This window comes from Canis lupus, chromosome 1 (genome assembly GCF_048164855.1).
Source record: "Canis lupus baileyi chromosome 1, mCanLup2.hap1, whole genome shotgun sequence".
Taxonomy (NCBI): domain Eukaryota; kingdom Metazoa; phylum Chordata; class Mammalia; order Carnivora; family Canidae; genus Canis; species Canis lupus.
The window spans coordinates 58,852,857-59,384,472 of NC_132838.1; the positions used below are offsets into that span (position 1 = coordinate 58,852,857).

At 39.2% G+C, this 531,616-nt stretch overlaps 1 protein-coding gene, 1 long non-coding RNA gene and 1 pseudogene across 8 annotated transcripts; 1 reads left to right on the forward strand and 2 right to left on the reverse strand.

The window, feature by feature from the left end:
• Nucleotides 1-27,957: 27,957 nt before the first annotated feature.
• LOC140605074 (protein LSM12 pseudogene) lies at nt 27,958-52,011 on the reverse strand (annotated as a pseudogene).
• Nucleotides 52,012-54,602: 2,591 nt separating this feature from the next.
• SLC35F1 (solute carrier family 35 member F1) lies at nt 54,603-445,454 on the forward strand. Of its 6 annotated transcripts, XM_072831675.1 has the most exons (9): nt 139,709-139,819; nt 204,728-204,846; nt 299,280-299,455; nt 370,810-370,937; nt 401,995-402,154; nt 407,211-407,367; nt 409,253-409,305; nt 417,602-417,756; nt 442,036-445,454. In XM_072831675.1, the coding sequence occupies exons 2-9, from the start codon at nt 204,842-204,844 to the stop codon at nt 442,258-442,260; spliced, it is 1,059 nt and encodes a 352-aa protein (XP_072687776.1). In that variant the 5' UTR covers nt 139,709-139,819; nt 204,728-204,841; the 3' UTR covers nt 442,261-445,454. The 6 variants fall into 6 exon arrangements, with proteins under 6 accessions (XP_072687767.1, XP_072687776.1, XP_072687783.1 ...); XM_072831666.1 differs by lacking the exons at nt 139,709-139,819; nt 204,728-204,846 and adding an exon at nt 54,603-54,796; XM_072831682.1 differs by lacking the exon at nt 204,728-204,846 and having other exon boundaries at nt 139,716-139,819.
• A 9,651-nt stretch (nt 445,455-455,105) lies between these two features.
• Nucleotides 455,106-463,371, reverse strand: LOC140636483 (uncharacterized). Of its 2 annotated transcripts, none has more exons than XR_012033667.1 (2): nt 462,964-463,371; nt 455,106-456,655 (listed from the first exon to the last, which is right to left on the reverse strand). It is a non-coding gene; the product is annotated as an uncharacterized lncRNA (long non-coding RNA). The 2 variants fall into 2 exon arrangements; XR_012033668.1 differs by lacking the exon at nt 455,106-456,655 and adding an exon at nt 456,845-457,610.
• Nucleotides 463,372-531,616: the final 68,245 nt, after the last annotated feature.

Below are 531,616 nucleotides of genomic sequence, written 5' to 3' on the forward strand. Positions count from 1 at the left end.
GCTTTTGAGAGTTTATTTCTTAAATCCAACATCTGGATAATATTGGGGTCTGTAGTTGTTACCTGACTATTTTTTTTTAATTATGGATCGCATTTTCCTGCCCCTTCCCTTGCATGTCTAGTATTATTTTATTTTATTTTTATTTTATTTATTTTATTTTATGCTGGATATCATTTTGGATGATAAATTGTGAGGAGTCAGGACTATTCTGAGTTTTGTTCTGGCAAGCAAATCAAATTAATGGTAAATCCTCTTGACAGTGTCTGGATTGGTTTTAGGCTTTACTGAGTCATATATTTTGGTTTTGTCATCATTCTAGGTCATGACTGCTATTCTTGGGATGGCTACTTACTCTGAGACATGGCCGTTCTGGGTTATCTTTGAATTCACAGTAATCAGCAAGGTCTTTCAACTCTGGCATTGCTGTGACACCAACTCCTCCCAGGACAGCCTGACTTGAGCATCTTTCTTCAGCTCTTTGCCACCCAGGAGCTGCTCTCTGCTATACCCTTGTAGTCTTGTGTTGCTTATGTTTAGTCCAGCACTCAGACCAGTACCCCAGGGTAACCACCACACAGATCTGGGGACCCATCTGCATTGTTTTCTCTTAGCTATACCGTGATATGTGAGTTTCAGTCACTTCAGTAGCCCCAACTTTCTCTGCCCCCTCAGATCACTAAGATCATTGCTCTTCTCCTGGGTTCCATATCCCTGAGTCGCCAGGAAAGTGTTCCAAGGAAGAGAATGGCAGTGTATGTGTAGCTCACTTTGTATTCTTTTAATCATCAGAGCCAGTGCTCTCAGTTGTTCAATGCCTGACAAAATTTTTCATTTATTGTCTGTCCAGTTTCATAGCTGTTTTTTTAGTGAAAGAATAAATCCAATACCACTTACTGCATCATGGCCCAAAGTGGAAGTCCAATTTTCAATACATTTTTATGCATAAATGTTTGCATTGAGTTCATGTTTCTCGTGTTAAATATAAAACCTGGCACAGTTGGGGTATAATAAATGTTTGTTGGATAAACTTCTAAGATTTCAAAGAAATCCTGCCTTCATATTTCATTATAAAAGTGGAAGATAGGAAAGTAGGAGTAGAGGAAAGTATTAGATTTTAATATGACACTTTTTTCTTATTTCAGTTATCTTTTATTTCATGCAAATAGAAATGTTTCCATATCCAGAACTGTTTTATTGATAAACTCTATAGAGGAGATCAAGGCACATAGGCACAATGATTACTTTCTAGCTAGAGAGAAAATTGACATGTATAGCAGACTTGGCTGGGAAGAAATAACCATGTTGTTGAGACCAAAAGAAGTACACATGACCTTCTGTAAGGTGAAAGAAAAAGGTGTCTTGTGAAGAGATTCATATTTTATTTGATTGTGGATGTCATGATCAGCTTTTCAAGGAGCTATGTAAAGGACAAACTTCTCCCCTTTTCAGTAATTTTCACCTTGTTTTCTGAGGGATTTTTTTGTGGTTTCACACCAGGCCCAGGTGGGTCTAAGCAAAATCAGCTAGGGGATCCTGCTTTGGGGTCTTCAAGTTCACTCCACATCACCCACTAGGGTGGGAGTTGTCGGTGTCAAGCTTAATCCTCAGTGCAGCGACTGCCACCACCCACAGCATGTGATGCCTCACCTTTATGCTAACAGAATAGAATGTTAATGCTTCAAGTTTTCATAATGACAGTGCTTTCGCTTCTTTTCAAACTGGGACTCCCTCTAGAATAACTGTTAGGGGAACCAGCTGGGATTCACTGTCATAGCTTGATGCCCACTCTTTTTCTTTAACCCTTTTACTCCAGTTCTCTGCACATTATATGTAGATACAAATCTCTGTTCTTGTTTCCTACAGAAACAAAGAGGCAGCAGAGTTAAAATTTGCTAGTAAATCATGTGACCATCTGTAGTACAAATTTTATTGAAAAACGGACTAGAATCATGCAGATCTCCCTAGCTGCCTGAGTCCTGACATTTCTTCCTTCAGAGAATTAATTTGATTCAAGACTCTGGAAGGCAAGAAGATGAATAAGATATTAATAAGATTGATTTATGCAAAGGAAGCCACAACAATGAATATATTGTGCATTATGCAAACCGGAGGCAATGCACTTCAGAACCAGAGTCACTTGAAATCTTAATTACAATGGCTATATATTGAGGTGCACAGCAATGACAATGGCCCACATTAAACATTTAACCTCAGAGCTATCAAATAGAAAACGTGGATTTGAAAGAAAATTTTTAAAAAGCAATTAAAAATCACAGCACCTAAACTGTTATGCATTTATATGTATCTGTTGACTTAACAAGTATGACAAGATGACAAGTGATAAGACACATCTGACGTGTGACTTTCTGCTCCACAACACACCTTATATGCCTAATGAGGCTATAACCTTTTCTGTTATAATACGGCTCACATCCCACTGGGGAGTGAGATGGCCATTAATGTGCAGCTGTTAGCTTCTGTGTGTAATAGATGGATATGGAAGGAAACAACCTCTATTTAGCTGTTGCCTTTTTGTGAAGCAGCAGCGAAATTTCCTACAATAATAGTAATAATAATCCCTTACGTTTATGCAGTGACTTACAGCTTACTAAGTGTTTGAAGAGAAAGGATAACAATGGCTATCATTTATTCAGGGTCGTGTGTCTATGGTTCAGGCACTTTCTTAAGTGCATTGCATGTACTTTGTTGGTTTAACTCTTACAATAACTGTCCGGTAGCCGTTGTTTTTCACATTTTCCAGATGAGGAACCGAGCTTTGAGAGATTAGGTGACTTCACTGAAATCATGTAACTAGGGAGAGGTCAGAGCTGAGATCCGCGTGACCAGAGCCAATTGTCAAAAATGCTGCTAAACTGCCTCGTTCGGTGTCACAGCAAATACATTCTTGGGTTAAATAATTATAGCCGCTCCCTACCATGCTTCCAAAGTGTTGCATACTGGTATGATTTGAAAAATAATGTATTTACATAAAAGGAAAAAAATGGAAAAAGCTGTTGCCTGGCTAAATTTTTTCCCTTCATTTGCATAATTATCCTCCATATTTTCTACAGCTTCATATATTAACACCTCAGACACAGCTTGCCATTCTTTAGCCTGTCGCCTGCTGTCCCCTATCCTGGAAATCCTCCTGGCTCCCCGGTCATGAGACAAGCTGCGTTCAATAGGGGACTCTGTTCTTCCATTACAAATACTCCCCTGTGTGTGTGTGTGTGTGTGTGTGTGTGAGAGAGAGAGAGAGAGAGAGAGAGAGAGAAAGAGAGAGAGAGAGAGAGGAGAAAGACATACAAAGGAAGCAATGGGATTTTCTGTGGCAAAGGTGGTAGCTCCCATGCACTACTTCTGAGGTTTTCCTGAGTCATGCCTGGATATTATTCACATTCACTCACTCACTCACTCACTCACTCATTCATTCATTCAATGAATAATATTTGAGCATTAGCTCTACACCAGGCTTTGTGCTAGACGCTGTGCAGTTACATGTACAGTAACAGATGTATTCCTTGCCCTCAGGGAGCTTATCGTCCAGCTAGGAAAATAGCTATTACCCATTTCAATATATATGAAGGGGGTTTTGCAAATGGTAACAAGGCCTAAGTCAGAGGCCAGCAAAAAACCAAAGTAGCTTTTGGGAATGAAGGAGCGCTGCCTCTGAACTCCTGATGTTTCCCTCTTGACTGGGGGCCATGAATTAGTACAACATCCAGCATTTTTCAGTTTGTATTTCATCCTCTGGATGTCACTCTTCTTTGTCTTCACTTTTGCTGGTCACCCTTTTCCATTCAATCGCACCTGCTTGGTGAATTTGGGAGGAGGACTCAGACACATAGAGCTCCACCCCTTCCATTCCCCTTCTCTTTGGAGCTCCATGCCTTTGCTCCTCCAAGCTCCAGCTCTGCCTTCTGGGAAGGCTTCTGGATTTCAGCCCAGTCTGACTGATGGTGAGTCTGTCTCGTTCCGTGGTGCAGCACTAGAAACACACTGCTGCTGAACATTGAAGCCACATTCTCCCATAACAACTTAAAGAATAATAATGGTGATATTTTCACCCCAGTGCATCTTACTCTCTGGTGTTATTTCTCAAATGGCTCAAGAAACACTTGAGCAGGGAGAGACGGATGTAAATTAAGTTCTGTACAGATCATAGCAAGTATCTTCTAAGACGTCTCTACTTTAGAGGAAGACTAAGAAACATGGAATTATTCTTCTAACCCGACTGTCAAAATGATTACTGCCTGTTATTTTATTTCCTTCAGCAATGTCATTCCTACAGCAATTTTTGAATAAAAGTAGTGCTGGAGTGAAAAGTCAAAAAATTGTCCTGTGTTCAATTATTGATCTCTGATTCCTTTTTGACCTTTACTACTTATATAATTATTCATGGTAAATTTAACTTGTGACTTCTTAAGAATGAGTTTTCCTTATTCTGTAATATGAAACCATGAGATTCATTTCATTTTTTATCATTATATAACATTTTTACAGAAAAGTTTACAAAATATAAATGCCTACCAGCCCATGAGTTGAATTATTGAATTCTTTCAGTTATTGCTGGGCATCCACTGTTCAAAGTGCAAATTCTAATGGGGAAAATGATATGACAGTTTTGTTTTTAAATTTTTTGATTTCTTCACTTGTCAATGAATCCAGGAAGGTCTGACATCAACTAACGTTCTGGTTCTTTATTCTCATCTGAGCAGCGCAGCGCTCAGCAGGCGGTCGGTGACCAGGACTCGGCCTCCCAATGTGTGAATTGCCTCTCACTGACCATGTGGGTGCTGTGAAAACTGCTATTTCCTCTTACCTTATCAGCATCTGTCATCATGATGTGTAAGTGTAGAAGGTTCATAGAAAGAAGCTGTCAAACAGGTAATATTACTACATTTCCTTAGGGACTTAGGAAGGTTAGAGGGAAAAAAAAGGGAAAATTTAATCATCTTTTCTTTTTTTTTTTCATTTTAAGTGATAGGAGTTATATTTTCATAGATGAATCCTCCAGTTCATTTAACTGAGAGCTGCTGCTTTGCTTGATTAACTCTAGTCCAAATACAATCAACTCTTCCTCTAAACCATATGCATGTGCGATTTTGACCATACAAATTTGCATTTGCTGGCTGTCGTTCTTGTGTTCATTCAATCATTTATTTAATGCTTGGTAAAGCCTTTGCTAGGTTGGGAGGGCAAAAATAAATAGGAAACAGAATTATCACAAAGGAACAAGCTGTAGAGAAAATTTAGGGAATAGATGTGGGAGGGAGCATGGAGGAGAAAGTGCCTAATACTAGATTGGAGTCAAGAGAGAGGACTTCACTATAAAGAGAGTAGGAAAAAACACTCTGGAAGGAGAAGTTCATATAGAGGATTTGGGGGTTCAGAGGGCACAATGGAACAGGCAGAGGTAAAATTCAGAGGTAAGGAGATATGACCATGGAAGTTTGGCTAGGAGAAATGAGGGTAGGGAAAAAGATGGATGATCTCAAAGGTTTGCATTTTGGAGGACCATGCAGAGTGATGTGAGGAAAATTAACTGGCTTCAAGGTTCCAAAATGAGCTATGTTGGAGATGCCTGGACTTCAGCTATTTTTTAAAAATACTCCTATTTTAAAAATATACTCCAGCTATTGGGGTCAATACTGCTTGCTGTCAATTAGAAAGGAGAAATACTGGAGGGCAAGGATGGCAAGAAAGAGTCTATAGTTCAGAAAATGCTTTTCTGAAATACCTGGGTTGTGATAATGAGAACTATCCTCTTACAGTATATGAATGTGACCTTAAATTCTTTCACATGCTTGTGTCCCTGTGATCTTTTTTTTTTCTAAGTAATATGGAAGCTGTCACATTTCAGGAATCATACCTCTAATTTCTGAATCTACTTCCCCATCCCTCACTACATAGTACAGAATTTTATATATTTTGTTGTACGTCTTAGGTACATGACATAATTTCTTTTGGTTATAAACTTCTTCAAAGCTGGAATTTTAATCATTCTTAGTTATTAGCTTATATTTAGTGATCACTTACTAAATGTTTCTTGAGCTATAAAAACAGAGATTTATTTATTTATTTATTTATTTATTTATTTATTTATTTTCAGAGCTCAATTTAATGGTGGAAGCTGAGAGATTGCTGTCTTCCATGAGCCTAAGGAAGGCCAAGGAACAATGCATTATTTCCTGGCATGGAAACCAAACAAGTCTGCATGACTGTTACTCTTATTACCTTGACCTGTAGACATCCAACATAGATGCTCAACATCTACTTCCACCCCAGGGAGAATATTCTCTGTGAAATAACAGAATATGCCAAGAACTATCAAAGCTAAGAGCCTTAAATATTAATAATTTTTCTCCCCCTTTTCCACCTAGTAATCCTAACTTAGACTTGAAGATAGAAATGAGAGAAGTTTTTCCTTTTCTTGTCTTATTGATGTGGAGGAGGAAAATTGAAACTAAGTATTTAAAAACTAAGTATTTTATGTTTTTTTTGTTAGGACACTTGCCTCTAGGATATTTCAATTTCTGCGAAAACTCTGTATTGATCTCCACATCCCAGAGGGATATTTTTAATGAACAGAGAAGGAAGCAATATGATGGTGAGTGCCAATTACCTGACAGTGATTTTCAGTTCTTTTCTGATTTTTCAAATATGCATTTAAATTTTAAAATAGTTATAGGTTGACAGAAAAATTGCACAGATAGTACAGAGTTCCCATATCCTTCTCACCCAGTACCTCTTATTATAATCTTAACATGGTACATTTGTCAGAGTTAAGGAACCACTATAGAGGTATTATAATTAATTAAAGTACATACTTTATTTGGAATTCCTTAGTTTTCCTCCACTGTCCTTTTCCTTTCCAGAATGTCATTCTTAAAGGTAATGACACTACCTTACATTTAATCATCATGTCTCCTTAGGCTACTTTTAAAAGTTGGACATGTGGTATCAAATAATAGAAGCTACTGTGAGTAAGCCTGTAGTGGGTGGATTTATGTTAATTGGGCTGGAAGTTGGACTATATTAGTGTCTGCTGTTTCTACAGGTGTCAGAGCCTTAAAATTCCTCTAATGGTCTTGGTTTTGTCTCCTTTCTTGACTTGAGACTTCCCTAAGTACTCCCTGCCCCCCTAGAAAGGGCCTGAAGTTTTCAGCCACAAGCCGTTGTTATTATACGGGAGTCCCGTTGGTATTGTGATAAAGTGTGGAAGTGAAATAGCATTCTATCATCTTATGATTAAATCTCAGGCTTTTTTTTTTTTAAGATTTTATTTATTTATTTGAGAGAGAAAGAGAGCCAGAGAGAACGCATGAGCAGAGTGAAGGGGCAGAGGCAGAGACAAATGATTCCCCACTAAACAGGAAGCCTGACATGGGGCTTGAACCCAGGACCCTGGGATCATGACCTGAGTTGCAGGCAGACGCTTCCCACAGAGCCACCCAGGCATCCCTAGTCTCAATCTTTTAGTGGGCCCATGTCTTGGGGTTGTGACCTTCCTAAATATTTCTCCAGTGGTTTAACTTTCCCCTCTTGCTCCCTACTCCTTCCTCTCCCTGCTCTATTGCCAATCTATACTTTTGAAGCCTTAATTTCCAGTGACTATACATTTCCCCCTTCGGTGTGTACATTCAACAAATATTTCTTTAGAATCTACTATGTTTCAGGTACTGCTCTGGCACTGGGCAATACTTTTAGTATTGAGAAAAAAAAAGATGTTGCAGGGGAAATTGAGGATGATTTCTGGAATGATGTCCTTGATTAGGAGCTAAAGGATGTGATTCAGTTTACAAGTGGAGAGACTGGCTTTAGATAGTAGCTCATATAGTTGATCATGAGAGCTGGTAACAGGAAAGAAGACAATAATTTGACCCAGATGCAAATAGCTTGGTTGATTTGTCTTCAGGAGGGACCGAAGCCAGGAAAGTCATCAGAAACAGACAGCTATTCATTGTCTCTCTTTCTCTCTGTCATTTTTTAACTTCATGGTTTCTTGTAACTCTGCCTGTTTGCTTCATTCTTTATTGTCTAAAGGCTGACATCCAGTGCTTAAGCAGGGCTGTGATAAGAAATGGCTCCACCAAAATTCTCTCAGGTCATTGCCTTCAGAGCGTAGAGCTGCTGTGTCTCAATTTGAAACTTCTGGAAGAGAGAACTACATGATTTTCCCATCTGAGGTTGGGTGTCTATCACTTTTTCAGTTATCAATAGCCAGTAATTTGCCCCACTGCTCACTTTGCAAGGATTGAAGAACAGATATGAGCAGTTCCGTAAGAGTATGAGGAGTTGAGGAAATGATTTCAATTTCTAGCTGTGTGTGTGTGTGTGTGTGTGTGTGTGTGTGTGCACGCAGGCTAGGTATATTTCATTTCACATCCTTAAAAATATATCTCTGCTCAAGTGAATTTAAGATTTTATTTTGGAACTCAAGAATAGGGCAGCCCAGGTGGCTCAGCAATTTAGCGCTGCCTTCGACCCAGGGTGTGATCCTGGAGACCCGGGATCAAGTCCCACATTGGGCCCCTGCATGGAGCCTGCTTCTCCCTCTGCCTGTGTCTCTGACTCTCTCTGTGTCTCTCATGAATAAATTAATAAAATCTTTAAAAAAAAAAGAACTCGAGAATAGGGAAATTACAGTTTAAATTGTTGGTATATATTTTCTTACTATGTTTGGGTCCCTTACTCAAAAATATAATTAAATACACATTGCCAGGTGGATTCTACAGTATGGAGATGAACGGTGGCCCTGTAGGTACAAACGTGATTAGTCCTCTATTTCCCATCCTTTTACCCCAAAATGTCTTTTTAAAGCTAGTCTTTCAGCCCAGACGGAATCCGCTGTTATGCTGAATGAGCACTTATGATAAAAACGAACATTTCTTTGTTGTAACACTTTCAAACACCAGCTGAATTATTTAGACAGTCAAACAATATCGGGACTATTTCTGAAAAAACAGGGCTTTGTCCCTTTGGCAAACAGCAAAATTGCTAAAGCAGTAAAATGCCATAGGAAAAAATTATTTTGGGGTTTTATGAATATTAATATTTCTTTAATTATTAAGTATTATAATTGCACAGTCCATCCAGAAAACAATGAGTCTTAAACTTAGAAAACTGCTTTCATTTGGAAAGAGCCCTAAATGAGAACAGAAGTGAGGAAATAGGTATCTTTCTTTCTGTCAGTATGGTTTGTTTGTTTGTTTTTTAAAGATTTTATTTATTCATTCATGAGAGACACACATAGAGAGAGAGGCAGAGACACAGGCAGAGGGAGAAGCAGGCTCCCTGCGGGGAGCCTGATCCGGGACTGATCCCGGGACTCCAAGATCATGCCCTGGGCCAAAGGAGATGGTGCTAAACCCCTGAGCCACCCAGGCATCCCTGTTTAGGTTTTTTTTTTTTTTTTTTTTTTAAGATTTTATTTATTTATTTGAGAGAGAAAGCATGAGCAGGGGAACAGGTAGCAGGAGAGAGAGAAGCAGACTCCCTGCTGAGCAATGTGGGGCTCGATCCCCGAACCCCAAGATCAAGACCTGAGCCAAAGGCAGACACCTAACCGACTGAGCCAACCTCTGTCATTATGTTTTACTGGCACATGAGGCTTACCAGTTGTCCCTCAGAATCTAGCCTCCCCTTCTTCCTTACTGACAGAACCCTTTGTTTTTATCGAGGCACAGGCAATAGAAAGACTACATTTTTTATTCTTATTCCTTATAGTTGGATGTGTCTATAACTTACAGGTTTCCTTAAAAAAGAGCATTTGTCTCTTTTTTCACCCTTGTTGGTTTCCCACTGGCTGAGATGTGTGCATTTGGATGTGATGGTTCAGCAGCACTATTAGATGATAAAATAGAAGTCACAAATTGAGGATCAAACCTACAGAATACAAGGAACTTGGGTCTCTAATACTTCTGAGCTTTCACGCTTGCGCAGACTGCTTTGTTCCTATATTGGTTCTCTATTGCCACAATAATGCTAAAGAAGAAATGTTCACAAAACTTCAGCAGTCTACAAAAATACTTATTTCTTGCACAGCTGTGGAGTTGAGCTCATCAGGGCTCTCTCCTGCTTCTAGAGGTCAACTGAGATTTGATGGGTCTAGGCTGGGTTCAAATGGGTCCACTGGTATGACCCAGCTCTGCTCCATGTGTCTTTCATCCTCCAGCAGAGCGGTTGAGCACATCCCTCTCTTGTAACGACAGAGGCACAAAAGAACAAGTGGACACATGAAGACCCCTTAGGTTTTTTTTTAATAATAAATTTATTTTTTTATTGGTGTTCAATTTGCCAACATACAGAATAACACCCAGTGCTCATCCCGTCAAGTGCCCCCCTCAGTGCCCGTCACCCCCACCCCCCACCCTCCTCCCCTTCCACCACCCCTAGTTCGTTTCCCAGAGTTAGGAGTCTTTATGTTCTGTCTCCCTTTCTGATATTTCCTACCCATTTCTTCCCCCTTCCCTTCTATTCCCTTTCACTATTATTTATATTCTCCAAATAAATAAGAACATATAATGTTTGTCCTTCTCCGATTGACTTACTTCACTCAGCATAATACCCTCCAGTTCCATCCACGTCGAAGCAAATGGTGGGTATTTGTCATTTCTAATGGCTGAGGAATATTCCATTGTATACAGAGACCACATCTTCTTTATCCATTCATCTTTCGTTGGACACCGAGGCTCCTTCCACAGTTTGGCTATCGTGGACATTGCTGCTAGAAACATCGGGGTGCAGGTGTCCCGGCGTTTCATTGTATCTGTATCTTTGGAGTAAATCCCCAGCAGTGCAATTGCTGGGTCGTAGGGCAGGTCTATTTTTAACCCTTTGAGGAACCTCCACACAGCTTTCCAGAGTGGCTGCACCAGTTCACATTCCCACCAACAGTGCAAGAGGGTTCCCTTTTCCCCGCATCCTCTCCAACATTTGTGGTTTCCTGCCTTGTTAATTTTCCCCATTCTCACTGGTGTGAGGTGGTATCTCATCGTGGTTTTGATTTGTATTTCCCTGATGGCAAGTGATGCGGAACATTTTCTCATGTGCGTGTTGGCCAAGTCTATGTCTTCCTCTGTGAGATTTCTCTTCATGTCTTTTGCCCATTTCATGATTGGATTGTTTGTTTCTTTGCTGTTGAGTTTAATAACTTCTTTATAGATCTTGGGAACTAGCCCTTTATCTGATATGTCATTTGCAAATATCTTCTCCCATTCTGTAGGTTGTCTTTTAGTTTTGTTGACTGTATCCTTTGCCGTGCAAAAGCTTCTTATCTTGATGAAGTCAGGGTTTAAGGTTGGAACTGGAACACCAGCACTTCTGTCCCATTCTATTGGCCAAGGCAAGTCACAAGGCCAGCTCAGATTCAAGATATGGATTCCACCTCTTCAGTGAGAGGAACTACCGGTTACATAACAAAGGGGATGATATAGAAAAGGGGGAAGAATAAGGCTATTTTTGCAATCTTTCTCTTTTTTGGACTTGTTTTACGTAAGAGACAAACTTCTGTCTTGTTGAGGCTACTGAAATGCAGTTTAGCTCAGTTTTGTTTTGTTATGTGTAGCTGACCCTAATCCTAATTGACTTACTGAGCTCCCGTTGGAATATAATTCCATGAGGACAAGGATTTTTGCCTTTTTAAATTCACAGCTGTATGTGCAGAATGGAGCAGTGCTTGTTCCATAGTAGGCTTTCCGTGTTTATTAATAGAATAAATAAATGATATGGCAATTAAGTTTAATATTTTAAAAAAGAACCCGTCTGTAGAAAGAATACAAACATGAAGAAGAGCAACACCCCCAAACAGACAAACAGGATGATGAATAGCTTTAGAGCCAAATTAGACTGCTCTAAAATAAATATTTTTTCAACTGCGGATATGTCTTAAAATAATTTGGTGACTGCAGCAAATACTATAATTTGGCTCAGGTCCCATTCCAATCACTTTTATCTTGACGTCTAGAACCATGAAGACTATAAAACTAAAACCTACATTTCTACATTCCCTAGCAACTATGGTGTTTCAAGAAATCTGGTTTTCTCCAAGTCGACCCACCTAGAGTTGGTTTAGAGGTAGCAGTGTGCAACACGGAGTGGATGGTAGAGGTGCCTGGTCCTTCCATGTTACCACAATGAGGTGTCTGGCTTGGGGTCACAAGTATCGAGTAATGGGGGCAGTACAGTTGTGTTTTGTTTTTCAAAAGTAGTGTCTTTCAGCTTTTCCCCGTCTGCTCTCTTTTGGCTGTGTGGTAGTCAAACCCAGGACTTGAATGGTTTAAGATAATCTCTAAACTACATACTCTTTCTAAAAGAACTTTTTATTGGCAACCAGCTAGAGGGAGTTCTGTTGTCTGCAATTACTTCCAGAAACAACCAAAGAGTTCATCATGTATGTTACTACCATACTTGCTAGAGTGGCAGTTTTTGGATCTTCAGTTAAAATGTTGTGGAAACTTAATTTTGCTTAAGGATAGAGGTGGGGAAACATCATAAATAGATACATATTGAAGATACATCTTTGACTTTCTGTTTATTTAAAAAATATTTCTTTGGCCAGCAAAAAGAATGTGACATTACCAAATGGAATATAGAATTAAAACATCAAGAAGTGGAAATTATTAATACTCCAAATGGGTTTTACGAAATTGTTTTCTATATCCATGAAGTATAAAGATCAACCTTTATTTTAATTCTTGTTCTGGGGATCCCTGGGGGCTCAGTGGTTTAGCACCTGCCTTTGACCCAGGGTGTGATCCTGGAATCCTGGGATCCAGTCCCACATCAGGCTCCCTGCATGGAGCCTGCTTCTCCCTCTGCCTGTGTCTCTGCCTTTCTCTCTGTGTGTGTCTCTCATGAATAAATAAATAAAATCTTAAAAAAAAATTCTTGTTCCTTTTTTCTATGTGCCCTTTCTTATATCCTTGAACAGATTTTTAATCGCATGCAGAACACTGATAAACATGAAAATGTTAGAAATAATGCATTTACTTTCAACGATCTTTTTGGTATGGTAAGTGCTTCTAGACAAAGTAAACTGATTTTTTTTAAAGATTTTTGTTTATTTTGAAGAAGTGGACATAAATCTACAGGTAATGCAGAGTTAGAGAAACAAATACAAATTTACACGTGTAAACTTACACCTGGCTCTCTTAACCTCATCATTAATGATGTTTTGCTCTGGGCAATCCTCTGCTATGGGAGGCTGTTGGGGGAATTGTAAGATGTTTAGCAGCATCCCTGGCCCCTACACCCTAGCTGCCAATAGCACACATCTTCCCAAGCTGTGACCATCAACAATTTCTCTGGGCATTGCCAAATGTTGTCCACAGGGCAAAATTACATCCCTCCCCACACACAACCTGTTGAGAACCACTGACTTACACAGATACATAAAACACAGAAGCAGTTTCTAATGGAGCATTTAACAATATTTTTCACAATTTGAAGAACAACATCTTAACGCATGAAATATGCACCCCACATAGCATCTTAGTATCATATTAAGGCTCGTAATGAAATCGATGCATCTTTCCACTTTTTCAACTTTATTGCACTAAAGATACAAAATGGTGTTCTGCACCTCAGATCTAAATGAGCAAACTGTCAACTTGATAAAGACAAAAAAGCCAGACATGTATACAATGGAAAAAGAAAACACAAAGCTAGAGGCACCTAGTAATTACCTGTGATTCATTTTTGAGTCTGTGGTATTTTTATTTTAATTCCTGGGAATAGTCTTAACAGTTGGAATCTGGTCCTGGGGGTGGAATGAAAAATTATATTCTTCTTTTTCCAGCAGCTGAAAAGAAAAATGACTATTTATCTGAGTTCTGTTCTCAAACATGTCGGGTGGCCCTTGGGCTGTCTTGTCACCATTGTTTGTTTACGTGTTCTATGATCCCGGTCTGGGGGTGCTTCAGGGCTGCTGGAGCAGTTCTGAGACCTCAGAAATAATAATTAATTTTTAAACACCCTGTCAAAATAAAAATTTTCTTTGTGGCTCAACGAACATTTGTTTCAAACTCAACATCAAGGATTTTCTATGAGAATGAAAGTTTCAATATTTAAGACTCACAGGGAAAGATTTTTTAAGTATTATGCCAGAATGACAAACAAATGAAAGATGTGGTTATAAACATAGACCTTTGGCTTGGTTGGGTAAATTAGATAAACGACCTTACTTTTAAAAGTACATGTGATTTAACAGAAATTTAGGAGATCCAAATTTTCATCCTGCTTCTGAAACAAGCTAGATCTATGATTTTGAGAAGCGGAAGAGGAGAGGAATCTTTTTAAAAATGACTCTGTGGGCCAGGGGCTCAACATATGTTCTCTGAGATACCTTACTCCTCTACGTCTGAATCCCTCGCCTCCAAATTAGGTTGCTGGTTCTGGCCAGGTTTCTTTTTTTAAAAAATTAAATTAAGTTTTTAAATATTATTATTTTTTCATTTGAGTATAGTTTACATACAATGTTACATCATTTCAGGTGTACAATATAGTGATTGAACAAGTTTATACATCATGCTGGGCTCACTCCAAGTGGAGCTACTGTCTGTCACCATAATCACTATTAGGATCACTATTAGGATATCACTGCCTATATTCCTTATGCTGTGCCTTCTATTCCTGATTTATTCATTACATGATTGGAAGCCTATATCTCTTGCTCTCCTTTACCCCTTTTGTCCAAACCCTACCTTTCTCCCCCTGGCAACCATCAGTTTGTTGTCTATATTTATAGGTCTGATTCTGCTTTTTGTTTGCTTAGTTTAGATTCCACAGATGAGTGAAATCGTGTGGTATTTGTCTTTCTCAGTCTGACTTATTTCACCTAGCAAAATACCCTCTAGGTCCATCCACGTTGTTACACATGCTGGCCAGGGTTTCTAAGGTAAGAATCCATGCACGGGATTCAGGGCAGTCTGTGAATTCCCTAGAATTGCCTGAAGAGTTTTGGGTATGCATGTTCGTGCGATATTCTGTGGGAGATGGTTCAGGGTGCCCATCGGTTTCTCAAGGGATTCAGATCCTAAAAAATCATCAATTCACTTAAAACAAGCTAGGATTGCCCGTGGGAGTAGGCAAATCCAGGAGATATGCTGACATGGAAAGCTCTAAGTACATCTATTTGTGTTCCTTAACTTTTTTTGTATATTATGTGCCAAAATGGATCTGCCTGAGAGAATATGAGTATGAAAGCCCATGTGAGGGCGGCTGGTTCTTCTATCCTATCTCCTCCTTCATAACCTCTGTTTTTCATTTCATAGAGGAAAGGTTTCCTTCCAGTATGGTGCATTGCCACCATGGTGTTAAAAATCCCCACCATGCCAAACATGGATATTTCAAAGTATTAGTGTTGGGGTTAAGGAATTAAATGACTTAAATGTTTGGATAGTAATTCCTTTGCTTCTTCCAAGGTTTTCATTCAACCAAATTGAAAGAGGACTTAAAATATGAGCTGATAGGGATGGCTAGGTGACTCAGTGGTTGAGCATCTGCCTTCGGCTCAGGGCGTGGTCCTGGGGTCCTGGGATCGAGTCCCACATCAGACTTCTCATGGGGAGCCTGCTTCTCCCTCTGCCTGTGTCTCTGCCTCTCATGAATAAATAAATAAAATATTTTTAAAAAAATACAAGCTGATAAATCATTACATTTTTTGATGATTTGTTCCAGGAATTTTCTCTACACTGTATGTGTATCTTTCTCGATTTCATTCATTTCTGCTCTTATCTCTATTATTTCTCTCCTATTTCCTTTGGATTTACTATGCCATTTTTCCCCTTGTTTCTTGGGGTAACTATTTCAATAATTGATTTTTTTAGTCTTTTTAAATCTGATAAATATACCAAGGCTGCAAATTTCCTTCTAAGCTTCAATTGATGTCCACGAATTTTGAGGGGCACTATTTCATTATCATTCAATTGTGAAGTTTTTCTTATTTCCAATATGATGTTTTTTGAGCATGAATTATTCAGAAGTGCATTGCTTAATTTCCAAACCTTGGTTTGGGAGATTATTTTGGTTATCAACTTCTAGATTATTTACACCATGTCTATAAAACATATCATGAATGATTTCAATTATTTAACATGTTTTATGACAATCTTTTTTTTAAAGATTTTATTTATTTATTCATGAGAAACACACAGAGAGAGGCAGAGACATAGGCAGAGGGAGAAGCAGGCTCCCTGCAGGGAGCCCAATGTGGGACTCGATCCCAGAACCCCAGGATCACACCCTGAGCCAAAGGCAGATGCTCAACTGCTGAGCCACCCATTTTATGACAATCTTAACAAATGTCCCATGAAACCTTATAAAGGACATGGAACTTACAGTTTGAACTGACAGCAATTTTTGTCTTCCCCACTTCCCTCCCTGCTTTCCCTTATGGGCCTCAACCATATAATTATTTTGTGTGGTTAATCTAGTCTTGGTATCTGCTTCTTAGAGGACCTGGACTAAGAGCCCATTTACCCCCTACTGCCTTTTGTGCTGTTGTTGCAATATATTTACTTGCACATATACTTTAAATCTCAGAAGATGTTGTCTTTTATAAGTAAATATTTATTTGAATTTATCCACATAACTTTTTTCTTAGTCTTAGTCTTAGTCTTTAACTCTTCCTACATTTTCATGGTCCTGTTCTCATAAAACCGGGATCACATTTTTATTCTGTGTTCAGAATTTCCTTGATATTTTCTTTAGTGCTGGTTTCCTGCTGATGAATTTTTTTCCTGTTTTGTTCACCTAAACACAGTTTTATCTTGCCTTTATTTCTTAAAGATATCTTTGCTGGATATAAAATTTTAGGTCTTCTTTCTCCATTGAAACTGTGGCAAGCTAATTTGTTAGCTTGCAAGTAGGATACGATGTCAGATCCTTCACAGTTCTTAACAATTATTACCTGAAATTGTATTTTTATTTACTGGCTTGTATGTCATCTGTCTTCTCTAGAATTTAAGTTCTTTGAGGGGAAGGACTTTGTCTCTTTCTACCCTACATCTCCAACACATAAAACAGTTCTTGGCACATAGCAGATACTCAATAAATATTTGCTGACTGAATAAATGAATAAATAAAGATCTTTTCTAGCATAACTTTTTGGAAATCGATAGAGTCATCCCTCATTATATCCTAATACCAAACAGAATCTGTTTTCTCAAAGTTTCTGCTGCCTTGGTAATTTTTCTCCCCGATGGGACTATTACTTCTAGTCTTTTCTCAGGCTACTCATGTTATTTACCATTTCCTCCAAATCACATTACATTTGTTCCTACTGTAGGAGTTTAGCAATGTGGGGAATACAGAAGAGTATGGAGGGTGTAGACTTTAGAGTAAAATTGCTTCTTGGCTTAGTGCTGGCTTCACTCCTATCTAGCAGTGTATTCTTGAGTAGTTAAACTTGTTAGACCTTAGTTTATTCATCTTTAAAATAGGGATAACAATGATGCCTAATTCATATTGTTGACTATAAGCAGAGTACTTGACATAGTCAGTGAGCTGAGTTGTCCATGGAATGTGGATATGGTTATTCCTCCCTGTGATGCTGCTAGTGCCAACTCTATGTATATGCTGTTTGGTGCCTGCTGAGGGAAATTACCCAGCCAGGGAACGATTGGCTCATAACTGTAGAGCTCTTGGATGTACTACTAAATTTTCACTGTTTTTTATTGGCTGTGGATGATCTGAGAACCTGTCTCCAGAGCAAAAGAGGAGCAGAACAACTGGGCAAATCTTGTAAACATTCCAGAAAGTCAGAAGTGATGCATTTTGGTTTCGATCTGCATTTCTTTATTTATGGCAGTTGAAATTTTAATGCGTTTCCTTTCACAGAATTTCCTGATAGTCTCAGGGCTCTGCTTTATTAAAATCAGAGAATAACAATGTAGTTCAAGTCTCATTTTATAAGAGAGGCAACCTGAGATGTGGCGAAATGACAAAAACCTAATAATGGAGATGCAGAGTCTGGCTGGATTGATATTCGTGAATCTACAGCCCAACTTTAGGTATAAAGACCTGAGTTGAGTATGTGGGATTATTGTGTAAAATAGCAGATTATCATTGTGCTGCTAGGTAAGAGAGTCACCATGTAATTCTGATATTATTATTATTATTATTTTGACTGCAAAGACTATCTGAGAAAAGTTTCTGACCAAGCAGAAACTTTGAAGATGGCAAATGCTTCTTTTGTGAGGTGGCACAGAGACTCAGCAAAGACTTGGATTCATCTTTCCCCAAGGCTGGCAGCCAGCAGTCATGGGCAACTTCCAGCTCACACAAAGTCACGGTTCCTCATGAACTCCATGTCAACACCGGTGCAAGCAGTTGCTAACAAATAGACTGAAGAGTTAGTGGTTATGGGTGGATTTCTTGAAATAGATGAACTTCAACAAACAGAAACAGAAAAGGCTTGACATTCTCAGATGGTGTTATATTTACGAGTAGCTCTAGCAAATGAAATTGAACGCTGGTGACAAAGCATTCACCACCAGAAAATAAATAAGTAACAGGAACAGTGCCCCAGGCCTGTGACTGAGGATGGCATTTTGCTGCATCAGGCAGAAATAGGTAAGGCTAAACCTAAACAGTGTGAGACACAATGAATATAAACAGCAGCTTCACAGACACAGAGTTTGTGACAGATGCCAAACGCAGAAACCCATCACCTTTTCCTCAAAGAACATTTTTATGGTCCTCGTTACTATCAGAACCCCGTGTGGGCACTAGGTTGACCATACACCCTACATTCTGGTTTGTCTGGGCAATACTGGTTTATACCTGTTGTTGTTGTGACCCTGCCTGCTAGGATTCCCTTTCACTCTCACAAATGTCCTGGTTTGGGCAATACATTATATGGTCACTCTGTGCATGGCACACTTTTAGGCATTTGGAGGTTAACCAAGAAAAGCTGAGGCACCTGGACTTACTGGTCTTTCTTTTTCTCCTTTGTGGGCATGAAGCGTGTCTCTTGCAGAAGATCAGGGGGTAGGGGGCAAGGGCATGTAGCCTCTGGGCTCCTATAAGACTTAATAGTTGGGTAGGTTGGTTGAATTAACAACTTAACTACTCCAGAGTTTCTTGGGTTTGGGTGAATAATTCATCAGTGCTGAAGTTTCCGTGGCATTTAAAGAATTCTGTAGTCCAGTCAAAGAGAAGTTGTGTTCAGCTTTACCTATTGGAAAACAACCACGCCACAGTTTTTTGGCTGGAAGGCTGACTCTTCCAGCATCAGCAGACCAGCCCTTCTCTTTATGCCAAGAAGTGAGTAGAGGGAGCTAATCCTTTCTATTGTCTGGATGAAAACGTCCCAGGCATGTGCTTTCCAGGGTTAATGAACTTGCAAAGCTACTACTTAAACCTGTGTGTGGACTGAGCATCCATTTGCTACTTATCAGGGAAAGTAATCAATCACCTGGGTCTTGAATTGAATTTATTGTTCGGAGATTTTTAAAAAGATTTTTAAAAGATTTTATTTGTTTATTTATTTTAGAGAGAGAACATGGGATGAGGGGGACAGAGGAAGAAAGAATCTCAAGCAGATTTTGAATTATGAGCCTGACACAGGGCTTGATCCCACAACCCTGAGATCACAACCTGAATGGAAACCAAGAATGCATCACTTAACTGACTGTGCCAGCCAGGCATCCCTGTTTGGGGATGTTTAAGTTCCCAAAGTATCACTCCAGAAATAGAGTTGAGACTACCTTTTTAAATGAGTAATCTATTCCTTGTAGGCATTAATAATAAAATAAAATAATATTTAAGGTTTAAGCAGCATCTTAGATTTTTAAATAGCACCTGACTCCAAGACACTCAAAGAAGAAGATTTCTCAAAATGAATTCTCACATTTCGATGAAGAAAGAAATAGATATGAATATCTCCGATCTCTGTAAAGAACAGGCATTACTACCTGTTTAGTTGAGAGGGGGAAGCAAAACATGTTTCAAATATGCATATATCAGTGGTGAAATAATGACATTTCGTTGAGTTTTACATTAAGGAAAATGAATAAAAATGATTAAATCTTTATCTTGTTATGATGATAAGGATGTACATTGAGATCAGGGGCTCAGAGCCCATGCTGTAAAGAAAGATTAAAGAATTTTCTGGCAAATTTATTCCAAACCTTACTCTTAGTTGAATTATCCTGGGTTATCTGTCAGCTGAAAATAATTAATCAGAGTCATTTATCATTCGGAATCAGTTATTGCTCATCTAAACACATACATCAGTTCTAAAGAATGCATTCATTCGTTCAACGTAGATTTATTTACCACCTGTTATGTGCCCGTCAGTTTTCTGAGGGCCGAGGTGAACAAGACCGATGAGACTTTGCTGAACTTTTGTGATTGATGAAAGACAGATGTAAATCTCAAGAAACGGGATGACTCCAGACAGGGTTAAGTACTAATGCACGATGAACTAGAGGCTGGTATAAGCTTTTGGGATTTAGACTAAAAATTTCAGCATGGTGAAATTTAAGCAAATGCAAGGCCAGGGACAGAAAATGTGGCGTAAGAAATATCACTGGAAGAAAATCAGGTATTAGGAGTAATTTCTCTTTTGCTCGCTGCCTTCCTTCAGTGGCAGATGCCTCTCAGTTTTCCTGCAGTTAGGCTGTTTGCTGCTCCCTGCCCAGCTCTTACATTGAGCTCCTCTGTGACCCAAGGACTCTGTGAATCCTCCACCTCACCCAGAATCAGTTTGCAATCCGAATGTGCTCTTCTCGCACATATTTTCTTTGATGCGGTCAACTTTGGCAGATGTGCCCCCAGTTCAGTCCTCTAAGCCTGGCGATGTTATTGTTGGCCTGGTTCCTTTCTGGGAATTGGCCAGGTGCACAGAGGAGAAGGCGGCCCTAGCACCTTGCTCTCCTGGGGCCCGGGACAGCCGATCATCATTACTGGTGAGTGCTGCGGTTGCTGTTTGGTTTTTATTTAGGTTGTTGTTGATGTTGTTATTCTATTTTATTCTACTTTTCAAAACAGATTTTATATATTTATTTGAGAGAGGGAGAGAAAGACAGCATGAGTAGAGGGAAGGCGCAGAGGGAGAGGGAGAAGCAGGCTCTTCGGTGAGCAGGGAGCCTGATGCTGGACCCGATCCTAGGACCCCAGGGTCATGACCTGAGTGGAAGGCAGATGCTTAACTGACTAAGCCACCCACCCAGGCTCCCTGTTCCTTATTATTTTAATAGCTCCCTGTCTAAGTTGTCTGCTCCAGTGAATCCTCCACAGTTACCCAGAGATTGTTTTTGTTCCTCCCTTTTCAGGAACAAAATCTAATAGTTGTCCAGGTTGTGCTCCTGTACTCCCTGCTAAAAATTTCGTGTGGACACACTTAGACCTGGCTTGTTAATTGGCTCTCTTATAGTCACTGTATGGACATAGGACATTTTGTTTGTCTATTCTCTTATTACTGGCCTTTTAGCTTATTTCAACATTGTTTCTAATATTGCAAAGGACATTTATGCAGATCTTCTTCAGGACCAATGAAAGAGAAACTGGTACCAAAATAATTTTGGAATGTTTGAAGTGCATATTTTCAGTAACAGAAATTGCTAAATACACAAAGTGGTAATACAAATTTATCCTCTCTTTGGTGCTTTATGAGCATTCCCATATTCCCATATCATCTCAATACTCCGGTAAAATTTTTGCCAATTTGATCGGGGCGGGAGAGGTAGCATTGAATTGTTTTAATTTACATCTCCCTGATTATAATAAAGTCAAGCATTTGAAATGTTTATCATAATAGGAATTCCCTTTCATATCCTCTACCCATTTTCATTTTGGTTTGTTTTTTTTCTTCTGTTGATTTTTAAGAATCTTGTGTATACTTAATAAATCTTTATGTGTTTTATTGCGTGAGTGCATTGCAAAAATTTCTCCATTCTGAGACTTGCCTTGAAGTCTTGAATTTTGACATAATTAAGAATATTAGTCATTTTTCTTTATTATTTATGACTTCAGCACTTTTTGAAGAAATCCTTCTCTAAGGTCATGAAGACATTCACCCATAATTTTTTCTAAAATATTTTAAGTTTTATTTTCATTTAGGTCTTTAATTCATCTGGGTTTCATTTTTCTAAATGGTATAAGAAGATCTAAGATACTTTTTTCTTTCAGATGGATAACTTTCATCCAAACACTCCTTACTTGGTAGATAAGCCCATATTTTCCTTGTGAACTCATAATGTGACATCTGTCAAATAAGATCTTAGGTATGCATGCATGTATTCTGGGCTCTCTAGTCTGCTCCACTGACCTATTTGAGTCTATCTGTGCCAACACTATGGAGTTTTAATGGGTATTACTTCATGTTAAATCTTGATAACTGACAAAGCAATTCCCCTTTTTATGTACCTCAAAATTATTTTAGCAATTCTTGGCTATTCCACTGGAACAAGTTTATAGAAGTCTGACAAACTTTTTTGGACTTTGACTGGAATTGTATTTAATATAGACTAAATCCGACAGTACTCAGTTCTTTTAAATACTGATTTTTCCTTCCACAAATATGCTATATCTTTCCATTTATTCAGATCTTCTTTTATATCCCTCAGTAAAATTTTATAAATTTTTTGACAATAACCCTGTGTATCTTTTATTAAGTTCGTTTTTTCATAGTTTATCATTTTTCTTATTATTCTATCAAGGACCTTTAATACAATATTGAATTTCAGTGGTGATAGTGGGAATTCTTGTTTTGTTTTTGATTTTAAAAGAATGCTTTTTAAAAAATAAAAAAAAAGTTGAAAGAATGCTTTTAAATTTTCACTGTTAAGTATAAGATTTACTCCGTGGTAGATACCCTTTACTGAGTTAACAAAGAATCATTCTTTTCTTCATTTTATTTAAGTCATGAATGTGTGTTGAATTTTGCCAAGTGCTTTTTTTTTTTTGTATCAATTAATATCACCAAATGTTTTCTCCTTTAATTTTTTGTTGCGGTAAATAATTCTAATATCTAGGTCAAAACGTGATAGATGTGTCTTGTCTCTTATAAATAGAATGTAATGGGATTTTTAAAAATTCATATATGGCTACTTCCTTACCTTCTAGCACTTTAAGATGCCCTAGACTCATATGTTCCCTACTCCTAGAAGTAGCCATTTCTTCAAGGACTCTGTTTCTTTTTATTGGAGAATGGCCTTTAGAAAGTAGGACTGGACATGAGGTGTGCTCATTGCTGTTGGCGTATTCTAGCCCCCTCAGTGGACAGAAGGAGGAAGTATGTAACTATATATCTATGCTGATACTGAGTTTTAATTTCTAAATTTGTGGTTTTAACTTCATGCAGGTGGTGAAAAATTGAGCTTAATATCCAGACATGACTTTTAGTTTCAGTTTCTTGAGGGAAGCTCTTTTTCCATTCATCATTCAATGCTGCCAACATGCTTGCCATGATGTGTTCTTGGGCCAGTGAGCATAAATCTTTCCCTCCTTTTCACAAACCGGACTCTTCTTTCTGGCTCCTATATTTAAGCAGTTCCAATGTTCCATGAAACACAGAGTTTGCAGCCTTAGTCATAATCTTCTCAGGCATAAGATTTTTACCGCCTTTCTTCCCGTCTCCTGACACTCCTATTTAGCTTTTGATATGGCTTCAATTTTAGGTTTCTTCATGGTTTCTGGTACCTATGGGTATCTTTTTCTTATTTGGAACTCTAGTAAGGATGAGAAGAGATATTTGATATATTGTATCTAGTATTTTCTTGTGGGATGTGTATGTGTGTGTGTGTGTCTTCTCATTGGCTTCGCATGCTGTGTTGAATAGAAATTATGTCTATGTACAGCTAAGGAAACAAACACTAGAAAATTTCTGTGACCCAAAATCAGATAGAAACTTAGTGCCAGACTATCTGCCCTCTCATCTCTGGTCTTCCCACATTACACTGTTGTCCCTGTGGTAACTACAATAGTTTCACAGAGTTTTAAAACTTTTCATATATGACTCTTACTTTCCCCAAACTAATTCATTTCTAAAAAACTTCCAAAGGGGACACCTGGGTGGCTCAGCAGTTGAGCATCTGTCTTTGGCTCAGGGCATGATTCTGGGGTCCTAGGATTGAGTCTCACATCAGGCTCCCTGCATGGAGCCTGCTTCTCCCTCTGCCTGTGTCTCTGCCTCTCTCTCTGTGTCTCTCATGAATAAATAAATAAAATCTTAAAAAAAATTTTTTTTTAAATAAAAAACTTCCAGAGTTCTCTACCAACTTCACTTGAAATGTTACCATAGAGCTGATGGGGGGGCGGGGCAGAAAAACACAATAGATGGAGAATGGATTCCTCTTCATTCTAGGACAATCTGAAATATATTTAATTTGTCAGCCTAATTATAGAATGCAACAGTGCTTGGGAAACACAAATACCCCCCAAATTGCAGAATTCATCTAGAATCTAGAACTCGAATATTAGTCATGTGTAAAGTCATTGATTTGTTGGAATTTATATAGACAATATTTATGGCCCCTTATTTTAAAAGTATTTTAAATGATTAGATGTAGTGTCTAGATTTAGAGGTAAAATTCTGGACTTTCTCTTGGTAAGGAGGATGCTGATATGGGGTATATAAAAATGGGAGTAAATGTTTGCATTATGGTTAAAAAGCTCTCCCTTCATTGTGCTTCATCGATTTTTCCTTATTGCATACATTGTAACTGTTGATTGCCTATTTATGACTGTCTCATTGTTTAAAAAGTACTAATACTAAGAAAACATTTACATAATCAAATGCTTTCAAAATTAAAAGTCTTTATTGATAGGATAAATTATATAAAATAATATGTTAAGCGTAAGCTTATAATTTTTGTGGAGAAACAAGCAAAGGCAAAACAAACTAACAGAATAACCTCCTCCTGACTTCTAACTAAACTCCTCTATTGATACCAGATGGATATCAGATATAAAACATGACTGATACTTCATTACTCATATTATTTTTAAACAGAAGAAATGACCCTATCAAATGCATTCTAAATAATTCACTGCTGGGATGTGAGAATCACTTAACTAGATTTCTTTCCTTAATCTGACACTGACATAAATGATGTATAATGCTAATTAAAATTCAAGAGTCAGTTATGCTTGGGTAAACCACAGAAGTGGCTTTTTAAGCCTAAATTCTCCAATTTTTTTTTATAGCAAATATCACGTATGGCATCTACTTGTGGGCTTCTCAAAAGTAAATCTTGGGGTACCTGAGTGATTCAGTTGGCTGAGCTTCTGACTCATGATTTTGGCTCAGGTCCCAATCTCATGGGTGATGAGATCAAGACCTGTGTTGGTCTCCACACTCAGTGGGGAGTCTGCTTGAGAGTCTCTCTCCCCCCTTCTCTCTGCTCCTCCCCTAACTCATGTGTGTGCACTTTCTCTCTAAAATCAAAGTCTTAAAAAAAGTAAATAGTAAGTTAAAAGTGTATTTGTTTGTTTTGTGGAAAATTATTAAGTCTTTCAAAATATATTTATTAAGATATAGCCACTGGAGCTATATTTCAGTTGATTCATCCTAAGACCCAAAATGCAATGTACAACCAGAGGATTTTTATTCACCATCATTTGTTATGACTGAATATCAAAGTCTGATTAATGTTAGCTGGAGATGACCGAGTCCATTGAGTGTCAATATTTATACAATTAAAAAATTTTTACTCATCCACATAACCTGGCAAATGTTAATGGAAGTTGCTATTAGGCATGATGTTCTCCTTCTGGAAAAAAACTTAAGTAACCTAAGTGGAAGAGAGAGAATCCCAATCACAATTGTGGAAGAGAGAGAGAGCCCAAATCCAAGACTATTAGCTGTCATTGACTACGAGCTCTTTTATCTTTCATATGAAAAGAGAATGAGATATAAATTAAATAAATTAAATAAATTAAATTAAATAAATTAAATAAAGTATTAATCTGTGGTAGTTGTTCCAAAGATACTTACGCAATAATCAATGAGAGACAGTTTGGAGGTCCAAGAACCGTGTGCACAACTGATGAACTAATGTCTCAAATGACATCATGGGCGTGATGAAATCCCAGTAGTTCAGATTATCTCCTCTACTTTGGGATTCAGGCAGTTTAAGGCCAGGGACCTAAATTCACAAAGAGAGAGCCATCACCTCTGGAATGAAAATTCCTGCTAGAACTTACTTGTTATTTATGCTCACATCTTTACTGGACAGATCAAAGCCTTGTGCTGTGCAACCATCGTCTGTTCTAACAGTACACTCTTTTACATTCCCCCCCCTCCTGCTTTCAGAAACTTTGACAGCAATTTATTAGAAAATAGCATCCATTCCCATAGCAGCCACCATTGTGAACAGATGACTTCCAGGGTGCTTTCCCTACAGGGGTGGGTGGCCTGTACCTGCAGTCAGGCCGGCAGCAGCATTGTGTGCACAGGGTGGCGTGTGTGCCCTATCCAGAGCTCTGCTCAGGCACCTGTATTCATGGCCTTCTGCAGACGCAAACCGTAATGTTCTTGAAAAGAAAGGAGTAAAGTATTTTCATTGTTCTTTTTTACCCTTTGCCTTCTTCTGGTTCTGTCATGAACATGTGTTTTCTCTAAGGAAAGAGGTCACCATCTGACCCTTTGATTTATCCTATAATTCCCAATTGTGCTTCACAGAACAAAAAGCCTTTTCAGGAGGACAGTGGGAACATTTTTCATTACTCTTTCTAAGAAAAAGAAAACTAGCGTAACATAATAGAGTGGTGGTTCTATAGCATTAGAGGTCTACCTGTCTCTTTTACTCATTTCTTTCTGGAAGTTCTAAAAGCAGAGCTTTCTACTTGCTTCTGGTGGGGGGGGGAAAGGATGGGGGGGAGGGTAAATGTGCACACACGTGTGTGTGTGTGTGGTGTTAAATAAGATGAAACAGTTAAATAATTGGAGAAAAAATAAGCCACTTTTTATCCTCCCCACTCCCCTTTGACTAAACATGTCCACGCTAACCAGCTTTGCTAAACATCCCAGCACGTGTCCTTACTGACCTCATCAGACAGCAAGGCCAACACCTAATAATACTCTTTGGTCAACAAACAGGTATTTAGTATTTGGGAAAAAAATCCCTTTGAAAAGATTTGACTTTTCCCTCTTAAAAAACAACCGAGTTATTTAAAAAATAGTGGCACATTAGCAATTGCAATTGTCCCCACCCCCCATGGGATCCCTCCTGCCTGCTTTTGAGGAAGAGTAGCTTCCTCTACACTGAACTTGGTGTTCTCGCTGGAGCGGTGCCCCCACTGCTGCTTAGTTAGGTGACCTGTCTTCAGTTTATTTATGTTTTCTAGATGCTCTTGACGAGTAAACCATGGTGATGTGGGAAGAGGCTTGCCACTTTGACAAGATGATAGCACCCTTTGATGCTGGTGAGACCCCACAGGGAAGAACGGATATTTTGTAGAAGTCTTTTGTGAAGTAAGTGGTAGCCATGTGTGAGATATTGGAAATTGATTGATGTCCAGTTATCAGTACTTAGTGGGCAGTAGCAAGGATGCTGAACACCCTGCAGAGCATGGGATAGCCTTATAAAAGGAAGAAATGTCCCATCAAAATGTTAGAAATGCCCCTGGAGAAAAACCCTGGGTCTAATGTGTTTTGAGAAGGGAAGAGGGGCGCCTGGGTGGCTCAATTAGTGAAGGATCTGCCTTTGGCCCAGGTCATGATCTCAGGGTCCTGAGATCGAGTCCTGCGCTGGGCTCTCTGCTCAGTTAGGACTCTGCTTCTCCCTCTCCTTCTGTGCTCTCACTGTCTCAAATAAATAAAATCTGAGAGAGAGGGGGAGAGAGAGAGAGAGGAAGAGAGAGAGAGAGAGGGACGGAGGGAGGGAGGTAGAAGGGAAGAATGTTGTCTTAAGTTCTTCTTAAACTCTCCATCTGACAGTTCCTCCTTTGTGTCATACGCACCCTTGTTGCTTCCCATTCCACGATGGGCCACTAGTCACCCTGCTTCTAGTCACTTTCTGACATTCCTTTCAGAACCTGTTGCTCCCCGTCCAGGACAACCAACATCGGGACCAGCTCCACTGTGCCTGTACTCTTCCCAATTCCTCTGTGTTTTGTATTTGATCCAACTGAGATTTTGGCATAAGCAAAGGGAATGACCTTGTAACCTGGAAAATATTTAGAATTTTATATTAAGAATGCTTTTTTCCAGAGTTCAAGGGTGATCTCTCAAGGGAGATCAAAGCACTGACGTTTGTGATCTTGTTAACCATTCTTAAATCTGAGATGCAAGTCTGAGATGCTTCAGTAGAACATTCTCTTCTTTTCATCTCTGACATGTGAACCTATCTTCCAGAAACTTCGTGCCATACCCATCAAATTATCTACCAGCTTTCTCAGCAGCACATTTCCTGAGGTCTTGGGTAAGTCTATCTAGAAACACAAACACACGCGCGCACACACACACACATGCATGCACGCACGCACACACACATACACACATGGTAATGGTATATTACAGCCTCTGGCACTAGTAGGGATTCAATCAAGACTTGTTGAATGAATGAATAAATGGATGAATGAATGAAAAAGCCCCTCTCTCCTCCCTTTGTATTTCTTTTCCTCCTCCTTTTTCTTTTTGCTAGGGTAGTTAGATTTGGTTTCCATTGCTTGAAGTTAATAATCCTGATGGATATTGAATTGAATTGCTTTTTTTTTTTTTAATTTATCTTCTGAGAGGCAAAATTTAATCCAAACCCAGTATTTGCCAACGGATAGAGTTTATCAGTTACCCTCTGTTCAACTCTGCCCTTGGGCATTAGATAAAAGTCCTTCTCAGAAATACAGTTGGATAATACCTGATTCATGACCCCATTTCAAATGTTTAGCGGTTTCTTCTGGTGCAGCTCTGTTGAACTGAAATGAGGTCTCCTAGCCTTGCTTTCTGGCTTTCTAGCACTCTGAGTAAATCACATGCACCAGAATTTCCATCCCCATGAATGCTGTCATTAGCTCTTCCTGACACCCTCACCTGAACCTTTCTGAGGACCAAGCCTTCACATATATCACCCCTTCTCTCTTTGTGCCCAGTTGCTTTCTGCGGGTAGCCATCTCTGTGACAAGAGAAAGAGATTCTGAGGGAGAGGGAGAAGGGGGTAGGGGAAGGGACTCTGACTTCTCAAAAAGCATCACTCATATGGTAAGTTGCCCACTTTTTGGATTGCAATTTTTCTGACCCAGTGATTAAACAGTGAGGAGTGGTAAAGTGGTCTTGCTCCTCATTTTCATGTGGGTATCACACAGCTGCTCTGTCTGCTTTGTCTTAGCTGTTAGAGGAAATTCCTCTCAAATTCTACAGATCAACTGAGTATCATTTTTAAGTGGCAGCCTTGGAAATGTATACATCCTTTTTTGGATTTGTTACAAACATTTTAGTAGAAGTTTGGAGAGATCATGTTAGAGCTTAACCTAGAGGCCTCGTGTTTATTTATGTACAAATGATTTTTTAAGTATTTTTTAGTTTGTCCAAATATGACACATACACTCATGGATGATCAAACTAGGACTTGCATTCACACACTTCATGTTTCACTAATGTGATTCTCCAACTGGGAGGTATAATTTCAAGCTCTGAGCTTTCACCATTGCCAGTGTTGAGACTCTGGTCCCTTGATCTTTATTATAAACCCTTCTAGCCATCAAAAAGGTATGAAAAGGCTCAGCAGTTAAGTTGTCGAAATATGCCTCCTACTTTGAGGCCCTCTATTCACTGTTGGACCATTGTTTCCGATGATTCTGGTAACCCTGACATGACTTTCAAAGTTTATCTGAAGCCTTATCGAAGGCAGGCACAACTTTCATTTTCCTCACTAATGAATGCTCTTGAAGTTCTTCTAATTCATTAAAATTAAATGCTTTGAATGTGGGAGTCATGCCTATAATTTGTAAGCATCCCGGAGACCACTTATACACTCTGTGTCTTGCACAGAGGTGATACTTAGTGGCTATTGGTTGATTTGATTACCATCAAGGCTGTGGTTGTTAGGTGTCAAGTGGTAGGCTCACAGATGGGGATATTGAATCTCAGGTCTACCAGTCTTTAGAAAACCATTATGTGAATGGAAGCATTACAATACATATTACATGTATTTATTGGCATTTTCTGTTTGTAGTAAGCACTTCCTATGTGCTGTCTCATCTAATTCACTCATTTATTTATTTAAAAATGTATTATTGAAGTACAGTTGACACACAACATTATATTAGTTTCAGGTTATAGCACGGTGATTCAATATCCAAATGCCTTACAAAGTGATGACTACAATAAGCGTAGCAACCATCTGTCACTATAGAATGTTATGGCAATACCGTTGATCGTGTTCCCTAGGCCGTACTTTCACCTCCATGGCTTATTTATTTTATAACTGGAAGTTTGTTCCTTTTAATCCTCTTCAGCTATTTTGCCCATCCCCTCACCCTCCTTCCTTCTGCAAACCACCAGTTTATTCTCAGTATTTATGACTCTGTTTCTGTTTTTTTTTGTTCATTTGTTTTATTTTTTAGACTCCACACATAAGTGAAATCATATGGTAATTCTCCTTCTCTATCTGACTTATTTCACTTAGCAAAAACCCCTCTAATTCCATCCAAGTTGTCACAAACAGCAAGATCTAATTCTTTTTTGATGGCTGAGTAATATTTCATTGGGTGTATATACCACATCTTCTCTATCCATTCATCTACTAGCGGATACTTGGGTTGTTTCCACACCTTGGTTATTTTAAATAGTGCACCAATAGACATAGGGATGCCTGTATCTTTTCAAATCAGTGTTTTCATCATTTAATTTACTCTTTGCTGCAGATATTTATTCCATTTGTACCAACAGGAAAGTGCAGGCTCAGAAGAAGTGATTACATGGTCATAGTAACTAGAACAATAGCACCTACGTAAAATTACATGCTGGGAGCTAAAAAGGAAAAATCAGAAGATGATATATTTGGGAGAAATTTTTAAAGTGTGACGAAGCGTAAGCAAATATATCTGCTAGGGAGATAGCCTGGCTCAGAGACATAGCTGGCACTCAGTGGAGACTTGGGGTTCTAGAAGCATAGACTTCAGTAGCTGGAACTTTCACTTATGGGCATTGTCAAGTTTTCTTTTTCCTTTTTGTAATTTATATTCTGAAGAGCTACAGCAGAGAATTTGAGTGATAGCATAAAGGAATTTGGAATTTCTTTGAATGCTTAGCATTTTACGTTATTAATCGTGCTTAAGTTAGGCATCCAAAGGTCCTATCAGACCAGTAGCCCATTCCTGATTAGGGAAAGCCATGTTTCCCCTATTACTGGAGGCCTTGTCCTCTAACTGTCCTTAGGAGGGAAATGTTTCCCGTTCTGTATTTTCAGCTTAACAATCTTCCCCTTGAGGCACTGTAGTTTGATAGCGTAAGACCCAGCCAGTAGATGGATATTTGTCTAGTGCAGCACAGTCCAATGAAATTTTCTGTAACGATGGATATGTCCTCTATCTGTTCGACTACTGTAAGACCCAAGCCACACGAGGCTATTGAGCATTTGAAATGTGGCTAGCATGACTAAGGCATTGAAAATTTTATTTTATTTAATTTTAATTAACTTACAGTTAAATTTAAATGACCACATGTAACTAGCATTTGCCATGTTGGATGACACAGCTTAGCGTCTGGGAAAAAAAAAAGAAATGAATCAGTAATCAGTTTCAGGTTGCCCTCAGTCTGCTCTTCCTACCGAATTCTTGCCTCCACAGAGCTTTTTCCTGTATATGATCGTGTGATTCCTTCCTGTTCTCACCTCACTCAACTAACTTTCTCTCTAATCACTTGTTTCTCAGCATTTTAAAACAATTATCTGCTTGCTTCCAGCAGGAATTTCAAGATTGCTTTATTGGACAATCTTTTCATAGAAGCATTGTTTTCCTCATTTCTCCCAATATTTGGAAAATAAAACTAATAGTTTGCCAAAGCTGTTCCTTTTCATATTACTTATTAATGCAGCGAGGTATTTCCCAAAGTGCGGAGCATGTGCCCCCAGTGGCATGAAAGACAATTTTAGGTGATACGATACTACACATTTATATGACTTTATTACTTATTTTTATTCTAACGACTATTGGGGAAATGTGATTAGTACCTCAAATGTGTAATTTCATGGATATTATTGCTTAACATGAAGCTAAAGTAGACGTTTATATTTTACAAAGAGAGTCATTTACAACAATATTAAGTAAATAGTAGTACAGGTGGTATGCAGATATGGCAAAACTCATTAATTTATTTAAAAAATGTGAACTCTGAGAAATGCAGTTGTTAAATAAACTTTCTGTATTGACTCCATTCCCTGCTGTTCCCTGCACGTTCTCTGAGCTCCAGCCCAGTGCCCAATCACCTGCGAACACATTGAGCATTTCTCCATCAGGCCTTTGTTGATTTGGTTACCCTTCCAAGGCTGCCCTTCTGTCCTGGACCTCTCATTCTTCACTAGGTGAAATTCTGCACAGCCATCGAGGCCAGATCAAATCTTTGTAGAAACCGTCCATGCCACCCTCTTCTTCCTTGACTCCTCCATAAAGTAAAACTCACCTACCTTCTTAACCTCATGGCATGTTATTCATTCTTCCAGCGTAGCGCTTACTTTTGATGGTTGAGTTGGCTTATGTGTGGATCTGTTTTACTCCCTGGGATTGAGAATTCCTTGAAAGGAGAGACATTGTCATAATCATCTTTAAACCTTAGTGCAATCACAGTGCCTGGCACATAGCCAGTGTTTGTAAAATATTTATTAGGGGACAAACTGTGTTTTTAAATCAAACTGAGTTATGTGAAGCCAATTATAAGCACCCTTGCCCCTTTCTGCTTATAGTCAATACATTTGCAGGCAGCCGTTGGCTACACTAGGCTAGTCGATGCTCAGAATGGCAGGTTACATGTAGTATTAGCCGAAAGGAAACACATAAGGATTTAAATCTGAGAGGAAAATGGCAAAGCTTTGCAAAACTAAAACAAATGACTTTGTAAAAATAACTCACACTGCTGCTACCAAAGAGATTTTAGACTGAGAATTTAATTTATTCAAATAATGCAGGCTAACATGCTCTGCTTTATTTCGAGGAAAAAAAAAAACATCTTTTTGGTTTCAATTTCAATTATGCACCTTGTCTATGCTGATTTCTGTCATCATTGCTTAATGCTTCTTTTCACTTTGTTTAGCAAGCTGTATTGCAAATATAACATTACATAGCTCTTTGCTATTGAGGTCAGATAAGATATATACAGAGAATATCTGAATACAGTACATTTTCTGCAAACGTCCTTATGTGAATGAGTCATTTACTTATGTCTAGGACAAAGTATTCAAGAGAGCCAGTATTTATAGAAACCATTTCTGTTTGAATAAAAAGTTTACTACACTACTTTCTAGAAAGCTCTTGGACTTTTCTTAAAGTGTTTTTTTTTTTTTTGGTTTAAATATGCAATATATTTGTTTAGAAAATATTTCCTTTCATATGAGCTTTCCTCCAACTTTAAATAAAGTCTAGTAGCTAAGAGCTTATTCCATCTATATATTTTGTTAACAGAATCTGATTTTTGACAATGTGTGGGACAGATTCCTAAGTCTATTTCTTCATTGTCAGTTAATCATTTGACAAATACTATTATTTGCTGGACTCTGTACCAAGTAGTGGCATAGAAGCTGAATAAGACATGAAGCTTTTAGTCTCCAGAGAACCATATAGGAAGATGATGCTGTGTTTGGTGCACACAAAGAGTGCTGTGATTGTATGAGGACATCTAACTGGATGATGGGGTCAGGAAAGCTTCTCGGAGGAGGCGACTCCTGAGGTAGTTTTTAAACAGTAAGTAGGTCAGCTGGTCCAGGAAAGAAGGGAAGAACAGTCAGATCGAGTGGTATGTGGGAAGGCCCCTAGGCATGAAACAATCCCTGACAGTAGGGAAACAGAGCATTCTTTGTGGCTGTGCAAAGGGTGCTCTCACTGGGGAAAAGAAGGAAATGAGGCCAAAGGGGGTTGACATATGGTCAGAATATGAATGGACCTTCCACTAAGCTAATGAATTTGAATTTTGTCCTGATTGCTGGTGGAGCCCTTGATGGGTTCATAGCAGGGAAGTGACGAGTTAGATTTGTATTTTGGATAAGGGCACTCTGGCAGCTTGATGAAGTGTGTACTGAAGTAGGGCCAGACTGGGATAAAACACCCAATTAAAAGTGGGTGTTTTATCACATCCACTGATGTGATCCCAGTCACTGTAGTGACTGTACTAAGATGAAAAAAAGCCTGGGCAAGGCTTAGTGATACGAGTGAATGGGGAAGGGCAGGAGGGGATTTTAGGAGATGACACTGTAAGACTTTGTGCCTGTAGGGTGAGTGGGAGTTGCAGTGTTGATGATACCTCCCAGGCTTTGCTTGAGCACCTGGGTCTGATATAATGTTATTCATGGAGCCAGGTGTCATAGCCGGAGGAGGAGGTGGGTCAGTGGGGTTTGAAACACAGTGTTTATAATGCACCTCTGAGACATCAAGTGTCGGGATTCAAGATTATCTGAAAGTTCTGAGGAAGAAAGAGAGGTCAGAGAACAATTGAAAGTACCAAGAGATAGCCAAAGCCAAATATGTGGCTAAGATTATCCAGGGATCATGTTCTGAATAAGAAAAGCAAAGAGCCAAGGTTGAGGCTCTGGACAAAACCAACAGTTAAGAGGCAATTGGTAATGGATGTTATATGTGGTAATTGGTGTTCATTAGGCTTATTGTGGTGACCATTTTATAATATATACAAATACTGAATCATTATGTAGTGCACCTAAATTAACATAATGTTTTATGTTTATTATATCTCAGTAAAATTTAACAAACAAAATAAAAAATAATAAAAGAGAAAGGAATAATAAAAAAATTGAGTCTGTAACTTCAGAAAACTAGATGAAATAACAAATTTAGGCAAAAGCCTGACATTTTCCTGCTATGAGTCCAAATGTGTTAAAAAAAAGAACAATAGTCCAGAAACCAGTCACAAAAGGACAAATATTGTTATAATTTTACTTATAAGAAGTACCTAGAGTAGTTGAATTTATAAAAACAGAAATTAGAATGATGGTTTCCAAGGGCTAAAGGGAGGGGTGAAAGGAATGGGGAAATTTCTGTTTAATTGGAGGAGAGTTTCTGTTTGAGAGAATGAAAAAGTTCTAGAGATGGATAGTGGTGATGGTTGCATAACACTGTGAATATACTTAATGCCATGGAAGTGTACACATGGCTTGTTTGATTTTATGCTGTGTATTTTACCACAAGAAGAAAGAGTGAATAAGTTTTGTATTTATAGAAGATATTTAGAGAAATGGTATGTTTCTCAAATTTCACCAGTTAAAAGAATAAAAAAAAGTAAAATAAAAAGAGAAAGGAAGGAAGGAAGAGAAAGAAGAAAGAAAGAAAGAAAGAAAGAAAGAAAGAAAGAAAGAAAGAAGAAAGAAAGAAAGAAAGAAAGAAAGAAAGAAAGAAAGAAAGAAAGAAGAAAAGAAAAAAAAAAAAGAACAGACAATTGGTGGAGAAAGAAGCCTATAGCATAAATGGAGAACCAGAGGTGGGCAACAACAAAAGAAGCATTCTTCTAGAAGCAGGAAGAGTAGAAAGTCAACAGTGTCAAATGCCACAGAGTGTGCAGGTAAAATAAGAACAGAGTGAAGTCCATGGGCTCTGGAAAATGCAGGAGATATGGAAGTTTTTGTTGACCTTAGTAAATGTTGTTTCAGTGGCAGGGTGGGACAGAAACCATGTTTGAGCAAATTAAAGAGTGAATATAGAGCAGAATGGAATTATAGACAAGAATTCAAAGCTCTTCTATATTGAGTGTTTAGAAGACTACTTGGGACGAGAGACATCTTAGTTTTGTTTTGCTTTTAAAGATGAAGGTTCTTCAAACATGTTTGTATGCAGAAAGATAATAAGTGGGATGGAATCCAAGCATGGGAAGAGAAATCAGCCTTAGGTGAGAATGAGGGAGATACATGTACTAGGCAGAAAAGGAGGAAAAAATGTTTTTAAAGAAAGATATTTGTAGGGCAGAAAGAAAGTTGAGGAAATTTTCACTGGATAATGTTCATTGACTCATTGAGGAATGAGAAAAGAGAAGGTGACAGGGGGTTTGAAGAGAGGCAAAGTTCTGTGCATCTTTTTCAGGCTTATGGTGACCGGAGGGAAGGAACAGAGAATTTGAAGGATTGAGCTGATTAGGCCAGGAATTTTGTCGGATACTGTAATTGGAGAACAAAGGAGAGCAAGGAATAATTTAAAAGAATGATTGAAATGATAGTCTAATGGACAGAAGCTATTTAGGGAATTTCAAAATGTTGCAATAAATGGGAAGAAATATGACAATTTACCAAGATTTGTTTATTTTTAAAAAATTTTATTTAAATTCAATTTGCCGACATATAGTAGAACATGCCGTGCTTATCTCATCATTTAAAAGGTAAGCAGGGATCCCTGGGTGGCACAGCGGTTTGGCGCCTGCCTTTGGCCCAGGGCGCGATCCTGGAGACCCAGGATCGAATCCCACATCAGGCTCCCGGTGCATGGAGCCAGCTTCTCCCTCTGCCTATGTCTCTGCCTCTCTCTCTCTCTCTCTCTCTCTCTCTCTGTGACTATCATAAATAAATAAAAATTAAAAAAAATAAAAAAAAATTAAAAGGTAAGCAACATCTAGGGAGAGGGGGGTATGAGCAAGTTTCCATGAAGAGAGTACTATGTAAGAATCCTGGAAGTGAAGGAGAACGTGTGTTGGGTTCCATTCAGGGGCCTCATCCCTTTGAAGACAGCAGGCTGTAGTAGGGAGGAGGCAGTGGGAGTGGAGTGAATGGATTCAGGAGACATTCTGGTGCTTGAATGAGATGTTGAAGGTGGGAGAGAAATGTTGCCATTAAAATGATTCCTGGGCCCACTTCTAACATATGTGCGGAGGGGCGCTTCCCCAATCACCATCGAGCAATTTCAGACAACAGTAAGATGTCTGAGAATTCAACTAAATTCTGACAGAGGTTAAGGGTTCAGTCCTATAAGAACCCTCCCAGCACCCCTAACACCCACACAACTTCAAAAGCCAGTCATAAATCCCAGGCTGTTACTGTGCTTCTGATGGACAGACTCAGATTGGAGGTTACCACGACCCTCTCTTTAGACTTTAGATGTAAGTCACAAGTCCATATTGTTCTTTATACTTCTGACTGGCTGTAAATCAGAGGTTCCCACAACCGCCTTCTCCTTATGTTTGTTTAATTTGCTAGAGCAGCTCTCAGAACGCAGAGAAACATTTTACTTACTAGATTACTGGTTTGTGATGAAAGGGTATAACTTAGAAACAGCCAGATGGAAGGGATGCATAGGGCAAGGATGGGGAAAGGGCACAGAACTTCCATGCCCTCTAGCTACGCTACTCTCTAGCACTTCCACTTACTTGTTCACTCACCCAGAAGCTCTTCAAACCCAGTCCTTTTGGGTTTTAATGGGGGATTCATTACATAATCATGATTAATCATTAGTGATCATTAATGATTGAACTCAATCTCCAGCCCATCTTCTCCCCATAGATTAGGAGGGTGGGGCTGAAGGTTCTAACTCTCTAATTACAGGGTTGTTTCTTCTGGGAACCAGTCTCCATCTTTAGGTATGGTTCAAAAGTCACCTCATATATACACCAAAAGGCATCTTTAGTGGTCTCATTACTTAGGAAATTCCAAGGGGTTTAGGAGCTGGGAGTCAGGAACCATGGACAAAGATGAAATATATGAGAAATATATTTCTTATGTTAACCTTAAAAATACAATATTTTACTAGCAAAAAATGGGTTTATTTGGGAATAGCAGAGAATTGCAATTCAGGACATGCAAGCTATGGAAGAACCATAGGGAAGACTGGAGAGTCAGTTTTAGGAGGAAACTCAAAGGATTGTTTTGAACAAAAGATCACTGAATAAGAGTCTCGGATTGTGGCAGTTTCTTACTCGCTGTAGGCCATGCTGATTAGTGTATTGTTGCTGGGACAGGGAGGGATCTTCCTTCTTTCTTTCAGGAGATGAATTTCTGTGTGAAAAATGTCCTCCTGTGTCAAGATAAAAACTATTTTCCTCCTCCCTGCTGGTTATGCAGGCTGCAACGAATCGAATGTTCATGAGAGCTCCTCCTTCAAGGGCTTCCATACTCTATTTATAAATCATAATATCGCAGCCATTCATTGGATTAGTGAAGAAGTCATTTCAGGAGAAGAATACTGAGTTCAGTTTTAGCATCTGGGGTTTGAGATGTTCGTGGGATACATAAGTGGAGATGTTCAGTAGGGAGTAATTTATACTAGTCAGAAGCTCTGGAAAAAGACTTTGACCTACATAGAAATTTTAAAATCATGAGCTTATAAATAACAACTTAAGCCATAGAAATAGATGAGATTGCCTACAGAGAACTTGTGGAGCAAAAGAGGATCACAACTAAGGGACACATGGAGAAAAAGGTTCTTGCAAAAGAAATAGAGAAGGAACAGTCAGAGTAAAAAATCCAAGAGTACTGAAACTGAAGAAAGTTTCAGGACAGTCATCTGGGTTATATGTTGTATACATTAAAAATATGAGTCAATAAATAAAGACCGAGAGAAGCGTCTGTAGGATTTAGCAACTAGGAGGTCCTTGGTAACTTTGGAAAAAGCAATTTCTGTGAAGTGGTGAGTGGGAGCAGTGTGGGCAGAAACCTCGCTGCATAAAATTGATGAGTGGGTGGAGGTTAGGAGAAAGAGACAGCAAGTGTAGACAACATTGTCAGAAGCTTCACTGAAAAGGAGAGAAAATGCCTTTAACTAGAAGGTATTCATTTCCTCTGACATAAACTCAGAGGTAGCATTATTATTTTTTCTCTTTTCAGAAGAGAAAGGTTTGAACATGTCTGAATGCTTACAATAAGGAGACAGAAGAAGGGAGAGGATAAAATACAGGAGAGGCAGCAGTACTTCCTTGATCAGGTTCCTTCAAAAAGCAAGAGGCCACAGGATCCAGCACATAGGTGAAGAGCATAGCCTTAGGAAGGGTGGAGGATACCTCCTTTATGAAAGGTGAGAAGGAACAAAAGAGGTAAATTTGTACCATCGGTTGTGGGAAACTGAAGGTGTTCTCAATGGCTTCTATTTTCTCTGGGAAGTAGGCAGATAATGAAAGAAGAGGTGGTGGAGATGGTACAGGTGATGGTGATGATATATACTTTGATATACATATTTTAGAAGGCACTCAGCTTTTTGTGATGATAAGGATCATGGGAGTGAAGAGTTAAAGAAAAGATCCTTTTCTTTACGCCTGGGTGGCTCAGTCGTTGAGCGTCTGCCTTTGGCTCAGGTCATGATCCCAGGTCCTGGGATTGAGTCCTGCATTGGGCTCCCCGCAGGGAGCCTGCTTCTCCCTCTGTGTGTCCACCTCAATCTCTGCGTCTCTCATAAATAAATAAATAAAATATTGAAAAGATCCTTGAAACTAAGGAACAGAGCTCTTGAGGCATTTGGTGGCTCGTTTATTCGAATATTTAAATGAAAGTAGTCATGGGAATAGAAAGAAGGAGAAACAGTGAGTCAGACACTAAAATGATCAGTTAATGAGAGGGATTGGCAGCAGATCTGTAGATGACAGCAATAAGAAGGGGTAGCAGGTCGTCAAGTGTGATGTCCTTTAAAGAAAAGATGTCATTTTTTTAGAAGTGGGAGGAGAAATGTTGTGAAAGCAGCAACAGGAAGCAGGTGGTGCCTACCCTACTTCTGGGACCAAAGGTGAGCAGGATGTAAGGGAAAAGGCAGCATTCACTTGAAAGAGCTGCAAGGAAAGAGATGTCATAAGGGGATATTCAAATTTCAATTAGGCCAAAAACGTGAAGATGCTGAGGATGAAAAGAGTAGTTTTCTGCTAACATATCACAAGTTCTAGAAGACGTAGAGAAAAAGTGAAGGGTGTGGGAAAGGTGGAAGATGATCTCAGAATAAAGGTTATACAGATATCATTGTACCTGGGTGATGGTTGATGATTTAGGAAGCTTGGGGTTTTGAAGGTAACAAATAATCAGATGTGAGACTTGATGGCATACAGATGATAAGTAAAATCATGGGCATGGTGAGCTTATCTTGGACATATAGAGTTACAAGGAAGGGCTCTAGAGACTGAGACTTGAGATATTCTGACACTTGATGGCTGGGTATAGAAATATAGGAGAAGGAGCTTAGAGAGAAGGCCAGGAAGGAATCACAAGGTTAGAGGACAATCAGGAATACGTGGGTCATGATGAGATTCACTGGGAAAATATGTTTTCCAAAGAAAGGATTAGTTAATATTGGCAAAGGTTCAAAGGAGGAATAAATACCCCATTATAACACAGAGATCATTGATAATCTCAGTGAGTTTTGTGTAAAGTCACTGCACAAAAGCCAGATTGATCGAGGAGAAGTGAGAAAACCAGAATAATGAATTAGCAAGTTCAACATTTGGCTTTAAGGGGATGATGAGAAATGAGGGGGGCGGCTCCGGAGCTAGAGAAGGCATGTGTTTTTATGATAGGAGAAACTTGAGTATGTTTGAAAATCTATAAGACAAGGAAGAAGTTTTATGTACAGGAGAAAGAATAGTGATGAGGAAAGTTTCCAAGAAATGGAGAAGCATGATACAATTGGTTTTTGTTGTTGTTGTTTGTTTGTTTTCCCCTCAGAGAACACACTGGGAAATTGGGTTGGGAGGTCAAAGAGTAGAATAACAGAAGAAAGAGTCTGGGAGATAGTTAGTGGTCTTTGTGTGACTCCTTGAACCTTTAATCTCAGATGTTTAGTTTTAGCCAATCATGGTAATGTCACTCCCTTGCCTCAATAGTCCAGGACTGGTATTTGACCCAATCATGGCCAATGGGTAAGAGAGAAGTCTGCTCATGGGTTTCTGGAAAGGAAGACATGGCTCCTTTCTTCTCCTGGATGATGGTGTATTTGGATATGACACCCCAAAATGCAATATACTGGCAGCCCTGAGGGGAACCGAGCTGAGGGCATAACCAATTCATTGAGGCTCCATAGAGAAAGATGGAAAGAAGCTAGGTTTATGATCATATCTTTAAGACACTGTTAACTCTTCTTTTTAAAAAATATTTTATTTATTTATTCATGAGAGACCAAGAGAGGCAGAGACACAGGCAGAGGGAGAAGCAGGCTCCATGCAGGGAGCCCAACATGGGACTTGATCCCGGGTCTCCAGGATCACACCCTGGTCTGAAGGCAGTGGTAAACCGCTGAGCCACCTGGGCTGCCCACTAATTCTGACTCCTACCCAATCCCTGGACTTCTTTTTATACAAAGCAATAAATTTCCTATTGTGTGAGCCAATTTGAGTTAGAGTTTTCAGCTACTAGCAGTTGGATATATCCGGACAAATGCAGTAGGATTAGTCGTTCTCAAGACTTAGTACTGATGCAAGTGTGCTGGCTGACTTATAAGGCTAGGTAATATTCATATTTTGAGATCCCATCAGAAATATGTGGCCTTTATACTGGTTCTAAATAGAACTTTGATGCTATTTATTGTTTCTGGATTGTATAAACCTCAGTGCAGGGTGACAGAGACATTATTTTAGGACTGAATCAATACATAAATAGCTAATGCTCACAGGGTCTTATGATCTTGCAAAGTTCAGCTCTAACTGAATTTACCATGGAAAAAATTGGCCTTCTGTAAGGTTTTTGGCCTTTATGAAACTTATTAATAAGCAAACAATATGGCATGTTCAAGTCTGAGTCACAAAACAAGAAACTGGCATTAGGTACAAAATTAGGAGCTCACTTGGGTTTCCAGGTAAACAAAAATATCACATCCCTATTTTCATATATTTTTAAGGAAGTATAAGTAGAAAGGCTTTAAAAATAGAGTTTAGAAATAGAAGAAAAGTTGTTACTGGGGCTGGAGGTAGACTATTTGCCTTTTCAATATTTGACAATTCGATGTTGAAAGATAGCCAATGTGAGATAACTTACTCTCATTGACTTTAAACAACTATTGACTTGTACAACTACTGCAGGGAAAAGGAAAATGTAGTGCATCCAATTGGATGAAAAACTCAAATATGTTCAACTTTTGATTTGAAAAGTGAGAAAAAAAGCATATTTACTATCTTCCTTCCCTCCCAACTTTGATGCCAAAGTATGTTGACTAGAAAATGATGTCTCACTGCTTATTAATTTTCTACTTCTTTATGTCAACGTAAGACAAGAAAATGTTGAATTGTGGCTGAATTCATCTGTTGGGAAATTGAAGGTTTATCAATGAGGAAATGATAGATATCTCGAGAGAATGGAAGCACAGTTATCAAATTAAAGAATCTGCCTGTAGTTTTACTAGTTATTTGTTAGTTTAAGTAAGAAACTGTTGCAGCTCTTGGTGGCCTCTAGTCTTCCGCCTTAGCTGCAATCTGCTCAGGAAGATGTCTTGACAACACCAAGAACTCAGTTGAGAAAAAAAATGTGTCAGGGTTACACTTCTATATTTTCCTTTCTTTTTGAAACAAAATATTTTTTGATCAAATTTATACCTGCACATGGTTTAAAGAGTCATATCTATAAGGTTTTGTTAAGTAAAACAGTAGTGCTCCTCCTCCCTCTCCACAATTTTTCCCTTCACCATAGGCAATCACTTTCCATTCTTTTTTTTTAAGATTTTTAAAAATTTATCCATTTACGAAAGAGAGAGAGAGAGAGAGAGAGAGAGAGAATGGCAGAGACACAGGCAGAGAGAGAAGTAGGCTTCATGCTGGAAGCCCGATGTGGGACTCGATCTCGGGTCTCCAGGATCACACCCTGGGCCAAAGGCAGGCACTAAACTGAGGAGCCACCCCGGGATCCCCCTCACTTTCCATTTTTTTAGTTGATTCTTATATTGATTTCTCACCATGGAAACAGCAGTTTTAGCTTTCTTTTTTCCTGTCCCCATATATATGTGTATCATTTCATTCTCTCATCAATCAAATGTAGTTATAAATACATTTAGATAAAAATTCAGTGTCTATATGGTTATGGCTCAGAAATACTGTTCAGATCAGTTAGAGAGCTATAATTACTTTTCATCTCCTGCCTCAACAACTATTGGTTATTGCTGAAGTTAATAATTGCCATTTTCTTAAAATTCCTTTTTACTCATTAAATTCAGTTACAACTTCTCTACCAGTTGTCTAAATTTACACTCAAGAGGTTAAGATGCATTAGGGTTTTTTTTTTTTATGCATTAGGTTTTGCTTGTTGGTTTCTTTGTTTGTTTTATCAATTTCATCTTGAAAAGACACTCTCTCTTGGCATTTTCCAATGTGGACTATTTGTCCTCAATGACTTGCGCACACCTATAGTTTTGAGATCTCCTATCATCATCATCACAGGTATTCCCTTTGCTTCTCTCCTGTGTTGGATCTCTTTATTCCTATTTCTCCTTCTTCATGGAATACCTCAACATGGAACACATGCTGGAATACATGTATTTGGTGGAATTCATCAACAAGTACCTTCCTGATAAAAGGTGCATGGGAGGTAAATACTGTGAGTCCTTCTATGTCTGAATGGATTTTTACCTATACTCAAGAAGATTGATAATTTGGCTGGATATAAAATCCAAGAATGAAAATAATTTTCCTCCAGAATTCTGAAGACGGTTGAACTGTCTTCTAATTTCCATTGTTATTACTAAGGAGACCCAAACCACTCTGGATTTTATTTCTCCTCCAGAAGCTAAAATTCTTTATCCCCAAATTATTTGATTTTCATGATAACATACTTGGTATACTCTATTGTGTTTGGCCTTTTTAGACTATTAACTCATGTTTTTGCAGTTTTAAGAAATTATTGCATTATTTCACTGAAATTTCCTCCCAATTTCTCTGTTCTCTTACAAGGAACACCTATTTTTCAAATGCTGACCCCCCTTAACTGACTTTCTGATTTTCTTAACATTTTTATCTTTTTCCACTTTTTTTTTAAATTTCAAAGTGAATTCATTAGATTTATCTTGCATGCCATCTGTTGGGTTTTTCATTCCTCCTTCAAATATTTTAATTTCTAAAAGTTGATTTTGTTTTTTGTATGTGTGTCATTCTGTTTCTACTTGAAGTTTTCAAAATCTTCTCTTACTTTTTGAGGATATAGGTGATGTTTTTTAACTTTATTAAGGCATATTTTGCATATCATAAAATTCACCCATATCGTGCTTACAAATCAATGATTTTTAGTAAATTTATCTAATTGTTCAATAATCATCATAAATAAGTTTTATTTTATTATGTATTGTTTATTTATTATTTGCCGTTTTTTCCCCCAACTTTAAAATTTTTCTCTTGCTCTTTTTTGTTGGGTGCTTTGTTTGTTCAAGTCTGAGATTTGGAAATGTTGATTCTTCGTTAACAAGAGCCAGCAGGAAATATAGGATTCCTTCTCTCCCCTGGCCTGTCTCCGCTGAAGCCACCACCATACCTTGTTGGCTGGGCACTAGAAGAATCTTCCATGTGTGTGGATACTGGATGACAAGGGCAACCTCCTTCTGTGGTTGCAGGGCTTATGAACGCTACAGTATCTTTCGGCTTTACACATCTCTAAAGTATTTTTAAACTATTTTGTGTACATGGCTCAGTGCACTCCTCCCTTTGCTTGCTTTTATAGTTTTCCACCTGATGTGAGGGGTGTATAAACAACATCTTCCATGACTATGATTTTTTCTTGTCATTTACAGTCTCTAAAGTTCTTGTGTATGGTCTGGAAGAGCTGCAGGCTCTTTAGGGAGACACCAGCACTGGGCCTAGCTCAGCTTCTTTTCTTTTCCTGTCTGTGCTTGCTGGCAAGCTTATTAACATTGAGTGCAGTTAGGTTTCTTGTTCCATTATTAATTATCTCCACTTCTAAAACATACTGTAAATTTATGAGCAAGAAGATGTCTGCATGGTTGGGCTTTCCACTGGAAGAGAAACGTTTTAAAGCTAGCATTTCAGACTAGTAGTGGAAGGTTACCATTCACCAAGCAGCTGAGGCTCCTGTCACCTCCCTCAGGATGCCTGGCTCCCAGTGCTTCAGTACTCCACCCAGAGCAGCCACCATCTTGGGAGAGCAGCCTACTATTTGCTATTAATCCTCCCTTCCCAAACTTGTCCCAGGCAACCACTACTTTACATTCTATCTCCATAGATTTGCCTGTTCTGAACATTTGATATAAGTAGAATCAAATGTTCTGTGCTCCTTGTGTCTGCCTTCCTTCACTTAGGAGAATATTTGAGGTTCATCCATCTCAGCATGTGTGTATCAGTCGGTGATTCCTTTTTACTGGTGAGTAATATTTTTCTTATAGCACATTTTTGTCTATCCATTGATCAGTTGATTGACTTTTAGGTTTTTTCCAATTTGGGGCTATTATGAATAATGATTCTAGAAACATTTATATGCAAGTTTCTGTGTGGGTATATAACATATGCATTTCTCTTGGGTAGATACCTGGAAGTGGAATATCTAGGTCAAGTGGTAACTTTATGTTTAACTTTTTAAGAAACTTCCAAACTGTTTTCCAAAGTGGTTCACCATTTTATATTCCTAGTAACAATGTATCAGTGTTTCTGTTCTTCACATCTTGCCAACATTAGTGATTGTCTTTTTTATTATAGCCATCCTAGTGGGTGTGAAATGATATCTCATTGTGGTTTTAATTTACAGTTTCCTACTGACTAATGATGTTTACATGCTTATTAGCTATTCATACATCTTCTTTGGTGAAATGTTTATTCAAATCTTTTGCTTATTTTTGAATGGTTTGCTTGCTTCCTATTGAGTTGTAACAATCCTTTATATACTCTGCAACTGTTTATCTGTATATCCTTCATCAGATGTGTGTTTTACAAATATTTTCCTCCTGATCTGTTGCTTGTATTTCCATTTCTTTTTTTAAAGATTTTATTTATTTATTTATTTGTTTGTTTATTTATTTATTTATTTATTTATTTATTTATTTTAGAAAGAGGGAATGGGAATGGGAGGAGCAGCAGAAGGGGAGGAAGAGAGAGGGAGAAAGAATCTCAGGAAGATTCTGTGTCAAGCACAGAGCCTGTTATGGGACTCAGTCCTGTGATCCTGAGATCATGACCTGAGCTGAAATCAAGAGTCTGACCCTTAATCAATTGAGCCAGTCAGGCACCTCCATATTCTCATGTCTTAATGATATATTTTAAAGCAGTTTTGAATTTTGATGAGGTTTACTTCAACTTTTTTGTTTATGGACCATGCTTTTAGTGTCATATCAAAAACTGCTTAATTCAAAGTCTCAAAGATTTTATCCTATGTGTTCATATAAAAGTTGTATTGTTTTTGATTATGCATTTAATTAATTAATTAATTAATATTTTATTTATTTATTTGAGAGAGAGGGAGAGAGACCACAAGCAGGGAGAGCGTCAGAGGGAGAAGGAAAAGCAAGCTCCCCGAGGAGCAGGACGTGAGGGGCAGGAAGCCCGACGTGGGGCTCTATCCCAGGACCCTAGGATCATGACCCAATCTGAAGGCAGGCACTTAACTGACTGAGCCACCCGGGTGCCCTTAGATTGCCCATTTAAATATGTCATCCAGGTCTGGATGCCTGGATGCACAGTCAATTGGGCACCTGTCTCTTGATTTTGACTTAGATCATGATTTCAGGATCATGAGATGGAGCTCTGCATCTAGCTCTGCACTCATGAGGAGTCTGCTGAGGATTCTTTTTCCCTCTGCCCCTCTCCCAGCTCAAGTTCTCTGTCTCTCAAATAAATAATAAATAAATAAAATATTTTAAAAAAATGTCATCCACCTTGAGTTAATTTTTGTGTATGGTGTGAGGCAAAAGTCTACGTTCATCTTTTGCAAATGGATATCCAATTGTCCCAGCACCATTTACAGGAAAGATTCTCCTCAATGAGTTTTTTGGGCAAATCACTCAATTGATCATAAATATAAGGACTTATTTCTGGACTCTCAGTTCTGTTTCATTGATTTCTGTGTCTTTCCTTAAGCCAGTATCATACTGTCTTGATAACTGTAGTTTGATAGTAAATTTGAAAGTGGGAAGTGAAAATCCTCCAAGTTCATTCTTCAAAACTGTTTAGAGTATAAAAGTGAGATATTTTGCATTTCCATAATAAATTTGTAGATCAGCTTGTCAGCTCTTGTAAAAAAAAAAAGCCTGGATGGATTTTTATAGGGATTATATTAAATCTGTAGATAAATTTGAGGAGTATTGCTGTCTTAACCATATTATGTCTCCTGATTCATGAACATGGGATGGCTTTCCAGTTCCTTAGATCTTCAATTTATTTCAATAATCTTTTTACCACTTTTCAGGTATACATCTTGTACTACTTTTGTTGGATCTATTCCCTAAGTATTTTATTTATTTTTGATCTATTTTAATGGAATTGTTTAATTTCATTTTCAGACTGTTCATGACTAGTGTATAGAAATACAATTAATTTGTGTATAGCGATCTGATATTCTGCAACCTTGCTATATTTGTGTGTCATTTGTGTGTTAGTTGTAATAGTGATTTTTAATAGATTCCTTAAGATATTCTACATATAAAATTATGCCATCTGTGAATAGAGATAGATTTATTTTTTTATTTCCTATCTGGATGCCTTTAAATACCTTTTCTTGCTGATTGAATTGGCTAGATCCTCTAATACAACATTGAGTAAAAATGGTGAGAACAGATATTCTTGGCTTATTCCTGAACTTGGGGGCATTTGGTCTTTAAATACTAAATACGGTTTTTACTGTAGTTATTTTTAGGTGTTCTTTCAGATTCAGGAAATTCCCTTCTATAACTCATTTTAAAAATATTTTTATTGTGCATGGGTATTGGATTTTGTCAAATGCTCATGAAAATGTGTTCTTTATTTGATTCATACGGTCTATGACATGAATTGATTTTCAGATGTGAAGCCAGCCTTGTGTTCCTAGGATAAATCCTACTTGGTCATGGCATATAATCTTTTTTTTTTTTTTGTATGTTGTTGGAGTTGCTTTTCTAATATTCTGTTGAGGATTTTTGCATCTATGTTTATGACTAATATTTGTCTCTTTTTATACAGCCCCGAGCCTAGAATAGGTCTTACATTTTTAATTGGATAAAAAAAGGAATATTTCTTGACATGTGAAAATTATATGAAACTTAAATTTCAGTGCTTAGGTATAAAGTTTTATAGAAACACAGCCATATTCATTCATTTACCTATTGTCAGTGGCTGCGTTCACACTGCGACAGCAGAGTAGTTGCAAAAGAGACCATATGGCCTACAAAGCCTACAATATTTATTGCTTCCTCTTTTAGCAGAGAACATTTCTAACCCCTGCTATGGATTATTAGTAACTTTTTTTTCCTGCTCCTTTGTATATGTAGTAATTTTTAGTTACTTGTCGAATGTTGTGAGTATAGGCAATACAGATCTTGGATGATGGTATTTTTCTCAACAGAACATTAAATTTTAATCAGGAAGGCAAACATTGCCTCTATCATGTTGAGGTTTGATTTTTGGCTCTCTTAGGGAAGGTCTATCATTGTCCTTAGTCGTAGGGCATAGCTCTTACTGCTATGACATGGTCCTTATACTTAGGGTATGGCCTTTGAGTCTTCACCCGAAGCCTTGGGAGTTCACCAAATACTCTCTGTAATCACTGGGCATAAATCCCAACCTCTGCCCTCCCAACAGTGCTCCATCTAAAATCTCTGTCCTGCTCTACCGCTTTCTTTGCTGGGCCTCCCAGAACTGTGCTGTGCACACGTATTTTTCAAGAGTTGGCTCTGAGTGCAATTTTCACACGACATTTTTAGGCTCCTTCTCCCAGGTCCCTCCTTTCTAAAACCCTCCCCAGAAAATCCCAGTGGTATTTGCAGTTCTAAACTCTAGGATCTGTCTCCTCTACCACTCTCTGATTGGGTACTATTTCTCTGAACATGGACATGCCCTCAAGGTGAAGCTGAGATGAATATGGGGCTCATCTAATGTGTTAATATGTTTCATTTTTTTATGTTTCTTTTCTCTAGAGGATCATGATCTTACATTGGTTACTGTCTAATATTTAATACAGCTTTTAGAATTATTCATGGGGACAGTTAATTCTAATGCCATCCACCCCATCATATTCAAATCCAGATCAATTGTTTTTTTGAATACCTTTTATGCCAGATTCTTTATATGCATTATTGCTAGTCTATGTGCGTCCTGCAAAGTATACATTATTATCCTCATTTTTATTGATTAGAAAACTGATGCTTAGAAAGTTTTAAGAACTAAAATTAACCCAGCTAAGTCAGTGGAGCTGGATTTGGAACCGAGATTTCTTTGGCTTCAATTTCTACTCTAACATAGTTTCTTCCCAGGTAGTCACTGGCAAGTCAGTATATAAATTCCACACGAATCACTACAATTTTATCAAAACTTTGCATTAATATTTTTGTGAATTAAAATGTTTAGAGGGAGAGGTTATTGGTGTCATCAGTTAAAAATGATAAATGAGGTTTATACAAGGATTTTGCTGCCCTATTCAGAGAGAATTGATATCTATATTTAAAATAGTGTTTGTAACTGATCATTTTAAAATATTTTACATGTTTGAATAAACCTTGTACTTCCTCTAAGAAATATTATTTCTTTTCATAATTCCTACGCAAATTTTGAATTTATAATGCTACTAAATGCCTAGATAAGAGATTACTGAAGTCACATAAAATCCTCTTGCAAATGGTAAACTTAAGAATTTTCTTTGTTCTTTTTTCTCCGTGTCTTATATGATAGAGAATGCACTTAGAATCCAATTCATATCTTAACAGTTAAGAATATTTTCTGTGTTTTTTTTACATCAGCCTTCTAAAGAAATTATTGTTGAGGGGGGGTGTCATTAGCTCTGTCTCTTCTTAATGTGGAATTTAAAGTTGCAATGAAACTTCTCTATAATATTTTCTTAAAACCACATATAAATTTTACGTAGTAGGGATGCCTGGGTGGCTCAGTGTTTGCGCGTCTGCCTTCAGCCCAGGGCCTGATCCCGGACTCCCGGGATCGAATCCCACATCGGGCTGCCTGCATGGAGCCTGCTTCTCCCTCGGCCTCTCTCTCTCTCTCTCTCTCTGTCTCTCATGAATAAATAAATAAAATCTTTAAAATATTTTATGTAGTAATACTCCAACAAACCAAAATAATAAATTATCCTATATATTGCCAAAAAAGTTAAAACAGTGAATGTTTCTGGGGCATTCCTATGAAATGAATGTCTTTGTCCCCTCCTCCCTCTCCACCAATTTATATGTTGAAACCCCAATCCCCAGTGTGATAGTATTCAAGGGTGGGTCTTTGGGAGGTAATTAGATAATGAGGGTAAAGCCCCCATGAATGGTATTAGTACCCTTATAAGAGACATGAGAGAGATGATCTTTCTCCACCATGTGAGAATACAGCAAGAAGGTGGCCATTTGCAAACCAGGAAGTAGGCTCTCACCAGACACTGAATCTGTTGGTGCCTTGATTTTGGACTTCCTGGCCTCCAGAACTAAGAAATACATGTGTGTTGAGTCTGTGGCATTTTGTTATAGCAGCCTAACCTGACTAAGACAGAAATCATTTACATATTTTTTTGGCTAATGTCCTGAGATATCAGGATGACCATGAGGAAACTGGTACTACTGGATCATGCCATTGCCAAATATGGCAAGATTTTTGTTGTCGGGCACTTATCATGTCACTATGAGAGATAGGCCATTTTATGCCTTCAGAAATGGAATACTTGGCAAATAATACTTAGAAATTTTTTTTTTTTACTTAGAAATTTTTAACCTATCATAATGTAATCTGACCCTGGAAAATTAGCCCTTATTCCCAACTAATAACACCAATCTCCTTCTCTGAGCACTCCATGTCTCTTATCAGGAAAGGTTATTTATAAACCTGCAAACAGTGTTCAGAGTTTCCCCCCAAAGAACTGTTTCCCAAACACAAAAGAAAGAGTCAGTGTGAACAGTCTTTGAAGCCTGTAGCTCATTGTCTGTTTCCTTGCTCTGTGCATCTTTCTTATATCCACCAATACCCTCTACAGACTGTCTTTAACAATGAGGAGCCTTGCTGAAGTTCTGCCAGTTTGATCTCCCAATTATTTTATCCGTTGCTTGGATCTAAATGTAAAGACCTACCCATTCTACTTCTTTCCCTTTCCTTCTGTAAGTTTCCAACCAGCTTTGTTTTCTTCTCTCCTGTGTGAATTCAATCATGTGAATCAAAACTCTGATGCTCTATCATTCTAGCTGCCATGTGTTTATTAGCGTGTTTTGAGTAGATTCAGCAAGATTTAAGAGAGAAAGAAAAAGAGTAAGAGAATGGTACAGATGGGCCACTGGGCACTTGGAGCAACACAAGCAATTCCAGGCGACTATTCAGCAATTTGGAGAGAATAATCAGTCACTTCAGGAGCATGACTGTGAACCTGTTATCCAATACAACACACCAGTACAGTCTATGTGAAACAGAGGAGTCAAAATGCCTGGTGACTCTGAGGACTGAAACACAGGCTAGATCCTACTCTTCCCTACATGAGTGGAAATGTCTTCAAAATGAGCACCATTAAAGAAGGTGGAGCTGAGAGTTAACTGCTACCTCCTAAAGGAATCCAACAAAGCTAGCACTGGGTTAAGTGAAAATCAGATGATGTAATAGTGAGAGTGGAATGGAAATTTTGCCATGGTGTGGCATCATTAACTACACCTGGTCAAAGAGGGGTGAACTGAGCAATGTGATCTTGGAATCCACATGCTTCGGCTATGAAAATATATACAGATCCACAGTCTATTGCCTTTAATCCCCTTTTCTTTTTTCCCAAGCTCATGGAAGATAGATTTTGAGGCCAAAGAGGCAGAGAGAAGGGAAATAGGCCTTCCCCACATCTCTTTTGTTTCATTCCATGTCAGACTCACCATGTGACACATGTGCACTTTTAACACCTGTTTTCTTATCTCTCAAATGCTATTTTGCAGCTTCTTAGGAGATGAGCATGAAGCATGGAATTGGAGGGTAAGAATGGATAGGGCTATATAAATCCGATGCTCCCCTTTACTGGGAAGAATAATGAAAACATAAGGCTTGCGACTGCATTAGGTCTTTTCTTAACAGCAGGACAGAAATTTTACATCTCTCATCTTGTTCCTCTCCCATCCCGGGCTTCTTCCTTCCCGACTCAGGGGAGATTTAGATAATTTGGGTTCAGTGGTCCATCCGGAGAAATGACCAGACACAAACGCAGACCCTGTAGTGCAGACACAGCCCTGAGTCTGAGTTGTGATGTGCCAAAAAAACGTTCAAAAGGAAACAAGCCAAATGTGAAGGAAGAGGACCCTTCCAGTCATTACAAGGAAGACACATGAAATGACCACAAATGTTTTAACAGAGAGATTCCCACTATGATTTACTGCCAGGTTGAGATGAAGTGCATTTTGTTAATATCTCCTACATTTTGTGGGTCCCCCAAGGGTAGACTCATTGTGATCTATTAGAATTTTAATGCCCACGAGGTGACAAGCTTTGGTCCTGTTTGCAACAATTCTTCAGGGTGTCTTGTACAAATCTGAGGCGGAAAAATCTCAGAGCAAAAGGTTCTTGAGAAAGCACAGAACAGCATATTAATTATAAATGGGAAAATGTTCTAATTTGGGTTAAGTTTTGTAGAAAAAAAAAGACCTCAGGGCTATTTCAGGCACTAACCGGGTTTTCCATAAATTGAAATATAGATGGAGGATTTCTTTGGACAGCTGTTTCTTCAAATTTTTAATAGTCAAAGAAAGGGTGCCCCAATATTGTTAAAGGGATGGCATCTTCTTAACCAAACAATGAATCTCATCTTGTCATCCTCTCCTCTCCCTTTTGTTAATCACACATAGCACATTCCTTTCTGGAATGTCATTTTTTTTCCCCCAACCCCATTCTCCTTGGCAAATCACCAGTATTTTTTTATTTGTGCATTTGGCCTCAGTGGCGGTCTTAGCAGGCCTTCCTGTAAGCACGCTTATTTATTTTATTTATTTATTTATTTATTTATTTATTTATTTATTTAGCATGCTTACGTTTTAACCACGTTCAGGGCAAGTAATTCTACACGCTGCACCAACATGGAGAAAAAGAAATAAATAAAAAATGCCTGTCATTTTTCACAGTCGGATCCCTATCCAGGCAATCTAGATAAAAGAAAATGTGAAAAAAAACACAACTCTCTTAAGAGTCAGTTATTTAACTGGAATCTGGAGCAATTGGCGTCGGAGATGCCCGAGCCGGGAAATCAGTTTCCTTCGAGAGAAATACGGTCTTGTGTTAGGTCTAAGTTTTTTGTGCCAGATTCTCAGGGGTTTGTCTCCCTTTGGGGAGTGGAGCTGCTCTGGTCGGAGCCCCAGTGAAGAAGCCATCAGGGCCCCCTGCTGGGTGGTTTGCCTCCTTTAACTCTTACACCACCACGGGCGAGAAAGGCGCGCGTGGCCTCCGTGCACAAAGGAGACTGTGTCTCAGCGCGTTAAGCGCCAGGTCGCCGCGGGAGGGTCCGCCGGCAAGTTTCCGAGGCGCAGCTGGAAGGCGCATCTGCCTACGTTCCCTGCAGGGCGCTGCAAACACCGAGCCGAGCGATGCGTCGGCCTGGCGTGCTTTCTCTCCAGTTTCTAGAATGAATTCTTCGTGCGAAGTTGTTTCTCCTCCCACTTCCCCCGGGCCCGTTACGGTGAGCGACGGGGCAGTAAGTTAGGGTACTCGAGCCCGGGGGTTTAATTCGGGGCGGGCGGGGCCCTGGCGCTGTCCCGGGAAGGGGGTGCTAAGGTTCCGCGGGGCGGCGGGAGCGCGGAGCCCCCGCAAACCAGAGAGGGAGGGTCTCCCCCCAAGCCTCACGGCAGCAATGAATGAATGAATGAATGAATGAATGAAAGAACGGACGAACGAACGAAGCAATCGCCGCAACCGCGCGCTAGGGCCTCGGGCGGACCTGCGGGGAGGGTCGCGGCCAGGAGGCGCCTCGGGAGCGCCCTCTGGCGAGGACGGAGCGCGCGTGTCCCCGCCCCGGCCCCCCTTCCCGCCGCCGCGGCGCCCCCGCCCGGCTCTCCGGGTTCACTCTCGGTCTCTCACTCCGGGAGACACAGACGGCAGCCGCCCGGGCGTGCGGGGACCGGGGCGCCGAGGGAGCGACGCGAAGCCCGGAGCCCCAGCCGCGGTCTCCGCGCGGGTGGGCTGAGCCGACCCCCTCCCCGGCCACTTGGCGGGCGCGCCAGGACTTGGGGACGCGGCTCGGGAGGAGCCGGGGCGGCGGCGGCCGAGACAGGGGCGCGCACCCGGACGGGAGCGGAGTGAGCGGCGGGCTGGGCGGCGGCGGCCGCAGCGGCGGGTCCCCGGTGCCCCCCCGCGCCCCCCGCGCCCCCCAGCCTCCCCGCCGCGCGGGCAGCGCCGCCTCCCCGGGCCGCGGCCGCCCGGCCGGCTCCCCTGCGCGTTCCCGGGCTCCGAGCCGGCGCACGATGCGCCCGGCCGCGTTCTGATCGCCGCCGCCGCCGCCGCCGCCTCCGCCGCGATGATCCCCGCCGAGCCGCCGCCGCAGCCGCTGCAGCCGCCGCCGCCGGCCCCGCCGAACCATGTGGTGAGCACCATCGAGAACCTGCCGGCCGAGGGCGGCGGCGGCGGCGGCGGCGGCAGCCTGTCCGCCTCCTCCCGCGCCGGCGTCCGCCAGAGGATCCGCAAAGTGCTGAACAGGTGAGCGGGGGCGCGGGGCGCGGGGCGCGGGGCGCGGGGCGCGGGCTGCGGCTCCCCCTCCCCGGCCCCGAGGCCCCTCGGGACGGGGTCGCAGGGCACGCGGCGACGGTGCGCGCGGAGCCCGCGGGGAGGCCGTGGCAGCTCGTCCCGGAGCGGAGCGCGGCGGGTCCGGGGCGGGAGTTCGCCGAGAGGCGGGTCCGCACTCGCGCCGCGTCCCCGCGCGTGCACATCGCGTTACCCGCTCGACCCCGGCTCTGCGCCCCCGGGACCGCGGGGCGAGGGATGGACGGACCCCCCAGGGGCCCGGGCGCAGGCGGGAAGGCGCGGTCTCCCGCCTCCACGCGGGGCACGGGGTCGCGGCGGCGGCCGGGCGGGGGCCCCGCTGCGCGCCGTCCGACGCTCCGGTGGCCGCTCGCCCGCGCGCACGCGGGGACCCGGGAGCGCGGAGCTGGAGGCCGGGGGGACCCAGGCGGGGCGCGAGGAGCCTGCGAGGAAGGTGCGCGCGGGGGCGGCCCGGAGCCCGGGGAGGCGAGCGCAGACCGCGCTGGGACCTGCGCAGTGGCCGCACCAAGGACGAGGCGTTCTAGGAGGGGAACCCGGGTTGGCGCGTAGACGCGGGCCCTGGCGCAACTGTTGGGTGAAAGGCACTTTTTCTACTTAAGTAACTTGAAATGGTCGGAGAGCTGACGCTTAAAAAAAAAAAGAAAAAAGAAAAATCGGGTAATTGGTTTTGCGTGTTTTTATTCGAGTGCGTGTGTGCCTTCTGGATGCATCCGTGCGGGGGACTCCTAAGGTCGCCCTGGTCGTCCAGGTTTCTGCGCGGCGGTGCTCTGCGTAGGACTCCGCGGGGCTGCAAGCTGTAGTGGGAGCAAAAAATATGTACAGAAGTGGAAGCTTGGAGCATGGTTTAAATCAGGTATAACAAATCCCAAACCGTTCGAGTCGCCTAGTGAAGACTTGACGTGTATGCGAGCTTTCAGTAGGTTTCCATGTACTAGCACACCACAAGAAATTCACGTTGGAGGAGATTATGAGCTGGTAATAGGAAGTCAAGCCTCTACTTTCCTCCAAGTTGTAGCTTAGGACAACACCTTCCAGAATATTACATTTTAAAAGCGACCAGAGTAAATCAAGAAGATGCTGGCTTGGTACATAGTATGTGGGTTTCCTAGTCCTCATGAACACCTCTGGGTTTTTTTTTTTTTTTTTTTTGAATTGTAAATATCTTGGCATTGGATGTTTTAGATTTTTAAGCAGAGTATGTTAAATATCACTGTCCGTCATCAAACTGGAAGGAAAAAAAAAACCTGGTGCAAGCGTTCATTTTTCTTTCCTTGAGTATAAGTTATTCTTGATTCCGTGCAGATTGTTTCTTGGTATTTAATGAGTCTTAGAGTCCGGAATAAAAAGATCACCGAGGAGACTTGGTTGTCATCATTTCTCAGCAGCCAGTAACTAGCCACGTGGTTCCCGGGCAGAGCTGCGCATCTCCCTGGGTCTCAGTTTCTGCATTTGTAAAATGTGTTTTATAATACCTGTCTTCCTGCTCTTGTCATGAGATAATACTAAAGAAAATACTTGGGCGAGTATAAAGCTCTGCATGAATTCATGCATTCAGTGGATTTTTGTTGCCTGAGGTGGGTCTGTGGGAGCATCGCAAGCAAATGAAGTCCTAAGTACATCAAGAGTAGAACTTTGTGTTTTACTAAGCCTTCAGTGATCTGCGTGACATGAGCTGTACTAGTCCCAATTTTTAGAGGAAGACTTTAGATGGAAAGATTGGGTCAATGACATGTCATCACAGGCGCGTCTGTGAATGGGAACCTACCTAGGGTAGTAGCCTTCCCACTTCAACTAAAACGTTTAGTTGTCTTTCAGAATTCTTGAGAATTTTCAGCATAGTATTTTGTATTGAGTTAATGGTCTTTCCTTATCCTTCAAGGGAGAGAAGAAAAGATTTCTTTTGAGAAGGAGCATCTTTGGTACGGAGACTGAAAAAAAGATTAAATATAGAAATCTCAATGGAATAATTTCATTAGCATGCTGATGAGGTTGGCTTCTGCGCCTTGATTATGTCAACAGGAGGCCATTGGTAGTGGCTGCTGAGTGACTGGGCTCTACAAGCAACAGCGTGGGAGGAAACTGGAATTTTGGAGATCTTGTGCCAGCATTTAGCTGTGGCTCCCCTCTAGTTTGAACCCTCCAAGTATGATGGATCTAGCCAGTAATAGTTATCAGGCTGGGCCACTGGGGCCAAATCATAAGCATTGTCCATTTTCTCAAAACTTATGATCATTTTATCACCCTTCTTTTTCTTCTTCTTTTACTCTTCATTTTTCCTTAATATTTCTGTAGCCTTTACCTGCACTGCCCTATCAACTTACTGTCCTCTGGGTTTCAGTTGCTTTTTTTCATTTGCTTCTGGCATGCAGCAAGTTAGCTGTTAGCAGAAAGTGAGGTTGCAAATCTGGAAGTTTAGAGCCAATATAAAAAAATATCCCTCCAACTTTTGGCATGCAGATTTATGGTTGGCAGCATTCTATTGCTGTGAGCTGGCCAGTAGTCTCTTCAGTGACAGAATGGGACATTGCACCACTGTGAGTTAGCTCTTAGCATCCCATTGGGCCAAAGGGGCAGTGCTGACAGTCTGAGGATGGTGCAGTGAGATGGAGAGCATTAGACAGACTATGAGCAACGTAAGCCCCACGATTTGCTTGCCACTGGTGGCAGTCTGTAACAATAGCTACCTGCCAACTCAGAGGAAGAAATGCAAACACATATGCTATCTATATCTACCCAGCGATAGGTAAAAAGAAAAGTACTGATTAATAATTAATTGTAGGAACTTATTCTCAAGAAGCGTAGAATGAAAATGTAGTGTTACCTTAGTGAAATCTGCCTGACGTTGTCCTGCATCATTTTACTTTCCTCAGTATAGCTCCTTAGCATCCCCCCCCAATTTTTATAAGCTTGTAGAATTGGATTGCTGCATTTTGTACATGACAATTGGGTATCTCATTGATAACTCACTTTCTGTAAAGCAATTAGATTAGGATCTAATAGTATCCAAGATTTTGATGAAAAAGGAGGTGCCAGGTAATTTTTAAAAATCAGTTAATGGGATGTGTCACATTCTTCTCCCTGTGGTATTCAAAATTGTTTTGGCAGTAGGACACAGGAAATCCAAGATGATTCCAATGCTGAGATAATTGTTATTTCTTTCATTCTCAAGGGTTTAGAATAATGTATCAGTTCAAGCAAGGAAAACATATGGCAAATTCTTCCTCATTTATTTCTTAGCAGGGAATAATATTTATTACCCTGTCATGGGCAAGCAGTATATGACAAAAAAAGAAAACATCTCAAGGGCAACAGTTGACACTTTCACAAGAACTGCTGAATCCTGGTAGATTTCTTAGAAAGAGAGAGGAGTAGACACTAGTCTATAGAGTAGCCAGAGATTTACTCTTCTAAAATGATCACTTAATGAAATGTTTGTGAAAAACAAGTAGTTGCTTGTTTTGTGTTTTGCATGTGTATGGTTTTATTTATCTTTTCCCAGTTGAATATTATTTTCAGATCTTAACAAAAATGACTGTGAATTTCTAGTTTTGACCCACTTTCTTCCCCACAAGACATTCATTGTGTTGTCTCAAGTTACAAAGGGGTTTCTGCCTTTTCGAGTCTTGTAGTAGGGATATCTAATCACTAAAATGGATCCACTAGTGTGACGCTGGGTCATCCATTCGTTTGATTTGGAACCGATTTCCAATTTACGTTTTGATTCATTTTATTAATTTTAAAACGTCTGAAGAATTTTTGAATTGAAAACCAAGAAACATTAAGGAGGATACATAGAGAGTTGGTAGCAAGCCTAAATAAAATCAACATGGGAAGTTACCTGTGTAAGATAGGACAATATGTGCATATCACATATATCATGAGTCATTAAATAAGGTGGACAGAATATGGTAAACTAACAGAATGGCTGCCAAGGAACAGGATGATGCTTGAACTAAGTAATAGGTACAGTTGATGAAGACATAATTTAGATGATCCTTTATCAAGTCAGAAAGCTCTTGTTGAAAAATTGATAGTGAGGCTCTTTCTTAAGCTGCTGCTTCTAACAGATGTCAAAACAAAAGGGAAGACCAACTAGTAATGAGTATAACTGATATACAATATTACAAATGGAACCGGGTGGTGTGATCAAAAACAGACATTTCTAAGATCAGTAGTAAACAAAAGATGTCGAAGGATGCATTTATTTTTAACCAGAGGACAAAATTATGAAAATAAAAGATCATCCCGTATGCTTATTTTTTATACAGAGGGCTTGGAGAAATGAGCATTTATATTAAAGGAATATTTGGTTTATGTGGGATAGAGATGATACATTTCCAAGTAATGTGTAAGAAAATGGACGTCTCTTTGCATAATTTTCCTTTCAAGATCTTCAACGTCTCAGGGTCATCATAATAGAAGTCTATTTTTACCAAACACTGCTGTACATGCAGATGATATAGGAAATTGAGTTGGCTGCTCATATAGTTCTAAGGTTATCTAATGCAAGAGCTGATTTATTATTTAATTGCCATTTCTCATAAAAGTAGAATGCAGAATGTGAGAATACCACCACCAGGTTTTAGCTTAGCTTTCTCATTTGTTTGAGTTCAGGCCAGTGAGCATTCACTGTACAGTTTTCAAGCACATTAATTCTTGATTATGTTTCTAAAAAAAGTATTCTTAGGAAGTTAAACTCCAGTAGCCACGTGGAGAAATACCTCACAAATATTTTGCCTATTTCTTGACTGAGGCGCAAACACATACAAGTATACATTCGTTTATTCTTATCTTTAATGGCCAAACCACATGACATGAAATTTACCATCTTAACCTTTTTTTTAAAATTTTTATTTATTTATGATAGTCACAGAGAGAGAGAGAGAGAGAGAGAGAGAGAGAGGCAGAGACACAGGCAGAGGGAGAAGCAGGCTCCACGCACCGGGAGCCCAATGTGGGATTTGATCCCGGGTCTCCAGGATCGCGCCCCGGGCCAAAGGCAGGCGCCAAACCGCTGCGCCACCCAGGGATCCCCATCTTAACCATTTTTATGTGTACAGTAGTGTTATTTGTATACACATTGTCATGCAGCACACATCTAGAATTTTATCATCTTGAAACTGAAACTGAATCCATTAAACACCCCTTTTTCCCTTCCCACACTGACCCTGGCAACCACCTTTATACTTTTTGTTTCTAAGAGTTTGACTGTTTTGGATGCCTCATATAAATGGAATCATGTAGTATTTGTCTTTTTATGACAGGCTTGATTCACTTAACATAATGTCTTCAAGGTTCATCCACGTTGTACCACCGTGTGAGAAGATTTCTTACCTTTTTTAGTCTGAATAATATTCCACCGTATGTATATACCACATTTACTTTATCCATGTATCCGTTGATGGACATTTAGCTTGCTTCCATCCCATGGCAGTTGTGAATAAAGCTGCAATGAACATGAGTGTGAAAATGTATCTTCAAGATCCTCTTTTCAATTTTTTGGGATATGTACCCAGAAGTGGGATTGCTGGATCCTATGGTGATTCTATTTTTATTTCTTGGAGTTTTTCATAGCAGTGGCACCATTTCATAGCAGTGGCACCACTTTACATTCTCACAGTGTATAAGAGTTCCAATTTCTCCACGTACTTGCCAATACTTGTTACTTTGTGTGTGTGTGTGTGTTTTGATATTGGCCATCCTAATGGATGTGAAATAATGTCTCATCGTGGTTCTGATTTGTGTTTCCCTAATGATTAATGATATTGAGCAGCTTTTCTTATGCTTTTTGGCCATTTGTATGTCTTCTTTGGAGAAATGTTGATTTAAGTCCTTTGCTCATTTTTAAATTGGATTATTTGGTTTTTTTGTTTGTTTGTTTGTTTTAGTTGTTGAGTTGTAGGAGTTCTTTATATATTCTGGGTATTAACCCCTTATTAGATATATGATTTACCAATATTTTCTTCCATTCCATTGACTGCTTTTATACCCAGTTGATGTTTCTGTGCTTATTTGTTCTTAATCTCTTACTGAGTGTTGAGCCCTCTTCTGGAGGACACATACATGACAAAATATTATTCTTGGCCTGAGGGACCTCAGAATCTAACTGGGTAACATGACACGTGTTCTGCTACTGAGAGTTAATCATTATAATCTATAACCTGAATTTTTATGAGTAATGTCTAATTATATGTTTCCAGATGCCTAGATACTAAAGTCCTATAAATAAATTGTTCACTCTGCAATCCATGCTGAACTTCTCATTCTATCGTTTTGACCTTATACAGGGACTACTTGAATGCACAATAGTTAGGAAGAAATTTCATAGGAAATGCCAAGGAAAACAATAAAAATAAATATGTTTTAGAAGATATTTTCTTAGAAAAATGTCATGCTCCAGTCAATGGCAATAATGTAATTTGTTTAAGAATACTCATTAAAATTTTTTAAATATTGTTTTCTACTGGATTTAAATTCTAAACTTTCTCTAATGATAATTTATGTATATGACTCTGTGATGCTTGAAAAAGTACCATTTTGCAAGTTCTGATATTATATACCAAAAATTCTTGCCATTTAAACAAATTAATTAGGGAAACCTACGATGAACTGAATAAACATGGGATTTTACAAAAACCACATCAATCTAATTATGTCCATATTTAGAATTACAGGGCTACAATTCCTAAATCATCCCTGATTTTGAGCTAGTGAAAGTACTGATCTATTGTATAAGACAAATACTTTACTGATTTCTCATTCATTCATTCATTTATTCAATGAATATTTATTGAGTTCTTCCTATAAGTTGGGCACTGCAGGATCAAGGTAGTGAACCAGATAGGTATGGGCTGAAGAGGACTCTTGGGTACCATTGGTAGAGTTTCTAACTGTTATTACCCTTTCAAGATAATTTATCAAGGGAACAATTTAAGTAAAGTAGAAATAACAGTAACATACATCACCTATCAAAAATGATTAGATTTTCAAGCTGATCTAACAGAGGTGTACAAAAACCCCCCCATAATTTAGCTGTTTCACCTCTAGGCAGACTACTCAAGAGGAAGACTGAACCCATAATAAAATTACTTGAAGTGTACACAGAGTCCAGAGGTCGATCTTTCTTGATGAATACAATACAATTTGTTTCATCTAAGACTTTAAAAAAATCAGGAATAGCCATTAATGTTTATCAACCTTAAGAATGTTAGGGGAAAAAGGAGAATAGATTTGAATTTCATTCTGCCATTACAGGATGAGCCTATCAAAGGTCAATACCATATAAATCAGGAAAATAGAATTTCCTAAAAATAAGCAAACAAACAAAAAAAGAAAAGAGAGTTTCCTGACAATATTAACATTCTGACAGATGCATACGCAGGTTTGAGGGACCTTGGATACATGTTCATGTGTTGCAGGTAAGAGAGATTTAAAATATGACAACAGCATGAGGATGAGTTAGTGGAAGGACTGCATGCTTTCTTATATAATTTGATACAATCTATTGAGAGTATTTGAGTTAAAATCAGCATGTAGACAGTGGATCAAATTCTTAAATTTTACATTATAAAGTATATATTTTTATATTATAAAATTTATATCACATTATTCTTATAATAATAAAAGTAGTTATATTATCATCCTGTTAGAGAGAGAGAGAAAAACCAATATTTGTGGTCATATAGTTTAGTGCTTTTATAGGACTACAGAGGACGGAGAGCCCACACTAGACTGGTAACAGGGTGGGAAGGTTCAGGGATGGCATTTGCCTTTGGCATTGAGAGATAATGTCTTCTGGGGCTGCTATAACAAGATACCATAGATTAGGTGGCTTAAACAATAGTCTTTTATGCCTCACAGTTCTGGAGGCTGGGAAGTCTGAGATCAGAGTGTCAGCCGATTTAGTGTCTGGGGGTGGCCTTCTTGACCTGCAGACAGCCATCTTCTCATATCTTTGATTTGTAGAGCAAGAGAGCAATCCCTCTCCTGTGTCTTTTTATAAGGGCACTAATTCCATCATGGGGGCTCCACCTTTGTGACTTCATCTAAATCCAATTACCTTCTGAAGGTCCCACCTCCAAATACCATCACATTGGGAATTTGGGCTTCAATTCATGAACTTTGAGGGGACATAAACTTTCAATACACATAACAGATGGATAGGAAAGAACCATGTGGAAGAAGAGGGATAGTAGAAGGGATGAAACCAAATATCGGGTGAGATAGTAAGTGTCCAGTTTGACAATATTATGTGGGGGTAAAGAAGGTCTAGAGTGAAGTAAGGTTGGAATGGTAGGATGGAGTCAGACAATGGGCACCCTTAGGTGCTCCGATAAGGAGTTAGACTTCACTCTGTGGATTATTACCATTGCAGGTTATTGAGTAGAGAAAGGACATGATCAGAGATGTGCCTAAACATGATATTCTGAACCCAGTCTGTAGGACTGATGAAGAGGGGAGGGGTTGGGTGTGGGGGACAAGTTATGAGCTACCATAGCCATTTAGGGGCGAGGAGAAAAGAGTCTAAATGGGATGGAGGCAGGGAGAAGGAAGTTCTGTGGTTTGGACAGAATCTGGTCCAAGAACAGGAAGAGGAAGGTTAGATTATTTTGGAGAAAGTACCCAACAGTGTCTGCAACATTGTGGTTATTTAGTATTTGTTTTATGAAAGGTTATTTAAAAGTTGCCTCAAGGAAGGGATCTGCTCATCAGGGCAGAAGAGACACAAGGTGTTGTGTGAACTAGACACACAGCCAGGAGGACAGCAGCCAGCTACTCAGACTGTGGTCCCAGGACCTGCGCTGATTCAGAAACTGTGTAACCAGAATGCAGACATGAACATGAAATCGAGAGTGAGCATTTAGAAATATTCATAGCTATGTGATGGAACTTTTATGTCTTTCCTTGTAATATTAAAAATGGGGTCATGTATTCTGATAAGTTTTTGGTTTTTGTCATTTTATTTTTCCAGCAGTTGGTTTTTAAAATTGCATTTTTCAAAAGTATTACCTGCAAGGAATTGAAAGAAGCAACTGGTACCTTATGGTAGAAAGTTTGAGAGGCACTGGTCCCAGCCCAATATCCAAGAGGGGACAACAGTGAGTCTGGATTCAACAGTGAGTCTGGAAGTATATCTGATCATGGAGAAGGGGTTCCTCATAGTGGTGGCATGAGGCTGGTGCTGGTCGTGGCCTTGGAAATCTGGTGATGTGGAGACACTGATGAGAGCTACATTAGGTATCAAGGGCTTAACCCAAAAAGCCTGGGTTGAGGCTCCCACCTTAAATGCTGGGCAGGATAACTTTTTAAAGTGAGGGGTGGTACAGCACAGCATCCCGGAATGGGGTATGAGTGGAGATGCTACTTTTCAGGGATCACAAAGTGAAAAAGAGCATATTCTAGGTCTAAGTAACAGAAGGGAGGGTAACTATCCTGAGTGGCAGAGCCACTGGTAGGGCTTCCCTTCAAGCTCTGAGGAGCACAGACTAGGAGCTGTGCCACCATTCAACAAATAATTATCGAGCCAGGTAAGAGGCATCATGTGGATAATGGGGATACTGCAGGGAGCAAGGCATAAGAGATCTTCACTCTTCTGGTGACAACATTGGAGTTGGGGCAGGCAATGAACAAATACTAAGAAAGATATCCAGTTGTGCTAGATACCACACAGAGGATTAAAGTGGAGGGAGGTGACAGAGAGCCGGTGGGTGGTGCTTTAACTTGAGGGATCAGAAGAGGCCTCTCTCTCTCTCTCTGGTGACATTGAAGCTAAGATCGGAATGGCCAGGAGGAACTGGCCACACGAAGGTCACTCCAGGCAGAGATGCTAAGATGAGACAAGCAGGAATAGTGTGCTGAAAGAGAGGAAGACAGGAGTGCAGGATGGCAGTGAGCAGAGGAGGGGAAGAGCTTCTGGGGAACGGACTCATAAGATCTTTTAGGGCCTCAGGGGTCAGGAGATGAGCTTGGGCTGTATTCTAAGTGGGATGGGGGAGCAACTGGAAGGTATTCAGTGAAAGAGTAGTCTGGTTAATGTTTTAAAGACCAGCTAGAATGGATTGTGGGAGAGGTGAGTGGTTCCTGGAGGAAAGGGATGTTGGAGGCTGGACCAGAGGGTAGCAATGGTGGTAGAGAGAAACAATTGTGTCTTGGAGTGACCTGCGTTGGGAGATGGAGTCCATGGGACTAGATGAGTGACTTGATGAGGCTGCACAGGGAAAAACAAAGAAAAATTATAGCTTGGGGAGCTTGAGAAACCAGGTGAGTGAAGGTGCTACTGCCATGGTCTAAGATGGGAAAGACAGGGGGAGTAACAAATATGGGAGAAAGTCAGGAATTGACTTCCAGCAAGTTCAGTTAGAAACGTTTAGCGGAAATGTGCAGTGACAGCTGGAGTCTAGGATTCTGGGGAGAACGCAGGGGCTGGGGATTTGCATTTGGGAGTCACGAGGGTGGTCCTGGATGAGATCATCTGGAGACAAAGTGTAGAGAGAGGACAAGAGGCAGCCCACGGTCAAACTGGGCAGTGCATCAGCCTCTGAGTCAGAGGAGGAGGACCCAGCAAAGGAACTGGAGGAGGAGTGGTCTGAAGTAGGTGAGAAAACAGGAGGGTGTAGTGTTCGGAAGCCTAAGGGAAGGAAGGAGGGAGGGAGGAAATAAGTGGTGCCCTGTGCTGAGGTAATTAAGGGAAGGACAGAGAAATGGGCAGCGAGTGGCTCAGCAATGTGGAAACCTTGGGGGCCCTGAAAGGCAGAGGTTCAGAGTGGAGGTGCACAGGGAAGCCTGGATGGAATGGCTGGCGAGGGAAAGTGAGGTGAGGGCTACAGAACATAATTTTTGGGAAGTTTTGCCCTAATGAGGGGCAAAGGGAGAGTCTCTTAATAGAGGAGATAACACAAAAGGTCTGTGCGCTGACGGGAAAGATATGCTGTTAAGGGAAAATTGCATATGAGGGAAGGAGGGAACACCTTGAGAAGGTAAGATGGCGGGATCCAAGGGGGAGAGGTTGGCCTTGGAGAGGACCAGGACACTGTCCATGATACGAGAGCGGAGCTGCACCTGTGGGCATGAAGGAAGGAGATTTGGTAGGTTTGGTGATGGGAATAGAAGTCAGTTCCTGGCTGGCTGCTTCGCTTTCTCTGAGAGCTCTGAGGCAAGGATGTCCATTGGGAACGGAGGAGCTGGGTGGGGGGAGGCCTGCAGGGCATTTGTGCAGAGGGAAACGGGCAGCAGTCATTCTGAAGAGTCAGAAGGGGAATATACGAAAGGAGGATAGTAGGATTGAGGGGCAGCGCTGTGTGCCTGATGTTTGTAGAAGGGATGAGGTGGGGGGTGTGATGGGCAGAAAGAAGTCTGCCTTGGGTAGGGTGGACTCAGCGACGGATCTGGGCCCGAGTGACGCGGCCGGCAACAACCATCTGTGAGTTCAGCTTTGAAGAAGTCAGGATATTGGTACGGGACATATTTGGGGGAGCTCAGTAGGATTTGGGTCCTGATTACATTGGGTAATAAGGTGGGAGAGACAGAAGAGGGGATTAAAAGTCACTCAGAGATTTTTGTGTCTGGGCCACTGGCGTGATGGTGTCCCCTTCAGAATGTGACTGATACATGCTCCGTCTGAGGCAACTGACGTAAGTTTGGGGCCTCAACTTCCTCACTTGGAAACTAGTTAAAATAATCCTAGGCCTTCGTTTCCCATTGCATTTTGTGGGGGGGGGGGGCGGATTTTTAAATGAAGTAACATCCGGGCTGCGGGCTGGGAATGCTGGCCAGGCGCCACGCCGTGGTCTATCCCGGTCACAAAATCCAAAGGCGAGCAGGCTCTCCAGGGCTCGGCCGGCGTCAGGCCGGTGATAGATGCTGCCCGCCGCCTCCCGCGTGTGAGGACCGGAGTGCAGGCCGCGCGGGCCCTGCTGGATTTCCTCCTGAGCCTTGTCAGTCAGAATCTGAAGGGGAAGCCACCCGTCTGTGAACAAAGCACAAGTCTGTTTACTTCAATGGGTACTCTTTGTTGAAAGCTAGATATAATTAAAAATATATATATATTTTGTTCTGTTTTAAGAAAGCCTCTTCTTGTAAGACCGACTTGGCAGGCGGCGTCTGTCCCGCTGTCTGGCCGCGCCTCTCAGAGTGAGACTGCTCCGGAGGTACCTGTGGTTTGTGAAGGGGCTTGACAGGCTCCGGGAAGGGGTTAGTGCCTCTTGAACTGGGGAGGTTTCTAAATGAGCGTGGGCCTAAAAGGCTCCATAGAGGCCGTCAGTGGGACAGACAGAGCGGCTCTGAGGGAAGGGACAGAGCAGCTTTAATGTGCTAATGAGGGGAAGCCCAGATGCCAGCGGGATCAGAGGAGCTCTTTGTGACACTGGGTTCCCGGGGATGGCTGGAGTCTCTGTCCCTATCTGTATCCCGCTGTAGGCAGGAGAAACACTGCGCTCTCAGAGAGGGCCCTTTCCTCAACAGATAGCCTCACAGGCGGCTCTGAAGGCCGCTGGGTGGTGAGGGGCTTCGGAAGATCCCAGGGTCAGGTGACTGCTTGCAAACAGGGAGGCTGTGAGGTGGGGGCAGGTGTGTGTGGGAGGACAGAGGAAGGGGGGTGGGGGGTGGGGGGGAGGCGGATCTGTTCTGGGCCGTGTGTGTCCTCACAGAGAGCTAGGAGGGATCCTTGCAGCTCCACAAAATTAACTGTTGCCCCTCCAGGGCTGCCAGGCTTGGCCGGTGGGATTCAAGCCGGTCTGATAGGAGGGGATCCGTCTTTGAAAATAGCGCAAGGCGGTTTTGAGCTAGTTATGGAGCAAACCAACCAAACACAAGCTACCACCAGCACCCAGTGAGCGCTGGAGTGACATTCGTGGTCTGGTGACTTCATTCAGTGGTTGCTCTGGAATTGCTGGTGGAGAGGGTTGGGAGGCAGGGTCAGGGGACTCGTCTTGAAGCTGACTTTGCAGAGCAAGAACACAATAATTATTAAGATTGAGTGTTTATCGGTAGAGACCCCAGCTATTGATGGAGGGATTGGGTAACCAAAGCTCCCCCAGTCACCTCTTAAGGCTGCTTCTAGATCTCAGCATAATGTCTAGGGTGGTTAATGTCTGGCAAAATGAGTTCCCAGATAAGACAAACAAATGAAATGAAGATGGGATCAATCCATGGTATCCTGACCCTATCTTGGTCTCCTACTTTTCCTTTCTGAATCTTTCTGGGGTATATAAATATCGAACATAATATACTATGTATCTTGCTCTGCAGGTAATGTATATTAGATATTATTTGCAATCAGTCATTGTCTATCCATCTGTCTGTCTCTTTCTGTCTTGCTCTGCTGTTTTTTTTTTTTATGATAACACACATACAAACCAATTGGTAGATGATCGTTTTCTATTAGGATAGTTTAAAAACAGTCCTCAGATATCCTTACCATGCCCCCCCCCCTTTTTTTTTGGCTGAGAGTTGGTTGAAGAAGATTTTGGAGCCATACTGAATTGATATCATCTAAGAAAATAAAAATATTCAGTGTGGAATTACCTATGAGCTAGCTGTATATGAAAAGGGTGAATGTGCCTATAGAACAGCCACCCCATAAGAATTCTTCCCCACGCATCCCACATTTCCCCTAGCCATGGATAGTTTTATTACCACACTCCGTGCTCCGGGTGATAATGAGTTGGGTGACTTTAAAAATTTACCTTTATCTCCCTACTGTGATTCTAATAGTTTGTGTGATTTGTGTCTTTCAGGTGAAATTCTTCTCCTCCTCCTCCTGCCCTCTTCCTCCTCCTTGTCCTTCCTTTTGAAAACAATCCTTTTTACCTTGATGCTTCCCATTATTTCCTGGGCCTGATGGGATACATGCATTTTGGATTGACTTCCCTACTGAAAGCTGGGTGCTCTTGATCCTAAAGGAGTATATAGGCAGTGAGGTGCTTGCTTGCGCTGCTTTTAGAAGATTGATCATTTGTAACTCTAATGCTGATAAATGGACTCATTTATGTCCAATGCAAAGAGACCATAATTATTACCTCCCTAGCCTCAAAGTTAATTGCAACCTGAGAGTATGCCTTTGACTATGACAGAAGAAAAGCACCATTTAAAGCATTTATAGCAATGGGTATCAGATCACTCATTTTGGATATCAATTTGTCAAAAGTGGTGATTATATAAAGTATGCAAAAGGGAATGGATGCAGCACGGGCTGCTGTGCCAGGACTGCAGTTTGTTGGGCTATGGGTTGGTGAATTGAGATACAAGACAAAACTCTTCTTCTTTTTTAAAGATTTCGTTTATTATTTAAGAGAGAAAGAGATGGTGAGAGAGAGCACAAGCAGAGGGGAGAGGGAGCCTAACCGACTGAGCCACCTAGGCACCCCACAAAAACCTTTTCTTACCAGATTGTTATCTCCTGTTTCCCTTTGTCACAACCAGACAACAGTTCATTGGGTTTAACAGTTCATTGGGTTTAATGGAGGAGAACCTGAGGGTTCTCCTCCATTTTGGTTGCAACTGGGGAAGCAGATAAAGGGCCAGAGTCTACAGGGCACTCTTGCTAAAAAAGGAATTTCTTCAGGCTGATGCATTCTACCACAAACTCTTCCAAAAGGTGGTTGGGGAAGAAAGACATATACAAAGAACAAAAGATTTTTACAGTGAAATACATAAGGAAATAGAATGCTGGTGGTGGAGTGGAGGGTGAAGGGAAGGCTTGCAGAGAATTAGCCTTGCATTTCTAATACTGCTGTGCTATCTTAACCATTAAAGTAATTGGCTTCATGAGGCATAGAACGTTGATTCTGGCCTCTCTTAAGGAAATGCTAGCAAGTGAACAAGGGAAAAAAGGCACAGAAGACATGTGATGTATTAATGAATCAAAGACACCCTCATTCCATGTCAAATTCCTCATTTTGGTGAATCACTAACTTTCTCTGTGAAACTGTTTTGATCTTAGGAAATGAATAAAGCAAAGCAATGAATGATAGTGCCTGGCACAGAATAGGTACTCAATGGATTTTAGTTTTAGTTTTTTTTTTTTTAATTGACCTGTGGGATGGTAGGGGATATAGAAAAGGATAGAAAGATAATTTGAGTGATGCCAGAGTTAGGAAAGTACCGAGGTGCGCTGCTTCTCATAATTTAAAATTCAACACATGTCTATCAGTGCTTTTCTCCTAAAATTTTTAATTCTGTCTGCCAAGAAATATCCTGTGTGGTAATCAGTTGTAAAATTAAAACGTAAGTCACTTAAAGGTTGTTTTAAGCAACAGAGGTTAAGAAGAGGGCTAGTCAAAACAAAACAAAACAAAACAAAACAAAACAAAAAACAAAAAAAGGGCTAGTCTACTTCCTTTAGCATCTTAGTGTTCTGATCTTGAGGACCTTAGTTTCTTATCTGCTCACAAGTTCTGTTGAGGACTAAAAGAAATATATACATATATATATATATTATATATATATATTTATATAGACTCAGGGTAATTTGACAAGTTATCTGCACTAGAATAGAATGGGAATTAGCATAATATTTTTCCTAAAAGTGTCAGCTTAGTTGGCTTTTAAATTTCTGCTGTAGACACATAGATGTGACCCATTGAGGAGCAGGACAATGCCAGAGGGTTACTAACTGTAACAGCCTTTCCCCACCCCCTCTAGCCTTTGTTGCATCACTTTTTTGCATCACGTATATATAATACTAATATATAATATATATTATTATAATTATTATATATAATAAATATATATAAATATATTATTATATAACTATATAATTATATATTATATATAATATGTTATATATAATATATACTAGTATTATATATAAGACGTATATATATGAAGCACTTAGAACAGCATTTGACATATAGAAAGTCCTACTCAAAGTTATTATTATTATCATCATCATCATCATACTGGCAGGTATAAAGCCTGGGGGAAAAAAATAGCAAAGAACAAGACCGATTGCCAAGGAAACTGCATGAGAGTAGAGCCCATGCCTGGCTGGTTTACTGCTTTCTGCCCAGTGCTCTGCAGAGCCCTTGAACATAATGGATGTTGGTAATACTTGTTTGATGAATTAATGGTGTACTTATAGTGGTCTGGGAAGGAACAGTAAGAAGGATATATGGTAGTTGGAAGTCCTAGCTCAAAGTAGGCTAGGAGAAAGGAGAACAACATTTTTTATTCCCATCCCCAAATATTTTCCTAAATAATTTCTACCAGTCAGAAATTAATTTGAAATAGATTTCTTCTTCAGATACATCACCCTGGGATAATTAAACAGGATTAGATTTATATCCTTTGGATGTCTGCTGTGGGGAAAGCATAGTCCTAAGTGTGGTTAGGAGATGCAAACATGTAAGATTAGGTCTCTAATCTCAAGTATACTTTAATCTAGTTAATCAGTTATTATTTCAGTCAATCAATTAAGCTGCTTTCCTCTTAAGAGCTGAAGTCAGTCAGAAGGAAGGATAGGATCATTACTTGAAGGTATCTTTGGAACGTGGGACATTGGGCATGCAAGAAGGTCTGGTTGGATTTTTATAGTGTGGGAAGTTGTGCAACTAGAGGGCTATAAGCATTTTTGGTTGGAGGAGAAGAACCCACAAGCATGGGAGAGCACCAGCGATCAACTTTGCTGTTTTTGGAGTTTGTCCAGGGCTCTCCACCAGTATGGTCAAGCATCACCTCCCAGGTTTTCAAAGGCATACTGGTGAATAAATGTTGGAGAATGTATCTGTGCACCAGCTCTAAGAATGTTGACATGTCATTTGAAATCCGTGGTCACTAAATCCCTGTACAGCTCTTATGGTGTATGATGATACTTGACAGTAAAACCCAAAGACCTTCTGACAAATCAAACGAAATTTATTTTTAAAGCATATATGTAGTCTTTCTTCTTTGTGTGCTGGTACCTCCAAATAAAATGACAGGCCAGCCATTTTAAGAGTGGTTCATGTGTGCTTGTGTCCTGGGGGCAAAGAGCCCATATAGACAGTTAAGTTGAATTAGAGAATGATTTGTTACCTCAGCATATTTAGATAAACCCTGCCTGCAAAGGTGGACTCAGGATAATTTGACAAGTTATCTGCACTTGAATAGAATGGAAATTAGCATAATATTTTTCCTAAAAGTGTCAGCTTAGTTGGCTTTTAAATTTCTGCTGTAGAACACACAGATGTGACCCATCGAGGAGCAGGACAGTGCCAGAGGGTTACTAACTGTAACAGCCTTTTTTCCCTCCTCTCTCCAGCCTTTGTTGCATCACTAAGGCGGGACGTTTTATTCACCGTGGAGTGATGAGACTTCTGCTTTATGACATTATCAAAGATCTGCGTACATAAAAAAGAGTAATGAAGTCATTTGGCTTGCATTCTTGCTGTCATTTGTATTGCCTCTGCGCAGGGTTGAGTGAAGCAGTTTCTGTCGCTGCTGTAAGCAATAAGCCTCGAAATGTTAAATGCTGACTCAACATAAGCATGTCTGCAGAAGAAGATGATTAACTTGGAGAGAAGCTAGTGTCAGCAAGAAGAAATACAACCACACATTCAAAAGGGATATGGAGTATTTACATGTGACATCTTCGGGAGCCGTTGCAAATAGAAAGAGAAAAATATAGTGGTGTTAGATGCAAAGAAGTGTACTCCTTTGCTTCTATCCTTGGCAACAGAGACTTTTTCCTCCAAAGTGTCTTGTTGGTTCCATCACTAGTGCATCCATTTTGCCCCAGATGGTTCTTATAAGCCAATTAGTTTTTGGTATTCATCTAGATTCTGGGGCTGGAAGATTGTTGTTTGTCTTGGGGCAGGCACAGGCCCAATCAGATTGAAGGGAAGCACTTACATTTGATGGTGGGGGAAGAGATTTTTCTTTCTCTGTTGGATGTGATCAGGAAATATCCGTCTTGCTACTGGCTCTTACGGTCAGCCACCTTATGACCGCGAAGGAAACCAGCCTTAGGATGTCACCAACACTGAGGACAGCAGAGTGGAGACAGGGAAGGTGCCTGTATCCTTGAAAACAGTGTGGAGCAACTAACTGAAGTGCCACCTGCTTAGAGATTATTGCTCTATCGCTGGACTTCCATTATGTGGCATAATAAATATCTTAATGGTTTAGGCCAGCCTAAGTTGAAATTTGTTTTACTTGCAGTTGAGAACTTTTTTGACTGATACACACCTCTCTCACTCTGCCCTGAAACCAACGACTTTCTATCAATACTAGCCAAGGCCTTTTCATCTCTTTCAGTATGGACGCCTGTGCCAAAGAAGAGCAGAGGCCATCTGCTCCAGTGTGTAGTACGGAGGGTTAATCTTCTAGGATACAGTTGTACAGAGTAGAAGGAAGGGGCTCCTGTGACTGGTGGAGGTCATGGACATCCATACCAGTCTGTGGCACCTTTGGTAGTCCTGAGCTGGCTCAGATTAGACAAATACATTGAGGAGATTGGAGTGTTGGATGATAGACTCCCCATCACATCAGCCATTTATTCATTTGTTTGATAAGCATTTATTTTGAGCCTGCTTTGTGCCAGGCTGGTGCGAGGCACCACGTGTAGGAAAGATCTCACAGGGTATAGTGGAGAAGCATGGAGTGCCTGATATGAGGGATTAGGGAAGGCATCTGAGCATGTGACAGTTAAACTGGTAACTGGAGGATGAGGAAGACTTAGCCAGAAGAGAGAGGAATGTGTGTGTGTGTGTGTGTGTGTGTGTGTGTGTCAGGGTTTTATAGGGAATGGTGTTTTAGAGTAAACGACACCTCAGAAGAGTGTGCGGGTGAAAGCATGGTGCATTCTGGGGGATGGAAGCAGTTCAGATGGCTGAGGCTCCACATGTTGGGGAGAACGATGGTGGAGTAGGTAGGGGCCAGATCATGGGGGGCTTGGGAAGTTTGTTCAGTTGGGTGTGTTTTACCTTAAGAGCACTGAGCACTATTGAGGCTCCAAGCAGAAGAATGACATGACCAATTTGCATTTTCATAGGCTCTGGCTGCCAGCAGTATACACTGGATTTGAACACAGCAAGATTATTGCACCCTGGGAGGTGACAGTTCCAGAGGAGAAATGACGAGTTATGATGCACTCCTCATCTCTCCCTCTTTCTCTCTCTCTCTTTAAAGATTTTTATCTGTTTGAGAGAGAGAGAGAGAGAGAGAGAGAGCACACAAGCAGTGGAGAGGGGCAAAGGGGGAGGAAAAAGCAGATTCCTCGCTGAGCAGGGAGTCCAGATGCAGGACTTGATCCCAGGACCCTGAGATCATGACCTTCACCTGAAGGCAGACGCTTAACCGTCTGAGCCACCTGGGTGCCCTCTAACTGCTCTTTTCTGAAGCCATGGGTCTTGATTGTAATTGCTACTTAGGTGAATTGGGCTTATGGGGTGTTTGATTTTATTTGGCATAATAATGGCATGACCTCGGGCAAGTCACCTATATTCTCTGAATTTTGGTTTCATCATCTGTGAAATTACAACAAAAACACCTACCTCATAGGGTCATTGGGAAGAGTTAAGATAATGTATTTATAGCTCTTGGCACCATGCCTGGAACATGTTAGCCATTATAATTATCAATACTTGAGCTAATAAATATGTAAGGAAGGGGCACAAGAATGAAGGCAGAAAAGTTTTCTGAGTTCCTTTGTAGTCTGGGAGTTGAGAGTCACACGAACATCTTATTTTCTTTGGGAGCAGGACTGGTATTTATTGTATGGGCAGTTTCCAATAGTACTTGCTCCTAGAAGGTAAAGAAATAGAAATCAAGACAAAAAATGATAATGGAAGGCATGCTGAGTTTTGGGTAAGAAAAAGAGGAGAGAAGGGATGTTGAACTCACAGGGCAGGGAGAGGAGGCCCAGACCCAAGAGATGCTGGGAGCAAGGGCTTCCAAAAACCTGTGGCTTCTCTGTAGTGACAGCATTCTTCCCAGACACACCTTGAAGCTCCAGATGAAGGGAAGGAACAGGTGTATTTGTTTTATGGCAGGGGCTTTTGTTTGTTTTTTTAAATCCTGTAGAACAGCTGTCATGTAGTAGATAATCATATTCAACAAATATTTGTTGAATAAATGACTACCGAGAGATGCACGGGCTTCCTCCGAGCTTTGAGTTCTGGGGGCAGAATTTTTGCCTGAGGCATAGGCACATGCTGGGTTGGGTTCCCTTCTTTTGCCACCTACAAAGCAGCCTTGTATTTCTCTTGCAATTAATAGAGAAGCTAATGAGAGAGATTAATCAATGGCTGATGAACTGATTCGTGGAGAGAGATTTCTCAAGCCAGAGTTTGAAAGAGAAGAATGGATTCTTCCCTTGGGCTACGGAGGCGGCTGTGTTTAGTCAGCAGGTGTGGCAGCTTTTAAGAGGCCTTTGGCAGGGTTTCCTTCTGCTTCCATTGCATCCCAGATATGTAACTTTCATTCTTTTCATCCAGGAACATGCTGCTTTATGGGTGTTTGCTGAGTAGAAAAGGGGATTGTGGGAAAGAATAATCAAGAGAAAAATAGATGAAGTGCCTTGCACGGCCTCATCGTAAGTGGGCAGTAAAGAAGAGAGAAGATGGAAATGCCATCCACGGAGTGTGGGTGGAGGAAGGAGATGGCAGGTGGATGCTGCTCCCTGCTGAACGTGGAGGAGATTTCTCTGCATCACTGGAGATGATGCGTTGCTTTCAGCTTCCTTAGTCTGAATCCATTTCTGTACCCAGAGCCTTGGATTATAATTCAAGATGTCCATACTTATGAGTCAGGAAAGAGCCAATCAGTTTTCTTTGTGCATTGCTTAAAAACAAACAAATCCCCTCCAAATGAATTGGGAAAAACACCATGACTTAAAGCTTTACACAGTTCTGAGATGAGAACCGGGCCTCTGGAGCAGTTATTTCCCATGGTAAATTTCTAATCACACCTTAGATCCATGCCAGAGACTGAGGAAGTGGGAGCCACCAATAGCAGTTTGCTCTTTGTTCACACGTCCCACTGTGAGATACCATACTTAGGTCTTGGATGAAGACAGCCTAGAAATTTCTTGCTTCTTGGAGAACAGTAGTGGAAGTCAATCAAATATACCAGTGGCTTACTTCAGTGAGCTGTACATTGCCTGCCATTCTGGATCACTTCTGACCACTACCACCAAGGGGTTGGGGAGCACCTAGACAAGTCATGATTATATAAATCAGGAGAGATGTGTGTGTGTGTTTGTGTGTGTATAAATATATATGTCTATATATGAAATAAAAGTATTTTAATACACTATATATTAAATGTATTTTTATGTATCATACATATAAATATCTTATATGTATATATGTTATGTATATGCATATATATGTATATTTATATATGTATAAATATATGTGTATGTGTGTATATATATATATATATAGAGAGAGAGAGAGAGAGAGAGGAAGAGAGAGAAGGAATGAGAAAGAGAGAGAGGGAGAGAGAATTTATTTTAATGAGTCAGCTCACGCAGTCATGGGATCAGGCAAGTCCAAAATCTCTAGGGCAGTACAACAGGCTGGAAATTCAGACAGATTTCTGTTACAGTCTTGAGGCAAAATTATTTTTCCAAGAAACCTCAGTGTTTACTCTGAAAGCCGTCAGTTGATTGGATGAGACCCACCCTCATTATCCAGGGTAATCAGCTTTACTTAAAGTCAACTGATTGTAAATGCCAATCACCTCTATAAATACGCTGGTAGCAACCTTCAGACTAGTGCCTGACCCGATAACTGGGCGTGATAACCTCGCTGAGCTGACACATCAAATTGACTGTCACAGTGATGGTGATGATGATGGCGATAGAGATGTTGGCAGCACTGAGGTGCCCCGGCATCCCTACGTTATCAGTCACTGTGCCAAGTGCCTCACATAGATGATCATGTTCAATCCTCTGAAACCTTCATCTCCATTTTAAAGATGAAGCTATTGAGTCGGAAAGGTGGCTCCCTTGCTCAAAGTCACACAGACCTGGAGTGACATTGCTAGAGCTTGGTCTTGAAGCCTACGCTCTTCTGTGGCATCTGTACAGCGGAGAGAAGTAGATGCCACTCTGTTTCCTCCCAGGGACAGAAACCTAACTCAAGCTGGGCTGTAGCTTATTGTCCCATGTTTTTAAAAAATTTTTTATTTATTTTTAGTTTTGTTTAAATTCAATTTATTGTCCCATGTTTTGGGGAAGTCTGAGGTGACTAGCTTTAGGCACAGCTGGATCCAGGGGGTAAAAGGATGTCATCAGGACTCTGCCTTTTGCTCCACCACATGGGCCTACTTATTTCCTTTAAGTTTTACTCTGTAGACAGGCTTTCTCCATGAGGAAGGCAGCATTTACATCCTCCAACTCAGCGAGCACAGTGGAAAGGGACTTTGCTTTTCTGCGGCCTTAGAGCAATTCCAGAAAATGACTTGGGCCTGGCATGGGTGATATGCTTATTCCTGGTCTAATTCCTAGATCCAAAACCTTCACCTCTGTGTTTGGTACTGCCTGGTTTAACCCTGGGTAGGAAGGCATCATGATGAAAAGTTACACTAGAACAAGCAGGATGAGGGAGGGCACCGCCACCCTCAGGCCTCCTGCCACTGACAGCTCCCTGCAAAGGAGACTACCCAGTGGAAACCTCCTGGGATGGACTGTGTGTGACAGTTTCATGTTCCCCAGGGGTGGAAGTTCATTGAAGCCATTTTTGTGTTTTAAGTGTCTTGGCCTGTTTGAAGGGAAAGTCAGCCCTAAACTATATAGAATTTAAATATAGAAATCTACATTTTTTTCTCTGATTGGAAGCATAGGACCTAAGCAAACTTCTTTTCTAAGCTTTAATCCTAAATTAGCCTCCCAGTAGGTACCCAAACATCAAAGGCTCTCTTTGGGAAGGTAATGGTGCAACCTAATGCTCGTATCCCTTCATCCTTTCTAATTGCAGATCACAGACCCCCTTGAAATATGGTTGTTTGTATTCTAATCTGATCTTTCTTCAATTGTGAGCAATTAGGGGGCAGGGCCCAATCTTTTTTCTTTTAGTAACTCTGGGGTTCGTGGCACAGATTTCTGTCGCAGTGGGCGCTCAGAAAGTGCTTCTGAGAAAGTGAATGGATCTAAATCATTATGGAGTAAAATAATCCCTTGTGCGCTGCACTCAGAGTTCTTCAGGGTACATTTTTAAAGGGGCATAGCACAGAACAGGAGCTAGGGGCACTGATCTGGGTCAGAATGCTTGGGTTTGAATAATTTACCCTGGCTTTTTGTAAACCTCCATACTCCACCTATCAAAAATAGATTATGTTAGGGGCACCTGGGTGGCTCAGTGGTTGAGCATCTGCCTTTGGCTCAGGACGTGATCCCAGGGTCCTGGGATTGAGTCCTGCATTGGGCTCCCCACAGGGAGCCTGCTTCTCCTTCTGCTTTTGTCTCTGCCTCTCTCTCTGTGTCTCTCATGAATAAATTTTAAAAAATGAGAGAGATTATGATAGTATTGGCCATACAGAGATCTTATGAGATCTAATGTAAGCACTTGCACCATGGTTAGTATTTAGTAAGCATTAGCCAACAGAACTATCATTGTTATTTGGTTGTTTTTGATGCCAGAAGGTCACCGGGCCCTGTTTGAACGCAGCAAGCATTTGATTTGTTAACGCTTGTAATTGCACCTCTATCAAGGGTCCGAATTTAAGTCTATTCTAGTCTGCATTGCAAAAAAAAGAAGTATCTTCCAAGACACAGCTTCCCTTTCTCTTTTATTAAAAAATACTACTAGTGTATGACCCGATCAAGCTGTAACAAAACACACACACACAAACAAGACACAAACAGGTGTACAGGTGGTTGTTCTTGGAGGCTCTGGGCCTCAGGACTTTAGTATGGAAAAGCTGTGGCTGATTCACTTGGTCAGGCCCCGAGATACTCTTCTTCCAGGTGCCATATCTGTTTACACGGTGAACGTGGCCCATTTGTAAGTGAGTGGTCGACTAGTGGCTTTAACTCCATCATGTTTACTTTTGTATGATTCAGTCATAGCCTGGAGCATCATTTGATAATATTTTCATCCCAAACGTGTCCAAGTCACCCTGAAGGTGTTTTCACCTTGCCTGGAGATTCAGTGAATGGTGGGAGTGAGGGAAGGTAGGGTGGAGTGTGCCCAGGTCTTCTTGGAATCCTCTCTGGATTTCCACAGTGGGGAGACTGAGACCTACCTGCAGAGATCTTCCCCCTTGCTACATACAGTCCAGACAAAGAAACTACAGGGGCACTTATCTCCTTCATTGTTGCCATTGGTTTCTGAGAAACTGTGGATAAAGAGATGCCCCTAGATGGAGGTGGAAAAAATACTTGTGTTGCTTTTACTATTGTTGCCTAAAACAGTTTCAGTTTTTTTTCAACTGTTGCTATCGCTGTCTCTTAGGAAAGGAAACCAAGGCATAAAAAGTTTAAGAAGAACAGAGCAAGTAGCCAAGCTGAGATTTGAATTTTGAAGTTGGCTTTGGAGTCTGTTATCTTAACCACCACACTACCTACAAATTTGTCAGAAAAGAACACCTTGAAAAGCCTCTCGTGGTCTCTACCCAGATAAATTCACAATCCAAGATGAAAAATGCTAAATGAACCAAATCTCAGGCAGATTGAGGATTGTCTTTTCGAAAGACCAAGACAATTCAAACCCTCCATTTCTAAAAATTCACTTTGTTGTATAACTTACTGCTGTGTGAGCTGTGTCTTTTTAAGGATTATATGAAATGTTGCGGACATGAACATCATTGGGACTTTCAGAAATTGGAGTAGATATTCAGTCCACATTTTCCACAGGAGGCAGTTGGAAAATGAGAACGTGGGGAGGCTCTTCTGAATGTATGTGATTCGGATTCCTGGGCCGGGCAAGCCAGCAGTGTGCCCGTGGTCCTTCCTCTGCACTTACTGTCCTTCCTGCTGGGCTTCTCAGAAGGTGCTGCGCAGAAAGCCAGTGGTAGCAAAACCAATTTCTTATGTTGATTTAGCCTAAGGACAAGCGTAGAACCTGTTTGATTTCTGCCTTTTGTGCTTCATAACTAAGAATTGCACAGACTTCTCCTGATCCTTGTGAAATGAATATGATGCATTATTAAGATATGTCGCAGATGGGGATACGGCACTCATAATGATAGTCAATCCTTCTCTTCCACTTTCCCACTCCTCCTAATGCCCTTGCACCTGATACACTGTTAGTACTTATAAACCTTGTATATTTATATCTGAAGTTATTTCTCCATGCATAAATGGAGTCAGTATTTAGACTCCTATTCCTCGTTTTTCTCCCTTCCAACAAAAGCAAGCGCTATGAAACACTCCAAGTTGTATTGTTTAGAGTAGCAAATTATCTTTAAAACATCATACTTCAAGGCCTCCCATCTTCTTTTAAGCATGTATTTTTTTTTTTAAAGAAGGTATATCACACTCACAATATTTCTGAGGAAGCATAGATGTCTTGTGATATAGTGGTTGCCATGGTAATTAATCACCTCCCAAAAAGAATAGTAGAGAATATAAATCTATGTAAATTACCCAGAACACTAGTTAGAACAGCCCCCTGGGCACCTCAGTTTATGAGGAATTTCAGAAAAAAAAAGAAAAAAAGAAAGAAAGGATGTTTTCCTCTTTTTTCTTTCATGGAAAGAGGGCTAGAGAAAGCTGCTTTTGTACTCTGATGCCCGACCCTCTCCCTTCCCATTGGTGAGTGCCAGAAGGTTACAAAGCAAGGAGGCAGTCACTCTAGCTGACAGAGAGGGCTCTTGTGATAACAAATTGCAAAATACACTTGGGCATGGCAGGGTCCGTGACTTTATGAATATTCTGCATTCAGATTCTACATCATCTGTGCACTTTCTGGGACCCTGTGAGAACTCAGAGCTCAGTGCTCACTCCTTTGGCTCGTGTTCTGCTGCTTGTCTTGACCTAGGTCTTTCCAATCGAAATGGAATTTGCCATGGACTTCTATTCAATATGAATAACAGAAGTGGAAATTATTTTAGAAGTTGAGTGTTGAACAGAGGTCTTCTGAGACAGAAACTGCCTGCAGCCTCCAGGAACGCTGCTAGATCTGGGAGACTGGGAGACTATGCAGCTTGGAAAACCACGTGTTTTTTCAACTGGTTTTAAAACAGGCTAATAGATTAGGTACCTCTGCAATAGGTAGCAGAGCTTTTTGACTAATCTCAAATGAGAATAGTAGTTTTTATGACCTAATGTAAATGTACACAACATGGGGAAACTAGGCTCCACAGAGTGCAGGAATTTAATTTTTTAACATGTTTCTTATCTGGTGAATGGCTTTACTCTGTGTTTCTTTTCTCAGCTTGACCTATTTTGTGCCATCTAATCCTTCATTGAGCTATACCAGCTCTCTAATTCAGTTCAACACAGGATCATAACTGATTCGGTGTTAGCTACACTGAAGTTAAGAGAGATGAGGTGAGTTGAACACAAAATTGGCAGTCAGGAATTCCAAATGGTGTTCCTAATTGCTGCTCTGACTTTGGAAAAATCACTTATTTAAGATTATTATTTTTAGCCAAATGGGATAATACAGTTTCCCTCTTTAAAGCTCTTTTGCTTTTTGTTTTTTTTTCTCTTTCCAGCCTCCTCCTTGAACTGTTAAGTCCTGGGACTTCAAAGTGCTCTCTTCCAGAGGAGGGCAATATTTATTTCCCAGAGGTGACACCGGCCAGTACGTTCCATGAATCACTATAGGACTTTTGTTTTTTCTTTGGTCTTTTTCTGTTTCTCTGACATTACCTGCCCCTTCCTCATTGGGCCTGTAATGCTTTTGCAGTCACCACTTAAAAAAAATACATAAGTGGTGATCAGAGAAGTCTGTAAAAATTAGATGTATGTCTAGATAATTATTTGGAGGACATTACTTAATAATGATCAAGCTGTGTCCCATGTCTTTCACATGTATTTATTGTCATATTTTTTGTATTTAATTTTTTGTCTTTATTTTTTATCATATATCTATGACTGTAAGTTCTTTTGGAGTGGATATATGAGTGGTAAACTTTCAAAGTCCTTGCATTAAAAAATGTCCTTTTGTCCCCTTGAATGCTAGTTTGACTGAGTCTAGGTTTTATGCTCAAATTTATTTTCCATAAGAACTTTGATGATACTGTTCCATTTTCTTTTAGCATCTATTGTTGCTCTTGAGAATTCTGAAGTTAAAATGAAGTGTCCATTTTGCTATTCAGTATACTTATTCACTTTTAATTTCTACAATCATACATTTCCTTCTAAGAATCTCAGATTATTTCTTATACAATGTAATATTAGTCTTGAATGCAGTAGCCTGTCTTATTCACATGAGGATATCTATTGTACAATCTGTTTTCATTATTCACAGTAGTTATGCTCTATAAATTCAGCATGAATTAGTAAATTAGCAAATACTGAATTAGGGAATATTGAACCATTGTTCATAGGGGAAATACAGGACCAGGTGCCTGTGAGTTTCTGGTCATATTTTCATCAACTGATCAATAAATAACTTTCTTTTCTGTATGTTTTTGTTGAAGACCCCTTATTTAATAGGTATTATTGACTCATAAACATTGAACTTCTAGCCAACAGCACTATGACTCATATCTTAATGAAGTTTATTGAACACATGCGTTTCATGTGCATGTCACAGCCTTCTGGTGCTTAGGAACACTAGACAGCACTCCAGTGCTGCACTATGGGGGCCATTTTTAAACAGAGGAATCACCAACAAAAAGCACAAAACTGTGAAAAACGTGGCACTCAATACACAACAAAAAAGACACTTGTTTACAGTATGAAAGCTGAAACAAGAACGTAGAGCTTGCCTTGCTTTCACCTAGCTGGAATGTGTACATCAGGTGACTCAGAAATTTCACCACTCTCTATATATGTCTGTCAGTGACTTTGAAAGTGCCACCAGTATTGATTTGGGGATTACAAATAAATTTTATACAACAGGCAAATTCACAGATATGGGATCCATACGTGTGAGGATCAACTATACTTTTTTCAAAGTCACCTTCTCTTTGTTCTATTAAGTTGTTTCTTTAGATATTTGTGGTTCTTTATCCAGTTTGGTATCTTCTCTCATGGGGTTGGTTTTCTTAAAGTATTTGGTAATTCTTGTGTGTGTTCATTTTTATATTTGAGATTGCTTGCTTCCTTATCTGTAAGTAATGTTTCTCTTACCAGAATTTTCCTCCCTTGCTAGAGAGAGAGAGCTGGGATATGCTGCCAGACGTGGTGTTCAAATGCTCCTCATCTGGATATGGAGACTCTGTATTCTTTTTGGGCATTGGCAATCCAAGTCCCTTTCCACTCTGCTCTCTTCACAAGCCTAGGGATAGGTACTAATGTTTGTTGAAAGATAGGAGAGTTAGATATGCTGAAGCATCACTAGCCAATTACTGAGGCACTTTCCTCAGGATTCCTTCCTGACACCTTGTTTGTCATCTCTGAGTTGTGAGTGTCCCACCATTGCTCTTACCTTTGCAGCTGATTGCTTGTCCATACCATCTGGGTTGTAGTTTTTCCTATCCGTAAGATCGTCAGTCTTTCATTTCTGAAAATGTCTGTTCATCAATTCTATTCGTTATTTTCCAGCACTGTTGTGAATTTACTCTTTTTAAAAACAGATTTTTTTTTCTGGTATTTTTAGGAAATTGAGGTGGGAGTAGATAGGCATAAAGGCTTAGTCTGTCATTTTGATCTAAATCCATACTACTTTAATTAGAAAAAAAATGACAGTTATTTTTAAAAGAAAATTTATATTTTTCAAGTGTTCCAGATGAAGATGTTTCAATTCTGGGTTTCAAGCCATGATTGTATAGAATTCTTTGTTGATGGCTTATGTGGGGATCTATAAGGGCATGCCAGTAGATTCTAATTTATAATAGTTACCATTGTATTTATTATTGTATGGATTATTTTTATCTTCATAATTATTTAAAGATACTTTACTAATTACATTTTTATATGGGTACCTTCTGTACTCCAATATATTTGTATCATAACAGTAATGCCAGGCACTTTATGGCTCATTATCTCACTAAATTTTCACAGAACTCCTATATGGTAGTGGTTATCATTTTCATTTTTGAGATGAGGAAGCAGGTTCACTGACTTGGATTTCCCAATGGGCCCCAAATATGTAGTGAGTCTGCATCTGACCCATTAGCTTTCTGGCTCTAAGTTCATCAACGTATCACACTCTTATGGAAGATTGGCACTTGTTCCAGAATGCTAATTATTAGCTCACTGTGTATGTGCTCATGCTCAGAAAAATCAGGAAGATGCATAATGCATTATGAGAAATTGGATCTTCATTGGAGGAACTGTGTGGCAAACATTTAGACATATGCTACAGCCTTCTGTTATTGGATGCTTCTTCATGTTAGAATGAATAACTGTTTAAAAGTTCATCTTTCTAAAAGCAAATTAATGATCAGTTTAGTGTCATTATTGACCATTAAAAAATTCCTTTCCAATTTAAGGCATAACAATCAATCATTTAATTAAGGAAAATAATTTTCCTCTCCCCAGGATTTTTTCCTTGGAATAAACAGAGAATAAATCAAGAAATACTATCCATAGCAAGTCTTCAGCTCAGAACAGCTCAGAAATTCTTCAATACAAATGTATTGCAAAAACTTAGAGGGGTTACCTAATTTTAAGTTGGAAAAGTCCTGCAGCTTTCATCTATAGAGATAGTGAGTACATTGGGTAAAAGCAAGAATGCCTCAATTTCTAACTTTTCCACTTTGAGCTGTTCAGACTCGAGAGTAAACTCAAATTTAGGAATGTTCCCTGAAAACATGGACTGAACATTCCTCATGCTCCAGCCTGTCCTTTCCTCTCACTCTAGCTTCCGATGGCCCTGATTCAAAGAGTTAGATCTTACACACATGCTTTGGAGACATAATTTCCTCTCTGTGGGTCACTAAACCATTCTTAGAGACTAGTCCAATTATCTATCACATAAAGAGACATAAAAATGAAATATAAGCCTATAGAAATCAGGCTTTGGGCAACAGGCCTAAAAACAAACCTGTGTTCCCTGACTCCCTTATCTCTTTAACCCCCCCCCCCCTTTTTTTTTGGTGGAGTTAGGGAGAGGATGATTTGTTGAAATTTAAAGGTTTATATCTGTGCCAAATATTAGCTGCTAATCCGTTAGTTTAAATCCTCTGAGATACATTACACAGAAATAAATCTCACTGGAATCAAGTTGGATAAATTTGTTTCACAGGACCAGAAAAAGTTGTCAATGCTCATGATTTTGGTGAATAATACTCCATTACATCATGTTTACATTAATAACTAAATCCCACTCTTCTAAGTCTCAGTGTGTTCCAACAGAAGTTCCAGGCTTTTCCAATAAGCCCTGGAGAGTTGCCTCGCATGCCTCAGCATCAGTCAGGACTTCCCCGCCGGCCTCTTTGTCCATTCTGCACAGGGCATCATGCCCCCCTCTGCCGGCCTTACTTCCCCCACTGACATCCACCCAGCTGGAGGAGCAGATTCCTGCTGAGTCCTTGAGGCTTCTGACAAGCTTCAACTTGCTCCGACAGCTCGGTCAACTCTTGGGAAGCAGGAGGGAAGATGTTTCCTCTCCTTGAAGGTCCCAGAACAAACCATAGCTGAGTTTAGTGCAATGGCTTTGCCAGGTCACACATAAATTCTTTTCTAGCCTGGGATTTGTGCATATTACCAGGTAGCTTTGTCTGAATGGATTTAAGTGCCATCTTACTGAGTGCTGCACTCATACTTGCCTCTTCTCCCAACCTTCAGATGCTTTGGCTTCTTGTTAGATAACTTTTGCCCTTAATATGGATTTTCTTCTGTGGATAGTCCCCCCTGTCCTCTCTGCACCCTAGCCTCCATTCTTTTTACTTCCAAAATTCTGTCAGAAGTACTTATATTGGCCTGGATGTTATTTTTTATTTTATTTTATTTTATTTTATTTTATTTTATTTTATTTTATTTATTTTATTTTATTTTATTTTTTTGGCCTGGACTTTAAATGGAGACAGTACCCTCAAGGCCCCTCAGCCCTAATGTAAATCAGTGGATGCAAATAGGTACTTTTAAGAACAAGTGTCACTTAGCTCTACTTCCTAGACAGATCCGAGTCTCACTTGAGCCCAGCCAAGTACTGCATGTAATTTACTGCATTTATATTTTGTCCCCATGAGCTCTTCTGCTTGTATTTTTATGTTTAAATAGCACGTTACCGCATGCTAAGATCCTGTGAGCATTCTGGACCTTGATCTTCTACAGCGATGAATGTTGCTTCATGGGTCCCCCAGCCCATGGTCCAGTCCAGCATGAAAGGGAGAATGAGCTAAGAGGAACGAACATGCACCATCTCAGTTGTCTTCAGGCCAGGCCAGGAGCTCACAGTGGGCTCTCTTTTAAGTCTACTTTTCCTTGCTCTCTACTGATTAAAGAGCCCTTCTGGTAATTAGCCATGGCAATTTAACCAAGTATGATGGTGGGCATTGGCATGGAGGAAGTATACAGGGAAATCAGTTTTCATTTGAAAATGAGCACAGTAGGGGGAGAGAAATACATAAGGGTAAATAGCTGTTTCCTAGGCTCATTGCTTTTGATCTCTTATAAATCGATTTGCTGAATACCCAGTGAGACAAAAAAGAAGTAATACCGTCTTTATTAACCATCAGAAGAAGCACTAGTCACTTTCTGTTGATGTGTTAGTGGAGGATAGAGTTTTCTTTTATCTCTCAGGGTCATCTGGGACATTTCATCTATACTAAGACTGTCTCTGTGTATTGTCTTTGTGTTTTTTTTAAGATTATGTCTCAGCATCTGAAACTCTTCTTAGAAATACAGTAATGGCAACTGCATTTGTGCCCATATGGTGCTCACTGACCTGAAGGCATCGCATCAAATTTGATCCCTGGTCACAATTTCCTACCTTCAATATTTTAAGACCTAGTAGCCACATGCTGGCTATGCTGTTTATATTTGGTTCTAAGAATTGAGACATGTCTTTCTGATTTATAAATTCCATATTTAAAGAAAGTGTTTCCTAAAACAAAACAAAAGCTCCAGTACCTCTTGAGAAAATCAGTACTTAGAATCAATTATTTTTAGGTTTTTATGCTTCAAATGAGAAAACATATTGGAAAGATTTTCTGCTATTTTAAAATGTTTAGAAGCAAATTAGTCTTACCACATTGTTTACATTCAAGGTAAAGATCTAAATGTCTCATTCTTCTGTTTCCATGATCAAGGCAAGAAGGTTTATAGAATAAAAACAACATCCTTGATGAAACCCTGAAGTCAAAACCAAACAATAACATTAGCAAAACCAGTAACAACTACCATAATAATGACTTTTCAAGTAAATCAAGAATCATGAAGATGTCAAGGGCAGCTCATCTGGTTGTGAAACGCCCACTTACCTTTACGCCAGTGACCTTTTCTTTTCTTTTCTTTTCTTTTCTTTTCTTTTCTTTTCTTTTCTTTTCTTTCTTTCTTTCTTTCTTTCTTTCTTTCTTCTTTCTTTCTTTCTTTCTTCTTTCTTTTTCTTTCTTTCTTTCTTTTCTTTTCTCTTTCTTTCTTTCTTTTTTTCTTTCTTTCTCTTTTTTTCTTCTTTCTTTCTTTCTTTCTTTCTTTCTTTCTTTCTTTCTTTCTTTCTTCTTTCTTTCTTTCTGATTTTATTTATTTATTCATGAGAGACACACAGAGAGAGAGAGCAAAGACAGGCAGAGGGAAAAGCAGGCTCCATGCAGGGAGCCCAATGTGGGACTCGATCTCAGGACTCCAGGACCACTCCCTGAGCCGAAGGCAGACACTTAACCACTGAGCCACCCAGGCGTCCCTATGGCAATGACTTTCATTCTTTTCTTTCATACAGTAGTCTATTTGCCCTTGGAAATTATTGATTCTATCACCCATAATGCAATAGATTAGCTTTCAATTCAGAAACAAACTTATTCTATGGAGTGAGTTATTCAGATACCATTGAAGATTTGAGGCTGTCTTTAAGCAGCCTGTTTCTTGTTTATTAGAGGCTTTTCTGAATGAAAACAGCCTTTTTTTTTTCATTGGGATCTCTCATTTGTATCTGGCAAACGCTCATAAAATGAGCGCGACTCAGTAGTTATTATCGATCCCCCAGGAGTTAGCTTAGCACATTTTCTTCTTCGTCATCATATCATCATTTGCATAATAGTTACCTTTCATTTGAATACCTACTGTGTACCAGACACACCTCTTTCTCAAGATCATAAACATTATCATCAAGGAGAAGAATAAAGTGGTATAAGTGCCAATATGTGTGTTTTATATGATTATCATTTAATCCTGTCAACAGCACTTTGAAGTATCATTTCTTTTTGTAGATGTTGGTACTTGCCAAAGTGCCTGACTCATTTAGGATTACATGAATGCTGTGGTGAGGGCTTTGAACTCAAGTCTCATTGACAACAAAGCCCTTGCTCTCATTATGGGATTTGGACCTAGTTCTATTGTTGTTGCAGAATATGAATATGCAGTATGAATTATGTAAATACTATGAGCTTACATATTGTTAATGTCCAGGAAGAAGGAAGAGGAAGAACAATTTTTTTTATATTTGTAGTCAAGAGATCAAAACTAGTTGGATACAGAATGTTTTGATGCTGAGTATGTTTATGACTCATGTTTAAATTAAAATTTTTAATATCACCAGTCAATTTTAGTCTTTTTTAGAAGTAGCCTCCATTCTACACAGAACAGCCCATTACATTTTTAGTCTATTTTTATTTTATTGAAATTAATTTAATTGTATCACTTATATTTTGTATAATTTTTTTATTTTGTATAGTTTTTAAGACAATGACAATATATGTTCAGCTTTCTGTCATATATTAACATGTAAATGATTTTAGCCTTTGTCATTGAAGTTTTCCTTTTATGAAGTCCAAATTTCTTGGTCTAATATTGGCATGATTGAAATTTTATCAGGAAGATTTAATTCTTTCCTTAATGATAGGCCATTGCCAGTTTGTGTTGGTTACATCTACTAAGTCTGATTTTCCAAGATCAGTTTAGTAGTTGTCATTGTCATTAGCCAGAGGACGTGTGTAGTTTTAGCTATTGTAAATTTTCTTGTATGTTGGTTATTTTTACCAGTATTACATTAATTTAGAAACAAATAAAATCCTAATAGTTTCCATTTCTTTCTTAGCCAATCCATGAGAAAATTTTGATAGGTTTCTTTTAGTCCACAATTTACGGTCTGTCAAAATACCTTGCCAGTCTCAAGTTCTTTTAATTCTCACATAATCAATAGTCAAGTGCCTCTGAGACAACTTTTCTGTCAAATGCACTAATCTTGTTATTGATCCATTTGGATTGAGTCTTATAGATCTTGTTAATGGATTTCTAAAATACACTATACTGTATTTCAAATTCCATTTGATTTTGATATATGTATCTGAAACCAAATTGTTTGGTAGATCATTACAGCTAAATGATATTTTATGTTGGGACTAGATCTGTGGAGGTAACCAAAAACACGTTTTCTGAACCAATTTAAAAGTAGGGTTTTTTTTTTTAAGATTTTATTTATTTATTTTAGAGAGAGACAAAGCGAGAGCATGATGGAGAGGAGGGACAGAGGGAGAGGAAAAAGCAGGCTCCTTGCTGATATGAGGCTCCACTCCAGGACCCTGGTATCATGACCTGACCTGAAGGCAGACGCTTAATCAACTAAGCCACCTAGGCACCCCTAAAAGTGGTTTTATGTTGTACACTGAAACTAATATAATGTTCTATGTCAATTATACCTCAATAAAAAGTGGTGTAGTTTTTCTAACATACTAATTTACTAAGGTCTCCAGTGAAGCCCTAGTGTATAAATTGGAATCTAGGCAAATGACACAATTATCTCCTCTGCATGAGCAAAATACATGTTATCAGATGCACCGTTAACACTCCCTGCTCTAACTTTCACTGGATTAAAAAAAAAAAAAAGGAGAAATTTAATGTCAGGGAAAATTGAACAGATTGAATTAATGCCACTTGTTAAGACTGTGGACATTGATGTCAGTGTGAAATTCTGTGAAAGTTCTTTATGGGTTTAAGCATACATCAGTAGTAGATCAGAGATAATAGAAATCATCTTATAATGAAAATTACCTAAATCTTTGCCAAAAGAGTTGGCTGTATTTTTAAATGTCCCATCAAGGAGAAATCTTTTCATCCCATTGTTACAATGAACGTGAAGACTAGTAGTTTGACCAAACACAATAAAAGCTTCCCATATTTGTAGATCTAAACACTTTCTTGAACCTCAGTTTGTGTCGAATCATTGATTTTATGGGTACTAGAAGTCCCTTTAGCGCTGCATCCCTTCTTGGCATCCAATTTGCTTTTAGCTGTTTTCCTTTCACCTCTTTCTCATATCGTCTGCTGCACACAAATGCGAAATGACAACGGTGTTTCAAACTTCATAAGCATCAGTAATGGGAGCACAAACAGGCGACAGCGCCTCCATGATATGGTTTCTCACCATCCACAGATCCAGTCCCTTCATGGAGATGTGAAGTCTAGCTTTGCAGGTGCAAGCGATGCAAAAAAAAGAGGAAGCTTTCATTGTTGTTTATTTTTGAAGAGGAGAATAAATGGCCATCACAAGATAATTTTCTGCAATTATATTTGATAGTCTGTTGTTCTGTATTTGTGCTTGCTATTCAAAAACAAAACATGAACAATTATGGAGAATTATTTCTATGATTGAACTTCGTCCAGTTCTCTTATTTGTTGTCACTTTGCTTACTATGTGCTCTCTATGCACATTATTGACAGTTCAAAAGCCATTAGTAAAAAAGGTAAAGGACCTGGGTGAGGGAAGGCACAAATCATCTCGGAGGTCAAAGTTGTCAAAGATATCCTACCTCATTGCCAAACTTAACATAAATCCTGTTGTTGGGCTCAGAAATTGAGTCATGCTGCAATTGGAAAATGCTATGAACAGCTGAAAAGTTCAAAATGTAGTGAAAAAATACTGAGTAAATTTAATATACTAACAGACTAATTATTATTTTTATTTTATTTTCTGAAAAGAGTTTTTGACTTTGTTTTGTGAGCTCCACCTCCCCCAACATATCCACACATAAACACACACGCTGCAGAAATATATTCTAAAATGTAAGCACATGATAAGTATTTGTTGATTTGTTTTGACTTACTTTACTGCCATCTTTATGGATGCATCTGTTCTAGGGAAAGAACGCCTGCATATAAACAAGGCACATTTAACTAAACTTTACAGGATTCCAGTTTTAAAGAGTCATTTGTAAGCAGTTTTTGAGATGTGATTCTTATTTCTGTATGAAATCATTCTTACTCTTCGTTTCAGTTATGCTGTGGAATCTGAGTGCTTTTACTCTACTCCTCAATGGCCTGGATTCCTACAAAAATGTGGCTGGATCTGCCTTTGACTAAGTATAGCAGGTTTGCAGGTTGGAAGGCAGAGTTGGGAAATCCCTTCTTGCAGGGCACTTGGAAGAGCTGTTGGAGTTCTGAGGGCCTGTGCTGTTCCCTTCCGTAGGTCATAGGTCGTTTGGCACTTGCCCTGTCTCTCCTTAACGCTGTCCCTCCCACTCGGAGTATACGATCTCTTTACCTTATGTTTCATACAGACAGGGTGGCCCCACAGGGAAGGATCTGCTACAACAGAGGGTATGTTTCTTTTTCATTAGAATTTTTTTTTTCACACATAGCACAAATTTACTCCTGTTTATTTAGTACTTGCTGTATTCGTTATATCGCTTAATCCTCATAATATCCTGCAAGGGAAGCAGTATTGATTACCCCATTTTATGAGGTAGACTTATTTATGAGGAGATGTGGGGAGACTCATTTAGGGAAAGTAACTCATTTTATATGTCTGTGTACATATATATTTGTGTATAGATGGACACACACAGTTTAAAATATTTTTTCTGAAATATAAAAGTTAATTGCTAATGATGACTGTTTTAGATGAGATTGGGCACATTCAGGGTGGTATAGCCATAGACAATGATGACTATTTTAGAGAGTATTGGAAAAAGTGTAAGTTGTCCAATACTATGGTTCTTCAGGCTATAACTTTAGAGATAGACCTCAGAAGAGCTAAGGACAGAAACATGACAAGGAGAAAGACCAAGGTCCTAAGAGAAAGTGATAGTCGCTAAAATGAGCCTTTTCTATGAGTTGCAAAAAGTTTTGAAATGAATTGCAGTTTGTGTTGTTAGTGTAGAATTGAAGGAAAAAAAAAGTCTTACTCTTGCTTTGTGCTCCATCATTCTGACCAGACTTTCCTGGAAATAAATAAATATATAAATAAATAAAAGGAAAATGAACTGGATGGTTTTCTCAGTAACACTTCCCTCCATTCTCCTCACACCTAACTTCCAAGTCCCAACTCTTTTCCAGACCTTTTTGGGACAAGGTTGAGGATAGAATAGGAGGAGAAAATAGTCAAAGTGGGTTGGCACCGAATCCTAAAGTGTATTTATTTATTTGAGAAAAAGAGAGCATGAGTGAGGTTGGAAGGAGAAGGAGAGAGGGAATCTCTCAAGCCAACTCCACACTGAACTCAGAGCCTGATGCAGGGACCCTGAGGTCATGACCTGAGCAGAAACAAAGAGATGTATGGTCAACTGACTGAGCCACCCAAGCACCTTTAAAATTATTACTTTAATGAGATGGCATACTTACAAATAAAATGATGACTATGTAAGCAATCTGCAAATTGCCATTCAAATATAATCCTCACAACAGGTCTAAGATAGTAGAAGGGCTGATATTGTGCTTCTTAATTCAACTATAGGTCAACTGAGATTTCGAGAGATTGATGCCTTTCCTCACAGAGCTCCTAAGGTGTAGAGCTTGGATAAGATCGCAGGCAACATGACATCCCATTCTGTCTTCTTCAGTTCGCTCTTACTTTCCCATTTCAAGCTAAGTTTTCTGTTATTGGTATGAAAGACCATAGAATATATCCCTTTTAAGGTGCCTGTAGCATGGTCCTTTCCAACCTTTGTGTAAGCTCTTATAAGTGATTTGACCTAGAGTAAAAACATTTGTACCTAAATGGAAATATTGTGCTTTGTAACATTACAGAGAAGTAAGGACAAATATCCTTAGAAAAATATTGACCTTTTTTGTGCACTAAGTTTATTTAGGTTACATGATATTGAATTTCAACCATTGCAGACATTTTAAAGCAGTTATAGAATAGTACCATTTGCTTTTATTTTTAAAAACCTGGTCTGGAAGTAGGAAAGCTGGCTACCAACTTGGTTCATTCATTCATTTAAGTATTTATTTATCTTTATTTATTTTTATTATTTTTAAAATTTTTAAAAAAATTTTTTATTTATGATAGTCACAGAGAGAGAGAGAGAGAGAGAGAGGCAGAGACATAGGCAGAGGGAGAAGCAGGCTCCATGCACCGGGAGCCCGATGTGGGATTCGATCCCGGGTCTCCAGGATCGTGCCCTGGGCCAAAGGCAGGTGCCAAACCACTGTGCCACCCAGGGATCCCTCATTTAAGTATTTATTGAGTGCCTCCTCTGTGCCAAGCACATTTTTAGGTTTTGGAGAAACAACAGTGGACAGAGTAGACAGCAATCTGCTTTTATAGAGTTTGAGAAAACCTGAAAGTAGAGAGGTGATGTGAAGTATGGTTGACATTTTAGATAAGGTGGTCAGGGAAGACCTGTCCGAGAAGATGACTTTTGAGGAACTATCTGGCAGAGATGAGGGAAGAGCTATTTGGATGTCTGGAGAAGAGCTTTCCAGACAGAGAGAATCATCAAGTACAAATGCTGAGACTATTGGTGCCTGGGGCTGCTTAATAAATAGCAAGAGGCCAAGGAGGCTGGAGAGGTTGGGCAAGAGTAGAATTAGGAAGACCATTTAGGAGGTGACATCAGCAATCCAGATGCAAGATAATGGCAGCAATATCGATTATAAAAGGTCGCAGGATTCTGGATATATTTTGAATGTAGAGCAATTGGGATTTCTAGACTGATTGGATGTGGCGTGTGAGAGAAAAGAGAGGGGTTAAAGATGACATCAAGGCCCTTGCGCCTGAGAAGCTGGGAAGATGGAATTGCAGTCGACTATGATAGGGAGGCTGTAGTGAGTGAGCAGGGGTGAGGCAAAGATCAGAGGTCCAGTGTTGTATTTAGAATGTTTGTTATGTATTAATGTCAGTTGTTGAGTGGGCATTTGGGTCTAGGAATCTGGAACAAGGGAAACGTCTGGCTGGGCAAATACATTTGAGAGTCATTACATAATTGATATTTAAAACTGTGAAACTGGATGGGATCCCTAAAGAAGTGATATAGATGAAGGACAGAAAAGGACCAAAGACTGAGCCCTGGGGCACTCTTACATTATGAGCTCAAGGGGAAGGAGGAGCCAACAAAAAGAGCTAAGGAGCAGTAATTATTCATGAGGCATAAGTAAACACCATGTCTTAGTAGCTTTATTTGTTTCAGTATTTCTTATAATTGTGAAATCAATGGCAGTAACAGAATCTGAGAAAAAGTGTCCAGCGATGTGGGGAAAAAAACAGGAGGATGTTCATAAATGACAGGGCCTTACCCAAGACAAATCCTAACTGGGTTAAGTAGCAGAACTAAGTCTGCATGGAGGTTGAGGATGAAGAATCAGTAACATTCTTTTTTTTTTTTTTTTTTCTCAGCCGTTGCTTGGGAGACGTACCAGTTATAATTAATTTGGGTTTGATCTGGTACTGAAAGATAATTTAGGCTTTAATATCCTGGATACTAGGTAAACAGCACCCACTCCTTTACATTATTTGGAACTTGGGTCCATTGCCCTCTAAATTGTTTTCGTATACTTCTTAAAAGGATTGGTTAAATTTTCTCTCTGATTTGATTCTCAATTACATACTTTTCTTCTGCTGCTCGAGTTTAAGAGCATCCTGGGTTCTGCTGGAGGGTCTAGACTTGTCTTCGTGACCTATATTCCTTTATTTAGCAAACACTTTTCAGAATCTATTGCATAGCAAACTTTGCACTTGACATTGGGGATACCCCTATCGCCCACATAAATTAGTTCTCCCTCCTGGAAGAGTTCCCATTCTAGCGTGAATGGGCAATTATAGTGTAGTGTGATATGTGATAGTGGAGATGAGTGTTGAGGAGAGATTTGTTGAAAGAACTTAAAGGAGAGAGCAATGAACTTCCTGGCAAGAGTTGAAGAGCGCTTCTTGGAAGAGGTAATACACACACTTAGTTCTGAGAGATCAGTGAGTTCTCCAGCAGACAAGAAGGGAAAGGAGAGTCTAAGCAGAGAAGCAGTATACTGTGAGCAGAATAGTAAAAGAAGAGGTGCGGAGTTGAGAAGGCATATGGGGGTAAAGGCAGAAGGGTTCGCAGGAGCTGGGTTTTATTTTGTCCTGTGCTAGACACCATTCTTACTACTTTTTGTGTATTCACCCCCTGAATTCTTACAACTTTGTGTGGTGATGCAGTATTAACACCCTTTTTGCAGATGTGTGTCATAAGGCACAGAGGGATTGAATGTTTTTTCAAGGTCATGCAAGCTATTAAGTAGTGCTGTTAAATATGAGCATCTGATGCTAAAAGTGCTGGTTGGTCAATTCTAACACTTTTCCTCATCGTTTTCTTCTTGGAATTGTTAGGAACCTCTGCCGTTACGGTTTTGTTTGTTCTTCTCCATGGCACACCTGCTGTCCTCCATCATACTAGATTTGACATCATACCAGATTTCTGATTATTTCTTTCTCCTCTTTCCCCAAATTTGAATTTAAAATCTCTTTATTAGATTGGCAAGCCTCCTGTCAGGCTTGGTGTATGGGAGATGCTGTCAGATCCCCACCCGGAGCCCGTGATCCCAGCATTGGGAACCACAGCTCAGAAAAAAAACTTTCTTTCTTTAACACAATCCATGGAACCTATTGTTCTCACCTCATATCCTCATTTCCCTCATGTAATTATCACCATCAGGTTGGACAAGGTTTGAAAATATCATCTGTTCACTTGTGTCCCTGAGGTTTGCAGTTTCTTAACCTGTCACTGTACATTTCTACTGAGTGAGTTGTGAAAGGTAACGTGGGTGGCATGTGTCTGGGAAAGTGGTGCATCTCCTCATTAGCCATGGATTTACAGTGTTTACTTTTAGTAATGTATTTCTCTCTCTGGAGGATAATTGAGGTCCTTGCACTTGAGAATGCATCCTCTTTACCGTTCTGCAGAATGAAGTGCTTCTCCTTCAGTAGATCTGGGTCCCCCTTCTTGGTTGGGCAGTATCTCACATTTTTGAGTAATTGTCTTGCCATGGCTTTTTCTTCTGTATTTCAGCCTCCTATTCACAGCTCTTCAACTAAGTCTTGATTTCGTGTGACCCATTTTCTTCTTTTTTTCCTCTGAGTGTTGTTTCTGCCTGGGATTATTCATCCTTTCTAGTGATCTAGTAGAGAGGTATTCTTCAAACTGTCTCGCATTCCTTCCTGGCAAAGAGGAATATTGCAATATAGCTTGCAATACTGAGATTAGGGGCCACACATCTGCCAGAGGCATGACTGGATGCTTTCTGAGGTTGTCTGATTGCAGAGCTCATACTGCCTTGCAAGAGGCTTGAACCTTCATCAGTTAGACTCTACAGCAGAGCTCTTGGTTACCATTTTGCTGTCTCTCCAGTGCTTCACATTACGGACTATTGGTTTTGCTAGTTTTGTCCAAGAAACATTTACCAAGCACCACATATTGAGTGTTCTGTGCCAGATACCATGTAAGATCCTTGGCATATAAAGGTCTCTTCTTTCAAGGGTGCTGGTTCGCTCTATAGTCCAAAGACTAATATGCATGACTCTGGTCACTGATTATTTCAAACATTCCTGGCACATATAGGTGTAAATTCAAGTGAAACAGAGCACTTCCATTACAAAACGAAGATTGTGGATATAGGGAATTCATCAGATATAATTTAAAAAATTTAAATGAATATTAAACATTAGCAATGAACATGTTTAAGGCCTTTGATTTGAAAACATTCAGTATTGGAATTATAATTCCCTAAATTACAATGAAGGCACAGAAGGAAGCAGGTGTTGAGACATCAATGTTGATAAATAAGGAACTTTTAAATAGTCTAAGTCATTCCTCAGAAAGGGAAAGGATTTTTTAAAATTCTCTAACATATAGTCAAAGAATACATTCTTAAATATGTCTAAACTAAAATAAAAATCACAGACAGGCACCGCTGAATGAATTATTTTTTATTCACTTATGTCTGGATGTTCTATTCTTAGACCTGAACAAGAACATTTCTCTTCATAAGGAATTTATTTCAGTAGCATGAATGTGATCTATGAAAAAGATGTTTTGTAGAGTTAGTGCAGAGCCCAGAATCTTTACAGAAGGAACCGAGGGAGCTTTAGAGTAAGGCTGGAAAAGTTTAAAGATTTAGGGATGAAATGCAGTTCCCAGAAGGAAGGATTTAATCAGTCTGCTCTTTTTCGAGGAGAAAAACAACAGAAAAAGAGAGTCATAGTAGAATGAGTGAAGAGTTCTCTGCTGCGTTTGAGGTTGAAAGTCTTCATTATACGTCCTGATAACAATCTAGCCATAAAACAGTTCTCGAGATGGAAAAACAGGCCTCATTTACTAGAAATTTAGCAACGTGGTTTTATTTTACAAAGGAAAATGAGCAAAGTGGAATTTAGTGAATCCAGTGGAATTAAATGACCTGGGGCAAATTTGGAATGTGTGTAAGACACAATATCAAATAACAAAGGGAACCGAAAAAACGACAAAAGAAGAAAAAGGAAAAGGAAGCATTTCAGCAAGTGGAAGGCATGATCTAATTTCTCTTTTGAAAAAAAAAAAATTCTGGCTTCTTTGAAAGAATAGTTAACAAGTTTGCTTCTTTGTGCTGTGTAGGTCAAGGAATACGCTAGCAATAGGACTGGGAAGAGACCCCCGTTCAAACCCAGGGCCGCGCTCAGGGACCCCACACTGATGCGCTTTTTGCCGGGCACCTGCCCCTTGCCAGGCAGTGACGGTGGTGCGGGGAAGGGGGTGGAAGGCCAGGCCGCCGGGGTATGGCAAGGGATTCCGTCCTGATTGCCGATGGGCTGTGCCTGAAGTTGTCCATTAAGTCCAAGGGATTCCCTGCAAAGCGTCTGCCGGTGCAATGCAGAGCTTCTGAAAGGAACCTTGAAGTGCAGCTGGGAGTGAACATTGCGGTGCCGGCGGCTGCCAGCCGGTGGCCCGCCCCACGCTGCGCCCTTCTGCAGAGCAGCCATCTGCTGCAGCTTTAATGAATGAATCTCTCTCGGGCCTTTTTTTTTCTTTTTCTTTTTTTTTAAGAGAACAATAGCTTCTCTGGTGTGATCTGCATTCCGATGGAGGGATTGAGTCCTTTGCTCACGCTTCTGTGTGAGTGTTGTGGGGGGTGTGCGTTGGGGCAGAGAGGCAGGGTGTGTCTGAGGCCTCTAGGTGGGGAGATGGGGAATGCCTTCGAGAAGGTAATGCTTCAGGTTTGCTTCGAATTGCAATGTTCAATGGACTCTTCCCTGGGAGACTTGGACAATTGGGCTGCTACTCTTTGCCGCTACATGTCCTTCCTCCTGCTTGTTTTGTCCCCTGAATGCGGATGGATGGATTCTCGCCTTTCAGAAATGCTAACAAAGTACAAGCCTATGGGAGAAAATATTTAGCTAGACTTTTTTTCCATTTAAAAATAAAAATAACCCTGTCATTCACTTGGGTTGATGAGTCTCCGTCCCTCTTGCTTGGCTGGTGTCTGTGAGTCTGTGTGGCTGTCCTCTGTGGGGTACACTGGAGGAGACCCGCAGCCCCCATCAATAACTCTTTTCCCTGTGGTGCTCATCAGCCCAGAGGCTGGTTCTTCTTAATTACAAAGGAGAGGAAGAAAACACCCCAAAAGACAAATCAAAAACTTTACTGGGAGAGGATTGATTTGGTCTTGGGTTTAAACAGTAAAAAAATCTTATTTTGCCTGTCAATAATGGTCCTGTGGTTATAATCATTAGCTTACCAGAACTGAAGGGAAAGCTGATTTGGAGAAAACCTTTTGGAGATTGGCTCTTTTTCTTATGGAGTTTATTGAGTTTCAGGTTTTCAGGAAAAATCATACTCAGAACCTTCACACATGAACCAGGTGCGTTTGTAGCTGCTCTGGGTGAACAGGGGAGGAGTGGGCATGATGGAGACACAGCTGTACACACCTGTACGCAGGTGGCCCATGGTCACAGGACTCTGTTGGAGTGTGTAAAGCTACTCATCAAGGATATTTATTTGTTTTGGGGTAGAGTTCCACCAAATCATAGTTTGGAGTAGTTTTTATTATTTATTTGTATTTTTGTTGCTATCCTGTCTTTATTAGCAGAAGTGCTATTTTATATCCTTTATTGGTATCCATCCTCTCATCAGTTTGGGCTCCATAAGGCAGAGGATGGAAGTAAAAATCTCACCCGGTCTAAAATTCAAAGGCAAATGGAAAATTTTCACTTTTACTTTTTTGTTGATATATGCTGAAATTGTTTTTCATAGCTGTCACATGACCTCCTTGCCATTTAGTATTTTATTACTGTAAAAACTATGCTTTAATTTTTATTGAACTTATTTTATCTAGGTAGCTATTTATATGCATACATGCCATGCCCATCTATGTATTTATTTATATACACGTACATATACACAGAAGACATATGAGCATAATTCTTACACAGTTCACTCTGATAGACACACCTGTCTCCAGTGGTACAGCATCCTTGAAATTCCTTTTTACAAACCTATTTACCAGACCCTAGGAAAATATATATAGGCATCAAGAAAGTCTCCTCAAACATATAAGTTGTTGCTGCTGCTTATTTAAGGGTCAGCCAGGAGCTAGACTAAGGAAGCCAGCAATTATGGTCGTTGGCTTTATATGTGAATATTTGAGTTTATATGTGGTCCTGGGACCCCAGTCAGTGTGTGTGGGGGGTAGAGATTCACATCTCTGCTGGGCCCTATATGAAGACCCAGTGAGTGGGTAACTTGCCTTTCTCTGGTGGCATAAAGCAGATAATTTATTTATTCATTTTTAAATTATCTTGCATTTTTTATTCAGATAATTTATTTATTCATTTTTAAATTATCTTGCATTTTTTAAAGCTGATAATTTATTGTTAAAATTGGGTCATTTTGAGAATGAAAGCGAACACTGATTGGGACACTGGAACAGCAGGTTTCAACCAGGGTATGTGGTCACCCTACTAGATCTTGATATCTGCTAGGCTTCTGTGGATGCAGAGGATCTGTAGCCTTCAGTCATATAAGCAATTATGAAGAAGTTCTCAACAACTCAAGACAAGAAAAATTACAAATTAACAAAATTGAATTTTGTTAAAGCAGATTTTGATGCTCTACAGTAATCTTCATAGGTCACAGTGGCTTTAACTTGGTCACAGATTATGACCATGGTGCAGTAAGTGAGCCAGTTGAACAACCATCGGTAATAACCGTGGTGACCAAGAAGGCTTTTTTTAGGGAGGCACCAAAATAATGTTGCTCAAGCTAGAGAGGCAGAGTCAGGAGATCTCAAGTGACGAGTAGGTGTGGAGATGGCAGGTAGGAATGGTTTTCTCGGCTGGCTGTATGTTCTGTTGCACCCCAACATCTGAGTATACATGATACAGACTTTGTCTTCAGCTGGCCTGGTAGCGAGCGCCTTGCCACAGGCTGTCTGTCTGTCCGTGCCTCAGTTTTCTCATCTATGCAAGTGGTTAAATATGCAAGAAATATAGCGATGACTGTAAGGTTTTCTTATTCGTTGAATATTAATGGATATTCAGTATAAAATTTGGAATGTTAAGCATATTTTATCATATTGTAATTCTTTGAAAATATTAACTCATTTATAATTTATTTTGAACTGTCCATTAGCCTTAATATTAAATTAAGCTTCACAATCCATTCTTTGACTATTCCCAATACCTAGGAGCTCATACTTCATTTTAAAAATTTATCATGAGAAAGTTCTGTCTTATGGATAATACGTTTTTTAGCATTAAGTTGACTAACATCTGAACATGACATTTATGCCACTTAATCTATTGTAGAATCCCTGTGCTGTCTCCTATATCTGGTCCCATATCTCCTGGTTTTTAAGTGATTTTTAAATTGCTATTGCCAGAAGAAGCACCTTTTAGGAATAGCAAGCAAAATTACTACTTGAACTACATTTTGTAATACTCATTCCTTCCCGAAGCTAGAGGCTTGGAACTTGTTGCACAGTGTAACAAGTGGTGGGAGAAATGGACTACATTTTGGAGTCAGGACTGTCCCAACTACTGATTACCACACACAGAGGCTGACATCTGGCAAGAGCTTTGCACTCGGTGGTCACCCTCTGCAACTTTTGGAGTGCAGGATTGTATTGTATTTGGCTTCAAGATTTTTATTGCTTCTTTGGATCTTGAGGGGAATCTTGATGCTCCATGGGCAACGATTATGAACAAGACTTCTCCACTGCCAGAGCTGTTCCAAGAGCTTTCCTCACCTCTCCACTTCACCAGAGACCCAAGGAAAGGAAAGGGATTAGTCAGGAATAGAGAGGATGAGAGAACAGGTGAGATGGTGAGGATTCAGCAAGGTGGAACCCCGATCTAGAGTTAACCACGTTGTCATTCATGCCTGTGTTGACTCAGTTACTACCTTTGTTACCTTGCTCAGTTGAAAGTTGCATACCTGAAGTCAAGTGCAGGCACCCCACCCTGCTTGGGAGTAACAAACAGCAGATATGATAGCATAGAGCTAAGGATGGGGAGCCATATGTGCAGGCATTTTATAACCATGGAAGTTCATCTGCCAGTGCCAACCATAGTCATTCAGAGAAATGGGGTGAAGGATCAAAACTGTGCTGGCTTAAGCTACGAGCTGTACTCTGGCCTGCGGGGGGAGAGCAGTGCTGGGACACTTGGGAGGAGCCTCCAGCCAGAGCTGAATACAGTCTCTGCTTCCAAGGCCCACCAGTACGTGTCCCTCCTGCATCTGCGTGGATGCCTCTGGGTAGTTCACAGACCCCTGTTCTTCCATTCACAACCTGGGCGTCTCCCTGGCTGACAGAATGGAGCACTTCAAGCTCTTTGTCTCCAGTGGGTGACTGGCATGAGTGTACTGTCCCTCCAAACAGGAGTGGGGTGGAGCACTGTGGGCACCAGGCTTTTCCAGAAGATGATGAGGCACTGGCCCGTTTGCCTTGCCCAGCCAGAGAGAACAGCAGGGTGATGGTACTATCTTTTGATGTGCTGTTGGGCTGCCTTGTGCAGTGAAAGATTCTGGCCCCTTCCATTGTGGATGGCAAACTGTGATTAAACCTTCAATGAGCGCTCCTTCACTAGGCAACGGAGGGACAGTGCCTGGAATCTAGTCAGTTCATTGATAAAACTCGAGGTTGAAAGCATGACTATTTCTTTGTGTGAGTGCATCCAGGCCTCATTAGCGGGCTACTGTCCAACTCTGCCGTCTGAACCAGCTGCTGAGTAATCGGAGGCCTTGCAGAGCCCATTTTAAAGCACCCACAAGTGAAGCTTTTAATTTCTCATTGGAAAATTTTGGGACTTGCCAACTGTCACTAACGACCCCGGGTGACAGGTTAGGATTCGAGCAGAGGCCATGGAAGGTTAAGATTGCAGCAGATCTCGAGCAGACAGGGAAACCTCATTCTTTTTAGTGCACATATTTGCTTTTTTCTTTTCTTTCTTTTTTTCTATAAGCAAACATCTGACTTCAAAGCCAGGCATTTGTTAGAACTCTTACCATCCATATGAAAGCTGAAAAAGGAAGGAAGATGAATGAGGAATCTACCCACTGTTGTCCATGGAACAATATTCTAAGCTCGCAGAAATGACTTTCTTCTTGGCCCTGGTGAGGGAGGTTTTTCTCTTGAGATATGTTTCGTGAGCAGCCCTCCTCGTGACTCAGATACCCTACATGATTTATGACTTTGCCTCTGCATTGTGTTCATTGCTTTCCCTTCCATCTTCTCCAGACATGTTTCTGGGTAAAAATGAACATTTATCAAAAGAAAGAACGACCCCAGTTGCCCTTGTGAATATTGGAATGTTTCTTGAATCTAACTTCTTTTATGGTCATTCTGCATCTCTGGTAGAAATACCTTTGTCACCATTCAGTTTTCGTAGGCTACAAGCCTAGAACTGTACAACCCTGGGCCCCTGCTTTGAAGAAAGCCATAAGAATTATAGTAAAAAAAGAGAGCATCAAAGTGTAAAGCATGGTCATAGTACTTAGTATGGATTAGAATTTTTAATTAGGTTCTACCAGCAGTATCTGAAGTGGCTTGAATTTTGGATGGGAGCTTTGATAAGAGCACCTGAAAAATTGTTTTGTTGTATCATCCATTACTGTTTTAGATTAACATTTTTATTCTCATCTTTTGGACACCTTTTAGTAACAAAGAGTGCATAGGTGAAAGATGATGGTAAAATATCCGTTTATTTGGTAGAACTTGACATTTTTAGAATTTCTGTTCCCTGACTAACTTGTCACTCCTACTTTGGCAACAAAGTTTAGTGGAATTAGAGCATGGACTTCAGAAGCAGGTGACTTGGTTCAGATCATGACTTCTCTACTTGCTTGTTGTATGATCCTAGGTAAATCATTTAAGTTTTATGTGTTTGTTCCTTCATCCACAAAATGGGGATATTCATAGGGCTTTTCTGAGATTTTTTGAGCTGATCTAAATAATGTAGTAGAACAGTGTGGCACATGATGAACACTGTTGATGTTCACTATTTCTTTTGACATCCTAAGTCCTGGAGATGGGTATAGTAAGGTACTCTGAGTGGGATAAGGAATTGCAAGCTTCGCGGGGGGCAGGAGACTAAGGCAGCCTCATAGCTCTTTGATAGGGCTGTGTTTGAGAGTTGAGTACCCTGCTCTTTTGAGCACCCTGTACCAAAGCTGTCCTCCAGGTCCACGACTTATAAATGAGACTTCCCTGTAACAAGGACCTCTTGACATGTCAGTAACTAAACCTGTCTGTGGGGTGGAGGCAAATTCCCCCCAATGCTCAGGATGGTTCTACAGCAAATGATTTTCCATCTAAAGCTGTGTCATATCTGAGGGGAGAAAATAATTCTAGCATCTGGAAATAGATATACTTTGCCATACCTGAGGAAATATAAATAAAACATGTTTCTACATAAATTCATAGATATAAAAATAGGACTCAGTAAACAAACTTTGTGGCTAAATAATACATGGAATAAGAATGAACTAGTATGATAGCATTTGAAATTCTCTCTTCTGTGTATAGTTGAAAGAGTTTGCTGAACTAAGAGGTTCGTAAGAGCTATTATTAGGATAGATTCAAAGTCCATATAATACCTGACATATATAATTGAATAAATAATCATAAATTGAAACAATTTTTTGATCACCTATGTGCTAAACACTTTGGCAAAGCTGCCTCAGTTAATATGCCGACAGATGTAGGAGTCACCCATTATCATTTTTATTTTCGAAGCATAAAACTGAAGTTGTGAGTGATTTACTTGAGGTTATATATAGCTAATAATTGACAAGGCAGCATTCAAATCCAGGTATTTCTGACTCTGAATCCACATGCTTTCCATTACAGTCTTACTGTCTTTCAAGGATAATTTGGAGGAAAAGTAACTGAGCCCCCATTGTGTGCAAAGCACCAAGGAGGGTACTGGGGACCCAAGGCAAACCAGACAGGCATGTTTCCTGCCTTTGAGAAACTGACAGTGTAGATGGAATGACAATTAGCAACCACTTGCTTCTCTCCTTCTTTTATGCATTCCTAGATGTCTACCTTGAGTAGATATGTCGCTACCTGGAGTACAGCGTAGACAGTTCATAAGGCATTGTGTTCTCTTAAAGATACTATTTTTAAATGTCCTTTTTTGTGCAAACATATACATCCTGAATTATCACCCCTACCTAACATTGCCACCTGACATGCTAGTTTTCAGATAAGATTATGCACAGTGTAAGCTTATCATCACCTTCAAGTGTAGGTTACTTTGAAGGATCAGTGGGAGAAATATAATTTAGCAAGTTATGATGTATCTCATGTTAAAATAAGAAATGTGATCATAACCGATTTCTGTCTGCCCATGTGATACAACTAACACTGACGTAGATTTGTCCTGATGCTGTGGAGCTCACTTCGAAAAGGGAAGCGAGGAGCAGGAAAGCAATCTCTCTGGCATATCTCCAAGGAAAGTGGATGGGTGTGGATGAACCTTTGCAGGAAAGAAAAGTTGTGTGACAGTAGGTGCTTGGTGGAGAAGGGATGGATTATTAGCTCAGGCATTTGGGAGACCAAAGTTAGGTGACCAGAGAAAATAGGGGGAAAATATGAGGACTAATGGGGTGCTTTGGAGCTTATTTTAGGAAAGGTTACATTATTTGTTTCTTACCTCTCCATAACTATATGACATTTTTTGTGTGACAGACTTCACACCTTAGGATCTGCTCTTCACTTTTGCTTTAAGAACTCAGGAAGAGAAAGATGTGTGCCACGTGGCACCCTGCTTCCAGTCAGTCATCTTTGACTAACTTGGCACCACCTAATCCTGATAGATCATTACAACATCTGCTTAAGGTCTACACATGAGAAAAAACAAATGGAAAGAGAATTAAAAGGAGAATTGGAATGTGTTTCATTTCTTTTAGGAACTGTGAATTGCAAATTTCCTTTAGGTTTAGCATGTTTTCTTTTCTTTTCTTTCTTTCTTTATTTCTTTCTTTCTTTCTTTCTTTCTTTCTTTCTTTCTTTCTTTCTTTCTTTCTTTCTTTTTCTAAGTACTTGGGTGGCTGCTCATTTATAATGGGAAATCCTATAAGGAACTTCATGAAAAACTTGGAAATGAGACAACTGAATCTTGATGAATGGATAACTAAAGAATGTCTGGCAGATTCAATTATTCTGACAACGCTTTTACTCTGCTTTATCACTGAAGCTATTCAGAAAGCTGGGACACTTGCAGGCAGGACACCAAGACTGGTCATCTCCACAGGATGAGAACATTTAATAAAACCAAATGGAAAACTTGTGATCTCTTCCTTCCCAGCTGACACTCAGGCCGTCTGGACAAAGGACTGATTAATAGAAGAGAGCCCAGCCTCAAGCCTCAGAGTTTGGTCCTATCCAGAAGGGAAGTGATTTCCAGGGCTTCTCGATCTTTGTGTCAGACCTCTTCATTCCCCGCTGGTTCTCTCTGTTGGGCCTTGTGCTCTGTCAGCATGAGGCACAGATACCGTATTTCCTGAGGGATACCACTGTCACTTTTCTTGATTCCACTACTGGTCTTTAAGAAATTTTTTAATTATTATTTTATTTATTTATTTATTTATTTATTTATTTAATTTATTTATTTTTTATTTTTTTATTATTATTTTAGAAGATTTTATTTATTTATTTGACAGAGAGAAAAAGGGAGGAGGGAGAGAGCATGAGCTAGGGAGAGGGGCAGAGAGAGGGAAAAGCAGGCTTCCCACTGAGCAGGGAGCTGGATGTGGGGCTCGATCCTGGGATCCTGGGATCACAACCTGAGCTGAAAGCAGATGCTTAACCACTGGAGCCACCCAGGTGTCCCACTATTGGTCTTTTTAATTTGAATACTAGTCTAAAATCTCATGTAAGGTATACAAGCACAACATATAGAAATTTAATCTTTCCCACTACATCTACTGTAAAATGAACAATTTCTTTCCAGTACTGAACATCTCATTTGCTGTACTTTTTATTCGACACAACTAAATCCATATCCCTTCTTTACATTTATGTCTCCCTTGTAAGGCCCCGTCTTACAGATTATAGGTAAATTTATGTGAATAAAGGTCTTGGCCAGTGTAAGATAAGGCTGTGATCCAGAATACAATTTGCAAATAAAGTAAATGCCTGTGGTGACCGTTACTCATGTGTGTGAGGACCTGTGTCTGGTGATACTATTGAGGGTGCTGTAGTTGTCTTTCTAACATGTGGATGTTTACTAACACTTGGATTATGGACTGAATCACTCAGTTTCCATTTAGACGTTTGAAAAGGTCCTCGACATATATTTCTTTAGAGTTCAGGATCAATCCACTGCCAGGCCAGCATGTAACCATGGACAGGAGTCCAGGCAGGCAGGGGCCCCACTTTCCCCTCCCATCCACCGATCTCCACTCTTCACTCCTTGGGTAATGGATGAGGAAGCACAGTCATGAAATATTCCCCGCAGTATTTTAATACCAAAAAACAGAGCGCAGGTGTAATGTTTTTGTGAGACAATGAGAATTATTTATTTTTTTCCCTCACTTATTAAAAATCCCCATTGTTTGTGTAGATCTCTCAGCACGTTTATATTTTGAAATGACCCCCCCCCCCCAACACTTGCTTTTTGAAAATGCAAAACCTTGAACACCGGCACACACACACACACAAAAGGTTTTAAGATTCACTCGTCTTTGATATAAAACCATGGGGTATCGTATAATCATCTGCTCCCTGGGAGAGCAGATGCTGCTCTCTTTCTCTGCAAACAAAGCTCACATGAAAAGGGCAACAAAGCAGGGAAGACGTTCACGCCCACCACCCCTCTCCCACCGACAGGCCTGGACTTCTCTGAGGGCCCGCCAGCCCCTGTTAGCTGTTCCACAGAGGGTGTTCCCGAGTGATCAAAGAAGAAAGGGTCTTCAGAGTATAATGTGAGGAAATTTTGAAAAATGCAAATTAGCCAGGGCACTCTTTAACCGTAATGGGCTGCTCTGCCCACTTTTCATCCTGCTGGAAAGCACTGCCTTGAATGTGGGGAGCACAAGTGGGAGAGAGAGAGCCTGAGCTGGGGCCCCCTAGAGACACCTGGGCTCAAAGCTTGGCCTCACCTCTTCTGGCAATGTGATCTGGACCAATGGCTTAAAATCTTAGAGCCTCAGTTTCTTTAACCTCTCCTTCCCCCCCACCTTGTGCTGGTAAACTGCCTCTGGGGTCTGGGTGGAGGGAGCAGTGAGGGAAGAAACCCCTGGCTTTGGCGTGTGCCAATTTCCATGGTACAGCTGCTTCCACCAAGGCTATTTAGTCAAGCTGTCAAGGGTTGTGGCTCAGAGTCTCACAAAACTTCTATTTAATAACCAGCAGTGGCATTATCATTGCTCATCTGTTAAATGGGTGTTCTAGAATTTACCTCGTAGGGTTGTGGTAAAGATTAGGACACAGTGTATGCAAAGCTCTTTGCACGCTAAATTCTGAAAAATGGTAGATACTTAGCAAATACTATTTTCATCATTTCTAGTTGCGTACCACTTTTAGGGAGTCTGTGATTCTAACCCTGGCTTTCGAGTATCAAATGCTGCAAAAATGCTATGGTTTAAGACACACATTCAGAGGATAAAATGAATCTTCATGTATTTTTACATCTTAAAATAATTAAGTGTACTACACAACATTTTAGAGGGAAAAGAAGGATGTTAAAAAACGTGATTCTGATTCAGAACTTCTTCTCCCCTCTCCTCCCCCATGACCTAACAGGCTTGGAAGCAAGGAGGGCTGGACCCTCTTCTCCTGTTTACACCCGCACCCTTCTCTGTTGTAGGTGAGCCCCTCCAGTGTGGAGGGTGGGGAGGGGGTGGGAGAGAGGGTGATGTTTCACCCTGCAGCCCAGTGATTCCAGGTCCCTTTTGCCATTTCTTTGGCTAAAGGGCTTCGGAGCTGTCCCCACCTTTCCCTGACATGGAGGTTTGGGCTCTGGCTTGACCAGCTTCTCCCCACTCACTGCAGTCACCAGCCCACTCACTGCAGTCACCGCAGAGGCTGTGGGGTGCCAGCAAGAGTGCAAGTGCAGCAGCCTCCAGTGAAGTACACACAACCCACGGACGGTTCATGAATTCTTGCTGTGCCAAGTGCCAGGAGCAAACTGTAAGCCCCCCAGCAAGCCTTTTGTCAGCCTTACCATCTCTTTTCAGTTCTCATAAACTCTGCTTGGATAGGCAGAGATAGGCAAGGCTGCTGCCAGCAGAGGTCCAACTGGGGAACCAAATACTGGTTTCCTAGTCTTTATATACTCATCTTTTTGAATACCCATCTCTGCAGGCCCTCCTACTTGTCTTAGGGAGGGAGATATACCCTCCTTCCCTCCCCCCATGGGATCCTCTATCCTGAGCCCTGCTCTCCCCACGCAGCCCCGGCCTCCTATTATTCCCTCCCCACAACTGGGGAGTAGATCATGGTAGATGCAGTGGTTTGCTATGGCTGCCACAAGGAAGTACCATGGATGGGGTGGTTTAAACAACAGAAATTTATTTTCCCCCAGTCTGGAGGCTGGGAGTCTGAGATCAGGAGTCAGCAAGGTTGGTTTCTTCTTCCAGATTCTCTCACCAATCATACTGGATTAAAGCCTACCTTAATGACTTTAGTTTAATGACCTCTTTAAAAGTTCTGTCTTGGGGCATCTAGGTGGCACAGTGGTTGAGCATCTGCCTTCGGCCCAGGGCGTGATCCCGGAGTCCCAGGATTGAGTCCCATGTCAGGCTCCCTACATGGAGCCTGCTTCTTCCTCTGCCTGTGTCTCTGCCTCTCTCTCTCTCTGTCTCTCATGAATAAATAAATAAAATCTTTAAAAATAAATAAATAAAAGTCCTGTATCCAAACACAGTCATGTTGTAAGGTACTAGGAATTAGGACTTCAGCATATGAATTTTGAGGAGACACAGTTCAGCCCATAACAGTAGAGTAGGGTTGTTTCTGTTGGCCCAAGGTGTCACTGATGCTGCTCTTTAGACAATTTGATATTTTCGGTTTGTTTTAGCTTTGAGATGTTTCAGTTTCTGAGATGACAGGAAAAAGCCCACTTATATTCATTGGCAATACAAATAGGTAACACTGACTACTTACTATTTTTGGAACTTTACTTTGTCCACATCATCCAAATAGTTGAAAGTATGAAATGTACAAAATAAGAAGTCACTAGAGTACATGGCAGAAGGAGCTGAAGAAAATGAGAGTTATGAAATATAGGAAAACAACTGGAAAAATGGATGCAAAGTATCAGAAAAAAAGGGAAAAAATCAAAAATCTATTTTAAGACCACAGAAGAAAACCTACAATGTGTTTCTACAAAGTGTTCTTTGGGAATAATTATGCATGTAGTGCAATCAGAAAACTCTACTGAAGAGACTGTTATGAATCTAAGTCATCTCTGGAAATGCTACTGTTATTGCCTGTCAAAAATTTGGAAGTTAGTAAACTATGCTTACTGACACTTGTGTTCTCATCCATTTTTATGATTTAGTTAACTAGTACTTTGGCCTTTTGGGGGGACTCTTAACACCTCAAAATACTGTTTGTTCAATTTGACAAACCGACCCATTATGCTACCGTTTACTCTTGTCTCCAAAACTAATTGATGGCTTTCCAGCAATTTCTGAGTGCTAAGGACTGTTAATGTTCATTTAAATAAACAAGTCACTGAGAGCAGAAAGATCAGCCAGGCAGTCTTACACAGTGAGTGAGTTAATGAAAGTTAGCTCAATAAATCTGCTCCAGGATAGAGGCTGGTACGAAAAATTTAGTTGCCTTAAGCCTGTGCAAAGAAAAGAGCTATGTGTGGTTGAGGGGAGCCCTTTCAACCAGATAGGAACAACATTTAAAAAATAAGTATTTGTATTCCAAAACCTCTTTTATTCTTAGTTCTTTGAATTCTTAGTTATAGCGTCGGAGAAATGGATGCGTGTGTGTGCCTGTGTGTGAGAGAAATAATGAAATATTGTATAGAAGGAAGATGTTAAATATTTTCCCAGAGTTTTTATTTCTATTTTATTTCATTTCTGAAATAACTGGCAGAGAGATTAGCATACTTTTTGGCAGTCATTCAGCATCATGTGTTTGTTTGAATTGTACTTGGGTTCTTCACCCTAGTGGACCTCTCTTGTTTGCTTAGAGTCTGACAGAAATGCACTTACAATGTATGTGTGTGCTTCAGACAGGACCCATTCACTCTTCATCCCTGCTCTGAATCATATTCCCATTTTCCTAAGGAAAATGAGAACCTTATTTTAATTTGTAAAAATAGTTAAGTCTCACCAAATTAGCTGATGTTGGCTTCCTCACTGAGAATAGTCTTACATATTAGTGCTGAATTTTATCCATTCTTTGCCTGAAATGATCTTATTTGGTAGTATCAGGAATCATGAGATGTTAGGTATATGCAAGTGAAAGGCGTGTCATCATTAAGATTACTTTTGGATTAATCCAATCCAGAAGTAGTAGTGAGTGATAGAAAAGAAATTGGAGAGAGGTAAAAGAATGCTAGAAAAATGATTTGGGGAATGCCAAAACGGCCAATATTTCATTTCAACTACCTGAAGGAAAATTATGTACCAGAATAACTAGTGAAGTATATATTGCTTATCTTTGTAAATCTAGTGAGATTTGTATTGACAGTGGTAGACCAGAAATCTAATATTCAACCCTTTGCATATTTTAAAGACTGTTGAAAACTATGGCCCACAGTCTACCTGAATCCGAAACATCTAAGACACCCACTGAGCCTACTAGTCCCGGTCCCTTGAGATTCTGATCTGTATGGTGACATTCAAAGGCCTGAATTTGTACAGGGCTCTCCAGATGGTTCTGATGCACAAAGAGGTTTGAGAACAACTGTTTTGGGAAATAACTCTGTTCACAGACAATTTATTTTGGCAGCACTGATGTCTGCTTGTCTATTAATCTTTTTTCCCTTTCTTTTTGTTGTACAATGGGTCCACCAACTACCCATTTTGCTCCAGAGAGGTATTAGGTGATGAGCCTTTTATATGGGTAAGCCTATATAGTTCAGGAAATGTTTTTTAGCGACTTAAAGTGATTTCATAATTTCTTGCCATGTGTCTCTTAGTGTCATGTCAGATGGATGTGTTTTAGTGACATAAACAAACTGAGAAAGGTGGTCTTTCTGAAGTGAGAAACAAGTACTTTCATTATAAAACATATTCACATTCTCACAAATTTCTCTGTAATATAGTTCAAAATTTTCACCTGTAGGATGAAACAACTTTGTTTAAAAAACATATTCTTTATGTCTTTTAAATTTTATGAAAGGACAAACTGAAACATGAAGATACCCAGAGATTTTGCCCAGTTTGTGATCAAAACTCCAGCGACATGGTTAACCTTGTAAGAAAGAAAACATTTATTTTTTATTTGCTGATCCATAAAAGTAATATATTGCCTTTGTGGAACTTTTGAACTATAAACAGAAAGTATTAGAAATCACCTTTAATTTCTAAACTCAGAGGAAAACATTTTTAACATTTTGGTGTATTTTTCTCTTTTTCAAAATCCATGGAACTGTTGTTAATTGTATATACAAATCTGGTCATTCCTTTAGGATAAATTCCTGGAAATGTAGCTCTTGCCAAAAGAGACATATTTAGGGCTTTGGGTAACTAATTGCTAAATAGCTTCACAGAAAAGTTGAGCTAGTTGTATTCTAACAGTTGAAGGAATAATCAGACTTCTCTGGTTCAGATTGGTGTCTTTTGTTTTTTAACTTGTAAAGACAATACTGTACATTTTTAGCAAGTTCACAAATCTTTTGTGATTTAGTCTGAATTTTGTGACTTTTGCTTTACTCTTTGGAGCTGAAGTTATTGTAATCCGTCGACTGAATGAAGTAGTTATTAGACACCCTCTGTCTTGCCAATGACTCTGTTAACTGCAGTGTCTAAAGTTGAACATCTATAATGCCCTGTCTCTAAAATGCTATTTCTCTCAGGAGCTCTTGTGACTGTAATGATGGCAAGAGCTACTACCATCAATGTAGCAAGTATGACCTTATTGCCCTTCACATTAGCTCATAATGTTCCCAATACCACCCTCTTTTAATATTCTAGAATATAACAGATGTATATGACTTTGGAGTTCTCTCTATATTTTTTCAATAGCATTCTATAGGTTAGTCTTTTTTCCTCTAGCTTTTCCTTGTCAGTGACTTTAGGACAAGAGAGCTTGAGCACAACCTATAATTCTTGTTGATAACCCTTGTAGACCCTCACTGTGGACTTAGGGATACTTCTGGCTTTCTTCTTAGACAAATATCCAGATATCATGATTTACTAAATTTACAAATGTTACAATCGATGCCAAAACTATGGAATTAAAAAAAAGGTGCATAATGTGAGAGAGACAGGCTGATGTACTAGTCTGCCAGGGCTCTCATAACAAAATATCACAGACTGGGTGGCTTAAATAACAGAAATCTATTTTCTCATAGTTCTGGAGGCTGAGAGTTCAAGAAGGAGCTGGTAGGTTTGGTATCTTCTGAGGCTTGTCTCTTTGGTTTGTAAGTGGCAGTCTTCTTGCAATGTCCTCACTTGGTCTTTCCTCTGTGCATGCACAGCCTTGGTGTCTCTTTCTCTTTTTATAAGGTCATACTGGATTGGGGCCCACTTAATATATGGTAATATCGGATTGGGGCCCACCTAATATATGGTCATATCGGATTGGGGCCCTCCTAATATATGGTCATATTGGATTGGGGCCCTCCTAATATATAGTCATATTGGAGTGGGGTCCACCTAATATATGGTCATACTAGATTAGGCCAGCCTAATATATGGTCATATTGGATTAGGCCAACCTAATATATGACTTCATTTAACTTTACTTACCTCTTTAAAAGCCATATCTTCAAATACAGATACATTCTTAGGTAGACAGAGAGTCAGGACTTTAACATGAGAATTTGGGTGTCGGGGGAGATATAATTCAGTCCATACAGGTGATTCATGTATATATGTATATATGTATGTATCTAACAATGGATGTCACTGAATATGCACTGATTATCTTACCCAGACCTGGTTTGCTGGTGGTATATTTTCTGGCCTCTCTCCACATTTCAACGTCAAGACTTATTTTATAGAAACTAGGGATTTAGGATTAATGGTCATATTAGGACTATTTCTTCACAACCTTTATAACCATGAACAAGTTAAGGTGACCAGAATTCCAGTGAGTCTTCTTTTTTAATCCAATCTGCAGAATCTAGGAATAAATGATAAACTTGAAGGGATTTCTTCTAGCTCTAACAAGATAAACTAACTCCAACAAATCTTGACATTGCTTTGGATTTTACTTTGTCATGTGCAGTTAGTTTGTGTATCTACTTCCAAGACCTTGCTGGATGGTGCAGGTTACACTGTAGACATTATTTGCACAGATTCTGCTAGTTTAAATCCTGTCTCTGCTGCTATTAGATCTTTAACATGGACAAACTGCTTAATAGCTCCACACCCCAGTTTCATTTTCTGTAAAAATAAGAATAATAATACTAATACATACATAGAGTCATTATTAGGAACAGACTAGTTATGCTAATAAGCTCTTAAAATTGTGTTTACCACATACATTTACTTAATAAATGTTAGGTCTTAGTGTTTAGAAGCAGCCACATATTTTTTTTTTTTCGGGCTGTTAGGATATCACTGTATTCCCCCAGACTAGCAATTTATCAAACATATTGTATGTGTACATGACACATTGTGATACTGTGATTTATAATATGAAATATTATAAATTAATATCTGGCCCAGAGCTCCTAAATACCCTGGAATTTCCTAAGTGAAGAAAGGGATAAAGAAGCCTTTTGTTATGTTAATGAGGTGACTTTTGACCATACCTATGGTTAAGGACAGGTTGGCAGTGGAGCCAACCCTGTGATCAGAGATTTGAACTTTCAGGCCCACACCCAATGATGGGGAAGGTGAGAGAGACTGGAGGTTGGGTTCAATCCAACTCTGAGTTAATCAAACATGGCCAGTGAGTTAATCAATCATGCCTTTTTTGGAAGTCTCCATGAAAACCTCAAAGGATAGGTTAGGAGAGCTTCCCTTTGGTAAATGCATGGACATTGGGAGAGAGTCACACTCTCGGAGAACATGGAAGCTCTGGATCCTTTCCCCATGTCTTGCCCTATGCAGCTCTTCTATCTGGCTGTTCCTGACTTATGCTTTTATAACAAACCAGTAATCTAGTTAAATTGTTTCTCTGAGTTCTGTGAGCTGCTCTAGCAAATTAAGCACACCCAAGGATGAGGTCATGGAAATCTTTAATTTATAGCAGGTTAGTCAGAAGAAGCACAGATCACCTGAGCTTATGACTGACGTCTCAAGTGTATTCGTATGTGTGGTGGAGGACAGTCTTCTAGCTCTGAGCCTTTAACCTGTGGAATCTGATGCTATCTATCTTCAGGGTAGGTTGGGGTCAGAATGGAGTTGAATCCTTGGATGTCCTATTGATGTTGGAGAATTGCTTAGTTCTTCTATGTGTGGGGAACTCCTCCCGACCCCTGCCACACATCGGAATTGGACTCAGAACACCAAAAAGATAAGCACTCAGTAAATTTTTATTGAATGGCTGCATGCATGATATTTGAAAATTCCTTATTACTTAGGTCTGCACTGAAGTGAAATTTAATTTGGACTCCGAGTAGCATAAAGTCAAACAAAAATGCCTTTCAACTCTGTAGCAAAGCAGAAGCTTGCTGTGATTGTGAAAATTCAGAAGGGTGTTCTGGAACCTCTGAGTTCAACATTAATATAACTTTTTAATGCTGAGGCAAATGTCCGGCTTAACCGAAGACAGATTGATTCACATACCTGCTTCTGCATCGTTCAGTGGCAAGATTTGCAGTGGGTGCTTGTAAGAGAATGAGAGGGAAAAAGGCAAATCACGTTTTAGTGTGATTATGAAAATACCTTTGAATGTGTGGACCTCCTGAAAGGACTGTAGGTACTCCCAAAGGCCCCCAGACCACGCTGTGAGGTTACTTGACAAAACAGAAAATGTGATTAGCGTAACTACATTGTAAGTGCCTTTCTCAAATTTAGAGCCCTCTAGCTGGGAATGTCAGTTAAGCTTTGGCCTGGGGTTGGTAGGAAGCATCCCAGGAAGTCTGGCAGTGTTGTTGAAATAAAGGTAGGTATAGCATCTAGAGTCTTGAGAAATTATTTTCACTTTAATATGATCTTCCCACTAATTGTGTATCTCTAGACACACTAGTTGTGTATCTCAGTCTGTCAGCCAAATGTGATTTTTCTGTAGTAAGGTTGCAATAAGGAATCCCCAAATCAGAGTGATGGGAAGTGTTGTCTTTCCTAGTAGATAGTATCATTTCAATGGAAAGACGAATGCATTCTGTCCCACGTGTGCTTTGTACTGTGCTGAACGTGTCATAGTCTCTGTTCTAAGTGATCTTTAATAATTTGATTCTGTTCCCAGCCTAATAAGTTGGTTTTATCATGTTTCTTTTTAAGGTACTGATTTATCAGTCTTTAAATTAAGAATTTACAGCAGTGACTATCTTCTCTCACTTCAGAAAGGCTTGGCTCCTTTTTGGGACATTTTTCCATGTGAGCACAATTGAGTGTATTTGCCCCCAAGGGAATTCTCATGTGCTCCGCTCTGATAAGCCTCACAAGTCATGGCAGCAGTACAAGAGAACATTCATGTTGCTTCATGCATTTTGAGACAAGGTGACTCTCTATGGAATGTCAAGCACTTTCCTATACAAATGCCTTGCATGTTGAAAGCCTAAAATAATCAGGAATTCTGGGATGATTTTACTTCGAGGAGTATGGTATCTATCTGTCTGGTAGCACAATTGTGTGTTTTCTCCCATGGTAGATAATCCAGTAGAATCTTTTTCAGTTCCAAATGTATTTTTAAAATTTCATCCTGTGCTCACAAGAGGGCGCTAATTCATATTCATGCCTAAAGTGGTAACAATAAATTTACTGAAATCTTTTATGGTCAAACTGGAGAAATCTTGGGCACAAGAAAACTGCTAGTTGGCTTCTTTTTCTTTTAGCAGAATAATTTCAAATTTTACAAATCTTAGGAAAATATTTGCTACATATCAAAAGAAAAAATGCAACATGTCACATACTTGTCAGAAAAATTGCAAACTCAGTTTTGAGGGGAAAATTAATTTAGGGAGTAAAGATTTTGGTTTTTTGTTCAGTTGTAATTCTTGTTCCTTTTTTTATTGTACTGTTGTCATGACAGTAAATAATGGTAGTACTTATGATAATCTATAAATATAAACCTACAAATACAAGTATTTAAATAAATGCTGAGGTGTGTGGGCTTAAGCCTCATGCATATTCTTAGATTAATCCATATTTCTGTTTTCTTTGTTATAGTAAAACAAATCTTTTTAGCTAAAGCTAGTTCTCATTTTTTTCCTGATTGACAAAGAAGTACATATTTATTGTAGAAGCCTCAGAAAATATAAGAAGAAAATTTAAAAGGAAACAACAATTACTCTTAATTTCACATGATTAATCATAGTTGATATTTTGGTTTATTTCCTTCTCTTTTCATATATGATTGTGATAATGCTATATATGGAGATATAAACAGTTTTGTGTGCTACTTTGTAAAGCTTAATGTTGTATCAGTTATTTTCAAGGGCCATTTAAATTGCTTTAGGTGCAGTTTTAATGACCAGTACTCTGAGGCACCCAGGTGGCCCAGTGGTTGAGCATCTGCCTTTGGCTCAGGTCATGATCCTGGGATCCTGGGATCGAGTCCCGCATCAGGGTCCCCTCAGGGAACCTGCTTCTCCCTCTTCCTATGTCTCTGCCTCTCTCTCTGTGTCTCTCATGAATAAATAAATAAAATCTTTTAAAAAATGACCAGTATTCCATTTTAATTATTATCCCATTAATAAACACATATACTCTTTTTTTCTACTATAAATAATAGTATGATATCTTTGTTCATAAATTGTTGAAAATATACTTGATGATTTCCTTAGGATAGATTCCTACCAGTGGGATTCTTAGGTGGAAGAATGTGATCATTTTTAAGGCCTTTGACATATACTGCTGAATAACTTTCTAGAAAGGTTTTCACCAGTTTATACCATAGGAGAGTATCTAATGCTCACAAATCACCATTAATGTTGAACATTTTAATTTAAAAAAATAGCTAATTTGATAGGTGAAAATGTTAGCTAATGGTTAATATAATTAGGATTTCCTTGATTGCTAGAGAACTTAACTATTTTCTGTTATTCACTAGCCATTTTTGTTTCTTTTTCTAGGAGTTATCTTTTCATGACTTTCGTTCATTTTCCTACATGGTGTGTAAGATTTTCCTGTCTTCACCTGCTGTGTTTGGGGTATTTCCTAGTTTATACTTTACCATTTAATTGCTGATACACATACACAGTAGAGCAGTTTTAAGGTTTGATGCGTTTAAATCTTTTGGAGACCCATATGGTTTCTGTCTCTGATTTTCTTTCAATGTGTAGAATATTCAGAGAATTCTATATCAACATATTTTTTTTATGATAGAGAAAAGTTTTCAGAGGCTGTGACTTTTATTTTAGCTTTATTTGTTAAAAGATTTACAGGAGAAACAAGCAGCTAAAGTAGTAAATATTGAGAAGAAAAAAATACGTAATTTATTATTGTGTTAACTTAAGAATAGATTAGAATTTTACTTGAGTTTTAGGAAGATTTTGCTCCATATTACCTCATAGCTTTTCCTGGGAGGCTAATAAAAGCATTCATTATAGTCTTCCTCATTTTTCTTGTATGATAGGAAAATGACTTCACCTCAAGCCCTTTTTTATTTCACAGCTTCTTTTAAAGTGTTGGTTGCGTCATCTAAAGGTGCCAAGTCACCAGTAACTTTAGTGAGTTACTTGTCACTAAGATTTTTGTTGTTTTATGAGGCACAGTGCCTGGAATGTAATAAGTGCTTGGAGGTATTTGTGGAGTGAATGAATAAATGAATGATTTCATATTTCTTATTTTTTCAGAATAAATTCATTGTTTTATCTCTTTAGGTGTACTTACTTAGATTGAACTTGATTTTTTGGTTCCGTTGGGTTTATTTTCTCTTCCCCAAGCATTAAAAGAGGAACCTCATTTTTTCATGCTTTAGACATACCCAATAACAGACATAAAGGCCTAGCTCCTCTTAGGTTCCATTTCTAAGACATGTGCCTATGGAGAATGAGTCCTGTTCTCTCTTGCTCTCTGTCTGCCTGTCTCCCCCTCCAGTTTGCCAACATACCCTACCTTGCCAGATGACCAAATGTTGGGGGCGGGGGCATGTCCCAGAAGCCAGCTCTGCTTTACCCAGCGTTTCTCTTCTGGATGGATTAGCTGCTCCTTTCCATCTGCATCATGATGAGCAATGATGCCTGCAATTTTAGGATTATTTTCTACAGTAGTACATACTTGCTTCTGACAAAGATTTGAACTTCTCCCCTCACAGGATTTTCTTCTCAGGCCCTCTCCTTTGTCTCCCATCTCAGTTCAGACCTTGGTCATCTCACCTTGGATAGAACCTGTGGCATCTTGGCAAGAGAGCTGAACACTATGCTTTTTGTTTGTTTGTTTGTTTGTTTGTTTTAAGATTTTATTTATTTATTCATGAGAGACACACAAAGAGAGGCAGAGACATAGGCAGAGGGAGAAGCAGTCTTCCTACAGGGAGCCTGATATGAAACTTGATCCCAGGACCCTGGGATCATGACCTGAGCCAAAGGCAGACACTCAACCACTGGGCCACCCAGGTGCCCCCCAATACCATGCTTTTAGCAGAATTCTTCTCCTGTGACAACTCACTACTGGACTCTTCTATAAGAAACCTGTCTCGTTGGGGTGTTATGGAACCGGGTCTCCACTGTCACTCTCATCTTAGGCCCTCTTTCTCACTAAGGCTTCATTTCCCTCATTTGAGGTTGCCAGACTTAGCAAATAAAAACACAAGATCCCTATGAAATTTGAATTTCAGATAAACAAAGATTACTTTTTTCCCCGTGTAAGTATGTTCCATGCCATATTTGGGACATACATATACTCCATAAGGTGTAAAAAGGGTGTCCTACGTTTTATCTGGCAGTCCCGCCCTCTTTCTGTCGCTCATTTCATGGCTCCTTTTACCTCTTCCTGGGTCTGGAGGTGGAGCTCTGCCCCATTCACCGTACCTCCTGTTTGTACACCTCTCAACCTGGTCCCCACTCTGGCTTGCCTTGACCTCTTCCCTGCACACCTGGTGTTATTAATTCTTCTACATAAGGTGCATACATTTGTTTCGGTTTACTCTGTGCTTATTGTCCGACTCACTTATATATCAGTTGATGCTCTTGTGGTCAGGCTAGGTGGAAGGCCACCTGAGAGCAGAAGCCCCACTCACTCATGCCCGGGACTCAACTCCTTTCTCAGCATCGTCTCCCTCGTCAACAGGCTCCAACTGTTTCCAATTCCAAAAGCTGGCTGTGGAACCGGGACTCAGGTCACTAAGTTCTACATTGTGCAGGCCATAAAAGTCACAACCTTCCATTACCCTAGGAGAAGATTTCCTTATGAGGCACGTGTTAGTTCCTGGTCCCTTGAAAACTGTTAAGATTTTATTGGGTGTGTAGAGCAGATAGCAGCAGATACAGCTTAAGGATTGGTTCCACCTCACAGTGCTTTTCTTCTTTCTTTTTTTTTTTTTTTTTTTTTTGCTTTTCTTCTTTCTAATAGAACTAGATGTCGGATGCATTCATTTCACCTATCTGCATCTAGAAAGTATTAATAGCTCTCTTTCTTTCACTAACACAGCTTGTTCTCTAGCAATCAGCATGCTGGTGTGTTCCCAATCCTGCTGTGTCCTGCCTTTACACCAAAAAGAGAAAATCTTTTTTAAATTACTCTTTTTGAAGCGCAGAGGCATTAAAATTCTATTATGATTTCTATTCTTTTCTTAGGCTCTTAGCACAAGGTCACATGCGAGGGTCTGTGGTAGAACAGAAGAGAATCCAGCTCTGTCTCCGTGGGCACGTGCTGCGTGATCATCATTTTGTGGTCCTTTAACTTGTAGCCAGTGAATCCAGCTGATGCAGTTTCCAGCATTGGAGTCTTTTGTTTCCCAGCATGATGGGATGATGGAGCTTCTCGTCCATCTCGGCGGGAACGTTTGATTCATGTTTCTCTTAGCTCTGGCAGCAAAAAATTACTGATCAGGATTTTTTTCCCCCTTCACAGTGGTAACAAGTTGCTGTTAGCACAGTTCTGGAACTCTTTCTACCCCTGGGTTGACACTGGGGTTTAAGATCCTTTTTCACTTTCCAGATGGGTTTCTGTTTGTGCATGTGTATGGCAGCTATGGAGCCAATTGCCCTCCATACTTGTCCAAAACCTCACACATGTGTGCGTTTGTAGTGGCAAGGCCGTGTCTCTCTGTGACACACTCTCGCCATCTTTGTTGATTTTAAAACAACGTGTAAGGGAAGCATCAGAAATACCTGCATGACTAAACCTTCCCACCAAGGAAGGGAAGCATCAGAAATACCTGCATGACTAAACCTTCCTACCAAGGTGCGGCTGGTCGGATGGACTGGATGGCCTCCCAGCCCCCTGCTAAGTCTGGGATTCTTCATTAAAGAAATATGGGAGACCGTGGGAGTTGCAGGCACCCTTGATCATTCTAAATATTAGGAGAGTCTATAATGAAGAGTGCCTGCTTATTGCCATGTCATGAGACCCTGATGACCTTGTGGAATTACAAGAACTGGGTTGAGGAGTGCCTGGGTGGCTCAGCCAGTTAAGCATCTGCTATTGGCTCAGATCATGATCCCAGGGTTCTGGGATTGAGCCCCATGCGGGCTCCCTGCTCAAGTGGGAGCCTGCTTCTCCCTCTCCCTCTGCCCTTCCCCCCACTCATATGCTCTCACTCTGCTTTCAAATAAAATCTTTTTTTTTTTTTAATTAAAGAACTGAGTCGAACATCTAGTTCTAATGTTGTGTATGTTGAGGTGTCTAATTCAACAATTGTATACACCTCAGTAGAGGATTTCCATTTTCTAGAAATATCACAAATGGGATTCAGGAAAAAAAGCAAAGGTGGAACAGAGAGAAATTTGTTTCTGTTTTCCTTCCTTTCCTGATCAGACAGTTGTTGAATATACCCTCGGCCTGGTACTATGTTGGTTGTTGTCCCTCTGGCTTTAGGGAGCTCAAGGTTTAAAAAGGTGATACACATGAAAAAAAAAAATCAGAGTACATTGTAGTAAAAGGCTGACTAGAAATATTTACAGAGTGTCAAATGAGTACTGAAGGGTCCATCACTTAATGATGCATGGGGGCCATTTGGTTTTTCAAAGTTGGTGACATTTGAGTTGAACCTTGATGGAAGAGAAAAAGTTCAGCAGGTTGACCTAGAGGATATTCAAGGTTGTAGGAGGGATATGAATGAAGACACAGGGACAGGTGAGGAGTTTAGAGTTATCCCGTGGTAACAGGAAAGCCTAGATGATTGTGGCAAAAGAAAAGCGATAAAGGGACAGCACCACTCCTGAATTCTGGAAACAAAAGAAGATAGAAAGACTAGTTGTGGCTATGCTAAAAGCATAGAGGCCATGGCAGCGAGAAAAGAGAAGAGGTAAATTTGAGACAGCTTTGGTTGAGAGGAAGAGGAGGAGGTGCCCCAGTTCAACGTAGCCAGATGTTTTGAGTTGCCATTAAGTAAGATAGGAAACGGAGGATGAGAAGGTTTGGAAGAAGGGGAAGGAAGTGTATTTGTCCTGTTTGGCTGTGTTGAGTAAACAGTGGAACATCCAGATGGAGATACTGGAAGTACCCACCTGGAGTGCCTGAGAGAGGCGGTGCTGCAGGTAGAGGTATGGTCTTTATAAGAGCACAGGTGATGGCTGGAGCTGCAGCATCAGAGGACAGCTGCCAGAGACCATGAAATGTGTAAAACTGAGAACAGGATCCTTTGAACACTGAAGGCAGGGAAGGGAGTAAGAGAAAGACTACAGGAAAGGCTCCCATCTGGGTGGTGGTAACGTTGCATGAAGAGGGGTGGGGGTGGGGGGCTGAAGTGTGTGGGCTCCCAGCTTGACTTAGCAGTGATGAAAAAGAAAATAGGCTACCTGAAGTGGATGATGGTTAATGGTTATTGATTTATTTTAAGAATCTCACCTTAAGATTTATATTTTCTAAACTTTGCTAAAGAATGTGACAGTGGTTGGATAAACGTTTATATGTTCACACTACCACCGGATACTACTCTCTTATAACTCCAACCCGTAGAGTAGTTGTCAGTATTGGTTTTACTTTGCTTTCTTTTGTTTTTTCTTTTTCTCAAAGAGGTAATTTTTTAGGGCAGGTAGGACTTTCTGGTGTCTGTGCTGCCTGATGGGTGTAAAGGATACTGGCGTGGGTCTGTCAAGTTATGCATTGCATTATCTGCATTTATCAGACTCACAGCTCTGGGTTCATGCTTTTAAAGATATAACAAAATACCAGATTCATATGTAAGCTGTGAACTGTTGCAATCCCTAAGTGTATTTTCCCAATTTTATATTTATAATATATTTATTTGAGGTTTCTGTTTTCTTTGTGAATAGCCTTTTCTGATATCTTTTCATATTAACATCATCTGTCTCTTAAAAGTCAGATACAAGGAAGTTATTCTGATCCTAACTTTACATGGAGAGTTCCCGACATATATTTCTTACGAGCTTTGTCTTCTGAGATGATGAGTATCTTGAAAGTTACTGAAATGCAAAATGTAGGATAGGAGACCAAAAAGTCAATATTTAATGAAGATTTGGATTAGCATTGAAATCTTCATCTTCAAGAAATAAAAACTCCTATGATTTTAGGAAATGACAAGGTCTTTCTTTCTGGTCTTCACTCTCCTACACATAAACATTATAAAAATAAGAAGAGCAGAAACTATTTCAGTTTTTCTTGACCACAGCACCCAAAATATTAGCCATAGTGAATAATGTGAAATAATGATCTGACATTAAATTGGAACAGAATTCACATATGGATGGACAAAGGGAACCTCTGAGGAACTGACCTGAGAATAGGTTTCTCTCTGATTGGAAGGTGTTCTCAGTTGGCAGCATTATATGAATGTTACCAATATGAACTTCTCAGAAGGGAGAGCAATGGGGATGTGGTCTAGTGCTTGGGGGTACTAATGCTCAAAGAGAATGAATATGGAACTGAGACAAAAACTGATTTAAAAAATGAGCAAGGTAAACATCCCAACTCTGGGACATTACCTGGGAGACACTCTACAAATACATTCATTAACTTTTCTGCATCTTCAGGCTCTTCACTACATGATCTTAATTATCCAGCATTACCCCCTTATTGAGGTGGTGGCATTTAAATTTCACCTCTTCTCCATCTACCTACTTTTCTTGATTCCATTCATTAAACTGGAGAAGCCTGGACTGGGATGCTTGGTTTAAAAGAAATGAAACTATAATTTTTCCCCTAGCTGTCCTTCTGTCAGCAGACTTATCATTGGTCTCAGAGGGCAGCCAGCAATGGCGTGGTAAGAAATGAGTCTAAGACCTTGAAAACCAATCCCAAGCACATGTTTTTTGATAAGCGGCTGGTGCTCAGTCCTTTCTAGATGAAGAATTGTCAGTTTTTAATTACAAGTGAACTGCGCTCATCCAACATGGGAAAGCGCCTTTAAAAGTGGATTTCCGGGATCCCTGGGTGGCGCAGCGGTTTGGCGCCTGCCTTCGGCCTAGGGCGCGATCCTGGAGACCCGGGATCGAATCCCACATCGGGCTCCCAGTGCATGGAGCCTGCTTCTCCCTCTGCCTGTTTCTCTGCCTCTCTCTCTCTCTCTCTCTCTATGACTATCATAAATAAATAAAAAAAAATTAAAAAAAAAAAGTGGATTTCCTTAAGTCCCAATTGGTTACTCGGTTCACCTGCTATAGGAAATTCAGAAGCAGTCATAAATCCAGGCCATGCTTTTTAGATAGGCAAGGAACTTTTTTTCTGGTCCATAAAACTTTTAGCATTCTGACCTCCTGAACTAGAACTAGAAAGGTCTTTAAAGATAAAATAGTTAAAGCCCATTTATTGTAGAGATGAAAAGGCAAAGCAGAATGGGTTATTTCTATGTTTAATTAAAATCCATATTGATCCCTTATTTCTGTCCACGACTGGTCTGATTTTTTGAATGTCAGATAGGTAGGTGCGTCTAAACTTGGGAGTCAGGGGTGCCATCTGGAATGGACTAGCCAATGTAGGAGGCTGCGCTGGGAAGATGGGGCTTCTCTGCTCCTTCTTGAACCCTCGAAGCAGGTGTATTCTCTTATCTCATGAGAAACATCCAAAATTCCTGTTCTAATCTGCCCTCCAACTACAATTCCTATCTCAGGAATAAAAAGTAACAAAATTTACTCCAAAAACCACTTCTTTATCTATTTCACAGTAATGCTATCCCTCCCCTGGTTTCAGTTATTGTTATTATTGGCAATACGAATAATGATTTTCCAGGTTTTCTGGGAGGCAGGCTCACTGCCTATTTTTGTACGAGCCACAGGCCAAAAATCATTTTTACATTTTGACATGGTTGAAAAAAATTAAAATAATTATAGCTCGTGATATATGAAAATGACGTCAAGTTCCAATTTTAGTGTCCAGAAGTGAAGTTGTAGAGCATGGCCACGCCCATCTGTTTGCACATTGTCTGAGGACGCTACCGCAGCAGAATCGAGTAGTTGCTGTAAACACTGGCTTACCTGCCAACCTGAAAATGTTTACCATCTGGTCCTGTTCAGAAAAACTTGGCCAACCTCTATAGCACATACTCTACATATGGTAGCTCACTTAATCCGCGTTAACAATGCCACTCAGTATGCACCTTTATTGTTCCCTTTCTACGGATGAGTAAACTGAGGCTCGAAAGGATGTGAGTTGACCAGAGTGACAGAGCTGTGAGAGTGACCCATGCCTGTCTGATGTGGAAGGGTAGCCCTTTGCCCTACACCCAGTTGCCTCCACTGTTGACTAACAACTCAGTCCTTTTTATAACCATGTTGCTGTCTTCACTGCTTCTTGATTCTATCTTCACTAAATTGAAGAGTCAATGAATGCACACTTAACGCTAAGGCACAGTAGAGCCAAGCATAATATAGATCACATTTTTAAAAAAGATTTTATTTACTTATGAGAGACAGAGAGAGCAAGGGGAGGAACCGAGGGAAAGGAACAAGCAGACTCTAGGCTGACTGCAGAGCCCGACGTGGGATGCGATCCCACAACCCTGAGATCATGACTTGAGCCAAAACCAAGAGTGGGACACTTAACTGAATGAGCCCCTATAGATCACAATTTGCTAAATCTTTCCCTTAAGTGAATAAGGAATCCATCAAATTCTGCAGTTGACTGAGCCATTGGAAGAACATATGTCAGAATAAAAATAATGTGTTTTCTCCCCAACCTCTCGGTACGTATTGATGAACTTCCTGAGTAAATGGTGAGCCAACAAACTGATGTGAGTATAGGCTAGAATTCAAAGAGCAGTTGAACCACAGGAAGAGTAGATCATGAGTAAAAGTAGTGCTTTGAATTTTATGCCTGTGTGACTTGAGCTTTTTAAATGAGCCCTGATTGTAATCATTTGGGTTTCTCTATTTTTGATGGTAGTGCTTAGCTAAAAACAAACATGAGACAAATCACAATTCGCTTGTAATGGGCACATGGAGGGAGAAAGTGTTTCAGAAACACTATCTGAATTTATAATTCAACTTGTATGCAGAGATGTTTGTCACGTAGAAAAATGCAACAATTAAAAAGTCATTATATTATACATTTCAAATTGGAATATCTCCGGGTGTTCATTAAACAGTGCAAAAGAACATCTGAGGCCATTGAATACCTGTATTTGAGTAGCATAAATGTCTCTCTCTATATATACTCTTAAGCCATATGTTCCATATGTTAAAATATCTTCAAAGAAACTGAATAGTACCTCTATCCATTGACTCCTTTCCTTTTGACTTTCAAGGCTTTCAATTAGTGAACAAAGAAAATGGTTCATAAAATTACCTCAGTGTTGGAATGCCTGGGTGGCTCAGTAGGTTAAGCATCTGCCTTTGGCTCAGGTCATGATCCCAGGGTGCTGAGATCAAGTCCCACATCAAGCTCCCTGCCCAGCAGGGAGTCTGCTTCTCCCTCTGCTCATGCTCTCTCTGTCTCTCTCTCACTTGCTTACTCTCTCTCTCTCAAATAAATAAGTAAAAATTTTTTAAATTACTTTAATTTTTTTTTTCTTAATGCATCTTTAAATTTGTAGGAAAATTAAAGCCAACGTGCCTGCACTTATATGAGGCATCTGTCTTAAAGTTAGGTTTCCTTTGTTTGGAAGGTGCAGTTGCAGAAATATCACTAGCTTGAATGAAAAGGGAAATTTATTGTAAGCATGGACATGATCCAGGGCTAGCTCATGAAAACCAAAGACAGTGTGGAAGGGCAATACAAAGGACTGGGCAGGGCTAGAAATGTTTGAAGGCAGGTGGCTGTGTTGTGGTCTCATTCTCCCCCTGTCAAGCCACATGGTCTCTTGTATCAGATTCTTTCTAGTGGCCACTTTAGGCTTCTCTTTTTGCAGACCAGTCTTTTCTGCGTCTCCATTCATATTTTGGAATATGGCCTTTCCATAGCCACCAGAGACTAACCAGTGTCCCAGTTCCTATTCCTAGGAGACAAAATCTGTTGGACTTAGCTTGGCTGTGGGACCATTCAGTTGTGGCCAGGGATACAGGTTTCATGGTTTATTTATTTATTTATTTATTTATTTATTTATTTATTTATTAGATTTTATTTATTCATGAGAGACACAGGGAGAAAGAGAAGCAGAGACACAGGCAGAAGGAGAAGCAGGCTCCATGTGGGGAACCTGATGTGGGGTTTGATCCCGGGTCTCCAGGATCACACCCTGGGCTGAAGGCAGGTGCTAAACCGCTGAGCCCCCCAGGGATCCCAGGTATCATAGTTTAAACAGGACCATCAGCATCCATTCTTAGGCTGAGGAGAATTTTCAGGAAACTGGGCTGAGTCTCAGAAATGTATCTACTACTTATCCCAATTGCCCATGTCAGACCAAAAATAATGGACTGCTTATTTATTACCTTTACTATTTCTTGCTTAACTCTGAAGGGCTTGCTGAGATTATATTTGTGTATTTTTTTTTTTGTATGTTCTGTTTATTTTCTACAAGTGCTCGAGTCTGCTGGGATGTTGGGCTGTTTGAAGCTGAATGTTAGAAAAGCTTGCTGATTGCTGTTCCTGGTCACATCTACCACTTGGCTTCGGAGGGCAATCTGCCTCTGTATGGCTGACCCCAACTCTGCATAGCATGTCTGATCTTCCAACTTCACTAGTGGGAAATTGTTAGTGTTTCCCTTCCGCCCTGGAGAGTTTTGAAAGATGAGGAATCTCTATTTTTACCCCATTTTATTTAAAGATGACAAAAAAGGTCAAATATTTCTAAGGTGCCATTGCTCTCCAGAAGCTCTGAAGAGCTTTTGTTCTTCACAACCATGGCGGCTTTTACTATTGGGGATGATTTCCAGCAGCCTGTGTTGGACCTCTTATGCTCAATTTAGGTCCTCACCTACTCTACTACATAGCAGACAATACATCATGTGCTGCGGAGACAGACACACAAAGCATTGATTCTCACAGTTAAGTAGGTATAGAGATTTAAAAAAATATACAGGGTCCCAAGGAGCACCAAGGAAGGGCATTCAGATGAACGTCTGGGTCTGAAGTGAGGTTTCTTGAGAAAGTCCTATTAAAGAGCAAAACTGTGTCCCATGCTTAACTACTTTCTCAGTTTCAGTTTCTTCCTATTCTAGGGAACACAACTTGTACATCGGAGCCATATGTATATGTGGGTCTGTTTCTGGGTCCTATGCATTCATCTGTCTCTGCTTATGTCCATATTGTCTTAAGTATTGCAACTTTTTTTTTAATTTATTTTTTATTGGTGTTCAATTTACTAACATACAGAATAACCCCCGTGCCCGTCACCCATTCACTCCCACCCCCCGCCCTCCTCCCCTTCCACCACCCCTGGTTCGTTTCCCAGAGTTAGCAGTCTTTACGTTCTGTCTCCCTGATATTTCCCACACATTTCTTCCCCCTTCCCTTATATTCCCTTTCACTATTATTTATATTCCCCAAATGAATGAGAACATATAATGTTTGTCCTTCTCCGACTGGCTTACTTCACTCAGCATGATACCCTCCAGTTCCATCCACGTTGAAGCAAATGGTGGGTATTTGTCATTTCTAATAGCTGAGTAATATTCCATTGTATACAGTATTGCAACTTTTAAAAAAGATTTTATTTATTTTATTTGAGAGAGAGAGGGAAAGAGAGAGATAGTATAAGCGAGGGGCAGGGAGAGGGAGAAGCAGGGAGACTGTCGTGGGACTTTATCCCTGGACCCTGGGATCATGATCTGAACCAAAGGCGGATGCTTAACCCACTGAGCCACCCAGGGGCCCCAGTATTGCAACTTTATAGCATGTTTGCTCTCAAGGAATGTCTCAGCTTTCTTGTTCTGAAACAAGAAAGCTCCTTTCTCATGCTCCTCCTCATGCTTTCTCATGCTCCTCCTCCTTCATTTGCATATCAGTTTTAGAATCAGCCTTTCGCTTTCCACCAAGAATTCTAGTGGGATTTTGACTGGGATTGCTTTGAATCTGTAACTCAATTTTGAAGAACCAATGCCTTTACAGTATTGTCTTCCAATTCATTTAGTCTTTTAAAAAGTTTTCAATGAAGTTATGTTATTTTTAGCGGTAGGGTCTTGGATACATTTCATTAGATTTATTCTTAAATATTTAATGGTTTTGATATTATCATAAATGGTATTTTTGTTAAACTTTATTTCCTATCTGCTGCCAGTATAGACATAAAACTCATTATTTTGTATTTCGATCTGTAGTGACCTTGATGCATTCATTCATTAATTCTGTTTCTAAGTAGATTCTTTTGGATTTTCCACATCCACAAGAGATGTCTTCCAGTGCAATTCAAGACATCCAGCCTATCTCTCTGCATGGATTTAGGATTTTATCAGAGCTTTGAATTTGAGCTTATTTCATTTTTCATTTCAGTCTCTCAAGCAAGGCATCACAAAGCCTGCTTAAAAATAGAGTGGGAGTAGGGTAAAAGAGAAAAGGTATGAATCTAAAAAGAACAAAGTCAAATTAATACTCCATTAATTATTGTGCCCTGCAGATATAAGCCCCTTGGATAGTAAAGTACCATTCTCTCCCAGAAATATAGTTTAAGCTTGTGAATCATTTTCTGCCAAAACATTTCTCTAAAACACATCATTTTATGTCTTTTAAGTAACTAAAAATTTTCATTGGCTATACAAATTTTTAAGTTCTGCAGTCCAAGCAGTACACTTTCTAAAGCTGGGGAAAAAAAACACTTTTCTTTCAGGTGACTTGAAGCTCAGGGTGCACAGTCAGAGCCCACTGGTGGCGGGAATTCAGAAAGGAATGGTCAGGCTGTCCATCTCCATAGAGAGGAGAACCCTGCAAGGCTCCATTCCTCCTCTCAGGACAGTCAGGAAGACACACATCATTCCCCCAGAGCTCCCTGAAGCCAGGAATCACGTTGGCTTGATGACTGCGGAGTTCCCAGCCCCTAGCAAAGTACAGGGCACAGCAGGTGCCCCAGCAGTTTATTAAGTGAATGACCAAGGTGAAGGACAATGAGTATCTTGTGTGTGAATCACTCAGAGCTACAATATTATTTTATCCCCAGGTGGGAGGCAAGATGGTGGGTTTTCTATTTGTTGTCATTTCATATCTGACCCAGGGCAGCAAGACAATCTAGGCTGATAGAATATCATAATCCATTCTCTGTTTCTTAATTTAGTACACAGCAGAAGTTTAAGGATAGAACCCTAGAAGACCTCACTTAAGAAAAACCAGTAGGGAAATCTAATTAGAATAAAGTGAAACTCAAATATCCCAGCTCTATTTGTGACTGTGCAGAGTTAAATAACAGAATTCTCAGCCCTAGAGCCTCAACTGGGCTGAGGCTTCTTTCAAGAGAAGCACTGGATGTGAAAATTGTTTCAGTGATATTATTTGGGGATCAGAGATGTATCTATCAACAACAGTCTCCAGTTGGACTGTAGCTCGGATTTCCTTTATGATACAGAGAGATGTGCCAGCGCAAAGGGTTTCCCTTGGAAGAAATAAATACTGTAGCTTTGTAATGCGGAATAAAGTTGGTTTCTTTCTTTTTTTAAAATTTTAATTCCAGTATAATTGACATATGGTGTTAAATTAGTTTCAGGGAAACAAAGTTGGTTTCCTTCTATTTATTATCAAAGTCCTCTTTAAGGCCAAGAGGTGGAGGAAATGAAGAGTTAGTTTTAAATGGCGACAGGTTGAGTGTGGGAAGATGAAAAGTTTCTGGAGATGGGTAGCAGTGATTGTTGTGTGACCATGTGAATATATTTACTGAATTGTAAACTTGAAAATGGTTAAAGGGTGCCTGGATGGCTCAGTTGTTGAGTGTCTGACTCTTGGTTTAGGGTTCTGAGATGGAGCCCCTTGTCAAGCTCCACACTCAGAGGGGAGTCTGCTTGGATTTCTCTCTTTCCCCCTGCCCCTCCCCACCATTTCCATTCTCTCTCTCTCTTTCTCAGTCTCAAATCAATAAATAAATCTTAAAAAAATAAAATAAAATAAATTCTTAAAAATGGTTAAGATGATAAATTTTATGTTGCATATATTTTACCGCAACAAAAATGTCCTATTTTGTGAGTTTCTGGAGGAGATTTCTGGATATTTCGAGGCACTTAATACTATCTCTGTAGCAAGATGGGCAGTAAAAGAGTTCTTACTATACAAGTAGCTGATGTGGACCAAAGTCCTAGGTGATTCATGGTTAGTGACCTCTCATAGGTCATCTCTGGAGGGGTCACTGCATCCAGGGACCCACTCTCTCTACCCCCCTCCCCAACCCCAGCAACTCCAGCGTGGCTTTGTGGTAAATAACCAGCCTCTGTCTCTAGACAGAACAGTTACAGGAACAGCATCCTTGTACCATTTTTAGCTGAACACAGTTTATTCATTTTCCTGTCCCCAAGCGGGAGACCTTCTCTGTACTGTCAAACCATGCACTGTGCTTTCTGAAAGACTGTCAGCAGCGGGGGATGTGCTTTCCACTTGTAGCCTGTCAGATCATTTGGGATTCCTCTGCATGTAGAGTGGCATTTCTGAGGAAAAAAGGCCTCCTATTCAAAATAAGTTTTGGTCTGATTGTCACATGTAGTTTTTATTTTGAGGAGATTTTTATCTCAGGCATTTAATTTGGGGACATTCTGAGGCCTCTTTGCTTTTATTAGAGGGGTTTAAAAAATGGAAATTGGATTGTAATTTCTGACCTTACAAATGACTTGCATTTTTTTTGTTAATTAAAAATTAAAAAGAAAAACTCATAAGTACAGTATTTAAAAACTAGGTATCCTAAACTGGGAACAATTACTAAACTTAATGTTGGGTTTAATTCATTTCCTCGGTGACTATGGATACAGGTTTGTAGTGGTTTATAGGTAGAATGAAGTAAAGCAATAAATATTAAGGGCACTAACAAAGCTTCTGTATGCTTTAAGGAAAGGAAAGGAACAGTGACGATGACTAGAACAAAACTTTTAACTTGATTTTCTTGCAAAGCTTCCATTAGAAACATTGAGTTCATTGGCCTGACAAATGACAGTGGTTTTCCATTTTACAAGCCATTTTGTTCTACTTGTTGTGGCAGTGTTTTTTTTTCTTTTTTTTTTTAAATTTTTCATAGCAGAGTTGAGTCCAATTTAGCATATAATTGTGACAGGGAAGCTCTTGTATTTGGGGTTTTCTTTCTGCCTGAGTATCTGATTCAGAGTGGCAGCTGATAGTTATAATTTCCCTTGGTTAGAAATGGTTAAGTGGATAGCTTCCATTTTTGGGGCACTTGAATTATTTAAGAACATTTTGTTTAAGCCATCAGGTGAGATTCTTTCTCCCAAGTACCTCTACTGATAGATATTTAGTGAAGGACTAGAATTTTGAATCATACAGTTTGGAGTCAGGATTATTTTGTCTAGAAAGTAACAAAATGTACATATTAAAGGTACTTCTGGATTATTCTAGAAGTCACTAGGAAGTATGAATAGTCTTATAAGTGTCTCACGCTTGGGTGAGTTTGTGCCATATGCTTCTTCTCTCCCCTTGGGGTGAAATGTCTTCTTTAGTTTATTCAGCAGTAAATTTCCAGTACAAGTCACTAGGTAACAGAAGAAGTATATTATTTCAATAATTTTAAAATTCAGAAAAGAAATAGGACATTTTGGTGTAGGAAATAGTGCAGCTATGACTTGCTTGGATTTACATCCCATTTGGAGTTTACAGAGGGATTGTGTGTATATCAGCTCACTGGTTCTTCAAATTAATCTGTGAGTAAGTGCCTACTGTGTGCTGAGCTCTGCTGGGCATCAGAGGACATATAAAAGAAGATGAAGAGATAGCTTTTGTCCTTTTAAAACCTGTGTTCTTGCTTTTCACGGAGAGTTAGAAGCTAGTGACATTAATAGAAGAGAGTTACACGAGGGCAGGGTCTGGAAGCCCAGACCAAGCTGGGGTAGCTGTGCCTGTATATTAGCTGAAGTTGGGGTGTCCGTCCCAACCACCCAGTCTGCTGGTGGTTCTGCTCTACGTCTTCAAAAATGACCAGGACTTGGGAGCACTTGGGTGTCTCAGTAGTTGAGTGTCTGCCTTCGGCTCAGATTGGAATCCTGGGATCTTGGGATCCAGTCATGCATCAGGCTCCCTGCAGGGACCCTTCTCCTTCTGCCTATGTCTTTGCCTCTCTCTGTGTCTCTCATGAATAAATAACTAAAATCTTAAAAAAAAATAACTAGGACTTGGTGAGATTTGGTCAACTTGTGGGTGTTATTGATATTGTCCCCCAAATATAAAAAATAGAGTATAAAGTTATCAAGTAAATGGTTTGGTGACTCAATTAATTTTTTTCTGATTATAAAATTAGGTGGACATTCTAATTGTAGACACGATTGAAAATGTAGGAAAATATAAGGAGGAAAATAAAAATCATTTGTAACTAGGACCAGATCAAGACATTCAGGGCAAATCAAGACATTAGCAAAGAAGAGAAGAATAAAGTCCCTTCAATACATGTTTGTATTTCAAAGTGAAAATGCTACTAAACCGTGCAGTAAATATAAGGAAGTCCAACCATGTTCTGATTTTTCTCATAACTAATTCATTGCTTTTTCTTTTTTAATCATGAAGTTCTTTCAGAAAAAAAAAAAAATTGTTGCTTTTGCTTTGCTGGTGCCCTAGTCCTCCTGCTAGCCCTCCCTCCTATAACCCCAAAATAATACCTCTTCTTAGTTTCATGTATATTCTTCTAGAATTTTCTTATATAGATACAAGCAAATTTTATACTTAAGTTTGGGTACTGAACATGTAGTTTTAAAAATTTTGAGTTTTCACTTACTACATCATAAGGCTATTTTCATGCCATTAAGAAATCTCTGAAGACACTTTCAGTGTCTGAGCCATAGCTATATTTAACCAGTCTGTGAATGTTTCTGGTTTTATATGCTTAAATAAAGTTCTATGAACAGCTTGCTACATACATTTTTTAATCCATCTCTGATTTTTATTAGTTGCCTGGATCCGGTTTATGTGTCTGCCAGCAAATCTGTCTTGGTACCCTTAACAATCCAGAGTGGTATTATTTTTAAAAGGAATAATAAACAACTTTTCCCATTTGATAGAAAAAAAATAGTATCTTTTATCTTACACTTATTTGATTAGTAAGCAGAATAAATTTTTGCATGTATTTACAGGCTGTTTTAAAATTTGTCTATGTCTATTGACCATTTTTCTCTCACGACATCAAAAATTTTAGAAGAATTATGTGAAGGATACAAAACTTTGGAAGATATTTGTTGGAAATATTTTATCTCTGTTTTCTTTGCCTTTTAATTTAATGGCATATTTAGTATAGAAAGATTTAAGTTAATTTGGCTAAATATATCATTATGGTCTTCTGAATTTGTTCATTATTTAGAAAACCCTTCCTCGTCCTAAGGACTGATATCCGAGTAGATATTTTTTCTAGGCTTAATGTTTTTTCCCTCTTTTTAACTTCTTGTACATCTTCTGACTAATATTTTGCACAAAGTATTTTTTATTTCTATCAGTGATACGACATCATTGTATTTGAAACGTTAAATTCTTGAGTTTGGGAGTTGAGAGAGAATGATCCAAAATGGCAACCCAATGAGTCATCATTCCTAGTCTTCTTATTAATATTCTGAAATCTTCTTCTGTATATGAAGCAGGTGTGAACAAGGCAACCACACCTTAACTTTTCCTCTTCCTTTCCCCTTTCTTTGCATTTATATCCCTCATTGCCTCTTCTCTTCCCCTAATTATGTGATGAAAACAAAATCTATCTTCTTTCTTCTCTGCTAGAAACCTGTGAAGACCTGGTCACAGAGAAGTCAAAGTTAGAAATCTGATTACTTTGCACATAATATGCCTTTCTGATGGGCAGAAATTACTCACTTTTGTAGCTGAGATATTTGCTATTTAGCTCTACTTATTTTCTGGTGAGAGAGATTTTTTTTCCATGGGCTGGCTTAAAGTTTTGTGGTTTTTTTTTTTTTTTTTTTTTTTTTTTTTTTTAATGCATGCAACCAAGAGGCCATCAGAAGTGAAAGATTTTTAAAGCTAGAATGGTGCAGAGTAAAATTCAATTTCTTATTTTGAGATTAATTGATAGTCTTTCTAGGAGTCATCTGTGTTTCTGAAGAGTATTTTAGTTTCATTAGCTTGATCCCTCTACAATCTATATCAGAAAGATTAGAATTTTTGCAGATGGCAGTGGGCCATGCTTCATTTCTGGTCAAATCACATCATAATGATACCACTTATTCATCCATAAAAGCTTGTGGAAGTGCACTGAACATCTGCACATAATGCAGCCATTCATGCAAAGAAAGCCGAGGACCCTGTTTATCACAAGGGATCTGCGAGCTTTCTCTTCCTGTTCAGTCTGTCTCAGGAGTTTCAACTGTCCTGGGAGAGAAGTGCCAACAGCCCATTAGCCTGATGAGCCAATCCATAGAAACATGCTCTCTGTGCCCTCGCAGATGCCTGGCCAGAGCTGGGACGCAGCCAATATGCATTTCGTTCTGGACCCCATCAGCATCATCTTCCTTCTTTATCCCTTTACTCCCCAAACACTGACTGCTTGGACATATGGCTTCCTATGGTAATGTTTAGTGTTAATCATCCGTTCTGCATAAACTTAGCCAAAACAAATTTGAAATTTTTGAGATTAGCGCAATTCCTTAAACAGATGCTGTTACAGAAGTACTAGTTCAGGGATCCCTGGGTGGCGCAGCGGTTTGGCGCCTGCCTTTGGCCCAGGGCGCGATCCTGGAGACCCGGGATCGAATCCCACATCGGGCTCCCGGTGCATGGAGCCTGCTTCTTCCTCTGCCTGTGTCTCTACCTCTCTCTCTCTCTCTGTGACTATCATAAATAAATAAAAATTAAAAAAAAATTAAAAAAAAGAAGTACTAGTTCAATGCAAAGCATAATAATAGTTCTCTATCTTATTAAATGGATCTGCTTGCTGTAAATATGCTTTCATTTGTCCAGTTAATTGATTTTTATTGAGCAGATACTGTGTACCAGGTAATATGGATATAGCAGTGAATGAGGAAGAAGTTGTTTTATATCCTCCAGTATAATTCAAGTACAAGAAAAGACTCTCGACTAATCCTTTGAGAACTTTTCTTTATTATTTGCTGAGAGAACAGTTCAGCTTTTAAGCTTTCACCTGTTTGTAATTATTGCATAATTTAGATCAGAGCCTTAGGAAAAATCTGGAAATCTGAGAAGTGTCCCTTCTGACAGTGTCTTGAACTCATTCAGTTTTAAATAGCTTTCTTGTTTTCGTAACTGAAATGTATTTTACATTGACCCATAACACACTCCCTAATCCATGTTTGTTGTAAATAATGGTGATGCAGTGGGTAGGTATTTACAGTTCTAGGATAAGTCCAAATGTAAGTGTATTAGTTTTTGTTTAAATCCAAGCATATTTGACACATACCATTATATTAATTTCAAGCATATAATGTATTCATTTTCTATTGCTGCTGTAAGAAATTATCATAAATTTAGTGGCTTAAAAACAACATAAATATGTTCTTTCACACTTCTGTGGGTTAGAAGTCTGAGTAGACTTGTCCAGTTTCTCTGCACTGGGTTTCATGAAGCAAAGATTAAGATGTCAAACGGCCTGACTCTTGTCTGGAGGAGCTATGCTTATTCAGATTTTTGGCAGAATTCCGTGACTGTGGTTGTAGGACTGAGGTCCCAGTTTCTCTTCCTCTCTCAGCTCTCAAAGACCACCTGCCTCCCTTGTCACATTTTTTGCTTCCATCTTCAAACCAGCAATCTTGTATCTTTTGCAACTTTACATTTTTAATCTCTCTGACTTTCCCTTCTGCTGCATCTTTCTCATTCCAGCCAGAGAAAGCTCTCTTAAAGACTCATGTGGTTAGATTGGTTCTACCTGGACAATCCAGGATAATCTCCCAATTTCAAAACCTGTATTAATTTCATCTAGAAAGTCCCTTTTTTCCCATGTAATACAACATTTTGATGGGTTCCAGGGATTAGGATATGAACATATTTGTGGAGCCATTTTGCCTTCTACAGCTTTCGAGGACCTCCTCGGAAGAACTCTTTTTGACTGTTCAGATCCTCACCACAGTGCTCTGAGATGGGTACTATGTAGCCCACTTTTGTAGGTGAGGAAGCTGAAGTTCAGAGAGGGAGGGTACTTGCTTAAAGCCTTGCAACTATTAATGTTGCCATTGGAATTTGAATTCTGTCTCCAAAGCTACTGTGTTTCATCTGTGAAAATAAAGTAGTGTAAAATATTTTTGATTCATCATGTACTTGTCCATTGATATAATTAAATGATTTGGTAAAGGGAAACTTCATTAGAATGTTTTGGACTCTGCAAAAAGCTAAGATGGATGAGAAGACATATGCGTCTTCTTGAATAATTTCTGCATCAGACATTTACATTTCTTGTTTTTTTTTTTTCAATTTTCAGGCAAACCATTAATACAACTTAAAACATTATTATGGAATGAATACTAATGCCTTGCCAGTGGTATATTTGTCTTCTTAGTAGATGGTCTAGTCTGTAAGTCAAATTTGATAACATCAGCACTCTTTGAATTAGTACACTTTGAATGTAGCACCTGTGACATTTTACCTAATGTGGGAGTCGGCTAGGCAGTATTTCCAACTCTCCAGCCTCCTCCAGCCTGAGATTCCTTTCACAACTAGGATATAACAGTGTCACAGAATTTGCTATTTTTTTCAAGGCAGTTGTGTTTACCAGTGGATAGCTTTAATAGTCATTTATTTTTTCATGAAATAAAAATCTTGCTTCTGCCCTTTTCCACCACTGATCTTTATTATGAAGTTTGGGAAAAATTTCTGAGATAGTTCCCATTAGGAAGACAATCAGACAAATATATCCAAATGTTTTGCTAAATACCAGTGATGGCCTTTGGGAATTTCATTCAAATTCAGTTCATTGAGGGTAAGGGTGTTGTCTTGTGTACCCAGTATGTAGGGGTTGACACGTGGAAGTGCTAAATAAATATTTATTAAATGAATGAAGTGACAGAGGGATGATGATTTACATTTTTCACATATACCAAGGGGAAATATATTTAAGTTCTGTTTAAGAAATGAGCAGATACCTTTTATTTGGACATTTTGATAGATTGGGTGGATTGCATTGTATAGAAAGAGTGTATGTAATTTTTATTTTTCACAAAAGGAGACAACTTATTGTTGAATAAATTTTAAAAGAAATAAAACCTCAGTAGGGGGGATTCCTTAATGCCATGTCCTATATGTAGAGAAACAAGTGTCCTCCATGGCTAAGGCAACATTGCAAAGACTAGTGTGGACATTTATAGTGTATGAATAATCGCCTGTTCGACATGATTTTTTCTGAAATCCCCATAGGTAAAAACATGAAAACTCTACACTTATACTTTTTAAATGAAAATTCAAAGAAAACATTGCAGTGTTAAGATTCTACAATGATTTTAGCATGGATTTTTGAAACCCAACGGCATTAGAGTAGTGCAAAAGCAAACATTTGCACGATTGTGCTAAATAAGAAGAATTTCTTTTTTTCCAGTTTAAATAATGGCTTTTCCAGATCTTATTAGACCATGTCTCAGGTGACTATTTGGTATGAGAGACAATGTCTAGACACATGCAGAAACTTAACCTTTTTCATGATGTGAGAATTTTCAAACCGTCTGGAAGAAAAGTCATAAGAGTTAAGAAAAAAGTAATATCAGAAATAAGATACCCAAAATTATTTTTGAGAACTTCAAACAAATTTGGCAGCCGTTCCTACAACTCTAGACATGCTATTATTAGATCAGTTTTATATTTTCCAGTAATGTATGCATTTTGGAGGTTGCTTCATCTCTTTGCACCATAGCTGTGAAGCCAGTCTTAAACATTGTTGACATTTCTGCACACAATATCCAGATTCTGCTAGTAAATCAACTAGCAGACATACTGCAAACGAATTTGCTTAGGACACAGAACCATGGTGAAATGCAATGAGGTTGTCTGCAATTAGGTTTGGTTATAAAATTATCCATGGAATTTCAGTGTAAAATAGAGTAGGATACATGTATGATCTTTCAAGGCTCCACCACATTAAAATTCCCTTTGCTGTGGGATGACTAAGTCCCTGTATGTGTGAGAAGGTTAAGATAGCTCTTCCAATAAACCCAGAATAATGAAGCCCCCCTCCAAAAATAACAAAAAGAAGATTGTTATATGGTCCCAAATTCCGTAGACTTAGTTAATTCTGTAGTTACCATGGTAATGTCATGGAATGCACAGGCCCAGGTGCAGGAAGTTCCTGTTGGTCCTGGACCTTGCTCCTGTGGCAACCTACAGGCTCTGGTGTCTGGATGGGTTTCATCCATGAGGGTGAGTGATTCAGGTGGATTGTCCTTCATGTGGTGCTATCCCACTTAGAGGTCTGGGCCCTGGTGTGCCTCTCTTTATTCTGGGTATGAGCTATGGGCATGCTGTTCAGATGTTGAGACAGAATCATAGAGAGAGAAAATCTAAATAACTCAGTTTTCTCATCTGTAAAATGGAGGTAATCACAGTGCCTATCCCATGAAGATGAAATGAATTAATACATGTAAATCCCTGAAGTTATGCTTCATGCCTAACTTTATATTAATGATTTTACATTTTTTTCTTAAAGAAGGCACTCCAAGTTGTATAAAGCATCAGGTCCCACAGAATCTGGATCTGCCTTGCCTGGTGGGCAGAGGCAAGAAGGACAAAGTCACTGTTCCCATAAAAGAGGAGAGAGCCATGACTTGCTCAGCCTCGGTATCTTCATTCATAAAATGAGGATAATGACACTTGGCTACCTCGCAGGGATATTGTCAGGCTCCAATAAAGAATGTCTGTGAAAGTAACTTAAAAATATAAATTATCAAGCTATTATTATTATTTACAGCTTTTGTATGCAAGTCCTGTATTTTGCAAACAGAGTAAGCAATCTGGATATTTATACAGCAGGTCACCTTCTTTTTGTTATATTTTTGCTAAGCATTCATTTCTTTTTGAAAGACGGTGATTGCACAAGATAATTTAGGTGTCTGGAGAACGTTATTTTGAAGTTATTATTTTGTTCACTAAGAAATCTTGAAATTGAGTGATCCTTCTAAATGCTCTTATGGAGATAATATCAGCAGAAACTTTCAGGGTTCCATTTGGCATCCAGAGTTTCTATTTTATCACAGAGTTTTAGCACTGATTGAAAGTGCTTAGTTCAATTGTGAATATTTTGCTTATCATCTGAGACTTAAATCCTTAGGACACATGCTAAGCATTTGGGACACAAAGTTCTAATCATACTATAGAGTCCTACCATCACCTAAAAGTCCGGTAAACTCAATTCAAAATTCTTTCAACAAATTTTATTGAGTGTGTGCTATGTCTCAGGGATGGGTCTAGTTGGTGAGCATATAAAATGAAAGAACATACAGCCCTTGCTCTCAGGGGGCTCAAAGTCTAGGGTGGAGAAACAGACAAGCACGTAACAATTAAGCAACTTGATGGATGTTGTGGCAGAGGTATTCTCAGGTGTTAGAATATGACAAGAGAAGACTCATCTGACTTAGACTGGTGGGTCTGAGAAGGGTTTCCAAAGAAGGAGACACAGAGAGACATTTGAAGTCTGAGCAGAGGATGGTGAGACAGAGAAGGGGAGGAAATGCCTGGAGGAGTGGAAGGGCCCCCTGTTTTCAGAGGACTTCCGGTAGCATGGTCCCAATATGTACATGCCTGTTCACAAGCACGGTTGTGCAGCAGAGAGAAAATAGGCCTCAAGAAGCCTTCAGTGGGATGCTTAGGAATTTGACTATTACTCTAGAAATCATGGAAGCCACTGAAAGCTGTATTCCCTATCCCTGTTGACAAAACCACTTTTCCCCCCAGTCACATAGATTTGAAACTACTGTGTCTTCTTCTCTGTTCTTCTCCAAGCCATTTAATAACTCTCCTTTTAATCCATCCTTCATGGTATCTCTAGACATTCCCTAGTCTTACTATTTAGCCCTGTTTTGGGCTCATCTTCCCTTGTGTGGGACCACTGCGGGTCCCCCTGAAGGCTCTCCCTGCCTCCCTGTTTTCGTGTCTTCCAGCCTGTTCAGTATACCTATCCACTGACAAATTAGTCTACTTCAACCACTTGGGCTTCTGAAGCCTTTAGCAATTTTCTGTAACTCATGGTATTCCTCCAAATACAATAAGTAAATAATTGACTTGGATTGGAACGAACTAAAAACTTCTTCACTTGGCCCGCCAAGCCCATGATGCAACATCAGCCAGCCATCATCCACCATTGACTCCACTGCCCTTCTCTCCCATTCACACCCTCTGATTCAGCCAGGTTGGCTCCCCATGCTCCTCCCAGCTCTGTCACCACACTGTCCCTGTGCCTCGCTCCCTGAGGATCATTTCTTCCTCTCAGTTTCACTTGCTGCCTCTGCCACACGCAGCCCAACACATCTTGGCTCATACATGCTGCCTAAAAATATTAATTATTACTGTAAGTTACTATTTTATAATTACTTTTGATTTCTTCAAATAAATTTCAAATTCCTTGAGGGGGATGTTTGCAAGGTCATCCATCATGCACTTAGGACATTGCATGGCACATAGAAGACTCAATAAATTGTAATTCTTATCCTTAGTATCATTTTTGGGGTTTGTTTTTTGGGATATTGCTTCTTTGCAACCCTAGAACAACTAGTAAAAGAGGCCCTCAAAGAGATGTGCTGTCCCAACTGAGCAGCTTGCTCGTCATGACTATGAATGTCTGGCAAATTGTCGAGAGTTAAATAATGAAAAGGTTTCCCTCCTGCAGTCTGAACGTTTTTAAAGTGTCTGATTTCAGGCATGGTCTTAGATAGAACATTTTTATTGTTAGAGTGCATCTTTTATTATTAAAAATTTGATACTCATTGCAAAAATTTCCAAAGATGTGAAGTATACACAATAAAAACCAAATATTCTTCTGGATCCACTCCCCTGAATTCACTCCCAGAGGTAACTCCTGAAATGAGCAGTGCTCCAACCATTCTGCTACATGTATGGTACAGAATAGTAACTTTTTTTTTTAAGATTTTAAAATTTACTTTAGAGAGAGAAAGCACGCACATGCATGCACGGGTAGGGGGAGGGGCAGAGGGAGAGAGAATCTCAAGCACACTCCCTGCTGAGCTTGGAGCCCAACGTGGGGCTTAGTCTTGCACCCTGAGATCATGACCTGACCTGAGCCAAAATCAGGGACCCTTAGGGACCCTAAGAGTGGGGCCCTTAACTGCCTGAGCCATGCAGGTGCTTTGGTACACATAAGGCACTGTAGATTTCTGAAGTATATACTCAGTCATCAAATAAATATGTTCACTATTTTTTTAATTCCCATGGGTGTAGTGACTTTATAGTAGCCCCATTCATTATTTGATGGCTGTGTCCCATAGCAAGTATAACTGAGTATTAAAGGACAGTTCAACCATTGTAGCCTGGAACCCATGTGAATTTAACTTCTCCAGCACTCTACTATTCACATGATTTCATAAGTGTGCTCATGATTCTTTCCTCTTTGTATGAGATTGCTACTGGTGAGTAACAAATGACCATGAGATTAGTGACTTAAAACAGCACCCATTTATTATCTTGCATTCCTGTGGGTCAGGAGTCCAGACAGGTTTTAAGTGGGTTCTCTTCTCAGGATCTCACTAGGTCAGGCTGCAATTCTCGATGGGAGCGTATAGTCCTCTTCTCAGATCACATTGGGGAATTCAGTTCCTTGTGGTTTTAGGATTGATGTCCCTGTTTACTCTTGCCAGTTGTTGGCCAGAGGCCCCTTCAGAAACAGGAGACCCACTGCAGCTCCTGTGGTCAACACATGCCTTTTCACCACAGAGATGGTTTCTCTCTTTCAGGGTAGCAGGAGAGCATCTCTCTGACTCCCAGGCCCTTCTGGCCTGCTGACAGTCATAACCATAACCTAGTAGGGTGATGACTGTCCCATCAGATGCATGGGCTCCTCCTGCACTCAAGGGAAGAGGGTCATGTAGTGCCTGCATATCAGGGAGCTAGAATTTGAGGGGGGATTTTGGAATTCCCCGATGTATGACATCGGGATATTGGTGTCAATATTTAAGTTAAGGGATCCCTGGGTCACTCAGTGGTTTAGCGCCTGCCTTCAGCCCAGGACCTGATCCTGGAGACCCAGGATCAAATACCACATCAGGCTCCCTACATGGAGCCTGCTTCTCCCTCTGCCTCTCTCTCTCTCTCTCTGTCTCTCATGAATAAATAAAATCTTAAAAAAAATATTTAAGTTAATTGCAGGTTCGACATTAAAAACAAAGCAGAGGCTGGGCCATGAGGAGGTTTACTACCAGAGGTAGAGTATGTGCCCACCTTCCTTATGTGGCACTCATGGGTGGTGGTTGTGAGCTGGGCCAGCAGCCTGACCTTATGGGAGCACTTTAATGCTTTTGCTGAAATAGTCCAAGGATGAAAACTTAGCTCACAGTTCAGAAAAGGGTAAGAGAACCTTTTCTGGAATTTACTTAAGAGGAGCAGAATTTAAACTTACATTCAATGCTAGCAATAGACCAGATTAGGCCTAAGCAGATGGCCAGTGACAAGTGCAGATGGTAGCAGCCTCCGATTGAAAAGTCTGTCTATTGCTTCGGGGAATAACAATCTTTAATATTTTTCTTCCACTGTCCAAATTCCCTCTGGAGTTGCTTTCTTTGTACCTTTCCTCCGAATCTGGCTCTTCTGCTCATGTTTTCATTTCTGTTAGTAGAAACTAAAGACCTATCTGAAGAATTTCAGATGGCAGTGTCATAGTTACTGAGCATACCACATTGGAGATCTTAAAATACTGATAGCCCTTAAAAATATGTGTTGTCACAGCACTTATGTGCTGCCCCGAGTGCCATTTATCACTTCCTGTGTGTGTAGTCAGTTAACAAACAACAAATCAAGGGATACATACATGGTGTTTGGATTTGATGCACAGAAATATTTCTTTATCCTACAAATATTTTCTGAGTGCCTGTCGTGTGCCAGGCACTGTGCTCATGGTCGGGATGCCTCAGAGAACAGGACAGATCTGGCTCCTACCTTCAAGGGTAAGGGGTAGAGAGATTGGGCAGGCTAATGAGAGCCTAAAGATCCTTGTGTTCTTTTATTCTCTAAAATTAGACATTTTGCTTAAGTGTTACAGATGGTGAAATGAGAGTGTATCAAGGAATCCAGGATACTTGTGGTTAGGTAATGGGCAGAGTCACATGAGTAATGAAATTCCATCTCTCCATTTTTGAATCTAAGGAAAACTCAAAGGAACTATTTTAAGAAAATAAAATAGGTATGAAGACTATTAAAATCACTGATCTGCTCTTCTTTTTCATTCCTGTGCCCTGCACTAATGTAATTAGACAGTTTTGCCCAGGTTCACAGAGCTGATTAGAGGCAAGGCAGCAATTTGACTCCTCCTAGTCCAATCATCTTTTGACTATAGCTCCATTAAATACTTTAACATCCTCCATTCATTCTTCTTTGCCATTTTCTAGAGCTCTTATAATTATTCACTTGGTAAAACCACGTTTAATACAACAACCTCAATTCCTCAGTATAAATTTTATTCTCATTTTCTTTCAAGATTGGTAATCCAAATTGCGCCAGCCATATTTTTGGATGTTTTCTTTTAGATTTATGTTCCATCTTTGTCTACTCAAGGGTAAATCATCCTAGCATCCAGCTGCCAGACAAAGGAATTTTGTTGTTTTATTGAGAAGGAAGTTTGCATGGTGGAGGAGTGAGCATTTGGAAATTTATTGACTGCGTATTTCACAGTTGACCCCTGAAGGTAGAAACTGTTACCAAACTAAACCTAAGATCGGCTCTCTGTTGCTCAAAAGACCAATGTTCAAGAGACAAATGTTGGCAGAAAGGAGTATGAGCTTTACTCAGGAGGCTGGGGAGAAGGTGGACTCTTGTCCAAGGGGCTACTCCAATGTTTCTGCCTGGCCGAGGAGTTTTTAAAGGAATTTAGTCAGTTAAGGGAGTGCAGTGGTCTGTGACATTTCTTGATTACGTGCAGATTGATGATGCCAGCTCTAGATGTGATCTCAGCACTCAGAGGTTGTGGAAGAAGTTCTAGTTCCTTGGTGCCCAGGGGGATTTGCAAGAATGTCTGGTTCCTTGGTACCCATGGGTTGTGCAAGAGTACTCTGTTCTTTTTGCAAAGGAGGGCAAGATCTACAGATGCGCAAAGGGAGGTCAGTAAAGTCATTTGTGTGACCTTAAAAAAGAAAAACATTTTGCTAGAAGATTGCTGGGCTAATCAGAAAGCGGAAGGGTCTTCAAATAGACTTGCCTGGCCCCTGTGGTCTGGGAACATTCTGGTCCTTCATTCCCCAAGGTCAGTGGTCTGCAAATTTCAAAGAAAGTAAATTAGTTCTATTACAGATCAAGGTCCTTAAGTCAGCAAGTGAGGAGTGTGTCAACTGGAAGCAAGTTAACCCTTAGGACCAGCTGGCGTGTTGTTACACAACCATATATGTACGGGATGCTTATGCTCTTATTTGGGATTCTTTTAAAAATAAGATTCACTTTTTATAGGTGGAAATTATCTAAAAAGAAAATCCTTCCTAACTAAAATTAATTTTGATAGGACAGAGAAGAGTGCTAATTCCACAGTTGGACATAGAAAATTTTTCCTCTGTGGTCCAAGAGGGTTTTTGTATCCTGGACCTAGATGTTTTGATATAAATCTTCTATTTAAGTGCTTCTTATTAGTTTGTATTATTTCCAAATAGCAATGCCACTTGTCTGTATCTCTGCCTCCTCAGTAATAGATGACAATGATTTGTTCAGTATTAATGCACTGTAAGGATTAATTAATTTTTTGTGCAATGCTCTTAAACATATTTCTAGAGCTGACTAGTACACACTTGTGGTCAAGACAAGAGAGTATAAAAGTATTTCTAATATTTCAAGAATTAACTCTTACTATTTTTTAAAGATTTTATTTACTTATTCATGAGAAAGACATATAGAGAGAGGCAGAGACACAGGCAGAGGGAGAAGCAGGCTCTCCATGGGGAGCCCGATGTGGGACTCGATCCCAGGACCTCGGACCTTGATCTGAATCAAAGGCAGACGCTCAACTGCTGAGCCACCCAGGCACCCTGAACTCTTATTTAAAATTCTTTTTTTTTTTTTTTTTTTTTTTTTTACCATTTATTAGGCCATATCAATAAGTAAATGCCAAAAAACATTAGCCTGTTAACATCTACAAAAGTTAAAAAATGCCTATGGTTCTGTTAGGTTCAGCCCCCTCCTGTTGTATAAAACATGTTACTCTTCAGTGCTTTTGTTACTGTTTTTTTGGGTTTTATTTCTCCTCCAAGAAACTCAGAATCCTTTAACCAATCTTGTGATGTTCACAGCAATTCTCTCAAGACCAATGTGAGGTGAGCAGACGTTATTAAAGAAAATAATCTCTCACCTCACTGATCCCCAGCTTCAAGAATGACATGTGAAAAACTCAAAATAACTTCCATTTTTCCCCAAGGCACGCAAACACCTGGATGACCAAGCAGTATGTTCTCAGGGAGTTCTTGTTTGGAGCTGATTTGGGCTCCCCATGGGACATTTGGCAGTGTCTGGAGACCTTCCTGGTTATTAGAACCAGGAGAGGGATTGCTATTGGCATCTAGTGGGTAGAGGCCAGCGGTGCAGCAAACATCTTCCAATGCACGGGACAGCCTGCACAACATAGAATGATCTGGCCCACAGTGTCAATAGCACTGTGTTTGAGAAACTTTGATATAGGCAAAAAAGCACTGAGCCAAGAGCCAAGAGATAACGGATATCTCTATTTGGTCTCTGCTTTTTATAAGCCCATCAAAAAAAAAAAAAAAAAAAAAAAAAGAAAGAAAAGAAAAAAGAAAAAAAAGAAAGAACAAATTACTTTGCATTTTTGAAGTGAGCACTTTTTTCATAGCATGAGGTCTTAAAAAATGATGTTCGTATTGTAATGTTAACAACAGTCCACAGCATGCATGGACTTTTAAGAAAAAGTAAGGAATCTGGAAGGAAGGGATTTCCATAATATTATATGTCTCAGTATTATCAGAAGTAATATCCTATTACTTCTAACATCCATGACCAAGATGGGGAGGAAGAAGCAGCAGAGGCCAAAGAAAAGGAGAGGAAAACAAGGAGGAAATGTGTAGTTATTCATTTACATAGTGAGACTTGTGATACTTTTTGCCTCGTACGAAACTTAGCAACTGTCATTTCAAGGATCTTCCTCCTAAATTGGAAGCTCTCACAGGAGACAGCAGGTGGGGACAGGAAAACAACAAGAGAAAAAAAAGTAAATAGAAGAAAAGACCCTCTGGCTCCATGACTGTGAGAGTCTTCATGGCAACTGCAACGGAAGGATTGGCAGGCTGTTGGCCAACCTTTCCCAGTCTTGTCCTAATCTGGCAAACCTTAGCTGAGATGCCATGCTTGGCGTGGGGGCCCAGCGTCACTGGAGGATCCTGCTGCTCCTGTACTTACTTGGACTTGCTAACTTGCTAAGTGGTTCCTGGCAAATCGCTTAACCTCCCTGAAGTGAGATGCAGCTTCACCTCATTAGTTGTCTGTAATTGCACAAGAATGGTGAGATCTGGCAGGAATGCGGAATTTGGAGGTAGCTGCCATTTTACAGGTGTTTTTACTCCATATCATCACTCATTAATAACATGTCCAACTGCCAGAATGGAAGTGAGTGCTGCTGTTCCAAACTGTCAAGCACCCCACTTACGTGTAAAATCTTCTATGTTGTTCACAGTAGAAGCTGCAAGTTTTGTATGTAGCATCTTTAGCCAAAGCCAGCCTCCTCTGGTGGTTACTTAGAATTTGGATAGATGTGATTTTTTTCTTTAAATTTTTTGAGCAGTTAGTTCATTTAGTGCCACGGTAATCATGAAAATAGGCCAGACCCTTCTTGGAGTTGGGTTCTTTTTTTTTTTTTTTTTTTTTTTTTGGGTTCTTAATGTCTCCTCCACCCCCTCATCCAAGAACAGCACTTAAATATTAATAACATCACTGGGAAAGCATGGCAGCTATTTCCCTGTTTTCTGCAGCTCAATGAAGAGCTGTTCAGTGCGGACCCCACTGCTCACCCTTCATGAATGGATGTGATTGTGAAGAAACCATCTCCTACTAAGCCAAGACGTGACAGTGTGAACAAAGGGTGATTTTTTGCCTGATGTGATGAGCTCACCCCAGGGCCCATGTGGGGACTTTGAAGCTCATCCAGGTGCCAGCTTTCTGTGTATATGACATTCTTGGGAGAGCTTTGGAGACTGGGCAGCAGGCCTTGGAACACTGATCTGCAGTGTATGCATTGCAAGGTCAGATGGGGTAAGATGTCATAATTTCTATTTAGGCTGAATTTCCCTGAGAGGAGACATACTTCCTTTATCCTGAGTGGAGGAAAACCACAACATTTTCAGTTCAGTCAAATCAATAAAATGGCAAGATGTTAAATAAATTTGTATAATTATTTTCTGGGGTGGCTATGTCTATAGAGAAGAAAATGCATTTCTCCCTTTCTGTACCTGCTGCATCTTCTGTGAGGTTGTGCTAATGCCTAGAAGAAATGCAACCAAGAAACCAAGTTCGGCATAGCCGCTTGAAGCTCTCATGGAATCAGGTTTGATTCACATGATATCTTAGAACCACTTTGATCACTATGTATAACACACAGGAACAAAGCAGACACTCAGTATACCTTACCCACTATTATGAAGATCTCAAAACATGCACTACAGGGGATCCCTGGGTGGCTCAGCGGTTTAGCGCCTGCCTTTAGCCCAGGGTGCGATCCTGGAGTCCCGGGATCTAGTCCCATGTGGGGCTCCCGACATGGAGCCTGCTTCTCCCTCTTCCTGTATCTCTGCCTCTGTATCTCTCTATGTCTATCATAAATAAATAAATAAATCTTTAAAAAAACAAAACAAAACATGCACTACAGTTGGAGGGCTATCAGGATTCCCAGAAGGGTGTCCTTGTGGGCTAGAGTGTTTTGGGAGGATTTCATTGGTGTACACCTAACATTGAGCTCTTAATGGCCTATGAGAAGTGGTGGGCCCTAAATGTACAATAAATCCACGGGATGCTAATCGTGGTAATGTTTTGAAAACAAGAATTGGGAAACACAGAGATGGTATACTGGGAATAATTGAGACACGCAGATTTTGAAACCCACACTCAACACTTGTCACTTCTCATGTCATCTCCTTAAAACCCAGTTGTCATTAGCTATCTTTTGGGGTGGGTGTCATCAGGACAGGAAGCAGCGTTGGATTTCCCTTGAGGCTGGGGCTGTGGAGGGCTGTGGGAGCAGACGTTGAGGCCAGCTGAGAGCTGCAGGAGCTGCTGTGTCCCTCTCAGGGAGATTCAGAGTGACACAGAATCTGAAGGAAGCAGAAATGGATATGTAGCCACATGTCACAGAGCAACTGTTCAGACCCAGAGAGGTGGTAAAAATGGACTAAGAATCAGTGAGAGGGTATCTTGGTTTCCTCAGGCACCAGCCTCCCTGTGAGGCCCATGCCTATGGGCTGGAGGGTATGGGATAATCAGGGAGATCAGACTGGCTTAAAGACCAAATCGTAGGACAGACACTTGCCTAGAAATTCTGGCACTAAGACTGGAGACTTTCCATGTCCTGGTCGATCCACAGGCTGACTTTCTCTACTTTTAGTTCTCCCTGCTTCTTTTCACCCATTCACACCAGCTGAGCTTGTGTTCTCAGTGTTCTCCAGAAACATGGTTTTCTAATTTCTAGTCTTTTATTTATAGCCAGCATTGAGCTCAAGGGTCCACCCAAATGAAAAGTCCTTGTTTCCCCAGTAGGAAATAATAACACCCCACCTCTGAATTCCTTTAAGACAATCCCCCCACCCCATTCCCACACTTCTCTGTTAGATCAAAAACTCCTTAAGGGCCAGGACTATATACTAGTACATTTTCGCCTATGGCAAGGGTTTTCAGATATAGTCGATGGCTCTCAGAGAGCCCTGAGCACCTAGGAAATCCAGGTACTTGCTAAATAAGTCTGTATGTACTTTTTGGGAAGATGATTTACAAAAACGAATCTAATTCCCTGAAGATGCTTTTATCAAGGAAACCACCACATGCATGGTCACCCCTGCCTTTTGAGATCTATGTGACATCAAAAACATGTACCCACTCTCCTGTTTCCTATTCAGTGAGTTCTACTACTTGAGAATCAAGTTTTCTTTAAGATTTTATTTATTTATTCATGAGAGACAGAGAGAGGTAGAGACATAGGCAGAGGAAGAAGCAGGCTCGCTGTGGGGGTCCCGATGTGGGACTTGATCCCCGGATCCCGGGATCACATCCTGAGCCAAAGGCAGATGCTCAACCACTGAGCCACCCAGGCATCCCGAGATCCCAGTTCTTCCCTGGCACTTTCCCACACCTTACTCTTGGAATCCCTGCATTTTGTAGGAGCCATTCTGTAACCCCAGCCTTCACATTTTCTCCCTAAGTCAGCCTCAGCACATCAGGCCTCCAGGCCCCTGTGTCTGGCTGAGTGTTTTTATAGCTATGACCATCACCATTCCTGCTTCTTTTATGTCATTTCACTGCTTGGAGTCCGGGTGTGCCTAGCGTTTACTGTTCCATGCTGACTACAAGGAAAACAGTCATTCATTATGTAATATTACTTCCCACAGAACTGCTAATGTAAGTAAAGGCTAGGGAATCTGAATTCTGTAAGAAGCCCATTACACATTTAAAAATGTTATTTTGTTCAGTCTGGTTGATCAGAAAAGGTGGGAGGATGAAATAACACAATTTATGTCCTATTCTTTTTAAATGGAATAGAATTCATTTCTTAAATCAACATTTTAGGGTTAAACTGCAAATATTCTTTGTTCAAGAACTTCTGTTTTTATAGAATGACATAGGTTCCAAGCCATTGTGTGACGATGATTGGTGGCGTCAGTGCCTGCACCATGTCTGGTGGTTAATATTTGCTTAGTGCTTGAATTAATCAGCATTGGATTCTTTGCTGGTGTCCTGGGTTCTCATCCCTGAGAGATTTTTTTTTTTTAAGACTTACAATAGTGTTTTCAAGGCTAAAAGGCGTGCCTTCTAATGAATATTTTCAAAAAGAAAAGGCTCCAAACTGTTCCTCCACAATCCCCCACCTCAAAATTTCTACCTTTATCATTATTAACAACAAAGAAATCCCCCAACCCCAGACCACGCTTGTGGTGAAGCTGCAAAGTTGTTTTTAATGTGACGGTGGTTCAAGATACCAGATGGCAGCTGACTTTGTCTCCTCGCCCCCGTGTGAAACCTAGAAGCTCACAGGCTTGCTTAGATGATGGGATTTGTGGAATACCTCCTTCCCTCCCACTGTCTTTCCTTCCTTGGAATATTTCTAGAAAAGTTAAAGTAGCTTCAAGAGCCCATCCAGGAGAGAGAATAGAGACTCGATGTCTTGCTTGGGGATCCTTGGGTGGCGCAGCGGTTTGGCACCTGCCTTTGGCCCAGGGCGCGATCCTGGAGACCGGGGATTGAATCCCACGTCGGGCTCCCGGTGCATGGAGCCTGCTTCTCCCTCTGCCTGTGTCTCTGCCTCTCTGTCTCTCTCTCTGTGTGTGACTATCATAAAAAAAAAAAAAAAAAAAAATTTAAAAAAAGGTTTCTTGCTTTGTTTGACTCACTCTAGAATGAACAGAAACTGTTAGTATTCTTCTGAATGTTGTCTGACGTGGGCGTAGGCTACATCCAATGGCCACTGCAGGAGGAGTCTCCGGGGCCTTTTTCCCTGAGCCTGGAGCCAAACTGCAAGCAGGATGTGATCTAGGGTGTGGACAGAGGGCAGGCAAGTCCATACTTGACTGGGTGCCATTGTCTTGGTGCTCAACTTCCCAAAAAGAAACAATTCTCCTCTTTTCCCCTTTTTCCTTTTTCCTTTTTTTTCTTTTTTTTTTTTGGTGTGTGTTACATTCAACATCAAAAGCAACCCAGGGTAGGGAATGTGGCTTCTCACTGGGGACCTCTCAGCAGCGCTTCCCTGGAATTCGTAGCAGGTTCATCTGTTCTTGGGCTACCATTCTTTAGCTACTGGTGACTGTGGTAGTCAGTGGGTAGCAAAAGCTCAACTTGAAATAGAGAGTGCTCTTCTAAATAATATAGCAACTTGGCAACTGCATGAGCTCGTACTAATTATGTTTCTGTCACTCATCTGTGGTAGATCTTTTGTGGCTCTTGTATAAAATAGCTCCAGGGTATTATTTCTGCACACTTATGTAAGCTCTGCTCATTAAATAAAGTGCTTGAAGTTAAGTTCCCTTTTTATTTTGTTTTCTAAGATCATCATAATAAGAGAGGGACTGGACTGTAGTGAGCCCTTCTTGTTGAGTAGTTAATGGCAACTTGATATAAGATCAATTTTTAAAAATGCATAAAGAAGTCAATGGGGCTTATCATTACACTTTGCTTTTCAAGTCCTCCAGCATTAGCCCAAAGAGCCACAGTGGCAGTTCATACCATGCTTCATAAGTGGTCATTATCAGAATCTGGATTCTTTAAGTGGAAGGAGTATTAGACTTGTAATCAAAGGACAGACTTTATCATTTACTAGCTGTATAAATCCTTCAATTTCTCTGAGCTTCTCTTCATCATTTGAAACTGGGCATAATAGTTTTTACCTTACAGGGTTATTATGAGAATAAATGACTCTTTTGTGTATGTTGATTCCTTTGTGTCTATCCAGAGCACTTTGTAGATTGGCAGATTATACACATCTCTGTTGTTGTTGTTGTTGTTGTTGTTGTTGTTGTTGATGATGATGATGCCAAACTGCTTTGGATAGGGATATTTTAAACATGCCTTTCTATGTAAACTAAGGCTTTCATGTTTTGGGATATAGACATATGGTTTTATAGGAACCTTTGGATGTTCCTCTTAATAAAAATAATGATAATGAGCAACAGTGTAAAGCAAAATCTCCTCCAGAAAGTCTCATGCTCTCTTACTGACCCCATGGAGCTAGCTGGTGATGTGTGGCTAATGGGCCCCGTTGCAGCTGCATGGTGTCCAAATGTGTATTGTTAAGCTATGCTACACACATCCTAGTTTGATTGACCTTTACTGACTCCTTCTCAACTTGGGCAGTTTTGAGGACATTCCAATTCACATGCCACGGCAGAGAATTCCAATTTGCTTTGTAACAATAGCACTTGATGAGGACTGTCACAGCAGACATAAAATCATTTAAAACAATTTCAGTTGAATGTGTCAGGTCAAACAAAACCAATGGAATTGCTGCCTCCACGTATCTTATTTCTTACCATGAAAGACAATGGTTTTCATCTTTTGCATGTATAAATTTATAACATAGCTTCCATAATGTGAAACTGACCAAGGTTTGTTACTCCCCAGTACTGGATTTGAGCAAATACAGTTTGATATTAGAATGGATATATTGAAATATATGGTGCATTTGGTATTTTACATTGTCAGTACATCATTTTATCCATAGGTACATATATTTTTAATATAATAAGTACATAAATCCTTAGCTGATATTTTCAGTGCCAAATAACACAACATGTTTGTAGTGTGACCATTTAAATGCATCTCCTGTATATATGTTAGTAAAGAGTAATAAGATATAAATATAGAAATTGATAGTTGAAGCAAGTTAGATTTCTTTTTACTCTGAAGAGTTGTATTGAATTGGTACCATCAGAAAATAATTAGCACCTATTATGTGTTGAAACATTCTTATACATATATTATGGATTGGAGAAAGGAGAGAAAGTTCTGAAAATTTAATATTACTTTTAGGCACAAATTACTCTTTTATACATCTTTCCAATAGCTCCATAGTTCTTGATTCATATTCTGTAATGCACAGAATAATATATTATCCTAAGTGACTCTAACCTCATCCATTTTAAGTCCCTTATTTCAGATGGAATCCCTTGGGCAACACTAGTGGGGAAAATGTAGGTGTATTTTTATGTAATAGTTGGATGGTGGTGATATTGTCCGATTTGGTTACTATTTGTCTTCCGTGAAGAGTCATTTGAAGAAAACACTCATCCTATTTGTATTGTAACCTTTATCATGATGGATTTAGCTCACTATAATGTATTTTTTTTCCATTGGAGAGTGTTTTTAAAACTGTTAGACAAATATCACAGCATTTGAAACAATATCAGAGACTGGCCTCTGGCACATTTGAAGATTGAATGAAAGCAGACATATTTCTTTGTCTTTTAAACTAGCCCTAATGAGTCCTTATAGTGTCTCAATTTTTGGTCCCTTTCTTGGAGACATCATCTTATTAGGACATATCATGCTATAATTATTATATTGAACTAAAACTCAACACCAATTGCCTCCTATAGGCTGCACAGTCAGTGTGCTATCTGCTTCTAACCACTGGGCTGCAAGTTGGACTCTTCTGACTACTAATTATGTGCCAAGTGTTACAGGGTTACCTGAACAAGATGTGACGTGGTGCCTAACCTCCCAAAATACACCAGATGATTGGAAAGTAAAGGAAAATGACCACATAGGAAACATTGAGAACATAAGTGTTGGACCAGTATAGAGGCGGTCGAGCCCAGGGAAAAGGGGATGGATCTGGATTAGAGTATTGAATTACTGAATTTTCAAATGTGCCAGCTAGAAATTTCAGTCCCCTCTGAGTATAGATGCAGACACTGAAGTCATTCATCTGGCTATAAACAGCTACTTTGGGTAGAGCAAGGATTAGCATCATGTCTCTAATTTAGGGTCAGGAGTTACGGATGTAGAACTTGAGTTGGTTCCAGAAGAAAAGATTAATAGAGAGTAGAGCATAGATGAACTCGTGTCCATAACTGACAGAGGGCAGAGGTAGGGGGAATATGATTGAGCCCTTTCTGTGTAAGCTGAGAATATTGAACTAGTATGGTGAAGAGGCTGTACACAAAGAAATACTACAGGTTTCCACCACTGTTGGAGAGTAGAGCATCACTCTGAAACCTTTCTGAGATGAAATGGCATAACATCATGAAGCAATTACCATTCATTTATATGGCAAAATTCTTTTTTTTTTTTAATTTTTATTTATTTATGATAGTCACACAGAGAGAGAGAGAGAGGCAGAGACACAGGCAGAGGGAGAAGCAGGCTCCATGCACCGGGAGCCCGACGTGGGATTCGATCCCGGGTCTCCAGGATCGCGCCCTGGGCCAAAGGCAGGCGCCAAACCGCTGCGCCACCCAGGGATCCCTATATGGCAAAATTCTTGAGCATTCCCAGACCTCCCCAAAAAAATCTATTTTAGGCTTTTCTGATACCTTTGGACATATCTTGCTAATGAATGCACAAAATAAATCAAGATGAAGCACAGATGCTCACAGACATAGTTCAAAGCTAGGGTAGCTTGATGCTGATACAGAGTGTAGTTCCAGGAGAAGGAGCTTGGCGGTGGCCGCTCTTACTGCTCAAGGTGTGCACTGCCTCTGTATATTGAATGCTGAATGATATTTTCGCCACTCAATTCTTTTCCTAAAAGCAGAAGTCCTCCTTGGATATCTTTTGGTTAGTGAAAATAGGTGCTAGTGTAGTTCTTCCTCAAAGTGAAGTGACATAACTCATGCTTTCAAAAAGTGCCAGATGTCTAGCCTAGGAAATAAATTTGGATAGGCCTGTGAGGAGGAATTGCTGGGAATCCTTGACAGTAAAATAGAAACTATTGACTTCATGAAGTGGAAAATAGATGATTATTACAGACGTGTGTGTGTGTGTGTGTGTGAGAGAGAGAGAGAGAGAGAGAGAGAGAAATAACAGGAGACTCATTAAGAAAATCAGTCTGAGTGCTGTACTTAAAAATATTTGGAGAGCACAAGGATAGGGCCTGGAGACTAGCTGAGGAATTGCTGCTATAATTTAGTTAGAGACCTAGATTCAGGAGAAGTGGTGGCATTGGGGATTGAGGTGAAAGGACAAATCTGAGATTTGTTTTTGAAACAAACAGTTATTGGATTGTAGAGAAATTGAGTATGGAGGATAACGTGGAGGAAAGGATCAAAGATGACTCATAGTGTCGTACTTCAGGATGCTGTGGATGGGATGTCAAAAAGAGAGAACCGTTTTAGAATCTGTGAGCAGCTAAAACCTTCTATCCAGCACATGGAAAGGAATTTCTGCAGCAACCAGCATAGAGAGTCCTGCGTAAATCAGAAACCTGCACCCCCTCCCCCATGACCTCTGGAGGCTGAGTTCAGAGCTCCCACAGTATCATACTTCTGCCACATTCTGTTGGTCAAAGCAAGTCACAAGCCTGGCCCGCAGTTGAGGGGCGGGGGGGAAAGAAGTAGACTCCCCTCTTGAGGGGAGGGGAAGATTGACAAAACCGTATTGCAAAAAAGCATACATATAGGGGTGGGAAGAACCTGTGGCATTTTTGTTTTCCATGTGTTATAGAACATGATCAGATTTTTAAATAAAATCTTTATGACTACAGCATGAAAATGCTTTTGATGATCATGAAGAAAATTTAGACTGGAAACATGGGGACCAATTAGGATGTTATCATGGTAAACTAAGAGCATAGTTATGGGTATATTAATTAAAGCAATGGCAAGAGGAATAAATAAATAATAACAAGCATAAATAAACAAGCATGAAGAGATGCAAATAAATATTAATATTAATAAATATTAAGATGGCAACACCTGAAAATGAAGTTGGTGTGGAGGAAGGTCGAGGACCGTGTTTCTTGTTTGGACAATGAAAGGAAAGTGATGATAGTCACTGAAGCAGGGAATACTGGATGAGCAGCAGGCTTGAACACGAAGGTGAAGACCGCTATTTGGGTAATGTTGAGTCTGAGAAACCTGGAGGACATCTATGAAGAAACAGGCAAGGGTCTCACCTGAGGATGAGAGGGAAGAGTGATAGAATTTTAAGGAAACTGGTGAAACAGCTGTTGTTGAGAAGGGAGGGGGAGAGGACTGGGAAATATGGGATCATGGCCAATATTGGGCAGAAAATGGAAAACAGGAATGTGGGTGGCTCAAAGCTACCAGGTTGGACAATTTTTTCTAATAATACTCAGCCATTTTTATAGAGGCATATTCCTATAGGGAATTTTGTGGATCAGTCATAACATCCAGCAGGCAGTTGGTTAAATGTCTTTACTCAATGTGAGGAATAGAATGAAGTTAGAGATTTCTGAAGATCCAAATGAGAGATGTTGAAAGCAGTGGTCAGAACCAGCAACAAAATATGCTGGACTCAATGCAAAATAAGAATGTGGAACCACTTGTTCAAAAACTATGAAGCTCAGGGATGCCTGGGTGGCTCAGTGGTTGAGGGTCTGCCTTTGGTTCAGGGCATGATCGTGGAGATCTGGGATTGAGTCCCACATCAGGCTCCCTGCATAGAGCCTGCTTCTCCCTCTGCCTGTGTCTCTGCCTCTGTGTGTGTGTGTCTCTCATGAATAAATAAATGAAATCTTAAAAAAAAAAACCTATGAAGTTCAAATGATGACAAGAAAGCTATAAGCTGGGGCACTGGGGTGGCTCAATGGTTGACCATCTGCCTTTGGCTCCGGTTATGATCCTGGGGTTCTGGGATCAAATCCCGCATCAGGCTCCCCATAGAGAGCCTGCTTCTCCCTCTGCCTGTGTCTCTGCCTCTCTGTGTGTCTCTCATGAATAAATAAAACCTTAAAAAAAAAAAAGAAAGCCGTAGCCAACCTGGGTGTCCTTCTGAGTGTGTCACCCTGTATGACTGCACATGTCACATGCTCATGAAGCTGGCCTGGCAATGAGGAGAATCTAGAGACTGAGGAGAACACAGTTCACTGAGTAAAAATTTTTCCTCCTCTTCTTTTGTCACACACATAAATAACTAAGGTAATACAAGTGATGGTTGCTAGGGAGGTGGTGGGCATAGAAGGAATGTGGGGGCATGATATATTTAAGGGCTGACCCTCACTATATGAATATGGACAGGCTGATCTCTGCTGTCTCAAGTCCTGTATCAGAGTATCTGGTCTGTGACAGCCTTGGTGAGTTCTCAGGCAATATTAATATTAAGCTTATTATCTTAAGCATAGTTTTTCTACAATTCTGTTTTCTATCAAACATATTAAGCTTTCCCCCTCATCCTTTTTCCTTCTCTCTGAATCTTTCTGAATTCTGGAGTCGTGCTACGGAGAGGCTGCTCTCTAGTTTTGGAAGACTTTTCCCAGAAAGAAGGGAGTAGGAAAAAAATTTCAAAATCAAAGTTGAGTTAGGAGTGCTGGCCCCAATGAGTCATCTCTTGTGCAGGACAATTTCTGGCTCAGAGATAGGAACTCCCATTCCTATTTCTGTGAATTTCAAAGTCGGCCCTCAATTGAGGGGCTGCGGGGTTACTGGGGAATCACGCTCGCCATACTTATTTGAAAGGCAAATTGTGAAATTAATACTCAGACTTTAGAGTTTTTTATAGCTAGAGTGAGTTTAGAGGTAAGTGATTGTGAATTATAATGTTTTCATTTTATAAATGAGAAATCTGAGGCCCAGAGCTGTGATTTGCTCCAGATCAGTCAGCGAGGAGATGACTTGAGAGGTCCTAGAGGATCACTCGTACAGCAGCTGAGCAGGCTCCACTGTCTTCCTTCCTATAAAACAACCAGCCAAACAGAAAAACAACCCTTCCCCAGTCCTTTTGACTACACTATCTCCAATACAGATATAATTTATTCAAGAAAGCTCATTAATGTAAAAAAATAGCTTACAATTTTAGCAATGGAAAATGCCTAAAACCTTAACAGCATCAAATTTCTTTTCAGTTTATTTTAGAAGGAGAGTGGTGAAAATTAAGAACATAAAGCATTTTTTTTCTAATAGCCCAATATAGTGTCTCTTTATTTGGAATGGGGAAAAATAAAAGAGAAATCAATCATTTCTTCAAGTGAAATTTGTTTTTGATAAAGCTGACTACAGGGTGAATTTCTGTAAATAAAGTCCTACATTTTTCACTGGCTTTCAACATAAAGTTGTATTACCCCTTGATGAACTTAAGGGAAAGGAAATAATATGCAGTAAGTTTAAAATTATGCATTTAAAAACAAGAATCTTAGAGTAAATATTAAAACTACTAACTTTATTTGTATTTGAAAGTTTCATCTGCAACAATTACTCTGAGCTAAAATGTGTCCAGGGATGTGTTTCTCTGTAGGACAAATCTCCTGTGATATCACTTATCTCTTTATTGCCTAGAAATATTTCTTGTTTTCAGGATAACTTTTTAACATTTGAAATTTGTGTATTTAAAAAATAAATAAACTTCTAACTTCAGACAGTTTTAGCTTTCCAGAGAAATTGCAAAGATGGGTTCCCATTTGCTCCACACTCAGATTCCCCTATTGTTGACATCCTACATTAGTATGCTACAGTTAATGAACCAGCAATTGTACATCGTTATGAACTAAACTCTATCCTTTATTCATATTTCCTTGGTTTTCCTTAATGTCCATTTTCTGTTCCAGACTCCTGTCCAAAATGGGATATAATTGTAGTTGTCATGTCTCCTCAGACTCCTCTCAGTTGTGGCAGTTTCTTAGACTTCAGTACTTATTTCTGATGATCTTGACAATTTTAAGGAGCACTGGCCAGGTATTTTGTGGAAGGCTTTTTACTCTGATTTGTCTGATGTTTCTCTCATGTTTAGATTGGGGTTGTGTGTTTTGGAGAGGAAATGTGCCATTCTCATCACATTATATCAAAGGTACATACTATCAATGTGACTGACTTGTCATCCTTGATCTTAATCTTCATCAGTTGGCTGAGGTGGTGTCAGATTTCTTCCTCTCCTGTGTCCATACAGTACTCTTTGGAAGGAAATCACTCTGAACAGGCTACTTTAGGAGTAGGAGTTATGTTCTACCTCCTTGAGGGTGGAGTATCTATATAAATTATTTGGAGTTCCCCTGCATGGGAGTGTCTGTTGTCTTCCATTTATTTACTCAATCATATAATTGTGTCAGTATGGACTCATGGATATGTATTTTATATTTTTGGTTGTAATCTATATTGCTTTATTTATTTTGTTGCTCAGTGTTTTAGCTTTGGCCGTTGGGAATTTCAGTTAAATTTGTGTATAGTTAACCTAATAATTTTCAAACAAGTATGATGCACTTTTAATAGACACCAGAATATATCTTCTAGTTAGAGTGAGTGTATTACCTTGAAATAAAATAGAGGTCAGTAAAATTTTCAAATGGGCCATTTCCTGTGATTGCACCAAATTTTCTATGAGAGCACCAAATGAAGTCTAAATTTAATTTTTCAGTCATTCAACACATGTTTATTGGGTACCTGTTTTTTCAAGGCCCTCTGCATGGTGCTGTGGGAGGTGGTATGACTCACACACAGGCTCCAGCCTCCAGCAGCTTGTAAGGCAGTAGGTGAATTATGTCAGTACCCATTTAAATATAGTAGAGAAATTTAGAAAGTGTAAGAGAGAAGCAGATAAAGGGCAATGGCAGTTTGTGAAATGCAGAGAACACTTTCAGTCCTGAGGATGTTTGAAAGGATCCTGAACTTCCTAGTGTCTGAGATGGACCTTGGAGGGCAGAAAGAATTCTTATTTCAGATGTGATGAGCTGGAGGATGGCAAGACCTGTGCGGAGAGTGCAATGATCAGGACGTGGAGGCGGGAAAAATCACCCTGGGGCCAGGCAAGTGTTCAGTGCAACTGCTAATTTCAGTGTGGATTTATAGATAGTTTTTTAGTTTAAGTGGGCAGTTATACTTCTCTTATAGATGGAGTTCAATTTTAGCTTATGATTTTTTTTTAAAGGAAAGAAGTCTATCCGACTTTAGGAGGTATTATTAGGAATATGGACATCATTCTTGGTGACCTTGCTCAATTTCTTGTTTTGTTAAAAATCTCATTGTGGGTCCTGGGGTTGTTGAAATTTTGTATTGTAAATTTGTACTCCTGTTTTTGCAGCAGGAAACTTTCAGACTCAGTCTTAACCTTGTTTTTATTATTTGCAAGATTTAAAAGTGTGTTATTAAGCCGATACTGAGAAATTATTTTCAGTCTGAAAATGGTTGGGGAGAGAAGTTAACAGAGAAGTTGAGATAAGAAAAATAAAATATTTGCTTTCTCTTTTCTGTGTTTTTTTTTTTAAGTCTTGATTTCTTTAAAGTTAGGTTTGTGAAGGTATAACTTATATGCAAGAAAATTCACCCTTTTTAGGTAAGCTGTTTAATGAGTTTTGACAAATGCATCCAGTTGTGTGACCATCACCATAGTTGGGAGATATAGTACATCTGATCACTCTAGAAAGTTTTCTGGTGCCCTTTTAGTCAATCCCTTTTCCTACCACCAGCCCCTGGCAACTCCTGATTTGATTTCTGTCTTTGCTTTATCTAGAATGAAATAGAGTATACATAGCATCATACAGTATGTAGCCTTCTATGTCTGGCTTGTCTTAGCCTAAAGCTTTGAGATTCATCCTTGTTGACACATGAATCAGCAGGTTCTTTCTTTTTATCACAGAGATTTTTGTTCTGTTGTCCACCCTTTCACCAGGTGATGGACATTTGTGGGTTTCTAGCTTTCAGCAGCTGTGTGAAAGTTGCTCTAAGCATTCATATGTGGGCCTTTGCCTGGACATATTTCCTTTCATCTGTGGTAAATACATAGGAGTGGAATTGCTGTGTCATATGGTAAATGTTTAAGTTGGTAAGAAACTGCCATACTGCTTTTCATGGTGGCTGTACTCTTTTGTGCTCACGAGCATGTATGAGAGTTCTAGTTCCTCTACATCTTACCATGTACTCTTGGTGTGGTCAATCTTTGTAATTTTCACCCTTCTTGTAGGTGTGCCGTGGTATTTCATTGTAGTCTTACTTTGTTGGGGATGCCTGGGTGGCTCAGTTGGTAGTCTTACTTTGCTTTTCCCTAATAAGTTAATGATATTAAACAGCTTTACATTGGCTGATTGACCATCTATATCTCTTTTTTGTCAAGGTGGCTGTCAAATATTTTGCCCTCCTTTTTGTTTTATAATTAAATTTGGGTTATTTGTCTCCTTATTGATTGGACTGTAAGAGTTTTTTATATATTCTAGATACAAGTTCTTTTCCACATATGTGTTCTGCAGTTTTTTTCTTCCCAGTCTGTGGTTTGTCCTTTTAATCTCTTAACAATGATTTCTTTAAAAGAGCAAAAGCTTTTTGATTTGATAAAGTACAATTTATATTTTTTTCTTTTATGGTTCACACTCTGTGCCTTTAAGAATTCTTTGCCCAACCCAAGCACATCACAGATTTTCTCTTATATTTTCTTCTGGAAGTTTTATTTTTAGGTTTAAGATTTATGTTTAGGAGGGGCAAGATGGTGGAAGAGTAGGGTCTCCAAATCACCTGTTCCCACCAAATTACCTAGAAAACCTTCAAATTATCCTGAAAATCTACGAATTCGGCCTGAGGTTTAAAGAGAGAACAGCTGAAACGCTACAATGAGAAGAGTTCACGCTTCTATCGAGGTAGGAAGACGGGGGAAAAGAAATAAAGGAACAAAAGGCCTCCAAGGGGAGGGGCCCCGCGAGGAGCCGGGCTGAGACCGGGGCGAGTGTCCCCAGGACAGGAGAGCCCCGTCCCGGAGGAGCAGGAGCTGCACCGACCTTCCCGGGCGGAAAGGGGCTCGCGGGGAGTTGGAGCAGGACCCAGGAGGGAGGGGATGCCCTCGGGCTCCCGGGGACACTAACAGACACCTGCGCCCCGGGAGAGTGCGCCGAGCTCCCTAAGGGCTGCAGCGCGCACGGCGGGACCCGAGCAGCTCGGAGGGGCTCGGGCGGAGGAAGAGGCTCCGTGCGGAGGGGGCTGCGCGGTTCCAGGAGCAGCTGGGGGGGGCTCGGGCGGCGGCTCCGCGGAGGGGGCTGCGGGGCGGGAGCGCGAATCCAACAGCGCAGGCTCCGGAGCACAGGGCGCCGGGACACAGCCCAGGATCCGGCCTCCCCCGGGACAGGCAGAGGCCGGGAGGGCCCAGGACAGCGAGGACGCTCCTGCCCCGAGCTGAGCAGATCAGCGGCCCCGCCCTGGAGCCTCCAGGCCCTGCAGATGGAGAGCTCCGGAGTTCCTGCGGGGGCTGAATCCAGGTTTCCAGAGCTGGCCCCGCCACTAGGGCTGTTGCTCCTGGGGCCTCACGGGGTAGACAACCCCCACTGAGCCCTGCACCAGGCAGGGGCACAGCAGCTCCCCCAACTGCTAACACCTGAAAATCAGCACAACAGGCCCCTCCCCCAGAAGACCAGCTAGACGGACAAGTTCCAGGGGAAGTCAAGGGACTTAAAGTATACAGAATCAGAAGATACTCCCCCGTGTTCTTTTTTTTTTTTTCTTTTTGATATGTTTCCTTCCCCCACTCTTTTTTTTCCTTTCTTTTTCTTTCTTTTTTTCTTCCCTTTTTTTTCTCTTTTCTTTCCTTCTTTCTCTCCTCTCTTTTTCTCCTTTTCCCAATACAACTTGCTTTTGGCCACTCTGCACTGAGCAAAATGAATAGAAGGAAAACCTCACCTCAAAAGAAAGAATCAGAAACAGTCCTCTCTCCCACAGAGTTACAAAATCTGGATTACAATTCAATGTCAGAAAGCCAATTCAGAAGCACTATTATACAGCTACTGGTGGCTCTAGAAAAAAGCATAAAGGACTCAAGAGACTTCATGACTGCAGAATTTAGATCTAATCAGGCAGAAATTAAAAATCAATTGAATGAGATGCAATCCAAACTAGAAGTCCTAACGACGAGGGTTAACGAGGTGGAAGAACGAGTGAGTGACATAGAAGACAAGTTGATGGCAAAGAGGGAAACTGAGGAAAAAAGAGACAATTAAAAGACCATGAAGATAGATTAAGGGAAATAAACGACAGCCTGAGGAAGAAAAACCTACGTTTAATTGGGGTTCCCGAGGGCACCGAAAGGGCCAGAGGGCCAGAATATGTATTTGAACAAATCCTAGATGAAAACTTTCCTAATCTGGGAAGGGAAACAGGCATTCAGATCCAGGAAATAGAGAAATCCCCCCCTAAAATCAATAAAAACCGTTCAACACCTCGACATTTAATAGTTAAGCTTGCAAATTCCAAAGATAAAGAGAAGATCCTTAAAGCAGCAAGAGACAAGAAATCCCTCCCTTTTATGGGGAGGAGTATTAGGGTAACAGCAGACCTCTCCACAGAGACCTGGCAGGCCAGAAAGGGCAGGCAGGATATATTCAGGGTCCTAAATGAGAAGAACATGCAACCAAGAATACTTTATCCAGCAAGGCTCTCATACAAAATGGAAGGAGAGATAAAGAGCTTCCAAGACAGGCAGGAACTGAAAGAATATGTGACCTCCAAACCAGCTCTGCAAGAAATTTTAAGGGGGACTCTTAAAATCCCCCTTTAAGAAGAAGTTCAGTGGAACAATCCACAAAAACAAGGACTGAATAGATATCATGGTGACACTAAACTCATATCTCTCAATAGTAACTTTGAACGTGAATGGGCTTAATGACCCCATCAAAAGGCGCAGGGTGTCAGACTGGATAAAAAAGCAGGACCCATCTATTTGCTGTCTACAAGAGACCCATTTTAGACAGAAGGACACCTAAGCCTGAAAATAAAAGGTTGGAGAACCATTTACCATTCAAATGGTCCTCAAAAGAAAGCAGGGGTAGCCATCCTTATATCAGATGAACTAAAATTTACCCCAAAGACTGTAGTGAGAGATGAAGAGGGACACTATATCATACTTAAAGGATCTATTCAACAAGAGGACTTAACAATCCTCAATATATATGCCCCGAATGTGGGAGCTGCCAAATATATAAATAAATTAATAACCAAAGTGAAGAAATACTTAGATAATAATACACTTATACTTGGTGACTTCAATCTAGCTCTTTCTATACTCAATAGGTCTTCTAAGCACAACATCTCCAAAGAAACGAGAGCTTTAAATGATACGCTGGACAGGATGGATTTCACAGATATCTACAGAACTTTACATCCAAACTCAACTGAATACACATTCTTCTCAAGTGCACATGGAACTTTCTCCAGAATAGACCACATACTGGGTCACAAATCGGGTCTGAACCGATACCAAAAGATTGGGATCGTCCCCTGCATATTCTCAGACCATAATGCCTTGAAATTAGAACTAAATCACAACAAGAAGTTTGGAAGGACCTCAAACACGTGGAGGTTAAGGACCATCCTGCTAAAACATGAAAGGGTCAACCAGGAAATTAAGGAAGGATTAAAAAGATTCATGGAAACTAATGAGAATGAAGATACAACCGTTCAAAATCTTTGGGATGCAGCAAAAGCAGTCCTAAGGGGGAAATACATTGCAATACAAGCATCCGTTCAAAAACTGGAAAGAACTCAAATACAAAAGCTAACCTTACACATAAAGGAGCTAGAGAAAAAACAGCAAATGGATCCTACACCCAGGAGAAGAAGAGAGTTAATAAAGATTCGAGCAGAACTCAACGAAATCGAGACCAGAACTGTGGAACAGATCAACAGAACCAGGAGTTGGTTCTTTGAAAGAATTAATAAGATAGATAAACCATTAGCCAGCCTTATTAAAAAGAAGAGAGAGAAGACTCAAATTAATAAAATTATGAATGAGAAAGGAGAGATCACTACCAGCACCAAGGAAATACAAACGATTTTAAAAACATATTATGAACAGCTATACGCCAATAAATTAGGCAATCTAGAAGAAATGGACGCATTCCTGGAAAGCCACAAACTACCAAAACTGGAACAGGAAGAAATAGAAAACCTGAACAGTCCAATAACCAGGGAGGAAATTGAAGCAGTCATCAAAAACCTCCCAAGACACAAGAGTCCAGGGCCAGATGGCTTCCCAGGGGAATTCTATCAAACGTTTAAAGAAGAAACCATACCTATTCTCCTAAAGCTGTTTGGAAAGATAGAAAGAGATGGAGTACTTCCAAATTCGTTCTATGAGGCCAGCATCACCTTAATTCCAAAACCAGACAAAGACCCCACCAAAAAGGAGAATTACAGACCAATATCCCTGATGAACATGGATGCAAAAATTCTCAACAAGATACTAGTCAATAGGATCCAACAGTACATTAAGAAAATTATTCACAAAAAAAAAAAAAAAAAAAAAAAAAGAAAATTATTCACCATGACCAAGTAGGATTTATCCCCGGGACACAAGGCTGGTTCAACACCCGTAAAACAATGTGATTCATCATATCAACAAGAGAAAAACCAAGAACCATATGATCCTCTCATTAGATGCAGAGAAAGCATTTGACAAAATACAGCATCCATTCCTGATCAAAACTCTTCAGAGTGTAGGGATAGAGGGAACATTCCTCAACATCTTAAAAGCCATCTACGAAAAGCCCACAGCAAATATCATTCTCAATGGGGAAGCACTGGGAACCTTTCCCCTACGATCAGGAGGAACAAGACAGGGATGTCCACTCTCACCACTGCTCTTCAACATAGTACTGGAAGTCCTAGCCTCAGCAATCAGACAACAAAAAGACATTAAAGGCATTCAAATTGGCAAAGAAGAAGTCAAACTCTCCCTCTTCACCGATGACATGATACTCTACATAGAAAACCCAAAAGTCTCCACCCCAAGATTGCTAGAACTCATACAGCAATTTGGTAGCGTGGCAGGATACAAAATCAATGCCCAGAAATCAATGGCATTTCTATACACTAACAATGAGACTGAAGAAAGAGAAATTAAGGAGTCAATCCCATTTACAATTGCACCCAAAAGCCTAAGATACCTAGGAATAAACCTAACCGAAGAGGTAAAGGATCTACACCCTAAAAACTATAGAATACTTCTGAAAGAAATTGAGGAAGACACAAAGAGATGGAAAAATATTCCATGCTCATGGATTGGCAGAATTAATATTGTGAAAATGTCAATGTTACCCAGGGCAATTTACACGTTTAATGCAATCCCTATCAAAATACCATGGACTTTCTTCAGAGAGTTAGAACAAATTATTTTAAGATTTGTGTGGAATCAGAAAAGACCCTGAATAGCCAGGGGAATTTTAAAAAAGAAAACCATAGCTGGGAGCATCACAATGCCAGATTTCAGGTTGTACTACAAAGACAGTGTGGTACTGGCACAAAAACAGACACATAGATCAATGGAACAGAATAGAGAACCCAGAAGTGGACCCTAAACTTTATGGTCAACTAATATTCGATAAAGGAAGGAAGACTATCCATTGGAAGAAAGACAGTCTCTTCAATAAATGGTGCTGGGAAAATTGGACATCCACATGCAGAAGAATGAAACTAGACCATTCTCTTTCACCATACACAAAGATAAACTCAAAATGGATGAAAGATCTAAATGTGAGACAAGATTCCATCAAAATCCTAGAGGAGAACACAGGCAACACCCTTTTTGAACTCGGCCACAGTAACTTCTTGCAAGATACATCCACGAAGGCAAAAGAAACAAAAGCAAAAATGAACTATTGGGACTTCATCAAGATAAGAAGCTTTTGCACAGCAAAGGATACAGTCAACAAAACTAAAAGACAACCTACAGAATGGGAGAAGATATTTGCAAATGACATACCAGATAAAGGGCTAGTTTCCAAGATCTATAAAGAACTTCTTTAACTCAACACCAAAGAAACAAACAATCCAATCATGAAATGGGCAAAAGACATGAAGAGAAATCTCACAGAGGAAGACCTAGACATGGCCAACATGCACATGAGAAAATGCTCCGCATCACTTGCCATCAGGGAAATACAAATCAAAACCACAATGAGATACCACCTCACACCAGTGAGAATGGGGAAAATTAACAAGGCAGGAAACAACAAATGTTGGAGAGGATGCGGAGAAAAGGGAACCCTCTTACACTGTTGGTGGGAATGTGAACTGGTGCAGCCACTCTGGAAAACTGTGTGGAGGTTCCTCAAAGAGTTAAAAATAGACCTGCCCTACGACCCAGCAATTGCACTGCTGGGGATTTACCCCAAAGGTACAGATGCAATGAAACGCCGGGACACCTGCACCCCAATGTTTCTAGCAGCAATGTTCACAATAGCCAAACTGTGGAAGGAGCCTCGGTGTCCATCGAAAGATGAATGGATAAAGAAGATGTGGTTTATGTATACCATGGAATATTCCTCAGCCATTAGAAATGACAAATACCCACCATTTGCTTCAATGTGGATGGAACTGGAGGGTATTATGCTGAGTGAAATAAGTCAATCAGAGAAGGACAAATATTATATGTTCTCATTCATTTGGGGAATTTAAATAATAGTGAAAGGAAATATAAGGGAGGGGAGAAGAAATGTGTGCTAAATATCAGAAAGGGAGACAGAACATAAAGACTCCTAACTCTGGGAAACGAACTAGGGGTGGTAGAAGGGGAGGAGGGCGGGGGGTGGGAGTGAATGGGTGACAGGCACTGGGGGTTATTCTGTATGTTGGTAAATTGAACACCAATAAAAAATAAATTTAAAAAAAGATTTATGTTTAGCTTTGTGGTACATTTTGAGTTAATTTTGTTTAATGTGTTACAAAGTTAGTTTTATTAAAAATTATTTTAATTCCCAGGTTTTGTTTCAAATGTAAATCCCAAGATATGCCCTGGAACTTTAAATTTTCTTATATACAACAGCTGGCTCTATGGTTTTAATGCATATAGTAGAGTTTGACTGTAATATACCAACTGGGAGACAAAACTCCTTAAAAGATAAATGTTTCTGTTTCCTCTGTGTCCTATATGCTTTTTTTCTTTTTCCTTACTGTAATCAACATCAATGAAACTTTCTCTGTAAAATTGTTTCTATTTTTCATTTTCAGTCTTTTCCAAAAGACTGGGAAGCTCTGGAGAGAGTCTAGTGAGATCAGTGAAAATAAGTCAGTGGAGAGATAGCAGGGGGTGCATGGAAAACTGAAGGAAGTAGAGACGACTCACACAGTAGAATAAGCAGGTAGATGCAGGAATGAAGCATGTATCTTGAGAAGTCTGGCTGGGATACATAGGACAAATGAGGAAGGAGGAATGGTTGGTAGCAGAGTCGCCACACTGAGGCAGGGGGTTGGCTAGTGTTGTTTTTATATTCCACAGGTGGAAGAAAAGAAGAGGGATGGGAAGGGGGCCAAAGAACAAAGTCGCCATCTGAGAGAATGTGCAAAGGATGAGAACAGTGATGAGGGTGAGGGAGGATGTAAAGGGAAAAAAAAACAGCATACATGATGGATAAATTCCAACATTACAAGTCTGGTGGACAGGGAAACGGTATGTCTAGTGGCAGAAGTAAAGGAGTTTGGGATGAAAATACACTTTAAGATGATGAGGATATGGGGTTTTTTTTAAAAGCTATATTCTTTTGCAAAAGGTAGGCACTGACCCTATCTAAGTTTATCTTTGGAAATATAATTTAGGGTTTGAGTTAGAGTCTTGAAGATAATTACAGAAGTAAAACCTGAAAATACAAGATTGGGGCACCTGGGTGGCTTAGTAGGGGATCGAGCCATGTGCTGGGTTCCTTGCTCATGGGGGAGCCTGCTGGAGATTCTCCCTCTGTCTCAGCCCCTCTCCTCACAAAATAAAAGCATAAATAAAAAAAAAAAGAAAATATGAGTCTCTCCAAGGAGAAGAAAAGTGAAAGAAGAAAAATAAGAATTTAACTTCAGGAGGTGCGTACAATTAAAAATTAAAGGACAGATAAGAGAGAACTGAGGGGAAACAGAAGGAGTGTTCAGAGAACTAGCAGAGGCAACAAAGCAGGTGGTAACTAAGTGGATGGAGATGCTTCAGGAAGAACTTAGATATACAGGGTAGAGATCAAGTAAGAATGAGGATGCACAAAAGGCAGTTATATTTGTTTATGACTTTGGTGACCTTGAAGAATCATGAGGATAAAGTAAAAAGAATAAAGGAAAAAGGAACACCATCTTTTAGTGTTTCCCAGTTTGTATGTTTTGACAGCTATTAATAAATGTTACAAGAGTAAATATTATGTTTACAAAAGTTAAAGTCAAAAACACTTCCTTACTGACAAAGTTTAAAATGCCTCTTTTTTATGATACCTGGCAGCCTCCACCTGCTAGTGCCAATCACTGAGCTCTGAAGAAGAGAACTGTAACATGCAGCTTTTCCTGTGTACTGCATACTGGGCTTTGTATCCCTCTCCCTTTTGTCCCTTCTAGTGAGGGAAGAGAGAAAATAAATACGTTTATAGCATACATCAAGTGTGATGTATTACGTATAAAAGTAAAGGAAGGGGATACATGTGTTTAGAGGCCAATTTTAAGGGTATTCAGGGGAAGATGATGTATTAAAAAATTAGAAAGAGGTAAAGAAGCAAAACCAGGCTTCCCTCTGGGGTCTCGCATTCCAAATGCAAAGCTGCAGAGGCTGGAGCAGCCTCACGTGTTTGTAGGACAAGAAGGGCAGTATGGAGAGAAGGGAACAGTCATAGGAGATGGTGTAAAAGGTGTATATCTGGGATTCTTTCTGGCAGTGCTTTGGCAGTGTGCAATAGCTGGGGCTGATGTATTGACTTGAATGATCCAGACTGGGTCTCCTGTCAGTGCCAGCAGATCTTCCACTGCTCCTCCTGATTTCTACCTGTGGTTCATTGCCACAGGAAGAGACTTGGCCAGAATGCTTTCTACTCTGACCCATTCATTTTTGTGGCTTCAGAGAAATAAGTAGAAGCCAAGGAGAGCATACCACAGTTTGGCTAAGGATGTCCAAAACAGGAGAGGGTTGTTGAGGTTCATCCAGGAGTCTGGGAGCAATAAATGAAGAATGTGAAGAGAAGGTGGGTGGAAAAAACAACCATCCCCTATATTGATGAGTTACACATCAAACAGCCTAATTGCCAGAGATGTTTCCCAACTAGGCCTTATAAAATTATATATTCCTGTCATACTTTTGAAGCTTTCTTCCTGTCTGTATTTTAAGAAGCAGTCTGTTATCTTTAATAACAGTGTTACTCCCTGTCTCACTCTTGGAAAATGTTTGTCCTCTAAGTAGGTCTTAACTTTTTCCATGATAGCATGTAAAACATTCAAGTCCTTAGAAGTTATTTATTTATTTGCTTTATTTCTTTCTTACTCTCTCTTTTAGAGCAGTTTTAGATTCACTACAAACCAAGCAGAAACTATAGAGTATTCCCATATATTCCTGGTTGCCCACACACTCACAACTTTTCCCACTATTAACCCAGAGTGGTACATTTGTTACAATCAGTGTGGAATTTATTTTTAAATAGGGTGAAATGAGAAGTGAAAAGTTAGTATGTTTTTGAGACAAGTGTGATACAGAATGCATCTGTTCACACACTTATGATTTTTTTGGAAAAGTCAGGTTTTTTCCCCCTGCATTTAACACTTCGTGGTAATTTTTAAGTAAATATATGTCTTAAATTAGAAGTTATTTTTGCATAAAATATTACTTCTTGGGCCAGGTATGAGGTCTACTATAATGTTAGCTAATTTACAGATTATTACTTTTAGCAGAGGATTCACACAGTTCTGAGGTAGAGGGGATTCCAAGTTCCTGATTGTTTGGATGGACCTGCTGGGAGGTCCTGCTGGAGCAAAAAATTATTATAATAATTGGCTAGTCTAAGGCTGTTTCAAATGGGTACATGATGAATGAATATGTTAAAATCTTATAAAGCATGGTTGGAGTTTTTATCTAAATAGCTATTTGGGAGGAAGTATTTGAGTGTGTGTGTGTGCATGTGTGTGTGTGTGTGTGTGTGTGTGTAAACTGTTTCACAGTCTATTAAAAATGGGTACTTAATTTAACTCAATAAACCAGAGACATTTTGTTTCTTCCATTATTCATCTTTGTAATTCATCTGAGCAAAAGTTTTTATTAATATTTTAAGGTCTGATTTCTATAACATGGGAAAAAAATGAAAGAGGATAGAAGGAAGAGTAACAGCAGGGTCAGTTTACAGCTGTAATGACCAGAGCAAAGAATAGATGTCCATTTTTTGTTAATTTAATCACTCTATTTCAGAAGCCTTGATTAATGATCTCTATATGTCAGACACTGTGCTTGGGGCTGGACACATGAAAGTGTCACAATCTCTGTGCTCAAGAAAGTGGAGTGAGAATAGATGTCTCAGCTTCAAACATCTCTATCCTTTCTGTCCTGCTGTTTTTCTTCTCTTCTCCTCTGACTGGAGAAGTAATAATAGGAATCAGACCTTAAACAGTCTATATACAATATGGGTTGTTTCTCTCCCAGCCTGATTTAACTGTTACAAGTGATCCCAGTGTAATAAAAATGATTGTTAGGAAGGCTGTTGTTGATGTTTTTTAAAAAAGCTATTTGAGATTATTCAGTCTTTTCCCTAGGCTGTAATTTGTCATCCTGTGCTCCTATAACACAGAAGAACTATTGGCTTTAAAGGTCTCTACTTATTAAATACCTTTCATGAGCCAACTCAAGTTTCTCGACTTTGATTCCTTCAATCTGTATTTTAGGCATTTTAAATCCTTTCCCTTCAATTAAGTTCTTGTGTCTTACAACCATTCCTGGTTGGCTTTTCTCACCTTTTTCAAATTTGTCCATTTCCCCCTGGGAACTGGGGTTTGCAGGTAATACACCATTAATCTTCTTTATCTCCTCTCTTTGGTGACATCTCTGCAACTCAAGTCACTGATTATTTTGGTCACCATGTTGTTTATGAACATGATTATATTATTCAGCACTCTCATATACATGTTCCCTCTGTTGGGTCTTCCCTCCACCAATTTTTTTTTATCTGATGAGGTAAATAATAGATTCCAACCACTTTATCTAGAAAATACTCTCGGTTGCATTTTGTTGAGTAACATTGCATTTTTTTTTTACCTGTAATAATGCTGGTCTCCACTCCTTGTGACAATCTTTCTTACACCTTCTGCATTTAGATCCCAAATAATTATCACTGGCTAAGTAAATGTTAGCTAATGCTTTTTTAACACACATTAAGCTGCATATCCTTTGGACTTGGAGATTTTTACATTAACTTGAAAATAGGCAGTTATTTTTGGATGCATTAACAAAACCGCCCAGGCATTATCTTTCCCTAATGTTCAACTGTGTTCGTTTTATTTTAAATATGAGATTTAAGAAGGAGTTTCAATTTGAGAGAAGGATTAACAATTTTGAAACATCCAACTGAGGAAGACAGAAGACTGCAATAAAATCTTACATTTGCATCCTATACATTCACATTAATTTTTTCATTTTTTATCACGAGGTGTGTTATCTTTGATTTAGAATGGTGAGAAATCTCAGGTCCAGAGAAGCATGGAATCCAGTGCAGAGTGCAAAGTAAGCTCTAGCAGCAAAAAGTTGAGGAAGATGTGCTAGGCTGATGTAATCATCATTCCCCACATGGCCTGGATAAAACTATGCTGGAATCATTGAGCCATTCATTGAATAAACATTGAGACCTCTTCTGTAGAACCTATAGGCTCATTGAGGGCTAGGTTGCCTATCCTGTCCATCATTATATTGTAGATATAATGGTAAAGTGACTCACACATTAAGGCTCACCTACATACTTATTGAATAAATGAATGAATCAGATGCTAAGCAAAGGGTAGAGAACAGAAGGACTGGCATGTGTCTGGGTCTCTGAGCATTTTGCATAGCCACTCCTCCCGAGAGTGGAATAATAAAATTGCTTATTGTCATAAACCTGTTAGGCTAACAAGAATAACAGACTTTTTGTGCAAAGGCCAAAGAGTAAATATTTTAGGCTTTGCAGGCCACACATAGATGATGTTAGGTTTTTTTTTTTTTTTTTTAAACAACATTTTTAAAATGTAAAAACTGTTCCTTAGCCTGCAGGCAATACAAAAACAGGCCTGAACTGGATCTGACCTGTGGGCTGTAGTATCTCTTCTTTGGAACAAAATGATTAGAAAATCATCTAGAGAATATGTTGATACTATATGTTTCACCCAAGGCTGTATTATAATCAGGTCCTCCGAGGTCTCTCTGTAGCAAAAATCATTTGTGTATGGTCCAAGATTTTGTCACAAGAGTGTGTAGTTATAGGACTCCACTTTTTTATTTTAATCTTACAAATTCATTAGGATATAATTTATTATCTTCTTTTTCAGATTTTGTAGTGGGGTATACTGGCCTTTTAAAAAGAGTTGATCAATATCTCATACTTTCTTATTTTCTGAGCAAGTTGGTGTAAGATTGGCATTATTTCTTCCCTGAATGTTGCTTAGAATTTGTTGGTAAAACCAGTTGGGCCTGAAGTTCTCTTTGGGGAACAATTTGTGATAAGGAATTCAATTTCTTTAATAGATTCAAGGCTATTCAGTTTCTGTTTCTTCTTGTGTCTGCTTTGCTGAGTTGTAACTTTCAAGAAATCTGTCCATTTCATCTGAGTTGTAAAATTGGTTGGCATAAATTTTCTTAGTATTCTTTCATCATCTTATAATGTCTGTAAGATGTGTGTTGACACATCTTTCCCACTGATGCTTTCTCTTCTCCCTCCTTTTCCTTATTCAGTGCAGCTAGAAATTTGTCAATTTTGTTGATCTTTTCAAAGAGCCAATTCTTGGCTTTGTTGATTTTCTCTATTGTTTCCCTATTTTCTGTTCGATTTATTTCTGCTCTTACCTTTGTTACTTCCTTATTTTGAATTTACTTTACTCTTATTTTTTCTAGCTTCTTAAGGTAGAATCTTAAGTTATTTATTTTAGTTTTTTTTTCTAATATCAGTATGTAAGTTTTCCTTAAAGCGCAACTTTAGCTATATCCCATAAATTTTTTTTTTGTCATTTAGTTAAAAATATCCTATGATTTCCCTTATGATCTCTATCCACCATTTAGAAATGTGGTTTAGGGTACCTGGGTGGCTCAGTGGTTGAGCGTCTGCCTTTGGTTCAGGCAGTGATCCCGGGGTCCTGGGATCAAGTCCCACATCGGGCTCTCTGCATGGAGCCTGCTTCTCCCTCTGCCTCTCTCTCTGTGTCTCTCATGAATAGATAAATAAAATCTTAAAAAAAAAAAAAGAAAGAAAGAAATGTGGTTTAATTTCTAGATATTTGAGGTTTCATAATACTGATTTTGATTAAATTTGATTGTGGTCAGAGAGCATATTTTATATGATTTTTATCTTTTCAAATTCTTAAGAGTTGTTTTAAATCCTAGCCTATGGTCTATCTTGGTAAATGCATATACGCATTTGAAAAAAAGGGTATATTCTGCTATTGTAGGATGTAGTAGTCTATAAACATCAGTTAAGTCAAGTTGATTAGTGTTGTTTAGATCTTTTATGTCTTGATGATTTTTTTTTTTTTTCTGTCTGGTTGTTTTATCACTTGCTGGAAGGAGGTGATAGGCCTCTGTCTATAATTTCCGAATGGCCTGATTATCATTTTAATTGTTAATTTTTGTTTCATGCAGATGAAGCTCTATTATCAAGTACTTACATATTTATAATTGTTTCCTGATGAATTCTGCTTATATCACTATGAAACATCTCTTTTTATGTCTGGTAATATCTTTTGTCTTAAGTCTATTTTATCTGATATTAATATACCACCTTCAGCCTTTGTATAATTAATCTTTAAATATTATATACTTTTCCATCCTTTATCTTTCAGCCTTTATGTATTTTAATATTTAAAGTATGTCTTTTCAGAGTATATATTTGAATTTTGCTCTCCATCCACTCTGTCAATCTCTATCTTTTATTTGGAGAGTTTAGACCATTAGCACTGAACATAATCTTAGACATTTTTGTGGTATTGTTTTACCTTTTATCAGTTTTTTTTTCTGTGTGTTCCCTGCTCTTTGTTCCTTTGTTCTTCCTTTCCTGCCTTCTTTTGGATTATTTCAACATGTTTTAGTGTTTGCTTTTAAATTATTTATTGGCTTTTGGTTATATGTCTTTGATTTTTTTTTTCCAGTCTACTTAGAATTAATATTGTACCACTTTAGGCAAAATAGAGAAATTTGCAGCCAAATAGATTCCATCATCATGCCCCCCTGCTATTTTTTCATATTACGGTTGCTATATGTATTCCATCTACATATATTGAAAGCTTACTCGAAAATGTCACATTTTTTAATTAAAGCAGTTAGACCATTTTAAAGAATTTAAGTGGCTAAGTCTATATAGTCTTTTATATGTTCAAAGATATTTCCCATTTCTTATATTCTTTCTTTATTGTTAAAGACCAGATTTCTCTCTAATATTATTTCTCTTCTGCCTGAATAACTTTCTTTAGTATTTCTTGTAAAGCAAGGCTCAGAGCAAAAATTTCTTTAGTTTTCCTTTATCTGAAAATGTTAAGATTATTTGAATCTATAGGCCAATTTGAAGAGTACTGCATTTAACACTTATTAAGTCTTCCAAAGAGGGTGGGATGTCTTTACATTTATTTAGGTCTTCTTCAATTTCTTTTAAAAATGCTTTATAGTTTTCAGTCTACATGTATTTTCTTTTGATAAATTTGGTCCTAAATATGGTATTCTTTTTGAATCTATTGTAAATGGAACTGTTTTCTTTTTTTCTTTTCTTTTTCTTTTTCTTTTTCTTTTCTTTTCTTCTTCTTCTTTTTTCTTTTTAAGATTTTATTTATTCATGAGAGACACAGAGAGAGAGAGAGGCAGAGAGAGAGGCAGAGACACAGGCAGAGGGAGAAGCAGGCTCCATGCATGGAGCCTGATGTGGAACTCGATCCCAGGACTCCAGGATCACACTCTGAGCCACCCAGGTGTCCCTGGAACTGTTTTCTTAATTTCATTTTTGAATTACTCTTTTTAGTATATAGGAAAAAATTGTTATGCCTTGTTGTATCCTGCAACCTTGCTGAACTAATTAGCTGTAATATATATTTTTTTAGATTCCTTAGGCTGCTCTAGAAAATTATTTTATTTTGCCTTTATTCCTGAATGATATATTTGTTGTGCATGGAATTTTAGCTTGACAGCATTTTATTTCAGCACTTTAAAAATGTTGTTCTACTGTCTTCTGACCTTCATAATATTTTATGGGAATTCCATGATTAATCACATATTTATTCCATGTATGCAATGTGTCACTTTTCTCTAGATCTTTTCAAGATTTCTTTATCTTTAGTTTTTAGCAGCTTTATTATGATGTATCTAAACATAGTATCTTTTAATTTATTGTTTATTCACTGAGTTTCATGAATCCATGTCTGTATCAATACTTAATTTGAGATGTCTTCAGCCATTTTTCCTGCCTCATTATCTTTCCCGTCTATTTCTCCAATTAAAAATAGCTTTGATGTTTTATATTGTCTCAAATGTCTCTGAGATTTTTTTGTCCATGCTTTGGTTTTTTTCATTCCACATTCTCTCTGTTCTTCAGATGGGATCATTTCCATTGATCTATTTTCAAGTTTCTCTGCTTTTTTCTTCTGCTGTTAAGTCTATCAGTAATTTAAGATTTTTTTTTCAGATGTTGTATTTATAAATTAAAAAATATTCAGTTGGTTCTTTTTATAGTTTTTATTTTTCTGTTGTGGGTTTTTTTCATTTTTTTTCAAGTTTATTTTCCTTTTCTTTATGTAGCGGAATTATAGCACCTACTTTAGTATCTTTGATATGATATCTGAGTCATCTTGGGATTGGCTTCAGTTGATTGCTTTTTCTGTTCAGACTCAGTTTCATATTCTTCTTCCTTTGTATGTCAAGTAATTATTGATTGTACTATGTACATTGTGAATGTTACCCTGTAGAGATTGATGGTTCTGTTATCACCCTTTGAAGAATGTTTTGGTTTCAGTGGGCAATCAATTTGATTACTTCTATCTTGCTCCTTCTCTGTCTTTTTACCCTCCGGGATTCCTTCCCCTGTCTCTGATTCCTGGGGCTCCTTTCTCTGTATCTCTAACTAGAAAGGAGGTAGAGTTTCTATTTGAGTTTTAGCTGTCTACATTGAGCAGCTGCTCTGTGGCTGGGGTCTACCCTCAGGGCAAGGTTGCAAAAGAAAAATATACTTGGGAAGCTAATCTCCATGCTAATTGCTCTTCTTTGTCCTCCTTCTCTAGTTTATTTTTCAGAGTTCTCAGGTTGGTTGTTGCAGAGTTTATAGGCATAATCAATGTGGAGGGATTGATTGTACTAAATTACATTGCCATGGCAGATCTGGAAATTATGCAGTATACTTTTATTTTTTTTAATTGTTTTTGTTTAAATTCAGTTTGCCAACATATAGCATAACACCCAGTTCTCATCATATCATATCAAGTGCCCTCCTTAATGCCCTTCACTCAGTTACCCCCGCCACACATCCCCTTCTACAACCTACTTTTATTAATAAAGAAGAAAGTTACTTTTATAAAGAACAAAACAATGATAGGGCAGTATGAGTATCCACCATAGTTCTAGAAGCATTTAAGTATTTTTATCATGACAGTAGACAATGTTTTCATAATCCAAGGCATCAGCACAGGATAAAATCTTAGAAATTTGGGGCTGAAGGACATTAAAGGTTATTAATCTAAGCTCATCATTTTACATATTTTTGCCCCAAAGTGAAATGTATGACCTAAATTAACTCAGTCCACCTTTCAAATTAATCATATGGCTTGCATCTATGTCCTGAGTATGTATGTTACATTTCCATAAGCCCAAAATCTAAAAATTAGACAAAATTATCTGATGGAGGGAATCTAACCCATTATGAGTATACATATTTGTTTTACTAAATTTAACCATCTAAGACTATTTTAAATTCTACTTATTTTGGTTCAGGGGTATAAATACAAGTTGAATTTAGTTGCTATTCTTTTTCTGGTGTTATGAAAATATGAAAGGCCTTAAATAAGTATGCTCTGTGTTTATTTTTTAAAGATTCTATTTTTTAAAGTAATCTCTACACCCAACATGGGCTCACACTCAAAACCCTGAGATCAAGAGTCTCATGCTCCACTGAATGAGCCAACCAGACACCCCTGCTCTGTGCTTTTGTAAGAATAATAGAATACTAACTAAATTTAGAAAAATTAGTGGTAATCTAATTAATCTAGAATCTAGAATCTAGATTAATTTAGAATCTACAAAACTTGGTGATGATTATAGTGGTGGAAGTAACTGAATTAACTTCAGCAAAAATCAAGTAAATTAATAAATACAAGTATCTGAGAGTGGTGACATGTATGAAAGAATAAAGCAGGGTGTTCTAATAAAGAGGATGAGCCTAAAGCCCATCAGAGAGGGGGCCAGCGAAAGGTCTCTTTGAACAGATTGTATTTTATCTTAACATTAACTGCCCTTCAAGGATCTTGCAAGCAAAGGGAACAGTAATGGAAAAAGTCCTCAAGGGAGAAATGAGGTTGGTGTTTCAGAGAGACAACTGAGGCAGACTGGGTAAATTGGAGTCAGGGACTGGGAAATCAGGGAGTTAGAGTAGTCACATATAAGTAATTGGTACCTTATCGGCTATGATAAAATCATTAGATTTTATTCATGGTCCCTTGCTCCAACCAAACAGACCTTCTGCCCTTTTTTTTTTTTTTAATCAGTTTTACTTAAAGTGTGAGCCCTTGGTCACATAGTTATCCCCACATGGATGGATACTCTCTGTCTCATTTCTTCCTCTTATCCAACTTTTATCCCATTTCTGAAAATGAAGTTCAAATCCAATATCATCCATGAGGTCTTTCTTGACTGCTCTGATAAGATGTATTTTTTTCTGTTTTCTATCCGTCATCCACTCATTCTTTTAATTGAGTACTCACTATGTACCAGGCACTGTGCTATGCCCTAGGACTACAAAGAAAAATAAGAAATTGTCTTTCTCTCTCTACACAGCCCACTCTTTGGTGAAGAAAATAGCCATAGGAATAGATAATTATGATTAAGCATGATGAATGGTTTAACCAGTGAAAAGTGAAGCATTTGATTGGGCACACAGAAGAAACAGCTATCTCTACACAAGTAGAATTTCAAAGGATGAGTAGGAGTTTGCTGTGTGGGGGTGTTGAGGAAGGCTAGTTCAGACCTTATGTCTTAATATGCAAAGACATGAAGACATAAGTAAGCATTGTGAGTCTGAGTAATGGTGGAGGGTTTGGCATTACCAAATAACTTGGGTATTAAGTTTCAGGAGCTTATTCACAACCTTCCATGCCTTGCTAAAGAGTTTGGACTTTATAACAAGGAAAAGAAATTTAGAATGTTACTTGGTGGCAGTATAGAGGATGACCTTAGATGGGTGACCCATAGAAGATGGGAGGTCATATTGGTCTGTTGGAATAGTCCAAATGAAATAATAAAGACCCGAATTTAGTCAGTGACAGACTGAATGAACAGCAGAGGCTGGATTTAAGGGATAATTCTGCTTAGAAACTACCAGTGTTGGTGACCAGTTGAGTGGGGAACATATGGGAAAATCATATAGGAAAATCAGAACTTTGGAAGAGCTAGTTTGGGTGAAAGTTGCCACCTTTAACTGAAGTAGTAAGCAGAGGAGAGGAACATGGTTAAAGGAGAGACTATCAGTTCCATTTTGAATAGGTTATCCTGAAAGTTACTTCAGCATACCCAAGATACCTATTTCCCTTATTGAGTTTATAACTGAATTGGCAGCTACTGCTGTGTATCCTGTGTGGCTAGTATTCTATTTTATAAGGATGCCCCATCTCACTAGGTAGAATGTTGGCCATAAAAGAACAGAAACAGCATTTCACTTTTCCAGATGCTTCTTAGTGGTACACACATGCTCTGTTCCTAACAGATGCTCAATAAATATATATTAAAGTATAAATAAATGGAATTGTAGCATTGATGATTCTTGTTTTTTTTACAAGTTGCTTAACTATTCCTTTGAGCCTCTGTGCACTAACAGAATGTTAACTAAGCTCATTGGTTAAGTGCCAGCCTGGCTTTCTGCATGTGTTCACCTTCACCCGTAAGCTAGGATGAGTGGGTAAATCTTAACAACAACTCTCTTACCGAAGAGAGTTTTGAATAGGACTTTACATTTTCCTTAAATGGATTCTTCTCACAGTTTGTATAGCAGAAGGTGATGACACTTTGTGGCATTTAAGTGATACCTCTTTAAGATTTGAAGTAGAAAAAGGAGAATGGAGCTATGTCTATCTTATTTTCAACTGTCTACTGGGTATCTAGAGCTGTGATTAGTACTTAGTAAAATTTCAATAAATACTTAACAGATGAATGAACGAATATAGATTTCCCTGTATTCTTATATTTTATTGGGTATTTCTATACAGATTTGGGATTGAGGGTGTTAGACATAGTCCCTCACATTAAGTCTTTCTGTTCTAAAAGTACTTAAAATGTATTGCACACCTATGTATTTTTAGAAAATTGAACTCTCTGACCCTTGTCAGCTTTATCAGGTGGGCAGTGTGAAGAAGAATCCTAAAGTCCTTTGCTCAAGTCTACAGAAAAAATAATTGTTTTTCCCTCTGCCACTGCTTTAAGAATTGTTTTTACGTCAGGCTTTTTAGGGGAATTTGATTTTCTCTACTGTCTGTCCAGGATATGACCTATTCGCCTCAGCTCTGACAAGTCCGCAGTGATTACTGATGGAAGAGGGCAAAGGGGACTGTCAGGGATCTCTTGATTGACCCAAGTGTGGTGAACTGGCCTCACTGACTGATGCCAGGATGGCCCCCACAGTGTTCTGGCCAGCGCCTGCAGGGAGGTGAAAGGAAAGCACTTGGCAGCCACAAAACAAGTGCCCCCTTCAGTTCAGTCTTGAAGCTTCAAGTGCATGTGGCTCATGTGGGTTCTCACTTTGCTTGTCATTCTTAGCCATGATGGCCTGCTTACCTATTTGTTAGGACCCTCCTCTGCACTAGAGTTTCTGTCAAGGGCATTCTCTCTTCAACCTTATGCCCTTCCCTACCACCTGATCTCTTCTTTTCCTTGTGCTTAAGCAATTTTTTTTTCTCTCTCTTTGTTTTTCTTTCTTTCTCTGAACAACTTACATCCATTAGACTAGTTTGAAATTCTTCTCCAGGACTTTTTCCTTTGGATCTGGGGAGGTGTTATTGGAATCACCAACAGCTGAGTGGCTCCAAGGGGAAATCTGGCAGCATTTCTGTTTCTCTCCATCCCTATCATGTTCAGATGTACCTGGTTCAGCCTCACGAGGCAGTGTCTCCAGTTGTGCAGTTGAATAGCCAAACTAATGACCAGTTAATGGCCAAAAGAATTGAGAATTATCTAGGCCTTTTGAAGTGTTTTGAAGGTGAAAAATACATAGCCCACAGCTGCATTTATAAAATCCCCTTTCTCCTCGTGTCCACTGTCCTCACACCTTAAACTCTTCTCCTCCCTAATCCAGTTACACACCTTTTATTCCTCAGTCTCTCCATTTTCCTTTTTAGGACTTCATCACATAGCAGAGTTGATCTCTCTCCACATGATGTAATCCTTCTAATTTAGGAAGGAGAAGAGATTAGACACTATAGGGAAAAGGAAGTTTGTGAACATTCTTCATGTGATAATTTTTGTACTATTATGTTACATGTACAAAAATCTGTTCTAAATAAACCCTTCAAGATTAACTCTTGCATATAGCAGTAGATATGAAGAGAATTTTTGAAGGAGACAATTTTAAATTATTTTATTATGCCATTTTTTAAGAGCAAAATATGAACTCTCAGGGGATAACTTCAAATTTATTTGAAGTTTATTTAGGCAAATTTATTTTTAAATGATTGATTTTGTGATGTCAGAATTGATGAAATTTCACATTCTAGGATTGTGTTGTACATCAAAGGCTGCATTACTTTTAGTGGAGAGATTTTGAACTAAGACATGCTTTGCTACTAGAAAGGAAAAACATACAAGAAAATGTTCTTAGGCTGCTAGTCATAAACATAACCATTTGTCAGTTGTCTCAGTTAAGAAAGTCTAAGATCAAGTTCACTAGATATATGCCTTTTATGGGGAGGAGTGTCTCAAGGGCACGGCACGGAGCCTGGCTTATAAGAAACTCTTGATGGATATTGCATGAATTGAACTGATATAGAAGCTTTGAAGTCCAGAAATTTACTTTTGGGCATTTACTTCCCACAGCTATTTGTCTTAATTTCTGAAGCTAACTGTTACCTTCCTCCTTCCCTTCTCAATCACACACCCGCCCACCTTACTCCCATATCTTTGGAATTTACTGAGTATTTCCTGCCTGTGACTGTGTAAGATTGTGAGCTTCTAGAAGGAAGGTAGAAGGGACAGTGTCTAAGTGCAGCATAGATACGTGCTTTTAGCTGATGTTAATGGCTTTATTCAGTAAGACTGAATAATGGGTAAATGGAAGAAGGATCCTAGAGTATTCTTACATGACTTTTCTCCTTCTCTTGACATTGTCATAATTTGTTCATTTCTCCAAATATTGGTTATCTCTGGGCTGACTCTGAGACTCTGGGTTGTCTCTGAGGTAGGTAGACAGGCACAGGACCTTTTTCATGAAGTTGTGACTCAACCAGATGGTTATAAACCTGCTATATAATAAACTACTTCAATTAGTTGAAGCCAAATACTTAACACATACAGGCATTTAAAAAAAATCTGTGAATTCTTTCCTTAAGTAATACAGGGATCTACAGACAGTTGTCCTTTTGGAAAGTGAATTGGCTTTGTAAGCAAGGTCTGACATCTTTAACACTAGACTAACTTAACACCTTTTCATATACTGTTCATTACAAAGTAAAATTTGGCTTGTCTCAGATCTGACCCAACTCAAAATTCAGTAATGACCATAGCATATCACCAATAGAGCTATGATAGCTTTATCACCAAAAAGTTCATCACCAAAAGTTCATGGTACCATGAAGCCAATATGCACTCTATTAATGAGGCTCCTTTACTTTCTTGTCTATCCTTACTTTCTGGAAATAAGAAATTAATTAGATGATGTTTCGGATGTGAAGTTCATTATGTTAGTACTTATTACAAAGTGCCTTTTCAAAGCGTAGCGGAGAGATTTGGGCATGGGCTATGAAGTTGAATGGCTTGGGTTTGAATTTCAGGCACAGCATCTCACAGCTGTGTGAATGTAGATGCATAGCTAAGCCTCTCTAGCTTCAGTTTCCTTATCTAAAAAAGAAACACTAAAGACTTCTCCCATTTACCCAGTAGAAGTCTTACTGAATAAAGCCATTAACATCAGCGAAAAGCATGTATCTGTGCTACACTTAGATACTGTCCCTTCTACCTTCCTTCTAGAAGCTCACAGTCTTACACAGTCACAGGCAGGAAATACTCAGTTTCCTTATCTCTCAAATTTGTGAGTGTTAAATAAGAAAATATATTTAAAAATAGATTTTTGAGAGAGGAAAGAAATCATATTTTGTTTTCTAATCTCATTGCAGAGAATTTCTATCCGTGTTCCTTAGTTTCTTCTCCTGTAGGTTCCCAGAGCTTCATCTCATCTCTCACTGCCCTGCCTCAGAGGCTGGCCAGCTGACCCTTCTCCTTTTTTCTGCTCCTAATCAGTGGCATCCTGTCCGGGAATGTAAAGGGCAGAGATGTGTATTTGTGTGCTAAATAGACAACTCCTTGCATGTGTCTTAGCTAACTAATACTCTCTCCCAAGCTTCATCCACTTGAAATCTTAATGAAGAGGAGGACACTGGAATGGATGAAGACAAGAAAATAGGTGGGAGCATCAGCCTACAAGGAAATCCTGTGATGGGGGGCATTTACCCAAGGCGAAATCAGGCATCTTAGAGTACAGGAGTAGGGGCCATAAGTTTTGAACTCTAGCCTAGGTTGAAGTTTGATCTAATTGGGCAAGTTATTGCTTCTGTTTGTGCTGAGTGACCTCCTTCATAAAATTAAGAAGGTTGCTCTGGTTCTTGGATTCAAAGTTCAGAAGTGTGACATTTCATTTGAATGGACACAGTGGGCAAAAGGATAAGTGCTTGTGTAGATGTGCTATGAGTGGTGGGATCTGTGGGGTCTTGGAGAGCTGCATGTATTTAGTTCCAAGCATTGCTGACCCCAGGAGAGGGGCCAAGATTCATCCAAAAGCCAATTCTGAGATAGGAATTTGGGTATAGGCAGTTTATTTGGGAGTGGGTCCCAAGAAGTATGGTGAAGGAAAGGGGAAGTGATGAAAGGCAGTGGTGTATTAACACAAGATTTTTAGGGCAGTAAAACTTCTCTGATGATACTATATTAGTAGATAGATGTTGTTAGACATTTGTCCAAACCCATAGAGTGTACAGCGTTAAGAGTGAACCGTAATGTAAACTCTGGGTGATGATAATGTGTCAGTGTAGATTAATCAATTATTTTTTTAAAGATTTTATTTATTTATTCATGAGATACACAGAGAGAAGGAGGGGGGAGAAAGAGAGAGAAAGAGGCAGAGACACAGGCAGAGGGAGAAGCAGGCTCCACGCAGGGAGCCCGACGTGGGACTCAATCCCGGGTCTCTAGGATCACGCCCTGAACCAAAGGTGGTGCTAAATCACCAAGCCACCCAGGCTGCCCAAATTCATCAACTATGAGTAATGTACTACTGTGGTAGAGGATGTCAATAATAGGGGACCATGGATGTGTGGTAGCAGGGGTTGTGGGAATTGTATGTGCCTTCTGCTCAATTTTGCTTTGAACTTTTTAATATAGTCCTTTTTTTTTTTTTTTTTTTAAAGAAAGACTCATTAATGGGTGTGGGCAACTGATGCCAATCACCTTTGAGAGCCTCCTGAGAGACTTTTTAGAGCATGCCCCAGATCCATGCTTCTGAGGGCCTAGGAAGCTGACAATGGCAGCTAGGTAGCTTTGGGTTCATAAGGTCCTTCCATGCTGTGGGGAGTGCAGTGGGGGATGTGCTTGGACACCAGCTAACTGTATCCACTGCCCAACCTCTTGCTTTTTCAAGAAGTCAGAAATCTCACTTTTTATGGGAACCTTCCCAACTTTTAAATTGGCAACTGAATCAATTTTTTATAGATCTGAAAAGATCAAATAAAAGATGTTTTTGGTCCATTGATCACCTGGGCCAGACACAATGCTAAGTGTTTTACTTGCTATTCATTTCTCAAAGGTACAAGAAAGCCATGAGTGCCATTACGATCCACATTTTATATATAAGGATCCTGAAAGCACATAGAATCTGTGACTTATCCACAGCCAAATACTGGCTAATTGGTTGACCTAGAATCTAAATCTAAGTGGCTGGCTCTGAGCCACTAGCTTATTGCCCTGAGTTTCACTGAGTGTACCCAAACCTAGGTGCACAGGAAAGGACAAACCCAAATCCTACTAGCAGCATGCTTTGCCCCACCTAAAAATTTAACTTTTGGATCACTTAAATTTCTGGCTCTTTATGAAATGGTTGCCAAAATAAAATTTTAGACACTGAACAACACTTTTCCCTGATATCATTTTTATTTTCAAGGGATTTCATTCATGTTAGAGCAATTGGGACCTAGGGAAAAGTAATTTATTAAACTAACTCTGGCGACTTGAAAGTATTTCTCTAGGGAAGCTTTGAAAAAATCCAGGAAAAGATATACTCTCAGAGATTCCAATAATTATTACACACATGTATTTTTTTCAGCTGAACAGAGGAAGATGAGACGCTTTGAAAAAAAAAAGTTCTATTTTAGTTACTGAAAGTCTCTGCTGTTTTGCTATCCCATCAATTCAGACTGATGAGTAGTTCTATTGTAGACATGTCAAGGTGGGATGTGGCAATTTTTCGTCTATTGTTCTTATCTTTACAAATGTTAGGTACAAAGAATTTATAACATCCTCTCCAAATTCAAAGGGGAATTATGTTTGTAGACATAAAATCTAGTGCATTCATCTCACAAATTTGGTGCTCTGTGTATTGGCTTTGAGCCCTTGAAGGATGACTGCAATTACTAAGTATTTCTAGGGTATTAGGTTTTCTTTGAAGCATTTTAGCAATTTTTAGTAGATATGAACTTTTTGTAGTTGGCTTTGTGCTCTCATGGATAAATACTAAAGTTGAGTGAGCAAACTTCATAAAGCATCTCTACAAAGATTGAGCTGTGCCTCTGTGAAAGCAAATGTTTCTTTTTTTCCTAGACTTTATTAATAAATACGCACGATGTCTTCCACTCTAATGTTCATCTTTGCAATGAATGGAGCTTACGTACTTTAATAACCTTATCTGTGGTCAACTCTAATCATCAAAATTTACAACTGGCACTGGAAATAATAGCAACACACAAAATGGTACCTGTCCTCAAGGAATTCATGACTTCGTGGAGGGATTAAGACAAACCAAACCAAACCAAACCAAACCAAACCAAAAACCGATATTTTATTACAGTGCAGTAAGTGCAGCAGAAGTCCAGAGACAATGAGGGCCCCAAAGAGGGGCAGCTAACCACCCTGGCTGTGAGCGGGAGGCACAGGACCTGAGAATACTTGAAGTGATAGCTGTGGAAGAACAGAGATTATCAGGAAAAGGAAGAAAGGGGAGGAAGAGTGTTTCATTTATTTATTTTTAAAGATTTTATTTATTTATTCATGAGAGACACAGAGAGGCAGAGACATAGGCATAAGAGTGTTTTAGACAGAAGGAACAAAACATTTAAAGGGTTGGGGAAAAGTAAGCATAAGGCTTGAGACACTGAAAGAAATTCTCTCTGGAACACTAGGTGGGAGAGGGGTTAGTGTAGCGGAAGCCAAGGAAGAAGGTGGGGACAGACCCGGCCATGTTTTGTGGCCGACTGTTTTGGAGCTTAGCCTTCATCCTAAGAAGAGTAGACAGGCATTAGGGGATATTGTAGACAGTATTGCTGTTATTCCTGGTTGACCTTGACTGAAGAGATGCGAGAGAGAACACAATGAGTAGGGGACTCCTGGCAACTGTAGGGTAGAGACAAGATCTTGAATGGATTAAACCTCTGTGAAATAGATGTCCCTCAGCATATAAGCAACTGTAAAGATGAATATATTGACATCTAGATGATTTTCCCCTTCTACAATCAAATAAAATTATAGAAAAAATGTATGTGTTTCATTAAAGGACTTTTTTATGTTAATTTGTGCATTCTAGGGTAAAAATCTACCCCCGAATCAGTTTCTCGGTTAGCTGGTTTGTCAACTTCTTACCATCTGTAAAGTATTGCCTATTTAAAAATTGTACCTATTTAATTATCATTCTAAGTCAATTTCTCTTAAGAACGTGTTATTTAATTTTCTCAGAAAGAAGCTTTGAGTGTATTTCTCTTTGTTCCTCTCTTCATTGTGCATCAGTTCTTACCAAGTATCAGTTGCAGAACCAGCCCTGTCAACAGCTTGGTACTTGACTGTTGCTCGGTACCTCACTGAATAATTGAGTCAATTTCTAATTATACATGTAATGAGTGTGATGCTTGTGTGTGTGTTTTTTTTTTTTTAAAAAGATAAATAAGAGAAAATTTCAACTGTGGTAGTTAGAAGGAAACTAAGTTATTAAAAAGTAAAAAAAAAAATTTCAGTCATCCACTGTACAGCCATCGCTTTGCATTTCTGGCAGGGGGGTCACAAAAAATATAAAATATATAATTCTTACTCCCTTGCAATTTGCAATATTGGTGAGGAACCAGATCATAAATAAAAAGGAAAGAAGAGCGGGGAATAATGCAAGGCAAATATTGTTAAGAGCTCAGAGTTATGGTTGAAAGGACAAAGTGCAATAGGATTGCAGAGGGGGGATTTCAGTAAGAGCCAGCATAATAAAATTAAATGTACAAGAGAGATGCTAGAGCCTGGCTGGCAAGTGGACTTTGGTTGTTGATGGCTTATCTTGCTGCAGAAGGTTTTATGTGTGAAAATAATTTTGGTGCTTATCATGGTGATAACCAAAAACTGCATGGCCTCAGTGTCCTACTTTTACAGGAACAAGATCTAATGTTACTGCTTTGCCATGATTTAGTTCCAAACTATCTTCCTAGTCTTACTGAGATTCTGTCACTTACCAGGGTTGTCTCCAGTCAGCCATACTTTGGACACCAAGAGATATATCCTGCCTTAACTCATCTCACATCTCCTTAAGCCATTTGTCTAGTAGAGAATGCCCTTTCTACTCTATATATGATGGTCAGAAATGACAGGGACCACTTGCAACCAACTCCCTTCATCATAACTTAAAGCCATTTAGTAACAAAACATTACCTGTAAACCACCCATTACACAAAAAGTAACATTAGCTCCTGTAGATGTTGTTCACACACAGTCTCAAGCCACCAAAAGAATAAAAACAGAATTTAATTAAAAAGATTTAAAACAGAATTCCCTAAATAGTAATAGGAGCCTAAGGAAATTAAGCGAAGTCTCTGATCTGAACTTTTACTACCCCTCTGACTCTGCCTTAAAAGAAAAAAAAAAAAAAAAAACGGAAAAAAGATAGAAAAGAAAAGACTGCTTCACTTCCTGAGGTATACCTAAGTGCAATACCTGGTTACTATTGCATAGGGGTGCTCTGAGACAAAGTAAGTTTTAGATAGGAACTACATGAAAAAGTCAATTTAAAAGAAGCCTCAAAAATATAAAATATAAATGGAAACCAGTAGAGAATTTTAATATGCATTATTAGCTAGCATTATCAGACATTATCACCTTCTTTTCAAATTACTCTCAGACCTGATCAGTGAGGAAAGCAAAAATAAAGTTTATGGAAAAACTTTGGCCTTATCAATAAGATATATTATTTTCTATACATTATTGTTTTAATTTGGTAGAAAAGGTATTTAGTTGTAAAAACAAATAAACAAACAAACCCAGAAACTGAGGACTTAAATTTAAGGTTATTTTCATTTTATGAGAAAATGGTGAATGTTGGATTAATGCAAAATATCAGTGAATGTGTTCTCTGGAAAATGTAGAGATTCCTTCCCTATTACGTATTTGTCATGAAGAGAACATTTAAATAAGGTAATGCTTTCCATAAACTCTCTGTTGAAATCTCTGTTATGTTCAAAGATTCTTTGCCCTTCCCTCAAAGCACCTGTCTAAATCAATGGTGTACAAAGATAATTACCACTAACTTTGCTACAGCATTCTGGATTGATCGGGCAATATAAAGGATTTGTGTCAATATTGTGAAGAAACTTCATTTTGCAAAGGAAATTTATCTGAGAGGAAAACTTACCCAGAGAAAATTTCATTTTAGGACTCCAAACAAGCTGAAATATTGGTAATATTAGATTTTTAAAGAACTAGCAATGCAGTTTATGAAATTCCACTGCTCTCTGGCATTCCTAAGAGAGAATCATTACTTTACTACTTCTTAGACAAGATGAGATTGAAGAGGGGTAAGAAATCTACATTATTGTCTAAAATTGAGGGCATGTAATGATCCTATAGAGAGCTGGGTCAGTGCTCAGAGTGACACAGAGATGAATAAGATATTGCCTTGGGCTTTAAGACCATAACTCAAATGTCTGGGGAGGAGAAAGATATCTTTGTTATCTCCAAAATCCTTACTTTAAGTTATAAAAATAGTATTATGATGATATTTATGCTTAAGGTCATTAAGCAAATCCTCCCTAATCCTATTATCCTAATACATTTATTACACTTAAAAATATTTCTTCTTTTTTTGTCCCTATCCACATGTATATTTCATCAATTATAATCACAATGAGTATATAACAATATTTATTTTCACCCAATAGTGTATGGTTAACATTTTCATGTTGTTTTTATATTGTTCATTTTCATAATGTTTACTGGCTGTATGATATGCTCTTGAACCAAAGCATCAGCATTTACTTAGACACTCCCCTATTTTTGGTGTCTTTATTTTTCATATTATAGGCACTTATATAGTAAGTGTCTTCATGAACATATTATTTTTATACTTGAGAGTTTTTATAGGATAAATTCTAAAATTCCTGGGTCAAAGAGCAAGATCACTTCTGAGATTCTGGATATATATTACTATATTACTTACCAAAAGAGTAGACTCTAGTAAATACATCGGTATTAGCAGTATATTTCTGTCTTATGCCACATCGATAGCATTGAAAATTTTCACTATTTTTCTAATTTAATATATGCCAAATGGTCCTTTATTGTTGTTTTAATGTACATTTCTTCGATAATTAGTAATGCTAATTAGTAATTGGAAAATTATTCCAATGTTTGTTGAATATTTGTCCTTCCTTGTCTTTGGAGATTTGACTTCCTTTCACTGATTTCTCTTTTGGAGTCTTGATTTCTTTCTTGCAGTCATCATAACTCTTTGCAATTGGTTAGCAATGAGCAAGGCTTTTTGGGCAGAAGAAGTACTTTCTAGACAATGAGGCATTCAGAGAGAGGGAGCCCTGGGAACAAAATTTATTTGGCTGGAGTAAGATGGCATGGTAATAGAGTTCTTTCCTATAAATGTCTGTCCATTGTGTGAACGGAGATAAAAAGGATACTGTTTTAGTCACATATCATACTGCAATTTCAGAATCCTTAAAGAATGTGTTTTGACTGTGTGATTGAAATGTTTTACTTAGGGATAACTTATAAAGGTTCTTTTTCTTCTAGGAATATAATTCCCTGCTCCTGGCATAATTACAACCTGAGCTTAGAGAGAGGACATTATTTTTTAGTCTCACATTCTCTGTATGGTATTTTGGTACTAAAGGTGGTGTGAATTTCACAGGAGTTGTTTCCCATGTACCTCTGCTATTTCACATTACTTGTCACCTCATTCCCTCTCTGGAACTAATTCAGCCTATTCTGTTAGAACTGATGGGTGGCAGATTTGACATTCCAGCTAGCTCCATTTTCCCAACTGTGTGAGCGAAGCCTGCTGCTGGGTTGGTTGTATGAATCAATCTCTCATTCTTTTCAATGGATGAATATGTCTGGATATTGAAAGGATGTTTAGATATTGACATCTAGTGTAGACTGTTAGTAGAGGTTACTTTTTCCTTGTTTGGAAATTTATTTGTCCTTAGATACTACTTTAAAATTGAAGAGGTGGAAACATTCTTGAGGATGTCATATTTAAAGAATGAGCCATGAAGCACCTTAATGTAGTTGTGCTTGATTTATCAGTGGCTTCACTGATTAAATATTTACAGTACAAGCATTGTCTTTCATTCTTAGTAACCTTTTTTATGTAGATAGATTTTGATTTAAGGTACCTGGTTTTGGTAGTATAGTGAATATTTAGAAGAAAAGCCTCTTTGAAATTGGATGTCTCTGAAAGTCATTGTCATTGGCCTCCCATGTGTACTCAAAGACAGGAATTTTTCATTTTAGGAAGGAACCTATTATTAAAATGACCAATTATTTTTACTTTTTCAAGTTAATCTGAAAACCACAACATGAATCATAATAATACTTGGCTATCTTGTAAAAGTGCTGGGAGATATCTTAAGTTATTCTTGGAAACATTACTGATAGTTTGGGTGGTAAGGCATCAGATTATTAGATACTGAACCATAACTACGGATTGTGAGGGTATGGTTGAAATGATAAGCACAGGAAGAGTTAGAGGTATATTATGGACAAGGCCTGAGCCAAAAAATATTTGGGTAAGAAGGCCTCTGGAGACAGCAGTTCCTTGGTCATTGGCTGGCACCCATGATCAAACCAGGTAGGCTGAGGAATGATCCCAAGCAAAAGGTCAAGGTTGCCTTTGCATCCATGACAGGCTGGACTTTGGTTCAGAGTCAGAAGTCAGAGGCCATTCTGTAGCTTCTAAAGAAAGAGTTGTGTGGCATTTTCCTCTGTCCTGGCTCTGCTCCTCCCCTTCAGCTTTGTCCCTGGGATTATCCTTGACATTAAAGATCTCAAAGTGAGTCCTAATCCCCTGGGTGTATAGCTGGGTCCTCGGTTATTCTAGGCCTTTTCTTTTCTGTCTGAGGTCTTGTTCCAAATGGGAAGGAGCTTAGACAATGCAAGGAGGGGACATACCTCCCTTATTCCATAAAATCTGCAAAGTGAGGAGATGGGAGATCAGGAAACTACTCCAGGGCAAAGCCCACCGAAAGCCCTAGCTGATATAACTGAAGTGCCAATCTGAAGGGTGGAAACTGGGTGCGGAATTGACAGATTTTGCATCTACCAAACCGGGACAAGAAGAACTAGAACATGCAATGGCAGGCAGACACTGGAGAAAATGCCTAAGGTGTTGACTTAAGAACGCTTTCAAGCATGTCTGGGGTTGATCTTTGGTTGGGCAGCAAGACATTAAGGGTTTTCAGTCAATTCAGACAATGTTAGGTAGTATTGATATTACGTCTTTTGTCTTTAGCGTGTATAATTATCTATAGGGTTATTTTATTATTAAAATGCCCTTGGCTTAAAATACAATTTAAATATATAATTTTAAGTTTGATGTCATTCTTAAAAATAATTTTGTGTTCTTCTAACTATAACATCACTTCCCTATTTTCTTTAAAAATTAATACCATTTCTTCTGAGAAGTAAATCTTGACTCAGTATGGACAGATTAATATACATCTCAAAAGCAAGGCTAGCTTCATAACATCTATTCAGTATTTCAGATTACAGAAACATAAAAAATAGGGCATTTTGATGCTTCAGCTCAATTGATCACAGGTTTCCAGAGGAAAGCAGTCCTCTTTGATATTCTAGATAGTGCTTTGAATCTATGAATATTCAGCCAACACTAAATCAATCTATAAAGGCTTGATAGAGGCTAGTTTTGCAACTCAAATCTGATTGCATTCTCAGGCAGACAAAATAACCACAGTCAACTTTATTATAATAAGTGGTGAAGTTGATATCTTGTATTCTAGATCAATGAAGCTCAGAAGAGTGTGTGTATTCAAGTGTAGAAGAGCAAAACGGTTTGTATTTATATGAAGACTTTTTATGGGAATTTCCTTGAGCTTGATAATCACTATCTTGATAATTAATGCCCTGGGGTAGTGGAGAATCGGTCTTTATCATGTATCACATCGCATTTTGGAAAACTGAAAACAAAAACAAATGATTTGCCCTTGTTTTGCTTATTAGACCATGTTGTTTGACAGCACTGACTATATTCTTTTTACCTTGTCAGTAATCACTGTTTAAAGAGAACAAGCAAACAAAGATAGTAAGAAATTAAGGGTGAAAAGTGTGCTAGTCCTAATTTAGTTCTCCACGTATAGATTTGGTGGTAATGAGTTAATTGCATTTGGGAGTGATTACCTCTGCCTCATGTAAATTTAAACTCCAGAGTCTATGAGAAGGCTGCCTTTAAGGTTGCCACATCACATGAGCCATTTAGCAGGGGCAAATGAAATTAAGCACTGAATTAGTTTGATTAGTGTTTACTGCACTGTTGTACCAATGTCATGCTAGAGACGTTTACAACTTGCTGTTCAAACATTTGCCTTAATATGGGCTTTAATAGTGAAATTATTGCATGGGCCTGAGATGCTACCTGGACAGATACACACTTGGGCCCATCTCAGAGGATACTTCTGAAGGCAGCAGTGACTTTGATGGCCTGGAGCAAGAGGAGGCAGTGCTATGGAATTCTAAGGATAATATTGAACGCTGTATGATTTTTGTGGATGAGTTCTACAGCAGAAATTTAAAGACCTAATATAAGTTAACCATCTAAGAAGGTATAATAAAAAGAAAAACAATTTCTCTTCCTAATTTGATATGAGATTAACCTGCCAAAAAGCTATCACTTTAATCTTTGACTTGTATATTTTGTCAAATAAGGTTTTGGAATGCTGTGAGAAGTTGCTATGGTGGAAGTAAAATACTGGAAAAATTCTGATTTCAAGGGTTCTGGGAAAAGTCAAGAGCAGATGAGGTCTGGTGGTTGTATTTAGTATCTTGTGTTGGTAGAACAAGTTAATGATTCCTCACAGGAAAGTCTTTGAGAAGTGGAGACAGCCAGGTACTAGAGCAGGAAGAGAAATTTGAGGTTTGGGTTTCTGTTGTTTAGAGGGAAGTGACTTGCAAAATACAAAGTATGGAAACGTTTGGGTCAAAGGCAGGCAGTGATGCTTGGGGAGGGAGACGGAAGAGATTCTTCATCAGTAGGCAATGTTAGGAAGACATCATTGTGCTTTCCTATCACATTGAGTGGGAGTGGAATGGGGAAAATGATTCCCTGGGGCACAGGAACAATATAATACACTTTTGATTATTTTATGTTGCCTTTTTCATGTATTTTATATTGTATATAGTACATTGGCATAGATTTATGCATATATAAATCCATGAATAGATACACAGCTGTACTGGGGGTCCATTTCCAATTTTTGGAATGTGGTAAAGAATGTAAGAAGTTTGGAGCTCCAAAGGATCAGGTCCTTTTTCTTGCAATAACAGCCTGGCTTCTCCAAAGATGCTCCGTAAATCAGAGACCCAAGGAATTGATTCGTTTTCATTATATAGGGTCTGTGCACATTGGAAATTGTTGTTTTAACTTAAGGACTGAACTGATCTGTATCTTATTTCCAGACATTTGTATTTCATAGACTGGAGGTCCTCATTTCTTTTTTAAATCCCATTGATCTATACACATTCCTTCAGATCACCTTGAGATTTTTATGGAACAAGGTGGGGAATATAGAAAGAAAAGTGTACTTAGAGAATTAGCTATTAGGACTTTCCAAAGCAACTTCACAGTTACTAAGTGGATATTTCAATTGTGGGATCCCTAAGTAGCTTGAAATAGTCAACTTATTAAAAGTGCTATTTGTCTCAATAATCATATTTTTCTTTCTAATAAATAGTTACTTTGCTCTTTTTCTATTGGCCTCTGACATTACAATAAGCTGGAATTGGAAGAATCGTTCTTAAAATAGAATGCAATTCTTTTTCTATAATAAGATCAGCTTTAATTTAGGTTCAGTGCAATGAAAATATAATGAAAATTTCAACTTCAGAACATAGAATCTGGAGAAATGTGCCGTCAGTACCAAAAGCTATTCATAACCTTTTTGAGATATAACAATATTTCATTTCTCACTGAAATTGTTTGTGGGGGCTTTAAAAATATTCTTCTGGTAATAAAAGATGTCACGACGTTAACCTCAGTGAGATGATTTTATTGCAATTCATAGTTATAAGAATAATTTAATTAGTAATTCAGGTTGTGAGAAGGCATATACCATAATATTAAATCACTGAGCCCAGTAAAAATGCATTCCACACGTTTCAGTTACCTCGGATATTCACTGTGACAGAACAGAGTGCACCTTAGCTAGCTAGTACTCTTGTCAACCCTGGATTCTCTTATAAGAAAAAGTAAATATCAGATCTGTTATTTGGTACACTGAAGCAACTTAGGAGAGTGGCTTCTGTATTGTCAGCTGAAACTTCCCACCCTTACCCAAGTCATGCCTTGGCAGCACAAAAGGGAAAATGGCTGAAGAATACAGTTTAAGGAAGACGAAGTCTAATGGTATGGGCTAGGGTTAGTTATTATCTAGATTCACCCCAAAACATTCAGAAGCCTTAAGTGTCTTTCTCATTAGATGAGATTTGGTAAGTAAAAGATGCTGAATATAAAATCAGACAGTATGAAGTGGATGGATGGGTGAATGAATGAAAAAGACCAACATTTTTTGAAATAAGATACAATTCTGTATCATTTTGCCCCTTGAATTGGAGATATTTATTAAAACAGAGATGATAGATAACATGCATTAACACATTTAACCCTTATAACAAGACAGGTGCTGCTCTTTTCTGCATTTTATAGATGTGGACACTAAATTAAGTAACTTATCCATGATCACACAATCCAGGGTTGAAACCAGACAATGTGGTCCCTAAGCCCAAGCTCAAGCACCATATTTCAGTCATTCATTTGTTCATTTGTTCATTCATTCATTTTCCTTCTCTCTCTCTTTAGTTACATCATTTGCATATCACAATTCCAAATATATTCTGAATCCTCTTGATAAACTTACGGGCGAGTTCAAGCCAAGTAACAGAATGGACAGTCGCTAGTAGTTTTACTGCCTTCCATACTAAGGAAGACATGAAAAGGAGCACGAGGGACCATCTACTCCCCAGAGAGGCTGGAGGCCACCATCGTGGACTTGAAATTGCTTTTTACATGCATCAATTGAAATGGCCTCCGCATAGCAATTAGATTTAATGAAGGGAAGCTGCTGATAAGTAAGACAGGCTGCCAGGCCTTCTGTTGGTTATTTTTAGAGGAAATAGATTATACAACCTGTTTGGCCCCAATTCCTATCCCTCTAAAATTGCTTTTTCTTGATGGGTTTTGCTTCTTTTTCTGAATTCAAATCAAGAATGAACTAAAGATAGATTAGTTGATCGCTTCAAACAAATGCTATCACTAGAAAAATGGACACATGGAGATGCTCATAGACCTATTATATAGAGATATAAAGACTTTACACATTATATACATACAAACATATATATTACATTTATGTATATACAGTTGACCTTTGAACAACATGGATTTGAACTGTGTGGGTCCATTTTAGGTGTGGATTTTTTTTTTTTGATATTACAGTTTTGTAAATGTATTTTGTCTGATGATTTTCTTAACATTTTCTTTTCTCTAGCTTCTTTTATTGTAAGAATACAACATACAGGGGCATCTGGATGGCTCAGTCACTAAGCGTCCAACATCTGACTTCAGCTTAGGTCATGTCATACTCTCAGGGTCCTGGGATTGAGCCCCACATTGTCCCCACTCTTCTTCTCCCTCTACCCCTCTCCTCTCTCTCTCTCTTTCTCTGACTTTCTCAAATAAATAAATAAGTAAATCTTTTTTTTTAAAAAAGGATACAGTATACAATATATACAATGTGCAAAATATGTGTCAATTGACTTTACCTTATTGATAAGATTACTGGTCAACAGTAAGCGATTGGTAGTTAAGTTTTTGGAGAGTCAGAAGTTACACTTAGATTTTCAACTGTGTGGGGTTTGGTGCCTCTAACCCTTATTGCTGTACTAGGGTCAACTGTATATGTGTTTGGTATCTTCTTTGATGTTATTTAACTGTTTGTATAACATGGGACCTTTCTCCATTGTTTAAATCATAGTTAAACTACAGTTTTATGCATTTTCCACTACATTTACACTTAATTTTTTTCTTATTTTTAGAAAAAGTAACTAGAAGTAAAGAATCCATATATCAGCTCAGAGGGGTTTTTTTCATGACTGAGCTTCCTACCAGTGATTTAAGTGTCTGCAGAATCTGTTACGTTAGGAAGGTGCACAAACTTCAGTTAGAAGACCTTTAAAGTTTTAAGAAAGAAAACCTGTTGTTAGTGTTAACAGAGGGCTGATCCGCTATTATTTCCTGAGCTCATATATACTCAGAATGAGATCTAAAAGAGACCAACTTAAATGGGATTGTAAAATGCCTTTTATTTGCATCTATATCATGTTATTGCCCTAGCAGAATATTAAATTGACTGTTCTAAATTGAGCAAAGTGTGTCGTCTTTAAAGTAATGGTGGTAGAGCCCTTGAAATCTTAAGGGAGATATTTTTTATTTGTATTATTATTATTTTTTAAGATTTTATTTATTTATTCATGAGAGACACAGAGAGAGAGAGAGAGGCAGAGACACAGGCAGAGGGAGAAGCAGGCTCCACACAGGGAGCCCGATGTGGAATTGGATCCTGGGACCCCAGGATCAGGCCCTCCACTGAAGGTGGCGCTAAACTGCTGAGTCACCCGGCCTCCCTTATTTTTTTAATAATAAAATCAGAATGAGGTTTTTGAAAAAAAAAAAAAATTTAAACCTGAAAATATATGCTTTTAAAATGAAACACACACACACAAAAGAAATGCAGTCATACCAAATGAAAACACCTTATAAGACACTGAGAGAGAAACCTCACCTTATAAGAAAATCATATAAGAGATGTTCTAGTTTTAATTAAGGAAGATGTTGATTGCTCATGATGTTCAAATAATTGGTAACAAGTGAAAAAGAAAAACCACTAAGTCCTTAAGTTTCACTACATCAATATATTTGGTATTCTCCTTAATTTGTAATTATTTTTAGGGAGCATGAAGGTTTGTTTCTTAAAGATATCTTCTAGTACATGGATTTAGGGGATATGACATATGATTCTTCTGTATCTCGTATTTCTATTATAGAAAAAAAACAGCTAAGTTTTAATGTCGCATCGTCATGTTATTACTAGAAGATTGGAGAGCTACAGTCCATAGTCAGGGGAGAAGGAATCCTCTTTGGGTAAAACCTACCATTTCTTTTGTTTTATACTTTCCCATAAATTTTCATATTTAATTTGTCATCAGATGTCTGTGGAAATATTCTAAGTTTTTTTCACTATAAATTTTCAGTGAAGTAAGATTTATTGCTCCATTGTAGACAATTTTGAAAACAAAGGAGACAAAAATCTTAATTAACAAAAAGATTTCATTTCTTTCCTTTCTGTATATGCTACTCTCCTCACCCAGTCTGATGCCTCTCAAAGACTCCTCTCTGGGTTAAGAACCTGACAATACGGCAAAATGTCCTAAAAGAAATTAGGTAATGTGTATGAATTTTTTTCTCCGTATTTTTGTTGACATATTTTTTAAATTATTCACTGCATAAAAGGCTGATTGTTTCTGAAAATCAGAAATGGGTCAAAAGCCATCCTCCATCACCGTGCCACCTTCCTTCACCCCCCAATCAAAGCTCTGTATACTGCTGGCGCAACATTCCCATACAGTGAAGCCATTCTTCCTTCTCAATAATCACTGAGGACTGACTATTGTGAGTAAATGATGCACGTAACTGTGTACTTTTTAAAACTGCACCCAAGAGAGGGAACTGTGGTCTGGTGCTTCCAGTATTTTTGTCTCTACTCTGAAACCAGATGTTGTTTCAGACAAATGCCTGAAAAGAAACTTGGAATAATCAGGAATAATTTTATTGAAAACTTGGTATCAACTTTTTAAAAGAATTGCATTAAACGTGATAAATACACAGGAGTGACATGATTAAATCATGTAAAGAAAGTGCCTAGACTGAAGAAAGCAAACCTATCAGGCCCTTTGCAGGTTTTAATCATTTTAATTTAATGGCTCTTGCAGAACTGGAGATTCCTTTTGCATCATAGCCTGACACAGATGGCAAATCATAAGTTCAAACCATAACACACCAACCATGGCCATCACACCTTGAAATACTCCTTAGAATTGTTCAGGGTCCCATGTATTTGGTAGCCCTGGTATATTGTGCAGGTGACTAGAGGACATCTGAAAGTCAAATGTGAATAACCAAGCTGGACTTTGGCAGATGAACGAGTGCATAGTTAATGCTTCTCTTAGGAAGTCTTGGATCTTCCTGGACTCTGCCAGCCATCTGCTGTGCCTAGAAATTTCAGACCTTATTTCCTTAGAATAATAAGCAATAGTGTCAAATTCTGAACATGTATTCTGAACTTTGTAACAGCTCTGAGGAATTTTCTACATTATACCACATGCAGATTGGTTATCTGTTGTCATACCTTTTCTCTTTCCAGCTGCTGAGGGCTGCTGTCTTGTACATATTTTCATCCCCCTTAGTGTCTCATCCTTTTTGGCTACTGGAGATAGTGTGTTGAATTGAATTACTCAAAGCACAGGGAACCAATGAAAGGTTATACCACTGATTGATGTATTAGGGAACAATCACTCAGCTAATCTAGATAATTTGGGATGGAAGTGGTGAGGAAGGTCACCGTATTATATGAATTAACTGGATTTACTGTGGGGAAAAATCCTAGAGGTCAATAAAGGAATACAAAAAGAAAGACATAAAATCCTGTGCCTCGAGTTTCTATGCTTACTAGATGTGACCACACAGAGCTTCCCAGGGAGGCAGAGCAAGAATCAATCAATCAATCAATCAATCAATCAATCTTGCTTATGGATGTTTTGGTGCAGGACAGTAAACTAAGAATATGAATTTATATTCCAATAATCTGTAATTTGCTTTCTGTAAAAGCTAAGAGATACTAGAAGATGGACAGGGCTAGATTAATTTTTAACATGATTTTATAGACTTTTTCTCTTTCTGATGTTTGGTGGTTGATAGATTTATATTGCATTGTGTTGCATCACTCAGGCCATGCTCCCATCAAAAATACACTCTGAATATGAAATGGAAAACTGTAGAAATTAAAATATTGCTGTTGAGCAAAGGAAAGATGGAATTTGTTCCTTATTGAATGATTTACATAAAACTGGTTGAAATTTTTCAGCTAATTAAATTTAGTGGAATTCTACTGTAACAATTCAGATTAATTTCATAAATATTAGGGTAATGATCTATCACCATGGAATGTTAGATTTGTAAAATTATACCGTTGATTTGAACTATTCATTATTGCATAATTTTGAAAGTAGATAAATCATCACTAGCGTCATTGAAAGGTTTTTTTCCTCTTGCGTGTAATTTTATAAACTCTGTTCAAAGAGTTGGTTTACAATCTAAAATAAGACACTTTAACCTACATGCATTTATTTTCATTACATCCTATAACATAGTGATTACCAAATCATTATCCTTAGGTTAGGTGCTTGTTAAAAATGAAGATTTACTGAAAAAGAAATCTGGTAATAGAGTTCTAGAATGTGCACTTTAAAACATCTCTTAGAGTCTCATACACAGACTTTGCAAATAATATTTTCTGTAACATTGGGATTTAGCTTTCTCCAATATTTAAATCATTTAACTATCATGAAATTCAGTTGAAATCTAGATTCACACCATCTTCAAAAAGAAAGATCTCCTTTATTTGATATCAGTAGGGCATTTATCTAAAGGAGAAAGACAGAATTTCCTCTTTTTATCAGTGCTTGAAAAGCAAGTAGCAGAGAATTGCAGGACCTCTAAAACCTGAAGGCAAGCTCCAGCCTTTGGTCAGTGAGAAGCCAGTATCCTCGATCATACATCACAAGGAAATGAATCCTGGCAGGAACCTAAAGGAGCTTGGAAGTAGATCTGCCCTAGTTGAGCCTCCACACGAGAACACAGCCCAGCCAACACCTTAACTGCAGCCTTGAGAGACCCTGAGTAGAGAAGCCAGCCCAGCCGTATCTGGGCTTTTGACCCACAGAAAGTCGGGGATCATATATGTATATTGTTTTAAGTCACTAATTTGTTTTGCAGCAGGAGAAAGACTATTATGCAGGCCAAGGAATAGAGTTCAAGTCCACAGTGAAAACCAACCTAGGGCAGTAGTCCTTAAAATTTGGTAGCATAAAAACCACCTAGGTTATTTACTTAAAATGTGAATTCTCAGACCCCTGGCCCCACAACAGTCTAATTCAGGTAAATCTTGATTGGATTCCAGGAATTTTGACAAGTTCCATGGGTGATTCTGGTGATTTTGGTGATTTTGACAAGTACCATACATGATTCCTACTGTTTGAAATTACACTTTGAGAAACACTGAAGTAGAGCTTATAGGCATTGACAGGAAAAAGAGCAAAAGGGATAAAGTTAAAGATATTTTAAAAATAGAAATGATTAGTGAGCACTTGTTTGTGAAACATAAGGGTGAAAGAGGATCAAAGATGACTCAGCCATGCGATGGCTGATCAGGGCATAAGAGGAGATGTGTAAGAGAAGGAGCGGGTTTGTTGGGGTAAAAGTGGGCTGGGACAGGGGTACAGGTTGAATCTCAGGCCCCCCTGGGAACAGCGGTAGATACATAGAAGGCAATTTGGAATTTAGAACTGGAGCACAGGAGAGGCTGGTGCTGGAGGTAGAGACTGGGAGTCATTAGTATTTGTTTGAAGGATGACTTGAGGGTAGGTATAGTGAGTGATGGGGGATGAGTTCAGATTATAGTAGAACGACAAACTGGAGGTGAGGAAGTGGAGGCAGGCAGGTGTGCAGACTTCAGCAGGAGAAGCACCTGGAGGGCTTGCTAAAGCACAGAATGCTGAGCACCACTCCTGGAGCATCTGGTTTAGTATGTCCTGGGTGTGACCCAAACAATTTCATTTCTTACAACTTCTTAATGGTTTTCTTCGTTTATGGTGCAATGGAGTGCTACACACTTGGTGTTTTGAAATGACAGATATTTAGTATTGGACAGCTCTGGAGGCCTTAGGGGAGAATATAGTTCCTTGCCTTTTATCTTCTAGAGACCTCTCACATTCCTTGCCTTGTCCCCGCCCCCCCCCCCCCCCCCCGCCCCCGTCCTCCATCTTTAAAGCCAGCACTTTTGCATCTCTTTGACCATTTTTTCCATTGTCCTGTCTCGTCTCCTTCTCTCTTCACTCTGGGAAGGCTTCTCTGATTTGAAGGATTCATGTGACTAGGTTGGGCTCCCCTGGATAATCCAAGGTATCTCAAGGTCCTTAACCTTAGTTACAAATCTTTCTCCACTTTAATCCTTCTTCAACTTGGCAAACAGAGTCTGATCTTTGCCAGTAAAAAAGCATCTGCTGGCAGTGCATTTGGCACTTCTCAGGAGAAGGAAAGGTGAGGGAAACGATATTTATTCAGAGAAACTTTCTTTTTGTTATCTCCTTCAGGACGATTGGAGAAAATCATATGCAAAGGGAAAATACACCATTGAAAATGATCTTTAGTGAGTAAACACCTGCCATGTGTTAAGTATTCTCTGGATACTATCTTATTCAACCCCCTGCCATCTTACAAGGAAAATATCTTTATTTGTTTTGTATACCTTAGGAAACTGAGACTCAGAAAAACTAACTTGAGTTATGGAACATTGTCGGTAAGTTCTGGGGCTAGCGTTTAAAAACAGGTTGGTTTGGCCTTAATTGCAAACATTACTCTTTTACCATACTTTGTAGAGTTTATAGAGGAGTGATACAAATATCACTAAATAAAAACCAATTTCATTATTTTTCTCATAGAACAAGGCCTCTAGTATTTCAGTTTAAAAGTAAATCAATTAAAAGAAACATATTCAGTTAGCAGTAGATATATAGTATATGGCAAAGTCATAAATGTACTAACGTGACCAAAAGTTGTTAAATATTCAAGAAACAATTTTGACTCCCTAAGTCAAATTGAGACAGATAAGAGGATAAAAAGATGACATGAAATGGATTCATTTGAGAAGGTTAGCCATGATTTCAAGTACATGAACATGAAGCCTTTATATGTGGTTATTTATCATGTATACTAGAGGCCATTTAATATTTGTAGATATTGTACAATATTAATTATATAATTATATATGCATCATTGCATCACATATAACTCTTCCTTTGATTCTACTCATTCTGTTTGTGACAATTTCCCTATCATGTCAAGGTAACATTAAATTCTCCTTGCAGGACAGATCTGATCTAAAGCCTTCACATGAAGTTCAGAACCTATCTTGAGAATGACCAAGGACATCAAGGAAGCTTTTTGCCTCTTTTCATCAGGAAAACAGTTTTTCTTTCAACATGAGGTGGGTGGGGGAAAAGAAAGGAATCAGATGACTTATCAGCTTTTTTTTTTTTTTTTTTTTTCCACAGCCTCCTTCCCCCTGGAATATCTAGGCCCAGAGAGAGAACATGCTTTCCATTAACATTTCCTTCCTACTAAAATCTCCTAGGCTAGTCAGAGTTATTCTCAAAGCTTTAGCTTGCCACTCAGCTTTGTCTGTTATGAGACACATCTAAAAATAAAGCAGAAGATTGTAATAGCAATGATTAGCAGGCCTCATTGTTGATTTCTCTAGCCAATATCTAACCTATTTAACTTTTTATTGCAGCGGGAATAATTATATTTACCAGTTCTGAGCAATTGAGGAAGTATAGTTTACCTAATATAAAGCACTTAAAATGAACTCTGTCCCTTCCGTGTCTGAACAATCATATTCCCAGTACTCAGCTGCTTACTCAAGATGAGATCATTTAGGCAGGAATATTCATTTAATTAAAGATAACTTAATTGGTGCATAATATATTATGCAGTGAAAGCTAAGGAAATCTAAGACCAGGTGAAAAAGGCAAATTGCTTCTCTCTTCTCTCTTCCGATAGAGGTTAGAACTTAAATTTTCAGAGAAACAGCAGCCTGTAATAAATCTTATCAACAGAGTTTTATTTCCAACTGGCATTTATGTTTCTTCTGTGGCACAGTAGGTATGAAAACATAAATCTTGCATCAAGAAGCTGAAGTCTACTTTAAACAATGACAGTAAGCTCTACACTCTTGGATAGGAGTTAAGCACAGTAACTACACAAGTCTCTTAAAAAGAAGTATGCACATACACGTACCTACTTAAACATGTGCCATGTACATATTTTAAAAATGGAATAGTATCAAGATTTTATAATTCCTTCCTATTGCACCATATCCCACCCCACTACCACCCAGTCCCACTTCCCACGTTATCTATTTTAAACTGTTATAGCTGCTTCTTCTGGCGGTTACCTTAGTTTCTCTAAATAATATGCCTTTCCTGCTATTTCCTTTTTAAAAAATTTTTAGACATTTAAAAATTTAAACATCTACTTCCTTCTTGTTATGATAGGTGAGGACTTAGAATTTTTAACACCCGCCTATCTTACATACCAACATAGTAATATTACCCTTTTTAAAAATTGATCATTATGCTTACAAAGTAGCAACAGTGTATTCAAAACAGCAATCTTGTGTATATATGGTCCACACAGTAGTGTACTATGGTAACATTTCCTTTCCTGTATGACCTTTGGCTTTCCTGGAGTTTCTAATTCCTCTTTTTTCTTTCCTGTTCTCTTTTCCCATTATTGTATCCCTACTTTTCCCCAAAGGCTTCATCATATTGGGCATTTTTTAAGTCCTTTTTCCTTTACTGGATCCTACTGTCTTTTAGCCCTGATCAGGGTTACTCCTCTCCAGTCTCTGCTGCACGTCATCCCAGAAATTTTGGATCTTCTATCTTTTTCATCCTCTTCTGTGGTTCACTCTTTCTCAGAAAAAAGGTAAATTTCCAGAGCTCCTCCCATGGCTGAAAAACCTCTTGATTTCACCTTCAAGTTGATAAGTTTGGCTCTGGCTAGTATTACATGGTAAGAGCAATTTTTCATAATTATATCTAAAGGATTCTTCATTGTCTTTTAAGCATCTGCTGTTGTTAAGGATTCTGATGCTACCTGATTCTCATTCCATTTCAGTAACCTCCACCCCTTTCCCCGAGAAAGTGTCTTGTTATTTTATCTTTTGACCAGGATTCTGGAATTTCACAGGGATGCCACTTGCTGTGGATCCTCCCCTCTCTTCACGGGCATTTCAACTTGGAGACTCATACTGTTTAGCTCTGAGATATTTTTCTATATTGTTTCTTTGTGAATTTCTTCCTCTCCATTTTATCTTATACCTATTTCTGGAATTCTATTATCCAGATGCTTGACCTGATTCTTTATATCTCCTATATCATCTCTTGAATTTTTTATGTCTTTATCTTTTTATTTTGGGAGATTTCTTTGATTGTCTCCTTAATTTTTTTAAAATTGGGAATACATAGAGATTTATGTTTAATTCCCAAGACCACTGTCTTTTTCTTTGCCCCCTTTTTGGAGATAATATTTTCTCAAATCTCTCTGAGTGTGGAATTAGAGGTTTTCTTTTTTCTTAACTCCTTTTTAATTCTCTTCCTTAATTATCTTTCCTCAAATAATTTTTCCTTTATTGTGTTCTAATATTGGAGACCTCTTTGAATGTCCAAGTATATTTAGAAAAAGGCATTAGAAAGCTAATTGTGAGCTCTCTTTATGTAGATTGAGTGTGTTAATTGGAGGGTTTTTATTTGAAGTGTTTAAGAGTTGACTATTTCATTAAAAACCCGATATCCTAGATTATAGATTCCTTCCCACTCCCATTTTCAGTTTTTCTTCAGAAGAAATATTGCCTGGGATGGGTAAATGCATAGCTATCAGACATTCTTTATATGGAAGAAGGGGGAAACCAAGGTTCCATATCTTCTGCATGCTAAAAGCCTCCTCTGACCTGCTATCATAGTAGCTACTCCTCCATGTAATTTCTGTCCTCCAGAAATGTGTTCATATTCCCTGTTCACTGAAGGCCCCTCTCCTGCTTGCTCAAGTTATGACTTTATACATTTTAAATTCCTTTACTGTCATTTAAGTGATGTCTCTGGAGGGAGGAAAGATGGATGCTTTTTGTTAAACCTTCACATGTAATTCAAAGTCTTGAACTCTGATTTAAATAAGGTTCTCAGGAGGATTTTTGCTCACTAACATTTGTGAACCACTGACCTAAGGTATGGAGGACACATTGATAAACAGTGGTTCAGGGAAGAGGGAAACACAAAATAGAAGCACTTAATTGCACCTCTGAGTTTTATCCTCTATGGAGAAGACTAAAATATAACCCAGAGTTTAAGAGTTCTGGCTTTGGACTCAGATAAACTAAATTTGAGTCCTTCTCACTGCTGGTCTTAAGTGAATGATCTTTGGAAATTGTTGAAACTCACAAAATTCAATCGCTCATCTTTAAATTTGGCATACATAAAGTAACCACTTCTTAGGATGATAATGAAAATCAAATATAATGCTTGCCAAAGGGCTTAGTATTGTGCTTGGCATATAGTAAGCACTTAATAATTATTCACTGTTTTTAGTTAATATTAAAATAGCCCTTCCCCTTGGAATTGCAAAGAACAATAAACAAAATGCCATTCATAATTTATATATAACATGAGTCCATCAGTTATAAATTCCAACAGGTTTAGTTATATAACCTAAAATCAAAATGAGTCATATGTGAGGTTTTGTCACATAATTGAACAACTGTGTGTCAGTGTTATTTTCAATGTCATTATTTGAAAAGAATTTCCTGCCATTATTATTTAACTAATGAGTAATATATATTTTTACTTATAGCCTCATCTTGTGTTTTAAGAACACCATTTATAGGGCAACCCAAGTGGCTCAGTGGCTTAGCACTGCCTTCAACCAGGGTGTGATCCTGGAGACCTGGGATTGAGTCCCATGTCGGGCTCCCTTCATGGAGCCTGCTTCTCCCTCTACCTGTCTCTCTCTGTGTCCCTCATGAATAAATAAATAAAATCTAAAAAAGAAAAGAACACCATTTATGACCTAATGATTTATCTAACATAAGGCAAATTAGTCTTTTTTTTTTTGTTAAATTGGCCCACACATTTGAAATTGATTTATAATATAAATGACACTAAAATCATTTATCATATTAAAATTTAAGAAAAGAAATATGGCCCATTTAAAAAAAAATTGTTCTGATGTCAGCAAATCCAGAGAAAAAATCCTTGTTAAAATTGAAAAATATTTCCTGCTGATTATATAAATCCAATTACTTTAGCTTTTCCCCATAGAGTATGGTGGGTTTTTTTTTTTTTCATTTATTGTAGCATGTTTTTATAATTATGCCCTACAGTGGAGAAGCAGCATTGTTCTCTAAGTTGGTAAACGTAGGTTCTACTCCAGTCTCTGTTGCAGACTGCAAGTGTGTCCTTTCTGTTCCTTGAAATGTGTATAGCCTTGCGTAAATGCAAGGCAGAGATGCTTTGTTCAGATTCACAACTGGGATACCCAGGTGCTCAGTGGTTGAGTGTCTGCTTTTGGTTCCGGGTGTGGTCCCAGGGTCCTGGGATTGAGTTCCGTGTTGTGCTCCCCACAGGGAGCCTACTTCTCCCTATGCCCATGTCTCTGCCTCTCTCTCTGTATCTTTCATGAATAAATAAATAAAATCTTTTTTAAAAATCACAACAATTGTCCAAAGCTTGCACAGGATCCATTCCTACTGGTTGGAAAGAAGTAGGGTAATATGGATTGTGCAGTGCATTGCTGTTGTGTTCCAGCAAAGAGAATTAACTGAATTTCTCTTATTTAGCCTGTCAGATCTTTTCTGTAAATGTCTCTGTTCTTGGACGCAACCTCCTCAAAAGCACACCATAAGTATGACTTACCTGATATGATTCATTCTCATTGATGATAAGTATCATCCAGCATTCTCTTAGTCTCAGTTCAGGATCTTCAAGATTGAAATGTAAGTTTGAGGTTCTGGAGGTTTGGCATAGTGCAGAGTAGTGATTTGCTAACTATCCAGTTACTCAGAGACATATAGATTTAGGATGGAGATATTTGGAAGGCTGCGGGCTTCAACTCTGCTAAGTACCAAAGCTTTACTTGCCAACACATTGTCCACACAGCCCTTTCTCTATGTGTGCCGTCTCAATGAATGACAATGAAGCCATGTTCTGTGTTAGAACATGGTGCTTGTTTAGTGAGAATTTTGGTTCTTTAAAAGTTTGGTTTAATTAGTCCATTGAATTCTTGAACCTGTGGTCAAGATCTTATTTATGTTGGTCAGAATATAAATGGTCAGAAAATAAAGCCTTGCTACTCATTTCTCACTTCTAATTATAATTTAGGGGATGTTTAGTTTCTTCAGTGGTTTTGCATTAATTGTCACAGTATATTAATAGCAATGCAATAAGAGCTTAAATCTACATGATAAATGGAAACTAGTGTTGTTTCCAAAAGAAAACCTATTATTAATTTTATATTGGCATCTTTTTAGCATTACTAAGTAGTTTATCAGATTTTGTGATCACACATCCAGTTTTTTTTTCTTCTAGAAACATTTTATAACAGCAAACCAAGATGCACTAGCAGCCTAATGCAAAGATTAAGATGACAAATATTGTAATTAGAAGCACAAACAGCGGTAAAGCTCTGACTAATATCATATTTAAAACTGCATTTGTATTTGTGTTTGTACATTAGTCTTCGAGTTATACAAATGCAGTATTTTTGATCTGTTATCACTAATTTTAGTGAGAGTGATTCTTGGAAACCAACTAGTTGGTGTTTGGAACTGATTGTGGCTCTTAATGTATATAGACTTTAAAACATACATTTTCTTTAGATTACTCATAATAAACACAGAAGGTGGTAACCCATATTCAACTTCAACAAAGCAATATATAATCTAAATGCTGGGATAGCAGATTGAGGATAAGGTAGTTTTATTTCAAAGCTTTGTCAGCATATGGGATGCACTGCAGTGTATGGCTGCCCCTGGAGGTTCCTATGACAGACAGATCATGAGACTGAGAAATAAATTAACCACATTTAGTGGTGAGGGAGAGAATTCCCAGAAAACTCTGAAATAGCAAGAAATCACACTCTAAAGACCTTCACATCCAACCATAAATGTATTACTTAGCCCATTTTTCACCTAGTCTGGCTGTGTTTTAATTTTCTAGCTCACTAAGTTTTCTCAGTAGAGGGTTAAACTTGCCATTGGTAGTCAATTTAAGTTCTGCCTTTTGGGAAATTAAAAAAAAAAATGTGAAAAGGCAAGTGTCTCTCTTTAATTGATGTCCTGCACAGACTAAAGCAATGGAACCTATTTTGTTTGTTTGTTTTTAATGGCTTCTCGTTTCACTGATGTTACCTCAAAGGCATGGCATACTTGGTGGGAGTATTTTTAGAATTATTTTTTAAGTTTATGGATGAGAGAAATACTCAAAGCTCATTCTTTCTATATTTCTATTCAGAGTTTATATTAAAAAAATGTAAGGCAAAAACTATGTACCCATGTAGAGATGGCTCAAGCTGAAGGTAGTGAAATCAGAAAGAGATGGAAAATCTTGTAGGCCACTAATAAAAAGAAGAATGAGTAGCATTTCGAGGCAGCAGTTCAGAAACAGGAATGAACTCAACTATTTTGTTTTTGTTGTGTAGGATGGTAAAAATCTTTAAAAGAATATGTGTACTGGAAGCTAAAAGAGAAAGAATTAGTAATACGTACTGTATCACTATGTCACACTGAGGACCAGAGTACTCACACACCAGTTCTGTAGGAGACTGGAGCGTGCATAAAAAAAATAAATAAATAAAGTAAAAAATTTATACAGCTGGCCTCATCCTGACCTGTCTTCACGGTTCATCCATGTTGTAGCATGTGTCAGAATTTCACTGCTTTTTATGACTGAATATTATTCCATTGTATGTATATGTGTTCTGCATTTTATTTATCCACTCCTCTATCCACTCATCTGTCAACAACTTGGGTTGTTTCTACCTTTTCGCTATTATGAATAATGCTGCTATGAATACAGGTGTAAGAGTACCTGAGTCCCTGCTCTCAGTTCCTCTGGGTATATACCTCAGAGTGGAATTGCTGAGAGGGGGTCCACATTTCATCTTAGAGATTTTTTGGTTTCCGTTGGAGATCTGAGACGTTTTGGCTGCTTACTCCATACTTTGCTGAGGTGTATGAGGCTGTCCTCAAGTCTATTTGTCTAGACATTTTTCCTCATTGTTTTTTTATTGTACTGCCCTGGTGCTGGCTGAATGTGGGGACTTAAATGTTGCTGAGCTGTTCCCTGGACAAAGGAACATCTTCCCCTTCTCTCTGATTCCCTCTAACCCCTGTGGTTTGAGGTTTCAGCCCTGAGAGAGGGTGATCCAGGACACTTACATGGGATCACTTGACCTCCACACCCTCTCCTTTGTCTTGTGCACCAGTAACAGGACTTTCTACTTCCCCTTCTTGTCAAGGATTTTCCCCTCACCATAGCCTCTTGCCTTCTACGTTAAGGCTTATAGTTAAGCATGCTCATCTTCTCAATTTGCCTTTTAATATGTAAAGCAATTCTTTTGGAATTTAGAAAGCCTCTTATTTTCAGCAAAGCCAGTCTTTCAAAACTGTTATCTCACTCTGAACATTAAAACATTTAGCTTGAAACTCAAAATTGAGCTCTAGTTTCTTTCTTCCTAGATGGTATCCACCAAGTCCTGAAGTAAGTAATAAGTGCCATCAATTTGAGAAATGGGGGAATGGCAGGGAAGCAAAAAGTACATCAGTGAAATGTATCAAAACGACTATCACCACTACATTAGCAACACCATTTATTCTGTCGGTTTCTGGTCAGCTTCTCTTTTTGTGCTCTGCTCCTACGTCCTTCAACCTCAACTCTGGTTTTGATGAAGCCACACTGCTGTGTGAGGCCAGTTGGGATCACATTTGGCTTGACGAGTTCTGGAAGGAGGCTTTAAATGTCTTATTAGCATATGCATGTAGGATCTGTTTTCAGATATGGTGAGTGTTATCAGATCATAACACACTCTAGTGAAAGCTTTAATTCACGTGTCTTCATATAAAAAGGTGAAGAATGATAAATTGGCATGGTTATAAAAAGAACTGCAGAAGTTCAGACCACTATTTCATATGATTATTGATTTCTAATGGCTTTGCTGTGACCTTAATTGGGCTATTAGGGGCTAAGCCAGGTTTGAGATAAAATGAAAGTGCTCGTAGCATATGCAGGGGCTCTTCTAGATTGATTGAAATAGTGACTGGGAAAACAGTGGGAGTCCTTACTGATGTGCTTGGGCGTCCAGTGGCTACAGAGCTAAAATGCATCATCACCTTGCAGGGAAACAGTGAGCATTTCTATCGCCTTCAGCCTAAGTGTGAGGCAGAAAAAACTGATAACAGTCAATAAAGAGAGAAAGCGCTAATGAAGAAATCAGCAGTGATCCTAATAGCACATCAGTACCATTCTACTTATTTTGCCAGTGTCTACCTGGGAATGGTAACTCCCAGTCTCCTTGACCTTTTTATTGTGTATGCTGTTTTCCTTTCTAAGAACCCTTGACTAAACCTGAGAAACTGAAGAGTCAAGGTCCTCTGCTCTATTTCTTTGTGGCTAATTCAGAAGCTCAGAGCTTCAGACAAAAGCTTCTCTGTAATCCTCTCTTTTACCCTCATTTACTTCCATTTGGTCTAGGGAGTACTCATTGAAGTTTTCAGTAATAGAAGGACAAATTCCTCCTGTAAATAGCACTTTGTATTTAGGACATACCTTATAGAGATGTTGGAGCAATACTTGAACACATTCACAAATGCACAGAGAAAAGACCAGAATGCTGAAACCTATAGTTGTAAACTTTAGTGGCTTTAAGTTCATGTTTTCTTTAAAATGACCTGATCTGTTTTTGTTTTGTGGATGGTATGATTTGGCCCATTCTTTCCACCGAGTCTGTCCATGCTGAACACCTGTCCTTGTGCAAGTAAATGCTGGTCAGTACCAAGCCTTCCAAATTTCATGAATTCTCAGCTTGTGTTTATCCTCCAAAGGCTCTTTGCTCTGTGTCTACAAAATGGCTGTGAACTCAGATTCACTAAGGGTGACTTGGCCCCTCATTAAATCTAGTAGTTCTTAAGTCAAAGTGGCCATCAGAATCATCCGGGGAGCCATTAAAATTTCTAAAAGATCCATTAAATCAAAATACCCAAGAATTTAAGTATCTACGTTTTTAAAGACCTCTCCATGATTTTGCTCATTAAGCAGATTTAGGACCCAGTTGACCTAATCCATTCCTCTTCTTTAAAGAAGGTACCTGCCTAGAATAGTTACATGTGATTGCTAAGCCAGGAATACATATATGAAACATAAAGCTTTTAAAAATACATTTCAGGGTTCCAACCTCTGAAATTTAATAATAGCTCATTGAGATTGGGATCTTAGGCAATTGTAATTTTCTTTAAAATGGAATAGGTAATTCTAATTTATATCCTAATACCAAGTAACACTCACTGATCTAAACTATTCTGTACAGATAAGAACAAAGCTTAGTTTTAAAGATGCCCAAAGGAGATGTACTGATTTAAACTATGTGTATGTCTTTATTATAAGATGCTAGTGGCTAGTGATAGAAGTAATTGAAATTTGAAGGGCTTGGGGAAGAATTTTAGAAAAGAGTAGAAACAAATGACCTGGAGTTTATTCCTGATAGAAAACGAGAATTTAGGAAATTAAGGTAGCAGTGATTGTAAGATGAAACTATCATGCTTCTCCTTTCCTTAAGCAATTGTAATCAGGTCTCTTTTAGTTACACATAACAGAAACTCAATTTTAAAGAGCAAACAAGATTTTTTTTTTTTTCACTTAGCGAGATGAAAAACTGGGATTTCAGGGACCACTGGATCCAGAAACTCAAAAAACAAAATGGAAGAGCTCTGTCTCTTTGTCTTTCAGCTCTGTTTTTCTCTTTATGTTAGTTTTATTCTCAAGCAAGCACTTTCCAAAGGGCAAGAAAAGAAATGGCCACTGGAAGTCCCAAACTTATTCCTTGACATAATCGAAAAGGAAGGAATCCCTTACTCTTATAATGTCCATAGTCCAAATCTCAAGGAAAGCTCTGATTGGCCTTGCCTGAATCACCTGCCTATCCCTGTATCTGTTACAATGGCCTGGGGTAAAGGACTCTGAATAATCAGCCTACGTGACACATATCCTCTTTGAAGCTGGGGATACAAACATATCCCCCAGGATCACTGAAGGCAGAGTAGAGTAACTCCCCCAAAAAGGGAAGGGAAAGAACTGCTGGACAAGAAAAAAGCAACCTGTCTTCTAAAATACCAATTGAATGATTTTGCTTTGTCTGCCCAAAACTCTAGTAGTCATTAAGCTTTGTAATCTGTTGGGAGTTACACATCAGACACTTTTATGGAGTGGAGAATAAGTTTCTTCTCTGGCTGTGTTCAAACTGAATTGATGAAGTAAACAAATGTGCAGACAGATATTCAAACAGGCATTTTATGAACCTTTCCAAGATAAGTGGGCTGACCTAAATGGTAAAGTAATAAGGATTTTGCTTTCCCAATGTATTTTATGCAGGTGTGTTCCTGTATTGAGAATATGGCCTTGAACTCAAGCTGCCCATTTCTAAAACCTGTTTAGTGATGCTTGTAAGAAAAAAATGATGAGGAAATGTTAAGGTAAAATACACATAATTCAAAAATCATTAATATCATCTCTGAGGTACTTTCCTCTCAGATATTAAAAGTAAATAAGGAAATCACTTTTACTAAATCCAGGATTGCTTTTATGTCACTTCTATGAAGTCAAGGTCAAAAAATAATCTTGTACCTGGTTTTCTGCTGTATGATGTGCCCTTAAAAAAATGTTCTGTGGTTGATCTTGATTGGTACTTGGCAGTCTGTTTGGCTTCTGGCTACAGACAAACAATAATTTTCAATTTAGCTATTTTAATTAATTAGTTAATTAGTTAATCAGCATCATTTAAAGGCAGTTGTTTATTGCCGCTTCACATTATGAAAGACACCTTTCTCAGCTTCATAAATACAAGCTCTCTTTGCTGTAGATTTAATTATTTACACTGAGGTCATTTTTAAAATATATATATTTAAATTCAATTAATTAACATATATTGTATTATTAGTTTCAGAGGCAGAGTTTAGTGATTCATTGGTTGCGTATAACATCCAGTGCTCATTACATCACATGCCCTCCTTAATGTTCATTGTCCAGCTTTCCCATCCTCCTACCCACCACCCCTCCAGAAACCCTTAGTTTATTTCCTAGAGTTCAGAGTCTCTTATACTTTGTCTCCCTCTCTGATTTCATCTTATTTTATTTTTCTCTCTCATCCCCTATGATCCTCTTTTGTTTCTTAAATTCCACATATGAGTGAAATCATAGGATAATTGTCTTTCTCAGATTGACTTATTTCACTTAGCATAATACCCTCTAGTTCCATCCATGTTGTTACAAATGGTTAAGATTTCATATTTAATGGCTGAGTAATATTCCATTGTCTATATATAGACATTGGCTATTGTGGACATTGCTGCTCTAAACATGGTGGTGCAGGTGCCCCTTTGGATCACTATGTTTGTTTCCTTTGGGTAAATCCCTAGTAGTGCAATTGGGTCATAGGGTAGCTCTATTTTTAACTTTTTGAGGAACCTCCGTACTGTTTTCCAGAGTAGCTGCACCTGCTTGCATTCCCACCAGCAGTATAAGAGGGCTCCCCTTTCTCCACATTTTGACCAACATCTGTTGTTTCCTGACTTGTTAATTTTAGTCATTCTGACTGGCATGAGGTGGTGTTTCATTGTGGCTTGGTTTGCATTTCCCTGATGCTGAGTGATGTTGAGCATTTTTTCATGTGTCTGTTGGCCATTTGTATGTCTTCTTTGGAGAAATGTCTGTTCATGTCTTCTGCCCATTTCTTGACTGGATTATTTGTTACACTGAGGTCATTTGAATGGAATTTTGAGCCTTGGACATTTGCTATCTCTCCACACATGGACACATCATGATAACATTTTTTGAGCACCAGCTGTGTGATAGATACTATTCTAAATCTTTTATACATCTATTTTGTTTAATTCTCATAACAGCCAGATGTGATGGATTCCTTGATTCCCCACTTTGTCTGTGAAGAAGCTTAGTCTTAGGGAGTTCAGGTAACCTGCCCAGGGTCACACAGCTAAGTTCCAGCATCAGGATTCCAGCCCAGTTTTATCTGGCCTCAAAGCCCAGATCCTTTCCTCTTTTTCTGTTTATGACCCATAACTTAATGGAAAAAGAAGAAGAAGGAAAAAGAAGTGGCAGAGGAGGAGGAAGAGGAAGAGGAGAAGAAGAAGAAAGGAAGAAGAAGCTTAAAGTTCATAAATTAAGTGAAGGAATCCAGTCATATAAATGACATATACTTCCCCAATCTATTTTCTATATGGAGCTGGACTAGATATTTGAAAAGATGTAATAGGTGCTGATTCTTGTTTTAGCTGTAGTTTTACACGTAAATATTCACAGACATTTCTAAAAGGTTCTAAATAATACGAGGCTATTCTCTGAATTTCTCTCATCCCCACTTTGTTTATGTGTCAAAAGAAATACAGAATAGTTTAAACAGTATTTGCTTGTGAATGCATTACTGTCTTATTAGTCAACTTTGGCTGCTATAACAAAATACCGTAAACAACAAAAATTTGTCATAGTTCTAGAGGCTGGAAGGTCCAAGATCAGGATACCAATCTGGTTGGGTTCTGGCAGGAGCCCTCTTCCCAGCTTGTAGACAGCTGCCTTCTTGTTATCCTCACCTGGTGGAGAGAGAGAGAGGTCTGGTGTCGCTTTATCCTCTTAAAAGGCTGCTGCTATCATCTTGGGGCCCCATCCTCATGACCTCATGTAAGTCTAATTACCTTCCAAAGGCCCCATCTCCTAATACTATCACAGTGGGTGCAGCTTCCACATATAAATTAAGGAGGGATACATCGAGTCCATAACAACTTCTAGTGGGGGAGATGAGGTAGACATAAAGATAACTACTAAGAAGTACAGTGTGTTTCAAGTGACATGAAAGTAGTAATACTTATAGAAATATACAGGCTTCTAGGGTAAGTTATCCTGCTTCTGGATCAGGTAATGAGGAAGACCAAATGCAGAAGTCATTTAAAGGATTGACAGATTATTAAAAGATTTAGGGCAGGAGTTAGAGGTGAGCAGTGTGCTGGGGGTGGGAAGTGAAGCAATTTATCCTTCCTCCAGTAGTCACTGAATGATCCCATAGACCCAGGGAACTCAGCAGCCTGCCTTCCAGGGACTTTGAAGTCTCATTGCCACTATCTCTAATTTTATGGATGTCTCTGCCTAATTTTTCTATCTTGTGTGTCATCTTTAATTTCATTTCATAGAACAACAGCCCCACCCTAACCTGGTTATATGTACAGAGGAGGTTAATAAGAATAATCATAAAAAGAAAATGTAAGTTGAAAATACAGTTCTAGGAAAACAAACAAAGAGCCTTTGGAGTTTATGCCTCTCCCTGTCCTCAGCCAGTATTACATTAACTGGGAGCCATTTATTAAGCATCTCTATGCTTTGATTTGTTTAATCAGCCCCTCTTCCAATTGTAGGCATCATGAGAGATGGGGTCCATGTTTGGAGCCGAGACTGGGTTGGTCAGAACATAGGCAGCAAGATTCTCACTGCCATTCTTCCCTGCATGCCCCAGCCTTTCTCCTCAGGAGTCACCAGGACTTTCCTAGAAATTCAAGCCTACATCTAAGATCCCAAGGAATTGGTTCTCCCTTGGAAGAGGCCTCCTCTGATCTAGGAAATTCCTTTACAAGGCTGTTGCTAAAGTGGCCTACTTTCAGGGCTGCCAGCTGGTTCTGACAGATTTAGGGCCAACCTGTTCCAGTTTGAACCAAATTTCTTGAGTTCTTCCCGATGAAATGAAAATTATTATTGTTTAACATGTTTAATATCCTTCTCACAAATCCATGAGTTAATGTTCTCTATGTAAAGGCTATTTCAACTAGTTACAAATTTAACTAAGTGTACAATCATCCAGCCTATAGTTCTCTATCTTATCTTCAAGTTACACCATGCTGAATACTAATACACTGACCTTACAACTTGCCCCAGATGGATTTCTGTGGTTATGTCCAATATGATTATGTAAATGAGCTGCCTTAAAAGGTAATGAGTTTTTGACCATTGGAGGTGTTCAAATGTGAGTTGGATCAGAAACCTGTGAGAATTTAAATAACATTTGGTGGATTTGGAGGCCGAGTTACCTGAAAGACCCCTTTTAATTCTGAAATTCTGCAATTCTTTATTTTTCCCATATATGTCTATACTTCTAATAATCAAATTTCTCCTTCATAAATGTTCATGGTTCTTCCATTGGAGGATTTTCCCCTGAGATTAATTTCCAACTGTCCATTTTGTAGTTTGTAGATGTCTCTTTCTTCCTTTTGGTGCAAACTAGGCCAGCATATGCCCGTCTCCTTGTCTACTTCTTCCATTCTCTGTGCTCTCTCAGAAGTTGGCGTCAGCAATTCTGACACTCATTTGCAAGTTCTGCAGTTACCTTGAGATGTGATTTATTGAGGTCAGGATACTTGAACTCACTAAGAGCAGCCATGTGCTCTTTTATCATCCTTCCCCTCCCTTGCATGTCAATTCCTTCTTACCAAGCCTCATTCCTGTCTCTTCATTCAGAATCTCCTTGCTGACAAAGACTGAAGCAGAAAAAGAATGGAAGGTTCTCCTTGCAGCTATTGTTTGAGAATATTAGAGCATAAGATCAGCCCAGGTCCTGGCCTCCCCTGGTCTTTGGGCATCAGCTCTAATTTAGGAAGCTCTCATTATTTGCCCACTTAATTTTTCAAAGCCTCACTTCACCATGCTCTTTAATCTTCCTGAGGTTTCTGACTTGTTTGTGTCTGTTAGATACTTTCCCTTGATTATATGCCCTTCTCTCTATTTTGTGCATGTCCTAGAAAAGACAGGCTCATCAGGGAGCCTGCCCATGCAACTCCTTTGGCCCCCTTTTCCTTATCAGGCTCACTCAGAATTATATGATCTTGGAATATGTATCATGCCTGCCTCTATTCTGACCTTTCTGCTATGCATAAAACCTATTCATAAAGCCTCATCTCCATGTCCAACTATATTGTCCCTTCTCCATTAATCTGCTCAGGCTGCCATAACAACACCCCACAGACCAAGGGAGGCTTACACAATAGGAATTTAGTTTCTGGAGGCTACAAGTCTGAGATCAAGTTGTCAGCAGGGTTGGTTTCTTCTAAGTCTTCTCTTCTTGGCTTGTAGGTCATCATCTTCTTCTTGTGTCTTCACATGGTCTTTCATCTGTCACACTCTGTGTCCAAATTTCCTCTTCTTATGAGGACACTGATTAGATTGGATTTGCCACTACTCAAATGACCTCATCTTAACTTAATTTCCTCTTTAAAGATCCTACTCCAGATACACATTGTGAAGTACTAGGGGCTAGGACTTTACCATATTAACTTCTGGGGGACACAGTTGAGCCCATAATAGGCCCCCTTTCCACCTCAAGCAGCTGGTACTAACAGGTCAGAGTTAGATCCATAGTAACAGTTGCGGGTTGTTGCTGTTGTGGCCTCTCTATTTTGTAGAGATGCAATGCCAGCAAACAGTCAGGATCATCTTTGCTAATCTGCTCTTGGCTAGGCTCAGCCCAGCATTCTGGGACTGAATTTGCTTGACTCTCCTCTCCCCATCTTCCTAGAAAGCAGAGTGAAAACACATCTTCTGTGCCTTTGCTCCAGATCCTTCTATCAGCACCCTAACCATCCATCAAGCACAGCTCAGATACTACCCCGTTTTCCTGGTCTGTGCTGCCATAGACCTCTGTCTGTATAATAACACTTATAGTTATTTATTGTTTGTATTGTGTTAGTGTTATTTATACATAGCCCTTCTTGCTCCTATATGATAGTGAGCACCTTGTGGAAACTTTCTGTCATCATGTTCATCTTTATTCACCCTAAAGCACCAAGCATTTGGTTTGTACCCAACAACCATTCAACAAATACTTATTGGTTTGAATCTTAGCAGATTTAAGTGGTATTCAAAGCAATAAATATTTAGGAACACCTGGGTGGCTCAGCGGTTGAGAGTCTGCCTTCGACTCAGGGTGTGATCCCGGCATCCGGAATCAAGTTCCACATCGGGCTCCCTGTGAGGAACCTGCTTCTCCCTCTGCCTATGTCTCTGCCTCTCTCTGTCTCTCATGAATAAATAAATAAATCCTTTTTTTAAAAAGCAATAAATATTTAAATTGCACTTTATATTACATATATTCTTAAAGATACTATATGACAAATTATTGATATGGTGAATATAATCATTAGATTATTTTAATAGTTGCTTTTAATGGTTACTTAAAGTATTTAGCCTAATTAAAGTGTGTATCTTTTCATAAATTTTTCATGGTGATCTTGCCTTCTGAACTCCCAAAGCACCATTTGTTCCTAGCACAAATTTTACATTTATTATTTATGATGGAGTACCCTTTAAACATTGTCCAGTCCCTTATATTTAAATGTAGTCCCTTGGTAAAGAGGCAATGGCTTGTAAATGTTTCCATTTCTGACACTCCTGTAGTAAATAGATAATTCAAGGTAAGCCACAGGGTTACTTTCATCAGCTGCATAGGATTGCCATCTGCTTACAGCCACAAAAGTAGTTTCTTGGGAAAGAATCCATTTGAAAGAACTGTTGAGTCCAGCAACCAGGCAGTTTTCCCCTTAGTGTATCTCTCTACCTATTTTTTCCCACTGTGCCTCATCCATGGAGTAAATATTGAACACTCATCCATCATTTTTCCATATTGGAATATTTAATCAGCACTACTTATAATAAATCTGATTTTGGAAATAAAAAGGATGTCTTGACAGAGACTAATGTGGGGACGGGGCAGGGGGACAAAACTACTACATTTGCAGTTATACTCTGAAAAGGGCATCCAGCCAAAGGGGTGAGGGTGCTGAAGCCATTCTGATAAAACCATGTCATGTACCCTGGCATGTGTTAGCTCAGAGAAAGAAGAGAAAGGAAGGCTTTTTTTTTTTTTTTCTAATTAGCATTAAGTTATTATGCACTTACCATGCTTGTTATCTGTAGGATTGTATCCACCCAGAGGGGTCACCATTCTTTATAATTTATATAAAATACCCTGTGGACTAGCAGCAGCCCTGGGGATGAGAGAGATAGACCCACACATACTGCACAGTTTGGAGGCTAGAATGGAAGCAGAGAAATTATTTAACAAGCTATTGTAGAAACCCAGGAAAGAAACGATGATGCAGGCGGTGGAGACAGAACTGATTGACATGTTGATGGACTGATTACAGGGGGTGTGAAAAAGCTGGAAAAGATTGGGAGACTAGAAGAAGACCCCAGAACTCTGGCCTGAGCATTCAGTGATTATCACTACCATTTACTAAGATAGGTAGTAATGACAGAGAACCAGAATGACAGAAAAATGTAATAGCTCTGTTTTGAGGAGTCTCACTGTAGGTGTTGCTTGAGGATTTTCTACTTTATACGTATTTGGAGTCCCCATTTCTCTGTGTGCCCAAAGCCTAAAAGAAACAAAAGAGCCTGGGCTGAGAGTCTAGACAAGTCATTCAACATCTATAGATCCATCTGCCAAAGGAAGTAGATACTCATTACTTCCAAAGTCCTTTCCTGCCATAAAACACTATCATTAATTTCTATTTCCTTCTGCTCATTTTTGTGATATTCTCTGTGCAGGATGCACAGTTCAGGAAGAGAGGGTGGCATTGACACCTAATAGTAAATTAATACAGATTCTCCAAGCTAAAAACAAAATCAACAACACATGTAAGAGGCCACAAGCTGCTCCCTAACTTATTTTTGCAATAGTGCTGGCTCACAGATAGACACTTGGAAGACTTGTGGATCTATTTTCATGCCTGTATTGCTAGTAAAAGACCCCTCTTCTACCATGGATTTGGATCCTAGGGGCATATGTGGATTACAGAGTGTTCTGTTAACAGCTCTCTTCAAAATAACCATTAGCCTGCAATTTGACTTTGCAAAATTGGAAGGAAAGTCCTTTTTCTGTAAGCCAATTTTACAAAAACAAAAAACAATGCTTTGATTCTTGACTTGAAGCCGAAAAAACGGTAATGGTCCCATAAATGATTAAAACAGCAGCTGGTAATGTCTTGAAAACAGATTGATCAGTTGGAATGCCTTAAAATCTGTCTAGATTCTGCATGCCTTTGAGCAGTATGAACTAACTCTGATGTGAGACAAAGAGTGGGTGTTTAGAACTCAAAGATATCAAGATAATTATTAAAGCTCTGGCAGGGACTACATCTCTCTGGGACAACTGCTAGCATATTTTAACCCCAAAGTGGGATATAAATTTTGGAAGCATTTGGAATTATGGAAACTCATGGTGACCTCAGCCAGGATACTCCCAAAGGCCTGTCTTCTGGTATTGTCATTTACTCATAGCAAATGGATTTTGAGTGCCTATGTTGTATCCATCATTGGGATGTAGTGGTGAATGAGACAGAGTTCCTGCCCTCATTGAGCTTATATGATGGTAGAAAGAAACAGACAATAACTTAAGAGATAAAGAACATACATAAATTCACATAGCTATAAGAACTATGCTGCAAATAAAGCTGAAGTGGTGAGATGCTACTTTAAATTGAAATATCAGGAAAGCCTTCTCTGAAGAGGTGACATTTGAGTAGACACTTCAATGATGAGAAGAAAAGAGCCAACAATGTAAATTCCTCCAGAAAATTCTGCATGGACAGAAGAAACAGTACATTTCAATGTACTTGAGGTGAGAATAGACTTGGCATAGTTGAACAGTGAGAACAAGGCAGATGGGACTGGAGTCTGGTGAGTGAGGAGAAGAGTAGTAGGAAATAAGGCAAGAAAGATTGACAGAATCCAGATCAACTGTTGCCCTCTTGATCATAAGGAATTCTTTAGTTCTGTGGAAAAAATCAATGGAGGGTTTTAAATAGAGTTTTGTGCAAGAATAGGATTGATTGAATTAAGATTTCTTTTTTTTTTTTTTTGAATTAAGATTTCTAAAAACATCCTTCTAATTGTTATGTGGTGAATGGGCTGTGAGGAGCTTAAACAGAAGGAGAGAGACTAAACAGAAGGCTATTGCAGTTGTCCAGGCAAAAGAATATGGTGGACTTGGATTAGATGGAAGTGGGAAGCTAGTCAGAAGTGGTTAGACGTAGAATAGAATTTGAAGGAGGATATGATATAACTAGGGATTGGATTTGGAGGATGAGGAAAAGAGAAAGAGATAATAGATGATGGGATGAGACAAGTTTTTGCTCTAAGCAGCTGGGTGAATTAATGTTAGCTGGATGAATGTAGTGAGTGTTAAGTGAAATGAAGAGTAGGTTTGGTGAAGGTGGAGGAGGGGTCTAGAATTTAGATTTGGACTTGTTAATGTGAGATGTCTATTGGACATCTAAGGGGCAGTATATAGTGGGTTGTTCAGATTCACTGAATGAGTTACCACGATAGTAAAATAAGCACAGGCGTAGGACCAAATCCTAAAACCTTTCAACATTTAGTGAGAACACAAGAAGAACAAGGTAGGAGAAAGCCAGGATAATGTGAAGGCTGGAAAAGAATACTAAGAGGAAAAATAAGAAGAGGACTGGTAATTGACCATGATATTTGACAAGACAGAGGTCATGGCTGTACTTAACAATAGCAGTTTCAGGAGAGAGCGTGGAAAAGAGCCACAAAAGTCTGAAGTAGATGCAGGGTGGATAGACAAGTCTTTGAAATCTTCCTGTAGAGGAGTTGAAGGAAATCAGGTCATAGCACGGAGGGGATGACCCTCTTTCACACTTCTGTTTTCCAGGTGGCAGTTATAGCATGATTTTATGCTGTTGAGAATGATCAAGAGAAAAAATAGAGATGCAAAAAAAGAGAGCAGGGATATTATCAAGAACAAAATCCTATAGTAACTAAGAGAAGTTGGTGTCCATGGAAGGCTGGATATTGATCACAACAGGGAATGGTGTTCCAGTGACATATTAGGGAAGACAGAGTGTATATAGGATCATATAAACTAGGTTTGTAAAATATGCAATAAGTAGATGATGTATATCTTTTCATTTTATTCATTTTATTCAGTGAAATATTAAGCAGATTATCAGCTGAGAGTGAGGAAGGCAAAGGAAATGGTGTTGAAAGTTTAAGGAAAGAGAGAAGGCAAATTTTCCAGGGAAATAGGGTCAGAATACTGGGTAGTACTTAATGCTCTCAAGAGGTCTGTGGTCATTAATCTGAGTTTATGCTCTTCTTCTCAGTAAGGGTCAGCATTGAATATCTCAGTGAAAAGAGTAAAGGACAGGAGGGCGCAGAGAGGTAGAGGTTAGCTGTATAACCTTGAGCACTTTATTACATTTCCAGAGCCTCATGTTCTTTATGTGTAAAATGGAGATGCTAGTTCCTACCCAAAGGGAGAACTGTGCATATCAAATTAGACAACACATTGGATGAGTTTTTTGCTTCAAAAAACTTGCTTTTAGTCTTCTTTAGCCAGTTTATCACTGGGTGAAGAGCTGTGGAGATCAGTGACCAGTATGTTCTGTGCAGGTTGTGGATGTTGCCTTCAGTGAGCCCTGAAATGTTATCATATGTGGGAAAGGAACCTCAGGGGGAGTCTCTGACCAAACTGGGCATAACTATCAGGGCACTCTGGGGCTCAAGATGAAGTGGAGCTGCTAAATGGCTAAGATGGTGTGCAGATGGAGTTGCAGTTAGAAAGAAGGAACCAAGAGGGAAAAGAGAAAGAGAGTAGCAAGGCCGGAGTGGTGGGATGTGGTTGTGGGCCAGAGGAAGGTCATGCACATATTTCAGTGTTTCCTTTTAGGATTGAGATGGCTCTTTTTAGTCTTAGCCTCATTATTACCAATTGAGTACCAAACCCTAGACCTGTATCTCCAATTTACATATTTTACTCTGACAAAGAAGTATTGTGAGAATTTGGGCCTCGGGAGAAGCATGGTCTTGAGTGGCTCCGTACTCTCTTAGAAGTAGGGAAAAAGAAGGAAGTAAATCAATAAAAGATTGGAATATTGCTGCTGAGTCCTGCTCCTCTGAACTTTCTCTGTCCCAGTCTCAACCTTTTCTTTCCTTTAATCAAGCAAGTTGCAGATTCAGGACTTAGCTTGCATTTGGCAAATGTTGAAGAAATAAAAATAATGAAATACTAAGATATGTGAGGAATATGGTCACAGATATTTTTAGGTAAGCCTTGGTGAAACTTGGCCTAAAAAATGTGCACCCTATGGCTGAATCCACATGGTTCCTTTAGTTAAGGCATAGCAGAAGGCAGTGAATGTGAGTTGTAAAGAATAAAACCTCTAGTGAAACAAATCTTTGTAGACATACTGCCTCTTTTAACTACCTCAGATCTTTTTTGGAAAAGGCTAGGCTATAAATAAATAATCAGTTCTCTGACTTTCCAAAGTGATTGGGCATTCAGTTTTGACTAGCTACATACTGAGCAGCCCCTGGTCACTTGGGCGTTGTAAAATCTCCTTTAAATGCACAATAGGTGTGCCTTCATTATTTTTCAAAATCCTAAGGGTTGACTGTTGGGGATCACACTTCATCTCTTCTTGTTCTCATTCTACGACTTTCCTACTGAGAAACTTTCAATGAGCTAAGGAAGATACACCACTCTCCTTCCCTCTTTGCATGTTTGTTCATTCAATGTCTAACTGTAGACATGAGGTAACACTACTGGAAAATGCAGAACCATGAAAGGAAACATATTCTATTATTCATGGTATCCCTCTCTCCTACTACAAATCTGCTCTTTTTTCACAATGCCTTGGCTCAAGTGGAATTCTCCTTTTACTTTTATTCCACACGCAGTATTGATCCTGAATGTTACCAGTTTTGCCTCCTTAGCGTCTGGAGGATCTATTCCCTCTTCTTCATCTTGTCTACCTCAGTTTAGGATCTCAGAAATCTCTCACTCTCAGCTATTACTGGCCTCTTTCCCTTTCTTTAATCTTCTTTTGGCGTTTTCTCATTGCAGCCCAGAGGATCTTTCCCAAAGTCAAAACTATGACCCCTCTCTTAAAAATGCACATAGCTGCTTCCAGGTACCTCCAGATAAGGCCACACTCTGAAGATAACTCACACCATCTCCCTCATGGACCCCTGCATCCCTTTTTGGCTTCATACCTTTCCACCTTTCTTTTGTTCTATGCCCAGGCCACACTCTGGTTCTATACCACTATGTCACTGAAGGAAGGAAGGAAAGCCTGCTTCTGAGGGGAAGAGAAGGAGGTCCTAGGCGAAGAGGATTTGCCTCTTCCTTTTATTTTTTATTTTTTTTTATTAATTAATTTATTTATGATAGTCACAGAGAGAGAGAGAGAGGCAGAGACACAGGCAGAGGGAGAAACAGGCTCCATGCACCGGGAGCCCGATGTAGGATTTGATCCCGGGTCTCCAGGATCACGCCCTGGGCCAAAGGCAGGCACCAAACCGCTGTGCCACCCAGGGATCCCTGCCTCTTCCTTTTAAACAACTTCAGCCCCATTTCGAATTTCTTGAGCCAGAGCATTAAAGACCTTGTTTTTCTTCTCTTGTGGGAGGTTTCTAGTCACTTAGGTCTTGGGGGGTGTACATTTATCTCTGTCTCTTTTCTTGTTGGACCCAGAGGGCAATGGAAGCCATTTTGGTCTAAAAGTCAGCTGTCACAACGGGATGTTTGAGTGCACAGCCAGAGCTGACTCTGACAGACTGATATTTTTCTGTGAAGATTGCTTTATACGGGAGAGTGTATTCAAATCACAGATCTCATTTAGAGAATTATTTTGCTGCCAACACCAGCCGCAACAGCTGATAATGCCACAGTGCTCATTCTTCGTACCAATAAAACAAAGTACACTAATCTATTAAAAACAGCATTGAGCTTAAATCTGTAATAATCATCCAAGACAATTACCAGTTACCTGGTAATTATTATAGAATGAAGTTTTCAGTCTTGCTAAGTGAGTAGGTATGGTTTAGGTATTCCTTAACCATCTCATATCTATTTCTAAATAGATTTATTTCCAAGTATCATGTGTCTCTTTTCTAAAAATAAGACAACTATGTCTATATATCTCCTGTGTGCTGGGCTCTAACACAATGTGAATAGAAAATTAACACTGATGCCAGTACTCTTAAATAATAACAAGAGTACTTTGGTTCGTTCCAATAAATGTTTGAATGTCTATTATGTGCCAGCACAGTTCTAGGTGCTGGGAATACAACAAACAAATCAAAAATCTCCATGTTCATGAGCTTTATGTTATTACTTCAGAATTATGCTATTACTTACTTCACAATTGTATAAGACGTCGATTACAAAGCATTTTCATATTCATGCCTACCTTTGATCCTCATAATAACCTTTTGAGATAGATAAGTCTATTATCCTCCTCCTGAATTAAGAAAACCTAAGTTCAGAATGTCTTGATGACTTCAACAAGAGCATATAATCACTAAGTCATAAAGCTAGGATCAGAATCAAAGTCATCTGAGGCTAGTACTAGTGTGATTTTTCAGTTTCATCTTTCCCATGACATTCCAATTCCTTGAGCCAGTAAGCCCTGTGCATTGTACACTGGGATTGAAGATAGCTAAAGTACCCCACTGCAAGGAGAACCACTGTTTTTCTCTTAGCTTCCCTTTCTTTATACCTCTGATGACTTTTTACTTCTTTGTCTGACTCCTGTTTTGTGTCTTCCTCTACATTCTTCTCTGTATCCAGATAGCATTCTCCACTGGCTTTCAGCTCAAGGTTGGTTTTCCTCATTGCCTCTATTCTCTCCAATATATTCCTTATTGGATGACTAATGTATTCAATAATACACCCTTGAATAAAATGACTAGAGATAAAATTTTACTTGTACTAATCAAGTCAAAGGGTATTATTGATGTAGAGAAATAAGACTGTGTTTATTCTTATATTTTATTCATAACACATATGAAGAGTAGAAGGGAAAGATTCCTTGTCTGTATTCAGTGTGACCCTTCATGGTTCCCTCCATTTTCTCACCACTGGGTTTGGCTTCTTCTATAGGGTTCCTGCCTCATGCAGCCTCTAAGTCTGTCTGTGGATGTTGAGTGATGGCTTGAAATGGACCATGAATCAAGGGAGAAAACAGCATCAGGAAATGTACCTCTGGTAGGGAAGTTGGACAGAGGAAAGTTCAGAGGGAAGTATGTTCATGGTGTGAGGGACAGAACTGTGTACCCTAGAGTTTAGAGAAGATTTCAGCAGATTGGTGGTGAGGGTGGCAGTGCCACAAAGACAAAGATTTTCTGATCTGAGGGCAACTCCACATATTATGACAAAATCATTTAGAAAAGGGACTCTCAAACTTGAGCATCAGAATCGCTGGGAAATATTGTTAAAGTAGGTGGTTGGAGGGGCACCTGGGTGAATCCATCAGTTAAGTATCCAACTTTTAGTTTTGGCTTAGGTCATGATCTCAGGGTTGTGAGATCAAGCCCCACACTGGGCTCTGGTATTGGAATCTGCTTGGGATTCTCTCCCTCTTCCTCTTCCTTGCTCTCTGCCTCTCCCCCTACTTGCTCTCTCTCTCTCTCTCTCTCTCTCTCTCTCATTCAAATAAATAAATAAAATCTTTAAAAAAATAGATTGTTGGATTTCACCCCTAGAGTTTCTGATTCAGTAGGTCTGATACTGCTAGTTGGGGACCTTTGCTTTGAGAAGTACTGATTTAGATGCTATACATGTCAAATAGGGAGTGTATATAATAACCAAGGAGAGTACATGCACTTCCTTCTCTCTCTCCCCTTACTTCCCAACAGAATCCCTTTACTTAGTGGTTATAGATGACCCTTGGAGCCTGAAATGCTCAGTCATGCAGTTTCTCATTTAGATAGAACTGGCTGCCAAGGGGCTGACAGGAGTGACCCCCAAGGCTGAAAATAACCCAGTGTCCATGGGCACATCCAAGGTCAGCCATGAATTAAGACTGCTAGTGTCATCTGTACCTGCACATTCCCACCCTGTTACAGCTTGCATTGGAAAAAGATACTCTGTGAGTGGCTATGGTTCACAGTCACACATGAGTGGATTAGAGAGGAATTCACACATATTCCTCTAGCAAGCAATAAAATAGCTTTTGGTTAAATGGTTAGAATCTATAATTTGATACCTTAGTAAATAAAAGACAAAATACATTGGTATTACTTGCTTCTTGGTTAATGTTAATAGGAAAAAAATAATGTATTCGTTTGCATATAAAAAGTAACATTTATGAGCACTTATGAGAATTATACATGTATAACATATTTATCCTCACAACAACCCAGTGTGGTAGGTATTGCTATTATTATGCTCTCTCTCTCTTTTTTTTTTTTTTTAAGTAAATGAAGAAACTGAAGCACAGAGAGCTTTAATAACTTGCCCAAAGTCATTCACACTGTAAGTAAAGGCAGAATTTGGACCAAAGCTGTCATATGTCAAAATCTGGACTTGCTTTTAACTTATATCAGACAATTTTGTGTTTATCACCTGAGCACGGGCCTTTCATACACCTTAACAAAATGGTTTCTAAGTTTTAAACCAAGTAGATCACTGAGAAAGCTACTTAGAGTTAGCCAAACTCAAGGTCAGGGGCACAGCCCTCCATAAGACTACTCTAACTTCAGATACCAGCCAGGACCAGTTAAGGAGTCTCCAGAGCCCCCGTCACTTCAGACTAGCTGACTAGTCTGGGAGTCTTTATGAAATCCCTTAGTTTCAATAATTCAGTAGAATGATTCACAGAACTCAAGAAAATACTCCACTTAACAATTAGTTTTATTATAACAAAAGCATACAGATTAGAACCAGCTGAAAGAAGAGGCAATGAGGGAGAAGTCTAGGAGGGTTTCAGATGTAAAGCTTTCATCATCTTCAGGGATGTGCAATCCTCTCCATATCAAAATAGAAAATTCTCAAGAGTTTTGCCCAACCAGGCCAGTTCACTCAAACTTTGGTGTCCAGAGTTTTCATTGGTGTTTCTTTATTTGGGTATGATGGATCAAATCATTGGCCAGATGATTAGATTCAATCTCTAGTCCTCCTCCCTTCCCTGGAGGTAGGGCTAATATCATGTTACTCAAATCCTCAACCCTCTCTAATCTCCTACTTGGTCTTTCTGATGTGGCCACCACCCTGTCTGAGCCACCTCATTAGCATAAAATATCAGGTGTGGTCCAGGGACCCACCATGAATAACAAAGACACTCCATTCACTCTGGAAATTTCAAGGGTTTAGAGGTTACCTCCCAGGAACTGGGGACAAAGGCCTGCTAAATTCTTTATTACACAAAAGCACAGCAGAGGGTGTTAGAATAAGGATGCCTGCTCAGAAGTGAATTTTATGACATCTTTTAGGTCAGCGCCACTATTTCTGTGCCAGGCTGACTTTGCAGTGTCACAGAAAGGGAAATAATTCTATACTGGAATTTCTTCAAATCCTCAAGCACTAAATCAGGAAAGGTGACACTGGAGAGAGCCTCTAAATTAGGAGAAAGCTAGAGAGCTCTAAGTGGTGGAGGCTGCTGGTGAGCACAACACAGCAATTTGCAATGAACTCACTGGCAGACAAACCAAACACAAACTCCATAGCAAGGGAGTGAGTATCTGCTGTGCGAATTGAAGGCCACAGGACTCTGCAGTTGAGAAGCTTTTATGTACCCAACATGTAAATTACAGTGCTTGTGAATTGGGGTTGGTTCACATGTAAATGAGAAAATGCTTGAGTTAACCAAGTCTGCCTTTGAAAAGAATGGATATCTAGGAACTAAAGACTGTACTGAAGAACTTACAAATAATAGAGAGGGAGAGAGCTGTTGTAATTCCAAGGGACTTCTAGAATGAAAAATAATGAGGGGCGGCTGGGGGAGGGGAGAGCAAAACATCAGAAGAAGCAATCTTCCATAAAATCTGCTTGTATGTCATTAATGTGTGTCTCTCCAAATAAGAGCAAGCAAATGAGAAAATAGCAAGGAGGTATAAAGGCTGGGATGAGCTCTGAAGGAAGCATGTTATGCATGGATGGAGACCTTTATTTTAAAGGGCTGGCTGTTCTTAAAAAAAAAAAAAAAAAAAGGAACATTGCACACTTGTGTTTACAATTCACTCAAAACATGGGATATGTTTATTATGTTTGAGTCCTCTTTTCTCTGAAATTGAAGCCCCTCAAATCTGAATGAAATCAGGATTTGCAGTAGGAAGGAGAAGGTGAAGGAATGCTTAATTTTGCTTGCCCATATGCATCTGAGTATCTTGGAGGTCTGTCGGATTGATTGGGTTTGCTCTTGCTGGCATACACCCTTTACTTTTCACTCACTACCTGGAAGTCTGAGAGGAAGGGGATTTTATGATCACTCTGACAGCTTTTAAACTGCTACGCTCCTCCCTTTAGGTCCAGTGCTACTGTTGAGGAGGAAGAATTTATACTGCCCTTCAAGGTCCTTCTAGCTGGACTAAGAATCAAATTGACATGAGACAGATTAACAGGAGAAAATCAAATTTAATTTTGTAGGTACAGGGAATTCACACAGACATGGAAATTCCAAAGACAGCTAGGCAAAATGAAATATATCAAAATCTGGACTTCCTTTTAACTTATATCAGACAATTTTGTGTTTATCACCTGAGCACGGGCTCAGTATGATACGTATCATACTGAACTAAGGAGAACAGGTTAGTTGGTCTGGGGCTTCAAGAGAAAGGAATGAAACTCACAGGATATGAAAAAGTAAACTTTGGCACACAAATGTTTGCTGGCCACACAGAAACAATAGGACATAGAGGGCTTTGATCAAACAGGCCTTGCTAGGCTCCTCCCTGTCTCCCATACTTAGTCCACAGTATAATGTAGTTGTCTATGGTGAGAGCCCTCTTCCTGGAGTAGGTTCTTTATCTAAGTTATTTTGTCAGGCAGTTGAGGGGGAGGTAAAGAGTTTTTCTTGAATCTGCTGGGTTTTGATTGCTTTTTAACTCAAAATACTCTTCATGCCAAAGTGGCCCATCTTGGGGTGGCCTGCCCTTGGCCCCTACACTGCTGGTTTAAGCAACATAAACTGGTCCACAATAACAATTTATACACACACACACACACACACACACACAAATATATAAATTTTTATTTATTTATTTGAGAAAGGATTTAGGAGATGGACAAGCAGACTTTGCACTGAGTGTGGAGCCCTATACAGGGCTCCATTTCATGACTCTGAGATCATGACCTGAGCTAAAGTCAAGAGTTAGATGCCTAACTAAATGAGCTACCTGGACACCTTGGCACGATAACAATTTAAAGAAAGGGCTTTTTCCTTTTTTTTTTTTTTTTTTTTTTTTAAGAATAAAAAAAAAAAAGGAATGGGTTGATATTCAGATGCAACAACAGCTTTGTTTAGAAGGCGACAGTTCTGGGTGATGAAGAATTCAAGATGTCCATGGATGCTGAGTGACACTTTTATATCATGGCACAGCACACAGCAGTCTTTGCTGTGAAATCAGTTGCTTCAGATGTAGAGAAAGCAGCCACTGCTGTGCCTCAAGAGCTCATCCTCCTGTTCTCTTTGAATTCTCCTTTTGAAAATCTGTCCCCATCAGCCAGATGCAAATCCAGTGTTTGGCAGGAAGGACAATATTTCCCTAGGGGGCAAGGGTCTTAATCCAGAAGGAAAGCTGTAAAGGAAGCTCTTATTTAACACAATGAGGTAGCAACAGGAATGGAAAGAAAATGGACTTTTGTATCTGCCCAGACCTACGCTTGTACTTAATACTTTCGCTTTGTACTTAGGAGTCTGGGACAAGTGTTTGTTGTTTTTGTTGTTGTTTACTTTTCTGAACCTTCATTTACCCAGTTGTAAAATTGGGGTGATCACTAGATCTATTAAGGTTGTTTTGGATTAAATAAGTGAACATACCTGTGGTTCCTGAAACCCAGTACAGGCTCCTCCCAAGAATATGTTGACTATCAAGTAAATATATTTCTAGTGCAAAATTGAAGCATGCAAATAATTTTCACTGACTTTAAGAGTTGTTGACTGTCTTGGAAAAACACTCCGTATTTTCCTTTACTCACATACTACTACCACACTTCTGGTATCCAATGGAATGGTTTTCCACACATCAAGAAATTCTGTGATACCAACTGGGTGTCCTGCAATTCGGCTCAGTGCTGACACTACCTGGATTTAGCATCAGATGTCGTAAGTTAAGAGCTCAGTTCCACAACACCATCTCCACATTAGATGCCAGATTGTCACCTACACGTCTTGCTTACCTGCCATAAATCGGGGTTCCCACAATCCGCTTCTTAGGTTCAATTACTTGCTATAATGGCTCACAGGACTCAAGAAAACACTAATGTTTACAGGTTTATGATAAAAAGATACCATAGAAAGCTACAGATGAACATACAGAAAGAAGTATGGAGTAAGATAGAGGGGAAGGGGCTCACAGATTCCATGCTTTTCTGAGTGCATCGTCCTCCCAGCACCTCCATATGCTTTAGCAACCCTAAAGCTCTCCAAACTCTATTTTTGGGGGGTTTTATGGAAGTTTCAGTACATAAGCATGACTGGTCAAACTGTTGGCAACTAGTGATCGATCAACTTCCAGAGCCTCTCCCTTTCTCAGGTGTTGAGGAAGTGGGGAGAGGGTGACACTGAAAGTTAGCCTTCTAAACCCATGGTTGGCTCCCTTAAGTACCCTCCTTTATCCACAGGGCCTCTTCAGTAGTCATTCATTAATAGTGCACCCAGGTATGGTTGAAGGGGACTAGTCATACATAACAACAACAAAAAAAATACTCATTTTATCTTTATTGCTCTGGAGCTATTTCAGGAGCTGGGAACAAAAGCTGACCCTGTAGCTCTTGTCACTTAGAAAATTACAAAGGTTTTAGGTATTACAAAAGTTTTAGGAGTATATACTGGAACCATGGATGAAGACCAGATCTATTTCTTATTATAAATCACACTATTCTAATGCCTAATTTATCTTATGACCTGTCAAATTAGTGACCTGCTGCTTTCGGGAGCATAAGGTCCAGCTGAGTACACTCGTTTATTACTGTTCATTTATTATTACTAGTGCCATTTGGCTGTCCTGCCTTGACACCTGCCTCAATGGAAGGCCAGTTCTGTCAGGGTGGGGAGTGGGTGGCTGTGCCCGCCCAAGCCACTGCCCCATCGCCTGTGCCCAGCCTTGGAAGCCCGAGGGAGCACATTCCATCTACTTGTTGAACCTGCTGTTCCAGAAATGGCGGGGGGGAGGGGGGGGGCACCACATGGTGCTGAATGAACCCAAACGTGTGTTTGCTCATCTGTGAAAATGCCAGCCGTCTTTGCAAGGGTTGGCAGCTTGTCTGGAGCTGTAAGTGGCCACCTCTCTACCGTTTCCTGTCTCTTTGTGGGAGAGAGTGGACCTTTGAAGGTACAGGTCATAGCCCAATGGGTATGCACTTGCTTTGTTTAGGAGTGCAACTTGTCCAAACTCAGAGGATTGTTTCGGCAGCCTTGAAATGGTTTGGATTTAACATTTCCATTTGCCATGATTCAATTCTGCCAGCAGTTATTTTTAATCAGTAATGCCACATAAAAAAAAAAAAAAGCCTCTGATTACTATGTTTTATCAGCAGATGCCTCCTTTTGAACTTACACTGAAAAAGTAAACATACTGAAATCTTGCGTGTTATGTCACAGAGCTGGGGATGGAGCATTTAAATAGCATGTGTACCAGTTCAGAGTCATGTTAGGTTTTTCTCCTTCCTTCCTTCCTTCCTTCCTTCCTTCCTTCCTTCCTTCCTTCCTTCCTTCCTTCCTTCCTTTCTCATGTGGGAGCTGGTTAAGCTAAGGTGGTAACAAGTCTTTTCCTTTCCAAATTCAGATTAATAGAAGAAAGACTTCACATTTCTTTAAGTTCTACACAACATAAGAGCTTTTGGAAGGAAATGAAAAAACAGTTAAATCAGTATTTTATACTAAGTTTGATGAAAATTGGACTGTTAGGGAGGAATATGCTAGGGCAAAGAGTATGAGGTAAGCAGAGTAAATCAGAGGAAATTTGGTGAGACCTCTTTGTTTGGATTCTTCCCAGAGCCCCTTTGTCTTCAGAGATATGGCTGCTCCTTTTCTCTGGGTGTAAGGAGGGTACCTCTCACTTAATTTTTTTTTTCTTGTTTCAGTGGATCAGGGGAGGGGGAGATCAGAGTGACCTTCCTGCTTCTGCTGTTTTCTCAAACTCCTTCAGCTTAAAATATTGAGTATGTCAAGGTGCCATAATCTGGGATATCCTGAACCTCATCACTTCCTTCCTTCCTTTTTTTTTTTTTTTTTATACTTTTAAAGTATTTGAATACTCCAGTGATAGGTTTAGAAATTAAAGTGTGTTTAGCTTCGTTCAATGGCTGTCTGGCTTTGCACTCTAGAATATGATTGACCAGAGATAAATTTACTATTTATTGGCTATAAGGCCCTGGGCAAACTGTTGAACCTCCTTAAGTCTTAGTTACAGCGTCCATGAAATGTAAATAATAATGTTGGGGTCATAGGATTCTTGTGAGCTTTAGATAATCCGTGAAACACAGTGCTACATAAATGTTAGTTACTTTTCTTGATTTACTTGTGGAGAAGTTTGTACAGTTTAGTAATAGTATTTGTGATGGTTGTGATTCATTTCTCAGATTCAGCCACTATGGAAGTTGTATCATAACCAAAAAGTATAAAGGGAGACATAATGTAACCCCTAGTAGTATTTTTTAAATAAATAACTGAAAGTAAGAAGAATATAATTTATAAAAACTCTTCAGTATAGCTACTGAAGGCAGGAGCTTCAAAGCTTTGAACCAATGTCACCCAGCTCCTAGTGATCTTTAGTTACTATTTGGCCTAGTGCCCTTTCAAGTTAAAAGGATCCTTCAGGCTGTTCCTTCTCTGTCTAGAGCCTACAGAGTAACTCCTCCCCTCCAAGTCCAGACCTCCTAGTCTCTACCATAGCCATGATGTTCTAAGTATTTTTGTCCTAGACATGGACCTCCTTGCTCCTCCTCCTCTTGATTCCTTCTGTTGTGTCCCTCAGGTCCTTTCTTATCTTTCTTTCCATAGCTTATTCTCAAAGCCTTCCTATATTCCACTTGGCTTTCTCCTCAGGACACTACTTTTCTTATAGTCTTCTCAAAGAGTAGCTGAGTATTATTTCACATCTGTGGCACCTCAGGGTGACACCATAGATCTGTTCCTTTGTTGGTTTCACTGCATCCAACTATAACCCAACCCTTCTTTTGTGGACATGCCATTAATGAATACTGCCCCTTTCCCATCTTCTGGCTATTGTCTCCTCCATAGCCTTGCTCATTCATTAATGATTTTGGTAATCTGTTCAGTCTCCATCCTCATCTCAGTGTCCACATGAGTGACCCATTCAGCATCCTGGACCTCAGTTCCTTCGCCCGTTTATCTCCTCTTCTTTGACTCTTCTATACTCCTGTGTTTGCCCCCTGGAACTTGTCATCACCATTTCCAAAGTAAATAATTTAATTGTTTTACATTCTATGTGAAACCTTCTCTTTTCTACTTTCTTGCTCCATCACTCGCACTATAACCGTTCTTTGGCCTTCTTTCTTCTTCATTAGTCCCTCTAATTCATTGTCCAAGCATCTTATAACAGCATCTTTATCTTATCTTAGAGTCCAATACCCCTAATTTCCTTCCTTCTCATATTTTCATCACACCCATCAGATAAAACTCTAGAGGAACACAACCTTATGCTTAATATGTGCCTATTTCTGACCAGTGGAGTACTGATAAAGAAAAATCATACTAACCTTGAAGATATACTCAACACTACCTGACTACCCTCTTACTTTTTTCTATTCAGCTCACTCTCTGAAACTATAATCTCACATCCCCGTCATCTATCTATCTCTGCTTCCTTGTACTTCACAGACAAAATAATAGCCCATCAGAATATCAGGACTGCAACTAAGTGTTGATAGTACTAATGTTATTAAGCCTGAAAACCTGTAATTTAATACCCATTCTCTCCCTCCCTCTCCCTGTACAATAGAAGAGCAGACTATCCTAAAACTAAGAATGACCCCTGTATACAAGGTTTGTATACTATCTATCTGCTTTCTCTAGAACCTTAAACTATCAGCTTTCCTTCCTCTCTCATTACAGACAATGCTTTCTTTCAACAGAACCTCATAAATTGCTTGATTCCTCTCTCTACACTAAGCCAAAGGTCTCATTCTCCTAATGACACTACCATCCACCCAGTTGCTCATGACAAAGTCCTCAGACATCCTTGTATCTTTTCTTTCACAGCCATACAATCTGTCAGTGAATCCTGTTGGCTGTACATCAAGTGTGATCACTCCTCACCATTTCACTGCTATATCTCTCTTACATGTACTATATACTAGTAGTTATCTAACTGGTTTTACTTTGTTGTTGTTGTTTGATCTCCTATAATCCATCTCCACACAACAGAAAGGCTAATTGTTTTAAAGTATGAATAAAATCATTCCACTCACCACTCTGTTGAAAACTCTATAATACATTCCTATTGTGATTAGAATAAAATTCAAAGTCCTTTTTATGGCTGTTGGGCTATTCCCAACTCTTAGATTTTATTTTCTACCACTTCCCCTCATTTATTACATTCACTGGCTATCATTTAGCCCTATAGACACATCCAAGTTATGTGTCCCTACCTTAGCGATCCCTCTGCTTTGTATGCTCTTGCCTCATATTGTTTCATGACTATATTTTCTCATCATTTCAGACTCTACTGAAATGTCACCTCCCCACAGAGGCCTTTCATAACTACTCTGTATAAATAACACCACACCCCTCAGCATCACTTTGTACCATCTTCTTCACAGCATTTATCACCAACTAATACTAATGTTATTTGCTTGTTGTTTATTGGTTTTCCACAAATAGATGGCAAGCTTAGTAAGGATGGGAATCTAGCCTGTCTTCTTTGTTAGTCTTCTATAATGCTTTGAACAATTCTGGTATACTCAAGAAATGTTTGTTAAATGAGAGAATGGATGGACCAAAAACATTAGATTTTTCCTATTAATATTTAAAGTTGCTTAAGTGGGATCCCTGGGTGGCGCAGCGGTTTAGCGCCTGCTTTGGCCCAGGGCGCGATCCTGGAGACCTGGGATCGAATCCCACATCGGGCTCCCGGTGCATGGAGCCTGCTTCTCCCTCTGCCTATGTCTCTGCCTCTCTCTCTCTCTCTCTCTCTCTCTCTCTGATGACTATCATAAATAAATTAATTAATTAATTAAAAAAAATTTAAAGTTGCTTAAGTTTGTGCCTTCTCAAAGGAAAACAAACAAGCAAGCAAAAAACTTCACTGCCTGCTTTCTAATAATTCCCTCCATTACTGCTCTATTCTCTGTTCCTTGTTCTAAATCCTGCATTTTCAACTTCCAAACCCTTTCCTCCCATTGTCATATGGCTGAATATATACTCAGTACTGCCTAGGGAGAGAATTGGAAAGCATGTATAAATATTTTTTTCCTTAACTATTTGTCCCTCAAGTGGAATCCTTTATCAGGAAAGTTTTTTCATTATCCAAGAAAGTTAGAAAAATGAACACATAGCCTGTCAATGTTGGATTCTGTCTTTTTCCTTGGGGCAACATTTTAGAAGGATCCTAGTTCTAAGAAGAATGGAATAGAGACCAAACCAATTTTTCTTCATATAAAATTTTCAAAATAATATTGGGCACTTTTTGACTCACAGAGACATGTAGACATACACATATATGCATGGGCAAAGTGTGTGTGTGTGTTTGTGTATGTGATGTGTGTGTGTGTGATCAGAATTGTCAGTTTTGGTCAATGGAGATAGTAATATGGATGGTGTGGGGATCAGGGAAAAATTATAGATATTTTCAGAGTCCAACAAATCTCTAAGCATTCCCTCAAATTACAGCAAATTCTACCCTGCCTAAAGTTTTATCAGTAGAAGGTCTTCATATGCCCCCAGTTCTCACACTGTTCTGGCACAGTGAGAGCTTCAGATCTTACCCTGAGGGCTGTGATGGGTTAAAATGCTTTCTGAATCATTCGAGAAAGAATGAGCAGTGTAAAATTTTAGTGTACAATCTACATAATTATTTGGAGATTGTTAGCCTGTGTTTGGTATACATTGTATGCAGCTCAGATATTTGATTCATTAAAAAATGCTGCTGCTGCCAAGTAGCAAAGAATTCATTGTTTTGCCAGGCCAGTCCAATATCCCTCTGTAGTTTGATATTTAACTGTACCAGTGTACTGGTTCCATAGTTCTTCTATAATTAAAGTATGATTATCAGGACTTGTTTGTCACAATCATCCTGCTAATGCCAGTGCCTAAGCTACTTCTTGGTAAATTGCTTTAAGAATCTGAAGGAGTCACTGTGGACTTTTTAAACGATGATTTATCACTATCTGAGGCCTTGGGTCAGTCTGCCTGTATATCTGTAGTCTCCTGTGGTGAGAGAAGTCAGAAAACTCTTTAAGAAGTGGAGGACCCTCCAAAATGCTAAAAGTGCTAGGAGGTCCTTGTTTGCAGATACTTTTTTGTTTATTTATAGATACTTTTTAGTGTACATGTGTAAAAATATCTTTGATATCTGATTAAAAGAAAGAAAATTACTTGAAGTTTTTTTTTCTCAAGAATAGTCTTTTCCTAAAATATCTTGTCTGTTCCTGCACTGTTATTACTAGAGCATGGGTTGAGGAATTGTTTTGGAGCCCATTTATACTGTGTTTTTCCCATGCTGAAAATGATCAGTCAACTACTATCCATTAAATTCTTTTTCTTATCAAGCTATAGATGGAGAAATGAGTTTAGCTTCTTATGTTTCAGTGACATTTTATGGGTATATTGTTTTCTCGCACTGGAAAAATTAAACTTCTTGTAAGATTAAATTGCAATACTTATTGCTTTTCTTTGTTTTGAATCATTCTAAAGTCCTCTATGACTATCCTTCTTTGAAGTCGTTCCTGCTGGATAAATTATAACAGTTTCAAGTCAAAGAAACTTAGAAAACATAGTAAAAGTTAATGAAGAAGAGTATCAAAGGAGCAGATTAATTTAAAATGCAACTTCACATGTAGGAACAACTTCCTCATTACTGGGAATCATAGTAGAGGGAAGATGAGATTCAGATAAGAAACAGTAAGGCAAAGCTTTATGATAATATCTCAATGTTTGAAGTAAATGGATTTAAGGAATTCATCTACTTATAATAGAAATGGATGATACAAACGTATATGGAGCATATGAAAAAACGTAGATGTCCAAAGGTTTGTAATGGTGCCAGGTCACTGACCATAGTCATGGAAGCTGGGAGTGGAAAGACTACAGAATACTAGCTCTCAAAATCCCAAAGGCATTGACTGGTACCTCTGTGGGGTTTTCCTTGTGTTTATTCTTTCCAATGCCAGAGGTACAATAGCCTTCTGTTTGAGGCTCATACATCAACTTTCCCCTCAGTACCTAAAAAAGAAAGTGCCATAATCTGAGTAAACAATGCTCAGGATTAAGCCCTCAGTTGGATATGAAGCCTTTATTAGAGTTTCAACACCTAGCAATTAGAATGTAAGAACTTTGGAGAACATATAAATCTTTACTGGTTGGGGGCAGGTGAGAAGTTGTGGTAGAAAGAGGGGTTATTCTGAGTTAACTTGTCTTACAGTAAGAATTAATCATGTAAATTAGAAAGACCTGTAATACATTAGCAAACAGAACACCAGCAACCCACACATAGGTGATAATTCACCAAATATTTATTGAATGAATGAAGACAATAATTGTAAGGGATAAAAAACTAAACTTCTGTTGAGATGTAAGAATTAAGTTTTTCTTAGTCCATATGAGGAAGTGAACTGATTGTCAGGATGTCCTAAGGGAAATGCACAAAAATCAGAGAGGAATCTGTGAGGAACACTGAGAAACTAGTAGATCTGTGCTTTCACTTCCTGACAGGAGAACCCAGAAACCATGCTAAACATACTAAAATCTGGGCCGCTTTTAAAAACCTATGGGAAAGGAGATTTCACAACCTGGCTTAGTGATCCAATCCAGGCCATTAATAACCTTCAGAAAACTTTTCTTTATACCTAACATTACCCTTATCTTTAGTCTTTCATTCAACATATAATTATTAAGGGCCTTCTCTCTGTGGGGAACTATGTTAGCCACTGGGGATATACTAGAGAACACACCAATAGGGCTCCTATATAATAACAGAGGATTAAAGCCAAAAGAGCTGCACATCTCAAACCTTCTTTATGGAATTTCTAGAGACACCCAAAGACAATAGAGGAGATAAAAGTAAGGACATTGGAGGAAATTTTAGCCTCTGACACTATAGCAAGGGCCAACGGTAAACACATCTAACTCCTAGCCAGATAAACATCTAAATCTAAAGTCTCTCTACTTCAGATATTTTTTTTCTGTTACATCATGTCTAGCTTTCAACAAAAAATTTTCAGGATGTGAAAAACTAAACAGCAACAACAAAACACCATATGCAGAAAGAAAGTAAGCATTATGACCAGATTTAAACAAGGCAGAGATTTGGGAATTAACAGACTGGGAATTTTAAATAACTATGATTCACATGCTAAGGACTGTAATGGAAAAAGTGGACAATATGTAAGAATAAGTTGGTAATATAAGCAGAGAAATGGAAACTCTAAGGAGGGATTGAAAGGAAGTACTAGAAAGCAAAAGCCCCAGAATATACATGAAGAATACCTTCAGTGGATTCATTAATGGTCTGGAAATGACCAGGAAGAAAATCTGTGAGCTTGAAGATACATCAATAGAAACTTCCAAAACTGAAATGCAAAGAGATTTAAAAAAGAGTGAAAAAGATGGAACAGAATATCCAAGAACTGTAGAGTAATTGTAAGAGGTGTAACATACATGTAATGTGAATACTGGAAGGAAAAGAAAAGGCACAAAATAAATCCTTGAAATAATAATGGCTGATAATTTTCCAAAATTAATGGCAGACACTAAACCACAGATCAAGTAAGTTTGGAGATTTGAGAACACCAAGCAGAAAAAAATACAAAAAAAAAAAGAAAGAAAGAAAGGAAGGAAGGAAGAAAGAAAGAAAGAAAGAAAGAAAGAAAGGAAGAAAGGAAGAAAGGAAGAAAGAAAGGAATCTACACCTAGGCATATCATATTCAAACTACAGAAAAACAAAGACAGAGAGAAAATCTGGAGAGAAGCCAGAAGAGAAGGGGGAGACACCTTATCTATAAAGGAGCAAATATAAGATTCACATTAGACTTCTTTTCAGAAACTATGACTGCAAGAAGAAAGGGGAGGGAGATGTTAAAAGTGTTGAAAGAAAAAATAAACCCCGGGATACTAGAATTCATATCCAGTGAAATTATCCTTCAACAGTGAAGGATTAATAAAAACTTTATCAAGCAAAACCTGAGGGAATTGGAATGCCTGGGTGGCTCGGCAGTTGAGCATCTGCTGGCTCAGGGTGATCCCAGTCCAGGGATTGATTCCAACATCAGGCTCCCTGTGAGGAGCCTGCTTCTCCCTCTTTCCTTGTCTTTGCCTCTATCTCTGTGTCTCTCATGAATAGATAAATAAAATCTTTAAAAACAAAAACAAAAAAATACCTGAGGGAATTTGTTGCCGGTAGACTTGCCATATATGAAATGTTAAACGGAGTTCTACAGAGACACAGAAAATAATATAGGTCAGAAACTTGGATCCACTTAAAGGAAGAGCACTAGGGAAGGAATACATGAAAGCAAAGTAGCATATTTTATTTTTCTCGCTCTTAATTTATCTAACAGATAACAGTTTGTTCAAAATAATAACCATATATTTGGCGATTAGAGGTTATGAATTAGTGAAATGAATAACAGCAATGTTGTAAGGTAGAAGAGGAAGGAATTGGGAATACTCTGTTATAAGGTACCTGTATGACCAAGAAGCAGGACAGTGTTATTAGACAGTGAACTTGGATTAGTCATAAATGCATATTGCAAACTACAGAGAAACCAAAAAGTGTTTTAAAAAAATGTAATCAATATGCTAAGACAAAAGAAAAAATAGAATCATATAAAAAGCTCAATTAGATCCAGAGAATGCAAAAAAAAAAAAAAAGTGGAAGACAAAAAAGGAAGCAAAGAACAAAGGCAACAAATAGAAAACAGTTACAAATATGATTGATATTAATCCAGCTATATCAATGATCACTTTAAATGTGAATGTTATAAATACAGCAATTAAAAGAAGAGACTTTCAGAATGAATAGGAAAATAAGACCCAAATATACAATCTACAAGAAACCTGTTTTAAATTAAAAGACACAGGGCCACCTGGGTGGCTCAGCGGTTAAGCATTTGCCTTTGGCTCAGGTCATGATCCGGGGTCCGGAGATCAAGTCCCACATTGGGCTCCCTGTAGGGAGCCTGCTTCTCCCTCTGTCTATGTCTCTGAATCTTTCTCTGTGTCTTTCATGAATAGTGCTCTGTCCCTTCTCTATAAAGTATTATTCCATTCAGTATTTGACTGTGTCATGTTTTCCATGGTGATTCCATTGCATCTTTGTATTGGAATCACCATGGAAAACATGACGCAAATACTGAATGGAATAGTACTTTATAGAGAAGGAACAGAGCAAGATCCTCTTCAGTAGTGGATATCAGCCCACTGTGGCCAGTGCATCTTTCCCTGTGGCCAACAGAGGGCAGTTGACCTACATACTCTCTTTTAGTTTCACAATGAAAGAAACCCTATCCTCTCCTTGTGGAGGACAGGTGTAACAATATGATGCCATGTGATGCACATGCTTTATCAGTGACAGGAGTGACCATTGAGCCTGAAATAAGTAAAGATATTCCCATACAAGGTGATAAACCAAGCACAGGCTGTGTGGACTCTTTATGTCTTGGTAAGAAAGTGTTCCAGGCCCAAGGCCCATTGTTTGTTTTAAGATTTTATTTATTTATTCATGAGAGACACACAGAGAGAGGCAGAGAAAGAACTAAGCTCCCCGAAGGGAGCCCGATGTGGGACTCAATCCTGGGACCATGGGATTACACCCTGAGCTGAAGGCAGATGCTCAACCACTGAGACACCCAGGCATTCTTAAGGCCCATTCTTATGTGGGCCAGTGGAGGTTGAAAGACTGGACCCAGGAGACTGCCTTTCCCATGAGATAATTAACTATGTTTCTCACTCTCCTTCCTAAATCCTTCATATTTTAGAGCCCAGAATTATAAATTAGTTGTCCAATACCATTTTATAATGCTGTACAATTTTCCTTATTTAAAAAGCATATTGTCTCTCTTCTATGCTATAGCTCTTAAGATACTATAGTGTCAGTGTCATCTGTTAAATGATGTGTCAGCAGTGTTCAGTGACTTGTATACTTGTCTTTACTCAGCATAGTCTAATACATAATGCTACAAACAATGAAGCAAAAATACTTTTAAGTATTAGCTAACTTAAACCAAGCCTTTCTATCTGTAGTATATCATTTAGTCATCATAAGAGATAGGTACTGGTTTTATTTCCAGTTGTACCAATGGGGAAACCAAGCTTCAGAGAGGAACCGTAAAACTCAGGCAAGGTTGTTAAGTGGCAAAGATGGGGCTTGAACTTGGCAATGTTGAACCCTAGAGCCCAAATACTTAACCACTACCGTTTTACTTCTTTCCTTATAAACACTATTTTATCAAGATAATGTTTCCATTTACTTCATGCATTTAGTCCATGTTCTTGGAATAGTTCAGCCCCCAAGCGAATTATTGTTTTCTCTACCCTGGTTTCTTATCTCTCACATTGACTGTAGTTGTGTTCTTTAGCTTCACCCCAAAGATGTTTGGTCTCCTCAGTTTCTTCCAATGTTTCAAGCTCTCATTCCTTCCACTATACCAATCAGTTGAAGTCTTTTTCTTATAGCCTTTTACTGTGATTCAGTCTCACATGATTTAGGTTTGGAAAGGGTAATCTTGTTATTTTGAATTGGAATCATGAACAAATAAGGGAAGAGAGTTTAACATATCCATTGCCTTCATTAAATGTAAGCAAACCTCTACATTTTTAAAAGTAGAGTAGCTTAAAAGACACATAATCTGCTGCACTTAATAACCATGCAAATCTAATACAGAGTATATGTAGAAGCCACTTGGCACAGAAGGCGTTTGTTTTAGATATTTCTAATTTGATATCCAGACTGCTGTTCCCAAACAGTTGCACTGAGTTATTGGTTGACTTTTAAGTCACTGTTCTGTTTTAGGAACTCTCCCAGTTCTTGCCTCAGATAATACTGAGCATCAATCAACTGATTTTACTACCAGCACACCTCTGAATTGATATGATAGGAACTAATAGTATTTACAGTGTGCTACTTTTTCTGGCAGGTGCTTTGCTGATGTCTTCTAATCAAGCAATGGATTATAACTGGAAGTGCATTTCTATATAATTGCAGCACACTGTGGGTGCCATTATAAGAAATTACATTTTTAACCACAAAAGAGTAAAATGACTGTTTAGAGAAGCAGCATCTAGGATATCATTGCTTTTGTGAAATAGAATTACAGTGTATGTGCAATTAAAGAAGCTAGCCTTGACCTTCAGCGTCTCCATCAAGGTTATTATCTGTTGTGTTCAGAGACACAGCTTTGTTTCAAACCTTGTAGCTGTTCCAGCTGAGTCTGTCAGGTGCAACTGTGTCCATAATTCCACATTGATGTGCTTGTCACAGCGACCCAGGAAGAATGATTCATGCTTGGTGTGTCAAAGCTAGCCATCAACTATCAGCAGAGACAGGAGATAAAGAGAAGATTTGTAGAGGTGAAGAGGGTCCTAAAGCTGCTAGAAAGGAGGAAGGTGCACTGACCAGATAGCGGGTGTGTACTGAGCACTTGTTGGTTGACAAAAGGAAGTAGAAGAAAACCAACAGTACCAACCAAGAGAAAAGATGAGGTGATAAGAGAAAGCAAGGATGAAGTGTTTTTGTTGATTATACCATATTCTCTTCTATTTCTTCTAGAATAAAAATACTTGTATTCATAGTATTTTACAGTTCATACAACATGTAACATTAGTTGTTTCTTTGAGGCTTCACCAGCAGAATTTTAAAGTGGGTGGTACATTTTACAGACACTGAAACTGGCCAGCAGGACGTGCTCTTGGCACCACACCAGGTGTTGCTTTTCTTCAAAGTGGTCATTGTGTATGATTGCTGAGACCAATCATGCAGTTTGATTTTACCTCTGAAATTTTTTTCTCACACTTTACCCCACTACAACATAACTCTGCTAAGCTTAGTATAAGTCTTTTAGATAAGAAGAAATAAATGAGCAAAGAATTGGTTGACAAAATGACAGCAAGCCAACTTCTACCCAGGTAGAAAATGAATATGGATTTCCTACACCCAGTAAATATCTGGCTAAGGTTAATAAAACTGTTAATATTAAAAATATTAGAAAGTTAGTAAACTGTTTCTTATTCAGGTCTGTAAAAAGAAAACATGAAACATCAATTTATCTCTAATAGTTTTGTTTTGTTTTGTTTTGTTTTTTGGAGAGCTAATGTTGAATGGCTAGAAGTAAACATGAAAATTTCCCCTTCCTCCTTGAGATAATCCAGATATGCAGCTGAGAGACAGATGTGGTGCCTTGATAAAGGAACACTTGGGAAACACAATATTTCAAACTGTCCCTTTTTGTATTGTCCTCAAGTACTCTTTATACCCCAAGGCTCTCTCTGCCACCATACTGAAATGTGGAATGGGTGAGAGGCATGCACATCTTCTGTGAAGTGGAAGAGAGGACATGACTAAACAGAGGAGAAAGGACTGTGACATGACCATCAACTATCGATTCTCAGGCAGATCCAGTTAGGAAAGCATATATAGGGAAAGCTGTTGGTCTTCAGTTGATGTCTTCAAACTGGCCTTGCTTACAAACATTTATAGAGTTTCTGTGGGTACACATAGCCCAGTTTGATGACCATTGAATTATAAAATGAATACAGGAGTGGTCAACATTTTACAACTTTGCAGTAAGTAATAATCTTGAAAGTATTTCTAGGAATAAAATCCATTTTCTGGGGGAATTAAAGATGTACTGCTTAAATATACTGCCTATAACTATATTATATTATATATTATATTAAGTAGTGCTTTAATATCTATCTCATATTAAATGAAAAAGATAAATATATTATTATATTAATCCTTTCTAAATTGTTACTTTAATATAAATTATGGCTCTGAAGACTTTCTTTTTTTAAAAGAGAGAGCATGAGCCAGGGGAAGGGGCAGAGGGAGAATCTCAAGTAGACCCCACACACAGCATGGGCCTCTATCTCTAGACCCCAAGATCATTACCTGAATCTAAATCAAGAGTTGACGCTCAACCAACTGAGCCACCCAGGCGCCCTGCTCTGAAGACTATTTTAAAAACAAAAAGAGACTCCTAACTCTGGGAAACAAACTAGGGGTGGTGGAAGAGGAGGAGGGCGGGGGGTGGGGGTGAATGGGTGACGGGCACTGAGGGGGGCACTTGATGGGATGAGCACTGGGCGTTATTCTGTATGTTGGCAAATTGAACACCAATAAAAAATAAATTTATTATTAAAAAAAAGAGAAAAGAGAAATTTCAAGATGTGTCAAACAGTACAACAAAAAATGCAATAAAAAGATTGAAGAAAGTGGAGGTCAAAAACCTGTGATGGTTTATATATTATAAAGGAACAGTGACTTAGGATAGTTAATTCATTTACATTCCTGTGGTTTTTCACAGAACAGTTTTCCTTATTGGGCTTGTGGTAGCTCTCAGTTTTGTTTTGTTTTGTTTTGTTTTCCCTCTCAGGTCACCTCTGATTGTATTTACTGAGTCCCTGCTTTATGCTTGTTAATACTGCTGGGTGCAGACCACATGGTGGGGAACATGACCATCTTGTGAGAAGCTCACTGCTCTGTCTCCCGCTCTGTCCCCTACATCAGGCTCTACACACAGAAGAGCCAGAGTTCAAAAGAAGAGAGGATGGTTTGGTAATAGAAGACCTCGTTCACATCCCAGTATCACCATAGGAGCCTTGTAACCAAGTCTTTCATTGTACCTAAGCCTCAGTTTCCTAATCTTAAATTAGGAGATAATGATGCTCTGCAGAATTGTTGCAGCAATTAAATAAAACCGTGTCTATAAAAAGCCTTCATAAAATGCCATCAAATGTTGGTTGCTGTTGACATTATTTCCATTCTTCTTTATAAGACATCTTGGTAAAGCTGTCTTGCTTTACCACATCACTAAACCTTTCTAGTTTCACGAGTCTTCAGAGTTTACTATGTTAATGCCGCTTTTTTCTACTGCTGGAATTCTCTCTTCTTTGATTGTTAGCTGAGAATGTACTAAACCTTACTCTTAACCCTGGAGCACCTACTGTCTGCCCTTTTTGTATCTGAGCTGCCAGGGGAGACATAAAACATGTGAGTAACCCATCTAAGATGTTTAATTTTATGTTGACACTTACGTGTGCTCAAAGATCCTCTCATTCATCCACTCTCCACTGTATGTTTCTCTATACCTTTTCTCCTCTCTTCCTCCTTTTCAAAAGACCTTGCCTCCTACTTTACTGAAAAAGTAGAAATCATTTAGTGACTTTACTTTATGTACAGGAACCTACACTGTATCTTCTCATTTCCTTTCTCTCTGTCACTTCAGTGCTCACTTTTCAACTTGCTTCTTTCCTGTTATCTTTGAAACCCATGTTCTTAAAAGGGAGGTGCTCCTTAGACCCTGCTGAGACCTTATGAAATGCACCACTGTTTTCTTATTTTCTTCCTCCTCTTTGTGGCCAACTTCTCGAACTGGCTCAAGGAAGCAGTCTTTGATCACTAGCTCAGTCCCTGTGCAATCTAGCTTTTTAACCCATAACTTTGGTGAAACTGCAGATAAGAAGGTCATTAATGGTTTAATTGAGTAATAGAATCTCAGCGTCAAGTGAGACCTAGAGGTCACACTGTCTCACCTCATACCTGATGCTGGGATAACATCTATAACATTTGCACAAATGTTTATTCAACCTCTGCTTTATTATCTGTAGCGAGGGGAGCTCACTATTTCACAAGGCAGCCCATTCGAATTTCAAACAGTCGTAGATTTGAGGTTTATTTTTGTGTATATACAAGCGGTATAACTTCCAAAAATGACCCCAGTTCTGCTATCTGAGGCCTCATGTAGGTCTCACTCTTCTTTTTTTACTGGAAAGAGATGGTCATTCTCAGACCTGCCGCAGGTGAGAGGTTAGTAATTTACACCTTGCTGTACCAACAGCCCTATTTGCATATACTTGATTCTAATCAAGTTATCAATGCAAACATTTTCAAAACAGAGTCTTGTTAGGAAGTTTTACTATATTTTCCAAAGTCAAGGGAATATTCATTTTTGTGTTTACTTTCCTGGTGGTACTATAGTTATTGCTTATGACATAGAACAATACATGGACATTTGCAGCAACTGCATTCTGAAAACAAAAGTAGAAAGAAAGGGAATGGCTTGTTTTGTGGGAGCAGTCATGGAATGAGAAGGCTTCTGAGATTATCAGCGTTGATTTTCTAGGTAGCAAGGGTCAATAATTTGGAGTAAGTTTTATCACTTTATCACAAACAGGAATCCAGAAAAAAATTTTCATTGACTTTTTTTCACAGATGTTAAGTATACAGTTTGATAAATTTTGGTAACTATATATAATTGTGCAACTATCACCAAACTAAAGATACAGAGTATTTCCATCACCCTAAAGATTCCTCATGCCCTTTGAAGAAAATCCCCTCCTCAAATTCCCCAAGCTGAAGCAACCATTGACTGCCTTCTGTCAGTATGGTTTTGTCTTATCTAGAATTTTCTATAAATGTAGTCCCACAGTGCATTCTGCTTTGTGTTTGGCTTCTTTCACAAGGTGTAACGTTTAAGATTCATCCATGTTATTGCATGTATTCATATCTCATAATTTTTTATTGCTGAATATTGTTCTGTGGTATGGATATAGCACAATTTGTTTATTTATTCGCCAATAGAGAGAGCTTAAAGTTGCTTCCAGTTTCTTGCTGTTATGAATAATGCTGCTCCAAACATTCGCATATACATTTTTGTGCAACATATGTTTTCATTTCCTATTGGATAAATATCTAGCAATGCAAATTGCTGATTCACTCAGGAAATGTATGTTTATGACATTTTCCAAACTGGCTATACCATTTTGAATTTCCATCAGCAGCATATTAGAATTCCAGTTGCTCTGAATCCTCATCAACACTTGGTGTCATCAGTCATTTTAACTTTAGCCATTCTAATGGAGTTGTGGTGGTATTTCATTATGGTTTTAATTTGCATTTCTCTGAGGACTAGTGCAGTACAGCGTCTTTTCATATGCTTCTTAACCATTCACGTATCTTGATTGGTTAATGTATCTTGACGAGGAGTCTCCTCAAATTTTTTTGTTCACTTTTAAATTGTGTTGTCCTCAAAACAGATTTTTGAAAGAATCCAGGAGGCTTTGAGTTCTCATGAATGCCTTCTTATGTGAAGGAAGTAACAAATCTGGTAGGTAAACAGAGCGGAATTCATTTCAGGAAGGGGCAGCCCTGGGAGCTAATGAGCCTCTTTCCCAGTATAGCTGAATGGTGTGCTGCTGTGGACTGCACACCAGTGATTTATTGATACCCATGGCAAGATGCAAATGAAAGACTCTGTGATGAAAATGGCAGCTTCTAGGGATAGATATGCTTTGCATTTTTGCTACAGGGTTCGGGCATGGATTCTTCTTGAGCTAAGAAATAATAAACCATTCTTTTTTTTAACAGAACTTCCTCTAAAATAGCATAAGGTAACTTTCAGACTATACTGGAGTAAGAGATGTTGACAAAGCTGTATGGCAACAGATCCCAAAGCACAGAGGGTTTAAAATAAGATAAGTATTTCTCAATGGTCATTAAATCTTATGTTCAAAGACAAGAAATGTAGCATAAGTATTCTGTTTTTTAAAAGATTTTGTAAAAGAATGCTTACATACAAGATGATGTAAAGTAATTCAACAGTAACAATATTTTCTTATTTAAAAATCAAAAAGATTTATACCTCATTGGCTCATCTACAATAATGCTGTCTCGTACACATTTTTAGTCATTATCACATAATGTTTGTTCAGCACCATTGTGTATATTGTAAGGTACCCTTTAGAATTACCCAGTATAAGCTCAGTAATCCTGGAAGCTTATCTTAAAATGTGTAGGAAATATATAATATTATGCTCCTTTTTACAGGATGAAATGATAGGCATGCAGTTTTTTGAGGGACATTCAGACCACTGTAGCTTATCTTTTGTAGATACTCAATTGAAATGAAATAAGTAACTTACATTTTTTCACTACTGAGCTTAATAAGTTGAGCATACAACAGATAAAACAAGAGATAAAATGAATTAGGAGTCAAACATGATGAGAGTCTTTGTGAAAATAGTAAGGTTACATATTGAAAGGGATAATCTTGGAAATGGAAACCTGAAAGACAAATAGCATAAAAAAAGAGGAACTTCCGAACACAATACCAACAAAAACTTACTCCAGCCTCTAGGTTTAAGTTGGGTCAGATGAACCTCAATTCAAAGGTATGTTCTCATTTCTTCTGGGTTAATTTGACACCTATAATACACATACAGATGGTTTCCCACAGTGCTTGGCATGGAATAGGCAATTGGTACAATTTGATGAGCTATTTAGAAATTCTCAAGAATCTAAGGAACTATATACACAACAAAACTTTTCTTAAATCTTTTATGTCTGGTTTCAAGCAATGATGCTACAAAATAACCTTAGCTGAGACCAGGCTAATACAGCCTGCACCATCTGAGTAATTCCCGATCATCTGCTTGGCTTTTGTAGATTTTGCAAATATCACCTCTTTAAGAGTCACTGCAGCTAGCCACCAACTCATCACTCAGAATCAAATTTCCCTAATTCACAGATGAAGCAAGAACTTATTTTATATTATTAGGGATAGCCCCATCATTCCCTTACAGCTGCATACTGATGCTTAAAATACTCTCAGAGTTAGGAGTTCCCTTTATATCTAAAGGGGTAAACGTAGGAGGGAACAATTTGGCCATTTGATCCTTAACAGTTTACCAACCCTTTCTCTACATAGTTCTTATGAACATAAGTTTGTTGGATTGTGTCTTTCCTATTTTCTCAAGATAATTCAGAATAATGAGAACCGAAGGCTCAAACTCTTAATTCATTATACATTGTAGGAGTACATTAAAATTAATGATGGAGGGTGATGAGTGAGTTGAAGCCTCATGAAAGCCCCATGAAAGCAACCACCCCTTGCAGGGTTCTACACTACAGCGACACTGACCCAATTCCATTAAGGTTCTACGTATGTAATGATAAAAACAGCTCTCTGCCTTGGCTGCCAGAACTCTCCATATAAAGCTTAAGCCTCAATTGTAGTAAACTCAATGGTTATTACTAATTCCTAGCCTGCTGATCTTTTCCTTTAACTGCTGCCATTTAAACTCTTTTGAGTTTAAATGTTTTTTTTTTTGTTTGTTTGTTTGTTTTTTTTTTTTGAGTTTAAATGTTTAACAGTTTGGGGTACCGTGGCTCAGTAGGTTAAGCCTTCCACTCAGGTCATGACCTCAGGGTAGTGAGATCCTGAGCTCTTCACCCTATGGGGGACTGCTTCTCTCCTTCTCCCTTGTCTTCTGCCCCTCCCCCTCATTGCTTTCTCTCTCTGTAAGATAAATAAATCTTTAAATATTTAACAGTTCTACCAGAAATATGTAATATATAGCTTTTTGCTTAATTTTTACTTTAAGTGATCTCAAAGGTTTCTTGAAAGTAAATAGGGGAGCAGTTAAAAGTAGATTAAAATAATAACAAATCAAAAGAGGTTTAGCATTGTGAGCTATCAAAAAGCCAAGAATTAGGAAAAAATTGATTTGCTTTAGCAGCTGTTTCTTGTGTTTATTTTCTGATTTAGCATCATAAGCATCAGTGTGGAGATTCACTGCTTTATCTTATTAGGCATTCAAGAGTTGCTCTTTAGAGGTATAAATTAGAATCTGTGGTACTACTCTATTTTCAGAAAGTTGAAAGGGACCTTAATAAAAATAACTTACTTTCTGAAAATATATTATGATATAGCTACCATGGTAAGGATTTTTTTTTAAATATAGATCTAATTTAACCTTCACAAAATTGTACATTTTCATGATCATCATTTTAAAGTTGAGAAAATTGAAGCCCATGAACATTATGTATGTTGCTCAAGGTGACAGCAGTAGAGTGTTGCAGGACAGGGATTTAAATCCAGTGCTATCTGGATATATTCTTCTGCACTGTACAAATAAACCACCTCCTTAAGGATCATTTCAGCCAACCACCCTCCCATCTCACAGAATCAGATTTTAAATTATCCATGTAAATGAGAAATTATTTTGTCTTCAAAGACAGCCCTACCATTCCCTTAGAGATGCATTCTGATGCTTTACATTCCCCTCAGAGGTATGAAATTCTTCGTATCTAAATTTATCTTTTATATGGTCTCTCACGTTCTTTCTCTTTTGTCTTTCTCAGTTGAAGGGAAGACCCTCAGACACTGACACACTCTGGTAGACACAAGGGAAAATAATAATTCTCAGATCTTTAAGATACTAATAAAGTAAAAATTACTTGATGACTTAATAACAGTGCATTTGGGGATTTCATAATAAGTTCTTCATGCACCCTGTTTGAATAGCTGTCCTAATCTTTCAGAATCAAATGTTGCCATTAAGTCCTGTAAGAAATCTCCCCATTTCAAAGTTGCATTTTCTCAAAAAAGTGAAATTACCTTCAGAAAAAGGAAAGTTGATAAAATGAACTCTCCCTTTACTTGTAAAATGCAATTCAGGACCCAGTGATACCTTATTTTTATATCCTAATTGATGTAAAATTTTTCTTTCTTTCATTTTATTAAGAAAAAAATGAAGTACAACAAAAACATAAATTCCATTGTTAACTAGAACCATTGCATCTTGGCTGTCCTGAGCTTTCAACAATGTGGTAGCTTGATTTCCAATGGCTGATTGCCCTGTGCTTGCTGATCTGAAAGGACTCAGTACCAAGCAAAACTGCTCATTAAACAAGCTTTTGCCAAGTTAGAGAAACTTTATTTTTTCCTGCCATAATATAAGGTACCAAGTGCAATTCTGGCAGCTTCCAATTTAACACCAGCAAAGGGAATCTGGGAGAGCTTGGATAAATGAGATATACATGATAAAGAAAGTTTACTATTATTGTGTGCTTTTAATACACTGCCTTGCCAAACTTTTAACCAGAGCTGCCAACAAATAACAAAATGAACTGATGTGAGTCTCCAGGCTTTTATCCCTACCCTACTCCTGCCCCTCATTCCCTCATGAAGGAACTAACAAGCTGTGCTGTGGCCAAAAGGCAGGCAGCAGAAAAGAAACAGAGAGAGAGCAGAGTCAAGTTAATTCCAGACCCTGGCTAATTGGCATCCAAATAATTAAGAGCTGGCTTTAAAATAAAATACTCAACACTTAACAGAGGCTTAGCAATGAATAGGGCACAGGGAAGAGCATTGAAAATTTTGGAACATTTGTCAACTAGTAGGAGTCCAGGCTATGGGCTAAAGCAGGAAGTTAGATAGAAAATAGACCCCAATAGGAGAGAGGAAATTAGACAGCTAGCTGGCAGCAGAAAACTCATCTAATAGCTAGGAAAAAGATCATTTTTCACTTTCAGTGATGAGATGATGGGTAATTGGTAGTTTGAGTAGGATTTATTCTCAAAAGGCCTTTTTTTAAAAAAAGAAAAAGCTTGCTTTATGTTCCATTTATGTTGTGTAATAAATACCTATCTACAAACTAAAGATAAAATCCTGAGAGAAACACTTCTCTGGCTATGTCTCCAGGTTCAATTAAAATGGAGGGTTAAGGCAATTGCCCAGAAGATTTAAAGTAAAACAATTTCACTTTTGCCTGAATTAATAGGCAAATTCAACCCAAAGCTTATGCTTTGCTTTAACTCCAACACTTGACTGTTGGGTAGAATTGATGATCAAAGGTAAAATATTTGGTAGGTATTATAAGGCCATTCTTAGAAATTCAATAACATATGACAGTTTTTTTTTTACTGTTACCATGGAGATGGGTTCTAAATAAACAGATAAGGTATTTAATAAATGACAAGGAAAGAAATTGCCTATGTGCACTTTGAGGTGACTCCCTTCTGTGCCTTGCTGTTCTACATGTTAATGCTTTGGAAGTGCCATTTTTGGAGTCATTGAATCTCTGCAACCCCCAGTCTTCCCTCAAAAGAATAAGACTCCCAGGCTTAAAATAGAAACATTTCTGAATTGACATCTTACAGACTCCAGTGAGTGCCTATCAGTGTCAAGACATCCCACCATACTCTGAAATAGAACTGAAGTCCACTTTTACTACCATAGTGAGAGGCTTTGGAAACTCTGGATCAAAATGGTGGTTCTGGAAGCCTTCACTTTTAAGTGAGGTAGTCATTCTCTTTTTCTGAACTGCACTTTCACAGCTGAGAGCTCAAGAGTCTCTTCTATGTTATCAGACATACATATCCCTATCCCTCGTTAGAGAAGAAAGAAATAAAATATTAACAACCTATACCCATACTGGAAGGAAGGAGATAACCTCCACTGTCTTCCCCCAGTTGAGGCCTCAGGTCTCTGTATTCTTACTGAGCCCCAATCCAGGCTGACTTATCCTTCTTTCAGTGGCATCCCAAGGTCACCTGTCATGACGACTTGCAGGTTCTAAACACCTAATGAAAGCCCCTTTTACTTTTTCTACAAATCCTTTGCTCCCTTCCTCTTGGTTAGGACCCAAGTAAGTGCATGTGATCAAATCTAGTCTCAGGAATACATAAAAAAATTCTATATATTCTCAAGGTATCACTTAAAACCTAAACTAAAAATGACTGACAGTTACAATTATAAATGCTACTCTTTATGGCGTCTGACCTATTTCTACAACTCAATATTCTTTACAATGTGCAAAATAGATGACAGCAGGATGAATGAACAGTAAATTATAATGAAGCAAAACTTGATCAACCAGGGACTGTGGACAAAAGAAATGCTGGAACAGGGTATCATGCAGCTCAGCTTCTCATATTTATTCTCACATTCTAGAATCTTGACTGGATAAGCAATAATTTGCACAAGTTTATGGGTCTTTAGATATATAGACCTAGAAGTAGGTACTTGCAGATATATGTGTTAAGAGAAAAATCAACAACACATTCATTTACAGGAAAAAAAGAAGAAAATGGTATTCTCAGAATTAAGTTAAAACTAAAACTTAGTTTTTATTTCTGGTCCCTAATTTAAAACTACTAGCTAAAGTCTATTGTTATGGGGAGTAATATGTCACTCTTACCACTATGCTATCTTAATTTTACACCATTATTTGGGAAGAGATAGCAATTACATACATCTATATATAAATTTGGACCACATTTTAAAAAATAAATTTACGTTTTGATCACATTCTTACCATAGATGTAGTACATTTACATAGGATTTATAGTTATTCATTGGCATTTTTCTAAAAGGTGAGAATGAGCAAATTTTGACCTTGAGAAGCTTTAGGGGGGAGCAGGAATCAGACTCTGACTGAGTTTCTTTATTTCTGAGTATTGGTGAACTTACCTGGGCAGTATGAGTTAAGCCTCAGAACCTGTTCCTCCAGAGCTACTGGAGCTACTCCCTTTTATTAGCATTCATAGAATATGAGGACTTTCCCAGATATCTAGTGGGTGGACAGTCTCATAGCTAGAACCTCAAGCTGATTCTGCTTTTTCATGTTTCTAAGATGAGGGGGTTGCCAATGCACCAGAGATGGAGCAAGCCGGGCCACAGGACATCTGTGACTTTGATGAGATTTTGGGGGGAAAAGGTATGTTTATTACATGACCTTGTTAATATCATTACATCCACTCTCAGCCAGCCACACCAGTGATGAGAAGGGTTGGCAAGTCCATGGCCTGGAGAGGCTTTGGGGCTACTGCCTGTGGATAATCTCTATTCTTTTTTCCCACTTGTTTGGCTTAATTCCTAGAGCAGTAGACATTTCTGTTAGCATTTGGCCATGGAAATACTGCTGACTTAAAAATGATACTGGATCAGAAAATTTAAAATAAGTGTAGGATATGTACAGTCAGAATTTTACCATGAGAAGCAGAATAGTTAGTGGTTAAGGCTTCAAAGATGACAGCCCCAATGCACCCCTCACTAACAAGCTACTACTGACATTTCTGTGCTTGGTGTCTCATCTGTAAAAGGATACAAATAGCCTCTCCTGAGAGGTCTGTTGTTAGGATTAGATGAATTAATCCATGTAAAATATTTAGAAAAGAGCCTGCCACATAATATGTACTGCATTAGACTGTATATTCCCTCCCCTCACCGCAGAATGTCAGTGCAAAACTTAGGGTATTGCATGCATATAAATGATTAAGTAATGTGCACTCAACACATTCATTGCTCCCTTTCTAATATTTCACAAGATCGTTATTGATTCATTCATCAACTATTTATTAAGAGTCTTCCATGTGAGAGGCAAGGTGCCTGGGAGGCAAGATACAAAGTACACAGGGGATACCCAACCCCTTCCCTCAGGGAGCTGACAGTCTAATGGGGAAGATACATGATAAGTAAGCAAATGAATCGATCAAATAATTGTAAATTATGATTAGTGCTTTAGAGGAGTGCATTAGGAACAGTGATGAAGAATAATAATAGCAAGGTCTTCAGTTAGGTGGGGAGATGAGAGGAAGCTTCTCTGAGGAAATGCTACTTGGGCTGATGTCCAAAGATTGAGAAGAGCTGAGGGAAGAGCATAATGAGCAGTGGAAATAAGAAAAAGGCATTGCCTAGAAGAAGAGTGCGGAGGGAAGAAATAAGTCGGAACATCAAAGGCCTTTTTGCTTTTTTTTTAAGATTTTATTTATTCATTTATTTGAGGGAGAGAACATGTGGCAGACAGAGGGAGAGAGAGAAGCAGACTCCCTGCCGAGCAGGGAGACCAATGTGGGGCTTAATCCCAGGACCCTGAGATCACGACCCAAGCCAAAGGTCAAACGCCTAACTGACTGAGCCACCAGCCATCCCCATCAAAGGCTTCTTAAACCAAGTTGTCAAGATCTGTGATTTACATTTCCCAAGGTTCCTTTAGCTGAGTTTCCTAAAGGTAGATTGAAGGGGGTGGGCAATTAAGGGAGCAAAGAGAGCAGGAGCAGCACAGAGAGGGGATGGGGGGCTTGGACTAGGAGGTTGGTAGTTGTGGTGGGAATACGGATGGGTTCCAGAGATGTTTTGGAAACCAGATCAGCAGGACTTGCTGCAGATAGATTGGGCCTGGAATGTGAGGGATAGGGAAGAATCAGGGATAGGAAATGAAATTCTCTACCTTAATTTTGGTGAGAAATATGGCGAGTACTAAGTCAAGATGCCAATCGAACAGTCTTGACATATTTAAGAGATCATTTATCTATAATGTAAATATAGGATCTTATACCCTGTGTTACGGGACAAAAGATAATAGATGGAAAAGCCTTTTGATGCTTTAGGGATTTCTTCACTGAATATAAGAACTTTGGGTAAGTTTCATATATTTTTCTTTTTGTAAGGTTGCCTGTTGCCTCAGATATATCACCATTAAACTTCCAGACTCTCTATCCCCCTACCTGTACTATAGGTTATTTATAAAAACACTTTATAATTCTAAAATATAGGAATTACAGGAAATTTGAGATATTTATATTTTTAATTTGAAACCTGGGGCAAAGTATTAACCTTTCTTTGGTGGTTTTTCTTCTATAAACTGGAATTTGACAGTAGTATCTTTCTCAGTGGGATGTTGTGAAGACCAAATAACATAGTACCTATAAAATGCTATGCAATGTCAGAGAGTATGATTTCAATACATTTTAGTTCCTTTTATTAGTCTAGACAGACTTCTTAGGATATGTGTGCTTCGGTTTCATCATCTGCAAAATAAAGATGGTTTCCTTCTCGGAAACCAATAGAGAGTTTAGTTTACTATAGAAGGCTGTATCTCTCTAAAGGAGCTATAATTTAGCAAGGTGTAAGTAGTTTTTTAGGGTATCTCACACCAAATATATAGCACATGGCTAGTCATATTACAGTATGCCAAATGTTCAGAAGTGTGGAAAAAATACACTAAGCTTAAGGCAGCAATATTTTTTTTTCAGTTTTATCTGCAGTTTTGTATGCAGAGAATGGCCACTACTTGTTATGCATGAAGCACTATTATTATTTCTTACCTATTTATAGTGTGCTACAGTCAGAAAGGATTTGAGGTGGATTACAATGAAGGGCTCAGAGATCATAAATCATTTAAGTACAAGTAACAGAACCAAAGCCAATATAGGAAAGGGAAACGTATGTAAAGATTTTATAAATATTTTATGTTTTCTATAACTAGGAATTTTTTTCAGGCAATCACTTCAGGTAACTTCACGATCTTCTGATTAATCTTCATAAATATGGGGATGGAAAGCTAGCAAACATTGCCCTCATGCCACAAATGTGAAATGTCACTGTTTTGCTGAAGTTCAAGGCTGAAAGTAGTCAGTATATGTGCTGGTTGTTCCAATATTACATTTACCCCAAAGACACACGCTTTTTTTTAAAATCAATAATATTATGTCCTGCAATTTAAAGTTACTCAGTGATTAACTTACTAGAGAGAACAGATTCAAAAGTAAGAATTTTTTTATTCATCCATGAAAGTTGGAACATACACCAAAAGAAAACAAGAGAAAAAAAAACAGCTGTCAAAATGCATTAAATAATTTTATGCAATTGTGGTCAAAGCATAGAAGCAATTTTTATTACAGAGATTTTCACTTGGTATTATATTTTAAGCATTTTATATCTTCTATAATCACTTAGCAATGATATGAAATTGCTGCCCACTATTCAATCAAGTTGATGCACTGTAACTTAATGAACCAGTAAGTTATAATAACATTTAGGTCCTTTCCAAGTTTTTGTCATTATGAATAAAAATCACGATGCAAGTCTAGTTTTTCCATCCTTTGGATAACTTCCTTATAATAAATTCTCAAATAGATTGCTGAAGTGTTGAAGAATATGAATATTATTGTATCTTGGTATATACTGCTATCAGTAATGTAGGAGATGTTGTGCCCAATCTTTAAACATGTATGCTCTTACCTTTCCTACTTTAATGAGGATAAGTAGATGAAATTTTTGCATACTGATGTAGTAACTCTAAATTTTGCATTCAAAGACAGGTAAATTTACTCATCTTATACTTATATTGTTATACTATTATATGCTATATAATATTTACACACATACCCATATGTAAATATATAAACATATACTGATTTAAGTAATGTATATCACCCTACTGTGAATTATTTCATCCTCTTGCTAAAAGATCAATATTTTTTTCTTAAACTTTTGTTAGAAATAAGTAACAGCACATAAATATGATTCTTTTGTTAAGAGAACTCTGTAAACTCCCTAAGTGTCAGACAGAGAATCCATGCTTTATGCTACTATTTTTAAGGACCTCAAGAAATGGATATATGGATTTAGCAAATAACTTAAAGGATGAACCTTACTTTTCAGAAGCTGTTATTGCAAGAAACACAAGCAGATAGATCCAAGTCTTTCAGAATGGATTATACCTCCTTTCTTCTTCCCCAGCTTCCCCAGCCTCTGGGGGTGATCAGAGTGATGAAAATGTTTTAACAGTGAAGCACTTGATCAGAGTGATGGAAATGTTCTAACAGTGAAGACGTAGTGGGGGAAAATATATGAGAAAGAAAATTAATGCAGTAAAATGAAGAAGTGATATAAAAAGGCAGTGTTCATGCACACATGTATGGTATATGTAGATGGTTGTCTGGGAATGGCAATATTTGTGGTTTGTGGTTGAGAACTCAGACACTGGAACTCGGTTGAGTTTGAATTACATTCCTATCACTTGCTAGCTGTGTAATAATTTTGGGCAAGTTACGTAACCACTCTGTGCCTCTGTTTCATTTTCTGTAAAATGGACACAATGAAAATACTTATGTCATGGGGTTGTTGTAAGATTAATCCCCGTAAAGTGTTTAGAGTGCCTGGCACATAGTAAGTGCTTAATAAATGCTAGTTATGATGGTTATTTTTATTATTGTCACTACATGGTAAGAACTGAAATCTCCAGAATAACTTGTTCTCCTCAGTGAAGAATGATTGAATAGAGACATTTTATTCTCTTATTTGTGACACATCTTCTTAGCCACCCTGAGCTATTTGCCTGTAGGGTGCAATTTAAGCAGCAACTGAAAGGCTCTGTCCTCAAATGTGTCTTCCACCAAATTGTCTAGTTCCACTATTACTGCCATTTCTCTTTATTGGGTTTTACCCTACTCCTTTTACTATCTTCTGAAATGCTGAGGACGTGAAGTATTACTTCACTGTCTCCTTGCATTGTTGGTAGGGTTATCAGGATTTCTTGAGGGGCCAAGACAACATAGGAGCAAGGCATGGATATAGAAAAGGAAGGGCTGAGAAGGGACTGTGAGGCTGAATGTGGTTCTTTCAGTAAAGGGAGGGAAGAGGTGGACATATGACTCCATATGTTTCCCTCTATGTTGTATCTGGGTAAGATGTACAACTGGGATGGACTTGAATGCCTGGAAAGGATAATCCAGGAGTTATGTGATGTATCTGAATGAAAGTTCTCTGCATACACTTGAAGTGAAGTTTTCCTAGAATTAATAACCTATGATTTGCCCCTAGATCCAAGAGAAGGGTCTGGCCCATAGAGTTTTCAGGCAGGACCTTGCTGATGGCAAAGAAAAAGAAATGAATGAAAGAATAAAAAATGAAACCTACCTACAAAAGCACACATTACTAGTGCTGTGAATGAGCAGAACACTGTTGCCTTGATTTAGGTTTTTTTCAAAATTAAGTGGCAGAACTATTTTTAGGTTCTAAAAAAAATGTCATTTATTTCCACTAAAACTAGTTTTTAGATGCATAAATGGTAACAGTTCTGGCCAGAAAAAAAATGAATTTCTGCACAGAACTAGTTTATAGAAAGGTTAATCATATTAACAGAATAAAATAGGCTAATTTTCACCGCAAAGTAATATTTCAATGTGCAGAATTTCCAGAGGGAAGGACATTTTCTCTCGATTTCCATTTTGGAGTTAAATTTACAGAAAACAGACTTCAGTTTCAAGGAAAAATAGTTGTGATTTTTTTCTCTTTTCTTCTTATGCAGAGATCCAGGACACTGTTTTATTATTGTTGTTGTTGCTTATAGAGTTGTTTTAAATATGAATAATAGTGGATTATTCAATTTACTGATGGTCTACTTAACTTCTAGGTATGACCATGCACATCTGCTCTGACCTCTCTCATCACAGTCTCTGCACCTAAGTCTTTATAACTGTCACTCATGGGATACCCAGTGGCTGCATGGCATGGCCATGTTGAATAATTTAGTGCTCTGCTTTTTGGAAGATTGGCCTTTCTGTCCATAGCAAGCCTTCTTGATTAGTGCTGGTCCATCCTTTCCTTGCATCGTTATCGTTTCCCCTACATGTCTCTGAGACCATCGAGGCAGTCTTAATGTGAGCGTCATATATTTGAGTGTCTCCATCTATCTATCTCCTTTCTGGAAGATGAAACACAACGCACTTTTGAAAGTTTAGATACCAGGGTGCCTGAGTGGCTCAGTCACTTGAGCATCCAACTCATGATTTTGGCTCAGGTCATGATCTCAGGGTCATGAGATGGAGCCCAGCATCTGGCTCTGTGCTCAGTGGGGAGTCTGCTTGAGATTCTGTCCCTCCGTCCCTCTCCTGACTTGTGTACTTGCCCTCTCTCTCTTTCTATCTCTTTGTGTCTCCCTCCCTTTTTTTTTCTCTCTCTCTCAAACAAATAAATAAATCTTAAAAAAAAAAGTTCAGATCCATATAAAATCTGGGTAATAAAGATATATCAGTAAAAGGAATAGATTACAGCATCATCAGAAAAAGAAGAGTGCCTGTGCAGGCCTGGCTTTGTACCGCATTCAGAAATGAAATGCTTAAGGTGAGTGCTAGGCCTTAAGAAGAACACAATGTGAGACAAGGTCTAACAGGAAGTTTAGGAATACCTTGTCTTGCTTCAGAGAGGAAAGCAGTTTGCTTGTATCTTATAATCTGTTATCTCATTACATTACTTACTATGAAAGTCTCCTCCCTGTATTTGGGACGTTTGCTTTATCACATGTCAAGTCCAGTTGGAGGCAGGGAATTAGACATGTTGTTGGCTGCCTCCAGTACTCTGGGGGCATAAGAACCAGGAGAAATGTGTTGCTCCACAATCAAGCTGCTTACAGTGGCAAGGAGTTGATGAAAGGGGGTCAGTAAACAGTACTGAGTCTCAGAATGATCCCATACATGAGGCAGAGTTTATTAAGAGAATCCCAAGATGAATTTAAGGCAGAGACTTGGGTGGAGGTGGCGTGATGTGGGTAGCAACACATAGGAAGTTCATTCTGTTTTGTGTCAGCTTTCAGAGTACGACTCTGTGATGAGGCCTCTCCTGGGATGTGGAGCCAGGGATTAAAAAAATCTAATGATACATGAAAAAGCATCCTTCAACACCTGGGCAGTGGCTTATAAATGAGCTATACAGTTTTAGAGACCTGCAGTCACTTACCCTCCATGAAACAGAGGAGGCAAACATCAGAATCTTCTTCCTCTACTTCTCCTTCTCTTCCTTTCTCTTCTTTCTCCTCCTGTTACCCTTCCTCTTCCTCCTTTTTTCTTCTTTGAGTTTTGTCTTTCATATTGTCAAACTGGGAATTAAAATTTGAGTGCTGATCTCCTGTTCTGTCTGTTAAAATGAAGGACAAAGTTGGAAAGCTTACGTCTTAACAAAGACTAAATCAGTAGACAGAGAAGGTCAAGTAGGTAGAGATTAAGAACAAGAATGTCATCTCTCTATGGACTTATGAGTAAACAATCCCCCTTTTTATTATTATGTGTATTTCCAAAAGTGGAAAAGCTGGAGCACACTAGGCACGTTGAAAAGCATCCTGCCACACACCCCCATCTTTAGTGTATAAGCTTACTTGGGACACAAGTTTATCACAGAGTCATTAAAACTCACAATACTCAAAATTCAAATATGGCTCTTGCCTACTAACGTGCTAGTAAACTAAGAAGTTATTATTATCACTTTAATTTTATTTATTTTTATTTGGTTTTTTTTTCCTTTTTAAAAATTCTTATTAAAATTCTAGTTTGTGAGCATACAGTGCAATATCGGTTTCAGGAGTAGAATTCAGTGACTCATCATTTATATACAGCACCCAGTGCTTATCATAACAAGTGTCCTCCTTAATATTCATCATCCATCTAGCCCCTACCCCATCCACATCCCTTTGTCAACTCTGGGCTTGTGCTGTAAGAGTCTCTTACGGTTTATTTCCTTCTTTCTTTTTTCCCCCTCCCATATGTTCATCTGTTTTGTTTCTTAAATCCCACGTATGGAGTGAAATCATAGGGTGTTTGTCTTTCTCTGTATGACTTATTTTGCTTAGCATAATGTATTCTAGCTCCATCCGTGTCATTGCAAATGGCAAGACTTAATTTTTTTGATAGCTGAGTAATATTCCATTATATATATCATATCTATTATTATATATAATAATATATATTCCTTCCTTATCCATTCATCAGACAATGGAAATTTGGGCTCTCTGCATAGTTTAGCTATTGTTAATAATGCTCCTGTAAACATGGGCATGCATATACCCCTTCGAAGCTGTATTTTTGCATCCTTTGGTAAATACCTAATACCTAGGAGTATACTTGCTGGATTGTAGGGGATTCTATTTTTAGTTTTTCAATGAGCCTCCATACTGTTCTCCTGAGTGGCTGCACCAGTTTGCATTCCCACCAACAGTGCAAGAGGGTTTCCCTTTTTCTGCATCCTTCCCAACACCTGTAGCTTCATGTGTTGTTAATTTTAGCCACTCTCCCAGGTGTAAGGTGCTATCTCATTATGGTTTTTTTTTAAGATTTTATTTATTTATTCATGAGAGACACAGGAGAGAGAGAGAGAGAGAGGCAGAGACACAGGCAGAGGGAGAAGCAGGCTCCATGCAGGGAGCCCGATGCGGGACTCAGTCCTGTGTCTCCAGGGTCCTGGGCTGAAGGCAGCGCTAAACGGCTGAGCCACCCGGGCTGCCCCTCATTATGTTTTTTTTTTTTTTTTTGAAAGATTCTTATTTATTTATTCAGAGGAGGGGGGCAGAGGCACAGGAGGAGGGAGAAGCAGGCTCCATGCAGGGAGCCCGACATGGGACTCGATCCTGGTACTCCAGGATCACGCCCTGGGCCAAAGGCAGATGCTTAACCGCTGAACCACCCAGGCTTCCCTTCATTATGGTTTTGATGTGTATTTCCCTGATAATGAGTGATGTTGAGCACCTTGTCATGTGTCTGTTAGCCATCTGGATGTCTTCTTTGGAAAAGTGTCTATTCATGTCTGTCTGTCTGCCCATTTCTTAACTGGATTATTTGTTTTTGGGGTGTCGAGTTGGTAAGTTCTTTTCAGATTTTGCATACTAACTCTTTATCAAACATGTTATCTTCTCCCATTATGTAGGATGCCTTTTAGTTTTGTTGCTTTTTTCTGTCACTGTGCAAAAGCTTTTTATCTTGATGAAGTCCCAATAGTTCAGTTTCGCTTTTGTTTCCTTTATGTCTGGCCACATGTCTAATAAGAAGTTGCTGAGGCCGAGGTCAATGACATTGCTGCCTGTGTTCTCTAGGATTTTGATGGATTCCTGTCTCACATTTAGGTCTTTCATCCACTTTGATTTTATTTTTGTCTATGGTGTAAGAAGGCGATCCAGTCTCATTCTTCTGCATGTGGCTGTCCAGTTTTCCCAGCACCATTTGTTGAAGGGATTATCTTTTTCCCATTGGATATTTTATGCTTTGTTGAAGATTAGTTGACCATATAGTTATGGGTCCTTTCTGGATTTTCATTCTGTTTTATTGATCCATGTGTCTGTGTTTGTGCCGGCACCAAATTGTGTTGATGACTACAGTTTTGTAATGTAGCTGGAAGTCTGGAATCATGATGCCTCCAGTTTTGTTTTTCTTTGTCATGATTGCCTTTGGCTATTTTTGTGGTTCCATACAAATTTTAAGATTGTTTCTTCTAGCTCTGTGAAGAATGCTGGTGGTATTTTGATAGGGATTGCATTAGATGTATAGATTGCTTTGAGTAGTATAGATATTTTAACAGTATTTGTTTTTCTAATCCATGAGCATGAAATGCTTTTCTATTTCTTTGTGTCCTCTTCAATTTCTTTCATAAGTGTTGTATAGTTTTACCTCTTTGGTTAGGTTTATTCCTAGGTATATTACTGTTTTTTTGGTGCAATTGCAAATGGGATTGATTTCTTGATTTCTTTTTCTGTTGTTTCAATATTGATGTCTAGAAATGCAACAGATTTCTGTAAGTTGATTTTATGTCTTGTGACTTGGCTGAATTTATATATTAGTTCTATCAATTTTTTGGTGGAGTCTTTTAGGTTTTCTACCTAAACTATAATGTTGTCCACAAATAATGAAAGTTTGACTTCTTCCTTGCTGATTTGGATGCCTTTTTTTCTTTTTGTTGTCTACAGAGGCTAAGACTTCCAGTACTATGTAAATAGTAATGGTGAGAGTGGGACATCCTTGTCTTGTTCCTGACCATGAAGGAACGGCTCTCAGTTTTTCTCCATTAAGGATGATGTTAATGTGGTTCTTTCATAAATGGCTATTATGATATTGAGGTATGTTCCATCTATCCCTAACTTGTTGAGGGTTTTTATCAAGAGTGGATGCTGTATTTTGTCAAATGCTTTTTCTGCATCTATTGAGAGGATCATATGGTTCTTATCCTTTCTTTTATTAATGTGGTGTACCACATTGATTGATTTGTGAATATTGAACCAGCCCTGAAGCCCAGGAATAAATCACACTCAATCATAATGAATAATTCTTTTAATGTACTGTTGAATTTGATTTGGTAGTATCTTGTTGAGAATGTTTGCATCTGTGTTCATCAGGGATATTGGCCGGTAATTCTTTTTAGTGGGGTCTTTGTTTGGTTTTGGAATCAAAGTAATGCTAGCCTCATAGAATGAATTTGGAAGTTGTCCTTCCATTTCTATTTTTTTGGAACAGTCTGAGAAGAGTAAGTATTAACTCTTCTTTAAATGTCTAGTAGAATGTCCCTGGGAAGCCATCAGGCCCTGGACTTTTGTTTATTGGTAGGTTTTTGATTACTTTTTCAATTTCTTTGCTGGTTATGGGTCTGTTCAAATTTTCAATTTGTTCCTGTTTCAGTTCAAGTAGATTGTATGTTTTTAGAAATTTTTCTGTTTCTTCCAGATTGCCCAGTTTGTTGGCATACGATTTTTCATAATATTCTCTTGTAATTGTTTGTATTTCTGTGGTATTGGTTGTGATCGCTTCCCTTCCATTCATGATTTTATTTATTTGGGTCCTTTCTCTTTTCTTTTTGTTAAGTCTGGCTAGGGGTTTATCAATTTTATTAGTTCTTTCAAAGAACCAGCTCTTAGTTTTGTTGATCTGTTCTCTTGGTTTTTTGTTTGTTTGTTTCTATATCATTTATTTCTGCTTTAAGCTTTATTATTTTCCTTCTTCTGTTGGCTTTAGGCTTTATTTGTTGTTCTCTTTCTACCTCCTTTAGATGTAAGCTTATGTTGTGTATTTGACTTTTCTTGCTGCTTGAGGTAGGCCTGTATTGCAATATACTTCCCTCTTAGGACTGCCCTTGCTGCATCCCAAAGGTTTTGGACTGATGTGTTTTCATTTTCGTTTGCTTCCATGTACTTTGTTATTTCATCTTTAATTTCCTGGTTAACCCATTTATTCTTAAATAGGATGTTCTTTGACCTCTGTGTATTTGTGGTCTTTCCAATTTTTTTTCTTGTGGTTGACTTCAAGTTTCATAGTGTTGTGATCTGCAAATATGCAAATATGCATATGTACTTGTTGAAGTCTGATTTGCGACCCAGTATGTGATCTATTCTAGAGAATGTTCCATGTATGCTTGAAAAGAATGTGTATCTTGCTACTTTAGGATGAAATGTTCTGAATATATCTCTTAAATCCATCTGATCCAGTGTGTCTTTCAAAACTATTGTTTCTTGGTTGATTTTCTGCTTAGCTGATCTGTCCATTGCTGTAAATGAGATATTAAAGCCCCTTACTATTTTTGTATTGTTATCAATGAGTTTCTTTTTGTTTGTTATTAATTGGTTTATATATTTTGGTGCTCCCAAGCTGGGGGCATAAATATTTATAATTGGTAGATCTTTTTGATGGATAGACCCCTTAATTAGCACATAATGCCCATCATCATCTCGTTACAGTCTTTGTTTTATTTATTTTATTTTTTTCTTTAAAAAAATTTTTTTTATGATAGTCACACAGAGAGAGAGAGAGAGAGAGAGAGAGAGAGAGGCAGAGACATAGGCAGAGGAAGAAGCAGGCTCCATGCACCGGGAGCCCGACGTAGGATTCGATCCCAGGTCTCCAGGATCACGCCCTGGGCCAAAGGCAGGCGCTAAACTGCTGCGCCACCCAGGGATCCCCTGCAGTCTTTGTTTTAAAATAAGTTTGTCTGATGTAAGTATGGCTACTCTGGTTCTCTTTTGATGTCCATTAGCATGATAGGTGGTTCACCATCCCCTCACTTTCCATCTGCTAATGTCTTTAGATCTAAAATGAGTCTCTTGTAGACAGTATATGGATGGATCTTTTTTTTTAAACCATTCTGATACCCTGTGCCTTTGATGGAGCCTTTAGTCCATTTACATTCAGAATGATTATTGAAAGATATGAATTTAATGGCATTGTGTTACATAAAGCTGGTGTTTCTGGGGATGTTCTCTGTTCCTTTCTAGTCTTTGTTGTTTTTGATCCCCCACTCGAAGAGTTCCTCTTAATATTTCTTGCAGAGCTGGTTTAGTGGTCATCAACTCATTTAGTTTCTTTGATCTGGGAAATTCTTTCTCTCCTATTCTGAATGACAGGCTTGCTGGATGAGGTATTCTTGGCTCTATATTTTTCCCATCCAGGACATTGAATATATCCTGCCATTATCTTCTGGTCTGCCAAGTTTCCATGGACAGATCTGCTACCCACCTGATTTGGCTTCCCTTGGTTAAAGTCTTTTTTCTCTTTGCTTTCAGGATTCTTCTCTTATGTATTTTGTGAATTTGATTATAATATGCCTTGATAATGGCCACTTTTTGTCAGATTTAATGGAGTTCTCTGTGCTTCCTGGATTTTGATATCTCAGTCCTTCCCCAGATTAGGGAAGTTTTGAGCTATAATTTGCTCAAATAAACCTTCTGTCCCTTTTACTCTCTCTTCATCTTCTGGGACTCCTATGACACAAATATTATTCTGTTTTAATAGGTTGCTGAGTTCCCTAAGTCTACTTCATGATCGTTACCTTTGTTTCCCTCTTCTTTACAGCTTCATTATTTTTCATAATTTTCTCTTCTATATCACCAATACTTTCCTCTGCTTTGTTCATCCCCATTGTTATGACATCTACTTGGGATTCCATCTCGGTTATAGCACTTTTAATTTTGAATTCAGGTTTTTTTTTAAGATTTTATTTATTTATTCATGAGAGACACAGAGAGAGAGATGCATAGACACAGGCAGAGGGAGAAGCAGGCTCCATGCAGAGAGCCCGATGCGGAACTCGATCCCGGGACTCCAGGATCACACTCTGGGCTGCAGGCGGCGCTAAACGGCTGCGCCACCGGGGCTGCCCAGCACTTTTAATTTTGAACTGACTGTATTTCAGCTCTTTTATTTCTTCATTAAGGAATTCTCCAATGTCTTTTATGCTTTTTTCAAGCCCAGCTAGTATCCTTATAATTGTTTTAAATTATAGTTCTGATATCTGACTTGTGTCTGTATTGATTAAATCCCTGGCCTTCATTTCTTCCTGTTCTTTCTTTTGGGGGGAACTTTTCTTTCTCGCCATTTTGGAAAAGAAAGGGAAAAAAAGGTAAAATAAAATGAACAAGCTAGATCCTAGGTGTGTTTTAGTCTGCCTGTTATGAGAAGCTTAACAGGAAAAAAAAAGAAAAAATCATTAAACATTAATTTTAAAAATACTACTAATAAAAAAATTCCTCTTTCTGTATCCAAAACAAAAAAACAAAAATAACAAAACAACAAACAAAAAAACCCAAGGAAGCTAGATTCTGTTTCCCCTAGAGCTGAAGTTTTGCAGCACTCTATGATCAGTAGACTTATTGCATGGGAAGGATTTGTGCGGGCCTTTTGGGGGAGGGTCCTGCTGCTCTGATTCTCAGGTGTACCTGCCCTGGTGGAGATGAGCCTGCAGGACTCAGGTGGGTGGGGCTTGGTGTAGCAGCTTCGTTCTCCACCTAGTGGTGCTGTTTAGGTCACTGGAGTCAATCAATGCTGCTGGGTGAGGGGTGAAAATGGTTGCACCCCATTCCTTTGTCTCCAGAGTTGAACACTCACACCCACCACTCTTCCATATGCCCTCACAGATTGTCAGTGACTCCTCTTGTGTTCTTGCTTTCTATCAGATCCCCGCTTCACCCTTTCTGTGTGTGAGCCACTTACCTGTCAAACAATGCAGTACTCCTGTTTTATCACAGGGGAGGCTGCATTTCAAAACCTCACACTTTAGTAGCCACCACATCTTGGATTCACTCTCATCATCTGAAGGAGGGTCTTTCTACACTCCTGTGGGTGCTGACTTATCACAGAAAACTGTCGCACAACTGGGCAGTGGTTCAGTTTATGGTAACTTGCAACACACAGCTGGCATCAGGGTTTGCTGCCCTCAGCCAGTTTGTTTGTTCCTGTACTGGTGAATAGGGCCACTCAATGGCACTGCAGGGTCTTTTGCCAGCAGAGTGGGGTATCCCCTCTACTAAATGTACTCTAAGCAGGGAGTACTTCTTGCTATGGGACCGAGGGGATCTTCAGACCATGCTGTGGTGCTCTGGGGACTCTGTGTAGCTTCGCACCTAAGAACCACTCAACATTCCAGGCATGACCCTATGGTGCTGACCCTCCAAAACCTCAGACTGTGCTCTGTTGTTAATTTAAAAAAAAAAACAAAAACAAAAACAAACAAAAAACTGTCAGTATTGAAATCCTCTCCTTTTTTACAGTCAAGGATTTGGGGAATAGTTTTCTTGTGCAGTCCCCTGCGTGTGTTTTCACTCTTTTTTTTCCCACTCATTCTTCTCACTACTGTCTCCCCATCACATGTCCTCCTCACCTCCACAACCCTCAGCTTTTTTCTCCCACAAATCAAACTCTCAATAGTTCCTACCTTTCATGAGTCATTTTTCTGGTTTGTAGATACGCAGCTTTGTTCTCAGAGACTTCTGATCAATTTCTTGGGTGTTCAGAATGATTTGATATTTATCTAGCTGTGTTCAAGGGAGCAGTCAAATTTAGGGTCACTCTACTCCTCTGCCATTTCCATAATCCTTCTATCTTTCAAAATTATTCTCCAGTTTATAAATTCTTTCTCAATCATAGCATTCTCTCTAAAGTTCATTCATAAAATTTCAGCGCCACTTGAACTCTATATTATGTTTCTACAGTGGAAAGATTGTTTATGTTGCTTAGCAAAAAGATGCATCTAAAATAAAGGGAGGATTAGGGACACTTGGGTGGCTCAGCAGTTCAGCATCTGCCTTCTGCTCAGGGTGTGATCCTGGAGTTCCATGTCAGGCTCCTTGCATGGAGCCTGCTTCTCCCTCTGCCTATATCTCTGTCTCTGTCTCTGTCTCTCTCTCTCTCTGTGTCTCATAAATAAATAAATAAAATATTTTAAAAAAGAATAAACTATAAAAAATAAAAAATAAAGGGAGGATTGAAGCATTATGAAGTCCACCTTTGGAAGCATTTAGATGGAGGGTACTGGAGCCATCTGTGCTGGTTGTTGTGTAGGACCCTGCCCAGGCCCTTAATTTGGCTTGGCTGTTTTGCAGGCCTGCTGAACCTCCCACTTGCTGCACAGTCCAGTTGGATTTCAGCATCTGTCTCTGTGTGCACACAGATTTAACACCTGCTGGTTTCTAAACATTCTGAAGACCTCTGCTGCTCATGGAGTAAAGGGAGGTTGGAGCTTGAACAGCAACATTTGGGTGATTTCTGATACTCGCTACAATTAAATATACTGTACAAAATTCATATTATCTCCAGCATAATTCCCTCACCAATTCTCCTCAAAATATTTCTGTAGAGGAAAAATAGAACCAGGTGTTGAGCACCTGTTTCAGATAGTTGGGGGATGGATCTTCAATCACATCTTCCTCATAGGCCCAGAAGCCAGATACTCACTTTTGCCAGAGATCCTGTAAAAGACTGACTGCCTGGGTTCTCCCTCCATGCACTGGGCTGTAGGGATACTAGGACACAGAGGATCAGAAACTTTTAGACTATTGCCATCATGGGACTTTGGGGGCTGGCACTGACAAACAAGCACCACCATGGAAAGACAGTCTGTCTTACAATACTTTACCTGTTATGCTCCACTGTGAGCATGTAGTGTCTTTTCCTCATTGTCTGCCCTTAGCTGACCATGTTGTACTATAAATTAGCATTTTTAAATAGTTCTTTGGGTGTTAGCAATGGTCTACCTTTACTGTAGAATAATTGTGATGAATTCAGGTGTTTCTCTACCATTGTCTTGTCTGTAATCTATAATTAATTAACACATTAAACACACTGTTCTGTCTGTATCTGCTCCATCTTTGAAAATGTAGACAGAATTTTCCCCATAGCGCTGAAACATTTAACATACTGATTAAAAAGTACCCTCTGGTTTATTTAAGTGCCTTCATTTGGGATTTTTAGGTCTCTGTGCATGCCTTGGTGGGAATAACATTTTTTTCTTTTAGTTTCTAGCTTTTTTAGAGTTGAAGCACAGTATTTCTATCTAGAAGGAATTTTTGTACTAGTAGAGGGTGGAGCCCTGTTTCTCCCTCATTAACCCATCCACTCCCACTCCCTCCTTTTTTGTTCTTAAAGATTCCCAAAGCGATTTTTTATTATATTTATTAGTTATAGTAAATATTTCCATAAATATGAAATAAGAACATGTTTGCAGATGTGCCTGGATTTTATCAACTGAACCAAAAGTTTATGTGCCTAATATGAAAAGGTGAGTTAGTGAGATAACTGGTACTTTTTATGTCTCTCACTGATATGTCTCAGGGAATGCCCAGAAGAGTGTTTCATAGAAAACATTTTATGAAATATGTATCATAGCAGCCATCATGTTCTAGTCTTCAAAGGACCTCATTTCTCACCTCAGATTGGCTGTGAAACTGGAATATGGATTAGGTAGTATCACTTCATGGTTAGGTAACTTTCACAGTTTCTTAACCTAGTCTTCTTTGATTTTGTATGTCATTGTTCTAGAAAAATTAGCAATTGTCATATGAATAGCTCTATTTTTCTAAATATTATTACACATGCCATCTTACTATTTCATTTATTCTTTAGCACATCATTTAAGTGTTCTTTAGCTTTGTAAACTTTTCTTTTTTGCCTCTATTCCATCCCCTCATATTTCACTCATCACCCTCCCCCCAAGTCAGAGAAACTATAATCCTTGCCCATGAAAAAATTCCAAGCATTTTTCAAAGGAGTAGGGAAAAAGAGGAGATTTGGGGGTAAGTAAGATGCTTTACTCATGAATGACTTCTTAGCTAACAAAATGGAAATGAACTCTTTCAAGAGTGGAAGAGAGACCTTCTGTTCCAGATTTACACAAAACAACTTAAATCTGCTTTCACGTTCTCTTGGCCTAGACTCAGAGGAAAGTCTCTCTCAGCCATTTGGGAAGGGTGTTCCCACTCCTGACTCCCACTTTACCCCAGATCCTTCTATTCCACTTCTTCTAGCCCCACCCATTTCAGGCCAAACAGAGGGCTCTGGATCATATGCATATCAAAACATACTGGATTGGGGCAGCTGGGTGGTTAAGTTCCACTCTTGGTTTCAGCTCAGGCTATGATCTCAGGGTCGTGAGATTGAGCCCTGCATCAGCTCTGGGCTCAGTGCAGAGTCTGCTTGAGATTCTCTCTCTCTCTCTCCCCCCACCCTCCCTGCTAGTGCTATCAAATAAATAAATCTTTAAAAAAATAATAAAGTACTGGACTACCAGTGTACATATTTTCCAAGTCTGCATTGTCCCTTGAAATCCAGAGGCTTTGTGGGGTTTATGCCATCCCTAAACACAGAAATCGATACAAGCTGGAAGCCCTGGTTCCTGCGATACAGTTTACTTAATTGGTCGACCAAGTCATTCCACCTTGATGTTTGTAACCTGACCCTTCCTAGGGTGCATGAGGGGTTGGGTCTCTATCTCTTTCACTTGTAGAACCTGCCCTACTTTTAAGAAATTTTCCCGGGATCCCTGGGTGGCGCAGCGGTTTGGCGCCTGCCTTTGGCCCAGGGCGCGATCCTGGAGACTCGGGATCGAATCCCACATCGGGCTCCCGGTGCATGGAGCCTGCTTCTCCCTCTGCCTGTGTCTCTGCCTCTCTCTCTCTCTCTCTCTCTCTCTGTGACTATCATAAATAAATAAAAATTAAAAAAAAAAAAAAAAGAAATTTTCCCCCAACTTGATACTGCTGTGTCCTCTGCCTTTCCTACCCCTAACCTAATCCTTTTCCATGGAATCAGAAACAAAAGAATCATTTGTTTTAGTCCTCTGTTTTCCTTCTTAATAAAAACTGTCCTAATGCCAGGGGACTCAAAACCTAAAGGAAAAAAATATTATGGGAAAAACTACATAACTAAATGCCTCAGTAAATTATTTTTGTATCAATGTAAAGAAAATCCTAAGCTCATCTTAGCCAGTTTTTCTGAATTTAATGTAATATCTGTCTCACTTAAGGAAGAAATGACTCAAGGTCTATCTGACCTCTTATTCACTCTGAGAGAAGATATCAGCAACCAAGTCATTAAATAAAACCCATTCTGCCTTTTTCACTCATAGAACTTCATTAGGTGAAGTTCTAAAATGTGCTTGAAAAATAATCTAATTTATCTTGCTCCAAGGAATTTAATTAGAACTCAATTAAATTCAGCAGAATGCATACATCATTTTACATGTTGTACCTTGATTCATTTTATTTGCTATCTTTACATTAAAGATGCAATGAAATTATTTGGTCCTGCAGTATTCTATCCAGAATAATCCACTTCATGCATACAGTAATTGGTCCTCAGAAGCACTATGGGAAACAAAATATGTACATCATTATGCATGCCACGTACAACTCATTTGAATTTAATCCCTTTGGCAATGTGTGCATTGGCGAGACAGGTACTTCAGGTATCAGTTTACCTGTGCTTCCAAAAAAGATATCTTTTTGGCACCTCTCTTGCATCTCATTAGACACATACATAGATGAATCAATACAGGAAAAGAAATGATATTTAGCCTTTATTCAGGTCACCTCACAGTCACTATTAAAACTTTAAGTTGTCAATCCAAAAGCACAGGTGACAAAAGCAAAAAGAAACAAATGAGATTACATCAAACTGAAAGGCTTCTACATTACAAAGGAAACAACAAAATGAAAAGACAGCCTACAGAATGGGAGGAAATATTTGCAAAACCAGGTAGCTGATAAAGGTGGGTAATATCCAAAATATATAACAAATTCATACAACCCAGTAGTAAATTGTGATTTTTTTTAAAATGTGAGCAAAGGACCTGAATAGACATTTTTCCAGAGTAGACTTACAAATAGCCAACAGGTATATGGAAAGGTGCTTGACATCACTAATCATCAAGGAAATGCATATCAAAAGTACAATGAGATAACACCTCACATCTGTTAGAATATCTGTTATCAAAAAGACAAAGATAGCAAGAATATGGAGAAAGAGAACCCTTCCGCACTACTGATGGGGAATGTAACTTGGGGCAGCCACTATGGGAAACAGTGTGAAGAATCCTCAAAAGATTAAAAGCAGAACTACCATGTGATTCAGCAATCCCACTTCCAGGTATATATCCAAAGGAAATAAAATCACTATCTCAAAGAGGTATCTACATTCTCGTGTTCATTGCAGCACATTTCACAATAGCACAATATGAAAACACCTAAGTATCCATCAGTGGATGAATGAATAAAGAAGATGTAGCATGTGTGTTTTTATATGCAATGAAAGATTATTCTGCCATAAAAGCTAAAATTATTCTGCATTTGACCTAAAAAAGTTGAACTCATAGGGCCTGAGAGTAGAACAGTGGTTGCCCAGGGGCTGGAGGGTAGAAGTGGGGAGATGTTGGTCAAAGAGCAATAACTTTTACTTATAAATTGAATAAGTTCTGGGGATCTAATGTATAGCATGGTGATTTTTGTTAATACTGCACTGTGTACTTGAAATTTGCTAAGAGAATAGATTTTAAGTGTTCTGACCACACATACCAAAAAGTGGTAACTGTATGAAGTGATGGATCTGTTAATTGAGTTGATTGTGGTAATCATTTCACAACATATATATATATTAATGTACATATATTAAATCATCACATTGTACATCTTTAAGACATCACGTCATACAATCTAAATATATATAATTTTTGTCAATAATACCTCCAATAAAGCTGGAAAAATAAGCAATTAGAGTGCCAAAAGAACCAAGGATGGAGTTTGAAACTCTGTTCTTTATAGGTATTTCAAAAATACTAACATGTCTAAAAATTGTTTTGTTGTCATTGCTAAGGAATAGATGTGCCACACTGTAATACAGTTGGCCTAACAAGGGCTTGGTATCACATGAGTACTACTACAGAAGCACCACTGGGAGAATGCTTTGAGTTGTTTATTGGCCTTGATGGACTTAATACAGTAGAAACCCCCCAAGGCTATATATTTATGTGATTCAAGAAACAAGATGGAAAGCAAGTGTCTTTTCCCTATAGTTTCTTGATCTCAAATTGCCTCTAGCTGAGGCCTTCACAAGTAGAAGGTAAGCCCATTGCTCTCTTGGTTTACCAATGTGCTGAAGCTATCCTAGTGCCTTAGCCTTGTTCTCAATCACCAGGCAGCTGTTGTATCAAAGGAGCATAGACAGGTGCAACAACGTAGGTACAGTGTGGAGGAGGGGCAGGTAGATAGAAAATGTACCTTTAGTAAAAAATATTGTTAGAATTAAATTGGAGTGTTTATTGTTCAGCCCTTGAGGTTTTATTCATTTCCCCTTTGGAGAAACTTTACAAGTTGAATGAGGCTTTTCTTCTTTCTTAAATTTGAAAGACAAAATCTTAATGTTCTCTTTTGGTACTTTGCCACATACTCACTGGATGCCCTCTGCGTTTTGGACAGTTTGGAAACATCGTTGCAGTCCTAAATAGGTAAGCAGGTGAGCTAGGTGAAGTGTGTCAAACCTCTGAAATTACTTGGATTTACCCACATCTTGACATAATAGAAAAGGAAAGAAAGGTGGTTTGTAAATGTTTTCCACTGGAGGCTAGTAAGGGAATGGCTTTCCCAGCAGTCTACATCGTGAAAGGGTGGCTGTAACAAGGCAGACCAGAGTGAAGCCCTGGTCCAAGTTAAGAAGGCACTGGACCACGTCCCTTCTCACTCTGGGGACTGCATTGCACTAAGTCAGGTACACTAGAACTTACCCTATTATGTTAACAGATTATTGCATTAATTTGCTCAAGTAGGAGAATGGTGAGCGTAAAACTGAGGTTTACTAAAGCAACCCTTCATTGTTCTTTTCTTCCTTCTTAAAAAAAAAAAGCATCAGTGGGTCCCCACAACTTGAGAACTAGACACTGGTCTTGAGTCATAGCCTTGGCAGCAGCTCAACTTATATGAACAAGCTCATCTCTTTTACGAAGAATGTGAATTTAATGAGAATGTTCCTTTTCCAAATAAAAAATCACTTTGGCACCTTTCATTCATAATCTGCATGATTTTTTTTTTTTTTTGGCCTGATGTTTTTACCACAATGCTTATTCTTGGTAGCTTTTAAAAAGTTAGAGCATTTTGTACTTCATGAACCAACCTGAGTTGTCTTTTAACAGATTCATCAATTTAATTTTGTTTTTGTTTTTGTTTTTTTCTTTACCAGCCCTCATCGCCACCCCTTTGCCCTCTCCCAGAGTCTTTAAAAATCCTCCTTAGGCTGCCCCGTCTCACAAGCTCTCTCTCCCATGTGCCTTTCTATCCTTTTCCATCTTAAAAGCAGCTGAGAACCTTATGGGATTTCCCAATTAAAGACATCCCTTCTGGGACGCCTGGGTGGCTCAATGGTTAAGCCTCTGCCTTTGGCTCAGGGTGTGATCCCTGATCTGGGATCGAGTCTTGCATTGGGCTCCTTGCAGGGAGCCTGCTTCTCCCTCTGCCTGTGTCTCTGCCTCTCTCTGTCTCTCATGAATAAATAAATAAATAAAATCTTAAAAAAAAAGACATCCCTTCCTTCAAACTGTATTTTCCTCTAACCCTAAAGCAAGAGTGGCAATAATAGATTTTTTTTTCCTGTTAGAATCATTCCTACAGTAGAAATTTCAACAAGTTGAATTTCTTTTTGGTCATTATAATACTTAATTATGATAAATATCCAATTTTTATTCTTACAGAAAACCTTTCCCTCTCAAATAAATTGTGTCTAGCTCATGATGCAAAAATTAGATTTTAGTGTAATTTTGAGTTGTTTGACACGGCAGTCTATCAGAGATACAGAGACTTTATCCCCGATCCTTGTAAAGGGGCAATTGGAGTCATCTTGTGATGTAAAGAATTATGAAGAAAAATGTCTGCTAGCTTCCACTCTCAGAATCCTTTTATGACTTGAAAGCAAAAGCTAGATATATTTGTCTTCTACAATGAGGCCTGGGTTCTCTACCTTTTTATTCTGAGTTCCCTGAATATTCTTCCAAGTAAAAAGCATAATTGATGATCTCAGTTGATTATACATTTTTCAAGCAGGTTTTAATTGTGTGCAGAGAAGTTCAGCACTAATTTTCCCACTTCAAATATACTATACTGCATGCATACAAATTTGGTAAATATGTAACAAAATAATGGGATTTGACATGAGTCTTTATTTTTAAAAAAAGTGAGTCACCAGTCCACTTGTATACTTTTTTTGTTTTTATTTATTCAGTAGATTTTAAAGTTAAGTGTTTGCCATTTGATGGTTCACTAACATAATTAAAAATGCAAAGTTAAAAGCATTTTGTAATGAAAAATGTCAGTCACTTAAGAATGCATAAAGGAAAAAAATCAGTAACATAGTTGGCCTAAAACTATCACAATCTTTTTTCTATTCTCCAAGAAGGTGTTAGCAAGTGTGAGAAGGTCAAGTGAAAATTCCTACTAAAAATAAGATCTGTTAGTTTCATAATAGTCATGTCAGGTAAGACTCTCTAAATATTCTCATTTCTTTTTTGTTTTTCTTCCCCAATTTCTAAAGGTCGGGAATCCTTTAAATTTTCCAAATTTGGGAATAAAAGTATTAGTCAAAATTTGTGAAAATAAATCTGAGATGCATGTTAGCAACATTTTCTCTAGTTTTCTCTAAATGTATCATAATGCAATCTTATAGATTTAAGTAGTAAGAGTATAGGTACCTCTAAAATGTACCAAAATGTAATAAGAGCTATTATTCTGAGCATTTACCATGAGCCAGATATTGTAGTAGAGAGACAGTTAACAAAAACTATCTCATTTAAGCCCTTATGACAACCCTGTGAGGTACATATTATTATCCCCATCTTATAGATGAACATAATGAGTTCAGTGATTATTGGGAGAGGCAAGATCCAAATCCATTTTCAAAACATGTTCTCATTTTATGGCACCATGCTGATTCTCTGGAGGAAGATGACAGATGTCCTTACCTTCCAAGCTAATGATTGAAAACTTATCTTTTAAGTCAATAAAAGTGAGAGTACACATTTCAAGAGATAATATGAGATGATTCCCTTAGATCCAGGAAGAAAACGTTATCATCATGTTATATTTAAAAGAAAAAAAATAAGAAAATAATTAAGCTTGATTAATTTTTAATGTATAAATATACCCTGGTGTAATCATTCAATTTGTAGATGAATGGTTGAACTTTTTTTTTAACCTGCTGTGTAATTTTTTCTTATCTTTATATTTTTTACTTTTATTTTACTTCTTTCTTTCTTTCTTTCTTTCTTTCTTTCTTTCTTTCTTTCTTTTCTTTCTTTCAACAGCTTTATTGAGATGTAATTCACATACCATGCAACCCACTTATTTAAAGTGTACAATTCAGTGATTTTTAGTATATCCATATTTAGTATACAGGGATGTGCAACTAACAGCACAGTCAATTTTAGAACATTTCATCACCTCAAGCAGAAACTCCATACCCTTTAGCTGAAAACTCCCTATCTCCCCATCCTCCCAACCCTAAGCAACCAGCTCTCTATTTTCTCTCTGTAAACTTGGCTATTCTGGACATTTGATATAAAAGGAATCATATGATATGTGGCCTTTTGTGACTGACTTCTTTAGATGGTCAACTTTTTTAAGGTGAATGAGATTCTTTGACAAAAGAGTGGATGTTCTGCTTTCAGAGGAGTTTCGTGATAGCCCCCTGACTTCACTTAGCTTATGTGGGCCTAGTTAAAGGATTTAGTGATTATACCACTCAGTTACTAAATTTCACAAATAAACTGATTCCTATACAAAACCTAAGAGTGAGAGATAATACAAAAATGTGCCAGAAGCAAATAACAAGTGAAATTTGTTCAATTGAAACTTCTTTTTCTTAATCTGACCCTTCTTCATCAGCCATATTGCAAAATAAAACAAACATAATGAAATCTAATCATATGAAACAAAAATATCTACTAAAATTTGTAATTTCAATAAGATAATTTCAGATATGAATTTGCTTGTGCATTTATTAAAGATGGGCTGCACTCTAAGTGTAAATTATACCTTAGGATATTACCTGACCCAACGTTAGCAATCAAGTAACAATTAAACACCCACAAGATAAATATAACTTTTGCAGTTTAGTGGGGGGATTATGTTAAAGTCATCGATCCATTACTCTTAAATATTCCATTAAATGTAATAATAATTGTTTAATTAGCCTCGATTGGTATTTCTTACTTATGTAAATAAATGATCAAAATCCCTATGCTACTGGAGAAATTCTTCTTCCTGTCACTGTAGAAATAGTAATAATACACAAGAAAAACAAGTGGCAATGCACTAAAACAGATTCTTCTGTCAGCAAATAGTATTGAATAATGCATACAAAGCCATGTTGATGATTTGAAGATGCAAGTATTACAAGACTGTAGCTTTGCAATGTTAAGATGAAAGGTGTGTATAGCATGCCTAGATCAGATGTGGATATATTATGAAGCTAGTGAAGTTTCAGTATATCATACTTGCACAAAGAGCTCTGGTGCTTCAATCTTGCCTCTTACTGAAATTTTTCCTCCATAATATCAGGATTTGGTCCTCACTAAGGAAATGGGGAGAGAAACTTGGGGCATTGTAGCAAGAGCTTATTTCATTTCTCTTGCTCAGAAATTCCAAAAAACAATTCCTACTGAATTAAAACTCAGCCACATGCAGTAGGTTTCTCTGCTGCTTACCCATCTTTATCCATCTCTGGTACTACGAGTCTCATTGATCAGCCAAGTGATTCCATGTGTCACTCACAGCATTCTTTTTCCTGGGATGGCATGCCAATTTCTCAGTACTAAATTACATCTCTTCTGTTATTTAAAACAAACAAAAAGACTCAAAACTATGTTCTCCATGAAACCCTTCCAGATTTGCTTTGTCTCATTTTAAGACTAAAATGATCCCAATAACTTTGAGCAATTTTATATAAACCTACTTGAATATATAGGTATATTTATGTTCTCTATTCAGATAGTTTCACTTATTTATGTTCCATGTCTCTAAGCTTCTTGGAGGCAGGGGCCAAACATTCCTTTCTCATAACTTGCATTTAGCATGCTTTGGCAAATGCTACTGACTGATTTATTTCTTAGTGGCTAATCCTGTAACTCACAGAGTTTGTGCATAGTAAATGAGCAAAAATTGCTGATAACTCAGCTACCAAAGAATTTAATGAAATACACAAAAGAAATGGACTTTAAAATCAAAGATACCAGTTTCAAGTTGATGATTATACACCAGCATCTTCTAAAAGTAAGTCAGAATTATGGAGTAGAAGGAAATATAAAGCTAATTAGCTTAGCCTGAGTTACCCAGAAAGCAGAGGTTTATATGCTGCTACTTTTTTTCAAGGCCGCAATCCCGGGGAGCAGGTATGAGGAAGGGATGGAGGCAGAGACAATACAAGGGCACAAAGTACCCAAGAGAGCATCTTGTGAGGCAGGATGGAACAAGTGGCTTTTTCTCAGGACAGTCTGTCTGGGGATAAAGAAGAATTTATCTGCTGTAGTTTCCTAGTGGTGAAGTGCTGTAATTCTCCTGAACTTCCCAGTTGCTGGTGAGTAGGCACTAAGGAGATGCTCATGGGGTCTGGCCCTCAGCATCAAGGTGGAATCCCCAAGGTAGAAGGTACAAGGTATATAGAATGGGCATTAGGCATTGGGCTGCTGAGCTCAGCTCCCATAATGTTGGGTGTAGTCTGTGCACAGTTGGTGGAGCCCACCACTGGAGCTAGAGTAAGTGATCACAGACCTTGGAGGTAGGTAAAACCAAGAAGATTTGAAGAGAGAGTGTAAGAGATGTCTTAGTCACCAATTATAAAATACTTACTTTGTATAAGAAGGAACTGAAGCCCAATGTAGAAGATGCCCAAGATTATGGGGCTTAGTTAGTGGAACTCAAGAGTCAGGAGCTTCCAAATCCCTATTTATTGCTTTTTTCACTCTTCTGTGCCACTTCTTTAGATATACAATATACAACTTACATGTGCAGTTGTGACCTATCCTCTCACACTAGAGTTTCACATGTCTCCTTCACTTAGTGCCTCAAAGACTCACTGAAATATTGTTTAGGAGGCCTTTTTGTGGCTTATTTGGTTTCCTCTAAAGAAAAAACAAAAACAAAACAAAACAAAAAACCTGATACCACAGAATCAGAGAACAGATTAAATTAATGAATATAGAATCTGAAGCAAATACACCCAGTTTTGTGGCTATGTGTATTTGCTTCTAGCCTAATGATCTTTCTACATAGAAGTCTAATTAATACTTAAATGTGATAAAACCTTTCTTCAAAGCTTTAAGAAGCCAATGTCCTAACCTCTGAAAACATGAACCTTTTCAAAGAACATAGTAGAACACATGTTTCTCCCATGTTCAAGTGGAATTGTTTCTAGTTAAGGGAGTTTACTTAAGGGTTCTCTGTGTATATATATCTGAATTCATATGCTGACCCAAATCTAACATGGCTTGCCTGAATATAGTTACCAGAATGAAGATTACTCTACAGAAAGGTTGATGTGCGCAATACAAGCATCCCTCAAAAAATTGGAAAAAACTCAAATACACAAGCTAACCTCACACCTAAAGGAACTGGAGGAAGAACAGGAAATAAAACCTCCACCAAGCAGAAGAAAAGAGTTAATAAATATTCGAGCAGAACTCAATGAAATAGAGACCAGGAGAACTATAGAACAAATAAAAAAAAACAGGAGTTGATTCTTTGAAAGAATTAGTAAGATAGATAAACCATTAGCCAGCCTTATTAAGAAGAAAAGAGAAAAGACTCAATAAAATCATGAATGAAAAAGGAGAGATCACAACCAATACCAAGGAAATACAAATGATTTTAAAAACATTATGAGCAGCTATACGCCAATAAATTAGGCAATCTAGAAGAAATGGACACATTTCTGGAAACCACAAACTATGAAAACTGGAACAGGAAGAAATAGAAAACCTGAACAGGCCAATAACCAGGGAGGAAATTCAAGCAGTCATCAAAAACCTCCCAAGACACAAAAGTCCAGGGCCAGATGGCTTCCCAGGGGATTTCTATCAAACATGTAAAGAAGAAACCATGCCTATTTTACTAAAGCTGTTCCAAAAGACAGAAAGGGACAGAATACTTCCAAACTCATTTTATAAGACCAGCATCACCTTAATTCCAAAACCAAACAAAGACCCCACCAAAAAGGAGAATTATAGACCAATATCCCTGATGAACATAGATGCAAAAATTCTCAACAAGATACTAGCCAATAGGATCCAACAGTACATTAAGAAGATTATTCACCGGGATCCCTGGGTGGCGCAGAGGTTTAGCGCCTGCCTTTGGCCCAGGGCGCGATCCTGGAGACCCGGGATCGAGTCCCACGTCGGGCTCCTGGTGCATGGAGTCTGCTTCTCCCTCTGCCTATGTCTCTGCCTCTCTCTCTCTCTCTCTCTCTCTCTCTGTGACTATCATAAATAAATAAAAACTAAAAAAAAAAAAAAAAAAGAAGATTATTCACCATGACCAAGTAGGATTTATCCCTGGGACGCAAGGCTGGTTCAACACTTGTAAGGCAATCAATGTGATTGATCATATGAGCAAGAGAAAAAACAATAACCATATGATCCTCTCATTAGATGCAGAGAAAGCATTTGACAAAATACAGCATCCATTCCTGATCAAAACTCTTCCGTGTAGGGATAGAGGGAACATTCCTCAGCATCTTAAAAGCCATCTACGAAAAGCCCACAGCAAATATCATTCTCAGTGGGGAAACACTGGGAGCCTTTCCTCTAAGATCAGGAACAAGACAGGGATGTCCACTCTCACCACTGCTATTCAACATAATACTAGAAGTCCTAGCCTCAGCAATCAGACAACAAAAAGAAATAAAAGGCATTCAAATTGGCAAAGAAGAAGTCAAAGTCTCCCTCTTTGCAGATGACATGATACTCTACATAGAAAACCCAAAAGACTCCACCCCAAGATCGCTAGAACTCATACAGCAATTCGGCAGTATGGCAGGATACAAAATCAATGCCCAGAAATCAATGGCATTTCTATACACTAACAATGAGACTGAAGAAAGAGAAATGAAGGAATCAATCCCATTTACAATTGCACCCAAAAGCATAAGATACCTAGGAATAAACCTAACCAAAGAGGTAAAGGATCTATGCCCTAAAAACTAAAGAACACTTCTGAAAGAAATTGAGGAAGACACAAAGAGATGGAAAAATATTCCATGCTCATGGATTGGAAAAATTAATATTGTGAAAATATCAATGCTACCCAGGGCACTTTACACATTTAATGCAATCCCTATCTAAATACCATGGACTTTCTTCAGAGTTGGAACAAGTCATCTTAAGATTTGTGTGGAAAGACCCCGAATAGCCAAGGGAATATTAAAAAAGAAAACCATAGCTGGGGGCATCACAATGCCAGATTTCAGGTTGTACTACAAAGGTGTGGTCATCAAGACAGTGTGGTACTGGCACAAAAACCGACACATAGATCATTGGAACAGAATTGAGAACCCAGAAATGGGCCCTCAACTCTATGGTCAACTAACATTCAACAAAGCAGGAAAGACTATATCCACAGAAAAAGGACAGTCTCTTCAATAAATGGTGCTGGGAAAATTGTACAGCCACATGCAGAAGAATGAAACTAGACTATTCTCTTACACCATACACAAAGATAAACTCAAAATGGATGAAAGATCTAAGTGTGAGACAAGATTCCGTCAAAATCCTAGAGGCTAACACAGGCAACACCCTTTTTGAACTTGGCCACGGCAACTTCTTGCAAGATACATCTATGAAGGCAAGGGAAAAAAAGCAAAAATGAACTACTGGAACTTAATCAAGATAAAAAGCTTCTACACAGGGCAGCCTGGGTGGCTCAGTGGTTTAGCACTACCTTCATTCCAGGGCCTGAACCTGGAGACCTGGGATTGAGTCCCACGTCGGGCTCCCTGCATGGAGCCTGCTTCTCCCTCTGCCTGTCTCTGCCTCTCTGTCTCTCTGTCTCTCTTTCTCTGTGTGTCTCTCATGAAAAAATAAAAAAATAAAAAAATCTTAAAAAATAAAAAAAGCTTCTGCACAGCAAAAGAAATAGTCAACAAAACTAAAAGACAACCTACAGAATGGGGGAAGATATTTGCAAATGATGTATCAGGTAAAAGGCTAGTATCCAAGATCTATAAAGAACTTATGAAACTCAATAGCAAAGAAACAATCCAATCATGAAATGGGCAAAAGACGTGAACAGAAATTTCACAGAGAAAGACAGACATGGCCAACAAGCACATGAGAAAACCCTCTGCATCACTTGCCATCAGGGAAATATAATCACAACCACAATGAGATACCACCTTACCCCAGCGAGAATGGTGAAAATTAACAAGATAGGAAACAACAAATGTTGGAGAGGATGTGGAGAAAGGAGAACCCTCTTGCACTGGTGGTGGGAATGTGAACTGGTGCAGCCACTCTGGAAAACTGTGTGGAGGTTCCTCAAAGAGTTAAAAATAGAGCTACCCTACAACCCAACAATTGGACTGCTGGGGATTTACCCCAAAGATACAGATGCAGTAAACTGGCAGGACACCTGCACCCCAATTTTATAGCAGTGATGTCCATAATAGCCAAACTGTGGAAGGAACCTCGCTGTCCATCGAAAGATGAATGCATAAAGAAGCTGTGGTCTATGTACTTAATGGAATATTACTCAGCGATTAGAAATGACAAATACCCACCATTTGCTTCAACGTGGATGGAACTGGAGGGTATTATGCTGAGTGAAGGAAGTCAGTAGGAGAAGGACAAACATTATATGGTTTCACTCATTTGGGGAATATAAGAAATAATGAAAGGGAATAGAGGGGAAAGGAGAGAAAATGAGTGGGAAATATCAGAGAGGGTGAGAGAACATGAGAGACTCCTAACTCTGGGAAATGAACAAGGGGTAGTGGAAGGGAGGTGGGTAAGGGGTTGGGGTGACTGGATGATGGGCACTGAGGCGGGCACTTGACAGGATGAGCACTGGGTATTATGCTATATGTTGGCATATCAAACTCCAATAAAAAATATACCAAAAAAAAAGAAAGGTTGACGTGCTTTGATTCAAAATGATAACATAATTGTTTCACTCTCATGCCAAAGAATTACAAAGCAATATGATTATATAACACTATGTTGAAATTTTTCATACCCTTTTAAAAGAATGTATTCTTATATTGAGAGAGGAAAACAAGATTCAATTCATGTTTTATTTTAAATCTTATTATTTTGAATATCTAATTTGTAACAGGCTTATTCACAAGGTTCTAAAGTCTATTTCTTTAACAGAATAAAGTGCTTGTGGTAATGGTTATGTCAGTCTTTATGAATATAAGCTGTATTATAATAGGTATTCAGCTCCCAGCAGCACTACTTTTCCTGAGACTCATGCATTTTTCATTGTCTAGTCATTTTGAATTTAAAGTGGATAGGATGTCCTTTTAAATGCATAAACAAAGAAGATGAAAGTGTATATCATAGTTTCCTCTCAATTTCTGCTACTAAAATTATAGGACCTATGTTTCCTATGTTAGAATGCATCTGGAGTGTTATTCTATATATTGCATGAATAACCAACAGCTCTCTGTGCAGAATTCCACCCAACACCATATTTAGCATCATTCTTGCAAGATAGTACCTAACCAGGCTTGTTCAAAAAAGCAACAGAATATAGCTTATTAACTCAGTGTCTAACTGGAAGATGGAATACAGTAAAAACAAGGTTGGTTTTGTCTTTCAAAACTAGTAGTTTTTCAAGGTAAGATAAGCAGTTATCTTTCAAATCTTCTAAGACTTTGCCCTTTCTCATTTATAAATATTAGTTCACTCATAAACATGTTTATTCATTCATTCTGTATTTATTGAGCATCTATTTCTTTTCCATCCAGCAATCCTCAAGGCACCAGGAACATAGAAATGAATAGAATATATTCCCTTTCTTTCAGGAGCTATGAGTTACAGACCTTGGTGAGTAGGAATAGAGATAGGAGCATACAAATGAGGGCACTTAACTCAGCCTTGGAGAGCAGGGAGTGGCCAAAACGAGGCTTTCTGGAGAAAATGGGTCTTCAGATTATAAAGAGTTAGATAAAGGGACACAGATCTACTGTGGTGGTTACCTATGCAAAAAAACAAAACAAACAAAACAAAACACCATAGTTCAGAGTGATAAGGCAATAATAAGTGAATTGAAAAAATCCTAAAATAGAGAGAGTGGTAAAGAGGTCATTCTGTGAAACAGATTACCAAAAGAATTTGTCCAGTGCTTAAAGACAACAAAAGAGAATTTGATGAGAAGAAGATGGCATGGCTGGGGAGGCAGAACTAGCAGAGTTTGCTATCTAAGTCAACATCCAGGTTTATTTATATTTTTATTTATTTACTTATTTTGCTTTGGTGACTCTAGTAGCTTAGTTTAGATGAGTAGACCACAATAGCTACAGAATCTAGCTTTCTATGATTCGCAAAGAACTCATGAACTCATCTGATAAAAGGCTCCTTTCAATCCTTCCTGTTTTACAAATCATTTTTATTATCATGACAGATAAAACAATAATTTGCATTTTGTATCAAATCATACCAAAGCAGCTAAATGACATGGTCACTAATTAAAAGCAGAAATTAATTACTGAAGATTTGCTGTTTTTTTTAGCTGAAGAAACTAGAATTAGACTGTGTTGATCTCCTGTTAGAAGACATACATGACAGAGGTCTTGGTGGAAGAATTTTCATTAGTCAATCTAGATGGCTTTTTTTATCTTTACCATCTCCAGAATACTTCTAAAACACAGCAAATGTGATTTCTAACACTGTGCTCTGTGCCTTTGTGAGGGCAAAGAGCCCCCCCCCCCCTTTTTTTGGCAGCCTAATACTGGTAAAGCATAGTAATAAGAAGTTGGGATTTGGACTTTTACCACCTAGTTTTCATCTAAACTCTTCCCCATGCTAGCTCTGTGATCTTGAGCTAGTTGCTTAACCCCTCTAAGCATCAATTTACTTATCTATAAAAATTTAATTCTCAATAAAATAGTAATATCTGTTATAAACTGTTTTATGTAAATCTAATGACAACCACAAAGCAAAAGCCTATAGTAAATATAAAGATAAAGATAAAGAGAGAGGAATATAAGCTAACCACTATAGAAGGTCATCAAATCACAAAGAAAGAGAGCAAAAGAAGAAGAAGGAAATGGAAAAGAGCTACAAAAACAGCCAGTAAACAATTAACAAAATGGCGATAAATACGTAACTATCAATAATCATGTTAAATGTAAATAGACTAAATTCTCCAATCAAAAGACATTGGGTGGCTGATTGGATGAAAAAACAAGACCCATTTTTATGTTGCCTACGAGGGACTCACTTTAGATATAAGGGCACACACATACTGAGAGTAAAAAGACAGACAAAGATATTCAGTGCAAATGGAAACCACAAGAAAGCTGGAGTGCCTATGCTTAATATCAGACAAAATAGAATTTAAACCAAAAACTAGAATGAGACCCAAAAATGAGCATTACATGATAATAAAGTGGTCAATTCAACAAGAAGTTATAGCATTTGTAAATAAATATTTTTGCATCCAACATAGGAGTGCCTAAATATATGAAATAAATATGAATAGACCTAAAGGGAGAAATAGACAACAGTACAATAATAGTAAATGATTTTAGTACCCCACTTACATCAATGGATCATCCAGAGAGAAAATCAGTAAGAAAATATTAATTTGAAGAAACACATTAGATCAGATGGACTTAACAGTTGTATATATGGAACATTCCATCCAAAAAATGGCAGAATACATACTATTCCCCAGCACAATTAGAACAGTTTCCAGGATAGATGATATGCTAGGCCACAAAACAGGTCTTAATAAATTTAAGAGGACTGAAATTCTATCAAGCATCTTTGCGGACCACATTAGTATGAAACTAGAAATTATTTATATGAATTAAACTGGAAAATTCACAAATATGTGTAGATTAAACAAGATGCTGCCAAACAACCAATGGATCAATGAATAAATATAAAGAGAAGCAAAAAAATACCTTGAAGCAAATGAAAAAAAAAATAGATAAATGCCTACCTCAAAAAAACTTTTCAAAAAAGAAAAGTTTCAAATAAACAACCTAACTTTATACCTGAAGAACCAGAAAAGAAACAAACTTGAAAGAAGTGAGAGAAGGAGAGGAAGGTAATAAAGATTAGAACAGAAATAAATGAAATGGAGACTAAAAAGGCAATAGAGAAAAATCAAAGAAACTAAGAGTTTGTTCTTTGAGAAGATAAACAAAATTGACAAGGCTTTACTTTTATTCATGAAGAAAAAAGGACAGAGGACTTAAATAAAGTTAGACATGAAAGAGATTTTATAACTGATACTACAGAAATACAAAGGATCAAAGAGACTGCTATGAACAATTATGTGCCAACAAATTGGACAAACTAGAACACTGGATAAATTCCTAGTAACATACACCCTACCAAGACGGAATCATGATGAAATAGAAAATCTGAACAAGACAATTACTAGTAAGGACATTGAATCAGTAATCAAAAACCTCCCAATAAACAAAAGTCCAGGACCAGATGGCCTCACTGGTAAATTGAATTAAACATTCAAAGAAGAATTAAACCAACCCTTACTCAAGCTCTTCCAAAAAAAAATAGAAGAGGAGGGAACTCTTCCAAATTCATTTTATGAAGGCAGCATTATCTTCATATCAAACCAGACAAGGACATACAAGAAAAAAAAATATGGGCCAATATCCCTGATTAACATAGATGCGGAAATCCTCAACAAAATGTTAGCAAACCAAATTTAACGATACATTAAAAAGATCATACACTATGATCAAGTGGGATTTATTCCAGGGATTCAGAGATGGCTCAACACCTGAAAATCAGTCATTGTGATATACCACATTAACAAAATGAAGGAGAAAAATCATATGATCATCTTAATTGATGCAGAAAAAGAATTAGACAAAATTCAGCATCCTTTTATGATAAAAGCTGTAAACAAAAACATCCCTTTATGACAAAAACAAAGTGGGTATCATCAACATAATAAAATCCATATGTGAGGATCCCTGGGTGGCTCAACGGTTTGGTGCCTGCCTTTGGCCCAGGGCGCGATACTGGAGTCCCGGGATCGAGTCCCACATCGGGCTCCCGGCATGGAGCCTGCTTTTCCCTCCTCCTGTGTCTCTGCCTCTCTCTCTCTCTCTCTCTCTCTCATAAATAAATAAATAAATAAATAAATAAATAAATAAATAAATCTTTAAAAAAATTAAAATTAAATTAAAAAAATAAAATCCATATGTGACGAGCCCATAGCTAACATCATACTCAATGGTGAAAAGCTAAAAGAATTTCTTCTAAGATGAAGAACAAGATAAGGATACCTATTCTCGCCACTTTTATTCAACACAGTATTGGAAGTCCTAGCCAAAGTAATTAGTCAAGAAAAGAAATAAAATGAATCCCTGGGTGGCTCAGCGGTTGAACATCTATCTGCCTTTGGCTCAGGGCGTGATCCCGGAGTCCAGAGATGGAGTCCATTATTGGACCTCCTACATGGAGCCTGCTTCTCCCTCTGCCTATGTCTCTGCCTCTCTCTGTGTGTCTCTCATGAATAAATAAGTAAAATCTTAAAAAAAAAAAAGAAAGAAAAGAAGAGGTAAAACTGTCATTATTTGCAGATAACAATATTATGTACAGAAAACATTAAAAACTACATCAAAAACTGTTGGAACTAATAAAGGAGTTCAGTAAAGTTGCAGGCTACAAAATCAATACTCAGATATCTGTTGCATTTCTTTATATTAGTAACAAACTAGCAGGGATTAAAGAAAACAATCTCATTCACAATTGCATCAAAAACAATAAAATACTTAGGAATAAACTTGACCAAAGAGTTGAGAGACTTGTATTGAAAACTATAAGACGTTAATGAAATTGAAGAAGAAGACATAAATGGAAAGATATTTTGTGCTCATGGGTTGGAAGTATTGTTAAAATGTTCATACTGTCCAAGGCAATCTACAGGTGCGATACATTCTCTATCAAAATTCCAATGATATTTTTCAAAGAAATGGAATGAATATTTTTAAAATTTGTATAGAACCAAAAACAAAAACAAAACCAATAGCCAAAGCAATCTGGAGAAAGAACAAGGCTAGAGGCATCATGCTTCCTGATTTAAAACTATTACAAAGCTATAGTAATTAACAAGGTATAGTGTTGGCATAAAAACAAATACATAGATCAGTGGAACAGAATAGAAAGCCCGGAAATAAATCAATGCATATATGGTCAATTAATATATAACAAAGGAGCCAAGAATATACAATGGGGAAAGGGCAATCTCTTCAATAAATGGTGCTGGGAAAATTGGACAGCCAAATGCAAAAGAATGAAATTTGACCACTATCTCATACAAAAATTAGCTCAAAATCCATTAAAGCCTTGAACATATATCCTGAAACCATAAAACTCCTAGAGGAAAACATAGGTCTTGGTGATGATTTTTTTCAACCTGACACCAAAAGCAGAAGCAGCAAAAGCAAAAAGGAGTGAGACTATATTATACTAAAAAGCTTCCACACAACAAATAAAAATATCAACAAAATGAAAACAACTACTAAATGAGAGAAAATATTTGCAAATCATGGATATGATAAGGGGCTAATATCCAAAATATATAAAGAATTCATACAAGCCGATGCCAAAAACAAAAACAAAATAAACAAACTCAATGACAAAGGTACAAACAATCCAATTTTAAAAAGGACAGAGGATCAAAATATACACTTTTCCAAAGACATAAAGATGGCCAAAAGGTACATGAAAAGATGTTTGGCATCATTATCAGGGAAATACAAATCAAAACCATAATGACATATCACCGCACACCCTATTGGAATGGTTATTATAAAAAAAGTAAAAAAATAAGTGTTGGCAAAGATGTGGAAAAGAGGAAACCTCTCTGTACTATTGGTTGTAATGTAAATTGGTGCAGCCACTATGAAAAACAGTATGGAAGTTTTCAAACAAATTAAAAATTAAAAAATAGAACTACCATATGATTCAGCAATTCCACTTTTGGGTATTTATATGAAGAAAATAAAAACACTAACTAGAAGAGATTTCTGCACCCCCATATTTGTGTTTGTTACAGTGTTATTTACAATAGCCAAGATAGGAAACAACCATAATCCATCAATTAATGAGTGGATCCAGAAATTGTGGTGCATATAGGGTGGTGTGTATATTATTATTCAGCCATAAAAAGAATGAATTCTTGCCATTTGCAACAACATAGATGGATCTAAAGGCATTATGCTAATGAAATAAGTCTGACAGAGAAAGACAAATACTGTATGATCTCTTTTATATTGCTCTGGTACTCTCCACTCTACCAAAACTGGTCTTTCAAAGGCTAGCAGTGACTACAAATCATCTTCCATCAGTCCTCATTCACTCTCTTCTCTAAGCAACATTAAATATCACTCCATTTTTTTTCTTATTAAAAAAAACAAGCAGATAGATAAATAGAACATATTGGTCATTGTCAGAGCTGTGGAGATTGGGGGTTGGGAGAAACGGGTGAAAGGGGTCAAAAAGTAATGAGATAAAAAAAAAAAAAAAGAAAGAAACCAGACAAGTTGAGAGGGAGAACCTTTTGTGTGTACCTATAATCACTTTAGTCCCTCTTTTTGAACAAAGGGCCCTACATTGTCATTTTTCACTAGGACCTGTAGTTATGTAGCCAGCTCTGTTCCTACTTGAAACTGAGTTCCTTAGCATCTGTGCACATGCTTATTCATCATACTAGTCATCATACTATTCTGTGTCTAGTATAATATCTGACATTTATTAGGTAATAAAAAATTATTTTTGAGATAATTTTTATTAATTTGATTTATAGTATATACATGTGTATCTGTAAAACATTTAAATATTTGCATATTTATTTATACAGTTATATAGTATAAATTAGTAGAAATATATACTGTGAATGTATAATGATAAATACAGTAGATAGGTATAAAATATTTGGAAAATAGATTTCTAAATATTTTGGTCTTCCAGTTATTCTGTATTGAGACTACTGCTTTAGTCTCTTTGAATTTAAACAGTCACTAATGTAATCAATACTATATTTTTAAAACTCCAGAAAGTAGATTAATATCTGGTAAGCAGATTGCACCATAAGCTTTCAGAATGTGCCCACAATGTGTCAGCACATTTCTATAAGAAATAAATACAAAAGTAGTACCTGCCTTGTAGGTTATTATGAGGATTAAATAAGATAGTATATATAAGATTAAGCCCAGGACTTGGCATAGAGTGAGAACTTATTAAATATGAATTATTATTGTTATTTCACCTTAACCGGCCTCATTTTGTAGTAAGTTATTTGGGAACTCAGCTCCAAAATCTCAGTTAGTAGCTCCCCAAAGGCAAGGACCATTTCTTTTTCATCCTTGCATATATAGTGCCTGACGTATAGATGGCTGTTTTATAGTATATTGGTACATAGACATCAGAAGGACTAAAATTCTTTTCTCTTACATGACTGATCAGTCATTTTTGGTGGCTTGATTTTGTTCAAGAAAGGTATAGGATATTGCCAAGGTTTTGAATACCATGTTGTAATTTAAGCTACTGCAGGAATTAGCATGTTTTTGACCTTCTTTCCCAAGGAAATTTACTCCATACCCAGTATTTTCCAGTGGACATTCTCAGCATTGGGAGCAACCAATTAGTTGTAACTCTCCCCATTTCTCTTCCACTTAAGGACATAACTTATTATGCAAGTAATCAAGAATGACCCAGTGAGAGGATAATCATGAATCTACTCTAAGTAAAATTTTTAAATCATTTTATACATTATTATTTTAGCAATTATTGTAATGATGGTGTTTTGTGGGGACTAGATCAAACTTCTTCAAAGAGCTCTTTGAAGAATTCAAAACTCTTCAAAGTCAACACTTTTATATCTTACCACTTCCTGCCTACTTATCACAGCTACCTATTCAAAATTCTTCAAAGTCAACACTTTTATATCTTACCACTTCCTGCCTACTTATCACAGCTAACTATTCCCTCTGTGAAATTCTCTGTTCCCTTGGTTTCCATGATACCAGTATTGCTCTGGTACTCTCCACTCTGCCAAAACTGGTCTTTCAAAAGCTAGCAGTGACTACAAATTATCTTCCCTCAGTCCTCATTCTCTCTACCCTCTTAGCAACATTCAGTATCACAACCACTTCCTCCCTTGACAGTCTCTGCTTCCTTGGTTTCCCTGATAGCAAGAACTATCCTGATTTTGCCCTTAGCCTTCTAAACATTCCTGACTCCAATGATGTGCCTCTTCTTTCTCCCTTAACCCCAATCTGGGGATTCCTCAAGGATTTTTCCTAGGCCCTCTTATTCTCTCTCCCTTCCTTGGTGATAATCATCCATTTCTACTACTTTACTCATCACTCTTAGGTGTGTCACTTCTGCATATGTATCTCCTGGTTGATCTCCCTATCCAATTCTTATCTCTTGTTTCTAATACTGCTGGATCATTTGGAAGTTCATCTGGCAGCTCAAATTCAATATACCAAAAATATTTGTTATCTTTCCACTAAAACCAGATCCTTATCATGATTTTTGTTAGTGAATATCACACTTCTGTTAGTGTGACTTAAAAACCGTTTTTTTAATATGTATAATTTCTTATTGGAGTTCGATTTGCCAACATATAGCATAACATCCAGTACTCATCCCATCAAGTGCCCCCCTCAGTGCCTATCATCCATTCACCCCATCCCCCCTTCCACTACCTCTTGTTCGTTTCCCAGAGTTAGGAGTCTCTCATGGTTTGTCACCCTCTTTGATATTTCCCACTCATTTTCCCTCCTTTCCCCTATAATCCCTTTCACTATTTCTTATATTCCCCGTATGAGTGAAACCATATAGTGATTGTCCTTCTCCCCATTTTACTTACTCCACTCAGCATAATACCCTCCAGTTCCATCCACATTGAAGCAAATGGTGGGTATTTGTCATTTCTGATAGCTAAGTAATATTCCCTTGTATGTATAATTCTAGTACTTCTCTTTACCTCTGCCTTTCTTTTTTATCACCTTTCAATTCAGTAAAACTGCTCAGGGTTGCCTAGCCCTATCTCTGCACTGTCTTTGAATTCCTTCATTTTCTTCTTCCCCTGAATGGTATTGCCCAGCTATAGATACAGTGAAGCACATCATACAGACTTCACAGTCTGGCAGAAGATAAAAGGGGGTAAAATCAGTAATTATAATACAATGCTAGAGATGTAAAGGAGAAACATCCCAGGGAAAAGAGGACAGGTAAGACTTCTTAAAGGGGGTAACATCTAAGCCAAATCTTAAAAGATGAATAGGAATCAGATAGATCAAGGCAGGATGAACATTCTAGAATAATAATAACAAATGCAAAGGAATGCCAGCAAAGAAGACCATGACTCATTGTTGAGGTGTAAGTAGCTCTGTAGACTGGAGCTCTGGCTTCATGGGGAAGGCAGAAGGTAAAGCTCTAGAGGTAATGAGAGTGAAGGGAGGGCATTTAGGGCCTTGTTTTCAGTTACCTGTTGGCTCCATAACTAACCACTGCAAATGTCATGTCCTAAAATAACAGCCATTGATTGTTTCTCATAATTCTCCAGTTGGGCAGCCATCTCTGGGAATGGCTTATCTCTGTTCCATGTGGCACAGGCTGGTACTGCTCCACTGGGGCAGGAGAATCCAGGATCCTCACTCACAAGTCTGGTGCTTCAGCTGGGGTGGCATTGGCTGAGTCTCCTTTTCTTTTCATGTGGCCTCTCAATAGTCAGTTGCCTGAGTTCTTTATGTGCAAGCTGTATCTGAAGAGAGCAAAAAAATGGAAGCTACAGAGCTTCTTATGGATTAGCCCAAAGGTCACATGACATCCTTTCCCCTACATAGTTGGTCAAAGTAAGTCACAAGATAAACTGAGTTAGAAAAGGAGAAATTGATGAGAGGAACAGCATGAACGCACAGGGATAGGAGGAAATGTTGGAAGCCGTCTATGTAGACGATGTACCTACAGGCCTTCTAGATCACTATATTTTATGGGGTACCATTATAGGATTTTAAGCAGCAGGCTGACATTTTAAACATATGTGTTTTAAAATATCTCTTTGGTTCCTTAATAAAGATTGAATTCAGGGGTCAGGGCCAATACCTGTAAACAGGGCAACCAGTGAGAAGCCTCTACCAGCATTTTACAGGTTAATCTCAGGAAAGAAAGCCTTCTGCATGGGCCCTCATGTCTTGCCACAATTTTCCTCCCATGGAAACAAATGGAATGACCAAAATGTGAAGGATGCCTTTTAATTTTTTCTTTTTTTTTTTTTAAGCAAGACATGATGCAGATACCTGCTCAGGACTCTGTGCCCCTTCCAGAAAGATGGGTTCACATTACTGTGGGGGAGGAAATATGTAACATTGCAAGTCCTCTGACTAATGCTTTTTGTTTAGAAATACTACTGCTTGCTTATTTTACATTTCTGTTTCTAAAAATAAAGCAGGAAAGTCAGATGGGACTTTCGGGGAAGGCAAAAGCCTGCTTTATTTCCAGGGGCTCTTCCTGAATCAGACGATGCAGGTTTATATGATCATAAAACCCATATGGGCACTTTATTTCTCTGCAAAGTGAACCCCTTGACTCTGGCCTTTAGTCCCTACTACAATGGTCAACAATGCCTATGAAAAAGCCACAGAAAATATTTACAGAATTTGAAATGTTTTATTATACCACCTCAGTAACTAAATTTCCTTCACAAATAGCAGTTTTACTGTGCAAGCGATTGTAACTTGTGTAGAGGAGCAGAGATCAGTGCTTATTAGTGCTTGTTAGGGCAAATTATGATCCAAAATCTGGAAATGGAAAGGAGATGGTCCCTCTGGATTGTCGGGGGTTTGTACACCCCCTTCCCCTAAGTGTTCCTGGATCCAAGATTTCAGTCTTTTAAAAAAAAAAAAAAAGAGGCTGTCTTTATTGGAATGAGAACCTGAGGATAAGATTACAATATAGTGCTTCTTTGTCAGTGTGCCGGTGTTCTCTCAGGTTTCTGAATGCTTAATGAACGCAATGGTGGGCATCAGGGATGAGGTTAATTTCCCCCCACAGGCTCCAGAGTGCCATGGCTAGAAGCCAGGATTACTTGGAGAGATTTGGTCTCAAATCCCAGCTTTGCCATTTCCTAGTTATGTGACAGTGAGCAAATTCCTTAACCCCTCTAAACTTTGTTTTTTTCCCTCTATAAAACCTCACTAATAATTGCACCTTGCTTGTAGGATTGCTGTGATGGATGAAAAAAAGTACTACTTATTGCATTGAACCTAGTGACTGGCGCAAGTGCCCAATAAATTTTAACTGTTAGTGTTTTAATGGACTTCCTGCTGATCTTTGCTGTTTCTCTTTATTTTTCAGGGAGATGTTAATCTCTGTGGCTCTGGGCCAGGTGTTATCTCTTCTTATTTGTGGAATTGGCTTGACCAGCAAGTACCTGTCAGAAGATTTCCATGCCAATACACCAGTCTTTCAGAGTTTCCTCAATTACATCCTTCTCTTCTTGGTCTATACCACCACACTAGCTGTCAGACAAGGTAAGCATGCAAAAATGCATATGTAGCTTGGAATATAGCTCAATTTATTTTTTACAAACATCTAGAAGAATGATGAGCCATGACTCAATTAACTTTTTTTCACATACAGCATCATAAGACAATTCAAGACCTCAAATCTCACTTTTCTATTTTGCAATAATAAAGCAAACAGAATGAACAAATAAATCACAAAGAAGCATAAATTGTGTGAATTCAGCGGGAAGTAGGAAATGCATGTATAGGCAAAATGTACAATTGCTCACTATCTGAATTTCTGTTAACATTCCTTGTACCCCTCAGTGAATCTAAATAGAGTGCTTCCCTGGATGCTGGAAAGGCCTGAAACATCTGTCCTCACTAATGCTGGTCCTGAGAAATCCAAGGGAATTACAGACAAATGTATATTCTTTAGGAAAGTGTCACAAGAAACATAAATATAGTAAACACAAACAACTCTCATAATAATAAAGGGGAAAAAAGGAAAGAAAACTACCACAAATGGTCAGGTGAGATCTTCTGTCTAAATTTAAAATAGCTAAAGCGAGAAAAGAAGTCCTCCAAGAATCAATACAAGAAAAACTTTTTAATTGGCAACTGAAGTTGAAATCCTTGGGATGTATCTCTGGGGAGTGTAATTCAGAACCTTTTGACTATAATGCTGACCCTGGTATAAAAGCTCTTTTCTCTGGCTCAGAAATAGCCAACAGTTCGCCCCTAGGAGCTGTTGGCTATGAAATATGCATTGAAAAATAATCATTAATAGGTTTAAAGACAATTATATACCTGAATAATAAATAAGGATACATGAATAGCTTTATTCATCAATCCTAACAGTCATACTTCTCTGAAACTTTGTAACAACTGTATCAAGTATCTCATTTTTACTCTAATTATTTAAATGGCCATCCAGAATAATATTGCTAAATTAAAACAATGTGTCCAAAACTAGATTTTATTCCATTGGGACTGAATTCCAATTTAACTTTGGATTTGTTTAAAGTATTGGAAAAGCTAGTTTCATTTACTTCTCAAAAAATTGTATTATTGGTGTTTGTTTCTTAAAGTTTAACCACAGTAGACATAATTAATTTAAGAATAAAATTTCAATGCAAAACTCAGACTACAAAAGTTGTAGACATTGAGTCTCAGCTATATTTCCTCAGCATGATCTGGAAGCTAATAGTTTGAACACTACAAATGCCAAAAAGAAAGCCCACAAAACTACAGGAAAGTGGTGAATTTATCTTCTCCAATTTTTAGGACTAAATAGTCTAGGCTATGAGATGGTGACCTGTAATTAGTCCTCACTAATGGGTTCTTGTCCATCTTACTTTCCAGGAATCCAGAAATTTAACAAAAACCTTCATGAGGAAAAAAATAAAATCGAGTCATTCTAAGAAAGAGAAAATTTCAGTCAGTAAAGCTTTGAAAACTAAATGTAGCAAAAGACCTAATATTTATAACAATACCTTTTATCAAGATTCTATAATACGCCAGACACTATGTATGTAAGTTATCTCTCTTATTCCTTCAGTCCAAGGAAATAAGTATTATTACCCAAAATTTTATAAATTAGGATACCAGTTCCTTTGCCTGCCTGTGCCTCTCTGGACTCCCTGTATCCCATGTAGGTCCTAGGGAAGGCCGCAGGAGGAAAAGAAGATACTTTTGAATAAAAGGAAGGGGTTTTGCTTGAATTTTAAAACCCTGAATAAGAAACCAGCCCTGGTGCAAGGTCTATTGAGGCACAGCAATGAAGTTAAGAGGATATAGTCCCAGATATGGGGATACAGGGTAATGGGAGAGAGCACAGCTGACGAAAGACCAGGGACTAGGACAAGAAATTTGGAGGCTCTTTGGAAACAAGATTGAAGAGCGCCTGGGAAATTCTGTTTATCCCAGTCAGTGATGGAGAGATTCAATTTCTAAAATGTCCTCTCTGGACATATCTGCCATTCCCTCAGATTATCACTAGATTCACTTGACATGTCTTTATGTGGGTGTTTACTCAGAATGTTTGTTTTAATCTTCATCTTTAGAAGTTTTAATAGGCTGGCATTAAGCTAACATCTGGAAATCAACATAGTAATTACATTAATTTTGTATAGGCTGATTCAGTACTATGTTCTAGAGATATAATAACCTCTTTCATTGTGTACCTCAAGATTTGAGAGGGAATGAACAGCAGAGCAAAGAGGATGAGAGGATGGAAAGTCTGGTGTGTGCAGGGGAGGTGCTCTCATAGTCACGATTCCTTCCCCTTTCCTGGTGCTTCTTGACCACTCCTCCCAGAGGCCTGCAGATTAGGACTGAGCAAAATTACTGTCTTTCCAGTTCTCCCAGAGCAGACGTCACCTATCCCGCCAAGCCACCATTTAATTTGACATTACCTTAGGCCACCTTAACTGCAGGAAGTTAGTCTCCAGAGCATTTTTTAAACAAATATTTCTTTTTCATTTTAACTGTACAACTTTTAAAAGGTTATAATTGTCACATGTGAATAGAATGTGATAAATCCCAGAAGCTCTTCAGAAGTGTTCCTGGTGACATGACAAAAGCCTTGTGGACATTGGACTTCAAAGTTAAACTGCCTTCTCTTTACCAGATTTGCACTGAACCAGTGACCAAAGACTTTGAAACAACAGATTCCAATAGAAATTCCAATATAACTCCAGTTCAAGCTGGGGTTCTGAATTGTCCCTAATTATTAATTGGTTCCTACAAAAATTTGACCACCATCCTCCTTAAGAAATGTGTATCTTGTTGAACAGGCTTAAATCTAACCCTTTCATTGATTGATGCTATGTTTTTATTCCAGATAGTTCTAAAATTCAAAAAGATTTTGCTGTTCATAACAAAGAACTTCAGTAGTACAACTTTACAGGGGGAAAAATGTACTTCAAACAAGTAGTTCCACTGAGAATTTAGCCATAACTTCGATGGGTTAATAGTAACCATTTTTTAAGAAATTATTCAGGCAAATAAAATGTACTCATTGAAGTAAAGTCTGAAATCCAAACTCATGCTGTATGTAGGTAGTAGGGCTTCAGGAATTATAAAGAAAAGCTCAGCTCTCTTCCTGTGTATCTTTCCTTTACTCTCACACTATCACACTTTTATCTCACACTTGTATCACACTTAGAACACTTTTGTCACCAGATATGTGGTGTTTTTCATACCAAGCAATTCTGTGGCACCAGCTGGTTGTCCTACACTTGAACTCAGTTCTGACACTGTCTTCCTAGACATAGCTAGCATAAGATCCCACAGGCTAAGAACTAAGTCTCATATGACTGCCCCTTTCACTTCAGATGCCAATTGCGGTCTGGGTTGTAACCTCTGCTTCTGACTGATAGACTGTAAATCAGAGACTCCTAGGACTTCCTTCTGGGGTTTGATTAATTACTTGCTGGAGTGGTTCACAGGACTCAGGAAAATGGTTTACTTACTGTTTATCAGTTTATTATAAAAGGATATGTTAAATAATATAGTGAACATCCAGATGAAAGACATGAGTAGGGCAAAGTATGTGGGAAGGGGCACAGAGTTCCCATACCTCTCTGGGAACGCCACTCTTTCTGCACCTCTATGTGTTCATCAACCCTGAAGTTTTCTGAATCCTCTACTTCAGAGATTTTTATGGAAAGTTCATTATATAGGCATGATTGATCATTAACTCCATTTCTAGCCCCTCCCCCTTCTCCAGAGAATTAACAGGTGAGACTGAGAATTCCACATTTCTAATCATAGCTTGCACTTTGTGGTAACCAGTCCCTATCCTGGAACCCACCAAAAGTCACCTCATTAGGACAAAAGACATTGCCATCACCCTGGAAACTCCAAGGGATTTAGGAGTACTATGTCAGGAATCAAGGTCTCAGACCAGATATTGGGATATAAAGATGATCTTACGTACTCTTACTACTTTGGGAAATTATAAGAGTTGTAGGAGCTCTGTGCCACAAACTGGGGGCAGAGACCAATATATATATTTTCCTATTGTTTCACAAGAATATAACGACAAAAGTACAGTGAAACTTCCAAAAACTTATGGATTTGCCTAGGAAATTCTCAAAAGATTCTTCCTCATATCTACTTTTTTTCTTAAAATTCCATGTAATGCTAGCTGAAATCAGGAAGCAGAGAAAAACAAAAGGCAAAGACTCTAAACAAGAAGAAAGAACAGAGTGCGGTCTAACTGAAGCCCAGCCAGTTCTTGCATTTATGTTGTAGAAATAAGAAATGTGACAGCCTATTAAAAACAAAAGTGAAGATAGGATATCAAGAAAAAGATATGTCATCACACTTTTTGCCCATAAACTTCTTTTATCAATTATTATAAGAATCCTGCTGCTTCCCAGAACTAGTTTCAGCAGTTCTTAAATAATAGATACCCATGGTTCCTCTCCTGGCAATTTTTAACTTCTGAGTGTAGATAAACCATAGTTTTTAAACATTAGTTTTTTCTTCATCTGCCACTTTTTCTCAGTTCTTGTCTTCCAAATTCCTCTTTATTTTTCCATTCACAGTTTACTCTGTGATAGAGGAGGAAAAGATTGTGGGGCAAAGGCAGGATTCTGAGGGGAAAAATAAAAGCCTTTCAATCTTTGTTTTCCTCCTTAAGGCATGGTGATAAAAAAAGAAATGGGTATCGGTAATGAAAGAACAAATAAGGAAGTGTCTGCTTGATTTCATATACAGACCCTGGAAAGAAAATAAAATGTCACCATTGATCTTCATTAGATATATTCCTGGTGACTCATTCTAGAAGTTTTGCTTTTTCATTGAAATATATTTTTATAAACTCTTCCAATTTTAAATAAAAGACAAGTTTCCAGCTAAAAGCAATTTGATGGGTAGTGTATATATTTTGCTTTTCAGCAAATTCTTGAAACATGGACATTAAAGTATTTACTGAGTCATTTATATATTTCTTTGTGTTAGCATGAAAATGAAACAGGTTTCTAAGAGTACTAACAGAGCACTCTAAACACATCACCATGTGTAATCCCCTTGATTTTTTCTGAAGAGAAAATACTGAAAAGTAAACACAAGATATACTCTTCATGAAAATACCCTCATCTTGAGCATTAAACTCCAGAAGACAGAAATCCTAGTTCAAATTTCAGTTATAAGTGGGGAGGCCATGAACTCTGTTCAGTCATTTTAAGCACTCACTCTCCCTGCCTGCCCTACCCACCATCAACATTTTCCTACCCAGGGCACTGATGTAGGGCAGGACAGGGAGAGAGTAATACATAAAATGAGAGAAATACATAAAAACGACAGCTTTGCCTGCACACAACAGCTAGATGCAACTCAATAGCCCAATGCTCCGGTCCCATAGCCCGCAGCATTTTCAATGAATGCTCTTCTCAGAAGATAATGCCAAAACAGCATTTCTCCTTTTGGTGGTAGCTAGGGAAACATTAATCAGTAAGTAATTGCTACCTCTTCCCACACTAGACAAGCTTCATATTTGTTCTCTGCAGAAACACTGCACCTCTTACATACAATTACATAGGCTAAATTCTCAATTACCAATGTTGCAAGATTAAAAATATCCATGTAAATAGAAGAAATGTAGGACTTCAGGTAAAATAATATAGACCTCTCAGAAGCTACAATGACATCTTGGAAACTTAGGTATCTATCAGATCCTAGAGGCCCCTTGAAGATCTTGTCTCCCAAGTTCTGTTAATCATATACTGTATTTAGATTCTACTGAGATAGTCCTCCTATGAAATTCAATCCTCTTTTAAAATCCCGGTTATTATATTATCTGGATATGTAGTTTTAAAGAGTCCACTAGTCACTGTGATTTAAAATAATCCTTTTCTATTTTCTAAATTGAGTTGATCTTATTTTTTTAAGTATGACTTAAGAAACTGATCCTTTTTTAAAAAATCCTCTGTGAATCTTTGCGCCTTGCCTTTCTTAGAATGTTCTTTGACTGGTACCATAGGAAGTTGAAAAACACAAGCCAGAGCAGTGAAAAGAGTTAAAGCAGGATCCAAGATTTTCTCAGAGCAAAAACCCAAGTTATGCTCACACAAAGCTCAGTTTCCAGCTCTCTGGATAACCTTGACTAAGTCACTGAGGAGGACTGTTAGTGGATTACCAGTATAAGAAAGCACTTGGCAATTGTAAATACTGAATTATAACAACCTTGAGAGTTGTGGGTGGAAATATTATTGTCACTTACCTAAGTCTGGTGAGGTAATATTCATGGGAGCCTCTTAAAAATTCTCCCTTGTGGGAAATTACCTGGCAAACCTCCATTCCTATTCCTTGTTAAGTTGCCTTTGTTTTTATTTAAGTATGATTGCAAAATTCTAGCCTCCATAGTATAGGAAGGTTGTAGTTCAGGAATTGAGGTACTCAGATGAATCCTTAGTAGACACTCCATGGGAATTATGCTTATGTTGTTGGGGACAGGAGAAGAAAACATGGGGCATGGGCAAGAGGGGAATATACACAAACCATACCAGGAAATTATTAGAGAAAATCACAAGAGAAAACTAGAGTCCAATTCTACTGAAACAATCTGCCAGCATATGGAGCAACTGAAACTCTCATGGACTGTTGCTTGGAATGCAAAATGATACCACCACTTTGGAAAATAGCTTAGCAATTTCTCATAAAGTTAAACATACACCTACCATATGACCCATCAGTCATACTCTTCTAGGAGAAATGAGAACATGATGTCCACACAGAGAATTCTATACAAATGTCCATTGCAGCTTTATTCATAATAGCCAAAAACTGTAAACAACCCAACTGCTTACCAATTTGTGAAAGGATAAACAAATTGCGGTGAATTCATACAGGGAGTACCACTCAGCCATAAAGAGGAATAAGCTACTGATACATGCAACGATACGGAATAATCTCAAAAGCATTATGCTAAGTTCAAGAAGCCAGACATGAAAGCTTTCATACTATGTAATTATATGCTGAATTATAATATGATGTTCTGCAAAAGGCAAAACTATAAGGTGAGGAAATAGATATGTGGTTGCCAGAGCCTGGAAGTGAGACAGATTGACTGCAAAGGAGCACAAGGGAACTTTCAGGGTAATGGAAATGTTCTATAGATCTGGATTGTTGTAGAGGTTACAGGGCTGTATATATTTGTTAAAACTCTTCAAGCTCCACACTAGAAGAGATGGATTTTATCACATGTAAATTATACTTTAATACACCTGACCAAAGGCAAAAAAAAAAAAAAAAAAGTTAATTGTCTATTATCTCTCTATTGTTACCGTGTTAAAATAATGTCTCATTAGGCTCAGAGTTTCCAACAGGGAAACTATAGTAGCTATTCCCTCAGTCCCTTATGGATATTAGGAAGTCACAATTAAAACTTCCCACTTCATATGACATGCTTTTAGACTACAAGAATGAATATAGTTTCCAAGAAAAAAAAAAAAAACCTACTCCAAGGACCTTGCTTATTGACATGAACTATGATTTATCAAGTTTATAATCCATTAAATAACGTGAAAACACAAGCACTCCACACATATGCAGTGCTTACAGAGTGAATCTGCACCAAATCAAGTCTTCCACAGTCTTAATCAAAGTGAAGAGTATCCAACAGAGCATGTCCCATTTGTGCTAAAGTGGATGAATCTCAAATAGACTGATACCTTACACAGAACTTTCAATATCACTTAAATCATCTTTAGATTAAAGGAAAATGACATATGCAACGCTATCTTGTCTTCTTAATGAATCTTTATATAAACATACACACACACACACACACACACAAACATACACACATGCACACACACACACTATACATCAGACCGTCCCTCATTCCCCATGCCAAATGCTTCTCTTAAGGGATGGCCTTAAGTGAATTCTTTCATTCCAAACAGCTTACAAGCTTGGAGGATGGATTGTCTCTCTGTCTTATCTGGAGTCCTTGTTGACTGTTAATTTGGGAAATCTTTAAGCATTCACCTATCCATGCTGAGAGCTGGCATAGAGCAACACTCATTCTTGGCACGAAGCTTCAGTGTTCATGTGGGAGATTGAAGGGTGGTTACAAGATGATAACTGTATTGCCTGAAGGAGATAAGTCCCCTTCTGCCAAAATAGTGCTTTGTATGTAATTAGTGTAAAAATTCAGAGGAATAGAGCTTATCCTTACAATCATCTTTCTCATTAAAAAAGAATCATAATGGAAGAACAAAGCAGTCCCTGCAGTGAGTTGAATTGCTTTCCCTAAGTTTTCATTAAATCAAAGACTCAGCAGTTAGCCATCCTGTAGACACTATTGCAGTCTGCTACATGAGTTTTGCAGGGGAAAAAATGAAGCAAACATTTTTTTTTCCTTCACAGGATTAGAATTGCATTGTGGTTACTTTAGATCAGAATTCCCTGTCTATGCATTTTTTGAGTATCTGGTTTCATTGATTTTCGCTTCTGAGATTTTTGAGGACCAGAAAGAAGATCATGTAACTCACCAAATTTAAATGTGGTATTTGCAAATGGTGGGTTCTGACTACAAGTTGGAATGACTGGGCCACTTCAGTGACCTATAAGAGGAAAAACATAAAGGAAATGCCTTGCAAATAAAAGAGAACATGATGGGGCGTCTGCCTTTGGCCCAGGGCGTGATCCTGGAGTCCCAGGATCGAGTCCCACGTCAGGCTCTCTGCTTGGAGCCTGCTTCTCCCTCTCCCTGTGTCTCTGCCTCTCTTTCTGTGTCTCTCATGAATAAATAAATAAAATCTTTAAAAAAAAAAGAGAGAGAGAGAACATGATCAGAATTTATGTTTCTGACTACTTTTTGTTTTACTATTTGACATTTCTATAAAGTAACATAAATGTTACTTTTTTACCTTAAAGTCTCTAATTAGCCATGTCTAAAATATTTATGTTTAAGAACCATATTTAGGAACACTACTTAAGTCTACTAAATTAAAATATAATTTTAAACAATGAGGATGTGGACTTTTTCTGTTTCTTAATTCAATCCAAATTTAAGAGCCATTGTGTCATTTCAGTAAGTTTCCATAACTTTTCTGGGTTGTTTTTCTTCATTTCATATGTCAAGGTAATAATAGCAACTGCCTCACAGATTTCCTGTGGACTAAATAAGGTGATATATGGAAAGCTTGTAGCACAAGGTCAGGCATATAGAAGTATTGAATGCATATGATCTGCCATCATCGGCATTAGATTGACATAATAAATACTGATTCTCCTCCCTACCAGGTTGGATTTTACACATGTAACCCTTAATTTGAATACATTCCACCATGAGGACCCTGAAATTCATTAGCCATATTCCAGCAGTTGTCTTCTCCTTAACTCGTCACTGGATGTCACAGTAGGCACTGATATGATTCATAGAAGGATCAAAAAGAAGAGACATTTTAGATGTGTCCTCACCATTGTGGTGACCAATACGAGTCAGGGAACTCACTGATAGAATTATTACATTGGCACATGACTCATTCTGAAATGCACTAGCCCAAGTCCTTGTCTCCCAGGGTGTACAGTGGGGGTTCTTTTGCCTAAGAAAGCCAAGCCAAGGGGAGCAGTGAGCACCCAGAATCTGTCCAGAGGGAGCCAGAGCCACCCTTCAACTTTCAGGCATTGCTGCACCCAAACTATAAAAGATCCTAAAAGGGAAGGGAGCATTGCCAAAGGACGAATCAAAAGAACAATTCCCTAGGTCAGTGCTTGTCCCCAGAAATAAAAGAGTTCTTTGCTCTACAGCTTTGTTTTTGACCATAAAATCTCAAGGCAAAATTGTTTCCCACCCTTTCTTTTCCTCTTGTGTGTATGTATGTTTCCTTTCTCTTCTCCCATTTCCTCTCTTTGCCCAGCTTTTTCCTACTTCTGTAATCATAACTGATACACAAAGGGAGGAAATGGTAAGAGAAACATTCTCATTCACTTTACTGAGACACAACTGTCACTGCAAATTTAGATATTACAGAGAAGATCCAGATTCGGTTTAAGCCATGCCTGCAAATTACTACTCCAAGTTACTATTCTTTGCTCAAGAAAAGGTTTGGAAGCACAAAGACACCAATTAAGATCTGCATGTTGCAAACTACGTTTGATTACCTTTTTCCCTGAATGTTTTTTCTTCCACAACACACACAGAATGCATCTGTGAACTGCAACCAAGTAAATATGCATATGGAAAGCAAAACAGATCCAAAGCAGCTGGGAAAATCACATTCCTATTTGGCCTGCTGACCAAGGCATATGCCAGCTGGAGAAGTTGAGGACAAAGAAGTGTGGTTTGACCAAAGCCAAGAAGGGATGGCATTTCTGTCCAAGATAATTTCCAGCAAGGGATCAGTTCTTGGGTAATGGCCATAGATGCTTTAGAAGACCTATCATTACAACAGTAGGGATTCCTCAGATGTATTCCTGAGGGGGAGGGAGTGGGGGGGTGTCACTAGATTATAATCAGAATCCCAAATCTCACTAGTTATTTGGAATAAACAGTGAGCAGCATGTACCTTTTAAGGGCGTTTCAATGGAAGCCATAGTACAAAAATCTATAAGCAGAGATCAGTCATACTAATGAACTATGACACAAACAAGAATTGTCCTTGAATGAGCTCATTAAAAGGAATCTTGCTTCCATTTTTTGACAGGTAGGAACGTTTGTTCTATTTTAAAGTTGAAAAATAAAATCAGGGTGGGGAGAGGAAAAAAAATAAAAATAATCCAAGATGAAAAAGAGCTGTAAAATGCCCTGAGAGAGCACAAAGCTCTGGGGGCTCCATAGCCAGTGAAATGGCCACCAGTGTGTCATCCTCTCGCTGAGAAGAAGGGAAGGCCATGCCGTCAAGATCATGGAGCTCTCATTCACCCATCTTTCAGCAGGAAGAGCATGTCACAGACAAACTCAATGGACTACCAGGGTCTCACCAAATTCAAAGCATCTGGTTCTGTACCTACAAGCATATTTCAACTTTTGGCTTAGTAGATGTCATTCGCTGAGGTCGAAATTTCCAGCTGTGCTGTGTTAAATTCAGGGCCATTATAGCACAGCTTTAAGCAAGCCATTGATTTTAAACTTTTGTCAAACTAAAAGAAACTAAGTTAGATCATTCAGAAGCAAACAAAGAACTCAACTTCTAAAAATAAAGTTAAGGAACTTGGTAACTTCTTTTTAACAGAAATGTGTGGGCAGATCTTATGTAAGTGGCATAAATGTACAGGTCTCTGCACTGTTAAAAATTGCAAGTTATTTACTATATGGAAACTTAATAGATCCCAACTCCTAGTTTCTGTTAGATAACTGGCCTCAGATACGCTTAGTAACTTAGATACACACCAGGAAAGTGTATTCCTATACTCAAAGTGTCTCTCAACAAAAGGAGTCAGCCTGATACAAGCCAAGGATGCAACTGCTCCTCAGCCTAATGAGTTTTATAGTTTTAGTTCTGCCCATGTTTACTTCATACAAGATCTTCTAGAAGACTCTGACCTTATTACATCTTGCTCAAATATCTCTTACCTAAATTTAATTTCTCTTGCCTTCCTCAGTCACACATTTCTTCCTTCATATATTCGTCCATCTATTATTCCATTCATTTATTCAGCAAATGTTTTTTGAGGGCCTTCCTCTTTTAGGCACTGTACAACCAGGTGTGAAGGATGCCTCACTGAGAAAAGATGATCTCCTTTCTTCCACTCCTTCTAAGGCAAGGAGAGGAGAGTGACTAGGAAAGAGTCCCTGTAATTGCAGGAGGCCCAATCTGAGGGCCTCAGTTTCCCTCCTCTCCACCACATCTTCATATAAAAGAATTTGCTTCTCTTCTGTCATCTATTTCCATGACTCTTTTCTCCATCGGCTGCCAGTTTTCCCTTTCCCAATTATTCACAACAGAAGACTTTATTACAAGCAGTTATAATCAATACGTTGCTATTTTGTGGCCTCCTCTTGACCCATGCACATACCCTTTGTTCTAGAATCCTGACTTTACACTAAAAGAGCATCAGTTGTTCCTCCAGTCCCCGTACCACCCACCTACACTGTTGTTCCAAGAGAATACAGCACAGATATCATCTGTCCTTTATTTAGACTTAACTGTGGTGACTTCTTGGCTGCTAAGCTTCTATGAGCTAGAGCAGTTGGCTAATCTCATGAATATTAGTGACTTCCAAGACTCTCAAAGTTGTCCTGTCCTCTTATAAGCAGCTGTATATGGATCACAGGTCTCTGTCACTTTGCCTGGCTGGTGACCCCTTTGGGTAGTGGCAAACTGTCTTTTCCTTTTTCAGCTTTATCCATTTAGGAAGCCCTTTTACCCCTATGTGTCATTTGGGGATGTACTTTCAGCACTTGCTGGTTATATGAACTTAAGCTCCTTTCAAATTTCAACAACTCCTGTAAAATATTAGAAACCACAATAATTTAGTGTTATAAAGTGAAAAGCAACAGCACAGTAAAGAATATCAAAGCTCACTAGCTTTATCTCAGTACCTGACAGGGGAGAACCAACCTGGGACCACTCACTGGGACTATTAGCAGCTGTGAAGCAGCAGGAAGGAAAACCAGAACATCAACTTCTTGCTTTTGACCATTTTCTCATTTTCTTACTGTACAGCATGCTCTGTTCAGCAAATATTCATCACTTCTCCTTCAGAGTAGGTTACCATTTCATGGTATTCTGGAGGAAGAAATTAATGGTGCCTTTGATAACCAGTATCACAATATGTACAATATCCAGTAGTCCCAATTGTTTTCAGAAAGTGGCACAGATAAATATCTAACTAAATGCAGCAATGATTATGATCCCTTTGAAAAAAAAAAAAACCATTATTGCATCCTACTAATCTTGTACCAAAATTCCTAATCTAATCTATTCATGGTTTCACCTGAAAACCAGAAAAAGAGTATCTCTCCCTAGCAAGTGTGTCTCTAGCCACAGGTACCCCCTTGTGTAACTATGCAGTTCCCATTGCTAAAGTTTAAACACACCTAACAGACTAACTTAGAAAACTCCCATCATCTGTGGGGTTGAAGTTATATTTGGTTGTGGGATATATTGACTGATGCAAAGTTGTCTTCAGTTAAATTTCACAATTTATTGAGCCCACTGTGTACCAGGTACTATGTGAGTGCCTTTCAGATGTCCTCTCTCTGTCTCCATTTGCTCTAGCATGCCTAAGCTAAGCCACCTATTGCCTCCTACCTGAACTGCGACCACTCCTGAGCTGTGCTCTCTCTGACACCTGCCACCACTTCATACACCCTTTTTTAAACCTTTTTTTGTTCTAAGCTAAAGAGCATTAGTCAATCAGTCTTTGGATAATTATATAAATCCTTCTTTATTTTTTATTTATATCAAATTCAGTATTTTAAAAAAGTAGTTGAGGGAAGGAACTGGTGATTTTTTTCCATACCCATCAAAATCAACACATACTTCTCAGCTTTATTCATTGAACCAAAATAAGATCTTTCAATAAGGTTCAAGAAGCTCAAAATCAAGATACTAGAATGTTGTTGTTCCTACTTTCCAATTAACCTGCTGACTTGAGGAAAGGAAGTCAAAGATGTAATATTCTAATTATTGTTCTCTGAGCAGGGTGTCTTCTAAAGTGCAGACTAAGTTGCTTTGGATTTCAGAGTGAAAATATTGATCCAAATGTAAAAAAAAACATAAAAATTTAATATTTTAGGTATGAGTTTCATAAAAAATAACTTTGGGGCAGGGGGTGGCTCAACAGTTTAGCGCCTGCCTTCGGCCTAGGGCATGATCCTGGAGTCCCAGGATCAAGTCCTGCATCAGACTCCCTGCATGGAGCCTGCTTCTCCCTCTGCCTGTGTCTCTGCCTCTCTCTCTCTCTCTCTTTCTCTCAAGAATAAATAAATAATATCTTAAAAAAATAAAATAACTTTGGGACCACTGGGTGGTTTACTTGGTTGAATGTCAGACTCCATTTTATAAGAAACATCCTTGTAAATATATTTTAAATATATGTAAGAATATTTTGTAGTTTAGATTCCTAAAAACTTAAATGCTGAGTCAAGAGCATGTTAAATATTGATAAATATCACTAAATCTCCCCTCTCCAGAAAGTAATATCAGTTCAAAAGCCTATTAACGGTATTTGAGAGTATGTTTCCCCCTTCCTTATCAACATCAGATATTATTGGTAATATTTTTGTCAATCTAAAAGGTGAAAAAACCTCATTGTTTTAAATTTCATTTCCTTAATTACCAGTGAAATGAGCATCCTCTTGTATGTTTATTGACAAGGTTTATAGCTTTTGAATCCTAAAATAAAAACATGAAATGATAATGACCCGTTACACAGTCTGTTCTTGGTATAAGACTAAGTCCCATGGACTCCTTTCCTTCTTTCTCTCACTCAGTCTGTTGTCTTTATCTCCTCATGAATTAGTGCAAAGAGGGGAAAACAAATGAGCCTTGTGTTATGTTCCTCTGGAAGAATGCCACTGCCAGAGTATTGAAGTAATAATACAGAAATTTATATCGTCCATAAACCTTTTATAGTAGTGTAATTAGCAGGGCTATTAATATTACCTAAGCCTAGCTTTCTTTATTGCTGTAAACACAGCTTGTGATCATATAAATGACATCAGTATTAATCCTTTAGGGCATCATGTAAACCAAAGCACATGAGTCAGTTAGTTTAGCTAGAGTTTAATCAGAATCTCCATTCAAAAAAAAGGATAATTTTTTATTAGAAAGCAGAAGGATAACCTTTGGGCATTTTCCAACTTTGGGTTCCAGGAAAGGTTTACTGGTGTAAACGTGCCTGGGAAGAATGGAGTGGAGAGAAATAGAGAAATTTTAACCTGTATCAGTGTAGAATTATGACAATTAGCTAAATATATTTTGGCTATTCTATGGTTCAGTGTTATTTACATTTGGTTTTCTTCTCTCTTGTGCATCTTTATCAATATTTAATTCAAAGAATGAAGTGAGTTTAATGCATATACTTCATATCTCTTTTTCAAAAAACAATGAACGTGACATGCAAGTACGTTCCAGGGATTGCAAATCAGTGTAAATTAGCAATATGGTTTAGATGACTGGTGTGGAAATCAGGACAGTAAAATTACACTGAAGGATGGTCTCAACTATGAATATGTTTCTTCCTTAAGCAAGTCAGCTTCATATCTCTTTGACTCAGATTTCTTGGCTGAAGAAAAACAATGAGGGTAACTATCCAATAAAAATTGTTTATTAACATATATTGATCATTTTATTGGCTCAAAGATGATGTCATTAAAATGTTAATCTATTTGATATTTGAGGGACATACTCAATTTATGTGGCTTTTTAAATGTCAGCTATTATACTCAAGCCTTAGCTCCAAATAAAACCTGCATATTTCAGAATGAGTAAGATTTTCTGAAACAATAGGTGCAAAGTCAATCCATTCAACTTGGATGATCTTTGATAAAGAGAAGAGCACAAGTAAAGAAGGGAGAAAGAAATAATGCACAGTGAGTTTGTTTGATTCTATGAACACACTATACACCATTTCAAGTACCACTTCAAAGGAGAAAAAGAAAGGAAAATGTACAATATAGCTACTACATACTTAAGCATTATATAGGTCATTTTATATATGAAAAAACTGAGGTTTAGAGAGATTGACTTATCAAAAATTATATAGTGACTTCCTTTTAGGATATAATTAGTTGCAAAGGATAATCACCCTCACTCCAACAACAGTAACATATAAAATCATATATTTTTTCTGAACTCATCAGAAAGCTGAGAAAGAAAAAAAATCTAAATGTATAAAATTCCAGAAAATTCCATTTGTAAGACAGAAAAGATTCAGTTTCTTTCATCCATTGCAGAGTGACAAGAGAAGGAATCAATAAAGAGAGAGGCAAGAAAAAAACAGCCAAAACTTTAAGTATTAATGCGCACATGTGAGGTAGTGTGACAGATTATATTCTAAAGGACCTCAGCCACAGAGCGGTTTTATACACAGTTCCAGACTGTGTTCCATGGGTCTTTGCCTAGTGCTGGGCATTTATACCAAAGACTGAGAGGTGGCACAAAACTAAAAGATTCTGCCTAATGTGTGTGGAGACTCCTTACGTGCATGACAGCCATGTTTTGAAAATGGAGAGGAGCAATATGGGAGATCTGAGAGAAACCAACTGGAGGCAATCCAGACTTTCAGATGCCAAGGATTGGCAAAAGAGTTGAGAGAAGGGATCCCTGGGTGGCGCAGCGGTTTGGCGCCTGCCTTTGGCCCAGGGCACGATCCTGGAGACCCGGGATCGAATCTCACATCAGGCTCCTGGTGTATGGAGCCTGCTTCTCCCTCTGCCTGTGTCTCTGCCTCTCTCTCTCTCTCTCTCTGTGTGACTATCATAAATAAATAAAAAATTTAAAAAAAAAAGAGAAAAATCCTTCTGAGATGTTCCAGGCAGAGAGAGATTTCTAAAGGTTCAAGAAGTCTACCCTAGGACTAGAAAGCAAAGAGAATTCCCCCAGAAACCCAACTGTAGTCAACTGAATGCAAAGTAAAGGTATATTTTTCATGGTTCAGAAAGTTGGTATCTGGAGATAAAGTGCAGAAATATCCAGAATTTCAGCAGTACTCAGAACTCAAGTCCTGAAGAAGGGTAAGGACTGATCCTGCTTTCAAGATATTTTAAGTCAGTAGTGAACTAACACAAACTGAAGCTGCAGGAAAGCCTCATCTCAGTGATCAAGTTGACTCCACTCACAGCCAAGCAGCCAAACACTGTTTTGAAAGTAAATATGTTTTTCATTCAGTCCTTACTGCTACTATATACAAAATACCTGAGTACAATAAAAAAGTGATGAAGCAAGAAAATGTGACACATGGTCAAGAGAGAAAATAATCAATAGAAGCGGACCTAAGAATGTCATAGATGTTAGAATTATCAGACGAGAACTTAACTATAATCATAATCCCAAGTTCAGGTGGATGATCTTGACAATACTCATGAAGAAATGTGGAATTTCATCAAAGACAAAGAAACAATTCTAAAAATAGTCAAATAGGAATGATAGAAATAAAAAAATTAAAAATGAAGAATATAGGATTCAGTAGAGAAAAGAATCTGTGAATTTGAAGATAGGTCAATTCAAAGTATCCATTTGAAGCACAGAAATAAATGAGTGGAAAAAGAAAAGAAAAACAGAATATCTGGGACAATATGAAATTATCCAAAAGGCATGTTTTTGAACTTACAGAACAAGAAGAGAGAGACAGTGAGGCAGAATAAATATTTGAAGAGATAATAGTTAAGAAGTTTCCAAATTTGTTGAAAGATATCTAATAAATCCAAGAAGTCTGGGAAATCCCAAACAAGGTAAATACAAAGAAAACTACATCTGGGTATATCATAGTCAAATGCTAAAAACCAAAGACAAAGAGAAAATCTTGAAAACAGCAAAAGAAAGAAAAGATATGGGGCACCTAGGTGGTTGAGCATCTGCCTTTGGCTCAGGATCTGCCTTTGGCTCAAGATCCCTGGGATCCAGCCCTGCATGGGACTCCTTACTCAGCAGGGAGCCTGCTTCTCCCTCTCCCTCTGCCTGCTGCTCCCTCTCCTTGTGCTCAGATGCTCGCTCTCTCTCTCTCTCTCTGTCAAATCAGTAAATAAAATTGAAAGAAAAAAAAGAAAGAAAGAAAGAAAGAAAGAAAGAAAGAAAGAAAGAAAGAAAGGAAGGAAGGAAGGAGAGAGAGAGAAAGAAAGAAAGAAAAAGAAAGAAAGAAAGAAAGAAAGAAAGAAAGAAAGAAAGAAAGAAAGAAAGAAAGAAAGAAAAGAAAAGAAAAGATACATTATACTAAAGGAAAAACACCTCTCACCAGAAATAGTAGGGACAGGAAGATAATATAACATAGTTAAAGTGCTAAAAGAAAGAAAAAAGATACCTGTCATCATGTAAGTCTATAAACAGTGAAAATATGCTTTAAAAGTGGAGGCAAATAAAAGGCATATAGCTAGTAAGAAGCAGAGCTAAAATTTGAACCAGAACCATATAAATGGGAAGATTGCTTCCCACCACAGTCAGCCCTGCCTATTGTATTTGTGTGTTGGCATATGTCTATGGCGATGCCAGCCATTCAATGTTTAATTTTTATAATTTATTTTTATTGTAAAAATGAATGCCTGGTAAAAATTAAATCAGTAAGAAGTATGGAAAGTAACACCCCATTTTCTACCTCCCATAGAACTCAAATTGGCAAATTAGAGATAAGCCCCATTGAGTAACTCAATATGGCCTGTTTCCCTTGATCTTATTTCTTAGACTTGAAATGTTAAAAGTCATCCAGAATCTTTGTCAGCCTTTCTCTATCTCTAAATCCTCATTGCCAATAAAAATAAGAAATTCAATACTTTATGCAAATTCAGTATATTCCACTTCTTTCTATCTTAAAGCTATTAGAAAGAGCAAAATTTTCTAATCAATTTACCATAATGGTACTGAGATAATTATTTAAGTTATAAAAGAAAGCACAACATTTTATGTGGTTTCCTGCTGCCTAAGATATCTGATACTCTCTAACTCCGCCTGTCATTGTGCATTGTTTTTAAGCTTAGTTATATGAGACAGATTCAGTTTCACAAACACTGTTTTTGTCATAGGCATACTCATGTATAGTACTAACAGATATGGTTGGCAATTTTTAAAAAATCACCATTTTGCAGTATGTATTCACAATAGCATTCTGGGGCAGATGAGAAGTCATACCTAAAGGTTATGGGCAGTGGCTTCTTTTGACTAAGCACTTCACCTCCACTTGAGAAAGTATCTATAGTCACTACATGGTTCATAGTTAGCTAATCTATTTTCAGATAGAGCCAAAGAAAAAAATAATTTTGTTTCATTTATAGTACTACTGGTGGTGGAGATTTTAAGAGTCACCTACTACAACTGTATAAAATCTCCACTTCTCCAATATCCAGGCCAGGGACTCAGAGTATGCTTAAGTATTCTGAACTCTGTATTTCTGAGAAATACATCCCATCTTGGGCTGCCCTGATTAAATTTCTTTCTTGTAATAAGCCAAAATCTGTTTCCTTTTTTGCTACCCAGTATCGTAAATCTATTCTGGGAGGCCCCATAAAATATTAATTTCCTCTTTATAAGATAGTCATTGAGGGGCCCTGGGTGGCTCAGTCAGTTAAGCTGTGAGCTCTTCATTTGGGCTCAGGTCCTGATCTCAGGGTTGTGAGATCAAACCCAGCATGGAGCCTGATTAAGATTCTCTCTCACTCCCTCCTCTCAACTCTCCCAGCTTGTGCCTTCTCTCAAAAAAAACTTTAAAAAAGAAAAAATAGTCATTGAAATACTTGGAAAAAACCCTCATGCACACATTTCCCTCTAGGCTAAGCGTCTCTAGTCCCTCAAAACTCATCCCTTCTCTATTCTGATTACTCTCCTCTCAACCTCTCTATTTAGTGCATATTCTTTTGAGAGATGATTATCCACTTTTCTGCTTTTCATAGTGAAAGAAGAATGATCACTTCCCTCTTTCTAAATATGGCACTCTTATTTATAAAGTTTAAACTTGAATTTGATCTGGGATTTTTTTTTTTTTTTTTTTTTTTGTACTCAGAGCTCAGCTAACCTTCAACAATCCCAAATAAAAAAGTAATTGATGGATTTTTCTTAGTATCTTTATTATAGGAAGGCATTTTCCACTAGTTAATTCCATAAATTTTAACTTGTTAAAGTTATTTTTTCTGATACCTGACCAGAATTTCTTCTGCTGTATTATAAACTCACTTCTTTCTAATTATCTTTTGTATCCCTCAAAGTCACCTTAAGTTATATTAAATCACCAAAACCTTTTCATCTCTGATTAAGGACTACTGCATACTTTTTAAAGCTTTCTTTATAAGTCCTATTCTCTATGCTTATCATAGCTTTCACTGTATCCCTTCATACTCTCTTTGATCTCTCCACACTCCCTAAAAATGTGAAACTCTAAATTACATACTCTTAAATATAGTATAACTGACAAAAGTTCATCTTCTCTGAGCAAGCTTCCCTATCTTTGTGCTGCCTTAGATGAATTTTATCTTGTCATATTGCTTCTATTAAATCAAAACTTACTGTAATTGTTAAGAAAGTATACAAGATAAGTCCACTGATGTCTTTTACAGTTGCAGCATGGAAGACTTGTATGTTTCATTGTGAAAACTCAGAATGAAAGGAATGGAGTGCATTTCTTTAAGAATTTTCCTCTTGAGTTTAAAAGGGAAAATGCCAGAACTTTGGAGAGGGAATGATCTCTTTTCTAGTCTGGTCCAGCCTCTTCTTTTTATTGTCCCCTAACCTGCTCTTCTTACTGGGTTTGTGACAAATTGGTTACAAATTACAGAGAATTTGTGTCTCTTCTTTAAATAATCAATACTGGGGTGGCCCCGGGTGGCTCAGCAGTTGAGCATCTGCCTTCGGCCCAGGGCGTGATCCTGGAGACCTGGGATCGAGTCCCAGGATTGAGTCCCACATCGGGCTCCCTGCACAGAGCCTGCTTCTCCCTCTGCCTGTGTCTCTGCCCCTCTCTCTCTCTGTCTCTCTGTCCCTCATGAATAAATAAATAAAATCTTTTTAAAAAAGTAAATAATCAATACTAATACTTTAAGCAGAATCTTCCTCAGTCATAGTTCCATTGTTCCAGGTAATGATCTTTTTAATTTGCTACTACTTATAGGTTGCTAGTTGCTTTGGCATCTCTTATCACTGTCACATTCAAGGCTAATGGGTACATAGATCCTTTGGTAGGAAGGAAACATCTAAATTAAATGCTGCTCATTGGCCTTTGGCAGGAAGGAAACATCTATATTAAATGCTGCTCATAAAGGCATTCCCCATTCCTCTTTATTTCTTAGCTTCCTGTTTCACACTGTTAAACATCTTTTTGTAACAGTATTGGGGCAGGTGGGTGTTGAATTATCTCAAGCTTACTTTTGTAAGATGTGAAATACTCCTCTACTACAACAGTAACCTTCCCAACCTTGCAAATGAAGTAGCCCAAAAGCTGAATACCACAGCTAGTGAGATCTCCATCATTGCTTCTCATCTTTTCTGTTCAGATCCCTTAGATATTTATACTACTCAATATCAACACCTCCTAGGATGTGGTGATTTGGATTTTTGGCCCTTCTCTGAAAGATGCCATCTCTTCTGTCCCCTTCTCTTCCTTCATTTTCTACCTGGAATATCCCACTTCTCTTCCTTCTCTAAACCTCTCTTGTCAGAATGCATTGTTTTTAGTGGCCAGTTGTTTGCCCATGTGTGGGAGGATATGGTTAACTTTGGACATTGCGTTCCTATAGTTACTTTTTAAAAAAAGATTATTTATTTGAGAAAGAGAGAAAGAAAATGGGGGAGGGGCAGATGGAGATAAAGAATCTCAAGTAGACTCCCTCCTGAGTGTAGAGCCAGACATAGGGCTCAATCTCACAACCTTGAGATCAAAATCAACCTGAGCCAAAATCAAGAGTCAGACTTAACTGACTGAGCCACCCAGTAGTTTCTCTATAGTTCATTTTTTTAAAGTCTTCATGTCCTTCCACTTTTGTATTCAATTTGGCTGACAGTTTTATTTACAAGAATTTTTTACTGAAGTTATCTTTTTAACATTTAAAGTGACTTTTTAGAATTTTAGATAAAATTTAGATAGATTTTTCTTGTGATACTTTTTCCACATCACTTGCTTTTAAAGGGGAGAATAATGGGTAGCTTAAGGAGAATCATAAAGAAAGCCCAGATGCCTTTTTTATTCCACTGTACCATAGATAAAGAAAAAATTCCCTACGTTAAGCTTCAGTGAAGATCTATCCTAACTATGGTCAAGAAGGAGCTGACAATATTGTAAGGAAATCCAGACAGTCACAAGACAGATAGAAGATTTATCCCAAAGGTAACTTTCTTATCTTGTTCCCGGGATTTTTCAGTATCTCTGTGAGTAGATTTATACTCTAAAAATCTGGGTCTATGATTGACATATAATCGGATTCAGTCATGGTGGTTCTGCAACTCAATCTCTTAAAACTAAATTTAGGTAATAGTCAAATAATTCTGAACACTCTCCTTAAAAATATTTTCATGAGGTGCCATAATAAAAAGGCTATGTCCAAATTGCTAAAAATTTTAATGACTTTTTAATGCAGAATATACATGACAGAATTTATTCATTTCTTTTCTAAACAGAGATTAAAGTAATTTTCCCTGTTGTTTAAATCCCTGTTTACCCTTTCCCATACCTGGGGACTGAAGAGAAGCTTGCTGTAGCCAGGCTTATGTCAAAGGTTTATGGGACAGGGGTATGGCTATGCTTCTCCTCTACACATAAATCTAGTGGTCAGGACCCTTATCAGAGCCTCTCCTCTAAGCCCTTTTGGGGGTTGAGAAAGTGGTTTTATTGAAATAGTTAAATGATTGATTTCAAGAATTCCATAGCCTGTAAATAAATCAGTCCTCTATTTTTTGTTCTTTATTCAGTATATTTTGCCAAGGCAGGACTCCAGTATCATTTTATGTTACTGGGATCCAAACAATGAGTACTTTCCAGAATATCATGTTAAGTTTTCTAATTTTTTCATTTATAAATATGATATAGAGTATATATTTTGAGAAATCTTTCCCATTATATAGGATTTATTCTAGGTCCCTGGTCCTACAGTTCATACTTGTGTTCCAGGCCTTTCCTTCTGAATAAATCCTATGTGGAAAAACTATTCTGTTAGAACAGAATCAATAGAAATAAATTCTCCCCTGAGATTTCTGTCCACAAACCTACATGCATGCATATTTGGGGCCAGATGTCATATTATTTGCATGAATTCAAAAGCACTGAGGCTAAAACGTAATTTTAAGTAGTCTCAGATTACTAGTTTCTGTAGGTGCCTGGCATAGACAATTACAGATTCTCTGAGGGAATGCACTTTAAGATCTCATCTCAAGAATTCCCATAGAGGGCAGCCCGGGTGGCTCAGCGGTTTAGAGCCGCCTCTGGCCCAGGGCGTGATCCTGGAGTCCCAGGATCCAGTCCCAGGATCCAGTCCCAGGATCCAGTCCCACATTGGGCTCCCTGCACGGAGCCTGCTTCTCCCTCTGCCTGTGTCTCTGCCTCTCTCTCTCTGTGTCTCTCATGAATAAATAAATAAATAAAATCTTCCAAAAAAAAAAAAAAAAAAGAATTCCCAAAGAATTCCCATAGAGAATGTTCTAAGGAATATGAGCTAATATATTTTTAATTTTTTTTTTAATATTAAACAAACTGAGGAAGCAAACTGCTCTGAGTAACAACCAGTATAACAATAAACTACAGAAACAGAACTGTGAAGATTACAGATACTTGAATTTCCAGAGAAAGAATTTAATGTAAATGTGTATAATATGTTTAAGAGATAAAAGAGGATTTTCATTGTATGACAAAAGAGAAAGATTACCAGAAATTGATCACATAGATCCAAAAAAAAAAAAAAAGAATCAAATAAGATTCCTAGAAATGAAAAATATAATTAAAATTGGAAAATTAGTGTTGAGGTTAAACAAAGGATTCAATCCTCATAAAGAAAGAATAAGTAAAATGAAAGTTCTTAAGAATTTATGTAGGAGACAAAAATATGAAACCAAATGTTAATAGAGAGTAGAGAATGGGCAACATGAACTTGAGGTCTAGAAGAAAATTATGGGAGGAAAGGGAGAGAAGCACCAAAGAGATAATGACAAAAGAGTTTCCAGAGTTGATGAAAGAACCAAATCCCTCGGTGCTGAAAGTCTATTGAAACCCATGCAAGGTAATAGAAATAAAACCACATCTAGATACATCAAAATAAAGCTACAGAATACCAAAGAGAAGAGAAGATCTTAAACATCACAAAAGAGGAGATAAGGACTATCCACAAAAATAACAATTTGATGAGCTACAGTGACATACAGAAAGTAAGTGTTCAGAGAAAATAAAACCTATCATATTATCTGCATGAATTCAAAAGCACTGAGGCTAAAATTGTATTTTACATATACAATAAAATAATCTATAAAAAAGAGAGTATACTAAAGCTGTTTTCTCATATAAAGTATATCCTTTAGGAAAATAAATGTGATCTTAGAAATGTCTAAGAAGAAAGAATGATGAATAAAGAAAATGATAAACGTGAAGGCATGTCGATGCAAATATTAAATGTGCAAAATACAGTGTTGTTTATTTGTGAGATTTAAATTTTGAAAAGAAAATTAAAACCACAAATGACAATAGCATTTACGTCAGGAAGTGATGGTAGGGGTTAAAACATCCCAAGGTCCTTTTATTGATTTGAAGAGAGGCAAAATTAACTTTAAGCACTGGGATATAACATGTCTTAAGAAACCACTGAAAGAATAGAAATAGAACACAAATTTAACAGTGATTAGAGGGCAGACTGTGAAATGAGGAAGCAAAATTCAATAAATGCAAGAGAAGGAAAGACGTACAACAAGGAGAAGAAACAATACATGAGACAAATCAGTCCAAAAATAATGGCAAAAACTAATAGAGATAGATCAGAAATCACACTGTAAATGCACAGACCTTTCCACTTTACAGGTTTAATTTTATTTATTTATTTGTTTGTTTGTTTATTTGAGAGAGAGAATGAACAGGCAGGTGGAGTAACAGAGAGAGAAGGACAAGCAGACTCTGTACTGAGTGCAAAGCCCCATACAGGGCTTGATCTCACAATTCTGAGATCACAACTGAGCTAAAATCAAGAGTCAGACACTTAACTGACTAAGTCACCCAGGCGCCCCTGAAATTTCCACTTTAAAAAAACGGTCATCCAAATGAACTTTTTAAAAAATTTCTAGCTATATGATAATTACAAATGATACACCTAAAAATGGAAAGATTAAAACAAAAAGTTGAAAGTAAAAAGTGGAAAAACAAACTGGAAAGCCACTAAATAATAAAAAAAAAGTCTCTGGATATATTTGATAAAAATTTTAAGACAAAAATTTTTCTTACTGATGAGAAAGCCTACTACCTATGGTTAAAGGTTTAGTTAATAAAAAAGTTAAAGAATCTTAAGCATGTAAACAACTCATAATGTAGATTCAAGATATAGAACATAAAAATTGATCCATTGAAATGGGAGATTTTAAGGGACTCAGTAATTGATAGATCAAGAAATACTGTAAAAAGTAGGTTTGCTAATTTTATTTTTCTAAAAAAAATTTTTGACTTGGATGAAACTTCTTATATATCTTTGCTTTCTATTTCATTATCTTCTGCAGTTGTCCTTTATTATTTTCCCTTTCTTATTCTTTCTTGGCCTTACAAATTTCAATAGAGTACAGAATAAACCCAAGGCATTAATAAACCCAAGCAATGAAAACCAATGTGTAAGCAGTTAAGAGATAAATAGATGTAGGTGCTCTATATTTGTTGTTATGAAATGACACTGTTGTTTTCATATACATAATAAGCACTATGCACAAAAACATTTGTAACAGAATTATACTTTTATAGGCTTAATCACCTTGATGGTACTTGTTCATGACCAAATTTAATTCTTAAAGATCATTACGTGAACCTTAGGTAATTCTCATGATTCTTCTGTTCAGATGAATGAACTAAAGTCTCTCACTGGTGTTTTGTTTTGTCTAATGCTCATCCTGGAAGGATTTCTCTTTGGTCTGATTCTAAAACTTTAAACACCTTTCTCAAAATCTATTTCGAAGTAAGAGAAACTACATGGTGGAGATTGCTATAATCCATCATGGGAACTCCAGATGTCTTGAAATACCACCAGCAGTGAAGATCTTTATTTTCTGAAGCTTACTAGGGGGCTTTGAAACCCATGACACATAGCAAATGATTGTATGACATGTGTTTGTGTATTTTGTGGTTGCAATTTAAGCTAAAATTCCACTCTGAAGTGAAGGTTAGAGGTGAATTCCACCTGGATAGTTGAGAGCCGTTATTGATGACAGAGGGTGGCAGTGTCAGAGCAAAATTTTTCATGGTGTTAAGACATGCACGGAAGAAGAAATTGGTTTTTTAGAGAAAAACTGGATAGATCCCATGAAATAACAACACTAAGAGTAGAAAGCAGTGCTCAATAGTGGCCAGCAAGAAACATTCATTTCAAAATATATTCTTGGAACCCAAAGCATGTTCTTTCTGATAAGCTCTCATTACCTAGAATCCCAACCTAGTTAACTCGAGAAGAGCCAGCCTAGCTAGAGATGTTCTCCTGGAATAGGGCTCAGTAGGCCTAATGTCTACAAATGACTCTAATTAGTTTAATATTAACAGAAGCATCTTACAGATTATTGTAAACCTATCTTCTCTTCGTATTCTTCCGTTTCTTTTCTTTTATGGGTTTTTAAAAATAATTTATTTGAATTCCTTCTTTCAAGGAGAGGTAAAAATATTCCCTATTCTTTGTGCTTTCATTCCTTTTCCTGATCTTTCAATAATCAGGAAGCAGAAAGAAATGTATTGCTCTCTCACTTATCTTAGAACCATGCATCTTTCAGCAAAGACCTTTGTAGAATTGCTAGTGGACAAGCATATGGCTTATCATAGTTACTGGTTCCAACCCCTCTGGGTTATTTAGAAATCACCAATTACTTTTTTCTTTTTTTTTTTCTTTCTTTCTTTTTTTTTTGAAATCACCAATTTCTAGCAGTTTTCTAGGATGTGATGTATTCTCAACAAAGTAGTGAACAGCCATGATGTAACATATACCATGAGAGGATCACCCCATAGTAAGTGTAACATGACCATAGATCCCAGCTTGCTGATACTGTGGCACATTATATCCCATGTCCTGGAATAATTACTAAGAACATGACCTTCAAAAGTGTTTCTAGATCATGGGGTACCTGGCTCTAACATGCATGGATCAGACTTTCTGGAAATCCAGTCCAAGGAGTTTCCCAGGCTTTACCACAGCTTGGAAATGCTCCCTGCTACTCTGTAAAAGGGGAGTAACATATCAAGTGAAGTCTTCTCTTATCAGTACCCAGAGACTACTCTGAGGAGTCAACAAATGTGCCAAGTCCACTCTTGCTGGTTCTCTCCATTAGTCCTTCCATGGAAAGAGTATTCTGCGTGAGAATTTCTAGGAAAATATACAGCAGGAATTGTTTTTAGAGCCTCTCAGGGTCAGGATATAATGAATATGTGCCATATCTGTATTTTTACAAAAAGAAGGAGGGGTTCCAAAGGACTTTAGATAAAAACATGGACACTTGTCATATGATATTATAACTAAAACCTGTTTTGGGTTTGAATTCCAATCCACATCCTCAGATTTGGAAGAAATAATTCATCTTCGTATTTTCTGTGACTGAAACTATTTTAACTTTAGCTACCATGATGGGGAAGAAAGAAAACCTTACCTTGATTGTAACTTGACGGCCTTCTCATACCCTTAGGGCTATGCCATGGTTCTAAGATCTTTTCCACTGTCAGACAGGCACAGAGGTTCTATGGTCATAGTCATTGGTAACCAGGAGATATGGTTTCCAGTGAATTACCTGTTGTCCTGTCTGCATGGCTCTTCCTTGGCCAGCAGCTCTTGGCAGCTTCTGATGCCATGCTTGGAGTACAGTTATATTCTTTCAGTTGCTTGCAGACCCCTCTGTCTAGATGCACCAGGGATAACACTAGCAAGAGGCAGAACTGGGGTTCTCACTGCTCTGAAACCCAGTGCTGTTTCTTTTTTTTGCCTACTTCTTCCCAGCCTGGGAGGAACTTCTTTCTTTCTTGGGGCAGGAAATAGGTGCTACTTTTTTGGTTATCCACGACTCTGCATCTACTAAAAAAATTCCTTCTTCCTTTTGCCTCTTAGGCAAATTATGTCTACTAAAGTTTAAAGCTTTGGGTAAATAAAAGCCAAAATGATTCGCAAGCTAATTCTAAATTGGCCCTACCACTTTCCCCCTGCTCCAAGGCAATAAAACAAATAGCATAAGTGGAAAGAATAAGAAAAGATACAGGGAGAGAAAAAAGGATCTCAAAAGAGTAGCTAAAACCACAAAAGCCAACAAGAAATGAAAATCAAATAATGTAAGCGCCTGCTTCATATAGTAAGTTTGATATAGATGCTTCAGGACAGGATTCCTTCGTTACTAAAGGTGCCCCCTTTATGGCTTCAGTTAGTACCCTGGTTCTTTTTGTCAGTGATCTACTAGAATTGTTTAACATGGAAGTGACACACTGGCAGACTGCAGGCCATATCTAGACGGTAGATGGTATTGTGTTTGGCCCACACAATGTTTATAAAAATTTGAATTCATTGGAAACATTTTAAAAAGGGATAACAGTTCACATAAAAGTGTGGATTTCCAGCTTCTTTTGAAAATCAGACCTGGCAACAGGGGGTTGGCTTGGCTGACAGCAACAATCCCATAACTTAACCCAAGTTTGTCTGTCCTTGGCACAGAAAAGCCAGTCTCAGAAAAGACTGAGGTGCATATTAGGTATCTAAGGAAAGGATTTATTCAAGAAATAGCCGAATGAGGAGATGGGAGAGCAAGCCTCAAATTCACCTTCCTGAAGGAGGAGGGAAATTTAAGGGCAAATGAAAAGAGGTCTGGATAAAAAGCTGCTGTTGTGCTTATTGGTCCTGTTAACCCCTTGATTACCAGTTTCAATCACCACTATCTTTTGATCATTTCTCATTCTTGAGGGAACTGGGATGATGGCCACTCTAGTTGCTTCTGTCGAGATGGGCAGGAATCAGGGTTAGAGGAATGAACCTCACTGTACTCATCTAGAAATATTCTTTAGTTCCATGTTGCAAATCAGCATTCCACATCACCAGGATTTTTGTACCTTGGTTAATAGTTCTTGTGCAACATTTTATAATCCTAGTAAGAGTGACCTAATTCCTCAGGGAATCCTAAAAACCAGTCTGAGTCTAGGGGCCAAGGGGAGCTTTGCTGTAACCAAGTATCTTATTGTCTCATCTTGTAATATATGTGCAGTATGATGAATTAGCTACTGCACAAACATCTCCTTGTTCTGCTAAAATATAATCTAAAGCAATTGTATTATCCAAAACTACCCTGGCCAGAATGCCTAAGGCCTCTTATTATGTTCAAGCCATTTAAACGTTCATATTTCCAAGGGAAATATTTATATGGGTCACAGGTTTTTTTTTTTTTAATTGAATTTTGTGGCCCATCTTTCCTAAATAGTAGTTGCAGGTCTGTCAGAGACCCGCTGGTCTGAGCCAGGTTCTGTTCTTTTTGATTTTCTTCTTGGTGACAGGTATAGGAGACCTCTGGATTCCTATGGAACCAGCTTAATTTGAGTGTGGTGAATCCATGGCTTAATTCCCTTTAGTTTCACTGAAGAATGAGTGATGAGTATTAGTACCTCATAAGGTCATATCTAATGAGGTTGGAGTTTGTCCTCTAGGTGCCTACTCCTCTAGATCTTTAATAACACTCGGTCTCCAGGATTCAGGTGGTATTGGGGCACATCTGTGGGGTACATCAACCTGCGGGAAGCAAACTTAGAGTATTTCCCAAAGATCGAACACAGCAAAGTATCCAGTTCCCTAATGTGATCACCATCAGAAACTCCTATAATTCATGAAAAAAGCATAGAAATGGTCTTCCATATAGTATTTCATAGAGGCTTAGACCAAGTCTACTTCTAGGAGTCATTCTTACCCAAAGCAAGGCAACCAGCAAGGCTTTTTCTCAAGTTAAGTTGGCTGATTGAAAGTGTTTTTGACAACTACGAGGCCTTCTCTGAATGGCATGGAAATCTTCAAATCAACTTGTAAACGTAACTACAAATACTGGCATATAATGGAAGATTACGCATTCTGGCATATGATAAAGTCTGTCTGCCAGTCTTCACTACATTTGGTGCCTCTAGTTTGTCTACCTTTGAGAACCGGTGTGGGCCCAGCCTTAGGATTGTTTTAGCATAGATGTCACATTTTTTGGACTATCTTTTGAACAGTTCTCTGAAGATTGGAACCCATGATATATTTCTGGATCCACTGAGGAGGGGCATCTTAGGCATAATGGGTGCTTTGGTGAATATGACTAGTTATTTTTTTCTATAAGATGTTCTGGGATAAGGATTATTTCTTGTTCATTATATTTCCAGCCAACTTTAGTGCCAGCATGGTGTCCAAATCTCCTTTCTTTAGCTCTTCACAGTGTCTGGTACCAGTCATTCCAGAGGGTTTTAGAGTCTTTGTAGTGTGGGTCCTGTTCCCTTGGGCAAACAGTTCCAATTTCTGATGTCCTCAGCAGTGGACAATAGCTGATGAGTCACCACTACATCCAGCAATTTCTTGTCCTGATTCATAAAACAGCTCCTGTCCAGACCAGCTCAAGGTCTGAATTTTCCAGTGGCAGATCCATCAAATGAGAAAGGCTAGAATAAAACTTGTTGGGCAGCCCCAGTGGCGCAGCAGTTTGGCGCCGCCTGCAGTCTGGGGTGTGATCCTAGAGACCTGGGATGGAGTCCCACATCGGGCTCCCTGCGTGGAGCCTGCTTCTTCCTCTGCCTGTGTCTCTGCCTCTTTCTCTCTCTCTCTGTGTCTATGAATAAATAAATAAAATCTTAAAAAAAAATTTGTTCCGCTGATCTTTTTCAGTGGCCCATACAATGAGAGGCAAACATGAGCTATCTTGGCAATTTTCTCTGAAGTTTACATCAAGTTCTCTAGCTTCAGTTTGCAGGGCTTTGGGGGAAAAAGAACAGTTTTAGGTCTCAATAATTTCAAGTCAAGAGACTGGGAGAAAATTAGAAACCTTAGTCTGGAGACCCTTAGCCAGATATATGGGGAAATCAGAAAAATTCAGGAACCAGACCAGTTTTATAGATGGACAACAAATACTCAAAGACAGTAGATCAGGAGTAGAATCTAATGTTCACAAAAGGAGTTGCTGAAACATCATCTCTCTAAAATCACCCTTATTTCCACCAAATATAGCCAAATTAATACTAATTCACTTATGAAATAAGTCCAGTTTTAACAAACTTGGCCTCATTATTTATATAAATGCAGCAAGAATAAGGATTGGTTGTATAGGGTTTTTTTTTTTTCTTTTTTTTTTTTTTCAGTCTGCTTTGCCAGAACTTTTCATAAGGCATTTTGGATTGAACTTTTAACAGTTCATAGCTAAGAAGCTAAGCCAAATACTTGCCATCAGACTTTACCTACAAAACCTATAGATTTGGGTAATTCTTCTCTTTTTGAGGTCTCCAGAGTATCCTGAGGTACCTGCACCTGCCAGGAAGGGACTTTTTTTTGCTCATCTGGTAAGGCTACTGGGAACCCCATAAGCAAGGTCCCAGGCTAGTTTTTCCAAGGGGCTTCATTGACTCCATAACGTCAATCTTAGTTCCTTAAAGTTGTTCAGTCATATCTGATTCTGTGCATGTCTCCCTTAAATAGGACATTGCAATCAAAGCCTTGGTAATATAACCAGTGTTTCCACTTGTGTCCTAAGGAGAGTAGATTCTCATTGAACTTGTGCAAATAAATACCTTGCCACAAAGATATAAGGATATTCGCTGAGAGTTTCTGCACTCTGGAGGGATCAGGTGGGGAGAAAAAGATAAATGTTTCATATTTGTTTACCAAGGATTATTTAAGTCACAGAGAGCTTAAGAGAAAAAGCTGCCTTAAATCTTGAAGAGCAAATGTTAAAGAACTAGGAGAGTTTCAAACACAAGTCATAAAAAATTATAATCATCTTCCTCAATTCATTCAGTCTCATGTTACTGATTCTTGCTCTGTTTGAATGCAGTTTTCCCATTAGCTCGGAAAATTCTTCGTTTGATGATCATAAACGTATCAGTGACTTGTATTTGTCATTACCATGCAATTGACAACTGAACCAAACAGCTTCCTAGTCAACCTTTCTTTATGTGCCAGAAAAGGAGGCTAAGGGAACCAAACTTCCTTATTTGGAGGAAACTTATTTGGCGGAAGAAATCTAAGAGAGCCAAAGCAAATGGAGGAAGAAAGAAGCTCACCTGCCATTACACATGAAGCACTCACCAAGAGACATCTGTCCAAATCCAAACCAAAACCCATTTCCTTACTGAAAGAGTTAAATTAAGCACTAAAGTTTTGTGGCATCCAGTCGGCGTGGGCCCTGGGGACAGTCCCTGGGACAGAGAGCCTAGGCAGTTGCTTGGACTCATCACGGGACTCCCATTACCAGCTGGCATGGATGAACCACAGGAAAACGGCTCCTGGCTCGTTCCCCAAATTTGTAATTTAAATCATATTTGTCTGCCCAACATGAAGCAGAGCCAATCACTTAGACACACTGAGTATGCAGCAAGGAATGGGTTTATTCAAGAGGCAGCCAAACGAGGAAAGGAGAGAGGAAGCCTCAAGTCTGCCTTCCTGAAGGAAGGAAGAAAGTCAGGGAAATGTAAAAGCAAACAAAAAGAGGTCAGGGTAAAAAGTTTCAGTGGTACTTAGGAGTCTGGCTGGCCTCAATAGCCCCATTAATCCTTTGCTTACCAGTTTAATCCCAAGAGTGAACTGTGGCTCGCCCCCTAGACAAGATGGCCACAATCTATCTGCTACTTATTCGATGCACATTTGAGTATGTGAGCCCTGCTCCCAGTTGTTATGTTTTAAGTTCTGGGGCGTCAAAGATAGGGTCTCTTGTTCATTATGACAAACACAGTGTCTAGCAAGTATTAGGACTCAACACGTATGTCTAGAATGAATAGATTCAAATCCTGCCTCCCTCCAGGTAAGCCCATAGCATTTAATTTGTATTCTACTCTGCTTTATTCCCCACTCCACAAAAAAGTATTTGATATGTTTACATGACAACTTCATACTGCCACTATCTGCAAGATATAATGCCAGTCGGCATAAGTTTTATCTTCAGGGGTCTCATGCTAGAGTACATAAGACAAAGGATATAGTCACATGGCCTTCTTGGCTCCTCCCTGAGTCACCCTATCCAGAGCCAGAATTGCTCCTTGAACACACACACACTCTACCACCACGACCATCACCATCACCATCACCACCACCACCACCACCACCACCACCATCATATGCCCCGGCTATATCTGGAGTTACTTTCAATGCATGTTTAATGTTTCTCTCTCCATCTAGAATCTGAGCTCCAGGAGAGGAGAAAAAATTCTTATTCCATTGTATTCTCAAGCCCAACACAGAAAAAGGCACTCAATATATATGAATGGAAACGAAAGGGCAACAGCTATTCTTATTTAAATCCCAGATAATTCTCAGAACTACAGTTCCAGGGCATCAAAATATACTTTGCTTTAGCTTCTTTTATCTTACCCAGTGCCTGAAGCTACTTTGCAAAAGCACTTGTTCCTGCTGTACCATTGATGTCACTCTCTTTTTCCCCTCTTGCCAGTCTCCCGCTTTCTTTTTTTTTTAACTTTTCCTAAGAAAATAGAAGTATCTCATAGTAATTAAGTGGACTGTGAAAGAGTCTGCCCAGTGTTCAAATGATAAATATTTATGGCATTAATTCAATGAACACTTGTTGAGCTGCTTTTATTGGCAAGGTACCAAGCAAGGTGCCAGGGGTAGAAAGGTGATCGAGACGGGCAGCCCACATTCTCTGAAGGAGACCACAGTGGTCTATCTCGGGGGACCTGATGAACTCGGGGAACTCTCCCCACAACTTTTCCTGTCTGGTGAACTGCTAAGGGCTTATGACAAGTTTCCTAGACAACTTGAACCAGAGCCAGCTTCCCAGGGCTGGGGGCTATCTTCTAACGCTGGCATGGGCACAGTTTTTCTATAGACTCCCATTTCCCTCCAGACATCCCCCTCTTTTCCCATATCAGTCCCATTATTTCTATCCAGCTGTCTCTCTCCTTCCATCTCAACCAGCTGCCTTTGGGAAAGATCTCATTTTCTCCTGAGGTGTACAAGTTGGGATTTGTTCCCTGCCCACGCTCTCTGTCACTGAGCAAAATCTGTTAAATGAGATAACTTATGTACAGACACCCTGCACAAGGCAGGCACGTGAACGTTACCTCTCTTCTCTCTCCTTCCTCAAAATGCCAAGACTGAAAATGCTTTTCTGTCAAATGGTGCACTCGCATTCTGAGAGTCTGTTTTTGTTTCCATTTCTTTCTCCCTCTCCATCTTTGCTGAGACTGACAAGTGTTCCAATTAATGCCAAACGCCTTCCCCTAGATAAGAAAAAAAAAAAAAAAGAAGAGGCCTGGAAACTATAACTAACCCATGAAGTCAGTTTTATGAGCATATAAAAGAAACAACAGAAAGGAAGCTGAATTTTGTCTGTAGTATTCCACCTTTTTGGTCACAAAGCCTTTCTTCAGTGATAAGAGAGTTTGCATTTTGCTCAGTTGGGGATGGGGGGAGTGGGGGGGGTTTCCTTGACGGCTCCTACATCAGATTTCCCCTAGTTATCCCCATGGGTGACCTGGGGACTTCTCCAGAGGCTGAGATGAAACTGCTCTCTGAGGAGAGATGTGTGAACCAAGCCCACCGCCCGTTCAAAGTACAGATCCTGATGAGTCATTTCAATTTTAGGCAGCATATTAATCTAAAAGGTGCCTGAGCCAGAAAACAGAATTTTCTCAGCTGAGAGAGTTAAAAATAGTCTTTGTTCCAGACAAGAGAGAAACTCTTCTCCTCCTGGCATGTAAATCATTCGCCACCTCCACACAGGGAAGACACCTACTCAAGAGCACTGTGCCTGGCCCTTGCCAGAGACAGAGCTGCTTCAAGAGTAATGGCATAGATTCCTACTGCCCAGTGCCCCTGGGACCACGAGGTAATGTGTGTAACGCACACTCCATCCAGTCTTTGGTCAGCTCTTAACAAAGAATTTGATGCTGGATCTGATTGCTTCATTGAGTGTGACTCTCCTGTAGCAATAATGCTACAGTATCACTTAGAACTTGAGGCAGAAGATGAATGGATAAAGAAGATGTGGTTTATGTATACAATGGAATATTCCTCAGCCATTAGAAACGACAAATACCCACCATTTGCTTCGACGTGGCTGGAACTGGGGGGTATTATTCTGAGTGAAATAAGTCAATCGGAGAAGGACAAACATTATATGGTCTCATTCATTTGGGGAATATAAAAAATAGTGAAAGGGAATAAAGAGGAAAGGAGAGAAAATGAGTGGGAAATATCAGAAAGGGAGACAGACATGAGAGACTCCTAACTGGAAAACGAACTAGGGGTGGTGGAAGGGGAGGTGGGCAGGGGTGGGGGTGAATGGATGACGGGCACTGAGGGGGGCACTTGATGGGATGAGCACTGGGTGTTATTCTATATGTTGGCAAATTGAACACCAATAAAAAATAAATTTATTAAAAGAAAAAAAACTTGAGGCAGACTCACAGATTCAGGGGGGGAAGTGGGCTGCTGTGGACACCAGCTGGCTCTCAAGAAAATGATTAAATCTCTCCTGGGGATGGCACTTCTGAGTCGCCAGCAGATTCCTTTCCCATTTGTTATGTTTCTACTGTCTCTCAACCTGTCTTCATTTATTAAAATCCAGCCGAAGAAAATCGTAATACAGACAAAACTATACTTCCGGTTGAAACCCCGTAGGTAATTGGAGCACTGGCAACTCAGTAGAGATAGAAGAGTTCTCAGCAGGGCCTTAGTTATTTTGCCTAGTTGTTCAGTCAGCTATTTGCCCTACCCGCCCCCCTCTTTTTTCCTTTTCCTTTCTTTACTTTTCTTCCCCTTCTTTCCTTCCTTTTCTTTTCATTGGGAACTAACCTAAGATAGATCTTTGACTTTCCAAGTGTCTGCAAACTAAATCATAGGAGAAGCCTATAATGTTAGAATCTTGCTCTTTAAAAAAAAAAAAAAAATCAGTGAGCTTTTGTGCTGCCTTGATAGCAAAATACATGAATGAAAGGAGGTTTTACCTTATTATGAAGTTATTTTTCCCACGTTGCGTTTAGGAAGTACAGAGGATCAGACCAACTCCACTATCTCTGGGATTAAGTCAAAGATTCCCTATCTGATCCTGGTATTATATTAATAGGGTGAAAGAGGATTCGGGAAAATATAGAACTCTGAGCTTATAAAAATCAATCTCCCGAGGCTTTGGCCTGAATAAAGACCATGGCCTGAGGCCCAAACTGTACTCAGCCCTTAGAAATGCCCTTGTAACAATTCAGGGTTGAATTTTTAAGACTTTAAGTTGTCTGCTTTCAGAGGGAAGAAGGCAGGGGAAAAAAAACCCTACTTTACATTTGAAAAGCTCACTTTCTGAAACGGCTGGTTCCCCACTGGGAGAGCCTTAGATGGGGCTGGCAGTGGATTTGTAAAGGCATCACTCTAATAAACTTGCAGACAAGATAAATGCTGCTTTAAATCTGAAGACTCTTCTTTATCTTAAAATCCGTAAGTTGTTTGCAGTTATGTAAAATTTACCGAGAAAAGAAAATTTCCTTTTATTTGTTTTTAATAAGCAATTCTTACAGATATTCTTGCTCTGAAACACTTGCCCTTATTCAACTGACTTGAGGACTTTTAGCCCTGTGGTAAGTGTAAATGGCAAGAAATCCTGTAATCATCTTCCGTATTCATTCGGACTATAACATCAGCTTGAAGTTCAATTGCGCAATCTGTGAAGGCAAGCATCTTTTGGTTTTTTTGCAAGAATATCCTTCTGGATTAGATGAAATTCAGATTTCGAACCAGGTGAATTATGCAATTGCTCACAGGTATTCTAGTTTCTCTTTATACTGCTTACTTCTTGCACTGAAACATGGTATGTTTCAAATCTTGGGATTTTTTATCACAGAAGTAAAAGAAGCAAAATTTTTTTTTCATTCAAACCAGAGACAGTTTTGAGAATGAAAGGGGGCCCCATTATGCACATGGAGACAGCAGGCAGAAAACAAGACTGTCCCGACCTAATTTATATGAGGGATTGAGTTTTTAATTCTGAAAATAAATTAGTACAAGATAAAAATGTTCTTGCTTATCCACTGCATTTTTTAAACATGCATTTTCCTCACATAGATATAATTTATTTTAGAAAAATGAGAAAATACAAATGTATTTTCTATGTAAGCATAGAAAGAATTAAATAGAGTTCCATCCCCCAAAATAATCCCTGTTTTTACCTTGATGTCTATTATTCCAGAGCTGGAATATATATATACATATCCATCACAAGGTACCATATTTTGGGGTAGTGTTTCCTGAATGCCATCCATATATACTGATACACATTCACTTACACATACATATGTACATATATACCTACATTTTTATTTACATTTTTATAGAAGGTGAACTCATACTGTGCATATGGTTCTGCAACTTGACTTATTCTGTGTCAATAAATATTCTTTCATAGCAACAACTTTTAAGGCTATGTAGCATTTCGTTATATGAATGTGCCATAATTTATTTAACCAATTGCCACATTAAAGGATATATTTTAAAGAATATAAAATTCTGATTCCCATACAAATTTTAAATGAACCCCTGTCAAAGATTGTATCTCATCAATTCATGAAGAACCTATAAAATATTACAACTAGTTCAGAAAGACCTCAAATTATCTCACATTTTGAGTATAAAGTATACTAAAATAAATTTACAAATGAATACAAAACTGTCAGGATCCTGCAGTGAAATAGTCACTTGCATTCCCCCAGACACAATGTATATTTCTATGGACAGGAATTATTTGCATTTCTATCCATTTTCTACAAGTGCACTTCTATACAGAGTCGTTACACAAACGCAAATAATGGCACACATAGCTAGTCAGGACACCTGGTTCTTACAATCCCATTGTTGAGTCAAAATCAAATAATAAATTATACTGTGAACACATCTAGACTACTAAGTCCTTGCTTTCCTTAATTTTAAAGTTTAGAATGAATTGCTAAAAATGTAATGACTGGGTCAAAAAACACAGTTTTGTGATTGGTGAGGTAAAGAATTACTATCATTTTAAAACGTTGGATGCATTGTGTCAAACTGCCCTTCAGAAAGATTGTACCACTCACACTCTCACAGTGTAGGTGAGTGCCAAATCATCTCCAAAAGTTATATTTTTATAAATTGCTTCAATTCGTGATGATGACTGTGTTTAAAATGTCTCATAAAATATGTCTGTTCAGACTCTTTCTCATCCAACATCTCTTTTATAGCACTCTGGAACCACACCTCCAATGTGCCTTTTCTGTTTTGAAAGTCCGTTGGACAGTAAGAGCTCCGGCTTGCTATTGCTAGATATGATCTTTCTATTTTCTTCTGCGTCAATTTTAATTCCCCCCTAGGACTTCTGGGCATCTTCTTTGCTGTTAGGTTAAAACAGTTCCTGGCTGTTTTTTAATCTGTAGATTAAAACTTGGGAAGTTAAAAAAAATAATAAAAATAAAAAAAATAAAGCTTGGGAAGTGGAGCACAGGGACTTTGTTCATGGTGCAAGTGGCTATAACCTTGGTGCCACTTGCCCTGGCAATACTTTTCTCTACCATGTTCCTCCTCTTCTCTTGGCTCTTCAGTGGTTACACAGGTCTAAATACCTGCAACCTGTGAAAGTGTAACAGAATTGTCCTAGTTTATTTAATTCCACCATTTCTTGTTTCTGTGTGATTGGAGGATTTGGGGGCTTGGCATTAAGTGCAGAAATTATGATAGGAAGCAATTCTCCATTTTCTCCACAAATGAATGGATACCAGGGCCACTGCTTTTGTTTATTTCTTGGTTGTTGTCTTTTTTTCTTTCTTTCTTCCTCAAATGCTTGATAACATTTCATGGCAACTTGACCTTCCTAATGTGGGCTTATTTGAACAAATGTCAAAATTCTTTTGCGACCCCTGAGTTAGAATCCATCCTGGTGTCTTTCATTATCTAATGTGATAAAATGAATGGAACCAGGTTTAAATTACTATCAAAGTTAGTCTTAAAGCGGTAAAGAAGGAAAAGCAAAATGGGAGAGTTAATTAGAAGAGGAGTTTAGTTGACTCCTTTAAGGTGGGTCATCAGGAAAGTCCTCTCCAAGGAGACCTGAATGATGAGTTCTAGAGAAAATGCTAGTGCAGAGGCCCTGAGGATTTACAATTCTATTACAAATACTACAAAGGAACACAATGAAGTAAAAACTTTGAACTAACTTCCTTGAAGAAAGGGAGACCATTGTTCCCACCTGCAGCTAATTGATTTCTGGCAAACTGTATTCAACAAAAGGCAGCCCAGCTGCTCCTACATAGTAGCCAGGATCTCTCGACAGGGTTGAGTTTTCATGCTCACTGCTGTTCACTTCTGAGCTTGCCATGTCTCCAAGCACCCTTTCACCCTATTTATGCAAGAGCCAACTGTTGTCTGAAATTCACAGGACTCTGAGGACAGTGATTATCTAGAGTAAAGCACAGCTCCTTGGGAGCAGTGCCCTCCTAGGTGTTAGCACTCTGCTATCAAAACTCATCTGAATGAATGAATGAATGAACGAAGCCAAATGCACAAGATGCCCCACCTTAGAGCTGCCTCTCTGGAAGTCAAGGTAGGATCTTAAAAACTGAGGCCCTACACAACCTTTGCTGTATGTGGATTGCCCAAGTCTCTTTCCTTCACTCCATTCTCTCATCTTTCAGAAGGATCCCTCAAATCCTCTTGGTGCTTTAGTGTAACCATTTGCCTCTGAGGACTATTTGCGTTCGACAAACATCTGAGGTCATTGGAGTGAAGCCTGTGAAGGTGAGGGAACCATGCTGTTGAGAGAGATATGTCTGTTTCCTGCCAAGACTCATAGCCTCTTCAAAGAGAGATGTTTGAAGAGAAATAACTGCAAACTCTCTGGTACTCCTAACTGAATAACCATGTAATTCAGATGGTGCTCTGGAAACCATACTATGGGAAAACATGCTGTTTCTATCCAATTAATTTAAAGCCATTCATATCTTCATTCATTTGTGTAGCAAATAAGCATTTATGCAACAGGAATAGCTTTGAACAGTGCAAGTGATAGGGCAATGTAGTAGCAAGCAGGATTGACAAGGTCCCTGTCTTCATGCAGGATTATATGCCAGTGGGGAACACAAGTCAGCAAGATAAAGGCTAATAGTAGTAAACATCATAAAGGAAATAAACTTGGAGATGGTATGGAGAGTGACAATGGGAACAGAGGGTCTACTGTACATAAGATGGCTAGAGGAGATGTTGTTGAAGAAGTGACACTTGAGATGAAGCTCAAGGTGTCAGGGAGCGAATCAGGGGACAGGCAGGGAAGAACAATTCAGCAGAGGGATTGGTGGATGCAAAGGTGAGGAGGGGAGGGCGGCTGGGTGGACTTGAGGGGCAGAGCTGTTTTACTGCAGCATTGTAAGCCAGGGAACTAGGGGAACAAGATGAAGATGCAGAGGTAGGCAGGGGCCAGATCACATGAAGCCTCTTGGGCAAGAATAAAGGGTCATGGAAGTTGTGGAAGCTTTTTATTTGGGAGGAAGATATGATCAAATTTGCCTTTTGGAAAAAGTCACTCTGCCTTATGATAATAGCTGGACAAATGAAGCATATTCTCAGTTCTTAACTGCTAGAAAATTTCTGTTTTCATTTTCTAAAATATTCAGGAACTTTTAGGCTTGAGCCCAGATGTGCCCTCAGAAGTGACTTAACGACTTAATAAATAGTCATGAAGCTATTGAATCTGTTGAGTGGGCAGAGACATTCCTCTGATGCATAATGATGAGCACTTCTTCATATGTTTGAACTGACTAACATTAGTTCATATGTTTGAACTAACTAATAGGCATTTCTTTCATGAAATGAAAGCCTTTTGTCCATTTTTCTATTGGATTTTTTTCCATGTCTTATTGATTTGTAGTTCTTTACATATTGTGAGTACACGCCTATGTCACGTTATCTATTCCTAAATAAGAAACTACCTCAAACGTTAGTGGCTTAAAACAATGAGTATGCTATTTGCTTGTGATTCTGTGGGTTAGTGACTTGGGCTGAGCACTCCTGTGCTTGATATTGTGGCTGAAGATATCCTAAAGCTCCACAGGAGCTGGACAGTCTGAGATAGGCCACCTTGCCTATCTGAATGTTGGCTGGAGCACCTCTATTCTCTTTTGTGGTCTTTGCAGTGGGCTAACTTAGGTTGTTCATATCGCAGATTCAAGGTTCTAAACATAGACAAAAAAGTGCAAACCCCAATATTTATACCCTTACTTGTATCATATTTGCAAATGACCCATTGGCCAAGGCAAATTCCCCAACTAGTCAAGAGCCAGTGTTGAAGGGACTATGTAAGGATGCACACAAGAAAGTGTGAGTCTTTGGGGGCTGTTAGTGAAACAATATACCACAACCTACCACCAAGTCCTTGGTCTCCTTTCAAAATGCAGAGTTAGAAGAATCTTTTCATTATAGCCATTGACTGGCTGAATGAAGGCTCCTTGAGAACCAAGGACAAAAGGGAAGTGGGTCTGAAGAACAAAGGATCTCATGAATAGAATGAGGCTGACAGACAGCCACCCTGGAGCACTGGTAGAGAGGAGCTTGATAAGAGGCTAGTCTCTCTCCTCTGCTTCTTTGGTCAGAGTTTCTTTGGCTTCTGCAGTATCCAGGGAGCCCCAGGAGATGTTCTCCTTATGTAGCTTTACCTGCATTCCCTGTGCTTCGAAAAGGACGAACATCTCTGGGGAGGGAGCTCAGAGGACACTGCAAACCCATGTTCATCTGGAGTTCATCCGGAGGGCGTGAGCTGATGGACAACTTCAGGTAGTGGAAGGTGCCTATGCTATTAGCTGGAGGTAATTCAACACTTTAAAAAACCACCACCCACAACAACAAAAACCAATTCAAAGATGGGCAAAGGACTTGAGTAGACATTTCTCTAAAGAAAATTCACAGCCAATAAGCGCATGAAAAGATGTAACTCATTAATCATTAGGGGAATGCAAATCAAAACCATGGAGAATTACCACTTTACACCTACGAGAATGGCTATAATAAAACAAAAAAATAACAAGTGCTGGCAAGGTTATGAATACAATGGAACCCCCACATGCTGCTGGTAGGACAATAAAATGGTGTAGCCACTGTGGGAAATAGTTGTTCCTCAAGAAGTTGAACATAGAATTATCATATAATTCATCAATTCTACTCCTAGGTATATATCCAAGAGAATTAAAAGCAGAGATTCAAACAGATATCTGTATGCCAGTGTTCATAGTAGCATCATTCATAATAACCAAAGGTGGAAACTACTCAAGTGTCCATCAACAGGTGAATGGAGAAACAAAATGTGGTATAATCCACACATGGTATAATTCCATAAATGGAATATTACTCAGTGATAAAAATAAATTTTGATATATGCTAAAACAGGGATGGACCTTGAAGACATCATAATAAATGAAAGATGCCAGACACAAAAAGACAAATATTTTCTGATTCCACTTAAATTTTTAGGTACCTAGAATAGGCAAATTCATGGATACAACTAGTAGAATAGAAGTTTCCAGGGACTGGAGGGAGAGGAGAATGGATAGGTACTATTTAATAGGTACAGATCTTATGTAGGGAATGATGATGAAGTTTTGGGTATAGTTGGTAGTGATGGTTCCACAACGTCATGAATGTATTTAATGCCATTTAAGGAATAAGGAATTGTGCACTTTAACAAATGCTTAAAATATTGATAGTATGTTGTCTATATTTTACCACAATAAAAAAAAAAAAAAACTCTTTCCTGCACCCACCCAACTCTTTGATCCTTTTTCTTTATATTTAATGGCCTGGCTTTTAAGCTGTTTTCTGTAACATTTTTTTGGTCATTTTATGTAAACATGCTATCTTTAAAAACATTTTTGACAAGGGGGCTAATAATTTTGGCAAAAGTACTTAGGGGCCATACTCTTTATACTTACTTCTGCTACCTGTGGCTTATCCCTGGAAAGCATCACCTAAGCACATGGATAGTGTAGAGCCAGACAACATTTTGACATGAAATCAAATTGTGAAGTTATGAATTCTCATTATTCATACATAATAAATAAATATATTACATTCAATAATGAATATATCATTCTATTCGAAGTCATAGAAAGTCTTTCTGGATTCCTATATCACATGTAAGAATGATGTGAGTATTCTAACCTTAGATTTCTATATGTCTTTACAACACACACACAAAAATCCAACAAGCTTTGAAAATCCTGTGATCAGCTGTGGCAGTTGTGCCACTTAAGAGCAGGGGACATTCCACCTTTTGTGTCAAAGAAGCTGTCTTGTGAATAAACCAAATGTCCTTTGTTCTTCATGGGGGACCAGGAGGCAAACTGAACTAGCGATAGTGTGAACTGGAGGGATCATCACATTTACACACAGACATTTATTTTCCCTATTGAAGCTCTTAGTGTATAGAAGGTTCAAGAATTTCATTGCTTGTCACAACTGAGAAGCTGATACTCTGAACAACTTTTTGACTTATTGTCTTTAAAAAGTTAAAAAATAACTCTCAAGTGATTAATATAACAAATTCTGACGTGTGGTTAATCAAAGGCTAACCTTCACTTAATAAATCAAAATTTCTTAATTGAGAAAATCAAAATGGAAGAGCTCCAGTGTGGCTTTCAGCCAGCCTGGGTTATTTCATACTCTTCACAGGATCCCTTGCTCTTTGGGCCCTCTTCCCTTTTTGCCTTTGATTTAGGTGAAACACATGGGTAAACTGAGAAAAATACTTGAATCTATGTTTTCATTAAGGATAAGCCTAGGCAAAAGTATGTTGTAAAAGTAAGGATTCGGAATGTATGACCATAAAATTTAAACACAGACCTCAGAAGGGACCTTGAAAAGCATTTGCTTCCTTTTCTAAGAAAGGAATGATTGAACCAATTAATCCAAGTAAAAATTCCTAAATTATATGTTAGACTAAAAGGACACATTTGAAATAAATCAGTTACTGAGGATTAGTGTATGAGTCAGAGTTTGGTTGGTTGGTTAGTTGATTGATTTTAAGAAATAATTCCTTTCAAATATTTATATATAATACATTACAAGGAGATATGTTCTCCAGAATATGACTTAGAATTCTTTCTTGGAGTTCTGAGCAGCTATGACACATGAATACCAAACCACAAAGACAGTATTTCTCTAGACACCCATGAAGTATATACCATTCTACTCAAAGGCAGCAAAACTCAAGCAGGGATGATGGCCCAGGGATGGGGAGAAAACTGTGAAGTCCAGAGTAAGAAGAAAATTGAAAGACAATATCAGAAGACCTTCCTGGGCACTCCACAAACACTGAAGCTGTTATCATTTTTCCATATTGGAGACCTAATCTGCTTTCAGGGACAAGGAGTTATTTCTCCTGACAACCTCTCCCATCCCTTGCATCTAAACTACCTGCTGCCCATCACCTAGAATCCCCTTGAATGGAGATTTAAAAAAAAAAAAAAGTTTCCCCATTGTTAGACACAAACACCATTAACATTTAAGTATTTAATAGTTAACCAATGAATAGAATTTAGTAAATTGAAAGGATAATAGCAAATCATGCCTTTTTGAGTCATTGTGATGATTTCTGTCCTGAGTAAAAAGCTGGAAAGCCCAGGACCCCTAAATAGGGGCAACAGATTCCTTAGAAGAAAAAAATGAAAGCATCAAGGGAGGGAGTTTCACACACACAATAAATCACAACCTACATGACCTGCCAGTACCTTCCGTTTAGTCCGGCCATGATGAGATCTCCAGTTCTTTATGTTCCACTCATATGTGACCCTGGGAAGTAATTTTCTCTCTCTAATTCAGAAGCACCTGGTAATGAAATGAGAGCCTACCACAGAGTGTGAGCAATGCTCATAAAATAATGACAAATGACTTTTCAATTTCCTTTGACCAAGGCATTTATTGTTTGGTTTTGTGGATTAAATCATTCCCTGATTTCTTTATAAATCTTTGCTAAATTATGTGGGTTCAAACTTGTGAAGAGAAATTTATTTTAAAATAACCCTTTTATTATTTAGACTGCACCAACTTGTATGTAATCATAAGTGCTTTTTAATTATGAAAGCAATTCATGCTTATTAAAGAGAAATTGGAAAATACATGTAACTAGAAGGAAAAAAATACCCATTGTGCCATCACTCAATCTCAAGCACCTCTGTTAATATTTTGATGTCATTTTTAGAGGCTTTTAATACTTAACTATTTGTACTTTTATTTTATGTAATTGAAGTCATGCTGCGTTTACAATGTTCACACCTGATTTTTGTACCCTTAAGATTCCATCACAGGCATTTTTACATTGTTTGACAAAGCTTTTTTACAAGTACTTTTTAAAAACTATTAAATATTCTAACAAGTAGATGTATTGAAATTTACCTCTATAGTGTTTAGATGCTCAGAATTTTGAAAACAGTCTTAAATAATAATAATATTGTAGGAGCCAGAACCCACTCCAACCCTCCTCCCCCACTCTTTGGTACCCATGATATTTTAGAAGTCTTGATAATTAAAAAAAGAAAAAACACTGACCCTTGGTCAACAGAATAATAAAATTGCATTAAATCACCTTAAAGAGTTTATAAACTCATCATGTCCCTGGTTCTATGAGAGTCCAGCAATGTCCTATCCTAGTTTTCACAAATATTTTATTATATTAAACATTATGCTAACTTACCCAGACTCTTCTCAACTATACCCCAGCACAATCCATATGACATAAAAGAACAGAAGTGATTTCTGGTTGTATTTTTCCGAAGATTTTATCTGTACCTTTGCTATGCTAAACTAAGTAATAGCAATGACAATTTCAGTAGCCTGCTGTAATACTAACTTAAATTTATGTTTTATATCAGTGGAAACAGTAACAGCAGTATTCTAAGACACTTGGTTAGAACAAGTAAAAGAATAAAAGGAACCCAATTATGCAAATATGTGCTCTTCCACCTTGAGGAGGTTGGCTGAACATGGGAGAAAATGGCAGGCTTATAGTTTTCTGCCTGAGTTATTAGTTCTCCTTGTAATTAAAATCAGACCTAATTATGATTATTATTATTCCTCAACAATTTTCAACAATTAAAAATTATCCACAGACATATTCAAATGTTCATATCCCTCATTTTCTAATCCCTTTTGAAGACTTTTTTCCCTGTTAAGATGTTACCACCTGATTTATGGTAAGTCATGTTTGGAGTACTTACCAATAGGAACTCTTATGGTGACAAGTGACCAAAACAAACAAAACTGGAGAAATTGAAAGGTGGTGCTAGTTTCACATAGCTTGACCTGGTTCAAATTGGGCATTAGGATCCAGTTTTCCATTCTACATCTCTTCACTCTGGCTTCCCCTGGGGTTATGACCCATGCTCAAATGCATTTTTTTCTCTCTCCTTGTGATTATAAGGAATCTACCTCAATTCCAGATTCCAGCCTTCAAATTTTCAGGTTCAGGCATTTGGGGGAAGAGCAATGCTTCCTCCTGGCCACTCAAGTAGAAATCTAGTATATTTCTTTGGTTCTGTGGGTTATGTATGCAACCCTTATTCAAGCATTTTGGCATATGTAAAGTTACATGCTGATTATTCCATACCTCTGTCAGAAGAGCCCCAACCTCATGCTGTCCTCCCTTATGAATCTATCCCTTACCACCTGTTACGGGTTGAACTGACCACCCCCCTTTCATATTTTGAAATCTTCAGTACTTCAGAAACTGACTGCATTTAAAGTAGGGTCTTTAAAGATGGAATTAAGCTAAAATGAAGTCATACGGGTGGGTGAATTCAACTTTACTGGTGTCCTTATGATCAGAAGGGATTGATCAGAAGGGATTAGGACACAGGGGAAAAGACCATGGGGAGAATACAGCCATTACAAGCCAGTTAGAGAGGCCTCAGGAGAAAGTATCCCTACTGACACCTTGATCTCAGATTCTGGCCTCCAGAACTGTGAGAAAAGAAATATCTGTTATTTAAGCCACTCAGTCTATGGTATTTTGATATGGTAGCAAACTAACACACACCCAAGTCAGAAGAAAGTTCTTTTTCTTCTGAATTTCTGTTGCCTTTTTTGGTCTTTCTTACTTCTGTCTTGCATTACAACTATGCATGTGTTGATGTTTCATATTTCTCTTCCCAGACCAGAAGATCTTTGTGTGCAAGACCTAAGTGTAATGCATTTCTCAAATGCCCACAGCATACTCAGTAGTTTATCAAATATTATCATGTGCCTCCTATAAGCCCTGAGAGTAGCACAGTCTTACTAGGCACTCGATAAATATTTGCTAAATAAATAAATATGACCCCAAAGAGGCAGGTAACTGACATAAATCATTATGAAATGTCAGTTCTCAAAGAATGCATGATCAATTGAAGAACTAGGAACATACAGACCCTTTCAAAGTAGTGCCAAGATCATGTCATACTCACTGCAGTATTTCAGTTATTTTCATGTTACTTATTCCTGCAGGACGAGGAGCTTAAGTGGTGTTAACAGGTCATTGTTATAATAAATTCCTTGTCTGAACTTAGCCAGAACTGTGCACAGCTAAGTGGAAAGGAGTTTGAGAACTTAGTTGATACATTACCTAAATAATTGGATTTCTCAGGTAAGGGCATTAACTGTTTATTTTCTCACAATAAATTTAAAACAGAGGCATCCACAGATTAGAAAAAGGAAACAGAACTGTATATATAGTAAAACCTTCTGGGGTGGGCATTGTTGTTTTTGGCCAGCTAGCATCCACTCACCCTGTTTCCAAAAGATTTATCAGGGGATCTATCCTACCCCATAGCCAGGCCAGGGGGTACTCAGGCTGCTCCAGTTTCATTGAAGGGGTGGATGCCTGACCAAAATGAAGCCCATGGGACATTCTCTCCTGGGACCTTGAGCCTTGGGCTGTGTCATGAAAGGATACAACACAAAACCTAACAGAGTTGGAAGCGCCACATTCCATTCACGGTGACCTAATGAAAAGACCAAGTATTTCATGTTGCCCTAGTTCTTAACGATCTGATTATCCAATAATTCACCAGTCTCGGGAAGTGGATTACTCCAGAGGCATGGACCACAGAAGAATACTCGCCAGAGCACCCATTCTACTGGAGCTACATAGCAAAATGGACATGGTACATTCTCCCCTGGAGAAAAACCAGGGACTATAGAGAACAAGGAACAAGAGAAGCCTTCTCCAACCAGAAATGTGGCAAACTACATTGGCTGAACAAAAGTATTTTACTGCCAAGGCAGAAAGTTCTCCACTTTCTCAAGTGAGAGTTTTAGTATAATTTTCTCGCTCTTCATCATTGCATAACTCAGTGTACTGGGGTGGATAACTTATCATTCAGAGAAAGGTTGCAGACCTTTAAGAATTGTGAGTCTCAATTTCACTAAGAAGACTGCTCATTACTCAGGGACGTTTGACCTAGATCTAAATGTATACTCCAAGTTTAACACATGCCACAGTAATTTCAGCATTAGACTTTAAAGAAAACTGTACCCTGATAACTAGATGAGACATTATAGTAGCTTCCTCTGTGAGGAGAGAGGGAATGAATTTTATTTAGATGCAGACATTTCGGTAATTGTAAAAAAGCAAAGAGGATATGTAAGGATAGATGAGTATTGAGCAGCTATGAAGGTAGGTGACAATAGACATGTGAGATTCAGTCCCAGCATCAAATAATCCTCCTCAATTCTCCTCCTCTCTCAGCGTATTCAGGAAAAGTAGTCTAGCACTAGAAAATGCACAGGAGCCAAGTGGCTCAGAATGGGAAAGGAGAAGTCAGTCAGGAGACTAGCACAATAGTTTAGGTGAGAAGCAGTAAAAGACTTGAGTGGAGTCAACATATGACACTTATAGAGGCAGTGATTAGAGCAGAGGAAATGAAGAGAAGGGATTCAAAATTGACAAGCCAAGAAAGAAGGAAGAGTCAAAGATGGTTCTGAAATTTTGCTGGCACCATTAGCAAGAATTGGGAGTGTAATAGGAAGAAGATGTTTTTAGGACAAGAGATAATTGAGTTCAGTTTTGGAAAAAAAAAAAAAAATTCCGGGATGCCTGCCTTTGGCTCAGAGCGTGATCCCGGGATCAAGTCCCACATTGGGTTCCTTGTGTGTGTGTGTGTTTGGGGGGGGGAGGGGCTGCTTCTCCCTCTGTCTGTCTCTATCTCTCTCTCTCTATGTCTCTCATGAATAAATAAATTAATTAAAAAGATCCATTTGTTTACAACACATCCTTTTGGATATTGAGAAGGCAGTTGGTTATGTTGAGGGGGATGGCTAATGCAATTTGTTGGAAACACACAGAACTACTCAAACTGTAGGTTCAAGCTTTGTGCAAGCCCTTTGGAGCACAGTGGCCATGTCTGTGGTGTTGGTCATTCCTGGCATATGGTAGACATTAAATATATATATTTGTTCAACTCACATGTAGCAGATATTTGCTCCATGCCAGTCAATATCCACTGTCCTCCATTTTAGCCAGATTGTCTCTTATTTTCTTCAGAGAAATAAGCTCTTTTTCCTATGTATGCATTTTTTTTGTGTAACTTTATGCAAAGCACCCTCTCTTCCTCCGACCAAGAGCTAGGCATGTGATCCAAGTGTTGTAGGCTGGTGTTTCTTTTTCTCCCAGGTTTTGACTCTTAAGTGGAACAAGGCAAAATGTTAAAATAGTTGATCTTAATTTGCTCCAGCAGTGAAATATTAGAAAGACTGTTTGTCCCAGAAGTCCTGGTTCCTTAAGGACTTGTTTTAAACCTGGCTCCCCAGCCTTCTAACAATTGCCTTTTCTACTTGCAACCACAGTTGGGGTCTTTAAATTGTAAAAATCTTGACACAGAAATCATCATGTAGCTAGCAGATTATCGATACCCTTCCAACAGCAGTATTCAAAAGCATTTAAGACAGTAATTAATCTAGTTTTCTTAGAGAAGTAGATACCCTGTGTTACCTTGGGAAGTCTCATGTTCAAACACCATTTACTTTAGGAAGCAATTCATAGCTAACCTGGATCTCACCTATAAAAACTTAAAACCGTGAGTACTCAAGAAAACACTTAAAGGTTGGATACTCTACCACATTATTATAAACACACTAGGGCAAGTTAAGGCAAGTCAGATGCATCTGGGCATCTGTTTTAAATTCAGTAATGCATAAGGATGCACTCCAGTTCTGATCAAGTGATCACTTCTCAGCTCTCAGCCCTTTATCTCACTTACCTCTTCATTAGAATCCACTGTATGAAAATCAGCAAGTCTACACCATATTATAATTTTTGGCACTGTACTGGCACTGATTTCAGGACTGTTGAATTTCAGTGTCTTGATCACAAAACAGAAAACTGAAGGGAGATTACCCTCCTTGTCTTTTGTGAGGTAAGCATCCAGGATGGATTTGTCTAGCTTGTGTTGTCAAGAAGGGAGAAAAAGAACTTCCCATGCTGCTGATGGAGTAGAAATTGGTATCAACACTTTGGGAGTTTATTTGGCTGTGGCTAGGAATGTAAAAAATTCTTACATTCTATGAATCATGAAGTTTGGAAACTGGTTTTACGCAGGCACAGAAACATGTTTATTGCAGCATTGTTTATCATAGCAAGAATTGGAAGTAAACTATGATCCAGGAATGGGGAAACAGATAAATAAAAAGTCACATGCTATTCAGCAGATTTTTCTTTAATGGCCAGAATTATTTGTGTGTAACATGGATAGCTCACAATCAACATGATGAATGGAAAAAAAGCTAGTTGCAAAATAATATATAGACTATGATACCGGTATTATCAATCTTATAAAACTCTTACCAAAACAAGTTATTACAGATATGCACACATACGTATATACATGTGTATAAAAGCAGAAATAGATTGTGAGCCAATTCATAAATGCCCTCTCCTTCCCTCTGAGGATGAGGGAAGTAGTATTGAGTATGAAGGAAAGTAAAGACGTCGACCTTGTATGGAGTATTTTATTTTTTATTTCACTTTGTTCTTAAAAATGGTGTGCAGATATTTCAAAAAGTGTTAAAAATTACCACTTCTCTATTGTAGCTACATTGGTGTAGCCAACTGTTTTTCTGTATTTTTCAAAACTAAAATTTTCTTAAGTTCACTGCTAAGACACATGATGCTTGATTCATTCATTCAGTTTTCAACAAACGTATATTACTTGCTTGCTATATATAAGACACTATGGTTGGTACAATAGAAAATAACAAAGCTGTATAAAACATAGTTCTACCCTCAAGGATCTTGGAGCTTTAGAATTTAAAAGTCCTTTTTGGAAAAAAAAAAAAAGTGTGTGTGGGCTCAGGCATGCCTCAGTGTGGAAATATTTTCAGTAGGCTTGGGATATGAAATTATTTCAAGTATCATGAAATTACATGTGGGTAGGCTGCACACTAGGAAAACATAACAAGAAAATCACCACTTACAAAAGATTAAATTAGGATGTGAGTGGCACTTTCAAAGGGAATGATTCCCTTTTTTAAAAAATTATTCATTTGTAAGCCTTTTCCCTGAACATGTAAAAGGTGATGGTATTTACAAAAAGTTTCTTTACATCCACTTATTTGGGCAACACATCCATTATGCAAAATAAGGAACAGCAGTATAGGACAAAGACAGTTTCACCTGGAGAGCGCTGCTCTGCTCAAGTCAAGCACACGCAGACACATGGAGCTGAAGAGCCTTGTAGTAGCACCATGCCCAGCTCTGCAGTCCAGGTGGATAAATTAGATCAAACTTGGCTGGAAATACAATGGAAAAGCATCATCTGGGATGTCTCTCCATTGTAGCTGCCACGGGAGCTTTAGGCTGCTCTAGTCAGGATGATGAGTAGAACGTGCAAATGATGGCAGTTGCCAACAGTGGGAAAAGATGGTGAAGAATGAGTCATAAGGCAGAAAGCTGTCTTAATAGATATTGAAGAATCACACCTCTGCTCTGACAAGAAAGGGAATGGTGTATCAGTTTGGGAAGACAGGGCAAAAATCCAAAGCACACTCTGTATTTTTCACAGAGAGAACTGGAAAGGACAAAATCATCAGTGGGGAAAAAAAAAAAAAAAAGAATTGATATGGGCTCTAGATGAGACTAGGAATTCCAAGACTACTGACGAGACAGACTGCCCAGCAAGGTCTCTACCTCAGTTAAAAACTCAGTAAATGTGTGTTGATTGATGGAGGTTCTGACTACATATTAAATGCATCCTATGTGCATGGATCCTCCAGGGTATCGAAAGGAATTTAATGCAGTGTATATAGCCTACTAACTCAGATGGTAAAGGCGGAGACAAGGAGCTCGCAAGGGCATTGCCTTTAAAGGATGGTTCAACACTCATTGTACTGAATTCCTTTTCTCCACTAATACAATGGCTCTGACATGCTTTAGTGCTCTCTCCTCTCTGTGCCTCCTTTTCCCTGAACAGCCAGGTTCAATGTGGAAAAACCCCTGGTAACTGCAAAGAGAGAAGAAAAAAAAATAGCATGTTCTTTGTGTGTGTGTGTGTGTGTGTGTGTGTGTGTGTGTAAAAGAGATGGAATAAAAGAGAGATTGAAAGAGATTGAGAGAGGGAGGGAAAGAGAAAGAAAATGGGACAGAAACATAAAGGGGAGGGGAGACAGCGAATCAATGACACACATAGTCCTTTTTATGAATGTATGACTTTTTTGCTTATTAGTTTTTGCTGCTTCTCCCTCACTTTTCTTAAAAGTGATCAAGTGATAATTGGCAGGCAGTGCCTCGCTATTCTGGTGAACAATATATGTCCAAAGACCTTTCTCCAGGGGACATGGTTATACTACTCTCCCTGGAATCTGGAGGCAGAGAACCCTAGCCTCTCTCCGGGGTCTGCTCACTGGCCTTGGCTAAAGCAAAGTGGAATTTGAGGTAGGAATCACTGCGAGACTGGGAAAAAAGCTGTCAGCTACAGTGTGCTTTGGCATTCAGACATGTTCTGTTCCTTGGGGATTTCTATATTTGGCCAGACTGCAAGGTATTGAGGTAGATGAAACAGAAGAGATCCGAAAACTGCACTGTGAATTTCCCCTTGCAGTCTTACATTTCAAAAAAAAAAAAAAAAAAAGGCAATTTAAAATGCATGTGAGAAAAGGGTATTTTTGAAAGTTTTCAAAAATAAAAGAAAGACCAAGAAGTGCTTTGAACTAATACGTATTAAAGGTTATTTGCCTGCATAGATAAGATGGTCTTGTTGCTAGGCAACAGAGACACCGAGACAATGGTGGACCAAGAAGGTAGAGGAACTTACTAGTATTTTAGTGTGAATTCTTGTCACGGTAGGAATCAGGCTGACAAGCCTCCCCATAATGGGAAATGGCAGAAATGAAGATACGATGGACTGGCAGGTGAGGCATCTTGATTTGTTTGCTGCCTAATACACGCATTTTTGTGTGATGGTGTTAATATTTTGAATACCAAATAAACTGTTTATCCTAGTGGAGATTTTTCCAACTTTCTAGCTTGTATTTGGTGATTCTCCTAATGGAAGAGGTTGTAGGATATCAGAGTATATTAGGCAGCTATCGTAGGTAGAAGCAAAGCTTGGTTATCCAAGCAGTGAGAATATGGTGTATTCTGAATTAGAAACAAGGACTCAGTTCCTCACTCACCTATCAAAGGAATTTGGCTGTCACTCAAAAGTGAAATTTATTTGATAGATGGCAGATGTGAAAGTATATTTCCTATCCTGGTCTTTTTTTTTTTTAAAGATTTTATTTAATCATGGGAGACACACACACAGGGAGAGAGAGAGAGGCAGAGACACAGGCAGAGGGAGAAGCAGGCTCCATGCAGGGAGCCCGATGTGGGACTAGATCCAGGGTCTCCAGGATCAGGCCCTGGGCTGAAGGCGCTAAACCACTGAGCCACCTGGGCTGTCCTATCCTAGTCTTTCTGTAGAAGTATGAACATTTTCACTTCAGGAATCCTATAGATTTTGGATATCTGGTGTGCATGGTTTTTATTCTAGATCCCCATAGTTTTTAGGATTTGTATTTTGTCTTTCTTACTACTAAACAGTTGAATGGGAGACAAAGAAAACTAGTAATCCCCCCCCCCCAAAAAAAAGGAATATTGTTGGAGAAAGTGAACAGAGGACTTTAAAATTAGTTTAAGGTGAAAGAGCAAAAGCAGTCAGGGAATGGTTGACATTAATTGTGTCAGAGACATCTGACAATTGCAATCTGCAACAATTTATTTATAATAAAGTACAGGTCATAAGAATTGATGAAGGCTAGTTATCAGGTGTCAATAATATATTTACTGCATAGGAATTATCACCTTATTGTCTTTATTTGAAGAGCTCAAAATACTGAACATGGAGTAGCATTTTATTATAGTCATGACTTTAGAGGCTCATAAGATTGTGAAAAGTACCACATTTTATGTGAAGTGAAATATATATATAGTAGAACTTCAGTCCAAAAATAGCAGTTAGCCAGGTTCCCCATAGAGTATGAATTTAATAATGTATAAGTTCTACTCCTATGCTTATCCTCATTTTCAGAGAGTGGCCTTAAAATGAGTTAGATTCCAAAGTGATTCAAACTGAGTAATCATCTAACTGGCCTGAAGATCCACTGATTTGGAAGACCCAATGTAGATGACTACCAAGAAGGACCAAAACAAGGGAAAAAGAGTAAAGTTCCCCATAGTAACTTTATTAATTATGTAACCTCACCTGTGACTCTCAGAATTTATAAAAGATTGTCCCCTCAATTCCACTTCTGTGTATATGCCCTAAATAATTGGAAGTAGGAATCTGAACAGATACTTGTACACCAGTGTTCATAGCAGCATCATTTGCAGTAGCCAAAAGGTGGAAACATCACAACCATGAGCATATGAGTGGATAAACAAAATGTGGTATATACACAGTGGAATGTTACTCAGCCTTAAAGAGGACTGAAATTCTAATACTTGCTACAACATAGATGAACCTTGAAAACTTTCTGCTGGGTGAAATAAGCAGACACAAAAGGACAAATGTATGATTCTACTTGTATAAAGATTCTAGAGTAGTTAAATTCAGAGACAGGAAATAGAACAATGGTTACCAGTGGCTGAAGAAGAGGGGAATGGGGAATTATTGTTAAAGGGGTTCATTCTGGAGATGCCTGGACGTGATGGTTGTGCAAGAATGTGAATGCATTTAATTCCTCTGAACTGTAGGCTTAAAAATGGTTAAAATGGTAAATGTTATATATATTTTGCCACACGCACACAAAATAATAACCATGAAAAAAATTGTACTTTCATCCTAACTCAACACTTGGATTATTCCTTGCTGAAATTGCACTCTTTTGCTTATTTCTTTCCCAACCTCAGGTTCAAAAGTACAGCAGTGGCATCACTATGTGCCTTAATTTAAACTCTGGTGGGCTATCACAAGGTCAGTTTAGTAATTTCGTCTCCTGGAAATGTTTCTTTATGTGTTTTCTTGAAGCATTACTTATTTATCTGCTTACTTGCTGAGGCCAGCCACATGCTTGGGGCAGTGCTGAGATGTCAAAAGGGAAGTCCAGTTCCTCCTGGCCTGATTGGAGCTTGTAGGACAGATGGTGTGGTACAGACAGCAGGTCCACAGACTAGACAGATGGCCCAATCTTTATTCTGAAGTAGAATGCAAGTCCGGAGATTTTGGTTCAGTTTTATCAGACTATGTGGAGTTTCCGTTTCTGTTATCAAGGAGGAAATGAGAGTTACAGAGACCTCTTAGGAAAACAGGTAAGCAAGGAGAATGGAAGAAGTGTGCTTATAGACATGGTGCACCCAGAAGATCAGGGGAAAGAAGTACTCTGTATATCCTTTGACACTATATTTGTTTACATTCAAGTTTCTTTTTTTTTTAGGATTGTATTTATTCATTCATTCATTCATTCGTGAGAGACACATAGAGAGGCAGAGACATAGGCAGAGGGAGAGACAGGCTTCCAGCAGGGAGCCTGATGTGTGGAACTCTATCCCAGAACCCTGGGATAACGAACTGAGCCAAACAAAGGCAGATGCTCAACCACTGAGCCACTCAGGCGTCCCCACATTCAAGTTTCCTATTAAGAGGTTAGCAGCTTCATTTCTCAGCTAGGTGAATATCCGTGGCCTTCTGGCACCCTTCAGACTTCAGCCATAACCTTCACAAAAGATCACTCTGTTTCATTTGAAGTCAGATCTAAAAATAGACTGGATCTAGTGGGTGCAGAGGTGGGTACTTTAACTGTAGTATTTGGATTAGATCTAAGCTGTAAGAAGTGAAGAGGGCAAAAAGGTTGATGGACCTGCTTTGGAGAAGAGCTTGAATTGTCTTCCAGGTTTGCATTAGAAATCCTAATCTTAGCCAATGCCTTCCTCTTACCGCCTGTTGTGACTACTAATCTGAAAGCTAAAGTTTTCTCTCATTCACCTTTAAGCTCCTAATTTTTCCCTATATCCTAAGAAATCCACAGACAAATGGCACATTACGTTAGAAGTTACCATGTAGCCCTGGATTTCTGGAACACATTCTGTTCAATTTCAGTTCCTAAGAGGTCACTTCCCTTTAGTAATTAGCCTCAAGTCATAAGAATGTGTGGATGGACTCTTGCTGAACAATACAGGCCACCTGCTGGGCCTCAGAGACAGACACCCTTCAGGGACACTCATCCTTCACTTTTCAGAGGCTTGTATTCCTTCAATGGACACGTATCCAAGAATACATATCCACTCTTCAAGAAAGACAGTATAGGTCATTAGGGTTTGTATTTGTTGTGTTTTTTTTTTTTAAAAAGCTATTATATTATAAAATTGACCTTTTACTTTAGGGTATACAATCCCATGAATTTTATCTTAGGTCATTAGGTTTTATTAATACTGGCAGTGCACATGAGCTGAATCACTAGCACCATAGTTGATACATAATAAATGAATGAATAAAATTTAGGAAAGTTAAAATCTAAAATATAATGTGTAAATGTAGTAGATGATAAAAAAACAGAGGCCTTTGGTTCTATATTATATGTGTTTGAGGATTTATTTGTGTTACAAGGTCAACAAATATGTGTTAAGCAGATAATGATGTATGTTCATAAGAGTGTAACAGAAAAGAACTACAGGGGCCCCTGGGTGGCACAGTCAATGTGACAAACCCAGTGCACAGTCCAAGCATCTGACTCTTGGTTTCGGCTCAGGTCATGATCTCAGGATCACGGGGAGTCTGCTTGAGATCCTCTCTCCCTCTGCCTCTGCCCCTCCCCTGTGTGCTCTCTCTCTCTCTCAAATAAATGAATAAATCAAAAGAAAGAAAAAAAGAAAAAAGAGAAAGAAAGAAAGAAAGAAAGAAAGAAAGAAAGAAAGAAAGAAAGAAAGAAAAAGAAAGAAAAGAAAAGAAAGAAGAAAGAAAGAAAGAAAGAAAGAAAGAAAGAAAGAAAGAAAGAAAGAAAGACTATAAAACAGAGGCTTTGCTTTCCCTACATTTACTACTATTTCAGGACAGAAGAAATACACACATGTAATATTTTAAAAATATAATATAGGTTGATTAAGTTACTAAAACAATAGAACAATGTATAAGGACTGTAAGAAATCAGAGGAAAAGTCAATGTGGGTCAAAATGGAGAAGTTTCTTTGAAAAGGTAGAATTTGGGGCAAGGCTTAGAATAGTGCGTTTGTCCATAAATAGCCCTGCCACTCTGTTGGGCTCCGACGGGCTTGGAACAGATAGCAGATTAATCCTGTACTACGGACAAGCCTGTCAGATGGTTCTGGTCACCTGCTAGTCTAATTGGTTGTCTCTTTCTTTGTAATGATAGGAAGTAATAAGTCACCCATGCCTCAGGGAGGAATAGTCCAATTTATTTATTAGTTTAAATCAAGGTTGCTAAAATGTAATGGAATCAGCAACAAGCAGCATTGTAGTCTCCAGGACACTTTTTAAAATACAGATGCCTGAGCCCCAACTCACACCTGCTGAGTGAGAATATCTGAGGCACAACCCAGAAATCGGTGGTCTGGAAAGCTCCCCAAGTGATGCTAAAGCACACTCAAGTGTAAGAACCGGATTAGAGCAAGCTGAGGGGAAAATAGTAAATATCTGATTCCATCAAGAAATAAACATTTATACAACATTATAAACAACTGACTCGCTAGCTGTTTTGTTTTCTTGCTTCCCAAATATTTTAGCATTGTTTAATGACTTATTCTAGGCCTCTGTATGTGGTAAAGGCTGATAACATCCTTGGGTCTGCAATAACTGTGTGATATCTGAGGATCAGAATGGATTCGCCACCCAACACAGGAGGCTTCACTTAGGATGGATGTTAGCTTATTATTTGCCACCTTTTCCTTTCCTGGTTCTTGGCAGTCACAGTTCAAATCACACCATCTCTTATCACTGAGTTAGATTTTACCTTAATAGTATCTAGTTGTTTGGGTTGTTTTCTTTTCTTTTCTTTTTTTTTTTTTTTAAGATTTTATTTATTTATTTGAGGGAGAGAACATAAGCAGGGGGAGGGGCAGAAGGAGAGAGACAAGCAGACTCCCCACTGGGCAGGGGACCCTGACACGGGGCTCCATCTCAGGACCCTGAGAACAGGACCCAAGCTGGAGTCAGAAGCTCAAACAACTGAGGTACCCAGATGCCTCTTAATGGTATCCACTTAACTGAGCACAGCACTACTAACCCTTGAGAGGAGTGATTTCTCCACCAGCAGCTTTACGAAGCTTCAGTAGTTGGTACAGATGCTACAATGCACCAACAGAAGATTCCCTGTGAGGGCTTGGGAGTCCCAGCAGAGACAGGCCGATCTGTAAATAAAGCAACAAGAGGAGGCAATATCTTGGCCATTAGCACAAGGACAAGGCACATACATCCACAAACAGAATGTAGGGACGCGAGCAACAGAGGTTCTTAGTTATTAAGAACTTGTCAAAACCTGTGCTGGAAGAGTTGCCAAGTATTCCTCTCAACCTCCAAGACGGAAATGAGGACATGGAAGTAATAGAATTCAAACTTCTGCATTCTCTGGCTGCTAAAGAGAATATCACCTACAAGTCAAGGACACTGTACGGAGGAATGTGACTACACCAGTAAAATACTTAAAGAAGTCTGCAGACATAGAGGTGCTGTCGATACTCAAGCTGTTCTGGCCAAGGCTATTCCATTAGCTAAATTTCCTCTTCGCAGTCGAACCTCTTCTTCTTTGTGCCTTTCTTATTCTGAAAACTTTCAAACATACAGAAAAGTAGACAGAACCATATAATGAACATGCATGTGCCAATATATCAGCTTCAATAAATTTCAAATCATGGTCAGCCTTATTTATTCTTATCCTCACCACTTTCCCCTTCTTGTATTATCTTAAATGAAATCTCAGACATTATATCGATTTATCTATAACTAGTTCAGGATGTATTTCTAAAAGATAAGAGTTTAAAAATAACATAACCATGATACCTTGTTCACATTTAAAATGAAGAATAAGGGATGCCTGGGTGGCTTAGCAGTTGAGCGTCTGACTTCGGCTCAGGGCGTGATCCCGAAGTCCTGGGATTGAGTCCCGTATCAGGCTCCCTCCAGGGAGCCTGCTTCTCCCTCTGCCTATGTCTCTGCCTATCTCTGTGTGTCTCACATGAATAAATAAATAAAATCTTTTTTTTTTTAAAGATTTTATTTATTTATTCATGATAGTCACACAGAGAGAGACAGAGAGGCAGAGACACAGGCAGAGGGAGAAGCAGGCTCCATGCTGGGAGCCCGATGTGGGATTCAATCCCGGGTCTCCAGGATCGCGCCCCGGGCCAAAGGCAGGCGCCAAACCGCTGCGCCACCCAGGGATCCCAATAAATAAAATCTTTAAAAAATAAAATTAACAATAATTCTAAATATCCTGTCAATCTTCAAATCTCCAATTGTCTCATAGATATATATTTTTTTACAGTTTGTCTGAGTCAGGATGTGAATGTGATCTGCACCTGCAGGCGATTGGTATTTTTCTTAGGTTCTTTTAACCTATAGATTTTCTTCTCTTATTATTACTGCAGTTTATTTCTTGACAAAACTGCCATGGGTCTTATACAATCACTGCTTCTCAAGCTGTAATGCATGCAAATTCTCTGGCCCTTGAGCAAATGCAGACTTTGAGTTAGTAGGTTTGGGGTCAGCCTAAGAGTCTGCATTTCTAACAAACCTTTATTTGCTGCTGTGGCTACTGCCATCCAACCGACCAAATGTAGTAGCCAGATTAGAGCAGTTCTTGCAATCTGGGTTTTGCTGATTGAATCTTCCTAATGTGTTTTAACATGCTTCTCTAACCTCTGAATTCTCTAAATTAGTAGTTGAGTCCAGAAACTTTATCAGATTTAGGTTTTTTTCTATAAGTAGCATTTTTTTCTTCCATCAGGAAACACGTAAGACATAATGCTTGATGGTCTCTTCCTTGTCATGTTAGTAGCTTAACTTTCAAGGCCAATATCCATTAATTCATCCTGGGGTACAAAATTATATTTAATTTTCGCATTTCTTTATCATGGTGTTAGTTAGAATATTACCATAAAGACCAATCTCCCTCCATCCCCCAACTACTATTTAGTTACCTAGTGGTAGAGTTCATATGAGAATCCCAGGGGACAAAGACTTGATTTTTTTCCTCCCTTGATTTACCAGCTTCCAAAATGAATTGGTTTACTAATATCTTCTAATGATGGCCAATTAGGGTTGTGTTTTTTTTATTTGTTTGGCAGTAATTGTTGCTGCTGTTGCTTTCAAATTCTTCTGCATTTATGGATCTAAGCATATCTGATGCATTTCGATCCATTTCAGTTGTTATCTTCATGTGGAAGACCCTTTAAGTTGCCTCTGTGTCCTTTTGACACAACCCTAGTTGTATACACAACCCTAGTAACCCTTCAATTACTTTCTTGCTCTTTTGTATGACAAGATGTCCCAGACTTGACTTGTATTACTTGATTTCTGATCAAATCAGAAAACCATTATTTCTTTTGGTGGAAAACAATATTTTAAGATGGTTATCTGGGTACTAGAGTGCTCATTGCCACTAGGTTAGTATAGTGGGAGCTTTTTAATTCCCAAAATATATTCTTTAATATTTTCATGTGGGAACATATATATGCATTTCCAGAAATACTGATACTATTCTTGCATTACTCAGAAAACACTGCCTTGTTTCTACTGAAACTAATTTCAGAAAGATCACATAAATAAAAATATTTCTGATTTGTTTCATACAACATACCATGTAAACAAAAAGCAGCATTCTTCAAACAGTGAATATTTTCCAATAAAAAGTCAGGACCGACCTTAGACAAATTATTTAACTTCTAAATCCAATTTCATGCTCTGAAAAATACTTTCTTCATAGGGCTATTAATAACAAAGCTATCATTTGCTAAGTATTTCCTGGAAGCCAGATACTTTACATGTATTTTTTCATTTAATTCACATAGCATATTTTCAAATAAGTAGTGTTTGACTCATTTTACGAATGAGTAAACTTTCCCAAGGTGACACAGCCAGTTAAGTGGCAGAGTCAGTACCTCAACACAGGTCTTTTTGGCTCTATGCTTTTAACCTAGAGTGGAGGGTGGCAAGTAAATGAGAGAATGAATATATAGTGTCAGTGCCTGACAAATGGTGTTCAATGAAAAATAGATGTCAGGTAGCAGACATGGCCTTGGGTAAATCTGTGCTTGGCATTTGGGCTGGAAGGTGGGAGGGTGGACAGGGGAGAGGAGGCTGACCAGCTTTCTGCCTTACCAGAATTTCTGTCCTGTTGACACTTCTTTTGCTAATTTCTCATGTTGGTTATAACCTATATGTCCACCATGACAGATGTTCTCATGTCAGAGCTCAAGGTCAGCCCTCAAGAGTTTAGGCTGGCACCTTCTGTCATGTTGTCTTTTGAATATGCTCAGCAAGTAGCAGGAGTCCAGAGGCAAGCCCGCTTTGGCCTCTTCCCCTTACATCATGTGTCATTAGCTGCTACACAGCTCTTTATTCGAAACAAAATTCATAAAACTGACAGATTCATCTGCTAATGTCAAGAGGCATCAGAGCCAATTACAGGAAACCTCCAAAAGGCAAGTAGGGTCACTTTTCACAAAATGGGATGAAGGAAAGGAAAATAGTCTTGTCATTAAAAAGGACAAATACATTTTCCTCTCAGCGGGCTCACCCAGGAAAATAGAGAGATTTATATTAGCACATAGTTTTATTATGATTGCTTTGAATAATTTCAAATCACAGCATTTGCCCCCACACACAGCCAACCTATCATTAACCATTTTAAGCTTGTGAGCAGTATTTCCCATTGTAAGCGATCTCCTTATAATGACAGAAAATTTAGGGATAAAGCACAAAGTTTTTATATTCTTTTTTAAGATAAAAATCATATGCAATGTTTAACATCATCTGGAAAGGAGACTAGTTGTTTGTTTTAGTTTGAATTCAGACCTGGAGGATTCTGGCATCTGGTTATTCTGAGATACACCTAACATGTACTCAAGTTCTTGAGCAAGAGAGAGACACATTAGGTTGTGTTTGAGGAAAGTCTCCTGCAGAGATTTAGGGGCACAGCCACAACATGACCCTTACCTCACACCAACTGTGAGAGTTTAAACCAAGTGAGAAAGTTTAGGGTTCACATAGGACTACCCTCTCTGCTGACACCAACTGCAAGTTCATAGGTGAGAAGTATCCCCAGAACCATGCTCGGGTTCAGTAATGTGCTAAGAGCTCACTGCAAGCTGCTATAGGCATGGTAATAGTCATTATAAGGAAAGCATACGGATTAACAATCAACCAAGGGAGGAAGCACATAGAGCAGAGTCCAGGAGAAGTAACCAAGCCAAGAGCTTCCATTGTACTCTCCATGTGAAGTCAGGATGTGTTACTTTCCCAGAACCAATGTGTGAGAATATGGACAAAATATCACCAACCAGGGAAACTCACTAGACCCTCTGCATTGAGGGTTTTTATTGGGACTCGACGACGTAGGCGTGATTCATTGCCCATGTGGCTGATCTCAATCTCCAGTCTCTGAGGGTGACCCAAATTCCCCACACTGAATCACATTGTTGGCCCTTCTGTCCCAGCCAGCCCCTACCCTAAATTATATTGTTAGCCTAGGACAAATACCAGACCTCTTTTAAGGCAAGGTTAAATTCTTTACTATACAACTACATTATGTAGGGAGTTGGGCATGAGGAAAGAAAGACCCACTATGATAAAAATCAAGATAATAATAACATGAGCTACTTGCTAGGCACCATGCCTTTTGCAAATATCTCATTTAGTCCTAACAAATATTCAAGAAGGCAGGACCACCTAGTAGCTCTAATGTGGAGATGAGGAAAATTGAGGTTTAGAGCGACTAAGTTTCAGAACAACATCATACGGCAAATGCATAGGCAAGACTGGCTTAGAGCCCACTGCTGAAAGGCTCCAGTGCTCTCCCTACGTTGCCCTCCGAAGGGAAGGTGTGACTGCCATATACACGACTTCAAAGGCCACCATTCTTGTTGAGTTCTCTGAGAAGTCTGCCTCCTGGAACTGAATAGCCCAGCAGCCCCAAGGGAAAGGCCCAGCCTCATAGACTCACTACCTAAGTCAAAAGGGAAGAATTGTTGGTGAGACTTTTCAGAGCAAGAACCTGCACACATGGGTAACTGCAAAAGATACACAAAGTTAAACTGGTCCCCAAGGGGTACATACTCCATACAAGGTATAAACTAGACAGGAGGTTAGGGGAGAAAGATGGGCTTGGTTTTAATGGGTTACATTTTTGTGTGTGGCCATGCAGCAACTTCCCATTTGTAAGGTTTTCAGAGTCTCCTTTCAGTTATTCATAATGACTGTTTAGCCATTCAAGTGCATTTATTCTTGCATACAGTACTCTGTCCAAGAATGTAAAATGCATGCTGAACTGTATACATGTTTTAAAGGATACTTTACGTTCTGGATGGGATTTGTCTAGGGGAGGTGCTCAGATCTCATGCACTATTTTCTAAGAGGTAAAGCAACCCGTAACACACAGGTATTGGTTGACAGAATTTAATAGTTGGTACGGAGTTTTTGTATATGGGTTTTTAGATATCCTATAGAGTTCTTTGTTTATCTGCCTATGTGTTTTAACTATCTGTATGATAAAAGGCAAATATGCCACCAATTTTTATATTGCTATGAAGAAGAAAATGGTAAGAATTGTGTTTTCTGAGACACATCAAGACAACAGGAAGTTTGGATATTTTGGAAATTTGGATATTTTGGTATAAATGTGCCACATAAAATCGTATATCTTAGCTTCATAAAAGATGACAGTTGGGTTGCCTGGGTGGCTCAGGCGGTTAAGTGTCTGCCTCTGGTTCAGGTCATGATCCTGGGGTCCTGGGATCGAGTCCTGCATCAGACTCCTCTGCCTGTCTCTCTCTCTCTCTCTGTCTTTCATGGATAAGTAAATAAAATCTTTAAAATAAATAAATAAAATCTTAAAAAAACAAGATGACAGCTGAAAAAAAAAAACCCAGAAAGATAAGTTTTCTAAGATTTAAATCATTTGGTACATGTTAAAAATAGTAACATACACTGAGACTTTTATTTTCATATTACAGTGTGTAAACATTTTTATCTCAGAAGAGGTAATAGATTGAGCTCATAATTAGAGCTAGAATGTTGTATTTTAATTATCAATGCCAAAAACATAACTTTGAAAGAAATAAAATGAATTTCTTGTTAATAAGCCTATCCTGTGTGTAATCACTTCCACACATCTAGGCTTTTTTTTTTTCTTCTCATTTTCATCTGAAAGTAACAGCTACCAGAACCTGATGTGATTATTATTCATTTTTAGCTGCTTTTCGATATTTTTCCAAAATTTTATTAGACATTTCTGGAAAACAGCCAGATGACTGAGCAGATTTTAAAGGTGTTATTCATACACTGACTAACTTGTCTAACTCACTGTGTGAGGCACAGGTGAGGATATGTAAACAAGAGAGGGGCTGAGGGGGACGGGGATGCCGTGGAAGAGAACTGGTGCATTCTCAGAGCCTCCACTCTCCAGTCAAGTGATGTGATCCAAAGGATCAAGACACGGGTTTGTTCCAGGCTAGAGGTGTCAAAGACAAGACCCTCAGCCTGCCTGTAGTTTGGACAAATGTCCTACATCATATGCTGGCTCCAGTGTGATCCAGGGGAAGAGACAGAGAGGGATGTGTGGCCAGCGCCCTAATGAATAATGATGAGGGTTCACTTTCCTGGGCTTCCTCTATGCAGCATCTACCCCACATAGTGAGCTAGCACGTTGTGGATGGCTAGAAGGATTACAAGGCTTTCCAAACCCTGTCAATAGCTGTCATGTTTGGTGCACGTACCTTATATTAGATACTCGCTTATATACGTCACTCATGCTACCTTTAATCTATAATACCCCATGAGATTGTTGTTATAACCCCTATTTTGTAGTAGAGGGATTGCGGTTTAGAGCCATTTACCAAGTTACCTAGTACCACATAGCAGAAGGCTGTCTGTGCTCAAACCCAAGTCTGCTTGCTACCGAGACAAAACATTGTCTTTTGTGCTCTTTCTAATCTCACTGTTTGTAATAGCAAAAATGACTAAAAGCATACAAACAAAACGGGATCTTATTATCTATCTTTTTTGTGTTTTGTATATTGGGTTCATATTATCAAGTGAAACTGGTTGCAATCCTTTCTGTGAACAATTTATATTTTCATTTCCTTATTAGTGCATTTATTTTGCTCACTTTTCTCACTAAAGAGAATTGCTTTAAGCTCTACATCCTAATACTAAATTTTAGCTTTTAAAGGTGAGTGATTAACAGTCATTTGTTTTTTCTGGTTTCACTGATTAATACTTAAAACACTTCACTTTAGAGCTCTGGTAAAGAAAGACAGTTTTATGGCTCCAAATTGTGAGACAAGGAGGTATCCGTTCAAGGATAAGGGTCTCCCCTCCTGTGTAGGGGCTTTGCGCTTGCTGCAGACTCTCTGCGCAAAGCGTACTGGGTTCTGTTCTTGCCTAAGAACACCATGAAGGATCACACCACCCATGAGAGCCCTTAATGAAAATGTCCCAAGAATAATGCTGCTTCTTGTTCCTGGAGCTGAATTTACCTCCCGTGTGGTCTTACAGTACTATTATTCTTTACTCAGATGACCACTGGGGGTGGGTGAACAAGAACACTGTGGATCAAAGATCTTCAGTCTTCCAGGCACTGCCATGAATATGAACCATGTTTCAGTTTTTATGCAAGTTTTCTCCTCCTTCATTCAGCACGTATTCATCACCACCACCTTCCCCCCACCCCATGTGTGACCATTGTTCCCATGCCTGCAGCTTTAGTAAACAGTACAACATAAAATGGTAATTCTTGTCATTAGAGTTTTTTTAAGCCATAGAATTGATTTTAAAGCTTATTTTACATTTCACAATGTAAAATTTCACAAGGGAAATTCTGTCATGGACTTAGATTAGGCAGGGAGACACCAAATCCTTGATACTGATTTGATGGTGATGGTACACATCTTGATCCCTAAGGTGCTTCAGGAGCTACATCATTGGGCACTGGCAACTCCAGGGGGGGTGCCACACACATGGGCTTCAATGTGATGGGCCCCCCGTGGAGTTAGCAGAGGGGCATCCAGCAGGTGTCTGGACAGGTAGGTCATGAGAGGGCCTTTATTAATAAATGTGTGACTCCTGAGGACAATGCCACATTTACAAACCAGGGAGGCAAGATTATACAGTACTTATGAGTATGAAGCCTAGTGCCCAATTGTCATGAGTCCAGATCCTGCCTTAACTGTGTGACCTTTGGGACAAGTTCCTCAACTCCTCCATGCCTTGGTCTTGTCTTCTGCAGATAGGGTTAATGGCAATGTCTACTATATCCGATTATTATGGGGATTAGGTAAATTAGTATTTGTAAAGCATGCAGATATGGCCTGATACAGAGTAAGTATCATAGAAGTTACTTGTTACAAAAATTCAAAAACACTTTTGATTGATCATGCTGTCGGTGCTTAGTAAAATTAGATATAAATGACATGATCAAGACTGTCAGTAATTTCTTTCCCTATTCTTAATTGTTGATGTGGTTATTGTCACTGGAATGCTGTTGCTTCAAACTAAGGTAACTTTCTTTGCTGCACTGTTCCTAACAGAGAAAAATTGAAAACAACTTAGATGTCTGTTAGTGGGAGACTGGATGAATTGTGGCATAATCATAAATATGATAATATGCAATGTTTAAAATAAATGGGTTAGCTTTACTTGAAACAATAGGGATGCATTTCTAAGACAATGTTAAGCATTAAAAAAAAAAAAAATCCAGAGGGACATCTACAGTATATACAGTAAACTTTCATTCAAAGTCTAAAAACACACCAAAGGAAGTTATATACTATTTCAGATACAAATACAAATATATGTAGAAAATGTATAATAAAAACACAAGCATGAAGAATCCACAATATCAAGACAGCAATTTGAGGAAGGAGGAAAAGGAATGGAATCAGGCAAGAGCAGAAAAGGAGCTTTGGTTTTTGTCTGTAACATTTTCTTCCTCAAAAAAAGAAAACCCCAAATTTCTGAAGCAAAATGTGGCAAAATGTTGACATTTATTAAATCAGGCTGGAGGTTACCTTATTATTCTCTAAAATTTTTATTTATATTTGAACATATGGATAATAAAAATAATTAACAGAATGCATTTAAATGGGAAACTGTAATTCTAAAGTTTCTTCCCATGGATTTTATTATTCCTTCTAGTTAATTAAAAAAAAAAAAGAATTTCAAACATTAACATACCACCAATTGTGCTGGTGTTTCTTATGGATGGCCCTATTTTATGAGATTTAGGGAGCAGTTTGGCACAAAGGCTGTAAAGAATGCATTTTCATTATTCTAGAAAGAATTTTAATGGCCTATTGTACATCAGTGTTAATGAGAGTCATGTAGATAAATCCCTAAGCAGTCCTTTTAAGGGCTGGATTTTTTGCTTAGCTGAAAATACAAAAGTGCTCTCTTGCTATCCTGGATAATTCTGCTATGCAAGAATGTCGTATGTTTTCTGGTGCTTCCGATGAAACAATATGGAACAACATGGAACATTTATTTAGGGTGTTTTGCTTTGCAGACTTCTTCAGCAGAACTGCAAGGCAACTAATCATTCCTTTAAATCTGTGTAATGAATTACACTTTGAATATGTTATTGATTGGTAGAACAAACACAGGACCATGACCCAGATTTTCAGTCTTACATCATTGAGATGTGGCTGGTACCCTCTGAGTTTGGCAATTCTCTGTTCATCGTGTAAATTAACTGGGACAATGACCTGTAACTATAGAATTGCAGCTTTGCAGTTTAAATATGCCATCGACCTTTTTATGTCCTATGTATAGTATGTCATGTGTAAAATGGTCACCAAATTAATTGTGTCAGATGCTGCCTACATTCTAACTAGAAAACAATTTTCATTGTCTGAAACATGAATGTTTATAGTAGATATATTTTAAGTGCCTCAATTTCAATCTACTTAGCATTGCTGAGATTATTAAACATGAAATTTATTCATACATTTCATATTATTTATTGACCACTCACCATTTACTGTTAGATCTTAGAGATAAAGTGATCACCAAAGCAATGCCACTCTCTTCAAATTGTTAATAATCTAATGAGTAATAGAGTCAAGAGAACAGGTAATTATAATATAGTGAGATAAGTAGTATATGTGGGATAGGCAAAGGGTGTTAAAGAAACACATTACAGGGAAACCCAGGCCTAGGAAGACTTCCTGGTGGTACTGTCTATGCTGATTCTTCATTTAGAGACTGAAGGAAGAATAGTCTAAGTAGAGGAATTAGCACAAGAAAAAACCCAGGTACAAGACAAGGGAAAGCATACTTCAGGACAGATGTGCAGATGTTTCTTTTGTATGAAGAGCCTTCAGTACTCTGTGGTTATATCTCTTTGGAATTCCTACTTCAGGTCATCCTGAGGATAACCATTGGACATCAGTCATTTGAAAGTCAAAGATTTGATCCTCAACCCAATGCCCAGACTCCACCCAAAGCCAATCACATCAGAATTTTGGGCGGCTGTTCCCAGACATTGAGATTTTTAAAAATCTCTCAAGAAGACATGACTATTCAATCAGGTTACAAATAACTAATTTACAAGATAAATAATGAAAGGTCTGTTGATTGATCAGATGCAAAGGCAAGTAAGAAAGGCAGAAATGCTGTGCAGGGGCATTGCCAAAATGAGCTGGCTGTAAAGAAATAACCTTAGGGATCACATCCACCAGCTATGAATCTCAGTGCAAAACACTGAGAAGTGTGACTCATATTCTAGAGCTGACTCTTGACATATTCAGAGAACTAGCTCTTCATGTTTTTTTCAGTTCAATTATTTACTCATTCCAAGACACTTAGCTAATCCTTACTATATGTCAGTATACTAAGAACTATGGATACATGTATGAGTAAGACATTGATGTCTTATCATCCCCAAACTCCCAGTTTAGTGAAGAGACAATTGCTAAGTAATCACGTTCATATGAAAGGACAATACAGAGCTGGATAAACATTGCCCAGGGGCAATGGCATCAGACAAAATGACAGAGAATAGCTAAATTTTGAAGGATGAACAGGAATTAGCAATTCACTGAGTCAGAGAGATTTTTAGTGTACGTGGAGCAAAGGATATGAAAAGTGTGGCATCCAAAAGAAGCTTGAAAACAGGATTAGCTACAGAAGGTCCCAAGACCTCTCCCTTCTTGTTGCAGCTGGAAAGCTTTGCTTTACAAGTCTCCATAAGGTTGACAAAGCCTTCACCTCCTGTCATGGCCACTGGAGTAAGGCCAGGGGTAGAAATTAGGAGTCCAAAGTTCTGAGAATGCCTCAGAGACAGGTGAGGATGTGGAATCTGTTAAGGTTCTTGCAGACCAGCTTAAGCACAGCCATAGTACTAATGGTGTGTGTCACTGGGTAGCCAACTTCCAAGATGGGCTCCAGTTATCTCTGCCTCCTGGTATTCACATCCTTACAAAATTCTTTCCCTTGAATGTGGGTTGAATTTATTAACCCTCTTCTAAAGAAGAGAATAAGGGAGAGTTCCCATTTCTGATAATAGGTTATAAAAGAGGTTATAGTTTCCATCTCCGTCTATTATATCTATCTATCTATCTATCTATCTATCTATCTATCATCTATCTATCTATCTATCTATCATCTTCCTCTTTCTCTCTCATTGCTTATTCTGGCTGAAACCAACATCCATGTTTTCAGGCAGGCCTCTCTGGTGAGAACTGGGACCTGCCAATAGCCATGCTGAGTGAGCTTAGAAGCAGATCCCACCCTGGTCAATACTTCAGATGTGACCACATCCATGGCTGACAATTTAGCTGCAACTTCTTGAGAGACCTTGAAACAGAACCTGTTTCACTTAAGCTGTGTCTAGATCCTTGACCCACAAAACTATGAGATAATAAACATTTGTTGTTTTAAGCAGCAGTGTTTTAGGATAATTTGTCATGCAGCAGTACATAATGAATACAGTCACCCTTCTTTCAGGGTTTCTGCATATTCTGGATCCTCTATAAACACCGCACAGGTTGGCTCCAAAGAGCTATTATTATTAACAATCATGAATTCCCCTTGAGAAATGAGATTTATTTCAAGCTTAAAATATGTAAAGATATGGATAAAAAAAAGGGATTCAAAATCGGTTCTGATGCTATATAAGCTTAAGAGGCAAGATGGTGAAGATGATGGTGTGGGGCAATATTGAGACCATGGTCCTATGGTTCTTGTCCATCTGAGACTAACCCCCTACTTCCTTTCTTTTCCCGTCACCCACACACCACCAGAGTAGAATGTTTAAAGTGTTGTAACGTTCAAGATTGAGCAAGGGCTCAGGATGGCATCTTGGAGTCTCACTGCAGATCTGCTGTCAAGCATAGGCTTTTGCCCATTGGACTACCCTCATTACATTTCTTTCTATTTTACCACAACTCTTAAGTTTAGAATAATTTGGACTTTATGTGTGTTTATGCAGTCTTTCTGTCATATCTTTCTTTTTATTTTTACATGCATAATTTTTTTTCGTCACATGTTAATGAGAAAATGCCTTTCATGGTGAACTAAAAACCTGCTCAGTCTTACTCTGGCATAGAAACCAACTTGAAAGGCCAAAATCTACAATAAAGACTATTAGCTAAGTAAAAGCATGTCAATCTTTGACACAATTCATTTGTTTAATTAAACATTTGTTAAGGAACAGTAAAAAATATATAGTACAACAATATTTTAGAATCCTTTTAAATATATAGTTTATTATGTATTCAGTACCTAACCCACTTCTCGCTTTCATAACGTAGGAGAAGAAAACCTCCTGGCAATTTTACGACGAAGATGGTGGAAGTATATGATCCTGGGACTCATTGACCTGGAAGCAAATTACCTGGTGGTCAAGGCCTACCAGTATACGACTCTGACCAGTATCCAGGTACTAGTGGTTTTTTTTATCCTTCTCAACCTCCTTAGTTTCCAGATGTAGATTACTTTCAGTTTAGTCACCTGGGAATCTAAATATTCTATAGGTTTTACAACAAGAGGGAAATTGAATGTATAAAAACTAAAGCTTAAAAAAATAAAAATAAAAACTAAAGCTTTATTTCTCTGTCTTATTAATTTTTCTTAATTCAAATGTATTTGGATGTCTTTCTCCTCTTTGTTCATAATAGACTGTAACTATTGACAATGTAGGAAAATATTTTCTAGCTATGGAAACTATCAACCAATCATATGTCGTCAGTAGGAGAGTTATTAATAAGCATAAAAACAGCTATTTTAAACACAACTTATAACATTTTAGAACATGTTAATGGACTTTGACTAAGTAATCAAGGTGCTTAATAATCTTTTCTTTAAGCTTTCTTTAATGAGGAGATTTTGCAGCCTGAAGGGACAGAATTTTTCCTAAAAGAACAAGATATAAATTCCTAAATAGTGTTATTTATGAAGACATCCACTGTCCTCCTTTCCTCCCTCTCATTTTCTTTTATGCACATGCCTGTACACACACACACAATTACACAAGTTTAAATTTAGATTTTCACGATTTTCACCAGACGCCATTTACATTCTTCATTACACCATAAATAATAAGCTTGACCATTTTTGTTTCACTTCCATTTCTCCTTTTATGGCAATATTGTGAATTTTATACCCAATGCTCTGGGATGAAGACAAAATATTATTCGTGTATATTATGTCTTACTTAGACTTGATACCACAACAACATTCCTGACATTCTAATAATTTGCTAAGAAACAACAATAACAAAAATGAAGAATCAAACAGGCAAACCAATCACCTAAACATATTTAGGTTATATAGATTGAATTGGGAAGCTGTCTAAGCTGGAATTAGATGGGGCTACAGGCTTCTTACATGCCCAATGAGAGATAGCAAAGATGCTTGTCTATACCCACTGAAGAAAAGTCCAGAGCTCCATTCTGATTGGACCACAATGACAGTATGGGAAGATTGTGAGCTAATTGGCATAAAAATTGAACTCCTCAAAAAAAAAAAAAATAAAAATAAAAATAAAAATAAATTGGAGGGATCCCTGGGTGGCGCAGCGGTTTGGCGCCTGCCTTTGGCCCAGGGCGCGATCCCGGAGACCCGGGATCGAATCCCACGTCGGGCTCCCGGTGCATGGAGCCTGCTTCTCCCTCTGCCTATGTCTCTGCCTCTCTCTCTCTCTCTGTGACTATCATAAATAAATAAAAATTGAAAAAAAAATTTAAAAAAATAAAAAAAATAAAATAAATAAAAAAAATAAAAATAAATTGGAGTCCTCAACCCAATACAGGATGAGATTTCTGATTGATTTGGACTTAGGTTTTTCAATAGGAATACTATTGGCATCTGAGGTGAGACAATTTTTCATGATTTAGGTCCCTTTCCTACTCTATTGGTCATTTAATATTCCTAGCCCTTGTCTACTTAATGCCAACAACATCTTTTTCAGCCTTGTAACAACCAAATGCCCTCTGGCAGGAAGGTCCCATCCTTGCTTGAGGATCACTGGCTCACCAGTCAGCACTCACTCATGGAGTCAGGATGAGATCAACCCCACTAATCATATACCTGTCACCTGCTGCAGAGAGGAGAGGTGAATGGATACTGGGAAATCTGCTGCAGCACCTCCACACTCAGCTTCACTCTCCCTCACTGCAATGAGCCCCATGACAAAACATATCTCTCTCTTCTGTGCTCCCATGGCACTTTGTTAGCTCTGTCTACACAGTCTGTATTACCTAAGAATGATGTTTGAATATGCCCACCTACTCCACCCTACTGTGAGTACTTTCACAGCAAGGGTGATTTCTTGTTCACCTTTGCATCTCTTGTGCCTAGTAGAAAACTTAGCACATGCCAGGTACTCAATAAATGTTTAAAGAAGTTAATGCAATTGCATTGATTTCCACTATTTGGGGGACAGAAATTCCCAGCAGTTCTTTACCTAAATGTAGAGGCCTCCAGGATGTCTACACAGATATGGTAGGAGAAGGAAGAGACAAATATTAGCTTTGTGGCAGAACTGAGCCCATTAGCCCGGAGCTAAAAACTATGAATGAGTGTAGGGGAGAGTGAGGAAGAGACTTCCTTCTTTGAAAATACTTTTGTCTTTTGTTTTTGTTTTTTTTTCTTATAAGCATTGACAAGTCACAACCAATTATTGGTTTCTTAGGTTCTATGAAGCTTTTTCCAAAAATTTTTTTCAATTTTTTCTGAACAGTAGCAATTAATTCTTAAGGCTGGTCCCCTGGTATGACTGGCTCAACCCATGGCATACACCACCATCCTAATCCATCTTGCTACTTCTCTCAAATTAGCTGTTCAATGCCTAATTTAATGTTCCATTTTATGAAAAGGTTTATTTTAATTCTATGGTGAGAAAGGAAAATAATAATTCTACTGAGATACCAGTTGGTCTTCATTGTAATTTACTGAGCAAGAAATAGTGGAAAGTAAAATTAAAAAAAAAAAATGATTCTTTTTTTTTTCTTTTTGTGCCACCTTAGGATTTCTTTTTTTTTAAATAAATTAATTTTTTATTGGTGTTCAATTTACCAACATACAGAATAACACCCAGTGCTCATCCCATCAAGTGTCCCCCTCAGTGCGTGTCACCCACTCATCCCCACCCCCCGCCCTCCTCCCCTTCCACCACCCCTAGTTCGTTTCCCAGAGTTAGAAGTCTTTATGTTCTGTCTCCCTTTCTGATATTTCCCACACATTTCTTCTCCCTTCCCTTATATTCCCTTTCACTATTATTTATATTCCCCAAATGAATGAGAACATATAATGTTTGTCCTTCTCCGATTGACTCACTTCACTCAGCATAATACCCTCCAGTTCCATCCACGTTGAAGCAAATGGTGGGTATTTGTCATTTCTAATGACTGAGGAATATCCCATTGTATACATAAACCACATCTTCTTTATCCATTCATGTTTCGATGGACACCAAGGCTCCTTCCACAGTTTGGCTATTGTGGACATTGCTGCTAGAAACATCGGGGTGCAGGTGTCCTGGCGTTTCATTGCATCTGAATCTTTGGGGTAAATCCCCAACAGTGCAATTCCTGGGTCATAGGGCAGGTCTATTTTTAACTCTTTGAGGAACCTCCACACAGTTTTCCAGAGTGGCTGCACCAGTTCACATTCCCACCAAGTGTAAGAGGGTTCCCTTTTCTCCGCATCCTCTCCAACATTTGTGGTTTCCTGCCTTGTTAATTTTCCCCATTCTCACTGGTGTGAGGTGGTATCTCATTGTGGTTTTGATTTGTATTTCCCTGATGGCAAGTGATGCAGAGCATTTTCTCATGTGCATGTTGGCCATGTCTATGTCTTCCTCTGTGAGATTTCTCTTCATGTCTTTTGCCCATTTCATGATTGGATTGTTTGTTTCTTTGGTGTTGAGTTTAAGAAGTTCTTTATAGATCTTGGAAACTAGCCCTTTATCTGATACGTTATTTGCAAATATCTTCTCCCATTCTGTAGGTTGTCTTTGAGTTTTGTTGACTGTATCCTTTGCTGTGCAAAAGCTTCTTATCTTGATGAAGTCCCAGTAGTTCATTTTTGCTTTTGTTTCTTTTGCCTTTGTGGATGTATCTTGCAAGAAGTTACTGTGGCCAAGTTCAAAAAGGGTGTTGCCTGTGTTCTCCTCTAGGATTTTGATGGAATCTTGTCTCACATTTAGATCTTTCATCCATTTTGAGTTTATCTTTGTGTATGGTGAAAGAGAGTGGTCTAGTTTCATTCTTCTGCATGTGGATGTACAATTTTCCCAGCACCATTTATTGAAGAGACTGAGGGGCATTCAAATTGGCAAAGAAGAAGTCAAATTCTCCCTCTTCACCGATGACATAATACTCTACATAGAAAACCCAAAAGCCTCCACCCCAAGATTGCTAGAACTCATACAGCAGTTTGGTAGCGTGGCAGGATACAAAATCAATGCCCAGAAATCAATGGCATTTCTATACACTAACAATGAGACTGAAGAAAGAGAAATTAAGGAGTCAATCCCATTTACAATTGCACCCAAAAGCATAAGATACCTAGGAATAAACCTAACCAAAGAGGTAAAGGATCTATACCCTAAAAACTATAGAACACTTCTGAAAGAAATTGAGGAAGATACAAAGAGATGGAAAAATATTCCATGCTCCTGGATTGGCAGAATTAATATTGTGAAAATGTCAATGTTACCCAGGGCACTTTACACATTTAATGCAATCCCTATCAAAATACCATGGACTTTCTTCAGAGTTAGAACAAATTATTTTAAGATTTGTGTGGAATCAGAAAAGACCCCGAATAGCCAGGGGAATTTTAAAAAAGAAAACCATATCTGGGGGCATCACAATGCCAGATTTCAGGTTGTACTACAAAGCTGTGGTCATCAAGACAGTGTGGTACTGGCACAAAAGCAGACACATAGATCAATGGAACAGAATAGAGAACCCAGAAGTGGACCCTGAACTTTATGGTCAACTAATATTCGATAAAGGAGGAAAGACTATCCATTGGAAGAAAAAAACTGATTCTAACATTTCTAGAATTACTTTGCCACCTACAACAAATAAACCTATTAAATAATAATAATTGGTCAGAACAGAAGGCGTTTGCTCTGGGAACCATGTATGTGCTGCTGTTTAGTAATTTAATTTTGTTTACTCATTGCAAATCAGTGGAGCTAACAAGTTCCCTTTATTTCTATATAAATTCCCTTTATTTATATAAAAATCAATTCAGCTTCTAATATAGGCTCTGCCATTAACTTTTACTCATATTAATCAATAAGGAAAATATATTAATTAAGCATCTGAGAAATGAGCTAGTTATTGCAGGTGATTTAAAGTGAAATGAATAAGCCTTGCCCTCCAGAAACATAGGAATTGATAAAGAGCAAGAAGCAAGGTCTATTGATAGCAACACCAAGTATGGCAAGAAAACAGATGCCTAAGTGCTACAGTTTCCAGAGGCAGAGACAATGTTTATTTCCAAAGGCAAGAAGGTATCCATTCATATGAGTCTATAATATTGGATAAGACATAGAGAGGATAAAATGTGGGGTATAGCTTTGCACATGGAAGGAAGAGCATGACAGAAGCATGGGGGCAGGAAACCCAATGAATGTGACTGGAGAGCAATTATTCTAGTTTGATTCATCCAGTCACTTAAAAAATGATTACTGACTACATCTACATTCAAGACATTGTATTAAGTGGTGAACAAAGTTGCAAGCAGAAATAGATACTATCTATATTTTCATGGAGCTTTCAGTCAAATAATCAAATGGATGGAAGTATAGTTATAATGACGGATAGATGTTCTAAAGAAAAGGAACACAGTTCTGTGAGATCAGTTCTCAAAACAACTTGACCTCAACTAGGGGGTTGGGTAAGATTTTCCCAAAGAATTGACAGTGGAGCTGAAATCTTAAAGATGAGTGGAAAGAGATTCAAGCAAAGAAGACAAATGTACTTAAGGCCCTGCATGGGAAGGACTATGACAAGGAGAGGTCATTTGGCTGGGCATAGAGAAAGAAGAGTGGTACAAGATGACCTGGAAAAGGAGTCAGGGACCAGACACTATGAGTCTTAATGGCCAGATCAGAGGTTTGAGTCTTTAGGCTAAGTGCCATGGGAAGCCAAATTTGAGTTTTAAGGAAAACTCGGACTCTGGCGTAGAGAACAGATTGAAGCAATAGATTCTCTTAAAGCAATAGAGGAAGATGCAGCTGAAAAGTTAAATTGGGGCCATACTGTAGGAGATTTTCAATGTCAGTATGAAGAGTGTGACTTAATTTTATAAGTAAAAGAGAGCCATGAAAGTTTGAGGAAAGAAATGTTAAGATGCAACCCAGTAACCCTTTTTCAAAGCACTTCTTCACTAATTGGATAATGTATACATTCCCTACAAGTCAACAGACAATTCACAAAGACAATCTTCACTAATTGTTGGACAGCACCAAATACTTGTGTTTCATGATTCTCTTAAAAACAGAGATGTAAAACAAAAAGACAGAAAGAGCCTCTCCTTGCTTTTTCTTCCTATTGGCCTATTCACCAAATTTAGGGTTAGAGATCACAAACAACTGATACATGAAACTTAAGAGGAAAAATGTTTTTTCCTTTCTTTTCTTTTTTTTGGAAATATATATTTTTGAAATGATTATAGACTCACAGAGAATTACAAAAATATAGAGAGTTGTTTGCACCATTTATGCAAATTTCCCCAATGGTGACATTTTATATGACTTTAGTGTAATGCCAAAACCAGGATATTGATATTATTACAATACTGTTAACTAGACTACAGACCTTTTTCAGTTTTCTACCCCTTTTCCTTCCATCAAGTGTGCATGGTGTGTAGTTCTGTATCATTTGATCTCACATGTAAATTTGTCTAAACGCTACCACAGTCAGAATACAGAACTGCCCCATTCCCACAGCAGAACTCCCTGTGTTACCTCATTTATTTAACATAACATCTTTAAGTGCATCCAGGGTGTTACATATATCAATACTCTATTCCTTTGTATTGCTGTCTAATAGTCCATGGTCTAGAAGTACTGGAGTATGTTTAACCATCCACCTGTGGAAAGACATTTGGGTCGTTTCCACCTTGGGCTTTTACAGATAAAAGTGTTATGAACATCCATTTGCAAGTTTTTTGTGTTAACATAAGATTTCATTTCTCTGGGATAAATGCTCAAAAGTACAATTGCTGGATCATATGGAAAGTGCCTGTTTGGTTTTACAAACTGGCAAACAGCTTTCCAGGACAGCTGTACCATTTTACATTCCGAGCAGCAATGAATGAGAGACCCAGTTGTTCCCTAGCCTCACCAGTATTTGGTGTTATTATCTTTTATTTTAGCCATTCTAAAACATACATAGTGATATTTCATTATGGTTTTAATTTGTAGATCCCTAGGGGCTAATAATGTTGAACATCTTTGGGGGGGACTTTTTTTTTTAACTTTGCCTTTATAGTTGGAAGCTCAAGAAAGTTAACAATGGCAAAAGAGATAACATATTAAGGAAAAAGATGATGGAGAAGAGACATTGAAGAAATCCAACTGTTTCCTTTATTAGAAAATGAAGAGATTTATAAGGATTTATAAGGATTGTATTCTAAAGACACATTTGTGAATTTGTATTTGTTGACTTGTAGGGAATGAATACATTGTGCCTGTGACTTTGAGGTAGATTAGCAATGACATTTGGATAAATTCTAAAAGCTATGCTATTTTTATAACTGTGCTATATGAACCATTTCAGTAGAAATATCAGCTTTACAACTTCTCGCCTAAAGATTATCCATCTTTTTTCACCCATGTAGTACTAAAATGCAAACAGATGAAACTAGTGCTTCTGTGAAATAAGAAGAAAGCTGGTCTCTTCAAACGTGGTATTTGGTAACTAAAATTACCTCACAGTGGAAACGATTTGCAGTACTCTTGCTGATAACCATGCTGTGGGGTCTGTACCTCTAACACACCTCCTCCTCAGAGCACTTTCCATTCTTCAGGTAGTTTCCGTCAGGAGCAAAGGACAAGAAAGAAATCCCTCTGGCCCTGGTTATTTTCTTTCTGTCCTGCTCCTCTGACTCAGGCATGTTAGGGCAGGTTGATGCAGAATGCAAGCCAGCCTCCCCAATGCACAGTGTGCTATGCAATCGTGAGTACAAATTCTACAAGGCATACACATCCAACATCTACAGGTAACATACACAATATGACATGACTTACACATCCAACAGTTTTTCCTCATTGCTTGACATAATTCTCAGGCCTTTCTGGGTCTTCTCTTTGTCAATTTTCAGTAGGTTATGAGTTAAATAAATCAAATACAGAGGAAGGCTGGGTAGTTTGTACCTTATTATGTCTACATTTTAAGCCGTATGAATAGACTTGTGCTACAGATGTGTTTATTAATTTAAAAATGCCAGTGCTGCAGCTAGGGGCTGGAGATACAACTCCTGACCAGACCCAAGCCCTGCTGTGGGACAGAGGGCATCTATGTTACCAGGTAGGATACAATATAGTAGTGTGATGAAGAAAGTATGTGTTGCTTAGTGGAGACAGGAGAGAGGTACCACTCCTCCCCAGGGGTCATGTACCCATAGTATCATAGTCAAGAAGTTATGATACATGAGAGAAAAATCACTAAACTTCTTATTTGTAGCCACCTTGCATTTCCACCAGTGCAGATGAGCCTAGAGAAAAAACCCACCTATGCACATTAGAAACAGGTCCATGGGCTTGAGTTTACGATTACGAGCTCAGCTTTAAGACTGTAATTCCTTCTTTACCCTTGCTATTTTTATCTTTCCCTGGTGCAGGACTGAGGCAGTTTGTGACCATTCCAGAGATATTTTAAAGTACATTGAAAAAGCAAAGCTTTTAAAGCAGACAAAGTTCTTACCCTTAAAGGGAATATGATATTCTGAATGTCTTTCAGATTTCTTAGATCTGGATTTTTTATTCTCATGGTTGTAGAAATAACTTAAATATGTAGCAGTTCAAATCTAAATATTTGATTGAGCACTGCAGGTTATCTGTCAGCCTTTTATCCTGAGAGAGAATATAGGCCCTTGCTTATCATCAAAGGAACATACAAAAACTATCTTCAGCCTCTCCTTAGTTCCATTACTATGCCCATCCCTAAGCCTGTCTTTGTTTTTTTAAAAAAAGATTTTATCTATTTGTTCATGAGAGACACAGAAAGAGGCAGAGACATAGGCAGAGGGAGAAGCAGGCTCCCTGCAGGGAGCCCAATGCAGGACTTGATTCCGGGACTCCAGGATCATGATCTGAACCAAAGGCAGATGCTCAACCACTGAGCCACCCAGGCATCCCCATTTTTTTTTGTCTTTTTTTTTTTTTTGAGATTTTTATTTATTCATTTAAGAGAGAGAGGAATAGAGAGCATGAGCAGGGGACTGGGACAGACGCAGAGGGACAAGCAGACTCGCTGCTGAGCAGGGAGCCCAATGTGGGACTTGATCCTGGATCATGACCTGAGCTGAAGTCAGATGTTTAACTGACTGAGCCACTCAGGTGCCCCCCCGCCCAAGCCTGTTTAAATGTGTTCTATAGAACCGCCTTCTACATGGGAAAGCTTTCATATTCTACTTCCGTTGACTCAAAGCCCATGGGCTGCTCCCCCAGATGCCAGAGGTAAAGCCATTGGAAAGGAAGAGGAGCACCTCTCTCCCTCCTTTCCACTGTACTCTGTAACAACCGTGCTTGGAGGACAGGAAAACAAGCCCTGGATCCAGTCTTTACTCTGTTTCTTTATCTTCACTTTTCTTATGGTCACTGTCATTTCCTACTTTTCATGATAGTTTTTTTTTTTTTTTTTTTTTTTACATACTTCCTCCCTCCTGCCTATCTGTAAGGACCTTGAAGGTGGGACTTGTGTACCTGGTACACAGTAAGCACTGAATAAATTTCTGGTGCTTGAATAAATGAACAAACAGTTCATCTTTGTTTCCTTCACAAGGTCATGTATGCATAGATGCCAAAAATGTATGTAATATTTGAATAAGTAAGTTAATAAATGAAAGGATGAATTTCTAAAGGTGAGTTGTATATGGGGTAAGACAACACAGTGACCTTTAGTAGTTTTATCATCAGTAAGCTCATTTATTCACACAGGACTCAGATATGGAATTCTAAACACCTTTTGAGTATTCTACTATGCTCTGGGGATGTAAGGATGATGAAAAACTGTCCCAGCTCTCAGGAAGCTCAATTGTTACAGGCATTGCCTCAATACAGATTCAGTAATGCTATACTTAGATGTTCAAGACATCTACACCTTCTTTATATCCTACAGTTTATCAAATATTTCTAGTGAACCTTCCCCGAAAATGCCCACAAACTGGCTGAATAGCAGTAGGTAGAGGGAAAGGTCTGATCTGATATAAAAATTACTAATTTCTTCCAGTTACAAATTTTCTATGAATAGTTCAGCGGCTTTTGGACAAATGCTCAGCCTCTCAGAAGTTCCTTCCTCCATACTCACTTCTGAGATGGTGTGTGGGTGGGTCTGTAGTGTGACCTTGGGACTATGTTGGTCCTTTGGCTGCTCTCCACTGTAGGACAATCCTCCTGTTGTTGGGTGTGCACTTGCTAGATATGGAGCTCCTGCCCCTATTCTGGGCCTGGCGCTCTGATGTTCACTCTGCCACCCGTGGTCTCCCTCTCCTTGCTGACTGGCCCTCTGGTGCTCCTTGATGCTGTGGCCTCCAGGTATTTGTTGGCCCCTGCCACTTGAAACCCCTTACCCAACCCCAGGTAAGCCAGCCTGCACCCCTTTGCAGAGCACTCAGACGTCTGGCAAAACAGGAGCCAAAAAGGATTCTGGGGAACTAGAGTGCTCTCTGCCAATGACACTTTACCTCTCATTGTTCTCTGATGTGGCCTCTTCAGGTTGGTGTGGCCATCCCAAAAGGAAACCAGCACTTTGCTTGCTTCCTTTCTATCTAGCCTTCTCTCTCCCCCTGGGACTTTAATCCAGAGAGGGCACCTCTGGGCACACGTGACTCAGCGCTCACTTCTCCGATGTTAATTTCCTTTCCTCTTCCCACAGTCCATGGTGAGAGAGACAAACATGTCCCTCCATCTTCTCTCTAGCATGGACTTCCTTGTGTCACATCCTCCTTCCAGGACACCAGGCCTCCTGGTTGGGTCCTTAGGTAGGAAAGAGCAACCTCCCACATTCTGGAAGACACTCTGATGTCATTGGCAATATTAATTCTTGATATGGTGGAAGAAGAATTACAGAATTTATCCCTTCTCTGTCATTGAAGCTGGCTCTAGACCTTTCTTTACTGAAGAAGTCAGGAAAGGCAGCTTGGTGTTTGAAAGCTGATGAATGACCTCTCTGTTCTATAAAGGACCTAAGACATGCTCTCTTTTTCCTCATGGCTCCGTTTAATGGGTAGAAGGCTGTATGGGGCATGATTGAATGGATGGGAAATTGAATTTCCAAAAAACTTTATCCTGTTTTTCTGGAATACAGATGTATACACAGATTCCAGTGTAGAGTGAACAGTAATAAAATGGAGCTATATTACAGAGAGGAGGGGCTGAATCCACAGTGACAGAAAGGACTCTCCAGAGTAGACATTTGGTGGGATCTATAAACCTAGACTTTACTGACAGCGTGAATCCCACAGCAAGGCAGGGCCACTTGGTTCCCTGGTGATTGTCAGCTCCAATGGTTCATGTAGACAGGTTATAAATAAGTGAGAACCCCTTGTACGTTTGCTTTCTGTCTGAACATCAGTTTTCCTGCTTCTAAGAATTTAGAAAACCTGCCTTCTGGTGTGGTCCTAGGTATGCAAATGTAACATCAGGTGCAGTGGTCCTTGTTTCCCCACAGCCTGAGGCAAAAATAGTGGCACAAACAATAGCACATCATATTGTTCTGATCCTGCCACCACCTCCGACACCTTCCTCAGTCAAGTTTCTCCGTCCTTCCTGCAGGTGGAACTTTCACTGGTCTTCCAGCATTCCCAGACTTGTCTGAGATTGGTGTGACAGTTAGTTAGCCAAGCTAGGACACCCACTCCTATAGCCATGCCTCCAACATGTGGTAGGTGCTCAAAAGATACCACCTCCCTTTTATTCACATATCTTCCACTTGGTGTGTTCTTTCCATTGATCCAATTTAGGAAAAAAATTAAAAAGACACCTGTCACCCAAACCAGTCCATCCTCTCTCTCACACACTCTCACTCTTGGACAGCAAATTGACAATGAAAAATTGTACAGTTGCACACAAACTGATGTAGGTGGAAGACCTTGCTTGAGACACAAGGCAAATGTTAGGAAACCCACATTCCAATTAGCTTTGCCACTGATTGATTACTGTGTTACCTCATGTAAGACCATTTGCCAGTCAATAGAGGTGAAATCTCATAAAGATTAATGAGATCGCTCCTGGTTCCAAACAAAATTCTTCCAGCCCACTCTGTTTGGGAGTGAAAATATCAAGGGAAATTGCACAAGCAAATACGGTAGTGTCCTACTTGGAATCATGTTTTCACAGTACCAGGGGCTAAACAAACCTTAAAACCATGGAATGCTGTTGCTGAACATGTAAAAAAATCAAGGAAATTTTCTTCTGTGGTACAGATGCACCATCTTTTTTTTTTTTTTTTTGCAATGAACATGTTCCTGAAATACTGTTTCCAAATAAATTTTTGTAAATGATTTTATATTTTTAACACACTGGGAAATGTACAAGGTATTTCTTATAAATGATTTCTTAGAAGCCATTTTGGACCATGAGCAGTAACTATATTTGTTTCTATAGGTATTCTTTCCATACACTGAGTTTGTGAAAGACGAAACACTCCTTAGTCCAATATTATACTGCACACAAGGATTTGTATTTTCAGAGTTAGTGGCCAAAATGCCTAGCCTGGTGTATTTGGTGGATAAGAGTGAACAGGGCAGAGGGAAGATACAGGTGGCCCAGCCTTGGATATCCCAAGGTCTGTCTCTGTGCTCCACAGATTAATCTGTTAACCGCTGACTGCCTTACACCTTCCAAATGTACATGCCCTCTACAGAATACAATCAGTGAAATTATGGGCAAATGGACACGTTTAATCAGTGTTCCCATTCATGTAAGTAGGGACTTGCAATAGATTTAGTGAGCACCTCTAAATGTGTGTGTGTGTCTGTATGTGCAAAAGGGAAAAGAGAGATGGAGAAAATGAGACTGAGACAGCATACTAATAAAACAAAATCTTCTAATGTCCAAGTAAATAAAATTTCAAAACTCAAAGTTTTCTTTACTTTGGAAATTTATGACTTCTAAGTCTTAATAGAAACTAACTAATTAAATGTTTGAAAGTCAGAATGTTCCAGTATGATTCAGTAGTTCTACTACTGGACATCTACCCAAAGAAAACAAAAACATTGATTTGGAAAGATATATGCATCATTATGTTCACCACAGCATTATTTACCATAGCCACAATATAGAAGTGATGTAAGTGTCTATCAATAGGTGAATAGATAAAGAAGATGTGATACACACACACACACACACACACGAACACTGGAATATTACTTACCCATAAAAAAGTGAGATCTTGCTACCTGCGACATGTATGGATCTCAAGGGTATTATGCTAAGTGAAATAAGTCAGACAGAGAAAGACAAATACTATGTGCTTTCATTTATATGTGGACCCTAAAATACAAAACAAATAAACAAACAAATGAAAAAAAAAAAAAAACAGAACCAGAATCATAAATACAGAGAACCAACCAGTGGTTGCCAAAGGCGAGGAGGTTGGGTGATGTGTTAAATAGGTAAAGAGGGGGATCCCTGGGTGGCGCAGCGGTTTGGCGCCTGCCTTTGGCCTAGGGCGCGATCCTGGGGACCCGGGATCAAATCCCACGTCGGGCTCCCGGTGCATGGAGCCTGCTTCTCCCTCTGCCTGTGTCTCTGCCTCTCTCTTTCTCTCTGTGTGACTATCATAAATAAATAAAAGAAAAAAAATAGGTAAAGAGGATTGAGAGATACAAAATTCCAGTTATAAAATAAATAAGTCACAGGATTAAAAGTATGGACTGGGGATATAGTCAGTAATATTGTAATAATGTTGTATGGTGACTATACATACCGGAGTGAGCTTTATGTATAGAATTGTACTTTATGTATAGAATATGATTCACTGTGTTGTACACTTGAAAGTAATTTAAGGATGTTTATCAGCTATACTTAATTAGAAAAAAAAAAAAAAGTATTCCTTGGGGCACCTGGGTGGCTTAGCCAGTTAAGCATCTGCCTTGGGCTCAGGTCATGATCCTGGGGTCCTGGGATCAAGCCCTGCATCAGGCTCTCTGTGCAGTGGGGACCCCGCTTCTCCTTCTCCCTCTGCCTGCTGCTCCCCCTGCTTGTGCTCCCTCTCTTGCTGTCAAATAAATAAAATCTTTATTTTTTTTTAAAAGTGTTCCAATTAGCAATGCTTTAAAATCCTGCCAATTAAGGTATGCTCATTGCCCAAATGTGTTCATTTGGCCTTTAAGTGATTTTTATACATATGAAATCTTTTGATAGAAGTTTAATCATGTTTTTATTTCAAATCATCCTCCCTGCCTTTCTCTTAGCAAAATTCTATAAATAGCATTATTGATAATTTCTCATAGTTTTCTCCAGGTAATTACTTCCCTGGTTTCTTGGAACATTAAAGATTATTAATAAAATAAAAGAGAGAGTAAAAGATTTTATGTATTGGTTAACAAGAGTTGAGAATTTTTTAAACCAGTGATCTAGTTTGGGTTCATTTAAAAAACAATCCTATATCCTATAAAGGATTTAATTAGGGGATACAATATGAAAAGATAATGGACTTGAAAAGAGCTAGTTTGCAAGAAGTAGCTTCCCTAATTAGACAGTGTAACATGAGAATTAAGAGTCAGCAAACACCAAATGGTTTCATTAGAAACATCTTTCTATATAAGAATTCTCTTTCTTTTCAAATAAAAATGTTCTGGAAGTAATAATAATATTTTACTGTATAAGTTATAAACAAAGGAGTTTAGTAAACATAGCCAAATTTATACTTTCAAATTAATATTATTCTTCAAAGGGCTTCTTATTGTACACTTATTTAGATGTGTCTACCATTGTTCAAAATATTGTAGAATTTCCTTCATATCTTCAGAGCCAATTTTAAGTCATGCAAATTTCTTTATAATTTATCCTTCCTTTAGATCCCAAAAATATTATCTAGCTTAATCCAGCATTTGTGTTCTTTCCAAAAAATAAAACATACTCTTGAAGAATGAGCAGTTACTTCCACTAAGGATATTCCAGTGAGAGCTCTCAAGGTGATTTCAGAAAGTTCAAAATGTTTTTGAGCAATGAGAACTTCATTAAAATACACCTGTGACCTTCCAGCGTGACTACCTTGAATGACACCCATGTCCAGATCGAGCAAATTCCAATATGTTAAAGAAGATTAGATATGTAAACATCTGCACACCTTGTTCAATAAGTGGCAGTTTTCTTTCCCTTAAAAAAAATCCTCCTTATTGTCAAGGCACACCTTTAATTATGTATGAACATAGCTGTGGTACGCAAAACGATGGCCCTCCAAAGATGTCAGTGTTCTAATCCCCATAATATGCTACTTTATTAGACAAAGGGACTCTCAGATGTGATTAAATTAATGAAGCTAAAATGAGGAAATTATCCTAGATTATCTGAGTGACCTCAAATATAATCACAAAGGTCCTTTGAATAGAGGAGCCAGAGTCAGAGTGGGAGAAGATGTGGCAATGGAAGCAGAGATCAGAGAGTCAGAGAGATACCTGAATTTTCTACCCTCTTGGCTTTGAAGATGGAGGAAGAAGGCACAAACCGAGGAATGCAGGTGTCCCTAGAAGCTGAAAAAGACAAAAAAGGAGATTCCCCCCCACCCAGAGCTACCAGAAGGTACACAGCTCTGTGAACACCTTGATTTTAGGACATCTGACCTCCAGAACTGTACAATAATGAATTTGTATTGTTTGAAGCCACTAAGTTTGTGGTCATTTGTTACAGCAGCACTAGGAAACTAATACAATTGAAGACAGTATTTAATTCACCCCCCAGCCCAGGTAGATTTGAAGGTGCTGACCTTTTGAGGGCCTTCAAAAGGAACCAGGAACACAGGGGTACAAGAACAAGCTTCCCTGGTTTGTCTGTGTTGGTGTTTCCATTCCTTGAGAAAATGATTCTCCCCAAGATCTATTTCCCCTCCGTGGCCACTAAGATGCCAATGCTCCCAGTGCCGCCTACGTGGACTCCTTAGAGGGCCACTTTGGTGATCTGCCATGGATAAAACATACAGGAAAACACTCCTGCATCATGACTGGTTGCCTTTACAGAAGTGCTCATTTGGATTCAATCACTACACAAAATTCACCTGTAATAAGTGCTTAAAGTAGGAGGGTGTACTTGCACTATAAAAAAGAAAAAACGTGCATAACCTACTGACCTTAGCAATACTTTTGAAGGGGTGTGTTTGTTAATAAAACATAAATCAGTAAAAGTCTCCGAGGTGCCTTAAGACACTCCTAAGTAAATAAATAAATAAGATATTTAAAAAGGGTTTGTTTGGGACACTCAATTGGTTGAGCGCCCCACTCTTGGTTTTTCGTCAGGTTATGATCTCAAAGTCGAGAGATGGAGCCCTGTATCAGGCTCCCAAGCTAATGGGGAGTCTGCTTCTTTCTCTCTCTCCCCCTCTGCCTCCCCCTGCTTAAGCATGCTTTCTCTCTCTCTCTCTCTCTCTCTCTCTTTTTTTTTTTTACTTTTTTTCTCTCTAATTAATTAAATCTTTTTTTAAAAAAAGCTTCTAGGACTTTTTAAGACTTAGACCATGAGAATTCATAAACACCAAAGTATAAGAAAATAGCAGGAATTATTTCTGTCCTCCTTCCTGTCCTCCCTCTTATTTAGATCTTTGGGGTCAAGGGCCATTTCCAAATCAAGACCCCTTGAACAGAAAGACAGAATGTAGCTGAGCATTTTCTGGAGCCATCAAGTGGGGGCCTCTGTGGTCACTTTAGGAGTTGTGACACCCTCTGGGCCAGAGAATGAATATAGGAAGTAGGAACTGCACAGAGCGCTCACCTTCAGCTCCTTTGGCCAAAGTCATCTCAATAAGCAGCTTGAGGGAATACTAGTTACCTCAGTGACAGCAAATCTCCATGAATGGTTCAGAGAAGCAGAAATTTTTCATCATTCAGCATCTTTTACCTGCCAGACAATGAGATAAGCACCTCTGGACCTTGCTCAGACGTCACCTTCTCAATGAGTCTTTCCCTGACCACACTGTTTAAAATCGCAATCTCCTGCTCCACCCGGCACTCCCTCCCCTCTCCTCTGCTTTATTTTTCTCCATGGTTTTTATCTCCATTGGCATACTATATATTTGATTTGATTGTCACTTCCTACATAAGATTACAAACTCCATAAAGGTAGAGAATTTTTTATCATTACCTAGATTTCTTATTTCCTAGGATAGTGCCAGGCACCTAGTAGATGCTCCGCAAATACTTTTTAGTGAATTAATAAAATATTTAAGGGGCCCTACTGTGTACCAAGCATCATTTAGCTCTTCAGAAAGTAAAACTGAATGCAAGGAGGAGAAAAATTCCTTTCTTTATAAAAGGTAATTGGGTTTTACCATAGTAAGTACAATTTGGTGATACTAAGATCAATGAGAGCCCCTGAAGGGGCACTTAATTTGGATTTAAGAAGCCAAAGAGGGCTTCCTGGAGGAAGTGTTGTCTCAACTGAGTTCTGAAAGATAAGTCTGAGCGGGCCAGGCAAGTGGTAGTGAGAGAGATGGACATGGGAACTCCAGGCAGAAGGAACAGCAGGTGCAAAGAAATGAGTCAAGAAGAACCCATGATACATTAAAGGAACTAAAAATGCTTCTACATGGAGTTTGAAGGAGGAATGGTCAAAGAAGAGAATGAAGGGGCAGCTGATGACATCACAAAGGGACTTATAAACCATGTTAAGGATTTGGGCTTAATCCTGAGAATTTCTAGAATAGCAATGATATGATGAAATTTGCAAGTTAAAGAGTTCATTTGCATGGCCTGATAAGGAAGGGGCAGACAGAAGGGGGCAAGTAAAGAGGTTCTAGAGAAAGATAGGTGCCTAAAATGACAGGATCCGGTGACTTATTTGATGTGTGGGTAAAGAAGGATCAATCCATGTTTTATTCACCCATATGTGTAACAAATATTTATTGAGCATAATGCTATATACCTTTCTATGAGTTCTAGACATAGAACATAAAGAAGATCATGTTCGTGCCCTCATGAAGCTTCTCTTCCAAGTTATACTTAGTTTTAATTTCCTCCTCTCCCATCAGAACATGAGGAAGTGAGCTGTGCAAAGATTTGAGGAAGAGAGGTTTTTTTTTTTTAATTTTTATTTATTTATGATAGTTACACAGAGAGAGAGAGAGAGAGAGAGAGAAAGGCAGAGACATAGGCAGAGGGAGAAGCAGGCTCCACGCACCGGGAGCCCGACGTGGGACTCGATCCCGGGTCTCCAAGATCGCGCCCTGGGCCAAAGGCAGGCGCTAAACCACCACGCCACCCAGGGATCCCTAGGAAGAGAGTTTTAAGCAAAGGGAACAGTATAAGGGTGGAGGCCCTGAGCATGGCATGCTCAAGACACAGAAAGAGTGAGTGAAGTTACTGGCAGTAAGAGATGCCACTAAAGAGGAGGTAGGGGCTAGATTACATAAGACTAGTATATATTATTTTATATAAAACTATTACATAAGATCAAGGAAAGCAGTTTGGATTTGTTCTAAGAAAAACCATTAGAATGTGCAGAGCAGCTGCTTGATTTGTCCTAATTGGTATCTTTGGATCACTGTGGCTGCTGGCTGCTCGTGGAGAGTTTACTCTAGAGGAGCAAGAGTGGCCGTGGTGAGAGTTAGGACATCACTAAGTGAAGGATGTGATGACTTAACCCCACATGCTAACTGTGGAGGTGGCTAGAGCTGTGGGATACATTTATAAGATAAAGCCAATAGGATTTTCTGAGGATTTGTATAAGGGAAGTTTGAGAGAAAAAGAAGAGTCAGGAATGATTCCTTGGTTATTGGCCTGAGCCACAGGGTGAAATGAGGAACATGGGGGAAGAGCAAATGTGGAGCAGAAAATCAAGATTCTGCTTTGACCACATAGACTTGGGCTTCCTGTTAGACATCCAGGCAGAGCTTGCTACAGGTGGCTGGGGATATGTATCCGGAGGTCAGGAGAGAGGTAGGAGCTAGGAGTATTAATTTGGAATCATTTTCAAATAAATGACGCTGAAAGTTATGCTCTGATTACATCACCCATGTGGTGAGAATGGAGAAGAGAATGGAAACTGAAAGCTGAGCCCTGAGACCTGCCCATGTTCAGAGACTGGAGGGAAAGTAGGCTAAGGAGAGGCCACTGTGGTAAGAGGAGAACCAGAAAAATGTGATGGACCCTGGAAGCAAGTCAAGGAAGTGTTTCAGGAGGGAAGGCGTGATCCCTGGATGTCAGGGTTCAGGGTTCAAACCTGAGCAACTATGTCTCCAGTCGTCCCATTAAGTTGGGGAAGAACCACGTGAGGAGGAACAGTTTGGAGACAAGGATATGAGTTATGTTTGAGCCATGCTGAACTGTAGGTATTTTTGGTACATGCACACCAGATCAGCAGACCCTGAAGTTTAAGAGACAGGTCCAAATTTGAGATGTAGATTTGAAAGCCAACAGTGGAGAGATGATTTTTAAAGCCAAAACTGTGGATGACATCATTCGGGGTAAGTGTGGAGAGATGAGAAGACACACTATGGCAAAGTCCCAAAAGCACAGCATATGAGAAACTAGAGTGGATCCAGGAGCCCACAGCCCAGGAATTCATAAAGGAGTCTGACAGGGAGGCTTAAAAGATGAAGTGATGGACGGGGAGCCTGGCAGGTAAGAGCACCAGCAGGAAGGAGTGTCAGATGCTGTGCTGAGTAAAATAAGGATTAACATGTCTCTGCTGGGTTCAAAAACAAGGAGTATATTTTTGAGCAGTTTTGATGATGCTTGGGATACAGAACCCAGATTGCACTGAGAGGCTGAATGAAGCTGAGGGAGATGGAAGCAGCGGCTGAATGCAACTCTTTTCAAGAAGTTTGGCAGGAAAGGAAATAAGAGGTGGGTGACAGCCAGAGAATGGCATATGGAGAATGTGAAAATGAGAGTGCCGAGGACTGAGCCCTCAGATATGACAACTTTGAGGGACAAAAAGAACAAAATGAGTCCACCCCCCTCCAAAAAAAAAAAAAAAAAAAGAAACAAATAAAACCAGAAGGAAGAGCCAGAGAGGAAAGAGGAAAGAAAAAAGATATAAATCAGGGGAGGAGAGAATTCAATGGGAAAAGGATATTAGTAATGCCAACTGCTGCAGAAGGTTTAGTCAAAAACAGCAGCACAATGTAGCTTTGGTGATCATGGCAAAGAGAAGTGTCAGCATTACTGTATCTTGAGGAATGAATGGGGCCAAGATACTAGAGGCAGTGACTGTAAATTAAACTTTCCGGAAGCTGGCTATGAAGAGGGGAAAATAAATAGCTACAGAGAAATTGGACATCAAGGATTAAATCAGCATTTGCTATTTATTTGCTATCTAGCAAAGGAAAATAGCCCATCAGAGAAGAAGGGATCAAGAGGGATGTGGGATAGATGCTGGAAGCAAAGTCCCTTGGGGAGTAGACTGGGATGGTCCAAAAGAACAGAGGACAGAATCACCTTCAGGGCCAGACAAGTTCTAGGAGAAAAATGGCTGTGAAGTTCAGGAAAGAAATGTGTGTTCATTGGCATCTGTCCACCTGGACCAAGATGTAGAATGTCTTGTTCACTTTGGTATCTGCTGCATCTGTACCAATGCTGAATATGCAGTGGGCATTCAATAAACACCTGCTGAATAAATAAATAAGTGACAAGTATAAGGCAGTGAAAATCTGATTTCATCTTTTTTTTTAATAAAACCTGGAATAGTTGATTTGAGTTAAACCTAGAAATAGAGCCCCCAAAAGTACAAGATGTTCTCCTGTAGGTTTTGAAATTGTTTCTCCCTGCTGTTTTAATGCTGGGAGGAATCAAAAGTAATGCAAAATTAATGTTGAATTAATATTTCATCAGAAAACTTTCATTTCCTTCAATATGTGTTTTGAAATGTGTGCTTTCTTTAATGTTATTGTCGATGTTCTTATGTTCGATGAATTTTATAAATAAGAAATACAAGTTAGTAGTGCTTGGTTGACGTAAGGCAACCACCTCTCCAAAAACACTCAAAGTAGCCACACGGTATCAAAGGCCCGTGGCTAAGACCAAACTATTCTAATTCCTTTTTATTCCTTCGATGAAAATGCTGGATATGTAAGAAAAAAAATTAGGTGTGTGATTGTCTTCCTGGGAAGAGGTATTATGTTACAGAGTGGATGTTGATGAATGGATGTTTTCAGCAAAATAGAACCATAGTTTATGCTGTAATGATTGGAAAGGCAGCAGTCTCCATTCTTATGGTATGATTCTAATTCTCGTATACTTTTTCTTATAATCTGCACCTTATTTAATATAGAAAAATGCAGGCAACCAGTGATTATTTTTTCAATGCTCTGAAATACTCTTGAGTTCTCTCAGTGTAAGAAAGAGCACACAAGGGACACCTGGGTGGCTCAACAGTTGAGCCTCTGCCTTTGGCCCAGGGTGTGATCCCAAAGTCTAGGGATCGAGTCCCACATTGGGCTTCCCGCAGGGAGCCTGCTTCTCCCTCTGCCTATGTCTCTGCTTTTCTCCCTGTCTCTCATGAATAAATAAATGAGTATCTTTAAAAATAGAAGAAAGAAAGAAAGAAAGAAAGAAAGAAAGAAAGAAAGAAAGAAAGAAAGAGAAAAGAAAAAGAAAGAAGAAAGAAAGAAAGAAAAGAAAGAAAGAGAAAGAAAGAAAGAGAAAGAAAGAAAGAAAGAAAGAAAGAAAGAAAGAAAAGAAAAAGAAAGAAGGAAAGAAAGAAAGAAAGAGAAAGAAAGAAAGAAAGAAAGAAAGAAAGAAAGAAAAAAGAAAGAAAGAAAGAAAGAAAGAAAGAAAGAAAGAAAGAAAGAAAGAAAGAAAGAAAGAAAGAAAGAAAGAAAGGGCATACAAGCCTACTAGATTGAGTTGAGGCTGACCCAACCTAGGCCATGTTGTTATAACTGGTCACCTGACCTTGACTGCTTACACTCACTTTGTATAAGAAGAGTGGGAGACCTGGGATCACCTCTGGCTCTGACACTTACTACTGTGTGACTTAAACTAAGTTACCTATTATCTTCAGTACTCTGTTCTAGCATCCGTAAAATGGGAAACATAAGAAGTTAGCATTCTGCATATTACATGGCAGACATTCAGTAAATGTACCTCCTTGCTCTCTACTTTTAAAATCTGGTTTACTGACAATCAGAGCTTGTTTTTAAACCTGATTAAAGTGCTAGTGATGCTCACCCAGAAAGAATTTGTCCTCTGGAACAGCTCTGCTCTCACCTGAGGCAGATTTCCCTGTAGCAGAGCTAGAGAGTGTGTGTCTCCTAATTAACTGTCTTCCAGTGGTCACCTAGATGTCTAGGTACTTGTCCCAGATTTTCAGTGCATGGTAATGTCTTTTTCTTCTTTCTTTCTTTCTTTCTTTCTTTCTTTCTTTCTTTCTTTCTTTCTTTCTTTCTTTTTCTGTCTGTCTGTCTGTCTGTCTTTGAGAGTTGAAGCCAAAGAAGCAAAGTGAATATATTTCAACAACTAGGAAGTTCTGATGGACAGGCACAAGGGGATATAGAAGGCTTACACGTTTAAATCCTTACCAGTAGTAACAAGAGAAGTAGTTTGGTGAAAATCTTTCTCTAAGTCCTGGAAATAGGACATTTCCTGGAAAATGGCTGTCACATAACCAGCATAATGACACATTTTATTAGTTTGGCTCTCTTGGGCAACATGATGGAAACATGGCTTCCTCCAATATGAATATTTTAAGACAATAAAACCTAAACATTAAGTCCTACGTTATGAGGTTGGTGTGGGTGGAGGTGTTATGAATAACTCCAAGAGGAAAAAATATCCGGAGAGGTGGAGGGAATGAGGTTGTCTACTAGGAAAGTCTGTTCCTGATGAAAGATATTCCCAATTGGATTTTCAGATGCCTCTGGGATGGGTACATGTCCAGGCCACTGAATTAAAGTGGTTCTTGATTGCATGTGAATGTGCATTTCCCAAATTATATTCCACTCTCTTCAGCTGGACTGTCTGCCAAAAAAGGACTTTTGTTGTGTCTGTGATACTGAAGATTGTCCTTTTTAAATATCTTTCCCTGTGAATGCTTCAGTTTTACTCACCGGAGATGAATTTCTAATATATATCACTTTTAGTAACACGGGAGAATTGCCAATTAGAAGCAAGAGGAGGGAACTTAGGGAAATGTTCTCTTGCCTGGAATCACCTACTAGTTGCCTCAGGTTTAGCCTCTGACAGCTGGGCCATGTGAGGGGAGCTTTTTCCCTGTGAATAGCCGGAGGGGAGCGCTAATGAGGAGCTCAAGGCTGTCGGAGGAGTCTCTTTTTGGCAGACAATTAGAAAGAGGGATGAGATCACCTCCTCATTATGCTCTACTGGAATGGGAGCAGTTGGGTAGCGGGTTTTTTGTTTTGTTCAATTTTTTTACAAACCATCTGCTTCTCTTGAGAAAGACTGATCTGACTCTTGTAGGTTTTTTACACTCTCATAACATGTGTTGTTGTATATATTTTGAAAGCAGTATATACTCAAGAGAGGGAATTTGGAAACCACAGAGGATTTGGGCAGTGGGGTTGTGATGATTCAGTTATTTCATCCAATGACCATTGTTAACATTTTATTCTTATAGATTCTGATTTTCTCCTTCCAGAGATTTTTATGACTGATATTATGATATGTAGATCTTTCATCAAGCTATGAACATTCATGTGAACATATATGTCAGCCAAACCAAGCATGGAACACTTCTTTTCCCCTGATACCACTGAGGCCCAGGGGAATATCCATTTCCTTCCAAACACTGAGAGAATGGAAGAAAACTCTCTTTTTCCTCCATTTCTTCTTCTTTCATCCCAAAGAAGAAATAGCTAATTCAATATCCAATGGGGAACTTTACCACTTGGGAGGGGGTTGTTATGTCTTAATAGGAAAGAAAAAGGAGGGCAGCCCTGGTGGCGCAGCGATTTAGTGCCAGGGTATGATCCTGGAGACCCAGGATCGAGTCCCGCGTGGGCCTCCCTGCATGGAGCCTGCTTCTCCCTCTGCCTGTGTCTCTGCCTCTCTCTCTCTCTCTGTGTCTCTCATGAATAAATAAATAAAATCTTTAAAAAAAAAAAAAAAAGGAAAGAAAAAGGAGGAAAAAAATTCATCCAAGTGTTTCATTTCTGCCTGCCTTATGGGTTGGTAAGACCATTGCTCGAAGGACCCCTGAGACAGAGGCCTCAGTTTGATGACTGTTTTCCCCAGTCTATCTGCCTGGGGAAAAGAAAGACTAGGCTAAGTTAAAACTGAAGTGGGAAGTAGGAGGCAACACTGTCTTCTGCAAACCAGATCTAATGTTAATACAGCTGGCATCTGATTCTGTTTGGTTCTTTGGGTCTCTTAGGTGACCAAGTGGAATTATCAACTTCCAACCAGTTTGACCTACAAAAATAGCCAGTCCAAGTGGATCAAGGTACTATTTTGTGCCAGATAGAATCTGGAAGAGAGCAGAAGTGGTTGGAACCACAAATATGCAACATTAAAGAAAACAGTACCAGTAGCTTTTTAGCCACAAAAGACAGCCTCTAAATATAGACATTTTATCAGAGTGACTCAGTTTTTCTGAAGATATTTAAGGCCCATAAGTTGGAGCTAAAGGACAAGCTATGTTGAGTCTTTTAAGTCTGTAAGAACAAAATGGAAAGGCTAGGGAGATTTCCTGAAATGCCTGTTTTTGATTTGCAGAGCAATTTTCCCATCCAGGTTCCCTACACTGCTTTGTCATCTTCATCATGTTACAAAACTTGTAAGCACAAAAATCAGAAAACATAAAATAGCATGATAGGCTAACTTTTTATCACCCTTATGATGCTCTGGTGTTTGTTCCTTTTCATAAATTAAAGTAACTCTTTGAGAGGGATAAAATCTAAATCACAAATTTGATCTTTTAGAAGAAATCACTTCTCACGGGAAGAAGTAGTCTCCTGGTCTTTTGCTGTACTTCTAAACAAAGTTACTCATTCTTTTTTTGAAATAAAATGAATTTTGTTTGTACTTTGGATTAATTTGGTGAAACTGTATAACTAACTCAAAGAAATTACAATAGCCTAAAATGCACCATTTACTCTAAGTGCTATTTGACTGTCTACCTTTTCTCTTTTGATTAAAACAAAAATACTAGAAGTGCCTGTGTGGCTCAGTCAGTTGATTGGCCAACTCTTGATTTTGGTTCAGGTCATGATCTCATAGTTCTGGGATTGAGTCCCACATCAGGCTTTGTGCTCAGCAGGGAGTCTACTTGAGGATTGTCTCTCCCTCTGCCCCTTCATCTACTTGCATGCACCTCTTTCTCTCTCTCTTTCTATCTGTCTCTATGAAATAAATCTTGAAACAAACAAAAATACTCTACCATACTTATCTGAAATCAATGTCACAGTGCCCTTTTTAAAAAGTATAACTTATCTCCAACTGATATTTTCCAGCAACCATAATAAATGCAGATATCTAAATTCAAAATTTCATTTAAAGCTCTGTAAGAGTTTGGAAAAAGATATGGATTTGCCCTAAAAGGCTTAGATCAATATTACCCCAAGTCCAAGAACAAATGTAGGAGATATTGGGCCCTTTTACATTAAGCACATTTTTCTGGATTTAGTCTAATAAAACTTGAATTTCTTCATCAACCAATACCAAAGGAAGTCTCTTGTCTAGATGTTTTATTGGAAGTACCAACTGTATAAAGATGGGATAGAACTAGAGAGACAGAGAGAGAGGATGCAGTAATCCCATGGGAAGTGTGATATTGGCAGGCCACTATGATATATCATACCACAAGTGAGGTTGTTGTACTTTGCATGGTTATGAGATATGTCATGGGGGTAGGATTTATATTATTATTTTCCTTATTTAATCATTTTGCGTTAATTTTGAGTGTCCTGTAGCACAATTACATTTAACCATCACAATCTTATAATAACCTGCTGGTGATTGTACAGTGGAATTCTACGTAAGTCAGCAGTGTATCATCATAATCATCCAAGTGTCAGTTGGCCTCAGCTAGTCCTGTAGCGGCTCTGAGTTCTACCACTTAAGTTTATTCACAAAGAATTGTAGAGCTAAATATACACACAGATAAAGACATAGACATATCAAATAAAGTTGAAGGGATAAAATTCGTATTTTGTACAGGAAATAAATTAGATAAAATTAGTGGAATGACAAGCAAGAAAGTCATGGAAGCAGCAAAATTAGAGACAGAGTAAAGCCAGAAAAAGTTCATTTTTTTAAAAATTCAGCAATAATTTACTGGGCATCTACTAAATGCAGGTTCTGGGATTTAGAAAACATACCACATTTAGAAAATACAGTGAAAGAGGAATGACCATGTTAGAGGAAGAGGGGGACATACAAGTGAGCATGAAAACTCAGATTGGCTGTGTCTGATCCAGAGAGAGGTGGTCTGGGAAGTGTTGGCAAATGGAGTTAGCCTAAGAAGGAAGAGAGAAGCTTGAGGGAGTATTGGCAAGAAGTGGGGTTTGGGGTGTGTGTGTGTGTGTGTGTGTGTGTGTTTGTGTGTGTGTGTTTGGAAGAGAGCATAACCAAGTGTGATTGAAGACTGCAGGGAAAGATCCAATGGTAAGATATTGGCTGAATCTGAAAAGACAGAGAGGGAGAAAGAGGAACAAAAAGTTGAATGATGCTGCAAGCCTCCATTGTGTACTTTAAAAAAAAAAAAAATAATGTTGACTTGCATTGTTCTAAAAGCAATGCCAACACAGACTTTTTTTTTTTAGTTATTATTAAATAACTCTTGGAAGCTGCCCTTGAACTCTGCAGAGTATAGGAGTCCAGACACTAGTATTTTAGCCCCTGGAAGCTGCCCTTGAACTCTGCAGAGTATAGAAGTCCAGACACTAGTATTTTAGCCCCAACTCTGAGACTAACTTGCTTTATTATTGGAGACTCAGTTTCCTTACCTATAAAATGGACATAATCATAACTCCCTTCAAGTGCTATTTTTGGAGATAAAGTAAAAATAATGTGTTTTGCAAGCTATAAATTTACAATAAATAAACAAATACAAACTATATATAAATACAAACAATAAATAACACTTGCAATCTACTGTAAATGTTATTTAAAGCTACCAAATTTAAATAATCCTGGAGCTATCACCTAGGCTTCAGAGAATGTACCCCTGCCATTGAGCATGGTATGCCTCAGTGCCTCCATCAATAAAATGAGACAACTTGGGATCTTAGACCTCTCTGGCAGGTAGTGTCTAAAGACTAATGACATGGCAAAATTAGTTTAAATCTTTAGGAGAAAAAAGATGTAAATCTAAGGTTGTAATGAACATTTTTATTTCCACAGCATTATTAATACTTTGAGGTTTTTCAGAGCATAAGAAGAATGAAATCTTTCCATTTGCAACAACATGGATGGGGCTAGAGAGTATAATGCTAAGCAAAATATGTCAGTCAGAGAAAGACAAAGACATATGTTTTACTCATATGTGGAATTTAAGAAATGAAACAAATGAGCAAAGAGAAAAAGAGAGAAGCAAACCAGGAATCCGACTCTTGGTTACCAAAGGGGAGATGAATGGGAGGATGGGTTAAATGGGTGATGGGGACTCAAGAATACGCTTGCTGTGATGAGTGTTGATATATGCAAGTATTGGATCACTGTATTGTACATCTGAAACTAATATAACGCTGTATGTTAACTAACTGCAATTTAAATAAAAACTTTAAAAAATAAATACACAGAAAAGGGAAAAAAGATAATTATGAAATAACATTCATTTGTTTATTTTTTAGTGTCGGTATTTTATCATTTCTCTTTGGATATAGAAATATATGCAAAGAAAGGTAAATCTAACTAAGGTTAATGACAGAATCAGAAGGGGTTTTCTTCCTTGTCTTTTTTAACAGTCCCAGTTGTGGGCATCTGTTACCATGCTTCGCTCTCTTTTATTTACTCCAACGACCACTTTACTAAGGAGTTAAGCCAGCAGAAAACTATTGGAAAATTATTTTGTCAGTATGTTTCATGCTATATGACCACAGGGGAAAGGCTGGAGCCAAAAATCACTTAAAAGTAATAGCCTGTTTACTAACAGAAGCTCCCAAATGCTTATTTTCTTCTGTAGTTACAGATGCAGTGATGAGACCTCTACCTGTGGCAATTCCTATCATTGACCTTCATTAAAATATTGTTTTAAAAAAAACAAACAAACCATGATAGGACTCCCCATGACAGGACTCCCACTGATACCAATGGTTTGAGTGACCTTGAGCATATCACTTCATCTCTTGAAACTTCTGAGTCCCCAGCTTTTCATAAAGGGGGTAGACAAAGTCTACTTAATTCAAAACTGAGGGGCACTTATAAATGTATATGAGCATTTTTTTAGTGGCCAGTGCCCAACGATGCTTAATGCCCTGCAGAGAGCATGGGGCAATCCTGCACAAAGCACCGCCCCCCCATTCAAACTGCCAGCAGCAGCCTGAATTAGCACTGACATCGCTGCCTATAATCAGTGATACCAAGTCAAGTATCTGTCCATTCATTAATTCATTCAACCACCCATTATTGATCCCCTACTGTAGGCTGGGCACCAAGCTTCCCTAGCTGAATATTCCAGAAACCTTGACTTGAATCGTATCCTTCTTTAGCCTTTCCCCTTCCTTTTAAAGGGTTTATTCATCCACAGGACCACCTGACAGGTATGAATAAGGATTTTGCAGCTCAGCCCATGAAAGGACTGGATCCTAGGACTCATCCAGTGCTTTGGGGTTTCTAATGACATTGAGAACCAAAAAGGTCCACTCAGTCCTCCCCAAAGTTGGAATGATGACCACCTGGTTTGCTTTTAATAATTCAGAAATGGAAGCCTTCAGCTCCATGGACCAAGGGCTTCCACCTAGACAGTGAAATCCAAATTGTGGAGCATGTAACTAATATTCAACTGTTGATTCAATCATTTCTCATCGTTAAAACAAAACACCAACTGTTTTATGCCAAGTGAACAATTTTCACTGGCAAACTCAAATTTCCTACTATACTTAAATGGCATTTGAGGCCAGTTGTACTAACTGCCTTAGAGCATTTTATCATATCAAGTAGGATCATTAACTTGCTAATTAACTGTGCAGTGAGTAACCCTGTGCTATCATGCAGTCCTAGCAGCCACCACCCAAATACATAGTCCCTCTGGGAGTGCTGTGACCTCTAGATGTTACTCAGCATTCACATGCCCTTCATCACCTGTTGTCTCACAGCACCCCAGGGAAAGCTTACGATTCTGATTGCTTGTGTTGCAAAGGAGACCAATGCACAGAGAATCGTGAAAGTCCTACAGATAAGAAAAAACTTTTGGGATGGGGGGATTCTGAGTACTGTTTACAATCCCAGAAGTCATGCTGATGGTCAGGCATGCTTTGTAAATACACAAACATTTTTAATTTAAACTTTAATGAATCTTGGATATTACTGATCATTAAAAATCCTGTATGTACTGGTTCAGCCACTATCATTGGCTACTTCTCCTGAACACAGCAGGGTCTGAGTACTAAGAATGTAGTCCTGCTCTCATAGACCTCTGGACACTTGGGGAAGTCAGACATCGTGCCAGTAATTCAGTACTCATTACCTATTATTGCAATTGACACTATAAAGGACACAGAACACAAGGAAAGCATTGATGGACCTGACCTAGCCTGGAGACCCAAGAGGCTTCTTTGAGAGAGCAGTATATAAGTGCAGGCCTGAAGGAAAAGGAGTTTACAGGAGTTCAGGAATTCAGGTGAGACATTCTAGATAGAGCGGGGTGCATGATTGAAGACCCTGAGGCAGAAAGGAAAGACTGACTCCAGGTGGGAGAGGATGCCAGCTTTGTTCAGGTGGCAAAAATGGGAGAGGGTGGCATGAATGAATATGAGGTGTTTAGAGGATGGAATTGATGGAACTTAGTGCCAACAGGATGTAGGGAGTAAGAGTGGAGGCATATACTGGCCTGCATCTGACTGCTGGGTGGTAAAGTCACTTGTTTAGGATTCTAACAGAGGCGTGGTACTGGGCAATGGGTCAGGACCACCAGTTTTTCATTTGGTACATAGAATTTGAAGTCCAGTGGGACATAGTTTGTCTAGTGGAGACATGGAGTATCCAAAGGTCACTGTATCTTAATAGGGTGTAGTAGAAACAACCTGTTCTGTGGAGCACAGAGCCTGTGTTTGGAAGCATGGCTATAGACCAGCATTGAGGCTCTTGTAATTTATAAAATGTGTTCTCATGTGTCATTTCTAAGCTTCACAGTGATCTTTGGGGGAAGTCAATGGGTAATTATCTTCATTATACTAGCAGGAAATTGAAGCTTCCTGAGTTTGTGATCTGCCTACGGTCACACTACTATAAGTAAGGATTTGGTACTCAAATTCAAATCTTCTGACTCCAGGCACAAAGGTCTCCTCATTTCACCACCTTCACTTGCCACATGATTGGGGCCAACTCTCTACCGACTCCCGGGGCTTCCATGTCAAGTGGAATCTCACTATTAGCACAAAATACGTAAGAAGTGAAATCAAGGATTTTTTTTTCTATACTCTGTTTATTCTTCCTCTCTCTCTTTTTTACTCTTTTTTTTTTTACAACAGTATGTTTAAAGTATTGTAAACTTGAGAGTCATATTTGTGTTTAAGGCTAGAGCATATATTTTTACAAGCAGTGAGAAGACAGTTGTCTGGAAGAAATTAAGTTCAACTTTTGTCTAAATTCTAATAATTTATATAACATGATAAGACCTCAACCTTCTCGCCTCCCATCCCCAGATGTACTCCTAAAATAGTAGAACCATCTACAGTGGCTCCGTGTATCCTCCCCTCCTGCGAGCTTTTCCTGTGGAGTCTGGGCACTGGGGCAGGAGACTCTTCACTACCAGCCTTATCCTGTCCATTGGCCTTCTCTCCTTTCACTCAAAGCTTGGAAGATGTTTCAGTAAATTTAGTTTGTGCTTGTTTCAGAGTCTGTTTAACTGAATCAGTTCTGGGTCTACACAGAAACTCGGGTTCAGGGAAGTACCTTCTCTATAGGGCTGTTATTTTTCTTTATCATGTGGGAAGCTTCCCCCTGAATCTCTTGTTTCTGTTTACCTCCCTCTTTCCCTATAGCTCTTGGACTGCTTTGTGATCCCGGTGGTGATTTTGCTGTCCTGGTTCTTCCTGCTGATCCGGTACAAGGCTGTGCATTTCCTCGGCATCGTGGTCTGCATCCTGGGCATGGGCTGCATGGCAGGAGCGGATGTGCTTGTGGGAAGGCATCAGGGAGCAGGTGAGTCCCTAGCTGTTCACCACCGTGGTGGGGTAGAAACAATAAATTTGGTCTTCCCAGTGTCTGCATCTTACTCCTGTTTGTTCCTCAACACCTAGAATAGTGGTGCATAGAAGGTGCTTCATCCCTGTTTTCTGAGTGAATGGAGGAAGCAAAATACAAACTTACTGCCCTTTCTACATGTATTCAGAAACATTCAGATGGTGTTTAAAACTGAGGGTCAGGACCCATTTGGAGGATATTTTGGAGGCCATTGCTCCTGCCTAAACCAGCTGGTTAGAAATGATGTCAGTGATCCTCTCCTGGACCACAGTGGCCTTCTCCACACCCCACCCTCAAACTCTTGCTTTCTCAAGTCAGAGAAAGACTGAGCTTTCAAACCACTGGATGGAGGTTGGTTATATAAGCTAAGAGTGGATATTTTAAATTCGAAGACTATATTGGGAATAATGAATATTTTTATGTGGGGGAGCTATGTTTAGTCTCCTTGTGCATGGTATTTTGTTTGTTTATATTTTTGGTGGGGAGGATTTCTGGTTATCAGTCACTGCTTATAGACCTGTAAGGTAAAGCTTCAAGATTTACTCATCAAATTGTTATGAATCTGATGGGGATCCCTGATTCAGCAGGATTTCCAGAGGATCCTTTTTTTTAAGCTTTGGAGTTCTTTAAAATATATAAAAATTCTTATGCTACCTAAGATTAGGGGGCACAGAAAAAAATGACCTCTTTTGTGAACCTCAAGAATGGAATGGAAAATATTCACATCTCAATAGCTCTTGGAATTGACCTTCCTCCTATGGAATTTGATGATAGTCAAAATTGGAACATTTCTCATAATGAGGCTAGGTTGTAGGAAGTACCCGAAATAAATATAATTTATCTTTTTAAGTTGCATCGTAGAACATTATAGCTGAAACAGACCTTGTTCAGCAACTTTATATGTGACACACAAGAACACTAAGATACAGGGAAGCCAAGTGAATTCCCAAGGTCACAGAACTATAAGAGCAGAGTCTAGAATAGAACTCAAGGCTCTTAAACTCTGGGGCAGGCTTTTTTCTCTGCCCCACATCTCTAGGAGCTAAAGACAACACGGAGCAAAAGAGAGACAGCCTTGGCCCTCACAACACTGCCTACACCACATAATCAATCCCACCTCAACAGAGAGACTAAAAATACACACACCAGCTTTTCCCACCAACTTTTCTATGAAACACTGGTTCCATGGTGTATCAATAGATGTCATATGAAAGGGTCAGCTTTATGCTCTAAACTCATAGTGGTCCTGATATGGATAATCTCTTTGGATCAATCAGATAGTTCTTTTTGTCTGATATAATGTGGCTAGTTGTTCTAAAGTCATAATTTAATTACAGTTTCTCAGCTTTAGTTGAATGGTGTAAACACTGACTAAGGAGAAGCATGTACCCTTCTTTATGAAAATTATGCTTTGCTGAACCTTAATCACTGACCTCTAGCCATCATCTTGCATTTCCTAGTCAAGGAAGACAATTACCCTCATAAATCTGAATGTTTAAGCCTAGAATGGTAAGCTACATTAAACTGGTTTCACTAGGCTCTATCCATCTCTTCTGGGGGGTAAAAAAAATGTTTTCTTGATTTCAAATGCAGTGTTAGGAGAGGAGTAATACTATTAGAGAGAAAAAAAGTAAGTCCATTTGAGAGTCTTTCAAAAGCAGCAACTTTTAAAAACAACGCAGAGTGGTTCAAACATACTAGAGTAGACTTTATCTGTTTAAGATTCACAGCAGCATCCTTCTTGTGACAAATGACGTCCTCGTGTTAACAATTAAAATTTATCATCAGGGAGTACCTTCAATGCTAGAGTAATGGTGCCCAAGTGCATGATATGATGTTCTAAAGGCAGCCCAAATATAGGATCCAAGGGCTTATTTTATAAAATAAATTAGACAGCCATTTAAGCTGTCATATAAAATGTTTTGAAAAAAAGAAAGAAACACACTCTGGTTTTAAGGACAGTATAATCTTAAAATTGGCGTGCATAATTATGGAAAATATTCCATTTGTTTTCACCTTGACGGTAGAATTGGTTCAATGTTATTACTTAGCCAGGGAGAGAACTTTTCGAACATACTTCACTCACCAGAACTTCATCAGCCTATCAAGAGCTTTTCATAGGAGAAGAGAATGTCTGATTTGAACCATTTTATGTTGCTTAATCCATGGATCACCTTAGCTTGGGATCTTGAAAATTCTTTCCTCAAGCATGATGATAAGGGCCTGTTCAAAGTTACTTTGACTTCATTATAATTAAAGTAATTACTCTAATTCTCTTTGTTAGAATGTTTCTTCCTCATTTTGATTTAAGTCTTGCTGAAGGAACTGTTGCAGATGGCCGCAGGCTCTCCAGATACGAAATGTCTGTATCAGGGCACACGGCGATGTGCCAGGAGTTGTGCTTCTGATGAAACTTTGCCAGCAGATTAGCCCACCTCAGACAGAAGTGGAGAGAAGGCATCTGCAGTCTGTGGCACTGGAGGCTCTGCCTCGGAGCCTGTGGAGTGCACTGCACAAAGTGGGAAGAAGCCCTAAGACTGAGATAAAACTCAATTAAAACTGCTCCTTGTTATAAAATGTATTTCCTGCTCCCCAAAATATCATCTTTCTACCATAATGCATTGATTACATCTAGTTTATTTATTCAAGATGTTAGATATCTGTAACAACATTTTTTCTTATTGCTAGACATAATTTTATAGTTATTTCAAGGAAGAGAAAACATTTTCAAGGAGCTAGATAATTAAACACAATCCAAAAAAGAGTGATAATTTTTTTTTGGTGCCAGGCACTTTCCCATGCATTATCTCATTTAAGTCCTCCTAACTATGCAAAGAAGGTTTTCTTATACTCACTTTTGCAGCTAAAGAGATCAAGTCTAAGGGAGATCAGGAGCGTGTGCAAGGACACACCAGTACTAAATGGTGTGGCCTAAATGTGAATCTAGCCAGTATTCTTTCTGCTACACCACTTAATGCTTATTTTTCTATAATGGTGGCCCTTAAAAGAAATGCACAACTGTTCTACTATAGTAGATGAGGAGAAAGGACTGTCCCAGATTGCTCAGGATGAAGAGGTTTCCTCAGGTGAGGGAATTTGGTGCTAAAACCAAGAGAGTCCCAGGAAAACAGGACAGTTAGTCACATTTAAAACTCAAAAGTGCTCAATGGGAGGGGTCCATTTTCATAAATTATATTAATAATCTTTAAACACTCCAGAATAGTAGAATTCACCATTTATTTCTTAGTCTACTGGTAAGTAGCAGTTTTCCCAGGAAGCTGACTCCAGGAAGTTCTCCTGGCTTTCAGGGTCTCTTCTCTTTCCGATCCTTACCAGGAGTGGGAATTTGCCATAGGAAAAGTGACACCTTTAGAGTACAGCTGACCCTTGAATGGCATGCTTTTGAAATGCACAGGCCCACTTAGACATAGAGTTTTTTCTTTGATAAATATGGTACAGTACTGTAAGTGTATTTTCTCCTCTTGAGTTTCTTGACACTTTCTTTTCTCTAGCTTACTTTATTGTAAGAATACAGGCACCTGGATAGGGGCGCCTGGATGTCTCAGTCGATTAAGCATCTGCCTTAGGCTCAGATCATGATCCCAGGATCCTGAGATCAAGTCCCACATTGGGCTCTCTTGCAGTGGGAAGTCTGCTTTTCCTTTTCCTTCTTCCTGCTGCCCCCTCTGCTTGTACTCTCTCCCTCCCTCTCTCTGTCAAATAAATAAATAAAATCTTTAATTAAAAAAAAGCAGTAGATTATATATATATATATATGTATATATATATATAACATACAAAATATGTGTTAAGTGTTTGTATTATTGGTAATATTTCTGGTAAATGTTAGGCTATTAGTAGTTAAATCTTTGGGGAGTCAAAATTTCAATGCAGATTTTTGACTACATAGGGATCAGCACCCCTAAGCCCTGCATTGTTCAAGGGGCACCTGTAAATACAGAATCTGCCAAGGTGACCAAAAAGGAATGAATGAAGAACCCTTTCCCCAAGCCTAGCGCAGATTCTTTTATGTGAAGGCATTTCCTAGAGAATGCTCAGTGCTCCTAGATGAACACTGAGAATCTGGTTTCTACAGTTTTAGATTATTCCAGCTAATCTGGGAATCCAAGGCCACTCTATGATGTGTGCCCCCTTCCTAGAATTATGCTGGAGAGAGCACCCTTCCCATCTGGGATCTCTTGTGCCCCAGAACTACATGCCTGCCACACTCCCAGGTGCTGACCTGTACAAGAGCTGGAGACTGCGAAGGTACAAGCCCACAGGGGCTGCTAACTTCCACACTCATTCCCTGGCTTCATACTTCCTAGGGCCTAATTATAGGAAATAGCAGGGTAGAGCACTTATTAAGAATTGGACAAACCCAAACCAACCAAAATTGATTTTAAAACAAATAGACATTTTTATGAAAACAAAATGTTAATATAATGGTGAATTACATATATTTTCACTCTTACATTACTTACTGTAGAGAAGTTGAAAATTTCAGCCCATAATCCCTTTCACTCTCATTTTCTAAGCAAGTACATATTTTGCCCATAGTCAAAATAAAGAGTCTCGACTAATTCTGTTATAGCTTCCCTCCCTGTGTAGCAGAGGGTGGAAATTCAGACTGACTCTGTTTGTTCTACACCATGTTCACCAAGCTGTTGGAAAGCATCCTGCGGCAAATATAACACGTACATGTATTAGCATATATTCCTAGACATATATATAGACAGAAGACATGGGGCTTTGTAGAGAGAGTGCAATCTAGAAGCGACTGGTCCCTTTTTTCAGTTAAGGAAGATTTCTGGTTGGGCAGACGTCGGCAACCTTTTTATACCAGAATATATCTGGAGTGCAGATAAACAGACTTTACTAAATTTCAGTTGGCAAATGACTGGACTTCTGTAAAAACATCGGAATAGAATAGACAAAGGAAGTTCAATTTGCTGGTGCCAGATTCTCATTAAGAACATTTTAATGAAGCTGCGTTTGTGTTTTTGGTTCCTAGGGGAAAATAAGCTGGTAGGGGACCTTCTGGTCTTAGGAGGAGCCACATTATACGGTATCTCTAACGTCTGGGAAGAATACATCATCCGAACCCTGAGTCGAGTGGAATTTCTGGGAATGATTGGACTCTTCGGGGCTTTCTTCAGCGGAATTCAATTGTGAGTAAAAAAATAAGAAGAAATTCAGACAATAGAGACTCTTAGGGCTTATTTTAATTATTCTCATTAGGGTAAGGTTGGTCGCTTTACTTTATAAAAACCAAGGCTGGAAACGTTTCACTAACTTCCTACATGAAATCTGAAAACTCAGTATCTTTCTTGCTTAAGCATCTTCAAAACTAAAGAAGTTTATGATCAATTATTAGAAAACCGCTTAGTGGACTTTGTACACAATTTACAAAAACAACAACAACAACAAAACAACAACAACAACAACAACAGTAGAAGTACATTGATCCTCCTAAACCAGCCGTGGTTTTACTTAGAGAAGTAGAATACCTAAGTGTAAATGCCATGATTTAATACACTTCCAAAAAGGGACATCTGTTCACTAGTGACAACAACTACTAAGAAGCTTACAGTATAAGTTTGTCCTTTCATAAATTTATTCTTCTATTGCCCATGGATTTGCCTGAAGGAACCATATTTTCAATTCATCTCTTAGAAGTTTGGTGTTCCTATTTTCCTTGAACAGTTGAAGATAAAACACAGACACTCACCAAGCATCAGAAAGTCCAAAACACCAATTTTGTAATGGTCCTGCATTGGAGCGTAGAAGTCATCACTGACTAGTGCCTCAGAATTGTTGTAAGAATAAGTGTCAAACAAACCATACTTTTCCATCGATAAAGACCATATGTTTTAAACATTTCATGTAAGGGATGAAGAATGATAGTACAGCCTCCAGTCTAATTTCACCAAATCCTTTTCTACAAAGCAAATAATTCTAATTTCACCAAATCCCTGTCTATAAGGCAAGTACTTTGTAATTGTTTTAGTTCAGTATCTGATTATTTATGGAAGATATTTTGGCATCACCTTAAATAGTTTTTACCAATAGGCTGTTTCCAAGAATCCTCCAAATTTTGGTATCTGGAGATAGAAGTAAAACTCCATGGCAAACAAGGCACAGAGATGGGGAGAGTCTCTGAGAAGGATTTATTTTTGATTCATTTTGAAAGTGGGATGGCATTTCAAAGCTCCTAAATTTGGTGCTTCAACTTTGTGAGAGGAAAAGAAATTGCCTAGTTCAACTATTCATAACCAGCATTCTGTAGATAGATGGCTCATTTTATGGATTATTATTCTTGAATCCAAAGAGTAGAATCAGATCCGGCACTCATTTGCCTCAGTTACAGTCCATTCAAGCTAACTGAGCCCTTTAGGACCACTGCTGCCAAAATAATGGAAGTGGCACATGGTTGTCTTTGGCAACAGAGTACATTGAGGGTGGAGCGGTGCCAGCTTCACCTCCTGGTCCTCTTCCAGAGCAGTGGTTCTCAAAATGAGCTTCTCTGACCAGCAGCACTGATACCACATGAGAACTTAGCAGAGATACACATCTCGGGGCCCCAGCCACATCTACTGAATGCGGATCTCTAGGGATGGGGCTCAAGAAATTGTTTCAATGTGCTCTCCAGATGGAGTATCTTTGAATTAGAACCACTGCCCTTGAGAATCCTCAATCAGAAAACTGACTCCAAACACAAAGCAAAACAAATTTCTGCGAGCACAGATATTTTCCTCACCTTACCATTGACTTTTTGGACTTCATCTAAGCAAGAAGAAATCAAGGTGGCAGGTGGACTGTTTGGTGAAAAGGCCAGTGGAAGGATTGGGCACCACCGTATGCCCACTGACCACACCTTCAGGGGGATTCTCAGACTGAAAATTAGACTTCCCTATCCTTGGCCCAAAGTTATTTTTGAAATTCAGTTGGTTGTTTCATGACTTCTATAAATCTGGTAAATGAAAAAAGAAAAGAGAAAAGAAGTAGGACACATTATAATCTTGCTCATGAGGTCCACTTTCTTTGAATTTGCAGAGCGATCATGGAGCACAAGGAGCTGCTAAAGGTGCCCTGGGATTGGCAGATCGGTAAGGGGTTTGCTTTTCTAAAAATGCTGTGTTTCGTAAACCTGAAGGATGTGTTTGAAGGGCGACGTGGGCGGGAGTGGGCCACGAACCATGAAAGCGTCCAGAATGCAGGGGACAAAGGAAAATGAAATCCCTGGTCATTTTAGGAATTCTTGTACCCGGTGAGAGACTAAACTGTGTGATTCATAATGTTTCCTAATTGAGCTTCTGCCCATTATCATCATCAGGATGCCATTAGTGTAGACACAGAAGTATGTTATTAGGTTAAAAGACCAACAAGAAGGAAAAAATGCCCAGAGGCAGTGGTAAGGCATAAATGACAGCTATTTTCTCTAGCCAAGAAACACAGAACTGATGGGATCATTAAAAAGTGGCACTTTAGTGGGGGGAGGGGGGAGGAATGAACAAAAAGGCATACAAGAAAACAATGTAATGGGCATTTTGAGCCGATAAAAACCTTTTCAGAAGGGAGCATAAGAAATGGTTAAATGATCTCCAAGTGGACTTGGTGAAAAATACCAGACACGCTTCGAGCTAGTTAACAGTCATCCAGGGTATCTCACATTCCACCTGTTTCGAAAATCACTTTTCTCTAAAAGAAATATTTATTTTATTTTTTAAATTTATTTTATTTTCTATTTTTTAAATAGAGCTTATATATATATAAGCTTATATATATATTATATATATATATATTCACCTTTTACAGAATTAAATTCAAAACAATTCAACAGAAAGCTTTAATAGGTCTCTCCTAAAGTCATATTTACTTGTTCTCAAGGGTTTTCAAAATTTTTGAAAAGGCAAAAATACTACTTTCAAAAATGGACTGTTTTTTAAATCATAGCTGTGATTAACCTAAGAAATACCATTCATTGGTAAAAGCATTAGAATCATTGTAGGCTGCCTCTGTCTTTTTTTTATCCATTTGTTTTTATTGAAGTTCGATTTGCCAGCATAAAAATAAAATTAAAACAAGGATTTAAGGGATCCCTGGGTGACGCAGCGGTTTAGCGCCTGCCTTTGGCCCAGGGCGCGATCCTGGAGACCCGGGATCGAATCCCACATCGGGCTCCCGGTGCATGGAGCCTGCTTCTCCCTCTGCCTATGTCTCTGCCTCTCTCTCTCTCTCTCTCTCTGTATGACTATCATAAATAAATAAAAATTAAAAAAAAAAAAAAAGGATTTAAGGTCTGAGATATTGCTATAGTGATCTCACAGCAAGCCCCAGAAGGAAATGGCATTTAAAACCCTCTGCCTCGCTGTCCCTTCAGTGTCCAGACCAAGTTGCACGGGGGGCCAGCGGTGAGCGCAGTGCTCGGCTCCTAAGGGTGCTTGGAAAATGTGTGCACCCGGACTGCAAATGCGAGGTGAAGCCAGATGGCCCACACCAAAGCTGGCTGCCCCAGCCACCTCCTGCTTCTGTGAGTTTTGATGAGATTGACAGCTTTGGTCAAATTTTGCCTCCACCAGCAAGAACAACAATGATATAGCTTCGCTGCACCACTTTACCTACCCCCCAGGCCCAGAAGCATCCAAGGCCAGCTCACCACTGCTGACACAGTTCCCTCTGGTGGCCCCCCAGAGCTACAGGATTATGCAGGACTCCCCCTGGGGGTAATCGCAAGTGACTTCAAGGGCTGACCAGCTCTTGTGTCTGTCACAGAATCCTGCCATTTATTTCCTATTGAGTCTTGCTATCAAATGTTACAATTAGATGAAAAAATCACCAGAAGGGGGAGGGGGGTGCAGGGAGGAGTGGCGGGGGGAGGAGGAAAGGAAACCAGCTTCAGGTTACAGATGTGTTTACCTTTGTGACTCAGAGCCAGGAAACCAAATGTGACCCGTGCTTGGTAACACTTCACACGCAGTGGTGTAAATTTGTTTTATGCTAATAGTCACAGCAATGATAAAAAAAATATTAATAATAATATGTCCTGTAATTATGTGGATGTCACAAGCATGTCCACCGAGGTTCTTTTATAATCCAGTGTTAGTTAAATGTGGCGTCAGTAGGTGGTTTTACTCTTAACTCGCCTGTTGCCATTAAAATGTCAATCCCCTGTAGTCCAAGGTGATGAAAGGCGGCATAAAAGGACTACATTATAGAGCCATCATTTTCATTCCTGGTTGGAAAAGAGGCTAAAATGGGCAAAAAAAGGGAACCAGATATTCATCCTTTTCTTTCCAAAGCATCAGTAGGGTTGTGTTTGAGGTTGTTTTTTGTTTTTTGTTTTTTTTAACACAAGGGCTACCTCTATCCCCATTACCTCATCCTGACCAACTACATGGTGTCGTCGTTTAGCTCAGTTCTGTGTACATAACATTGAGTGAATAAATGTTTACTAAATGAGTGAATGAGTGAATGACAAGCAAGGGAGATGGGGCCTGTTTTGCCCTCTGTCATCTTTCAAAGTAGAGATAACAGGGAAGGGATGGGGCAATGGCAGGAGGTCTAGGCTTGACATTGCTCTTTCTGGAGAACCAAGAGATGGCCTACTAGCTCCGGGGACTCGAGAGGCAAGGAGCTATCAGGCTGGGGGGTCAGCCTCCTCTCAAAGCATCCTTGCACTCCTTAGGAAATCACCCAAGAGTGCCGAGTTCTGATTGCAGGGTCTGCTGGAAAGCTCACAGCATCTTAGTTAGGAGACCAAAATCCAAGACTGTCTTCATCTCTCACCATCTGTCAAAGCATTTCTCTCTCCCTCCCCTGTCCCCACATCAGCAATCCCCCTCATACGGTCTCTTGGACAGCTCATATGGTTGACATTTTATCAAAGTAAGAAGATATTTTTTTCCTATGGAGCAAGGGCATAATAAATGTATTTTATATTTTCTGCACTTGGAAGGCATTTTCTTTTTTAAACAGACTCCGTTATTTCCTAGAACATTTGCAAGATCCAGAGAGTAATTCAAAGCAAGAAGACCACTGGTATTGCTGGGTGTTTTCTTTCTTTATTTTACCCTACCCAACGGAGAGCATGGGTCTGGTTATATAATCATTAAATTTGGGGAAAATGTACAACCTAAAGGCGCTCAAATGTCCTGGGGAGCAGGTGTGTTCAAATAACTCTCAGAAATCTAATAAATGGCTTCAACCTTCCCTTTATCCCATTTGCCATATTGTGTTAAAGGACATGTGAACAAATACAAACTGATATGAGAACCAAAACTGATGTGAGAACCAAACTGATGTGAGAACCAAACATCAAAGGAAAGAAAAAGTGTGCTGTGTGTCAGGGAGCACAGGTTCATGGTATGCAGGGGGTTTCTCCTCTGCTTTTGTGGGTGATGATCGTTTTGGTTTTGGTTTGGGTTTCCTCTTGGAGGCCAAAACAAGAGATCTGGCTTTTCCCTGAAGATGGAGTAATGGGACGATGGAGCAGGGAGGAACTTAAAGATAACTAAGAATGCACCCTTTTTACTGAGGCTGAATCAGAGGCCTGGGAGGTGAGGCCACGGGAGGAAGCACATGGTGGCCTGCAAGGGTGGGGGCAGCGGGTATGGACGTGCCCTCTCAGAGTGAGTCCCCCTTGGCAGACTTAGCCTGATGCATATGTGCTAAGAAACCTTCTTTAAGAATTAAAAATGTTGGGCAGCCCCGGTGGCTCAACGGTTTAGTGCCGCCTTCAGCCCAGGGTGTGATCCTGGAGACCCAGGATCAAGTCCCATGTCAGGCTCCCTGCACAAAGCCTGCTTCTCCCTCTGCCTGTGTCTCTGCCTCTATCTCTCTCTCTCTATGTCTCTCATGAATAAATAAATAAAATATTTTTTAAAAAAATTAAAAACGTTTTAAAAATCTGGTATATTCAAAGGAAAGTGAAAGACAAAACACTGGAGCCCAAAGGAATGAGATAAAACCTATTCAGCACACACGGACACATACTACACATACACGTGTGTATCGTGTCTATCATACCTGAAGGTACATCATATATCATGTGTTTATCATATATGTACTATATATAAGATGACACGCTCATTAGAATCATGTTGGATGCTCCATCAAAGCCCCATTTCTCTTCATAATAATTAAACAATATAGATATAGAATAATTAAACAGTAATTCTGAGCACACCTGAGATGTGCTCAGAATTTAAAGTCCAACAGCGTGTGTCCTGAGGGCAAGTTACCCTCTGTGCGCTGGTGTTTCCTGTTTATTCACAGATCTATCTGTTTCTTACCCTTCCTCTGCTCTGCATTGCACAGGCTGACTCATGCAACTACACGTCCCAGGCTGTCCTTTAAGTGGCTTCCTGCTAGATTTGGCCAACGGGAGACAGGAGGGGGTTGGAGGGTGGGAAGAAGAAAGAAACCAGGGTGTGTCCCCTGTTTCTCTCTGTTTTGGAGTCAGGTCTCTAGAAATGGCTGAGTGCCCTCTGTGATTGTACCTTTCTGGGCTTTCCTGCCTTCTGACTCCTGGTAACAAGGTCTCCTCCCTGGATCTCTGTGGCTCCGGGAGTGTGAGGACGTCACTGCTGTTGCTAATCTCCAAGGCGCCTCATCATCCCATTTTCCCCTGTCACCCACTCAAGCACCTTTTAAATTAAATTTACCCAAATTAAATTAAATTTGCCCCAAATTAAATTTCCTGTATTAAACCTGTGGTGTGGTTGGGGTTTCTTAACTGATATACTCATTAGCCTCTTTCCTTCTCTGTATAAAGGGGGGTAATAATAGTAGTGGTGTTCTGCTGTTGTAGATATTAATTAATGTATGTAAAGTACATGGCATGTGACAAGCACACAATCAGTCTTAACCAATAGTATTCTTTCCAATTTCTTTTTTTTTTTTTAAGATTTTATTTATTTATTCATGAGAGACACAGAGAGAGAGAGAAGCAGAGACACAGGCCGAGGAAGAAGCAGGATCCCCACAAGGAGCCTGATGCAGGACTTAATCCCGGATCCTGGGATCACGCCCTGGGCCAAAGGCAGACGCTCAACCACTGAGCCACCCAGGGGTCCCTCTAATTTCTTTAACTTAAGTCTCTTTAGGGCATGAGGACACAAGCTACCAAATGCTTCTGTCTTTTGTGAGGGAGAAAACATTGCAAATAAGAAATGCCTATACACATGCCTTGTCTATCAATGAGATTGTGGCAGCCGTAGTATAGTTGTCAGTCAAAAAAAATTATTCAGTTAATTTGTTTGATCACACTGATTGTTTGAAAACCCTGCACGGACAGCACAATGGGTCTTCAGATGTGTTGTGAACAGCCATTGACAAGCTAATGTCCACCTACAGACGGCACATCAGCAAATTGCAGCCATTCTCATTCCCACTTCAATGGAATCATAAGTTCATCTGGCGGACCATGCGTTGCTGACCAAACAGGATGTTCACACACAAAAACATTGGTTGACCTAAAAAAGTGATGAACTCTGATGGTGTAGATCTTCCATTCCCGCCTCTCTAATTTCTGCAGTTTTTAGAGATAGGTTTAGAGTGTTTAAGCTTGAAGCACACCTGATGTAACCTGACGAATAGAGCAAAACTCCACTGTGTGTCTGTTTCCCTACTCTCCGTGGCTCACCAAGGGTACAGTTACCTCTTCTCGGAGCCTGCTAATTATATATCCAGCTCCCTCCTGGACAGATCTGGGGCATGAGCATCTAAAACTAACATGTTCAAAATGGAGCTTTTTTATTTCCCCTGAAAATCTGTCCTCTCTTCAATTCTCTCCATCTCGGTAAAGGGGCCATAATTCTAAATTAACCAGAAAGTCATGGGTTCTCACAAGAACCCATGGTATCCTTGAGGGCCCCTTTCTCCAGTCTGCTACCAGGGCTTGCTGCATCTCCACAGACCCAGCCACTGTCCTTCATCTCCCCTGCCATCCTGAGCAAAGCCGCCAGCATCTCTTGCCTGGACTAGGCCACTGCACCTCTCCTGGACTGCCATGCTTTCTCCTGCCAGCCCCACCTCCACACACACAGCAGCCAGAGCCATCTTTTAAAGATGTGCATCAGGTGTGAGCCACCTGCTACCAGCTCCTCAATGGCTTCCTGTTACCACCAGAATAAGATGTCCATTTCCTTCCTAGACTACAAGGCCCTGCAAAATCCATCTTCTGCCTAATTTTCCACCATCATCCCTTCCCACTGCCCCATTCTGTTCATTCTGCACAGATGTCTTGGCCCCTGGCAGCTCCTGGAACACCTCAGGCCCTGTCATCAGGGTTTTTCACTTGCAGATCTCCCTGCCTAAAATGTCCTTGCCCTGGCTCCTCCCTGGCCATCTCCTCTCAGTCCTCTTACACAAGGAAGCCTTAGCTAGTCACCCTTCCTGAAGCAAGCCCTCTACCATTCCCGAAAGGGAACCCTTTTTTCCTTTCTTTGCACTAAAGCAACTCTAAGTTTTTCCTCTATTCTGTTTTCCATTGCTTTGCTAGCCGAGGGTAGAGTAGTACCGAGTGACTACGTGGTTGAATAATTGAGTGAATATTAAACAACAGATCCCACATGTAAGACAGGCAAGATGATGGAAGGGTTTGAATCTGGAGCTTCCTGGCTCAATCATATTTAATCTAAATCAGTGATGCTATCAAAAAAAGTAAATAAAAAAGGCTCTGGTGCCTTGACTATGTTGTGACCTAGTTTGATTATTTTTAGTGGAATTTTAGTAGATTAGCATAAGGAGATAGCTTGTTCCTTAGTCTTTTAATCCCAGATTTTTTGATGGAATACTGAATTAATTTTATGTCTCTTCCTGTATTGATCCTAAATTATTTAGTATTGTACTTTTAGTAACTTGGTTAAAAGGAAAACGAATTATCAGTAGTATAAAACCCAATTACGAGAAAATTGACTGCTTTGAGGGAATTAAAACTTCTGATGGAGAGTCAAAAGCCATCTGATATCACTGTGACGGAATATCCATAAGAGGACTTGTATTTTACCGAATAAGGAAAGTAGTTCTGGTTTCCTCTTAGGGCATCTCCACCACACTAGAGGGGGCTGTTGTACTGAATTTGCTTACTTAATGTTCAAAATAATCTTTTTCTATAGATTTGACGAGGCTGTCCTTAAATTGAGAATCAGAAATGTATAGAATGATGATTTATGCCCTCATATACTTCTCATATGGGGCAACCAAATTTCCCTTCAGAGGGTCACTAGTCTTCATAGGCAAAGGGACTAGGTGTCCAGTACCTACCAAATCCTCCCAAATTCGCAAGAGTCAGACAAAGCAATCATCCCACAGCCTACACTGGACACTTTTAATCAAGGATTCCTTTGGAAAAGTTGGATACTTTTATTATATTAAAACGCCCAAAGATCCACTGAATTACATTACTTATGTTTGTTCTATGCTTTATTGTGTCGAGGTAGAGAATGAACATTATTTTTGTACATTTGTAGTCTATCACCACCTAGTAAAAAGGTGAACCAAGTTCTACATTTAGCCATAAACTCCTGCTGGGACCCAGCAAAATTGTGTATTTATGGAATTAGTATTAGCAATCGTAAATCTAGCTATAATGAGAGAGAATTTTAGAGGATGGGAGGCTGACCATATAACATTTGAAGGACTTGTTAAAAATCTTCTGTTTTACAAAACTTAGTTCTCTGATGGTCTATGAAGCATTTACCTAACAACTTCTAAGAGAACAGAGCCTACATGTGAGAACCCACAGTATGCTAGGGAAGGCGATGGGGACGTAGGACTCTGTTTGCTGGGGTATAGGACTAAACAGGATGCACAAATCTGGAAAAAACTCACAGGTCATCTTGCACTCAGAAAATGAAGTGGTCCGCCCAAGGTCACACAGCTAGGATTCCAGTTCTGACTGAGTCCACCCACATCTCTGTGCTGTGTAAGCGCTTCCATTTTGAGGACTACATCGTTATTCGTCACTGTGAGCAATACATGGAACCAAGTATTTTGTTCCTGCTTTGCAAACAAAAAAAAGATACAAGAAAAAAATCTTTTAAAGACATAGGGGGAAAAAAAGGGAAAGACCTAGATAGTAAAAGTATTCCTTTGGAATAGAATTAAGAAGCCTTGACCCCATATTCTGACTCTAGCCACTAAGAGGCACTCCTTCCCAGAAGAAGCAAAGTATCAGCTCTGTGGTGTGAAGCAGAAAGTTCGTTTTCCACATGAAGATTTTTACTTTTTATTTTATGGCTTAACTGTATATGACCCAATAATAAAATCAGTTAGCAAAACGAGGAAAAACTCCCTGTGCGAGTGGTAAACGCTGTGCAGTGGCCCCCTTCTTCCACACACTGTGGGTACCCAGAGCCCCGGGCAAGGCCGTCATGTCACCTCTCTTTCCTGTCCCCCCAGGACTGCTCTACGTTGGCTTTAGTGCCTGCATGTTCGGTCTCTACAGCTTCATGCCAGTCGTCATAAAGAAAACCAGCGCCACTTCGGTCAACCTCTCCTTGCTCACAGCAGATTTGTACAGCCTGTTCTGCGGATTGTTTCTCTTCCACTACAAGGTAAGTGGAGTCAATGCTCCTTTGTGAAGATGACACCTGGTGAGAAATAACACATAGAGGTGGGAATGCCCTGCTATGGAGTGCAACTCGGTGTGCCCACCCCGGGGATCTGGGTATTCACACCTCTGCTAGGACAGAGGCAACATTTTGTCACAAGAGACTAATGACTACAGGCACTTGATAGTGAAAGATAAACTACCATGGAGAGAAGGGCTTTAGGATAGTAGGAGGCACTTTTTCTGATACTGTGCACCCCAGAAGCTACTCTTTTTTCCAGCTTAAAGCTAAGAAGATTTGCACAGTTCCCAAACTCTCACCACAAAATGGATTCTACCAAAGAGAAAAGATCCAGTTCCTGCAATTTCTGTTTTGCAGACATTTTCATAGCAAGCAGGAATGGAAAATGCTAACAGACTCGGAATAATGTTTCTTTACTGAAAGCTTAGGGCTTGGAGTAAATGAATGCAGAGATCTTGTGAAACATTTGCAGTTCAGCTATCAGCCCCAAGAAAAGAAGGAAGTATGCCCACCCACGGCACACAGGACTCATCGGTTATGGCACCCTGAAGTCAGATGCTATCCTGTAAACAATGTACTCACCTCCGACATTGAACAATCCATGAGGATTGAGATAGGAGAAGAGACCCATTTCCCATCCCTTCACTAGTCCTACAAGATAAGGGTCAGGGGAGACTATGAGCAGGGTGAGAAAGGATGAGTATGAAGTATCCAAACCAGAAAAGACCAAAATAGGAGCAGGAAAAGAAGAGACAGAAGGAAGCGATATTACTCTGACCATTTTTGCCAAGGGCTTCACCGGTGATATTACAGGTAACACCACTGGCCCATGGGTGGGGCCCACTGATGTGGCCTCTTGGTGGGCAGGCTTCAACCAGGTCAAACTGGTTTTGGAAATTCCCTGAGAAATGCTGAGCTAGAAAGAGTATGTGCTTGAGAGGACCAGAGGCAAAGCAGCTGAAGTGAATAATCAGAAATACTACTGGAGGGGCGCCTGGGTGGCTCAGTGGTTGAGGGTCTGCCTTTGGCTCAGGGCATGATCCCAGGGTCCAGGGATCGAGTCCCATATCGGGCTCCCTGCAAGGAGCCTGCTTCTCCCTCTGCCTGTGTCTCTGCCTCTGTGTGTGTGTGTCTCGTGAATGAATAAATTTAAAAATCTTAAAAAGAAAAAAAGAAATATAACTGGATAAGCCAAAGTCATAGCCAAGAAACAGACTGAGTAGGGCAGACGGGGTGGAAGAGAGGTCACAAACAAGGTTAGCACAGAGGCCCAGAAGCGCACCTGGAAGAGGAGAGGTGGAGAGACTGGCTGTGGCAATGACAGAGATAAAGTGCTGAGTCCCTGTTTTACGAGGAGCCCTGTGCCCAGTGCGGTGGCCAAAATGACAGCTGAAAGGACTGGACAGCCTTTCTACACTGTCTGTAATTTGTTTTGTCTAGATGGTACAATCTCGGTGTCCTGAGCACACCCTGGCCCTCACTAGGGCAAAAAGTAAAGTCACAGTCTGGTCCCCCCTGTCCCCCATTGCATGGTTGGGAAGACTGGCTCCCCTGAGAGCCCCCTGCAACACACCCAATTCTTTTCCAGAGCTCTGGGGACCACCTGGCCCTGGTCTTGGGTCGGAGCCAGTGGCTGTCATTTTTCTTCTCGACTCTGCAGCTAGGCATCCGCATCTAGCACCTTCCCAAGTGGGACTTGGATTCCCAGCAGTTATTCCTGTGGTGGTTTTTATAAGCTCCTGAACTAGACAGATCACTTTAATCCTCCTTCAGGAAAGATCCTTAGAACCTCTTGCTCTGACTCAGGACTGGAGCAAGTTTTCCGGGCAGCCCAGATCTAGTCTGGCCCTCCGTGTCCCCACCGCAGTATCCCTGCAAGTCTACCTTCACTGGGGGATTTGCAAACAGTGCAGATCCATGGGTCACCTCAGAGCCACAGAACCAGTATGGGGGGATGTGTCTGGGGGAGTCTACACTCTTGATAGGCTCCCTGGTGAAGCCCATGTTGTCTGACTTTGAGAACAAACAGCTGAGAGGGCTACCTGAAGGGTGCCCATCCCTGTATGAATGTCACTCCTTCCGCCTGCACTGACTTTTGGCTAGACTCTGGGGCTCTCCTCGTGACCGAGCATCAGAAATTAAGAAGCTGATGCCTCAGGTCAGAGGGTACTAACCCCCCAGCATCTGTGTGTTAGGATAAGGAAGTTTGCAGAAGAGGAAACCATGTAGTAACCCTTCATCAAGCCATCAGACGACAGGCTATTGTATCTGAAAATTGAATTCTTGCATTCATCAGTTTGGAGGTGTAATGGGTGTTTTTACCTCTTAAAACAATGTTTCCCTATATACACATATTTTGTTACTATCTAACAGGTAAATTTCTTTAATGCAACAATTGATTCAATACAATAAGTATTTTCTCTAGTTAAAATTGATTCCTTAATTTTTTTAATTAAATTTCCAAGGTAAGAATAGGTTCATATGTAGTTTTAAGAAATAATACAGAGAGATCCCATTTACCCTCTACTTAGCTTCCCCCATTGGTAACATCTTGCGAAACTATAGCATAGTCAGGATATCAACACTGAGGCCAACAGTATTCGAAGCAATTTCACCCCCACCAGGGAAGCTCCTGTTGTCTTTCACAGCCATGCCTATGCCTACCTACGCTCACCCACCTCCATAATGCTGCCAAACCTTGCTTCTATTCCCCATTTTTCTAAATTTGTCACTTCAAGAATGGTATATAAATGGAACTATAAATGGAACTGATGTGTAACCCTTTGGGTTGGACTTTTTTTCACTCAGCATAATTCTCTAGAGATTCATCTAGATTGTTTCATATATCGTTAGCCCATTCCTTTTCATTGCTGAGCACTAGTCCATGATATGGATGTCCCACGATTTATTTAACCATTCCTTCCATGAAGGACATCCGGGTTTTCTCTATTTGGGACTATTATAAATAAAGCTGCTCTGAACATCCATGTACAGGTTCGTGTATGAACAGTTGTCATTGCCCTGAAATAAACACCCAAGAGTCCAATGGCCAGACGTACAGTTGTTTAGTACACACTTTAGTACAGAGGATTGACCAATCACCCCTGAGCTCTCATTGAGTTTTTCTACAGTCTGCACTTATAGTTTATTCCTTCACTTAATCATGATGTCTTTACTCTAAATAATCTTCTGGTCTGGTTATAAATATCTGCAAGTTGAAAGGGGAGGGCTATTTGCTCACAGATGTTGCTTACCCAGGCAGAACTCAATGATTAAATGAACCTCTCCGGCCCAACATTGATTATTTGCTTTTTCTCGCTTTCCACCCTTGGAAAAAAATCCATTCCCTTCCCACCCATCAGTCCACTGTCTGCACCTTCTCTGCAAAAGATGCATTGTGTTGACTGGACAATAAAGCCCCGTGTCCCAGGGAGGCAAATGACTAGATTCTGCATTAGTCAGCCTGCATGGGATAGCGCTCTTACAAACTCTATTTTACAAGGCTTTTGAGAGATTGTTACATATTTCTGTTCTTATTACCTGATGATAGTACTAAATCCAGAACACTAAATCTATAGCAATCGATGGAAAGTATAGGAAGTGAGTTTTATTGGGCCTCAGAGATCCCCCAAAGCCTGAAACTCAGGAAGGGATTTACATGAGAGCTTTACAATTTGATGATGTGTTGGCTTTTCAAGGTTAGAGCTCAATCAGTTATAAACTCTATCCCCTTATATTAAATGCACAAACAGGACACTTTTGAAACAGAAAGGATTAGATTCCTATGGCTACTCTCACAAATTACCACCTAGTGACTTACACCACCACAGATTTATTATCGTGCAGCAATGGAGGTCAGAAGTCTCACTGGGCTAAAACTGCTAACAGAGCTATGTGGCTTCTGGAGGCTTTAGGGAAAGAATCTGTTTCCTCGCCCCTTCTAGCTTCTAGAGGCTGTCTGCAGTCCCTGGCTTGTGGCCCCTTCCTCTATCTGGAAAGCCAGCGGTATCACATCTTCAAATCTGACCCTGTGTGATCATATTGGGTACACCCAGATAATCCAGGATAATCTCCCCTGATTTAATCGCATCTGCAGTGTCCCTTTTACCACAGAAAGTAACATATTCACAGGTGCCGGGGATTAGGATGCAAACACCTTTGAGGGCCATTATTCCACCTACCACAAGAGGAGTGTTCATAATTACACCAAGATAAGTGAGGGTACATTGGCTCCAAGCCTGGCCAGCTGAGACATGAGGCTGAGCTCTCTAGAAGCTGCAACTGGCCAATAAAGACACATTCTCCATCTAGACAGGCACTGTGCTCTGTTGAATTTCCCAACTGATTTTTAAAGTCGTTGTGGTTACCTGCTCGTATGTGACTTTAACAAAGAGAACAACACTCAGTCATGCGTGGAGAAAAAGGTTTGGGGCAGGAGGGCTACTGGATGCCTCCTGGGTGAAGTATGAACTCAGCCTCCTGGTGTGGGAAGCAGAGCACGGCCTGCCAAGTCGAGGGAGATTTAAAGTGCGCCTTCTTTTTACTCTTTAAGTACTTTGGACCAGTTATTTATTCTTTTCCAGTTTCAAGGCGATGAGACGTGGCTTATGGAGTGTTTGGAGGGAGTAGATAATTTATAAATAGTGACCAGTAGTGATGCATTTCTCTGATTAAATGCATGCCTCTGGATTGGTCATCCCTAACTCATTCCATTTTTTTTTCAAGACTTTGTAACGAGGTGTACCTTTTAACAATTTTTTCGTTGAGTTTTACTCTTACTCCTTGTTTGAAAAGGCAAAACTGGATCTCATGCATACAAATGTACCAGTCATTGTCAGCTGAGTTCCTTGATTCTCTCATTGCTTACAATAGACTTTTCACGTGGTAGCCATAAATACCAAACATTTGGGGGCTGTTAAGATAAAATACCAATAAATTCTTTTGCAGTATGCCATCCTATGCTGAACATTCTTCAGGAAAATAGCAGCCGATGTTGAGTATGCAGAATATTCCCTTTTGCTTGACATTTAAAACAGAAAATGGCTTACTCCGCACATTTTGCTATTACTTTTTCAAGCCTTAATATGCCACAGAATAGCTACAATAAAGTTGGGAGTAGTTTCATAAGAAGCGATTATGTTTGTAGCTGTATCAAAACAAACATGAAATTGATAGAGAAGACATGAACATTATAAATTCTCTCCAAGTTCCCTTTAAATGCTCCACTTACGCCACTGGCTTATATGGTTCCCCACACCGACAGCCTGAAACCGCAGCTGATCCTGTTGGAAAAGTAACATTTTAGGAAAGGAAGGCCTCCCACAACTTACAGTCTTCCATCGGGAAAATTTTTTTTGTCATCCAAATATTCACTACTAAAAAAGAGGGGGAGAGAAATGTCAAAATCATGCATCCAACTAGGCTACTTCAGCTACTCCGGGTGCTGTGATTCAAGGGGAATATTTTGGAATTTCATCTGCATGTGTTCATTAGAAAGTGTGCTGCATGGTGTTGCCTCATCTTTGTACCCCATACATTTTTTTCTTTGTAATTACTGTGAGTTGCTTTTGACAAATAATCATAAACTTTTCTTGCATTGTCAACTACCTATTGCAGCAATCCAGATTACACCCTACGAGGACAGGTGTAGAGTCCCATGATCCTCCCTGACCCCTTCGGTCAGCCACTAAAAATTTGATCCCACGCGTGCCAGTTGGACTTACTGGTTTTGTTGTTCTCGTTGTTGTTGTTGTTATAAGAGATTTGGCAAGAAAAGTTTAATCACCCAGGATGTGGAGATAATTTAATAATATAGGATTACACACAAAATTTAAAAGGACTTCATTCAGCAAATATTTATTTATTCTATGCCGGCTCTGTGCCAGGTACTGTTTTGGTGCTTAACTTTTCATTTATAAATAAAGATGACAAGAACACCAAAAATCACCAAGTGGATTAATGCAAAGGCTCAGAGTCCAAACTACTGAAACTTGAATAGCCCAGCAATCTCAAGCATCCTTAACATCTGAGCACCAATGCCAGAGAGTTTGCAGAGATTGCGTTAACAGTGGAATCTTTCATTAGCTGTGGATCAGAATCTGGAGCCAAGCAACCGTGTTGATCCTCTGCAGTGCTGAGCAATTTGAGTAATGGAACTTCACTTGAAAAGCTAGGCCAGGCAGCCTCAGCCTGTGGCAGCCGATGAGCATAAAAGCGGTAGTGCACATCTTACTTACAAAAGTACCCTCATGAGCAGCTTGTTATATTTCTTTTTTGTGAGAATGGCATCTTCAAAGGCTATGATTTTTAAGTTAATAGTACTAAAGTGTAATTATAAATGGGAGACTTTAAAATTAACACTTAGCCTTTATGACTCTTTTCATATTTTTTAAACTGTCTCTGGTTAGTAGAGAATTGGGGAAATTGGCATCATTGAGGCCCCCAAAGCATTTCACATGAAATACCGAGGTAATAGAGCAATGAACGTTTGAACCTGGTTTCCCCCAGCCTGGAAACTCAGTACAGTGCCTTTTAAGGTCTCCATCTTGCTAAATTAGTAAGGGTAAGTGTTGCTACCTTCTGTGGGTGGAAGAAAGTGCTTTCCGTGCAACCATTCAGAAACCTGGACTCCTTCCATCTTGTGGCTCTGCCATCCTCTAGGGATTAACAAACTGTGATCTGTGACCTAGCCCCTTGTTTTTGTGAATATAGTTTTATTGGCGTACACCCATGCCCATTTCTTTTATGTTAACTGTGGCTGCTTTTGCTCTACAACAACAGCACTGAATAGTCATGACAGAGGCCATGTAATGCACAAGCCACAATGCACAAAACATTTAGTCTCTGGCCCTGTAAGAAAAAGTTTGCCAGCCCCTAGGCTAGGTTTTTGAAGTCCTTTGCAGAGCTGTCTGTTTAGACAGCCTGGAGACCTTTATGGCTGTGTCTAGAGTAGTATACATAACCTCCTCATCATTGTTTTAGCCAGAACTCAGTCTCTTGGCCCCACCTAATTGCAAGGGAATCTGGGAAATAGAGTTAAGTTATTTGTCCAGGAAGAAAAAAAAATAGGTTTAGTGGACACATAGCCAATCTCTGCTACATCAGCAATTTCCATTTACTAGGAATATTGGAAGGATTAAAGAAATTGGAGATACATTGTGAGGCAAGTCCAGAATTATGGGCAGAAGTCAAAACTTCTTTTACGTAAATCTATTCATAAACTCCACATCACAAACAAATACTGTGAACTCACGTCATCAGGACAAGCTAGCTGTAGGGAAAAATGGAACGAGCTAGAGGAGTTGCAGAAGCCTCAAGTGGAAAGGCTTGTGGTTGCACTGGAGTGGAGCCAGGAAAAACCAGCTATTGTCTCCCAAGAGAATGCATGGGATGTGTTTGTCACCAGATGCAGAGTCCAGCCTCTTCTTACATACTCAGATACCTAATTTTGTCACCAGACCCATGTGTGTCCATCTCCTGTGGACTAGAATATTAATGACACAAGCTCACAGAAATCAGAGCATCAGCTTGCTGAGATGAAGAACAAAGGTTGGCTCAAACATAAAGGCTGAAGCAGAGCCACCACCCTTCACATCTTCAGGGGCTACTGTGGATAGACTTGTTTTCAACTCTATATTTAAAGTGTTGAGAGTTTTTATGTACTGCCTTCTATGAAAGGTAATACTGTCCCTCCCTCATTTCCTGACTTCTTTATACTGTTTTTATATTAGCAATGATTTTAGAGTCAATTTTTTATCAGTATAAGCCCTAGGGATTTTAAGCCCATTCCCCTGAAATGCAGGCTCTTCTTTTCTGAATTCTTTATTTTACTTTATCTCTTAGTTGGCTGGATTTCATCACTACTGATAGTGTCAGAAAGCAATGGTATGGTTGCACAGGCTGTCCACAGTGCAATTTGTTCATCTCTAGGGAATATTTTCCCACAGATGGTAGTCAAGTGCCTTGAAGAAAGGGAGACTTCATAGTCACTGAAAAAATGCCATCGGGCTGGTGGTGGGTCTGTTAGGAACTGTTCATAGGGCCAGTATCTCCCAAGTCTTTGCTTCCTTGAAAACATGTATTTATTCATATTCAAAAGATAATTTTCCTAGGTTACATTTTGTTTTTTCGGAACTTTATAGTTATTGGGATTTGTTTTGTTTTGTTTTTTGAAAACCTAAGCACTGCTCCCAAGTCCTTCTCAGTCGTTTGAGTTACTGGATTCTGTCATTCAGTCGTTTGAGAGTTTCCCCAGAAAGAGCCTACAAGGGGCTCTTTTTGTTTGAGAATATCTCTTATGTCTTTACACTTGTAGGTCAGGTTGGCCTATGACCTATTGCACTCCCAGGGGTGCAATTCCTTGGTCGCCTTGAAATACCCCCTCCCCCTACTGCAGTTCTCCAAAGAGCCCCAGATAACGGTAGATTCCAATCCTCTCCCACTCTTGCCTCTTTGAGAATATGAGGTAGTGGGAAAGGGTTTTTGTTCCTGAGAATGTTTCCTTGGCTTTTTCCTAAGTTTGCCTAATCACCACTTAGCCTATTCTCTCCAAATTCGAGAGAGATCTGAAAGTATATTCACCAAAATGTGAACATGAGTCCAGCGGCAGACGGAATGGCAGAGTGGTTGTGTGCCTGAGCCCAAGCTCCAGGGTCAGACCACCCAGGTGCTAATTTCAATTCCCTCTCTACCAGTAGGTCCCTAACTTTTCTGTGCTATGGGCCCCTGTATTGGTCTGGTAAAGCCTAGAGATCCCTTTCACAATGTTTTTAAATGTCTAAAATAAAATACGTAGCATTACAAAGCAGGCTGGTTATATTAAAATAGAGTCATCAAAATATTATTAAATGTGATGATATAGTGATATACAAATCACAGGATCCAGCACACCTAATAACTACTGTCATTTCAAAGCAGTGATGAGTACAGATCTGGAAAGATCTGCAGCAGTTGTAATGTGATATGTGATATGAAAATATATGTGATTTACGTTGGCTCAAAGTCTAAAGTGCTGCTAATACTAATGTAGCTCATTGCTTACATTTATAACGAAGAAATGCTGTCGGTTAGAGATCAGTGAAAATAAAAATCCAGGGTTTATGCCTAGGTTTACAGCACCCCTGAATTCTATGCAGGAACCCCTGATGCTACCAGTTATACAGCCTTGTGCAAAAGTTACTTAACTTCTCTCTTCTATAATTTCACCATCAGCAAATGAGAATCGCAAGAGTAGATACTGTGTAACTGGTGGCCTCAGGGCTCCCTGTATAGAAAAGTAAATCACTTACTGCTGTATCTGGCACAGTGAACATTCAATAAATAATGCCATTATTAAGGATGGTAGAATTTTGAGTGCTTATATTTTATGTTCTGCACATTTTTAAGTATCGCATAAATTACATATTGGTGAAATAATATGCATACAGTAGTCTTACAATCATAAAACAATGAAGTTATTTTTACTTTGAAACTGCATAAAGCTAGCAATACCCTTCTAATAAAAAGGGATCTAAATATAAATCTCTGCCATTCAAAAATGGGCCCAAATTGCAACCAGAGACTTCGAAAGTTCTAAATGGTTTATTATTAGTTTTAATGGACATACAGGAGCACAAAGGGATAGCACTTCTTTGGGTCTGTTTTCCTCATTATTTTCACATAACTAAAACTCTTTACTCATTCTATCACTAAGCCCTAACTTAGTCATATGTCTAGTCTCTTTCCCGTTTAAATCTATTTGGGGATGTGGTTTTATTTTAAAAATAAATGCATTGTAAACCATTCTGTGGAGTATCAAATTTAGCAAGGTAACTCAGTTGAATTTGAATGTAAATTTGGTTAGCGGTTTCACATCCAGGGCCTTCTGGATGCTGCGTGGAACCAGGCATTAATGTGCAGGAGCGTAGCTGCTTCCCACTGCTCTGTGGGGATCTGTCTCAGCAGTTATTGATTGTACTGGTATTTCCTTTGTGTACTAACCAGTCCTGCCTTTAGATAATAGGACTGACCTTATGTAAGAAGTAAGTAGTAAGCTCTGGATGACAGAGGGCAGGGCATGTCTCCTTCCCTGCTGGATCCTTGGGATCTAGTACAGTGCCTGACACAGTAAGTATTCAGCAACGATTTATTCAATGAAAGGCTTATTTCTACAAGAAACATTAAAGGTTAGACTTCACTTTTCAAGACTGAACATTAGGAATTTTCACATAAGAAGCAAAAAAGCTGTTGATTGATATGGATGCTTTACCTCTCAAGTTGATGCAACCAGCTGAAAAACTTTTTACAAAAACTAAAAATAAAAATAGATTCCACACTAGTAGGCCACTATTTTGATTCATCCTTTGGTTGAATTGATGGATTGCTTAGAGAACATCTTAAGGGGACATGGAGATTAGAAAAACCAGTTCAATGTCATAGTAGCTATTACAGTATCATGGGGGAGTGGGGGAGTGTAAGAGTGGAGCTCACATCAGGGGTTGAACACTTGCTGAAAAACTTATTCTATTCATAGGAAAAATCATATCTAACATTCGGCTTTATTATTCATAAGCCATTCCACAGTAAAATTGTGAATTGAGTCATCATCACATACTATATTTCCATGTCTATATTTATATTGTTGATGTGTCTACATGCACAGAGCTCAGCAAACTGGTCTGTAAGGGATCAGATTATACGTATTTCAGGCCTTACAAACCAAGCAGTCTCTGTCACAGCCATTCAGTGCTTCCATGGACATGGCTATCTTCCAATAAAACTTTACAAAACCAAGCAGCTGCCACATTTGTTGGTTTACTAACCCCCAAGGTAAACTATGCCTGTCCTTGCAAACTTTTCACTAATCTTCAGCACCCGGAAACAACCATTTCCTCTGCAAAGTGTGTCATTAATAAAGCTGTAAACCAAATGTTATGAAACTCTTTGCCCTTCAAGTGGACAGACTTGCTTTTATGGCTAATTGTAGTCATTTCTATCTCATTATTATAGAATAAGTGGTGTATGTGCTTTCTTGGTGGCATCGAAGGCTGTATCTGTTAGTTTTGTTATAAGGCTATCCACGGTATGCATGCAGTCTTCAGCTTATTGGTTTATTGTTTTCATTTTACAGAGAGGAATGAGTGGGGTCCCAATGCAAGACAGTAGCCCTGAGAGAGGATGTGAAAAGGAAGGGATATTAAAGCCATCTCTTACAGAGCAGGGTGGAGCAAAGGTATCTGTAGACATGGAGTGCCTTCCAAATGTTATATGTGTATAGTGTGCCTCAGAAGAACCAGCAATATCAGATAATGACAATAATATCATCAAATTAACTTTCCCAGATTCACGTGTCTAGAGAAAAGAGGCCCTTATATGCACAAGTTAATCTGACAGTAAAGAAGAACATTTCAAGTGACAGATCTCTCTACAGTTTGGGGGTGTCTACCATTCCCATCTCCCTCAAAGTTACAGAGAGAGAGACATCATGGATGGTTGTGGTTCTGTCAGTTGAGGAACACCAAATTTAGGGGACACCTCTAGATTCTGACTTCTTAAAACATGTTCCTATAATAGTAACAAACTCAAAGTTCAAAATGTTCTTAACTCCTAATGCAATTTTATTTTTATAACAAGTATAAATTTTAATTTAAAGAGGGAATAAGAGGGGCATCTGGGTGGCTCAGTCATCTGCCTTCAGCACAGGTCATGATCCCGGGGTCCTGGGATCAAGCCCCTACATTGGGCTCCCTGCTGAGTGAGTAGTCTGCTTCTGCCCCTGTGTCCCTACCCATTCATGCTGTGCACGCACACTCTCTCTCTAATATAAATAAATAAAATCTTTAAAAAAAAGAGGAAATAAGAAACTAACAATGTTGTTGAATGTCACATTTCTAACAGCACTTCATGAATTTTGAGGACTATAGAATACTGTAGAAATGTAGTGATAATGATGTTGTAAGATTTTATTGCAGAAAAACCAAATATTCTGGGAGCAATGCCAGTATTTCTTAGTGATATTCTGGAATTAGGAAGTGTTGAGGGTTATTTAGGAGAGAGTGTCAGCTATTCATCAGATAATAATTTTTTATTTAGAAAAAGAATTGATTAATTATTAAAACCGTTATATGACTTCCCATGTGACAGATGGGGATACTCGTGATACACATCAATTAGTCATCCATTTATTTCATTTTTCTCTTAATTTCTTCTGCCATTACCAGGTACATGTGAGAGAAGGAAAAAAAGAATTCCAATATGATTGTAGGAGAGCTCATTTTTCTTTCTGTCAAAGGTTTCCCCTCCCATAGGCATGATAATATTTCTTGTTGATTGTTCATTTCTATGAATTGAGAAAGAACAGCATCCAGCTTTATCAATAATCCATTAAGGTTGTTCCATGATCTGTTGAATTAACGTTGAGTTCTTGTGCAATGCAATAGAGACATGGATTGCTCTTAGAAGCTGGAAAATAAGGAATGAAAGAACAAAAAGAATTACTATTAATTGAAATTCAATTAATGAAGCAATTGGGAGATGAGAAGAGAATTAAGTAGAGGGTCAAGGCTTTGGGTACTATGTCAGCTGTCACTGATAAGACCATGCCCTAAGCACTCTACTGCACCTGCCTTGCCTCCCGCTTCCTCAACTTCAGGATGTTCATCATAGTGCTTTGTACTTCTGTGAAGGGTTGGTTTTTTAAAAAATGATAAGAGATGAAAATACTTTGGAGGAAGTTGACAGTAGCTCTCTTTGCTAAGATTATCATACTTAATTAGTATTGTTATTAATTGCTTTCCTAAATATGGTTCCTTTCTTAGAATACTTCTCAGGTTGCAAGAATGGAGACCAACGGGGCACCTGGATGGCTCAGTCAGTTAAGCAACTGCCTTCAGCTCAGGTCATGATCTCAGGGTCCTAGGATCAAGTTCCACGATGGGGTCCCTGCTTGATGGGGAGCCTGCTTCTCCCTCACCTGCTCCCCTTGCTTGTGCTTTCTCTCTCTCTGGGTCAAATAAACAAAATCTGGAAAAAAAAAAAAAAAGAATGAAGACCAATGGAGAAATGGGAGAACTTTTTAGAATAAATATTGGCAAGAATTATACCTACAACAGCACACACAGTTTATGTTAGTACCATAGATGATGTTACGTGTAGATCTTCTCTGTTTATATGTGAAAATAAGGGAATAAATGCACCATGTGAAATGCTTAGAAAAGAATCACATAAAAAAAAAAGAATCACATGCCTCAGAACAGTCAACTTAGTCATTGAGATTCAGTCTTAATTTCTGTCTTTTGATCCTCCACTAAAATGCATTATTTTCTATTTCTACTGCCATCATCTTAGTTCAGACCACCATCACCTCCCATGCAGAACCCTGCAATAGTCTCTTGGTCTGCCTATGTCCCCTTATTCCTCTTTACAACTAATCACCCACCAGCAGCCTGAGTGATCCTTTCAAAAGACCAATTAGATTACACTCTCTTCTGCTGAACACCTTCTTTCTCATTGCATTTGGAGCAAATTTCAAGTGCCCTGCTGACCTCTAGTGCCCTGCTGGCCTCCACACTGTTTCTGAGTGCCTATGCTCTATGGCTCCAACCTCCACTCTTGACACTTGCCCTCCATACTGTTTCCTTGTCTTTCTCTTAGAAAGGGGAAAATAATTGCAGCTTCCTCAGAGGTTATCAGGAAGGTGAATAGTGTAAATCCCATTAAACAGTGCCTGGCACAGAGGATACATGCACTCAACTACGAATTACTACTAAGTGTTAGACATCAGCGACATTGGCTGCCCTTGCAGTTCTAGAACTAGCTGTGCCCTTTCCTCCTTGGGACCTTTGCTTTTCATGTCTCTCTGCCTGGACTGCTCTTTTCCAGCTCCTCTCATGGCTGCTTCAGTCTCAACTTCAGTCATCATCTGCAAAGAACACTTCCCTCACTCTCTAAGTAGCTTCCACCAGACTCTCACATCTCCCTGCCGCCTGTTTGTCTCCTTCATGGGGCTTCCCGAAGTCATATTACAGATTAATTCCTTCAGCTGTTTTCAGGCTGTCTCCCACACCAGACAGAGTAGAGTTGTATCCATCTTATTTATCACTGCATCCCCAGCTCCTGAAACAGTAGAATCTCAGTGTTTCTTGATGGACAGGAAGGTGATAACAAGGTTCTGGGCTCACAGTTAAGCTCAGTTATTGAATGAAGTCATCACGGAGTCTATGAGCTCTATGGCTCCTGTAACAGATCACCACAAGCTTGGTGGCTTAAGACAACAGAAATTTATTCCTTCACAGTTCAGAGGACCAGAAGTCCAACATCTGTTTCATGGGAGAATGCAACTGCACTCCAGCAGACTCTATGCCTAGAGTGCGTGATGGTTCAGTGAGGCCAAAGAAAAGACCCGGAGATAGCGATCAAGATGTAGGTTTACTTATGCACAGGGAGCATCTGCTGCTGAGACCTACGTGCAGCCAGTTTCTGTATCATAGCAATTTAACCTAGCAGCTCCCAGTAGCCCTTCCCCTCCTTGCATGGCCAGCATTTCCAGAAAATCAAGGCCTGCCACAAGAACACTCTTCATTATGAAGGAGACACTCCAGGTTGGCCACCCCAGAGCCCCTGACCTTGAACACTGAATAATATGTTCTGCTGTGCATCCTGCCTGATAGGAATACCAATGGAGCATAAAATTTCTACATTTTCAAGATAGTGGTTAACAGGGACATTCAGCGTATGCTTGCACCAACGAGCTATCCAGCATGTACCGTACACCGAGCTAGAATTCAGCAAAGCCATGCTCCACCCACAGTCTCTAGGGGAGAATCTTCTCCCTGCCTCTACCAGCTGCTGTGGCTGCCAGCATTCCTTGGTTTATAGCTTTATCAGTCTTCAAATCTCCCTCTGCTCCATCTTCACCTACCCTTCTTCTATGTGTGTCTAACATCTCCTTCTGCCTCCCTCTAATAAGATACCTGTGATTGCATTTAGGGTCCACGTAGCCTGTGTCAGGCTACCATAACAAAATACCACAAGCTAAGTGGCTTAAGCAGCAGAAATTTATTTTTCTCACATCTGGAGGCTGCAAGTCCCAGATCAGGGTCCAGCGGTTCAGTTCAGCAAGGTTCAAGCTCTCTTCCTGGCATGATCACTATGTCCTCACTTGGGCTTTTCTCCATGTGTGTACATGGAGGTGGGAGATGTGGAAGAGAGAGCTCTCTCGTGTCTCATGGAGGACATTGATCCACCTTTATGACCTCATTTAACCTTAATTTCTTCCATGGAGGTTCCATCTATAAATATAAGACACACTGGGAGTCATAGCTTCAAAATACATATTTAGCGTGGGGTAGACACAACTCAGTCCACAGGATAATCTGTCATCTCAAAATGTTTAGCCTAATCATATCTGCAAAGACCCTTTTTTCAAATGAAATAATTAATATTCAGAGGTTCTAGGTATTAGGATGTGGATGTATTGGGGGGAGCCACTTTTCAGCCTATGACATCAAGGAAGCAAAATGAGTTGCTAAACTTAAATAGACTCGTGGATTCTCAAAGATCGTTTGTGCTGCCAGCGGGGGGATGGAGGGTGGTGGCGGGTAGTTGGTCTACATTAATAAAACAAAGCAGAATAGGGACTTATGAGGATTCCTGTGACTTACGTAAGTATGCATCATTGCAAGAAAATTCAACATAAAAATAAGTTCAAACTATAAACCAAGAGTTTGTTATTTGCATTGACGAAAAGCCTTCCGCTCCAGATGGATTGATTGTTGTACCCTTCATTTAAGTTGCCAATTCTATAAATGCATTTGCAGTTCAATTTGATTCGTGCTGAACTTTTCAGAAAGAACTATTAAGGAAAGTTTTCAAATCTATCCGTGCTTTAGCATTTACTCTTTGTGATGTAAAGCTAACAATAGCTGACATTTACTGAATATTTACTATGTGCCAAGCACTGCATCAAAAGTTTGACACACACACACCCCTGAAGGATCTGAGCCATGAGTAGCTCTGCCTGGATTGGGTTGTTGACATTTCCCATTGACTATAATCACAGGGCATGGTATTACTAAGGAATGCCTAGGGATCTCCTGTATTCTAGGTCTATTATTCCTTACCTCTATCATGAAGGAGGAGCCCAATTCCCCTTGGTAACCAAGATCAGTCAACCCAGCCAGCACAGTGACAAGAGCTGCCTTCTTTGTTAATTGAGAAGCATGAGCCAAAAGCAGCTAAATGGCAGACTTCACTTTCAGCTCAATGGAATCACTGTTGGGTCTCTTCGTAGAAACATTCCTGCCTTTTTTAAAAGACTTTTATTTATTTGAGAGAGGGAGAGCACACAAGTGAGGGTGAGTGGGAGGAGGGAGAGGACAAGAGAATCTCAAGCAGACTATACCCTAAGCAAGGAGCCCCATGAAGGGCTTGATCCCACAACCCTGAGATCATGACCTGAGCTGAAATCAGGAGGAGCTTAACCAACTGAGCCATCCAGAAGCCCCTGAAACATTCCTCCCTTTGGAACTAAGGCCAGCAGAGCATTGTGGTAACGGGACGCAAAAATTTTAAAAATTTTACTAGTGGATCCCTCAGGGAAAGAGGACGTTGTGCCACTCCCATTTCTGCCTCTTGATTCCATTGTAATCACTGGCTTTAACATTCAGTCTCCTGCAAAACCACGACAGCCCAGTGTGCACCTCTGTGTTGTGTGGAGAGAAAATGGATCATCTGATTATGCAAGAGTCGGAACGGGGCTGGGCCACTGCTCAGCGTCCCTCACATGCAAAGTCATCCCTTTTGTGATTAGTGATAAGAAGGAAGCACAGAAAGGTGACATAGATGAGCCATCTGATGGCCTTTGTGGCAACTGAGCCTATAACTAAACACTCCCACAGAGTAGGCCCCTTTGATTCCACTTCTGGTTGGCTGTCCTGATCTTCCTTTGCTGGACTGCAGAGAATAGAAATCTGCATGAATGAGGAGTTCTATCAATTCATCAAACCAAGTGAAAATGTCTGTTTGTCATATAAAAGATAATGTCAGAAATCCATTTTTAGCTCCCCGTTGCTGTACTCATGTGTGAAATTACTCACAGGGGAAGATGTTTGCCCGTAAAAGAGCCCTTATTGGCCTTGGATGTGATTGGCTACACAAATTATACTGCTAGATAAATTGGTTTTGCAAATCAAACAGAAGGCCTCATAAACCGAACTGGGATTGCAGTGGGGGGCACAGCCTGGCCCTGTGACAGTGTCAGGGCCCTTCTGTTTGCTACTTCTCTCCTTAACAACATGATGTCTCCAGGCTAAGGTGTTCACCGAGTATTTAAATTTTTGTAATTCATCAGTTTACTGATACAGATCAAGAGACCATTTGGCGTTTTGACTGAAGCACTCACCGATTTATTTATTTATCTGTCTTGATTATATTAGCAGGAGTTTGGGATTATTTTCTATCTCTTTTGGAGAAAGTATGGGGAGGGAGGGATTCAGGTCAGTACTGTGGGTCTCTGAAGATGACTGATTTTGGTGTTTGCGAGTAGATTTTGTGCCATGGTTGCCTTTGGTATTTTCCCATTCTATGACTTATGACTTAGAAGAAATAAATATTAGTATTTAGTATTTAGCCAGAGAGATGTAGCCCTTTCATTTTAATTAAAAAAAGAAAAGGAATGAGGAGGAATACAAGGAGGCAAGAGTAGGAGACAGAACAACAATAAGGCAGTTCTAAAGAATTTGAAAAAGCTCTGGCCTCTCCAGACAATTTATTTCCAGTTCAGTAAACTCAGGAGCCAAACTTTTGCATTTTTAAAACTCTTAATAATAATAAAAATGATCTTGTTAGTTTAGCGCAGAGCCAAAATTAGGAGGTCAAGCATCAACTTGTTTATGTTGGCATTTCTGTGGAGCCAAGTCTGTCTAGGGGCCCTGCCCTGAATAGAATTGGCTCAGACCCAGCAGCGATAGATCAGGACCAGCGGAGAGCCTTTCCTCATAGGCCCCCAAGCAGCCCATGGCTTACAGCCTGCCCAGCAAGGACCAGCCTCCCCTGTCTGGGCTCCCTACCACTGCACTCTCAAGCTCCAGGTGTGGTCCACAACCTGCTGAGACACACACCGCTACTGAGAGATGAGTTGTCATTGGTGAACTGCCCTCTCCCTTTCACCCCAGGACACTTGGCAGATTGGTTGTTACCCAAAGGGTCCACTCTAATTCACATATCAAATGGGATGCCCAAGAGAGTTCCCCTTTTAGTTATTAAAGCCAATTTTATCAACCCATAATATTTAGCTTTAAAAACTCCACTATGGTAGCATGATATTTAATTATGATTCACTCTTAATTGGCATTTTGCATTACTTAGTCACTGATGAGTCTTTAAACTATTATACTGAGGACCTCCAAACTGCATCACCTGGTTTTCTGTTGGGGACAGAATTGGCTTATTTACTTGTTCTCAGTCTAGAAATCATGGTTAGATGTGTCAGTTGATTTGCCTTTATATGTGCACTTTATATCACAGTGTATGGAAATATAGGGGAAAGGACACTGTTTTACATTGTAGATCACTCAGGATAGTTTTCACAAACTTAATTAAAAGTCTGATTTTCCCCAGCCATAACTTGCTACTGAGATTGCCGAACCGATCTCCCTGCATAGAAATTCCTCCTGACAGCTTTTGAACCTCACATTTACCAGCCTGTGCCATCTAACCTTGGGAATGACCAGCCACTGCCCTTTATTGTTCTACTTACCCATGGCTGCACTGACCTTTGAAGCAAAGCTAAGTTTGCAAATTCCCAGACTCTATCCTCCTAGGTATTTTCTGCTAAAGAGTGAAAAATGTGGAATGGTTTAATTACATCTGTGTCTGTTTAAAAGAATAAACTTGAATAAGAACAAGAAAGGAAATCATTATTGTAGCCACGTATCTTTTGTTACCCTTTGTGTATTTGGAAAGCCATGCGTAAGAGCACTTAGAAATGTCCTTGAATTCATTTCTAAGCAGCTTCTTGATGCAATGCAGAAGCCATTTTCAACGATTACCATTATCAAGATTCCTAATGGAACACCTCTTTCAACAGCGGACTTGCATCCAATAGAGCACCTTTGCTGGAGCAAGACAGCGTATTTTTTAAATTTTAGCAATAATGCCTTCAAGATGAAGCATGACCTGAGATACTGCTCTGTCCTTCCTCCACACTTTATAAATAGCCTTGGGAGCACATGAGGGTTTGAAAATGTTGTCTTTTGCTCACCTGCCATATGTGAGAAGGCTTCAGGAATCGTGTTCTCTCACCTACTCAGCTTCTCTCAAGTTCAGAATGCAGGTCCTATCAGGTCAGCAATAGTGACTTAAAGGTGTGTGTGTATGTGTGTGTGTACACACACACACAAAAAATGAGAGATGGAGAGAGAAAAGAATACATGCTACGTGATTAATTTAGAGAATTACTCCTTTTCTGCATATCCAGTTATGCAGTCCCCTCTCCTCGTGGATGTTGAGGAACTTTCTTTACCTGTATCTATTTTCTTTCTAATTTGACCTTGTTTTCTCTCCTTCCAAATGCATTTTTTCTGAGGTTCCTTGGTCCTCCAAGTTGATCACAATTGAATCTAAATTAATATCTCCTTTGTTGTAAAGTAACTCCAGGAGCTTTAACCAAACCTCATTCCCCTGTACCCTGGTTTCCTAGGAAACTTCACCAGCTACTCTTTTCCAGATCTTCTTCTACATGTCACAAGTGACATAATTTCTTTTTTCCATTGACTCTTTTTTTTCTGGAGATAGAACTGCCATACATCTCCCTTTAAGAGCTAAAAGAATCTTTTAACTGAGCATTATTTGTGAAATAAAAACTATCTCTGATCATTTATAGGCCCAAGTGCAATCACTGAGCAAAAATGACCAAGGCGTTCCATTTTTTCTGGAGATAGAACTGCCATACATCTCCCTTTAAGAGCTAAAAGAATCTTTTAACTGAGCATTATTTATGAAATAAAAATTATCTCTGATCATTTATAGGCCCAAGTGCAATCACTGAGCAAAAATGACCAAAGCCCAACATCAGGAGCTTTATAAAAGCCATATTATACAGAAGCATGCACCAAAAGTGCACTCCCCAGGAAAGAAGGTAAAAGCAGGCCCATCATATAGAAGCAGTTGGGACATAAATTCAGTAAAAACAGAGCTTTAACCCAAAGTCACTTCATCCTTGAAACCTTATGCCTATTTGAGGATTGTCCACATTCTTCTGTGCTCACCCCTGCCATCTTTTTGGTCAAGCTAGCAAAGGAAAGATGCCATTGAAAATTGCCCTCTTCCTCACATATTCCAGTTGGTTTACTTATAAATGTACTTTGAAATGGCTTACAAACCATGGGGTTTTCTTCTTGTATAGGCTTAAGGCTCACTAAAGTCATTAGTTTATTAAAACTCTGCTTAGATGTTTAATACCAAAGCCAAAATGAACATTTGTTCTGTCCTTAACTGATGTGCTAAATGTCTCATTAGCTAAATAGTAATCATATTGAGATGCCAGCTGGCTAGACCTAGGTTTAATCCCTAGCTTAGAGGTTGAGGAACTTTGCACAGTCTTAGCATCAGTCTCCCCAGCCACTCCCTCCTGGACAATGGCTTGTGTCCCAGTCAAATTGCTTTAAGCAACACGCAGGCATTCTCATTATACACCATGAGTGCTTTCTGACCCTTGTTAGCAAAGAGACCCATCAGGATGGAAAAAGCAGCAAAGTAAACACTGTGGACAGCACGGGAGTATTAAGGCGGGCACATCCTTCCTCAGCATCTCAAAGCTCCAGGTCAGATAAAATGTAGGCAAAAGTGTGTGTGCGGCACAGAACATGAAGTGTCTTCTGATGGGCTGCTGTTGACTGGGGAGGACCACAGAGCACACATCAGACAGCAGCCTGTGCCCTGCAGTGGGGACAGCAGGCCTCCACCTGACCTTGCCTTGTGTGTCACAGGCATGGCTTTAAGGCTTCCTCTAGTACCCGGAGGATTCCTTGTTCTCTTTGCTTAGGCAACTAGGCATGAGTATTTCTTTGCAGTAAATGAGTTAAGCAGCCTAGAATATAAAGAATTTTTGAAAAGAAAAAAAAAAAGAATTTTTGTTTGGTTGATTGGAGTTTTGTTTTTGTTTTTGTTTTTTAAAGAATGCTCTATCAGGATAAGTGCAGCATCCAAAACTGGGAATCATCCTATTAGGAACCCTGATTCAATTTTCTTTCTTTTCTTTTTTCTTTCTTTCTTTCTTTCTTTCTTTCTTTTTTTTTTTTTTTTGTCAATCTATAAAGAGAAAAAAAATCAAAACTTTCTGTCATTATTTCTAATATTCAGCATTTATCCAGATTAATCATAATGCATGCCTTTCTGTTCCCTTTTGGGCTTGTGTGCTAAATAAGACTGTCCATACAATGACAAAGGTATAGATTTACAAAGATGAATTTTAAAATATTTGTCATCTACGCCAAGTCAGACTATGGGAGCCAAAACCAGAAATTGAGAGGAATTCAAATCCTTTTTGCAGGATACCCTACATGAGGTCCTCTTCTGTCCCACTCCCTTCATTGCCAAATCCTGTCCATCCTGAGTTTATGAAATGTCCTGTGTCAATCTGATCTATCCAGACTCCTGCATCCTCCCTCCCAATTTGTTGTCTTGTCATTCTCCTTTGACTGACCCCAGGTTTGTAGATGACTTTTAAAGTTAATGATTAAGGATCAATACTATGACTTCCCTTTCAATGAGTTTTTGTTTGCCATTTGATGTATGAGAAATGATACTGGATTATCAAGGTTTCTTTTTTTTTAAGATTTTATTTATTTATTCATGAGAGACAGAGAGAGAGAGGCAGAGACACAGGCAGAGAGAGAAGCAGGCTCCATGCAGGGAGCCTGATGTGGGACTTGATCCCAGGACTCCAGGATCATGCCCAAGGCAGATGCTCAACCATTAAGCCACCCGGGCGTCCCTCAAGTTTAAAGCTAAAAAATTTGAAGTACATTGCTGGCACAGGATGACTTTTTACTGTTTATTTCTTTAATCTGAAGCGTCTCAATAATTTAATCCATCCATTCATTCAAAATAAAAACAAAGAACAAAGAACACTTAGTAGATGTCGACAATGTGCCAGGCTCTCTACTTGACACTGGTCAAGAAAGACACAGTCCCATAGTTAAGGGAGCAAGGCAATTTAATCAACGATTACCTAAGAGTGTTTCATATATGATCATTGATTATAAGATAGTGGTATAAACAATAATGACAAAACAGTAATCATGATAACAAAGGTAACTAGTTGCTTGCTAGTTGAATGCTTGTTGCAAGGTAGGCATCGGATAAGTGCTTTACATGCTTTATCAAGTTTAATCTTTACAGCCACGCTCTCTATAGCTACCTGTACGTAGGTAACAATTGTTAGCCTCACTTCACTAATAAGGGAACTTGGACCTGAGGAGGACAACATACTTATCCAAAATGACAGCTAGAAAGTAAGGGGAGGGGATCCCTGGGTGGCGCAGCGGTTTGGCGCCTGCCTTTGGCCCAGGGCGCGATCCTGGAGACCCGGGATCGAATCCCACATCAGGCTCCCTGCATGGAGCCTGCTTCTCCCTCTGCCTATGTCTCTGCCTCTCTCTCTCTCTGTCTCTCTGTGACTATCATAAATAAATAAAAATTAAAAAAAAAAAAATTTAAAAAAAAAAATAAAAAAAAAGAAAGTAAGGGGAGCTAGGATTTGAATCCAGCATGTGGTTAGAAGGCAGTTCTAACCTTGAGGCCCCATTTGTAATCTCCTGGCCCCCAGCTGCTGCAGCAGAGGCCCGCTCACCCTTGCAACCCGCAAAGCTCTTCACTTGAAACTAGGGACGTGTCAGAGGAGTTTGAAGATGAAAGTCATTAATAAAATTTTTGAAATTAATCGGATGTTGGGGACAAACCCATCTTGTTCTCCAGAGTTTCAGGCAAACACTGCAGCTCTCCAATATAGAATTTCAGGAATCAAGTGTGGGGGGTAAATTGGTTTTCTGCGATCACCTACCATAGTGCTGAGTGGTCTTCTCCTCCCATTTCATTTTACCAACAAATTCATGAATCAAAGAATAAAGCACACGTCTTTTCATTGGGAAAAACCGAATTGGTCGTTTCAAGTTCTTTAAGTGAAGCTATTACAAGCTGAGTCTAATCTATAAATCCCCCTCAGGAAGGACTATCCCATGGTTTGAATATGAAGAAGAAAGGAATTGAAAGGCAAGATGAAGAATGATCTAGAAAGAAAATCGGAATATGATCTTTAGTTTTAGCTACCTTGCTGCTGCTAAAGAGAGAGAGAAGGAGGAAGATGTAGAAGGAAGGAGGGAGAGAGAAGGAGGAGAAGAAGGCGGAGAAGAGGGAGAGGGGGAGGAGGAGCAGTAGCAGGGGAGAGGAAAAGAAAAAAGAAAAAGAAAAAACCACCACCATAGCGGGGCTCTTCACCTCAGAGATGTCTTTTCTACTGTAGCTGTCTTTGAACTCTTACAGCCTTGCAACTTCCTTTATAGACTCTCGGGATCCTCTTCTTGTCTTTCTAGCAGTTTTTCGTTCTTTTAGAGTATGAGCATGAAAAATAAAATAGGAAAATCCTATCAAATTGGTCTTCTGTTTGCCCGTGGATGCCGCACGCGGTGAAGGCTGGGACGACAGCTCTTGACTAAAGTGAGATTTGGCATATCACAAGATAGCCACAAAAGTCAGTAACAGTTCCTACGGGGAAGACAAATAGTGTCTGAATCAGATTAAGGCACAACAAGAGCACCCAGTGCAGCTGTGTCGGGGAGGGGTTTGGTATTGATGGCTTCATTACCACCCTTGTTTCTCCTGGGCTTAACAAAGCCACAACCAACCAACTCTTTGTTGAGAGATGTTGGAGGGGGGTGGTTTTGTTGTGTGTGTGAGGGGGGGGTTGTTTTAGTTTTGCTTTTAACTTGACGTATTTTAATTGGTGCTTCACTAGCTCTCCCACGTCAAGTACTCAGACTGGCACTTTTGGGGACATTAGCTAATGTTCTTCAGGGTTCACCACAGAGCCGAGAAAAAAGATAAGGAAAATCAATAAGACCGAGCTAGTGTAGGAAGAGAACATTCCCTCTCCATCAAGGGCCTTGGCCAACCTGTCAAGCTGCCGGCTCCTCTGGGACATGCTCGGCTCTGGTGCCTGTGTGCCTCCTTCACGCCCAAGTGGCCCTGCTGGGACCCGCCCATTGACCTCGCTGTTGTGTTGTTCAGTTTTCAGGCCTTTATCTCCTGTCTTTCTTCACCATCCTCATCGGGCTGGTGCTCTACTCGTCCACCTCCACGTACGTAGCCCAGGACCCCCGTGTGTACAAGCAGTTCCGCAATCCTTCAGGACCTGTTGTGGACTTACCGGCCACGGCTCAAGTGGAGCCCTCGGTCACCTACACCAGCCTGGGCCAGGAGACCGAAGAGGAGCCCCACGTGCGCGTGGCCTAGGGGGTGGCCCTCCCAGCCCATTGAAGTCCACGCCGTGGCCACGTGCTTGCCCTCCATCTCTGTATTGTACATAGAGAAAGGTATTTATTAGGTGCGGTTTGCACAGGTGGACTGCAAGGTAGCAAATCTGAAAGCCTGTAAGGGGCATGCGCTCACCATCGCCGGAGACGCAGGCCCCGAGCCACCTGACTTAGAGAGACGCCTAGCTAGTATGTATCCTGATCACAGCCCTCCTGCATTAATTACTGTGAAGACTTTTGAATTAAAAGCAAGTGTTATTATTATTTGTATTATTATTGTTACTCTTATTACACTAACGTTCAGGAGGCTGTTTTGTACTCCTGATGAGAACTATTTGCCAGACCCACATGTAGTTAACACAAATCCCACTTTTCTATGGCAAGTCACTTTTTAAGAATCATACTTTATTTTTTTGCACAGTCTGTATGAGTGCTGCACGCCACAGGAGCTCCACCCCTGAGACGTTTCCTTATCCTAGGGACCTGGTGGCTAATGGTTTCCTCTGTTACCTGTTGGATTGCCTGCTCAATAATATTTTGTGCTGTGACCCTTGTGGGGAGGGGCAACTGACCATATAATTCTCTATTCTAGGAATAGATATAAAACAAACACTTGAGCCTTTTTATATTTCAATCTCTGATTACTCCAGGCCATTGCCTTTCTGTTGTGCCACGTGATTCTGCTGATGAAGTCCCTGTTATAACAGGATAAGGAATGTTTCCTTTCTGTGGCTTATAGGAAACTCCAGAAATAATATCATGTATGTTTAGGGTAATATATATATATATATATATATATATATATATATATATATATATATATATTAAATCTTTCTGCCCCTCCCTATATCTTCTCTTCCAAAAATTTATTTGATCTTACCTTTAATTCCTAGATTTCTTTAGTGATACTATGGAAATTACTCAAGTCATTGGAAAAAGCCATGGCCCTCTTGCCCTCTTAAATTGTGTGACACCCTTTTTAAAATACACCAGCATGGAAATTACCTTTATTGTGGAGTATCATTGGTTGTGTAGCCTCCCAACAAAGTCAAGGTGCTGATGTGGAGCAATCTCTGACAATAGCTTGATGGATCTGACCACCTCGTAGTGATAAAGATGTCGTGAATGAAAAAGTTTGGCATTTTGGTCATATTGGGCCTCCCTTCAATAGCAGAATATAGCCACACCATCTTCTTAGGGACACAGAGAACAGTGCAGGGTCCTACTAAGGCATTGAGGGATATGTCACTAGTCTAATTTTGTTGCCCTTAATGTAACTTTTTTCAAACACATACGAAAAAAAAAAATCCAGCAACACCACAGACCTCGACAATCTGGAATAGATTCTATGTGTCAGTATGTGAAATAGTCTTTAAGGTTGGCTGGCTTCAATGCCTTTCAGAAAGATCCGCCATGGGGTCCAGGGTTTGTAAAGGAAGAATAAATGCTTATGAAACTGTAGGCAGTTCAGATCAACACATCTTAAGCAAACAAAGCAAAACACCAGAGGGGTCCGTGTGAAGTAGGACAGGTTGCAGCCCCATGGGGATTCCCATAGAGCCTGCACAGGCCTAAATCCCAGGCAGGGGAGGGAGCATGGCGTGCTGGTAGTCAGCACCAGATGGCCTCTCCACCCGCCTTCTACCCAGGGGGTGTGGTCCTGCCCCTGGAGAGGGGGAAGAAAAACTATCTCCTTGGATATAAAGATTTGATGGTCATCACTGTTTAGCCCCCTCAGAAATGTGTTTTCTTTTCGGAGGAAAAAAAGAAAACAAGAACTATGTTAAAGCTATATCAAGTCAAAACAACCTGCCAGTGTCTGCTCTCTGCTACCTTTAAACCAATTAAATACCTTTCTCTGACTATTTTGTCCATTCAGATCTGAAGACCTTTAAAGACTGTGGTTTTATTTTTGTGTTTACATTCCTTCGGTTGGCATAATTTGCTTGATTTATTGCATCCTTAGTATTTATTTTAAAGCCAAATGTTTTAGACTTTTTTTATTCATTTTTATGACACTAATTTGTAGACGCTTAGTAAAGTCTTATGAGAAATAAGTGGATGAAGCTATTCCAAGTCAACTCAGTGGACTGGGAATGTTTTTTTAAAAATTTTAATTTCAAAAAAGGTTTGCAATCAGCGGATGGCCAAGAGCAGCCATCTGGCTTATTTTCTAGGCTATTTTAATTGACTCCATTGTATGGAATCCCAGTGTGAATGTTAAGGTGAACTCACCCTACACCCTCTATCATCCAGAGTCCTTGTGCACAAGACTTTCATGTCACTGGGGTACTTCACTGTGTTCATCCGTCTCCAGGTAGAAAGGCTGGTAACATAGTGACCTGTCCGAGATCAAGTGTTCCAGATTGAACAGGGTGGGGGTAGGAGGGTGGGAAATAGCACAGAACAGATTCTTCTGTGTTAAAACACTGGTCCTGCGGGAGTGGGGTGGGAAGTGGGATGTACGACAACATTATCTCTAGCTCTTTTCATTTTGGAAATCTCACAACCTCAGTAGACACCAGCCAACAGCTCCTCCTTTCACCCCTCCGCACCTCCCACACACCCCCTACCAGCGCGACTTCAGCAACTTGTACACAATTGGATCCTGTGATCAAACCATAGGCCACTGACGGTAAATGCAGGTTCTCACTTCCTCCCTGAAAACCTGCCCCTCGGAGGGGGCGGGTCCGGGGGGGGTGGGGTGTGGAGACAGTGCTCGCCTGGGTCACACCTTCCCACTGCTCCAGACTCTGTAATACACAACCAGGTAGACCAAGCAATGGAAGAATTTGCACCACTGTGTCCCCCGAAAACCTTTCAATGTTTAGTTTAGATATTGCTAACTTGTGCTATTAACCTTTTGACAGGCGTGTAGTATTGTTTGTTTTGGGTTTGGTTTTGAGTTATAACCACTTAGGAGTCCCCAGCTAGCTACCAGGACAGATTTTACCCCATGGGTAGGATTCTATTGTCAAGCCACACCACAAAGCACACTAATCCAGACACCACAAATGGAAAATACGAACCCCCCCTCAACAAAAAAGTAAAAGATTTACACCAATAAGTCGAACAAACTTTCCATTTTTGATATTTGCATGCTCCCCCATGGACTGGCTGTGGCAATGTAATGCCTGTATAATGTTTTCAAATAAAAATAAATGCTTTATGAAAGCACGGAGTTCTTGGTTTTCTTGAGTGTTTGTCTGCACTATGGCGACCAGGGAAGGAGCTCCCATGGGATGCCGAAAATAGCCACCAAAGTAGATAGCCGGGTCCATGTCAAAATAAACACCAGAAAGAAAATATTTCCAAATTAGGAAGGGCACAGTTGGTCTCAGAGCTGAAGCTTTGAGAAGCCAAATTGAGCAGGGTTGTAATTTGCAAAATTAATTTTTTAACTGACCACTGAAGGCGGCTCTGGGTCTACAGCCTCCAAGCCCAAGTTTAAAACATACGTAGGACAATAGAAATCCACTCCCCAAAAAACAGGTCTTATAAAGGAGAAAGTTCCGCGTCCACTGCCCTTGACACAGTGCCGGACCGAAAAGATGAGCCCCCTTCCAGAACACAGCATTTTTTAAGCAGGACTGTCTATGTTTCTGCCCTGGACCCACAACAACACCTTATCGGTGTCCTTCCTCCACTAACTGCAGCCACCAGCAACCCCTTAAGGACTTGGAGATGATGTGTATGAACTCATATGCTCTCTCCATGTACGTTCACCATCACACCTCAAAAATTAAACGAGCTGCAGAGACTGTGTACCTGGGTTATATATTTAAAATATTTTTTTAAAAAAAACACATTTTTTAGGAGACTAGGAATAACTGCACACTGATCCTTTATAGAGTATTCATAAGTTGAACTCCATTAGGATCTACCTTTATAATGACAACAGTATGTACTGAACACTAATAGTTTGCTTGAAAAATATGACTCAGCTTAAAAGAAAGTTTTTTTCCTTGAAAAAAATATAAATATTTCTCTCGTGTGTTGTTTATTTAGGAAGTTCTTTCATCGAAGATGAAATACTTTTGAACTTCAACCCCAGCCTATGTCCAAATGCCCAGTAATTTTAGATAATTGGAGTCCAAAGAGGATACGCAATAAACGCACAGGACATGTTTACTCTGTGTCCCCAATGAATTCTAATTTTCTTAAAAGAAGGAACTTGGTTTCTCAAACGCTTGGAAGTTCTTGCAAAGGTAAGATAAGGCAGCACTTGAATGATTTTTGTGACTATTAGCATGAAGAAAAAAGAGAAACAAGTAAACCTCAGCAGGAGAGCTGTAATTTATTATATTGTCTCAGTGTTCCATAGGAAAACAAATTGTAATGTCGAAATAACAGGATCTGAAACCAGATCCATTTTCAGGGAAACATCTTGCACAGGGAAAGCACTTGTACATCTTTTTTTTTTTTTTTTTTCTAATGGAATCTAACGTCTAAACTCAAAATAGAAAATACAGGAGTAAGTTTTCTATTACAAAATGTTCCCTTTTTTCTTCCACTACTTGAGAGTACTTTTTTCTATAAAATTCCTGTTCTTGGAAAGGAAGAAATCACTGGTCCACTTAAAACGCACCCTTCTGGGGAGTTTATTTTTATAAACCCTTACAATGTTTACCCCTTCAGGTTGGCCCTGGGATAAAAAGGCAACGAAGTGAAGTTCTTTTTTTTCCTTGCAAATAGTGTTTTTGAATTTATAACACTGCTTCTTAATTATGTACACTGTTCTTTTTTGCTTCCTTTCTTGCTTTTTCTTTGAATTCCTTTTATTTTTTTCTTTTTCTGTCTCTTTCTGCAAGCCTAAACAGAGGGATCACTATGGGCCACCTAGGCGGTGTCTCTGCCCTTTATTGTCTATGTGGTCAAAAATGTTTAATTCAAAAAAATTATAATACAGCTGGGAAATCCCACACCTACCAGATGGCCTTACATCAGTGCCTGAAAGGACAAGCCATTGTGTGTCACTTTTCAGACAGCCAGACAAGTCGCGTCCAAACACGACTGCAGCCTGATTAACAAGGAAAACTAATGATCAGAGGGAGCAGGTCTCTGGGAATAGACTAAAATTAGCGGCTTCCATCTGGATAGACAAAGGCCTGGTGTGGGTAAGACTAAAATCTATCAAATGAGCTTGTTCACCCAGCCTTAGCGTTAGAGCTGGAAACAATCCCATAATGCTTGAAGGATAATTTCAGGATAGATAAAGATAAATATTACTTTACACAATGGGGAGTAATCTTCTTGAACTCATTACCCCAAAGTGATGTGTTAAGTCACCTAATAGATGGGGGAACTACAATAAGGCATTAAGTAGGCTGTGTAATTCATTATCCAATCTGTTAACGCTTTCAAGAGTGGAAGCAGACACTATTAATAATGACGCCTGGACAATAGATATGGGCCCAGTCTGTCCCAGGCGGATCTGAATGTGCGTTCACCCTGGCTGTAAGAGATAACACTGGCACGTCCCTCACAGTAGGAAGCTGGCAGCGCAGTGGATGGCCATGTCTTCTTGCCACTAGATGTCACTGAGGTAGAGCATCAGGGTGAAGCCATCCACCTGCCCAGGGGGGCCAGGCTGTTCTTGGATTCCTACTCCTGGAAGGCAGCACATGAGGCTAACCCAGGCCGTAGAACTACTCAGAAGCAAATTCCATTGGAAGCTGACACCTCCATACATTTCAAGAAGTGCTGTGCGACAAATAAATTCATGCCTGAATGGATGCATACCCCACCTGGGAGGAAGAGGTAGATTCCTAGATGCAGAGGAACCAATGCCTCGTGACAGTGGATCAGAACCCTTCAGCAGGTCTGCACCAACGCGTTCTCCAACAGCGTCCACCAGGGTCATTTCTGCCATGTTTTAACAAGGTTGGGTCTCGTTCGTGCCTTTCTTGGCCTTGTCTTGGCAGGCAAGGAGAGTAATTGCCATAGCACCTGAAGAGGTTTGATAAATTTTAAGTAATAGTAATAATTGCAGTGTCACAGATGGTTGGCCACTTGCCAATTTCCCAGCAAAGGAGAAAAGCAATAAAGAAAATCTACTTGTTCTTAAAATGACTACTTTTCCAAATGAAATTACCAAAGAGAGAGGAAATGGGCTAATCACTGGAATAATCAAAACAGTCTCATTATGGGACTCCCTGTGAGCTTTTGTTTGAATTCTCTAATGTAGTTTTTGGCATTAAATAGGATTTTAAAAGCTAAATAGGTCACACATGCATACAAATGGTTGAGTGAACCACGTAACTGCTTTATGCGCCCCAAGATTATGCCTATCAGGCTGCATTTTAATTAAAAGGAAAATTGTCAGGGATAGAGGACAACTTAATGTGGGGGAGTTTGGTGTCACAGTTGAAGGCTGAGACTTGACTTGGCATTTAGTTTTCAACTCATAATCATGACCTCCAAACAACAATGGAATTCATTTTCATTTTAGCCAAAAGCTTAGATGCAGAATTGGAGACCTGGAAGGAACACTGGAAGTCATTTTGTTCAAAATCTCAAGTCGTTTTCTGACATGTAAAGGTGGGGAAGGAAAGATGGTTTAGCCTGGAGAAGCTACATAGCCTTGTTCACCACTGGCGAGCAGAGAAGCTGTACAGCAGCACAGAATTGGCATCCCCAGTTAAAGAGGCTGCCCTGGGATCATTGGAAACCAGAGTCACAGGGTTAATGCAGATCCTTCCCATTCAGGGCTCAGGCAACCTGGTCCTTAGGAAGATCCCTGTTTCCACCCAAGTGCAATCCCAAAGTGAAAAGAAAGGAAAAGAGTTTGTGCCCAAGGTAAATGCCTTTGCCCTTCTGTAGTGAATCTATTAAGGAAAATGCGCAGATAGGAAATTGTTTCTCTGCTAATTGTTTCTCTGCTACCTCAAAACTCAAGTGTAAGAGGGGTCTTTGGGATGAGCATTGTCCATGAGACTCCCAAAAGCAGACGAGCTACTAAAAGCTGCAATGGTCCATCTGTAAGTGTTGTCCTAGGCTTAAGCGCTCACTGTTTTTATGGGGAAACATCTCCCTCCAGAAACTCACTAGCCATCGCTCCTATATTCTCCGATGACCTATGGTAGATTAGCATCACTAGGAGGGCTGCTGCCCTTGAGAAGCAAGTCATCCATCCTTGAATAAAGACCAGACTTGACTCTAAAGTGAAGGAGCTTCTACGTTCCTCCTGACTACTGGAGCAACATAAATCACTCGGGTGACTAGACCTCATGAGGCAAGGATGGGGTGAAATAAAACTCATCAAGCAAGAGATCATGATATTAGAGCTTTGAAATTTTTATTTTTTTATTTTTTTAAGATTTTATTTATTTACTCATGAGAGACCAGAGAGAGAGAGAGGCAGAGACACAGGCAGAGCGAGAAGCAGGCTCCATGCAGGGAGCCCAACATGGGACTTGATCCCGGGTCTCCAGGATCACAACCTCGACTGAAGGCAGCACTAAACTGCTGAGCCACCTGGGCTACCTGAGCTTTGAAATTTTTAAAAGTAAAAGTTGCCCCTGCCTTCCCTGAGTGCATGTTGCTCTCATGCAGGAACCACAGTCTCTTAGAGCCCTGGCGGTTCTATGGGCCCACCAGCTCCTACTCCTGGGTTACCAGGGGGTTTTAGTGAAAGTGCCCTTCTACTATTTCTCTCTTGGTTGATTGAATGCATTGCTTCTGTTTGTAATAGTCTTTTCTTGATTCTTTTTTTTTTTATTTTTTAAAAAGTAATCTCTATGCCCCATGTGGGGCTCAAACTCATAGCCCTGAGATTAAGAGTCACATGCTCTACTGACTAAACCAGCCAGGTGCCCTTTGATTCTTGACATTGTAGAGAAATGGACTTTTTATGTACTAATGCAATGCTATGAACAGAACAACATTATCATGATAAAGTAGACTATCTTCCACAAGGTACAGCATAAGTCCCATGTATTTCAAATGAGAAGGTAGTAGCATCTGCTTTTTGCAAAAATATTATTTCTATCTACTCCCCTTGAAATGATTGTCCCAGCTTCATGGCGGCATTCCATGTTTGCTGCCATCTTCTCAGCTTGATTTTTCTACTACACTAGTTCATTTTTGATGACTGCTTCTTGGAGCATTTCAGAAAAAAATTTTTTTTTTCTTTAGGACTTAACTATATTGGATCTTTAAAAAAAAACTGTTTAAGAAGAGGAGCATGCATGATCATATCTCAGATGGTGTGTCTAGGCTATGTGCACATTTGTTTTTTAAAAAAAGAATAGAATTAGACTTTTTAATATGACACTGCATATTTATTAAAACACTCTGGGTCCTAAATAACAGTTACTTTAAAATCAAATCATGGTTTTAAAAAATTAAAAATCATTATATTTCCAACATCTTTACCTGTCAACACTATGCTTCAAGATTCCCACATTAGTGAAACACTGTGAAATGAAATGCCTTGCTGCTGGTGAGGCTGGTTCATGCCATCCATCCTGCGGAATAAGCCAATTTTTCTTCAATGGGGTTATTAGCTAATTTAAATTTTCTTTCTCTCACATTTTTATTTCCAAAGTTGCAAAAAAAATTGTTTTTATACCATTCTTCCATTCATCCAAAGAAACATTCTTGAGAAGAAGTTACAACCAGCTAGAATAATGTGGTAATAATAATATATAGCAAATTATTCACTGCTACCTTGATTACAATGAACCAAAAGCTTTTCTTTTTTTCTTAAGTGCTTTATACTTAGAATAGACTAATAAATAAAAGTATTAATTTTAGAGATGAAAGTCTGAAAAATAAGGCATTAACATTAAGCTCCCAAATAAAACTAAAGAGAAGTTTTGGTTACAGTCAGATGTTTTGCAACAACCAGCTTCTGCCCTTGACTGGCCCACTTACAGCAAATGGACAGGTGTAGACCAGAGTCTTAACTCAGTTCAGCTCACATGGTCAGTCAATGTGGTAAAACAGGTGTTGGCAAAGCTATGCACCCACACAGAGGCAAAGTCAAGATGTGAGAAGAGAATTCGAGTCAAGTGAAATTATCCAGGACACCTTATATTAGCCATGGACACTGGTTATAATACTCCTATTTGGACTCACTGCAGAAGATTCTAAACCCTACCTTCATGAGAGAATTCGAGACTATCATTCAGTTATTTGCTTACAGATTAAGTTCCATTTGAGTTATGTACACTAGATGACAATTTTCTGCAGGATCGGAAATTCAAAAAATCTTCCACTTCTACTCCTTTGCAACTTGATCTACTAGCTATGTCTATTTTTACCTTAAAGGGATTTGTTTCTCTTCATGTTCATCACTTGAACATCTTCTTCCACCTGTCAATCTCCAGCAAAGTTGTGAACTCAGGGCTTCAAGGTTTTTCTGGGAGGCCCAAGGGCAACTATTAACAAGACCAAAGACATTGACTTTGTCCACCATCCCATGGCACATGTGGTTCAGAATGAGATGAGTGCCTGAGAACAGAACAGTCAGATTACATTTCTCCTTCCTGAACACAGCTAGGACTATACTTAGGATTTGATTCCACTGAATGACCTTTTCAGCTGGACAAATGAAGCCTTGGAACATGCCAAACCTAACTTTTCCATTTGCATCTCCAGTTGCTCTCTTGATTAAATCAAGCTCTGGTCCTCTGATATTGACAATTGGCAATGGATGGAGACCCTCCCATCACTCAGGGATGATGTGGAGCTGCACTAATTAGTGTTAAATCTTTAAGGGGAGGATGAAGTTCAACGATGACCATCAGACCTCAAAGTCTCTTCCTTTAGATACTCTTTGCTCATTGTCAATCTCAGAGCATATTCATCTGAATTTTTAGGAGAGTCAAAGCATTTTCTTTGAATCTATTACAGATTGCTATGTAGCTACAGTTACAACCACTGTCATTTGTTGTACTGTGTGTTAGGCACTGAGCCTTGTAGCGATTGTCTCATTTGATCCTTGAAACAAGCCCATGGCATGAAGTGTAAAGTGTATTTTAGTTATTTTGAGGAGTGAATAGAGGCATAGATGGATTACATAAAATGGCCAAGTTTGTACAACGAGCAAGTGATTATGAGGCCAAGATTCAAATCCAGGTGTATCAGACACCAAAGACGTCAGAATACACGATTGTACAAGATGTCTCATGATACCTCAGAGAAGGATTTAGTTGACCAAACCTTTGAGGAGCTGAACTCAAAAATAGAGTGATGAGAAGCATGTGGGAGAGATATGAAGTGACTGTGTATCCAAACAGAGAAACAGTTATATTGTAATGATTACGTTAGTAAGAAACCAATGCCAATGACACTCATAGCTCATCGTTTTTATGGGAAATGACAAGCAGATTCTCTTTTGTGCAGTACCCACAGCAACAGATGGCCTGAAGGAAAGAAATAATTCTACCCGCCAACAGGAGAAATTCTGACTTGCTCTGGAAGTAGGAAGATGCAGTCGGGGCAATGTCTCAGACTTCTGCAGCAGGCTCCATTTCCACCTGCCCAAGGAGCAAATGTCCCTCCTCATGCCCTCCCCCACACAGACATTTTACCCAGGCCACATCCTACAATTATTGCTTTATCTGCCTGCTGCTTAGCTTTGCAGCAGCATTTGGCACAGCCAACCACATCCTCCTTCTTGAAACACTTCTTTCCCCTAAAGTTCATGGAACCACATTCACCTGGCATTCCTGTACCTCATAGACCACTCCTTCTTGGTGTCATTTCCTCGATCCTCCTTCTCTTCCATGATTGTAAACATCGGTGCTCTCCATGGCTCTGCTCCTCCTCTGCATGTCCGTTAATCAACACTCGGTAATCATAGCTTTAGATACTGCTTCACGCCGATGGCACACTTGTATCTCCAGCCCAGACCTCTCCCTGCCTGCTCCACAATTCTACTTGGACGTCCACTGGGCCTCTCAAACCTAACTTCTCCAAAGCAGAGCTCATGATTCCCCCCATATCTGCTTCTGCTCCAGTCCTCCCCACCTCACTTAAGGGCACCATCATCTATCTGGTTACTTGAGCCAAACATCCCAGATTCATGCTCGATTTCATCCTCTCCATCAGCATCCACATCCAATCCATCAGCCAGTCTTATCCTATGGCTTGTGTTCTGAATCTGACTACTTGCCCAGTGTTTTGGCCACCCTGGTCCAGCCCACCTTCCTCTCTATCCTGAACTATGGGAACTGCCACCTTGCTCTCCCATTTCTACCACTCTACAACCCAGTCTCTGCACAGCAAGGTCTATACTAAAATGTACATTATATCTTGTCATTTCCCTGCTCAAACCCCTCCAATCTCTTCCCATGGATGTTAGAATAAAATTCAAATGCCTTATCATAGTTCTCCAGTCTCATGAGATGTGGATCCCACGAAGCTTTACAACTGCACTTTTTCTACCCTCTTCTCACTCACTGACCACACAGGTACCACATCCTCCTCCCACGGACAGAGTAAGGCCTCGGTGATCATCGGCCTAGGATGCACATCCCCTCAATCAGCACAGCTCTGGTGCATCTCATTTGGTTTCAGTTCAGATGCTACCTCCCCAAAGGGCGTTAGCCTCACCTCGGGGCTTACTCTGCTTTTGTTTTCTTCATGGCCTTCCTGCTATTTAAAATAACCTCTTAATGTATTTGTTTCATTACCATATTCCCCACTAGAGCACCCACTCTGTAAGACTGGAAGGAATATTAGATAGTTATTTTTGTTTGAAGCAACAGAAACTGGCTCTGAGCAGATTAAGGAGAAAGAGAATTCATTGAGAAGACTCTGACTCTTTAAGGTAGAATTTGAATAGTGTTCATATTCCTAGTACCACCTGAATATCTTTGAAAGACAAAACAAGGCATATAATCACCAACAAGCACTTAAAAAAAAAAAAAACGTAAATAGCATTTTAAAAAATATTCAGTCCAGGGCCTGTGTGGCTCAGCTGGTTAAGCATCCAACTCTTGAACTCAGGGCTTAAAGAATTAAAGGAAAAGTAATGAATGTCAGGAAAACAGGAATGTGTGGAGATAAATAATGGGCAACCCATTCATCATTTCAAATATCCTTCATAATGTCCTCATGTTCTGACTTTGGGATCCTTCAAGAATTTTCAAAATTGGCTCAGGTAATGATCTCAAGGTTGTGAGACTGAGCCCTGCACTGGGCTCTGGGATCAGCACAGAGTCTGCTTGGATTCTCTCCCTCTCCCTCTTCCTTGCCCTCTGCCTGTCCCCCTGCTTGCTCTCTTTCTCACTCTCTGCCTCTCTCAAATAAATAAAATCAAAAAAAAAAAAAAAAAAAAAGGTTGTCAGAATCCACTCCTAGAGTTTCTGATTCAATAAGATCAAGCCCCAAGTTGGGCTATACTCAGTTCGGAGTCTGCTTTAGATTCTCTCTCTTTCTTTATCTCATTCACTCACTCTCTCTCTCTCTCAAATAAATAAATGAAATCTTAAAAAAAAAAAATTCAGTCCCTTCACAAATATATGGGGGAGGGAGGTATATGAGTGACTTTGGACCTGGGAAGACTCATGGCCATTTATCTAAATATGGGCAAAAAAAGAATCCTTAGAGAAGGTAAAAATTCCTGTGTAAAAAATATGAAGTAAGACAACAATAATGAATCTTTTCTCTTAAATAAATTATTCAGCTAGAAAATTAGACACCAAAATAAAAGAAAATCAGAAAATTATTTATTTGGGGCCTGGTGGCAGTGGACTCTAAGCTTTGGTTTAATAAAACATGAACTCACCCTTGATATTGTAGGGGAAGAAAGAGTTTTTCTTGACTCCCTTATGAACCCTGGCTGGGTGTGAAAGTTAAGCAGACAAAGACAGGTTAACAAGAGAAAAGTATGCAAATTTATTTAATATAAGTTTTAAAAAAATAAGTTTTATGTGACACAGGAGCCTCCTTAAAGAAATGAAGAGTCAAAAAAATGGTTACACCTGAGTGTTTTCATGCCAGGTTAGATGAAGAGTGGACAGTCATGGAGAAAAGGATAGAATAAATTAGGTATAAACTAAACGTAATAAGTGGGAGGAATTCAGTAAGGCCTGTTTATTTGGATCCTTTTCCCTCAATCTGAGAGACAAGGCTGCTCCTTTCTTCCACGTACAGCGAGGGCACTTCTCACGTGAGAGTCTTGCAAACTACTTCAGGGGGAAAGGGCAGGTGAAGGTCAGAGAGACTTTACTGCTTCTGACCTTTTCTCAAACTTCTTCAGCTTAAAATATTCAATATATCAAGGTGCCATATTTTGAGGTAACATGTTCTGAACCCTGTCAGTAACGAACTTGCAATTTATTTTCAAATAAAAAATGCAAAATTTAACTGAAATGATAAAGGTCTTTCCTGAACAGCATATGAAATTTCCTTATTTAATAATAGCTCTTTCCAGATGCTCTTGATATTCAACACAATATACTTTCTGGAAACAATAATGACTGAAACACAAAGAGTCTTTTGTGCTAAAGACCAATTATTACAGTCCTGCCATAAGAGGTTTGAGGTCCAGTAGGCTGGGACTGAATCTTTTCCCTACGTGACAAAGTCTGGGAAAAACTCAAAGAAACAAGATTTCCTAGTTTTATGAACCAAATTTGATTACCTTCTAGCAGTGCTGATGAAAACCAGTGAAAAGAGATGTCAGCTTGACTTTCATTATGAAATAAACACACCCTTTACATGGAAAACAAGATTCTGCAAAATAGTTAATAAACATTCAAAAATACAAATTTTGAAAAGCATTTTCATTGCCATGTGATTCATCAGTTTTTACTCCCAGAGACTCTGGCATCATGCCAGGAGATAATCATCTCCCAGAATTAAAGGAAAAGTAATGAATGTCAGGAAAACAGGAATGTGTGGAGATAAATAATGGGCAACCCATTCATCATTTCAAATATCCTTCATAATGTCCTCATGTTCTGACTTTGGGATCCTTCAAGAATTTTCAAAATTAGAATATCAAAGTGATGCTTCACTTTCTGTCATCTGAGATATGGGATGTGAATTGTTCAGAAGGAGTGAAACACTAAACATTTCATGTTAGTCAATAACTCCAGGCTTTCCCTCCCAAGATATTTTTCCAGAGAGTCTAGTAAGCAGCAAAGTTGGCTGATTCGGGTTTTGATTCCTCTCCCTTCTTCAGCTCACCCCTGACAGCTTCTAGAGATCAGGAAATGCACGCGGGCGGTCTGCAGTCAAGAGCTGTCTGTAATTTCCTCATCCTTTTCTGCCTCTTGAGAGACTACTTGAAGGAACACTTCATATTGCATATTAAGACATCAGATATTGCAATTTCCTCTGGAAAAAAAATGAATGTCGGTGCACGTTATAGTCAATCTCCTTTAAGAGTTACTTCCAAGGTAAAGAAAAAATATGACCTGGGGACAGAGGAGAAACAGAGCCAGGTAACACCATGCCTAAAAGTCAAAAAGGGATTGGGCTCATAAATAATGGAAAACAAAATAATAGTGGTAGGTTGGCATTAAATTCTAAAATGCTTGAGATACTGAAAGAATTTCCTTCTGTGCATAAATATGAAGAACCTCTAAAATAAACAACCATAGAAATAAAAAGCTAACAGAAATTTATTTTTAATGCTGTAAATAAAACAGGAATGGGAGCCTTTAGAAAATAAGGACATAGGAGCTTTCCCTTCTGTTTTACCATGTAGGGAGTTGAGAATGAAAAGCCTCCACTGGGGATGAAGGCAGGATGAGCTACCAGCTTCCAAGGCTCTGTCCCTTCCTGGCAGTGGGGACCGTGGAGAGGGAGAAGAGCCACCTCCAGTAGCCACCAAACTACTGTTTGATCCCAAATAGCCAACACCAGCTCCAGGCAGTTCTCAGGCCAGCATAAATGCCAACAGACAGCATCCTGTGCTCACATGGAAGCCTGGGCCTGTGGGACCAAATGGTGTAGTAGTGAGTGGACTAGGAGCCCCTCCAAAAGATACATTCACCCATGACCTGTGAATGTGAACTTATTGGGAGAAAGGGTCTTCGCAGATGTAACAAAATGAAGGATCTTGAGATGCAGTTATCCTGGGCTACCCAAGTAGGCCCTACATCCAATGACAAATGTCCTCACAGGAGACAGAAGAGGAGAGGGCAAAGGAGAGGACCACGTGAAAGTGGAGTCTCCGGCTGGAGTCACAGCCACAGCCATCTTTGTAAAGATTGCATGTAAGTTCCTAGAAGTTCAGGCCTAAGTTTATATTTGGTAGGATTGTCCAGTCAGCTTCACAAATTAAGACCAACTAGCATAGATGCTATGATTTTCAGAGGAGGAGAAGTATCTTTTTTCTTTACCCGTCTATGTTCTTGACTGGGACCCCTGTAACAAAAGATTAACAAGAGAAAAAAACATACAAATGTATTTAATATAAATTTTACATGACACAGAAAACTTCAAAAGGAAATAAAGACCCAAAGAAACAGCTCAAGCTGAGTATTTTTAATATTATGTTTCATGATAAGTGAAGGGTATTTCTCACATGAGGGTTTTGTGACTTGCTTCAGGCAAAGGTCACAAAACACTTCCTGCACAAGCCATTTCTCAAATTCCTTCAGCTTGAAATATCCACTATGCCAAGGTGCCATATTTTGTGGATAGCATGTCTCGAATGCCATCAGAGTCTTCAGATGCTTGGTTTCTAGTCCAGGATTTTCTACTTGATTAGTAAACTCAAGCTAAGTGTAATCTCCTGGAGGACAAGTTTCTGCCCCTGAAAGGTGTTCAAGGACCACTGTCAATGTGGACTCTGATTTTGATCATTTGTTCTGCCTCTATCAGCTCTACTAATGTGGGCCTCTCAAATTATATACAGAGTAGAAGATATCCAATTTTCTGAAGGTCCATAAATTAAAGACCTACTGGCTAACTAAATGTTCTATCTCAAATGTCCCTTGCCCTGTTACAAAGATTAGATATCTCTGGCCTGTGTGGTATGACCGGCAAGAGTAGTTTGGTACAAACTCCTGGATCATGGCTGACCTCTGTATCACTTTCTGGAGAAGTTGGTCCAGACTAAAGTAACCTTTTCCTTAGTTTTTAGTCCACAAAGAAGAGTCAGTTTTGGCCTATAGCCTCAGGATTCTTTATTATAACCTGGCTCCTTTAAGCAAAAAAGGATTTATTGGGGGGAAAAATTAGGTAACTCAGAAGCTCAATAAGAAAGCTGGAGAAGTGGGCTTGTAAAACAGGGAAACCCCAAGATAAAGACATTGTCAGAAAGCAGCTACTGCTGTCATTGCTTCTCTGGCCCCTTGACTCAGCCGCCACTGGACACCGTCACCAGTTACAGACAATGCTGCTCACCACCAACACAACTCTTGAGAACCAAATCTTATGCTCCCTCCATCTACATACCACATACTTAGATTTAAAGTTTGATTTGCAGGGGGCAAGCGAGGCCTATCTGATGGGCCTCTTTGAAGACATCAACCAGTGTGCTGTTCGTGCCAAACCTGTAACAATTAAGCCAAAAGACATCCAGCTAGCACGCCACATCAGTGGCAAACATGCTTAAGAATCCATTGTGATGGAAAAGATTGCATTCTTTTAAAAAAATTTCTTTTCTTCCTGTTATTGGTAGTTCTCAACATTAGATATATTTTCTCCATGGAATCAAAAGGTACTTGAATATATGATTGCAAGTGGAAAAACAGGGGACAGAAATCAGCTATTGGCAGTTTTTCCATTTTCATATGTGTGCATTTTTAATATAAATGCAGGAACATAAAGCATTCATGTAAGTCAAAATGTTTCAGTGGACACATTTCAGCAGTTCAACTTTATAATAATTATAAATAAACCTGTTAAGTTTTCTGAACAATGCCAGCATTTGGATTTTTTTAAGACAAGAAAATTTCTTGTTGATGGCAACTAAATGGTGTTTGTAGCATTTTTATCATACGATAGATTCCATCCACGCACTATACTTTTCTGAGTTGTCCTACGTGCAAGTACATGTTTTTAATGTTGTCTGTCTTCTGTGCTGTTCCTGTAAGTTTGCTATTAAAATACATTAAACTCTACAACATGAATTTAAGATATTAACGTGTGAATGTACACTTAGCCAAATCATGTGCAAGGAAAGAATGGAGCTCTCCAAACTCATGGATTCTCCAATGGTTCCTGTCACCCACCAGTACTCACACAGTGAGGGAGTTCCCCACACCCGAATTTCGACAGCCAAAAATCATAACAAATGAGCTAATCTTTATGGGTTCTATAGAGACTCTGGTCATTTCTGTCTTCTGGAACTTTAAATAGCACTTATATTGAGGTGCAGGTTGGAAGAAATAGATTAGATAAATACTTCCATTGAGTTATAAAGCCATATGATCTGGTTCTCCTTTTAGCTTATGCTTAACATCACTGTAAAAAGAGTACATCACACCACTAGGCCTTCCCACTTCCATAAACAGAGCTGAGCAGTCTCTTAGGGCTTCACCATCACAAACTAAAGTCCTAAACAATACTTTCTTACTTTTCGCACGACGCAGACACAGGTAGACAATGTTAACATTTCTAAGACATATTTAGGTAAATAGATGGCAATCATTGGGTTGTAGGCATTCAATCTGGGATGTTCCCTGATACTCCAGTGGTGTGAGGCCACCTTAACAACTGTGCATATCTACATTTTAGTTAGCCTTACTTCATCCTAGGCCCTCTAAAACCTCTCCTTGGACTGGCCTGGCTAGTAAAGACCTGGGCACCAGAACCACACTTCTGTGTTTTTTTCTTTTTCTATTTTATTTTTAATTTTTTATTTAAATTTGGTTAATTAGCATATACTTTTTAATTTCATTTAAATTCAGTTAATTAGCACATAATGTATTATTGGTTTCAGAGGTAGAAGTGATTCATCAGTCTTATATAACACCCAGTGCTCATTACATCACATGCCCTCCTTAATGCCCATCACCCAGTCACCCCATCCCCCTACCTACCTCTCCTCCAGAGACCCTGAGCTGGTTTCCTATGAGTATTTGAATTCAATTAATCAGCATATAGTGTATTAATAGTTTCAGAGATAGAGTTTAGTGATTCATCAGTTGCATGTAACACCCAGTGCTCATTACATCAAGTGCCCTCCTTAATGCCCATCCCCAAGGTACCCCATCCCCTCCAGTGACCCTCAGTTTGTTTCCCATGATTAAGAGTCTCTTATGATTTGTCTCCCTCTCTGATTTCATTTTGTTTTATTTTTTCCTCTCTTCCCCAATGATCCTCTGTTTTATTTCTTAAATTCCACATGAATGAGATCATATAATAACTGTCTTTCTCTACTTGACTTATTTCACTTAGCATAACATTCTCTAGTTCCATCCATGTCATTGCAAATGGCAAGATTTCTTTTTTTTTTTTTTTTTTTTTTTTTTGATGGCTGAGTAGTAATCCATGGAACCACACTATTTTTACTGAACTGATCTTTCAGGCTATGCACATTAGTATTTCTTGAAGGTTATTAATAAGAGACAGTTCATAATGATTCATTACTGTATAGCTGTCCAGATGGCTGTTGTTCATTAAACCACACATATCGTCTCAATTACAGGCCAAAGGAGAACTTTCTGATCTCAGTGTCAAGAAAAGCTGTGTGCTCTGGAGCACCTATTTTTTTTTTTTTTTTTTGTTTATGTCACAGACAGGATACTCTAAATCTTGTAATTGTTTAAATTTCTCTGGTAACCTGGCTCTGGGTGGGTTAGAATAAAATTTGAAGCCTCTGTCTAACATGTTTATAGGACTCCAAGGCATGTATTTTTCTGTACTAACCTCACAGGGCTCCACCTCATTTTCCTATCCTTAGGCAACCTGACAAATTTTCATTTATTTCAGCCTGCTGTATTATATATATTCTGTAATTCACTTTAGATCATTTTAGAAACAGAATGGAAATGGAAGGAGGGAAAGAAGGAAGAAAAGGAAAAAAGGAAGGAAGGAAGACAAGTAGACTGCCTTAAAATTCTTGACTGATTATATGTTCAGCTAGGTCACACCTAGAAGGTAAGTTCTCCAACGTGCAAACTATAACTTACTTATATATACACTCAAACTTACGGCTCTCAATTTGTAAGTTATTTTAGATAAAAATCTTATCACAACAATATGACTAAATGTTACTAAATTGATACTTGAAAATGGTTAAAATGTTAAATGTTATGTTTATTTTACCACAATAAAATATCTTTAAAGCCATCTGTTAGGATTAGAAAAAAAGACTCTCTAGTTCTACTAAATCTGAAGCTTCTTAAAGGAAATAACTGTCTTATTTATCTTTGTGATAAATTGTAGGTCCCATCAGGGTCTACAATAATAAAATGCATACATCTGGTTTGATATGTTTCTTGAATTGTGTTTCTTGAAGATATAAGTAGACTTTACATGTAGGCAGTTGCTTATGAGTGTGATTTGGGATTCCTGAAGGTTCTGGTAAGTATCCCTCCATCATTTGTGCTAACTGAACTTCCTACCATTCCTTTGAGTTATGCCCATAGTAAAAGGCAAATATCTTATCCAAAAAGAGAGGAATATTTTTTGAATGCATAATTTTTAAAGCTATCTTCCTAAGAATGTGGCTCTGGGGAAGGGAGCTGCAAAACAGGTAAATTTGGGTTGAGGATAAAGTTAAGAAGAGAAATGAAGACAGACAAAAAGGGTACATTCTAGAAGATAGCAAGCCTACAAGGTCTGGTGGGAGGGAGAATCCATATACCTTAGGGGAAAGCCATGAGCTTGTAAAGATTTTCTTTACATGTTTTAAAGCAATTACACTTAACTTGGGGCTCAAGCTCACAACCCCGAGATCCAGAGTCACACACTGCACCCACTGAGCCATCCAGGGGCTCCAAGCCATAAGCTTCTAGAAGTATAGTAAAAGTTTTCACAGTGTGACCTTGGGAGAAAGGGACATTCCAAAAAATGGGAGAGGAATGTTCTGAAATTCTGGAAAGTTTGTATCATGAATATAAAGACAAAGCTACTTTCTGCCCAGAGAAGCCTAGAATCACACAGATCATAGGATTCAGAGCCAGAAGAAATCTTAAATATCACTTAATCCCATACTCCTCTCCTAGAACTATGAAAGTAGAGATACACAGAGGAGTAGTTGGTGGCCTAACCAGGAGAAAATTCAAATCCCAAGTTGGTACCATTGCCACTGTACCCCATAACTTGCTTATCTTGAGTAGAAAATTTTTATTTCCTGACTTGTGCCTGATTATTTGATTCTAGCAGCTGGAACACCAATGATTTCTCAGAGCAATGGAGTGCTTAATGCACAGGAGGTTGTAAAAACCCATGATGATGGGTAGAATTCAAATTGCAAATTGCAGAAGGTGAAAATCCCACATTGACTCGGGAATAATATGTGTTAATCTTTCCCTGATGAAGGAGGATGATTTGTTTACATCTTAGAAAATACTTGGCAGCCCTTACTGCCATTTTGCCAAGAAAAATCTCCTTCCAACATTATTTCCACTTGGGCATTCATCATTCCAACCCCACAGGCTAAAAATATAAAGGCATCACGGGAGGGAGGAGTGGGAGAGGGGGCAAGCGTATGCCTTGCTGCGTATGCTACCATCTTATTAGCAACTCTGTCTCCCAGCATCCCAAACTGGTTTAAGCCACTTCACCAAATAGTCCCCTTGTCCAGCTTTGGTACTCATCTTACCTTTTATTGATCCTCTTCTGATCATTTTCCTCTTTCCTGCCTCCTGAAAGTGTTTTATGCGTCTCTCTAACCATCTGGTTCATTTTCACTAGGCAGAGTTGCCTCTCCCTTCTTCCTCTCTTTCGATTTCCCTCTTTGGGAAACACATTAAACAGTCACCGGTGAATCACATACACTCACTGTGTACATAGTTCTAGAATCAGAAATCCAAACTCAAGGTTATTCAGAAATACTGCCGCACTGGGGAATACTTCCAACCTAAACTCCTCTAAAGATCTGAAGTTGCAGATAATAAATTCACATGGAAATTACGACTGCTGTAAAATCTTTAGCTATAGATGTGGGTATAGCACTTACTATATTCCATAAAAACATTTGCGCTGCTTTCGGTTATTAACTCACTTAATAATCATAACAATACGACAAGGCAGATACTATTATTATCCCCATTTCCCAGAAGAGGAAACCATTGCATAGAGATGTTGTATAACTTGCCAATGAACTTGGCCAGTAATTGGTGGAGCTGGTTATTCAGCTAGACACTTCAGCTCCAAAGTCTGTTCCATTAGCCCTTACCCTATGCCATTACCACACCTACACAAGTAGGGGGAACATGATGCTTTTCCTTGCTCAACTACACCAGCTCTAATCACATTTTAAACATTAGATTCCATTGCCTTGAGGATTTAGAAATAGATATTTGTTGGCAAATGAAGGGCACCTGGGTGGCTCAGTGGTTGAGCATCTGCCTTTGGCTCAGGTCATGGATCCTGGGGTCCTGGGATGGGGTCCACATCGGGCTTCCTGCGGGAAGTCTGCTTCTCCCTCTGCCTATGTCCCTACCTCTCTGTGTCTCTCATGAATAAATAATAAAAATAAATAAATAAAATAAAATAAAATAAAATAAAATAAAATAAAAAGAAAGAAATTAGTTGGCAAATGAGCATTCTCTGTATAGGTTAAATGACCAGTACCAACCCATCCCTAGGTGGGAGAGTGGTGCTTCATCCTTCTCTCCAAGGCCCCAGCACTCACTCTCTTAGCACTCACTCTCTTTTCCTTTCTCATGAGACAACTTATGGCCATCTCCAACACCAGTCCCCTGAGACTCTGGGTTTGAGAGAAGAGTGTAAAAAAAAAAAAAAAGTTAACAATTATTGAATGCTTCTTACATGGTAGGCACTAGCCTAATTATATATTATCTCATTAAATTCTCAAAATCATCCTATGAGGCAGGCATTTTTTATCCCCACTGGATAGATAGGAAAGCAGAGAAGACTATGTGACTTCTGAAGACCTTACTGCCTACTGGAGCTAAAGGCTGGCTCCAGTGTCTGGACTTCTATCCACTAGCCATTGCAACAGGGCTGCTGCAGGGAATCATATTGCCCCTCCCCACACCAGATCTGTCACACAGTCCCTGCCACTGTGTCCCAGGGCTGGAGAATAATGCAGGAACTCCTCCCCCAGAGTCATTCCATGAGTCCCTCTAATTGTCTGCTGCAGGTCATCTAATGCAGTGTGAGGGGAGCTTGGAAACGGCTATGGATACTGTATTGAAAATGCAGTTCCTCCCTCCTTTGTGTCATTCACGCCACTCAGCATGTCTTGAGGCCCTAGGAGTCTATGATGAAAAGATTCAGGAAGTAGCTTCCTTACAGGTCATCCAAAATCCAACCCTCACTTTAGAAGCTAAGTGATGTTGTTGCCTCCCTCTCTCTGTGTCTCTTTCTCTCTCTCTTCTTTTTCCGTTTTGTGACTATATTTTTCTTTCCTTAATAAATCCAAATGCCTTAAACATATTTTCACCTTTAGGGGGATGTTAGCTGCAGTAAGTCCAAAAAAAAAAGGACTATCTCACTCTGTCACTACTTAAGGAATAAAATTTACAAATAAATTTTATGGAGGTAATCTCAATTGAATATTACACAGCCAATCCAATTAACCTAACATAGAATTAGCAGGGGACATGGTTCTTCTCTGAGCTGAAGAGAAAGATTAGAAAGCGCTACAAGGGAGATTAGCTAGATTTACAGCCTCTGACAGCTCGCTAGCATATCTTGATGTGCCTCGCCAAGAAAATGAGAGTATCGGGCTGGTTTTACATTTGTTGATATTATTTTACTCTTAGGCAAACTATCTAAATTGTACTCATTCCTTGATAGAGAAGGAGTGGGAGCAATATGATTGCCACTGAAACTTCCTTCACTGAAATTGAATTGATAACAGTAGGAAAATCTTCTTGGCCTGAATCTATCTATTATCACCCTATTACCTTCTGTCAATTGAGGGTGTTAGGACACACCGTGGTGCCAAATCCTTCATGTTAAAGTTAACTCTTAGAAGGCAAGCAAAGCACAAGGCTAGAGATATTTCACTTACACTGTTCTAGTGCTTCCTACTTCTGCATATTGTGGTGAGATTTTCGACCACAGGAACTTAGGATTTTAATAATGTGACAAAGAAAGAGAAACACCAAATGAATGGCCAGTTTGAATTCAAAAGTGAGTTGAGGGTGTTATGCTATATGTTGGCAAATTGAACTCCAATAAAAAAAAATTTTTTTTAAAGTGAGTTGATAAGAATGTCTGTGCTAAAGTTCAGTTTGAGGCCAATGTAGAGAGAAATAATTGCATTAAATATCCTGTCTGGTGGGAAGTCGTTGAACAAAGTTATCTCGGGAGATCCTAAAAATACTGCTCAAATGGAGAGAGAAAAATCGGTCCAGCTGACAATGTCCCATGTGGTAGCAGTAGATATCATCCAAATATGGAGCAGTGCCTCTAGGATGAAAGTCAGTATCCCATCCATTATGAGTGCCAAATGCACAAGCCAAGGCAACACCACAACTGGAGATTTCTCAGGAAAGTTCAACGCGTGTTTTTCCTCACTGCGCCAATGTTTAGTCAATGGGGGTGATTGAAGCACTGAAGCAATTTGGGTGATTTTTTTCACTGTAATAAAATATACATAACATAAAATTTGCTATTTTAACCATTTTTAAAGATACAGTTAAGTGAATTCAGTGGCATTGAGAATATTCACAATGCTGGACAATCATCACCACTACTGATTTCTAGAATTTTTTCATCATCACAAACAGAAACTCTGTACCCTCTAAACAACAACTCCCTATTTCCCCTGACCCCATAACCCCTAGTAACCCCTATTCTACTTTGTCTCTATGAATTTGCCTATTGTAGGTACATCATATAAGTAGATTCATACAATATTTGTCCTTTTGTGTCTGGCTTATTTCACGTAGCATAGTGTTGTCCAAGTTCCTCTATGTGGCAGCATGTGTCAGAATTTCATTCCTTTTTAAGGCTGAATAATAACCCATTATGGATGAATATACCACATTTTGTTTATCCAGTTCATCAGCTGATGGACATTTGTTTCCACCTTTTGGCCATTGGGAATAGTGTTGCTATAAACATTGGTGTAACCACTGAAGCATTTTAAGCAAAGGAGTAACATGATCTGATTTCTATTTTAGGAAAATCACCCCTTATATCAGTCAGGGCGTAGTCAGAAAACAGAAATCACACCAGTTATACAATAAAGACGATATGCTGTGAAGAATTAGTGACCAGGGAAATGAAAAGTCGGGGACAGAACAACACATTATCACAGGGGCAGAAACTGAGGAAAGGAGCTGTTACCCCTGGGGATCAGGTGTAGAGAGAGAGGCTGGGGTTGCAGACATGAAAAGCTTTAGAAGGAGAGTAGAGATGGGGCCCCATGGGGTTGAAACTCAAAAACTCTCTTGAGAGCTGAAGCTCTCCTGGTGGCAAGAGTGACCAGCTGAGTAGCTGGTTCTGATGCCCAGGAGCTCAGAGGGGAGGTTCCAGGGGCTGAAAGCCCAAACTCTGAGAAGAGGTTGCTGTTTGACCAGTGCTGATGTCTCTGGGCTTTGGTGGGGGACCCTCTGGTACCAGACCCCCTAACATTGAGGAGGGCTGCTGCTCAGCTAGTGTTGGTGTCTCCAAGTTCAGAGAAGAGGGCCCATGTGGCTGGAACTCCATGCTCCGCTGGGGGCATTGCTTGGCTGTTGCCAGTGTCTCTGAGGGGGCGTGATGAGACCAGTTCTGGGAGTGTTGGAAAGACTACAAACGGACTCAAGAGCTGCTGAGAGAATGAACTGCCACTGTGGGGTGAAGAAGCAAGCCGGGGGAGTCATGCTGACAAAAACAGGAAGCTGCCAGGAAGGAGCAAATCCCTTCTCCCGCCTCCAACCTTGGTGCTTCTTCTGGTGCCCCCGTTGCCAGGGCCTGACAGGGATCCACCTAGCAGAGCAGAAATGTGGTTTGCAGGGGCCCAGCCCCAGGGTCACACGACAGAGTGTGGAAAAGATAATAATACTACAGTAGTCCTATAGCAATGGGGGAGGCAAGACTGGAGTCAGGAATAAAGTACACGTTGGGCATATTCTCAGTGGTAGACAGTCCTTGGAGGTGACCGGCTCAGTTTGCTCTCTACATTGGGAATGATCCCCAAAAGTATTGCCTGTCTTATATAATTCCATCCACTGACCATAACCGATTTATACAGGGTGACCACCTAACCCAAGCTGAATTCTGAGTCTCTTTCTGATCTTTGAAATTTGGAAAAGATACACCTGAAATCTGGGATCAAAGATCTGAGTCTAGTAATCTATCTGCAGGCTCCTGCTACAGAGGTCACTAAACACTCACCTGTTCCTTCCCTTTCCGTGTTCCTGACTGTTCGGTTCCAACTTTGATTCCATAAGATAATTCAGAAACCTTCCAATAAATTCTCGCTGTTCCTTAAGCTAGCCAGAGCCACTTTCTGTCGCTCCGTATTTCCTCTAATGTCCCAGAGCTTACATTCCAAGGGAGTTTGAGAAATCTAAACAACGTCAACACTTAGGGTTGCTAAGTGTTCAAAGACCAAGAATTCTTGGAGAGTGAGTGAACTGTGTTAGCACCGAGCAGAGAAGAAGCAGGAATGGGGTGAGGGGTGGGGTCAAATATTCCAGAATGTCAAAAGCCCACAGGCAAAAGAAAGCATAGCACGTTGGAGCAAATGAAAGCAGCCCAGAATGTTTCACAGAGAAGTAGGTAAAACAGGAGGACATGATTACAACAGCTCATTGATGAAGGCCTATTTTGTACCAGATTTATCTCATGCCAAGCCATCCTAGGTGGTACCCGATTCAGCCCTCCCAGTGACCCATTGAGGAGGTAATGTGGTTGGGAGACACTTCGCTCTGGGAAGATGGAGACAGATTACTAAATCATTCTTTGTCTGTTATAATAAAGATACTGTTTCCTGCCTGAGCCAAGTTCAGACAGATGTGCTCATGGCCCGTCTAAAAAGAGTTGGAATTCCCAAGCTCAGGGTTTGCCAGCCATGATTCAAACCCCCTGTTTGTGCAACATCTATCTGGCCTTGCACCCTCCGTCACCTGGGGGATCCTGGTGACAAGAGGACAAGAGGAAATGATGCGGACATGAAGTCTACACCATCTGCTGCGCTGAGAGTAACAACATCCTTTTTCTCTGAGCAGAGCCTCCTGCCACTTAAGTGTGGCAGGCTGGCTTTCAAGCAGAGTGAAATTTCAGACCCTTCAGAACTCTTGACGAATGCGATCTCCTTCTTCTAGAGGGGAAATGGAGACTCAGAGAAGGTAAGTGCCTTACCCAAGCACCTAGTAAGAGAGCTAGAATATGGACACATGTGGATAAACTCTAGAGCCTATAATCTTAACCACAATGATGAAGCTGAAGAAGCAAGAGGGAACTAAATCACTCAGGACCTTGTGAGCCATGTTACAGAGTTTAAAATTTTATCAAATAAGTAATAAGTAGTCTATTCATTTGGGTAGGCTACTTACTGTGCCAGTTAGACCTCAAATATTTATATATACTTACACTTAACAGAAAATTATTCCTTGCTCATATGATTATTTGAAGGAGAAGGTTCTGGTCAGTGGGCAGCTCCCTTATACATGGTGATTCAGGAACTCAGGCTCCTTCTGTCCTGTGGCTCCATCAACCCCAGGGTCTTCCTTGCTTCCGCCAAAAGGGATGAGAAGAGAGCATGACAAACCACGCTGACTTCTTCAAACCCATGGTCTGGAGATGACCTACATCATTTTTGCTAACATTCCATTGGCAAGAGCTAACCACATGGTCACACCCAGAAACAAGGGAGCCTGTCAAACATAGTCCCTGTTTCCTAATGACAATCTCCATCCTATGGAAGGAGGCATGAACTTTGGAGCAGAGGCAGCCACTCAGAGATTTAAACAAGTGGCATAACAGGTCAGATTTACACTGCAGATCCTGGGCTGTAATATGGACGTTTGTTTAGAAGGGATAAGACAGGAGACAGGAAATAAGCCAGAGAAGCACCGTAGTAATATAGGCGAGGCGGGCGGACTCCAACAGGCCAGAGAAAATGACAAGAAAGGAGGGAGGGAGGTAAAACCAGGAACCATTCAGAAATGAAATCCATAGGATGCTCTCTGTGTAAAGTACAGCCCTCCTCTGACCCAACCATGTATTTCTGGCCTATTTCCACTCTGTCCCTGACCCTATGTCTCTGTTTATATTCACTGCATAATAATAAATGTTAAAGGAGGCAGGAGGGAAGAGATAGGACTAACATTTTTTTAAAAAAAAAAGAAAGTTCAAAATGAACACTTTTATGCAGATTGACACACTCTCAGAGACACATGCCAGCCCCCAGGCTCTCCTCTCTCCACGGCCCCCCTGCGGGTGGAACAGCAAAGTAGGGTGCGGCAAATAATGCATTTGTGAAAAATTATTTGTGAATAATAATTATTTGTGAATAATCTTTGTTTGCCTAAGGAATACATTCTGTGGGTGGGTGTGTGAAAGGTTCTGTGTGCTAGGCTTTAGATTCACACATAAAGACTATATAGACTACAAAGACTGCACACAAGTTTCCCAGGAAACTAACACAGAGATGGAGCTTGATGCACACAAAAGTTTATTTGGGGAGCTGTCCTTAAGAGGCATCTCCTATAGAGGCATGCAAAGCAACAGAGCCTCCATCAATCCTATAGGAAAGTCTGGAACTTGGATGATATATTAGGTTTTTCAAAGAAATAAAACCAATGAAGAACTGGCTCATACAATTATAAAGCTGGGTGGTCCCACAGTCTGCAGTCTGGAAGCTGGAGACCCAGGAAAGCCCCCCAAATCAAATGCCAAGCTCTTCCAGAAACACCCACAGGCATACCCGAAAATAAACAGTTATCTGGGCTTCCCTTGGCCCAGTTTTGCTGAGGCAAAATTCAGGTAACCTCCTGATCTAGATTTTGGGTCCTTTTCCCACTCCCCTATGTCTATTTCCTTTTATAAGTGAATATTTAGTCTCCTTGGGTTCTATTTTTAACTTTTTGAGAAACCTCCATACTATTTTCCAGAGTGGCTGCACCAGTTTGCATTCCTACCAACAGTGTAAGAGGGCTCCCCTTTCTCCGCATCCTCACCAATGTCTGTCATTTCCTGAGTTGTTAATTTTAGCCATCCTGACCAGTGTGAGGCAGTATCTCATTGTGGTTTTGATTTGTTTTTTCCTGATGCCGAGTGACGTTGGCCATCTTTTCATATGTCTGTTGGCCATTTGTATGTCTTCTTTGGAGAAATGTCTGTTCATGTCTTCTGCCCATTTTTTGACTGGATTGCTTATTTTGGGGGTATTGAGCTTGATAAGTTATTTATAGGTTTTGAATACTAGCCCTTTACTGATAAGACATTTGCAAATGTCTTCTCCCACTCAGTACGTTGTCTTTTAGTTTTGTCGACTATTTCCTTTGTTGTGCAAAAGCTTTTTATCCTGATGAAGTCCCAATAGTTCATTTTTGCTTTTGTTTCTCTTGCCTTTGGAGACATGTCTAGCAAGAAGTTGCTGTGGCCAATGTCAAAGAGGTTGCTGCCTGTGTTCTCCTCTAGGATTGTGAGGGATTCCTTGTCTCACACTTAGGTCTTTCATCCATTTGGGGTTTATTTTTGTGTATAGTGTAAGAAAGTGGTCCAGGTTCACTCTTCTGCAGGTGGCTGTCCAATTTTCCCAACACCACTTGTTAAAGAGACTGTCTTCTTTCCACTGGATATTCTTTCCTGCTTTGTCAAAGATTAGTTGACCGTTGAGTTGAGGGTCCATTTCTGGGTTTTCTATTTAGGATTTCTTTAAAGATTTATTTATTTATTTTAGAGAGAGAATGCTCAAGCAGAGGGAGGGAGGAAGAGAGAGAGGGACAGAGACAAGTCCTCAAGCAGACTCCATGCTGCAAATGTAGCCTGATGCAGGCTCAATCCCACAACCCTGAGATCACGACCTGAGCTAAAGTCAAGAGTCAACTACTCAACTAACTAAGCTACCCAGATGCTCTGAGTTAGAATTGATACAGACTTTTATAAACTAGTGTAACATTAAGGCAAGGACACCTAAAATACACATGTTCATCTTCTGGGAAAGTGTCTGCAAGGAGGATGAAACATCAAGAGAATGAATGGAAAGGAGAGAGGACAAAGAGGCTGATCCTTGTATAAATCCAGCTCATGTCCACCATGAAAAATTCCCAGATCTTTTCTCACAGATGAATTTTAGTGTTATAAAGTATATCACACACCCAACAGTGCAGGGCGCTCCAAGGAACAGAGTAGGGACTGAGGTTAGAATATGTGGGTTCACACCTGCTAGCAGCTGGGTGTTTGGTGGTAAGCTAGTAGCCTCTCTGGATGGTAGACTCCCCACCTGGGAGATGAAAGTGTGTTTTTCCTCTATTTTCTATGAGCCAGTCTTGTGCTAGGCCCTGGAGGTACAAAGATAAAATATGATAAAGTCTCTCAAATAGACAAAGGCTAGAAATGTCTCAAGAAAGAGTGTCACCTGAGGCTAAAGCAAGGGGAAAGCAAAGGTGTGTGTGTGTGTGTGTGTGTGTGTGTGTGTGTGTGTCTCCTCTCTTTACCTTGGTAAGTGAGATTGCGGGAGTGACTGACTTTGCTGCGATGCTGGGATCTGTAGGCTGAGGAGCAGGGAGCAGGGTCCCAGATGCAAGGAGTCCTCTGAGCATCCCTCGGGCAGTGGGTCTTCACACATATATCCAGCACCACCTACATGCCAGGCCTTGTGCTTCCTCTGGAATTCAAGGGTGAGAAAGATGCTGGCCCCTAGTTCTTCAAGGTCCAGCAGGGGAGATAAGAATGTCATAGGAAAGGGAGCAGTGGCATCAGGAAAGAGTGGGCCACGGAGGAGGAGCACCTGGGGCCCAAGGACGGGGACCTGGAAGGCCTCCCGAGCAGCTGATGCTGAGCCGAGCCCTGAAGCCAAGAGCATGCTGGCCAGGTGGCAGGGACAGGGAAAGTGATGGAAAGAAGAGAGGATGGCTGGCATGGCAGGAGGGCCGGTGAAAGTGAGCAAGCCTCAAGGGATGGGGCCCTGGGTGAGAATGCAGGAGCCAGGGCAAGAAAAGACCTCTCTCTGGTGGGGACCGGGGAGGCATGTTAAGGTGTCTGCTATCAATTCATCATGAAAGTTGTAAGAAGCCTTTAAAGGTGTCTCAGCAGGTGTCTGGCACAAAGGAGCACCAGCGCAGGCACACACAGCAGAGAGGAGCAAGGATTAGAGAGGGAGGAGGAAGACCATTTTGAGGCCTCTGTGACATTCAGGTGAGAAATGACAGAAGCCTGAAGCAAGGCATTGACGGAGGCGAGGAGGGGATTACACAGACGTGAGAGTGGGATCCACAGGGCCTGGGACTTTTGGCAGCCAGGGGTGTGCAAAATAGATCCTCCACGCAGGAGGCTCAGGTTTTCCAGGGAGGCAGAAGGTAAATAGCAAAGCACAGACATCAAAGGGCAGAGTTAGATTGGAAAGTGAGTGGAAATGGTCTCTGTCCAAAGCTGTGAAGACATAAAGGAAGATTTGGTAAAATCCTTCAGTCAGGGCAACGGAGAGGCCCTGTTTGACCTCAGGGCGGGTGGCTGCCTCTCCTGAAATCTGCTGCGGGATGAGAATTCTGGGAAGAAAAGCATGCAGAGCTCAGCCACTAACTCAAAAGCTTGACAATGTTTAGCTCTTGGGGGGAAAAAATAGATATAATGGTCCTGATTCACCCAGATACTCAGGCCCAGTTCTCATTAATAACCACATTCTTGTTAAGCTGTGATTTGATTAAGTGATTTGTGATTTGATTAAGTAATTTAAAAGACAGTTTATTTAATTTGGAGTCCTCTGGACTTCAGAGTGCAATGCATTTGAAACTGTGCTGTTTCTTGTCAAAATTTTACAGCATCTCTGCCTACTTACAATTAGAAATTAGAATTAAAAACTGGAAAGAATTCATTTCACTAAAAAGGGAAAAAAAAGTTTGCTGTGTCTTAAGAGCTCGCCTTCTCTGGTGGTTGAGCGGCTACAGTTTCATTTTCTGGCTGGTCCAAAGATAATGAGGGGGTGGCCTGTAGTAGAAATTTGAGAAAGCAATTGAATTAGAGAATTTAACTTGTCATTTGTGGTTATTCAAAACCCAGAGGATACAGTTCCCTAAGAAGCCTGTCCTGGGGATACCTCTATCCCACAGAATCGTGGTCCCTGAAAATTCAGAGAAAGTCTTACAGATGGAAGAGTCAAATTTGCATTTAGCATTCAGAGGGCTGAATCTGCTTACAGTCAGCATGACGTGGGTTAAATGAGCCGCCAGTGGCTGTGGAAAGGCAGTGCCCATATCCAGGCCAACATGGCCCTTCCCAGAACCAACATGGTGAGCCCCAGTGGTAGAGACATGAGGACAAGGGTAAGGAAGGGGTGGGAGCGGTGGGGGGGGGTAGGGGGGGAGGGTGTCCAGAAAAGAACGTGGGCTCTGTAGGCAGGCAGGCCTGGGTTTGAGACCTGCTTCTGCCATCTGCTAACCTGCTAGCTGGGCCATATTACCCCACCTTGCTAAGCTTCAATGGAACCATCCTTTAGTGAAAATAGAGCTAATACTTCCTTACTAAGAAAAGATCTGGTCCCTTTTTCTTACAAGCCCACCCAAACTGATACATGTGCTAGTCTCTTTCAAGTCAGAAGCAATCTGGTCTAGTTAGAAATCCCACCTTACAGACAGCATTTTAGGTAACAAATTCTACCAAAGAAGATTTTCTCTTCCAACAGGTAGGAAGCCCTTGGGAATTCTAATCCTAGTTGATCTACTCTCTGCTTTCACATCAAAACATCACTAAATAAATTGGAAAAAATCACTGGTGTGTCCTGTTTAAAGAGAGGAGATAAAGGAATGGTTCTAATCCCAGGAGATTCTAAGAGGGTTACAATTTGAAAACTGTTACCATAAATATAGTCTTATGCTTCTCCCCAGCCACATCCAAGATGAAGAAACATAAAATTATGGCACATTCAAGATATAAAACCTCAGTAGCACACACATCGTAAGTAGATGGGCTTTGTTTATCTGTATTTATAAACTTTATCCTGGGTCAGTTTCAAAAACTCATTAGGAATCTACAGCGCACTCTAAGTTGTAGGCTGTGTCGCTTAAGTGTCAAAACAAAGGGCAGATTTAATGACCATAAACAAATCAGCTAAACATCACAGACTATACACAGACCGTGTCCCAACAAAGGTACAGCTGGCCAACTGAGGTTTTCTTTTTACTTATTCAGGAGTTACAGAGACAGACAGGCTCCTACAGTTTCTACCAAATAGGCAAAAATATTCAGGGTTTGAAATTCAGCTTCCTACTATGCTTTTGATGAACTATGATCTCAGTGATCTTTCTCTTTCTGGACCAGCTACTGAATATGGTTCTTGGTTGTAAAGCACAGAGCCCGCCATAATGAGTTTGAGCAGAAATGCAGCTCCTTAAAGGGTATTAGGTAACGTTCCAGAATTCCTAGAGAGATGAGGGAATGGGAACTACGCAGACTGAGTCCAGGGTACAGTCCAGGGTACAGGGCCCCACTGGTAGGGGCACGGCCACCAAGGCTCTAAAAGCTGCTGTCTCCTTCCTTGATGGAAAGTAATCCCACACCTTAGCTCCTTCAAATGGAAGGTTTGTGTGAATGGGTTCCTTGGTAGAGGTTGGGTCCGATGCTGCCATCCTAGTTCAAGAAAGGCTGAGAAACAGAATCTGAATTCCCATATTAGGGAGGCAGGACCCAAGTGGGAACATCCTCAAATATAAAATGACTACTTCAAAAGCAATGGACTGCTAAAATATGACATGTGTATTCGCAACACTATAAAGTACATCCTCTGCTTCACCTTTATTTTTGGAAGACCTTTGGTCATAACAAGACCAAGTTCACAAGGATAATGGCAGCAAGGTAGCTGCTAGTTTTGAACTGATTTAGGACTATAGCATGAACTCGAAGTTCAAATAAATGTGTATGTCATTAACAATCATTTTCCTAATAGCCTGCGGAAATGGATCAGATCACCAGAGATGATGGGCTTTGTAGTGCTATGAATTAAGCAGCTTAAAAATGATGTTACTTATTATTTTTTCAGATTTTATTTATTTATTTGAGAAGGAGAGATAGCAAGATAACTAGAAAGAGCACAAGCAGTGGGGAGAAAGAGAAGCAGGCTCCCCACTGAGCAAGAAGTCTGACTTGGGGCTTGATATCAGGACCCTGGGATCATGACCTGAGCCAAAGGCAGACACTTAACCGACTGAGCCCACCCAGGCACCCCAACTGTTATTTATTCTTTCCGTTAGCTTGAGTAACTTCACCTGGGTACATCCCATGAGACTTTATTTATAGCAAATAAAACAGAAATCTTCTTCCTTTGCCTAGTAGTTTACATTTTGTATTTCATGAATATCTACTTTACATATATGTCCTTTTTTCCCTCGAAAAGCATGTTTTTAAAAACTGTGCTCAGAAATGAGGTCAGCCTATAAATCAAGGGAAGAGCCCTTGCAGAGATTCAAAAATCCATCAGGTGTCTGGATCAAACTGGCAGTGGATGAAATTTAACTGAATCACCTCCAGCATTCCAATAAAATGCCCATGAATTAAATTATAGCTATAGCAATCCACAAGCCATTATTAGGTTAAATAAGAAAACACTGGAAGTATTCCCATTACCATCAGGGACCTCTATATCACCACTGCTACTTAACATTGTTCTGGAGGTTGAGAGCTAGTAGAATATAAATGTTAGATCTATATATTTATATAGATATATATAATATCTATAAAACTATAGATATTATATATATCTATATATATAGATATCTATAAAAATATAGATATTAGATAAATAGGTACAGATTTTAGATAAATAGACGAGTGGATGGATAGATAAAACACAGATACAAAAATTGAAAGAATCAGCACTTGCTGATGATGTCATTATATCTCAAAAAAATCAACTTGCAAATAATAAGGAAACTTACTAATAGATTAATAAGACTAATAAATCAATGGTTTTAGCATACACAAGAGAACTGAGTAGGACATATCACAGGGTGAAAAAGTCTTCATTTATAATAGTATAAAATAAGATAATGAGAATTTAAAAAGATAAAAAGAAGTAAAGAGGTTATGTATAAAAATCTTTAAGAAGGAAATTTTAAAACATTCCTGAGGAACACAAAGGAAGACTTGGATGAGTGAAAGTCATGCCATGCTTGGGACACCTGGGTGGGCTCAGCTGGTTGAGGATCCAACTTCTGGATTTTGGTTCAGGTCATGATCTCAGGGTCCTGGGATTGAGCCCCATGTTGGGCACTGCACTCAGCAGGGAGGTTGCTTGAGGATTCTCTCTCTCTCCCCTCTGCCCCTCCCCCTGCTCTCTCTTCCTCTCTCTCAAATAAAAAAAAAAAAACCAAATCTAAAAGAAGGAAGAAAGAAAGAAAGAAAGAAAGAAAGAAAGAAAGAAAGAAAGAAAGAAAGAAAGAAAAAAGGAAAATCATGCCATGCTCTTGGCATCTATATAATTAAAGTGATCTCAATGCAAATACTTCCAGGATCTCCTTAACCAGAAAAGGTAATTCTAAGAAAAATTCACAAGCCAGAATATCCTGGGAAGTTCCTCAGATGAAGAATAATGACGTAATGATGGAGTGGGTGGTGGGGATGGAAGCAATGATTAACTGTTGGAACAGAAAGATAATCTCAGTGATAAAAAGTGAAATCAGAAATCACATAGTTGCTGTGCCTGGGTGGCTCAGTTGGTTGAGCATCTGCCTTCGGCTCAGGTTGTGGTCCCCAGGTCCTAGGATTGAGCCCCACGTCAGGCTGGCTCAGGCAGGGGTCTGCTTCTCCCTCTTCCTCCCCCTGCCCATGCTTGTGCTCTCTTTCTCTCAAATAAATAAATAACATCTTTAGAATAAAGAAGAAATAACATAGCGACAAAATAAATATGACTCGAATTAAAAATAACAAGATAGAGAAATATATAGCAAATCCTTTTCCTTTTGTTTACAAAAGAGGAGGCCTGCAAACGAAACTAAAAAGGATAATGACTCTATAACAATGAGTGTGGGTAGTTTACAATTATAAAGGGTACACTGTGCCCAATCTAATGCTAAACATTTTAATATCTTGATGAAAAGGAGTGTTTCATGGAAAATGTAAATCACCAATGGTGAATCCAGACAGGAAACTTGAACCAGCCAATGACAAAGAGAGAAAAGGAGATCAAAGCATTACTCCTCAGAAGCTCCAGGCTATGGTCATTTTACAGGCAACTTCTTCCAAACTTTCACAAAATCACTAGTTCCCATGCCATATCTGACAGAGGGCAAACAAAAGGATGAAAACCTATCCAGCACATAGCATGAAACTAGCGTATCTGGATTCTAAAACCTGGGATTGATCTAGGATTTTTTTTGTAGTGTGTAATCTTTCACGATTTTGAACTAGATGTAGAAATATCTTTAACAAGTTACTAGGTAAGCAAATGCAAAAATACATTTAAAAAAATAACAATCTAAAATCAAGTAGTATTTATCCTGGAGAGGATAAGCACTTAAGAGACATATTAATTCATCATCTCACAAGTGACATAAGATAAAACATAGTTGGTTTGATTAATTTATCTTAAGCATTCTAAATTATGTAGAAAGACACCAACACTCATTCTTAATTAAAAAAAACTCCTAATAAGAAGCAATAAAAATATTATCTTAACGACATAAAAAGATATAAACAGCCAACATTTCAAATGACAATGAAACACTAAAGACATGGCATTAAAAAGGAGAAGCAGGACAAGGATGCCCCCTCTCATTATGTTTATTTTAATGCGTTGTGGAAACTTTAGTCCACACAAATAAAAGAGAAACCAGAAATAAGAAATAATAAACAGTTATTAGATACAAGGATGGAACATCACAATTGTTTATAAATTAGGAGTAGCTACTTATTATATCTGAGATCAACAAAAAACTGAACTAACTAAAAAGTTCAGTAAAACAGTTAAATTAGGGGGATCCCTGGGTGGCTCAGTGGTTTAGTGCCTGCCTTCAGCCCAGGGCCTGATCCAGGAGACCCAGGATCAACTCTTGCATCAGGCTCCCTGCATGGAGCCTGCTTCTCCCTCTGCCTGTGTCTCTGCCTCTCTCTCTCTCTCTCTCTCTCTCTCTCATGAATAACTAAATGAAATCTTTGAAAACAAAAACAGCTAAGTTAAAAAAAAAGCTTCCCTTTATAACAGTAAAAATTAAATACTATACACACAGACACACACAGAAAAAAGACACTATTCAAAATAACTATACATGAAAGACTAGAGATGTACTTCAACTCTATATGTACTGGTCCCATATGGAGACAAGTACAAAACATTTCACTATTAGACAAATCAGTTCCTTATGTAACAAAATTTAAAGATAAACACAAAACATAAAAAATTAGGGGAAAAGCTGAATATTTCCTTTTTAAACAAAAATAAAGTTTACAATTATAAGGGAAAGAGTAAAATGGTTTACTATTTAAAATTTTTTCAACTTTAATATGCTTAAAATGTTAAACATAACAGCAAAACAAGAAAATATTTGCAACTCATTTGGCAGCTCCTTGATATTTTCAGCATAAAATAGCTTTTATAAATTAAGAGATAACCCAGAAGAAATTGGCAAAGGACAGAAAAAAAAGTATACATGGCCAAAAGTAAATGAAAAAAAGAACAACCTTACCAAAACGTACAGAATTAAAAATTAACAAAACAAAATGAATGCCATTTTCTTCTGTTAACTTGGCAAAGGATTTGCAAGTGAATGACATCAAGACTCCTGGCCCTCTGATGCATGTGAAAATTTGCAAAAACTTCATAGAAGGAAGTTCAGCGACTTGATTTGCATCTTGAAATAAAATCCATACCCATTGACCAAATGATTTGAGTGCTAATGCTATTTACTCAGGAAATAACTTTGTGGTAATAAGCGAGGCTACAGCAAGAGGGAAGAAAAATGTAGGATAATGGGAAGTAGCCGTGACTGTCAACAAAGAGAGCAAGAGTGAGACACCCCCTGTCACATTATGTCACACACTACATAATATAGGAGGTTTTGGAGAGTAGGTGAGTGAATGACTGTGGAAGGCCCGGATGTGCTGATGAGTCCCTGCAATGCCAGGGGCACTATCTCTTGGTATTCCACACTTTGTCTCCCTACAGACAAAGCAGGCAGAGTAAAAACTGTGAAAGTTTCAACCTGTTACAGATCTGTATAATCAAAATCTGAATTTTGATTAGTTGCTTATTAACAACTGGGGATTACCTGCAACAAGAAAGCCCAGTTGCCAGACCAGCATGGGATAATGGACAACAAACAACTCAGATAAGGCTTGTTGACTTAGAGTCTAATGAAATTTTAAAAGTAATCTTTATTGGGCAATTATCCTATAATTTCTCTATCTGTGTCCCATCCCAAAGCCTCTATCTGAACCATCAAACCCTTGCTGCCATTCCCAGTGACAAGTTGGGATTTTCTAATTAAGTGAAAAATAGAGTGTAAGAGAAGAAACTAGCTGAACAGAGAAACCATACCTTAGACAATGTCTCACTGGCCAGAGAGAGGAACCTTGGCTGAAAATCAACGTATTGCAACTGTTGTTATTAGTTTAAAATTCCTAAAACACTTGTGATGATTTTTAACATACGTAAAATTGATAGTCCCAAATGTACCAAACACTCGTTATACAGCCTGTGGACACAGACCTACAGCCTGGCTCTGGTTCAGCTTTAGGTCTTTCTCATTCTTACTCATTACACTAGATCCACACTGGCCCTCTTTTAGTTCTTCAAATACGTTAAGCTTATTCCTTCCTCAGTATTAAAGTATATACTGATCCCGCCTCCAGAAGTACCATTCCCTGCAGTCCTTGGATACTTACTAATACTTCAGGTCTCAGACTAGAGGAGACCTTTCTTGATCTCGAAGTTACCTTCAATTAGCCTGAATAATCAGTTCTCAACCTTATATATACATTGCAGTCATCTGGGAATATTTTAAAGTGTTGATGTCTTTGTCCCATCCCAAAGATTCCGATTTAATTTGCCTGGGAGTATAACCTTGGCATTTGAGATACATTAAAAGCCTCTGAGGTGATCCTAATTTGCATGAAAGATTGAGAACCACTGGCCTAGATCTCATCACCATGTTTATTTCCTTCATAGCACTTCGCAGCTATAATAGTGACATACACTTGTTTATTTATTGGTTGTCTGCCATAAAGGTGGGACCGATGCCGATTTTATTCATCACCAAAAGCATTTGATAACTGAATGGATAATAGAAAGGAAACCTGTTTCATATTCTATATTAAAATATCACAATACCCTAAACCAGTGCTTCTCAAATTTTATTAAAATGTGGATTCAGACTCATTTTGCCTTGGGACAAGGTTGAGATTCTACACCTCTAACAAGCTCCCACGTTTTCAGTAGCAAATGCCTGTTGGAGTGTTTGCCGAAACTTTCCGGAAAATTAGGATCACCTGGAGCTTCTAAGGAACTAAGAACAGATTACTAGTCCTCAATTCAGACCTACTGAATCAAAATTTCTATGGGGAGGGACGCCTGAGTGACTCAGTGGTTGATCATCTGCCTTTGGCTCAGGGCATGATCCTGGGCTCCTGGAGTCCTCCATTGGGGTCCCCACAGGGAGCCCGCTTCTCCCTGTGCCTGTGTCTCTGCCTCTCTGTGTGTGTGTCTCATGAATAAATGAAAAAAATCTTTAAAAAAAAAAGTTCTATGATGATAATCTGCATATATAATGGGCATCGTGTTGAGTATTACCTTTAAGGAGATTTGGTAAACCAAGGAGTAACTCAGACACTATTTCTTACCGTGTCTCTATTCAAAGTAATGAGAGAATTATAAAGTAAGGTCTTATCAGACTGACTCTTCCTCATATAACTATAACCCTGGACAAAATAGAACAAATAACCACTTGAAGATTCTGGAGAATAACAAAAGCAAGTAGAATCTAGAGGAGAGTTGACATTTACAACTAAATGGGGCTATTTTTCATTGTATGGCATTTAGCTTCAGATCACTAGCTGATAGTGAAATCAGCACTGTGCAGGGCAGCTAAACTCTCCTAAAAAACCCGGAAGTCAAAAAAAAAAAACAAAAAACAAAACAGAAGTCATAGAGCACAGAGTTCAGGGCAACCACAGCCACTAGAATGTGAAAGGAGAGAATGATAGGAAGTAGAGACCTAGAGAGAAAGAGCCACAAGTCCTATGTACAAACTTCTGTTCAAATCTCTGGCTAAGACCTGAACCGTGCATGGGTAGGGGTGTCTGCAAGCAGACCAGCCAAGGATAAAAGGACTGAATAAAAACTGGAGTGGCTGCCAAGAGGCAGAGTTGGAAATTTAAGTCAAATCAAGCAAATTAGCAGTTAGGACAAAATTGTCAACATCCATTAGATGACCAAAATAGAATCCAGATTCACAACAAAATATTCACAGTATCCAGGAGAGAGTCCAAAGTTAGACACAAAAGAGCAGAAATTGTATAATTCCCCTCTATGAGATATCTAGAACAGGTAGATTTGTAAAGACAGAAAATAGAGAATTACCAGGGGCTAATTCTGGTAAAAGGAAAATGAAGTTATTACTTCATGGGTACAGCGTGTCTGCTGGAAGGATGAAAAAATTCTGGAAATTGATAATGGGTGATGATTATATAACATTGTGAAATACATCACTGAAATACATACTTAAAATAGTTAAAATGCTAAGTTTTACACAATAAAACTCAGTAGAAAATAAACCCAATGTAATAGAAATGAAAAATGCCTTCATCAGTCTCAGTAGAGTAGTAGAGTAGCCGTAACTAAGAAATGAATTGGTGAGCTTGAAGATATGTCCATAGGAACTTCCCAAACTGAAAAGCAAAGATATAAAAAAAAAAAAGGAATGGAAAATAAAAGGGTTGTGGGAAAATAACATGCATGTAATGTGTATACCAGAAGGAAAAGAAAAAGAAAAAAACACAGAAATATTTAATTTAATAATGACTAAGTTTTTCAAGATTAGTGACAGACATCAAAACACAGATACAGGTAGCTCAGAGAATAACAAACAAGGAGAAATATAAAAAATCCTCACCTAGGAATATCATTAAAATGAAAATCAACACAAAGAGAATATTTTGAAAAACTCCAGAGAATAAATACACCTTACTTCTAGAGAAATAAGAGCTGTATCAGACTTATCTTCAGAAAACATGCAGCAAGAAGAGTGTGGAGTGAAATTAAAAATGTTTAAAGGGTAAGAACACCAAACTAGAATTCTGAATCTAGTGAAATTATGCTTCAAAAATGAAGTAATAAAGATGGTCTCAGGGACATCTGGGTGGCTCAGCTATTGAGCATCTGCCTTTGGCTCAGGGCGTGATCCTGGTCCTGGGATGGAGTCCCACATCAGGCTCCTTGCATGGAGCCTGTTTCTGTCTCTGTCTTTGTCTCTGCCTTTCTCTCTGTGTCTCTCATGAATAAATAAATAACATCTTTTAAAAAATAAAAAATAAAGATGGTCTGAGGCAAACAAAAATTGAGGGAATCTGTTGCCAGTAGACCTGCCTTGCATGAAATGTGAAGAAAATTTAAAAATTCTTTGGAGAGAATAAACATGATATAAGTCATAATTCAGATCTACATTTAAAAAAGAACATTAGAAAAGGAATAAATAAAGGTAAAATATTTTTTTTAATTCTTAAGTAATCGACAGATAAGTTTGCTCAAGAATAGTACAGAAAATATATGGTAACTGTAGCTTATGGAGAGGTTAAATGAATGACAGCAATGTAATATGGGGTGGGAAGGAGGAGTTAGAACAGTCAGTGATAAGGGACCTGCACTAACTCTGAAACATATAGTGATATTTGAAAGTGGAATTGAATTAGCTATAAATATATTCCGCTAACCCTAGGGCATCCCAGAAAGTTTAAAAAAGAAAAAGTATAATTTATATGCTAAGAAAGGAGAGAAAATAGAATCACATAAAATGCTTATTTAAAACCCAAGAAGGCAGAAAAGACGGGAAGACCAAACAAAAAAGAAACAAAGGCAGCAAATAGAAAGCAGATACAAATATGGTTGATATTAATCCAATCCAAATGAAACTATATCAAAAATCACTTTAAATGTAAATGTATAATAACATCAATTAAAATAGGTTACCAGAATGGATAGGAAAAAAAAAGACTCAATTATATGTTGTCTGAAAGAAGTCCACTTGAAATATGAAGACGCAGATAGATTAAAAGTAAAGGAATGGAGAAAGATATGCCATGCTAACACCAATCAAAAGAAAGTAGCTGTATTAATTTCAGACAAAGCAGATTTCAGAGCAAGGAAAATTATTAGGGAAGCATTATATAATGACAAAGGAGCCAATTCTCAAAGAAAACATAACAATCCTTGCTATGAATGTATCTAATAACAGAATGTCAAAATAAATGAGACAAAAACTGATAGAACTACAATGAGAAATAAAAGAATCCACTCTTAACAGTCAGAGACTTCAATACTCCTAGTTGAGGTCCAACAGTCAGAAAATCAGTAAAGATACGGTTGGACCAATCACACCATCAATTAGCTGGATCTAAATGACATGTATAGACTACTCCATCCACCACCAGCAGATTACAAACTCTTCTCACTTGGAACATTCACCAAGATAGACCACACTCTGGACCATAAAACAAACTTCCACAAATTTAGAAGTAACAAATCATACAAAGTTTGCTCTCAGTCCACAATGGAAGTAAACTAGAAATCAGGAACAAAAAGATATCAGGAAAACCACAAAGTATTTGGAGGTTAACGTAATTCTAAATAACAAACAGGCTAAAGCACTCTCAAAATGAAAGTTTAAAATATTTTGAACTAAAAATACAAGCTGTCAGTTGGTGGGATGCCATAAAAACAGTGCTTACAAGAAAATTTATAGTGTTGGATGCATATATTAGAAGAAAGATCTAAAATCAATAATCTCAGCTCCCACCTTAGGAGACTAGAGAAGGAAGAGCAATAAAAACCTAAAGCAAGCAGAGAAGAAAAATAATAAAAATTAGAGCAGAAATCAATGGAATTACAAAGAGGAAAACAAGAGAGAAAAATCAATGAAACTCAAAGCTATTTCTCTGCAAAAATAAAAAAATAAAATGACAAACCTCTAGACAGGCTAACCCTCTGAATTACAGAAAATCTGACTTGCTCAAAGTCCTACAACTAGGAAATGATCTATGTTCTCGGGATGTGAGCCCTGGCACCTGGCCCCGGCATTCACCAGTCACCACCACAGCTCACTGCAGCTCCCCAGGGGTGCTGGATCTCCCTTGTACAGTGGCCTCCTCCTCCCTTGGCACTGCTTCCCTCTTACCTTCGCAGTAAAGGGCTTTGGTTAAGGCCCTCTTCCTTACTGAGTCTGGAGACAATGTCAAAACTTCTTTTCACACAGAACCGTATCAACTGAGAGAAGTTGGCATGCAAGTTGAAACCAGTGTGTCCCCCCTGATCAGGTCTCCATTTGCCCCCAAGAACACACTTTCACTCTATAATCTCTCAAAAGCTATTTGCTGTGCTCCTACTATTTGCCAGACACTTCTTTTACCCCAAAGTTATTTTGATTAGGATCTAGAAAAGAGAGAGACAGAGACAGAGACAGAGACAGAGACAGAGACAGAGACAGAGACATGGAAGGAAAGATGGGAGGAAGGGAGGGAGGAAAGGAGGGAGGGAGGGAGAGAGAAGGATCTTTAGTCTTTCAGAGGCAAGGACTCTTCCATTTGTCTTCCCAGGGCAACCACAGCCTCAGCCCTCTCCTGTGAAGTTGTATCCCTGAAGATCTGCCTTCCAATCTCTCAAAGAAAATATGAGAAAGAGGAGACTGATCTCAGAAGCCTTGCCCTGTCTAGACAAGGAGTATGAGACAGCAGCTCACTTTGGTATTGATACTAAACTCCACCGTCTCACGTCTATATTCAGCAGCTAATAAACCTCTCTAGCCTTCACTGAGCCTGCTCTAAGGCGCTGAAGAAGAAAAACTCATCATTGGAACGTTTACAAGTGACTGAGCCCACAAAGTGAGTTATGATTTGATTCACAAGTTAGATTCCTCACCCCCCCATCCCCGCCTTTAGCACATAATGACTGTGTCACCAATAGTAGGGAAGCTAGGCCAGTTTTTTCGGCCTTATCCCAAACATTACACATGGAAAAAGAGATCAGATCGTCTTAAGTGCAAATAAAAGTGAATTGTACCAAGAGATACATTTTTAAAACTGTAAGTATTAGTTAAGCAAGTGGCATGAAATATTTGGTTGGACACAGGCTTTCCAAGCACAGGATGTAGACCTAATGTGGTGATTTGTACAGAGGGTACAGAAGGAAAAGTGTTAAGCCAGCTCTCTGCAAAAATTGAGATTTGAGAGAAGGTCAAATGTGGCTCCCAGAGGGAGACTGTTGAGCCTGAGTTCGAGACGGTTAGAGAAACGAGGTCTGGGAAAGCTTCTGGCAGCTTTTCCTGAATCGCACCGAGTGTTCTGGCCACCCCCCTCATAAAGATGGTGTTGCAGATGGTGCACCACTTAATTAGAAACTATTCCATCAATGGTTTCAAAATTCCCTGTCTTATCCTCTAATTAACACACAGAGAAATCATTGATGAAAACTCAGGCTCCTGATCAAACCTGCAACTGTTCTCACATGAATTGGAACGTATTCAACCAAAGGAAACCAGAAAAGTGTTCTCAGGAAATCCCTGGCGATTTGGGGGCCCAATGTGGGGTATCCTGTCCTGAGGTCAGCTGGACATCTACTAGCTGTACGGCATTCTGCTAAAAATCCTATAAGTAATAATCACAATCCATACAACATCTTTATGTGATGTACTAATAATCCCTGTTTTGCAGATGTGCAAATTGAGGTCAAGGGAATTTAAATTATTTTCATGACTTAGTCTGCAATGGAATAAGTGGTAAAGATTGAATGGGACCCCACTTAGTCTTATTTCAAAGCCTCTGCTTTCGCTCCTCTCTACCTCCTTGTCATTCTCTCCCTCTCTGTCCTTTCCTCCCTCTCTCTCTTTTTCTCTTTCTGCATAAAAAAAAAATCTTAACTGAAGTGTAACTATATACAAAAAAAAGGCACATGTTTAATGCATACAATTTGAGGGACTCGGAACACAATCATACACTCATGAAACCACCACCACAAAGTAATAAACATATCCTCACCTGCAGAAAGCTTCCTTCTGCCCCCCCTCTCGTGTATGTGTGTGGTAAGAACATTTAATTTGAGATAGTCTCTCAACAAATTTCTCAGTGTACAGTAGAGTGCTAACTATAGGCTCTGCATCGACAGCGGATCTCTAGAATTTATCTTGCATCACTGAAACTTTGCACACGTCGACCTCACACCTGTTAGGATGGCTATAATCAATAAAACAAAACAAAAGATAACAAGCGTTGCTGAGGATTTGGAGAAACTGGAACCAATTGGGCCAATTGCAGTGGGACATTGGAGTCACCGCTCTGTGAAGTCTCCCACGTCCTGCCTCCCATCTTTGCATGACTGGCTCCTGAAGCTTCAGAGTATCACCTCCTCATGGAGGCATTCCTCACCCTCCAAGTAAATGTGCCCTCTCCCATTCCAGTCACTCTCCACCACCTCACCCTACCTTATGTTCTTTGTCACAATTTTCGCTTTCTAAAACCACTTAGCTCTTTTTTTTTTAAGATGTATTTATTTATTAGAGAGAGAGAAAGCATGAGGGTAGGGAGGGGTCAGGGGGTGGCGCAGAGAGAGATGGAGAGAGAATCTTAAGCAGACTTCACGCTGAGCGCTGAGCACAGAGCCGGACTCGGGGCTTGGTCTCACCACCCTCAGATCACCACCTGAGCTGAAAGCAAGAGTCAGATGCTTAATCGACTGTGCCACCCGGGCACCTCCTTAGTTCATTTTTATTTACTTGTCTCTTTCCCGCCTCCTCCCACTAGAACATAAGCTCCTTAAGAGTAAGAACCTTAAAAAGAGGGAAAAAAAAGAGTAAGAACCTTGCTTTTCTGTTCTGCTGGGAGCCGTGCCTGGCACAGAGCCGGAGCCAATAGATGTATCTATCAAATACAGGGGAGAATTAATCCTGGAATCATAAGGTGCCCTCCTGGGATCTGAAGCGTGCCTTTTGATGTTCTCAAGGAAACTTTGATTCGTGCAGCAGCCAATTCTGAGCAACTTCTGGGAGCAGTCTCCTTCCAGTCTTTAAATTCCCATTTTCTTTTTCTCTATGTAGAACTGAAATATGGTAACATCAGATCTGAAAGGCTCATATCTTAAGGGTACCACTGGGACAGTTTTGAGCAGTCCAGGTGAAGACACAGAACATTTCCATCACCCCAGACAGTCCCTCTGTGCCCCTCCCCAGTCACCTTTCACCTCTGCCCCAGACAAATGCTGGTCTGATTTTGTCACTATCACTTTGTTTTGCCTAGAATTTCACTTAAATGGAATCATCCTCTTTTGTGTCCAACTCTTACTCAACATGTTCTGGGGATCCCTCCATATTGTTGCATGTACCATAGTTCATTTCTTTTTGTTTCTGAGTAGTATTCATGGCATGGATGTGCCACTATTCACCTACCCATTCTCCTATTGAAGGACATCTAGGCTGTTCCTAGGCTTTAGCTATCATGAGTAAAGCTGCTAGAAACATCCTTATACAATGCTTTTACTGGACAAATATGCTTATTTTTCTTGGATATATACCTAGAAGCCGAATATGGGGGTTATAGGATAGATGTGTCTAGCTTTTTAATAAACTGCCAGAGTTTCCAGAGTGGTCTTCCAGAGTGATTGTACCTTTTAAAATCCACTTTTAGGGATGCCTGGGTGGCTCAGCGGTTGAGTGTCTGCCTTCGGCTCAGGGCATGATCCTGGAGTCCAGGAATCAAGTCCTGCATCGGGCTTCCTGCAAGGGAGCCTGCTTCTGCCTCTGCTTGTATCTCTGCCTCTGTGTGTGTGTGTGTCTCTCATGAATAAATAAAATAAAATCCATTTTTAATTGCTCAAAGTGCATCGTGAAACTATTTGGCAGTCAGATACCTAGAAGTCCTCTGGTGGTATACTCATCAATAAATACAGCATAAAGTACAAAAAGCCAGAGCGCTCAGAAGGAAACACCAATCCCCCAGGCCTCTCCATTCAAGCCCTACTCCCTTGTTCCTCTGGCATTTGGAGAAAGACTGCCTGGATTATCCACTCTGCCAGAGCAGTGGGAAGTCACTGTGCCCTTCCCTTAGTCAACTAATGCTTTAATCTTTTCCACCATGTGCTTTCTGGATGAGTAGAAACTAGAAGCCAATATTCCAAGCAAGATGGCCTGGGTTCTGTTTTGCATTGAGCTTTTTGGCCCATGCTCTTACGTAGATAAAGAGTGGCACATGTCTCGGGCTATTTTAGGCTCTCAGAGAGATGCAGGAAGCTGTCCCTCAGAGAAAAGGAAGCAACCAATCATGTAGCATGCATACATTTGAGCTTTCAGGGGGAAGGTCTAATCTAAGGAGGGATTTTCCCACCACTAATAGCCCTTTTTTTTTTTTTAAGATAGATAGTTGATGTTAATGGCAAATGGGTGGCCCTTTGGTTACTTATTTTCCATCAAGATTGAATAGTTTAACTTGGTACAGACCTGAGGAAGTAAGTCTAATGCTCATAGGCCTCTCCAGTCAATAATGTTTAGTCAAGTAATATTCTAATGAATCAACCTACTAAGGCCTTTGGATGGCTTCAAACATTCTTTGGAGTGTTCTCTTTTCTCCTGAATGTTGGGAAGGGTCCAAGAACTGTGGCTGTCAATAACAAAGGTGCAAGTCAACCAGAGTGGACAGCCACGGGAGTGAGTAGCCAGCATCGGAAGTATCTTGGTCCCTGTCAGATCCTTTGATTTTTTTTTTAAAGATTTAGAGAGAGAGAGAGAGAGAGGCAGAGACACAGGCAGAGGGAGAAGCAGGCTCCATGCAGGGAGCCCGCCCGACATGGGACTCGATCCCAGGTCTCCAGGATCACACCCTGGGCTGCAGGCAGTGCTAAACCACTGGGCCACCGGGGCTGCCTTTTTTTTTTTTTTTTTTTTTGAGTTCTTTGAATCCAATACCATTCTGGCCTTTTTGGGCCATTATCAATCCCCAGCAGCCCTAAAAGATGCCTAAAGTCATTCTGGAGAAGATGCTCAGTTTCCCAAGAGCCAGAGAAATCCTCAGGAACCAGAAACGGTAGTGACCACCCAAAACCTTCCTGATGCAAAAATCAACCACCAGGATGATCAAAGGGCAGTCTGGTTTTCTCGGAGTTCCCTACAGTTTAGACCTGGGCTTCTTGGCCATCTCAGAGCTGAAGAAGACCCCGAGACTTTATGAGTCTGAATCCACATTTCCAGGGCTAGTATATGTCCAAGACAATCCAAAAAAATGTTGGGAATGAGGTTTTCCCGCACAGTTGTGGTTAAATCTCCCATCAGTGAAGAATTTGTGGTGGAAACCATCTGGGATCCTCTGGCACAAGGCATGTGAGGTTTTGATCCCCAAAGCTCTGGCCAGGAGTCACCAAAATCTTTGAGATCAGACATAAGGAAATAATTGCCTACCCTGTTGTTCAGACCAAGGCCCAAGTTCTCAGCTGGGTTGTTAAACTCTTTTTAATCACAGCCTGAACTTTTTGTAACAAGGTTCTCCTTAAAAGCAGGATAGACTCTGCTTTCTAAAGGCACCTTTAGAAAGACTCTGAAAACAGGATAAACATCATATTTTCTTGATAAGGCATTTACTCCATCCTCTGAGCTCCTAAACTTGATGGGTCAGAAAAAAAACAAACCAACCCAGGTGCTGTTCTGGTTTGATATAAGTAGTTATCACATGCTATTTAGAGAGTGTGTGGATGGATTCCTTGGCTCCTTTTGAATCCTGGAATTCTGTTTCCAACAGGCTTTCAGCAGCCGTGGCTCTGAGTCATCTGCCCGGTGACCAGAAGCTGGGATCCAACATCATGTGTTGCCCAGATAATGAGGTCAAATGTGCCAGACCCTCTGGGAGCCTGATAACTGGCTTATTAACATCCCTAAATGATAGCACTTTTGATTAAACCTCACATCTCTGCCTGTTCCCCCTCTCATCCCTTCTAAAATTAGAGCTGGTATTTTGATAGCCATGCCCTTGCTTGAACTTCAGGATGGTTCAAGGATAGTGGAAAATCATGATGTACCTAGACTGTTACTTGCAAGGACAAGGGGGTTTTCTGGGTCACATAGCCTTAGGCTTTAATTCAAGCCTTGCTGGTCTTCTTTTCCCATGGGAACATACTTATATATTTTTTCTAAAAAGTCAACAAAGTATAAAAGAAAACATAAGATTTATATTTTGGAATCTTGTGCCCTAATAACAGCTTCTGCTCCTAAACTAGGTATGTAGAAAAACAGAAGTCAGTTATCTCAGTGTGCTTCAGTTTTCCTCCTATAAAAAGCAAAGAATGCTACTTCCTAGAACTAGTATAAAGATCACATAGGATAACAGATAAAAATCCCTTGTATTAAATAACTAATACAAACAGTATATGAGTATTATCATAATTATTATTCATTTTCCTACATTTTCTATTTTGCGCGCAGCATTGTTTTGTTTGACAACTATAATTGCCAAAGTCAATCTGTCCCATTTTAATTTCAGTGCTCAACACATAAAATATTATACAAGAATTTAGGAATATCCCCTAAAGTAACCATGGACCTAAGAAATGAAGATGTTCCAGGATGACAGACAGCTCTAGATCTCCATGAATATGAGGAGAAGGCCAAAGCCCGGACTGATGAAAAACAGAGGACAAGTGGACGGTGGATGTCAGTGACCCAGAGTGGTCTTCAATCATGTGGGAGAAAGGGAAAGAGAAAGTCTAGGTCTTCCTGCCATGGAAGAGAGTGTTTGAGGCATCCTGGGATTAGGTTAGATGAATGTGCAAAGCAAAAACTAGAAGTGGGGAGCTCCTTCCAACGAATACTAAAACAGTTCAGGAGGAAAGCAGCTGGCTTTGGGACATGGATTGAGCACAGGCTGAAGAAGATAGGAAGGGTAGGATAGAAAGTAAAGGATGAACTGAATGAACCCTCTTTAGACTAAAAAAATAAAATGAGGATGAGGATGAGACTCAGGATGTCAGTGTGAGGATCAGCTTGAGACTGTAGCCAACATGGTGGGTGTGGGGGAATGAGGGCTGGGAGGAGAGTAAGATGCGGGAACTTGAACTCTCAGAGGAGGGGAGTTCTTATTGATAGGAGTGCATGCATGGGTTTGGATGGCAGAAATAATGGGGTGGAGACGATGGTCTCTAAAGTGGAGGAAGTCAAGGGCCTATAGGACCAGGGTCTTCCTGAAACCCCACATTATGAGTAGAGTCTCCCAGGATGAAGGTGGGACTTAAGGTTGTGGCATGCAGAAATCAAAGTTTTCCATGAATTTGAAGGAATGACTAAGAGTTTAGAAGATGAGAGTGTCAAGGAAGGGAAGGCAGTGGGACAGCCTGATGACAGGGGCCCATAGATAAGAGGTAAAGAATGTTATTTGGAAGGCCAGCTCAAATCTCACTTCCAATCTCTTCTTCCTTAGACCCAAGAGATGGTGAAGATGAACAGGATAGCAGCCTCCCTGTGACCCTGAAAGGACTACAGATTTGTGATGCTTTTTTTCCGCATTGTCAGGGGTCAGGATAGAAAGAGAAAATAGAAGGAACTGCTCTGACAAAGTGGAAGGTGCTGAGGACTCCGACTCCAATTTGTACAGATGCAAGAGGAGCTGTGGGACGGACTGGGTGGGACAACTGCCAGGGAAAGATGAAATCAGAGGCAGAAGATGGGGTAAACAGAGAGGCTTGCATTTGGGGCTGTGTCAGTGACAAGAATAAGAAGCTAGAGAAGGAACTGACCCCAAAGGGTCTGAGTGGAACTCTAGGTAGGCTCAGAAGTAGGGTCATTTATATGTTCTTCAGGGGACAATGAGTTTGGAGGCCCCATGGCCTCTTTTGCCCCCTTGAGTAGGACATAGTTGCTGAAGAAGGCAGTGACCTTCAGCAAGCACACCGACCAGCATGATATCTGCAGTGGAGTGGCCCGAGGTCAGCTCGCAATTATCTGAGGCCTGACTGAACATGATTCTGACCATGCTGTGACATCTGGCTCTTAGATAACATAATGGTTCTAGGTTGATGCTCTTTCATGCTTCCTTCCTCCCTTCCTTTTTCCCACATCTGCAACATCACTGGTGCCACTTAAATGCCAACAATAGGAGAATAGCTAAATAAATTACAGTATATTTGTGCTTTGGAACACCACAAGGCAATTTTTTAAAATGGGGCAAACTTGCAAATATGCACCTAGAAGGATCTCTAAGACAACAATTGGGTTTAAAAAAAAATTTAAAAAGGAATTGGCAAGATAAGGATTAGAGTCATATCACATTATTGGAAGGAAAGCAAAAGAAAGGAAGAAAGGAAGGCAGGGAAATTCATACCTATGTCTACAGTGTGTATTTGAGTATATGTTTAGGTGTCTATGAATGGAGAAGGATTTCTCAGAGATAACGAACTGATGATTCTAGTTACCCCAGAGGTGGGCCTTGGGGCCGTGGGAAGGGCGAGAGGAAGAATTTTTACTACTGACACTCTACCCTTCTGTAATTCTTAAATTGTAACAACTATTATTATGTATTACATTAGTGATTAAAGATGTGATCCTCTAAGTGATTCTATCTAGATCTAGTCTCTACAAGCTGTAGTTTTATTTATTACACACTCAAGTTTTATTCACTTTGGATTTGGGCATAACACAAGCAAGTAGCGAATGTTTACTCACCGAAAGCGCATTGTTTGGGGAAACTTGGAGCAGGGATGATGGAAGCAATTTGCAAAATCATTCAGCAGAAACTGGAGAACGTTGTCAATGAGTTAGAAAATTGTTCTGAACAATTCGTGATGAAGGTTAGCGGCTGGGCCGAAGCCGAGAAATTTGAACTGCCTTGCTTTTGTATGCCATTTGCTATCTTCTCTTTATAAGTGAGAGGGGGAAATTATTAAAGTCTAAAATTTCCTAAGCAGGCAATCTCCCCATTCTTAAATGATGAATTTGAAAGTCACACACAAATAACTGCAGATTATAAGGAGTCGCGTCTGAAACCTCACTATAAATATTTTGAGAAGTGAATTCAATTTCATTTTAAAACACTGAGAGGTGAAATTTTTTAAAAAACACTTTTCACAGTTGATTTGTTTTCATAATTTTCTACCCAAAGGCTGAGTGAGCAACCCTTCCACCCCACTACTTAAAAACCTGTTAGAGTTCACACCAATGACTTCATCTTATATTAGCTCTCTGTCTAAATATAACTCTGAACAAATTACTGCAGACAACCTCAGTGTTAAAGCGGCTTTTTGAGCAAACACAATCTCTCCAACAAGTGTGAATGAGCTGCACTTGAAAATTCATTCCTTGTCATTACTCTCCAAAGTCAAGGACATTTCAACGAAGCCCCCTGGCCCTGATCTCAAGAGAGAGAAAGGGCACAGATTGGCAGTGGACGAGGTCTGTCCTCACGGCCCCGCTCTTGCACACTCTCCTCTGCCCCATTTGGCCGGGGAGTTGGTTCAGCCTCTCTGCTCTCCCGCCCACTCGCCAGGCCTGAAATCTCCCAGTGCCTCTGCAAGGGTTTTTTTTTTTTTTTTTTTTCCCTGTGAAATTAGTGCATTTTAAAAACCAGATCCAACAAAGAGTTATTCGGCAAGAACAAGTCTATGCATGTTTTGACATGGGAAAGAGCTAGACTTCACAAAAAAAAAAAAAAAAGTCCTAGACATTTCAAATTGCAGGGGATTACGAAAATCTTTGAATTCAATTCCCTTCTTTCAAAGCTGAAGAAACCAACTCCCTGGGAGCTATGTGACTGGCCAGGACCAAATGGTAGTTTGTAGTCCGACTCATGGGTAGACAGAAGAAGAACGTCTTCAGTACCCGGATATCTCTGGAACATTTTGGTGACACTGAAAATATGATTATATCAAAAGTGTAGTAAATTCATTAGCATACACCTTACCAGGTAACAACAATATTATAAGTTGCAATTTCTTGGCATCTGGTTTTTATACTAAGACTTAAACGTTCATTGATTCATTCAGCAAATATGCCAGGCACTACTCAGATGCTGGGGAAAGATGGGAACAAGTGGCTGTTGGAGAGTCTTGCACAGAGAGGTGATATGATCTGACTTACAATTTCAAAGGATCACTCAGGTTGCCGTGTTGAAAATAGATCATGAGACAGGGATGAGAGAGGCTGGCAAGAGTAGAGGCAGGAAAACCAGTCAGGAGGCTGTTGCCACACAGAGAAGCAAGCCCGGTGGCTTGCACCAAGGTAGTAGTGGAATGAATGATATTTTGAAGGAAGAGCCAGCAGGACTTGCTAAATGCACTGGATGTGAACGTAAGAGAAAGAGTGGCTCAGGGGTAAGGCTTCCAGAATATTTGGCTTCTTAAAATACAGCAACTGAAAGAATTCAGTTACCGTTAACTGCAATGGGGAAAACCAGGATAAGGATTGAAGGATACAATTCTGGAATTCTGTTTGGGGCATATTGTTTGAAAATTCCAGAAGATATTCATGAGTGATATTAGCCAGCACAATCAGACCTAGGAATGTGCAGTTTCGAGAACATTCTGAGTTGGATATTTTCCATCTTTACTTTTGAAGTGATGGGCTTAATTAGAGCTAGTCATCACCCAGAAGGGCTGGAATATAGCATTTCTCTCTAGAGTGTTAGTAACCATGATGTTTGATCGATCCAATCAGTACTTATTCATGAGGTATCAGGCACCATTAAAGGTTCTGGGGGATAAAAAGATGATTATGGCCCTTGTCCTAGGTGCCTAGATCTAGAGAAGGAGACAGAAAATGAACAACAACAGAACCTACAACACTGTTAAGTGCTGCGAGAATTTGTTCAGGCTGGTAGTGGAAACCCAGAAGCAGAGATCACTCACTGTAGCCGGGAAGGCCAGAGACCGGCTAGAGCAGAGCCCTGAAGGTTGAGAAAGAGTTTTGCGTACAGACGAGGGCGGGTGGGCATTCCAGGCAGAGGACCCAGGCACAGATGCCCGGGGGCAGGGAAGGGCAGAGGCCACCGTGGGACTCACAGAACGCCCTGTGGCCAAGCCCAGGCCTAGAGGGAGGTGGCTGCTAATAGCTGGGATGAAGAGAAAATCGTGGGTGTGGTGTGCGGAAGTCTGATGTGTTGGGTGCTGCGCTGCTTCATGAAGGAAGAGGGGACGAACGTAGGCAGGATGAGTGAAGGCACCTACGTGGGTGCCAAGTGGGGGCCTCTGTGCTCGCCTGAGCTAATCTCCTGGTGGCAGAGGAGATGGCCCGGCTGTCAGGGAGGGAGGGCTACGTGCCAGGAGCTGGCACTGGCTTGAAAGGGTGCCCTTCAGTGGGTTCTCTCCAGTTCCTGAGTCCAGGGCCAGCTGCCGCGGGGCCCGGCCTACCCCAGGGGGTGGGGGGAGGACTCTGCCTCTGCCTGGGAGGCTGGAGAGGCCCTCGCAAGCTCTAACTCCAACAGGGGCACAGTGAGCTTTTCCTGAAGGGTTACTCCTTCCCGGGAGACCTCGGCAGGGAAGGATCCTTCAAGTCTGAGAAGTTCATCTCAGTTTTGTAGCATCATCGATAGATCACAAGCCTGTGCGGAGAGCACTGGGCGACGTCCCTGACACCACAGACGCCAAAGGCCAACCGCTCCTCTCATTCAAGACCAGCCTGAGAGCGTGAGATTCCGGCCCAGGCTCAGCCTGTGAGAGTCACGAAGGGAAAGCTTTTCCTGAAGATCCTTCAGAAACACGGAGCATCTGCAAATGTTTATCACATTTGAACAAAGTGTTAAGATTCAAACAAACACTGTGTAAAGGCTCATCTGTTAGAAGTATGTTCATTGTGACTTGTGTGTGTGCGTGGGGTGGCACTGGGGGGAGAAAGGAAAAGGAAAAATCTAGGGTTATGAAGAAGAATACTTGCCTCCATCCATGTTCCTGGGGAGCTATTTTTCGTTGGCAGATTGAGGCCTGGGTCCCTGGGAGGGGCGGGTGTGGCTCACACTATACACGAGACACCTCAGGAGATTGTGCACACATGAGCGTGGCGGGCCCCAAACGGGGTACACGGGATGATGATAATGTGGTGCTGATTTTCCAGGGGGAGAGACGTCTTTTCCAGGGTGGCTTTCTGCTACTGGCTTTCAGGGTACAGAGTGAATAGTGTAGCTTGTCATCATTCTTTCCTGTCTATTCATCCTGGCTTCGTGTCCTTGAGAAAACAGCTAAAGAACTTGTATCCTCTTGTGCAGGTTTCCAGAAATAACCAGCTGGAACTCCAACTAAGTCATTTCGTTATTCTGGGGGGAGGGTGTAAAGACCATAGACACCAAAGGCCAACTGCTCCTCTCATTCAAGACCAGTGTACGTGTACAAGGGCTACAGATGCACACACACGTGCATGCACACGTACATATATGTTCTGGGGATGTGCCTGTATTTTTAAAAACATCCTATGTATGATGCTAGGCCTTTTCCTGGGCCTTATGATCCAATCAAATATCCTGGCTCCACAGTTACGGGGAGTCCAATGGCCTTGCCCAAAGTGATCTGAATTTCTCAGGGTATTAGGTTAATGTGGTGGCCTCTTGATCTGACCTCTTGCTTTAGCTAGACTGTTTTGTTTATGGAGTGAGTCACCGGCCGGAATGTGAGGAACCTGGTCGGCATCAGGGGAGTGATGCCAAACAAACCACTCACCCAGGGTCTTCGGATGTGAAGGCAACTCTACTAAAGTTTTGGTGGAAATGATGGGAAGTTTACATCAAGTTTACCTCTAAAGCTAAATAATCTTTGCCTGTCTCCATAAAAGTCCCTTGGCCTCTCCATTTTAATACTCATCTGTCTTACCTCTTTTTCTGTCTTTTGTATCCTCTTCCTAAGAGCTCGAAGGATTAAAAATAATAATAATAATAATGCAATGGGGAATTTTTTAAATTTCACATAAAAATTTTTTAATTTTTAAATTAAAAAAATTCCCCATCATATTATGCAGAATAATTCACTATCTCCGTGCCCTTCCTTGAAACTCAGCTTCCAACTACGTTGCTCACGCAACACTCTGAGGAAGCTCCGAGGCCCAGGTCTGGCCCTCCAAGGCCCACTGAGCCAAAGCTGCGGGCAATGGCTAAGAAGCTGGCAGGAGCTATCTCTGCCTCCTAAGATTACAGCTGATGCAATGTTATTCTTTGCACTTTTTCAAAGTTCTCAAATTTTATGCCGTACCATTTATGCAGGCAAAAATAAATAATCCAATGCTTTAAAAATGTTCTGAGAAAATCCAGGTTTTTATGGAAAACCATTTCTTGGGAAACGTTTGTAAAGGCAATTTGACAAAAGCTGAAATTGGTGCTAAGTGTATGGGTTGGCAAACTTTTTCTATAAAGGGCCAGACAGTAAATTATTTTAGGCTTTGTGGGCCACGCAGTCTCTGTCATAACCCCAGACTCTGCCACTGTTACCAGAAAGCAGCCTAGACAATACACACCAAGGATGTGTTGTAATAAAACCCTGCTTACAAAAACAGGTGGCAAACCATTTTGGTCCACGAGCATCGGAGCATAAGCCCCTGCCACAAGGATGTGACCCACGGTGGTCAAGCTGTGTATGTGCTTGATGAGAACATGAACGAGCATTCTCAAGAAAAGGAAGGCTGAGATGATGTGTTTCTTTTGTTTTTTTTTATAAAATTTGTTTCTTTTAAAAGTATCTTTCAGAAAGTTCAGAAAAAAAAAGTTTGGTCCCTTCAAAAACTCATAGAAGCCTAAAAAGAACTGGGATAGTAAAGTGCTAGATTCAATGAAAAAGTAAGTTGGAATAAAGAAAAAAATAAATCTGGTAGAGAAAAAAAAACCCTCTAGAATTCCATGAAAGATTATCTCAGAATCTTATGGAGAACTAGGTACATAGACACTGGGACAGATTTTCCTTTTTTGTCCCTTAATATTTAATAAACCTACTGAGTGCTTCTTGCAGGCCAGGTGGTTACCCCTACCTCATCTTAACTCACACCCCAATAACCATCCCAGCTTTCTCTCTGGGACACATCCAGGTTTAAGATCTAGAGGTTGGGCATCATTATTAAGATCTTTTACAATAAAATGCAGCCTCTCAGAAGTTAAATGACTTACTTGGTGATTCAAGTAATAGCAGGTAGGCCTGAGAGTCAAACTCAAGGCCTGCCATTTCAGGCTCATCCCATGTAATCATAGCTGCGTACCTTCCTTTTTGTTTTTTTGTGTTTTTTCTTTTCAGGAAAGGAAAAATTGGACATCAAAAGGCAAATGGGAACTTTCTTCTGAGAGCACAGACAGGAGAAGTCAGTAGGAAGTTTTCAAAGCATTTACTGCAGGTGTATACTACTGGGGGCAATTTTTGATGGCAAGAGTAGATTTAAGGAGAGTTGAAGGAACTTTTTGTACATAGGCCTAAAAACAGAAATTAAGAAGGGGAAAGGACTGGTTGTTGAAAAGATTGTGAAGGAAGATGAAGTCAGTTCCAATCTGTTACTCGAGTGACTGTAAAAGGAGCAAAGGAGAGGGACCTGCAACCTCCTAGAGGTTTATTTCCCACGCCTGGGAAGGCTTCCCTACACCTGCAGCTGTGCTTTCCAAGGACAGGGCCAGCACACCTGGGACAAGCTGTGATTTTCTGAGGGAGGATCGAATTCTGCATTCTTCTGCTGCCTTCTGACCTCTGGTTAGTTCCCTAATGAAGACCAATAGGTCACCTCCGATCCCACAGAAGCCGGCCAGGGTGATGCCTGGCTCAGAAGGAAGTCGATATCATCTTTGAAAATGACTTCAGAAACAGCGGAAGCCAGGGATAACCTTTTGCTTTTGATTACTGACCTTTTGAGTAAAAGAACTGGTTGTTGCTTAGCCGCAGGTTTTTGGTGAGAAACATGTTTTGGCTTTTCTTTCATTTTTGTGTGTGTACGTGTGTGTGCGCGCGCACACATGCTCGCGTGCGCTTTCTAGTTACAAGACCCCCTTTTTAGGAAAGCAAGAGAGACCATTAGAGGATATTGCATTCTCATTTTGAGCCAGACAATCCTGGTGGTTGGAGAGACCTTAGGTGCTGTTGATGTGTTTTTCGGGGGGCATCTGGACAAGGATCTACATAGAAGAAAGGGGAAATGGAAGTGAATCAAGGCAGGATGAACCAAGCAAGTCCATGGGGATGGAAGATGAGTGAAATTGAGCAAGACAACCATCCTTCTCAGCCAACAGAGCCACAAGCCCTGTCCACTATTCTCAACTTCAGACATTCTGCTGATGGTTCTGGGTGAGGTCAGCAGGTCGGTCAGTCCAGCTCATTCTCTCTGCTGTCTCCTCTGTGCCCCCACCATCTTTTTCCATGAAGAATCTCACAGAGGTGATTTGCATTGACAGTTCAAGCAGTTTTACTGGCTGAAATCACCACTGTATCAACCTAAAAAAATTGTATCTGCTTTTAGGAGGCATTTTAGTGGATCTTGCCTGTCAAGTTAGGATGAGGTTTTGAGACTAAAGCCAAGCTGCTTTTTTAATGTTGTGTGTTTTAAGAACTTCAAATCATCATTATACTTTATCAACCATTTCATGATAGAAATCAAGCCAGCAAGAGCATCTCTGAGCTGACTGGGCCAATCAAGGGACATATTTGTATCAGTCACATTAAAAGTATGTATGTATGTATTTATTTATTTTTAAAGAATTCATTCGTCCATTCATGAGAGACCCAGAGAGAGAGGCAGAGACATAGGCAGAGGGAGAAGCAGGCTCCATGCAGGAGGCCTGATATGGGACTTGATCCCAGGACCCCGGGATCACACCCCGAACCGAAGGCAGACGCCCAACCACTGAGCCACCCAGACATCCCACATTAAAAGTATCTAGTCAAAGTGTTTAAAATTGGGAGAGAATGAACAGCTAGCCTAGGTGGGTATATCCCAATGTGGAGAAATGGGGAACTTCTGGTTAGAAGTTGCATTTGGCAAATTGAAAGGGGAAAAGTGATCTGGCCTATTAAAAGGTCCTGCTTTTAATAGTGTCATGGACTCCCCGAGAGGTACTGAGGAAGACACGGAACAAGGAAAGGCATTTAATGCCTTCCTGGAAGCTTTCCAGTCATTTGCTTCCTTTTCAATCCCCCACCACGTTTTCTTCTCACAGACCTCCGTAAAGCTTCTACATTAACACCTCCGTAAAGTTTTCTACATTAACACCCAGGGTCATGCGCTCACTGTCCCTTACTCGCTCTCTCTTCAGGATGCACCTGTAATATAAAGCCAGCTTAGACCCCGTGACCCCCCAAATACCTCCATTTCATCAGATTTCTCCGAGTCTGTTTGGATATCAAGGTGAAATTGGAGAGTAGACTAAACCAAAATTCTCTGAGAAGAATTACTTTCATGGCTCCATTCTCCCTGGCCTTAAAAGAAGCAGCAGAAGAAAAAAGGGATACCAAATGCCATACAATATAGCACCTTTTAGGATAAAGGTAGCTTCTAGTTTTAGTGATGATTCTGTGTTTACAAAACACATTGCTGATATGCAAGCTCTGAAGAAAAGATGATGTGATTGCCCTTAAGCTGTGGTCAAATATTTATAGGCTTATTCTGAAGTGTACTGAATTTCTGGTTACTCCAAAAGGAAAAATTGAAAGAAATAAAATAAATATTTTGACTCAACATTAAAAAAAAAATAGTCTTTACTATCTTGAAAAGTACTAAACCCCCCAGCACTAGAAATGTTCAAGCAAAATGGCAGTCTGGGTTGTATAAATTAGGGAAGGCTAACCAGAAGTAACAAACACACTGGAAAGATTCAGTGACTTAGAGAACAAAGGTATTTTTCATTTCTGTTTTTGTTTCCTCATGTAAGTCCAAAGTAATTATTGAGGAACTCAGGCTAAGGATTATTCTAGCATTCTAGAGCTGTTCTGGACGTCACCATCGAGTGTCCAAGAAAGGTGAAAGAGCATGAAGAACCACACAGAGGAAGTGGCCCACCCCCTTCCCCCAACACTCAGTAGCATTGGCCATAACCGACTGCAAGGAGGGCTGGGACATATGTCCTCCGACACCCTGCTAGGCACAGGCTCACTCAGCACTCCTAACACAGTGAGTGGATAACGAGGAGTGGATTGGGGGGTAGCTGGAAATCTCTGCTATAGCAAATAGAAGGCCTGTACTCAGAGTCAGGCCAACGAAGTTTGAATCATGGTGCATCAATTCAATGGCTGGGATACCTTTAGGTGAATCATTTACCCTCTCTAACATTGTGTTTCCTCATCTGGAAAATGGAGGAAGGCACTGTATAGCAACATCTACCCTACTTATGTAAAAATAAAGGAGAAAAATCAATACATCAGAGAGCACTGGGGTTAGTAGGCCAACTCTGTTGTGGTGGTGGTTGCTGGTGCAGCCAGAATCACAGGTGTGGGTGTACACAAATGGCATCAATAATACCCTCTATGGCTGTGAACAAATGATGAGTCCAATAGATTTAAAATGCAGCATGAGGGTTTTAGATGAGAGAACAGAATGACTTGCACATGGACATTAGAAATTAGAGGTGAAGAGAGGATAGGAATGAGCTATTGAAGAGGACCACAGAGTTTCTGTCTAGATAACCGGAAAAGAAGACGTGACTCTCATTTCCTTGGGAGTGAGTCTGGAAAAAGGACTGAAAGGAGGACTGCACCGGATGATCATTTCTCCAAGTCTTTTCTAGAACTGTTTAATGTTTTACTTTTTCTGACCTGGGCTAATGCGAGCATCTCCAAATAGAAGGCATAGCTGGACATTTTTAACAGGAAAAGTTAAGTTGTTTATCTTTCCTGACTTCACTGTAGCACAGAGGAAAGGAAATAGGCATTAGAGGTTGGAAAGCTGGAGACATTTGTAGACCATGCAAAACATTCATCCGTGGTGCCAAGGTGAGCCCTTGAAGAGAACGGAAATTTTGTGCATGGTGCCTGTATCTTGCTGTTTTTAGTATGGTTTGCAAAAGACATAGAACTCAGTAAATAATTGATTGGCTTGTAAGTAGAGATGGAAAGAAACGGAGAAAGTATGGAAATGTATAGTTTCACATTCATTCATTTGTTCATTCACTAAACAATCATGTCCCTGGCACGAGGAATAGCTAAACACACAAAGAGCTTCTATTACACTTGGTGAGAAATAAGCAGAAATTACGATAAATAAGTTATATATGCCAGAAAGTAGTAAGTGCTCTGGAAAAGAAAATAGTGGGGGACAGTAAGATTTGGGGGTGGTGATGAATAGTTTGTGATTTTTTTAAAGATTTTATTTATTATTCAGGAGAGACACACAGAGGCAGAGACACAGGCAGAGGGAGAAGCAGGCTCCCTGCGAGGAGCCCAATGAGGGACTCGCCCTGATCCCCGGGATCACGACCTGAGCCAAAGGCAGACGCTCAACCACTGAGTCCCCCAGGCGTCCCTAGTTTGTGGTTTTTGAATAGGATGGTCCACACAGCCTCACAGAGAAGGCAACATTGAGCAAAGTCATGAAGGTGAAGGAGCTGGATACATAGACATGTAGAGAAAGCATGTTCTGGGTCGAGGGATCAGCAGGGCAAGGGCCTGAGATGGGGATGTGCTTGTGTCACATCCGCTGGATGTTGGGGGGAGGGTAACTAGATGTGACGCTCTCAGCTATCTCCCCATGGTCATCCTCTTCCCTTGGAGAAGAATGAGAATCAAATGGGAAAAAGAACTAGAAGTTTTTTCTTGGACAAATAAAAAACGAAGAATAAGAATTTTTTTATCAGGATTATCAAACAGTACAAATAGGAATATCTTTAATTTTAGAGTAGAAAAATTCTTCAGCACGTCTTTAAAAATCCCATTTTAGAACTACATTGTATAACAAGAATTAGGTCATTCTGATGTTCATTATATTCTTCCTTGATGGGCCGCAGTGTCTCTCTGAGAGGTAGCATAATGTTATGAAAGCAACCTAGATTGGAGGGGGGGGTGCAGACTTAAATCAGTTCTAATCTTGACCTTTGCACTGATGAGCTGTGTAAATTACTTAACAGCTTTAAGCCTCAATGTCCTGGCTATAAGAGAGGAGCAATCATACTGGACGGAAGAGACAGCATATGGAAGATAAACATCATGGTGTCCACCCCATAGAATGAACCAAAAAAGGTTAGTTTCTCCTTAAAGCAGGAGACCCAGTGGTGACGTGGGATGGCTTCTTTCCGCTGTCCTCGAAAAGGAGCTCTTCTTGTGGAAACACCGGTGCTTATATGTGAAATGCAGTTGGCCAAAGCTGAAAGAGGAAAGTCTGCTTTCCATTCCAGCACATCTGCTTCATTTTGGGGCTCCTTCTGAAAGCTTAGTGACCTTAAGCACCATACCTGTAATGAAGAACTGTCTGTGAGAGTTTGGTACAATGATGAGAAGCATCATCTCACGAAAAGAACTATCCTTGTGATGTCTCCAGCCCTAACTCAATGTCCTGTGGTTGCCAGTAGATCAAATAAAGCCTGGGATAAAAGTAAAATCTCTATGGAGATTTGTTCGTAGAAGCCAACTTGCTAGAAGGCTGTACTTCTCAATGATTTTACAGCCTGGTATTTTTATTGATGGTATTTCAGTTATATACTGTCAATTACAAATTTTTCTAACACCATAGTAATGGCTCAAAGCTCTTCCTAATTATGCAAGATGCTGTGAAGAATCATAAGGGGATTTCAAATGCTTTGATTAAAATGACATTCACAGAATTGACATTTAGATGACTAATTTAGTTCTTCTTCCATATTCTAAGTTCATCTATATTTTGTGTTGTATGTGAAAAGATGTTTGGAGAATTTCAGAAGCAAACCATCACCATCAGCAGCATTCTATTTATAAAATTAAATCTTCACTGTTCAAAGAAAAAGAATCCTGTTGCTATATAGACAACTTTATTTTTAAATGAACATATTATTAGATTGGAGTAAACTACCTCATAACATTCTTTGATATTCTTCTTCATTCCACCATAGCAATGGTGTAAAACTTTGTGTAATGTGGGACAGCAGAGGAAGTGCTTTTTGGAGTTTAAAAGTTGTTGGTTTTATTCTCAGATCAACTGGTTGTTTGATCTTGAACAAAAGAGCCTCAGCTTTCTCAAATGCTACACAAGATAACTCCCAGGATGGTCCTACAGATTTAATATGAACATTTTTAAGAAAACATCTAGTATTGAGATTTGACATAGACATATTGTGAAATGATGACCACAGTAGGTTTAGTTAACATCTATCACTGCACAGAGTTACAATTTTTTTCTTGTAATGAGAATTTTTAAGATTTACTCTCAAGCACCTAGGTGACTCAGTCGGTCAGTGTCTGCCTTCAGCTCAGGTCATGATCCCAGGGTTCTGGGATCAAGTCCCACGTGAGACTCCCCGCTCAACAGGGAGTCTGCTTCTTCATCTCCCTCAACCCCTATCCCCACCCCCACCCTCACTCATGCTTGCTCTCTCTCTCTCTCAAATAAATAAATAAATCTTAAAAAAAAAAAAGATTTACTGTCTTAGAAACTTTCAAATATACAACACAGAAAATTTTTTAAGTTTTTGTTTTAATCCCAGTTAGTTAGCATACAGTGTTATTATATTATTATATTAGTTTCAGGTGTACAATATAGGGATTCTACACTTCCTTCACTTCCTTTTTTTTTTTTTTGGAGATGATTCTACACTTCCATACAGCATCTGGTGCTCATCACAACAAGTGCACTCCTTAATTCCCATCACCTATTTAACCCATCCTCCTGCCTACCACCCCCTCCAGTAACCATCAGTTTGTTCTCCACAGTTAAGAGTCTATTTATTGACTTGTCTCTCTTTCTCTCTCTTTTTCCCCTTTGTTCATTTGTTTTGTTTCTTAAGTTCCACATATGAGTAAAATCACATGGTATTTGTCTTTTTTTTCTGATTTATTTTGCTTAGCATTATACTCTCTAGCTCCATCCATGCCATTGCAAATGCAAGATTTCATTCTTTTTATGGCTGACTAATATTCCATTCTGTGTATACACACACACACACACACACACACCATCTTCTTTATTCATTCATCATTTTGATGGACACTTGAGCTGTTTCCCTATCTTGGCTATTGTAAATAATGCTGCCATAAACATAGAGGTACATGTATGCCTTTGAATTAATGTTTTTGTATTCTTTGGGTAAAGATCCAGTGGTGCAATTGCTAGGTCATAGGGTAGTTCTATTTTTAACTTTTTGAGGAACCTCTGTGCTGTTTTCCACAGTGCCTGCACCAGCCTGCATTCCCACCAACAGTGCTCGAGGGTTCTTTTTTCTCCATACAACACAGTATTGTTAACTACAGTCACGATGCTATACATTAGATCCCCAGGATTTATTTATTTTATAACTGGAAGTCTGTAACTTTTGACCACCTTTACCCATTTCCGCCACCCTCTACTCCCCGCCCCTTGCAACCACCTGTCTGTTCTGTTTCTATGAATGTTTTCTTTCTTTAACTCCACACATAAGTGAGATCAAACAATATTTGTCTTTCTCTGTCTGGTTTATTTCATTTAGCAAAATGCCTTCAAGGTGCATCTGTACTGCCACAGAAGGCCCGGTTTCTCATGCTTGAATAATATTCCTTTGTATACACATACCACATCTTTATCCATTCAACCACTGATGGACACTTAGGTTGTTTCCATGTCCTCATTATTGTAAATGTTTTCATTTCCTTTAGATAAATTCTCAGAGGCAGAGCTGCTGGATCATATGGTAGCTCTGTAGCTCTCTTTTTAAGCTTTTGAGAAGCCTCCATATTGTTTTCCATAGTAGCTGCACTAATTTACATTCCCCCCAACAGTGCACAAAGGTTCCTCTTTCTCCACAATCTTACCAACACTTTCATCTCTTGTCCTTTTGATAACAGGCATTCTAACAAGTGTGAGGTGATATCTCATTGTAGTTCTGATTTGTATTTCCCTGATGATTAGTGATGTTGAGCACCCTTTTCATGTGCCTATTGGCCATCTGAATATCTTCTTTGGAAAAATGTCTATTGGGCCTTTTCTCATTTGTAAATTGGATTATTACTTTTCTTTATTTGCTCTTTAGTTGTATGAGTTCCTTATATATTTTGGATAGTAACCTGTTATCAGATGTGTGGCTTGCAAATATTTTCTCCCATTCCACAGATTGATTACCTTTCCATTTTGTTTTGTTGATTCTCTCTTTTGCTGTATAGAAGCTTTTAATGTAATCCCACTTGTTGATGACATTATTAAAGGAAACCAACCAACAAAGAAGTAAGAGGTCATTTCATGGAGCAATGTTAAGAGTATCATGAACCAGAAATGAGTGATCAAATTCTGAGTGGCTATGGTCCTGTACAAAATAAAAATAAAGAAAAATAGCTAATAAATCATCATTTAAAAAAGAAGTCAAGTAGCATATTAATGAATTTTTCTAATAAGGAGAGGATACAAGTAACATGACAAAAGTGTCAGCTTTACCTTGTTGGTCTGTGGGTAAACTGTCCTAAGGACCTCATATAGCACTTGGCAGACAGACTTCAAGCAAGGATTCAGAGAATAGGTGACAAAAGCAAAAAGTGCCCAGGACATGGGCCTCCTCCCTCACCCTAGTGGGAGATTGACTTACAGCTATGGGCACCCAGGGCAGGGGCTGGACCATTGGACTACTGTGGAGACATTAGTCTATTGCCAATTCCTGCACACACAAATTCTCTAACTAAGAGGACATTTTCCTATTATCAAAATCCAACCCTAGTCCTTCTCTGGGCTGAGAAAGCTTGAAAGTGACCTCCAGACAGGTCTCTTCCACTTCAGTTTACTATAAAACCAGTACTTCATGTTCAATATTCTCTTGCTCAACTTCATGGTTTTACCACAGGTACATATCCTTGAACAAAATGATTTTAATTGCTTCTCTTTACAGTCAACTTATTTATTTTGTTTGTTGTCTCTCTTTCCTTGCCAGAGAGAAGCTCTCAGAGAGCAGAGATTTTTGCCATTTTGTTTACCTCCATATTTCTGGTGCCTTCAACAGTGCCTGCCATGCAGGAGGTTGTTTTGAATCTATTAATGAACTGATAGAAGTGAGTGGAAGTGGTTCTTGATGTCCCTCATTCCTCACAGGCCCACCTGAAGATCTGTGTGAACTTCAGCATCTCTGGAGAAAGGACTTCAGGAGGTCATAAGAGTCTCAAATTTTGCTGCCTGTAGTCAAGGATTCACCTATTAATTCATGAAAAAGACTTGCTGCATGGTAGGTATGCACTATTGTTTCCCATTTATTGCTGTGTTATCAAGTGTAAAGCAGGCCTGGCTATAGATGAATCACCAATCCCATAGTAGTAGTACACAGCACCGGCTCTATGACACTTTGTAGTATCTAAATTCATCCATTCCAAAGCCTCTACACACGACCTCCCTTTTTCACGTCTTTTTCACATAAGACAGACCTCCCTTTTTCACGTAAGACAGTGAAAAGGCCATTGTACCAATGGCCTCCTGACATGCATGGGTTTATTGCCTGAATCCTGTGCACCTGGAGGTCCAGGGGCCCCAAAAAGAGTCCTCCCTAGACTGACCTTCTTAAGCTAACTTGAGCAAGAAAGGAAAAGAAAGAAGGAAATAAGCTCACTTGCCCGTTGGTCCCTATGACCTATGAGAAGAGAAAACAAGATTATAGAACTGAATCTGAGGATCACTTGGGTCCTCTCCTGGCACTCTCTTACATAGTTTGATGTAGACCTACCTCCTACATTCTTTTAGATTCTTCTTCCTTGTCCTTGAATTCATAGAATATGAAGTTCCTCTATCAAATGATGGCTCTATCCTCTTTCCTCACATGGCCTCATCTCTCTTTCCTTCCTTTGTCTGGGCTGCACCCAAATGATGCCCAGAGTCCATGAAGGCCAGTTCTGGGTTCATCAAAGAGGAAAGCCCCTACCTTAAGTTGGAGGGAGGCACACTTTTCTCAACCTCATAGCGTTTTCAAAACTGCCATTTTGCAGACTTTGCTGGAATAGCTGAGACAACCCAGAATTGTTAAATAAAAAGTAACTTCCATCTAGACACATTCTTCTGAATAAGGATGCACTAGGATGTACAAGGATAAATTTTTAGTCTTAGAAACAGTCATCTTCTTTCTTACAGCCTGGAATAAAGACCTAATGAACCATGGGGATTTTTAATGCATATTGAACAAGTAAACAGAGATGAGGAGTATTTATAATCCGTCAGATTGAGACAGACAAATTCATTTACACAAGCTAATTGTCCCCTTGTGATAGGGGGGCAGCTTGTTTCATGGGATTGCCATTTTACCCATTTCTAAAGGGGCATCTGCTCTTCAAAAGGATTTTCTAATTTATGAGCCACCTCTTTGTTTCCTCCTGTCTTGGGTGAAGTCACAAAGCTATCTTTATAACTTCATCATCATTTTCCAAGCAACACACTCAGCAGCTATAAACAGAACATTAGGGAAAGTCAAACCCACACAACTGGGAGGGAAATTGGATTTAACATTGGTCTATAATCACAGTCAAAAATGGCCACAGTGAAAATTAATTAAAGAGAAATATTTCTGTTGTCTTTACTGTTATTCGCTGCTTAAAGAATAAGTCTTCCAGATAATAGTACTTGACTCCCTAAGTAAAATGGTGATTTATGAATTTTCTCCCTAAGGAAATTACTGGTTATTAACAGGGGAAAACTCCACACTTTCTAGTTTTCTTGTGAAAATAATTTGGTATAACTTGCAACTCGAGCAGATGCAATGGAAAGAGAGAATTCTCATCTTTCCATTGCATCTCTTGACTCCCAAAGTAAAATGGTGATTTATGAATTTTCTCCCTAAGGAAATTACTGGTTATAAAACAGGGGAAAGCCCCACACTTTCCAGTTTGCTTGTGAAAATCATTTGGTATAACTTGCAACTTGAGTAGATGCAATGGAAAGATGAGAATCCTCTCTAGAACAGAGTTCTCTCTCATTCTCGATTTGGTTTCACTGCACACCTTTCATCCCAACACATGTTAATTATAAACAACTCACTTGACAGCATTAGCTCTTCTATCCCTGAGTCCTTGCAGTTGTTCTCTGAGTCCTTCCAGTCTGTCCATTTGGGCCACAATAATTTGAAGAACAAAGTATCTCAGAAGTAGATCAAACATGAAATGACATCTTTCTGACCTCTTTCTGGCCTTCTCCCTGGAAGGAGAATAGCAGTTGCTTGTCAGCAAGTCTTTGAACTTTTGTATTATCTTTCTTTGAATTTTGAAGTGTCATTGTACAGCAAGTTGCTTTGATTTTTGTTTAATTGACAAACCTATTTGAGTTCTTAGTTTCGACTGGTGATGCGACATTATTATTTTTTTGTTCCTTTACAACTGTATATTTGCTAATTTAATGTGATGTGGTTTGTGTTTGATCTACTGTGGGAATAAATTTTGTATGGATTTTTTTAAGTTTTAAATCTAAAAGAAGATAAATTATGAACAAATTTTATCTCCTATGTCAGTAGTGCTAACCTGGTAGCCAAAGAAAGTGAGTTGCTATGAATTCAGAATACAGCTCTATACTTGACTTTTAAAAATAGAAAAAAGGGGTAAAGCACTTTGTCCTACCAAAAGTAGAACTTGGATAATCTGGTTCTTGATGGGGGCCTTTTAAGTCCAGACAAAAGTGTAAATTCCCCAAGGTAAGGAGTGACCATTGGGTGGATTTGACAGCAGAATAGCTGGACAATACAAGCTAGGTTATTAAAACCATTATTAAAAACTATATAAACTTGCAATTATATATATCAAAACCAAATGTAATGAACAGTCAAGCCTTGTCACTGTCTAATTGTTTTTACTCTAGTTTCCTATTATCTATGCTCTTGAGGTAATTTACATGTATCACATCTGCGTGGTAGAAATACTTTACACTGACATGGTATTGCACACCTCCTCCCAGCTTCAGGTGCTGATATGAGCCTGGTAGCTTGAAATCAGTCTTGTTGGAGAATATATATCACAGAAGTTTGCATATGATACAAATGAACATTTTTTTCTCTGGATCTCCACTTGTTTCAAACATTTACTAGCACACTACTACCTAACAGCATAAGAGTCTTGCTATTTCAAAACATAAGTAAATCTGAAGAATCTACTTCAGAGATTTGCTTGCTCTAAACACTTTTCAGTTTTTTACCCTTTAGCACCCCTTTCCCTTTCATTCTGTACCATCATTCCTTTCTCTGTGGAATTGCATCTTTCTTATTCTATGCAATTGGGCCAAAGGGTAGAAGTCCAAAGACCCCAGCCCTCCCTGGTCTCAGGAGTGGGCTCATGACTTGAGTCAGACCAATCCTAGTATTCCAGAGCACTGGCTTCAATGACTGGTTCTAGCATGAACATGTGAGGCCAGCTGGGACAGAGATCTCCTTAAAATGTAATTGATGGGTGCTGGCTGGGATTAGGAGGCAAATGTAGGCTTGAGGCTGTCACTGGTTACGTTTCCCACATTTGATGATACATAAGCAGAAGCAGGGCCTTGGAGACATTATTTGAAATTTGCTTGAAGCCTGATGCCCCTTGGACTTCTCAGGGACCTGAGGCTTTCTTGTATGACCAATAAGAATTTTTTAAATCTCAACTAACTTTGCTAAAATGCCATATAATATGACATATCCATAGAGAGAGCACCATTGGTACTTTGGGGATATAGTGACAGAGATGCAGAGAGGTTGCAATTTGATCCACATCGTGACCAGATCTGCAGACCAACAGGATGTTCTTAAAAGAGTTCTTACTGTATATATCAACCAGAATTTTATGGAAATTTATGAGATTGTATTTAAAAGACTAAACACAGTCTTTGCTTGAAACTTTGAAGTTCATGAAAGATAAGGAAAAGGCAGAGGCTCTCATTACACCCCCCGGATTGATGCAAGCACCATGTGGTGTATAGTAAGAAATTTCTCAGGAAATCTTTGTTGAGAAAAAGGCTGTCTCCTGAAGACTGTGCATTCAGCTGTACCGTGGCAATGATTCAGCAGCTTCATACAACACCCCACAGCTTTCTTTGTGAGAAAAGCATATGGACAACACTGTTTGATGTGAGGCAGAGTAAGCAGATTCAATAAATAAATTCTAGCTCATCAATATGCTGTTTGACCTTGAGAGTCGAAGTTGTTTCTGTATAAACCAGATTTCCCATTTTTAGGCCTCTGGGCTCAAAATAACCAAGCAAAATACCTTATCTTGTTTTATAACAAGAAAAAAAATAGTTAATTAAAAAAATAAAGTTAATCCACTGGCTACCTGTAAAGTAATTTAAAGCTAAAACTAAGCTTTTGAAGTTTTAGAAATATTTTTCTAATTTATCTCACATCCATCAACAAGGAATCTTTCCTCCAAAACAAGAGCCTTGTCCTCATCACAGTTGGAAGTCGTTGGGGGAGCATCTGCTTCCCCTTTCACATTTCTGTAGAGATGAAGGAGCAGAACTTGGGTGAAAACTCCTGGAGTTTCTCTCTGCCCCTTTATTCACTCTTTGTCATCACTGGAATAAAAACAGATCAGTCTGCCGAGGGATGCCTGGGTGGCTCAGTGGTTGAGCATCTGCCTTCAGCTCAGGGTGTGATCCCGGGATCCTGGGATCGAGTCCTGCATCGGGCTCCCTGCATGGAGCCTGCTTCTCCCTCTGCCTATGTCTCTGCCTCTCTCTCTCTCTCTGTGTGTGTGTGTGTGTGTGTCTCTCATGAATAAATAAATAAAATCTAAAAAAAAAAAAAAGAGGATCTATCTGGCAAGACAGTGTATAATCTGACACATATTTACCAAGCAGACCAGGGTGGGGAGGAGGCATAGCATTGAAATGATGACAACATGCTAGTCTCTTTCAGCTAGCTCTCTCTGTTCTGCTGGTCACTGGTTATTAACGTCATAATTCAGGTGGTTGGGGAAAATGCGTGCTCTGTAGAAACAGTTCTCCCTTCAGATAAGGAATAAGGCCCAGAGCAGGAAGAAAGGAGGAAACTCTGACCTTCACTTACTTAAGCCTAAGTTCCACTACCTAACACTGTTTATCAGGGGCTGCCAAGCCAACAAGACTGTCTCTACTGTAGGGTGCATTTGATTTCTTTTTCCCCTGTTCTTTGGTTAAGAACCCAGAAGTAGCATCAGTGAGTGATTAGCACTGTAGGTACTAAATAACAACATAGGAATTTGGGCAAGAAAAACTTAGACAGTATTTGGAGGGCAAGGAACCATATTGGGAGCCGAGCATTTCAGAGTGCCTCCTGCAGTTGGTGCTTTGAGTTTTTGTTTTGTTTTGTTTTGTTTTTTAAGATTTTATTTATTTATCATGAGAGACACAAAAAGACAGAGAGAGGCAGGGACACAGGCAGAGGGAGAAGCAGACTCCATGCAGGGAGCCCAACATGGGACTTGATCCTGGGACTCCAGGATCATGCCCTGGGCCAAAGACGGCGCTAAACCGCTGAGCCACCCGGGCTGCCTGGTGCCCTTGAGTATTAATTACAGCTTTGTCTAGTACTTTAAGGCACAGGCCTGGTTTGTTTAGAGAGGAGAGAATTTGTTTTGAACTCAGGATAAGTTTTTCTAGAACCTAAAACTAGGTGAGAGGAAATGTTCTTGTGTGTAGAGAGATCCACTCCTGTAGTTGAGAGCCGGACTTTCTGTGAGCTTAGACCAGAGTGGTGGCTTGACTTCTTTAGGACAAAAGAAGTCCTTGACCTCGAAGGACAAGGCCCCACTGTATCTTGACAAGGCTTGTCTCAGGGCCATCAGAACCTCTGAAGATAGGCCTAAGTATGAAAAACAATTTTTAATAAAATTCCTTTTAAATTTCATTGGTTAATCAGGAATGCAGCTATAAAACAGATGGTATTTATGGGGCAAATGATAAAGTGGTAGTGTTGCAGTTGTTGGGACTGTTATTTGGGACTTTTACGTCCCAATGCTAGGACTAAGTTCTTTCCACTTTACTTTGAACTATAACCAGGGATGGAGATGAGGTTTTAAGGAAGTAGTCTGAAATGACTTAACCACAGGCATTTAGAATCACTGCTACTCTGTGGTTTCAATATGGCTCTGAAATAATTATAAGCCCTGAATACGATTGTAAACTTTCTGTGGTCAGGACAAAGGTTTTTTATCAATAAAGAAAGAAGCATGGGCCTCTGATGGTAGAGGGTATATACCAACTCTTGAGTTGAAAGTAGTAAAAAAAAAAAAAAAAAATACCAGTGAAGCTGTTATATCCCAAAGAGAGATCAAGCCAAACAGGACATTAAGTGTCTTGCCAACAGAGTACACAACCCAAATATCGCTGGCCATACAAGAAACAAGTATCATTTTTCTGAATCTGTGGAAGCCTCACACAAACTCCAGGGCAGGACTCTGATAAAAGCTAGTTTGGAACACACCACATCTATTAGGGCTTAAGTGGGCTTTCTAGTGCTATTGTGAATCCAGTTAAAAGAATTCTGACACTCTCAGGACCTCCTGAAGAGACAGGAGTACAATTTGAAGAGATTTTGAATGCTGTTGTCCCAATCACTGCAAAGAGAAGGACCATCTATCATAGAGTGTGGCCCCATCCAGATGTGCTTATGGCTTGAGGACAGAAAGCAAAGGAGCATCTCTTGTCCTTGGATCCAGAAGTGAAGGGGGGAGAAGAGATACTCTGAACCCAAACAGGTGGAATGAAAGAAAATGAATGGGTAGAGCCTGAATCTTGTTTCTGGGGCCCAGTTCTTCTCCCACCAGCATCTTTGGCTCAAAACTCAACTGATGTCCAGGTGAGGCCAGACCAATGCCTCCTTCTCCTAAGGGGAAGGGGAGAAGAAGATGGAGGGGAGCAAGGTTTCCAATCATAGTAATGTGGGAAGCAAAGGCAAAAGAAAAGTTAAATTTCCTTACAACTTACACTCTCTGACAAGTCCCTGAAACAGGCAGAGTGACATTCCTCTAGGGACTCAGCTGCCTCTATACTAACACTTTGCTAAGGGCAAAAGGCAATCTCAGCCTGACCCCCAGGATCCTATAAATCTTCTTTAACAAAAACATTCCTTTGGAAACTCCCTTTATCTCTACTCCCCAAGATACACGTGTCAGCAATCACCCCACAAACATATATGACTCACTGATACATATCTGAAGGGTCTTATGACTAAGGGTTTACCAAACAGTCATCAATGACATTTTCCAAACAATAGCTAGCTAGCTCTCTCAAGGTCCTAGAAACCTTGCTTCCAAAATTCCTTAGACTTAACACTATCCCTAGCCCCCTCCTAACTTGAAAAGACTATGATGGGCCACTCCTCATGACCCCAGTGCAGGTTTCTGCCCACGGGTCCTGCCCCTGTGCTTTAATAAAACCACCATTTTGCACCAAAGACGTCTCCAGTTTTCTTTCTTGGTGGTTGGCTCCAAAACCCTAACATCTTCCCTACATCAATAGCCATTACCCTACCAAGAAAAGGGGGCAGATCTCTTCTTATGTGGAAATGAGACTCCCAGGAAGTCTTCATGATAGAAAAGGAATTGAATTAGCTGAAAAGACAGAGTTTGAGTGTTTTAACAGAGGAGAACAACAGTCCAGAGCACAAAGACAGGAGAGAGTGACAGATCAGGCAGGTTCCAGTCCCGCCAAATGACCTGCATCCAGGGTGGGGGGACTAGGTGAGAGGACCCAAGCCTGACTTGTGATACAAAGTGTGCAAATGTGGAGGTCATTTGGGAAGGGAAAGAGCAAATGACTCCTGGATACATGGCATTACCACAAGAACTTAAAAACATATTTAGGGCGGCAGAAATAACTTCAAGGCAATCCCCATTCCATAAGCAGAAATTTCCTAAAGTGTCTTATCCGTTGAAAACTAGACAGTTTCCCCAATCATCCCAACCCCCTAAAAATGCGGCCCTTTAGTTAAAAGCATTGTGCAAAAGTATGGCGTTTAGGGAACAATGAGTCCCCAAGTAATTCTCTACAAAGCTGTAGTGCCTCCACAGGAACTGCTCATGGAGTATGAAAAAAATCAACTAAGACTCTAACTTCAATTTGCAATTCATTGTTATACTTCACAGAAGGGGAAAAAAAAAATGCAGAAAACACATTTCTGAGTACCAGACCACAAATTCCAGTTCAGCTCAAGAAGCTGAAAGAATAGGACCCCTGCCTTCCGAGTGATGCAAAACCCAGCAGGGGCTCTGCTTTGAAAATGCCGTTAAGAATAAAGCAGGCACAGCCACAAACAGCCGGGACAGGAACCAGCCAAACTCTTGCCAAAAATTATTGTATTAAATACTAAATTCTACTTTAAGGTAGCAACCACAATTTAGTCTTTTAGAATCCTTCCCAAGTAGAACCTTTGGTTATTTCCTGAGATGGAAGAATTTGTTTGCAAGATGATCAATTCTTTTTGGCAAGAGCCAGAATTTAAACCTGGCATCAATACCTAGCCAACCTACAGCCTGGGAGAAGAAAGCAACACTGGTTATTTTATCTAGAGATGAGCCATTCACATTTTTGATAGATCAATGCCACATTTGCCTGAGAACAACTTAAGGAAATCTGATTGCAAAAATACTTCCTATCCCGTGACTTTCCTTTTTTGAAAAATCTATTTTTAAATTTTTTCATTTTTATTTTTTATTGAATTATAGTTGACATATTATGTCATAAGCACAAAATAGTGCTTGGACAAGTATATACATTACATTACAAAATGCTCGCCACAAAAAGTGTGGTTACCATCTGTCATCATACCAAGTTATGACAATATTATTGACCATGTTCCCTACTCTGTGTCTTGTGACTTTTTACCTGCCTCTGTAAGTGCATGACTGGATAATGTTGGAAATTATTTGGAATAGTCACCAGCGGCTGCTTTCACACGAGCAGCCCAGTTAAGCAGCATTTCCACAATCTTCCTTCTCATAGTGACAAACAGACCCCAGGTCCATGCAGTCTCTGGGAAAAGGAGCACTTCCTTGGAGTTCCACAGGACTGGCCACGTTCAGGCAGAGACTTGCCAAGGAGGGCAGAGAAAAGGTTCTTGTTTGAGAAGAAGAAATTGAGGGGTGGAAATAGTAGAGTCAAGAGAGGTGGGATAGTGTGTTTTTAAACCATTCAATTCCAAATAGGCATGTAGGCTGGGAAGATTCTTCAGGGATACCAAAAATAATGGCACCTAATCTTCACTGCAGAGTGCTTTAAAATGACTAATAAAATAAGAGTTAACTATCTTCCCTTCGACATGTTTTCAAGACTTTCAGTGATGAAACCAGTTGCTTCTTTGTCAATTTCCCATGCTTAGAGCAAAAGTTATAATGCCATTAGCATGGGAATTGTGAACTCTAAGCCACCAAGCACTAAAGCCATGTAAAAATGACATTCGATTTTGAGATTTAACTTTGAGTGGGTGCTCAGTCCTCCTAAAACATCCTCTAATGATCAGACATCTTGATATGTTGATTATGTGTCTATGAAGAAGGTGATAGCCTTATGCAAACACATACCAAGCTGGCATTTTAAGAGAAAAAATAATTGATTATTAAGGGAAAATGAGCTGATATTTGGCATGAGAATCCAGAAAGAAATCTCTACAACTGAAACAAAAGGTGAGAAACAAAATACATTCTGGGAAAAACTTATGGCCAGAGTACCTAGGATTATTCCATGAAGCCACTACCTTTGTTTGCTATTTCTCCTTCATTACATAGCTCCATATGCCCTAATTATATGATATAGCTTATTTATTGTTCTAGTAATACTTTTTTCTCAATTCTTCTTTCAGCAGAGCACTGGAAAAAATATTTTAAAAATATAAAATATGTGCACGTAAACAAATGCTATAATTTATGTTTCTGTATTCCTAGTGAAGATCAGAAAATCAGCCTTTGGGTGATAAACCTCAGTAGCCTTTCTTCCCCATATTCCCAGAGTCTAAAACAGTGACCAGCACATAGTAAGTGCTTGTCCTAAGCTGGAATCCCCAGAAAGCAGAGCTTACCCAGTGACATTATCCACCAAACCCTTTTTCCATACGAAAAGCAAACCCTTTTTCCATACGAACTAAAATGGATAAGGTAAATGGGTCATGATTTTGCATATTCACTGAATCTTTAGCAGGGAGAATCATTTAAAGATCAAAGTTTATGAGGATCCTTGCCACAATCAAAGATTTCTACCACCTGGAGTTTCACAATTATTATTCTGTGCGAGCATCATGACTTTTCTCTCTCAGGTTGATGATTACATTAGCCATGGGCCTCCTGAGCTTTTGCTTCTCTATTCTCTCTCTTACCATCAGGGAGCCACCATGAATTTAATTTTCTCCTTGCAGACTAGAGCAGGGTTCTTTCCAAGTTTGGACATTTAAGATGATGGATGATTCCCCACCCCGGGCTCAGTCCAAACAGAAAAGTGAGAGATGTTGTCCTGGTAGTAGTTTGGAAGTCAGGCTGACAAGCGTCACCTGGCTTTTTTCAGTTTGGAAATACATGATCATTTTTCAAATATTCTACAATTAGCACATACTATTTTCATAAACTTAAAAAAGTATTTTTTAAATAAAATAAATGATTTGTTGACAATGACCGAGTAAGTGTGGTCACTCTTTGTTATGAAATGAAGTGAGTGAAATTTTAAAAACTGTTTGTTTCTTCTTTACCTAAAGAGGGGGGGATGGTAAATCATCTTTTTTTTTTTTTTTTTTTTTTTTTGTAAGTCATCTTTCTATTTCAGAAAAATGAACAGGTAACCCATTATCCTGGGAATAAGGTATAACTGGACCTTTTTACTTTCTGTGGCTTAGAAGAGGTCCCTTCTCTTCCCTTGGAGCTCTGGGAAGTTGCATATTTTTGAAGGGAAAGCCCCATTGTAAACCTCTTTCCTAAAATACCGAGGTATTTTCTAAATGATTGAGAGGGCTGGAATGGCTCAGACCACAGTCGGCTGGTCAGAGAACATACCACAGACCCCAAAGGGGAATCTGCCTACAGTTCCAGGGATAATGGTACACTGGGCACATCAAGGGCCTGGCAGAGGATGTGCTTGTGGCTGCAAATCCCTCCACACTTGGCCCAACTTGCCAGTGTCCTGCTGGTACGAAGGCAGAACTCACCCTCTCTGAACTAATTCAAATTAGCTCCACATTTCCAGACCAATCCAGAGAAGGAAGAGAGCTCAAAAGGAAGATGCTATACTCCGCTAAAATTTAGCCATTAATAGGGAAAATATATTTGTTCTCTAAGTGGGTGAAATGGATTTAGTTGTCCTTTTCTTTGTGTCTTCTGTAAGCAAGGTGATGAGGTGGTTTTCCTTCAATCAAGTTTTATGCAGTGATTAGGAGCATGGATGTTTGTTGATGATGTTCTGAATAAAGCTTAGCAAATTCCATCTGTGTGCTGACGGCACTAGACATGATAGCTGTGAGTTTGAACATCCTGCTGCATGGGAAAAATACTCAGGAGACCCATGTGCAGTGTCTATTCCTTAGACATGTTTGGAGGCAGGCAGGAGGCAGGAGGGGAGTTGTGGTTCCTGTTTGTATGAAAGCCCTCACTCCGGAGAGAAAGGGAGTTCTTCTATAGCTTCTAGGAAGATTCCACTCAAGAGCCTTCCCAGCTCAGGTACTGACAGGATACCACAAGCCTTCAGTCCTTTGAAACAAATTTCCCAAAGTGCCATTTAAAGCACTGGAATGAAAACCCATTAGCGAATATGTAAACCAGAGTAAAAGGGAGGGATTTCAGGGACCCATTTCCGTAGGCTCCTTTAGTGGATACCCTCTGTAAACATTTAGACCTGTATGAAGAAAGAATCCAGAGGAAACAACAAATAGTAATTAATATGTTAATAATAGGAAGTATTATTTCCTCAAAGAGAGCTCTCACACACTCATTGCCTAAGTATCAGTTATACAAGCTGAAAAAAAAGTGAGTCATAAGCTACAAAACTATACAGTCAAAAAATAGATGCCTGGATCAATGGAATAGAATAGAAAATCCAGATATAAAGTCACAACTGTATGGTCAATTAATCTTTGACAAAGGAGAAATGAATACACAATGGGAAAAAGCCTTTTCAACAAATAGCACTGGGAAAACTGGACAGCTACATGCAAAAGAATGAAGCTGGACCACTTTCTTCCACCACACAGAAAAATAAGTTCAAAATTAGAGACCTAAATGTGAGGTCTGAATCTACAAAAATCCTAGAAAAGAGCATAGCAATTTCTCTGATACTGGCCATAGCTGAGTTTTTTCCAGATATGTCCTCTGACATAAGGGAGATAAAAGCAAAAATAAACTACTGAGACTACATCAAAAATAAAAAGTTTCTGTACAGTAAGGGGAACAATCAACAAAACTAAAAGCAACCTATCAAATGGAAGAAGATATTTACAAATGGCATATCTAATAAAGGGTTAGTGTGTAACATATATAAAGAACTAAGACAATTCAATACTCAAAAACCAAATAATCCAATTTTAAAATACAGACATTTCTCCAAAGACGACACACACGGCCAACAAACACATCAAAAGATGTTCAATATCACTCATTATCAGGGAATTGCAAATCAAAACTACAATGAGCTATCACTTCACTGACGTCAGAATGGCTAAAATAAAAAACATAAGAAACAACAAGTGTTGGCAAGGATGTGGAGAGAAATGAACCCTTGTGCACTGTTGGTGGGAATGCAAACTGTGGAAAACAGTATGGAGGTTCCTCAAAAAATTAAAGAGAGAACTACCTTACCACCCAGTAATCACACTACTGGTATTTACCCAACAAAAGATACAAACAGGGCGCCTGGGTGACTTAGTGGTTGAGCATCTGCCTCCAGCACAGGGCGTGATCCCAGGGTCCTGAGATTGAGTTCTGCATCAGGATCCCCGCAGGGAGCCTGCTTCTGCATCTGCCTATGTCTCTGCCTCTCTCTGTCTCTCATGAATAAATAAGTTTTTAAAAATCTTAAAAAAAACACAAAAACACTAAGTAAAAGGGATATATGCACCTTTATGTTTACTGTAGCATTATCTACAACAGCCAAATTATGGAAGCAGCCCAAGTGTCTACTGATACATGAATGGATAAAGAAGATGTGGTATATATATATATATATATATATATATACAATGGAATATTACTTGGCCATAGAAAAGAATGAAATCTTGCTATTTGCAACAACATGAATAGAGCCAGAGTATTATACTAAGTGAAATAAGTCAGAGAAAGACAAATACCATATGATTTCATTCATATGTGGAACTTAAGAAATAAAGCAAATGAACAAAGGAAAGAAAAAGAGAGGGACAAACCAGGAAACAGACTCTTCACTATAGAGAACAAACTGACAGTTTACAGTGGGGAGGTTGGGTGGAGGGTTGGGGAAATAGATGGGGATTAAAGAGTACAGAAATAAAATGATAAAAAAAACCCAACTGTACAGTCAATAATAAGGGGAGAAAAATAAAGGAAATGTGCTTCAAGAAAGAGGAGGAGAAGAAGAAAAAAGAGAACCAAGCGAAGATATTCTTCTGAATAAACATATTTTAACATAATATATTTCTGGCTGTATTTTACAAATCTATCACTGTTTCAGTCCTATGTTGTTTTACCTAAGGTATCCTTAGTGATGAAACAAACATCTCATTGTCTAGATTGGGCTCAGGAAGAATTTGTAAAAGTTGTCTGAACCTATAGCCTCAATAATCTTTGAAGTGATATAAATGTCCTATAAGCGAAAGAAAACTAGCAGCACAGAAAAATTCGTATAAGGAATTCAATAAAAAACTATGCACTATTTAGAGTACATTTTAGGTTACCTGATATAAGCCTGTTTATTGCCCGTGGAGCTATTTACAACTCTTATAAGTTGTAGATAACTGATAATTAAGGCAAAATAATTGTCTATTGACAATTCTTGTCTACCAATATGCAATAAATTCTGACTGGTGAAGGTTCAATTGACTTCCCTTCCCCATGATGAAAAAACGTTTTGCAAATTCATTTCAATACTCCTGATTTATAAGTATGTTTGTTCTTTGGATTCTCTTCTGAATTAGTTATAATAGCTTTTCTGGTTCCTTCATTTAATTAATGAGTTACATAAAATCTCTGATGCATGTTCATTTTATATTTGTAGGATTCATGCTACTTTTTTGAAAATGAACCTTTAACAGATCTATGAAACAAAATAATCTACCATTTTCAGATTGAAAAGCCTTCAATTTTTACTGAATGTTGAATCTAGCCTGAATTTATATATTTCTGTCACATATTTCTGGAATAGTACTCTTGTATGAAGGCAGTAATTCCTGCATAGATGGATTGACACTTCCAGGCTATTAAGCGTACTGTTTTTCCATAGTATTCTCATTTTTCATGCCTTCTGCCTAAAAAAATTTTCAGACCAGCTCTACTCCAGGGTTAAGGAAAAACTGGGATATAGCCATAGAAAATACAAATTTATTTGGCTTGCTTTGTGAATTACCACATCAAAGCTAAGACTGACAGCAGTATAATTCTAAAAATAATTGATGATAATGCAATAGCTATGACATTGGAATAATAACTTCACAATTTACATGTCAGAGAATAAGTGAAGGAGCAGGGAAGGGAATCTATCCTCCAATCCTTTATACAGGGGAGGGAGGCCTAGTTGGACCAAAATTCTGGGTGCAGGTAATCTCCTCACTTCCACACACTCAGATCCCAGGCAAAATTAAGAATAGATTGGAGAGGAAAAAAGAGAGAGAGAAAGAGAGAGAGAGAAAAAAGAATAGATTAGAGAATATGACTTTGGTATATTTTAGCTGTCAACCCATCATGACTGCCTCAATAGCCAATATTCTCTAATCCAGTCTCTGCTGTCAAGAGAAGACTTTATTGAATAATTTTTTCATGCTAAAATATTAGTAACTTTTGGAAACAACAGATGTTGCTGAGGATACAGAGAAGGGGGACTATCTTACACTGCTGGTGGGAATGCAAGTTGGTACGTCCACTCTGGAAAATAGTATAGTGTTTCCTTGAAAAGTTAAAAATAGAGCTATCCTATGACCCAGCAATTGCACTACTAGGGATTTACCTAAAGGATACAGACATAGTGCATGAAAGGGGCACCTGAACCCCAATGCTTATAGCAGCAACATACAAATTATGGAAAAAGCAAAGATGAATGGATCAAGAAGATATGAAATATATATGTATATATGTAAATATATATATCTACACACACACAATGGACTATTACTCAGCCATCAAAAAATGAAATTTTACCATTTGCAGTGACTTGGTTGGAACTAGAAGGTATTATGCTAAGTGAAATAAGTCAATCAGAGAAAGATAATTATCATATGATCTCACACATATGTGGAATTTAAGAAACAAAATAGAGGATCATAAGGGATGGGAAGGAAAAATAATATAAGACCAAATCAGAGAGGGAGACAAAGCATAGGGAGTTAAGAAGGAGACTCTTAACTACAGGAAACAAACAAGGTTGATGGAGGGAAGGGGTAGGCGGATGAGGTAACTGGATGATGGGCATTAAGGAGGGCACTTGATGTAATGAGCACCAGGTGTTATATGCAACCGATGAATCACTAAACTTTACTACTGAAACTAATAATACACTATATGTTAATCTATTTAAGTTAAATAAAAATAAAAACAAAAAATAAAATATTCATAATTTTCAACATGTTTTCTTTCTCAGGGGGGACATTACTTTAAAAAAGAATCACAATCCGTACATACATAGTCAATCAATCTTTAACAAAACAGCAAAGGCAGTTTAATGGAGAAAAGATAGTCCTTTCAACAAACCGTGCTGGAACCATGCGATATCCACATGCAAAAAAATTAAATCTAGATACAGACCTTAAAGCTTTCACAAAAATTAACCCCAAATGGATCACAGATCTAAATGTAAAACACAAAAGTATAAAACTTCTGGAAGATAACATAAAGAATCTACATGACCTTGGGTTTGGAAATGACTTTTTTAGAGAACCTCATCAAAAACATAATCCATTAAAAAAAGTTGAGAAGTTGGACTTCATTATAAACACTTCTGTTTTGAGGAAGACACTGTTAGGAGAATGAAAAGCCATGGCCTGGGAGAAAATGTTTGCCAAATATATATCTGATAAAAGACTTATATTTAAAATATACAAAGAACCCTTAAAACTTAGCAATAAGGGGATCCCTGGTGGCTCAGTGGTTTGATGCCTGCCTTTGGCCCAGGGCGTGATCCTGGAGTCCCGGGATCGAGTCCCGCGCCAGGCTCCCGGCATGGAGCCTGCTTCTCTCTCTGCCTGTGTCTCTGCCTCTCCCTCTCTCTCTCTCTCTCTTTCTCTCTCTGTGTCTATCATGAATAAATAAATAAATAAATCTTAAAAAAAAAAAAAACTTAGCAATAAGAAACCAAACAACCCAATTAAAAAAAAAAGGCAAAAGATCTGGACACCCCACCAAAGAAGATATACAGATGGCAAGTAAACATATGAGAAGATGCTCAACATCACATATCTTTAGGAAAGTGCACATTAAAGCAATAATGAGATGCCACTCCATACCTATTAGACTGTTTAAGATCCAAAACACTGAAAATACTAATGCTGACAAGGATGTAGAGCAGTACGTAGGAGTACAAAATGGTAAGTTATTTTGGAAAACAGTTTGGCAGTGTTTTATAGCGCTAAACATGGTCTCACCATATAATCCTACAATGGTGCTCCTAAGTACATATCCCAAAGGGTTGAAAACTTGTCTACATAAGAAACCTGCACATGAATGTTTATAGCAGCTTTATTCATAATTGCTAAAACCTGGTTACAACCCATTGTCCTTCAATAAGTGAATGGATAAAATGTGGTACATCCATACGATGGAATAGTCAATGATAGGAAGAAATAAGCTATCAAGCCATGAAAAGATTTGGAGGAATCATACATGCGTACGGCTAAGTAACAGAAGCCAAATCTGAAAAGTTTACATGCAGTATGATTCCAAATATGTGACATTTTGGGAAAGGCAATACTTGAAGACAATAAGGAAAAAAAAATCAGTGGCTGCCAGGGGTTTGGGGGAAGCGAAGAATAAGGAGAGCACAGAGGACTTTTAGGGCAAATTATTTTGTAAAATACTGCAGTGGTAGATACATGACCCCATATATTTGTCAAAGCTCACAAAGCCATTCAAAGATGAGCCCTAGGGATCCCTGGGTGGCGCAGCGGTTTGGCGCCTGCCTTTGGCCCAGGGCGCGATCCTCGAGACCCGGGATCGAATCCCACATCGGGCTCCCGGTGCATGGAGCCTGCTTCTCCCTCTGCCTATGTCTCTGCCTCTCTCTCTTTCTCTCTCTGTGACTATCATAAAAAAAAAAAAAAAAAAAAAAAAAAAAGATGAGCTCTAATGCAAACTATGAGCTTCAGTTAATAATAATGTATCAATATTAATCAATTATAAGAAATGTACCATACTAATGCAAGACGTTAATAATAGGGGAAACTGCATACAGGTGGAGGGAGAGTAGGTATGTTTTCTATGCTATTTTCCTGTAAACCTGTAAGTGCTCTAAAAATAAAACCTATGAAAAAGAATTGGTGAATAAAATGTCTAAGACAAAAGTATGAATCACTACTTGTGAAATACTGGCAGATATTTTGTCACAAGCAATTTCCCCAACATTGCTTCAATCATAATCATAATCATATTCAATAAAAGCATTCTTCCCATCATATTTTGGCTGAATACTATGGAAAGATTTAGTTTCATTATTTTTTTCTACAGAACCATTCTTTTTGTCTACTCCTGCCCCAGACTCACCAATGGGCAAATATTAGCACTGAGTCTTAAATCCTTACACATTTCACTGCTTCCTTTGCCATTTGCTTATAAAAGGTAATATCACGTTCATTCTGAACTCGAAACCCAGATAAAGACACTTTCTATCCCAACTGGAGCATTCAACAATCCTTGGTGTCCTCCTCATGGTCAGCTTTACATTACACCGCTCTTCATTCTTCACAACAATATTTATTCTAGGCACTTTTTCTAGCTCTGCCCCAGGAGTACCTGACCGTTTTATTAATTGTTTTATACACTACCTGCCACTTGCCAACATGACTTAACTATTGAGGGCAACTGTTCAAGATACAAATACAATTTTTCATCACAGATTTAAATATGGCACAAAGGTTGTATTTATGGAAAGGATTGATAATTATTCTACTTTACACACATTAGGGAACTGGACATTTCAATCTATCTCTGAAAGTTTTAAAACCTGTATCCTTTCAAGTAGACTTTCCATATTTCATCCTCTGGATTCTTAATTAACTAACCTATGTGTATTCTTGATGATTCTTTCATAAAATTACCCAGAGATTTGAGATTAGCATAATTAATAAAGAGTCTAAATGTTTGAAATATTAGGATTTTTAGATACTGGTTACACAGTCTACCTTGTTACTTGAATTAAAATAGGAATTAGTGGATTTAAATTATTCAATTGTTACCAACAGTTTAAAAATTTTAAGAAATTTGTCAATATCAGCTAAGTGAAATAAGTCAACCAGAGAAAGACAATGATGACATGATCTTACTCGTACGTGGAATTTAAAAAACAAAGCAGAGGATAATAGGGGAAGGGAGGGGAAAATAAAACAAGACAAAAATCAGAGAGTGAGACAAACCATAAGAGACCCTTAATCACAGGAAACAAACTGAGGGTTGCTGGAGGAGTGGGGGCTGGGGGGTGGATGGGGTAACTGGATGATGGACGTTAAAGAGGGCATGTGATGTAATGAGCACTGGGTATTATATAAGACTGATGATGAATCACTGACCTCTACCTCTGGAACTAATAATACACTATATGTCAACTCATTGAATTTAAATCGAAGAAATTTTTAAAAGAAAATTTTCGATACCATATCTCATAACAGCCTTTGTTTAATTATTATCATCTAGCCAACTTAATGATACAAATAATTCACTAATTTTAGCAATTACTTTAATAATTCAAATACCTGTAGGAAAAATAAAAGACTGACAGTACTCTCCAATTAAAAAGTTTATTTTTGCTTTTCCAGCTGAAATGTTTAGAAAGAGAAATTATTCAAAGCAGATATTCTAGAATCCAACTCTTACTTCCAGAGAAAAACATATTTATTGATTGTGCACTAGGTGTATGCCACTGTGAGGCAAACAAGGGATAAGAAAGATGTGCTTAGACATAATTCTATCTGAATTGAATTTTGAAAATGGGAAATTCATTCTAAAGGAGAAAGAAGCATTAAGTTGGCTGGAAACCATTTGATATTTATTAAGCAGGGCTGAGTGTCTATTTTGACCCATGTATGTACACCAGATTAACAGGAAGGAAAAGCTTGAAAAATAGAGGATAAGGGGGAAAAAAGAACATTGAATGTCACGTTAACAATTTCTTCAGTAGACAATGGAGAATAATTAAAGGTTTTTTAAAAATTTTTTTTATTTTTAATTTTTATTTATTTTTTATTTTATGATAGTCACAGAGAGAGAGAGAGGCAGAGACATAGGCAGAGGGAGAAGCAGGCTCCATGCACCGGGAGCCCGATGTGGGATTCGATCCCTGGGCCAAAGGCAGGCGCCAAACTGCTGCGCCACCCAGGGATCCCTAATTAAAGGTTTTTAAGAACCTGATCAGGGCTGCTATTTTGAAGGTGATTAAAAAGCAGATTCACAGGATTGATTAGAAGGGGGGAAAACTTATTGAAGTAAATATATTAACATTATCAAGAGCCTCAAATTATGTCTTTATTTTTTATATAAAATATTTAGCTCTCAGTAAAAAAATGATCAAGCATATAAAGAAATAAAAGCTTATAAAAATAAAGAGAAATAACAGACAGTAGAAATAAACCAACTGAAAATACAAATAATGGGCTTTAAAATAGTCATACTTAATACACTCCAAAAATAAATGACAAAATTGAGAATGATAGCAGAAAAATGAAAAATTCTAAGGAAGGACCAAATGGAAATTCTAGAACTGAAAAATACAATACCAGATATTGTATATCAATGGATGGATTTCACAGATAAAATAGTTAAAAGCAGAAATACTGAATAGAAAGATACACCAGAACTTTCAGAAAAAAGAAAAACAAAGGAGTAGTCAAGAGCATGAGACACAGAGGATAAAAGTTACACATAACTGAGAGTCAAAAATTGAGAGAAGAGAGAAACTGAGGCAGAAATAATATGAAAAGAAATAATAAACTGAGAACTTTCTAAAAAGAAATACATCAACTCACAGATTCAAAGAGCCTATAAAACCTAAACAGGGACAGGGGGCCTGGGTGGCTTAGTTAGTTAAGCATCTGCCTTTGGCTCAGGTCATGGTCTGGGGGTCCTGGTATTGAGCCCCTTATCAGGCTCTCCACTGAGCAGTGGAGTCTGCTTCATCCTCTCCCTCTGTGATCTGTCTTGCTCTTGCTCTCTCTCAAAAAAAAAAAAATATATATATATATATAATATATAAATATATTTATTTTTATAATTATTTTTATTTATATTTATATTTTATTTATTATTTATATTTATAATTTTTATAATATATAAATATAATAAATATATATATTGTAAATATTTTATTTATTTTTTCATGAGAGACACACAGAGAGAGGCAGAGATATAGGCAGAGGGAGAAGGAGCCCAATGCCTAACTTGATCCCAGGACCCTGGGATCAAGACCTGAGCCAAAGGCAAATGCTCAACCACTGAGCCACCTAGGCATCCCTAAATAAATAAAATCTTAAAAAAAAAAAAAAAAAACATACCGGGACAATATAAGCAAAATCACTCCTAGGAGAATTGTACTACAAAACTATTACTACTACTAGGTGGGGGTGGGAGGGCAAGGGGAGGATTATACCCCATGACCAAGGAGGATTTCTTCCTGAGAGGCCAGGATGGCTCAGTATACAGAAGTCAATGTAATGCACCATCCTGAAAAATCTACCATCCAGGTAAATAAATATGAGTTCTTTAAATAGTTCATATTTTTGGGGTGCCTGGGTGGCTCAGTTGGTTAAGCATCTGACTCTTGATTTTTGGCTCAGGTCATGATACCAGATTTGTGGGATCAAGCCCCACACTGGGCTCTGTGCTTAGCACAAGTCTGCTTGAGACTCTCCCTCTGCCTCTCCCTCACTGTCCACCCCCCACTGCTCATGTTCTCTCTTTAAAATACATTAAATCTTTAAAAAAACTTCATATTCTCCATTATCTCAATCTTCTCCTTTCGTAATTGCAATTAAATTTTTAATTAGATCATGTTATTATAGCCTTCTTGTTTTTCAACCTCCTTTTCTGGATGATTTCTTCTTGACCAATATTCCAATTTACAAATTCTCTCTTTGTCTGTATCTAATATGCATTTAATTGTTCCATTTCATTTTTAATTTTATTTTCCCTTTCTAAAAATTCTATTTGATTTTCCCCAAAGTTCCTTGCTCCTTTTTTTAGTGCTAACCTTTTATTTAATTATACATACATATAGAAAAGTACACAAATTATAAGGATACACCTGATGAATTTTCAAAGTGAACATATCTGTGTAAATATTATCCAGATCCAGAAATGGAGCATCCCCTGAAAGCCAGAAGTTCCCTTGTGCCTCTTCAGATCATATCTCATATATGAGTTTTGCATGGTCTAACACTTTAGATAAACTTAATCATATAATATTTTCTATTTGTAACACATAATAATTACATTATCTGAAACATTTAGGCTCTAACTCTTATTTGTTGGTTCTGAATTTGTTTTCCTCGGGTTTTAAAATTTTGAATTTTGAGCTTGCGTTCAGAGAGATGAATCCATGAGAATTCTGTGGGGACTGATTCAAAATGCTTCCCAAGATTTGATTTGTTTTTTTTTCTTTTTTTTTAATTTTTATTTATTTATGATAGTCACACAGAGAGAGAGAGAGAGAGAGAGAGAGGCAGAGACACAGGCAGAGGGAGAAGCAGGCTCCATGCACCGGGAGCCCGACATGGGATTCAATCCCAGGTCTCCAGGATCGTGCCCTGGGCCAAAGGCAGGCGCCAAACTGCTGCACCACCCAGGGATCCCCAAGATTTGATTTGTTTTGTCCAGGAGTCCAGGGAACTATTAATCCAGACTCTTCCAAATTCTGGCCTTGAGATTTCTTGGCCCATATATGTAGCACAAATCCAAATCTTAATCTATATGAATGTAGGACAATAGTTGCAAATTTTCAAGGGGACATATTTTTATCCCCTTGCCTGGAGCTGAGTCCTTAAAAATGAATTTCCTTTTAACTTCCTTTCAATAGAAGTCAGATTTTCCTCCATCTCTTCTTTCACTGAGTATGTGATCTTTGGGGGATTTGGGCTTTATGTAAAGATCTTGGTTCTAGTTCTTTTTAAGATGTATTTATTTGAGAAAGACAGAGAGAGAGGAGGGGCAGAGGGAGAAGGAGAGAGAGAGGAAGAATCCCAAGCAGAGTCCCCACTGACTGTGGAGCCCAAGGTGGGGCTTAATCCTATAACCCCGAGATCATGACCTGAATTGAAATCAAGAAACAGGGATCCCTGGGTGGCGCAGTTGTTTGGCGCCTGCCTTTGGCCCAGGGCACGATCCTGGAGACCCGGGATCGAATCCCACGTCGGGCTCCCAGTGCATGGAGCCTGCTTCTCCCTCTGCCTATGTCTCTGCCTCTCTCTCTCTGTGTGTGACTGTCATAAAAAAAAAAAAAAAAAAAGAAATCAAGAAACAGACACTTAACCAACTGAGTAAGCCAGGTGCCCCACTAATTCCCTACCTTATATGAATGAAAACCTTGTCACCTTCCCTCCATTTGACTGTTAAAATTGAAGGTGATTATTTAGCACAACCACATGATCTAATTAAACATCGCCAATAATGATACAACATGAATTTCCAAATGTGGTGAAAAATACACATCACCCATGTAGCATTTTTGCCAAAAATGTTTGGCCTCAATCTAATCATGAGAAAGAAAAATCCAGATTGTGGCATATTTATAAGATATTGACAAATATTGATGCTCTAAAAATTCAGAAATTCTTCAAAAAGACAATACTTTTTTTTTGAGAAGTTAAACCAGGGGTCTTAAATGTGTTTTCTTAAGCAAATACCTGAGTCATTAATGATATAGCTTAAAAGGAGACTTTGGAGGTTCCAATTTAGTTTTTTTTAAAGCTCAAGTATCTGACATCTATTTTATTGTAGTTTAAGTCTCAACTAAACAGAACAAGCTTGACAGAAATGCAGTACTCAAGACAAATGTGAAAGAATGGAAAAATGGAATCTTAAAGATTTGGCAACTGATTTGTTTAGATGGTGTAGAGATTATAATTGTAATAGCCCTCCTAACGATGTCTACATCATATTTCCTGGAACCTATGAAATTACATGTCAAAGAGGAATTAAAGATACAAACAGAATTAAGATTGCTAATCAACTTTGACCCTAGAATAGAACATTATCCTGGATTCTCTGGGAGGGTCAAATCTAATCTTAGGCTTTCTTAAAAGGGGTAGAGGGCAGCAGAAGAAAACCCAAGAGATGGCAGTATGAGAGGGGGCTGGCCTGACATTGCTGGCTTTGAAGAGAGAATAGGGCCATAAACCAAGAAATGTAATAACCGCTAGAAGTAAAAAAAAAAAAAAAAAAAAAAAGCAAAGAAACAGATTCTCCCACAGAGTTTCCAGAAAGGAACACAGCCCTGTCAACACCTCAATTTTAGTCCAGTGAGAGTAATTTTGGAGTTCTGACTTCCAGGACTGTAAGATAATAAATTGACTTGCAGTACACTAGTAAGTTTGTGGAAATTTGTTACAGAAGGAATAGGAAACTAATATAGATGGATATATAGGGAAGAATCACCAGAAGTGATTCTTGGATTGAAAGTGTAATTTAC

Coding starts and splice junctions, on each gene's coding strand:
- SLC35F1 (XM_072831666.1), top strand. CDS start 54,618: ATGATCCCCGCCGAGCCGCCGCCGCAGCCGCTGCAGCCGCCGCCGCCG. Junction 370,938..401,994: donor CGACTCTGACCAGTATCCAG/GTACTAGTGGTT, acceptor CTTTCCCTATAG/CTCTTGGACTGCTTTGTGAT. Junction 407,368..409,252: donor TTCTTCAGCGGAATTCAATT/GTGAGTAAAAAA, acceptor TTGAATTTGCAG/AGCGATCATGGAGCACAAGG.